A 573,984-nucleotide genomic window follows, 5' to 3' on the forward strand; every position below is an offset into this window, starting at 1 on the left:
TATAGAACTATTTAAAAGTAACTTTAACAACTGTACTTAAAATTTAAGTACAGTTAGTGAAAACAGTCATTAATGTTTTATATTTATATAGAACATTTTTTTTTTTTTTTTTGTGACAATCAGATAAATAGGTTTTATTAAATTTGCGCATTTTATTAAACACTATCAGCGGCGCGGCGGCGTCGTCTTATTAAAACGATTTGTCTACTTTAATGACGACCGTTTTGTTTGACGGAATTAAATTCTAAATTGACTAATTTGACGGGAATATTTCATATACAGTCGACTGTTAAAATAATCGTGAATGTTAATTAAATAAATAAAACATCTATAATTCATTATAATAAAGCGCGTCGGATAATTGATATTAAGAACAAGCTAGAAATACATTATGCGTACCCCCTATTGGTCATTAATAAACGATGTGTTTCAAAAATATTATCAAGTAAAAATATACGTTAAATTTGTAAAAAAATATATTATATTATCATTAGATTTGACAGTCGATTGCACAATGTAAAAACAATTAATCTGATCCGACGGTGTGATGATGAAGTTAAACGACAGAGAAATGGCGTCTCCGTGGGTTGTGTTTTTAAAGACATCATAAAAACCAATAGAATTTTAATAAAGAAAACTGATTAAAATCGACATTATAACTCAAGAAAATAATAATCTTTGTAGAATTTGTATATTTTTTCTTTATAATTTTATTTTTTAATTAAAATGCTCAAAGGCATTTTTAGAAAAACAATTTAATAAACATAATTTTGTCCAAGTAGGTAAAACAGTTATTCTTTATGGTTTAAAATTATTGTTATTTTATTGAAGTTGCTTAATTTTTGTATTGTTTTTATACATTGTTAAGGTTTTTAAAATAGAGTTATCAATTGTGTATTTTTATACTTATCAATAGAATATTTCAATATTTCATTAACCGTTTTAATTGCTATTCTGACATACATTTGGCTGCAAATACAATGCCAAAATTAATAGTGTTTAAATAGTTTTTTTTTCATAATAACTGAAATAAAATTTAAAAAAATTTGTAGATATTTTTTTGAATGAATTAGTAGTTAAAATTGTTTCTTTGATAAATTGATAAAAACACATAGCATATGGCAATATAAACGTAAGACTATTTTCTCTGGAAATAATTTTATAGATTTTCTTTTTAAAATATTTAAGTTAGTGATTAAATAATATTATAACATTTTCAATTATTTACCTTTTTTAGTATTCTTTAGGCCTAATCGATTTTTGAAACTTAAATAGTTAAGATATATATTTTGACATTTTTAACCAGTTTTGAATAAAATAAATTTGTTAAAGTTTAAGCCCCGTCGAAGAGTTGTTAAGATAAATAATATTTTTATCTGTATGCAATACTTCACCACATCCGCCCTCGCGTCAATTTAAAAAATATTCAAAAAAATTAAGTATGAAATTTTAAAACAAAAATAACTAATGACTAATGAGGTATTCTTTTCCAAATTTTACAATAATGAATAAACAAAAATTTAATACTTACTACTGTTTCCGTTATATAATATTATATTGTTGTAATAAGTTGAAGAACACTATGGCCTTAAAATGTTTTAGCAGTACAGAAAATGTATAATGATACCCTGTTTCGGTTCTTATACTTAAAAATAAAATAGGTGTTTATTATATTTACTCAAGACATATGACATCGCTCTTATAAAACAAAAAATAGTGTTTACCTGCGACCTTGAAGAACTAGCACTTATTAAAAGTTTGATAAACTTGATTAAACTTACTTGAAACAAAAAATTGAAAACAATATCTGTTTTTGTTATTTTGTTCAACAGTATAAATATAAATAAACAAGCGATGTACATTTAATAATGTTAAAAAACGAAAACGCGTTGAAACTGAAAGCATAAAATATTGACTCGATATCCAATATACGAGTAAATTCCAATAACATCGGGTACTATTTGTTATTGGTTTAAGTACTTATCAGGTAAAAACATTTATTTTACAATTTTTTTCACTTCGTGCACTTACGCTACATGTCCACATTATAATAAAACAAATATTTTTTCAAACCATTAAGTATACGAAAATAGTCTTACCATTAATCCGAAGACTATAATTTAATGTAAAAATAAATTGATACTCCCCTTTTAGTTAAAAACCTAATTTTCAAATAAAAACTTAAACTTGTTGAAATTCGGGTAATATACTAATATCCAAACCCTAATTATAACTTTAGAGTGAATTGGAGTTCTAATGATTTAAATGTTGTAGGTGTAAGTGTATTAAAATTATAAGTACAATTTCCTAAGCAATATATTATGTTTCTGTTATAATGTATTTTTTATACTCGTTAATAACGTTATTTACGTTTGTAGTTTATTTCGTTTTCAGTGTGAATGATAATTATTTCTTAAACTACGATTATATAAATCGGTTGCAACTATCAAGAAGCATGTGCCGTAGTTTCCATGTTAATGCTTAATTAACAGAAGTAATAAACTTGGAAAATTGTTCAAACTAGGTCAAAATCGCACAATGGTTATAAGCAATATAAATCGAAAGTTTGTGACGTTACATAAATGTTCTATTACTAAGTAACAACAATAAGGGAATCACAAATGTCTTACAATAAAAAATTAATTTTAATTTTAACAAAACTAATTGTATACTAATTTTGTACAAATTCTTAAATGTATGATTAATGTACAATATAATTGGCATAAGTTAGCTGTAGCCCTCCCAGTCAAATACGCCATACGAATATTATTAATGTATGATTAATACATTCTTGTGTATATTTTTATTATAATAAAATCGGCGATTTTTTATTTATTTGATGTTTTCATGAATTTGAAGTTATGAGAAAGATGATTTTATACCAATATTGACTCTCATAATCGAAAAATATAATTTGCTACCTTACTAGTCATTAAAAAATAATTTATTTAATTTATCTTTTTCTTAACACTGTTTACATATTTTATTTACGTTCAGCCTATTTTTCGATTTCAAATACTTTAATGTGTAAGATATAATATAATATATTTAAAGTGTTTATAAACTAAAATTAGTTTAAAAAACGCACAATCAACTTACATATAAATACATATTAATAAAATAGAATTTCCGAAATCATTTTCGATTTTTCAAATCAATTTGTAATATTAACATTTAGGATGAGAAACGGATATTAAAATTTCCACAAAAAAAATTATTCTAAACATTTAAAAATCGTTTTCACAAAAATACTCATTTTAGATACATTTTGTAAATATGTATCTAAATTAAAAATATTTACCGCAGAAATGATTAAAAAGTCAAAATTAAATTAAGAAATATATAAAGTTCAAAGACTTTTTTGAAATTATTATTTTGTTTTGTATTGTTCTTAAAAAAATTATTTTTTAAATATATTCCTACTTTGACATTTGCCCATTAATGATTTATTTGATTTAACACTTAAGAATAGTAGAATCCATAGTTTTTTTTTTTTGTTCATTTTGATTGAGAGTCCTATCCATAATTATCATAATTCTTCACAAAATCGGACGCCAAATTCGGATTCGGCGAGATAAGTCCTGATATATTTAGGTTCTCGTTTCAAAGTTCAAGTTTTACTCTACCTACAGAGCAATAAGAATAAACACAGGAAAAACTATTTGGCCTTACCGTTTTTCACATCTCTTTGGGTGCGGTGTGGCATTTGGGTTTTTTCGGCCAATGTGACGGCCACTGCTCTGGCCACCGTGCCTAACTTCATTGACCTCCCGCCGGACGGTGGACCCTCCATTTGACTTGACTTTTAAGAACTGTGGTGGTTTTCGCTAAACTAGACCCTGTAGTAAGTAAACCGTGTGCATTTCCTTTGGTCTGACTCGAGACAATAGATAAAGCTCACTGCCAAAACTATTTCACGTGTTCGCAAACCATTACACGGTGTGTGTTGGAAAAAGCGGTGTCGTTCACGCCATTTAGTAATCAGAGAGTGTAAACGCGGGTAGGTACCCTATTCGATGCACAAACTGATTTTGTTTTAGTTGTAAATGTTACCGTGTAAAATACACACCGCAGATCCTTGCCTAGAGGTGTGTCTGCATTCACATGTCAAACGCCAAAAGAAGAATAGGTAATTATTAGGAAAAAGTACATTTTTCTTCCCAAAGTTTTCCATATTTCTCGTTTGCATTGCGGCGACGGAGGTATTTATTCCCGGGTTGTAATTAATTCACGTTTACTCCCTAGAATATAGTATTATTATAAATATGTACAATAACTCACCGCGACAGTGATACACCGATTTAGATATAAATGCATACATTTTTATTATTATGGTTGCGAAAATTAATTATAAATAGCACGATTAGTTTTTTATGAAATTTATTCAACACATTTTATTTCATGTAATAATATCATCGTCGGTATTGTAATTATATTATAATAAAATGTACACAATATTTCACTCAAATATGTGTGATTTTTCTCCAAACCAAAAGTGCAGTTTTTCAGACTTTTGCTTTTCTAAATGTTTATAACAAACAACGTTATGATAATGCAACTAACACGTGGATCGTAACAAAAGACTCGGTATAAAAACGGTTTTATTATTCATATAATCCTAGTACGAAGAAGTCGTCTGTTTTATAACGTACTCTGTATAAACCTGTGTAAAAAAAAACCCGGATAAGAAATTTGTATTTATTATATATTATAACACTAAAATGTATGTTAACGTCATTCTATTGAAAACAAAGTATTACATAAAACAATACGTTCCATAAAATCACATCTTAATCTAGAGACTATATTTGCTGAATTCTATTTAAAAAATTATGCATTTTTAGTTGTTTTTTTCTCCTAATATTTACATTTTTAACAAAATTATACACCAATGTCTATGGGTTCTTATTTCATTACTTCAAAGATATAATGTTTTTTATAACTATTTAGATTTATTTATTACTGATGAAAAAATAGAATTTGCCAATTACACACAAACAATATTGTTAAACACCTAAACAGTATGTTATTCATCTTATTATTTTATCTCGTGAGTATTTTGTCCTGTTGTTACCTCGAGTGTTCTATGTATAGTGTATACCCATATCTTAGCTGCCAGTATTTTGGATATTCCACGATGATGACGATATGGAGAAGTTACAAATGTTACAATGGACTCCGATATTGGTTCAATACAAATAGGTGTAGAGTGGGTGTGACGTGAGTGCTCTGTCCTAATCTTATTGCGATATTTGTTTCTTCTTGCAACGTTATTATTTGGACGCCACGCCATTTATTCGGATACGCAGTGAGTTAAGAAGTTTATTTATAGAAAGATAGGCAAAAGTAATTTATAACCCTTGGTCAACATTTTAGATATTATACTTAACAGCTTATAACTTTCAGTACAAAATACCACCCTGAATCCGTCAAACAGCGTCCAACAATTTTCATAATAACTGAAAAATGGGTAAGCTAAGAATGTAGGTAAAAATCATATACAAAAAATGAAGAGTGTAGAATAGTTATAAAAGTGTTCAGAAAACATGTATAGGTTACAATGGTGCAATACTTTAACGGAATGTTATTGCTTAACTAACAAATTAATGCTTAATATTATTAGGGAATGAACATTTATTAATTTCAACTATTATATTTTACTGTTGTACTATTGAAATAATAAAAGCCGATGTTTATAGTGCTTATTAAAAAATCCATTCGATAGTTGCCATAGGGTTTTACTTATTGACAAGAATAATGTTGATACAACGACCGTATTATGCAGGACAACCCGTTACGATGCGCATGATGCGATTCATTTATCACAAGGCGTTTTTGAATAGGCAAAATGGCTACACTAACGCACGCCGGACCCAACGACGCCTCCGCTCTTATTTGTGGTAAGTAGTTTGAAGTAAATCTAAGATCCACCGGCCGCCATGACCTAACGCACATCTGTTACCAGCTGCAGACTGACAGACTGTTACCGTATTAAACAAATACAATACTATCGAACGATTTTTATGAATACATTGAAAACCTTAATAGTTATAATTTGAAATAATACTAAATTTTCCGTGTAGTGGAACATATTTCGCTTAGATTATTTTTAATGTAAATTATTTATTCTGCTTGGTCTGAAGTGACAACCTACAAAATGCATACGACTAAAGACGTTTACGTTAAATTATAACGTTAAAAATGCATTGTTAGCTTGACATATTACGCTCACGAACACTAGTTAAGTGCACTCGGATATGACATTTATCACGTTATAAAGATAAAGATCGCAATAGTAAAACTACTGCGCGCGTGGGCACGAAAATAAATGTAATACTTGAGTAATTCTATCGAAAACCCATACCAATGTTCTATGTTACTTTTAAATTACATTTTTCGGCCACTGCGAAATGGTCGTTAAAATAAATTATTTATTTAAGCATAAAACTCGAAATATAAAAAATGTCAACGGGTTTATGGTTAATAAACGATAGACGTAATAAAATAACATATAAAACAGACTAACTGACATATTAACTAAGTATGAATCGTCTCATAATCGATCAACGAGTGTCTTATTCAGTAATATAATAATAAGTTGTTCAATATTATAATGGACGAATACGTTAATATCTTGAAGTGGTAATCTGTATAAATCTTAAGGCATTAAAGTACCTTCGGTTTAAGATTTCTGATATGTAGATTATATTATGAACGAATCGGCACAGTGATTAACTTGGTTATGGCGGGACACAAAAATAAAAAACCACGTAATTGTAAATCCTATAGTTTCTCAATTCCGCATCGAAGCTAAAATAAATGGTATAGACTATAGCGGATTATTTGAACCGAAAAATTACAAAAAATAATACGATTTCATACTTTATGATGTCATTAAAAAAAAAATTGGCATAAACATTTTTCAAGTTAGGAAAATCGTTCGTCCGTTGTTATTTATATTGTGCGATATCCTTGGTCTTGTATACCGACCGGAAGCGAATTCTAGGAATTTGCAATCAAACAATTTCATGAACATTTTCCCTTCAATAAAACATACGTTGCATAGTACTGGCCATCATTGTTATTGGATCTCGGATATTTTCTTTTGGTAAATGATATATTAAAACACTGACCTCTATAATAATACATCCATACAGAATATGAAAAGATTTATCCTTTAAACCAACATTGTAATATGATATACAATAAGAACCGTGACAACTCGGAACCCCGGTAGCCGTTTGTTGCTATTGAGCTTAGATACAGTTAATAACAAGCAATAAAGCTCAACTTGATTCTCTTTATCGCTCTCTCTCTTTCTATTGGTACTCGAATCGTTCGAGTCCAGTGTACGACAGTACTGTAGTGAAGAAGAAGAAAAGTATCATCTACAACAGCTACTTAATTACAACATTGTCTAATATTTGATGTACTATTTGGTTGTTGTAAGTTAACATGAACTCATTTGTATTATGACGTGTGTAGGATACTAAAAAAATATATCCCACTGTTTACCGCGTACTGTCCTACCTGTGTATCTACCTACCTACCCGTCGAAACTTATCGTGAACGCACACCGTTAACTTCCAAGTTCCACTAACACACGTGTGCTGCCAACAACAAACGCTGAAGCCATTAAAAGGTGTTGCCGTGTTACCGATACCGCACCTGCACACATTGATTGCCTGCTTTCTTGTGCTGCCCCTTTGCCAATTAACTAACGCGTGTTCGGGTGACTTTAAACTTTGGATGTGCCGAGCCGATCGCACAGTGCGATTCGCCCAATCCGATGCTTTTGCCGTGTCTTTTGTCCGGTTTTAGCCAACTGCAATACACCAGGATGGCAGAGAATTTTTTTTTTTAAAAAGTAACCAAAATTGGTGAACGCCAAAAATTGACGACGATCGTATTTTATTATAATATATACAATATTAATAAAACACAACTCACAGAAAGCTATCGATCCGTAATGTTTATATTATATACTCGTACACTAACGGCTGTGTGCAGTGAGAACTTATAAGGAAAATATCATTAACGACATAAAACACGCTTAATATACTTGTTACCGCGTATTGGCCAAGTGCAATTAAAAGTTTTTCAACTTAACCATAGTGTGTTTGCTTTATATTGAAAACACATAATATATATTGTCTGGTCCTGCCTTTGTATACGAGCAGGATATCGTATTTAATTATTACATCAATATCCATCAAATCAGTAATTTCGCAGCAATTCGCCATTTTAAAATAATATTTTTGTAAATCATAAAGGCGTATGTCCTATAACAAAACCTTTCCATACGATTCGGAGTTAATACAATACGAGTATTGGCGATTGGCGATCCTCTGTACACATTAATAGTGTAATAACACGTGTCGCGATATTGAATGAACTGTTTTTTGAAGTATTTTTCGTAGTATCAATCGATATTTTACGTACACTTTATAATATTATATTAGTAGTAAACTTACGTGCAATTAGATACTGGCATGGTACCTTCAATAGGTATAACAAAGGTAGTTTAATCATATTGGACCGTAAACACGGTCCATAGACGATGGAATGTTATACACACTGTAAAGAAATAATTAAATGGAGTTGGCTATTGGTTTTAGTTTTACATTAGCATTATGCGATCAAAATATATTAAAATGCTACATAGTTTACAAAATATATTAAGTAGCGTGGTAGAATAATTGGAACAATCTGTTAAATGTTATTACAGTTTTGATATATTTTATAGATGTTCTAAAATAACGGTTCTTTCCGGCCGCGTCCTTGTAAAGCCCTGAAGATTAAAGACATATCGAATTTTGAATTATTACACTTACGACGGGGATAACGCGGTTTAATAATAAATATATACACAGATAATGATATATTGTTATAATATCGTTATATACGTAGGTACCTGTACTCCCTCTGCGACTCTGGCTTGGCGCTAGTAACCCGTAACGGTCTTGCTAACTTATAAACGACTAGTCATAAATTGTCTTACAAATATTATTGTTCAAAGCTATCCTGAATTATGGAACAAAAATAAAACGGAATTACATTTTTTAAATGAAACTAAGAGGTTTTTTTGTGGAGGGATTAGGGAAGGAGAGTAAAATTATAGGGTATTGTCAAATGTTAGAAAACATATTATATCCATGTTATAAATAATAGCACTATGGACATAAATTTTCAATTAACTAGCAACATTAAATATTAAATATCATATTGCGATATCGATATAATTAAACTTCATATTATGCTATGTTATATTATTGTTTTTAATCTTAGTAATTTTTGTTGGGTTTACTTGTCTACTTTTTTTTTTTCGATAATAACTTTGTTTCAAAAATACAAAAGTTAAGCAATGAGTCAAGTCTCGAGGTCACATTTTATTGTCTCTAGTTAGGTTAGGTTAAGCATAAGATTAAGATAAAGCAGACATTTTAAATTAATTTTATAATGAACAAATTCAAATAAAATTTCTGTTTAATCTTAATATCATGTGTCTCGTTATAAACACCGTAATAACAGACAAATTAATCGATTTAGAATCTGGCCGTGTATGACATCCTAGAATCATTCAGAATTATAAATACCTAAGTTCTAACTCATTATAGTGAAAAATAATTGATAATTTTTTTTCAACTTTTATAACGATATAGATTATAGGATCTATTTTTGTACAATAATATAATTATGTTTCTACTTCAAACGTATTGATCCTAAGAATTCTTCGATTTAAGTTTTGAAAAAACATTTGAATTCTCCATACAATTTCCAAGGCAATAGATGTGGCGTGGTTTTAAAATTATGTTCACTTGATCAATTATTTCAATGTAAAAAACTGCAATTTTTAACTTTTTTAAACTGAAATAATAAATTTGCAAAAAATAATTTAAAAATTGTGCCACAGTCATTGCCTTGAAAATGTTATGAAGAGTTCAAAAGTTTTTTTTCATCATTTAAATCGGAGTATTCTTAGAAACAGTACGTATTTGAAGTAGAATGAGTTGTTTTCGACCAAAAATACCCAGGGACAGAGGCCTCTTAAATGACTTCCAAACTAATCTGCGCCTAAACGCGACAGCTATATTGTCTTGTGTTGTAGTATAATGGTATGCATTTAATAAGCAACTTCTTCGTATTCTTCTATATTAAACAGCGTTGAACTCGTTGGCGGCAATTATGATTTTTGCATTTGTACAGTCCAATAACCATTTTTCCACGTCTCGTCTTGAATATTAATTTATAGCGTTTATCTTGTCTCAGTCCATCCGCTGCAAGTTTGTTTCATTAACGCAAACCCATTCACTTGACCAACATTACATCTCATCTACTTTATACGTTTACAATCCTTTGTCCCGTTATTGCACTTTAATATAGCTTTTTTATCGTTTTCTTCCCACGCCACGCTTCAGACGTTGTTTTTAACAGTTATAAATACATTTGACGACACGAATTTTAATTTATGTTTGAGAGTAAATGATTATAATAAAAATGTAGTTTTATGAGATATCGGCAGGGTCATACCGGGTACAAAATTGTTTATATTTTAAACTTATAAAATATTATCTCATCTTCTGATCGGCCCCAACATTTAGATTTGGGTATTGTGACTTATGTCAGAGAGTCTAAAAAAGAAAAATTTCGGAGAAGTTGACTGGGTCTTAGTGGGGATATATGTATATATATCATCGATTGCAAGAACTTTGTTTTGTTATGTGGTCTTTTCAAAAAATTCCCAATGACCAAAACCAATTTCTATCTGGTAGGTTAGGGTGGTTGACTAGCTACAATGTTGCAACGTTAACCGTAAAACCAATTTGACTGTATTATCCAAATTCTTTTGATAATATACCTACCTATATGTTGTTAGTGCTTAAATGGAATGACGCGTAACGTTTTATACATGCTTGTGCAAGTACCTATACGATTTTACATGCCAATTTCTCCGCCAGAGCTACAGTATACCTATATAAATACATATACCCAACTGAAAAATATCCGTCACTTGCTTTTTTTTGAGAAAAACCTGGCTAAGGGTTATAATACGGTTTTACGGCAATATTCGCCATTGAATACATATATTGCATTTTGTACAGTGTATTGTAATGTACTACATTGTAGGTGCCGTTTTCAATTTCCCGTGTGTTACAACGCTAAGTCTTTATTGAACGGTATAGTTGAATCTTTTATATAATACCAACACGTTACACCATATGACGATACCTAGTTGAAGTTTTGTAGGTACCTACTGTAGATAAAACAAAAAATATAATTTGATGCATGTGAAATAGAATTTGGTTATTCATTCAAGAACAATCGTTATTCATTTTATACAAAATAAGATCAAAACATAGTTTCAATAGCTTATGGTTGCTTTGAAGGCTAGGATATAATTAATACCAATTTTCCTAGATTTTCAATGACCAAAAAAATAAGGGAGATATGTGTTATAATATTGAACACATGGTGGACGGACGTGTATTGAGTAAATAAAGAAGTGAGAATAAAAAAAAAATATTGTGCAAGTCGATACCTTTTGTCTGGGATAAGACATAAGAGATGAATAAGTTCCAATAATTGCTATAAATTGAGTACGTACCATTTTAAATCCGTTCTGCCCCAATTATAAATGTTTAAGTGATAGCGTTCTTGGTGCTTGTCATTTTTTATTCATAATAATTTTCTTAAAAATACAAATTCTTAGGTTTTTTTGAAAAAATAATGGTATTGCCAATTTAATGTGGATCATGTTTTTATGGGAAATATCGAATAACCGAAAGGAATGGTACCTAGTTGCAATCAACCCTGCGGGCATTTATTTATTTAAATACCAAATAATAATTTGAAAATAAGTTTTAATTAAAACACATTTTTATGAACTGTTTCAAATGCTAAATAAGTCATTTTAAGTATGTTTTCATTTATAAATTTAAATTATATTTTAGAAAAAAAAAAATGTATTTAATTAAAAAATTAGAGATAAAACCGTTCATTAAAATATTCGATGAACTACCTGACTTTCAGATTGCCTTAGGATGCAGCATAATGTTTTGTACAAATGATGTATAGATAGCTTAAAAGTAATGACTAATGATAGTGACAATAGTAATAATGATAATAATTCAATACATTGAACTAAATATTGAAAATTGTTTTAGTATTTAAACAATATTTTTTAAGATTTATTATCCCATAAATAGCTATATAACATTTAAATTTTTATTTGGTATATAAATCCATTCATTTTAAAATAACTATTGTATATTACATTTCACACTCTGTGCGTATACATGAATAGTCGCATAAAACATAAAACGAACAATTTATTTAACTTTACAAGTAGGTAATTTATAAATTATAATAAAATAATTTTACAAACAAAAACAGTTATTATATTAAGTATAGGTATAGTAATGAGTAATGACTAATGGAAATTCAATACACACACTACATAAAGTTTAATAATTTAAATGTTTCACTTTGTGTTAGGTAACATTACACATTTTCTAACCTAATTTACAACCACATTTCAAGATTAACTCTAAACATTTTTTACTTAATAAAAGTGTAATAATTATAACATAAAGGGTACTGCGAAAAACCTGATAAATCATTTCTTTTTGGTAAAAATGAATACCACAAAATTAATTTTGACATACTGACGTTTTAAACATGTTTTCCTTAGATTAAAAATACTTTATTGTTTTTTTCCTTGTACCCTACATATGTGTAAATTTTAACACACACATACATTTAAATACATACAATAATTATATTATAAATATACATAACAATAGGTACATCTTAATATACATACAATAGGTTATGTATTATAACAGTAAAGTCAAATCCTTATATATACACTACCTATATTAAAATAAAACACTTAAGTTAAAAATTAAAAACTCCATCTTAGTTTATCGTAATAGATATTATATTATTAATGAGAGGGCATCATTCCATGTTGAGGTCCCATATTAGATATCGGAACACCACCATAGTTTTGTCCCGGACCGGCCATATTGGGATTCTGTGCCATCATATTATTAGGATTTTGTCCCATCATATTAGGATTTTGTCCCATCATATTAGGATTTTGTCCGACCATATTAGGATTTTGCCCTACCATATTAGGATTTTGTCCCATCATATTATTAGGATTTTGTCCCATCATATTAGGATTTTGTCCCATCATATTAGGATTTTGCCCGACTATATTAGGATTTTGTCCCATCATATTAGGGTTTTGACCCATCATATTAGGATTTTGCCCAACCATATTTGGAGCCTGCCCTACCATATTGGGGTTTTGGCCTACCATGTTAGGATTTTGAACAACCATATTGGGATTTTGTCCCATCATATTATTAGGATTTTGTCCAACCATACCGGAATTTTGATTCATCATGTGTTGTCCCATAAGAGGCGATGACACTGGACCACCCATTTGCGGGTGCATGTTCATGTTCATGGATGCAGGCGACATTTGTGGTTGTGGTTCTGAAGGAAGTACAAAATTTGTCATGAGATCTCTAACTGCCGGAAATATAGAGCATTCGTGGTGATTAAGTGAAAATTCGGCAAATCGTTTCATATGTAAGCTTGCCGCTGATATTGCAGATGCTGGTCCTGCGTCTCTTTTCTCAGCCAACTGTGTCAAATTAGTTGCAGTATCATATACAAGAGGTAAAACTAGTGAGGGAACTTCGTTGCCGCTGTATGTTACACCAATTCTAGTGATTTGTAAAAAAAATAATATTTTATTACGACAAATCAGCAAAGCTTCTTTACCGACAGGTACGATTGGTGTGGCCGATGGAGGTATTCGCAAACACCATTGTACAGCCCACTTCATTTGTTGTTGCTGAATGAGATTTGGGATCATTTCCAGTTTAATTATCTGTATAAAATCCTTGAGTACGGTATATGGGCAGTTCAACAAACGTGTAAAACCTAGTAATGTGTTAGGTTTACAAGGCGGTATAGCTACTTTGTTTTCAAAAAAATTCTCTAAAATACTCAGTTCTTCCATGGTCCATGTATCTTTTTGCTCTGGAATACAAGATATTTTTAAATGTAATGACTGGAAATGTTGCATATTAATAAAAATTCGACAATGTAAAGTTTCAACTTTAAAATTGACAACACCCGGCTCGGAACAATTCAAAGAGATGAGATTTTCTTCTGTCTGAACGAAACGCTGCAGATTTTTTCTCATATACACACAACCCAAGAATCTTTCCAGAGGACACTGTTTAGGCGCAGCAAGTCCATGTGGGTGGGCTGTCGGTGTACACAATGCATCTAAGGCTTCATGAGTAATAATTGTAGGAACTGCTCCTGCCCAAGATTTTTGAGGAAGCACCCTAGAAGTATGTGTAAAGCTACTTTTATGATCTGGACTTTGCAGGCAATGACTCGCTGGAGATTGTCCTTGAGCTCGGGCAGGCGATAAACGAGGCAAGCCGGGGGATCCAGGCCAATTTGATGCAGCAGGAGAAGTCATACTCTGAGAAGGAAAAGGACTTACTTCTGGTGGATGAGTATTAGAACTCAAACCAAAACCAGATCCCGGACCCGGCGAAGAATTAGACAGCATCCCTGCTGGGCTAGGTACATGTAAAGGATTTGATGGAGAACTAGCCATCAGACTAGAGCCCGGAGAAGGATGTGGTAGCATCGACGGCGATGGATTGATGGCGGACGGTAATGATGGTGGAGATGCCAAATTGAAAGACGTTGCAGGGCTATTGATGTATTGCTGTTGAGTATTTTGCGACATACCCGCAACTCCAACAGCAGGATGTGGACTAGCCGGAGTATGTGGATTGCTACCTGGTGTAGAATTACCGGCAGAATGAAACCGTAAACCTGGTGCGGGCGATTGAGGACCTCTATGAGACGAGCCACCTAAAAAGTTTCCTTCAACATTGTCCATAGTGATAGGTGATGGTGGGTTATCATCCTCCGATTGTGATCGTCTTCTAAACATATTAGCTTCATCTACATACTTGGATAAAAAAGCTTTTAATCCCGGCGTTGGTATATAATCAGAAATCACAGACGTCCTATCGTATCTACTATAAGCTCCATCTCTTATACTGACCAAGTTTCCCCATCTCAACGTTATTTCTAAACAGTATTGTCCTTCATAAATAACTTTAATTAAATTTGTCGAGTTGGCAACAATTCCAAAAGTAATAACTGGTACTTGTGGTCTGACTTGTAAAACACAAAGTTGAGGTATTGATGGTAATTTACAAATTGCACTCAGAGGATTGAACGTATCCAAAATTTCATGAATGAGCATTGACAACTTTTTATTACTATTGAGGTAACCTTCAAATTGTTCTTTGATTAAATTATGTGGATTAATACTGCTGTTGAGCGAACCAAAAACTATAGTAAATCTATTAGTCGACGAGTTCCACTGGATCGTTGCCGTCGAACGTCTTTGAGTGCCATATCCTATAACAAGTTTCAAATAGTTGTAACTTTTTATACTTATCATAGATGCCAAGTTGTTTTTCTCGAGTTGCAAATAAGGAGACAGGTCCTCCACTAAAAAATACAGATGCACAATTTGAGACCAGTCGTTCAATAATGTTTCGACCGTTTTAGAAGTATTTTCAGCAATGCTAACATCGTAATTCATATAAACTGGACGACGGGCCCCTTGCTCTCTACTATGTGTACTAGGCAACGGGCTTCCAAAAAACACATATTCAGTAGTCCAACATCGTGTAGTACCTTTTCCGAATACTCGAATAGATATTGATAATACACGTTTGCATAGAGATATCCATTTAGGATTGTTCACTTCGATTCCAGCAGGAGGAGGTAATGACAAAATTTTTAAAACAAAGGTAGTAGCGTTTGCTTCTACTTGCACGCCTTGATTGCTAATGCCGCGTTTTGTCAATTCTTGTGCCAGCACTGTAAAGGGTAGTCTTTCGTCGCACAAAGCGACTATGTGGGCAAGCTCAGGTATAAAATAAGCGGGGTGTTTAGACATTTTTCTTGGTTTATCGTTACACATAATAGTCCTTTTACGACTGTTAGGATCATTTTTTTCTTGTTGTTCCTCGATAACAGCCGTAAACGGTCCATGTGTCGCTACAAATTTCTCTATTGTCAGTAAAGTCAAAACCTTCAAATACATTTTAGGCATGTCTGTTTCAACAGAATCGTCATGAGGGTTGTCTTCGATCGAGGACTTCTTGACATTGGCGAGAAAAAATGTGTACTCGATCCTACACGGTGATTTTTCATTTTCTGCAAATTCCACAATCAATATCATATTTGATATCTTATGCAATTTAATAAACATACGATGACGGCTAATTTTCGACATTGGATGATCGGAATGATGCAACACTGGTAATCGTTCATATGCCGTTGCCGGAAGATGTTGTAATGTAGCCTCGCAACGGCGTTGAGTAATCCAAAATCTCAAATCGCTTATGAGAAGAGGTATTTTGGAATTTTCACTGTTCAAGGCCTGTTGTAGTTGAACTATACAAGGTGGGTTGAACTCGGGTACGTGGCATTGAATCATGCCGGTGTGTGTATCTACCGTAATGAGTAGTTGTTCGGCACGCAAGCAAGGACTAAGTATTGCCACTGATAATATTGCCGGAGAGCCTTGCAAATTGCATTCGACGTTTTTTAACATGTTTTCTATTTCTACTTTGAGTTCCGATAAACGAATTTTGGTACGTACAAAAATTGTATGTACTAACAGTCTTTCCATTGATAACTGATCAGTGCCAATTGATTTTTCTGTAATTTCTGCATCTTTAACGCCTAAAGACGGTGAATGTAGTATCGACAGTGGTTTATTTGGTTCTTTGTCGTCCACATAAACTGTCAAAGAATACCCGAATTGTTCAGACACACTGTGTGAAAGCTCCCGCCAATATGTAACAATTAAACACTTCCCCGCCGTGTACTCGGTTATATGTATGTGACCATCCAATCTGTCTTTACACAAAACTCTTGTCTGTGAAAACAACACTTCTAATTGTAATGATTGGCAAAAATAGTGTAAAACCGTATAAACCTGAGTAAGAGGTTCGCCGCCGGTACTGCAACACTCCAACAGTCTAGCTTGCACTACTTGATGAATATACTGTGTCTGAAGAGAATGCACTAACGGTTTACCTTCACCGGTTTCTTTATCTTCGACTAGTATTTCGATATCCAAAAGTCTCCATGGTATATTAGGGTTGTCGCCCATCAATGTCAAAGAAACTTGAAACTCATTTTCAACTCGAAATGTAACTCTGCCATTAGCTACTTTTTTACAACTCATTTCTCCGATTAAATTACTACAAACCAATCGGTGTTGGATAACCCTATTTAATTGTAATAAGGTTTCTCGTTTTTCTGCTGCAGTAATTTTATCAGGCGGTACAATTCGTTCTCGGATGCAAGCGGGTAATCTAGAGAATGTACCTGTTGTCAATACTTCAACGGCAGATGGAATGTGAAAATTAGGCAAACGAGCTGATACGACCGTCTCACGAGCCACTCTGGCAAGCATGTCGGCCGTGTCTACAAATAACATTGATTGTTTATCTAAAAAACCCATTATTTGCGTAGACTTATCAACTTTGGAAGCACTACTTGCCCATTTTACGAGAGCAAGAAGACGAACAAACAACTGTCTAGTACGATTGGCAAACTTGTAGATTTCAATTTTACGTTCCATATCGGGTTTCCGTGGCAACAATTCTGCAAGAACCGTAAGCTCATGGTAAGTACGTTGTACGATAAAATCAATCAATACTGATAAAGAGACAGATCCTTCGGGGGGTAATCCATTGCTCATACTTGGCTGATTGCCTTCTAACGGAATTGGAGGCATTGTAAGTTTTGTGTAGATTAACTTCAAAATCACCTGAAAATATTGAATAAGATAATTATATATTTTTTAATTTATTTATTTATAGGTAATTTAAAAAAAAAAAATCAGTGTACCAACAAAAACTGGCATTATACTGCATATAATATTGTTTTCCCAAAAATTAAGAACTTTATGATTACTATAGAAAAATAAAATAGTTTTAATCCAGTAATAAACTAGTTTTACACCTAAAATTACATCACCACATTGTTAAATTTATTTTGAAAACTATTTATTATAAGTCCTTGAACACAATAAAACTAATACTTGACACTACAGAAAAAAATATTAATTGATATTAATTTTTTATATTTAAATTTTTGAATGAAACTTGTAAAATATGTTTCAAATTATTGTACATTTACTTCCCAACAAACCTATAAAATTCAACATTTTAGAAAAAAATGCACGAATTTTATAAAATACACAATATGATAAAGAAAACAATAAACATTGCTTTAATCGGAAAATTTTTTTTACTTTCCATATTGTATATTTATGTTTAAATAAAAAGCCTATTTTAAAATTAAAACTGGGGAGTATATTTACTTACCTTCTTAATTAGATAAAAATGTTTTACTTGATTAAATGCATTCAAATAAGGTCAATTGCATTCATATTTTGATAAAAGAATGATTTCACCTGAACAAATAAAAAAAAAGTTAAAATAAGTAGGTATATGTACAATTACATAATAAAGTATATATTCAGTTACACAAACCACGTTTAATTACTATGTGTAAACATAAGTGAAGTATGCCTACAGATAGTTTGTACTTATTCCTGTCTCTTGTGTTGATAAATGAAACATTGGTATTTTGTTGCAAATATACTCAGTGCTTCTGTTATGTTATTTATTAATTATAATAAACCAGAAAGTTAAATTTCAAATAAATTATCTTGTTCTATGTAAACAAGCATTTATTGCTACGTGTATGATATAAGAGAACATAAATGAAGTTATGATAAAAAAAAAAACCTACAGGTACTGAGTACCTGTTTAAACCTGTACTTACATTGTTTAAAAAAAAAGATCATTGGAAAGATGTTTGAACTCGTGTAGATTGATGTTTTGGCTAACAAGTTTAAGTGCTTACTATCATTGAGAACACCGCCTACTCTAACAAAGCAAATATTTGATTCCGAACAAATTTCAAGACATTAGCTGTTGTAATATATCAATGAAAACAATGGAATGAATTATAACGAATTAATGTAATTGTATCGATTAGATTTTATATGAGTAGTAAAGTACTTACATTGTTGTGTGTGCTTCATAACTCATTGATATTATTAGACGCGCTCGAGGCAATATTAAAAAAGCTTGTCAATATTTTGATTGCGAATTGAGTTGCGGGCTTTTGCAGTGTTAGAACAATTTGGAGGAAATACACATTTTACAAATTAAAATTTGGATTTTGCACAAGCGGCGAGCACCGACTAAGGAGCCCGAGATATTACCAATATCAGATCAGAATCAGATCATATCACCAACAAGAGTAATGAACCGCGATTATGGTCACTGGTTACTGGTTACCTCCAATATTAGTCTGCCGCCAGTTGTGGAAAACTACTTATGCGCGAACGCCATCTATACAATAAGCCGTCTGAACCGCTTACATTCAGAAATGCGATCGTAGACTCTCGCATGTAGTCGTTTCCGATCAACTGCAAGTATATATACAACTTCGATTCGTTCATAATATCGCCGAGGTCGGTGGGGGTGGTAATGCATCAAACTCACCATAAGGTGAACTTTCCCGTTGCGCTTGCGCAACAACAGCCTGGCTATGGAAATTAACCGGGCATGAGTGAGAGGGGGAAGGGAGGTTGTGAGGGCTATTTCCCACCACGTGTCTTGAGAAACGTCGGAGAGAGAGTGTGCCTAACCCCACCAATTGAGAGAGAAGTCGCTTGCGGAGGAGTCGTCCTGTTGCCCCCCCTATCAGTTGCAATTCGGGTACACATGAAATAGTCCCTTCCCCCTCCACTGCCCTGGACTATACCGCCAGACATGGAACACTTCTTGTACTTGTACATTTAGTAGACCATGTCGAAAAGTGTTGTATACCATGTGCCCAGCTCTTCTCTGGTTATCCAGTGAAAATAGTAGCTAGCCCCGCTATCATCCCCGATAGCGGGGAGCACATGCAACACACGCGCTCCCTGGAGATCCTTCGCGGTGAAATCAAAGCGTATAATCGTGCATTTCACCCCTCATCGTTGCGACCTCCGGAAAAAATTTTTTGTCAAAAAATGTTTAAAAATTTTTTTTTTCTAACATAAGTTCTGTTTCTAATTAATTACAATACAATATTTGCATGATAATTTTACGATTTTATACTTGTGTTAATCAAAAAAATCTATTGATAAACTTTATCACAACGATAATATTGATAACTAATCATATAATTTATTAAAACAATACAAATTACAAACAGACGTGTACGGGGTTATCTGTTATTGTCGGCGAGTATATATCCCATATTATTATAGGTACTAGGTATTCAATTAAAAACGTTGGAGATAAGATAAGCAAGTATGGAACTCGACTTCGTTCTTTACTCACATTACACGTTCGTTTTAGTTTATACCAACAATAATATTAGATAATGAATAGAGTTTGCCCGTTCGATTCAGCAGTCAGCACTCACAGCAGTATGACGTTAAGTCATAATACCGGAAGTACATTGAGGTGTTGTTATTACAAGGTACATTAAACTATTTAATTTGGATAGTAGAGCTTGTTGTAGTTTTCGTAGAATCAACAAAAAAATATACATTATTGTCATTAAAATGCGGTTAAGGTAGGTCACATAATAATGTAAATAATAAAAAAAAAATGTCCTCCGCCACATTGAATTAATGTATGCGAGATTAATCTAGGTTCAATTTTTATTTTCAGTACACAGAGTATTCATGGTGGTACGACCAAACGCATCACAAAACTACTGATAGCAAATCGTGGAGAAATCGCTTGTCGAATCATAAAAACAGCTCGACGTTTACAAATTGAAACTGTTGCTGTATACAGTGATGTCGACAAACATTCCATGCACGTTGCTATGGTAAGTCCTATAGCTGTACCATTAGATCTTAAGTAGTTGCAGATTGCCTTACAGGTGATCATATCATAATGTTTATTATAGGCTGACCATGCAGTATGTGTCGGTCCAGCTCCGAGTGCACACAGTTATTTGCTCAAAGACCGTATTATCAACGCTGCAATTAAAACAAACAGCCAGGCCATTCACCCGGGTTATGGATTCCTATCGGAGAACGCTTCTTTTGCCCAGTATTGTCTCAATAGCAATCTAACATTCATCGGTCCTCCACCAAATGCAATCGAAAGTATGGGTATTAAAAGGTATAAAAGCACTGTAGATGCACAGATTATTTTTGAACAGTGATAATACTCATTTGCTCTCATAATTAATTTACAAATTACATAATAAATCATTTGTGTACACATAAATATGTTTTTAAAAAAAACAACATTTACAACTAATTATGAATTAAAACAATAGAACACAATTTTGGTAATTGTTTTTTTACATTCACTAAATTATAGGAATAATTTATTAAATTTAATTATATTCTACAAGTAAATTCATTATTATATAAATGATTTATAAAACAAAACATTATTCATAGGAAAAATTAAAAATATGATTTTAAAAAATGTTGCCTCTTTAAATGGTGATAACAATTAAAAAGTATATAAAACCAAGTTTTGATTTAGTTTTTATACACTTTTAGTTCATAAATTTGTAAATAAATGGTCTTTTTTGTTAAATGCACTCAAAGATAACATAAATTTTACATCAATTAAAATCAAATTAATTTTTTTAGCAAATCCAAAGATATTATGTCTCAGGCTGGTGTACCCGTCATTGAAGGCTACCATGGTAAAGAACAAGATTCAGATTTTCTTCAGAGTGAAGCAAATAAAATAGGTTACCCAGTTATGATTAAGGCAATCAAAGGCGGAGGGGGTAAAGTAAGAACACTTTTGTAATTGTAATTCTGTGTATACATCTGTTGTTTGTTTATTTTAGGGCATGAAAATAGTATTAAAAGAATCAGAGTTTTTTGAAAGTTTATTGTCAGCTCGGAGAGAGTCTTTGAGTTCGTTTGGTGACGATTCAGTGTTGATCGAAAAATATATACAGCAGCCTAGACACGTAGAAGTACAAGTCTTTGCCGATCAGCACGGCAATTGTGTTTACTTATTTGAACGAGATTGCAGTGTGCAGAGGCGTCATCAAAAAGTGTTGGAAGAAGCGCCTGCTGTAAATATCATTGAAATCCCCATTTGTTTGATTTGATATTATACTAATCGAGGTATTGGGATTTTAGCCTGGTTTGAGTGAGAGTTTAAGAAAACACCTCGGAGAAACTGCGGTTTGTGCAGCAAAAGCAGTCGGTTATGAAGGAGCGGGTACGGTGGAATTTATATTTGACAGTGCAACTAATATGTTTTATTTTATGGAAATGAACACGAGACTTCAAGTAGAACATCCCGTTACGGAAATGATCACTGGAGTAGATTTAGTCGAATGGCAAATTAAAGTAAGTAAATTAAGTAATATTATTGAAAAACTGAATAATAAATTTAAAAAAAATGTATAACATTTTACTCTTATCGTAGGTGGCCGAAGGTAACAAATTACCTTTGAAACAAGAAGAAATACAATTAAACGGGCACTCTCTTCAGGCTCGTATATATGCAGAAGAACCGTTCAACAATTTTTTACCTGCAGCAGGCAACTTGCGATATTTGAATTACCCTTTGACTTCGAATGATGTACGTGTAGAAACCGGTGTAAGGCAAGGAGACGAAGTATCTGTGCATTATGACCCTATGATCGCAAAATTAGTCGTTTGGAGTGAAAATCGTGAAGATGCATTTGCCAAACTTAAGAGCAATTTGTCCGACTTTAATGTAAAAATTATATATGAATGTTAGCCAATGGTGTATTCATATAGGTATACACGGTGTTTACCCTATGACTACACCACTGTTAGTATAATGAATTATTTAACTTAAAAACAACCTATTTGTCTGGTACATAATAGATTGGTGGACTATCGACAAACATTCAATTTTTAATTTCATTATGCAAACATGACGAACTGTTAAAAGGAAATGTCCACACGGGTTTCATTGAAGAACATAAAAGTGTTCTTTTGGCTAAAACTGCTCCAAAATCTGAATTAGTTTCACAAGTATAAATCGATTTGAAAATAATTATTAAATATAAGATAATAGTAGTAGTTTTTTATTTTTTATAATTTAGGCAATTATCGCATTGATACTACACGAAGAAAATGAAATGATTACTAAAAACATAAAATCAAAGGATCCTTGTTCACCGTTTGCGACGCTCACTGGTTTCCGAGTAAATCATAATTTTATTAGAAATATCAAACTTTCACACAATTTAAGTGGAGGTAATATAAAAATATGTTAACAGACAGTTATATTTATTGTATTACATATTTTCTTTATATCATTTTTTTTAGAAACGTATGACTGCACTGTCGAATATGATAGTGTTGGTTCAAATGAACCGACATTCAAAATGAACATCAAAAACAAAAACGCGAAAGAGGTGTCAACAGTTAGTGGTAATTTGGATTTGTCGCAACTCAACAAGACACTTTTGACATGTGTATTAGATAATATTGTTTATAAATGTAATGTTGCATTTGTTGACAGCTCGATACATATGTTTAATAAGGTTAGCAATGAGAAAACGTCAGAAACTTCTTTACCTTTATTTAGTTGTAAATAATATTTCAATATCATATACCATACATGCAATATTGCTTATATAATTTGTAAATTATTTTTAAAATTTAATCGTGCTTTGCATGATTAAAGTAATAAATATTTTTTGTTGGCACACTATTAATCATTTGGCGTCTTTTAAGACTAGTATAATGGTGGGTTATATATATGTAACAGTTTAATAAATATTTCTTTTAAAATTCATAATTTTAAATCGTTTTACTCTAAAAAAACCAATTTTTAAAAGAAATTGTTGCCCAAAATCAGACGACTTAAAGGTTTAAAGATACCCCAAATAATTGGAATAGTGTACCTACATTTTTTAAAATTAAATTGTTATTTAAATGATAGAAACCAATTTAATCCATAAATAAAAATAAACAAGGTGACATTAAACTTTAAAGTATTCAGCTAAACAAACATTTTGACATCCTCGTTTTTTAATTTTTTCAGGGTTATGCGTTATTCAGAATATATTACCTGTATTTTTAAAAATTGATATTCTGTGTTCTGGTTGAAGAAAAATTTTAAACAATTTGGATATTGTGCGGAATATTCTATTTTTAATATTAGAGGAATAGTTTATAGGACATTAAAATAATGTTTATCTAGCCATTTAAAATACCAACATAATAAAATTCCAATTTTGTAAATGTTTATTGAAAACAAATATATTTGTTGAAAATGTTGCCTTAAAAACAAAACATTGGGAAAATCTTTCAAATTCGGATGATTAATTATTATAGTTTTTTTATTAGATTATATCTTTTTAATTTTGTTTTAACATCTATAAAGAATATATATTTAGAGATTTTTTATAATGTACATTTATTATTATACAATTACTAACAGTATATAAATAATAATAGTGTTTTGATGTTCTAGGATGGACTATATGATTTTACTGTAATTTTGCCATTTAACGAAAATTCAATTGAGGCTAATGAACAAGATTTGAGCAATAGTTCACTTATTTTAGCTCCGACTCAAGCAACTGTAGAAAGAATTAACATAGGAATAGGTGATTTAGTACGAGTTGGTGACCCAATAGTTGTGTTAACAGCTATGAAAATGGAAGTAAGTAGAACAAAATATTAATACAAATGTGTGATATCGACCTATGAGCAAGATGCTTAAGGTGTCACAATTATTAGATTTGTTTCAATTTTCACCAATTGTTACTTACGGATTATTTGTCGTACTTACACACAAGAGCTGCTCATCTAAGGGAGCATTAAACATTTATAAAATATCAAATGCAGTACAAAATAAGATTTTATTGTTTACAACCAGAGGTATAACCAATCTAATTCATCTTGACCCCCGTAGTGTAATAGTAAGGATATACCAGTTAATTACTCAGTTCTAACTCTATATATGATTGTGCTCAGAATGAAAAGCATGTACTCATTGGCTCGATATGTACTATACAGGTTATACTAGGACATAGTTTGTTGTGTTACATTTAGAATTTTTGAAAATTTATTTTTATTAAAAAAAAAAGTCCCTACATTTTAAAATCCTATGATTAGCAGCTCAATTAATAAAATGTATGTTAAAATTAATCAGTTTGTTTTATGAATTATAGCATGTTATCAAGGCACAAATCGAAGCGACCGTTGAGGAGATATTACGAAAAAAAGGTGATAGTGTCAGGAAAGGAGAGCTATTGGTGAAACTTGCACCCAGAAATTAAATAGATATATGTTTTTATATTTATTTGTAAAGTAGCAGTCAAATGTATTTTATTATTACTAGTAACTGCTGTTGTTTTTGAAAATAGATTGTCTTACGTTTCACGACTTATAAATGTTTCAAAATACTACCGCCCATTTTAATTCATATTCTTCTTAGGTCATAGGTATAAATTTATAAAAATCTTCATTAAATATAATAAAAGGCTTTATATAAATATATATATACTTCTGGTTAAGTTTATGCTCTTTTTGAAATTTTCTTTAATATATTTAAATGTTGAAAAAAAGAAGAAATGTTACTAAATTTGTATACATACATTTTTTAATTCAAGTACTTAAAAAATAAACTCAAAAAATAGTAGAAATAGTTTAAAATTAATCGAACATTTTAAAAATCATTCTGTATTGTTTAGGCAAAAGAGGTTAGTCAGAATTATTATGACAAATGTTAAGAGTATCTTATTTATTAAAAGTTTGTTTTTGAATAAGCTATCTAGTTCTTAAATATATTTATTTTTAACCCACTATAGTTATTCAAAATTCATTATTGGTGAAAAATGAAGTTTAAAACGAATGAATTTTACTAGTTTAGCCAAAAGAAAATATATGAGTTTTTAATTTTCCCAAACCCTTCAGAATTAAATCATAATTTATATTTTTTTTTTAAGAAAAAAAAAGAGAAATATTAATTCATTAACTTAAAATCAATAAAAAAAAAATGTTGACAAAAAGTATTTTAAATATTTAATCTCGAGCCAAAACATGATTTTAAAAATATTAACAAACTTCAAACTAATATTTTGCTATAAGGTTGAAAACAGTCTTAAGCAATCTAAATCTATTACTCTGAATTGACTAAAACTCCTAGAATTTGGTTATAATATTTTGTTGAAATGAAAATTAGAATAAAATAATGAAAAATAAAAATCGAAACATAATAAATAGGTATGTCAGCAATTTTCGATAACCACAAAATGGCTGACAGTTTTTTCGGTCGACCATTTCTTACGACAGAAAACCGGCTACCATATTGTCAAAAAGTGATAACAAGTTGCTGCCGTACCTGTTAATTTTGTCATATTATAAATTAAACCTCATCATAATACCACATATTAGATAATATTACAATGATTAGAGATAATAAAAACATAGATAATGTTATCAGCTGTTGATATGTGCTTGGATCTACACGTGAGTATTTGTGTCTGTTGTGAGACTATATGATATTTTTTGTTGTCAAATTGGCGTTTATAGTTTCAATAAATTCAAAATAATTGTATGTTTTCTGTCTGTCGGTTATTCTTTTTAGTGAGTTCGCCGAGACTTTATCGAAAGTTTCTATTAATTATTAATTTATACTACGCAAGTGGATTTAAATAATGGGAAAAGTAAGGAGGTATAAAAAAAAGTTGGCCAAAGTGGCGTTAGCCGAAGAAAAACAACACCAGCAACAACAAATACAACAACCGGAAAAAACCGACTATATGCAATTGGCCGAAGAGCTGCTACGATTAAAGAAAGACGACGACAAAATGAGCGTTTGTTCAGTGATGAAGAGTATCAAGTCTAGTGGGGGTGAAGAATCTTTGAAATTAAAAAAAGATGCTAAGCGATACTTAAAACATGCGTTCCTTATGAAAAGTTAGTATTTTAAATGAATATATATATTTTTATGATTTTCAACATTGAACTGTAATGTATACCTTTTGTTTTAAGAACTAGAAAAAACACAAAAAGTAATAAAAAAAAAGAAAAAGAAATGCAATAAAAATGATGAAACGGACGAAGATGATGAAGATGACAATGACGAAATAGGTTTCAGCAATCAAAAAGTTTTAAACTGGCCCGCAGGAACCGGAAAAGAAACGGATTCACATTTTGTTCCAGTAAAAAGACATCGAAAAGGACAGCAGAAAAAAATGAATACTCAATTGTAAGTAAAATTTTTTTTTTTAGCGATGAGTATTGATTAATAATTATTTTCCTATGTATGAATTTTTTAGAGCTAAAGACTTGGTGACGTTTTCCAAAAAAATCAAAAGGACTATAAATGTTTCTAATCAGAGTGTAACTATTGATAAATTATAATATTTTATAAAATATATTTAATTGTCTCAAATGGTTATAAAATACATTATTTATGTTGAAGAAAAAACCTAACCTACCACTTCATACAAACTTTTATGACATGACGTGTTTTAACGTGAACGTTTCAAAACTACTCAACTAAATGCACTTACACTTGTCAGTTAATATTAACAACTTCCTACGATGAACATCATTCGATTTCAACATTAAGGTCTCTCCTGTATTTTTCCCCAATACTCTTTTAATATTCAGTCATTTTTACAGAAAAAATTTGAAGTTGCCTATAATAATGAGTTATAGCTCCGCATCAAAGCTGAAATTTGTTATAATATTTTTATTAACTGATCGGTTTTGGTATGAGCGTTTTGTTATGTATTAAGCCAGTTAACGCTTTTTAGCAAATCATTTGCTGCGTACCAAATACTTTGGTACCCTATGTGTTAAATTTGTTTTGCTCAGTCATTAAACTAGTCGGGTACAAAATAATAAGATGCATTCATGTATTTTGAGGTAGATACTAGGTACACACAATACAATTGAAAATTTAAAATATTTTTTAAATAATTTCAAATGCATAAGAAAAATTATTTTTGTTATTATTTAAATTGAATATTTACTTATTAAAATATTATATTACAATAATAATATTATTATAATTTATTACAAATTTAAATGGAAAATACCTTAACTATGTAGACGTAACTAACATTATAAAAAACTGCAAAATTAATTAAACGGATAATTAATATAACAATATACTTTTCTACTTGCATGTTTTTTGCTTCTTTGTGAAAAACATAAGTACTATGTTACTGCGTGCAGCTTCTAAGTGCGTTGATTTAAACAGACTGTAACGGAATTCGTGTCGAAAAGGCTAAACCACAATAGCATTGTAATTAGTAATCCAACATTAACAATTTATATTTAAATTCTGACATTTTTTTACTTTTTTAAACGCTTATATTTAAGAATTAAGGTAGAGTACGTTTTCTAAAAATACCAACGACACGACCTAGTTAAAGTTCTCCTCTTTTTAACGGTATCAAAATGTTTTTACATGACTCTTTCGCTTAGACCTACATCGTACACGCTTTGCCATAAAGATGTTTTACGATTATTTTAAGAAGGCCTTTTAATTTTTCTCAGGTATTTGAATTTTTTTTTTATAGACTACAAGATTGAGGGTGGTTTCTTCGCCGAGTGCTTCTTGGTTGTAGTTTTGTACCGATATTTAATTCTTGGCGTGCTGTTTCGTATTCTGTACATTCTTGACCTATTATGTGTTTTAGCTTTTATGCCGAGTGGTCCCGTCAAATACTGAAAATAGAAGTGGGGAGGGGAGGTTCTTGGTGATCAGGTATGAATGCGTTGTTAAGTGTAGTCGACCGATTCTGGCCCTGTATCATCATTTATTAACATCAGTTCTATTAGGACTAGGTGGGTTGTGACTTTTTTTTTTGGTTCGGTTACTTTTATTTGGTTATTTCATTCGAAGGAAATGGGTTTTAGAAGGCGCACAGAGAGTCACTTGCAATTAGGATATTGTTTGGGTCGAGAATACTGGCTAGTCTTATTGCATCGTAGTTTTATAGTTTGAGGAAATGTATGTATTGTTGTCTATTGACCTTGGTCCTTGTATAATAACGAGGCTTGATTTGGTCGCATCTGTATGTATTTCGATGTACCTAATTGACGAAATTTCCGTGTGTGTCAGTCTGGAACTCAGATACTATTATTATGTTTTCTTACATTCTGATTTTATTTTATTATACTGTTGTTACATAAGATTATAATACCTATGTACCTATGCTATCTATTAGGCACATAATATTTTGTGTTTTTTTTTCGAGAATTGTACATTAATAGTTAAAAATTAAAATATCACTTCATATGCTATCACTGTAATTAGGGTTCGCCTGTTTAGAATAAGGTTAACTAATGTCTATTATGCATATTAATAATCATTTATATGTGTTTAAGTATTTAAAATGCATAAATACTTATCGGAATTGGCATAAAATTAAAAAAAAAAAACAGCGGTTTTATTTTATTGTAAGGCCAGTCAGTGTTTAGCCAAAACAACTAAACTGGATCCAGCTTTAATTATTTGGTTATTGTCAAATTAGATTGTTGTTTTTGTTTTCAGAGAATACCTTAATTATATCATTTTACTTTGTGTGGTAATTGCTTGTTCCACTATTGATTTTCCGTTTTCAATGTCTGCCATTCCAAACACGGTCGTGGCGAACGATAAGCTCTTGTTAGTGTAATACAAATGCCAGTGATATAACGCATTATTACCTATGTTATTACTTATTAGGTACCATTTATTTGCAGATGTGCTCTGATTCTTTCGAATTTCACTTACATTCAGTCGCTTATGAACATTTTTCGACTATTTGCACTGAAGACACAAAAGGGAACGAGAATTGCGTTACTATTTTAATAATGATAATTTCAAATAAACACATTACCCTCCTTCTACCCAAGTCTGGTGAAAACGCCTGACAACTATTTCCTGTTTTTGAAATTTCGATAGAACTTTGAGCGTGAGAATATCATTATATTGAGTGGTACTGTCCTTCAGCACACATTACAGTGCGAGTTATGACACTCATGGTAAGTATATAGAGAATCGAATTGTATTCAATTGTAATCAAGTATAATACTTAAGTTAATTTTTTAAAACGGCGATTTGGTTAATAAACAAACGTGCGGTTACAAGGTATGAAAAATTATAATGTATTATGTTTGCATAGAATGTACATTTATTTGTTGTTAATAAATAATTATAGTCATAAAAATACCAATAACAATTATTAATATTGTGAAAATATCGTAATCGTTCTGTTTGATTAGTAATAGTACAATACAACTACAGTATATTATAATATATTATGTTATGGCATCATTTTAATTCATTAAAATAAAGTAAAATATTGCTTAAAATACAGGGAAAATAAAAAAAATCAATTAAATAGGTATATTGTTACCTAACTTAATAATATTATAAAAGATACAGATTATTATTGTGTCGCGAAACTTAAAGCACTACAAGGGTGTTGCAAACGGAATGTAATATTATGTTACATAAGTCTCGTACAAATTATAATATAATAATATTAATATAGAAATAATAAAGAAAACTATAATCAATTATTTGTTAAGAGATTATATTTTTATTTTACAAGCGTTATCAAAGTATTTGTGCAGGTTGGTAGCAATGGCTTTTCTGTCGCGAAGACTGCCACCGCGGTAAAGAACCCGGTGGTGATCTTGCTGTTCTCTGCCGCTCTTGCCGCCCGACGAGTACTTGCCCATTCCGCGAAAGTACTCGCGACGCAAGTCTGCGGCTGTTTTCGGCGTCGTCGTAGGTACCGGCGGCGCTGTCGCGACGGTGATCGACGACGAATGGTTGACGGATATCTCGTCGCAGCTGTAACTCGAATCGAAGTTGCTCGTGGCCGTCTGCAACTCGGGCGTGTCCGGCTTGTCCGCGTGCTTGCCGCTCGACGGCGGCTTGTCGTACGACAGTTCGGACGACGGCGAACGTTTGGCACCGCCGCCGGCGCAACTTCCGGCCGCCGACTTGCGGCCGTTCATGCGCGGCAACGAGTTGTAACCGCTCGACCCGCTCGACGGATACTTCTTGGCCGACGCTTTGTCCGCGTTCACAATGCTACTGCTGGCCACGCTGCAACTGGCGGCCGTCTGGTCGCATCGAGCCTTCCTGGGAAGCGTTGCGCTCCGGGTCAGCCTGTCCGGCCACAGCTGTTTCTTCGTTTCGCAACGTTGTTCCTGCACAAAGAGGACAAAAACTAATATATTAACTGTTTGAGGCAATGTTAGAACAGGTTTGCGCTACAAAAGATAATAATATAACATAAGATATAATTCAGTACGGTGAAATGGACAGAAAGGGCGGCTTTTTTGTGTGGTAAAAAGACAGTTATATGGTTCGAAATAATGGACAGTAAAGAAGAAATACAAAGTTGGAGAACAGAAAATACGGTGATGAAACTGTCGAGGTGGATATGTGAAAACACTAAATAGTCAAGATAAAGAGAATGTGAGTTTAGAATGAGAGATGTTTTGGGCTAATTATGATAGGTAGTGGTAGTGATGGAAATGAATGTAGGAAAAAAGTAAAGGATAAAAAGACAGTTGGACGTTTGATTATTGTAAACGAAAGAGCAAATATCACATAAAAAACACAAAGGCATGTTATAAGGGAAAGAAATGAATCCATTATTGTCTTAGGTTATTAATAGTATATTATTCGGTTAGATTTGAATATTTTTAATTAAAGTATAATTGCTTACGAATATTTTTACAAAACTTATTCGCGGTAAAGCGAAAAAAACATCTTGAATAACATAATTTATCTTAAAAAACGCTTAATGACTTGTGCATTATATTATAAAATACCCCAAATGATCTCTCTGGACGTCCAATTTTTGTCGGTTTAAAAAAGTTCAGCCCGACATGAAAGTAAAACGAAAAGATTTAAAAATTAATATACAATATCATTTGCAAATACGCCCATCGCCGTCAAAGATACAGCCGAGTCGTTTTTGGAATTATATGATACAGTTAACATGGTTAATTATAACAATTATAGTAACCATGTCGTGGTTTTTATCATTCGCACGTTATACATGGTAGGAACTTGTTTTGATGAAGCCTGGAGATACATCGGCAGTGTTGGTAAATAATATCATTATTTTCGTCGGTCTCAAAAAAACCTAAGCGTATCATTATTTTTTTTTTTACTACGGCTGACCACAATATTGAGTTGTTTGTAAGATCATAATCGAACGAAAAAAATAAAAATTCACCGTCTTTGAAACCAGCGCAGGGTTATGTATTTTTCCACGTTAAACCCCATAAAATATTAACAACAATCTATCTTGTATTTGTAGCTAATGGCGTGGGGAACTATTTCCCAGTGACAAACAGTCGTATGTGCATTACAATATACAGCCGGTGTCGTCTCTGTGTATATTATATTGTGTGTGCTGGTTTACATCTAAGGTCCCCCGTTCGTTGTTGCTGCTTTTTCAACACGGGAATGACTTGCAAAAACCGTTAACATAATATTTTATTACGTACCCGAGAAAAACTAACGGCCTCCTCTTTCTCACCACCGAGACTCAACGTCTTAACTATGCACATATTATATTTTTGACCGTCTAACAAACACACGTTATAGCGCATGAGTGAGGCGCAGACCGTTGACGGGTTAAAATCCAAAAGAATGCTTCAATCCAGAAAGAAGTAACACCTTTCCAAGTAAGTTCAGCAGCCAACTTACCACCCTAATAGGTTGTTTTCACAATGCTCGTCTTTGAGATCTATCCATAAAAGGCCCGAGCCCAGAAAAGCCATGGTAGAACGAACAAGTAAAATATGTCGACTGGGCTATGTTTGTAATTTTCATTGGAGTATTGCATTGTTTGAGTGAATTGGCAAAAGCAAAAGCTTTGGAACGGCCGATCAGACTCACCAAGTCAACCGGATAAATCTTTCACGCCACGTTTGGAAAGCCAAATTGTACGGTTTGTCGGAATGCAATGGATAACTAACTAGGCGCGGTAGATGATGGCTAAATGCCAAAGTTTTGCTCTAACCCGAGTCCGCCTGTAGACATTTTACAAAGGCCATTCAAAACGAGAGTTGTAAAAACAAATTGGAGCAAGAACAACACTGCGCTGCCCAACGACGCACGTCGGAAGATTGAATCCGATTTTAGTCCCCAGTCGATCTTACCACGAATTAGACCATCAATTGACGCGTTCAAAGTAATTAACCAACGCATGTTTAAGATGTAATTGTTAACATTTGTCATCAATAGTGAATACTCTGTTAGTCGACCCGACACGAGAACAAGTGAAGAATGCATTGCACGCAATTGTGTTATTTCCAATACGATCGATTAAAAGCAACCGCCGAAAAGTGTTTGAAAAGAAAGCACTTGTGCTCAGAAGAGAAATACGTTGGCAGGTGGTGTACTGAAGGTGTCCTGAGAGTAAAATAACGTTTGACGTTGGAGCCGATGTCACTGCTGTTGCCTGTTCCCTTGTAACAAGACTGAACGACACCCGTCGCACTTTCGCGGATGGCAGACGGATCTCTTTGGTTTGAAGAAAGTTTCTTAGACAACCGCGCGGGCTCCGAAGAAATCATAAATGTCAACAAATCGTGACTGGTATTGTACAAAAAAAGATTCGACTGAGCGATGGCCAAAAAAATAATATTGTTCAGGCTGGTTGAACGACAATGGCCGACGAACGGGAAATACATCCTGGAACCGAATTATATATTCAAATATTACACAATTGCGTCTAAAAACTAAATGATAAATGATCAACAGCTCGTCCACTCTCACACGACCGACGCTTTAATCGAAGCCATATTTATTATCATCGCAATCATATTACAGTAAATTGCAATCTTCATCAATGTACACACACTACACAGTTTATCGCACAGCTGTTAGATCTAAGTATAATAACGAGTTCATCGGCAGCAATGATATATAATGGACGCGCAATCATCATAATAATTATAGCACTATAACCGCTATGTATATATTAAACGCTACACAAATTAGTTACGGTATTATTAAGTGAAAACTAAATTACAAGTTTGTAACGTAGAACAAACGGGTTTACGGAAACTAGGTGATTCTCAAATAATCATACCACTTTGTTATATGATTGTTACATCTCAGCAAAGTCACATAGAGATCAATCAATCCTAGGTATCATCCTAGGATAGGTCATCGATGATTTATTATTCGATGTCGTGATTGATAGTTTTCATGAGCAAATAGACAACAATTATTAGATTTTTAACAAACGTCTATCGCATATTAGATTACAAAGATACGAAGCTCAACACGCCCGTAGCCTAATGGAGAACCCGATTTTTTGAAAGGGCTATTCGTGTCGATAATTGTCGATAGCATAATGTTTACCTGTTCGGTCTGCGTGGAAATGGTCTGCTGGGGTTGCACGCTCTTGTTGAACCATTCGTCCGGAGGGAACTGGGTCGCGCAACAGTTTGATTTTCTACTTTTAGAATTGGACCGGCGGCTGCCGAACAGTCTCGAAAACAGACCCGGAGATTTTTCTAAAAAAATAAATCATCCAAAAATAAAATTACAATTCACTGTCGGCCGAGTAGGTTTACCAGCCCGTACTTAGCTCCGAAACGCCGCAAGAGCCGTTTTCTTCGGTCTTGTGTTTGTTTGATATAAGTCTCATGGAACCGCTCCGTTGAAGCGTGCCGCAGGCCAAACGCCGGCTCGAGGAGTTGCCCTTCAGCGAATTGCGACGTTCAAGTTTCCTCGTGTCTCTCGGCGTCAACTTCTTATCGTCCGAGTTACCTGCAAGTACAGGAAGACTCGTTAACACACGAAAAGTGGACAGTTTTTTTTAAGAAGTTGCGTTGATTTTTTTTAAATATACCGAAAAGCGGCGGCCGTCCACCTTCAACAGTGGTACCTATAGGTTAAACTAAGACGAGGATACCTCTGTTGACGGCAGGAATCGGTCACCGTTTTTGTGAATAGCACATTAGCACCAGCTTTATAGTATACTTTTAAAAACAAATGGTTGTTGGCATAGTGTAAAATGTTCAGTTTCCAGTTCACGAAACGTGGATGCGACACACATGCATAGATATAATAACCGGTCGGTCGTTTATTGCACCGGTAAAAAGTAAAGCGAGTGTAAATATTAAATAGTGTTCAAAAAAAGTCACACGCGATAACGAGAGTCCTTTCACTGTTTGGCAATAAAATATTGAAAAACGGGCCACAACCCGAGACGGACGGGCGCAGAAGAAAAACGTAACGGCACGTTTTTTTGTTTTATCGCAGTATCTAAGATAATATACGGCACTACTTGATGAATGTCGTTGACACGTTTTCTATACCGCGCCTTTTGTCTTGACTTAATAATGTTATGTGGTTGTATTTTACTCGGTATCTATTCGCCGTCAACGATCGCCGAAGCCGGGTTAAATCAGCACACTTATGCATGCGACTTTACGGGCGAACCGAAAAAGCCAGCAACCGCGTGCTTATAATATAAGCATAAGTCCTAACCGTATAATATATGATACCCGCCGCGTGGAATTGAATTATAATAATATCGCAATAACCAGACCGACTGCGTGCACTGTTGTTATCTCGTCGGACAGCAACGTGAACGCGTTACACGACATAGATGAGGTAAAGTTTCCAATATTTAAATATTCATACAAAACGTCCAGTTCATATCGGACAACAGCAAACACGAACTCTATGACGATAAACTAATAAACTCGCTCGTTTTCCGTCCAAGATTTCAGTATCATAAGATCAAAAATGATGCAAGAGTTTTAGCGTGTCGGCAGCAACACTGATGTCCAATACTGTGTTTTTTTGTACCCCCCCCCCCCCACTCTTGAATCACGGATAGGAGCGCTAGTAGTTAATCGAAACAAACGTCTTTTGGATCGACTTCGGGGCCGCGAAATGAGACTGTTGTCGTAGGCCACCGGGCAACCATATTGTTATTTCTTAAACCGTGGTTAGCACTTACCCCCAGCTATGATGTCGGCCAAGTTTGTCTGTATGTTCTGATGGGTCTGGTCGCCGTCCCTGACGGTTTCGATGTCGCCGTGCACCTTGACGTACGCTTCTTCGGCCGTCATCAGAAATCCTTTTCTGCTCGGACTGTACCGGCTGCTCCCGCCTAACCGGAGGCTGTGCGCCGGGCTGCCGGTCGCCGAACCCACTAACCTCTGCACCTCGGGCGTCACCACGAAGTAACCCTTGGAAGTCTGGTATACCTGAGGGGCAAAACAAAAAAAAAAAAAGACACAAACGGTCGCATAAAATATAACGTATTATGCCTACGCGCGGTCGCTGCTGCTGTTCAACAACCGGAAACCGGTTTAAGGTAGCAAAATTTCCTTACGGCCGCACGGACTTGTCGTACAACAATATGTTTTATTACTTTACGCGCGCGCCAGCCAAGCCGCAAGCTTAGACTCGCAATAATATTTTAGTAAGTACGCGCCAACACATTCATTTGGTCCGGTCGCTCTAACGTGCAATAAATCCGAGATAATATAATATATAGTACTAAGCGCGTATCACTTGTACATTACACTACACTCAAACAAGTATTTGGGCGATTTTAGCGCTCAAGGATACAAAGAAAGTTTAACCTCTACCCGCTACCTCAATTAGCTTAAAAACAATCTCATCTTATCAGATATAGTTTGTGGAAGGGATGAGTGATAAAAAAAAATTATTACGTTGACCTAAATCACATACTATAGACTTGTCGCTGAATAAAAACAACAAGTTTTCACTCAAAGGACATCTCGTCTGCTCACTGTTTGTAATTCGTCTCGCAGACCACTTTTCTCGGAAACTCGACTCTTATTAAGACACGCTCACTCGCGTTTTATCAGTTTAGACAGCGTTCATTAAGGCTAAGGCGATTTTCTTTCGCACACGAGTTCAATCGATGCATAATGGTCCAAACCGGTATTTCTACTTGATTTAAATAAAGCCATAGCGTGCGTTGTCCCCTTGACCTTTGTAATCGCGTTTGAAGTTCAAACCGACTGGGATATCACACCCTGGGTAACACGTCAATAAACACGATCATCGTCACAATAATATAGTTAAGTAAAAGTAGTCGAAAGTAATCGTTTTCGTGTACGGACAGCGCTGTGTATACCCTGGAGGCGCGACCGGACGACGCCAGGTGGTCTACTGAATATACAAGTTAGGTAAAAGATGTTTGTGTACCTTATTGTCGGTCATCAGGCTGACCATGGCGTCGTAGATGATCTGCTCGGACGGCGGTTGGATGTTCGAGAAGAACATCCTCAGCGCCGACCGAATAGTGTCGATCGTGGCGTTTTGATTGGCGCTGGTCAACTCCAGAATGACTAGACACAGGGCTTCGGACAGTGGTGTAAACTGTCCCTGGTTGAGGTCTTCCACAACGCAGTCTTCGACGTCTCCTGAGGGGTGAAAACGAAAACGAAAATTCAACGGTCTGTCAAGGTTTGTTATCTCAAGATTGTACTCACCGACTTTCGTGACCACATAGCCGTTGGGTGGCCTGAGTACGTTTCTGCACCAAGCTCCCCTGATCACTTCCATGGAACAAGGGTCGCTGGTGAGCAACAGCACTCCGGGCGACACGTACCCCTCGTACTTGGCCACTTGCATCGCTTCCACCAGACTCCTGTTCCAGACGCATTTTAGATTGGACTCCAAAAAGCTCTAAAAACCGTTAAAAAGTTATTGTTTTTCATGTTTAATAGCAGTTTTTCACTATATTGCTAATATAGACTATACATATGGTGTGCAGTCAAACAATGGTTTATGTTACTTTCTACGGCACTATTCAGTACGTTTTATAAGTAAGAGGATTTAAGCCTACTTTAAATGACCTAATTTAAAATCTGTGAAAAAATACGAATTCATAAGACTTTTTATTAGTGGCTTTATAATTTATTTTTAAATTCGTGTTTCTAACAAAACTTAGTAATGCGGCCAATTAACTCTTTTCCTAGGCTATTTTTTCTTTTTCTAAAGTCATCACAAAACAGTTAAGGTTAATAAGTATTCTACCTGCTGATAAAAAATTTACATTTTTGAAATTCATTTTTAAACCAGTTTTTAACAAAATTCCTCCAATATTTTGCTATAGTTTTGCTAATAACTATTTGGCATTACATATTTTATGGCCGTAATAGAATACTGCAATAATTAAACTAGTAATTGGTATTCATACATAAATTATATTTTAACAAAATAAGTTGTTTGATTTTAATTTCCTGGGTATAATAATAATAATGGTTTCCGCAAGCAAATTATAAAATAAACCAACATGAAGGTTATACAATTACATAGCGTGATATTCGTCAAGTGTTTTAAAGAGAATGACGGGTAAAAGGTGAAGTTGGAAGTCAAATACAAAGTACTGTTTACAACTCGAATGTGTATACAATATATAGTGTGACGTTCAGATAATTTATCAATGATTCAATACATGTATTCTTTATCATCGGGTTTGGTCAATATTGTAGAAACCACTATCAATGAACGAGACGTGGAAGTTTTCCTAAGCTTCCAGAAAGAAAGAGAAAGAGGGAGAGGAGAGGAGCAAACTAATCTACTGATCTTCACACGTCGTAGGAATACTGATGGATCATCGCTGTTATTTCTATACAAGACTTGCCTGGAAAATGAGGTACCCGTTGTCGTACATCCAATACGGAGACGCTTCTGTCTGTTGCGGTGCATACCGGACCAGCGATTGTTTTTGCAGATGAATGGCCAAACACCTTTTAAGTATGTAGTGACATCTGCATCCCACCACGGGACTCTTGACAATACTGCCGCGACCGCTCATCGCTAAATCTGTTCACGTGGACAACAAACAACGCCCTAAATAAAACATAAAATAAAAGAATGTCATTTATAATCTACTAAATATTAATTATTTGTTTAAATAAAATAGGTGAACTGTAAAAAACAACGACGGACTATAGCTCTCTTTTTTTTAATGATTTGTATTTAAAAATTTTTATTTAATTGATGAAGGTCGAGTTGATAAAGTGAAAAATTTAACCAGAATCAGGTAATAAATAAATTTCACGTACTGCTATATTTAAAGACATCAACGAAAAAGCCAGTTTCTACATTCGACCAGATAACAACTATTACAGGCTTAATATAGAGATTTGGTAATTATCAATCAATTACGATACGCCCTCAGTCTTAGCGAACTCGCTGTTTTACTATCTCAAATTGGTTTAAATATCACGGTGAAATCTGTGAACGACACATATCAAATATCAAATAACCGGCTATTCAAGGAAGTTTATGTACTTAACCCGATTCGTGTGCTATCCGTTTGATATCGCAAAACGTTAATTATGTATGAATCAATGCCACTTTTTGTCATTTAAGTAGCATTCAACCATCATAATACTACTTATATTATATTAAAAAGTTTTTGAGAAATAAACTGTGAAATAAAGTGCGATAAAAATGAAATAAGCTCATTTTTTAAATGTGTTTTATAATTGATGTATCCATTTACAAGATACCGTATACGATATAATGCAGGAAACAATAAACCCCATTCTTTTCATTTATACTCTTTAATTGTGTTGAAATTTACGTGTCCACGTTGAGAGTCCACATTCACTTTGACCACAAACAGACATTGGAACGACCTCGGTACGAGCATATAATACGTGAATTTGTATATTATTACTTCTAAGTCTCATAAAGCAATTTGGAAATATACATTTAGGAGAATAGTTTTATTGAGGTTTGGTGGTATTGCCTAAATGAGACTCACAATCTGTTATCGATTTATTCGTCAACGTTAATTTTATTATTTTCATAAAAACACTTAACCAGTGAATCACATAATACTTATTTTACAAGTGTAATAAAGTTAACATACAGTGTATTATATAGACACGTTTGCACGACCACCGAGCGCTTTGGAGAACAGTTGTTTTTTTTTTTTACAGCCAAACTGGTTTTAGCCTTGCTCCGGCACACGTCTTATACTATATGTACCCTCGTTTCCTTCACGGTTTCCATTGATGCAAAAAATACACACATGCATATAACTTTCACATTCTATTCGGACACCACTGTGCGTTTAAGCCGAGCACACGTGTATTCAAATACACACATAGTATATATAATAAATATAGATAGATAAACTCCTGATCGTGGGAGATAACAAAAAAGTACATGCAACACTTGTGTCAACCGACGATACTCGATATGCATACACGGTACACACACACATGATATATTATCACGACAAGACGTATTATTGTTTATACATGTATAATAGATCTGTTGGTAGTATCTCCGGATATTGGATTAAGGCGGTTAAGCTACGAAGTGTACACACTGACACTGAACATTTGTTTTGGCGCTCAATATACGTACCTAGTTGTACATTTTTCGTTCAAAGAATACTCTTAGACTTTCACAAATCGGGTAGATCTGAACGATGGGAAACACTCATAGTATAATATAGAAACAACGCAACTGGATACCTGCGAGTTCACACTATGCGGGTTTGCAGTAGCCAGCGATCAAGCGATTGTCGCGATAAAAAAATAAATAAAAAATACTATAAGGTCACACGACCGACCGTCTCAGCCGGTAATGAGTAATCTCAGACCGCCGGACTTGAAAGACGGAAATTTTCTCTCGTTTCGATTTACCGGAATCCGCATTAGTTTTACATTCTGTATTATACCGTTATGTAACAATGACAATATTGTTATAGTATAATATTATGTAGTACACTAGTACAAAAAACATACAAGTAATTACCACTCGTTACAGCACACGCGATTATTTCATTTTCATGTCGTTTCAACACATACCATGATTTTGAAAAAATGTCCAGGAAACGCATTTTAAAGTTTAAAAAAAACGTATTTTGTTCAGTACTATTTTATTTATAAACTAAATAATAATTAGTTAACATACATAGGCGCAACAAGAGAGGGCTGGGGAAATCCAGTCCAGTAGTCTTGAAGCTCCCTCTGAATTTCAGTAATAATTAAAAACGTTACTAAAGGTTTTTTTATGATTGGCTGCTGACTATTTTTGAGGGTCTTAAGGAGTAAGAAAGAAAATTTTTTATTTAATGTTATTTCACAATCAACTTATCGTTAGTTTTAACTATTTTCCGAGAAAATAGTGTCTTGCGTAAAATGCATAACTGTACATCCTATATTATATTAGGTTTCGATATGGCTTTTTATCAGACAGATGATTTTTTTATAAGCAAATACAATGAATTGTAAAACATGTGTTGTAAACATTTAAATGGTCTACTTAGTGGAGTACTATTTCTAATCAAGCTGTAAGTGAATTACCAGATATTAAGAGTGTATACTATATACTCGATATTGAATGTATATGTAAGTAACTATTTTTCTTTATACTACATAGAACATTTTTTTAAGTAACAAGAATTAAGAAAGCTAAAAACGTTATAAGAAACTTAAATTGTAAAAAAAAAAAAATTATTTTTTGAAAATAATCTGAAAGTATAATAAGTAGTAATACGTTTTACAATCTCTTTCAAAGTAATTTCAAACTGCAAAGATAAAATCCATATACCTAATGAACATTTTGTTTATTTAAACCAAGAGTGGTTAACATCGGCGAAAAATAATTATTAAAAAAAGTATTTAATAAATAAAATTATACGCTGAGAAACATTTTGGATTATAGGTCGTCTAAAAGACCACTTTCCAACCAAACGTTATTAGTAAAAAAATGTTGAGTTTTTGTTGTTGTGTAATTACTTGAACAAGTTTTTAAATTAACGTGTGTTTTTTAGCGGATTGATAATTATTTGATTTCATTCGGTAGCCTATATGACATATGTAGTATGTATACACATCGCCATTAGTGCGTTATGTACATTAACTATCAATATTGTACAAATGTGGCACAGATTTCACTGGAAAAGAAAACAACGACCGTCGTCTTTTGCTTAGTAACTTGTGGTAGTATGAGATAGTAAAAAAAAAATCCTATGTGCAATAACTTATATACTTGGGTACATGTGTCCAATGTGTGATACAGTATACAAAGTTAAAGCACAGGAGCGTTGGACTAGACCGGTAAACCCCATCATAGGACAAGTCGAACTTTTTTATTTTGTCAACGAAAAGTGTTTCCGGTGGGTCCAGGATAGTTTCGGGAATCTTGCAAAACAAATAAATTATAAGAGCGCAGGTAAAACGAAAAAGGCCAAGTGATGAGATATGTCTTCTGCCATTGGGATGTATCTGCTGCAGCTGTATCTGTAATAATAACTGTAACAGATAATATAATATCTGTAACAGCCCTGTTTGTTCCGGCACGTAATTTCACATGATATTAATTGCCTCGTGTATTTTTTTTTAAATTAAAAACTTGTGCTTATGCATTTCATGTGTACAAATACAACGGCCGACGCAAGTATTGTAATAATATTACGGCCACAAACATACACAATTGTTTAAAACACGCCGTGGAAAGTCGGATGCGTGTTAGCCGCAAAACAGTATTTGGTTTTTTTTTTTTTTTAATCTCTAATTCTCCGGTCATTTACACAGCACACTACAGTTATATATTGTACCCACACACGTGCATATTATAATCTTATGAGGCGTGTGGCTTAAGTTGAGATAAAAAAAAAACACTATATCCTCGGGCGCGATATGAAATCACTGCCCTCGACCGGTGGATTTTCTGAAATTTTTTTGAAAGTAAAACCGCATTATATGAACGGAACGGAACGCACTAAAAGTCGAAACCCGACCACAGCAGAGCGTTTGACTCGAAAGCAGCGCAAAAGTTTAGACTTTAGGGTATAAGAGGAGAGGTGACAACGCTAGATTTTAATATTGGCCAAGACTGAGAGATAGGTCGGATTTGCCCCTATTGTATCGCACATATTTTACATAACTTATCGTTAGCCATTTGTCGAACCAGTGTTGGCCGCAAACCGAAATCGTGCGGATCCGCACCCACGCGAGCGTTTACCATTCGCACTAATCGCCTCTCACTCGAAATAATATAATTATTATAATCACATTTTGTATTTAATAAACGCGAATCGCGTTATGAAACGAAATGGACAGGGGAAAAAACATATTATATTCGGTCGGTTTTGTTTTCCCGCGTGACCCGAACAGCACGTGTTCGGCTATACACAACTGAGCACATAATAATAATAATAATATAACAACAGTAATAATGTAAAAAAAAAAAAAGTAGTCTGTGAGGTTCGAGTACAAAGTTTTCAGTTGTTTTAATAGGTACCGCGTGTCGGGCGCGTACAGCTGTTTAAATTATTATCGAACACATTTTTTTTTAATCTCTTTCATTATTTATTATATTACATATCATAATAGCAATAGTATATTATCTTCTAGCTCGTGCGCGGTGTATACGCATGTATAATAACACCACGAAATTCAAAACCATCTGTTCAGATGCATTTGGGTCACGTCACCGTTGTGTGTACACACTTACAATGTGTATACTCGATTCATCACGATGACTATGCCTGCTGCCACTGCTGCTTCTACCATTTTTACTTCTCGTCGCTTCGTTCCTCTGACGATCATCCCGATAACGCGTACTTAAGCTCTGTTGTTTCTATGTACAACCGTGTACACATGTACACATAACGTATATCATATCATATTTATTATATTATGTATGATTTTCTGTTCTACTAGACTGCTTGCAAGTCGCGATCGTGGATATTTTTTTTTTTTAACAATCGTGGCAACGCGTAGACTCTGGACACATTTTGGTCGACCACAATGGTCGTTGAGATAATAATATAATATAATATAATAATATAATGACAATAAAGTGCGTATAACGACGGCGTTGTGCGAGGATGGCTGCAAGAAGAAAAATTACTGTCCGAGACGTTGTGATTTTTTTTACATCATAATTATTTATATAGCAGCTACCCGAATACAAAGAGAACACCAATTGAATATATTCTATAGAGTGTAGTCCTTCGGTTATGATCGTCGCTAGTACATATTAATTTATTTTATTGACGTCGATTTTACACGAATCATGTGTGTGTGTGTGTTGCCGTTAAAATCCGCGTAAAAGCCGACTTGACCAAAATCCGGATTTTGGGCAAATCCCTATTTTTCAACCAGAAAGTCCTAATTTAAAGGATATCATTATAGATATCAGCCGTTCGACAAATGATCTCTGGCGGGTCGGGCCCACTCCAGGTGTGTATACACAATACCGTTCCCTTCGTTCTACGGTCGCCGGCACGCGCAGAGGTAAGTCAGGCGTTGGGTTTCTCCCCAAAGAGCAACGGTTTCTTGTGTATGAGATTTCAGGAAACCGGCTGCAATTCGACGGATTAGGGGAAACAAACCGACCCCTCCCCCCCAATTGTGTGCGCCCGCCCTGGCCAAACCGGTGCCGGTAAAACGCCCTACGAGTGCAGTGAATACGCTGCACTTTGTAATACCCTTAAGCAGCTGTACAAGCGAAACGCGATATTTAGTCTCCAACCGAATACACACACACGCACATGATACGATATTATGATATGTTACGGATCGTGCGCGTTTGAGTAAATCAATTTTCATTGACCCGCCGACCTTGATCGATATTTATTATACATAGGTACGGCGCATATATAATAACTATATATTGTTTTCCATTTTGATCGAACGGCCGTGATTTACATGCGACTTACACTGCCGAAGCCGAATTAGCAAGACATCTCAAGAAATCGGTATTTCGAAACACGACGGCCATGGAAGGTGTCGTCGCACAATGAGAGGCGACGTTTTGTTCAGAACGACACACGGCCACATTGACGGCATTATAATATTATTATTGCCTAGGAGGACGACGGTCGTAAAAGAGATGACTTTGAGTAGACACCTAAGCGAACCGGCCCGGCGGATTCCAAAACGCGGTCGACCAACTTATAGATAACACATTACTAAGGTACGGGGCAAGACCGACCGCAGTCTGATCACTATCTCTGTACCTATTCGGTTAAAACTCGGGCGTGAAATTGTTCGCCTGTCATCAAACGAACACTTCAAATAATAATAATCTAACACTCGTTTCGCTCAATTTGCGAAATGGTAAATTTACACATGACACATTTTAACAAGAATTATTTTTACACAATGGAACCAGTTAGGTTGGGCTGGCACACACAAGAGTAATATAGTAAAGTCATACTAGGCAGTATAATAAATATATTAACTAATAATTTAATATAGTAAATATTTTAACGGGTTATAATGTCAATATTAAAAAAAAAAAAAAAACAATTAAATTTTATAAAACTATCATTGATCAAATTTGTAGTTAATGCTGCGGTTAGCTGTTACGTTATAGAAATACGGTGCCAATTATTTTAACGACACGACCGGCACACGGTAAAAACAAATAAGAGTTCCCGACCTGTCCTAACCTCGGAGAGCCTATAATCGTACGGAATCACGGCGTGGCCGAGAGAATATACAGATGGAGTGTGTATACATATAAAATTGAGGGGCGAAAACAATTAGTTACAATCGACCAGAAAGGACTAGATCGTGACGAATCATGCGGGTTTTCACGTCGACCGATTTCGGTTAACGCGTGCTGTGTAGGTTTGCCTCTTACTGTCTCATACTATCTTCTCGTTCTTTCTCACTTATTAGATGGATCTGTTGCGACAATAAACGCCGTGGCTCGTGAACTCTCTTGTGGCCGACTGAGAAACGCTTGCAAGCTGTTAAGAGAACAAATTATAAAAGGCGCTTTCAAGCCGTCGCAGGGACGTATGCCTCACGTTCGAGCCGATCCGGTCGACCGATAAACGCACGAGCCACTATTGTTGTAATTAGCCCGTAGACAAACTTAATATTAAATATAACAACAAATAAAACGTGTAGTCGACTTAAACGCAGCGTCGGTACTTACAGCAACAGGTACCAACTCTACTCGACTTAAACAATTGTAACCCTCACGAAAACAGCACGTGATAGTGAATGAGTGTATTACTTGTTATATTATCTATCATGATTTCTGAGTTTTTCGAAAACAATCATACGCGATTTTATAAAATATATTACGGTTTGGGCAACAAATAACGGTATCGATTGCGATTCGACCTTCGAATTATACGAATCATTGCGGTAAAAAAAAAAACACTAGCCGGTCGACTCAGTTAAAACCGTTAGACATGACCAACACATTAACATAATAATGTGATCTCTATTAAACTTGCTGCATGCACATGCACTCGCCTATAAACGTATTTTTTTTTAATTATTAAAATAAGCTCCAATACCGCAATAATTTCATCAACAATCATTACTTAACTAAACGTAAGCAATTAAATATTTTACAGCACTCATTGCACTTGATAATAAAATGTACGATTTTAGTTTTCTACGTCTTGGTTATATACCTTAATTAGTAATTTCTAAACAAATTTGTAATATTTTCTATACAATGGCATGCCATAAATTGTGTTATTAACAAGCATAGCTTTTTAGAATAATTAAGGTAGAGACGATTTTCAGTCATCATATATTTAAATTACAAGAAAACTGAAACATAACTTTTACCATATATTTTCGCTCCTACGCAAGGCGGTTATTGAGCGATTACCTATGGTGTGAAAATGTCAACAACTTACAAGTGTACCTAGGGAGGATTTCGAGGGCAGATTTAAGCCCCCCAACCTACCATATCAAGATTGAGTTAAGACTTGTATTAATTTTGTAAAATGCCGGGGCTAGGGTTCAATAGACACCTTGGTTACAGTTGTACAAATCAGTGCTTAAAATATAGTTTTTCGGATTTCGACCAAGTCGCTGTGAATACTCTGTGAGAGGATAGAGCAGCTATCATCGAGCCGGTTACACGTATTTTATAGCTGTTATACCGCAGTCCGGGTTAGATACGGTCTCGCCGCGTTTGGAGTCGACCCGTTGGCCGTGCGCTGCCAGAGGACATTTTTATATATTTGTATTCTACTATTACTACTATATTATTACTGTTGTTACTATTAGGTATACTGTTTTTGTTGTTATATACTGAATCGCGTTGCCCCAGACAGGGATACCGGTGGCGGCAGGCGGGCCGGGCTCGTTGCGGCACGGCCGTCGCCGTCTGCAGCAGCAAACAGCGTCGTGTGTTTGTTCTTTTTATGGATGTGGTTTTTTTTAAAAACCGGCGACAGCATTCACGGTCCGCTGACACCAGTGCGCGTTGGCCTTGCCTGGCGTGTAAAAACCGATCTGGTATCAACGTCTGTGACAACACTCGTGCTGTCGTCGTACACATATTATGATGTTATGCATTTCTGACAATAGTAAAAATAATAGAATTATAGTATTATGTTCGCCTAACAACGCGAATCGCCCAAAAAAACCTCCCAGCAATGCCGTATGCTCACTTTCTTACACACCACGGCTTGCAAACGGTCATAAACAAGTTACATATGCTTAGAAGAAGTATGTTCCTTTGGGTAGGAACTCGGTGCTATCGGAATAGTATCGTGTGGTATAAAAATAACGTTATTATAGCTCGGCTACATACCACGCACACAAATATAATAATAATGTATGCGAAAGCTACCTTGATAGTAAAATGAAATAAATTGAAAAATGAGCGCTTATTACTTGCTTGTTGCGAGTGGGCAGTGTATAATATATTATAGATAAGGTATAATATTCAATTTGAAAGTATATTTATATAATTCGTGTATAATACTGGACAACGCGACAGTAACTGTCAGCCAGTAACTTTAACGAACGAGATACTCGAACGGGTTTTTCAATTTCATTTAGGCGCTGGTCGCGGACCGCGATAAAGAGGTACTGATGTGGGAAGGTGGGATATTATTATCCCAATCAATATTGAAGTTACAACCATATTGTTTCCAGAGTTTAAATTGGATATTTAAAATCAGGGAACAGGTCAGAGAAAACCAAAAATCTTTTAGTTATTAAATCCATAACAAAATTCCTATCCCCCGAATAAAATAATTAAGTTCCTCAAGTTATTGTTGAAGCTTTCTTGAAGTTTCTAATATGACTGGCATTTAACATTTTTTCCCTTCAAAAAACCCAAATACTATGTGTGCTTTTACCGCTTAAATCTCTTATGATCTAGTACATACCTACATTATTAATGGTAAAACTATATTGTAGTTAAATAATTGTTTTTTTTTTTTTTTACAGGAAGAAGACGTAACGGGGTGTGAATGAAACAATGAGGCCGGGGATTACCCACGTGCTTACCGGAGCGTTTACGGTTTTTAAATTAGCCACTCTTATGCGGTAGGTTTGTATACATTATTACATGGGAAAAAGCAAAGGGTGAAGGCGAAACGGAAGTGATGTTCGGGACGCGGATAATAGTGATGGGCTTGTCTGTTGATGTACTAAAATTATTATTTAGGGAGGAAATGATTAAGTTTTTTTAAGTGTACACAATAATTTTTATGTAGGCATATATAATTATACTTTACTGCAGATATTGATGTTATTAATCGCCTTCTAAAGAAAACCAAACGCCTTAAAATCGATTTTTTTTAAATCACCATATTATTGGGAGTCAACTCCCATAACGAGATAATGAGAAACAAAAGCTATCGTTCGACGTTTTGTTAACAAATTAATGAACTATTTAACAATGAATGTGTCAAAATTATATCAAACAAAGGCAGAGCACATATTAATTATTATACAGGTTTGGATGTTTCGAGGGGAACAAAAGGAAGTGGTCGTCGACTGAGGCCGGGTGGAAGTCTTAACGTGCGTGACAGCCATGTACAAGAACGGGTATCGCATACATAAAACCGACTCCGTTAAATTATTATTATTAATTATACATACTAGACGTCAACCGACGTGCAAAATAACTAGCAATGCAAGTAATGACGAAACGCCTTTATAAAATTGCGTAGGTTATCTATTAAAAATTGATACTCATATTCGAGACACATAAGCCGACATGTATGCGCTTGTTACTACCAAACTCGTTCATGTGTTTATCGACATGACACGATGACAGGTCGTGTAGGAGTTTGAACAAAACGTGTAAAAGTTGCACAAAAACAAATATAACACATTATGACGATTATTAAAATGTACATATACAGCGTGACGTATACCAAAGTGACTATTTAAACGAATAACTCTCCTGGCTGTCGATATTATTTACTGTGCAAATAAATGATAAAAATTTGGCATTATTTTAAGTACTTAAAGCCTTCTAGCGATATTTTCGTCAAGAATTACTTATCTTTCGCTATTTAATTATAAATAGACGTGATTCTTAAACAATAAAACTAAAACTAATCTGAAAAGAAACGCGTAACGCCTTATTGTAATGATATCATCTTATCGAATTTTAATGCGCTACACATAGTATTGTTATACAATAAAACGCGAATGTTATGTTTATAATTAAATTATACAAGATAATTCGGTCGTACAATAGGTGAGAGTTGTCGGATATTCGACTACATATAGGAACAGATAGGAATATTATATAGAAACTCGTTTTGTGTGTGTGTGATTAAACGTTCGTGAGACGTTCTCATTAAACGTTAAACAAACGCTGTGCAATTATTATTTCCTACTGGTGACTGTTTTGAAGAACAAAAATAAATGCAGGAGGTATACCGGAGAAATCCATGAGATCATCACAAAGACCAATAAATCAAATCGGTGAAAAAAAAATATAGAAAAAGCGCGGGTTGTTATGTGAATTTTCTGCCAAGAAAGTAGACAAGTATATAATAATCATAATAATAATATTGTACTTACAGCGGTGGCGGCGGTTATTTAAAGAAAACGAAATTCTATTGTGGGTTTGAAAATCGTGATCGAGTTGAGCGTAAGATCGTCTCGTGGTACAAGATCAAATTTTTTGGAAACTGCCGAAAAGAATTACATATTGTGCGTTGTCTGCAACCGCCAAAACTCAAAGAGAAACTATATATGCTGCGATTTGCCAAAAACAGCCTCCTGTCCAAAACGAGCCCCCCTCTCCCCTCAGCGAACATCTGTCCGATTTTTGGGGTGCGTGTATGAGAGGAGAGCGGTTTAAATTTTGCCACATTTTACTCGGGTTTCCGTTTGAACTAAGTGCTCCGTTTGTTTACCCCACACGCCCCCACGGCCCAACGATAACATTCCAAAGAGGGCGCTTGGACTCAAGTTTGACGAGCCAATAATAAATAGAGGCTCCGCCGTGGTTCGCGTTTTGTTTTCTTTTAGAGATTACCTAATGTGTCGAGTGTTCGGGGGATGAGGAAATAGTAGTGCACACAAATAGACACCCCTTTTTTTGGAAGTTAAGCTCTACCGACATGTGCACGTTATAATATTCATAAGTCAGAAAATAAGCTTGACAGTTCTCTTGGAGGGTGAAAACGCGACACTTGCTCCGGACAAGCCGATCAAAAGTGACAAAATAATACACATGATAGAAAAAGCCGATCGCTGGGGTCGAGGTTTCCAGGTCACGCGATCGCCTCGGGGAAAAATTTGATTTTCGGTATAGAAAGTACAAGCCATAAAACACTTAACAGCTCAACGATATGTGGTCGATCGTCTTATCAGAGAACTCTCAGTCGACATTATTCGCGAGTTGAAAATAATAATAATAAATCCTTAATATGTGTTTTCTAATCGCCCGCGGATTACAAACCACACTTATACTGATGGACCGTAATTACTACGAAGCGTATAACACTGTATAATGTACTTGATACAAGCTACTTGTTGATGATATGCAACTAGGTTGGTAAATAAAACGCTGCAGAACGCGTCACAACTTATACATTATAATACCAAGCGGTATGGCATCAAAGACAGACAAAGTATAATATATAATAATATAGGCACGTGTCATATTGACACGTTAGCTATTCTTTAGTCAAAATTATAATTTTTTTTTTCAACACAAAATCTGTCATAACACTCATGTTTTGATTCTAAAAAAAAAACGTCTGTTCGTGCGTTAAAAAATATCATAAATCCATTATACACGTTCAAACGCGTTAAGACAGTATAATTACAGTTGAAAATTTGTATCAAGTTTAATCATCAATTGTTAAGTTAATATTGAATTGATTTTCCCGAGGCTTGGGTGACTATAGGCTTAAGTGCTCGCTTGAAATTATATGTTTACAATTATTATTCAATCTGATCACAATATTTGATGCGAGTCTAGTACGTTGACTAACATGAAGGAGAAACGTGTAAAAAAACGCACTGGCATAAGTTTGTGGTTTTTGAGGTGGAAACGCACTCAACAACCAGACTCCAAGATGATGGGTAGACCTGATATTATTACAAGTACATATAAAGTTGCTAATCATCGGCGGTGGGCTGTGTTTTTTTTTAATAAGTCAATAATCATTCAAACGCGAACCGGAAATTAAAAAAGTAATAATAATTATGTTTTGCACTGATAATATGATGAAGTTATTATTTTTCACGACCACTTTTTTTGGTTTTTTCATATCACTAATTACGTTGTCGTTTTCGAGGTTACACAGACGTTTTTTTTGGAATCCGTAGCAAACGTGTCCTCGGGTCACATTTAAAAATGGCTGTTATTATTTTTAGCCCAAGCGCACCTATATGGTATTATTATTTATTAACTACACTATATGTATTACAGAATATTTGTTTCTTTTGGACGCGGTCCGCAGGCTGCCTCTTCTTTATGAGAGGGTATTAATTACATATGTTAAAGCAGCCGTCGAGATTTTTAGCATATTTATCATACAACCATTATATTATGAGCAAACGCCGGTTGTTTTGCCAAACCACGTAGAGGATAATATATTTATTACTCCAAGTATGTATGCATTAAGACGGAGTTTAAGTTTGGCGGTGACGAGACCGGATTTATAACGTAGATATTTGACAATTGGGCATTAGCGATTATACATTGTGATAAATTGGCGAACGGCGGCGTGTTTTGATCTATCTAAGGCCGGATGAAAATCTAACAGCAGCTAAAATATTATCATTATGTTTGACTCCGCAACCTCTCTTATTCTGCTTAATAATAATCAAGCTACCGGCCGGATGATATAGCAACGTTTGGAACGTGATTCGTTTTCTTCTTGGCACTTAATAACAGTACAGACCGGCCGAGGAGCTGATGGATAATCATATATTATATTTTTGTGTGTGTGTGTGCCGAGACGAAGACGCAGCAGCCGAAAGTGAAAACCGTCTATTGATAATGACGTGTGTACTCAACGGTATGTACGCCACCGGAAGATAATGTATATACTTATGTACAGTTGATGCTTATTTATGTATTATTACACGCGTCGAATGACCAATATTTACTTTGAGAAAAACATATAATAACAGTATACGAGGTACGTACCAAAATGGCTTTTTTCCGCTCTTACCGTCGTCCGTGTGTGGGCAACACGCAAGCTCATACTGGTACTATGTATACATATATTATAATAATAGGTGAGCCGGTTCAGAGACCATCGGAGTCGTTACCCTCGTGGAGTACCTTTATATTATACTGATCTGCACGTTCTTTTTGCACAACGAGTTTTGCCGTTTTTTTAACCGACCCCGACATCTTTTCGGTGTCCACACACACGACTAACAGGTTAGGTTCGACGCGAAGGTCGTCGAGGCCAGCCGTCAAAGCGAAACGAGTAGCCAGGTAATAAAAACACTGGTCACATGCATTGTCTAAGGAAATTTTGTTTTTGTCACTATCGACGACTCGCAGAGATGCTTTTTTTGTACTTCAACGTTTATGGATTTTGTTCTATAGAATTAAACAGTATTAGTGATCCTATGACCACCCCGTAGGTTGCCATGATGAACTCGTACGCTTTGTATGCTCATCTGTCGTTTGGCACGGCCTATACTCCCTCTTTGTTTGTCAATATCGACAGTACATACTTGTGTTTACTCACAGAGGCGACCTTTAAGTCGTCAGTCCTTTTCAAAATCAAATCATCTCAAGTAGTGACGGAAATAAGATTAATTTTTTCAGAAGTGATAATACAAGACCGCGTACATTTAATATAGAGGCGTCCCTTTGGTATGTCGTTTTAGTTACTATGTACTTTAATTACTCCATCCGGGATCCTAAGACAAAACTGAAGTTGGTGTCAACTGTTCACTAAAACAGCGGTTGACACACTGAATATACTGACTCACATTGTTAAAAGCGGTCAGATGTAAATGTGTAACCGTCAAAGATGAGAGTGCATGTTGAAACCTAACCCTAACCTAAAATTGTGTATTTTTATACTCGAGTGGCTTTTTGTACCATTTCCACTGGGAACCGAACTTAACGTTAGCTCAATCCGGAGTCCTGTAGGATAAGACAAAGAAGAAACTATTGAATTCTAGTGCCAGATATGAGCTTAGGTAAGGTTGTCGGCAGTTCAGCTTAAGATTAGGCTGGCTGAACTCGAGTATAGTTAAATATTGTCTTAGTAGCGCAATTATGAAGCAGTCACTATAGTAAATTTATATTATATACATGTATATATAATATGAGTAATACGTCGGCAAAAAAACGAGAGTTTTCATATAAAAGTCCCGACAAACACAAGTACAATTTTAATCCGAGCACGTTAATTTCGGATTTCATAACGCACTGCCCAAATTGGATTTTTTTATTAAGTCATCATCGTCATCGCCGTCCCGCTGCGATCACCGCAGAATGTGTATTATTATAATATAATGTATAATATACATTCATTTCCGGACTCCAAATATATATTATAACGGTGGTGCCGTAAAAAATTCTAACGACATCGCAACGCCTAATGTGAGAATTGCTAATTTCAACAGAAATTAGCAATTAATATAACGCTAATATAACAATATTAGCGTTTGTAGTGCGAAAATACGAAAAGGCGCGTGGGACGATTTCGCACGTTAGGTAAACAGCAAATTACTCGTTAAACATGTGCAGTAGGCAAAAGTAATGTTTTAAAAATAATATTTATAGAGCATTGAATTTTTGGCATTCTGAAATTAAATAAGCTTCATTGGAAAGAAAAATGATTAAACACAACTTTTATATTAAAGAACTAACCGAGGTAACCTGTTATTAACATGGTCGAGGATAACAGCTAATAAGTGTAGAACAGCGTTTGGTAGAAAAAATATTATATTAGGGTAAATATTTGTGATACGATGGAAAATAATACGACTAAATTTTAAAATAGTGATTTGTTCAACAAATTCTAGTTTGCAATTAATTACATTTTTTTCTATTTTAATTTCACGTATCTACAAAACCTTTAATGAAATCAAAATAGGTTTTATTATTTTATTAGACCAACGATGTTAAACCGACCGAGATTTCTATTGGAATTTGGATCAAAGAATGCAATCAGAAATTCATGTCTGTTACAATCAAGGAAGTTCGCAGGGGATGTGAAATAACGTCGTAGCGTTAACACCAAGAAACGGTTAAAATCAAACAAAATATTATACTTTCGTGCGGTTTTTTTTTCGACAACGTTCGCTCGTGTATAATTAAGCGATCCATTGTTTCCGCAACCTAAGAAGAGGAGGATCGCATGGATTAGGCAGTTAAGGTGCGCGCATGGTATTATGTGCGTGTGCCCGTTTAAAAAGTGAAAAATTTTCTCTTCTCGGTTCTCTCATCTATCCAAACGTCGCCGCCAACAGCCGAATTTTCACTTTGTCTTGCCATCACATAGTCATGTTTGCACTATGGATCTTATATAGGTACCACCGACCCGGCGATGACTGATGACGTTTTTAATAGGATAAAATAAAAAACAACGTTTAAAACAAAATACACACACTCGCGCACGATGACCTTTAATAATATTGTATTATTAACCCGAACGCGGCGGCGAAAAACTTTGGAAAGTTTCGTCTGGTCCGCCCGGGGGTACGCGTGGGAGAAAATACAATACCTACTACAGGCGCGTTTTTATGTTTTCTAAAATGATCTACCAAGAAAAAAAATTATGGACTACGGATATGTGAGGAAAAGATAACGACACAAGTAAAAAATGAAAGAACATTTAATAATATAATTGTTGTCCTATTATAAAACATCGTCGTTTTTTTTCTTAATCACCGATCTGTAGTTGGGCTATTAAGACACCTCCAGATGTATGGGTTTTTGGTTATTTCGCAACTTCAGTGACCATTGGACACTGTTTATCTACGGTACATGTTAATCGTAATCTTAGGTTTAACTAATGTTTAAATATTTAGCGGTCCTTTAATCATCATAACGTGTATAGCTGTTTGATCCGTGATTAATCGATTTTAATGAGAACCTTCAGACGCGTTCGGTTGTTAATAAAACTATACACATAGTCTCGTGACTTTATACACAGGTAAGCTACGTCATTGGAGTTTTTTGGGACCAAAATAAAAATACTTTCCAAAAGTGCCAATATAAAACAAAAAGGCACTCCCTAGTAATATAAATACATTTTTTGGTCCAGGAAAACTCCTAAATTATAGCTTACTAGTGTATTATAACCCGGCGAAGACGGGAGGTTATTTTTTAATTATTGTTATTATTCTGTTACAGGTTAATCAAACGATTCGAGCCTTATGTAAAAAACATGTTCTGGAGCACATTTCGAAACGACGAGGCCGACGATATCGCGTTGGCGGTCAAAACGGTCGTGTGTTTTCCGAAGTGTAATTCATAGTGTTATGTATTTTAAGCCTAACACAACCTTACACAGAAACGCAGCGTCCCGTGAAGTGTATTTCGAAAAAAAAAGACGACTTGACGGTACACTGATGTCGTCGTCACTTGCATTGACCCGTATTGTACATGCACCGACCATTACTACATCATGTATAAGTACATCATAATATTAAATCTAGTTGTAACACCTAACCGAATTTGGCGGCTACGTCGGAAACACGTTGTAATCGCCCGGACGGCCGTGACGAGGTCGGGCAAACCTTTCGAAACTATCGTGTACCCCCATGAGTGTAAATTATACAACCACTTAGTGTAAACGCACAACCGAAAGCTATAACTTAGACAGTAAAACGTCTCGTTAGGGATCGCACAAACGCGACTGGTCTTAGTTTAGATTCTAGAATAAACGATAAAATGTATTATTAAAACTGAATGAAGAAACACAAATTCTCTACTCGTTAAGCCTAACGGGAGACAGACATCAACGGTAATTTGTACATTTATATATAGCTCTAAAATGTGACTACAACCGAAAAGTCTTTTCTATCGCGTTTTAAGTATAGTATACATAACGGTATAACATTTAAAGAAAAAAGTGGCTCCGTCACAACTAATCCGGATTTTTTTTATTATATTTTGTCTTTATAGTCCGGTATCACGAAGAAAAACGAGGTGCCAAAGATCAAGTCTTTGCGTTAACGGGTTAACGAAGAAATTGACTCGAACACTTACTTGATTAGTCACCTTTTAAACATTATTTTACAAATTATTTTTAAAAAACTAAACATTTTTTACTTTATTTGAAAATAATTGCACTGCAGTTGAAAATAAAAACACATCAGTTTTAGCAGAAAAATGAGTTTTTGTTTTGTTGTCTAGTAATAAAATTGTATAAAAAAAAACTCGTTTCTTTTGATGCTCACCACTTCGGTTGCATTTTTTAATATCTGTATACTAGCTGGGGATGGTATTATCACCATCAGTTTTCACAACACGATTGATCCTACTATTTTTAATCCTTGAAAACGTTCAATGTTATTTTAAGCATCATTTTTATCCTAACCAAATATTTTTTTTTTAAATTTCAAAAAAGTAAAACGTCTAGCGTTGACAGATTATCACTATAGTGATCGTTTTGTATTGTTATCACTTATTAGGTGCTTATTATTGTCGGATTTGCCCAGAACCACCGTACACCATTAAACACAATACAAGACTTAACGACCGCTCGAGTCGTCAACAACCAAATTATTGTCCGGTTACCGCGACCTTGGTCGGCATTCAAATGTAATGTTTTCAAGTTTACAACAACTTGGCCATAATGTTCTTTTATATTGGCACACACCTGTATTTTCATCTACCTATTCTTCAATGACTCGAGTCAACGGTTGTGTTTTGTCGGTTGACGTGACAAACGGCAAACCCATCAATATCAAAGCACTTTAGTGTGTACCTACCATACATGGGCTATTATGGGCCATCTGACGCAATACGACTCCATCATTGTCGGTAATGAATTAACGAGCGAAAAAACCTGCTTGTAATAGTTACACGGCGCATAGAACAAAAACAAAAATCAAATTAATGTGTGCGTTATAGGTAGGTAGTACACTCCTCCATACCTCCTGTAATTTGTATTATGAACTACAAGTCCCGTGGGTACTTAGGTACAAGTGTGTACGGGGCAGGGGTTTAGCGGTAAGAAAAATCAAATTCGTCATTATATTATTATTATTATTATTATTATTATTATGGGCTAGGTAAGATACCGGCATTTCAATTACGAAAGCGCGCCAAGGTCTATATATTTCCAACAACACCGCGAAATTACTATCAAGTTAATTATACATATATAATGGTATATGTATTTTAAATTATTTTTCTTGCTTTCCGTGGCCTCCGCCGTCGTGGAAACGCCGCCATTCCGAATTATACATGTGTCGTTGCAGCCACGCTCGCATATTTTGTATGTTTTGCTGTCGCCAAAATAATATCTTAATGGAAGTCCTTGTCTGTACTGTTGTGCGGTTTTTTCGCATCGAATGATTTTCGCCGACGCTTAACGACACGATAGCGAAAATCCCCCCCCCCCCCATCCCAAAGAATATATATATAGATATATCTCATATTATAATATACACAAAAAAGTTCCCTCGAACGCGTCGTGACCCGCGCGGACGTTTACTCGACCGAAACACATGCAGTTATACGTTTTAGCGGTATTACATCGTTCTGCAGATTGAAATAGCCGATAATAACTCGCATAGATGTAAATAAGTACTTGCAAAAATAATTATTGTGTCGCCGAGTAAATTAAAAAATGATTACACCGCGGTTAGCAGAGGGAACGGCGCCGTTAACGGTGTTAATACAATTTTATTACCTAACAACAATGATGATATTATATATTATTATGCACCTGTATAGTAATAACTAGGTAATAATAAGGTAATAATAACCCCGATTAAATGCGATTTTCATAATACACCTTATGTTTTACTATTACTTTTTTTTTTTTTTTGTTAATGCGGTAGTTTTTACTTATTATTATTTTTTATGTATTGAACCGAAAGCTTCCCGTTAAAAAGAAAGTGATTTACTTAAAATTATATTTAATATACTCTAAACACGATATTGATGAACACACTACAGAATAAACAAAAGCGATCAACTGTTTAAACGCTCGTTTATATACAAAGACAACGTCATTAATAAATTGTTAAATTAAACCCGTTCTAGTTTTCATAAAGAAATGATTGTATTTTCCTGTCGGTTTACTCTGCACAATTGTTTGGATTTATTTTGTATGGTGTTAAAATAAATACTCATAGTTTCTTTCTAAAATTATAAAACGAAATTTTGTGTGTATACAAAAATACTATTAATCGCTACTACATAATAATAATATGTCTTCCTATTTGTAATTAATTTCCCTATTGTTAGCAAACCGTTAACCTACGTGTGTTTGTACTACATTGTGTAAACTCACGACCAGAAGAGTGTTATATTTGCGTACAATACAAACGCGAAAATTTTACTCACATATAAAATAAATTGCGGTGTTTTCCACCAAAAGAGTATAATATATGGTAATTGATTAGAACCGAAAATTACAATCTTGCAATGGAAATTTAGATCTCTTTGTGAAATTTTAAATAGAATTTTTTTTTTCTTTTTTAAAACACACTTCATATATTACCGCACTGGGAAATGGGTGGATCGACGGTTGAAATCGAAACCGATTCCTTTACACGTCATGATATCTTGATTGGATGCTGTAACCAACGGAAATATTGTACATATATATTACACTACTTAGTTTTCTAATAAGATATTATTATTACCCATACACTTTCCGACGGACAAAATATCAATTTAATTTGCTCTTATTAATTACCGGCGGGACGAGCCGTCAGATTGATTTCGAGAGATCATTCCCGATTTAAGAGTTTCACGACAGAGCAACACGACCGGCCTAATAATACAAGCGACGTGACGGGTTAGTTGTATGCACTTTGGATGTGTACTTGGATTTTACTAGTATATTTATACGACCAGTGCACGCCATAATAATATAATACTATGTATTTTCCCATCGTTAAAAAAACGTTTAAGTTATAATTAATATTAATTTTAGCGCGTTTTTATGGCGCATGTGCGATCCTTTCACATTTTCGAAAACGGTTTTGTCATAAACGCGATAATTAAACATATTATTATTATTATTGCTGTTCCAATAGATATTAATAATGCGACAGTATAGCCGACGGAAAGTCAACCACAACGTCTGTGGAGTGTCGACAACGCCGTAAAACTGTATAGGACATTAAAAAATCTAATATCTATCAAAATAGTATTGAAACCACTTGTGTTTATAAGTGGTCGTTTATTATTTGTTTTACATTAAACACTCGAGTGTCTATTTTAATTTAAAAAAAAACACATTTATGCTGATTTGCCTCATTTGTTCGAAATTACACCCCACTTGACCCTTATATTATTGCACATGATAAACATGTGTGCGCGCTTTTGTGCTCAATAAACCGTGCAAAATCATTGGCGAATGATGGAATTTCATGGGCGAACTACCAATACGGTAATAGGTATAGTAAAAGGAGGAAACGCGAAGGTTTTAAATACCTATGTATATGTATAATTATATGTCCATATAGCTTTAAACGGTGCCGGATAAATCATATACGGCACATGTATACATTGTGTATTTGCAATATCCATTCGCAATCATATGTATTAATGCTATACTCTATACTGTAGAACGTAAAATCATAAAGGTAATGATAGCACCTAATGTTGTTTGCATTAATATACCCTCGATTGTAATTATTATACTTTATTTATACGTTTTGTATGATTGCGACCCTATTGCACAATAATATAGTGATCATCGTTGGTATTTATATACACTGAAAACGAATTGGACGGAAGTGGCGGAGACAGACACGGTCATAGGGAAATGAACATTTGACTAACTTTTCGGTCACACTATTGAACACATTAATAATAATAATTTAATTTGACACTAAATCGTGTACACCACATATTAGGCGATCCGCAGCAACAATCGTGTAAATTGAGCAACAACACAGTTCCTTATTTTAATTAATCGTGGCGAAATACGGAAAGGCAAAAACTGACTTTATCCTTAACCGATGTGAACGATTCTTGATTTTCTTTACGTTGATCTGATTGTGATGCAAATTTGTGTTTAAAATAAAAAAGCCTACTTCCCCTCAAAAAAAAAAAAAAGGAAAATTCTATCATAAAACGGACAATTAATGGTATAAACTTTCAACGCTTTTACGTGAACATAAGCCTGCATGAATGAAAATACATACAAGATATTATACAGTCGTTAATAATAGGTCAACCGGTACAAAGAGGATATAATTACCCATTATCCGTTCATATACTATATTATGATAATTATTAAAAACTATTGTTGTTGTTTTTTAACATCCTATAGTTCAATTAATTATCATTGTAATACACTCGAGGTAACGCTAAATTTTTTTTCTTGCAACTATTATTCGCCAATTTTCTTTGTACTCGGACGATAATAATTGTTATTATAACGAGTCACATAGTGAAGCAACGGTTATCGTTTTAATATCAACCGGTATACTTCAAGTAGAACGACGCCGGCAAAGTATATGGATATTTTCTAAATCGCGTGTATCTGGCTGTAACGCGGTTTTTATTTTACAGAGAACGGTGCAATTCCTTTGGAGACAACAATCTGCATTTACTACTTTTATTATTATTATTACTATTGCGCGCATACCAACACATTATATTATTACCTATGGCGGGTACACTAGTAATAACTTGCGCAATCCAAACGCATTACAAAGGTATGCCGGCAAAAATGCATCGCTTCGTGATGCCGATCCTACCGATTGTCGTGGAAAATGATTTTGGGACATAACTCGACGGCATAATATACCTAAAGGTACCGAAAGGAAAAACGCCATACGATTGCACAACCGCCAAGTATACAAGCTAAGTCGTGTCGTGGGTCCGGTCAGGTTGTCGTGTCCATCGTGTGGTACATTACTGGCTCGCGCAACGGTTTGTCTTGTGCAATTTACTTGGTAGTATACATAAAAGCTGCTAGCGAATGTTTAAGACGGCCGAGAGGAACCACTAATAAAGAGAGACAATGGAAATATATTAAAAAGTTGTGAAGACTGACGGGCATTTATGCACCAACGACAAGGTCGGTTCCGAAAAATCCGCAGGAGGTAAAATTGCCCAGCCATTGAGACGGGTTCATCTTGTGCTTGGAAAGCTCCAAAGTCAATTTGTGGCCACGTTGCCGCGCAGATTGGGGACTTATACGGCCAATATCAGGTAGATGGGAAGTAACGTGGAAAATGCCAATATGGAGGCGGCTAATGCTAATGCTGGCCAACTGGGACGTGAGAAACCACAGCTGTGATGGACGTTGCGTATGACATCGTCGTCGGTGGACTCTTCATCCGTCTTTGACGGCAGCACCGGAAACGACCGTAGCCAGAGATTATACGGATGTTGTATTGTTGTGCCTTGAAAGTCGAATGACTTAAAAACGTGCGCCAGGAACCGAGCCTTATTAACGGTAAAAGATATGAACCCAACGAAATGACAGTAATCTCGGGGGAAAAGCGTAATGATTGATATATCTCCCGCTGAAACGGTAAAGCCAGTGTAGGTTAACATCTGCACGCGGTATGCCTCTGCGCATCGATTTTGCCAAAATAACAATATATTTTTTTAATTTTATAGTGTTGACATAATACATACCTATTATTATTATTATCATCATCATTAAACAGGCGAGATGGCGCACGACGACGGTTGACGAGAGTAGACGCACGGGGCGGATCACGAGTTTATTGTATTAAAAGAAAAAAAAAACTCTTAATAGAAAAAGAAGAGAGTGAAATCAAATATACAGAAGAAAATTAAAACAGCACATCATAGAAAATTCTTATAGACCGTATTTCACATATTTGTTTGCATTTTCCTTATTATAATAATTATAAAAAAAGCACGCACCGCTAATGATTCGGTCGAATAATACAAAAATTGGCTAGGGTAATTTTATTTTTAGAGAGCTTCTAAAACGTTATTGTTCCAAGACCGTATTTTTTTAATATAGTCGTCGACCGTTGCCGTATGATTTGTATGATAATGATTAAAATTATTATTGTATATATGGACCGAGTTGTCGAATTCACACACAGCGTTCAAGCGAATTGTGTGTCTGTTTTATAACTGTAAAACTCACTCTCGCCGACTCGACCGAATCGTTTTTGATACAGTTTTTAAAATTTCTTATTAGAGATTGGAGTAGGAAAATGAAGGGAGCCGATGAATTAGGTATATATTATTATAATCATTAATTTGGACAGTCTCGGACGTAACACCCAAAAGGACCACAGACGGGTAATACAATGAACATACAAGAAATTCTATATTTTCACTGTCACGAATTATCGTGTGATTCATAGTGCGTGTGAGCATATAGTTTGCTCAGCAGTCCTGTCAATATATTATTATTATTGTATATTATATACATAATGTCCGTACGATTAATTGGCGATGACCGAAAATGGTCTTGACATTTCCTATGCCGGTCGTTGTTTTTTGCCGTGAAATCTTCTGTACGTTCGGTCGTGACGTACAACGTGTATAGAGTATATTATACATACATATATAATATGTGCTCTTTTATAGTACCATATGGCCAATTACAGGAGAGCTCGTAGTGAAACTTACTACCCCGGAGCGCAAAAACGAAACTTACCGTTCATAAATAATCATAATTCATAAATAATTGGATATTTGTAAGTCTAATTGTACTACTTTAGGATAATCTGCTTTAAAACAGATCAAAGCTATTTTGAATGGATATGGATAAAAATACGCCTTCCCTTGAGGCTTTTCTTAATAGTGTGCTAACTGTCCATTATACCCATATACAGTTTCTAACGCTAGTGGAAGATCTCCGGATCGTTCACAGGATTAACATTATTTACCAGAACCCACAGAAGCGAAACCGGTAAGTTTCTGTAACCGAGTGATGGATCTAAGTCAGTCTTATAAGAAAGTTACAGGGGAAACTGTCAATTGAAAAAATCGCTATTTTGTATTTTTCAAACAATTTTTTAGCATTATTTAAATGTTTTTCTTAGATTGAAAAAATTAACTTTCCCGGTTTTCCCCTGTACCCTTTATATAATTAATTGATACAGTGCCGGATATTTAACAATTTTTTTAGCCGAAGGTAATAAAATATGGATTAACTTATGTGCAGGATGTGTTAAGTAAGAAGTAAAAGAACAAGTGGGTAATGCAATTATAATAAATGGATGTGGTGTCGTGTGTGTGGTGTAATCGATTACACTTTGCGGTCGGGGTCCGATGTGGAAATAAGATGACTTTTTTTCTTACAGCGGTTTCCGGGACAGAATTTGAGTAGTTTATTCACATTTCATAGAGACGCAACAAAATATATCGTTTTGCTGTTTCGACCGTATCAAATCCAAATGACAATCGTTAGCTTAGGTAAGTTAACTGAAAAATTATATGTACTTTTTCAACTTTAGCGAGAAAACGAATTTATTTAGTTTTTCTTATAAATGTATAATAATTCTTATCGTACAATGGAAACATACCGTTGTGTTGGCGAAGTTGATAATGATTTGACCGTTTAAAGCGGTACCATAACTCATAAGTACAAACCCTGTATAATATAATATATAGCAATATGTATTTTTAGAATTTAAGGATTATCGTAACAAGACGTATTTGTAAAACAAAAAAAAAACGAAAATAACAAGTTGTTTACGGATGTTGGACAGTACGATGTTGAGCTTATACTTATTATAAGCCGATCGGATTACAAGATTTCAATAAAAAGACAAAGCAAAATAGGTAGTTGAGCGTGAAATTCTAGAACATTATCATTATCATATTATTATTATCGTGGGTTGTTATTTTTTTTTTATATAACGACAGTTTTCCTTTACATTGAACGACAACATTATTTTTTTGATTTAATTCCAAACTCAGCACATTTTAAATCAGTATTAAATAAAATGTGACTTGAGAGAATCAGACAAATACCGACAACATTATTAGTATTAAGTATAGTGCAAAGTTGTCTGTGATGTACCTGACACGCGTAGGCATCTAATACACCTTTGAAATGGACATGGACATGGTCAAATTTTCTTAAAACTAACCAAAGCAGTATCCCCCAAGTATCTCACTAAACTCTTAAATCATCATTATACAGTATAGGTTGTAGCATATTGATGTTGTTGTAGCTGAATTTCCGTACGATATAGATACCCAAGTACAGTGTTATAATATTATGTTGTGGTAATATTTGATACCGATGAATAAAGTGAAATCGGTTAAATCGAAAAATATATATATTACTTACTCGGATTACCGCTCTTGTTACAATTTATTATTATTATTGTACTGCTTGAACCGCGATCGTTTAACAGTTAACACTACCGAAAACAATAATAAGTAATAACATATCATTATCATCGTCATAAACGACTGCCGACGAAACGTACCGACCGATCACTAACAGGAAAGAGTTAAAAGAGAAGCTATGATTTACACAACACTCATACACAGTCGACTTGCGGTCGCAGTTTACCTTGTACGCTCAGCTGCAACCAATTTGGTATTTTCTTCCTCTTCTATCACACAAACAAATTTCAACTACTTAGATTCTTAAATCTCGACGAGCCAACCTTTGATTCTTTAGCCATGTACTTTCATCCCCCATCTTGGGGACTCGTCGTCCCCTATCAACCTCAAAAACGTATTTTAAGTTTCTGCTGTTCATTTTCTATACAAAAACATTAATTTCCTTTTACATTTTAAGTCAATTTTTTAATAAGAAACATTCGGCATACAAATACTGAACCAATAATACTAATTTGCTCAAAGAAATGTTAATTTGACTACTAGCTAACTCATTTCTACTTACTGAACACCTAACTCGTTGTTCTTAGATTTTAGGCAAAAATATGAGGCAACATAAATAGCTGATGTATTCAATTTATTATTCGTTTATTATTGATTACATGGGTTTTCGTTTCAGCCAAAATGACCCCATGTCCGTTTACCAAGTTATATTACAAATTTGTCCAAAATAAATAAAATTTGTTAGCCGATATTTTTTAAAAATCCCTGAACACTACAAAATTGCACTTTTTAAACGAAACAAATATAGGCGCTATATTCTAACGAGTTCATAATTCTTTTTTTGTAAACATTTTAGCCGTAAGCTTTTTTTGTTCAACCTCTGTCGCGTCTTGTAATTATATTTAAAGATGTATACACATGGTTAAATTATAATGTTTGTAAATTAGTATACAATATGCCTACTCGTAATTCCTTTAACATTTTTATTTGCGATTTTATAAACAAACACACTTAACACAGTTAAATAATTAGTTCAAATATCCAATAAATAATCGCCTATTATTTTGCTGACGTGTTGTTATTATCATCATGGTTATCACTCATCAGTATTAATAAAATGGTATATGGTTGTACGGTATATGCAGCGTACTTAAAATTATATAGGTCATAACAAAATAATAATTATAGGTTCGAGATGTTTTTAAAAAGTACATAAAAAATTAAGGGGTACATAACATTTATTTTGGCAGAAATCGGAGTACGACACGGACAAAGTTAATATTTATAGCAAACCTAATTAAGTAACGATAAATAATTGATTAATATATCAGCAGCTGTCGTGGTGACGTTATCGTTAAATGCCCGGCGGTGATCCGTTCCATTAATAGCCGATAGAATGTATTTCTTATTATATCCGTTTTATAGATATTGTATACATTTTGTAAACGAGTAAAATTTTATTATTTTTTTTAATTTATTCCGCCGTCCACGCGGCGTTGTGAAAGTTCTCGAAGTGATTTTATGCGTATTCGATTTGCGCGAGTAGCACTATATAAACGACAATAGACAATAATTAATATGACAAAACAATACTTAACCGTTTGAGGTGGTTAGAAACACGTCGTCGACGACAGCGATTACTATTAATATTAAAGATATTAAAATCGCGCGCGGTTGACCAACATACGGCACGGCAATGCTATTATTATTAAGGCGACATAGCGTTTTTTGTAATAATATAACAGTAATTGTTGTTCTCGCGCGGATTAATGACGAAATCGGAAAATTCATCAAGATAATTAATGTAATTGGCCTGATCAATCGGTAGAGTTTGTGACGTATAAAAGCTGGGCAAAAGTACAAAAATCGGACACCTTAAAATTGTATCGTTGATTATTTAAACAAATTTTTATTAGTTATTTATTTGTATTGAAATGTCATACAGACGGCACAGAATATCGAGTTGGAGATTTTCATCAATCATTTTTCTAAGATATACACCGTAGTAATGATAATACACCGCACTTTCTCCCCGCCAATATGTACTGCTAACAGCACAATACATAATACATAAATGTATCGAGCCTTGTATCCCGCTAACGGCCGTGAACAAACGGACGCGTTCAATAGCAACGCGATTGCCGATACCCATAAATGAATTGAACCAGCGAACTACGTGTCTAGTGCCATTTGAACATGATAGTTTTTAATGGCGTTTTACGTCTAATTATACCTATATCGGTTAGGTCTAGGCGAACGTGCATTTGGCGAGAAAACTAGTTTTACCGATGCCCAAACGCGGTGTACACGGCCCGGTTAATTTTTTTACGGATAAAAACCAACCGAACACCACAATCCCGGTGTCAATTAATAAAACGCGTTGGCTAATTACAAGATTATACAGCTATCGGTAGATTTATAGTAGGTATACACTATACAGATCCGCCAGAGGCCCTTTCGCAAGACGACGGTTGGTTGTTATATATATATTATTAGCACAAAAAAAAAAATACACACTATAAATAGTATATGATATTATACGCTTTAAACGCATTCAGGTAGTATGGGTCTGAAAATGGGCGGTTTCGACTTAAATTCCTGTCCGGCTAGCCCCCGCAGGTAGACATTTTACATGTGATTTTTCCCCCTTACAGACGTCTGCGTCGGCGGTCCATACGGTTATAGGTTTTTCTCTCGACATCAAACCCATTGTATTTGATACTAATTTATAATCGAACGTTGCGATACACCGAAACCGGTATGCATTGTTTTTACTGGCGCTCAACAAACTATTTGTTTGCCCGAGACGCCGCCGCCATTAGACGGTAGATCAGATGTTATCGTTTATGCCGTCTTTGCTGAAATCTTTTGATCCAAAGCTTAGCTGCACTTCATATACTTCGAATAACATAGAAATTGCCACGCTGTCCTAAGCAATATTTTGCATTAAGCTACATTAAACTAATAAGCAATTGAAGTAAAACAATGGAATTCTCTCAGTTAAAAAGAAATGTTCAAATACCTCTTTACCGATTTTTGCGTTTGTCCCAGAATTGTTAAATTATAATATTATAATGAAACCAGTATGCACTTATTATTCTGTTTAAACTATAATTTACGGTCAAAATGTTTATCAATAATATCATCAAAATATCATTTACAAGATTGCAAGCGAAATCATTAATGGTTTATCAATTAATTGGTTAAGAGAGATTATTTTTTTATGATCCTTTCACTTTTGTAATAAATATCAAAAATATTATTAGTATTGAATTTCTGATTTAGATATTTCTAATTAAATCTGGGCAGTAACTAGTTACAAAGTTTAAGATTACAAAAATCGGCGACTTTGTAGTAACTTTCACGTTCCTGTTTTTTTTACAATGGGTAACTTGTAATTTAACTAGTCGATCTACTTAACGAGTTACTCAAATAAAATAACGCGCTCAGCTCTGTTTCTAATATACTTAGGCTAAAGAAATGCATGGTATATATAGGTAGGTACTGAGATTTTTCGTGCGGCTTGTTTGTAAATGATTGGACGCCACTATCAGACGAACATTGTTATGAAATTAGCGGTTTCAGTGTTGCGAAAATATAATAAAATATGTTTTTACCGGAGGCGAGTATAAAACTCGTGATAACGACCTCAACAAATCTCTTGATCGGCGAAATTTACATCTCGGCTAGGAGGTATCATGCTGTGAGAGTTCATGCGATTAAGTGTGTGTATACGAATGCGTATAATAACGCGAAGGTCGGTAAACCTGGGCCGTTTTGTCTACCGGAGGAACTCATTAATTACTGTACTGGAACGACCGTGCACAATATGCAATAATACAAATATATAATATGTAATGTGTATAATAATAAATTATTCGGTGGCAATCGAGCGCCTCCCGAGGGTCATTACTACATGTATCTAGCTATTCTCTGGAAAATTCTAAAATCCCAGGCCAGTGGCCAGACAACAATCTCGACATCATGCTGCCTATTTGGCAAAGAATAAAAGAAATTTGTTTGAGCAATATAGCTCTGCTGGCAATCCGTCGACTAAACATATCTCGCTACAGTCGAGATATTTTGTCGAGAACGTCCGTCATAAGCAGGATTACGAGCACTCAAACAAGAACTTGCAAAAAATTTAAATAAGCAAAAAACAGAAATCTCAAAAATTGTAGCGCTTCTAACTCCGAAAAATAAAAAATTGGATATCACCTTAGAAACGTCTAAGTTAATACCAGGTATTTGTGCCTATGCTGAATATATTTTTCTTAGCCTAAAAAAACCATCAATATACAGAATGATGTTTAATTAAATGAAAATAATCTGTTATAAATAGCAAACACTTCTGGTTCTCAAAACGTATGATCATACAGCGGCGATCAGATCAAATAATATTGTTTATTGAAACTATTTGATATATACCAGGAATCAATTTTATATAGTTTGTTTTTCCATAACGCAACGTTATAATAGCGGTGAAATATTTTTATTACCACATGGCCACCGACGACCGACGCGACAAAGAGACAACAAAAACAAAACAAATACGAGTTGGGTACCAATACTTGGTAATAGAACACAAAGGTGAAATTATTTTTAGTTTTAGTTCTATCGCTAAATAATAATACACACAATAATAAAAAAACTTGGGTTTCTGTGGCCTGCGTCGTCACAAAGATAAAATATGTCAAAAAAAACCCATAAAAAACTAGTTAACATCAATTTTTAAAGTCCATCCAAATAAGCAAAAAACTCTTTCAAGTTCAATTCCATAACTTTTAATAGCACTCTGCTAGATTTTATGTCATGCCAAAAAAATATAGCAAATACTTTAAGCGCCGAACCCGGGCCATAAGAAAGTCAGAGAATTCAACTATTCAACTGTTCTGTGCATTGCTGGGTTATTGCCACCAACCGCCAAGAACGGCCACCATAAAGACTTCTTCCAGACTTTAAGACACCTCGACAACATTTCTGTTAAACACAATCGCCTGGGTCGTCGCAGAGCCGAGGAACAAGATGTAAGAATGAGATGCATTAGTTCAACGATGGTACGTAATAGAGGTATTCATACATCCGTTGAAACTTGTTTGACTTTGAACATTTTTTTTTTTTTGAACGCATTCCGTAAAGGAATTCGGCGCTTGCGCCGAAGAAACCGGTTTCGAACCCTGTTAAATGTATCTGAGAGTACAATCTGTTGTCAACAAAGCAAGATGCACACATTCGCAAGAACCCGCGCACCTGTACCGGCAATGCGGCAAGATCCTATTGAAACCGACCGGACACTCGCGTTGAAAGGGCCCACAAAGAAATCATTCGACAGAAGAAACGGACCGTTCGCGGACAATCAAAATTTAGAGTCTTACCGCCCCCTCGTTTTTACAACCCTTAGTTTGCCGTTTCTTTTGTACCAGCATGGGGGGTCCGTCATAAGATTGAAAAGGGGGGCCTCCTTTTTTCCTCCATTGGACATGGTTAGATGGGTGGTCACTGGTCAAATGATAAATTTAAATAGGTATATTGTTATTGTTCGATAGGTATTAATATAGTTAATTCGAATCACCACTCCGCAAGTGCAGTTTGCTGAGGGGGGGGGGCATTTCTGACCGGTCGCTAGGGCTTTGGAAGTGTTTTCAGGGAAGAGCTGACCGATACCTTGCCTTCTCGGTCCACACGCGCTCAACTTATGCTATCCTAAAACAATATAACAATCGCCAGCCGCACGACGGTAAATCACACATCACGTTCAGCGATGACTAATGCAATTATTGTTCTCTGCAGTGACGTTTATATTACCCGAGCCGACTTTCAGGCAAAACCACTTCCTCGGTGTATATGTTTGTGTGCGTATAAGGTATACACAAGTGTCGTAATGCGGAGAATCGCGTTCTGTTGACCGTAACACGCACTAAGGCCGTTTCCAAAGAATAATAACCACTCGGTCAGGTTCCCTAAAGTAAAGTGTGCGCGTTTTAAGTAACTAACTAGTCGGACATCCTATCTATGACGGAAAATTCAACGGAGATGGCCCAAACTACAGGTGTGGGTGTGTCTAATATTCCATTTAAATTGTATTTTATTGCTCCGGTAATAAATAATAACAAGCGTTTGCCGCTAGGCGTAATAAAAATTATAACACAGGGGCTCGATGACTGTAATTTTTAGTACCTTACATCCATGGCCAATTTTTCGTCCTTACACGCGTGTAACGGGAAAGCAATCCTGGCAATTTTAACGTACTTAAACCTATCCCCAGTCGCTTAGTCGATTTCAAACTTGCTCGAACAAGTCACCGCCGGACGCGTTATCGGTCATGATAGACCTCATTAGTATAAGTAATTTTGATAAATAATCAACTTGTCCAATATGCAATATGTAGAGATGTATCTATTTTAAACAATAATTAATGACGGAGTGGGTTAATAGAGAGTATTCAAGAAACTAACGAATTTTTTTATGAAAACCTTAAAATATATTTCCCTTGTGTCGGCCAACCCGGGAGACCTAAACGCCCGAACGCTTTTCGAGTCTGTGAACGTTTTTTCTAGTTTGACATCGTCGTTCGATTAAAGCCCTCGTACGAAAATCGAACTTTAAGCCGTTCACCTACACCAAGACCTGTACCGAGGGTGGGGGAAGATAAAAAAAATGATAACTAAAAAAACACCAACTCACCTCTATACGAGCAGTCATCCGAGTCGCACATGTCGGTTTGTATAATTATAACGTGTGTGAAATAAGAACGGAACTCTGATGCGCGGCGCACTAAAACAGGCTGCGACAACGTTGTTACTATAATACTTTAATATAATATAATAGTATATATTATTATGGTATATTAGTACATGCACGGACTACGATCATACCACTAGTGAAAAATAATAAGAGCTGTACATGCAACGACGGCAACGGACGACACGCACGGACCGCGACCGCACGACGGAATGAACAAACCGGCAGCCAACAACAACGGCAGTGTTGGCGTCGCCGGACACACTTTACCTGTCAGACCCGTTCGTGGTTCTTCCCTCCACAGTCTTTTTTATCTCCAAGTCCGACGGTCGACGGATACCCAACAATAATAATATAAATTATTGTTATTATTATTAGTATACCTAAAAATAATATATATTATTATTATTATACCCATTGTCAATTTGTGTATTAATGTAACGGCCAAAAAATTACACCAGCCGATTTTATTTGTTTGTAAACCGCGCTAAAAAAAACAACCACGGTGGGGTTAGCAATGATCGCGGGTCTTCGGGAATAATTATAATAATAATAATAAAGGCTTCGATGCGAAACGATAATAATAATATTATTATAAACATTATTTTTTTAGACAAGAATTAATGTGTTGTAAACGTGGTATAGGTTTGAGTTTATGGATTTTCCACGACATAAAAAAAAAACGGTTTTTTGAATTTAAACAGTTTTAACGTACGAAATTTTATTAACTCAATAAATTTACAATAATGTTTTTGTACTTTTTGACTAGTCGAATTGAAAGTTTATAATATTTTATAATATTGTGGTGTATTTACCTTTATGTTAAGTAAAATTGAGTTAATATTTTTCTCTGTGTATACTCCAGTATTATTTATGTAATTTTAAAATAACAACACAATAAAAACACAGGTGATAACTAAAAATTATTTTCCCCGATTTTTAACCGTAAAACGAAGTTACAATAATTATCACTATAATCGGTTTTAAGTAGTCCGATTGGCACACGCAGTTTACCGCTTACTATAACCAGTTACCTATTTTTTTTTTAAATTTATTAATTGACATCTGACCCTCCGTGACGACTTCAACGCCTGTTAAGTTACGAGTTGCGGGCGTAACGCAATTACATATATTTTTTTCCTCTTGTGTTCATATCATTTGACTATCATTCATACATTATATTCTTCTGATTTCGGAACAACTCGTGACTCTCTGGTCGCCGCCGAGTGTACAATATTTTGTTTGTTTTCGAAATTTATTGTACATTTTTTTTTTTCCCTAACTTATTTCCATACATACACGTTAGGCGTATGATGTATTACAGCGTTTACAGTACACCGTTAACGACGACTTGCCGCTCCGAGGATTCTTTTTCCCTTAAAATGTTTAGGTTGAACGTTCACGATTTCGTCAATTCGTTACCAGACCGAAGACATATTATGGAAACGACGGAGAAAAGCCGAAATCACGCTATTCCACTGATAATAAACATAATTATTGTTGTTTTTTTAACGAAGCCTGCCAAATGATCATAATATAATAAAATAACAAAAAAAAAAAAACCGTTGCACGCGTTTTAAATAAACGTGCACGATCATTAGGTACACTACAATTTCTTAGACACTATATTGCTAAGAATAAACAATTACTTATTTTTTGCATATTTTAAAATGATTTTAGAAACGTGTACGATAGATTATAATTTATATTAAAGTATTTTAACAAAATAACGGTTTACAATTGAGTAACGCGCTAATATTTTCCAACCGTTTTACACAATAATATTACTTATAAAAATAATAACAAACATATTGGATGCATGCGGTTAACAATTTATGTTTGTATTTATACTATAGTGTTCGTTAAAATATAATAACTGCTTATATAATAAACCATACAGGACAAACCCTAAATCCAAAATTATTTTTTTTGTACCAAAAAATTAAAATATTGTTTGTATTATTATTTACCGGACGAGCCAATTAGCAGTAACTAGTTACCTATAACAACTTTTCTATTATTGTTTTAAATAATTATTATTTTTAAAATTCACATATTGCAATTAAGTGCACTGGGCAAGTGCTCCAACGCAGTTTTAAGCTTATCAAAAAACGCAATATCCGCAGTAATACTAAATAAATATAATTGAACTTACTTTATCATATATATATATATATATACTTTATAATTTAAATTTCAAGATTATCTTAAAAACATACTTTTTTAAAGTCCTCTTAAGCCTATCATGCTTCCTGTTTACCGTCTTACTCATTCTATTAACCCATTACTCCTCTCTTTACATAAATCTAATGCTGAAAATAGTAAGCATTTATTATTTCATTAGCTAGTAATGATACATGTTCTGCCAGCTTTAATTCGTGTAACATACACTGTTGAGTATTATGCGACTGATTGATTGATGTTTTGAAGGTGTCGATCAAATATTAATTTGTTTGGCAGACAGGCGGTTCTTCTTAATTATTAAGACACGACGAACAAATATACAGAGTATTGAGACGTGTGAATGAGTAGATTATACTTAATAACTAAGTTGCATGGCTATACATGTATTTAAACATACAGTCTTGATAGATGTTGCAATCTTCCATTTAGGACATAATTAATTTGACTTTTCCCATTACGCTCTCTTCGATTATAGAACGCAGCGAACGAATTTTGAAAGTCATTAACAGATAATATACATATAATATCATAATATACGTTATTCTATATATGTTTAGTCTTTATTAATTTCATCACACGCCAGCTTTATTATGTGCCAATCATACCATAAACGTTATGCATAAATGTGTTAGGAAGTAATATTTTTACACATAAGCACTTTTTCCAGCGGAAATAATATCTCACAAGTGGTTTTAAGCTGCTAAATAATAATAATAACTATAAACCAAAAAATATATATCATGACGAGTTTAGACAAAAAGTAATCACTATATTTGCCATAATTATTGAACGAATTGGTATATAAATTCAAAGTAATTATTATTGGATTGGGCAAAGTCTGTACTTATGATAAAAGAGAAAACTATAAATTTGATAAATTATCGTGTGTTTGAGACGTTACAAATCAGAAATGGACAATAATTTCAAGAGATCGAAACTTGACGGCCAACGAACGCTATTAGTCAAAGCGAAAGTACTACTGTAGCCACATGTGATTCGGCACATATACTACGGTGTTTGTTTCAATTATCATTAAATTCGAATAATTCATCACACTTATGTAAAACTCTGAAGTTGTTGTGTTGAACCTATTCGAGAGGTCTCGTCAACTGGCAAATGGCTACAAATTACATTACTACTACTTACACGTCAATTATTATCTTAGGAGCTGTAACTATCTATCCGAGTAAACCGAGTGAGGTTTGTACTTGTAGACTGTAGTTGGTGAAAATCAGTGTTTTTTTTATTATATACCTGGTCACTAGTCATTAACCGGGAAGCTTGTATTCTGTTTAACATTTTTGTTATGATTTGAATTGTTGACATTGACATTGTGACTTTGGCAAAAAACGACCCAATTGTTTTTGGTGATTTTCACGAACAACCGCAGAATTTTTCAATATAAACAACCTTCTATTGTTCGTTGATATAAACATAATATTTATTTTCCATAATAGTTATCAGGTGTCCCATGCGTACACGCCATTATTGCCGAATTGTAGAATTCTCATGACATTGCCGGAAATAACGGTCAAACGAAAACGCGACGTCCCAAATCGGCGGCCAAATAAACCATGATCAATGTTTAAGTTGGTTTCATACTAATTTTAATAATTAATAATATTTAACGATAAAAAAACTTGACCTAACATATATTTGTAAAAGTACACGCAACAGTTTTCAGATTACTTAGTCCCAGGTATATAATAATAATAGGATTCGTACTAGTATACAATTTGTAATCTCTCAGTTTTTTTAGAACTCAATTAACTTTAAAACATTACTTAGACAAAGGTTTCCATATAATACCAATTAAGCCTATTATATCTCTTTAAGTTTTTCAGGAATTTCATTAAATATATAGTTCACACTTGAATTTTTTTTCAGAACGTTCCAGTTTCTGTTGTTTAATAAATGCTACTCAAGAACATAATATCATATATTTTTTTCTTTTTAGAAATAACAATTATTTTTAACGCCATTTTTTTTAATTTCATGACAAAAATGAATGTTTATGACGTATTTGTTTTATACAATATAAAGGATAATGCAATCAATTTTTATTATTTTATACAACTAATAAAAAATTACTACTGCACTGTACTTACTAATATGGTGGGCTATTTAGCGAAAAGTAATTTGTACCGGTTTACAGTATAAATTTTGCAATAAAATATTACCAACTACAAAAAAAATATGTCAATGATAAGCGTGCATTCATATTTACTATATTAAGCATATAAAATTTAAAAGAACCAGTAAGAATAATTTTATTGGAAAATGGTATAAAGCAAGTACTCATTGGTTATAATTTTCGTATGACATAAAATATTCTCAAAATGGCTGAACATTATATACAATTTAATATGGTATCACATCAATGAACGCCTAATAAACGCGGTATCGCTGAAAATTAATAAAACTTACTAACTGCATTACTGTATATCACCCCCTGGGGTTAAAGTTTACAGTAAACATGATAAGAAATCAAACTCAAGTATACATTCAAAAAAGTCATAATGACTTATTATCAAATAATTTGTTTAAAAAAGTGCTTAGTATTGATGGTTGTAACCGATAATAAAAAACGACCTTCGTGTTTATTTTAAGTCATTGTTGTTATTACCTAGTATTTTTTTTTATTGTTACCTAATACCCGTACTTGCCAAAGCAACAATGATTATTAGATTTTTATCATGTAGGTAACAAATTTAAGATTTTTTTTACTGAATAATTGCACTCGATCACTAAAATGTATTGTATAAAAATTAAATACCATATTATGATTGTAACATTTTAACAAAATTATGTTACTAATTATTATTAATACCAAGTCTAATCAGTTTACTTAAATTTTCAAATCTTCATAGAATAAAATGTATACACTCTTTCGTGTTCAAAGAATTTTTTAGACATTTGTATATAATAAACATTATTAAACAAATATAATTTTTACTAATTCAAAAAATACTAAGATTTCCTAAATGTATAATTACTTAACTTTTTAACGATCCAAACATTACAAATTATATTTTGTTTAGTAAAAAACTAAACACAAGTACACCTAACTGTTAAGGACTTTCAATAGGTAACCTATAATTCATACGTATTATAACTTGTATGTTAAACCTATATAATCAATTTAATTGATCAAACGGGCCAAGGATCCCCAACTGAAGGTACCTTTAGTAGAAATAATTTAAATGAAACCCTATCATATTATTAACATTGTTCTTTTTTTTGCTATCTTGACTATTATAATAATATATGTATAGGAAAACGTACAATTTCGTTTGATGACACATTTCAAACCTTGTATGAATCTAATCGCTCTATTGTTAAAGAAAATAGCCACCTTATAAGCCCGGCAATATATAGTATAGTGTACAAATAATATCACAAAAAATATTCATATACTATTTGACATAATATGAGTATAATACTGCTATATAAGTATATTAATTGTTTAAACCGTAGCTTGTTGATTTTATATCAAAATTATTACTTAATCAACTTTGTCCAATAAAAAACGGAAATACAAAATTATGACATTAGGACTTTGGTCCTTGTTAAGGTGGAAGTTTAGGTTACTAAACTAATAATATTTATTTGAGGGTTTGAACATAGTATTGTATAATAAATCATGTAATAAATACATGGCGTTAGACGTATAAGTATAATATTTGTTAATGAAATATGAGTAAAGTATACTATGGTTGCGCACGATATGGAGAAATCGTTGAGTTGTTTTGACAATTGAAAGTAGCAAGTCCCACGTTACAACCTTTACGACCCTATCTCGTTAATAAATATAAATATGTATGACAACTGTATTTTTCTTAAGTCTTTCGGAATTTATTAATAAAAATGGTATTTGCTTATTTTCGATTACTATACTGAATCGTGCTTAATACTGACAGCATTCTGCATCGTAAACGACATTATGCATATATTTTGTAATCGCGTTATAATATTTTACCCTTGGCAATAAAATAATTGTCTACTTGAGAATTGGGTACTTGCAACCTGACTCTAACTTCATCTCACGGTTAATTTATTTATTAAATATGTTTACATGCATTTAAGCGTATTGCAAATGTTATAAAAAAACAATGATTGACTAATAAAACACTTTTGCTTTTTTTTTCAAAGCTGTTTTAACCTAGTTACATCATTATACATGCATTAGTATTTTAATAATTTAAGCCGCAATTAATAATTATTCAATTATTATTACTGGGACAACGGGTGTCTACTAATACTAGGAGAAACCAGTTTTTTATTACAATTCCTTCGTTTATTATAAAATATTAAATTTCATAAATAGTACAATAAGAACAATTCATTTTCTCTAGACATTTTTTCTGTGTCATTTTTAATAATTTATGATTTTAGAATCAATGTGTAGGTCGCAAATGAAATTTTGTTGTCTGAAGTTTACTTATGATTTTTCAAATGAAAAACTAATACATTATGTTCAACACACTTACACAAACAAAATTGACGTAATTATTCGTTTTTTTTTATAATATTACGTTTTTTTTTTATTTGTCCTATCAAAATTAAGATAAATCAATTGGAATTAAAAAATCATTCAAGTTCTTTTTTTATATACGAAAAACAGGAAATTTATACCATCACAACTTGACATCGCCTTAGATGCTGATTGCAATATATTATTTAGGTATCAGTAACGAGCCTGTTGTGACAATGAACAAAAAACTACTAAAAACCATTTTTTACTATAACAATTGTTTTAGTACAACTCGATTCGTTGACTCAGAGAAGTGTTATCCAGTTTTTCTGAGTATTGAACGGCAAACAACCGTTGTCCAAACAAATCTTTTTAAAATCCCTTTTTAAGTAACCATTTAGTCTACATATTTTTACAATATCACCTAACCAGTAATAATCTTACTAGTTTAATAGGCTTAAACTATACTCAAGACAATAGTTTAATAATTATAAATTATAATCTTCTTCTAGTATTTCTTGTCGCTTGTTTTATACATACAAGTTGGTACTCGAAGAGTTTAGACTATAGTAAAGTATAGGATATGACGCGTTAAAGCTGACCCGCCTATATAGGTGATACAATTTTGCCAAAATTGTAAGTAAAACCGTTGTTTGCAGTTTATATGTTTCATTTAATTTGAATGCTTAAAAATGTGTTTCCATATTAATGGTATACGCACACGCGGTAAATGGTTTTTGTGAAATCTCAAAAAACGCGCTTTTTGAACAGCCAGAAGTCATCGCATTGTGATTTATGAGCCTTCCGTATCATATTGAACCTCGCCCGTGACCTTATACGAGTAAAAACATATCAGATAAGCCATTTGTACTCGATTATATAATGTATATGTGTAGCCGGCGGGGCATTAACGTTTCCTATTGTTAGGCGGATACTTTTTTTCCGGTCGACTCGTCAAAAACCGTACTTTTTCCGTTTGTTATCGTCACCGACTTTATAGCAATTGCACGTTTCTCAGCCTAGTCGATTTTTATCACATATATTATTATGCTAGCTCAAAAGTTCAACTGTACAGACACCACGATAGCATTTTAAAAAAAATATCGTTGTAAAAACAAATTATTATTCATAAACCGAAAAAGTTTTATAGATAGACGTCAAAGTTTAAAATAAATATTTAAAAATGTCGCGTTTCACAAAATCAATTTGAAACAAATAAAATTTCAATTTTCTTTTTTGGAAAAGTCACGTTTTTGTGAAAAGTTTCTAAAAAGGTTCAGCAAATGTATGTAAACATTTTAACTACTTTTCTATTCTCGAGAAGCCAATATTCTTGGACGAGAACGCGCATCAAATATAATTTCTTAATTAGTAGGTAAGCAATTTGAGGCTGTGTTCTATTTAACTTTATTAGTCCAGTTCACACAGTTAGTGCATAACACGTTACCTGACAGTTAGCTACGCGCACTTATAGGTGACTTTTATAGGTCGTCATATATTTATGTTTTTCCTTTAATACCTACTGTGTGAGGGCTCCTGTTTCTCGTAAAAGATAAATGCGGCATACTTGCCTACTTTAAAAAAGAAGGACAATTTAAATTCGATTACAACTTGAATTAAGAGCGTTTTACGGATTCCTAAACTGTTCAAAACGGTTTTATGTATAAATAATAATATTGCAAAAACATGTAAGCCTCCCCCCAACCACAGGTTCCCGGCCACGTACTATAGGATAGTGTCGCGTGCACAATTCGACAACGCATTATTATCCAACGTTTACACTATTATTGTTATTATATATACTCATACACACGAGCAAATAATATTATATTGTTCTTTGGAAATGGACGGTTGGAAGTCGAACGGAGAGGTCAAAAGAGGTGAAGTTCGTACGTGTCCGTAAAAAATCGGTCTCGGCGACAGATCTCGTCTGGCCCCAAGACGACGACAAAGAACGCGACACATCATAATATACATCTTAATATTAAACAAATCGTTTTGGTCACGATCTTCCAGCCCGGAAGAATTTCCACACGGTTGCTGATCTGCAATATTATATTAAGCTAAATCAGTCAAATTACCATATTCTTACCACCCCCCCTCCCCCACCAGTCCAATAAAAAGAGCAGAACGCCAAGTTATTTTATAAACGACAAGCTCTACACACGCTACGACAAAGTAACAAGGAGAGAAGCATTTCAAAATTAAAACCTTCCACTTTGTCTTTTTTTGGAAAAAAATGTGTTTAACTTATACTCGTATTGTATAAATACATTTTATTTTAATTTCACGAATACTTTTAATTAAATTTCAAACTATCTTTTCTGCTAATAATGTTGACGCAGAGTTTGAAAACAAAGTATTTAACATACCAATAACAGCGCACGTTCTTAATGAGGTAATAACAAAATACGTGTGCATATTATATGTTATTTAATGAACCAAAATAGTTAAACTAATAGGATAAGGGGTATTCTCACACACTAATAATCTCTCGTCGGAAAGATAATAATAAAACAAACATTGTCCAATGCACATTAGTTTTTATTCAAAACTATTTATCGACCAGTCTTTATTTGCATCATTCTATACTTTTAAAAAGACACATCAAATACTTAAGTTATTTAAGTTTAACATTATGCTATATTTAAAAACCACTCATCAAAATAATATTTTTATTTTGTACAACGAAATAGAATTTGGATTGTTTAATAATAATATAATAGATATTATTTGAAACTTTTTTTTGCTCAAGTCAGTTATTTTATAGAAAAATCAATTACTGATCCATGAAATTGTGAAAAACAGTTACATCAAAAGACGACTTGATAGTAAAAATATAGTTAAGCGATCACTTACTTGACTCAGACCAGACAGCTGACAGATGTGTGTTGCTACTTGCTCGGAAATACTGGCTACGAGGCGCCGGTGCACAGTCCAAAAGCCAGCACACACGCTGACGGACGAGGGGAATTGGTGTTTACTTTATAACTTATGAGTTGTGACTGAACCGGTGGGCGATAAGTAAGTCAGGGGCGACACGGTTTATAAGAAAGGCCGATCGGTTAAGGGAGTGAACGCGAAGAAAACTCATAAAACAAAGGCATGCTCGAAAAGCCGAAAGACCGACGACAGCCGTACATCACAAAAAATAGCAAACAATAACGTAGGTTATGTCTACCGACTATTGGTTAGGTCAACTAAATGTTTACAACACCAAGGCCATCGATGGTCTAATGATGGAAGCGCGTGTCAGTTGACCTAACAGGTTGTATGCGAGGGCTCGTGTTCTGGAGGGATCGCACATGTCGCGACAAGATCATAGATAATAAATAATAGACTAGCCGTGAGAGCTTATTATAGGAACGTTCCACAATAACAGCTATACAACTTTAATTATAGTGTATTTGTATAAGGTTACATAGCATATATTCGGTGCTTGGGCAAAACGACTAGTACATTTTTTTATTAGTTTTTTTTTGTAAAAACTTAATGATAAGATGACAAAATAAATTACTTTTTAAAGGGAATACTATACCCAAATCCTAAAAAAAATGTCGGTTTTTAAAAAAGTTAAAACTGTTTTTTTTTTCATTATTACAGACTGTCAAAAAAGAAATTTATTGAAAAATAAACAAAACATTTTTATGACTAAAATGTATAAATTGTCAGTTCGATAATTATTTTACTTGTCATCACAAGTAATAACTAGGTCATAAGAAATACATTGTTTTAATTTAAATTATTTTATATTAGGAGGCTGAAATTGTAGATGATAAAATCATTTTATAGAGAACTTTTAATTTTTCTTACATTTTTTATTGTGAAAAAACTTTTTACCAAACACAATATGCTGATAATTTGTCGGTGGTATGAATAATTGGTGTCAACGTTTTGATTTTTTTTTTTGTCGCCGTGGGCCATACTAGTGTGCAACTAGTAAGGCACGACTTCTGTGTACGATTGTATGAAAAATAACATAAAATATATTTTTAACAATAGATAAACCATACAGTCCGTACAGCGCAGGGTCCAACCGTTTGAATGAGTTGACGCGATTTTAAATGAGTGGAAATGTGGCATTTCCCTTTCACCGTTGATTTATCACGACAAAGCAGATATTTTATTTATCATAAATAATATTTTATCCAACCGACAAATTGTTTGCGCAACGTTAAATTTATTATGACCACTCGGAGCGACAATGTTACGCTTATTACTATACACACAGTTATCCTACCTCATACTTGTGTATATACATATAATATAATTCAATTAATATAAATTATATGGTGCATTACAGTCGCTTTCGTCGTTGCCATTTAACAGATTATATTTTATACCTTTGGGCTTTGACACAATCTCAATAAACCTATATAAACGCCCAGTCCAAGAACTACTACGGGTCGTTTAAGAGTATTTTCGTTGAGGTCTGATTATATAGGACATGCAAAATCGTATTAAAATTTTACCCGTACTTATAGCAAACAACAGCTGCCATCTCGGCTACGACAGTGGACGGCAATTGGCTGTATGTATTGTGTATCTATTTACTCAGTGCACGCTGAACAGATAAGTGACTATAGCGTGGGCGGCAAATACTCTTATAAAAAAAAAAAAAAAAAAAACGTTAAAGGTTAAGCCAAACAACAACTTCCCGGACTTTCACCAGTATTGTTAAATCTGTTATTTACTAATTAGGTTCATAAAAAGAGACGCTTACGGCCTCGTAGCAATGTACATAATAATAATAATGATAATAATAATATTTTTACACACAGCCGTGCTCGAGGTATAGACATGTGATAATGACTTTTGCATACGCCACGATATCTACAGCTCAACGTTGGACTACTCAGTTGGATACATCAGTGCAAAACTGAGGTTGGCACTGAAATTACTTTACATTTGATTTACCATACTATTGGTTTTTTTTATTCCGGACTGATAATTGGACTGATGGTCGATCCTATGACCTCCCCAGTCATAGTTTATGCTCCATTACCACACTACCATACGTTTGGTCTTTAGCTTTAGATGTCATATTATCATCACCCGGTAAAATATATGTGTTCAATCGCCGTTTTTAGAAATAATAAAAATGAATTCGCCAAAATAAAAGCGGTAATATAATTTCGGATATCTGGTTTCCGAGTGGACACAATACGTCTTGTTTTATGATGTTTTTCTGCTACATTCTCTGCACGCTCTGGCCCGAGACTAGACCGTTTTGTACAATTATTTTTTTGTCATTCTGATCCGTAGTAGTAGTAGGTAATATAAAATAATAATATTGGGTTCCATTGAAATAATTGTTTGATTGTACGTCTACCTATGTTACGACTATTGTCTGTGTTCGTGGTACAACTAAGGAAATATTATAATTATTTCACAGACAATACACGAGAGCGCATGCAAAACAAGAATATACATAAGTGTAATGTTTAGTAAAATGTGTTTTTAAAAACGGGTTCGTGTAAAACAAAAATGACGCATTTGCTTGTTGTAAACAGTACAACATGTACATGTATTAGTGTTGCATTCGGAGACTGAAAATATTTACAATTAGAGAAGATAAAAATAACATATGACTAACATTTTAACAAAAACCACACGGGTTTTACAATATTTCCGCAATATTTAATATCCATCATAATAAGGTGTCAAAAACGGCCATGAGTAATAAGAGTCGAAAAAAGACTAAAGTATAGGAAAATTTTTTAAAACAAACTTATATGACGATCATAATATTTTATTTGAAAAAGTATAAAACGTTCTTTTAGAAAATGTGATGGTCCCGTGTCACCTTATCGGGCAATCACATAAAGTTAATATATTTCTATACTTAATTAGGTTTTCCACGAAAATTGTTCGTGTTCCTTGCACGGTTAGATCAGGACGGATTTCAATTATAGAAAAGGAGTAAAGCCATAAGGTCGGTAAAAAAACGATTTCGACTAATATGAAAAGTGTGTACAAACTCTTTATTCAAGAGAAATTAATTGGTAGGTACATTTGATTGACTTACAATACTAAATTCCATAAGTTGTCGATGGTGTAATGATATAAATAAGCCTTAAAATAAATTAAACTAAATAGGGATACGGATACAAAAAAAAAAAAAAAAATACAAAATATAATGAAACTAAATAATTTTTTTTATACATAAAAAAACTAGACTTGATTTTGTAGTTTTCAAAACAAACAAAAAAAAAGAAAACACTTTGGAAGACGGGCTTTTTTTAAGTGAAAAAAAATCAGAATGGAAAATTTAAAATAAAACATATTAATTAATACGTTCATAATTCATAATGGCGCATTTTATTATTTATTATTATAAAATAAACATAATTTTGTTTGTACTCCTCGTTTTATAAAAAGCTCAGTGATCAATAATTTCACTTATGGTTACACTAATAATATGTTAAAATAATCGACCGATCAATAATTATTAGCTTTAACATATCATTATTATGGAACACACAATAATCATTAGATAATATTCCATAAAATTGTTTGTTATTTAGAATACAAAAATTGCAACATTTTAAAATAGTTATTTGAAATTTAACATCAATTTAAATTTTCTTATATTTTTTTCCTAAAAAAAAGTCTTCCAAAAATATATATTTGTATATTATAATATATTATTTTATTTATAATTATTATTATGAATAATTTTATATCGAAAAACTGTTTTTACACAAAATATTTTATACACTTAATTCATTCTAAAAAAAAAAAAAATAATAATAGTAATAGTAATAAATTAAATTGTCAAAAAGTTGTATGAGCGTTTTGTTTTTGTTATGTTTACTTATATGTTTAAACGTATATATTTCATAAAAACTAAGTAGGCCACACACTACCCTATGATAGCTACCTATCTAATCAGTCGTATTCGATATACATTTTTTTTATGTATATATAAATATATTTAAATATTATATAATTTTAAAAAATTCTGATTTCATTGCGATTTTTATGAACTCTTGTCGCTAAAAACTAATAAGTGGGGTGGGGCTTCTAGTAGGTATAAAGACCGTAGAGAGATCTATTCAATGAACACAATGTAAATTAGTTTACAATTAGATGGGATTTACACTTTAAGGGAAAGGGGGGGGGGAGATGCTCGAAAAGTCAGCCGCTGATTAAAACTCGTGGGCGATAATAGTAGGTGAGTTCGTCGACCGAAATTTCAAGGGTTTCGACTCTTGTGGAAAAAAAAACCCGGAGAGTCGTTGTAGACTTAACGTTATTCCAATGATTTATATACAATACGCACGTATACGCGATAAATTAATAATTATAATAGAGTACAAAAATAAAACGCTAAGTATTTGGAATCATACACGAACAATGATAGCCTATAAAAAAAATAATACACACGTAGATTTAAATTTTGTTTTGTTTAAAGAAAAAAAGAGGCGTAATAGTATGTCGTAAAGTATTTACAAAAAAAAAAAAAAAAATATTAATAATAAATAATAATAATAAAACAAAAGGAAAACAAATCATAACAAAATTCGTGATTAAAATTGATGCTTAAAATCCTATCGTTTTTTTAACCCTAATGATAAAAAAAAAATGAGTACTTATAAAGTAGTATAACGTTTATAGTCTCGTTTTTAAAATTTAAAAAAATATATTAATATATTTTATAGCGTCTTTGGCATTCAGTGGAACTCGATAAATAGAAAAAAAAATGCAAATAATTATAAACATACATTGTCAACCGTCGAGTCTCAGCATTTTGCCGACGATTGGTTTTCCTGATACGGACCGGTGACCACGCAAGGGTACATGGGGAACAATGTGGTCCACGTGGTCGTGGTGATGGTGGCAGACTTGCGGTCACCCGCCGTTTGCGTGGTCGTGTTGGTGGTGTTGGTGGCGGTGGCGCAGGGAGCGGTGCCCATTTTGCGAACCCTCATCTTCTCCTCCCACTCGACCCAACCGTGTTTGGGCCGGTTCAAGTTCCGGTGCTGGTAGAACACCAAGCTGACCCGGGTCGGGTGCAGCCTGTCCGGTTTCTTCAGGGCCGTGGTGGCGTGCAACTCGTGTTTGGCCACCTCGAACAGCACGGAACCGTGGCCCAGCGCAATGGCCACTCCGCCTATTTGCGAGTCCTGCGTAAAGCGAAACGGGGCGGTTAGGTTAATTAAATGATTGCACTACTACGCGCACCGATGTATTTTTGCACATCTGAGTCTGTCAAATCGCCATACTATCAAAACGCACCTTGAAGCTTTCTTCGTTTTCGACGTAATCGGTCACCTCGCCGATGGCGTGCGGTTTGGGCGGCGCTGCCGCTTCGGCGGGCACAACAACTGAGGGGAAGTACGGCGTTGGTCCGTATAAATCCCACCTAGGAAGCTGGTACTGAGACATCCCCTGGAAATCGGCATTGACGTTAGAATAATATACACCACGAGGCGGACTGCGGCGTGCGTTACCTGATTGTACATAATTGTTGGGTCCTGATGGTAAAACTGCTTGGTCGCCGTTTCGGCGGTAGGCCAATAGTGGTTGCCGGCCGTCGGGATCGATTGATAAGGGTTCGGTCGAAGGTAAGAGTTGTTACCGTGCAAGGCCGCTATTGTCGGGGGAGCGGCCACGTGTGTCTGACTGGGTCGGACTTGACTAGATTTATAATAGTAGTTACTGTTATTGTAATTGACGTTGGCGATCGACGCCGCTTTGTTGGGCGCGTAGCTGGTCGACTGGTAGTAATAGTCGGGCGGCTTCTGAAGCAACGGCGGGTAATCGCCCAACGCCGGTTCGATGGGCTTTCCGCCTGGCAAACCGCCCCCGACGGACGGCCATAAATTGCGAACGTGGTGGTGATCCATCGTCGACGGTTGACGCATAGCTTTCGCCCCAATCGCCATTCCCGGTGACACGGTGTCTGATGAGAGCACAGTGAAATTAGTCAACTCCGCTAAACCGACTTAATATTATAAACCTTACTCAGAGTGCTCCAAGGACTGTAATCCTGGACGTTGTAAAAATTCGAGGACGGACTCTGCCCCAGAAGTCCTTGTTGGTTCCAGCGCTGATACATGCTCATCGTCGGACTGTCCAAGACGGTCGATGAAACCTTAGAAAAGTAAAACCCAAGATTACTTAGCGTCGACGTGGACGTTATTACAACGCGCTCAATATATACCTGTGAGCTCTGCACTTGCGCGTCGTTGGTTTGCGGGTTGTTCTGTTGCCCCGACGGCGTGGGCGGTGCTTTTCTGGGCGACTCCGCTTCGTCGTCTTTGCGTTTTTTTCTTCGACAAGGCGTCAGAGGCACTGATCTCACTCTTACTTCACAAGGGAACCTAAAAAAACGCGCCCAACATTAACAAAAAAAATTCTCTGTGAAACATTGAGGGTTTGAAACCGGTTAATCGCGTACTTTGAAAGCATCTCGACCGATCCGTTTGTGAATTTTTCGCTTTGAGCTTTTTTGTCACCGAACTCGTCTGAATCGTCGATGACGTATAAAGGAAGAACGTGCAGCTGTTCGTCGTCGGGTTTTCCCAAACCCCGGTGTTTAGTCAAAGTGACCACCTTTGCAAAAACGAATAAAAACCAATTAGTCTCTGTGGCGTCGTATTGTCGTTTGTAGAGTGTACAACAATTATTGAACTCACCACCGTGCATCCGTTGTTCATGTTGTGGAAATCACGATGGGCGTGCGCGCAAAAGTCAATACAAGCCGTTACGCTTGCAAAAGGACGACCTGGTTTGAATCCCAGTCGACAGTCGGACCCTTCGCGTTCGCATTGTATTTGATTGGCGAACGACAAAGGGGCCAAGGATTTGTAAAGCGGCGATACCGTTGTGGCCAACGTCTGCAACCGTTCTTCTAATTCTTGTTCCTGTACCGATTTAAAATATCCGTAAAAAATCTTTAAAAATCGTAACAACTCGTTTAAGTTTGTTTCGTTCAATGTAATTACCTCGGTTCGAACGGATAGTCTGAATTTCCGCACATCTTTACTCCTGGCGTACTTGCAACCGTTGTAATACATGGACCAAGAGCACCCGAACGAAAACGACGCACCGCACGTGTCCGGATTCAGACCTTGACAGGCGCAAGTTCGCGGATCGTTGGTACCACACCGTCTGGTCGTCGGCACTCCGTACCTGCGGGGTAATCAAAATACATGTTACACTATTCAGTCATAGAGCCTACGCCACATTGACGTAACACATACTTGTTCAATTTGGTAGAAAGCATCGAATAGAGAAAATCAGCTTCTTCGGACAACACTCCTTCCCACGCCACTATGCATACGACTATCCAAGAATACCGACATTTGTGTCCTTGTCGGTTTTTGACGACCAGCAGGATTTTCTCGTCCATAGACGATCGCCGAATAACCCATTTAGCTAACGGACAACCTTGCGTGGTCTTACCCTCCTTGCCAGTGTACAATATCTAAAAGACGAAAGCAGAAACATTTAGTATTCTACACTTGTATTACTAAAAAACAAAGAGTTGTTAAACCAGGACAATATTTGTCGGGGCCCTCACCTTTTCCATTCGAATTCCTTTGCCCTGTACGCCCGACATGGTTTCCATATTTTTTCTCAGTTCCTTCAAGTCGTAAGCAGAACCTAAGTGCGTGTAGAACGGTCCCGGTTCGGTTGGCGCCTGATCTACGGGGAAGCAGTTGCAATCGGTAACCGGACTTTTGACGTTCGCCTTACATCTGAAATTATTTCATACGTCAACAATTGTGTGCATTATAAAATAGTAAATAAAAATAACACATACTTGTCATCTTGATTTTCTGTAAACGAATTGTTTAGGTTGGATTCTTGTTTGATGTCGGCAGGATCGATGACTTCATCTTGAGTGAGTAACTTTCGACAACATCCGTCTGATAAATGTTTGCTCGTCGGGGTGTCAGTTCCGCCCATGCGGCAACACCACGGACCAACCACAGTTTCGATGGGATTAGGCCCACCGTTGCCACAAAATACGTAACCGTTCTTCTGACTATCTCTTGGATCGAATCCAAACGGCATTCTTTGTAGTCTAGCTTCGTGAGGGATTTCAATAAATTCTTTTTTTACTTGTACGTCGGCCTTATAACCGTTCCGATGGTTGTTATAATATTGGTGTTGTAGTTGTAATTGTTGTTGTTGCTGTTGGTGATGGTAATTCGGATGTCGTTTGACTTCCGAGTAAAAGCCACCACCCTCAGTAGCTAAGCTCCGAGGATGGTGGCCTTGGACTAAAAAATTATTGCTTAATAAATTTTGTTTTGAGTCTGTTATGTATTGCTGATGTTCTTTTTGGTCTAGTGGACTTTTGGCGTCTTGATGATGTTGCAATATTTGGTGTCTGTGCAGGTGCTGTTGCTGTTGCAACTGTTGCTGCATTTGTTGCATATTTTGATGGTGTTGCTGTTGCTGCTGTTGTTGCTGCTGCTGCTGTTGTTGCTGTTGCTGCTGCTGTTGTTGTTGTTGTTGTTGCTGCTGTTGTTGTTGTTGTTGCTGCTGCTGTTGTTGTTGTTGTTGCTGCTGTTGTTGTTGTTGTTGCTGCTGCTGCTGCTGCTGCTGCTGCTGTTGCTGCTGCTGCTGCTGTTGCTGCTGCTGCATTTGTTGTTGGTGCTGTTGTTGAATTTGTTGATGATGCAACTGCGAATGATTATTTTGCTCCTGTGGACTATGTCTCTGTTCATTTTGGTATTGCTCGTTCAGATATTGTCGATGCTGCGCAACGCTCTGTTGAGCTTGCTGTTGCGCCTGTTGTTGAGCTTGCTGTTGGGCTTGTTGGTGTTGCAGTTGAGCTTGTTGTTGTTGAACTTGCTGCTGCTGCTGGTGATGTTGTTGTTGATGTTGCGCTTGTTGTTGTATCTGTTGATGGTTATTCTGATCATTCGGACTGTGTTGATCCGTCAAATATTGTTGATGCTGTGGGCTTTGGGGCACCTGCTGTTGGTGCTGCGTTTGTTGTGTTTGTTGCTGTTGATGATCTTGCGATCTGTCTGGTTGCAAATACTGTTGCTGTTGGTATTGTTGTTTGTTTAGGATCATAGATTTAATTCTGTTGTTCAGATTGTTTTTATCGGATGATGTCGGCGATGGGTCGTATTGGTTGTTGGACTGGCCCCATACGCCAGTTGCTGGAGAATCTGATATACGATTTCTGTCCTCCCCTACGGAATTTCCGTCGTTCTTACCTGGGTACCTATGGTAAAAACAAATACATAATCTATAAGCTAAATATCTATAAATATGTAATAAAAAGTTAAATTAAAAAAAAAATCCTCGTCAAGTCGACTTACCCATTAGAGTTGTGTAAACTCTGTTGTGATTGGGGAGGTTGTTGAGGTGGGTACCCAGGTATCGCGTTTCCCGCACCGGATTGACTAAAGCTATTGTTCGTTACTTTGGCGGACGTATCGTTCGAGTCCATGTTTTGAGACGAAGGCTCTTGCCCCTGTAAATTTTTTAATCGTTAGTTAGCTGTTTTTAATTTTGTTTTTCGTTGATTGCAGTAATAATAGTTAATAACATCTATTATAATAATAACTCACGGTTTGGGATATATGGTTATAATTCGGCGTTCCGTTCACCGCGAATTCGGTTCTGCCCGGCGCTTCCAGATACTCGACGTTACCGTTGATGGTAGGTGCCACGCCGTTCATTAAGGAGCTGGTGGTAACTTGGGTGGGCTGTTGGGCAAACCCGTTGGTGACTTGAATAAAACCTGCCGTGGGAGTCTGCGCCGCACTCACTGTCTGGTATCCCGGCTGATTGTAGACGTTTGGCGGAGCATGAGTGGAATAATGCAATGTATTTGCCGGCGAATGGTATCGGATGTCTTCCAATTGAATTTGTTGGCTCACGTACTGGGGCTGAGGCGATTGAGTGACAGCCGTCCAACCTGTGCACCGAAAACAAACGGTTGGTTATTAAAAATATAATAGAATAACGAAGAAGGTTTTTTTTTTTGTTTTGCTCTTGTACTAACCCAACGCGTTACCGTCGGTCGAGTGCCACACAGTGGCCGGTGTTCCAAATCTGTTGTCTCTAAACGCAATACCGTTGGGATCGGATTCCATAATGCTCACCGGTTGGTTCCCGTAGAAACCGTTTCCAGCCGTAGTCAATACCGTCCCGGATAGCTACAGGAACAACAATAATTATTGGCGAAAACGAGTAATATACTATTTACAAGGGACGTTATGGACTTACCGAATTGTTGTGATGAGAATCGTTCATTACTACCGGCGAATTGGGAGCTCCGTTCAACGGTGTCGTCGGTCCGGGCGAAGGTTGCGGTGTGCTCGGATTTCCCGATATCGATCGATTCCCCTTGTTTCTGTACGCCTGTAACACAAACGAAAATAACATTTTTGTATTGCTACACGTATCCATACTATTTGAAAAAAAAAAAACGTAAACAGATTTGAACGTTGAAATAAAAAACACACCAAACGAAAACGGGAGTAAGGTTTATTTTTAGAGACTCGCAGTGGGCGTTGTGCGTTTGAGGTAGTGCCAAAATAAGTCGCATAACCGCAGCTTTGTACGGGGTATACGCTGTTTTTTTTCATTCTCCTCTCGCCGGACAAATAATATTATAATAGAAGGGATTTTGGGCCCGACCTAAGGCAATAGTGTTTCCGTTCGCACAGCCGAGGTCGTTTCATCCCGCCAAGCCCGGAAGGTCGTGCCGGCGGTATTATAAAAGGGAGGGAAACCGCTTTCCCTCGCCCGACAAGTGCCCGCCGCATCTATGAATGAAAACTCGCTGTCGTCCCATAGTGTCGTTTTTATCGGCGATTATCAATAGTAATAATTCAAGTCTACAGTGAGCCGTGTGTTACATTTTTATTCTGTCTGAAGTACACATAACAATATGCGGTAATCTAATCGCCTTAAACGACCGAAGATAACTACCGACGTTTGGACTCGCGTTTACATTAATAACGCCGAACACCGTTATTTATATCGAGCTAATCGCTTTTTATAATAATAACATATAACATAGTATTATACAGTATGTGTCTGAAAGACTGTCGCAGTAGTAAACATCGTATCGCCGCCAAAAGTGGCAGTTTTTAAAATATTGTCTCGAGAATTTTCAGTAATAATTATCGTTTCGAATGGCTGTGTTTGTTCCGGGTCGTACCGTATACTCTCTATTGAAGTATACATAACATACTTATTACCGAATAATAAAATATTCAGTCGAGTGTAATACTATCACAAATATGGTAGCAAAACACAACGGGACAAACATCAACAAGGCACATAATGTTATTATTATGTATAATCCTCGGGTAAAGGACTTGGGAACGTGACTACGTTTTTGTTAACCTCTCAGTAACTGTCAAAACGGTTTTAGTTTTTGGTTTTTTTTTTATGTAAAAAAAAACGCCCGTTCACACACACGTGCTATCGTGGAGAAACGCCGTCGGTAATGGGACGCGCGCATTAGCATATTTTTACCGATCGAGGTCACACTAAACAATAATTATTATCAAACACTACACTACTGTACTTATATTATATTATATAGTTGCAGGCCGATAACGTTGCACACTGTACTGAAATTAAAAAAAACGTTACCGCCTATGTATGTGTTATAATATTGTACACATATACGCAAGTACACGCGGCATGGTAAGTCGAAAATACCGTACTTAAACGGCAGACGTTTACGAGTGTTTTTTTTTTTTTTTTTAACAACCGTCCTTCATTATTTTATTAACATTATTGTTGTTATCATTAACGGCCGTTTTCTATGTAACAGCCGAGGTCTGCTCGGTTCTCCTACTACAACCGACGGATCGGCCGTCAAATTATTACTCGCCCACCCGCGCATTAATCATATACAAAATAGTATAAAAAAAAAAACATAATATTACACACTACGAGACGAGCACGTACGCCAGACGTGGAATAGCAGAACTCCGTAATAATAATACACTGATTTACACCTATATTTTTTTACCGCCACCGTCCAAAAGTTCAGAAAATACAATAATATAGTAAACGGTTTCAATCGATGAGTAAAAAAAAAAAAAAATAATTAGACGCGAGCCCGACGAAAACGCGCCATCGAGAAAATTGACTTTTCACTTGCAAGTCTTACGCGCACGAATCAAAGTAGAGTACGCTGATTTTTAGTAAAAAATAAATAAATAAAAAAGTAATTTACAACAGTTTACAGTAATTTAAAGTTATGGTTATTTTTCGTGTAGTATACAATTTAAGTCTCACCCGGTACGGTGTAATGTTTTAATTTGTATTATTGTTGTCCCGCTGGCAGTCGACCTGTTCGCCGGTTGTCCGATGTCGTCGGGTCACACGTCATGATGATGTCGTTTGGCGGTTTTTTTTTTGGCGATTTAATTGTAATACAAAAACTATTATACAATAATAACGAAATATATGAAAACGAACGCTGGCGGACGGGCACGGTCGATATCAGCGGAACACCGCGACTGGTATCATGCATCGACGAATGCCGCCCCTCCTCCTCCCCCGTGCCGACCGTGGAGTTGGCCGCCCGCCAGCCCACCGTTCCTCCAGACCTTCCAGCACGTACGCACGTCCAGCGGCGTGTTAAGCGCATGCCCTAGGGGGGATACGGCCCGTACAGTGTGGTCGCGGCCGCGGTAAGTATCGTGCCGCGCACACGGTAATAACCGTACGCGCGGCCGGCGGCCGAAGGAGGTGGTGGTGGTGGTGGTGGCGCGACGGCAGTAGTAGTAATAGTAGTAGTAGTAGCAGCAGCAGCAGTAACTGTTATCGTAGTACTGGAAGTGGGACAAGTAAAGTGGTAGTAATAATAGTAAAACTAATATAGGTATGACAGCTGTGGTAGTAGCAGTAGAAAAACTATTAGAAAAACATTACAGCAGTACGGTAGACCCCGTCCGCCCACGAGACTCTTCGCCACGTTACACTTGTCTAGGTCATGTCTCCCATGTAGCTCCCAAGTTTCCATTACCACCCGCCGTCGTTTTTGTCTCCCAAATCTCGCCCCCCTTTCCCTTTTCCTTCCACGCACAATCCCTCGAAAATGATGTACGTATAGTCGCCACGGCTAGATTATCCACATCTAATAATAACGACTATTAGATACGACTTATTCGAATAGTGCCCAACACCGAATCTAATGGAATTAAATTTAAAATCAACTGGACTGTGTAAATTAAACTAAAATGAAGATATAGTTGTATTAAAGTAAAATATTAGGTGTACAAAGTTGATAAAAAACAAAATATCTATCCCATCCTTTGCGATTAAATTATACTTATTATTTGACCAAGTGTACATCACATTAGCCTATAATTCGAAATGGACACAAATAAATGAACAAAATTAACACGACCAAACTTCAAAGTTTAACTGTTACGACTAATGCAATTTACACGGAAAACGGATTCGTCGATTAACTTTTATTATAAACGGCCGTCAAGCGATTTTTAACAACCTTACAATGGAAAATAAAATATATTTATTTTAAAATTGTTTTTCAGTCCGTTAACGTTAAATTTAAAACCGTATTCGACTGAATTATAATGAGAGCCATTAACGGCTAATGGTTTTCACAATGTAGCGCTAGCCTTCTGTTTTTCATAAACACTCATCATTGAGCATAATATTAATAATAATATATTGACTGTTGTAGTCACAATGTTGTTGACAATGATAAAATACTTAAAACCAATATTTAACAATAACCATTAACGAGATTATTAAATCCATTTGATTGTCTATTTTTTTTTTATTGTTATTATTTTTTTTTTACCGAACAACATTTCAACAATAATAAATAATACGTATCAGTTGGTAAAATAAATAAAAAAAAAAAAAAGTAATCAACCAATTATTACCGCGTTAGCTGAATGCCGACCATTGTGGATCTGTTGAAAAACGATTTTTGTTCTATAATAATTAACGACATTCAGTTCGCAACAATATCACAATGGAAGTCATTAAAAAATTATTATAGCCGAGTTTTAAAACGGCTACTAAAATACAACAATGGTTATAATTAGTTAGGCTTTACTAAAAAAACACCCGTGGTTCTCAAATAATAAAATAAGCTAATTGGCAATTGACCATTTTTTTGTTTACATGTATTTTGTGTTTGTATAACTAATATTTTTTTAACATATTTTATTTATTAGCAACATTTATTTAAACGCGTTATTTACTACATTCTGACCGAATACTCCAGCCGATATTTTTGCTAAAAAAAAAAAAGCGTTGAAGCCACCAAACGAAGTTGAGTACAAAATATTGTAATCTATTCCGAAACGTATAGAATAACCGGAAGTCGAGTTTACCGTTCGGTTTAATTACTTGTAACAATAGAAAACGATGGAATTCGATATTGAATATTTTGTCCTTATCAAGCTGAACCGGTGTCAGTTTTATTATGTCATCTCCGTACAGTGTTCCCTACAAATATGGCCTGTTCAAATTGTACAATAATATATTATAGTAAAAACAAATTTTCTACAAAAATTTAGTTCTGTAACAGTAGTGTCGAGACGTAATATTAATGTGTTTTGCATAAATTCGTACGATAAAGGTCAAATGAAATTTGTATTAAAACAAAAAGAAGTTCTTATTATTTTTTTTCGGATTAACAGCTATGGTAAATAATAATTCCTATGAGAGCGTCATCGTAGCATAGAATAATTGAAAACATTTTCAACCGTCGTTTATCATTTTTATTGTAATAAAAAAAAAAAACGTATATTTTTTTGGCACATCTAAAGATGAAAACCCGAGAGAAAAATGTAATAAAAATAAAAAATATGAAATTCCAAGCGTCTGACACGTTAGCGCGCGATTTTAAATTGTTCGTCGCCGGCGTTTTTTTTTTTATCTAAAGCTGTTTTTTATTCCATTAAATAAAATATTTCCAACGCTGAGAAACCACAGCCCGCCGACGCGTTCGTTTTAAGTCGATTAAAAAAATAAAAAATGATAATAATAATAATATAATAATCACTCCATCTACACTGATTATATTTTTAAGCTAGGTAGAATTTAAAAAAAAATGTAGTTTTAATAAAATTGGTATTTTTGCAATTATTATATAATTTCAAAGGTCTTATAACATTTTTGTAAAAATCATTAACATAAGTACCTGTGACACTGGACTCGTAATATCAGCTCTTAGGGATACATTTATTTTCTAACTCAATTACAACAAGTTTACTACTAATTTTTTAGGTTTCCATAGTTTTTTTACGGTTCAAAACAGAAAATCTAAACATTTCCTGCTCCCATCTAATTGGTACTAAGGTCACGTTAGTCCACAACCTCACTCAAATCCGTTCCTAGCCGTATTTTAGGGGGTTTTATGTCTGTCCTTTCATTTCCCATTGCCATCACTATACACCGCCATAACGAGTCCATAATAATATAACCACTTTCCTAGTGAAAAATCGACAAGAAAAACCATATTCTCACGTACTCGTCGTATGTGCAATGCCTAATTATTGTCCAATGTCTAATCGTCGTTGTGACCAAAAAATGTAGATGGGCTCTTTCGTGTGTTTATTATATTTTGGTGAGTCATCATTCGTCGCGCCGTTCAGACGGAACACTGTGCAAATTACGCGCGGGGGAGTGTGTTGGGTTGCTTACGTGGACCGAAAACGCGGCGTTCGTTATCGCGTTGCATACGTTCTATTATTGCTATTTATTATTTTCTGGTAAAAAAAAAAAAATCAATGGACAGCCCCGGTGGCGGCGGTGTTGCCAGACTCTAATACACAAGTCTTCTCCGGAGAAAAACTCGCACACGACCCGAGCGCGGCAAAGTGTTTGCCTTGTAGGTAATAAAAAACATTAAAAAATAAAGTCAACCCCTTTTTTAACCGGAACACGTTTCACCGACCACCCGCTTTTGCCGTTTGTTATTAGCGCAAGAGCTTATTTAATTATCGCACCGAACAAGCCGCGAGTAAGACCCGCGCCAATAGTATATATTTTTTTACCGGCCCGACGAGATTGCCAGCCCCCCCCCCCCCCGCCGTGCTATCCGGTCCCCTCTCCTTTTTTTTATAATAGAGTTTTACCGTGTAATTACCGTTGCCCCCCGAACACTCGCAGAAGCAATTATTATCGAAGAGGGGTGGAGTTGTGAAAAATTGGGTTTTTTCGGGGGCAGAAGGGGGGGGGGAATTGATCATATAATTGCTTACAAATCGACGCCCGAGGGGTCGTCTACGCAGAGTACACTACACGGAATATTATCATCGACGGTAATCGATTTGACGGAACATTCGACTCCCCGCCCCCCTGTCGCTAAAGCTTGCGGTGGGTGGTGCCATGGTTACGGCGCGGAGGGGAGGGCAATAATAATACGGTCTTGCCGCGGGCGGTACATTTACCACGCGGTCTGCGCGCTGTCCTACCTTACCTCCCCTGGCCCGTCGACAGCCGATTACTCTGTCTGCGGCCGCGTACCCGCCGCAACAGCAACAACAACAAAATGCCTTTATCCGCCGCCGCTCGCCGGGAAATCCCGCGGGCTGTCCGCAAAAGGCCTTAACCCTGAACCCGGTCCCACGCGGCCGCCGTGCCTACCCCAAGGTCGAGGTGTCGCACAGACCTGTCGATACGACCAAAGGCAAACTTAACCCGCCCAAAAGCCGTTTGCCGAGTGCCGTTCCCCTATAGTGTAGTTTTTGGTTTTACTAAAATTGTTGTTCCGTTGAAGGCCGTTGTTGTGTGTATGAAAACCGTCCGACGGTCGTAACTCGCACTTTGCCAACGACCGAGAACCAAAGCCAAGTCTTGTTTTTCGTATAATATGTGCGTTTGTGTCGCTCGTTAACGAGAACGCGAATTAAGAACGTCGAAAAAAAGTCATAATCTATGTAAGCTAAATAAATAATAAAGTAAAACGGCAAAAAAAAAAAAAAGACTTAAAACATACCGCTCGACTTCCTTTTCCGCGCCCTCTTCGGTTTTCCCCTCGAGGATAGGATTCGTTGGCCAGATAGAGGAGGTGCTGAAACAAATAGTTCATAAAATAAATAAATCAAATGAAAACAAATTAAAAAATCGTTTCGCATGAAAATAAAAACAATAATAATAATAATAATAAACAAAAGAAAACAATAAATATTCGGCGATTCCACAAATGTCACGAAATGGATTATACGCCATTTAACAAAAACATTGTTTAATATCGGTGCCGCTGTCGTCCTGATACTCCGCACCGTATATTTGCCCTTTTACACCCTTTATTTATCGCCTAATAACCCTAATAATAATTGTAATACGATTGCACTGGTGGACAATATGAGAAAACTATTACCCTTCGGACCGGACGACCGATATATTGGTAAGCGTTATGATGTTGTTATAACATTGTAATGTACAAAAGCACGTTGAAAAATCTCAACTCCAGCGTTGTTGTCGTACGCCGCCTTCGAACCTCCGTTTTAATATTATCTGCGGCCGACTCGGGTGGGGAGGTGCAAAAGTGATATGTTTCGAAAAAAAAAAATCTAATTTTGGACCGTTTCACGTGAGCCGTCTACAACACACAACACACGGTACATAAGGTCAACGCATATGCCAGTGTCTGGACCCGTGTGTATTATTATTATATAGGTAAATGTACGCGACGAACACACGTTACACTTATATGATATTATTATTATTATATATTATACATTTTATACATATAGCGCACACCGAAACGCGCGGTTAAACGTATATATATATATATATATTGACATCTGGCACCCATCTGCCACGTTATAATATTATTATATATACAGTATACACACGCTGGAGAAGAAAAATAAATAACAACGATAACTGGCTTACGGATCACGGTCGATTTCCGTTTTATTGGCCGAGCGCGACGACGCCCTTTACAGCTTTTTTTTTTTGCAACGGTCTCAAATCAAAATGCCAGCGTGAACTCCTCCTCCTCCTCCTCCTCCGCCTCTGCCCACATTGTTCGCGTTCATTATTACTCTCTTTTAATTCTTTTTTTTTTGTTCTCCCATTCTTTTTTTCATTTCCCAAATATACATACAATATATATATATATATATTTACATATTAATCGTGATTTACAGCCGCGGTCGGAGGGGACGAACGGCCGCGCGATAAGCGCTCGATACCGGAAAAGAGAAACCTCGTATCCGATATTGTAGTTTATGTATAATCTTTTTATTTCCAGTAATCAATGGCCGCCCCTCGCCAAAAGTTTCTTCGGATCTCGCATACAGTGATTTATGTGTTGTCCGCGTGCGGCGGCTGTCGTTCGGTGCGCGTGCGACTTAAGTCCGCCGTGATACTACATTAACGCCAAAAGTAAAAAAAAAAAAAAAAAAAAACATTATTCGCGCCCCTAATGTCTAATATATGTGTATAAAGATAAAACGAGATAATGTATTATTCATAGGTTGCGCTCTCTCGGCAGGAATTCTGTTCGTCTCGGTCTTTAATTCCGAACCAAGCTTCTACATAGTTTTAATTCTACAGCAAGAGTTGAACAAACATGTCCGTGTATATATTGATTTTTCAACATCAAAATGGAAAGGGAGAGTCAACAAATACATAGTATATAATATAAGCAACTGTTTATAAAAAACTGTATACTAATGTTATTACATATTTGCAATATCATTACACCTTTTGTCCCGAAAGAAACATATTTGAAAAACAAGTGACTATAAAATTTTAAAGTATACCTTTGAATCGTTATATTTTATTAAGTTATTATTTTTTAATTTTTTTTTTAGACATTTAAAATACTATTGTGTCTAGATAATGGACAAGTATAAAAATTATTAAAATACTCGTTTTGTTTAAAACAATTACAAATTGTAAACAATCGTCTCGTAATTAGTCATTATTGTAGACAAAATATATAATTGCATTATTATAATAAATAATACAGTTAATTACGAGGTAACAATTATAAGGATATTTTTTAAAAGTCATTTGTGTACTTTTACAAGAGAACAAAATAAAAATCATCAAGAATTTAAAAATTTGAAAACATTTAATGTGTTCTTATCAGAACGCTCATTAGGTATAGTTTTCTACGATATCTCTTTTGAGAATGGATGAAAAATTGTAAAACAAACTCGTTTAGAAAAAGGTTTCGTTGACAAATGTTGTACGTAAATTTCATTTTGAAAAAATATGTCACTCGCACTCTTTTCCATCATTTCTAAAGTAGTTCAATTTATGTTTGGCTCGCAGACATTATTATGTATTTGTGTCATAGATTGAATATTGTTGTCGTTTTTGGGGGATTTTTCATCAATCTGGGGAAAGGATTTATTATAAAATACAATATTCCTATTTATTATTTTTACAATATTTTATTGCATTGTTCTGTCGTGGCCGCAAAAGATTGATCGATCCAATGCACTGCCGCGGAGATGACGCGTTCGTTTGGCGGCTATGGCGCGTTCCGGAAAGGGGTGGCCGGACGGACGTAGAAGAACACGCTGATGAATCACGCGACGCACCGCGGCGGCTGGCGAGGAGGAGAGTCGCGGTCTAAAAATCAATACTTTACACGCACGCGGCCGTCCGTCTGTCCGCCGGGCTGGATGGTTAACCGGCCGGCCGGCCGACGCACCACGTGATGTCCGCCCACAACGACACACGCTGGCGACAAGCGTCGGCACCACGTGCGTGCCGCGCGGGGCTGCGCGTTTGCGCGCTGTCCGAGTGAACTTGAAAACGCGGCGTCAAGCGCGCGCGCGCACAAGCATGGCCGGCGGCCGCGGTGGGCGTTTCGGGCGGAAAACGCAAACAAGCCGCCGTGTCCTATCCAGGGGTTCTTACCCTTTAACCTTCCGCGCGCATTGTTTACACCGAATGTAAACACAGTGTTTATAAGAGCACCTTCTCCTGGCCCTCGCCACCCATTCCGTCACCGGACTCCACCCCTATGCCATGGAAACGTCCCATTAGGTTTCTCGCAAAACCTCTCACGTGCGAACGACGTTTTTTAGGTTAGATATTGGTTTTACAACGATGTGTTTCAATGTTTGTGTCTGGACCCAAGTATCTTATTTTTAGCTACTGGACCGATTTCTTCATGTAACAAGTCTATAGGCCAGAAATCGTATCCGAATGTTATTTTCAAGTTTTAATGTTTAGCATAAAACTACTGCACACTTATGTTTTTTTTTTTAATAGTCTAACTTCTTTTACCAAACATACGATTACAAATACACTCGTGTAAAGTTTTAAGATTTCCACCTGATGGTATTCAACTGTCGTGATTTCTGTTGATATTTGATTTTTTTGTCATGCATAATATGGGTGGCAAAAACGTTGTTATTTGAAATGAAATAAATAAATAAGATTAGTTCTGAGGTGATTGACCAAAAGTGATACTAAAAAGTAAATATTTTCCATATAGACTATACTCGGATGGTTATTGATTCCGTCGACGCGACTGTCTATAAACGTTGAAGTAACTATAATTCAATAACACAAAGCTCTGCAACCGCACAAACTCCCAATCAAGTGCGTTTCTTTTAAAAATTATAGCTTGCTTCACCAGCGGTAATTCGCACCGTGTAACGCACGACGAGCAGACAGAGCGAGCAGTATATTATTATTATTATTATTAACAGTGTTTTCGGACGAGCCTTTGCGCCCGTCACAAGCGTGTAAGTTCTGCGAAGGGGAAAAAAATCCGATTAACCGACCCTAAACCGTCGCTGTATTTTTCTCCTTATTAGATTTTACATTAACTCCCTCGCCGACGCCGGTATGACGTCATTTCGCCGGTCCGCGATGGCGGCGGCAATTTTCGTTATCTTGTACAGCAATACACTTAAACATAATATAACTGTAAAATTCGGATTAGCATCAAACACAAGACACTGACATCAGCTGCGCCGGTATGGATTATGTTTCTTTTAGAAAAATTTCAATTTCGCCCGTTAGAAATGGCGGGAAACACTTTGAATTTCCGTATAAATTGCATTATTAACGCTGGACCGACAAGCTGTGTTATTGTACAACAGACAGAGAGACGAACAGATAGCTAGAGAAGATAATAAGAGTGAGAGAGAGAGAGAGAGAGAGAACACTATGTATAAAATGAATTATTGTCAGACGCATCAGCGGCGACACACACACACACACAGACCAGAGTATGTACTAAAAACGTGTATGCAGCTGTTCATCATCGTTTTTCAGAGTACAGTGAGAGAGCGAGGACCACCTGGCCACCGCCGCCGCCGTTACAAGTACGCAGGCACCTCAAAGGTCTATATGGTTTTTATTATTATTATTTTTTTTTTTTTTATCCGTCGTGTGTAATTTTATACACACACGCGCGTGCGCGCGACAGCTATAATATTATAAGCCCAACGGTTTTTTTTCCGCGTTTGTTCTTGTCCATACATAATAAAGTGCACCTTTTCCCATCGACATCAAATACCGTTACAAAAATAATATATATATATATATAATAAAGATAGTACAAAATATATACATAAGCGTCGTATAGATAAATAAAATGTCGTTCGCGTGTAAATGAATCCGGTGAAGTTTCCAAGTAGGATCCAAATAATCGTGGCCTGTACCAAACGGGTTATTGTTTTTTTTTTTTTTTTTAATTATTGCCCTAAATACCCACCCCTTAACCAATTACAAGTGTCAACGATTTCCGAAGGGCGCTGAGTGCGCGCGCGATATCGACGAGGGGGTTGAACAGCGATTTTAGATTGTTTATCCCTGCACTATACCTTATGGCCCTTGCATATTATATTCGCCATGGATTACACACGTTATGCGGCGGCGGTGCACTGACTTTCGATTTTCTCCAAAGTAAGTAGTCGACCCCTGTACTTTTGGCGTCGGCAGAGGGGACTCTCACCTATTACTATTATATTTGTGTGTGTTTAAATAGGTGTTGCTCGAATGCGGTCAAAGGGGTTTAGATTTGCCCCTATACTATACATAATAATTATAACGCTTAATGTTTTAACCATAGACGTAATAAGATATGATCGAAGTCTGACTGCGGTGTACACCCTACAGAGCGCAAACAAATATTTTTACAAATTTAAAAATTACTTACATGCATTATTTTCAAAACATCAAACAAATACATTCTATACTCACAGGTAGGTTTCTATCTAACTTAATATTTAGAGATTACCCAATAAGACATTTTAGTAGCCTAGTTGGGAATAGGGTAAAAAATGCCGCTGTCGAGAACAACCGCAGTATGAGACTTGGCAATCTAAATGAAACTGGGAAAATCATCATTGACATTTTTGTCTGCGCGTGTTAATAGGCATATAGTTCTAAACTGTTTTCACAATATATTATTATTATCATCACTTAATGGTACAAGCGAACGGGACATCCGGCTTATGAGTCTCGGCGCCGTCGGTATACGCGTCATGTTCATAATATTTTTTGTCAATCTGTGACCATCTCGCTATACACACACACATATATATATTTATAGTAAGTAGTAATATACACAAATAGCCCATTACGCGATGCTAAAGAGGAAATGGTTTTGAAACGCAATTGAAAACAATTTTTTCCCCGACCACCGTACTTGTTTGAAAATACACTCAATATTAATAATTCTAAATAAAATTGACGCACTATATGTCGGCGGGATGAGCGTTTCGTTAAATCCGCTGGCATTCATTAGAGTAATGACAAATAGGGTCAACGATTCGGCGGAGACCGTTAAGAAGCCCTTCGTAGCTTAACCCCTTTCTTTTTTTTTTGGGCGTAAAGTCAAAATTACCGCAGGTAAGTGCCGTCTACTCGGCAAGGTATACATATACTATATGTGGGTAAATGGGTTGCACGAAACGATTGAAAAAAAATAAAAAAGAAGAAACCCGTGTCGGAGGTCATTAGCATATTATATATGGCGAACGGGTGAGAAAACCCGACTACATCTGTCTTTGTCGGCCTTCCCGGTATTCCTCAAACAAGCGAAAGGGGTGAATCTCTTTAAATATATATATATGTTTGTATTTAAAACGGTAAAGACATGAATGAAACTCACCGTAAAAACGTCATTATAATAATATATATATTGTTATATAATTTTTTTTTTTGAAGTCTCCGTTACATATACCTATATTATATATGATATTTATATAGTCACGTGAGAACGGGTTTATCGAAAATACGGTATAGTGTTCTTCTATAATAATTTATATATATCGTTGGATACGCTATACTATAATATTATGCGTGTGCCGAAAAAGTAGTATTACGTGTTTTGGCTGGATGAGTAATCAAAATTTAGGAAATCCTAGCCCGGGCGATTATCTTATTAAGTATACACAAACACTTTATGGGGAAGGTAGGTATTCTGTACCTTCACGTGGTCTTCCCTTCCTGTGAGTAGTGCTTTCAGAGTTTTCAAAGTTATCATACTATGATTTTCCAAAAAAATGCACCTAACGAAACCCGACAGCCAAACGTCCGAGGACCTCCTGGCTATATCGGCAAAAACAGACCTTTTAAGGGCTACTCCCCCCCCCTCACAATGTTGACAAACGCAAACTACACACTTTGTAACTTTATATAAAATATGTATATAACATACATGTTATCATAGAATCGGCTATAAGGACCGTATATTATTGTATAAGTCTTTGGGGATGCGAGCGGACATGCACATGTCCTGTGTACAGGAGATGGAAACCCAATACGGGGCGCCGCCTACGCACACAACGAGGTACATCCTTTTTCCTGTTTGCGTCCGCTTTTTTCTTTATATTCAGTGTCGGTTTTTGTAGTGGTTTTATATATACATATTATATATATATGAACGCGACCAGAAAAATAAGTAAAAAGGTCGACTACATAATATTATCTCGAGAGGATTTTATTATTATTATTCTTAGTAGGTTCCCACACGTAACAGAGTTGGCCTGCGTTATGATGAGAAAGTGAGTAAAAAATCACCAAAAACTTAGTATGTGAACTAATATACCTACTGTAATACCCCCAGTTAGACTTAACCATAGGTTAAGTAGTTAGTTTATGTATAGCAGATAAGCACTAGTATTTTGCGGCGCAAAGATCAAAGATATAAATCCAGATAATCAAAGATATATGTTTCGTAAAACGATATTCTATAAATTTATCCATCCGAGTAAAAAATAATTGAAAATAATTTTTAAATAATATTTTAATATCGTAACGAGTATAAACCCGTTATTATAATATTACACCGTGGACCTTTTGCGAATAATAGGTCTTCCAGAAGAAATCACATAATGATGATGATAAAAAATTGTAATGATATAATATCTTGGTTTCGGTGCGAATAGCCGTTTTCAAAACTAGTTTCTCGCAAACGAGTTTCGACTTGGATGTACGTTCAAAAGTCGGTTATATTGTATCGCGTTCATATTTAGGGTGGATGCGCTCGGCAAGTCATTATAAATGCGCACACGCTGAATAAATAGCGCACACGATAATATAACTGACGGCACACGTTCCCGCAACAAATGACGGTTTTCGGGTGCAGTGCAGATAAGAGAAGACTTCGGTGCCCGTTCTGTTATCATACGGCACTGTCTAAACGGAAGAACGGAGTCGACTATTTAAGTCTCCACGAAGTATAATGCTTATCGCGCGGGGAAGCATTCCTCAATGACGGAAACCAACTCTTATAATATTGTTGTACGGACGCAACACAATATAATTCTGTACTTGGGCCGGTCTCGTGTGGTGTACGATAAACGTTCTAGCGGAATTATTTGGCCTAAACAAATCAGATTGGCCTTAATAGACAACCTAAATACAGATTTTGACGGTGGCCCGGGTATCCCCGGTCGAACTAGCGGTTACACTTTCGGTTTGTTGCTATAATTTATTTTTTTGCGGATGAATCACGTCGTCAACGCTGATATAATATTAAAATGTAATTTAAGCGAGCGGTCGCCGTGTGATTGGAAACGAGGATTAAGAGGGTGTCGTTGTGATACTCGGCCATCGTATTATATATACATATATATATATATATCATAGTACATTTATCGATCCTGTTGCCCCGCTAGTTTCTTTCTGCCCCCCCCCTCTTCCGTTCCACGGCCTACAATACATTATCATTATTATTATTATTATCGTATCCAACGGCTTTACCCCGCTCTCACCCTGAATACCCGTCACAACATACACAGCTTATAATATATATATATACATATATATGATACAGTTTCGCGTGCGTCGTCACCGCTAACGAACTCTAATTGAACCGCCTGCAACGTTCCCAGGTTCCCGCCATCAGATCTTATTTGATGATGATTTTTTTTTTATTGCTTTCATAAATCCGTGCGACAGACAACGCGTTGAAAATAATAATAATTTATTATAATAAAAAAATAAAAATAAATATCTAATCCTCCGAGAGTTTTCGGTCTCGGTTTATTAAAAAAATCCGAGCAGTTATCCGAGTGCGATTAATCATAAGTGCCCAAAAGCCTGTTGTTACTATTCCTACTTGGAACCGCCGCCAAGTGCCAAAAACACAATCGTTAATAAAATCGAGTTAAGTGCACAATGTGCGCTGTATAGGTACTTATATAGTGTGTATGTATGGCAACATATCTGAATACAATATTGGTTATCTTGATCGACAAGCAACAGCGATGCGACCCCTCGGCTTCTCAAGGGTCCTCATATGCAAATTCGGTTTTCGCACAAGTATTGTTCAAGCAGATATCAGAGTCCCCTCCTCCTCTAATATCTACCTTTTAACGAAACATAATATAATCCTCTCAAATATTTAAAAGCCTCTAAAAATGTGTAACAAATTTTGAAAAATAGCTTGAAAGTAAAGTTTTCCAGAGCGTTATCAATTTTTAAAATTTAAATAGAGACATTTAAATTTAATTAACTTTTTAAAATAAGAATAACTTGTTGGACATTTTGACTAGTCGAAAATTAATTTTGAATAATTACTTTTAAAGTTATTAGAGTTCAAAATTAAGAATGGGGAGTAGATAGAGGTTGAGTAATAAGCGTATATAAAAATAATACTACGTTCCACCTTTCCTTCCTTCCTAAAATTAAAATTCTAATGACTTTGAAAGTAATTATTTAAAACTAGTTGTCAACCATGCAAAATTTGCAGAAAATTATTCTTACTTAAGAAAGTTAATTAAATATATACTCTAATAAAGGTAAATCTTTGGAAGATGTATAATATTGTACAATAACATGAATAAAAATTGTTTCAAGAAGTAGAACTACGATCACCTGATATATTAATACAATTTTCGCACAATTTTACATTGTACCCAAAACTCAAAAACGCTTTTCGCTGGATAAAATTAAACTAAAATTATCCTGTAATTTTTTTTTTTAATACTACACACATATTTGTGTTACCATATGCAATAAAATAACGTTTGTATTGAGCTTTGCACTCCCAGAGGCAACTTTGTCGGTTCCTTTAATAGTGTCGATAAAATTTTAAGTACACATATTATACTGTTTACAGCAACCAATTTATTTGGGACTTGGCTACTTAGACGTGGGCAAAACTTGACGAGGATTTCCTTTTTTTGTGTCAACGATATTATTCTGGTATGTAAAACGAGAAACCGCCTAACATTTGATCCGATAGTGTGTGTGTGTTAGGAGAAATCACAAGTGTGGTCCGGGTTTGCATAATGTATCCTTAGGTCTGGCGTTATGGTGTGTGTATGCATATGTACCTTAATGGTTTAATGATCTCCCGGCCGATACGGCGGCGGTAAGGGATACTAAAAAAAAAAAAAAAACCGTACAGTTTGGCGGCATTGACGATGCAATACACAATGTATTATATATATATAAAGATAGTATATGTTGTATTTTGATATTATACATGTCGGAAATCCGACAACGTGGCGGGCGCGCGCGACGGCGGCGGTGTTAAGTTACGGGGCGGCAAATACACACGTTATAGGAAAAGTTGTTGCGAGTGCGTGCGACTGGCTGTTGTTGGTTAAAGAGACATTTCGAAAAAAAGGATCGACAACATGGCCGCCACAGTCGACAGCTGTTCTTACGCACACCGCCCTTTTGTATGTGTGTGTGTGTGTGTGTGTGTTTGTGCATTATATACATACCCTGCTGGCCAGGGCTGCTCAGACGTGTGCAAATTCGTCGGACGACACCACCGAAAAGGCAACAAATATAAGCAACCGAAAAAATTGAAAAAAAAAAACAATAATCGAGCGCTGCTCTTTAAACGCGGGTAATAAATTGATATCTATTTTATGGGATATATACTCGGGCGATCCGCATGGTCTGACTTCGACATACGGAATTGGCGCGGGTTCACCGGTGGTCTGTTCAACCCTTTTCTTGTGCCGCCGTCGAAGAAGACATTGTTGTCATCACCAAAAACGGGGTCGGCGCCTCGGTACCTACCTATATCGCGTAAAGGGTGCAACGGTTAGTCTATAAGGATGTTTTCGAGAAACGAATGACCCATTTTAGACACCCTTGGGCGCGGATCCCTATGGGCGACAGCTGCTGCCGTTTGCGCCCGACCGACCGGCGATATTGCCTAACCCCCCAACACCACCACCGCCACCACCACCTCAATAACCGGCACTGATATTTCACCGTGTGTTACTGCTGCTACTGCTGCTCCGCCGTTGTTGTTGTTACCGTGGTCGGCCGTATGTATTTTTAAAAGCGATGCCAACTCGTATAGAGGTAAAAAAAAAAAAAAATTTGCCGACAAACGTTATAACGTCTTGGGGATTTCTCCCCTCTCCCCCCTCTGCGTCAATCGTTTATATACGCTGTTGGCCGTTTCTTGAGCACGTGGTCACCGCCGGAGGGGAATGTATAACCTTGCGCAAGGCCGCGGGTGTATACCGAAATGAATACGTCAAGACGCACCACGGTCGAAGGGACGAGTCTTCTTTTTATTATTATTATATATATATATATATATATCTTTTTTTTTAATTAGGGTTTGCGGTGGCCGAGCAATCCCTTTTGGGGACTCTGCGAGGGTTAAACGAGGGGCGGAGCGGTCGACCACGCGACCGCGGCTCACGTGTGTTATTACTGTGTATAAACTACTGCGTAGACGTCGCGGGGGTGGTCAGAGACCTTTGAACGGTATACGGATCGTCGCTTCCGCAACAACAAGGCGGTTTATAATACCTATGTATACAATAATAATAATAACGTACACTGTACAGACACGCACCGTCGTCTAGTCACATGTATTTTCCTTGACCCCATACCCACGACCCGGCGTCTGCTACTGTAGATTATATTATATTTTACTTGACCGGGTCGTCGGCCCGCGCTGATCTTCTATTTTGTAAACACACGGTACGGAATCGCCTATACCCTTTTTGTACGCGCTACAATTACTGACAATTTAATTGGCAAATGCCCGCCTTAAACGTCAAAATATTGTATTATCGAGGTTTTTCCATTGCAGGGCGATTCATTAAGGAAAATATAATAATTACATCGCCTCGTCGTCCAAAATTTATTATAATCGATCGATTAGTTTGTATGTTTAAATATATGTGTTTTAATTTGTGTATAATGTTATTTAATGTAGTTTGTATACAGTTCACAACCACAACAACAGAAGCAGCAGCTGTCATATCCGTCATATACGTCTATCCGGTATTGTAATGTACGTATCGACAACGGTCATTCGGCACAACAACAGAAGGATAAATAATTATTATCATTAATTACAGTCACAGGGCGATGATTGGGCGCCATTAAAATTATCGATCGTTCAAACCACCCCCACAGTCTCTCTTCGTCGGTTTTATCCGACCACTATATTATAACGGAAATCCAAAGGTTTTTTCATACTATTTTGTTTTTCAATTCACAAAAAAAAAAAAATTCAGTTGTTCCACCGTTAAGTATCAAACAACAATTTTCTCCTCAGAAATTATAAGCAAAAAAAAAATTATTACTATAAATTGTTTCTATTTATTTGACACGATTCGAACCCCAATTTGAATTCGGCTAGTAAAAAATACATAGAATTTAATTTCTCAGAAACAACGACCAAAGATTTGTTTTTTTTAAATTACGTTATGTGTGTTTTATCCGCATTTTCGTCGATAACGCATCGTCTGTTTAAACACTAATAAGTTACAACAATAATATGCAATGTAAGCCAAACAACTTAAAGCGATAAGCTCTCGCACAAACCACCTGGGTCCTTCTGCAGTAAATCGAGTCTCGTTGCACAATTGTAATGAAATACAATAAAATTTAAAATAAAAAAGAATTAAATTCACACCTGGTTCATTCCAACCAATATTATAATACATACATACTAGTTATAACAGCTAATATTATAGGCGGTTATTACGAAAATGCATCATAACACAACGCGTGCTGTACAATAACAATAGAATTATACATACTAGCACACCTGGATCAGTACACACATGCCCACAGCATAAGCATTGGAGTTTAATACAATTTTTATGCGATGATAAAAACTATAAAAAACCATAACGCCGAATATATTTTATTATTAAGTCCCAGAGTGACAGTTCATTATCAACCTATTTTATATAGATAGATAATAATCTATCTATATTTAAGCTATAATTTTTGTAGATATTTAAAAACTGGATTTATTTTTCTTCTTTTTCCGTCACAACTTTTACTCTTGCATCCAAAAAACTACCCTTACGAGCCTGAATTAGGAAAATGTTCAATTGAATAACTTCATAAAATACAGTAGATAACTTTTTTTATTCGAACAATTTGTTATTAATGTGAAGTGTTATTCGAATTCGATCAACAAATATAATGAGAAAATGTTTTTTTTTTTAACCGTTTGGTCATAAATAGTTCAAAACATTTTTACTGTAATTGAAAAATGTAAATATATATTTTTTTGTGCTGTACTTCAAGTATATATATATATTTTATTTTTAATAACTCTCCGCGAGCAATAATACATACACATAATATATATATATACCGATTAGGTTATATTAAAATTGGAAATAAGGACGCTCGTTAAGTACATAACAATTTAAAACGGCCCGTTTGATTTACGCGCTTACCCATAAAAAAAAACCAAAAACAATATATTACACTTCTGTTGAACGTATTAAAAAAAAAACCTTTAGTATTATTGCAACCACACAAATACCTTTATATACATATTAATAATAAAACACTCATAACTGGCACGGGCGTAGGAGTTTGTTTTGATTGTAAATTTATGAGCTTTACACGATTAGGTATAAATTCGCCGATAGTGTGTTCACTGTTCATATTTATGTAACATGCCGTACAGTGTGCATTTATATACTAATACGTATATTATGCTAATATTCTTTATAGGTCAGAAGAGCGGCGTAAACATAGACACGCAGATATAGTACCCGCGTTGCAATAACATAATTTAATAATTTGTTTGGTGCATGAAAATTAAAAAAATCAATCGATCCGAAAGAGAAAATGAAATCCCTGTACAATACTATTGTTGCCAATGATAATGAAAATAGCTTCCCCGGTGGGAATTCTCGCCGTTTTTATGATATATATATATATATACATATATATGTACTATGTACAGTTGGATACCATTGGCGCAACTAAAGGGGGGGGGGTTAGGGAAGTTCAGACCCTTGAACAACTATTAATGTTTCCTTTGAATTTCGGTAAAAATTAAAAATATTATTTGGGGGGACTATGCCTGATTGATTGATGACAATTTTTGAATGCCTGAAAGAGTTAAGAAAGTTTAAAGCTTGAACTTCCTTACCACCCCCCCCCCCCTTAGTATCACCGATGTAGGATGCCAAATATGATAACACGACGTCCAACCCACAACATTGATTGGTCCCACGGCCAAGACTCGAGAAAAAATAGAATATACCTGTCATAGGTTTTTTATCTTAATACGTATTTTCAATAAAAGACATTTAAAGGCCTTTGTACTCGTGTGATAAATACTACGAAGGCAAGCTAAAAAATAATGACAAATATTGCTCGAATTACAAGCGTTTAAATGGTGAGATCAATCACCAACGTAGTAGTGCGGGTAAGCGCTAAACGCCGGCAGTAGTTGGCGGAGATAAAAGTAATTTTACCTCAACCCTACTTATACGTACAAGTTACATTTTTTTGATTCGAAAATTAGTTATTCGACATTTGAAACTTTTATCGACAACTGACGCGGCTTCAATGCGAAATTCAAAAACCAGATAATGGTGTTTTTTTTTAACACTGTACTTTTCTATGTTCGTGACAATTAAACCAATGTTGTTTGTAAAAAAAAAAAAAACACAACTAAACTATATTTTAAAAAAGCAAAAAAAATTTCTCAGGAGAATTATAATTGCAGTATAAATAAATCCTCGTGAGACATTCCGGACATGCATCATGTGTATATTTATTATATACATTTTGCGGCCGTTTTATTATAACGTGTGTTTATGTAGGTACATAGTATACACAAGTCTATAGCGAGGATTTAACGTTCGTATGACGCGCACGATCGTTGTGCGTTTATGGGATTTATAATCTTTGTCACCCCAAACGAGGGGCGAAGCGGTACGGGGCGCGGGGTTTATTTTTATTTCGTTTTAGGTGCAATGGCGGCTTCGTTTCACCCTATAACATTGACCTTCAACGGCGGCGGTGCGCAACGTTGCCGCCGTGTGCCACCATAGGACCCGATGAATATATATATATATATGCATTTATCTTGCGCTCGTACCGTATACACAGTACTATATTATATTATACATACATCCCTAAAACAACCGGTGCGGTGCGCTAAATCCGATCGGCGTTTTCGTGATAGTAGATATAATATTTATAAACATTGTAAATATTTTTATTGTAGTTATATCGGTAATTTTTTTGGTTTTTGCAAAAGGCTTCCCGGCGCAGACGACCTGACCGGAAGCGATGTCTCGTGTTCTCGCCGGTGCGGAAGTGCGGTCTCCTTGGCGTATTACCGTCGAGAGCTGTTTAAATGGTGTGTGTGTGTGCGTGTGTGACGTCATACGTCGTAAAGGGGTTTCCTCCCCATGCCCCATGCACTCTGTACACCCGACCGAACCCACGTGCACGGCCATATATATGCATTTATGAGTAGGTATTACAACCTGCACTACACTTATATGTTACACAGCGTGTACACACACACACACACACATGATCTCAATCGCTTCCGCGACCGCGAGAATTTTTCGCCAAATCGTCGACACCGGTTTCCTATTCAAAATCATTGCCGAAAGCCCTACGAATCGGCAGGACACTGTCCGGCGACCGCTCGACGTTGAAATAATTTAGCTAGCAATAATTTTGCGGCGTCGGTGCGACTGGATTTTTGAAACTTTGACTATGGCGATCGCCCAGTGTTTAGTAAGCAGACCGCACATGGTATGATATGAACATTTTTAATTATAAATCATACTGTTATGTCGGCTGTCGGGAGAATTTATAAGTTTTCGCTTGCGTTCGTATAATGGCGAACGAACCGCCTACTCGCGTTATTACTAAAGTACGCATACAGACCACGTGCGCTCTATGGTCATGCTAATTTTTGGACGATTAAACGCGCGCGCGGAGAGCACACCAAGCACAACCGACTAATACCATAGTTTGGGGTGTCGCTATATAATATATCCATATCGAATTATCGCAGCGAGACCAAACAAAAAAAAAAAAGAAAAATGGCCGACAACGTCGTTTAGACATTATGTATGGAAGAGCGAAAAAAAATCGATAACGGTAGCGTCCAATGCCCATTACAGATGAATCCCTCCGTCGAACGATTTTAGTTTACATAATGTACACTGCAAAGTCTCTCTTGGCTCGATCGCCACATTGAAAATTGGAACCCGGAATAGTACCTATATACATGCGCTAGTCTATAATATTATAGCTTAGTAACTATGATGTTTAGGTAAGTACGAATCGTACTTGTCAGCTACTGATAATATTACTTTTATAGGTTTTCGTGTAGGGATGCAAATAATTCGACAAACTCATTGTCCCTGCGGTTGATGGTGTTCTGCGAGGCTCTGGCACGCGGTCAGAGGGAGCTAAGATACGAATCTGTTTTACGAGTACAGCCTTTATACGTGTACATATTATATACTCTGGGTATAATAAATGAATCGCATATTATATACTAAACTGCTAAATGACGGAATCGCTGTGATTCTCCTTTTTTTTTTGTGTGCGTCCAGCGAGATACCTATTTTTCGTGCACACCTTCGCCCAGCGTGAGACCAACCACCAGTGGTTTTTCGATGGGAACAAAACACTTAACGCAAGACCATCATATAGTGACCGCCATAACCCCTGCGCCAGTTTCTAGGAAAACAATCGTCGCTTTTTGAGAAAAAGCAAAATATTCGAAAAAAAATAATTGTGAGGTACAGCTGTGTACTAAAAGAACAGCTCGCCATACTATACTATACGAGCGTTTTGTAATAAACCGCAAACAACGGCGATTGGTGTTTAAAACATTTTTTTTTTTTTAGTTTGAATCTCAAAAGCCGCTAGTCACGTGATGAATACCTTCTCAGCTTCGAAGCTAAAACCAATACCGTTTCTTTTCCGGATGGTACATCTCTCTGCACGATTCTAATCTATCATACGCCGCATTTGTATTTTTTCTTTGGTCTGTCTCTACGCATTGGTTGGGATACGTTGTAGGCGTGAGATGTGATAAGTACATTTTTTCCAGTAGAAATTCGAGACTTTGGCTTTCAACGTTTGTACACTATGTGTGGAAGACGATTTATAGGTGTATTTAATTTCTATATATATGTCATCGATATTATTTAGCGGGGGTCGAAAAACTGTACTTAAACGGTGAAAAAAACTCATTTCGGTTGTCAATGAATCGGTATTTTTTACTTAAATACTAAAGCCTCTTTCGGGTGCAGTCTGGATTTCGGTATACGGATACCTATACTGGTGGCAATATAGCTAAGCACGAGGCGTTTGCCGGGGTTAAGCTCCACGGCATACGGACTGCGCGCATTATATATATATTTTAATAGAAATGTACGTCTACAAATATATGCGACGGAGATGGGGGGGTGGTGTGAGGGGAGGGAGTGAAATGCACGAACAAGGGGTCCGCCGCCGCCGACTACCTGAAAGAGGGGAGGCGGCGCGAGTCGGCCCGGCGGTTTTCGTCCCGAACCTTTGACAACCGCACTTGCCGCGGCCGGCCATGAGGTGCGACGGCCGCTCACGCAAACGACCGCGACAAGACGCGGCTCTCGCGCGTTCAAGGGATGCGTCGATGAGTCATCGCGAGTACACGCGCGCGACGCGACGCCATTACGGCCGCTTCTCCGCTATCGATCCGTGCGCACTATACCGCTGCGGCAAGTTCACTTCGCCCCCCGTCCCCCCTACCGCCACTTCCGAAAATTCTTCGCCGTCCCGCCTATATAGCAGTACACGAGGTACCACAGTGTACGGCCACGCTGCCATCGTCCGACACGCGGCATTTTTCTCTCACTCTCGCATCCCTCCTCGGCCTTCATCCCTCACCGCCCCAGACACTTTCACTGCCAACGCACCACGTACAAGCAATATAAACGGATTCGTGATGCGTCGTAGCAGTTTTTCGAATTTTAGCCGTTGCCTGTTTCTCGGTTCTTGAATGTTCTTTATGTATTAGTTTTTACTTTTTTCGTTAAAATAAATTAAGTTGCCAATCATTTTATTCACAAATAAAATATATTTTATTAGTTGCCGATAAACACATTATCTATTACGATTAGAAATTTAATTAACGATTAAAATTTAATTTAATTTCTACCGAACTCTACTTGAAACATGCACTTTTTCTAAAGAACTAACGAAAAAATACTTCTATAAAAAATAAACTATTAAGGTTTATCCAAATAATTGTGAAATGAGCGATTTTCAAAAAAGTTACTAGAAAATTAACGTTTATAACTAAATTTTGTTCATCGAAAATCGACTATGATAAAATATAATTCGATTTTTATATGAATGTATTCTAAATCTAAAACATGCCAGATTACAGCAAAGTGAGTGTCCCCAGACATAAAAAAGAATTTGCAAAACACTAAAGAGATATGCATGAAAAAATGAACACTCTAGCTTGAAAAAACGCTCATCTATTTTTTGTATGTATTCCTCTTTCAAAAGCGATGTTTTCTCAGTAAACCTCTCCTATTCTCTGAGAAATCCAAAATTGTATACTATACAATGACTCATAAGAAAACATGTTGGGCCTCACTAAAAAAAAAATCTGGTTTCATGGTTTTCATGGACTTTTTGGAAAATTAAAACTTCAACCCTCAATTATGTCAAACGCGAATGTGCTCCTGTAAAACCGTGATAAAGTTTGAAATTGTTGAAGTTTGAAATACTTTTAAAAACCTTAATATTATAAAGCCGATTACGTACAGAGGACAGCTGTACATTTTACATTATGATAACTTTGATTTGCACCGTTGAACACGATTGCGACCTAAATCCGTAAGAGATAAATAACTATAAGCGTACCCTAACACGTATTATTCGTTATCATTAAAAAGCGGCAATTTAATTGTATTATATGTATATTATTTTAATTAAGTATTCGTGTAGCGATTGTGGTTTGGCGCAAAAACAATGAAAACAACGCATAATTTTTTTTTTGAAATGTTTAATTTTGGTTGACGTAAAACGCGAACGTCCGGTGAGAACGGAATGAGTTTTTAGTGTGATTTACATAAAAATAATTAAATATTTCAAAAGTGTCCCGGCCCCAATGTCGTCGGATAAATAACACAATAATATTTATACATATTATATTGTATTTGACGGTCCGCATCCCGGTCATAACATAAGTATAGACAATACAACAGGGTTAGTCGACCGAGACCTGTGTCTTACTCGAGGAGACCTTTCCTAGAAAAAGAGGAAGAGCATAATATGTTCGAGATTTCGGGACATCTGTTGTGCATTTACGATATAGTGACCTATAATAATATACACCGTTGCGCCCACGACAAGTGTACTAATCACTGTTCGTTTGTCTTTGGCCGGGGTTAAGACGGTTGTCGTGCCGTGGGACCGGCATGGGGTAACTGTACAACACTCCATAGCAATGTACAATATAATATAATGTAAACGGCATAATATAGCAGGGCCCGCAGGTGCCACCGGCGTAAATGTGTGTCAAGGGGAAGGTCCCGTTGACGAATCATCAACACAACAACATTGTATGCGTGTACCCACACAAATACCGTTCACCCTAAAGAGGGGTTGAAACGTTTTAAACTTTCGCGGTCGCGTTTACACGCTGACAGTCACAATATTATTGTGTTTTTGGGGTGTGTATGTGTGTGTGGGCGACTGTGGCAGGAAGTAAACAAAGCGCGCGTTAACGTGTTGCACTCGGTTGGCGTGACCCGCACAGTGTCTCGACCGAATTATAATGAAACCGCTTTAATGTGAATTTGAATAGCTATCGCCGAAATTCGCGAGTTCCCATTGTGTATGCTATTGAAATTGTTTTATCTAAGTAACTCGCTTATCTTGTACAAACGCGGTCTAATGCGTGTGTGATATTGTCGTTTTATCGTAACGGTTCCCACGCTTACCTTTTTGTCGGTGAGCTTCTCGCATCTCCTCATCTTGCATATCTGATGGCTTTTGTCGTTCCGGCAAGGCGCGCAATCGCCACAGTTGTCCTTCCGCTGACAGCCAATGCACTCGCCGCAGCGTTTCCGCTTTTTCTTGGTCTGCTTGTCCAGTCCGTTGGAGCCGTTCTCGCAATGGTCCGAGTCCATCATGGACCCGTTGCCGCCGGACATTGCCGAAATGTTGTGTTGCACAAGCGGCGACTTGAATCCGGCGGTGCTGCTGATGGCCGCCACTTGGCCCGAGCTCTCCACGCTCGAGCTGCCCACGCCGTCGCTTTCCACCGAGCTGTCCATGCTGGACGCCCGAACTTTTCTCCGTTCTTTTTTCCGCGACTCCTGCAGGCCCCGCGGCGACAGCGTGTCTTCCATCTTTACCGAGTCGATGAACGTGCCACCGGAGTTCTGGTACACGTGACTGGGGATCTGAGCGGACACGATGGCCACGGGTTCGGTCTTGACCACGGTCAGCAGGGTGGCCTGGTTAGACTGGTGGTGCGGGGCTCCCATAAAGTTGCCCTGGATGATCGTACTCTGGTGATGGTTTTGCGGCGAAAACGCAATTGCCGGCGGTGGAGGCGGCGGGTATTGTGGACTCTGGAACAGATGGATGGTGCCGGCTCTCTCGTCGTGAAACTGTTGTTGGATGCCCGGCACCAACGTGGGATACCCTCGGGGCGTAGCCGCGGTCACGTTGACCGTAGACAGCGTGTGGAAGCTGGGCAATCCCGGCGACTGGTTCGGCGACACGGCCGCCGGCGTCAAGGTCGTCAGCGACACGGTTTCCGGGTGCTGCTGTTGCTGTTGTTCGGTCTGAAAGTTGAACTGAGACTGGAAAGACGGCAGTTTGCTGCCGGCCGGCGACGGAGGATAGTCGAACGACCCTTTGGACATGGAGTCTTGCGAATTGCTGCCGTCCAACTTGCTCTCCCACGGTCTGTACGACTGCGGTTGCGGTATGATCATGGTGGTCGGGTACAGGTCGGGACGGTGTAGCGCGTCCGGGTTGTAATCCCAGTGCATGTCCATTATGCGGCCGGTGGTCGGATCGTAGCCGTCGCCGGGACCCAACCGAGCGCCCAGACCCTCTGCCAGTTCCACCGCCGAAAACGAACTGAACGGCGGCAGACCGGGAGCTGGGCCAGGGGTCTTGGATTCCGGCACGGTGGATGACGGGGTGGCAGGTTGTGTTGGCGGGTATCCCGCCTGACCGTATGAGGCCATAGCCTCCCCGCCACCCTCGCTCATACTAGCCGATGTCGCAGCCAGCGTCACGTGCCCATTTCGTCTCTTCTAACTTTCACTGTAAACAAAACAAAGGTTTTAAAATAAAAATAAAAACAGTCATAACCCTTAAAAAATGTACGACATCAAAGTGATGAGAACCAAAATAGGGTATAATAGTAATTTTTACAATATTTTACAGTAGAGCAGAATAAAAATTATATTTTCAGTGTATATTATGTTCATTAGTTTCTTCGATCACTCTCGAAAACGAATGAGAACAATAAAACAAACGCGGATAGAAAAAGTCATTGACAAACAAAATCCGAATCCAAAAAAACGCAGTTATATTTTAATAATTCCAGCACATGTTGAGCAAAATATGGGTTTATTGGGCTTATGTACAACTAATAAACGAGTCAAGCTTTTAAACAAACCGGATAATAATCCTTTACCAACTTTGTTTGATAGTCTATGTTTTATGTTTTATGTTTTTCTCGTTGAATTAATTAATTCCAAAATATTAACACCATTAATTCTAACCATCAATTGAGCAAAATTAAAAACTTTCTACCAAATAGAATTGTCATTCTAATTGGGGAAATTACTATTGAGCTGATATATAAGTGAAAACTACAGTTCGGCCGTATTCGTCGACAAATAATTATTGTAAATGGCAAACCAACCCTACAACACACGGCAAAATAAAGGCAAGTGAATGGTACCCCAACAATTTTTCACTTTCTTCTAACGTTTATGTTAGCGTTTTCCGCTCAACCGAAATTTTCCATGAAAATAACAAGCTCAACGCATGTTCTAGTCGTGGACTTAGGGGGCACTCAAATACACCCTTCATCGAGTCCAGAGAATAGATTTGTGTTTATACCAATTCAGCCAGTCCTGTCTCCTCGATTTCCCTGACCGGCCTGTCTCTGATTTTTTAATATTGTTTTAAACGTCTTACGCCCGTCACACTCTTGTCGGTTACTGTCTATGAAAGATTTCAGTTTCCTGCAAATTCTGCGACGCGTTCAACTAAAAAAAAACCACTACTTCGGTCTATGCTCTCGCCCAAAGCCCAAACACATTATAATAGAAAATAATAATCATACAGTAATCTGCAGCAGGCGCGCATAACGCTACAACGGCGGCGGCGGCGTCGACGGTTAATCAGGAAGGATGTTTTTATTGTTGAATAAAAACACTTTATTTAATAAAACGACACACATACATACATGTATAGCATAATAATAATATAGGACCACAGCTGCCGCTGTTGATCTGAAAGTCTAGTGCACAGTATAGCGTGTGGTTGTTGTTTTTTCAGACTACACGCGCGTTAGATTAATTTATTAAATCACGGTAACGTTACGAACCAGTCCAATACAATATTTTATTATAATAATATATTATAACATATTCTTACGTTCTTATATTACATCATGACAACCGTCGCGGTTTAAATTGTCGCCGCAAACGTCTGTGCTGTATTATATTCGACCGGCAAAGGCCATAAGGCGGCGACTAAAGCACGTTGTTTTCACAGGTCCGAGTATACAAACGAAAAACGGTTAAGGGTTTGTTTGTAAACACACACAAAATGGGTCAGAGTACGAAAGCACTTCCGAGTTCCGGCGTTGCGCTTTCGCTTTCCGGGGGTGTCGTCGGATCAGCCTTTGAGGGGTCGGACCTTCCGCCACCGCCTCCATTGGTAAACTAGAAAGTGAAAATTTTCGCGCGCAAACAAAGGTTAGGCCTAACCTAACCTACCGCCGGTGCGGTTAAATCCAACGGGACAACTTGAAAAAAGAAAAGCCCTAATTGTCTTTTGGTTGACTAAATATGCACCAACTACAGACGTTGTGATAGATAATGGGGAAATTTAGCCACATCGCGCTCGTGGTGTTTTGATTAATATAATAATATATCCACTATAGGTATAATAATTATATAATTTTTTATAAAAGTTGGTCGGTGGTCTAGGGGCAGTTACCGCCCGATCGCTCGTCATCAAGACACATACCGGTAAAATATTTTATCGAAAGATGATTGAAAACATAAAATTAAAATATTTTGTAATAACCGTAAGTACTCACTCAAAATGTTTTTTTCGTCCAAATACTTTGGGAAAATTTAAAATTTATACAAAAAAACTGTTTAAAAAAATAATTCGTTTTCCGTGCACCAACACTGACACTGACACTGACACACACACGCGCGCGCACTAGGCTATCCACGCACCGCGACACGACTGTTGTCTGGGACGTATGCGGTGTACGCGGCACGCACGACGCACATTGCACGCACAGGGTATACGGCGCGCGCACGCACGGCACCCGCCGTTGCCGTTGCCGTTGCCGCTTAGTTACCGGCGGGTCCGCTAGGGGTTGGTTTTTTCGCGATCACCGCCGTAACTAAACCGCGATGGGGGGGAGGCGAAGTGGTAGCCGTGCACCCCGGCATCCCCCTACCAGGTGCCCCCGGGGTGGCAGCTGTACCGTCGCTACCGCGTGCAGCCGTCGACGGCCGCATCGTCGTCGACGTCGACGTCGCCAAGGCGCGCACATACGCGCAAACGCACGCACGCACGCACGCGGTCATTGTTAACCGCGCGCCGCCGTCCCTCCGCCGCCGCCGTGATGCAATACCGCGTGTGTGTAACGCACCAAAACCGTCCCCGCCGCACCACCACCGCCGCCACCGCCGCCGCAGCCACCAACGGCATAGTCATCGCCACCCGGCCCTTTTGTGTCCGCGCGCAGAACTACGGGCTTACTATTTATTTATTTTTTTTTTTTCATATTTTAATTATTATCGTTTTTAATCGGAACACAAAACCAGTTTGCGCTAGTCCTAACAAAAGGCTGGACGGCGACGACGACGACGGGTCACATAAATAACGAGCAAAGTTTTAATAATAATAATATATTATAAATGCGAAAAGCATTTTTTACATATTACATTTGTTGGCTATACATGTATTATAATGTTATACATGTTATTTTGACTATAAACGTTAATATTATCATCAAACGTGTCTCGCGTTAAATAGCTAGCCATAAATAGAACCATTGCTTTCAGTTGACAATTTTCATGGTACATTTTGTTGTCTGTAAAATCCGTTTCTGATTTGCAGTGTCATTCTACTGAAGAATTATTTGTAAAGATGCCTTTTGAACATTACTAAAATAAAAATGATGACTTGATTCAAAAATGTTCCAGGGATTTCGATCGCGTTACTGTTCAATCGTTCAATTTTTAAAAATGTTGCTTGTACATTTTTGGCTAAAATAGGTTTATTTTAAAAAATAGAAAGGTTTTTTTCGTGCATAAATTTAGAAAATAAAATATAGTTTACGTTTTAGTACTGTAGTAAACTGTAAACCTATGTAAAATCATATTTTTTTTAATCTTGCCATGCGCAGTGCTACGGTACTACATAAAGCATTAATTGTAAAAACAACAACAGAATTAAATTGAAAACCTCTATCGTATGTTTGGTTAGTAAAAAAACAAGGAAAAGTGAGCGGTATTTTATTATAGAAAAAAAATAAAAGACTTGGCCCAACAGAGTTAACATCATTTTTCAAAACAAATAATTATTAGACTAGGGTACCGATGTTAGGCACAGACTATGCTATTACAACAAGGTAGATGTCCCGTACCACTGAGTGTTTTGTATGGTAGGTTATAGATTATAATATGGTAATACTATGGATTTCGTTTAATATAAATTTGTGTATTATGGAACGTTCGAAGTTTGTAAAAGTTGCTTATTCATTTTTAACGAACAAAATGACAACCAACTACCGAACATAATAAATTACCGTTCACCGTTGTATAATAAGAATAACGTAGTATTGATTATTTTTCATCGTCTACCACCCAGTTGTACTGATTTTTACCATCTAACTATAATATGTTTTGTAATATTAACTTGAAATAAATATGGTCACGCATACTATTTGTCTCGAGTTATTGAAATACAAATACTATCGCCGTTTAGTTAGTTTGCGTTTATTTATTTATTCAGAATAAAAATGTAATATTACATGGCAAGCCTAGGGTTTCATGTGAGTCAACTGTTATATTGAAAAAATAATTATAAATATTAACAATAAAAATGCCATGTTTACACGAGCTTTGGAGTTTGTATGTACAACTTTTTATGATCAAATTTAAATAATACTATATCAATGTGTAACATTAGATTGAGGTTATAATAATTGTAAATAATATGTAATACGAGGCTATAATAATCTATGATATCGAAGCCTTACCAAATACTAATACTATACACAGCATGTCCGGTCAGAAACACTGTTGGAGTGTTTAAAAAAAAAATAGTTGATGTTTGCCGGAATTGTAAATGTATTAACATAAACATTTTAAAAACGTCTGATTTCTACAAAATAATGGTTGAATCATTCTTATTTCCTTAGTAAATAATAAACTGCTTAGTAGCCTGAGCAATGTGGAAATTATCATTACAACAATTATTTTTTGTACATATAAAATGTATTAACTTATTTTTTGATAAGAGGAAAAGCTTAGATTTTAAGAAATGCAGAAATGTGATTTTTTACGAGACTTAAATGTAAGCAAAAAACGACTAACGTTAAATCGAGGCACTTTTAGTGTTAAGCTTTTGCGACGACCGGAGGTTGGCCATTTTCACTTAATGTTTCATTTTAATACCGTCGACGTGTATACCTTTGTATGAATGGGGTGGCAATTATTTACTGCACGAGTCATTGATTTTCGGTTTTAAGTACGTTTTACAATAAAACACGTCGCAAAATGGTCTACCGAACAATTTCCATTATAGTGTGATGTATATTATGTGTATACACACACATACATTAAAGCGAGGTACGGTTTTCGATTTTCCCATGAAAAATTTGTTGTGTGATTTATTGCCAGAAATTAGCGCTACGTTTGCGTCGCATATATTATTATAATTTATAATACATATGTACCGATTGTGACATAATATATGTATAGTTGTAGAGAAATAGATACAGGTTTATAATAATACATATTGTACAACGGTGGTGGATTGGGCACGATAGCAATGCTGGCATCATTTTCAATAAAACCTATTCAGGATAATGTGCATATTTAAATAGATCATCGAGGGTGGACTGAGCTGGGGAATGAGTAAGAGAATTTTGTACTTAACTGTTGTGTATTCGTTTTAACCGATCTTTTTTTGTTTTTGAATAAAAACATAATATTTTATTTTAATCTCACCATCCGCTAAAATATTGTAATTATTAATATTGTAGTTTATTAACTCAACGCAAGTATTACTCATATTTGCTTTTATGTAGAACCCGGGCCAAATTAAGCCATTTTAAATACTATGGTCAATGACCTCGTTTTTTATAACAATCTTATATGATTAAGATATATTATGTATTATCATATCGAATATGTATAAGCAAAGTAATCAAATTTGGCAGATAAATTTGACTTTTCATACTTTGTCTACGAGCAATAGACCGAGTTACTGGTGTCGGTCGTAGGCACTGTATGTCTTTTTCTTCAAGACCCTAAGCGCTGTGCCTATATAGTGCCTATTGGCTAAAATCCTGATCCGTGGTAAACGCCTAAAATATTTTTCAACTTACATAGCTCAATAGAATTAACCAATAATTGTTTCTAAATTTCAAACAATAAAATATGAAACAACATTTTTATATATTATAATTTACAGTTGAAGTATAAAAATGTATAATAATAAGTACCTAAGAATTTTTATCAAATTAAAATAAAGGAATTATTCTTATAGAGAGGAGCATTACAAGAATAAAGTTTTTATCCGTAAATTCATACTTAATACAATATCATAAAACATTATATTCTAATAAACGTATTAATTTTTACACACAAAAGTAGTATATTAAAAAATAGTTAAATAATCGTATGCAAATGAGTCATATTAAATAAAAATATTTTTTGTCGGTACACAAATTCATTTTTTCAATGCAAATAAACCAGTTGCAAAAATATAAAATTATGTCTTTTTTATTTTTTATTGTTCGACTCTGCCAATGGTACAGGAGCAGCAATGTGGAAACCAGAAAACGTCTACATACAAATTATCTCCGGTCCCTTGCAATGCTACCAACCGTTTTTGGACATACTTCTGTTTGCATGTCGTAGTGAACCCGAACGGTGGGTCGCAAATACCATTGCATGGCTGTTCCGGAGCTCTGAAAAAAATGCATAATTCAATACCTCTTATCACTCACAAAATGTTAACATTTTTAATAAGGACTAGACGTTTTTAAGTAATAATTACAAGTGCTAATTACGGCGAGTAATGCATGATATGTATCTATGTTTTATTAAAAAAGTGGATAATTTTGTATTATACGCTTATAACCTAGAAAACTGTTAACGGAACAGTGTTTTAAGTAGTAAAAAGATTAATTACTGCCGGATCAGTACAATTTTGTCTTTTACAAATCAGAATTCATCTATCAGATGTATTATTTATAAAATACTTGTATTTCGCTAGAATTTATAATTGTTAGATAATTTCCGAATTGGTAAAATATTGATAGTTAAATTGTTCCTTCATCATATAAAATATATATAGTTAATTTAGACCATATCAAGTGTGTGGCTAAAATACTGCATGTAAGCTCATACAAATTGTATTAAAAATACATCATTGTAAACCAATAAGCTCTCAACTCTTCATAAAAGCAAATCGAAACCAAATTTGGTTTGGTTTTAAATCTCCATAATAAAACTATTGCGATAAATAAAAAAAAAATAACAATAAATAAATATGTTGGGGAAACATTATTATTTTAACGCTTTTTTTCTAAAAAAAAAATTAGACGGCTACTGTAATAGGCAAACATAAATACACATGTGCGTAGATAAAGATAATGTTAGTTTATGTTAGTCAAGTGTTACTTTTGTTGTTACTCAAAAAGTCCAAGACTAAATATACGTCATACATGTTTTGTTAATTCTTCCTTGTACATTTTCTATTAAGATTAGAATCTGACTTAATGACCAGTTACTCAAAAATGTAAGCATATGGAACACATAATATTATGGTGACCTAATCTTTGCCACAGCCCCATAAACCTAAATTATTTTATTCCTACGGTATTAATGTATTCCTAGTATATTAAGGTTTACCAAAAAACTTATCCGGCCGAAAACAAAGTGATTATTTTAATTCGGTAGAAACGACTAATTTGTACAAAGTAAACAGCCGTATGGCATTTGTAATACTCTGTTTGCATTTCGAATATCATACTTACGCACAAATTTCCGATCTTATGGACTGTGTATACATATCGGAAGGCGTCCTGACCATGTTGACTACGTATTTCCATTCACCCTGTGTGTTCAAAGCAGCCCTAGGGTAAACATTGTTTATGTTGACCTGGCACAGCTGATCCGAATCTTCTTGTCTTTTCCGCCTTTTGTAACCACCCTGACTTTGACTATTTCAAACAAAAAATAAAACTTAAGTACAACAGTTTTTGATGAGTTATTACGTACAATTAATTTGTATTCTCTAATATATATATATATATATATATATATTTTTTAGCGTTTATATTGATCTATTTTCAAAATAGAATTATTAACTCAATAAACGTTAATTTAAATATAAACGCCTCGACATCATCCCTAACTAACACAAATTATTTTATTTTAATATATAAATAATTCGAAACCTACCTGGATTGCCATTGGAAGTTTTGGTTTGGATTCGAAGGAGTCTCGGTTAAGGAAATATCAGCTGGTAAGTGATACGTTCTATCAGGATAACCGGCAAAATCGATTTGAGTATCGTTGTATTGGTTATGATTTCTAAAAAAAACATTTATACGATATTATATATTTAATAAGATAATATTATGTGTATTTAATAAAATATAAATTACTGTTCACCTATAATACGGGTTATCAACTACTTTTTCTTCGTTAAAAAATGTTTTGAAGTTTTTGTCCGTTTTCATCACCAGATAGCTAATCAGTCGCCTGGAACACGTTTACTTCATATTATTTCCATGTGAATTTAATATTATTATTTATATTTGTTATTTGTGAGTATACTCATATATTTTTACAAAACATTTGCTGAATTTTAAGTAAACAACATTTAAAAAAACCCAGGATTTTTTTTTTGAAAACTGTTTAATTACGTATCAAACAATTTTATTTGCATTTTTTTTCAAACTCGGGTTTTTTGGTCTTCGTCTAAGCAAAATTAACCCATTGAACCCTATTTGTGGGGTTTTCGCTAACTAAATTATACTTACTCTGGGTATCTGTCTATTTTCTCACAAAACGTGACGTCACCATTGTAGTGATGAACACACCTGGGGACCTGACCGACGGGCGCAGGCACGAAAGGCTCGTTGTATGCACACCCACCATACAAGTGTTGACAAGGCGCGTGTCCGTAGGCTACAGACAGTATCAACGTCAGTGCCCACCACTCGCTAACCATCTGCAAACGACACATACAAAATTGTTGTTAAGTACAAGTCAAAAAGGTTTTTTTCATTTTTAATTAATATTAGTATTGTCCGCGTGATAATAATCGACTAAACTCAGAGAAGTAAATATTAAAAAATTAAAACGCGATATATATCTATAGATGTAAATATATAAGTAATGTATAAAATCATGAGGGAAATGAAGACGTATAAACCAATAATCGTTTTTGAATTTAAGTTTCGTTACCTACTTATCGTTTTCCTCACAACCCGTCCGGTTAGAGTCGCACGAGTTTCTTTTATTTTAGTAGGTACACAATATTTATTTAGGTATTTATGAATTGAAATAAAACACTATCAAAGTAACGTTGAACAAACGACGCAAAATCGCTTACTTGACTGAACGTTCACATTCGACAAAAATCTGAACGCATTCTAATAACTTGTTTAAGAACGCGTTTGTTCTAAATATTGAGACGATAGACCGAAGTTAAACCTTATAGTAAATACATTTTTATTGAAGGCTGAAGGTTTTAACAAGAATAAATCATAAACTAAACTCGACGTTAATGGAAATCAGGTTAATTAAGTAAGTAGAAAAAAAACAAGTTGGTTAAACTTTATTGCGTAAGACTCGCTTATAAAAGTGTAATTATGGTTAATGGTAAACATAGATAGAGCTGAGGGAGGTGGCTTGAGTTAAAAAAATCATACTCAGGTCTCAATTAACTATTAAATATTAATTTTATTAGACAAATTATTTTTCTACAAATAATTGGTTTGCATAGAGCTTACACTTTTAGGTACTTAGGTAGCTTACAAACGTTCACTGCACAACAAAAAAAGTCATCGGCCAAATTTGTTGGTAAAAACATCTGTATAACTGTATTAATAATAATAAATCTAACAAAACGCTAATTCACAGCGGTTAAGTTAGCTTCTACAGCAAGAGTGGGTTAAGTCACTTTAAAACGTATTTATAACGTATTATATTACTGTAGTATTATAAAAGTTCAACGTGGTTAAAGAAATATAATTGATTTACTTTACTTGTTCCCTTACTGGTAAGCATAGGTCTTATATTATGTTTTTCAATCGAGACACATTTACTTTCTCCATGTTTCAAAACGATATGATGAGTAAAAATCGCCTATGATTATAACCGGCTATACTTTTAATGAATTTTATTGATGTGTTTTTAAAACTTTCTAATTTATTTGTACAAATTTCCTAACATGAATGATATTTGCAACAAGTATGACACGATTTATCTTACTTGCAATAACATTCAACGTTTATATTTCTACTAAAATATTGTTTCACTATATATATATTACCTAATACGTATCTCAACTTAGGCGTTTAACAGCAATAAATATTTATTTTAAAGTAGCAATACACGTAATACATGTCTATCCAACGAATGAAGTACCTGAAAAATACACTACTAGAGCAAAGGCGGTTTAACGATTGTAGTTGATCGGAGTAAGCCTAAAATATATCTACCACCACACTAATTTGATATCTTACCATATAAAAAATCAGTTTTACTACGTTATTAATAAAATTGGAGGTTATCTACTTATAACTTTATATAAATTTGAAAATGCTGGAGGTCATACAGTATGTTTTTTCTATACGTTAAAAATGATTCCTGGTCTCGAACCACGTAACTGATTTCACGTTTATTTTTAATTTTTGTATAAAAAAAATTTATGTTTTTAATTTATTAAATTCATAAACGCAAGTATTGGTCAGTTTGGGAGAATAAATGGTGAAATAATTAAGTAAACGAAAATCATACTAGTAAACCCGTAATAGATTATCTATCATTACCGTTAACAATAATCATTATATATATATATATTTAAAAAGGTTACATGAAATCAGTAAAGAAAAAACATTTCTGAACATGTCAAAAAATATATAACGACTATTTGTGCTCTTTCTACATTCACAGCGATTCATACAGTTTTATAGTACATGTTTGAATTGATCATTTATTTGCACCTTCAAAAGGATATAAGGTGCACTCATGGACCTCCTCCGGCCATAATAACGCAACATGATTGTGCATTGCCCGTCATTTATCATTGATTTAAAAAAAAAAAACCATTGACCGTAATGGTCGCAATTCTAGTCTGTCTAGATACAGAACGACAATAATAAATTGCAAACTATAGCCACCAACATTTGTACAGTATTTTATACTTTATTCAGAGGAAATCCATTACTATGATAATTACTTTGCTGATAGTTTTATACTTGAACATATTAGTATTAGGAACCCGACTATAATATTGCGTTGTTAAAATTTTATTTCTCGAGGACAATAAATAATTTAAACAAAAAAACATTACTTTTTTTTTTTACATTTTATCGTTTCGCTTCAGTAATTTTCCCGCGTTTATTAAATTGGCATCTCCTATCTGTCCGCTTATAATCGGGTTATGGCGCATTCACATTTACGTTATCTATCTACATTTATTGTACTACAATTGTGCTCGCAATCAAAAACGCATTGAAACGTTAAGTGCTCGGCGTCACGAACACCTGAAATTCCGCTAATGTCATCACGCATTAGCATACTTATTGTAATATTTTATCACATCAATGGACGATACGAGAAATTACACGGACTCGCGAGTAAAACCTATTAGTATAAACGATTTCGTGTATTATTATATGTTAATTTTTAAACACCATAATACTTAATGACAAAAATTATATACCTCAAATACGTTATTTTTTGTATTTTAATATGTAGCCCAAGTCAGTTATAGATTTGCTGTAGTTTTAGTTTAGTACTACAAAGTGCATATTCACAAACACAATATCTCTAAAAAGTAATAGCAAGTATTTTCTATGATATGATTACATTAGCAAAATAAAACTGTTTTATAGTGATATACACTTGCACATAAAATCATTGCTGGCATCCCAACTACGAATTGACCAAGTCTTCTACAGCGAAAATGTTTTGAAGAAAATAAAAATGTTTTGATAATATTGTAATTATATATTTTTAAGTTAGTTTAAATTGTAATCAATATATTTGACATAAAGTAATTAGATACAAGAGGGAGATAAAGGTTTGTCAATTCATCTTTATTTCAGTCAACGCGCTACAACGTCAACAGCAATAGATCAATGTCATGCTCTATATATATATATATATATATATATATATATATATATATATATTCAAATCATGCATCTATATAAATATATTTTGTATTATATTGTATAAGATAGGTCGTGCATTTAATAACTGTCGAGGGTCCTTATGTGTTAGACGGTAGTTGCCGAAATTTGTATTCCCGTTGCACTACATTTCATCACCACCGTCGTTTGCCAAAACCATTCAGTTAGCACAGACTTTCTTTCACTCGATATTATCAAATAACTTAGCTTAGCAAAAATAATAATATCTTTGAACACTATACAGTACAGCAAATTCTTACAGTGGACGATCCTTCCAACTATCTATCAATATTAACAACTACAAACCCGATTTTAAAAACTTACACCTTTTTAAGTTTTGGTATTGATATATTTGTTTACACAAAATTATATCAAAAAACAAATATATTTAATCATTTTCCTATAATGCTTTAATATGTATTTGTAATAGATTAGAAGTATAAATTTTAAATGAAGTTTCTTCTAGTTCCATTATTTACTAAAACTGCTCTACTAAAATTAATAGCAGCTTGAAAATCAGCTTAAATTTATTGTTCCTAAGGTCATGCGTGATGAAAAGATAGGTAAAAAAAATTGAAAAAGATCTTCCAAGAGAGAGAAGAAATAAAATATTATGCCTATCTAAGCGCTACATCTTACATATTGACATATATTTATTAAAAATTGTATAATACTTATTTTCAATTGTTCATTCTTGTATTCATAATAATATTTTTTGATGCTAATTTGTGTCACAATGGACTGATCTCAATTTGTTAGTTAAATGAGTTATAATATACTTAGCAAATAGGAACATTATTTTTAGCTTCTTCTTAACTTAAAATATTAAACCTTCCAGTTTATTCAAGAAAAAGTATAATTAACAAAAGCAAATTTAAAAGTTAGAGTTTCATAGCGAGTCTTTATGGAAAATTAAAACTTCTAATTAATGTTAAATTGCATTTCTAAACATGAGTAGAAGCCCTCGATTCTCGAACAATATATTATACATTTTAGATAGATAACTGTTCGAAAAGCTTAAAATAGATTATCTCGGTTTAATTATAATTTATAATCTAGGACTTATAAGATATTTGTGTATATGAATTATTGGAAAGTTAAGATCGCCTTGTTTCGAAATGCTTAAAAAACCGCAAACTAATTGATGCTTTATTAACATTGGATCGCTCACATAGTTGGTGAATCGCCCTGTACACACAAGAGCCCAAATCTGACACGCCTGTATGTATAAGAGCGAAAGTGAATTGCGCAAGTGGGACTAGTGTCGAGTAATATATACCAATAAAGCGAAATAACGAAAATCCAAAGTATTAAAATTTAAAAAAAACGTTAGGAAACTTAAGTGCGCTAGTACTTTTTTATAGCCAAATCCAAAGGTATGGGTTTTATATTTTATTTACACGATGCCGTTATGTTATTACGACATTATTTAAGGTCGACGTCGAACGCTGGATCATTATAATAATAATATAATGCTGTTGTATCACTGACCGTCGTCGATAAAACACAAGGTATTAAAAAGATAAAAAAAATACTAATTATCAAGTCCAACGTCGACCTAGTAAGAGTTTGCAAGGAAGTAACTATAGCTATTACTATAGAAGGTCACGGTGCTAATATAATTACACTTAATTTGATGTCTTTTTTTTATTAAGAACCACGGACATTATTTTAATTAATTTCTCGGCTAATGATAATAAAAATTAGAATAACATAAAAAAAAACCTACATAAGTACTTAGGCGATATTTTTGACAATAATAATACTAATAAGCGCCTAATGTTTTTTTGTACGGCGATCATTGTCGTCCGTTCAGACTTGAGAGAATCCTTTTATAGCTATCAACTTTTGCGTTTGTACTTGGGCGATAAAAATCTAGCGTTAATGGTTAAATACAGCGGACTGCCTTGGCAACCTTGTGATTATTTGCTCCGATTTTCGAAACGCCCGGCCGAATGTTTTTGATAGCGATCATATACCATCTATACAAAAGAAGGTCATTTACGGTTTCAAAGAAGTAATAATTACTATATATACATCATATGTTATATTTTATACTTTGCGCGACGTTAAGTGCTTTTTATGACGGTATCGCGGAGAATCTAGCGATTTTTGCATATACAAACATTATAACGTGCTAAAGCAAAAAAAAAAAAAATACAATTATCTACTGTAAATACACAATGATTACAGCGTGCAAAACACACTCAGCGCGCAGCCGTCAATTATGATTGTATTATTCCCAACGAGGTCAACAGCCTTAAAAGATCCAAAAAATATACTCCCCCCACCCAATACAACAATAGTAATAATAATAATGCTAACACTGGCGTAACTACTAGTTAACTGCAATTTTTTTATCATTTCGGCTCTAGATAATATTATTGTGTTATTTTTTCCTATTTACACCTGACCAAAATTATAATAACTAAGTAAGTACAGGATTATTAAATTGTAGGTAGAACAAATTGCATAATATAATGTAGCAATTTTTTGTACATGTACTCCCCATATATAACCACTATAACCTAACCTAACCAGAGGGAGACTAAAAAGGGCAGACAAGGCTAAAATGCAGGTGGTCAAATGCCTATTGGACCGGATCTATAATAAATAAAAGAGCGATTTTTTAAACCGCTAATTGGGTCACCTTTATATTTCCCCACTATGGCCTGAGACTTGTCCAATCCGCCTTTACTACCCCTTGTGCTAAGAGTACACTGCTTGATGTATTTATAAATTATAATATCTTCAATGTAGAGTAGATTATAATATTAAGTATAGTATTATATATTGCAAGTGCAGACAAGACAGGCCAACAGTCCCACGTTTGTGAACATTTAAATTGAACGATAGCCTAAAGCATTTAACAAAATTCCTATTTTATTTGTCTAATAACTGGCACACGAAACCCGAATGTAACATAATATAACGGCCCTGTGGTCTAAACGGGAGCGGCTCATTTGCCCACCTGCCCTCCTGAATAGTCCACCGCTTGGATATGCAGTAATAGTACCAAACAGGTTTACATATATTTCAAATGTTAATCTGTTAAATCGTCATCGGAACTATTCTAAATGGTCACCGAGATAGTATTTCAGTTCATTAAAACTTAAAAAATGTATACATATTGTAATAGAGCATTTATTTGTATTGAATGAGCGGGTGTTGTTTACATTTTGTTTGCATCACAAATTGTGATTCACATTTCCCAATATAGTAGTCTATAGGATAATTAAAATATAAAAACCAAAAAAACTTAAGTATACATTTTTCACATCTTTCACTGTAACGCTAATCGTCTTTTGCTTTTTCGCCTTAATCTATTTTTTTGGCATAAAAACAGTAATAAAGTTTTAACCAACATTTTCGTTTTTAATTTAAAGAGTATTTTTCAAATATCTTACACCCAACGCCCATCCACTCCAGACATCCATATTTTCCTTGATCTATCTCGCAGTCTTATTCACCGTGGCTGCCACTTAAATGATGCTATTAGGATTTCCTTCTCTGCTATTCTCATAACACGTTTAACCATTTTATTCTTTAAAATGCTAATATTATGCAGTTTAAAATTTTATATTTTACATAATATATATCGGTTTGTAGAATGTACTGACTGTCTGGAATGACTTCGCAAAATTAAAAAATTAATTATTTGCTAAAAATCATAAAGTTTTCAATTACTACGTTTCCAGTATCCAAAGCTCGTGGACGGGTTCGATTTCCTTGTTAAACATAAAATAAACTGTGACTAAACAAGGTAATTCTAATTGAATTTATGAAAAGATGTTGGATAAACCGTTCTTCTTTATATTTTGTCTCGAGAAGTGTAAATCAACATGAAAACCATGTAAAATAGGTTGAACTGTAATTTTATGTTTGCTAGAAAGAGCAAACACGGTAATAAACTATTTCATTTGGTCAAAGAAGCTATCAACTAAACCACATAGTTATTCGATTCGAAAAGATTAAATAATAATAATTATATCACAGCCAAAATCGAAATGACATGATTTATACTTGTGCCGGAGTAGTATTACAAAGCGATGTACAAACGAATTCGGTATTTTGTGTGAGGAAAACGAGGAAGTTTCTACATTAGATTTGAATTATTATAATGTTTACTTTCGATCTGCCGGTATATAAACGTCTAGTTATATACTGCTACACCGACGGCACACGTTGAGGTGGAAAGTAAGTGAATTCCAACGAGTAGGTACCACGATAGAGCGCATAGAAAAAAAAAACCCGAAGACCTCAATAAGAGCCTGCTACAATGTTCTTTGGTTTGTCCGCCGATCACGAATGTGTATTACTGAGTCAAGGCCTTGCGGTCGACTCACCGTAGCGGAGGCGTGAGAATACATAATCATATTATACAGTATGATAATAATAATTATAATAACGTAGATTATGACGATGATGATTCATTCACACGGACAGTCAAAAACGCGTACGCGCTATTATAATACGCCAGTATTATTATTATTACTATATTCAAAACGTTATTAGGTCACATAATAGTATATAATAATATAATATTATTATTCGATGAAAGTTACTGTGAGATGAGAATCATGATATGGTTTCGCGGCCATTGCAAATCAAATTGAGGATTGCACGAGGGGAAACGGTGTATAGACTATAAAACGAACGTTATATTGTTTTACCGGTTATGCTCCTCTCCGAGGGGAATCCGGTCGACGGCTACATAGTGATAGTATAGTATATAATATTTATTATAATAATTATGTCACAACGAACTCCGCCGTCAGTTAACGGGCCTAATGTCGGTCCATCCAACCTCTTTCTCACTCGCCCTATCGGTCTTAGCCGACTACCGACACGAAAGAGACTCGTCTTGGTTTTTTTTGTTACCTGGACGTTGCGCAATCGGTCACCCGGATGTTTGTTGGCATCCAAAGTCAATCCGAAAATCAGCAAAAAAAAAAAAATCATTGAATTCCCAAAAAAAATATTATAGTATATAGATAAATAGTTGATTCAAAGTATCCATAACGACACTTATAATGTGCCGTCCCGTGAAATCCGGTTTCCGAAGAGGATTCGCTCGAAGTGACGAACGACTCGCTTGAAACATTATAAGCGCATTGTTGTAGTTACATTGCACTTTATGTTAATGTTGTTCCAGTGAAGACAATGAAAAATTCCATTTCAAAAAAAAAATAAAACGCACTACACTTCGTCCTCTGAACGAATTAAGTGCAAAATCAAACTTTGGATTCCCGGTTAAATGTAAATGATTTTCACATTTCACCAGCTAATCGGTCTCTTATTTAGATGTTTTATGTGTATCGTATACACTAGCCTTATACGTTTCTATGAATAATCCAGCAGGAGTAGTAGACTATTCGATACTTTTTGAAACTCTATACGGCCTTTTATTACGGAAATAATCTTTACACGAATTTGTTGTATTAGTGTCAATAAAAAAACTTTACACTGGGTTCTACCTAATATTAGGTTAAATTTAACTAAATAGCTAATTTTTAGTTAACAACCCCGTTTTTCAATAAAATCAACTACAAAATCGTGGTTGTCAATTTATTAACTATACAATTAAATTTGAGTTGTTAGAAAAACAAATCCCTTCAAATACCTGTATTTGGTAAATGCCGAAAATAAAACCCATAATTTTATAAACCGAACACAAGCTCAGTCTATACTCTATATATACTTTATCTGAGCTTTGTAAATTCTGAATAATATAATACCATTTATTACTATTTCTAGTGCCAACACGTGTGACTAAAACGTAAAGGGTGATGCCACGCTGTGTCTTATCTGCAGGTCTCATGTGCTAAGGCCCCCCCCCCCCCAATGGAGGTAAATGGAGGAAATTCATTAAACCAAGACAATCTAGACACACGATATTCACCTATCTTATGCTTATCGTAGAATAATCGCATACATTTTATGGATAGTGTAATAAATAATAATATGAAGAACAAATTATAGACTTTTCTTTTTTATAAAGCCTTGAAAATTTAATCCCGCGGCACCTAAAAGCCTTGAGTTTATGACCCGTCTCTATCTAAAATATACTCATTTCTAATAATATTAATAAAACAGCTAATGTCTGAAATCATTTCGTATGCTTAAAAATTAAACCATGTATTAACCCTGTAGGGGCGGAACAGACTAAGCATAGGCCAACTAGCGCTGCTGAACCGCTATCTATAGGTATTTAGGTAAAGTCATTTTGAGGACAGTATAAATTATATCAGTTCTATCTTAAATAAAAGAGCACCTTTTTTTTTTTACAGATTACATACACTAACGTGAGCACTAGTGTAGAATAGTTTAGTACTACTTTTAATAGTATAGCGGTTCAACGAAAATGAAACTAATCGAATCATAAACTAACCAGCGAGATGCGAATAATGACATTTATGTACGCTGCGTCGTGAGTTAGCTGTATTTTAACGTGGTGAGTAGAACCGAGGTCGATGTAGTTTTGTGTCAGACTACCGTTTTCATGTTTAAATTACAACGTTAATGTTATTATTATTAATATTTTGATACTATCTCTATAATAGATTTACTTGTGGACCGTTTGGCAATGCGACAACCAACTGAACTAGTTGTGCAAGATTCTAAACCTGCGATGTGCCGATCAATTAATATGTCAATAAAATGTCAATTGTTATTATTAAACGTGGGTTACTATAAGCCGATATAACAATTTAAATACATACAACCTCGCAAGATTTTTGTTTAATTCATGGTGAATGTGATGTGATCTACCGGTGAAAATACAAATTGTCGAAAACGGTTCTCACTTTTACCCGTTATAAAATATAAGAAGTAGCCTGCAGCGCCCGTATAGTAACCAATATTGAATGGTTTTACTGGATTAACGATTATATTATAAGCAAAAGCCGCAAGTAACTGACATGACATACATTTACGATTAATCCGTCTGTTAGTGTAAAAGTTAGATAGTTAATATTACATTTTTTTTATCCATTGGAGCTGGCAATTTAACACAGAAATATTTTTTTTTAAAAAACAAGACTCATCGCAGCAATTAAGTAAATATCAAACACCGCGTTAAGCCTGGAGAATCGAATACAACGAAATAATTACAGCCGTACTAATTATAAGGTCATCCATCCGATTATACGAATATATATTTATATAAATCTCGTATGACATATATATGAATAAAATATATATATGCAAGGACATATTTGTTTTTACCCGCAACATTCATTATGTGTACCCTGTATATTAGTGATACATTCCCTCAATGACTTACAGTAATACGTATTTTCGTAAATTATTTAAAAAATTTAATCATCAAGTTTATTTGCCATTTTTTTTTCTTAAGATAATATGGTCGTGGATTTGAGATGTACTCAAAACCCATCAACCAATTAGATAGAAATAGAAAAAAACGAACACTTATCAGCTCACTTGGAGCTGCAAGTGTTTTAAGTTTAATTTTAATTTTATTAAATAAAAAGAAGCAAAAAAGCAAAAAAAAAAAAAATTCACTATGTAAACCCCATTATACTATTAAAAATTGGTGATCATCACATTGCAATAAAAATTATATTTTCATACATAATTTTTAACACATTTTTATAAACTATAAAATTATTACTTTTGTTCTAATAATCTAATTGAACATATTAAATAAGTACAGTTTTTTTTTTTAATGTTAGTAAATTGTTAAATAAAACAAAACTAAAAAATACCTAGATATTTTTTAATGCTACAGCAGGCTACAAACGTATTTTAAATAACTAGTTTACAATGTCATATTTGAAATAATACAAAAATAATAGGTTAATAATTATTAGTTTGCTAATTAATTAAATAATCGATTCACACAAAAACCTGAATGAGACAATTTTTTAAACGGTTAAATATGTAAAATCATCATTTTCTGTTGGTTCATAATATTTTATTTTTATTTTTACATTGCCTAATTATTATGTAGACAAATTTGAGTCATTAAAAAGATGTTTTTTATGATTTCATAATTTAAGAAAGACCTGTAAATTACAATATTTAATTTCTCTACTTCTTATAATATATACCTACACATAAGTATAATGTATAACACAGGATCAATCTTGGTTAGGAAGCTTGTATCGTTGATTAAGAATACTCAAAAATCAATGCTACTATTATAAAAAAATATGTTAATTAATATAATATTTAAAATCAGTAGCATTATGATAATTGTAGATATACGGAATTTAATATAAAAAAAAAGGAATAGCATTATTCACAATTTTGTGATTAAATAAATTAGGTGCTTGTATTATATAATAAAAAAAATATAAAATATTCAATTTCGTAGTATTTAATATCATTTTCTAAGAGTTAGATAATATTAAAACGACAAAGAAAAAGACGGCGAAATTCGTCCGGTTCCGATCAAAACAGGTTTATAACTGCATAATTTTAATTATTATGCACATCATGTAATTCAATGTTATAGTCATCTTTCGGTAGGCAAAGCCCTGACATTAGATACCGAAGCACACGTTTTATAAGTTCAATATTTATCGGCATAAAACATGTAATTTAATAAACTTTATCAAGTTAACTTCTGTTATGTATGCTGTTTGATACTTATCAATTTGACTCGAAGCTTACATCTTCGCTATTTAGTTTAAGAAAATTTGAGACTAATACATTTAGTTGTTATATTTAAAAAATCTTGACTTTTTATGAGAGCTAACTTTAAATAACTAAAATACGAGAGCTGACTGAAATACTCAAATTGTTGCAAAAGAGATGACTAAACATGTTGTATGTGAAAACCGGTTGAACCGTTTAGGAAAACATTTTATTAAGGGATGAATAATAATTTTCGTGGCTTAAGTTTTTTTTAATTTTCTCCGTGTCGCAGTAGAAATCCTCAATTGGACCAATCGAATAGGATTTTTTCCCCCTGTCAATCCGATACTAGGTACCGTCTATATTATTATGTCGTTGTTATTAGATACTATGATACTCACGTCTGTTTGTCATTGTTAATCTAACACATACAATAATAGGAATAACGCGGTAACGCACACGCGTAAAAAGTGTTGTGCTGCGGATGGACGGCCGAACGGACGGAGAGCATTACGCGCGAAAACGCCTCTGAAGACATACTAAATATTATATTGGATGTACACCGGCCATGCACCGAACACACGCAATAATATTGAAACTCGGCGTCGTCGTCGGCGTTATTATATTGTAATACATATATATGTATATATATATATATATATATATATATATATACACATATGATAGGAGTACCTATCCTAAGCGCGCGCGTTTGTGTATGCGTATTAGGTAATAAACGTGGAATCGTTGTCGGCAGTGTACGGTGGCAGTGTCCGCGCACGTATTTGAACTTTCACCTGGTTTCCATACATATCCATTACTATACACAATAACACCGTATGACATGTTGTTATATACGCATCCCGATGCGTCAGACCACCCCCTACCCAAAAATAAAAAACCATAAACAAGTTGGCGAGAAAAAAAAACCGCCGCGACGACCGGCTAGATAATCCTGCGCCGTTAGCAATTGCCGTTACAAGCAAATCATATTATATTATTATATACCATTAATATTTTTGTCTGAGGCCAGCGGCTTGCGGACAAGAACACTTGGTAGAGTTAGAAGCTAGACGGGGAGCTGGGGAAGTTCAGACCCTTGGAGAAATGTCAAAGCCAGCAGAGAGAATATGGAGCTGGGTAGGATCTGAAGCCGTCGGTGCGCCAATAGAGCACAAAATTAATATTATACAAATACAGGGAAAATGTTTTAAACTTTTTACGTCCAAAAAAATATGTTAGATATTATTAAAAAATTATTTTTATGTGGTTCGAATAAATTATTGATGTTGCTGAAAGTGTTATAACGTAATGAAATAACTTTTATGAAATGTATTCGTAGAAAATATATAAAGATAGGAAGATCAAGCTTTTTAAATAAATAAATATCATGTTATCAGTAATCAAGTTATTTTTTAATTAATACAATCGAATTCAGAAATTATTTTATAACCAATATTTCGGTGTAAACCGAGCTAACACTTCAATACTTACTTCTTTTGATAATCTGTCGCCGCCTATCGTGATCATAGTTACAACTATTCTATTATAATATTGTCATTGTAGTTAATTGTCAATGAGCGCGCTTAGGTTGCACAGTGCACACCAAACGAAGAGGCAAATACAACATGAATTTTGAAAAAGAGCACTTAGCAAATGTAAGTAGAGTACTCAGAGATTTGTATTGTCTATGAAATGGTCGTTTTCGATATCTAAATCGCACTAGCAGTTGTGACGAGAAAAGCCCCACAACGATTTTTTTAAAAGCACTTCAGCGCCCACAGCGTAAGTCAAATAAGTAGGTGATGTCGTGTAGAAAAAAATTGTACATTAATTAAAAATGTTGAGTATTGCTGAGCTCATCGGAACTTGTTATCAAACGAAATAGATAATTTGTATAAGTGGCGAGTCAAGTATGGAAAAAAGCAGACCACAGAAGGCATAATAATTCATAATATTGAGTTTACGAGTTGTGCCATTGGGTACATTTGTTAAGCAAATGTTAATAATGTAATTGTCATTGTTGGGATAAATTTTCTCCCTAATACAACACCAGAAGTCTTATAGGAATTAGTAATGAATTATACTTCTTTCCAATATTGCTTGTTCTGGAATTTCCTGTGTTTGTATAATAAATGTTTTAAATAAGACCTTCTGAGTTCCTTGAAACTTGATCTTCAGCGATAGTAGCTACGTTAATATTTACATAAATAAACAAACAACAGTCAATAGTAAATGGACGTCATCATTTAGCATAGATATCAATGTCCATGACTAGGTTTAACTATGCTTAGTACTATACCTACGTAACATAAATTAATAAATATTATATTTTCATATGAAGTATAATATGCATACACTTGATAATAATATAATGGATCGCACATATCGGCAACAGGCAAAAGACAATATATAAGAATGAATAGATTAAAATATATTGCCAACTGTCTGACGACTGTCTCTATTCCACATATATCTTAATAACATAAGGTAGTGAATATACGCGGTCTATTTAATAAAAATGTCTTATGTTAACATGTTATTTTATATTTTCTTCATACAAAGACTAGATACTTTGATTCGTTCTACATAAAAAGTTGAAAAAATCTGAACTCACTAGTCTCTTCTTAAAAAGAAAAACTCCAATATTTAGGGGAATTTTACTAAATATTCATTTTATTGAAAACAATTTCACGAATTCGATTTTAAATATAATTGAGATCTTTTTTTTGTCAAGTAAATTGTATGTGTGCCCGCGCTACGATCTCCAAAAATTACATTTTATTAAATTAAAATTACAAGGCTATACATACAATTGATATTCAAGTTTGTATTTTAGTAGTTCAATAATTTAAAAAAGGAAACATAGTTATTCATATTTTTCATTATTTTTTTTTTATTTGAAAAACAAAAATAAAAATAGTAAACTATTAAAACCATAAGAATTATAATTATTACACGTAAAAGAAAATTATTTATTTACGATACAGATATCTTCATCGTGAAACCGACGTACCTAAATCTGCCATAGAACATATTGTATCAAATATTGCCTATATTTTACCCCTTAAATGTAGTCTTTCTCTTGCTACTAGTCTTGCAGTTGTTCAGGGCTAAAACAAGGATTAGCATCCTATACACCACTTGCTATATTGTATTAATCATAAATATATGATTTAATATAAAAGTAGTGTATAAAATAATCAATTATACGTGTACTACACTAGTATAAAGACTTTAACTATATCCCCGAAGAGTTTTACTATTATTGAACAAATCTGTTCAACAAGACACAACATATCAAATAGCTAAAAAAGTGTTCAACAATGTAAATTTTTGGTTAAACTGAACTTGAAAAACAAAAGACTTATTATAACTAAGTACATCTATTATGAAATATTTCATTAAAAACATATCCTTCTCATATCCGCATAATATAATACGCTTAATATAAATAATGTAATATAAATAAAAATATACTGATGAACTGTCATTATCTACTACACGCAATCAATATTATCTTTAGCAAAATGCTGAAGGCTCAATATACTATTTATTTATCTGTCATCATTATTAAATTTCATACTATTACTCCATCAGCATGCACACTACACGATCAATATTACTGTCAGTACCTAATACAAATAAAGATATAAATAATAATGATCGTGTTTAATAGTACTGATGGTTCATTATTGATAATTTATTTTTTATCAAATTATCACAACATTTATTACTTTTAAAACGAGGTTCCTTTTTACAAATCTATAAAAATAAATTTCCGCGATCTTGTTTTTTCCATAGCATTTTGGTTTAACCCTTCTGAACCGATTTTACAAATTATTGTTACCAGCACAAATCGATCATAAACTGAACAGAAAATTTCAAATCTAATCTATTTTTCAAATAAAGTAACTCACTATGATAGGTTCATTATGAACCTTTTTAATTAAAAAACTGTCACATTTTTTGGGTTATTTATCTTGTAATTTATACACATTTTTGTAGGTTCAATATCGTCAAATCTGAACTATGGCTATATTAAATTACAAATCTGAACAATAATTATTAGTGGCAAGTGGGTTTATAAAAGATATAAAGTTTTCCATTTCTTTGTAAAAGCAATTTTCATTTAGACTTGTATTTTTTTTTCTTTTTTTATAAAACATTTTAGTTTATATAATATTTGTACTGACTATTATACTTTGTAATAACAGAGTATTATTAATATTATTTGTATACATGCTTTGTAATATGTACTTATGTTCGTTTAATTGTATTAACAATAATAAAGGTTGTATTATTTGTACTATTATTATTTGATAAAGTATTAAATCCATAAAAAAATGAAATATCACAATTAACATACTTTTAGTAAAATATGTGCATTCAATTGAAATTATCACTAAAAAGCTAATTTTTCTGTACAATTCCAAAGTATATAAAACGTTTACGTATTTCAATTATCAATTAGGTAATTAAAGTAGAAACTAGTTTGGTCAATTCCAAAGGTTTTCAAATATTATTATTTGTGTACATGTTTATTCGGTAACCAGCTATGATTAAAATTTGAAGTGGTATTTAATTCTTTTAGAATTTTATGCTAAAGTAGTATATAAATTATAACATTTTTGATTTTAATATCAATTATCAAATATATATAAATATAAAATAAATAAATTACTTTAAATTGTAAATTAGTAATTAAATATATACATTTTTTTTTTAAGAATGGTCACACTGATTCATTCTTTCCGTAATATTAAGGCGACCACAGATATATATATATATATATATATATATATAATAAACTAGATTGCTAACTAGCGATAAGAATTGAAGCCGACGGTCCGCCATTCTGGTGGGATTTATGTGTGTTATCAATGCATATAATATATTATATCTGTGTATATTATTATATCGATATTTTATATATAAATGTGATTGTTATAAGCATATATTATTCTCGCGTGATAAAGTTCTAATTCCCACCAAGACGGCGGAAAGTAAATCTTCTCTATTGGTGGCATATACAGTTAGCAATCTATAGTTTATTCTTTATATCTATGATGGCGACTGATTTCGCTGCCGTCCTATGCTGCGCACGAAATTTCTTATCAGTTGCCATTTTGTTTATTATATTCTGTGATAATATATGTGCGTCACCAATTACTATATATGTGAGGCGGAAAAGGGATCTCTTGTAGTAAAAATCCAAATCGCAGTAGAGTTTTTCAAATTATCAGACTTTAGTGCAGAATTTGAAATAACCAAGAATTCAAAACTTAATTTTTGCGACAAAAGGTCCCTTTTTTCTTTCCGTCTCACATATTAATAATATTGTATTGAATGCACCTGGAGTTTAAATCCACGATGAGAGTGATAAGGCTCAGAGCCTGAGATAAAATTGTATTTTCTATATTATCTAAAAAATTTCAAAATACCGGTATGTGAATTATAATTTCTTAATTGTTATAATATTTATGTTATGAAGTAATAGTATTGTAATTGTAAGTAACCAATAGCGTTCGTTGTTAATTTAATGGTCGATCACAACAAAAAAGACAAAAATGATGTTACTGTGCCAAAGAAGTCAAGTGATACCATGGGTAAAAATTAAAACAATTTTAAATATTTTTCATATTAGATATTTTTATTTTGTTTTTAGCATCAGCGGCGTTCTTAACATGCGTGGCAGCTGGTGCAGGGATATTTACTTTTGCATCCACTCTAGCGTCGTCTCGCAAAATGGATCCAAACATGTTTGCCAAAGGTCAAACTCCATCCTCTACAATGGGAGAAACCGGTGTACAATTAGCCATTAGAGCACTTAAATGGGGATCATTCTATGCAGTGGGCGGTTGTGGATTGTTCTTTTTTGGTATTTGGAAAATGAGTGGCGCTAATGATGTGAGAATCCATGTTGACTACCATATTATGCTACGTTTTCTTAATTGATTAAAATCAAATAATTATTTTTAAAAATCTTTGTAAAACTAAAAAATTTGAAGTGTAATTGACCGTTGACTGAAAGTCAAATCGTTAACAGTTCACTTTCGAAGCAATGGATCTCATAATCCATTAAACAATGTTTTTTTTTTTAATTTTTTAAATCAATTGTAAAATCTAGTGAGTGAATTGGCGATCTTGGATCTGGCCTACCAAACAACACTATTTTATAACTCATTTAATCTAATTAAGGAAGTTTTTTAAAATTGTTTTTCTTTTATCGATAAATTAGGTTAGGATAGGCATAAACAAAAACAAATTCAATTCAAACCACATAATAAAATATGCATCTGTGAGTTAATATTTTTTTATTTTAACAAAAATTGATGTTAGCCGATGTTCTTTGAAACAAATATTCAATTACTAAACACTGCTCAATGTAAACTATTTTTGCACTAACAATTTAGATGTATTTTATTATGTATAAAACATTTTCAAAAACAACTAGTAGAATCTTTTTTTTTCTCCATACCTTAATTTGTCTCTCATAATTGTATGTAACTACACTTATTTCTATAATTAAAATTACATTTTTGTAATTCAATTTTTATTTCTATTTTTAGATGCACGAGTTTAGGATGAAAATAGGTTCTTTATTGCCAAGATTAACTCCGACAGTTCATAAATCTCGGACAGAATTTGAGGGCCTTTCAGATTTAATGACATATTTGGCCACAGACTATTCTGGACAAACAATAAAAACTGAAGAAACTTCTAATAAATCAAAGGATTAAAATCATACAATTTATTGATAGAAACAACATAACTTATTTTTAAGAATTAAATAGTAATCTTGAAAATGAAATACCATGATTCTTGAATAATATATTAACAAAATTAGTACTTAATAACAAAAAAAAAGTTACAAAACAAAAATAAACAAATTACTACATTTAATTATAGTCAAGTATATATCCACCATTATATGTATAAAATATATTGTTATCCTTCGATGAGTTATATACATTATTAATGTAACTTAATAAAATATATAATACAATAAAAAAAATTGCTTATCAATTATACTGTAATTATTCTTATATTAAATAAGATAATCATACTTAATTAGACAATATACATTTTTTAAATACAATGACAATAATATTGTGGTTTCTACATTAACATAGATTGTATCGTACCCATGTTTCAGAGATCAAAATTTATTGTAAAATGATCTTATACCTAAAAGGACAATAAAACATCACCCCAAATGATACACTAAATTCAACACAATTGATTTATCTATTATTAGTTAATTACAATATAAAACAATAAAATATTTAACAAAATAATAAAGTAATAAATTTAAAAAAAGTATAATGTTAATATTGTAGCAATTTCAGCTTTTTTAAAAATAATAATAATAATAATAAATTAATGACTAAACTTGTAAATGGAAATACACTTAAAAGTATATTATGTCAATTGCGGGTCGGAAAATACTATAAAATATATGTTTAACATTTGGACTATTGATATCATAAAATATAATAGTAATTTTTTTAATTTTCTTTTTCACTAAAAATTATTTGTTAGCCCCCGACTTTGACAGTTCGCCACCTACCACCACATCGACAATTTCTTGCCCACCTGTTTTCCCAAACTCTTATTGCTGCGGTTCTTGAGCTACCAACTAATTGCATCTTGCCCTCACATCGATTGCATTGTTTAACAGTCAATGGACACTTTCCAATGTAAACGTTTCTGATCACATCGTAATCATTTACATAGTCGGAGTGCTGTTTGCCGTTAGAGATTGTGTCAACGGTGGACGTATTGTACCTCAAACAATCTGGTTCTTGTCCAAAAACGAGTTTGAGAGGCAAATGTTGATAGTATAGGGCAGGCGACGCAACTTCATGAATTCCTGCAGCTACTGACGAAATAGGATTAATGACGACTTGGCTTTGAAGTGTATAACATTCATCAAATAACATATCGTCATGATCTCCGCAAAGTTGAACAAAACGTGACAATAATCGGAATGTAACAGAAAGAACATCTAAATTATCAATGTTTTTTATAAACACCGGAAGACAATTAGGCCTCAGTAATCCCCAAATACGTATCATAACTAGTAGTTCTCGTATTGTGTTAATAGCGTAAAAATCATTTAAAAGATTGTAACCAGTAGTATCACGCGATTCTGGTATTCTAGAAACTACGTTTAGAGCAAGCTGTGCAACCCATTGGATAAGTTGATGAAGTGATTGTAGAGTACTGGGTTCGACAGTAAAATCTTTGCCTCCTAAGCTTGGTAAAATCTTGTCAATGTCGACAATGGGTTCTTTAAGAACTGTGGTAAGGCTCTCAGCTGGATCCCGATCCGCCATGATATCACTTACACGTAATACATTCTTGAATGCATTTGATATGGAATGAAGTGTCATCAAGTGCATGAGGTCTGATCGCTTGAACTGTGCTCCAGGCATCATTTTATACAGAAAAGAACGAATGCTCAAATAGGAAGTATACTCTTTTTGTTGAAGGACTTGCGACTGTTTTTGAAAGTTCTCAGTAAAACGATTGCAAACCGCCTCCAGCATGTTTGGCCTTAACGATATCGCTAAGTCCCACCAATCAAGACCGGTCACCAAACAGTATTCTAGTTGTAATGTGGCATATGCAACTGTTAATGGTCCATTTAGTTCTGCTACAGACAGTAGTTGAAATAAATATAAATTACCCATATTATCACAAACAACAAATACATTTCCTAAATAAGATATATCTAGATCTGAAAACTGTATGTTGGAACTATGATTTAATCCTATTTTTCCAATATTGTCTTCGCAATAACTGCTCAGTTCAAACAAACATTGTTGTGTCAAATCTCTTGACAAACAACAAACCTGATGATTGCTAAATGCGGCCACTACGTATTGACTGCTTGATGATTGATTGTACGATATTGACATTTTAGGTGTTGCTAGTGCTGTTAGTTGAGCACCGACTGTAAATGAATTCTTTTTTATCCAGCCGACAGTTGGATGATCTTCAGTGATCAGTTTTTTAAATACCTTATTGATGGGATTACTTTTTTTCACCAATTCCCATGTTTCTATAATGCATCCGTTACTGCTGTTGCTGCCAATTACAAGAGATTCAGAACCTTCGCGTAATAAAAACTTCACATGTGATATAACTCTGTCAATGGTTTCATTAAACGTCAGGAAAAAGCTAGGCAACCACTGAGATACTATGGTGCAACTTTTTTCATTAAGCAGCTTTACGGATACTTCATAACAATGAATTGGCGACCGTGGTCGTCCATCTGAAGTTACAATAAGAAAATTTCCATTTTGTCTATAGCTAATATCTACAACAGATATACGATATCTCGCTACAGCTAAACTATTTGTCGCTGAAATCATCGGTTCACCACAATCATTTATTAATAGAGCTGCAATCATCCCTGTTGCAGATACAACTAAGCAACCAGGCAGTCCTGTACCACCCCATGCTCGTAAAGAAGGTGTGAATCGCACATAAGTGAATTTCTCAAAATAGTTTATATTGTCAGCTTTATCATTAACTAGCATCAACTTTTTGCCTAGATGAAAAAACGTACCGGCTATAATAGGTTCACCACGGAAGTCTTTGGAACCAACTTGTATCCAGTTTGTAAGATTGTGGTCTGTACTACAAGTCCATACCGATACTATACCATTCTTGTCACCGATCAACAGTGAATACCCATACATATCCCACTCTAAAGTAGTTATGGTACAATTATTGGACATAATCTTGTGATATTTCCATGGAACATTAAGGTCAGCTATGTAGACATGTGAACCCCAATTAATGTTGACGTGATCGTCCAAATCAAAAGTAGTTACCCAAGCGACGACGTTGTTGGCTGATATTTTAGCCAAACATTTGAAGCACATATCCTCTTCCATCTGTTCATTTTGAAATTGTGTTTTCCACGCTTGTTTGCGGAATATCGAGTACACCAAGTCCATTTTGCCGGCCCGATTTTCGCATAAAACTTTAACATAAATTTTACCGTGCTTATATATTGAAGATCTACGAGGCGCTACATTTACAACAATCTGTTTATAATTACTCAGGACACTATCGGAACGGTTTACAATATAAAAATTTGGAAAATATACTCTGGAAATTGTTGAACGTAAACAAAATGTTTTTTTTTTATCATCGCTCAAGCCTCAACAGTGAACGCAGAACGCTATCATTTATCAACACAACAACACAACTTTTGCGACGTTGCCGGGATTCGTTCTCACTATTCAAATGTTGTCTGTTATCAGTATTTCACCGCCGAGGCGCAGTCAACATTGCGCAGAGCGTAGCAGCTACACAATCCATAATCAATAATCCTCAGTCCTTTAGTATACTTGTATATGGTCGTCTACATACTTCTCTGTTCGACTAGTGAGTGTTGGCGGGTAGCTGAAAAAGTAAAATCTTAAAATCTCAAACCTTTTTTGTGTCAAGTTGATATTTAATGCAATTTGTTTTGTAAAACAACAAATGTAAACACTATTACTGGTTGCCTGCACAGTGTACCTTATGTCAAAAATTTAGATGTTTTCGACACAATAAGTATATCTGTACATATTCCTAAAAAGCGTAACAATAAACAAGTGAGATTTGTAGTTTGACTCAAACCGATATAATTTTTATACTTACATTGTCCTAATGTTTTGTTGCTAGTGGAAAACCAATCCAATATGAGTTCACCGCGGCCAATATTGCCTTCTACCTATGTTACTCAGCCAATGTCACATAACAATGCAATAAATTTACAAACGGATTTCACGTCTCCTCCTCCACCACCATCTCTCAACCATCCTAATTATTGGCCTCAACCAAACTACAGCGGAACTTGGCAGCAACCTTATCATATACAAGGGCCAGCTACGCCAACCAGTACAACCATCACTACTTGTACAAGTACTACTATTACGTATAGCCCAACTACTAGCTCCGGCATTAGATCTTCTTCGCCTCGCTGGCGATTTAACAATAACTCGAGACAACAACGTCCTTTCCCATATGGAAGTGTTCCTAGAAACAACTATCCCAGACAATTTCCAGTTAACAGTGTATGTAAAATTATACTAATCAGCATAAAAAATAATAATAGTATTAATAACTCGTGTCTATCTAATAGAGTGGAAATTTCTTTGGCAATGGTGCTCCAAATCAGTCAAATTCTTCATCTCAAAACTGGCAACAGTTTAACCAAAGACCTCGATATTTACAAAGACAAAATGTGCGAATGAATAGGCCACGTACTACTGTTCAAAATCAGACCAACGGAATAAATCAAGTTAGACATTAACAAATATTTTTATCGCTTGTTATACATTATAAATTATTCTTTAGTTAATTTGAAATATGTAATGTTTTTTTTAATAATTTAAATTTAAAAAAAAACTAGGAATCAAATTCTGTCACTGAGTGTAAGACGCGCAAACGTAAGGTTAAGTCTCAGCAACCCGGCGAACCACAACGTGCCCAAAAACCGTGGAATCGTGAAGATGCAGAAAAAGCTATTGCTGCCGAAATGGAACTACGTACTCCAAAAAATAATAAACAAATTATGATAAGATTTCCTGACCACGAAATCACCCGGCAAATAGTACAAAGTTTTCATTCTGACATAAAGTCTGTACATTTCCATACACCTTGTAATCCGAGGTAACTATAATTTGAAAATTTAAAGAGGTGTGCTCTAATTTTAATTTATACAAATTTAGGTATTGCTATGTACAAGTACAACCAAATGCAAATATAGATAATGTAGCTAAGGAGTTGAATGAAACGATTTTTCAACATGAAAAATTGCGCGTTGAAGTTAAAGAGAGTCAGTTTGAAGAAAAAGCTTTTCCAGAATGCATTGACCCCTATACGTTAGTTACTATATATAGTTACCGTTTATATGATTGGTCAATTGCAACTTTTTTTAATTTTCAGTTTATATCTTGGTAATTTACCAACCAACATCACTTCTAATGCAGTTAAAGATGAATTTCCTAAAGCTACTAGAGTTGATATTGGATTTGCTAAAAAAATGAAGTACACAAGGTATTGATATTTATATCATATATATATATATATATGTACAATATGCTAAAATTATAACCAATTTAAAATATCAAATAATAATAATATGTATATTTAATCTATAAAATATGTGTCTGCTAAATTTACTTAAAAAACAAACTTTTTTGCCCTTACATTCAGTGTAAAAATAAACTAACACATTCACGTTTATTTTTTCCAAAATTGAAGTTTTCACGTTCTTACAAAAAAAAAAAATTAACAATTTGTTATTCATTTTTTACATTTTTATTTAGAACAATTATTAATATCATAGATTATAAAAACATCTTTTAATAAATAAATTGTTTTATTTTATTACTTCTATGTTTTTAAAAATATAATGTTAAACCTATACATAGAATGATGTAAACGTCTAAAACATTTTTAAGATTTTATAACAGATTTTTTTGTCTATTGAGTTCATGTTTCAAAAATGTTTCCGTGATATTCCATGTATACTACAAAATTTTAGTACAATTTTTAAAAAGTATTCTTTTAAATGTCAAAACAAAATTTCTTTGTGAGAATGTATGATAAATGAACAAATCAAAAATTGTTTCCGATTGACAAAAATCTGAATACATTAAAAAATGGAAGGGTTCTTTAGAAATACTGTGAAATATAAATTGTTTTTCAATAAATCAATAATAAAGTACCTATGTTTTAACTTTATAGGTATGCATTTATTAAATTTTCAAATGCTGAAGATGCTATTCAAGCATACAAAGAAAAGTATAATCTAGTTATTGATAGCCGATCAGTTGTACTAAGATTTAGGCGAGGCAAAGGCAATGTAAATCCACCTGGACAAGTTGATAAACTGGTAATTTAATATTAAAGTTCAAGTTATATTATAGTTTTAAAAGTTCTTATAATTGTATAATCACTTTTATGTAACACTGTCTTCATGCATTTTTTTTTAGCCAAACGAAATGAATGAATATGATGCTCGAAAAGAAATTAAAAGTGAACCTAAAGATGTAAGGATAATAATAAATTTATATTGGACCCAATAATAATATAATTATCACTTTTTGTTTTTCATCAAGGAAATGTATGATTATTTGCAAACTGAATATGAGAGTACTGAAATTAATATATCTCGTGTCAAATCAGAAGTCATAGATTATGAGGATAATGAAGATGAAGATGCCATTTTTGAATGTGCTAGCGAAACTAGTGGCGATATTATAATTAAATCTGAAACTCGAGTTTCTGATAACGAGTATGAAGATGATTATGATTACAGTGAAGACGAGCGTGGTCCAACCTATAAGTTCTTCCCCAAAAATAACATGGTAGTTGAATCGTACTCTGGAAATGGTCAAACACAAACTGTTACATCAATTGTTGAAAATAATGACGATATACCTCATGTAATCACAAATAATCTGTTTAAATATGTAGTTGAGTAAGTATTCAATTATTAAAATAATTTTTTTTTTCAAAGGTAATTCAAGATGAAGATCCAAGATGGTTGGCGGTAGACGACATCCAAGAAGAAGGAGGAAAAAAAGAAGAGTCGCCTTATACATTTGATCCATCTCTAAAGATTAAGTTAGAAAAAAGTGATAACTCTAATGTAAGTATTATTAAAAACAATTATATTAAAGATTTGGTTGTACATTATATAGACCTAATCTAAAAGTAAAAACCTACTCAGTTATCTGTCACGTAATTATTAAAAAATAAGAAAATACATTGTTATGCAGTTTAATGAGCAATGCTGCCATTATTGTATGGTGTATTAACAAATTCTCTTTTGGGCACGAAATGTCAGTTTGATGCTACAGAGCATGGCGGCTACTTTTCACAAAAAGAACCGCCTGACAGAGTGTCAGAATCATATATAATAGTATTCATTATTTCAAAAACAACTAACTAATTGTACACTTATACTCATGCGAATAAGTCTTATAGATTTACAATCATATAGGTCTTCATATAATCATACAAATTATAATTATATATGTATTTTTGTTATAAGACTACAAGTGAGATAGGAGATGGTCAAATCTTGACTGACGGTACAGGGTACAATTTTGAACTTGTGGGTGTTCCCAGGATGGAGGCAAAAGCTGATGAGCCAAGTGAATTTGTGGGTATGAAAAGATACAACTCACTTGTTGGACTTGAATAAAAACTGAATATTTTTTTACTAATAAAGTTACTTGAAAAATATAAATGATGTTGTTTATGATATTATAGGTGGAAAAAAAAGAAAGAAGAACAACTCCAATCTTGATAATAATACTGGTTAGTCAGTTACAGGAGTTCTAATATGAAAAAGAAAATTAGAGGTATGTGTGAATTACTAGCTTATTTGTGTTTTTATGTTTGCGCTTGTATGTTTTTTTGAAATTTTATAACATATTCTTAAGAATTACTAATATTAGTATTCATATTACGTAAAAGCTACACTTAGTTAAGTAGTAGCCGAATAGAACTCATGAATAAGAAAAGTTTGGCTGATGAGTCATTCGTGTCTAGTATGTACCAATTAGGTTAAGAAAAATGCGAACTACTCATGAATAAAATGAATTCTTGCTATTGAGTGTGTCGCGGTACTTTCTAACGTAAAATGCAAATGCCAAATACAACCAAAATAATATTGTTATTCCTAGGTTTGGGTTATTTGGCATTTATTAAAAATAAATGTAACAATTAAGACTGGCCGAATCATTATTTTATCTTTTTTCTTTATTTTTATTGTTAATTTCTTATTCAATAATATTTTTTAAGTTTATTTGATTTTTCAATTTCTTCTATGAAATCCCCATGGGATTTTTTTTCATTTACAGTCTTGTTCACCCGTGAGGCCAAAGGGGTATTTATTTTTGTATTGGCCCGGTTACCGGGTCACGTCGAGAAGCACAACTGATGCACATGTACTGAAGCGACTGAAGGTGAGATAAAATAAAAAGCAAAGTCAAATCTCAATAGACACACACTAAAGTATATATACATAAAACCCCCAAAACTAACACAGTACAAAATTGGTTTTTACTTTAAATGTTTAAAGTGAATTATAATATTTAAAACATAATTATGAATATAAATACTAATATTAGGCATTAGCATACCATTTTCATTGCTGCATGTAGTATTTTTTGTTGTTGTTTAACAGATTTATTTAAAATATTTTTCAGTTTTTGTTTTAAAATACATCAAGTCAAAAAATCATTATGTATTACGTAAATAAATGTATTACATTTTTTTCCTAGCTATTTTCTTGTTTGTTAATGTGTCAAAATGCTTTTTTAAAGTAATAATCACTGTAAACAATTTTAAGTTAGCACTTGGCATACAAATAAATATTTTAAGTTTGCTTTTTTACTTTTTAAAAGTGATAGGGATTTTTCTATCAGATTTTTGGATTATAGTTTAGGAAAAGTAAATAGGGAGATAGATGACCAAACAAAAACTGCCTGTAGTTCAAAATCCAAACAGTAAACATATAAAATATTGGTAACTATTAAAAACTAGTAAACTAGTAAAAACTAAACAAGTTTTTCCCATCATTTTTTAGTCTTGATATTGTTTAAGTATCTTTAAATGTAATGTTATGGAAGCATCTTTTTTTATCTAATTGTGTACAATTTTTTTAGTAGTTAAGTAAACAAATAAACAGTTGCCAAAAAAAAAAATATTTATCACGCGCGACAAGGACGCCGCTGGATTAGTGTTATATCCAGTTGCTGATAAATGGTAGTTTATAAGTTACCTAACTTTACATACTGTACCTTTAATTTACACATATTAATTTAAACTAAAATTATGATTTATATTATAATTTTACTGACAGATTACAATTTAGAACAAATATAAAGATAAATTTTCTTCAAACATATATGTTTGTAGTTGGGATCATGAAAAATAAGCAGTGCAAAACATACGCCCTTCCGCTTATTTTTGGTTTTATTGAATTATTATGTTTATAGACTCTTGTACTAGTTTAATAAAAAAAATTATTATTATTGTAAAAACATTAAAGTTTTAATGATTTCTGCTATTTTATTGTTTTTAAGATTGTACCTTGACTATGGATTCAATGATATTACAAACAAATATTACTAGTAATAATCCAAGAGATACATTTGGAATAGTTTTAATCAGTAACAGCTAATTCTCCTCGTTTGGTATCGTTTTTAAGAAAAATAATTGGTATCCAAAATTTAAATATAACTGTATATATCTGTAATCAAAAACTTTTATTGAAAGAAAACATAAGCAGATCTCAGTAGTAAATATAAAAATAAAATACAAATTTTATTATTTAAATTTGAGTTATCCCTTGTCATCAAAGTTGCCAAAAAAAACCATCTGGATTTTTTTAAATAAATTGTGGTTTTGCAAATTTTGCTTGTTGTTTGTTTAATATTGTTGTTATAGTATTTGTTTATATTACAATAGCATGCACTTTGTTAAACATACTTTATTTTACTATATAGAAATTACTTTTTTTGGTTTTATTAAGTTTTATTTATTTATAATGGGTTTATTAGTAGTATAGTTTTAACTTAGACTTATGTTGTGTAACAAAAATTAATCTTATTATTAGTTATACTGAGACCAAATATTACATTCAAGTTTACTCACCATCAGAAACATAGTTCTACCTAAAATACTTTTTTTCATTGTGTTGCTTTAATATTAATTTTTTTTAAATTTTAATTATTATATATTTATATAGTTACACACAGTCACAAAACACAATGTTAAATTCAGTTTTGAGAGTATAAACTTTAACTACATGTTAAATTATCGATTTATATTTGTGTAATTATAGTAAACAATTTATGACAAAATATGTATTCCAACATTTTCATGAATTTGCATCGGTGATTTACTTATGTTTCTACTTGTTACTGTATCGACTATATAATTATAGTTATATATTATTGTATTATTATTTATAATTATTCTTAATATACCTTTTAGGTTAAGTTTTGTTGTACTATGTTTTTTTAATTTAAAGTTTTGCATATTCACAAACAGTAGGGAGGTGTTAGTCTTAGAATCGGGATTAAAAAACTCTTTTACCTTAATATGGTATACACCTACAAATATTTATTATTTTAAATTTAAATTAAAATTAAAAAAATACCTTTTTCTTCTGCTGTTTAAGTAGGTAGACATACTCTCATCGTCTCTTGACACTTATCCCCTTTTAAAAAATAATTTACAAAAGTTACTGAAAGTTAGTATTTGAAACTAATATTAAGGAATATAAAAAAGTAGTTATCAGTATAGATAGTTAGCCATTACATTTATAAGAACATTAAATATTATCGAGTTCGCTGCTCCGGTTTGGATAATTTATTATCTTAACGATACTTGGCAACAGCCAATTTCGTTTGACTCTACAATTTAGTTACACAATATTATTTATGTAGATATGTTGCATTTTTAATAAAACAAAATGTTAACTTTATATATTTTTTTCTAGGACTGTTAATTATAGGATCAAAATCAAAGAGGAAATAGAACAAAATGACATGCAGATTGTACTATTAACATTTTCAATTATACTGGAAAAACGGGTTCTTCACACATTCCTTTTAAATAGAGTTTACTCGGTATAGTATTGTCTATTATTTATTTTACATAATATAGTATCATACATTGTATTTACTAGGTTTTATTTGTAGTAAAAAAAAAAATAACAATAATTTCCTACTATAATTATACATGTATTCTATTATTATTATTATTATTATTATTATTATTATTAGAACAATTGATGATAAATAGTTTTAAGTTAAAACTTTATTACTGACACATCACAATTTAACTTTGATTATGTAAAATAAAGTTCTTTAACTGATATTACTCCCACCTTTAGTGCATAGCTATACACTTCAAATAATATCATTAAGTATACATTCATAATCAAGGATAATAATATTATATACAGTGGTGTAATTGTATGGTTCCAACAGTGTGTATTCGCCACCCAAGCATTATGCCTGTATTCTATTACAGGGGTACATGATTTTCGTTATACATTTTGTATACATAAAAAATGGGAGGTGAGTACACAGCATACATCCTTCCACCTATGCCACTGATTGTATGTACCTGTAACTTTTAAATTATTATATAGTAGTAAGTGTGAACATTAATTGTTGTGTGAATAATCTTTTTTTTTTTGTTAATAATTTTTTTAGTAATAAGTTCCATATCGCTATATTATTTGTGTTAAGTTAATATATATTTCTTAAAGTAATGTTTTTCATAATTCTATGTATTCTTACATTCTAACTATTCTTTCCTTTTAGTTTTATACTGTGTTTTTGATACTTCAATTAACATTACGTCGTATTATTATTATTAATTTAACCTCTATTATTTGGTTACAACAAAAGTATCGAATATATTAAATTTTAACAAAATTACAATAAATTTTCCTGATCCATAAAATCATAACTTATTATAATAACATGTATTATTATACTTTTAATTAAATGATACTTTTTGTTCAATTATTTCTAATAAGTATAATATATACAAAACATTTTTTTAAAAAAAAACTAAAATTTGCTTACTAAAAACTTTAAAATTTGCTTTTATGGTTTGGCATAGTTTATGTAACAAGTGTATATCAGTGTATAATATGATCTATTATAGTATAACGTATTCTTACTTTTCAATACTATATTATTAAAAAATCTGTTATTAATGAAAAGAATATTTCATTTTTCCTTGTATTATGTATACAAAATAATGAGTGTTTTTTAATAGTGTTTTATTATTATACTTCAGTGTATTTAATACTTCATTTATATAATGTAAAATATAAACTAAATTAAAAAAAAATGTTGTTTGCTGAACAAATAGATAAATCAGGATGATTTTTTTCTAGTCTTAAACGCTTTTTCAGTTATTTTAAACGTGTGTTTCATATATTTGTCTTACTTTCCTATTTTTCTATAATATGTATCATGTTTGAGTTTTTATTTTGATTTATATATTTTCAAACAATATTGTTTTACTGTCAATTTTTTTTATTTTTGAAATAAATGATTACTTAGCATGCAAACCAATATTTATTTAAATTTAAAACTTTCATTTTCTTCCTTAACTTCAACATGCCTAAACCTCTTAGTCGAATCGGTTTCTTTTTTCCTGCTTTCGACACAACTCCCAAATTACTTCCAATACACTTTTTCCTAATTTCTAAACTGAGATACACTGTGACAGCACAAATATACAGAACTTAACATAATGATTAAAAATTTGTTAAGTTTGACTACAAAAAATGTTTATAAGCAAACACATTTTTTTAGGTCAGGTTGTTCAGGCGTAAGTATAGTGTATTATGTCTAATGACCATTCTCACCAATTTGACTTGAAATATGAGTGTTGCTGATGAGCAATCTAGCGAAAACGACCATAAATACTGTATTTGAATTTACTCATTTTAAAAATATATTAAGTTTTTTTATTTTAGTCTACGACCTGTCAGTTTGAACAACTCTTGCTCTACTAGAGACAAGGGTTGTCATCCTGGGGAAGTGGTTATGGTGCAGCAGCTTCCTGTTGCCTTCCGCACCAGTCGGGTGACCATATCTCTCTCCAGACGGTTGCCCGCCCAGCTAGAGAAACGGCCAGTGACCGAGATTCGAACCACGGCTAGTGCCTAGAAACACTGCCGCGGTAATCTTAGTCACGACGCCACGACAGTATTAAGTTATAATAATGAATTATGGAAAATATTCACAAAACCAAATATATAAATTATAAAAATAAAATATTTATTTCACAAATATATTAACAAAAATTTGGTATTTACAATTTCTTTTTTTTTTTAAATAAATTAAATCAATACAAAATATTAACACTATTTTTTTACTTTCATGATACCCTTAACCCTTAAATAACGTACAATTAACGGAACAGACACAAGTGTAATTGAAATACGCACTGGCGCGAGAGATTTATGAATAGCATAAGCTATGATGAACTCACTAGCGCCAGCTACGATCTTGGAATTTTCATCTGCATTTGACATACCCAAAAGGCCAATCCACTGTTGCATGTCTACGCCATTAGAGATCAAGAAATAAACTGTACCCAACGATACCAATGATATGCCAACATGAAAAGCGATCAAAACAGAACCATATTCTTTGGCGGCTTTTTTCAGTTTTTGAGGTGGTGTTAATTCTGGTGCAGAAGCTGTTGAATAACAAGGTTGGCTTAAAACCAAAGGTATAGAAGTGTTCCTTATATTACAACGTTTGAAAAGACGATGCACTTCATGTTGCACTGGTTTATGAGCAAAACTTGAATACTGAAAAGTTTTCTGTATTTTTTTAGATAAACCAGTTACCTTAAATTTATAAGATGATTTCATTAACGATAACACTGCAGAAGACATCTCGTTTATAACTTTACTACACAATTTGAGATCTCTTCGGCAAATAGTAAATTAAGCTATACTAATATCACAGATTAGATTGTATGAATATAATCTGTGATTGGAGTATAAACTTATCAATAAGACTTGATGTATGATAAGACAACGGTTAGGATTCCAGCTGCTGTCAGGCTCCAAAACTTTAAAGTCAAGTGTGGCAATGTAAAATGTAAATACATTCGTTTTTATTGGAACCACTAAAATGTTTGTGTTTTATTTAATTTTGTACTACATTAAAGTGATTAACATATTACAATTTAAGAAATGTTTGTGTTTAATAAATTACATTTACATCCAAAATTTGCAGTATTATTATTAATAATAATTTGTTTAATAATGTTTGTAGAATATTTTATGGAGCTCAAAATGTATTTCTATAATATTTGTTTGAAACAATTATACTGAACCCTAACATACTCAACCTATTCACATCTATATTTTCCGAAAAGTAGTCGATCTACCTCTACGGCTCTACCAGGAAAAAAATGTGTGATCTACAACTAATTTTGATTAAATATCACCAACTTTTTTGGAGAGGGGGCGAAGGAAGGCCCAGAATTTCATTTAGTTCCTTTTCCCATTTTCATTTTTCAGTCGTTTAATATTTTAGAATGTTTAAAAAATGGAAACAACTAAAATCGACCGTCTATATAATTATGATGACATCTCGTATCAAATATCAATGCAGAAGGGTTTTTACTTATTATGATATTAACTAATTTTACGTAGACTAACGTATAAGTCTATATTTTTTTAAGCAAATATTATTTAAAACGAATTTATTCCATTATCCATAAATAATAATAGACGTAACGAAGTGTTTTTTACAACTTGATCATAGCATAAAACCATAGAGTAATAATAAATAGAGATGACGTTTTTATTATCCATGGTTGTAACTTGTAACTGATTTGAAACTAAACCGTCGGTCATTGATCCAGGTCTAAAGTCACTTTAATACATAGTGTAATAGAGTACATATAGATAAAAAATATATATATATATATATATAATAATAATACACAGAGTCACACTGATCTGTGTCATTTTGCGCCTCAGCGAAATAATCAAACGTAATAGGCGAAAATTCGTAGAAACACATTTAGGAGGGCTATTCATTTTTTTTAAGCTTCCTTAATTTTCGCCTATGGACACTTACACAAGTGTTAAAAAAAAAGTCCAATAGCTAATATTGTCTGTTTATGGATATTATAATATATATTTATACAAAACATTTCGCAGAAACAAAAAACGACGAAGCAATTTGTCAGTATGTACATTTAAGATTGAAAGGTCATATTTTAGATAATATGATGTTACATATATACATACATAAGTACATTGCTATTTAGAAATAGGTAACACGCAATATAAAACAAATGCGCAGTATTTAAATCATAGAAGCCCAATTTGTGAAGTGCTACTTATTAAAATTTAAACATTTGGTCAGCTAGAGTAGTAAAAATATACACAAAAATTGAAACGCAATATTCTCGATTCTCACTGTAGTTCGTATTTTTACTATAGGTCATAGGACATCTTCCGATTTCCGAATAGTGCGGTTGCGCTTATCTTTTATTATTATTTTGAATTTTCTTTATGGATAAAATAAATCATCGCCCAACGCCCGGTAATCATCTGTCTTATCTCTGCTTTAAGTGTATAAATACTGAAGTATCTGAAGATGCTTGCTGTGGGTGCCAAGTTGAACTATATTCTATAACGTTAATATATCATTAAATATTTTACAATATATAAATTGCTTTACCGTCAATTTTTAGAGTACACGTGGTTAGAACATTCACCTTGTCAAACATTATTAGTCAATATACATGGATGATGAAACACTACATAATTATTAAACAACATTAAAACTCCACATCGAAAAGAAAACGGAATTCCATGTTTTTAAATCAGAATTGTGCATGTTTTGAAAACGATATTATTGTATAAAATGGAGAAATGGTTGTTTCAGTCAATATGGATTGCCATGTTTGGATTCTTCAAAGAGTTTCGCCCCGAAGATCCGTATATTACTCAATACCTGACCAATCCTCCTATGAATTTTACAACGGAAGAAGTATGTTTTGCATAATTCATTTTAACCCAACTGTTATTTAGTGAACATTTTTAACTCGAGTCTCGTTTGTCATTTTTTTAGATCGTGCAAGAAATATATCCAGTAGCCACCTACACGTGCGTTATGTTGACAGTCATAGTGTTTTTGATTACCGATTATCTTCGTTATAAACCAATTGTGATACTCAACGCTGTATCTAGCGTAATGGCTCAATTATTATTGATTTTTACCAGAACCATTACGTCGATGAAGGTATTTGAATAATACGTTTGCCAATATTTACAAATTTAAAATTATTTACTCCATATTATATAGGTAATGGAAGTTTTTTATGGAACTATGACCGCTTGCGAAGTTGCCTATTATACTTACATTTATTCTAAAGTAGAAAAAAAACATTACAAAATTGTATCTAGTCACATGAAAATGGCTTGTTTAATAGGCCGACTTGTGTCTGCTCTAATTGCTCAAGTATTAATTGATTATAGTATATTAACAGTGCCACAATTAAACTATATGACACTAGGTGGTAAGTAATTTTATGTTAATAATATTATATGTACATTTTTCAAAAGTGAATATAGGATTTTACTTGTAATTTTTTTTTATTGCCATGACATGCAATTATTGATTTTTTAATATACATTACCAATAGATGTGTGAAATAATTATTCATAATGATGACACAGTAAATACAATTAGTTATCCTTATGTTTTTATTGTAATTAAAAGTTAAGATTATGCTATTTATTTAGACAATATATGTTTTAAAAACACTTCATTATACAATTTAAAATTTAATTGAGTTTTTTCATTTCGATTATCATTTATCATTAATGACAAATTTAAATTGGTTCCTACTTTTTTTTTTTTTAGACGTTTTGTGGCATCAAAAAATTTCTAAAATATTTTAAAGTGAATAATGTATCTTAAAAAATGTACAATTATGATATTCTGCTGAAAAAAATATTTTTTATCAAAATACCTATTCTTAAAAAAAAGTAACTTATAAAATAATGAGTATTTGTCAGTATGTTTAATCTATCTATCTAATTTAAATTTTTGATCATTGTGGCAGTTTCTTAAGGGAAAAACAGCCAAAAATTATAAAATATTATAGTATTATTATTATAATTGATATTAGTTTAAAACATATCTTAATGTGTGTATTTAATAATTTAGGTGGACTTTGTTCTTTACTATGGGCTTTTGGATTGCCATCCGTCAAAAGTAGTTTATATTTCCATCAAAATCCAGAACGTACTTACATAGGTGAAACGTCGAGTAAGATTTTAATATTGTTTTACATTGATGTGTTTTTATTCTTTATGTTTATTTTTTGTCTGGAACTAAGTTTTATTTTTAACTGCCAATCTGGTTTTTTCATGTAGCGAGTCTACAGATCAGAAATTGTATCCAAATGTACTTTATGAAAAGTAAAAAAATGTTGTTGAATTTTAAGTAAACAATTTTTGAAAATGCTTGTGACCTCTCTGTCTCTTTTAATTATAATATGAAATTAATTGATGTACATTTAAATTTGTTTACACAGGAGTCAATGTATTCGACACTCGTACGGTCTGTCAACGGTTGTGGTTTGATTTTTACACCGCTTACTCCAACCCTTATGTTCTTCAATGGTGTATATGGTGGTCGTTGGGCACGTGTTTTTATAGTCAGGTTTGAATGGTTTATAAATTTGTTTTTTTGAAAATAATACAAGACTAACTATTTTAAAGTAGTTTATATATTCGTTTAGAATTATATGAAATTAACTGTTTTTGTTAATGTATAGAATGTTGCCATAGGTGTTTGATCTGCAATCTTATGCAATTGTATAACATTTGACACATAAAAATCGTCATCCGCCCAGAAACTCATGGTAATTATTTGTGTATTTTAAATTGAAAATGAAGGCATTTTATCATAGCATAATATAGTTTCTACATATTATTACTTAAAAATGTATGTATTATATGTATATTTTTATGTAGATTGTATAAATTATCATACAGCATCAATTGATTATAATGACATTGTCTGAGATCTCCATTATTTTTCATACTATTAAAATGAAGTGATAACTTTAAAAAACATGTTTATATTTTTGATTTGTTAAAATATTTTTATTATTGTTTTCAATGTATAATTTTGTGAATTCTTTATAAAATTGCATGAGATTGGCTTGAAACACTATATTAACTAACGAAAATAATTACATAATTATAATATTGTGTTTTTTAATTATATTAATTTATTATGTTTATTAGGGTGGTTAAAATTTTCATTTTTTTATATTTTGAAACTGGCACCCCCTCAATTTTTTTGAATTTATTAATAAATTATTATTTAATGTTTAAACTATGATATGATTGAAATAATTGTTTACTTTTTTTTAATACAGGTTCCATTAAAATGATGTCCAACAAAACTTTAATTTAAATAATTGATTTTAACATTTTTATTACTTAGCCATTAGGGACCTATGATTTGTATTTCGAAGGTTTTGTGTCATGTGTTCTTCTTATCGTTAAATTCCGTTGAAATTTGGCATAATCATGATATTACAGATAAGAAAAAAATGTAGGGGGTGCCAGTTTCTAAATATCAATAAAGTTGAAATTTGATCCACCCTAATGTTTATGTTATTTTAAATGTTGACCTTCTAGTTTATGTGCTACATTCAAACCTTATGGCAACAAATATATGATGATGGTACAGATTTACAAATAACTGATAACGGCTACGTGGAAGCCGTGTACACAATTATAAGTAAGAAATGCATATTTTTCATTCATTAAAAGTAGATCAAAACTTTAAATTTTTATGTTTATTATTTTTTACATCATTACATGAAGCTTTTATTAAATTATAATAAAATTATACTTTTTAATTGTTTTAAGGTACTCTCGGGGTCTATTTAGTCGGTATAATAGCTGTACCAGGCTGGTGGCTTATAGGAGTTCTTACGTTTAGTCAAGCAATTTTACTATTTAAAATGGCTCAAGACCATTTATTGTCACATGCTTATGTTGGCTATATTATTTTTGGAACGTTTTACCACGTAATGTCAACTGTAGCAAAGTGAGTGAAGTGTATAATGCAAACAAGCACAATGCAATAAGCACAACATAATAAAGGATTAAATTGTAAATAAATTGTTCTAGTTGTGAAGTAGCCAAAAACATACCAGAAGATAGTTACGCACTGGTGTTTGGAGTTAATATGTTTGTTTCTCTGATCCTTCAGACTTTCATGACTATAATTATAAACAGTCCTATTGGACTTGAACTAACCATTAGGACACAAGTAAGATACTCGCTACAAATAATAAACATGTTTTTTTGTAAATTTAAAATACTTAAACATCCAATTTGTATCAATTCTAGTTATGCAGTTGACTAGCAAGCTAGATGTACAGTCCTAAGCTTACACCAAAAATGAAAAAAATCTATGTAAAATTATTTTCTAAAATTATATTTTTCAGTTTTATGTGTATTCCGGTTGTTGTCTTATCATTGGAGTATTGTACTTGATAAAAGCTACAGTCACGACTTATAAAAGCCAAATGAAAACGACCATTACAGTTTCTACCAATCATTGAATTATTAATAATAATAGTAATATTGCATACCCAAATGTGTTGACTCTTATGTGACTTGTGTTAAACATAATAAAACATATTTTTATACAAACTTTATTCATCATAATATATAGTCAATTAGAGAGACTTAAATAGCTTTGGTCCTACTCCTCCAAATTCCTTTAACCTCTTATATCCTTCGAAAAAACCGCCAACTAAACCGGCATAGCATCGCATGGCTTTTCTTTTTTTGGTTAACATACCATTGAGGATATGTTACGCGCTTGTGTTTGGAGGGAAATTGGTCAGTTAAAGTTTGCAATGATTCTTTCACAAGACATTAGCATATCAGGCCTATGATTTGTACCAAAATAATAATACATACATAGCTATTACTAATAAGATTTACAATGAGTCGCAAGTTATTTTTTTTTTTTATAAATAAAAATATACTTTTTGTGCGTTGACAATAATTGCAACGAGTACTGTTATACAACGTACGTGGTGTTTTATGCCACTCTGTTAAAGAGATAATCGGCGCGTGAAATCTATAGCGGAAAATTGTCGAGAAAAAAGGAAATTGTATAAACACAATTATGCGACGACTGACGACTTGGATTGTTAATGTGTGCATAACGGCCGGGCAAACGTAGGCTATTGTCTTCGCGCGGTGAAAATGTATTATTATCATAATAATAATTATAACATGAACATCGAACAATGAAACCAAACTGAATTGTATTGTTTGTGTTCTTATAAAAACTCCATGCTTGTACTCGACGAAAGTTATTTCTGTAAACGAATTCGGTAACGAACAAAATGCGGTTCGCGTGTAAATCTTACAAATATTTGTTTTCAATGTTTTCTGTTTAGAATTAATTGTTAATTCGACGCCAGTGTATATTTTATTGTTAACGATTGCCGTTATTATGGTGTCTAAAGTACAAGTTTTCGTGTTACTGTGCTGTGCAGTGACCGCGATCGTATCGTCGTCGATTTCTCCAAAAAATATCCAATATTCAAACGCAGTAAATAAATATTGTAACATTATAATAATTACACGATTTGTTTTTTTTTCCATTGTATTACCTTCCGACTTAACACTATATCTGATACTACTACTGCTCCATAAACATTAAATGTAAAGCACGCGGAAGCAGTATTCCTAGCCTATAATAAAAGTTGTTTTAAAACTCGTAAAACAGTTTTTATTAAAACAACTTTGATAATTGGATATTTCCTATAAATGTTTAAAAATAACTGTCTAAATATAATATTTTGAAATAGTTCATTGATTTCTTCAAGTCCTAGTTAGTTTTAATAATGGTGGTTATAAATAAAAGGATTTAAATAAATACAAGATTGAGGGGGCAATGTCTCTTGGCTCTTTGTCTTCCCTTGATCCTCCCCTGATTAGATCCATATTTTTAATACACATCTTTATATTATATAAAGGCAGGGATTTGGCCACTTTTACCAATTTTAAAATATTTGAAAAACCTTAAAGACTTAATGTTATGTTTAAATTTAGTCTGACAGCGGCAGATCGTCAAATAACTTTAGAAGCAATAGGCTTACAAGAGGAGCAAAACATCAGTCCATGTCAAAAAAACAGAACCGACGTGAGTAAAATTATCTAACGCCCATTGGCGGAAATGTGGGAAGGGTAGAGGTGAGATACCACAAAACATACATTTTATAGATTTTATTTTTTATCGAGAAATTTGTTGAATATGATCAATTTTAAACAATCCTAATTTGAACTTACTGTGTTTTGAGTATGCATAGTATAGTCTTCCAAACATTTCCGCCAATGCTAACGTCCCATTCAACCAAAATGTTATAATTTTCTATAACCGAATTCATCAATTATATTATACTAGTGCTGTCATTGTTTACAATCGTGCAATTTGAAAACCAACCATGTTACTCATCGTCTGGCGACTCTGGCATTTGTATGACCTCCGCAGAATGTCACCAACACCTAGGAGTGCCAATCGGATCGTGCGCCAATTCCTATGGGGTTTGCTGCTTATGTGAGTAATTAAAAGATTTATTACATATGACGGTAGTATTTGAAGACGTATCTTACATTTATATATATATATATTAACAACACATAAAATATGTGTATGCATGATACGAAAAGGGACCTCTTATCTACAAGTCGCAAACTCCAAAGTGCAATAACTCATTTTATATATCTACAAACATGTATCAGGTCTCGAGTTGCTCAAAAATCATTCATGATTCAGAAAATAACACTAATTAAATTTTGGAAAATGCCGACAAGAAGTTCCTATTTGCTTTGCGCGTCACGTATTGTAAATTAAAACAAATATAAATAAAATTGAAATTATTTTGTTTTTTCTAAAAGTGTATAGGTATACCTATGATATTTGAACTTTTTTATTTGAATGAACTATTTGTATTGTTTAAAAATATTTTATATGAATAAAGTATCGAACGAGCTAGGTAATAATCGCTCCGTTTTACTCGAGCAATCCTCCCCATATAAAATTAATATTGTATTATAACTGCCATTATGAATGCTCTCTTTTTGCGAATGTAGCCCTGACGACGTGCGGTCAAACCATTCGGGAAAACGGTACTTACTTCGTAAACGCTGGATATCCAGACGGTTTAAATGACACAGGTACTTGTCAAGTGACTCTGCACAAAGCTTCTCCGTTTATTTGTCAGTTTAGGTAAGAAAATATTTTAACGATATTTAAGAATAATAAATAAGTTTTTTTTAGGACGGTAAATAGTTGTAACAGTAATAGTAATATACATAATAATAAGTGTGTTTTTTCTTTGTGATACGAAATTTAAAAATTATAACCATTAACCCAACGAAATAATTAGTTGACTTATAATAATACAAATATTATCAATAGTTTACACCTAATTGGTAATAATATAATTAAACGGTTATTGTTGGTAAATCAGTATTTAATGAAGAAAATCAAATATTTTAATACATATATTATAATTATCTAAAGAGATTATGATAATAGTAATACAACTTTTATAAAAAAAACAACTGATCGTATGTAATTTCTTCGATTTATTTCGCTCAGAAGTTTTCCTGAGTAAAAATAATTTCCAACGATTTTTCCCTGTGCTTTATAATTCCAGACAATAGTTTTTTACTCACCTCCGATGTTTATTTTTCCTTGTTGCACACGTGCTATCTAATATCTTCTGGAGGGAGAGTATAAACAAAAATTGACAAGTTATATTTAAGAAAACGGTGCTCCATTTTTTCTACTTTCTCCATATTCCTAAAATATTAAGTCACTTCCTCTTTCCGTACGCCGAAATTGTATGTCCGTAATATCCGTAACGCAAAACCATTTACACGTTTGGTAAAACAATAACAAACAAAATTCAGTTTTGTCTATTTATTATTTAGGTTAGACTTTGAACGGTTTGTCATTTCGGGGCCAGAGCCTATTAACCACCAGTGCGATAACGATCAGTTCATTGTGTCTGGATCAAATCCCGTGCCTGTAATTTGCGGCATGAACACAGGAAGTCACAGTACGTACATTTTATACTTTAGAAATATTTAGGTGGCCGTTCCCACATAGACAAGATTAGGCAAACTGCAAGGAGGACTAAAGATTTATTTTATCTGTTCAGTGTACGTTGATGCCGGCACTGGTACGAGCCCTATCATACTGACTATGGTAACAAGTGGTGTTCAGTTAAAAAGAAACTGGAAAATAAAGGTCAGCCAAATCGCATGCGATTCTACGACAAAAGGTTAATATTTAAACATATTTACAATTTTTCAACTCTTTATGTATCTTTTTATTTAATAATCGTAAACGTTGTATCTGACATGTTTAAGCCGATACCGGTTGCCTACAATACTACACCGGGATATCGGGCACGGTCAGATCGTACAACTACGAACCTTATTCGGGCCTTCACTTGTCCAATCAAGACTATACGATATGTTTAAGAACCGAACGGAATTTTTGTTCTGTACAATACACCGCATGCGATGATCAGAGTGAGTGCCAATAGTGTAAAGCTAGATAATAATGATTTATAATCAACTATCAACCGTATTTGACCGCAGTGAATAACAGAAGTCACGCGTTCACGTTGACCGGAAACACTCTTGGCCAAAACGCAGTGCAAGCAAACGTAGGTAGTGTCGGGTCGAGTCCATGCAACTCAGATTATCTCGTTATACCGTGTGTCTCGAACAAACAAGGGCCCGTGGCTTCGGGCATGAACACTTGTGTGGACCGACTTTGCGGTGGAACTTTAAGTACAGACTACACTACAATTCCAACGGCTATCATAAGTAAGCAATCGATTATTGTTGTTCATATACTATATTATGATCTAGTCTCGGTGCATCATGGAATACCTACTAAGCATACGCCTTTTTAAAACTTTTAAAGCTCCCAGAGTGTTTGGGGAAAAAATTATAAACGTTACTAGGGGTGGGTAAAGGTATGTCTAATTAGTTGACGACATTTTTTGTGAGCATTGATCTTCCCTAGCCTCCCTTTCTCATCTAGCTACACCAATGGACTTCACACAATATTAGGCGAATGTAGTTCCCTCGGGGAACACAAAATGATCACTAACCTGACCTGATTTTTAGGTAACCTGTTCTATAATTGGGAGTTAAACTAGACCTATGTCATTTAACATGATTTTTTAGTGCTCGGTGTTCCATCAAAAGGGATATACTGAATATGGCACAGGCTTGTACCGGATTTTTTGTTCTTAATTTATGTTAATTTTTGCAGGCAACGTACGACCTTTTCGATTGTCGTTTCACACGAACGGAGTAGAAATGCCCAACGATATGGGCAATCGTGGATTTTGTTTAAATTACATTCAACAACCGTGTAACGCAAATTACCCGTAAATTATGATTTTTACACACGATGGATTTTTATTTAACAAATTGTATGTATGGAAAAATGTTAAGTTTATTAATTTTAACAAATATATATTATACATATAAATAATTCGTTAATACATAAACTTATAAAATATTAGGCGTTTATAATTTGATTTGCTGCGTAACCGGGAAAGGCATACAAAAACAACCATTACGAATAATAATATTGTTATACACACTAGAATACCGTAGAACTTTGCTTTGCTGTTATTGAACAACACATGTTTTAACTAGAACGTACACGGATGGAAAATCGAATTGAAATAGCTATATGTCGGTTTCCTACAGAGGGAAAAATTCAAAAGGTCTATGATAAATTGCAATAATAAAGATGTACGCTATACTCGGTCAAAGGTCGCGATGCGTCTCTACCGAAACCTGCCGGTGATTTTTCAACCTCTTGTTTGGTCGATATTTTAAGTTCAGCGTCTATCTTTTCCTAAAGTAATGTTCGAATCGTGACAAAGACTTTGCAATGACTCTTGGGAGTGATAATATTATTGTATACATACTACTACTAGTCGCTTCAAATCCGCTGTATTGGGTATGTATTGAGTGATAAAATCATAATATAAAGTCACTTTTTTGTGAATCTGGTTAGCCAATTATTCCTTATTATGCTGGGTTTTTTTAATGCGGATTTCAATATCATCATACAGCCGGCGCATTTGATAGGCAATTTTAGTACATTGATGCGTTTTATTATTTAATTGCCTTTTATTAAACTTTTTAAAATGTAATCTATATAAATTATAATTAATATCCCCTAGGCTTACTATACTAAATTTAAGTACCTTAGAGACAGCCCCCCTCTCCAGAATTTCTCCAAGTAACCTTATGCATTTTGCAAATAATGTACTTTGTTAAGAATATGAAGGATCTTCTCGGTGGTGTTCAAACGTGTTGAAACATTTTCAATTCGGAACGCACTAGTTCACAGCGTCTATCGAAATAAGAACCTATGTATTTATGTAATATGTTTTCCTATGTACTTATTGTTAAATGTAAAAAAAATGTAAAAAAGCCGGACCGAAACAAGTTAAACCGTCTGACGTGTTTCGGCAGCAATTTCTCATTGTAACAATAAGTACAAGGCATAGACACTGGTGTTGGAACGATGGACAATAATTGGGCTGTATTACATACATATTAGGATCGGAGGAATCATCTTCCGCAACGCACCAGCCAGAGTCAATTACTATTACCTTTAAAGCCCTTTCACAAGTATTAGCATTGGAGAGATTATGACCACAGCGTATCTCGAGACAATATCGGGAATTACGCCATCTATTATTAGTCTATCCAATAGTTGTCAATTGATTTAAATTAACAAAGTTAGCACAGAGTATCACAATGCTATGTGAGCAGTTCTCCGCATCTGACGTCCACAGTGCAACACATAGAACGGGACCTCTGATTAGGTTCTCACAAATATCATTCAATTTATGTTAGTCACCATAATATTATTAGTAAATTCCGCATCTCGAAATAAATTGCATGGTATAATAATGATTTCTGTTGTAAGCGGCATAACTCAAGAGAAATTTATTTAAAAAATTAAAAACACTTTTTCTATATAATTTAGTTGAAAAAACCTTGTTTGTACTATAATTTTGTCTCAAAATCACTACTAACAACTGAATAACGTATAAAATGATGGCACGTTATGTATTATCAACACATATACTATAGTAATAATGAATAAAGAATAGAAATAACATACATAATAATAATAATAATAATAATACATGATGTTCACGTACGAGTACTAACAAAAACATTACATTTTTTTTAAGCGCATTACTTACATTACGAGATAATAATAACCAATAATTTCGCGTGTAGTGTAGTGTGTAGGTACGTGAGTGACTATTTTGTTAACAAAATACAATTTGAAAAAACAAATGTTTTATACTTTTGTATATTATTATTATGTATACAATTATGTTTCAACTTGTACGATGATCTCTATAGTTCAACATTAAAAAAATTCTAAAAAAAAAAAGACAATTCATATATTTTATGTGTAATAATATATTATAAATATATTTATACAATACCATACACCAAAGCGCACTATAACGGCCACAGTCAATTCGATGTTAATAATTATTATATCTGACATTTTATTTGATGTCCACATAGTATTCGAGTATATACGTATATATTTATAATAACATTTTTTGTTAAAACTTGATAAGCCAGTTAAAAATAATCAAAGATGAGTAAGTTTATAAAATAATAATAATAATAATAATGAGTATAATATAGTATTTATTGTATAATAATAACAATGTAAACAAACGAATCTAGCTCAAAAATCTACTTAATGATTCAGTCTTAAACATACACTTATAATAATAATAACAATATAACCAATATATTATGTTATAAAAAAATTAAATAAAAGCATTGCAGTAGTTCGATTTTTACCTAAGTGGCGCGCCCAAGAATGTCAAAAATGTATATAAACCCCTTCCCCAAATCCCCAACTCCAAAAACGAATGTTTTTTTTTTAATTTGTACCAATCTATATTAATTATATTTGTAATGTATATTTCTGTCAATAAAACAAGTCCTGTGAGCGCCACAGATAACAGACAAAATAAAACAAACAACAAACTATAACCGTTGAGTTAAATTATTCATTTGTATACTTAAATATTATTATGCATTTAAGTTATTGAAGAAAATAATGCCAAAATGAACAATAATAAAGGATTTGTAAACATTGATTAGTGTATCAACGTCCAGTATTTTTATTCGCAATAATTTTCTAAATAAACGTTTACATTATGTTTATCAGTCAGCTTTCTCTAAAAGAAAGTTCCGCCTTGAAACTGTTATGACATAATATTATACTGAAACGTTGAAAATGTGATTTACCTTTGATCTATAATTTTGTATAATGCTAGTACAATTAGTATATGATTAGAAATTGTTTTGGTTATAATGGTGCAGAATGATTGCGTACTGGTGATCAAGTGTAGTTTAATCTCAACTCAAAGCGTTCATTTTTAAATTAAAATATTGGATTTATAAATGCAATTTACAATTTACAACAACATAACGAAATCTCCGCCATTGCACAAATACCATTGCATTAAATAGATTTCAACATTTTTGCTAATACTTAAGTAAAATTGCTAGTTGACTGATCATGGCCAATGTTTTGAAAAATTAACAAATTATAAACAATGATGTAATTGGATGATAACAAATAAAAGAGTAATCAACGGCTGAACGATTTTTTTTGGAATATGTTTATGTGTGATTATTTTTTATCTATGTTGTATCTTTTTTAAAATTATTTTTACTCAAGACTCCTTCAAATTTGAAATTATATTCAAAGGATTTATGAGGACATCCGCAGGAGTATTCTTAGATAAGTTAGATAACCCAAAAAGTCGCAATGCGAAACATATTTATGTACGCAATAGTATGCAAAAATGACGGATCAAATGTTTTTCACTTCTCAGCCCAAAGTAAACGATTTAATTCATATTTTTTGGGAATTTTCGGGGAAATTCGATACGGCCGTTTCCTTTTATTTATTCCGTCCCGATATTTATGATGGATTTCGATTTAACGGAACAAACAAAATGTAAAAACGATTACCACTCTTACGCGTGTATATAGTGTAGGTAGTATGTGTACAACATAATATAGTTCAAGTGCGATTAATCAGTTTGTACAAGAGGTCATCGTGATTCGTGAAACCGGAAACGGGTCGGTCACGCGATGTGTACAAAGTACATACTATTATAATACATTTAATGCGTTTAACAAACCGATAACTAAGTAGATAACTTTAAAAAAAAGAATATTAGGACGTATTGACCGGATTTTTGTTTTCGACATAGGTAAGCGTTTAGACAACTATAGTTAATATTATGACATTAGAGCGAGTCAACTAAAAAAATACATTTAATAAACATACAATCAACAACATTAAATGTATACAATAACGCTATTATCACAATAACTGCGCGCCTAAAACCTATAGGGGTTTACTGGTAACTTTTGTAATACTAATTTTTTCCACTAAAATTAACTACGATCAAAATTGTATTGAGCCTCGTTGATTATCCAAAGTACATATTATTTTTATTATAATGATGCTTGAATTTTTCCTCTACGTAACAATTTATTACATTATGTATTAAGTACTATCTATTAGAACAGCGGACAATGCGATTACAGTGATCTTGTGATGGACCTAATAGGCCTGTTGATAATATAATGATTTCAAATTAATAATAATATAACCGACAAACTACTTAAGTAGAAGATAAAAGTCTGTTACGCAAAAAGTACAGGAAAAAAGGATGTACTCGTAAGTCAGTTTGTTTTACTTTAAAATTTAAATTTCGTATTATTTGTAAGGGTATAGGTTACGAGTTGAGATTGTTTTAATATTTCAAATAAGTAAATATAAAAAAAAGGAAACAAATCCGGTACTGTATATTTATAGTTTTTAATCTACAAATGTTTTCCAAGAAAATGTTGAGAAAAAAGTGACCTAATACCATTTTTTCCTGTACCTCTTACACAATTTGGAAAAGATGTCGCGTTCTGAATAGCGCAAATTTTGATTTTAGTTGAAAACATTGTACAAGAAACATTCATACTTTGTGTAATCCGGTTCAATTATTTCAATTTTTTTTATTAACAGGGTCAGCCAAGGGAATGAACCGGATCATACTAATATAAATGTAAACAAATACTTATGAATCAATGCACTTTCATTGCGTTCACTCCTCGTTTCAATATAGATTTTTTTCCACAATCGAGAAAAAATATTTTATTTTAGCTATGTCAATCTTTGCCAATTGTATTTTTTTGGTTTAACAAGAATAAATTATGTATTAATATTCATTAGGAACGGTTAAAATTGTCATTTATTATTATTTTTTATTTGACGTAGGCTCAAGTCATTATAGTAAAAATAATAGTTAAAATTTCTTGATAATATTTATAATAATAATAATAATAATTATATAATAATAATACTAATAATATTAATTATAGTAATAATAATAACATAATACTATAGGAACAAACAACTTGTAATAAAATACAATTCCAAAAAATGATTATTTTTATTAATAGTATGCTTCTCGTTTCATAAGTATCATCATAAGTATTTTTTAAACACTACATCTAATTTATACACTTTTTTTTGTTTTTAAAGCTCAACAAAACTAATTCAGTGCAATTTAAAATTGATAGGCAATTTTTTTTAATGACAAAATACTTATTAAAAAATGATCGTAAACAGTCGACTTTATACCTTTGATAATATTATTACTTAAATTAGAGTTGGGCACGGGTTTTCTTTTGAGTAATTTTAATTAAATTCTATCAATTGACCTAAGGATATAATTTCAACAGCGGCAGTCACATAATATATAAGACGGTTGTGCGCTACTGGCACGATCATGTTTTGAGTTTGCACGTCTCGCATTAATACAGTATTATATTATATACACGGTGTTCAACGAGGATTTACTCAATGCAGCTATTTCTTCTAAGAAAATGTTAAAAGATTTTGAAATTGCATTGACATTTTTATAATTATTGCTATGATACAGAAACAAACACTGTAATTGATATTTATTCATATAGTTGCGAACAGCCTAATAACTTTTACGAGATCGATTAATTAAAAACTATACGATTGGACTCAACAAATTTTGAGTGATTATTTAATTAATTACTAATTTTATTGTACGGTTATAATAAAAGGAAAATGATCTATCTTTCCCTTTGTATGCTCAAAGTTTCTGCTTTTATCTGTAAAAAAAACTAACAATTTGTAATTATGTATGCCACATTGTTTTCTCAGATAAAACTTGTGTTAAAAAGTACTAAATTTCGGTTTAATGTTGAGTTGAATTCTCGTGAATCACGCTGTGTATCGACATGGATCTCTGTTTAGGTTTTTTCGGTCTTAATGCGTTCCCATAGGTTTTATGCCCAACCCCTGAATGTCAATACGTTAAATTGATATCGCCGTAAAATATTATTAACTCATCAGTAATTTACAACCGATCTATTGCGATTTAAACTCTTTTTTTTTTTTTTATAAACAACCTATAAAAAATAATTACATTTTTTTCTTACTACGATTTAAACAAGAAAACATAATATATTGAAATTTGATACGACGCGACTGTTTTCATCTAAAGACAAGTCAATCGTTTTTAAATCGAAATATTATTATTTTTCTTTAGCCCGTAACGTTATCGAGTTTAGTATCTTTAAATACGAAAACCGACGGCTTTAAAATACTAAATTATTTTTTATGTATTATAATAGTGCTTTTTTTTTTCGTTCTTTAGCTTTATAAACAAAACGTAATAAATAAATGGACGTATGATTGCTCTCGGGAAGAACATTCAATTGATAACAAAAACAAAGTTCAACAATTTCATAATTATTAATATTACTTATTAACAAAAAAAAAAAAAAAAAACATCAATAATACTTAACTTATAGGAAGTGATCTTCCATGTCGAGTTGCAGCAGCTCGAGTTCCGCGCGATTTTTCCGTTTGCAAAACACAGTCAGACACAACAGTCTGAGCATGACCCGGAACTGCGGGCTAAGAAAGATGAGCACGAACGCCTTCCAAACCGAGTTGGATATGCCCAGCCAAAGGGCGTAGAAACGTACCTGGCCGGGCACAGGCGGCGAGTCTCCCAGCTGCTGATACGCTTTGATTGACATCAGCGGCGTCCAACACACCCAGAACGATACGATCAACACGAACGCAGTCACGTGAGTGGGATTGGACAAGTTCTCCGACAGCGCAGTAACGTATTCCTGTGAGTGGACATTGCGAACCCGATAAAACAATTAAAATATATAATATACATCCATAATAATAATATATAATATACATAATATCAGCACAGTGACTCCGAGGGAGCTTACAGTGAGTAACCACACTATCTGTGCCCTGATAACATGGTCTCATACAAATAATATAAATCCTAAACGAGCTTCAATTAGTAACTTCACTTAAAACTTCAACTAAGAGTACCACAAAAAAACTCTTGAATGTGATAAAAATACGATTTCGTTAAATTAAAATTATTTTTTTTACAAACATTTTAATAGAAGCCATAGATGGATACTTAGTTATTTCTGTTTTCTAATAAGAATTTAAGTTGTGGAGTAGTACTTAGAATATCGGTATTTCAAAAACACGGATTTGACGAACTGTCCAGATTTTTTTTTTTATCAAAGTTAGTAGTAAAATCATTTTTTTTTTTTACATTTCGAGCTAATTTGAACGCTTTTTTTTTAAATTTAGGATGATTTTTTTTAGCGGCGATAGAATTACATAAAAAAATCACCTTGTCGTGTGCTAAGAAACCCCGCCGTAACCTTCGTATAGCACCATAGATGTACACATAAGTGTACAGGATGGTGATCAGACTGGGCCCCAGAATGAGTATGGATAGCGTTACCGAATACGCCGCCATGCCCTGCCAGTCAAGCATGCACACCGCAGTGTCTTTGTCAAAAACAGGTTCGCCAAACTCCAACAGGGGCGGACAGCACAACATAGCAGACGATATCCATGTGAACGCCATCCAGCATTGGCACCTAGTCCGTGTCTGCACGGTAAAGTACCTGACTGGTTTGCGCACTGCTATGTACCTAGAAACAAACACATTTGTTTCATTTTAACAAATATAATACATTATTGTTTTAGATGAAAATATTATGAAATCCTAATTGCCGTTTTGTTAACTAGCATAAGATAAAGTCAGAGTTGGGAATTATTCGAATTTGATTTAAATACAAATATTAGCGTATTATCACGTTATTCAATTTGTTTCAAGTGTTATTTAATTAAATTTAGCCCAACTCTGTATATTGGGTGTATACAGTGACCAATAATTAATTATGTATATACAGTATATCTTCAAAGCGGCGCTCAAGCTTTGTTAAAATATGATTAAATACTGTTTTGACTTTTAAGAGAGAAAAAGCGATTTAAATAGATTTTGACTATGGGAAACTGCGTTAAAGAGGTGAAATGTCCAAATCTAAAACAGCGCTATCTGTATGATTTTTAATTTCACCCACTTCCGGGAGGCGGAGTTTTTCAAAATTTGGGTTCGAGGTATTATGTAAATAGAAGCATGCTTAATCAATGTTCTAAAAAATTTCAACTACATCCTACCTTTTTTCGCGAAGATATGGCTAATTAATGTCGATTGAAAAACCGGTCAAAATTTGTTTTTCGGTTTTTCTCGGGTTCGAGGATGAAGTAGTTGACCCACCAAAGTACAAACCACATACGATTTCAGATTTATAGATGTGCTACTCGAGTAAATCGGTCAATAGGAAAAAAAAGTATCGCATTGAAGCTAAAAATAGTTCACTCTCAATTAATTATGAAAATACTAAAACGGCGTATAGGTTAGGCAATTTAATAACTTCGGTGCATACAAATAAATTTGCTCTGTTCTGGCTGTTCGCAAAATAATGCCAGTGTACATTTTTTGCGATAAAAGTTAAGAACAGAAGTACATTTTTTGAAAAAAATATTTTTCAACAACAAATATATTTAAATACGCATATATTTAGTTCAAGTGTATAATGCAATTATTGGATGGGACTTTATTTGGACTACTATAAATAGATTATTAAAAAAAAAATACAATGCAATGTAATATTATCCCCAATTTATCTGTTATTAATGGACGGTGGGTAAACGTTTGCAAAATAGTATGATAATAATAATTAGTCACCTGTCCACACTAATCCACATGAGAGTATAAGCAGACACGGTCCACAACGACACTTCAATATATCCGATGATTCTACATGCGATGTTACCATAGACCCATTGTTGTACGAGTGCCGGGTACACGGAAAACGGCACTACGAGCACACCGTAGAGCAAGTCGGCCAGAGCTAGTGACACCAAGTATACATTCATCACCTCTCCTCCACCTACGAAAACAATGTTTACACAATGCATCATTTAAGTAAATAATTACTATCATCACACACATAGTTGGGCAAGATATTCAACATTTCGGAAATTCCAACCTAAATATGCTTTAAACATATAATTTTTAGGTTAAGATATCAGCTTAGAATGTAAATGTCCTATATTAAAAGTTTTAGATTATGCAAAACTATGATATTACAGTGTAGCTGTAATACATCTGGTACTACATACTTGAATACTGCAACAGTATTACATTGTTACACTGTAAAACACGAATATCAATAAAATTACCTCGTATGTTGGTGAACGTAGCGATGATGAGGATATTAAGGAGGATGATGGCGACCGCCATGGTGAGCACCAGCGACGCCTGGGTTAGGGGCTCCAGGATGTGGGGAGGTGGGCTTCAGTAGCACGTGCCCACCGCCATTGTTGCTATCTATCATGCATCACGACCTTTAAAAAAAATATTTTGCAATTTTATTATTATTTACACCTAATAGTGTTCACACACTATAACTACGTTTTCCATCATCTCGGACAATACATGGGAAATACATATTGCTTAGTATTCACAAATACTATTGTTAATTACGTTATGGATAAAACATAGTAATATGTAGTATGTGTAGTATGTGTATTACTTATCATAGTAATGTATGAGATGAAAATAATCGTATTAAAGCACAGACAAGTAAATCAGCTGCGGTGTATAAAAAACAAAAACAAAACCTGCTATAAAAGCTTTAAAATAATAAAAATCGATTTTTTAAATACATACTGGCAGGTTTTTTTTATTATAGTATGTCATGCAATATGCAACATTATATAGATATTAGTATAATTTTATTATTATCTATATTTGAGTAAAATCATAATACCTTATAAAACCATAATATTTCAAATAAATGTTTGTATAATATTCAAAAATCTATTTCACGACACAAAAAATGTGTTTATTGATTGTTTGTTTTTTTTGTAATGTTAATGACTTATTTGTATACTACGTTTTTTTTAAGTGGCTATTTTATATCATCGTCATGATATTGTATCTATAACGATATATTTTATATGTTCTTATGAATATTCTTATCCATTTCATTGTAATGACCTTCTATACAGTGGCGTGTTGACCGTGTTTCCATGGGCCATGGCCTCTATTTAGGTACATTGGAAGTTAACAATGGGTGTACATATACATAGTATAGTGGGTATTAAATGATGTAAATAAAATGTTAGGCCGAATTTCTAAAACGAGTTCAACACGCTACTATAAATATTATATTATACATCAACAAAAATTACCTAGTAGGTATGCATTTTGTATGCCTAAATATTATAATCCTAGTTTCATCATAGTGAATATTATTGTCTTGTTTGTTTTTATTATTTAATCAAAACATCATTACAATTTTGTAGTTAAACATATATGTCATTATTATTATTTTAAATATGGTTGTGTGTATGAAAATATATTAAACATGAACTTTATAAATATAAATACAACATAGGCCAGCAACTACTGATTATAAATACTTTGATACACATTGCCTCTTCTGTGTACAAACTATTAAATATACGCGTTTTAACATTTTACGGCTTCTATAATCATATTATGTGTCCCACAACCAAGGTGGTGGCCCTTTTCCCGATCGATGATTTCAATGAACCTAACTAGTCACACAAAACATGTTAAAACGAAAATTCTCCCATCATATACACAACTATACAAGATCTATAATATATTAATTGTTATTTTCGCTTTTATAATCAGTCCTAAGTACGGCTTTGAATAAAAATATAGTTTTTTACTTGTTCGCAACGAATGACCTAATATGTAAATACTAAATTATGAATACATAGTACATACAATAATTATAAAGTTATTATAGTTATTACAATTTATAGAAGCTAAAGATGATTGTGTTTATTCGTATTTCATGAGCAGCCTGACTTGGGGTACACATTTTTCAAGTCATTACTACCCCTTAAACTTTGATCATTCTAAACCTCAAGTGTAGTGTATATGAGGCCTAATAATACATAATCTGTCTAGAAACTATAATTAAAACTACACTGTTGTGAGCAGTGCGGGTTTTTGGAAAATGGTATTTGTCATAAAGGGTCGAAATCGCTTCAGGAGCACTTATCGATCCGAACACAATCAGGGTTGGCATGTTCAAAACAAAACTTATGGACATTTTTTACATCAAAATAACAATATTTACATTTTTTATCAATTGTTTTAAATGCTTAAAAACTAGGTTTTGTTTGTTATAAACAAATTTTTAAAAAAAAAACACTTATTTTACTATTCTTCAATGGCCCTAACACGGTCTGTTATTACGGCACTACAATCAAATTCTAATGCGATTCTTTTACATTGTCGAATACCCTAACTAGGAATCTTTTAAGAATACATGGAAAGACTTAATATATGTTAGGACAGATGGCTGCTGGTGGCATAGGAGAGGGTGGCAGACGATCAGCGTATGTGTCTCATAACGATACGAGTGGAGAGTATATTGGATCTAGTGTCGAAACGGATAAGCTGTACCCCGGACGGAGAAAACATCAGTGGCGATTGCTATCCAGCAGTTTTGTGCGACAACCTTCGAGCGATCGAAAGCCACAGAAATAAAAAATTAAAAAAAAACCCTACATGAAAGCACGCACGCCAAATGCGTGTAAATCGGGTGCTAGCTAATATTGTAATAATATAATATTATGTCACTAGAAAGTCGTTGTGTACTCACTCGATATCGGTGACATGACTGTGCTGGTGCTGGTAGTGGCTGTGATGGTTGCGGTGGTGGTGTGGCGGTGTCCGTGCCGACGGGGTCGAAATGCCGCGGTAGCGGATTAAGGAAATTATCGCGATTAATGTGATACAGCTGCGTGTAGTGATTTCGTGGTTGTTGTACTTGTAATAATTGTTAAAGTTTGGTATATTGCGGGCGACGACAACGACGGCGGCGGCGGCGTAATGATAATGATGATGATTGCGTACGGAGAGACGACTTGTAAAAAAGCGAGCGATTAAAAAAAAAAAAAATTTTTTAGAAAAAAATCGGGGGAAAAGAAAGATACTGTACGCGGAATGTTGCAAGAGCTACACTACTACCACTATCGTACACTGCGGTGGCGGCGGCCGAGTCGCACCTCCCCTTTTGACGGGCGCGCGCCTAGCGGCGGCAAACCATCTCCCCTCTTTGTCCGCGCCTCGCCCGCGCCGTCCGTCCGACTGCCGCCGTCGGGCCTATATACGCCGTCGTCTACCCCTACATTATATGCCCTCGGCCGACCTCCACTCGCCTGCCCCTCACGGCTGCCGCTTCCGCTATCGCATCCCTTTGCACTGGAAGCGGCTACGGCGTGACGTCAACCGAAGGACGCAGCGGTCGGCTCCAGTGTGTCCGCCGTCGTATCTGCGGCACTATCTGACTCCAGAGAGCACAACAGACACGAAGCTGCTTTTGGCGTTTCCTATAGCGCGCGCACAAACACTGACACACGCATGTATAGAAATGTGTTACATGCACAATTGCAAACATTTTATAATATTATTACTATTATTATTATGTAACTTACTGTTATTATACGATAAAAATAATAAAATGGGGATAGAGAATACGAGCCGTGAGCTTTTAAAAACCATTCAAGACAAATCCGGGGTTTGTTTTGTAGAAGAAATTCGAGCCCCGACAACGTTCCACACGCACACACAAGCGCGCGACCTCTTATAAATTATTGTTTTTATGAGTTAACGGGCGGGGTGAGGGGGAGATGGAGTAATATTTATTCGTACGAGTCCTGGCAGACCGAACGTTTCCCAGCGTCAGTTTTGACAAAATATAATTACACACTATTTAGAGTAATGGAAAAATCAACTCGGCTTCGTTTATTTATAAAGATGGATAACTTTAAATGAAAATATGAACCCACTATATCGAAAATAAACAAAAACGTCAAATTGGTATTTGTTTAACGGCCTAGTGTCATCTGACGCCTTTCAACAGGACGTGGCGTATTTAAGCTTGGCTTGGGTATGCGTATGCTTAGCACTATTATTTCAAGACTTATCATACTCCTCCGTTATTTGCGTGTTATACTTTGTCATACGAGATAAGGAATTCTATAATATTGTTGGTGTTAACACCCTCTCATTTTTTTAAGCGAAATTGTCCACCTGAACGAATACCATAGGGCAATACACATTTGGCTTGAACTTCTTGTTACACCATTGAGGTCCCGTAGACACTGATAAAACGGTAGTGAGATTAGTAATGGAAAAATGAAATGTCTTGGACATTGAATAAGAAAAATTAAAGAAATATAGATGTGGCTGAAATGGGCATGTTGAGATGAATGTGTGTAGAGAATAGAGACTAAGTTGGACGGAATGAGTAATGAGTATATAGGTATAGCTTATAAACACTAAGAAGAAGGGAACTAGAGAGTTGCAACCATAGCAGGACAAATTCTCTCAATTTGGAGCGCAGTTCCCCTCTGGTCTGTGATCAATAATTTTACGTTTGGAACGAAGATTTTAATATTGCAGAGAAGGCAGCTAGTTACGGATGCGACCTCTTCTTTCTAGGGCTTTATTCGAACACTTAGAGAGCAAGTAGCAACTTTGTTGATGAGCAAATGATCCAACCGTGCCTAAAGATAGGGGACTGTAAGATGAAGAGTGGTATATGTCCATAATTACTAACTTGAGATGAGCTCATTGCCACAGAGTAGATTGAGGCAGGAAATCTATATGTTACGGCAGATTGCGACCAATCAGTATGGTTCGTCCTTCGCGGTCCTCTATTTAGTATTTTCTCCAAATCGAACAACGTAATAGGAGGTGAACAATGTATAAGACAAGTGATAAACAAACTTTGCAAATTTAGAATGAAAACGAAAATACCATAGATTTGCCGAAAACGATGTGTAAGGCCTGAAAGAAATGCTCAGATAGCTAACGTCCTCTATCGTTCCATGTAATCGTGAACTAAAACAGCATCTTGTTGATCTACAATTTTTCCAAAATTTTTTTGACATGGTGATTGAATGAAAATGTTGATGCTTAAAAATGGTTTTCTATTATGATAATAATAGGTTGGCGTTCATTTTTTATCATTGGTAAATAGAACAGATGTTTATTAATGGAATTACTTCAAATTTTTTAATTAAATATGAGGCGAGGACAGCGTTTTACCCTTCCTAGAATAATATCCAGTCTCTAATTATTGTCATCACACATTATATTCGGCGTTTAGTTTAAAATGAAAGAATATTTTAAGAACATATTTTTAAAAAATGATGACATTCCAAAAAACTCATCTTTTGATTTAATAACTTGTCTAAGTAATGAGCATCAGCAAAACATCTACTAATTAATTGCCAATCAAAATGTTTCTCAATTTGCATTCGTATTAAACATCTTTTTTAATTTATGCATAGCATGATGTTCTGTAACAAATTCTAATTAACTATTAAACTCAAAATATTTTTCCATAACTTCATTCATTAATCATACATTTACCATAACAATTTTTATTTTTCAGTGAAACTCGTACTTCAATTTAAACGTCAAAATCAATTACCAAATTTAAATTTTGCTAATTAAAAAAATTATTTTATGGAATACATTATACATGCAAAAGTAGCACACTTAAAGTGCGTACCATGCACGGGATGACATTAATCCATGTACATTTGCATTGTATAGGTAACCGCCATTATATTTTCTATCTGTTTTTCTGCATTAAATTGAACTGAACATATTCTATACATTTCAATAACATATATTAAGAACAAAATAAAACATTGTAAAGATAAGATTTAAATACTTAAAAACTTCAATATTTTTTCATTTTATTTGTAGATACTGAACACTAAAATGTTTTAATGTATATAAAAGATAGAATCGTTTGACACTTCAAAATCGTTTTGATATACATATGCACTTTTAACCTTTGTTTTTTTTACCCCAGTTAACAAAATAAAAAATTGAATTTATAAACGTCAATTAATTTGATATTTTTCAAATTGAATTGACTGTAGTAACCTGAAAAATAATATATACACAGAGAAAATCATATAATGGTTATCTTAAGCAGAACAAACCAAGTACAGTAAATCATTTATTACTAAACTTATACTCAATACTACCTTACCAAGTACATTTAGTTACAATTATTATTGAAGTGTTTTATACACTTTTCAACTGAATATACTGTTTATATATAAAAATACAATTGAAAAAAAATGTTATACGTAAAATTTGTTTATATTTCATGTTTTACATAAAAATGATCAAATAACAAATTTACAACCAGTTCTTAGTAGACTTATAACACAAAAACTAAGAGTATTGTGGGTGATTGTGTGTTGACATAATAAGCAAACACGAATAATATATATATATATATTTAAATGTATTTTATGATAATGGTAATGTAAAAATGTAATAATAATTAATTACTTTGTCAATTAAAATTTTTTTTAATCATTTTTCAATATAACCACAATCTGAATGTAAGTAAGCATAGTAAGATTACAAAAACAAAAATAAAAACAAAAAAAGTGATGATATAAAAAGATTACTTAGTTTTTACTTATATGAAAATAAAACGCATAAACTACCTTTTTCAAAACTGTAGTGAGGGTATCTCATTTCAATATTATTAACAAATTATTTTTCGTGTATTGATGTTGAATCCGCAACGTCTGAATACAAACAAACATAAATTTATATAATGTTAATTGCGATATTAAAATTTAACATAACTATTATACTAATTAATTATAATCAAACAAGAGAAAAATATCCTAGATTATTTTTTTATAATGCTGTAGTACAAATAACATAATCATCATACACACAGGCAATGTATATTTTATAAATATATATACTTGTTTTTTCTTATTTACAATTATAGGTAAACCATTTTCTACACATAATCAGTTTGAACTTATGGGGCTTAATAAGTTGCATGCATTAATTAATTTTTTAAAAAGATTTCAACCTCAAAAAGGTATATATATATATATATATTTAATATTCAATAAAGGCAACGGAAATATTAATTAAATTAAGTTAAAAATTAATACAACCTAGTTTTTTTCCATTTCACAGATTAAATACACACCTTATACCTACCAATTTATAGTTTTGTCAAATCGGACAGTGTTCGATGAAATTGCCCTGTTTAAAAATCTACCACACCATCATGTTGTACCAACAATGAGGAACACACAGATGTCATGATCACCATCAAAACCAACATCATCAATATCAACAATACTGGCATCATCATCAACATTGGAAAATGACGCCACAATTAAGTTCATATAACCATAACACTCACATTCCTCCTATATGAATATAAAATTCACACTATTTTATAATTATATTAGTTCAACTAAAAAATACAAAAGGGGAAATATGTATGTAATTTAAAATGTTTTTATACTTAAAAAAAGAAGAAACAAATTTTCAATTAGTTTTATAAGTCAACTTAAAATTTTAAAATAAATGTAATTGTATATAAAGGTTATTATATGTGTATTATATCTTAACAAAGCCAAAAGAAAAAAAAATAGAAGAATATCAAATATATAATAAATAGATGTATTATTAGAGCGTAATGAAGAATTGAATTATATCCAAATAAACTTGTACAAACAATATATTTACATTTTATTCGAATTTAGTACTATTTCCTAATAGAAAAGTATACATGGGTGTGTACCACCTTCAACTTTTCTCTGTAGGAATGTAGTTATTACAAAAAATTGTGTACCCTATTTGTGGGTACACAGAAAAGTTGGAGATGGGTACACAGAGTATAATATATCCTACGACTATACACCACTGATAAATAAACAATATATTTTGTATGTTGCAATAAAAATGCTTTGATCAAAACTAAACCTAACAAAATTTTAATTGCTTAAAAATGAAAAACCGAATATCATTGAATTTATTATTTTCTAAAATGTAGTTTATCAAGTTAAAAAATACATTTAGAAACTTATACCATTAACTAAATAATAAATTATTTGATATGTAATTTATTAGTAAATTTACTGTAAACTATAAGGTAAAAATAATTTAAGCCCACTTACATAAACTAAATATATATACATTTTTTTTAACAAATTCGAAAAATATTAGAAGAAAACATGTGGTATAATAGTGCGTGGTAAATAACAGTAGTCGTAGGGATCTACAAAATTTATTTTACCCCTTCCACTGAAAGAGTACATTATTTTTTTATATGATTGTTATTTTAATTTAACTAAAGCAAGGCCGGCACCGATATATGAAAGTGAGTGTTGGATATTGTGTAAGAGATATAAAAGAATAACGGAACTAAATTATATTGATGGATGGATTATGACTAGGTAAGGAGTAGTTGAGAAATTAAGGTAAAAAAAGACTAGGAAGAAAAAATTATTCTATTTATAAATTTACTATAAATGTTATCTAAAATCGTACGCATTATATTTTTTAATTATTTTAGTAAATTTCTATTAAAATAAAAATATTTATAAACAAGAATAGCATTATCAGCAATCCAGTCTACAATAAGCGTTTTTAATGGCAACACTAATATTCAAAAATATTTTTGCTAAATAAAAAACTTCAATAATATAAAACTATAATATTGAAGTACTAAAATCAGTCAGTTTATTTTTATAGATCTTCAAAAATTAGAAAATTCTCTCCTGGTCAAGAAGCCCTTGACAAGAAAATGTACTCTGGGTTCCTTTCACATTTATTGCCACATCTCCAAACCTATATTTTAAGAATTATATTTTAACTTTATACTAACTAATAATTTTTCTTGTACGTCTTAACCTTCTTTTTTAAAAAACTCCATTCGTTTATAACTTATTTTATTCATCGATTGACAATTAGTTATTTTATATTATTTTAATTTGCTTTAACAGCTCCACATTTGCACCTTAAACATATAATTTTTTTATCTCATCCCACCGTACTGTATCCTACTCCATCTTTTATCAATTTCTCTATTCTCGTGTACACTAAATTCAAATGTTAAAATTTCTCGGCTTTATTAAATATTTTCTTCTTGTTCCTTAAAATTTAACAGACTACTATTTCCACTCGTATTGTTCCTTAGCTGCCCAATACATACAAATATTATATTTTCGAATTATTTAATTTCTATACAGAAAACGTTTAAATATTCACAAAATGTTAAACACAATTGAAATTGTTGAAATACTTTCAAAACCTTTATACATATTTAAAAAAATTCAATTTCATGCCAAAACATCATTAAGTCATATTTAAAAAGGATCGAAAACCTGTTTGCCAATAAAATGAAATTATTTAAATTTGTTTACGTTTACTTAATAATTCTTTATAAGTTCTTCATTGAAAAAAGCACTAAAGAAGAATATGCTTATTGTTTCTTGAAAAAAAATCACATTACTTGTATTGCATAACTTCAATAGCACGTTGAATCGATACAAATGTTTACCTATAATAAGTTATAACCAAATAATGCATGCATAACTATTTCTTGAAAATACCAACACCAAATGCTAAAACAAGTATTTTATAAAAGAAATATCATAAGTTAAAATGTTAAATATCTAAAAGTACAAAGTTAATTGAATTTAAATTTAAAGGTATGTCAGTGCTTTTGTGCTTTATTGTGAATGAACAATTAAATTTCACATCACTTTTAAAGCATAATTTTAAAACAGTTAAAGTACAAAAAAATCTTTTTCTTTTCCCACCTAGCTATGTAGGATGTGCATTTAAGCAAGATAATAACAATTGTATCTCTACTGTATACTTATATATTTAACATTTTAGGACCTAATAATATAAAATAACAAATTAAGCTTTATTAAGTCATAGCACAGTATATAAAGATTGTTATGATTTCGCAAGCCGTAAACAATATTTAAATTTATAGTTCGATTTTAGTTCTTATTATAATTTCTCATATTTCACTACTTAAACTAGTATTATTTTTTAAAAGTACAATGACAACTAAAAAAAATAATATTAAAATTACATGTCGAAAAAAAAAATACCAATGTTTTAAATACTTCATTTAAGTTGACATTACCTTAACGCCTGTAACCATAGTTAACTTCTTTACAGGAGCGTGAAAAGTGACCAACTCTGTTACAAGAGTAGCATCTAAGAGAATCGCGGTAACTGTTGTTTCTTGATGATTTCCGACTAAGCCCACGTGTTTTTGCAAAACTTACAGTTAAAAAACTTCCATACAACTCCCTAAATAAGAAGAGAATTATAAAATTTGATTTTATATAATATTTAATTTTATGATAATATATATTATAACAATTATGGCTTACATTCCGTTTGTACGTTTTTGTGCTTCTGTTGCATCTTTATCCCTCTTGTATACGACAAATGCAAAACTTGGTCTGGTTCTGGACATCCATACTTCAAGCAATGTGCCGTACCGCTCAAATTCTTTTTCGATATCACGTCTTGTTATGCTGCTTCCTACATTCAGTGAATCAACACACCATCATTAACAAACTGGAAGATAAATTGAATGGTGTTATGCAGAAAACAACCATTACACATTTGATTTGTTTAGAGCATGATTCACGAAAATCGTTTAGCTAACAAATGTGTAACACATGAAACGTAATGCATATTTTTAGAATACTTATTTTAATTTATAGTAGTGTTAAAATTTACATTTAAAAAATATATACATACAAATTGTTAAAACGTATCATGGTAGCGTTCAACTACCATAACATAGGAAGTATATTTTTAGAACATAAAAGATGGTATCAATGAGTTGTACTTTTGTATACTAAATTCAGACAATAGTTTTTTTTAAAACCTTTGTACTTTGCATAATGCTATTTTATTAATATGATAAATAATTTAATGAATGGAATGAGAGGGATGGAAAATTTTAATATTAGTTATAACTTATAAGATTGAATGTTTTAATAAAATAAGTATACACTTGGATTGTTATTTAAACAAATGGTTCCTATTATAAGTTTTATGAAATTCATTAAAAAGATAATTAATACGACTTAAAAGGCACTTTTTCAGTTTTTAATAATAATTGAAAATAAATGGGCGTATTAATGTTAATAGTATAATATAAATGATAAACAATGTATCAAATGTGGAATTTGTACCATGTGTTGTTTTCTGTATCTAACTTAATAAAAAAAAGCTTAAAACAAATTTGACTATCTCTTACCATTGCAAACTAACAATAGTTAAAATATTGTAGAAAAAACTTTATGAATCTTTTTATGAATTAAAAAGATATTTGTATAGTTTGCAACACTTAATATATGATTATATAATACTCATCATTATGTAGATTTGATAAGTTAGGTTGAGTATTTTCAAGGTCTTATATTATACAATAATTCACACAATTTTATACATACCAAAATTCATAATTTAAGTCCTATGTTAAATATTATATAATTTATAAATTCGTAATGAATATTTATTGTACCTGAATTTGGAAAGGTATGTCTACAATATTATTACCTATGTCTCTGACGTGGAGACGATGTTTATCGACTGGCGTCTTGCTTCTGCTACGACTTCGGCTGCGACTTGATCCCGAACGGCTTCGAGAATAGCTGCGTGATGCCCTACGACTGCGCGAATGGCTGCGACTTCTGCTCTTAGAACGACTACGGCTCTTGCTTCTTGACATTTCTCACTGGATATTTAACAGTGTTATTAGAACAAACCATTGTACAATTACCACACTTTATATTATTATGATTACTTACGATTTATTAAATTCGTTGATTTGTTTACTACCACACATATATGGCACTAATACACTATTGAAACAACAATATATTATTATTGTATTTGTATGAAAAGGTGTTGCCGATAGCAAAGAAAAGAACAATGTCAAACAATCTGAAAAACCTACCGAGATTCAACGGAATATCCAAAGGGCAACAAAACTACTGGGATCGCAAGTCACAACTCGCGATTATAAAATACACTCAAAACCTTTACCAATCTACCTATGTAATGTAATTGCTACTAATAAAAAATAATTACTCACAGTCCACAGACGGCAGCAGGTAGAGTGTAGACACTACTTACTCGACCATATTCGCCGACATATAAATTTTATTTCAATGGAAAAATAAAAAATGTAATCAAAAAGTATAACAAATAATAATATGGCGAATGCTTTTCATGGAAGAATCAAACAAAACGGGTCAGTGTAGCCAAAACCGATTCTAGAAAAAATAGCGCCAAATTCAAATTTTACGTTTTTTTTTTTTATATTAATACATTTTTAAAAAAAGAGCATAATAGTTCTATTAAAATTATTGAGATCGAGTTTTAAGGATATAGTATTGTGACAAAAAAAAAGCCCTAAAATATAACTTGAATAACTATTTAATGCCGTAATCACAGATTTACCCTGTGATTTCACCAAAAAATCACAACTATTTTCTGTGATTACGGCTGTATTTATACTTTTTTCTGTGATTACGAGTGTAATCATAATCAAATCCGGGATTATGAATGTAATTGTTATCATAATCATAAGTGTAATCGTAATCGTAATCATATCTCCGGGCTGTGATTACAATCGTAATCGTAATCATATCTCTGGGGCCTGTGATTATAATCGTAATCGGAATCACACTTTAAAAATTCTATGATTATAATCGTAATTGTAATTATGATTATGATTATAGGTAATCGTAATTATGATTACGATTACGCCCAACACCGAGTCTAGTATGTATATTTTATTACAACATTTTGTGAGGTTATGACTTATTTATTTTTGAATTATAGTATTGTATTGCAGTGGCATATCCACCCATTTACAGAGGGCAAAAAGAGTAATATAGCACTCCTCTCTTCAAGTATTTTTTAATACTTAGTAGGTCACTATTAAAATGTACAACTTTTAAATATGTTGGTATTTAACAATTTTATTTTTATTCTATTATATTTTTGAGTAGCAAGTATTAAAATGTAAATTAAATAATTGTATTAACTTGTTATTTAATTAATAAAATAAAACATAATAACATTAGCATTACACTTGTTAATCATTTTAGTACATATATAATGTATAAAATAAAATTATAAATAAAATCTTAATAATATGTTTTATACTACATTATTACTTATCATTGTGCATAAAGCTGTATAACAAATAGTATAAGGCTAAATAAAAAGTTCTGTTAATTCATTAAGCTAGAAGCCTTATTTTCCATTTACAATACTTGATAATGAAAATTAATATAATATCTAATAAGAAGCACATACTTATTTACTTTTTGCTACCTTTTGGTATCCGAAATACTAATAATTGTTTTAATGTAACACTAAATGGTAATATTTCAAAGTTACATTTTACAAATAAACATGTTAGTAAACATTAATTGTGTAACAAATGGATAACATTCAATTCCAACATTTAAAGAAAAAAAAAAATAAAATTAGCAAATTAGTACTTTAATTTGCTAAGCTGAGAAAAATTAAAATTTCTAATATTTTTACTTAATAGTTTGTGTTGTAGACATTCTTTACTAATAATAAAAATTAGTGAGTGTACATATATATAAATATTTCAAAAGTATTTATTTGTCAAATTATGTACATAAATAAAATATTAGAACTAAATTAAGTTAAATAATAATATAAAACTGGCAATTTTTTTCCTCAGTAGTCATGGTAGTTTATAAAAACAAAAACATCATAATATTTAATAATGAACACACTATTACACAGCATAATTAATATTATGATAATAAAATAATAATTATTATATTATAATGAAAAGGAATATAAATTAAAATTAATAATAGCAATAAACCATTAATGAAATACTTTGGTTAAAAAAAAAATAAAAAAAATAAAACATAAGATAGAAGATGTACAAAAAAAATGTCATAATCTTAATTTAACTATTCATATTATTATTATTATTAATACTATATAATAGTAAAATATTTTATTGACTCTGGTGAGTTTCTGAGAGTTTGTCTTATGTCAAAATAGTATATTATTTATAATCGACTACAAAATACTCTTTGGCCAAATTAAAAGTTAATTTATTTTTAAATAAGTATTTTATTGCAATAACGTTAAAATTAAAAAAAACAAAATGTATAAAAAAAAACAAAAATAAAATAACAAAAATAGTTACTTGTAACAAACATTTTATCATTGAATTAAACAAATATTAACAAAAAGAATGTCATATCAAACTTGTATAGAATTTGATAAAAATCAAACTGTAAAGACAATTGTAAAGAAAATTAAAAGAAAATGTTTGGTTTCACTAAATTTGTCTTTAATTTACAAAATGTAATAAGTAAATATTATTTAAATAGCTTATTAAGTCTGATATACAGACTACTTTAGTTGTATCACAGAATTAGTAAGTTTATAAACAAATTAACATAAAATTAAAATTAAATGTGATATAAAATTTTAATAATATAATGTGTATTTATATATAATACCTTACAATATAACACTTGTTTAAATTATTCTGTTTTGAGATTACACTGCCTTAATGGTTTTTATTTTAATTGTCACGTTTTTAAAAAAAAAATTGTATTCATATATTTTAATAAACTAGACTATAGAGTTAATACTGTTTTTAGTTTAATAAAATTGTATTTAATAATATATATCACATATCATACTGAAACTTATTAATATATTACTATATAAAAATGTAAAAAAAAAAATTAATTAGTAACAAACGCTAATGTTTTTGTTCAAATAACGCAGCCATATCTTTAATACAAAATTGAGTTGATATACCACTAGCACTATGTGCTCTCTGTCGAACTGAGCTGTAAGAAGAAAAAAAAGAGTATTAATTAAAGTCGTATTGAACTTTTAATTTATATGATAGAGTAAATTATAAAGAAACCGGGTCGGGTTGCCGGTGAAACAAATGTTGTTTCTACTTTATGCTTGCCATCCTATAAATGAACTCTGCTTATTTGATGGGGAGTAAAGAATTAGAAATGAAATATTAAAAAGCATATCCATAGGTATTGGGGCACATAAGTGTGCTCATATACATATGCATAAATGAGGCGCTCAGAAACCAAACCGATTAACTACCTTTTTCTTTTTTTTTGCAAATAATAGCATAGTTGGATTTCTCAAAAAAAAAAAAAGGGTAGTTAATCGGTTTGGCTTCTGAGAGCCAAATAATATGTAGATGTAAAAATAAAAAAATCTATATTTGTCTGTTTTTATAGCTAAGGAGTGAATGTTTTTATTACTTTTTTTTTATAGATTATCAAACATTTACACAAACAATTGTTTGTTGGTCACTACAGGGGCCCCTTCAAATAATTCCATTAGATCCTAATCGACCAAATAAGGGTTGAAAACTTATTAATTTTCACCAAAAAATAACACCCATTAAAACCGAAAAAACCCAAAAATTTAAAGTCAAATAAGTCCCGCTTTAAATAGAAAAAATAAATGTTTTACAGGTTGACATGCACTTTTTTTAAACAAACATTTTTGTAACTTAATTTATGGCATAGTACTGACTAATTATTAAGAGATAAAAGATAGTCAAAAATATTTCATTTTAAATATTCTAGTAGGTTCTACTATGCCAATTATAAAAAAAATAATCGTATGGCTTTTTTGACCGGGAGGGCTATAGCTAACTTATGCCAGTTCGGTCGCCTGAGGACGCATGGCATTTCTGCCATGCTTATCGGGGGTTGATGGTGTGGGTCGCCGCTAAAAATCCAGGTGGTCACCTATCCGGGTTCAAGCAGCAATGACCACAGCTTAACCTCAAGTGCCATGCGGCAGCTGAGGTGTCCACTGCGCCACACCGCCCCGATTATGCCAATTAGTTTATTTTTACAGTGAAAGTTTGATTAAAAATCCCTTTGAGGGAATAGCGATCTTGACTATTTGATCCTATTTAGATGATTTTTGTATTATTGTAAAGTAAAGAATATTTTGTAGTACGCTACAACTGCCAATTTTTAATAAAATAATAGCAATTTTCTTTACTGTTAAAATATGGGTAATTTTATTATTAGTTTATATTAAGCTGATTAAGTTTCATAAAATTCAGTGACCCCCCCCCCCTATTGTGACCTGACCTCATAAGTAATATATAATTACTTATAATTTATAATTACCTGAACAATGGTTTCTCCACAACAGTTTTAAGGGAATTTTGGTTATCATTATTGTCAGACGACTTAGTACTTCCAATCAACTGATTTACTCGTGAAGCAACTAAACCTATAGTTTCTTCTCGATAATTTTTCTTACGCTCTAAACTGCGTGTATGCCAGTCTGCTAGTTCAACATTACTTGTCAACTTCTCACGTTCATCATAACAAGAAATAAACCGACCTAGTCTTTTTTGTTGTGTATTGAAAGATTTACTAAATTTATTGTCAGAACTTTCTTCCGGAGATTTCAACGATTTTGCTCTTAATCTTTTAATGTCTTCATCGTCGTAACTAGTGCTTTCAGCCGCTTTAAAACGTTCTCGGAGAGCTAAACGACGTTCTTCTTTATATCGTTCTATACGCTCTCGACGGGTAGCTTCCATGTCACAAGAAGAATCAGATTTTTGACAGCCAGATTCTAGGCTTATGAGATTTGGTGACGTTCGAACTCGTTCTAGGTTCTGAACATCTAAAGGGAAATTAAATGCGTCTAATGAAACTGTAGCATTAATGTTTTGGCAATTATTTCGTAGACGACGGTTTTTCATCCATGTTGGACAACTCTTATTTGATTTATTAGTGTCAAATTTATTTAACAGCTCTTTTACATTTGTCAGATTTTCTTTATTTCCTAAACATACAGTTTATAATAAATTTAAATTAATTACTATATTTGCATTTTAGCATAGAGTTTACTTTTACAATGACCAACTCGCCAAAAAACAATGTGAAAGTCTGTCATAAAATTCATAAGTTAGGTTAGGGTTACATCACGTTTAGGTAAGATTTATCAATCATACACAATGATTTGTCGTGACTTGGCTGGTCTCTTGCCTTTTGGCTCACTGTCCCCAGTACGCACGGACAGTGTGTAAAGCAAGTAGAAAAGAATAATCAATAGCATATTCTAGGTTTTTACAGACTCTGCTAGAAGTGCGAAGATGATAAAGAAGGCAAGTGGTTAAGGAGGGCGGCAGCGTGACCCGAAGACTCGAGTTTTTTCTTCTAAATTTGTATTTTTAATTATAAGTTTAATGTTATTATGTCATTTTTAATTTAATAATAATTAATTTGAAGATTATCTAATAATCATTACAAATATGGGAGTTCTCATTCACCTATCTGATATAAATGTTCAATAATATTGAATGAGTATTCAAAACATACAAATACCAGTAGGTTACTCATAAGTTACAATTCAAAGCAAATATTTTTTTTAGAGTCCTTGTAAAAGACCAACTAATAAGAAAAAATAATAGTAATATAAACTACACTTATTATAACTAGGGTCATAGGGTATTTTATACCAAACCGTACCACATTTGACTTATAAACATATCAATTTACCCACTAATTGCACCAGTGCGGCCACATTAAAGCATAAGCATCAAATAATTGTGTGTTAAGTTAAAAGTATTAATTTATTTTTAACCGTATACTACTTACCAGTAGTACTAGAGTTTTCCATCAATTCTTTTCTCATGCGTCTGTCGTGTACAATATTTCTTCCGATTTCGCACTCAAATTTACGTCGACTAGATTCCAAACACGTAATATCAGTGTTGTTATCCGCAATACCTCCACCTCCACTAAACCCCTCAATAATATACATTTCATTCAATTCTTTATTTACTGCGTCCGATTGTTCAAGGGTTCTGGGTGTGTCCTGAATCAACATTTCTGTATCTTCGTAGGAGGGCGATATGGCATCAAAGTTATTATTTGAAACCATTTGTTCATGCATAACCTTTGAATTGTCGTTATGTTGAGATTTGTCAAATTCCTTAGGTTCCTTGTAGGGGAGAAACAAATAAAAGAAAACAGTTCATAATAGTATAAAAACTTTAGTTATAAAATTATATAATCAGTAGTTCATACTTCTGGTGAAATAGACATCTCGTGATGACTAGAATTACAAGATTCTGGACTAGTAGTAACTAACGTTTCATAGTGTATATTTTCAACTGTTTTTTCTTGTTCGAAATTTAAGTTTTCAATCGAATTGACTGAACTGAATTGTTTGTTCAAAGGAATTTTTTCTTCACTGCTCAAATCGTCTTGGTTAAATATTGAATTATTATCTCCCAAGCGCTCATAGTTATTTCCCATTATTATTTCATATAGTGGTTTGTCTAAGTTTTTAGATGATTCAACAACCATAGAATTGTTAGACTTAAATAAGTCGTCTATATCTTTCTTAATACGAGATTCGTGCTGTCCGTCTTTGCTAGCTTTATAATCTAACGAATTTCCATACTTTATTTCTTGAAAACTACGCCGATCAGTAGATAGTCGTTTGTTGTGCAAGTCACCTTGGTAACTAAGACGATTTCGAGGAGTGTTTAAGAGATTTTTTGTCAGTTGTTCAGAAGATTCGAAATTGCAAAAACTTGGTGTTAAGTTTCGTTCGCTACAACTATCTTCTGATAATGGATGATATGAGATTGTTGGTGTGGTAATAGTAGACACTGACCCATTATCAATTTCATTACTTTCAATATCGGCCATGATTTCGTCACAGCTATTGTGTACATCAACCAAAACAGTCATCTATAGCAAAAAAAAAATGTAATAGTATAACTTCTTTTATAAAATACTTAAAAAATAATTACATGTTCTGGAGATTGGCTATCAATAAATCGAATGTCAGGCGAAGCAAAGCGCTCTTCTAAGTATGATAATCTATTTTTTTTTGAATCGCTCTTATTTGAATCTGTTATCTTTTTTTTCTTCGGTGATGGATCTGCACTAAGTGAATCCTCAGTAGGTGCTAATATTGGAAGACGTTTACTACTATTGTTAAGCTAAAATCACAATATAGGATAGTCATTCAATTGTTTACATAATATTATTTACTAATAACATTACAGTGGTTAAGGCGTAAAGGTATACGCTGTGTGTACACATATTGTATACAATACACCACTGTAATAATCCACTCATTTTTGTTATTAACTTACAGTGTTACTATTAAAAATTTGAATATTGTCCATGCTGGATCGATTACTAAATATATGGGTAGTGTCTTCATCGGAAAAAACTCTCATGTCAGATTCGTCCAAGTCAAAGTTTACTTGCAAGTCACTTAATTCTGCAAAATACAATGCCATTGTAATATCTGACAAAGTCTTAACTAGCATTAATGGTCGTACAAATTGTTAATTTTCTTAATTAGAAAATTGTCTCAGACTTAATATGCATTTGTAGCTTTTTTAAACATAAAACAAAATTACAAATTGTTTTGTTAGTTGTTTACTCAGCAAAAAAAAAAAAATCTCTAAATTATATATATTTTGGTTTTTTCTCAAATCAAAGGTGAAATTTTGTTGTACAGTGTTGAATATATGGAAATTGTTCATTACTCACCTTTGATTATCAACTTTAGCACACTTTTTTATATAAACTTTTTTTTTTGTCATAATACTATTGAAAACTGTTTTACTTGCAAGAATAATTCTACTTTAGTGAACATACTTCCTACCTTTGGAATTACACTAATTATTGTTTCTCTAATAATTATAGAAAGAGGCCCCACAGTTGCTCATAGCCTTGATATTTTATAAGCCGGTTTTGGCAATAAGTAATTTACCTTCTTGGCTTGGACGAGGAACAGGCGAAACATCTAAATCTTCTTGATCGGCAAGTTGGTCAAAGTATGAATCATGTGATACTGAACGATTATGACCTAATGTAACAGGACCACAAAGCCGAGGAGGAGAACACGGCGACATTCCTTTAATTTCTTTCAATGACATTGTTTCACCGGATAACTTGAAAGACTTAGGAGAGTCTTGAACATCCAAATCGCCTACCATTGTCTTGCACATGCGATCTTTTGATTTCTGAATAATTAATAATAAAAATAAAACAATTAATTTTTTTTTTAATTTTTTAATAATTATTTAAGTAAAATTACAAAAATTCTACCATGGTTTTAAATGGTGTCAAGTTCGGTTCAGATTTTTTACGGAATGGTACAGCTCCAAGTGAAACACTACTGCCACCGCGAGTGAAAAATGATTTCCATCTTAATGGCGAACGTCTTTTACTAGTAGTGCATCGTTTTGATGGTAAATCTATGACTGTATGATATTTTTCAGGGAGGCAAGAAGGACCGCCACCTAAAATATATTAATACAGTTAAAAAATTACAAATGCAAAAATAATTTTCACATCAATATTAACAAATAAAAAATACATTTATAGAACCATAATAAACTAACCAACTTCTATGTAATTAGTATCAGATTTTTTAACGCGATTTTGAGCTTCCTCAAGAGTCAAAAGTTTGGTATGTGTAGAAATTGCTAACGATTTTGGTCTAGATCTCTTGGGAGTACCTACAATCACATTACTCTTTTAAATAAATACTGAACTTATGTTCAATCCATTTTGTATACTTAAAACTAAATTTACCTTGTTTGGGAGGTAAACCCGCTCCAACATTACATGTAAGACTAAAAATGTATTCTGTATATCGAATCAAAAACTCTGTAACTACTGCTTGAATACCAACACCGTGTAAGGCAGCAACACCACTGCCAGTTTCCAACTGTTTACTGCGTAATAAATTTGGAGCCCAAACAATAGCAACGTTTCTAGCCGTCATTCCAGTTTGTTCTCCAAGAGCAGCCACTCGAGATAAATGCTTCATTAAGTATTCCAATGTTCTACAGAAAAATTATTTCAAAAAAATTATTTAACTTTGTATGATTCAATTAATTTATACATATTAGTTATAATGATTTTTTTTTAAAAATATATTATAAATGTCAACGTTTATTGTAGTTATTACAAATAGTGTAAATACTGGCTCAAAAAAGTATTCAATCCCTGTTTATATAATATACTATTATTTATTATTATAATACTAATAATATACCAAGTAGTATTGGGAAATTTTTTAATACATATTTTAAATACACAATGGTATTTTTTATTTCGCAGCTTAAATATATAAGTCCAAATTATTTTAAATAGATTTTTAATACAACTATGTATTTTTATAATTTAAATAAAACATTTTTCAATAAATTTAAATTATATTAAAATTTTACCTAAAATGAGGAGGTGGTAATTTTTGTACGGTTTCTCGCATGAGACGTAATTTATCTTCAGTAGTTTTTTCAGGAACTGATTGTACAGCATTTACAAATGAATCATATAATTGGTAAGTGCACAATGGATTTGGCAATTCTCTAAAATATAATTTTAAAAGTGATGCAACACTATGTATATCTTGTCTTATTGACTCATCATCCCATAATTCAGGAACTTTATCTTCATCAAAGGTCGACCTAATTTACAGGGAATGTGAGCACATTTTATATAATTTTATAACAATGTCAATAAAAAAATATTTTAATAAAATTTGAATACTTCAAAACACAGTTTTACTAAACTTAAAATTACCTTAATCTTTGGATATTTGATGTAACACCAGAAAGTCTGTAAATGCCATCAACAATCCCAAACTTCTCAATGAATTCTGCACAACTAGTTAATACATCTGGGACTAAAAAATAACACAAATCGTATTATCAATATATATATACACATATAATTAATACATTATATAGTTTTATAATAAAATGTATCACTAACGGTCTCTTCCAGAGTTTAACAAATGTTCTCCCAAATCACATCCAAAAACTCTTTCTTTTAAAATCCCCGACTGTTTTAATGTTCTCCGAGTAGGCCTTGACAATATGAATGATCGAAAAAAAGATATAAGTTTTCCATGTTTTCTATAAACAAGTTTAAAGTTAGACTTGGAAACAAGTAATAACAATATGTTTAGTTTTAAGTAGCATTATTATCATTAAATATCTGATGTTTAAGCTATAGAAAAATCCTTGAATTAAAATTTAAAAAGTTAATTAAATATGGTAAAAATAATAAAATGTTAATTTTGTTGGCATGTAGTTAAAAATTAAACTTTGATGAAAATTATTTATAATAATTGGTAGTTTTGTAATATAATTATCTATATTTTTGCATAGCTAAGATTTATAAGATACAATGGAACAACACATTTAAAACAAAAAACATCCTAATATAATACTTAGTGTCGGATAACCCTGAGTTATTTATGAAATAATATACACACCGATATACCTATAAATAATAATTTATATACATAGACGTACAGGCGTGTGAGTGTGTGTATATATATATATATATATATATATTAAAATGTATAAATAATAATAATAAAACCCTAATAAAATGTATAAAGGGATGTATGCTTTCATTAATTTATTTCGAAATTACTTTTTACCAGAACAAAATAAAAACGGGATTACTTAAAAACTAGGTTAGAATGTACAACTTTCACTGTTAAGGGCAACACTTATGTAGCTTATCACATGCCATCGATAGAGAAAGCAATACAATTTAAATTCTATCAAAATATTGATATTTTATAAGTGTATTGCTATGAGTAATGTTTTTATTAAACAAATTATCAAAAGTAAAAGCATAATATTTTAAAAATAAATCCTTCAATAACTTGACCAAATAAATAATCAGTGAGAAATTATACCTTAAAACAGGCTTTGTTGGTTCAGAAAGAGCCATTTGCATTTGAGGATTAATATATAGATTTCTGGGGACTTTATCTGTAATTACAACAACATAATTTGAAGGAAAAAATCCTACTAAAAAACCATGTTTTCCTCTCCACCAAATACTTTCTTCCGGTGATGGCATATCAATGACTGAAATAATATCACCAATCTAGAATTAAAAAAGTATACAATAAATCAGCATGACTCATAACCGAAATCATGTTAGATAGTATATAATTTATGATAGTACACATAAAGTTTGAGTGAGGATATGTACAGGTGGCCTACACCCTTATACTTTGTTATTACTATTTCTTATATTTTTCAACCTTAATAATAATAGTTACTTCAAATGATAGTTCGTCAGAAGCATTTGCTGTGTACTTCCTCACAGAATAGGCGGCAGCAACAGCGGGAGTATTTATCGCACAATGATCTCCATCAGCTACCAATAAATGATGTCCACGATTGTCTAATTCTAACCAACTCAGTATAGGTCCACAGTTGATCAAGCTACCCACGGCTATTTGAGATAGTCTTGAACAATATTTACTTATCAAATTTTTTACAAATTCCTAAAATTACATTTTTGTTTTAAAATTTATCACCTTTTATTAAAAATTATATAAATTAAATTTGTTAATTATGTACTACATACGTTTGGGTTTTCACAATCACAAGGTATAGCTAGAAGTTCAGGAAGCAGACTAAATTTTCTATCATAAACACATTTATGCAACTGGTGGTCTAGAGTTTTTGAATTTTCATATGATCGCCTTAAAACCCACACAGTGTTTTGTGATTCAACTTTTATTGTAAACCAGCAATCGTTATCTATATTTGCAAATTTTTGTTCATCTTCTTCAATTAATTCAAGCTGAAAAGACATAAAAAGTTTAATATCTATAAGAAAACATATTTTAAATAACTTGTTGTAAGAATATACAAACTTTGAGAGGCCCAAGCTCAACGTATTCATAATGAAAATGTGCACACTCTTCTAGTTTTGGAAATCTAGATTTTCCATCTTCGATTGATGTGACCGGTATTGTCGACACACGTGTACTTCCACTACTGATGATGCTACTTCCTGATGATCTTGCCTCGGAGTTACGGTTTAATCCAAAATGTTCAGTCATTTTAAGTGATGTCTGAAAATTGACTAATTTATTTATGTTTCTGTAACAATTAAATAATAACATATTATGTATTCTGAATAAATTAAACAGTTTAAACTTTAAAAAATAGATATATAGAAAGAGATTACTAGGAAGAGACATATTTTGCCAATAATTACTTGATAAGTAAACTTAATTCATTTAAACTAGTAATATATACATGAGATTAGGAGAAATGTGTAAAGTTTATATTAAAGCCTTACGTTACAAAGTTTATGGAATAAGTAAAAAATGTGTTGTGTTTGACATTGATGTGTTAATGTTATAACATTTGAAAATTAATTTAAAAAAGATTCTACAATGACATAATATAATTATACTATAATGCAAAAACCTATTGGTCAATGACCTCAGTAACCAAGGACTTTCATTACGATAAAAAAAAAAACTATGTTAATTGTAAAACTTTAAATAAAATAGAAATCTAGAAAGTTTTTAAGACCATTCCTGAGATTTACATTTACAAAAGTATACTTATGTTAATAAGTAACTTACCTTAGAACTGTATTGCAAGGACCCCATAGCTCGTAGAACTGTTGTAATTGTTACTGAAAATTGCTTGAGAAATTATTTTGATCTAATTTTGACATTAAAATGAATGAATCCATACATTTTCTAAAAAACAAAATTAAAAAAATGTATTATGGTTAAACACAAACATATTCATATGTTATAAGTATATTATGTTTGTCTAGATATGTTACCGTTAATGCATAACAATAACTGTATAATATATTTATCTATTTAACATTTAAGTAAATCTACATAACATATTAATTTGCCTTATATGTATGAAGTTCTGCCTGCAAAGCCCAGTTAAATCTAGGAGACACAACAATCTAAACCTTGAATATAAGTGGACAGAAAGTTTATTGAATACTATTCGAAGCCGTTTTAAATGTTTACATTTGTTCGTGAGTAATAATTATTGACAGATTACTACAGTCAGCTGTTCGATGTTTCGTTAATATGCACATAATTATTTAATATTTACCTGATATTCATTTCATTCAAAACACTGCTATAATGATGGGGTTTCTAAATTTAATTTATATTAAAATTCATATTAATTTGAATTAATAAATTATGGATGATACAAAAAATGTTGTAAATTACAAATTACAATGTTGTAATTTATTAATTTTACTGTATATCATTGTAATCATTTATCATTGGGCTAAAGCATATAAACAAACAAATAATAAATAAACAAATATTAATTTTGAAAAATTAAAATGGCGATTAGAAATAAGACTTAATTTCTTGCAATCATTTTTGACAAGTAATAGCTAGTATTTAAATAATGTTGATTAAAAACGTATAAATTAACTAAGAATGACATTATTGAAAAACTAGGGAAAAAATACAATAACTTGCTACTATAAAGACACTATATAAAATTATGAAAATATTATGGATACAATAAGTAATTCATTTTGCTTTAATATCATAACAAATAAATCCAAATTGTAGAGATCCTATATTAAAAATGAAAACTATTAAATATTTAGAAACAAAAAAAATATTTAATATATATTATACAAACATTACTACTTGAAAAAGTTCAATAATTAATAAATCAATTATTAACTTTATATGCGCTATTGCTATGAAAAAAATGCATAGTTATTTATTAGTTTAAAAAAAACTATAGTAATTTGTTGATGTAAAATATTATTAATGTATTATCAATAACGATAAAGAGAAAGCTAATTTTTAACATTATAAGGAATTTTTAATTTTTTCTTATATTATTTTTATATTTATAAACACATAATTTTAAGCAAGCTATTAGTATCAATCGTGTAAATTCTGTAGTATAAATCAGAACAAATTATCTATTATTGAGTGAATACAATTTCATAAATGACTATGTGTAACAATAAACTACATACCTAGATCTAATTACATCTACCCGGACGACAGTTACCGAGTTTGCAAATGTACTGGCTTGAAATTGTAAAAAAAAAAATTAAATTACACATCTACTACAGCAATATAAATTATAGATTATAACTTTACAATAAATTGAAAAATACTACTGAAATAAATAGCTGTAAGGAAAAATTAAAAACAAAAGTTTTCAGTTTTACTCGTAATCAGATTAAGGTGAAATTTGGATTTGGGCTAGAATACGCGTTATCAATTGTATAATCTCCTTGGACAATGGGAGTATAATATACTATATTTTACACTGGTCGCATCTGCCGTCAGCCGTAGTAAATTACGTTTCCTTCGTAGGTAGCAACGGCAACTACATATATAATTAACTCTTTTAGGAAAGTTAATGGTATCTATACTAACTACCATTATTACTATTGTCAGATTGTCTAATGTCTATTACTACAATGTATACATTAGTATGACACTAGAATCGTACAACAATGAATTTACCGGTTTATGGCGTTCATGAAATTGATGGATTAAAACCAAAAGCGAAAAGAAGTCAATTTCCCGGAAGTTATACAATACGAAATTATATACATATAAATTGTTTATTTTGGGCGAGGTAGCAAGAAGGTTAAATATCGTAACGAAAATTCCCTTGTTTTTCATATTTTGTACTATATCGACGAATAAAATATTGTTGTATGCTTTCCAAATTTCAAATTTATACATTTTAAAAAGTTGTACTTAATTTATTGTTATGTACGCATATTAAAATATTCTATAAAGAACATTCGTTGAAAAGTATTTGGTTATAGTATCTAATTACTGAGATAATTACACGTCAAAGTAATTCTATGTCGTTTTAAGATTAATAGAAATAATTGTAATTGTCGACTATTTATCATAATTATTACTCTACGGTATAGTTCACTTGAAATCGTTAAATGTGTTGATTCTCTTTGAAAACGATTTAATTAATAAGAGTATATTAATGCATATGATTTATTAGGTACATATTAATATATAAAACAGTAAAATTTTACATGAACTATTATGCATTATTTATGCAATTATTTTATTAAATCAAAAATGTACTACGCAATAATATCTGAAAATGATGATTGTCCTTGTCCCTCGATAACTATAGTTTCGATAACAGCCGAGACTCGAGAGACGAGAGTAATATAGGTATATTAGCTATTATTATTAAAATGGGTGTATTTCAAAACAGACAGTGCCGTATGGTATGGTAATCCTATATTATATGAATCATGAATAGGTCCTTTTTTCTCGTTTTTTCATACGGATATACAAGATGGTTTGATAATTAATAATTCATTTTAATTTGCGCCTATAATATAGGTTTTGCTTGTCGTCAATTTTATGAAACAAAATCTAGGTATTTTATAAAAGATGGATAAAGTTTAATTTAAAAATCATAACACTGTAAATTAATATATTTGAATTAAATGATTAGCACACAAATTAATGAATAGAATAAATATGTAAAATAATATATAATTGTAAGTCCGTGATATGATAAAAGAATTTGGAGAATAGGAAAATACAGGGTTATGCAAATTCCATGTTACAGTAATAATATGAAATTTAGAATAATCTATAACATATAGGCATTTTAGCCTCGATGCGGAGCAGCGAATAGCGATCATGCTATTAATTTTACAATGATGTGGAATTTTTTTGTGTTTGTGTACGCTGTAACTTTTTTCATACTGTACCAATTCCTTCAAGGAGCAACTCTATAAATCACACATTTTATCTAGTTGGTTCTAGGGGGGGTAAAAGTTGAAAAAGTTCACACCTTCGGCCTTAATTTAGAGAAACAAAATCAAACCATACGAGATTTATTAAAGTTACAAATTTTACTGGCTAACATTTTGAAAAAAAGGTATGTATATTAATAATCATAACTCTACAGTTCAAATAAAAAATAATAGGATTGTTTTGCAGTTTTGTACTAAAAAGTAGAAATAACATAGTAACTATCGAAAACTGGATATCGGCTAGTCAAATTCTCAATAAAATGGTTATCTTGAATTTAAAAAAAAAAAAGTAAAACAGTTAAAAATACTACAAACCGCAATGTTTATAGCGCAAATAAGTATAATTAATTAAAAAAAAAAAATCCTAAAAATATTCATTAGAACAAAAGTTACAGAAGGTCCCTTAAAATTATAACATAATATTTTTTTTAGGCCGTTTATACGTTTGATTTTATTTCGTTAGAATCCGGTGTGCTTTTATAAAATTATGTGTTATTCGCGTGTAGTGTTCGGTCAGTAATTATTACATTTTCGTGTATCCGTGGAAATTTTTTTTTTTTATCACTGTCAAACAAGATATTGGATTTAGCTCGGTTTGATAATATTTGTGTAGGGCCGGAGCACAGGTAAACAGTATAAACCAGCACAATAAGAAAGTGTTAAAGTGAGGTGCGGTATAAAAAATAAGTTACTTACACACGAAGTGTAAGAAAGTGTAAAATTTCCCCGTCTAATTATTTTTTTATCCCAAGGATAAAAAAAATGCCTATAAAAAGTTTTTATATTTTATAATACCGTCTTTTTTGACATAGAAGCAAAGAGCAGTAACAATAGATATCATAAGCAGAAAGTATACCTAATGTATGAATGGACAAAAGAGGGTCGAAATCAAATTAATTAAATAAGCAGAAGGAACTTTGACCACTGATTTGAATTAATTGAGCTTTAATTATAATTTTTCTGTAATATATAATATATATATAAGATGTATGTGTATATTTAAAAAAATAATATATTGTTTTTATGATTTTTAATAACATTTCAATTTATAAACTATTACCAAAAAGAACTCATAACACAAAAATGTGTTTTAATTATTTTTTGTAAAAATTTGTCAAGTTGATTACAAAGGAATCATACCTATGTGTTACTACCTACTAAAGTTATAACAAACATTTTATACAAAACAAATGTACATTTTATACTGCTATAAAACTACTAAGAAATGTAACTACAAAGTGAAAATTGTATACATAATTCAAATTTTAAATATGCGATACAAGAAAAAAATTAATCTTTTTGTTGAGCGAAACTTAAACTATGTTTATTGAATTCTAAAGGCATCACTCCAAGATTTCCGTTGTAGCGATTTTTCACTATCTAAAAAATAAATAAATTGAACTTAGAACCAATTATTTATTAAGAGGACGCTTCACACCTGTATTTGATCCGGGATAAATGGTTTTGTAGGGACAAGTATGTGGACGGTATTTACAGTAACTGTATAAAGTTTTTACAATATATAGAGAAGAGCTTTATTTATGCTAAAGCGTTTTTAGTTTTTTAATAACATAAACACAATTAGAATAAATTATTTGTAAAGAATAAATAATGAAGAATACTTTTCCTTTTTTTAATTTGTTTATAAGTATAAATATCAAAAAAATAAAAACGCTACAGCATAGATAAAGTTCTTCTCTATAAATTGTGAAAATTTGGTTAATCTACTCTTAACACTGACCTCACATACTTGTCCCACGCAATGCAGTTTTTATTGAAACAAACTCTAATTTATCCTATAGAAATGACTGTGATAGTTAGACAAAAAAAATATATACATCAATAAAGAATCTCATTATCGTATTACTAAGTATACACTATAGTTTAAGCTCTAAATTAAGATTTTTAAAAAAATTGCCTATATTTTACACCTCAGAAATTAGCGGTATAGCGTTCTCTTAACATGTATTATTTATTTTAAATATTTCTGACTTAAGAGCCAGAGTTTGTGATAATTTCATTACCTGTAAGTATTTTTTAATTTTTAATGATTCTAGAGTTTTATGTTGTATAATTAATATATTATCAGCTTCTTGTGTGGCTTTTGCTGTGCCGAAAATTGAGTTAACAGATAATTGTTCAGCATCTCTTTCTTTTCTAGGATGTATTACTAATGTAACATGACAGTTTGAATACGTTGCAAATCGCCTGAATTCTGCTATTATAGTGTCTTGTTGCCAAAATCTTTCTGTTCCCATATTATACTTTGAACCGATACCCATCATGAACTGTACGTTATCGATGACTACATGACCAATATCGTAAACATAAGCTGCATTCTCAACTGCCTATTAAACAACTTAAAGTATAAAAATATAGAATTATAAACGTAGTTAACAACTATACTTACATCCATAACCAAGTTTAGAGGTTGAGGACCATGAAAAGTCATAAAATACAATGGTAGTTTTTCAAATTTGTCAGCTAAATTGTCAAATAAATTTAAATTTAAATGTACAGGTTCTTTAGCAAATTGTTGGAGCATGATTTTTGCCAACCTTTGATTACGGATTTCAAAACTTCCCCATAATGTTGGTAGCTGTAAAAATTAAAAAAATATTGACATGTAACATTAAAACATCTTAACCTAAAAATAGTATAAAAAATCTAAAGTAATGACTTTAAATACTGAAAATAACAGGAAAATATTCTTTTTCAAAAATGAACATTGTTTTTAATTGTAATGAGGTAAAAACGATGTAATGTTTAGACTAAAGAAAGTTATTTTTTATGAACAATAATTTTAAAGCACGTACACCTTGTTGAATTAAATCTAGAGAATATTCACTCATAAACGTAGTTTTTCCAGATCCAGTCGGCCCAGTTAATATAGTGAGTTCACCTCGACGGTGCCCTCCTATAATATTATTTAACGTTGGAAAACCAGACCACTTAATCCCTAAAGTCTAAAAAATATAACAATAGTAAATATAAAATATACTTATATAATTATTTGTTTCTAACATGAGCTTTACATAGTTACACTACCTTATCATGATTTTGTAATTCTGAGAACACTTCGTTTCGTATCATTGAAAATTGAATAATGCTAGGATGAACCATTTGATCTGCAGTTTTAATTATTTTCTCAACATTTAAACCTTGTTTGTATGCTAAATAAGGTGACGGTTGATCACTTACAGGCCTGATAAAATGGCATCGGGTTTCTACTAATTTTTTGGCAAATGTTCTAGCTGAATTCCACGCAATTTGATCATTTCCAAACCACAATATCAATTTATCATAATGTTCCAATGATGGTAATAATTCTTGGGGCAATTTTCTAACGCCTTAATACCACACAGAGAAATTAGATTGTTTAAAATTGTAACTTATTCAAGTTATTAGAAATTAATAGGTGTTTATATATAAAATCATACCATGTGGTGTACAAATAATATGGTGAGGTATTCGATGAGCTGCTAAAACTAGTAAGTTTTTTAAATTGTCTACAACAACTGCGCTTTTATCTCGATTAGATATTGAAGGTGGCACTTGAACTATTCCCCAGCAACAGTCATATGGCTCTGTAATGTCTGTTTGATTATTAATTAAATCAAATCTTTTAAAACCGACAACTTTTTTATTATCCAGCATCATAGTCAAGTATAGTACAGTATTTGTTGAATTTACATATAACCCTGGAATACGATCAATTCCTTCTGTTGGTAAGCTCTATAAAACATAATATGTACATTTGTAAGTAAGTAGTAAACTAGTAGCATGTCAGCTTTACTGTATTATGATACCCTTTACATGGATTAATATTTACCTCCAAGTCTAAGGCTTTTAAAACACTTTTTTTACAGCTTTTTGCTAGTGTACTGAAATGCTTTAGGCTACTTGATAATTCAGAAAAATGTGTTTCAGCTTCAAATATTTTTGGAATAGGAATTGAATTACATTTATCTTTTGTAATGTTGGATTGTAGATTATTCTTATATGTAGCCCAATCACCACATCGTATACAGTGTGTACAAATAAACCAACCTACAAGCAAAGTTTAAATTTAAAAAAAGTTAACAATTAAGTAAAGTTCAAATTACAATTTTCTGTATCTTTTTCATATTTAATATTATAAAACATTTTACCAGTGATTTTATTTATGTACAATGTCTTCTTCATACAAAACAAACATTTGGTTAGCAAACAAGCAAATTTATTTTGATGGTCTATTTTAGATATTTCAAACGATTTAATGATGTGGTTTAATGATGATTCACTAGAAATGTTTGATTTCTGGAAACCAAAAAGAATTTTTTTTCTGCATGGTTTCTTTTGTAAAAACCCAGATGAAAAATGTCTACACATGACAAATATCTTCATGACTAAAGTATTCTTAAATACTGAATACTCTATTATGAACACTAAAAAGTTAGTATATTGTACTGCTCAACTAAAACAAAATCATTGATCACTTTATACATTTTAATTTTTAAATTAACGTTTTGTCATTTCATTAAAACTAAGAAATTAGTTTGTATTAAATCCAAGAAAATATAGATTATAATTTGATAAACCATGGTTAAACAACTTAATTTTCGAAATAAAGATTAATTGTTTTTAAAATTACACATAACGTTCTCTAAATTTGAATTTGGAAAACAACTAAAATTGATAATATCCATGATAAGTTGATAAAACGCAATTGCTATTATCATTTTATCACCATACAACAACCATGGTTATGTATACCAATATATCTTTGCGATTCTACATAGTTTGACCAGTGTAGTGACCACGAGGCATAAACTCTATCATATTTTTTCCTAATTTCTATATTGTGATACTATGATATTGGCAATTAGTAATAAAATGTGAAAAAAGCAGTATCCCTATTAAAAATATGAAATAACCTTTTCTTTTAATTGTCTCACTATTTTGTATTTTCGTTCTTCCGGTTAGGTACTTCTTAATTGGGCGTTATACAATTTTCGATTGTTTTTATTTTTTTAGTTATAAATTAATAATTTATTGTAATGGTCATAAGTGAAGATTATTTGAAAAATAAATTAACTGATAAACTCGACGCTTCATATGTGGTAAGTTCTTAAATTCTTTAAAATACATAAACTTTGTACTTAACTAATACTTAAGCAGGCGATGAAGTGTAAACATGAATTGTCTATGCTATCGAATTAAACATTGTTTTAATATACCCACTTATTTTGCTAACATTGAAGCTAATAATTCACAGTAATCATATAATGTAAGTTAATAACACCATATTTTAATTTTTAGCTATTGCATCGTCATAATAAAACTATACTTTTCTATCACTTCCTATTTAATTTCATATAACATGCTTATTTCCATAAAATAACTCGTGTAAAATTTAAAATGTTTAGTATTATTTTTCAGTCAAATGCAACTCTAGTAATAAATAATAATAGGATAAAATTTAATTTAATCAAGCAGTTTAAAAATTAAAAAAAGCTAGTATGATAAGTCAATGAAGGGTCACGGATACGTATAATAACTCATACAATCATTAAACAAAATGCAAATTTTTAGATGTTTATATGAACAATTATTATAAGTATTATATGAACAATAAATACTTTTAAATATTTTTAAACCTATTATTAGGTTGTTTAATTTTCTGTTATATAGTTGTCTGTGTATAAAAATTAAATGATAGATTTCTTTTTTATTTTACAATAAAACAACTCTCTAATAAGCAAATGTACTCTTTTACACTCCTTCTGATAGAAAGTATTAATCGTTTTTTTTTGGTTTTAATTTGCAGGCTAGTAGGGTTGTATCTAACAAATATCATACTAAAATTTAAAACTTGTATAATTACATATCAACTCACAAAAAAAAAAAAAAAATTGGACCTTTCTAGACACAAAAATAAGAATCTTGAGTATTAGTGTAAAACCATATTGGGATTGTGCTTGAATTGGAGAAGGAATTCAGGAGACTAGAACACTTAAATTACTTTGAATAATGATTTTTTCTCCAATTATCAACCACCTAACTTAACTCAAGCTCTAACCCCATGTCATATAAATACTCTTTATTAAATATATTTATATCAGTTCTCAAATTTAACCCCTGTCTTGGGTTCTGTAGAAACACATACTAAAAGTAACTATTTTTTTATTTACTCAAGACAAATGTTTTTTCTGGGAAAAACTGAATTTTTAACAAACTTCATAGATACTGTTCATAATTGTAAATTATGAAAAACAAAATACTAGGACTCATGATGTTTATTGTGTTAAATGACCATAATTTATAACACGCTTATTAGTAATAACAAGAAATTTTCTTGAAGAAAAGTATTAATTTTTGTAAAAAATAAAATTGTATACATTGGGGAGTGAAGACATATTATTTTAAAATTCAGAAACATTTTTTGGATTATATCAAAGACCCATAATAATTGTATATTAGTCAAAGAGATTATAAATAGTTTATCAAAATGGTAGGTAAGGTATAACCTTAAACTATATGTTATCAATCAAAATTAGTTTATGCTTTATTTCGTGAAAAATTAAATTTTGAATCTTGGGTATACTATTAAATTAAAAATTTAGATATTCATATTATATATAATATATTTATTAATTCTACATTTTTAAAATATATTTATATCCTTTATATAACTTCGTATATTTTTTATTTATAGCATTAAATTAAAAATACTATGTATAACCATTGTGCTGTAAACAATAACTAGTTAAATTACCAATGTTTTATATTTGCAAGTAAAATGCAATCAGAAAAACCAAAGAAGTTCGTGTCTAGTCTCTTAGTAATAATCTTGGACGTTAATCCTGCTCAAGATATTTTACTTAATGGCGAAATTAAACTATCATCTATACTTAGCTCTGTAGTTGCCTTTGCTAATTCTCATCTTATGCTTAGAACTCACAATAAAGTTGCTGTTCTCGCTTCTGATCCCAACAGTTGTGATTTTATTTACTCTGACCAAGATGAACTAGATTTTAAAAAGAAAACCATAAGCAGTTGTAAAATGGGCGGAAGTCAGTATGAATTATTCAGTCATATTGATCGTTCCATCAAATTTAACATAATGAAGTTTCTGAGAGATGCAGCTGAAGAGCCTCATATGTCAAGAGATACAGTTTTTGGGGCATCATGTGCAAAATCTCTATGTTATATAAACAGATTACAAAATAATTTACTGCCCGGTGAAATTATGAATTCAAGAATTTTGATAATATCAGGTTGTGATAACGAAGGAGACAAATATATACGCTGTATGAACACTTTCTTCACTGCTCAAAAACAAAATGTTGCTATTGATGCTTGCAGCCTTACTCATGATGTGACTTTATTAAAACAAGCATGTTACATTACAGAAGGTTCATATTTTCGAATGCCAAAACTAGAAGGTCTTCTATTATATTTACAATGGATATTTTTAACAGAACCTTCTTCCAGAAAAAAATTAGTAATACCATTAGCTCCACAGTTGGATTTCAGACCTTTTTGCTTTTGTCATGGCAATTTAACAGCAATTGGATTTGTGTGTTCGTTGTGTTTGACTATTTACTGCAAAATCAGTCCTATTTGTACAACATGTGAAGCTGTTTTTAAAGTACGTTCAACACTAGCAGTGAAACCAAAAAAGAAGAAAACTAAAGTATCAAGTGCAACTACTAATTAATTTTTTATTTAATTTTTATAATTTATCTACAAAACATTTAATACTGAATAAATGTATATATTTTGAATCAAACTATTATGTCTTGTGAAGCATACTCTATTCAAAATCTACTGATAATTAAAATGTTAGCCAATCCATTAAAACAAAATTCCTTTGAATTTGTGATAAAATAATGTCTAGTAGTAAGAGTTAGCAGAAAAGTACTTTGTTAATAGTTAAATTACTTGTAAAAATAAATTCAGCTACAATAATAATTGCCGAATACCTAGCCTATTCTAATATAAAATCTAGGGTGTATCTGTTTAATACAAAATATATGAATTTATGGATACTTAATTATACATTACCTTTATTATAGATTTAATACAATTTAGTATTCAAAATATTGTAAAAATAAGTTTTAGTTTTTTAAAGAATAGGTAAATAAATATCACTTATTTCACAATAAGTGATAACCATAGTGTTAAAAACAACATTTTTGGATTTTACCAAAAAAATCTTTGTTTTAGCTATTTAGTAACCTTATCGATATGTCGATACCATCGTTAAAAAAACTTATGTTTCATTAGTTTTATAAAAAACTATGTTTTGTTTCTTTTTCACAAAGAGCGGTATACTTTTGTGTTATGTCGAAAACTAACGTGTTTTTTACTTTAGGAGGTGTTACTTTTTGCATATGAAAACATATTAAAAAACATCAACTCAAAGACTGAAACATATGACTATTTGCGGCATAACAAAACAGTAGTATAGTACTTTCCGTAACTGGCGTTGGTTTGTGTGTATCCAATGTATCCTTGTATCAAAAATAAAGTACTTCATGCATATGTTATAAAAAATAAATACCAAAATAAAAAGTTATTTTTGGATTTTGAATTTTAGCAATTTATGATTCACTTATGTTTTTAAAAATATTTTTTCATACAAAATTTCTAGTGGAAAATTTGTAAACATAGTTGAAATTAACTTTTAGTGAATATTTATTATTTATTATTAAAATTATGTTTGTATTTCAATCACAGTTATGCAGTCCCTTTGCATGTCTTTCTGTTTTATGCTAATAACAGTTAAAATATTTTGTATAATCATTTAAATTTTAATAAAAGTTTGTATGTAATATTTTAATTTGTCTGTGGTTTTATACGTATTTTTATAGTAATGATTAAACATATTCTTAAAATCTTAGTAATAATGTAATATGGAAATCTAAACGAAAGATAAAATTTGCAATTTCGATTGTCTTTTTCCAGAAAATACAACATTTTTCATGAACACTGGTTTTTCCTATTGTAGTATCATGAGTCACAGTCGCTTATTGTCTGTATACTACGAACAAATATTCAACGACTACTATGTTTTTTTGATCGCTGTACTATTTCGTTGGTTTGTCAGTTTGCATGAATATTCCGGACAATCGAACCCTCCAATGTATGGAGATTATGAAGCCCAACGGCATTGGATGGAAATAACTGCGTCATTGCCGATCAAGCAATGGTACTTCAACTCATCGGATAATGACTTGTTGTATTGGGGTCTTGATTACCCGCCATTGACTGCATATCACAGTTACGTTAATGGATTGGTTTTAAAAAAAACACTTCCAGAATCTGTCGAGTTGAATACATCTAGAGGCTTTGAATCTAAAAACCACAAGCTATTAATGAGATATTCCGTTCTCATTGTCGATATTCTTGTGTATATTCCGGCTGTCTATTGTTTTTTCCATCAAATATTCAAAATCAAGTCAGATAAGCAAATTGATCGGACCATGACAGTTATGCTGACTTTATTATATCCAGGACTCATATTGATAGATTATGGGCATTTTCAGTATAACTGTGTTTCACTTGGATTATTCATAGCAAGTGTTACCAGCTTGTATGCTAACAAAAGTGTTCTTAGTTGTATTTTTTTCAGTTTAGCTTTTAATTATAAACAAATGGAATTGTATCATGCTTTGCCATTCTTTTTTTATTACATCGGAATAGTTTTTGAAACTTATAGAAAACATAAATTCATAGTTGCTTTAAAAAGTTTAATCGTTCTTGTTCTTAGCGTAACATTATCATTTATTGTAATATGGGCTCCTTTTTTAACCGATACCAAACAGTTCTTTCAAGTTGTACATAGAATTTTTCCATTAGAGCGAGGGGTTTTTGAGGATAAAGTATCAAACGTATGGTGCCTCGTAAATGTGATATATAAACTAAAAACTATTAACAACCAACAGATGGCTGCTGTATGTTTGTTGACTACAATAATTTCGGTGTTACCATCTTGTACAGATCTTCTCAGAAACCCTAGTAAAAGTAAATTTTCACTTTCTTTAATTAATTGTTCTTTGTCGTTTTTTTTGTTTTCCTTTCAAGTGCACGAAAAGAGTATCCTTCTTGTTGCTGTACCAGTTTTATTATATGCTGCTCAAAATACCTTTATGTGCACTTGGCTTTTAACTATCACATCATTTAGTATGCTGCCGCTATTTTTAAAAGACAATTTATTAATTCCATTTATTTCTTTATCCGTAATTTATTTTATAATTTACAGAAATATTGAAAAAACTATTCCATCTAAACATAGTGAATTAGAATCTAAGTTTAATTTGTTACGTAATTTGTCTATAATTGGATGTCTTGTGTTGGTTATATGTTGTGTAATTATAGAACCACCTCAGAAATATCCATATTTATGGCCTTTACTTATTTCTGCTTATAGTTGTATACATTTCATTTTTTTCTGGTTGTATTTTAATTATTATCAGTTAATGTTGCATATTTCTAAGAAAAAATTATACTAAAACTACTATAAAAAAAAACTTTTTTAAAACTTTTACTAAGTCAATTTTTTCACTAAGTCAAGTTAATATTCTTATTATACTATTTAAAATAATCTATTATTGATACATTTTATTATTATTTTTATTGACTGTAAGTTTTATAATGTAAAATTTATTTTTTTGTCTTTAAAAAGAAAAATAGTGTTTTATAAGAATACTCAAATACATTGTAATATTACTTCATTATTTCTTTTTAATAAGTAATGAAATAAAAGTAGTATAGTGATAATTATTTTTAAGATTTCAGTGTTTGGCTTTAAAAATAGTGTGTTTATAAATTATATGTTGTAATGGAATTTATCAGAGTATTAAATAATGATTAACTTTATGTCTTATTAACTTTTCCTACATTAGTACTTTAACACTGTCCAATACTATTAGCATTAGGGCTGGACTAAACAGCTAAAAACAGCTTAATGGTTAATTCTCTAAGCGGCTCTTAATTTGTTTTAAATAAATTATATTCTGTTTATTGTAGAACCATCTTACGTCTTGTAAGATGGTTCTACAATGTTTTACAAATGTAGTATAATATACTGGTCTCATACACTGAAACGAGATCTGCCCAATGGCATTTTGTCTTCTTGCCCTCTATGATCCTATCTATTTCAGGTTCATATTCTAAATATGTATAAATCAGTAACTATTATGGATTATATGTTATTGTGTTGAATAGGTAATTTTAGCTTAAAATATTTATATTTTAGTGACATAATACTCATATATTATTCTAAAATCCTATAAAAAATAATGTATAAAGTGTGATGCTATATGAATAAATAATGTTAAAAAAAAACAATAATACTTAAGTTACAAATACTAAAACAATATTTAGATTTAATTTAAAAAAAAAAAATTAATTTTAATTTAAATAAATTATATTTTGGTGAATGGATATTCACCATAAGTTCTGGGGTTAACTTATTTTTGGCCCAATAAAATACCTTTTAGGTACAATTTCTGTCTTTATAGGCTTGTTATATGAAGGAAGGTTCAGAAGCCTAAAAGGTATTGTGGGTCCAGTTACTAAATACAGTAACACAGCTCTGCATCAAAGCTAAAAAATATAAATATGTTCAATAATTGTAAAATAATTAATTGGTAAAACTGATCTTTTTGTTTTTAGTCAGTTCATGATGACTCTGATGGATGTGGTGCCAAGTTTAGTGTAATTGTTGTGTCAGATCGCTTTGTTGGAAAACCTTTGCTACAACGTCATCGGTGAGTCAAGTTTTTTCAAATGCAATTGAGTAGTGAATCCAGAAACTAAGGGGCTTTAATCTAATTGTCTTTGCCTAATTTGTAATTTAAGGGAATTAGAAATAGTAATTGTCTTTTTTAGGAAAATTATAGTCAAAGTAATGTAGAGGGATTTTTTTTTTTGCTTAATCTAGTGATGTGATGAGTAATCTGAAAACTCATTCTCATCTTTTAAAGTTGTTTTGTTATCATAAAGAAAACAAACTATCATTAGTCTTAAACTTTTTAGAAATGGGTAGTTGCGTAAAATGTAATGTGTATGTTTTTAATTTTTTAATATTAAATTAAAGTAAAAATAAGTTGCTTTAACCCTATTATAAAATATTAGTTTTTAATACAATATGAATTTTTGAATTTCTTGTTCATTTGAAAAATTTGTAATGCCACCTTTTTCATCTACTAGAATACATTTTCAGCTATCTTTGTACAGCGCTCTTGTTAATACTTTAATTTGCATTCCAAACGTTTGTTTTTATATTTAAAAAATGATAGCACACTCAAAAATATTCATAGTTTTTAAGCGTTTGTATTTTATTGCTTATTAATAAAAAAAAAATTGTATAATTTACCTATTGTAAACAACATATAGTTATGTTACTTTTTGACTTCAAAATGGTCTTTTTACGTTGTACAAAATATAACCAATTGGTAGATCATGTGGATGATTTTCAGATATTCCGTGTCTATGGTTGTTGACCGACATTTCAGACTCTTTGCAGAGTCCTTCTTCAGGGTTGTCACGACTGTTCCGCTGCTGTGACTGTATGTGCCATTGACACGGATATATCTGAAAATCATCCTTGTTATATTTCAACCCGTGAAAGTTTTAACACATTCATATCAATTAGTAGATCTCATTACTTATTTTGGGCACTGTCTGTCGTTATGTATATTAGTTTCAAAAAAGCCTTCATTCCCTTATTTTTTATCTATTAAAATTACTAAAATGTTGTTATTATTTATTTTTTAGTATGGTAAATGAAATTCTTTCTGATGAACTTAAAGAAATACATGCATTTTCTCAGAAGACATTGACAACTGAACAATGGAATAATATGAATAAAAACTGATTTGTCTTCTACAACTTATTTTACTTATTAGCCATTCAAAATTAAATATATTTTAAGAAATGAATTCCAACATCCAATTTGAAGTTACCGCTCCTGGCAAAATAATTCTTTTTGGTGAACACAGTGTCGTTTATGGGAAACCAGCAATCGCGTGCGCTATTGATCAGAATACTTCACTGGCATTTACTGAAAATTTTTGCAATAATCAAAAACCAAATATAGTCCCGTGTCGCATTATATTACCACTGATAAATTATTCTGGAATGTTGACTATCCACTTGGATAAAAAATCATCATTTTCTCCTTCTTCATATTTTAAAGAAACAATAAATAAACTGAATAAAAATGAACCGTTCTTAAATGAAATTGATTCTTTGTCTGGAAACACCAAAAAAACACTCGTTGTATTGCATTTTATTTTTGGAGGAATACTAACATGTTATATGAAACAATTGAAAAATGTTTCCTTTACCATCGAAGTGAAAACTGCATTGAAGTTAGGAGCTGGAACTGGTAGCTCTGCTTCGTATTGTGTTTCACTGGTCGCAGCATGCTTGTCATATGTCAAATTTAAAATCAATTCAAACGTAGAAATACAGTTTGATCCACAGTTGGATGACTTTCATTCTCAAAGCGGAGACAACTTATTAATAATAGAACCATTTACGGACAATTTTGCTTTTAGTGATGGGGTAAAAATTTATGTTATTAGTTTATATTTTGATATTTTACAGAATAAAACATAGAGTACATTATAAGAAATCATTTTTTAAAAAATTCTAGGAAAAAAGCTTAATCAACAGATGGGCTTTACTGGCTGAAAATTTCATACACTCAAAAGCTTCTGGTTTGGATAATACAATATGCACTTACGGTACAATGGTCGAGTATACAAAGCTCAACAGTTATAAGCTTTTAGAAGCTCCAGAACTAAAAATTCTTTTGATATATTCTGGTAAGCTTAGAATTTTTGGAAATGTATGTGTATTTTTTATACTAATATTGTCTATAAACCTATTTTTTAAACTATAAGGAGTTGAAAGATCAACTGGTCATGTGGTGAAAAGTGTAAGAAATAAGTACAACGATAATACCTATAGACCTATACTTGATTCCATTTTCGATTCAATAGCGAAAATTGTAAATGCAGCTGCAAGCGCAATTGATTTAATGGCTCAAAACCCTAATCTAGAACTTCAACAAATTCAAGTTTTACAAGTAAGCATTTAAAATAATCACTTAAGAGCAAGTTACTTTTAAAATTAAATAAAAATTGCCACTTTACTTGTTACATTATTATTATAGCAACTTTTTTGTTACTTAAATTCTAAGTTGCACAGCAATTATTCAAATTATAAATAAAGAATGAGTGTCATTAAAAACTATTAATTGTTTTATTCATTAATACATTTTTTGTTTTATTCATAAATAAATTTAATGAATTATGAATAACTGAATAATGGATAATAAAAAAATCTAGAATAATGAATAATTTATTTTAATTGAAAAGCTAATATGTAAATTTAGGTACAATTGAAAATGTTGGATTTAATTTAAATAATACACCCTATAAACAATTAAACTATTTCTTACTTATTTAAAAATAAAAATTTGTTTTAAACATTATGAAATGCCACATTTATTCCAAATTACTTATTAAAAGTAGTTAAAAATTAATATTTTACTACTTAGCTCTATTAGTGTGTGAATGTATTAATATTATGTAATGTGCAACTTTTGCTACATCACCCAAGAAAATATTACTTATATTTATAACATGTTAGTTTATCTTTCCATTAAATAATTTTTTGTATGTTTATTTAGAACCTTATGAGCATGAATCAAGGATTGCTGATGGGGTTAGGTGTATCCCACGAGACACTGGATGCTATTGTGGCTATACTAAAGAAGTTTGATTTGCACGCAAAGCTTACAGGAGCTGGAAAAGGAGGCTATGCTATATGTCTTGTTCCTCCAAATGTTCATAAGTCAAAAATACAAACTTGTATACAAGAATTGAAGGTTTATGGATATGAAGCTAATTTATGTACAATCGGATGCCCTGGTGTTAGAGTGCAAACTAAATAAAATAAATTTATACACATTACCTATTATGCTAGCTTTACACTCTCAACTAGACCAAGCAAGGAATTTATAATTATCAGTTTGTATTTGATACTACTATTTATTTTTTCATTTTATATGCTTAATTTATTTGTTTATATTTGGTTTTTAAACATTTAATAATGTCAAAAATTTACTTAGTAATATTTTAAAGTTAATAGAGTTACAAAATAGGTCTCATTATCAGATTGAATTCATAATTCATGTAATCATGAAAAATGTATAAGACATAAGTAATAATTCCAAAAATATAATTATTAAAATTAATAAATTCATATACCATTTATAATTTGTATTATTATTAGTGAGATTTTAATGTGTCAAATATTTGAAAAGGTCATATTTTTTCAATAATTATTATTATGAATCAATGTGTATAGTAATTATTAACAAGCTCTATATTCTTTTTAAACAATGAAAACTAAGACAAATTTTAATAATCAACATAATATGGCTTCATACATAAAAACATAATATTATGTAGTTATTAGTTAGTTTTACTATCTGTATTAAACACATTTTCGAAAAAAAATAATTTCCATTGTCTATGTTGTAACTATGTTTGTTATATAATGATTAATAATTTTATTATATAACATTAGCTTGTACAATAATAATCAGCAATAGCTATTGATTAAAATTGTTTTTTTAACGTATCAATTACAAACCAGTAGTGTTTAATTTGAATATAAATTTAATATAGCATATTTTGGTATTAATGTCAATAGTATCAAGGAGATAATTAAAAATAAAATTATTAAATAAATTCCTGTAGTAAATAAATTTACTGCAATTTCAGAATTATTTAATTAGTATTGATCCTCTATATGCTACCTATGTAATCCAATAGCAGACATCTCAAAAAATAATTAGTAACGTCATTCAAAAAGCAATTTTTGTTCAATAATGTACAGGTTTCTACGCTGTATAGTCAATGATAAGTTCTCATTGGATTTATAAAATATTGACGTAAAAACATATCTTAATTTCATCTTATAAAAAACTCTATAATGAGTTCGTATTAGGAATTTCCATAATGGTAGAACAATATTACGTTTTACTAGAATTAAGAATAGTTCCAAAGGCGAAGATATAATTTACTGTTTAAAAATTATAACAGCTACCTGTTTGCCAGTCGCCAGTATAGACTTAAGCGGCTGTTACGGCGTTACCTTAACCCTTTCAGACCCACTGTTAGTTATTATTTTATACGCATACGCTATTAATATTAGTTAAAATGTTAATCGTGTTCCTAACAAATAACATCTGATAAGTATGAAAAAAATATCAATTCATCACTATCTTTAGTCTTAAATTAATATTTTCAACTTTTTGTGACATAGACCATAGTTACCATAGGCTAACAAGAAAATTGAGTTTGGTTGATATTTATATTTTTCTTTAAAATCACCACTATGTTAGCGCCTCGAGAAAAATATGTAAGTAAAGTCGTCTCACAGGGAAAATAATGACGTCATAACTATTTGTACGAACGTATTAGTCCTCTTCGGCGGGAACTTGAACTATTACAAATATACACACGTTATTACATAATAATACCGACCTAAAAATTACGTTCCACGGAGTCCCAAGGTACACGTGGAGAGCGTATAGCCCCCCAAGTCCTCCGATTTTTTTCACTCATGAGTGGTCATTAATAAATAATTGATAAAAACAAAATGTTTTTTCAGCCAGAAAAAATTCGGGTCTTGAAAGGGTTATAACAGCCTTTTAATTTTGACAGGGTCCACATATTTCATACTAATATTAGATATCAACTATAATACTACTACTGCCCAAATAATACTGGGATAATCTAAAAAAATTTTTTTTATTGTTTTTACAAGTTGCACATACTCATAAGATAAGTTTTTCCTGGATTTATTAAAATTTTATTTTTTTTGCACTTTTAAGTTATTTTTAAGCAGCCTGAAAATTGATCATACTTTTTGGCCCGAAAGACTTAACTATTTCAGTTTAAAATCGGTGTAAACAAATTAGGTGTTCAAAAAAGAAAAGGCAAATTTGAGAAAACGTACCTTTTTAATAGGTTACACTCCATAGTGGGGAAATTCGTTAAATTTTGCCTTTGTCAATTTTTTTTATCAAATTTGATTTTGCACTAATAACCACAGGATATTCAGTCTAATTTAGTATTAAAATATTTGATTTAATATTTATGTTTAATTGAATTACTGGTCTATACTCTAATTTCTGTTTAACACAAACTATATTTTTATTAATTATCATATAATATGTTTTTTTGAAATCATGATAAATTCGTAATTTCTATATTTTCCCGCGTAAGTAAATTCAAAGCCTAGAGAGTCTTTGGTGTCTGGCCAGTTCGACCATATGTTTATGTACGACTTGGAGACACCGATACCAGCTACCGACAAGTTTTGAGGCACCAAATATATTTCCGATAATTCCATACTAATCTAAACTCCACACTGCAAACTCAAAGCTGCGATTTGTGAACTACGACTATTTCAGCGTAATAACTATTAGGTAAATATAGTATTACAATAATAATAATATACTTTTTTTTTTCACGAATTTACGTGTTCATTTACATTACACTAAATTTTAACACATACATTTTTATTGATTGTTGAATTAAATTAACATTTTTGTTCTTTAAAAGTTAATTCAACATGGGTGACTGGAACACAGTGACTATTCTGAGGAAAAGGCCCCCAAAGCCATCCACTATGAAATCTGAGCAGGTACGTTATATAATATTTTCTATTAACATGTTTCACATTTATTATGTTGATTGTTCACAAGTAATACACCTTTTTTTTTTAATATAATTATTTGGTTTTTTATTCTATCGTAGGCCATTAACAAAGCAAGACGTGAAGGAGCTACAATTGACACTCAAGTCAAATGTAAGTATATGCGTTCCAGCAATGACCTCATCGATTCTAAACTTGTTATGTTATTATCCTACATTTTGTAATTAGTGTGAATAGGAACAAGGAGGATATATTATTATAAAACTCAATTTATCTATTCAAAATTTGTATTTTTATTTTATATATGAGCAATTAATAGTTGTTTTGTTTTATGCGATTACATTATCAGAGTTGGTATGTTTCAAATGAATTGTATTAACACAATATTAAGATAGATAGAGTAACAGTTTTTTTTTTGTTCATAAAACTAAAGAAATTATATTTTCTGAAATTTAATAATTCTATTTTGGCTATTAGGGGGTGCTGCTACAAATAAACATCAAGTTACAACAAAAAATACGGCAAAGTTAGATAGAGAAACTGAGGAATTGAAGCATGAAAAAGTCCCGATAGATTTAGGCCGTCTTATACAGCAAGGACGTCTGGCTAAAGGGTTATCTCAAAAGCAACTGGCAACGGTAAGTCACCGCTAGCTTGTCTTCATTTTTTTCATTAATATATTTTTTTAATTTTTAATTTAGAAAATATTTGAAAAACCACAAGTAATTCAAGAATATGAAGCTGGTCGTGGAATACCGAATCAGGTTATTATTTCCAAAATCGAAAGGGCACTTGGTAAGTTTAAAGTTCAAACTTTTGCATACTAATGATGAGAATGAGTGGGTGGGTAAGAACAAATAAAAGTATATCCATTTACCAGAAGTAATCCATATTTGTATATAAGCTAATCAAGATGGCATTTTAAATTTGTATAAAATATTTATTTAATTCTATGATCAGTGGTGTAGTTGTAAGTATATAATATTAGCTGTATGTCCTACTTTTCTATGTATGCGTGTATGTTACAAGTACACGCATACATGTCAATTAATTGAACACAGTATTGTGGGTACGCATTGCATATATAACACCGTCTATGATGTCTTTGTATTGTAGTGATTGTATTTTTTAATTTTATCTCTACTATATTGTTTCAGAGATAAAATTGAGAGGAAAAGATCGTGGCAAACCGATTCTACCCCCTAGTTCCAAGAAGTGACGAACTTGGGGGAGTAGAAAAAAACAAATAGTCACTAATTTCACATTCATAAATATTATTGTTCTTGATTAAAAGAAATTTCTGTGACAGAGCCCAATATCTACCTTTGTGTTTATTTTAATACATTTTATGTTTTTATCTAGCTTAAGGTTTAAATATAAAGATGGTACACAGTTTTAATTTTTCATTAACCAATTTTTTGTAATATTAAATATTGTTTTCTGTACATTCAAAATTGAACATTTGATATATTCATACTTGAAAAATTGTTCTTGGTAATCTTAATATATTTTTAAAATCTTTCTTAACTCTATCTAATACTCGTAAAATCTATGAATAAATCACAATTGTCATACCTACTTGAGTTTTTTTTTTAATTTTCTGCTCTTTTTAATTAATACTATATTAATATAATTGTTATAATTAAAAAAAAAATGAAAAAATTGTCTGCCATCCTGTTGTCATTAAGTACATAAATTGGAGCAAATGACAAAGATTTGTACAGTACGCGTAAAAATCACTACTCTACTTGTTAAAAGATATGTTCACTGATTAAAAACATACAACTTGATTACAGTAAACTGTAAGAGTAATCTTTTTGTCAAAATTTTAAGAAAATATATTTAACATTTAATTATTATGTATTTTACGAGTATGTAATGGTTTTCACACAAAAACAAAACAGTTTATATAAATTTTACATTAAACTTTTACATGCAATTCTAGTAACTACAGAATCAAGTATACTACAATTGTTGCTTTCTTCTTCATTTATGTTGTAGTAAGACTTAATAAATGTTTCATCAATATCTGAAACGTCATTTTCTTTACCATCCAAGCATTTTTCATTGAATATTTTCATTTCTGGTACGTTACATAAATCAGATACAATTGCAACAAAAAATTCTTCATCTTGATCACCTGCACTGCAATCACGCAAAGATTGTGTTATATTTTTCGTGGCTGACAAATTGAATAAAATTTCTGTTGCTAAAGTTTTAGTGACCATTGTTGAACGTTTGCTAGATGAACAAGCATTATTAGCTGCAACTACAATTTGAAATGGATCGACAATTAATGAATGACGAATTAAGACAGGTGATCGGTCCTTAAAGTACTTAGAAATATTGTCTTTGAGCCATTTTACATTTTTGACGTCGGTAAAATGTGAAATTCCCAAATACAAACCATTTTCCAAGGAATAGACTTTCATGATTAAAATTATCCAACAATTTCAATAAAATAGGTAATGTATCATAAAATTATGTAAAAATATAGCTTGTTATATAAATTAATAATTAAATTAACATATTATGAGGCAAAATTGGTAATTATTAAAATTGTACGGGTAAAAAAAATTATCATTATACATAAAACAAATTATCAAGCTAAATAAAATCGTATGAATCCTCGTGTGTTTTACATTAACAATAATAAACGTTAGATGAACCTACAAATAACAATATATTATTTTATAAAATTATATATTTATAAACTATAATACTATTGTTAATATAAATTTTGAATTTAACAGGCGGAATTACTAATAAGTAATTCGTATCGGAATTCGGAACTTTAAATTGTGAATTGTGATATCGTTTTTTGTTTTGAAAATGTTTCGCATAACCAATTATAATTTAGGTACCAAGTATGTAATGTTTTGTCAGCAGCTGATAAGATTAACTGTTATCACACTCATGGATCTGGATAGTTTTCGGGTAGTGTTAGCTGGTATCAGGTATACTGGTGGCTGGTATCATGGAGGTACGCCGGCAGTCGCCGCGGTCGCCAGACGCCAGTTCGCAGTCGCCATCGATAAGGAGACCAGCTAAAGAAGTATGCTTTGGCGTCCTTTTGAGACTAGTTTTCGAACTTGAGTATTGTGTCTTATTTCTCAAGTGATGTGTAGAGTATATTTCATCAGTAATAGTTAATAAAATAAATAATAAATTGATTTCCTCAAAGATGTTTCCAAATTAGTAGGTGTTTTTGTATTTTAATGTAGTTTCTTGATTACATAATATTTGACGTGCACTGACAAGTGTGTAAATAATTATTGAATTCGATCGAGAGGATATTATTTTATAAAATGACGGAAGATATCCGAGATATTTTAGACATAGACCGTGGCACCGGTCCACAGGTTTCCAAAGATGAGATTCTTGGTACGCAAACTAAGAAAAAGATATCATTGCCTTCAGCCACTCGGCAAACTCGACGTCCTGAAGGGATGGCCAGGGAAGTGTTTGCCTTGTTGTACAATGATAAAAAAGATGTACCGCCGGTTATCGAAACTGAAACGGGCAAGTATTCTTAATTGTTTTATCTGTAATTATTTGAGTTATTAGTTATTACTAAACCCACCTATGTCTATTTATTTTTATTTTAGGCCCTACGTATAAACAACAAAAGGCTCGATTAGGTATGCGACGAGTTCGGCCATGGGTATGGGCACCTTTTGTAAATCCTGCACGTGAAGATGGTGTTGCTTTTTATCATTGGCGGAGAGTAGCTGATGAGGGCAAAGAATATCCGTTTGCTAAATTTAATAAGGTATTCATAAAATTAAAAAGTGTATATTATCTTATAAGCAAATTATTTAATATATACTTAATTTGATGTCCTTAATTCTTTTATTGTAATCATTTCCTTTAATAACAAATACAATTTATGTAGATTATGTACGTCATGTTGTATTTGAGAATTTGTAATGTAGTATATTAGTATATTTTTTAAAGTATATAATTTAACGGTAGCCATGATTTTGGTTCAATAGAAAATTGAAATTCTTAAATACACTGACAGTGAATATAAAGATCACTTACAATCAGAGTCATGGAGTCGAGAAGAAACTGATCGTCTCTTCGATATGTGTGAGCGCTTTGATTTGAGATTCATAGTCATTCAAGGAAGGTGGAACTATGGAGAGTATGAAAACGCTGTCAAGCGAACTACAGAAGACTTAAAGGATAGATACTATTCAGTGTGTAATACATTAACTAAAGTAAGTTAAAAAAGTATACACTTATTTTTTGCTCAATTATTGTTATTTTATTAATTAAAAGTTTTTTTTTAAATTTAAATTTTAGATAAGAGGTGGCAGTGTTAATGAGACAAAAATGTATGACGCAGAACATGAAACCCGCAGGAAGCAACAACTCGAAAGACTTTATTGCAGAACTCCTCAACAAGTAAAACTTTTTTTTTAAATCACTTATTGAGAACATACAATCTGTAAAAAAAATGTTTTCAATAAGTATTTTTTAAAATAAACTTGTGAAAATAATATTGTGTTTTAATAACTATATAATTGATAACTAGATCGAAGAGGAACAAATGTTACTACAAGAATTACGAAAAATTGAGACGAGAAAAAAGGAAAGAGATCGTAAAGCTCAAGATCTACAGAAACTAATAAGCGCTGTTGACAAACAAAATGAAAGTCGTAAAAGCTTAAAAAGTGATAAAAAGACTCCACATCATCGCAAACGACTTCCAGTGACTGTTAGGCCAACCAGAGTTGATCCAAATGTAATGTTTGACTATTAAATAAAATAAAACTACGAAGTTGTAATATATGCTCAATTTATCAAACGACAAGTTAAATGAGATTATATTTATAATCCCATATTTATAATTATGTATTTTACTAATGGACGATTATTTGTATCTTATTTAGAATTTTGAAGCTACGACAATAAAATTTCCAGACATTAAAAATAGTGGCGTGTCTACGCGATCCCAACGGATGAAAATACCCGCAAACGTAAGCCAAAAGAAAGTGAAAAATGTAGAACAGGCCCTACAGTCGTTAAAAATAAGTATGTATTACTTAAATGTATACTTAAATCTAGGGAATAGCGTCAATTTATAAAAACTGTTAATTATATATTTGTCTGTATAGAACTAAATCCTATTCCAACCGAAGAAGTTTGTCAGAATTACAACGATTTACGAAATGAAATTGTTTTATTAAACGAACTTAAGGCGGCATGCAGTTCCAGCGTATTCGAGTTACAAACATTGAAACATCAATACGAAACATTAAATCCCGATGGCGTAAGATAAAAACTTTGTTCATTTTCTTTTAAAAAACGAGATTTAAATTTTTCTAAAATTTATTTATTAGGCCTTAAAATTGGACCCCGAGTTAATGCAAGAATTAGCTAGTTTGAGTGTTAACGAAGATGAAGACGAAACTGGAATGGAAAATAAAAAAACACTAAAAGACGATCAACTTTCAAGTGAAAATAGCTCTAATATTTCAGGCACTATACCCAGTAGTGTATTAGACATAATTTAATCTCGCATAATGTATTATGTAAAAATATTACTTAACTTATACTGTACTGTTATGTTAATGGTCAGATTAATGTTATATTTTATATTATTTCTTTTGCATAGAATTGCATTACCTTACCTTATTTGTTAAAATATAATTTGTAAATTATTACAATTAGCTGAGAAAAACAATAACTTAACAATGTTTAAATATTCGTTTAGTTTATTTATTATAGAGTGCAAAAAATATAATTGTTTGTATAAAATAATTTTAATAATAATATATTAAATGAATTATGTCTTAAGTAACACAGTTTTCTTAACGGTTACTTTTTCTAATTTATTTTATAACTGCTTTTTTTGCTTATTTATACTAGTATAAACAATTTTTTTAATATTGGTAGATAGTGGTTTGCTCTTTAATGTGTATATTTTTTTTTCCAACAATTATCCAACATTTGTCTTATTAAAAAAAAACTATACAATAAAACTAAATAGATGATATCTATAATCTACACATTTGTAGTTATTATAAAACTATTGATTGCTAGATTCCTTGTTTAAATAAAAACTCACAAAATTTTCTAATGACGACCGCCAACAAGATTTTTAGGACCACCCATCTGCTTGAAGGTTAAATAACAATAGAAATTATTTAAATAAATGTTCAAGTAATAAAATAAAATACATTTTTATTTAAAAAATGTTTATTATTAAGTTATAAATAATAAATTATTTATAATAGTTTAGGGTTATTTTCGATGGCTAATGCCAATTCTTTCTATATTAGAATATAGAAAAAGGTACATTTGGTTTTATCGCTGGACTGAAAATACCAAATGGAAACGGACATGTGTAAGGTCTGATTTGTTTAAATAATACCTAAATTTCAATTATCATACTCAAATACTTTTAATATACAGGAATATTATTGTACTAATAAAATATATACTCTGCACAATATCAATAGCTGTACTTATACAGCGATAATAACAATTTGTAATAATTAAGATTTTTTCGGATAAAAATAACACCAAACCTAACAAAACGTAACATAAATATTATATATTTTATACATTTTTCTGTTTAAAGTTTAATTATTATGGAAAAGAGCCTCAGTAAATATTATGAATTGTGAAATAAGAAAAGTAAACAAATATTATGAAAAAAAACCTCGATAGATTATATTGTGCAAAATTATGATAATGACTATCACTAATACTTGATAACTGAGTACATTATTTTGATTATCAGTAAGCTCTATAAAGAAAAGAAATAGAAATTTTTAAGTACATAATTAAATCTGTTGACAAAAATTTATAAAGCTTAAGAATAATATACAAGATAATTATAAAACCAAAAGAAGATTCAATATGATCATATTAACAAAGAAATCTCGAATTACAGCATCTATAAATATTATAAGGTAAATAGTTTATTATTTCCAAAGCTAGTAAGTTACTTAAAATAAACATGACAAGTTTAGACACCCAACTTACGTAGATTTTATTACATGATTTTAACACAGTTGTGGTTAGCTCTTTCTTAACACAAAGTATTGTAGCACATTTTGCTTGTTTTTATTTTTAAGAAGCCAAAATTGGGGACTAAAAGTAGTTAATTTATTTGTGTGTAGGTATTATAATGTGTAAGAATGCTTAATAATACAATTTTTTCTATTTTACCTTTGTTTTACACAGTAGTTTTAAGAGTAGTTATTACAAAAAAATATTATGATCTAATTATTTGTCACTAAAAGTCATTTTTTTGTTGTCTAAATTTTTAACAAATATATACTAACAATAAGTTATATGAATTGATTAACCATTATATCAAACTAGTTTACTATGTAAAAAGTTTTTTTTGTTATATTGATAATTTCCACCGAGTATTAATTTACGATTAAAATATGATTTCCAGAAATTTGATCCATAGCAATGCTGAAACGGTGAATGATTATGAAGTGGATCATCATTCTAATATGAAAGAATACTGGTGGGAAAAAACCGGACCTTTAAAAGCGTTACATTCGTTAAATCCACTTAGGTGATTTGTATAATAGTCATGTATATGGAATAAAAAACATATTAATTACATTTTTCTCCATAGGGTGTCATTTTTAATCAATGGCTTGTCAAATACTAAAAGTATTCATTCTTCAAATATAAATACACGTAATAGTTTGAAAAATTTAAAAATACTTGATGTAGGTTGTGGCGGAGGAATTTTGACAGAAGTAAGAAGCCCAGATTACACTATTCATTTGCATGACTATGCTAATAAAAGTGTTTTAGGCTTTAGCTCGTCTTGAGGGCAGTGTTACTGGAATAGATCCCAGTAAAGAATTGATTGAAATTGCCAAAAGTCATTCTGTTTTTCTCAAGAATAAACACCTTACGTAATTTAATACAAATGCTTTTCACGCAACATTAATATTGTATTAGATATTTGATTTTGATTATTTTTAGGTACTTGAACGAACCCATTGAAGATCACGTCAAATCTAACGAAGGGAAGTACGATGCTGTTATAACATCAGAAGTTATAGAACATATATCGAACAAACAAACTTTTTTAACAAATTGTGTTGAATGTTTAAAAGTATTACAACTACTGAAGTTTATGTTTAGTTATATTGTATGCTGTTTTTTTTTATCAGCTACTTTGTTTTTATAGCCAGGAGGGTCAATTTTTTTGACTACACCAAATAAAACCTTTGCATCATGGTTGGGCGTTGTAGTTCTAGCTGAGCATTTAGGTTTTATACCTAAAGGAACTCATCAATGGGAAAAATTCATTCGTCCGCACGAACTGCAATCTATTTTGGAAATTGGCTGTAAGTAATCTTTATCATGATATAAGCCCAATGCTGCCATCATGAGATGGTTTCTAGACGAATTCACTATCCGTGATGGGTCATCAGTTTGTCACCGAAGAAGAGGTTGGTAGCTCCTTTTTACCAGACGAGCCACCATCCTCCGGTTAGCAAATTTGTCCAGAAACCATCTCATGAGGGCAACGTTGGGTCTTCATGGCCCGTTAAAGCTACATGATGATCCGTTAATTATTATTTTAATGTAGTTAATAACAAAAACTGTACTTGTGAATACTTAAACTACATTGTCAAGTATATTTATATATCACAACAGCTTTTTCATTGTCTTGTATAATTTTTCTTTAATTTTAATTTTAGGTTCGAGAAGATATTAGATTTTTAATGATGACTTTTTATTTATTTTTTCTATTTTTGTGTCTGTATATATAATTAACCTTTTTCTTTTTACCTGACTGTACAGGCTTTTTAAAATCAAACCCTGTGTATTTATTTATAAAACATTGATAATCTAATAAAAAACTGTTTTACATTGTTTTTTTTTAGGCAAATGTGATACCATTACAATAAATGGATTGAGCTACAACCCGCTAACAAATAATTGGAGCTGGTCAGATTCGACTGATATTTCATATGCATTACACGCGGTTAAATACGTTTAATATATAATACAAAAATATTTATGTGTTTGATTTATAAACAAAGACATTTAATTTAAACGTTTCTATGGATTATGTTTATAATTTTAATAATGTTGAATAAAAAACAACTATTTAGTTGGAAAATATAAAGTTTAACCATTTTATTTAATACACAATAATTGTTTTGTTTAAAAAAATGGAATTGATAGTAATTATTACATTTTGAAAATATAATTTATTATTACAAAACAGTTTAAATAGAGACAAGCATTTTTATACAATAATAAAAAAAAAAATTGTACCGTTAATCTTTTTATTTTAAGTAATGTCTTTTATCACTGTTGAATTCGGATTCAATCCGAATATTATTATGTAGAAATGGAACATATTAGCGATTTTTGGAAAAGCGTACTAAGTCCACTTTAACATCAACACTGTCTTTCTTGTGAAATTTGTAAGATGCCGGCAAATCAAATCTCAGTTCAGCAATTACTTTAGAGTAAACACGGCAATCAAGCAGTGCTTGGTTCTTGATATAAGCTCTTGTACTCGTTTTATGTAATGAATAAACAGATGTACGAGCCATATGTAAAGCCATTTTTAAAAACATCATATCGGCTCCCTTCACTCTGGTTCCAAAGGGAGGATTCATAATAACCGTGTCAAATGAATTGGCTTGTACAAATTTGTCAATATTTTTTACGTCGCACAATATGAAATCACATTTGTTTGATAAATTATGACAATTGATATTCTCTACACTCTTTTCTAAGGCTGACGGGTCTACGTCGAATCCTATAATAAAAAAAAACGTAAGTAGAACTAATTGTTTTTTTTTCTTAAAATTTAGTCTCTGGTTGATGTAGTAAATAAGGTTATTTTACAGTATTGTAATACCTGTACAGTATTCAGCACCCAAGAGAGCGGCTCCAATACATAACACACCAGTACCGCATCCTAAATCGGCTACAGTTTTACCGGCAATATCGCCATACACATGTTGAGCTGTGTGCAAAATACAGGCTGCAATGTGCGACGAAGTCTTGTACTGTTCCAAATCGATTTTCGGGTTTTCAAATGTTTCAATGTCTTCCAGAGCAGATTGGAGCTTTTTTAATTTCATAGACGCCATAGTGTTGGTAGACTATTTGTCGATACGAGGCAGTACGGGTAGTATGGAATTACCAAAAGCCGAGTCTGTCGTAATGAAAAATCCAGTAGATTGTAAGACCTGAGTACGTTGGAAATGACTGTCTGATGTTCCCTTTAAAACAAAATACACAATTGGTAAAACACCAGGAAAAATAAACTTGTACTTACAAAACTGTATATAATTATTATACAATACTATCAAATAAACTAATATATAAATATATTATTATATTATAATAATATACCGGAGTAGTTGAATGTAGAACTGTTGGTGGTGTTGGAACTGCGCCCGTTTTAAGCAACAACTGTTTTTTTATTTCTAAATCTTCAAGAATTTTACGATTCTGAATGCCTGAAAGGGAAAAAAATACATATAAATATAAAAATACAAAACAACATGTATATATGTACTTTTATTATTATTTTTTTTTAGTACACAATTTTGATTAAAGATAAATTCAAAATGTTTTATAAGCTACAGAAAAAATAGTGGTCCAGTCAACTAAGCGGGTTAGCAATGTTGTGCACTATTTGCATAATTTTTTAAGTAATAAATAAAAAGTTATTTTTATTCAATCATTTTAATTTAAGTATTTATAAAATAATTATCAATCAAACAATTTACTATTTACGAATACATTAGTATTTATTTATTATTTGTTTAAATGTTTAACTATATTTTTTTAAAATTTCTATAACTTGAAATATTATGTAAAGTGTGTGTAAATATAAACCTTAAGACCTTGATTTAATTATTTGAATAATTAATGAAGTGATTTTTAACTTATTTATAAATCAATAGATTATCTTATAATTATTGTTGATTATTATAATGGTTTAAAAAACTATTTAGTTATTATTTATTATTAGATTTAAATTTATCCCAACATATTTAATTTTCATATCAACTTGTACACCCGTCTTATCGGCTGTCTTGTAAAATATCAAGATTTTATAAGCAAAACATCTCAAAGCAATACTTAAGTTAAATAATTATTATAATACACATTAGTGGTTAAAAAAAATTCATTCCTTCTCTGCCTTCAACAAATTTTACATTACGATAGAACTACAAGAAGAAGTAACATTTACTGTTTAAATGTAACCACCTCAGCCTATGTGCATTAATACGATTATTAATAAAGTACTAGGCATAGGTCATAAGTCAGATACCGATTGTTTGTCAAGTAAAAGAAAAGTTACAAACAACAAAAAAATCATAATAAATTCAAGAAGTACTTACGAAAATATTACGCGTTTGTATCATATAAATCAATTACTACAAATGCTAATAATTACCTCTAGCGTTTTGAGTTGGAAAAGACATTACCATGAACTGAATTATTTGTCGATATTTTTCTGTTAAATGCTTCAGTACGAAACATATGAAATAATAACATAGATATTTCTGTTGCTAAAAAAAGTAAATTATAAAATAAATTATAAAAACTAAACAGCCGTCTTATCAGTCATCATATGTATACAACATTTTATATTAGCATCATCGAGATAAAGAATACAGTGTATTCTTTATCTCGATGATTAGCATCCACCGCCTACTTATCAATAGTGTTAACAAAAAGAAAATCCCGCGAATATTTAAAAATTGACCTTTTTAACCATATTACATTAACATTTATCATTCATAAATAGATCAACAGTATACATTTATAGATCTATACATCATACATATTTGTAAGTTTGAACTTTGATCTATGACTATTATAACGGTGAATTTTAATAATCGCCTGAAGACGTGTAACGCGCATTCAGCGCATGGACTCGACTCAGTATATTATTATTGAAAAGGCTACCACATTGTCTACCGTAGTCTTTGTTCTAATATAATACAGTGCCAATATTTATCGGTATCAATGGCAGCCCGCACTAAGGTAAAACTTCATACTATTTTCAACCGAATGCGCGTTTCATACGGAAAATTCAGTCTATTGTAAGTGATTTTTAAAAAAGTATAAGTATAACTATAAGTTAAAACATCGCAAAATAGTAATTGTTGTATTAGCGGTTATTCATTTCTCAAATTGCGGACCAAACGAATCTCACTTATTTAGGTAAGTAGGTACTCTGTAATAAGATAGATGAATTATATATAAATAAATTATTTATATATCACTATGAAATTCAGTATTATGTTTACATATATAATCGTGACATATAAACAAGATATTAGTTTAAACTTTAAGTCAAGTTTAGACTAAAAAAAAATGTGTAAAAGGTATAGAGGCATTTATAATTTACTGCTAAAGGTAGTCTAATTTGCAACTATGTTAGTTTCCACCTCTTCGGGAAAAAAATATAACTTGTTTTTGGTGGGGGCTGGTTTCATATATATATATATATATTGGTGAGGCTGTAACCACTCATCCAAAGAATATCCAGTACACAGTATGACTATGTATACTGTGTTTACAATTATCAATCTTATAGGAGTTTTAAGTAAAAAACCACTAATTATTTCTTAATAAACCACAGAATAAAATCCAGGCTGAATTAAAAAAATATTTTGTCCATTTTGTTTTGGATTATTATAATTTTTTTTAAAAACTGTGCGAGCTGTGTTTTTTACAACCCTTAAATTGACCTCGAAAGTTATACAACACTACATATTTATGTGATAAAACTATATGATTTTATTTTGGCAATTTGGTTGAAATAACATACATGTATATAAGTTTCGTATAAATAAAACCTATTGTGAATTATCATTTACATAATATAACATTCAAAACTAGTAGTCCTCTGCATTTTTCGGTGACGGTATAACTAAAATAAACTTTGACGACTTCGTTACTTATTGTGTTTACTTTCTACGTGCGTGTCAAAGGCAAAGCTATACTTATGTCATTAAAACACGCAACGTGAATAATTCGCCCTACGCTTATAAACTTATTAGTATGAAAGTAACAAAAAAAGGTCGCATGAAAAATAAATAATATGGCCGGGCGAAAAATGTTTTGGATTATTATACAATCTCGTAGCATTTTAATTACATTTGTATAATTAAATTTAAAAAAAGGCTTAACACACTTTTAGAACTTTTTTCGCGAAATAGCGCAGGAATAAAAATATTTTAAAACATTTAATTACTATAAGTTGATTAAAACAATTTTCAAAATGTACTTGTGGATGTGTATTCTTCAAAAGCTATGTAAAATAACTAACCTGCTTTATTAGATGTGTTTCAATGCTAAAATTCTAATCTAGGCAACGCTGGAATAATCGTTCTACTTAAATATAGTGTTTTTAATAAACCTTCTTTACAACTCATATTCGCTTTGATTTTTGTTTTCTGTTTCGTATGCAGACTTAAGGTGAGCTTAAATTTCTAATAAAATACTACGTTTTCCCAGACAGTAAGCTGGTTAAGAGTATTTATGTTTCACGATCTAGGGTCAGAGTCTTAGCCTAAAACCATCTTTTAGGCTTACACCAGACGTTTAAAAAATGAATAAATATAATTCCAAATAGAATTATATAAATATATTTAAAAAACATTTAAGTTTCGTGGAAAAAGTAGGGATTTTCTGAAATTATGTGTAAATAGTATTTTATGTTGAAAATAAAAATGATATATATCAGATCTTAAATCTAAAAAAATAATTACATAAAAAACGACAATTCGAGATTCACAGAACACTCAAAATTCACAGAAAAAATTGAAAAATATTATCTATTATGAAGTTGAGATATTTTAAAGGAACTCGAAACTAATGTTATGTTTTAGAAAAAAAACAAACACAAAAAAGTAGCACAGTGGAAAGGTCACAGTACAGATAATCACTGTGTATACTACACACTGTGTAGTTATTTTTATTTTTTAGAATACAAAAGTGCTTAATAAAATCTTTCAAAATGTTTTTTTTTAGTTAATCGGCCAAACTTCTTATTTTAAAACAACTTGTTTGCTATAATATTGAAAACTACATTATCTAATATTTGTTTTTCTAAGTAATTGCCAACCTGGTAGGGCACATTACTTCCTCCCAGGCATTATCGAAACCTACAATTGGCTGTAAAACACATTTTAGTTTTAGTGTAGGTAACAATTGCACGGCATTAAAATAATTATAGGAAATACAAAACTTTTTTTCATAAGAAAAATGTAAAAATTGATACCAGTAACTCTATTATTCGCTGAACCCACGTTTTGTCAAATTCACGATGTTCAATTTTGGATAATGTGAATATCTTTGAAAAAAGTGCACGTCATAAAGACAGTCCGTGCTTAGAAATAATAATGATTATGATAATATTTACGGATCTATTTCGAAAACTTACGGAAGATTCGTTTCGGTGCCCATGACGATGAATTCCAAAAAAGGCAAAATAAATAATAATAATTACTAACAAGTGGTCACCGGTTTTTTTAAAATATTTTTTAGCAATTGATAATAATCTTGACGCGTATTGTACTCAAAGTGATCAACATTGTGGCGTCCACTTTATCTAGACAGTGGTGGAGTACACGGCTCACGTACAACGGATTCGTGTTCATCTGCAGAGTATTTAATGTTATTATTATACAAGTGTTGCGGTTTAAGGTCTTCTAGAAGGTCGCGTAGACAATATTATTATGGTGCTTATGGCTGTTAAGGCGTCCTTTATGGATGCTAACATTGTGATTACCCGTTTCACCGAATTAGAACCCATGACGCAAAGCCGGTCACTCGGTTACATGCCCATTTCCAATAATCCAGCTGCCTACGAGCTACGAAAAAGCTATTTGTTAAAAGGCAATGTTTAACAATCGGGTGATTTAGTAGGTATTTTAAGTATCACGACTAATTAAAGGGTCAATGTAGCCGTTAAAACAAACCGGGTCATTTTTTTACTTCGATATCCAAATAACTATTTGAAAATAATGTGTTTATTGATACACATTTTTAAGGGGGGGGGGGGGTCGTGTAAACAGCCGTTTTTTCAGATTTTTGATTGAATAAATGGTAAGATCATTTAAAATGAAATAAATTACATTGCTATAAAGTCGATACTTTTACAGCTTCGCATTAAAGCTAAAATTAAATAAAAATAAATTAATATAACAATATATGCAATATAACAACATTATGTGCAACAAGTTAGTAATTTATGATTGCATAAATTTCCTTAAACTAAACACGTTCTCGTTGCCTTACACACATAATTCTCCATAGTCTACGAATAATTGTTAATAGCTTTCGTGATGATATATTATAGGTAATTCATTTCATATTTGTCTTATATTATACAATTATAGGGTATCTATGATATTGTTTTTTATCCTCTATGGAATTTGCATTTGTTTATACTGTAATACAAAATCGATTCCTGAAATTTTAGATTAGATCAAATTAAGTCTATAGAAAAAAACCAATCACTTTGCGTGAACTCATTAAACTTTGTTCTGGGGTGTTGTTTTAGAAAATGACCCAACTTTCGCAATGTATAATTTGTTCTGTATGTATTAAGGGCTGCGGTGCGAAAAAATTTCAAAGTCGCAAACTATGTGCATTTTTTAAATTTTGATTATGTAAACTTATTTTTAGCATTGTTTGTATATTACCTAGGTACAAAGTATAATTTTTAACGAACATTATTTTTTTACTAGAGTTATAAACATTTTGATGGTGAAAATGACTTTAATTACTATACGGGAAATATTATGATGTCTTGTAGAGAACTCGGATTATGGAAATAAGTTTTAAAAAGATAGCCTTCTTACAGTTTGGGCTTCAATTATTTATGACGTACCAAAATAAATAAAAAAATGTTCAAAAAATAGTCATATTCAAACTTTTAAGAGGATGTCATACTTTTTAAAAACAATCGTAAACACGTGTAGGTCATTCGAAATGGTCATAGAAAAAAAAATTGGTAGCGTTATAAATGGAGAAATTCGTCGATTTTTTTAGAAACGTACAAATTACGTATACCCTATAATTGTTTTTCGTTACTACATTTAGAAGATATTTGATTTTGGAACCTTAAAAAAAAAACATTGGATTTCTTTCTTCGAGTCGCGTTTGTCAACCGACGGCGCGTCCAAAAAAACCATTAGACGACTTTCTTGTGCATGTTAAATAATTACAAATCGGATGGAAACGGATTCTTGTATGCGAGTTAATGTAAACGGTCGACCGTGAGCGTGAGGTCGAAGTGTAAAATGATAAACGTTCGTGAGCCGTCGGTGAAGGTATGAAAAGCACAAAAACCAACTACCTCGGCTGGCGGAAGCCACCACTGCATCTAAGTATCTATAGGTGTATCGCGCCCGAGGCTCATACAATATGCATGCACTTGTATGCGGCACCCGCTACATAATATCATACACACGGGGGAGAGAACGGTAACCGTGTAGAAAAATATAAGGGGGCTACGGCTGAAGAGTATGTGGGGGCTCGCGCGCGCCGTCTGGCGGTTGTAACAAATTTTCCTCTCGCGCCCCTTACGATGGCGGCGACGGCGGTGGTAGAATGGCGGTCAAATAAATAGTATAGTGTGGTGGTCGTTTATAGTAAAGTAAAGTAGTAGTCATGGTGCGGTGGTCGTGCGCGTTCGCTTGGCGTTCGTCGACGTGCACGCGACTCGTCGCCGGCAGACGGTCCGTCGTCGTCGTGTCCTCACACTACCACCGCCGCCACCGCCAACACAACAACAACCACCAGCACCGCCACCACCACCGTTCGTCCGCTACTTGTTGATGACCATCTTCTCTGCCGCCGCCGTCGCTGCCGTTGGTTCCGCCGTTGTTCTTCGTTCGTTTGTCGTCCGTCAGTTAACGCCACAACAAGTGTCGCGTTCTTCGAACCCGTCGGATATCTGTCCCGGAACTGCGTGCGCACAAGTGTGCGTCTGAGGTCGCTCCGGACATGCGGTGACCGGTCACCGTTGCTGTTGATTATATTACATCAACAGACATAAAGTACGTTCTCCAACTACACGATTACACGCGGTACCGCCCGCATTTAGAATTTTCCAGGCCGGAATAACCAAATTTTGCCGCCCCTCCCTTATTCCGTCCCTCCGATCCCCTCTCCATTTTAATACATTTTTTTCTTTAATGTTTTATAAGCTCTTTTGTTATTTCTTATACGTTTTAGTGTTAATACCCCCCCCCCCACTATCACCCCTGTAAGAATTTAACGTATTATACTTGACAGTTTTTTTTAAACACTTGTATGCTATGTTTTCTAGAAACGGTATACACATACCAAATTTGGAATATAATTTAAAATTATTTCCATAACATATATATTTAGTTTTAACTTATATTAAACTACGAATGATAAAATAAGAGTTTGAGTATTCAGTAATTTTATAACTTTACTTATGTATAAATGTGTCTTTTAAAATGTACTCAAAGTTTTACATATTTTAAGATATATTATTATAATAAAATATAAATGAGTTTATATTTATACGTTATTAGCGTGGTCAGGTTAAATCTATAATCTAAGGCTGTGCTTCGTCTACTATATAACAAAATTAACTATTTTGTTATGTTCCTTGAATTACAGACCTACGGCCTGCGTATCTACAAACAATTTACCATTACGCACACGGTAGTATTGTATCCGCTGTACCTCCTTAAATTTGGCCCTGGCCGCACGGTGTGCCATCGTAGAGGCGGAAGTGCGGAGGAAACAAAAGGGATTATAGGACTTTTTATTTTTTAAGTCGTCAAATGAACGAGGTCCCTTTTTTGTTTTGTTCGTTAATTTGCCCAAACGTCATCGTACATTAACCGCGCACCACCGTCCTTTTGAGATTTTCTAACCCACAACCTATCCAGTGTGACTAAGTGATTTGTACGAAATCACTCACCTTTTCAAAATGGAAATATTCACTTTAATATGATTACAAATAGTACAGTATCAGCTCCCGATATCGTACTGTGGGTGGTTTAAGCCCCCACACTATATATGTTTAATAGCTTTCAAAATCCAAGAACCCTTGCCCTTCTTTTTGAATCGGAATTTAAGGAGGTTGGATTATCAGAAATTTGAATTACTTATCAACGGATTTTACCGATGACGCAAAATTATATTCTGTCCTTCGACGGAGAGTAAGGCATTTGCTTCTACAGCCACTCAAATCTACCTATGTAATTTAGGTGACACGGTTCAATTTCCAATAAATATCATATGGCGATAGCTTAGTGCACAGGTGTCACAAGTGCATTTTTAAAAGCACTACAGGAACCGCGTTTGAAAATATATAACACCATATCATATTATTATTTGTATTTTATAAACTATGATGTACTCTAAGAATAAATCTCTGCCTTCCAAAATATGTACACAGTATGAAAGTGGGTATGAAGTATGTATTGCTATACACGTCTCAATTTCCTAAAAAATGAACTTAAAACACCTATGCCATCGAATTGTCACCACATTCGTTTGATGTGGTATTAGTGTTTGTCAAAAGTATTCGACAATTAATAATTCAATCGACAGTTCAGTATGTCCAATTGGTTTTACCTCATCTTAGCCAACAACCGGTATTAACCACTTATGGTAAGTTCTGTTGGGTTAGGTATAAATCAAACATTATTTTGGCACTTAAGATACGTTTTATCTACATTAACTGAATTAGTATAGTTCTGAGTAAGTAAAAATAAAAATGTCATTTAACGATATTATACAAACGATTGTACCACGTTGTTTGTACTTTGTTTAAAAGTACTTAACTGCGACATTGGGTTCTAATAAATTAAACGAATTAGGGCTCATGACAAACAAACAAAATTAAAGTTTAATAATATACTATTAAAACTCGAAATAAAAGTTTGTACCTTTAAGTCGAAAAAAATGCATATTATTCAGGACGTCTGTGTCCGCATCAGGACTCTCGTCAAAGCAAAGGTTTTATCGGTACTAACTTTGCATACTTAAACGCCGCAAAGCAAATATTTTTCCCTGTTTTCATATGCGCTGAGCGTAATAAGAAAGTCGGGTTTACTTATTCCTAGCGTGTTCGTTTAATTTCTTCGGTTCACTTAGACATCCGTCCAACAAGTTTTCCCCAATATTTATGGACTTAACAACTTACTATGTCCGTTATAATCAATAAGTACATCCTATGGTTTACATTCAATTGGCCATAGACAGGTGCCGGCAGACCGGATCCTCCAAGATTACGGGTGAACTAAACGTCAGCTGGCAAAATGTGTCTGTTATTACAATTGCGTTGTTTACGTATTACCGTTAAGTCGCAAATTACAAGCACACTTAACCACAGAGGTCTTAACGTTTTAATCCGCCAGACGATGATGCTCCGTATAGATACGTTACACTGTTTATTTGAGCTTAGTGTAAGTAAGTTTACAGGTTAATTTTGTAGGCCTATCATGCAATTCAAACATTCGTGACGAATTTTCCATGACCGTTACCTCGGAATATATAATGTAATACGGGAAATTATTCCTACCCTTTTTTCATCGATCAGGGCTTAGATGGGGGTAATTTTTCTTTAATTACTTCCCCTACCCACATATATATATATAATACACACTTACAATACTATAGCCTTAGTTTTACTTAAAGTGCAGTTGTTTGAATATTAGTTGCCTTTTGTCTGCATTTTCTCTTACCTAATGTGGACAGTCTTTAATTTAAATCCTTGAGATTACAGCCTATAACGCACTGGCCAAACAAATACTGGACCCGTAAGAAGGCAAATAGCTATATTATATTTTAGACAGTTGGCTGTTCAGAAAATGGAAATTAAAAAAAAAATACTATAATACCTAATGGAACTCGGTTATGCCGCCCCTTTGTTATTTGAGTATGAATAACATTTTTAATGGCTTTTATTAAATTAATTTATTTTGTTTTTATATTATGCTTACTGTTATTAGTTTTTTTATCCAATAAAAAACATATTTTTGCCAATTTGGGTACCGTAATTTTAATAGTTATTATTAATTTATGCGGTTTCGTAATGTTTATTGTTCGCGTACAATACAAAATATTTTAAATTTTGAAAAAATTAAATTATGGTTTTCATTGTTTATATGAACCGAACTGTGCAGTCTGCAGATATCATAACGCGAGCATTAATAATTTAATTGATAGTTTTGAATTTCGGATATGTGTAATCTCATTAAAAAAAACATACCTAATAAATTGAATTATTTTTTTCATGTTCACTTTACATTTAGGTAAACTACATTTTACTAAAATCACGTAAAAACATGTATTAATTTTTTTTTAGGTAGGACATATAGAAACATTAAAAAAAATATTTAATATAAACACAAATTATATTGATAAGTAAAAAATCCAAATAAAAAAAGATTAGGTACACAAAACTAAAACCATATACATATACATTAAATCTGTACGGTAACATGTTTTGTATTAATTTGATATATCTTACAGGTTAGTGCAAAAGTAGCCCATCGGTTCGCCATGTTGCCGATCCGTTTGCCCAACACTTTGTTAGCCAGTCGCCGGCAACAGGCTCTTACGCCCAGCCCCACGGAACCCAAAGTACAGGTCCGGCCGTTGACTAAAGATTCGTTGGAGACAAGGCAACACGTGCCTGCCGCTACTGCGGGTTATGGTTACCAAACTAAAAACAAGGCTAGCGTGCTCGACGGATCCGTTTTGCCCAGTAAATTCGAACCTTTTCCCAGCGAGTTATATGGCAAACCGCTCGAAGAAATCGACAACTTCATATTCGATGAGGTAAGTGCACAGTTTATTATTTATGGCGGGAAGAAATATTAGACAGCAAACACTTCTTAGCTGAGTACAATTATACCATCAAAAACACACGAGTAAATTGACAGCCATTGGTGTGTGTGTGTGTGAGCGTGCATGGTTAATATAAACACACAACAAAGCTCGGCAGTGTAATTTATTTGATTGAAAGTTTTTTTTTTAATTAGTTATTCTAGTAAAAATGTATTTACTGAATTTTAACTGTGGATTGTTTTCGCCTAACTCTGGCTGTAGTTTAGTGCAGTTAAACATATGGTATAATATGATGGTTGTCCGCACACCGACTTAGAAATTATTTTGGCCAATTTTCTTTTGAATCTTGCATTTAAGATATGGTTATTTGGAAATTTATAAAATTATGAAGGTTACAGGAAGATAACTATCCCAAAACCAGGTAACAAAAATAAGTGTACAGAGGTTTGTTTTTTAAGAAATCATGTATTACTATTTCAAATGTTTTCTAAATATTACGAAAACCCCCCAAACACAATGTAAAATGATTTATATTTATTAATGTTCGTGTGGGTAGTATGTATACTATCTATCTTACGTTAAATCGACCACCTGTATTAGTATATACTACTATACAAGTCACTTTTACGGTACCACTTTTACGATACAACTTAAGTAAGTATAAACATTAGCAACTCTAGTACACTAAATGTTTGATGGCTATTTACAAAAACATATAGTACTACCTAAAATATTAAAAACAAATTGCTGTCATGCAAACATGCAATCATGACATAAACATTTATCGAGAGTGTTTGTTTTTATACGATTGTTGTGTTATGTTTAACTTGATAGTTATAAGAATCCATATAATATAATATTATATAATATATTCACTAATTTCAGTTTTAAGTTAAACTTGACCTAGGCCTTTTATTAGAAAAATAAAATATCAGATATAGCTAAGCTATACCTGAGGAGTATAGAGACGTAGTTTTTTGTTTCAAAATATTAAATAGGTACCTACACTTATTATATAACAACGAATGATCGGTAAATTATGACCTAATTGGGAATTTATGAGTTTTTAAAACTTTTTTTAGTTGTCATAAATATCAGTTGAGCGTTTTATTTATGGCTTAAAATTTACGCTCCCATAGGTTTTAAACCCTTTTCGATTTCCGATTTTTAAATGAAAAACCCATCTAGTTTTTTAAAACCCGCGTTTAGTTTATAAAAAGTTATTTTAAATCTAAAAATTAGTTAGTATATTTCATGAACATTTAAAAATTATGATAGTCACAAACAAATCTTGTCTGGAATCAGGTGTAGTCAGAAATGTTTAAAAGTGAGTTCTAAAAAAAATTGTTTAATAAAATAAATATTCTTGATAATTAAACTGAAAGTCACATAAAATAAAACATAATTTTTTTAAAATAACAAATTATAGGATATTTTGGTAAAATTAACGTAATGTATTCAACTAAAAGCTGAAAACGACAGTCAAGTTAAATACTGTCATTCAGGAAATTCAACAACATTTGGATTTAAGATGATTTTTGGTTAGGGACACGCTTAATAAATATTCCATTAAGATTTCTACTCCATTCGAACGTTCTTCGTGGAGTTAGTTATGTTATGGAAAGTCGAGTTGAAACTAATAAAACTGGCACATTTGTTTATGGATTTTATCGGTTTGGAGTTAAAAGAGCAATGAATTATACTATTGAATTTATTTGACCTATCATAAATCATAATACCAACTACATACGATTTCTGATTGATAAAGCTACCACTTAAGTAAGTCTGCTGTCTGTTGTATCTTACTTGGTTGTAGTAGATATTAAATAATAATGTTTAACTCATTGGAATGCTATAATGTGTAATCACAAAAGCAATTAATAAAAAAAAAATAATAATAATTGGAATAAGATATTAGATATTAGGTATTGTAATCAGGTAGAAATTGTAGTTAAAATTCAAAATTCGTATTAACAATTATATTTTCGTTTGTGGCTAGGCAAATCTGATAAATAAGATTTAAGCAAGGCTGTAACTATTCTACTGTGGCTTGTATTGTATTATTTTTAATTACTTAGTACCGGTTGTATGGAGCATATTTCTCGTATGGTAAATACTAAATACAATATAAGCTTTATATATTATATTATTGACGTGTATAGTACTGATTGATACGATAGTACGTTATTGATAATACGAACTAGGATTGATATACCAATTCCAGACACGACATGTGGGTCGTAATAAATTAACTGTGTTTTAGTGAACCGTGAGATCCGGCCGTTAATTAAAAACCATTAAACCAAATTAAACTACTTTCCTTTTAAACAGCTTATTTTCAATTATTCAACACAGTCCTACAATAAAATATTTTATGTTTTGCTATCAAAAATAAAATAAATTAGAAGTCAATGAAGATAAGTTTTTTTTTTCAAATGACAAAAAAAAAACTCCAGAAAATATTACATTTTTACCTGTAAATCCAGTTAAGTTTTTACTTCGTCAACTAATGAAAATTTTGATAAATTAACCAATTTAACATGATACATTATCAGCTATAATTTAATTTTAGCAAATCGAAAAAATTATGTTAAAAATATATTATGATCGAATATTATAATATGAAACTTCATTTATGTGTACACAATTTTTCTCACTCGAAAGTAATAAATAATCAAGGATAAAACTACTTTGATCATTTTTTTTGCACGAGGGTGACGATAAAAAAGGGGTTACTTTTTAATCACATCATTGGGAAAAAAAAAACTTTTTTTCAGTATTGTATCGTTTTGGATTTGTTAGCTAGCGTTTATTTTTTATTACTCAACGCGAGCTTATTTAATTAATTTTAAGAGTTAGTATTTTTTTTTTTTTTTAAATAAAGGTTAAAATTGTAGTGCGTAAGATTTATGATAAAACCCATGTTTTGTTCGATTAATGTATAAAATGATTTATGAAATAAATATTTTTTACCGATGGATTTTTTCGCTGAACAAATAATAATAGGTACCAGGAAACTAAGGACAACGGGATAGCACCAAAGTGATGTAGAGCACTGGTTTAATGATAGTAATAAATGAGATGGTACTAAACCCATTTTTAAGAAAAATACTGAAGTGAGAATGTTTTAGTTGTTGTAAAACATTTATTTTGATAGCACACATTAATACATCGTTCATCAACATTTCAGCTGTTTTTTTTTATACTATGTTTTTTACAACTTAACGAAATTTATTTCAAAATTATAACTATTCTTCAGCACATTTTTACAGCCTAGTCTTTTGACTATAATTTATGTATGGTAGGCTTACTTTCTGTAGAATTTTCAATTACTACAGAAATCTAGTTTCGATGGATTTTATTTGATTGCATATCGTAAGAAAAGTTGACTTGATAATTTAATTGTATTATATTATAAGTTTTAATTCACATGGTTAGACCTAAAGTACAAACATAAATATATATGTTTTATCGCATTAGTCGCTTTGATATAATGTTATGTTTCTGGAAAATATGTTCGTGTTCATTCGTTCGCAGATCGATTTTACATTCAGATGTTATCTACTGTAGTTTCCTTTTGAATAAATCTATACGTTTAGTATATTTTACACTTCCGGATGTTTGTCGATAATATTTCCCCGGGGGACGGAATGAAACCAGCCGCCTTGGTGTTTTTCATTAAAAAACAGAGCGGAATAGAAATAATAGAGGTAATAATGTAAAATAATATATACTCTGGTACACCTGATGTCGCCATACTATAACGACACTATCCACGAGTCTCTCCGGTAAAAGAGGCGAGCAGAGACAACAAGAGTACTCGGGTAACGCCATATTTTCATGAATATGTAATAACGCAATGCTGCGCCACGGTTATATACCGCTACCGGAGTTTTGCTCAGTCAACAATGGTACTAGTAAATCGAATAGGCTACCTGTATCCATCTGACTGTATTCCTTTACGTTTAGTCCAAAGCAACACAGCAAACCATTGGGTACAAATGTCTTTTTTTCACGCCTTCTAATGTATAGCTTTTGTTTATCTAGTATATACATTAATACCAAATAACAATGTTATAGTCCACTCATATAAGTACATTTTAAATACTATTTTAATATTGAGATTTGCGATTAGTGTACGTCCGCGTGAGTTTTCTGTTGGTGAATTTATTTGTATACAAATGTATTCGAATAACGTCCGACTTTGACGCCAACCAATATTTAATAATTAGTATTATTAAGCCGCCCGAGTGTAATTTATATTAATTTCGCTAGGTTTGGACGCTAATAAATATCCGTATCGTATAGTGAGTGTAATATTGTTAAAATATTACAAATAAATCGTTTTGTTTATAACTATAATTATTTCATTCCATTGGTATAACGTTGAATAATAGACGATTTACGCAGGGGCGAAAAAGGTCATCGGTATATACCTCGAATACTTTTGTTTAGTCAATACCTACTAATTATAACAGAAAACCAATTTTGTATTCTACACTGCAAACAAAACACCGGCGGGTAAGTTTTATTGATAGTTTGATTAACTAATAGAAAATTGTTGTCGTATCCACTGATTATGTACACTTGTCAGGCAGTACATTCGTGATTTTTGATTACGCTCACATTACCAATACATACTTTTGACCGTTAATTAAATGTTGAAATACTTCATGGAACGATAATCAAAAATAGTTTTACTTCGAAACGATTCGGTGAGAAAAAAACCATGAATAGAGGAGAGAACATAGGATAATCTGGGTCAGTAGAAAAAAGAATACGAGCAAAAAAGTTGATGCCATAAACTTTCCATAGCCTAAGAGTTTTACTGTCTTAAAAGTTTTAGTAGTTTTACGAGGATACCGAGAAAATGAAGGATGGAAAATCGAGATCACACATTGTGTATTCATAGTACCGGTTTTATGTATTTTTCCCCTCTGCGGTAACTGCTTGTATTATAGCAGGCTGCCAAGGCACTTGTAACGTTACCTATCGCTTATACCGTTGACCGTTTGTTATCAGTGGCTAGTGTTTATCCATCCGGGTTTATCTAATAACTCATGCATGGTAGCATATTTGACCAGAAACCCTAAAAATATTATCACAGTGACATTACCAGCTGTCACATTGCGTTTACCATCGGCACAGGCAACTGCACGTGACCAGCTTACAAATATCTTTTTATCGTCGACATGTTCGTCCAAGCGAAACATCAAAAACAAACCTTTTTCGGGATCCGACGTTTCTCATATTATCGCCTTGTACTTTACATTTGCATAGTGAAGTTTGATTTTTAATTTATTTAACAAATTTATTATTATTATTCACTTAAAAGTTTTTCATTATTTCCCAGAACCATCTAAAATGTTACCTATAAAATGTAATTAAAAATGTTAAATCAATATTGTAGTATCTACTTATGAAATCTTATGTGTTCGAATTTGATTTTAACGTTACGTTGAACTATTAATTAAGACAATGGGCTTCATTAAAATTATAATTATTTTTAAATTAATATTATGCCTTTACCGTGAATTAACTACAGTGAAGTTAATTTAAAAGTAAATATATTGCGTAGTATAACTTTTAATTAAAAGAAAACTCATGGCGACGATGTAGGAATACTAGCCAAGAGGGACTAATTAGTTTTTAACTAATTAAATATAACACAGACAACACATACTACCACACAATTGTATTACTTTGGTTAGTATTAAAAATGATAACATTTTTATTTATTTTTTGGTTGACGTTTTTTCCAAATTCTTTGCTCATCCCATTGACTATTCCCGTTGAGAAGAATTTAATTTTATAAAGCTGTAGTTAAAATTATAAATAATTTATTAAATGGCTAGACAAATTGTTCGATTCAGTCTATCTAGGTTTTGTTAATTTATGGCATCTTAAAATTGAAACTTAAAAAATGTGTAAGTTTGTTTGATATCGTTTAGATACTTTTTCAATATTTTTTTGGAGGAATGAGTAGACCTTTTTAATTTTGTTTTTTTTTTAATCAAACTATGAACTAATTACAATAGATTGACTGGGGGTATATATAATTGTTGATTGGGTCTAGTACCTCTATAGATATCATATATCGTGTAAAATAAATAAAAACCCTTACTTGTTTTGTTATTCAAATATTATACTTTGATTGATTTGTACTGCAATGTTATTTTTGGTAATTTTCGCTGTTGTTTCGCCCGGGTTATTTATATAAAATATTTATATGCATTTTTAAATTTTAGTAAAATAATTTTCTGTCAACCGTGTGATAAACGAAGTATGCAATATTTAAAAATTAAAATCCGTACATTTCTACTGTGAAACATATAACACAGACATGTATTAATTCGGAGTCCTTTCACGCCGACATTTGTTTATTTGAAACTGTACAAGCGAACAAACCAGAAAATTGTCTTTGTTGCGCCTAGTCACTGAAATGAACAAAAAAAAAATTCACTCGAGTGCTGTTCTTGAAGTTTTTGAGTACACGTGCATACATATACTTTACAAACATAATACCACAGCAGATACGTTACTAAAAGTGCAGTGAAATACAAAAGGGTCATACGTTGTATTGGCGAAATCAATACCGTACCTCTTTCTGGATTTTACGTGCCTACTTGTTGAAGGATGCACGTGACCACTATACACATATTTTCTCTGGCCCTTTTTTATAATGTCACATTATGTGAACTCCCTACAAGTGACACGAACACGTATCGACGCGGTGGTTGAGTTATTTTATAACTTGCGTGGAATCTACTATTTTTATAGGTCGTTGTAAGTGAACAATCATCGTGTAAAATCAAGTTTTTATTGGAATGCTGTAAATTGTGCTATTTTTACTTTGATGCCAAACTGTGATGGTATCACTACTACAATGATGTGTTATGATTTCTCTGTGTGGACCTACGATGTTGCCTAAACTACTGGAACAATATATTTTTGTAGCAAGTATATAGATCAGTAATTGTACCTGAAAGGTATTTTATCGTGCCAAAAATGTATCCCTACCCCTTCAAAATTGGCGTGGTATAACTTTTCAAAAAAACAAGAAAATGATTGCCAAGTTTGTTCAATATTTTCATTAGATAACCAAAAAATATCTTTAACTTTCTTATTTCGATTTTTGAGAATTTATATGAAAGTGACTTTGAGTTATTATAATTTCTGAAGATCTGAGAACCCACTGATCCCAATATTTTTCTTTTCCACTTTCCCACAAACCCTCTGTGCTGTTTTTTTTATTTGTAATCGTTTATGCGGTTTGTGATGACAACAGAGTACTTGTAAACACGGTCAGCGTATATCCGTGCCAATGATAAAGTTTATGTTAGAACTTTTTTAATTTCAAAAATGTACAACAATTAAAAATAATAATAATAAATCGATTTTTTTCTCGCTCGAGAAGTAAAACATAATAATATATTATATATGCAAAGGTATACTAATAAATAATAATAAAAACGCTGTGAACGGCTACTTCGTAAAAGGTCAGTATTGTAATGGTTAAACTGTCATTTGTGCGGAAGGGGTGAGAATAGGTTTGAAAATTTATGACCGCAAATATTGACCACGTGGAAGGTTATCCTTCGTTAAAAAAAACAATACCTATTTACATAAATGCGTTTCTATTTGTTTAGTTTGGAACACAGAGTAAAAAGGACGATATAGCTGACACATGCCGTGAATATCGCATTACCGTTTACTCTATAGTGAACTTGAAATGCAAACAAATGTATTCTAACAAATGTTTTTTGTAGATTACAGGAATCCAATATTATTTATGAAGTTCTGTATTCGGGATGAATGTTTATATTAAATTCAATTGTTTTTTTCACCAATTTGATGTTAATATCATAACTGACATAATAGTTTTATATTAGTGATCTCAACGAGTGTACATATTATATCGAATTTTATAATTTTATAAATTATAATACACATTTTTATCATATAAATTTGTTTTGCCTAAAATTGTTACTAGGCGTGTATTTTATTCTACATACAAACCCATCATATATTTACACGTTTGAGTTATTATAAGCTACCACCTGATCGGTCGGTATCTTTGAGTTTTATAATTGATAATTTCATCGACATTTATTAAAGTAGTATACAATTGTGTACAGTACTAATATAACAGTTTAAAACCATTTGTAATAATTTGTATTGTTTTGGGGAGGAGGGGATGGGTGTTCGACAAAAAAAAACATACAATAATTTTCAAACTACTAATTACAATCACGGACACCTCGAAATAGCTTTATATCCACGTGCTATGTGTGCGGTCGATATGCGACCAAGTTTATAGGAAGTAATAGCAGTCGACGAACAAGCGGCTAATTGCCAGGGGATTTAAAATATTACCAAACAAATGTATGCACAAGTGGCAACGGTAACGTTGGTCGTAAAGCGAGGGGTGTGCAAGGGCGATTTATCGTGGCGCCCTCCAATCTGCGAATTTAACCACACCGGGTCTCGGCTTGACCAAAACGCGTGCGGTTTTATTTTAATTAGACCTAGCCAGTGTTATGTATTATTAATATCGAGCGGACAATAATTTCCGTCTGCTCTTCGATTTATGTTCAGATGTATAATAATGGAATACGCGCATATAATATTATAGCTATAGGTTTGTTTGCAGGTATAATCTATTGTACCTGTACAACAATGGACGAAAAATAAAAGAAGTTTTATTTTCTTCTTGATGAGCCGGCGTTCCGTATAGGCAATTCTGGTACAGGAATGTCCGACAGCAACGCTCTTATTGTACCGTTTTTTTCCCCATATCGCCGTCGAAAGGCAAACATAATTATTGTATACAATGTATTATTTTCCTTCACTAAATATTAGATATCGTGACCGCACTGAACCTGATATTAAATCAACTGAAACGGTCTGTAAAATATGTAGATTGTTAGATGGGACGTAACCCGTACAAACGCTTTGCGTTGGTATAATAATATGTTAGGAAACGGCGGACATTAACGGGCGCTTTTATCTATACATGACGTCGTTTAGAATATATTATAATTTTTAACATGTTTCCAGCTGGACTGCTTAAATTGGTTTCTGACTGAAAAAAATAATATCAATATTGTTTATACAGTATCCCCGTGATTTTTTATTTTAATTCAATTAAAAATCTAATCTTATCATATGATCAGCGACATAAACAAACCATATTTTGAAGGGTCACGTGAAAATTATTTCAACTTTTAGCACCTCTTCCATCACGAATGGCATAACACGCTGCAAAAATATCAAATCCATATACGCTGATTTGAAACTGAAAGAGGTTGAAATTTGGAATTTGTCGTGATATATCAGACCTATTCGATATCAACAAATTCTGTAGGCAGGGTAGATTTAAAATGCAATACATTACAAAAGTATTATACTACAAGGTTTTAAATGTATTTTATAAGTACTATGAACTACCTGTTACATCCATTGGATATAGAAAAATCTCAGGGGTTTTTTTTTTGGGGGGGGGGGCAGAACCGGACACATAAATCCGTATGCAACGAAAATATTTTTCCTATGGTTTAAATATAATTTTTCGCTTTTCGGTGGAATATGGAACTTATAGTTTTTTAACGAATTTAAATATTGTATTAATGAAAAAACGATTCTAACACAAAAAAATCTGGCTGTATGTATATCATAATTTAGATGACTTTAAATGCTAGGATCTATTTTCAACACCTACTAACGCGGTCCGAATGAAACTGGTCAGTAACAAATATCATAGACCGACAGTTACGATTTCATTTTGTATCCGGCCAGACCATTAGAAAACTGGCCAGCTCTTATATTTTAAAGTACGTTTTTCACCAACACTAGGTTATGTACGTAGACTTTCGGATGGACTAGTCTAAAAAAAAAAACTCCTTAAGAAACATCCCATTTCCGAGTAGGTAGATACACTCTACGCCCCCGTAATAAACTCCGTGTCTGCAATGACAATCCGAGAAACGAATCACACACAAAACATAAAGTTACGCCACATAAAATATTAAAATGGTGGGTTTCAACTGTTTGGTATACTCGTATTAGGTATATAAGAAGCGTGCAGTATAATATATTATACATTTTCCTTTAACTTGGACGGGTTTTCTCTAAACTCGAGTAGGACGTTCGTCTGACCCTTGGTTAGCGGTTTAATTTGTGGCGTTTTTTATTTTTTGCCATTGATAAATAATGGTCACGACGCGACGGCTTAAAAGGCGCCTGTCAAACCGATGGTTAACACAAAACATTTACACCGTCCCGCCCGTTCTCTTTCATCAAATACCTGTCATCGCAAAGTGTTCGGGGATATATTCTGATTTGAGTCTTTCGATATCTCGAAACTCACTTCCGAGAGTGTACGTTTTTAACATTTAACATTTTTTCTTTAAGAGGTTCGAGTGAAAATAATAATTGTTTACTTTTACAGGGGTTAAAACGCGTACAGAGACTATTAACGTACGAAAACCGCTATAACCCTGATGATAGATCATTGCCCGCACCACACCTTGTTGTGTGTGTGTGTTTGAATACAGTGTTTTTGGCAAAGGTTTTTTGGTGATTGATGTCTCTCTGATGACGTTGCTTACAAGTTTTGTTCGAGGCGGCGGCACTGCTTGCCGGCTCTATATGCCCGCCGGGTTTTATGATGAATTATCCCGTGGGTTGTGCCGCCGTGAATTACCGCACAGCTACCCGACTTCCTGCCTTTTGCTTTTTAGTTTAACCCGTTACCGCGGAACACAACCGTTTTGCCCTCATTATTATTATTATTATTTAATATTATTACTACCTACTTTTTTCTCTCTTCCTCTCTCTATCCACCCTCTTTTCCTTATCGCCCGTTCATTGTTGTATTTCTTTATTTTACTTAGCATAGTTTCCATAAACTCCGGCGTTGCGGTTTAAAATAAACAAAACACACTCACACAGGTAGCAGAATGTATTTAAAAACCTATTTGCATTCTCTCGGTAAGCGGCGGTTACTAGTGAGAATATATTTATTATCTCTTTTAAAAGAAAAAATGTATTATTTTAATTTTTTTTAAAAAGCATTCATAACAATATAGGTGATTTAATTCAACAGAAACACTAATTTTTTCCTAAAATAATTATTAAACTTGTTAATTTTTATATAGCTTTTGTAATTTAAATTACTTTCAAATGATATATCAATCCGCGAAAGCTTTAACGCATTCATATTAAATTACTTTCTTAAGATCAACTGAGAGGAAAACAAAAAAATGGGGCAACTTTAAGTGGGACTTAAGAAAAAAATAACAATTTATGCTTTTAAATGGAAGGTTTTAAATTATATTCAATAATGCTAATGTATTAAAAAATTGAATTCATGTTTTGCTTCATTCATTTCATATGACTTCACCTAATTCTAATAAATTTGTATTTGTATTTTTTTCTTATCTTTGAGAGTTTTTCGTGTTTTATTCAACTTTTTAAATTCAAATAACAACTCCTGTATTTAAAATGCCTATAAAATCACGTGTAATCTGCTGAAATTGTCTGCTGATCGAAAACTAGTTTCTAACTACTCTACACCTCTTTCCTCGACTAAAAGTAATTATCAGAATGAATCTTGACCAATTATTTATCAGTAAAAATGTAATGAAATATGTGTGTTACCATTAAATATTTCAAAATTTGATAAAACTCTATAAAATACTATAAAATGCATTACATAGTTATGTAAATTGTAATATTTTATAAAAAAATAACTAAAAGTTTTATTTGAAATTTAAATATTTTCCCGATAAAATGAGTGTTTAACGTTAAATTGATTACTCTGTATAATCTAACCTACTGCGTTTACGAGCAAAGGTAGCACCTGGCAGTGTGCCGAATAATTGTGTTGCACTTACAATTAGTTGATTTACAATAATTTATAGAGAACAGCTTATCGCGTTAACACTGTTGATAAACCAATCCGAACGATACAATACAAGCGATTAAACAATTTAGAAAAAAAACTGGCATTCTCCTTAATAGTTTTCTTTATTGTTTTCCTTAAAATTGTAATTATGTTTTCATAAAGATCCATTATTTTTTTTTATCTTTACTGTTTTTATCATTATAATTTACCAACATCAACCCATCCATTTGATTAATGGTTATTAACGCTAACAACAATGCGTTTTCAAATTGTGAATAAAACTACCTGAAATCTAATTATAACTTTTATAAGTTATGTTCATATTTGAATTAATATTTTACTTAAATATTCTATTATTTTTTGTTATTATATAATTTACTTTAATTGTTTTTTTCTACACGTTTATTGGATAAGTTGTTGTAAATTTGACATTTGGTTCCAATGCTAGGTTTTATTACAGTAGTATACAGTATAAGTATTATTATTACTATTATTATATCTCTATTAAGACGTACTATAAACAATAGAAAACAAATTTAAATGTTTGTATTGATAAAAACTACGCATATCATATTATTATTGTCTATAGAAACTTGAATGTATGTTAGGGAAGAAAATCAACTAATTTATTAGCCGGTGACTGGTGTATTATTATGAATTAATTTGTACTGTTTTCCTTTAGTCAATGGACGCTAAGTCTGTGTGCAAACGATTATTAAACAATTTACCGACGTTTTGCGTGATACCACTTATTATCATAATGTTAGTAATATCTGTTGGCATCTACCCCTCAACCGTCTGTATTGGTTTAGTACATAATCACTTTACAACCACCGACGGGGTAAATAACTTAAACCGTTTTCGCACGACAACAGTTTACGCTAAAGTTTACTAATTACTTTTAATGGTAAAACATTCAAAAACTGCTCAGAGATTATTAGATAATATAATATACGTTTAGTCTAAAGCCACATGGATCATAATAACACACAAAATATAAAATAAACTGGTGAACAATCAAAAGATGTTGAATTGTCTCATGAACACTCAACAAAATTATTTTACCATTGGTGTTCGTCTTCCAATGATTTTGCTATTAAGTTTTCAATATAATTTGTTGTGTAGTTTACGAACATTTTACCTCGTGAAAATAAAATCCAATGTCGCCATAAAAATAGTGTTTTATTTATTAAATATAGTATACCATTTGTAGTAAAATCTTCACAAAGTGGATTACCTAGTTTGTTAAATTTATGGAGCCAGAACCAAGAGTTACAGCCTTTAAGTGTCTTAAAATGATTGTCCCATGTGTTTTTACATTTTATGTGTGACGTTTACTCTTCGAAGAATTGTAAGACAAACTCGAATAGAACCAAGTTTTAAAACTTGTTTTTAAAGAAAATGTTATTTGCACCAAAAGAGATCTCAACACTTTAGTTGGCGTTTCACAATATGCCAGCACGTGCAATTCTCTATTATGATGGCCACCGCGATTTTGAGTCTTGATAACGACTGCGTGTGCCTATCTAACTTTTGCCGTTTGATGGAAAACGATAAACATTCCCAGCGAAAATAATAATAATTGTTGTCGTTTGTGTGTAATAATAAAATAATAATATAGGTTTTTTACAGGCCGACTGCAAGTCCCGTGTCGTGTCGGCTGTTCGGCTGTTTTGCGTTTAATACCGTATAATTCCATGTATGATATGGGGTGGAAAACCTGAGCTCACGTCATTTCAGATATCCTTTAGCGATAGCCACGCACGAAAATGTTTTCGGTGCCCCCGAGGTAAATTCATATTTTGTGCGGGTCAACATAACTCTTTGCACCCCCCCCCCCCCAACGAGCAGCCATACTAGTTTTCGTTTATTAACATAATGTATTGCTGCTGTGCGCATGGTAACGTTTAACGCTGGCGAATTCCATATTATTATAATATACAGTCGCAAGCTGTCAACCGGCCGATTGTCGTTTTATGATTATGACAGATCGTACGAAACGCATAAAACACACGTTTAATCACAAAACGTTCACATGCCATCATGTCTGTTTCTTGTTACATTATGTATATATATATATAAGCCCCCGAACACTATACTATTATGTAATGTGTACCAAAGTACAAGACGACTACCGTAGAGATTTAGCGACGTCCTTTTTTAATAAAAAGTTTCCTGGTAAGTTTCCCGCGACGCGACGGTTTCACATTACCGATTTTCACGACTACATGTGCGCCCTCAGATTTTCCTCGGGATTGTTGTCTGGAAAAGAGAATGACGCGTGAAAACCAGCTTCTTCTCTTTCAAATCCCAAACGGCTAAGAAGCATTTTAACGGTGTACAAAAAGTCTAGTTGTTCAATAGCGACTGCCGCAGTTAAGTTTCCGTTCGGAAATTGGAACCGTGTCAGAATTACGTTTACTAATATACGACCTACAAATAAGTTTATGTTATTAACACAAAAGTAATTAACTTAAAACCCCGTGGATTACTGAAAAAAATGTAATAGCACTAATATTCCATTATTTTTCTAACAGTATAAATCAACTTTTACATGTTATCAAGTACAGTTATTTAAAAGCAGTCATCGACAGTGGAAATCCTCATAAGGTTGTTATTGTTTGCCCAAGTTTAAAGAACATGTAGTTAATTATAAAATCTTAATTAGTCAATTTATATTGTGACTAAATTTGTAATTTTGTAGGATTAATAGGGTTTGCTCCGAATCGGATATCTGTCGTTGATGTACACTTTTTACGATTTAGCCATGCGGAACTTTTATCATAACTTTGCAGGAAACTTTTTTTCCCGACTTTGTTTTATTTAAGAAAATTAAGTTTTGAATTATAGAAAATTATCTTCCGACAAAGATAAAACTTAATATTAAACCATGTGGAAATAACTCGTTAGTTTGTATTTGGAATATGAATGACCAGTAGTGGGTTAATAGATAATTAGAATAGTAATCATAGTTTAAATAATGGGGTTCTATTGTCCACCTTCACTGTTAAAGCCGTAATATAATTTATGGAAATTCACAAGTCGTTAATTCGTAGGTGCACATTCTTATTTGGCCATAACAATCATGTTCGGTACCTTCGTCTGAAGTCCAGTAGCGAATACAACGAAAGGGTGTGTCGGCAAAGTTGTTTGCGTTAATTTATAATTCTGGATAGGTTTGGCCTAAAGTTTTAGCAATTAACACTCAAAACCTTCCTTTGAAACGATTTCACTGAAATGTTAATAACAATATGGACTCTGTTTTTGAGAGCCATCTTTGTCCACAAGTCATTAAGCAATTACTATCTTTGCGGTACTATATTTGTATAAGTCGAGGTTACCCTTGTGGGATTAAGAGTATTTTACATACTAGAATTAAAAATTATTGTACACAATTTTCTTTAGTATTTTTGGAAGTGCAAGTGATTTACAAGAGTATTTAGTCTAAAAACTAATGCCACAACATGTCACATTGTTATATATATTTACATATATTATATATAATAATAAAATTGAAGATTTTGTAGCTTAGGATTTTCATCTGAGGAAATGTGTCGGCAGTAAACTTTCAGTCTCACATACAAAATTAATTTAAAAAAACACTTTTTTCTCTATGAAAGTATAAAAACTTTGAAGTACACATACTTTACGTATAAAACTTTGTCCTCACAATTTATATTCGATGCAAAAGTGTAGGGAGTGACGTTTTATTTATTTAATTTTGTGTACAACATAAGATAAACTAATATTACTTTGAACTTAAGGACGTGATTAGTGTTTGACATCCTGACGACCTGTAAACTAATCAAGATAAAAATGTTGAGTGTAGTGTTATGAAACAAATTACTATAATACTAGACATGATTAATTACGTTGAGGAAGTGTCACGTGATAATCGTAAACTCCAATAGAGACCGTGACGAATTAGGGTAAATTAGGGTTGAAATAGAGATTACAGGAAGTTCATTTGAGACTACAATTTCTTCATGTGTATACAACTTGTAAAACTAACTACAAAGGCAGATATACTCTTATCGCCTTATAGTGTTTGATTAGCTTAACGATAACACAGTGTATTTTAGTTCATCTTAAAACGACTAAATATTATATTTTAATAATAATTAAACAAAATAAATACGTTGATTTAATTTTGTTTTCTACACACGGAATTTGTTGGCTTAACTTAGTTTATAATTGATTGGCTATTTACCTATATTTTTACCTGACTGCGGAAGAAGGAAGGTTTGTTTAGGTGTCATTAAAATTAATTTATTACACAAGTTTGTAAGAACCATTATATCATGTTTTATTTATTACCATTCAAACACATAAATATTGCTTTAAAATATTTTAATTTAATCAATTTTGTTTCAGACGTTTTGTGTGGTATCCAAAAGGTTTCGAAAAAACTATATACACCGTTTTACTGCTACCAAGTCTTTCTTTATGTTTTCCCCGTGGAACTCGTTCCGGCATCTTTGCATCTACATTTCCACCAACCAAATATTTGATTATGTGGTTATGGCCACTATTTTGCTCAATTGTGTCTTCCTAGCCAAAACTGATTCGGTTGAAGAAGCTGAGTGAGTATACCTTTTAGTTTTAATTAAATTATTCTTAATATTTAATTATATTATGGTCATACCAATGTCGATGTCACCAGTATATCTATTGGTGTCTGGCGACAACATAATATGTCGATGCATTTTAAAATGCCTCTCAGTAAAAAAAAAACAAATATCGATAAACTGTTTTTAATAAACTTATTTTACTAATAATATGTTGTACAATGTTTATAGAAATAATCGCTTAGCTAACAAATTTAAAAACGAAGTAAATCTATACGTATCAAAAAGCTTAAATTTAAGCAGTTTCAGACTTCGGACAAAAAAAATTAATTTTAATATTTAGTTTTTATATTTTTTCTATAACATTGTTTAAACACTTTATAGTGAAGAAACAATTTAAATTAAAATAAAACTATTTAGATAATTTAAATTTGTAGTAAATAAATTTTTTATATTTTTCGATCAGGTTACAAAATATAAAAATACTGATTATATTATAGATGTTTGGGGATTCATTTAGTGCATAAACCTCGTATGATATTAATATGCATCGCTCGTGTATTAAATATTTAACCTGGAATACGATTGATGCATAGGATTTTTTTTATGTTATTCAAATGTAATTCCTATTCCTTGAGTTGTTTCACTATTTTAAAGGCGTCAAAAATAATTGTAATGTTAACAGTCAAGAACGTGCTTAATGATTAGTTGAATTAATTTATAAAACATATAATTATTCAATTTTATAGAATCTGTGAAAATAGAAGTTCGATATTATTTTAGTGGATAATTTAGTTTGACTAATATATTTGTCATACAATCCCATCTTGCTTGTTGTAGGCGATTTACATAATAGATTAATATAAAGTAAAATAAAAAAATTACATTGATGCCAAAATATATTTTTTATTTGACTATACCTCCGGACAGACTACTCTGGCGCCCAAAAATTATTCGTTATTATTGTTAGTTATTTTTCTTTGCTATAAAGACATGAAATGGCGCAAAATCTGTTTTCTGTGAGAAGATAGGCTTATTATGCGATTTATATTTATGTATACTTTGTAAGAGAGGTAATTATTTGAAAGAGGTTTTGTAGATTCATTGAGCAATAATAGTGGAACGCCTTCCTTTTTTTTCTTTTACCGGCTGACGCGCTCTATTCGCTTAGGGAGAATTTTGCACCAAAGAACTATGTTCTAACGACACTCACAAAAGAAGCATTTTAAACGCAACAGCTCAAAAGCACATTCGACGCGGCTCGACGATCTCCTTTCAAACTGTCGACGAGAAACTGATTATGCTCCTCGAGTGTATACACACAAATATATTTTGCCTGGGCTTTATTATAAGCTGCTGAAAGGAGTTCTCTAACACTTGCTAGTATTGTTTCCAGTGTATAATATTACATCAATATAGTTCAGTGGGTCATTCTAATCATGTTGATCATCGCGCACATTTGAATACAGAACAATTCTTAGATATTATTAAATCGTTAATCAATAGAACAAACTATGATGGAAGTATTGATTTTGATTCTGTTTGATTTTAGTAGATAGTTAAAATATTCCCTATGTCATCGTTTCTGTCTTACCAATTAAGTAAACAGTTGATTTCCCTTTTAACGCGCAAGTGTGAGTCGGCGGTGTTTGAACCAAATCGACCTATGCATGTCTACTAAACTATTCAAGTCTGTTCAAATAAAAAATCTAAAAATGTTTTAGTAAAATTTTATTTGTACGATCAAAATTGATACAATATGTCAAGGATAAAATAATTTTACTACTTCAAAAATGATGTTAAAAGGTTGTACGCTCTTATAATACATTTACATTTTATATTTCTTATTGTACAACATTTTTTTTTCTGTAAAATTAAGGTCGAGAAAGTTAATGATTTGCCTTGATGATACATCCATTAAGTTATATTAAATCAAATATTATTATTTAAGTTACAAGCTAATGTTTAATTTATCTTTAAATTAATTTAATTAAAATTTAATGATAGCTTAGTGAATCAACTCGAGTTAAACATTTTGCTCCATTTTTTTTATTCCAAATATTATTTGAGAAGAATTATATTATTGTATTTGCATAACTTGCGGTTACTCACACTTGAGTAGTTTGACTGGTCTGCCAACGTTTCGGAATACTTGCCCATTCAATCTTCAGAGCTGTTGCTCGTACTATGATTTCCTGTCGACTGACCGATCCGCTTCTCCAGTCATAAGTTATATACCGTACCCCCCGCCGTGGAGCCGTATTCTTTGCCTTCTTCTGTCGCTGCCAGCTGTTTTCTTTGGCCACGCCTCTTCGTTCTGGTCGCTTATCGTTTGGTTGATTTGCATTTCTGTTATCAATAGTTTCCTGCTGTATCCTCGGTCCTCCCCACTCCAGTCGGTCCTCTTTTTAATTGATGTATCACTGGTTTCCACGTTTTGCTTTATTTTCGTCCATCTTTCCGGTTGAATGTGCATTTTTCTATTTATAAGATTAAGGTTATATACTTAAGTTATAGCTAATTAAGTAGTGAAAAATGACAATACGGGAAAATGGATACCTAATGCCTTTGTAGAATAACCAGTCAAGAAGAAGACTTCTTACAGTCTGTAAAAAATCGTCCACTTTAAAAAAAAAAAAAATATTAAACCTGATTACTCAACGAGGCGTTCTTCATCTTCCCGTAAGGCATGTTTTCGAGTAAAAAATGTCCGCCAGCGTAATTTGTTTAGCTTTATATAATTACATAATAAAACTTACAAAAATAATGTAATTGCAGTTATAAGCAGTTAAATTTAAAAAAAAAAGAACGTTATTAAATTTTAAAAAAATCGAGTGTTTGAATAATTTTCATTTTAAAGTACCTAATCATTTTTAAACAACATTAATGTATTTTCGATATCAGTTTTCTGTTTAATTTTAACTAATACTTTATTGAAACAAAACTCAAACACCTTGATTAAAATCAAAACTTCTAGTGTATTGGATACTTATTAAAAATAATATAGTATATACCATACTATATTAATTTTAATAAGTATCCAATACCGTATCCGGTACACGATAAAATCATAATATTAGCTTTTGTTTCTAGCAACGTATGTTGAGCACTGTTTTCCTACAGAAATTATTTAAATGCATTTAGTAAAATTTCTATTTCTAGTTATAGAAATGACAACTTTATTTAATAATTTTGTTAATCGAATATGTCTTCAACAGCTGGAAACAAATAGAATAACTTAATAAAATTATACCCAATCGTGATTGTAACTTTCAATAGTCTTAGTAATTCTCAAATAAGTTCCGCAATAGTAAGCAGTAATTGCGTCTTGTGTTATTAAGAATATTTATTGTTTATGAAAAACCTGGGAACTATTAAATACAAATAATTATTAAAAAAAATTGTATTTGAATAAAAAAACTTCGTTAGAAATAGACATAGAATATCATAATTATAAAAAAAAGACATATTTTTAAGTTATAAGTAATAAAGGTAGTATAAATTAGACAAATACTTAAAAATTCATGAACATAGAATGACAAATTATAATATCAAAAGTGTCTTCCAATACTGACCAATATATCTTTACTAAATCAACTCAGTGTAAATAATGGTCCACTTGCACCAAAAAGTAATCCATAATAATAGTAATAATAATAAATTTACATATATATGTAAGATGCTGTATAAAGTACTGTTCCATATTGTCACCCAGCTGGATGTTAAAAGTTCAATGCAGCACGTAAAGGGCTTTTTGAAACGTACTTTTTTTTAGCTTGTGGCTCGATTAAAAAGATAGTTCAAATGACGTTAAATCTTATATTCTTTAAACGAAAAAAGCGACGCACTTGTTTTGGGTACTTATACAAAAAAACCGAAATGTAGCAAGTGTGCATTTAAAACCGATACTTATGCAAATGTTCACAGATTTTGATGCTTTTACAAGTTTTTTTTGGGCGGTCGATGTTTGTGTCCATATATTTCTTGGACGTCGGGTCATAAATATGGATGCGGTATATTTTGTAATACGGACGATGGTTATGGTTTTCAGGTACATATTCTTGGCCATCTACACGGCTGAAATGATCATCAAGACAATATCCAAAGGATTCATATTGAACAAGTACACGTACTTGAGGAATCCGTGGAACTGGCTTGATTTCATCGTCATCACTTCGGGTTACGCCACTATCGGCATGGACGTGGGAAATCTAGCCGGACTGCGTACGTTCCGGGTGCTCAGGGCACTCAAAACCGTCTCCATCATGCCAGGTACTACTTACCGCATTTATGAGTACTTCATCAGTCATCATAAATTGAACATTTTTCTTTCTCAAATTGTCTAACATTGTTTTTTTATTGCTTTAAAAAAAAGTAGATAATTGGTTAATGCCAAGCATAAGGGTATTACCAATTTATATTGTAGAATAGTGATAGGTCTTAACTCAAATTAAAACAAAAAAAAGTAATATTATAAATGATTAGCGACTATAGCTGTCTTGTTCGGGTTTGCCAAAATACCATCCCAAGTTTCCTTCTCTATATATTTTTTTCTCACTACGACACCCCAACTTCTACGTTTTTCTACTTTCTACCTTTCTACATTTTTTACCAACCATATTTTTAACCTTTCCATTTTTTACTACTCCACGTTCCCTTCTACACCGCTCCTCTCTCACTGTTTTTTTCTTTCTGCGCTATTCTCAATTTATCTTCTTTCTCTTATTACATTAATAATGGATCGTTCAATCATTCTCAGATCGCGAACACAAAAAAATAACGTTACCTGCCGACTTAATTGTTTTGTTGTTGAAGTCTCAAAAAATAATTCTGCTAAATCAGGTACTTATGTTTTAACGTGATTCATTACCTACTTGCACAAATTTAAAAAGTGTAAATCAACCGTGAGAATATATTGGCTATTTACAAACGAAACATAGGCAATAATCACGGAAGTGTATGTTAAGTTTTGTAAACCTGTTAACAGTAGTTTTATAAAATAAACCATGCATCTATTCATGTACAAAATTAACTCTTTTATAATACATATTTTGTAATTAGTAGGGATATAGATCACTTCGAGAATACAAATTATACTTCGTTCATTATAATGAATAATTGAGTAATTGTTTTGTAATAAATTCTAGCCATTAGTTACTAAGTTTAGGGTTCTTTAAAATTTAGTGTTTCACAGTCATTGCTTTCTTGGTTTAGTTGAAATGCGGCTTGTTTGTCTTAGCGTATATAAATGTATAATAACAAAGTCTAGTCGTGAAAAGTTTTAAGGAAATAATATAACTTTCCACAACTACGTTAATCGATGTACACACATAGCAAACTAAAATGTTCTACGGCTGAAGTGTAATTTACCCCTTTTTTTTGGCTATAGATTTTTAAGAAACCCGTATATGTTAGGCCCCACTCTATATCTACCTATAATCCTATAATCTTCTATTCCTTCTTGGGAAAAGGGCTTATATTTTTTTAGATTGTCAATTTTAGCGATAGTACTATGTCTGAATATTCTATATAAATTTGAAACGTTATACATAATTATTTGTAAATAAAATTTTTTTAAATATTATAAATTGAAATAGAATTTGATGAATATATTTTGTTTATACTACACTACAGTATGTTTGCATTTTATTTAAAATAATTTTTATAAAATCTAATGTGCACCAGAAATACGATTCTTAAAGAAAAGCTTTTATAAATACAACCGATAATGTTCTATAGCAACCCTCGTAGTCTCGTACACGACCTATTTTATCGATGGCTTTTAACATGTCTGTACACGGCCGTTAAACTTTTCTGATGGCTAATATATAGCTATATTTGTATTTCAAGAAAGACTTTTACATCCTGTTTGTACTTTACCGACCAATGATACTTTAGTGTTTTACTTAAAATCAAACAATATCATTTTCCGAGTGTTTATGTGCACAAAGTACTTTAAAAATGAAAAGGATTGTGTATATCAACAATCAGTGATCATATAAAGTATTGCTTGTCGAATCCTCTTACCTATGAAAAGTACAGCTGAATATTTGACTAAAAAAATTAATTAAAACTAATTTTAATTTAGTTTAAAGAAATTAATTAAATATCACATTAGTAAAATCGAGGTTATGACCTTTCTAAATAATATAATAGTTTAACTTTGCAGTTTAATTACAGCTGTTGTGTTAAAATAATATAAAAATTCAAATATAATTTATACAAATTCTGGCGTGGCATAGCGATTAGCGATTCACTGAAATGAGAAATTTTAGTGTTCCCCTTAAAGTGATTTTGTTCGTTTCACAACCCATTAAACCATTAGTTTTGATTTGAAGTAAGTTTGTTTTTTGACCTAGATGGCCGTACATTTATTACACGCTAATTTGTCCATTTTCATAACACTAAAGTCATGCAATATTTAAATTACCATTACTATTATAGTGATCAATTTTCATTTGCAACGTATCAATCATCGGCAATAACTTTTATATTTCCTTTTAGGCGCAATATTAATAATATACAGCTGACAATCTCTCAACTCGCTTAAGTCTGAGCAATAAATATTGCATAAGGCAAGATGCTGTGTTTTAAAAAGTAATAGGTTCAACTTCGCTAATAATGATAAATCACATGACAATTAAAGTTTAAAACGGGTTTTTAGTTCATATTTTTGAGTGAGTAACGGATCGCGGGAAAATACTAAATTGTTTATAAATAAAATAAAATAATGGATACAAAAAACATACACACATTTATTTTTGCACTTTAAAATACATATAATGTTACTTGACGTTATGACGGACTTTGCGCACATTTAAAATATTTTAAGACAGTTTGCAAGTTTTAATAAGATTTATTTTAAAACAATATCGTTTGTATTATAATGGTTTTTAAATGGGAGCATTTAAATATAGTCGATTGTCTTATCCAAAAAGCAATAGTGGTTAAAATAGTCAATTGCATTCAATAATTGTTTCACTATATAATATTTATTTTATAAATTATGCACTTATAATAAACTAAAAACCCGATGGGTAAAATTGTTAAGACTAAAAAAAATCTTGATTTCTACTTTTTGTTTTTCTTAAAGTAAAAATTGCTCAATTTTATACTACAAAACAAATGTATTAAATTATAAAGAAAAACACCTATTTTGTTTACTGAGGCTATGATTTATATACACAGTACTAATGCGATGGGCGCAAAAAAAAAATTATATATTTTTATAAATGTGAACTTTATTTACAACATTTATAAATTAGGTCTTATTTTTTAAAATAATCATTGAAGCTTGAAGCTGAATAGGAAGTCTTTAGTTTTGTACCTTTTACAAACCTTAATTATTTTTATTTGCTGTTAATCTTAATGTGCGAGATAACAGTAAATAATTTTGTGTTTTATTTTTATTTGTATTTCAGTAGCCAAAAAAGTATTTTTATTTGAAAAATAATGGGAATACCAAAATTTGTCCGATTTAAGTAACGCTTGTTTAAAATAAATCTCTAACAATAAGATGATTATTTTATACTTAGACTCGTAAACATGTATTAATGAAACCTTTAAATAAAAAATTAATCTTTTCAACATTCGTGCGCCTGTAAATTATTATCGAAACGGCGCTGCATTTCGGAATTGTCAAAAACGGAATGTGTATTATTATGATCAGACATGACTGGTAACTAATAACATGGCGGTTGACGTGCATCGATTTAACTCGTGAAGTTTTCCAAATAAAAGCAGTTCGGGCACATAAAATATGTATAATATAATAGATTTTAAATAATAATTGGGTTTGTCACGTGTGTAAAATGTTCGCCGTCGGATGTTTACGTTGCAGGCTAATATCAATTTTCAAATCAACTTGACTACCTTAAAACACGATTAATATTATTGTGGCCTACATAAGCTCCGGGGTTGTACGGTCGCACATTCGTCGCCACAGTTACACGTACAACAAGTAACCGTGAGTTATGGACAGACCTCGCCGCCGTATAATGATTAATGGTTCGATATTTTCGCAAAGGCAAGCGACACCGCACGTATTATTGCTATCCGATTTGTATCTCCTGAAAAAATAAGCTGACTGATGTAGTTTCTTCCCCAACGTTCGTCCTCGGCATTACGGTACGAAAATATATAACTAAAAAAAAAATAAAACAAGTATGAGCTGCACAGCATGAACGAATGGCCGCTGGTTTTGAGGTAGTAATAAATTTGAAAATGGTAAAATCACTTTACAGATAAATACCTCAATTCGAATGCGCGGACAGCGTTTGAAAACCTTTTATTTTCATCACACGCGTCGTGGCTCATCGTCGTGTATCAACTGGACTTAAAATATATTTAATTTTCGGATACTTTTGTTTTCTCATATTATTATAACTATATTTTTTAATAATATCGGTTTCTTTCCATTTTTAAATTATTATACTTTCAAATGTATTTCTTAAATTACTTTTTCATTGTATTATACATCCTTGACTTGTATTTTAAAGATTATAATTTTTTTTTGTAACTCTTACCTTGATCTAATGAGGTAGATATTTTATAAAAAAAAAAACAAATCAATCAGTGTGTCGCGACTATTTGTTCCACTGGTACACCATAGGTTGACGAGGATATAATATAAACTCTAATTACAAGTGTAAGCACATGATCGATGCCACTGATGACCACTTGCCCGTATTCCATATTCCTCCCATGAATTACCGCTTTTTCATATGGAAAGAAAATAATTTAGCTTAAAAGATAATGTCGGGATAACTTAGTGAATTGATTAGGTAGATGAATTAGAGATTAAAATTGCACTAATGGAAGGTGAGATTGGAGTAAAAAGATAAGACAAAAGAGGCTAAAAAGAGACAGTAAAACAGTTTTCACCTTTTAAGGTCAATCCTAACAAAAAATTAAATAATATTAATTACTAATAAATAATAATATTTATATTATAAATAATTTACTACAAAACTAAACTAACCATTATTTTGTTTATCATCCTATTTCATGTAAATTATTTGCATTGTACTCTCATTTATCACCAAGACTAGTGCGGGCTGTGTTCGTAATTATATCTGTTATCGGAGTCAATTAGTATCGATTGTTGGTCTAATGCAATTTTAATGACTGTATGAATTGGTGTCGCATATTATATTGGTTGGATTTTAAATTAGGCAGTAAACATTTAGTAATATTATTTAATATTCCAAAGGTTCAAGTCGAATGAACATGATTATATATCATTAATAATATTTACAGTAAAACAATAATTATATATATATTTTTTTCTTTTTTTAAGTTGTGTGGTTAGATAATGGGTTAAGGTAATTTGTAAATAATTATTTTTTTTCGAGTTTATTATTGTTCGGTTTATATGCCAAATAACGCACGTTTGGAATTGTTGTGAAAATTAAATTTATGAAGTATACCGTTCTCGCGTGCCAAAACATATAAAATAAATAATAATTAATGTAAAACGGTATTAAAAGCATAGAAACGACTACATTAAAGTCGGCCTAGAACGATGGTGGTATGTTTTTTTAGTTCTTAAACTTACCGCATAGGCGGCGTGAACTATTTTTTCTCAGTTAATAATTTAATAATGAAAATCGAATAATATCTCAACGAGCATCATTGCAAACGCATTTAGTTCATCTTCATAATATATATTATATACATGTTTAAAAAAAAACTTTCTATCCTCGTGTTACCATTTTTATTTTATTTTTTTATTTGAATTTATACTTATCCTCGATTCACACCCATAAACAATTTAAAAGTAAGCGGTTTGCTGACAACGATGTTCTCAACTATGAGATCGAGTAAAAGCTTTTTGTTAACTTCGTCCTATAATAAATTCTCCAAAAGAAAAAACTATTTAAAAAATATAGACTTAACAGAAATCTGACAAACTGGAAATAATCCGCTTTTATTGAAGCTTATACAGCTATACTTAACTGCAGATCGATCTATGAAGCATATACTTACACACCACATAACGCTATAATCCAAGGACTATTCTATTTAAACGAGGTCAACCGTCGCTTTAGTCGGGATCATATTTGTGCGACACTTATAGAATTAAATGATCTTGCATCTCATTAAGTGCGAATATAAAATTATTAGCAAGTAGCAATTACTAAATCTTACAATTTTTTTTTCTACATAGTACGATACAAAACGAATAACGTTTCAAAAGTAATTGATTTTTATTTTACTGTTGTATTTATAGGCTATAAATAACATGAAACATGGTATGTATAGCAAAAATAAATTTAATAAATGTATTTGGTGTATATATACATTATGAATTTTGTTTTGTTTTAATCGCAAAAACGGTTAAAAAAATTATTATGTATTGTTGATAAACATCAATAGTCTTCAATTATTGTAATCCAAATTAGTTACTTAATAAAAAAAAAATATTTTTAAAATCTGTATTAACAAAATTGGAATTTAAAAATTTCTATTTAAAAACTCACAATTTTTACCAATTCTGAAGGTTTACTTTTCTGTTTTTTTTTTTTGACAAATGTCAACATTAATAAGAAATATTTGCTTATTTTTTTTTTAAATTGGTATTGTTTATAGCGTTTTTTTAAAACCAATATAAGTCATTAACTCACGAGGCCAACAAGGTTTGCAAAATGATTTGTTCCTACTTAGCAAATAACGTCAAGAAGTGAAACATACCTCCCCGGAGCACAATTGTTTTATACAAATGGGCATAGTGAACACTGTCTGGAAATCGCAAACCCCAAAAAGAAAGCGGAACGTAGTTGGACTGAATTATTGTTATTTGAAAACCAGTATAAGTGTAAAGTTTCGATTCTTTTAGAAAGTCGGATACTTTTTTTTTGTTTTTTCTAAAAGGATGTAAATAAATTCTGAAACAAAGAAAAATTTCAGAAACATTGCCTGATGGCGGGTTCAGCGTCCTACAGCAGCCATCGCACACAGTCCGACTCTTTTGTCGCTAAAAACTTAACAATAGACAAGATAATGCGCCGTGCCCCCTCCTCCTATTTAGCTTTTTTTCTAATTTTATTTTCGACGGTTGTGTACAAGAATTGTTGACAAAAACTTGACACTGTAATAATTATTTTTAAAGCAGTTAGCTTAACACTATTTGAACTAATTGACTTTTTTCTGTAATGCATCGATCTGTATTATAATTTTAAGAAAGCATTCTATTTCAATCGTTCAAATGTTTCGTTTTGTTGAAAAAATGAGTTACGCATTCTCAGTCGTTGGCCTTCTTTGCAAGGTCATTGTAATATGAAAAATATTCAATCGCTCCCATTGATTTCGTTTCAGTAAAATGGTTGCATAAACTTTTGAAATATTCGAATAGTATTTAGTAGTCAGTATCAATATTCCATATTGTCATGCTGATAAAAAGATAGGTTGTGATTTGTGATTATGGTTGAATATCTGAACTCAATATTAGTAATATTTAATATTAGTTTAATGTCGTATTGTCTAAGTATAGATTGATAGTTTTTCGTTTTTTATTACTATACGCCAGACAACTTAAAAAACTTTCAACTGCTTTATCATTGCCCGTGTGGACTTTTCAAAGAAGTAAAAAGTTTTGTAAAGGATATAACATCATTTTTCACGTGCCAGTTATCTTTAGTGTCCCGGAGTCGTTTTGCCTGTGCAAACACCGAATAGACTCACTGACAAACGCCGCTATCCTAGCTACACAGAACATTAACCCTTGGTCGTTAAAAAACTGTATATTTTATGAACCAAAACGTCGAGACCGGAAACGAAATAAAAAAAAAATCTTGCTAAACGTAAATGGTTTTTGTTAATTGTAGTTTAAAATGCTAATTTTTCTGTTCAATGAAAGCTCGCTTTAATGTGAAGAATTTGATCTGTGTGCGACAACATAATGCGCGAAATTTTAGTTAAGTACTTTCAAGTGTATTTTTGTTTTGTTCTCCATAATTATAAATTTTCTCTTTTTAGCTTGAATTAAGCAAATGCATTGAAAGTTACATTGTACTTGTGTATTCGAAGAATAACACTAGGTCGCTGGCGTTCATTAGTAGCAGAAATTAACAGCTACAATGATTTGTATGCATCTGTCAGGGTTTAGGTTTTATCGCCAGAGATGACAGGTGAACAATGTAGTTCTTGAGGTTTATCCAAATTTACACTTTTAAAGAGGACCAGAAAATCCCTTAAACGTAATTTTCTCCTGTTTAATTCGATAATTTAGCGATACTTGCTTGATGTATCTGCCAAAGTATATTTTTTTGTTTTTGTTTTTAATACTATTGTAAAAATCATTAAAACTTGCTATTTTTCACACATGTCGTAAACATTAAACGACGGGATCATTGTTTAAACCCATTCGACAACAAAGTTGACAATCAAAATTCCTTTTCCGTCAACTCGGTTTTTCATTTTCTTTTGAATGTGTACCATTAAATCTTAACACAAATATTACTACGATTCATTATGAATCTTATTTAATTAATAATTGATTGAGCATTGTATTGATGTTCAACAAACTTAGAGTCATTCATAATGCTATAGTAGTAAAAAAACTTTTAGTATTGTTTGTTCTAAAATTTGAATATAATCATTACAAAAAGACGTACAAGTAATTAGAAAATTCATTTAAACGTGTTTTTCATAATATTATTTCTTATATACACCTTGATAATTACAAAAAACAGAATCGAATACTTCCTTAATGAACAATTTAAAAGTGTGATTTAAGGCTTTCAAAGGATGAGTGTGTAAAATAATATAATAATTTACTATTTAACAGAACACAACATTCAGCTTTTCTCCTACGCTGCTGATTAATTCACTCGCAGTCAGCATTGTGTTGGCGGCTATATGAAAGGCGATCGACGTTGCACATTTCAGGACATTTTGCATCGCAACGATAAAATATGTGACACTATACAGCTTCTGATTAATCAATAGTTTTGTTTTATTTTTATCAGCATAGTTGTTCACTGGTTGATTTATGCAAAACCTATTAGTATTATTTTCAGTAATTTTATATAAAATAGGTTTATTCAATTTGGAAAAGAAGCAATAATACCATAATACGTGATATTTGGTGTAGGCAATTTTACGTGTAGTCGACTAGACATTATGATATTATCATTGTTTGTCGTACACTCGGTATAAATTCGAAATTAACTTTTCACAGCTGTATCAATTAGATTAAGATTCGAAAAGAACCCGATTGCTTCCAATTTTAATTCGCCATTTAACCGTGGGGTAACCTTGGCCATTACAACGGTTTTTATTTCCCTTCAGTCGATACGCTTAAGACCGTGAACGTTTCTTAAAACGACATATTAAGTATTGCTCACCTTAAATGTTTTTTTTTTTGTCATTTTCAGGTCTCAAGACGATCATTAACGCGCTGTTGCATTCCTTTCGTCAATTAGCCGAAGTCATGACTTTGACCATATTTTGTTTGATGGTATTCGCCCTGTTCGCTCTGCAGGTTTACATGGGCGAGCTTCGAAATAAATGCGTCATGGTCAACGAGCACAATCATGTGTGGCAAACGTAAGTGTCTTTTATTATTATATTTTATCGATTTGGGAGTATTTGGGACAACTGTTGCCATCCTAGTGTAATCTCTTAAAGATCATACAAATGATTTAATACACGTATATAGGTCGACTTATAGGAGGAGCACGACTTAGGTCTGTGCTCTCTAAATTTTCCTAAATTTTTTACAGGAATCTTGTAAAAACGAAATCGATATTTGTCTTAAACTAATAACCGAACTTCAACTGTCGCGTTGACGTTTATTTTTATTATTTTATTTTTTAATAAACGCACACTAGTTTTGATATCTGGTCACTAAATGTCTTTATTTTAAAAACGCCATATGTATTGGACGGACAATATACTTTGTTCTAATACGCCGTCCCAATAGGGTAGAGTTGACATTTTTAAATTACAAATCGTGGTACATAGTGGACTTTGGACGTATAGAACATTTCAACAAACACCGTCGTAACAATAGAATGAAAATGACTAACGTGGTATCCAAACGGCGGAGATAGGCGGGGTAGATCCTAAGAAGAAAACGTACAATGGTGTTTTTTCCCCCTTTTTCTGTGTGTACCATTAATGTATTTTTTTTTGTTCTTTAATTTCGAGTCATCATCGAGGTGTATCGCACCACACGAAACGGACAGACACTGTACATTTCATGTCTGTAATTTAGTACAACAAAAAGTGTTGTAGTATTATATTTTACCGTAGAATGCGAATTCAAAAAATTGTAATCACAATAGTTTTGATTAAATTCAGCACGGTAAACCTACGCAAAAATATACTGTTCAATTGAAATTATGTTCAATCCCAAATAGATAAACCGTGTGTAAAAATATCTCTAATAATCCGTAACTATAATGTTTATCTTAGTATAAATATAACTTGAGCGTTTATTTAATTTAGAGTCGGGTGGTGTAAGTATATGTAGATGTGAGTTCTTTTTAAGAATAAACAGTAACAGCTTGAATGTCTAATATAGTTTTAAATACTTTAATAATTAATATCTTATGATTTCTTATGCGTTTATGACTGTCTAATAGAGTTCTTTTATTCGTTTACCGTGTCAAATAACAATAATATTATTCAAATAATAATCAAGTTAAAACTTAAAAGTATCACAATAAATGGGGTTTTCTTACAACTTCTGGAAACGACCCAAAAGCAGCTAGACGGGCTAGAGAAATTTAAAAAAACAGATCGATTTTAGCGAATAAACAAATAAATAACAAAATAACTCATGCATTTTGGTTCTTGTTCCAAATTTGTGTTGTATTCAATGTTATTAGCTAATGTTAAGCCCTTGCTCACCGTGGCAGTATTTTATTAAATTTCTGTTTACGTTTCGCACTTCCCATTCGTTGTGTTTTTTTCACATTTCGAGTGTGCGACGCGTGTGCATACATTTTGATATAGTACACATTATTAAAATTTTCATTACAACGCGACGCGCTCAGGGAATCCCGCTCTGTCTGAAATATTTAAATTACAAAGGACTATGCGGAAAAATAAATATGTGCGAGTTTGAGATCAATATATGATTTACGACTTGAGTCACTTGAGACACCTGCGAGTTGTTACACTTGACGGACGTATCAAAAAGTCAACACCGTTGGCGCCAATCGACTTGCGGTTTCTTAGGCCTCGAACTCGGTAGGAAAATTTACATTGATCGGATCTCGGCGCATGTCCGACTACCGTGTTCGGGACAAGAAAGCTTGTACTGTTATGGTAGCAGGAAATGAGCGCGAGTAGCTAAGGAGTAACTACTTTAATGGATTTCTTAAGAGGGAAAAATGTAATTGGAAAATGCGTTATGCCGTAGAGCTGCAACAAACGGCGGCAGCGCAAATGTGTAGGTACGCACTCTGATACAGTTAATAGAAACACGTGAACAGCCTTCGTTCTTTATGAAAACGATTTCAAACGAATTCAAGCAATTTCAACTTTTAAAATCATCGTCGATCACTTCACAGTACTGATGTGAAGTGTGCACAAAGAATCCGGTATAAACGCAGTACGCTTTTTTAATTGTATACCAACTGTTTTTTATATTGTTTGTAAGTTTTTTTGATCAATCAAAATGATTTCACCATGTAGATTTATTAAACATTTACACAATATAGGTCTGGGTTTGAAATGTTCTATGTTAAAGTTATTAAAAATAGTTCAAAACCTAACGACAACATTAACAAAAAGGAAATATCCCGATTAATTCGAATTATTTTTAATTTTATCGGTTTTTACTTTTTGGATTCTTTTTAAACCAATGTCGTTATTACAATGTTTCCATTTATATATAAACAAAGAACATTGATCACATTGTATACATGCTTAGTATTGGTGAATAAAAAATTATAAGGGTCCCGGGAACGCGCCCACTTTAGCCCTAAAGTAAAAATATATTAAGTAACGTGCGCATAGCAAAAAAATCTTTGATTGAAGACAAACAATTTTTAGATTTAATTTTTGCTTGTAAATTATACTTTGGATCAGATTAGATAATAGCAATAGTAATGAAAACAACATTTTTATATAATAGTGTGATTTTAAACTATATATCAATGTTGTAATTGTTTTCTAATTGTTATGTAGACTAGAATGTCTAACTCCATATGTAACTGTGCATTTTTTTTACATACAATATGTCATTTTTTTTAACCATTTGTTTATAAACGATTTGACGACAACTTCTAGTTTTATCGAGATAGATAGATGTTCAATTTAAACTAACCTAACCTAGCCTGTAATAAAATGTACACCTGTTGTCTTAATATTATATTGTAAGGTTCTATAAATATTATTTTAACACAAACGTTATCTTAGTTATTTTGATGTCATACTTTTGCTAACTTTTTATCCCAGTCATTTCCTTTTCTTAAACCCATTTTCGCCACTTTTTCTTTTGTCTTAAATATTATTGCATTTTTTCTGGTTATCGAATTATGAGGACTCTTGGATAATGATATTGTAGACCGCCGAGCATGACCGCCAAGCATATAAAAGAATACTTTAAACTTTACTTTGAAAATTACTTTTCTTTCACTTCCTCGCAACTAACAAAACAAAATATAATATTTACAGCAAAGAACGGTTTTCTAAATGATCCTCTCTCCCTACAGACTCAACTCAGTTTAATGTATTAATTACTAAACAAATATTAATAATTAATGAATATGAATGTTATACTTAACAAGTTTGTGCAAAACAGAACTTAACGTAGGAAATTTATAGTTTTTAACCTCTATAGCTGGATTTTTTTTTCTTAGTTCAATTGATGTAAATGTACATGCACTAATATAGTACTTGGATTTTTATTTATTTTTCAGATGGATAAGTACAAAGGAACACTGGCTGTCCGACGTCAAAGGTAAACCGGTATTGTGTGGCAACGTTACAGGGGCGAGGTGAGATATACAAATTTAATATACATTTCAATGTTTTGTTTGCAGAACTTCATTGCGAGAGTTTTTAATGTGCCAATCGTTTAAATGCTGTTGTAAAACACTATAGGAGAATTCTTTATTTTTTTTTAAAGCGAAAGAAAGTACATTGTTTTTCATGTTTTCTTATGAAAACATAAGTTAAAATAATACAAACAAGTCTAATGTTTTTTTTAAAATAGTTTTGTTTTTATCGTTAAGTGTTTATGACTTAATCAAAGCCTAACTTTGAGTTATATAAAATTAAAAACTCTGATTCTATTTATTTCATATAGGTGAGCTTAAGTATAATTGATATCTTAAAGCGTTCAGTTCATGTGTAACGTAAAACATTCATAATTATTTTATTATAATGTTGTGAATGCGTTTCTCTAACGTGACCACAAAACTTTTTTGTCGTTATTCGTGTGCATTTTAAACGTTTAAAAGCATTTTAAATGATTTACATAAAAAATGTTTAAAACAAGTAAAACTTTTTTTTTTGTAACAGTGTTTAAAATAATTATTTACTAATGCAAACCTGTAGAAAACTGTTGCAATTTAATAATCTTTTTCGATTAATCTATCAATATATTTGTTTGACTACACAACTAAAACCTATTGGCTATTGGTTTTATAATATATATTATATACTATACATTTTATAAGTTTTTTTTTTTTCATTATTGATATTATACTCTTATCGAAAATATTGACATTGTCAAAATTTAGTCACACCAATATATTTATTTTGCGTTGGATTGATAACTCTCTATTGTATACGCACCCAATATATCTATCCAACCAAAAAAAACCATTTTTCTGTATAAAACAACTTAATATAATATAACTTGATAAAACAGGTTAATGTATAGTCATAAAACTCACTGTACATTTTTTTTTAATAGCTTTATATATTTCATATATTTTTATACTCATAAATATATTTTTTATGCCACGGAAATGCCTACATATATTATTATGACATTATGATAACGTTTAAAAAAAATTATTTTTTCAGACATTGCCCGGTCGGATATTTTTGCATCAGCGTCGGTCCGAACCCCAATCACGGTTATACGAATTTTGACAATTTCCCGTGGTCCATGTTGACCACATTCCAGTTGATCACGTTAGACTACTGGGAAAATGTCTACAATAATGTAAGTTACAAGACAGTAATCATACTATTATATTTAACCATTACCGAGTAACCTTGCCGTCTCCTGTTATTCATCTTCGACACTTCCCAGTCACAAATGCATTCAGCTAGCTGCAAACCTTCTGGCTACACATCACCATTTCTTATCACTACCTCCAAATCCTTTAACTCTAATCTCGTTTTACTTTTTTCTTTCGACATATTCAAAATAATCCCACATCATTCTCTTTCGTTTTCCTGCCAATTAAGAAACTATATTTATTTTGCAATGTGTTGTTTACCTACATAATGACAAATGCGTTTGTGACTTTTGACACATAACACGGTTACACGTGGGTTCATTAAAAATATAAAAAAAATAAGCGCTGAGCAACTTTTGATTATCGTTACAAAAAAATATTTGTATATTATTATATTTTTATGTATTTTCTTCCGCAATCTTTGTTTGCACTAGGGTATTATTACGCGCGAATTGCCTCTATTATTCATGTCTTGGGGGAAATTGGGAACGAGAAGCTGGAATGATATCAAAAATAGAGGGGAAAATATGTCTTGGCGAACACGTCGGCGAGCCTAACAGACGAATTAAATGTCTTAGCGAGCCATAAAGACTGTCGGGCATGCATTTTACAGCTATTAGCATACCATTATACATCATTATTTTAACAGTTCAGCCATAAAATGTGTGCACAGACACGACCCACCGTTACTCGATATTAAACAGTCGATATGGAAATACAACCGTGTATTAATATTTATGTATATGTATGCGAGCTAAAGGAAGCGTTTTTATGTCAGATGTCTGCATTAAAGGATAAACTATGGCATACATACATATTTTTTTTTTTTATAAAAACACGGATTTTTCTGTGTTATCCTGTCAATTCCTTAGCTTTTTTATTTATTCATAGCTGTAGTTTTTTTTTAAAATGGAGCACAAAAATAATAAAATATTGTTTTGTCGGAAAGTTATTTTTTTGTAATAAACAAAATGTGTTAAAGTTTCATAGATTGAAATATTATGTGGATATATTTTGGGTTTTGTAGATTTAATACCTTCTTAACTCCGCATCGAAGCCAAAATATATTTTTAGTTTTAATTTTAACGAGAGAAAATAAAAAATATATCCAGTAAACGAAATGTGTTTATTAATGTGTGTAAATTAATTTGAGAAAATATTTTTTAAGATTAAAAAAAAAAAAGAACCTTGAAACGTATAATAAATTACAAGGTTAATATATAAAATTGAAATGGATAATATTAATATAAACTTATTTACAACAAAAACATATAATATATAAGCTATCTAGTTGATTAAAATTCGAGGACACAATACACATTTGCACTTGTTTGATTCGTTTATTACAATTCTCAATTTTATTGTTCCCAGCCGAAGCTAAAAAGAAACTAGAGCGGTACATAAATATTAAATAATATGGTATGTCAAAATTATCATAAGATGCTGTGGTTTTAAAGTAATGTTTTGTTAGCCTTTACATGGTGCTGATTGATTTTATACTAGTCCCAGTGTCAACACAAATTTTATATTGACCAGGCTAAAAACATATCCATTTCAAATGCGCACACCTAGTTTTATCAGTTCGACAACAAAATTCGGATATGATTGCACGGACAAAAACTGTGGGAACTTTTTAAGAATAATATCCGGACTGCTGTTTATAATACATGGATGTCTTATTCGTTTCATTACTGTTTATCAAGTATACGCAAGTACTTCCTTTTTTTCAAGCGAAACCCAAGGTAGGTTACTTCCTTACCGGAACAGTGCAGTCGCTAGTTCAATCGTTCGGAGAGACAAATATTTAACGTTTTCCAGTGCGCGTGCCGCGGGTAATTGTTTTCGGATCTCGAAGATGGAGGTGACTTTGTTTACTTCTTTGTGCACTGTTCAAATATTAACTCGCACGCACTTTTCGGGGATTAATCGAATTGGCACGCGGTCGCAATCCATCACACGCGACGACCTGACAAACAAACGTAGGTACTACGAGGCCAAGATAGGAGATAGGAGTGATGGGGGGGGGGGAGAAACGACCACAATAGTCGTTAGTCGATCGCCCAAATAAAATGTGAATCATTGCGTTCGCTTCCGACTGGCGTTAATCGGGTCATGCAAACCCCGTGCAAACAAATGGGGTGGCCGAGGAGAGGTAAAGGGTTGGTCAGCCGGCTTAAGTGTGTTCAAAACAGAGGGATTGTGGTGCGAGCAAACGGCCGTTGTAATATATTTTCATCCTGTCGAATAGATTTGTGACGACATAAGCTCAGTGGTAAATCAGTGCCAGATTAACCGCCATAACAACTGTTTTCAGGTGTTGGCGGCATGCGGACCGATGAGCGTGATATTCTTCACCGTGGTCGTGTTCTTCGGTTCGTTCTACCTGATCAATCTCATGTTGGCCGTGGTTGCCCTGAGCTACGAAGAGGAAGCGGAAATCACACAAGAGGTAAGCCGCCGCGCCGCGCCGGTATAAACGTCGTCGCTCCCCTCGATTTTTTCATTAAGTTGAACAATCTTCGCCGTTAGCCTGAGCTAAATGTGGTAGTTTGTTATCTCCATTGCCAACTAATGTTGGTTTTCCGGTAGTATATGTTTCTCCCGGTTGCAAATAGCATTCGGCTTGTTTATCTGTGCGGATTCTATTATTTAAGCCCGCAGTCTTGTTGTTCGGGTTAAAGTTATCAATTAGTAATATTATGTTTCAAATGTATTACAAGTGCTTTGAGTACCAAATATAGTAGTTCTCTTTGCAGAATTTATTTCAAAGTTTCCATAACCAAAAGTTATAGAACAACAGTTATTTGAAAGCTCTTGAAAATAAATTGACGTGTTAGAGGAAACTAAATTCGGATTTAACAAAACAATTCTTATAAAATATGTATATTTTGAGTATAGTTTCAAAAAAAATATGTCAAATATTATTGAAATTAAAAACGTAAAAAAAATATAGTATTTGTTCAATGGTCACTATTCGTTCGGTAAACTATGAGTTAATAATAATTAAATATTTTAGCTCCACGTTTATGTGGGTCAAAATACACATAAGTAATCTAATATTCTTGTGTTTATTTAATATTGTGTTAATTGCAAATTTCAGGCTATATTTTAAATGAAATTCAACCGCACGATCGCTGCAGACTGTATAACTATCGTTTACACCCTCTAATTTTTATCTGCTATTTGCTCGTGGATTGTGTGCATTGTTATGTGCAAATACACCCACACAAACAGTGGTTTACTCTCGACTGATCGTTTTGCTTGCACGACAAACATCGTATAGTGAATTTTCTCCGAGACCGAGTTTACCTATGACTTTCGGTTTGAACCGTTAAATTTTCCACCAGACATACACCTTTTATATTGTGCTCAGTCGTCTTTTTTTTCGGATGGCATTTTATTTTAACAAATTCGTCACCATTTCCGCCGTCACGTTGTGTAAATAATAATATACGGTTACCAGATAAAGTATAGAAATCTCCGGATTACCGTTAACTGATTGCGCAAGTAAATCAAAGAACACATTTCAGTGAAGTGTACGAAAATGCTTCGTTTTAAACGAGTCGTTTGCGAATATATTTTAGTTTGTCATTGACAATAAGTATTACCGTCGAGTGACATGTCAGTTTATAGGAACATTTTGTAGAATATAGAATAATTAGCTTACATAATTTACTTATAAGAACATTTCCCTTATTTTTACATTTTAGAGAGTCTTAAACATAAAAATGACCTGTATTTATCATATAATATGTATGCAGTACATTTTTTTCTTTAAAAATACATTTATAAACTATTGAGCACTAAGCACTTTAACTTCTAATAGTATGATCCTTAGCTTCTTACCTATATTTGTCTCTGCACAATTATTATTAAACAAATTTTCGCCAGCAGAGCCTGGAAAACCTAATAATATCAAAAGGAAAATTTTAAGCATTACATATTTAACGGTTTTGAGTTAATATTCGTATACATTATGTAGGCTATTTGGAAAATATATCTAACCTGGACATTTTCTGTTGGAATGTCAATATTATATTAAATTATATGTCATGCAGCCAAATACTATAAATGTATTATACATCCGGTTTATTATCTATAATATATATTATGTAGTTATTAGAGTTAAAATTAATTTGAATTCCATACCAAAGAAGTATTACGGTTGTAATGATTTATGAAGATTAAGTTTACTTAAATGAGAACCATTAAACAATTATTGTAATGCTTTCTCGAAGGAATTATTAATAAAGTGATACATTTGCGTTTGCATTACATTTCACCGATTTCATGTTTATTTTAATAACCAACAAAGCTCATGAAATTTTGAACATTTTTTTTTTAAATTGCCTTTGTCTCTGCGATATATTTATATTTAGAGTAGTTACTACTGGTATGATCTTTGAGTATTTTTATCCCTAATAGGCTAATATGAACAACTATAAATGCATATTCTTATAGGAAAATTCTCAAATAAGTTAACTATCCGAAAATGAATAAAAACTTTGAATTTATTTTATAATAATTAATTGTCTTAATAAATAACCTTCCGCGAAGATAATTGGCATAGTACTTTTCGAAAATTCCAACCCTAAGGATGGCCGTGGTTACCATGGTTACAAGCAAAATATTTCGTATTTAAAGTAGAAAAAAAAACGATAATTAATAAATAAATGTGTAGTAGTAATATACAATAATGTGTTTAAATAACATAAAATCAACAAATTTCAAATAACCTTCGGTCATTCGGTCGGACGAGTGAAACCATCAGAGTGCCTACGTTGCGCGGTACAGAACCGAAGGAGAATTTTTTTTTTTGCATTTTTTTACCTTTTTTTTTTGAAATTTCTTAACGGCTACTCGTACTGCAAATATTTCACATATGAAACCAGACTTTTACACTGTTCTGTAGCGGTTTTATACAGTAACCTGAGTGGTAATTTGTATTTTCTTAATTATTTTTGAGACTTCTTAACGGGTACAATAGTTTAACGTCACAAAGCCAATAAATAACTATAACATACAGTTTCGTAAGTTGGGCCGAATTTTGGGGGCTGCAAAAGTATATTTCTTCTTCTTCTTTATCTTCGCCTTACACTCCCAACTACATGGGGTCGGCCACCCTAGTCCTACACCTCCATAGAGCTCAAATGGAGCTCTATATGCTCTCATATGGGCTGCAAAAGTATATTCAAATTATAATATTTAATTAACCTAGGTAGGTACTTAAATACAAATTTATGTGTCAACAGACTTCTTATATTTAATAAAAATAAAAATTTGTTTTGATTGAACCAGAAAAATGCGTAAATAGTACCTGCATGCTTGTCAAGCGCATACACAATCTTTTGCACATGCATACTGGATATGATGATTTTGTGTAAGCATTGCAAGGCTCGAAGCTTGGTTAAATTTTCATCTTCGTGCTTGTAGGTAGTATCAAAGTACCATTGTTCGTGATATTACGCCATCAAAGTCAAGTCTTAATCGGCCCTAAAGAATTTCGCGTAGGGACTAAGCGTTTCTCTTATTTTTATTATAAACATCGATTAAACATGTATACAATATTTATCAAAACGTTTATGTACAGTATAAAAAATTTACTAATCGTTTCATTTTCTCATCGATTGATATGACAAAATAAATTGTTTATGTGCTGAGTGAATCAAAATCAAACTTAAAAAAAATATAATAATAATTTTATAAAGTATTTTTGTTTTACGCCTCACTTGTTGATTCCGAAAGCACATTTTGTATAAATTTATAATACCTATTCCCAAGATTAATAAACAAGACAAATGAACCACCGTCAAATATTAAATATGCATACGTGATGCGGAAAGCGAAAAAAGAACTCCTGTCAGCAAAGTTAATTTCGAAAAAAACGCCATAACGTCGATTAAGGTCGGAAGAATCCATTTCTTACTAAGTATCATTAATTGTACCTTGGAGTCTTTAGGATTAGGATATATGTGTACATAAAAACAACAAACCAAATTGTGAATAATAGCTGAAATTATTAAAAATACATTTTGGGTAAGAGATACAAAGTGCAATAACAGTAACTCGACTTTGGAAAATGCCGAAGGAGGCCCTTTTTTGCTCTCTGCATCACTTACTTATGTTGTCTAGGCATTTTTGTTGTCATTTAAATTGACGAGCTATTCGGGTTTGCATACATTATTTTATATTTGAGCAACATTAGAATCTAAAAAAAAACTATTGAAAACCACTAATCACATAACATTCTACCATTGTATTTTTGATCTAGTTGCTTGTTATGTTTGCAATGAAAATGTGACCTATATAACATACTTGTCAAATAAAGGGTCCGGCTGGTAAGCTTTCACTTTAATCCAAATGGGAAACGACAGTTGCAAATTGCGGAAAAGATATTATTAATATTATTTATTTCATAATCCCCCTTAAACATCATGGCCCCCGTTGAACACTGTGGACTAAAGAGTTGGCAAAATTCAAATTTGAATAATAAAACCCTTGTTAGTAATGTGATTCACTATAATATGAAATTAAGCACGTTATAACTTTTTGTTAGAAACCTCGACGACGAGGTTCTATTATTATAATTTACTTAGTTAAAAATACATACATAAAAAAAAATTAAACACATGCTATTCAGAAGTCTACATTGTAACACAAGATAGACAATATAATACTACAGATTCGAGTGGTCGAGATGAGAAAACGAGTACTTATTTATTATAATTAAATTAGTTGCGACTTGTGAAGTCATTTCGTTATAATTATGTAGTGGTTAGTACCCGTAAAAGCTCTAAAGAATAATTTTTTACCGGTAATTCTAAGGTTTAATTATAAACTTTCTTCTATGTTATGTTTTAGAATTCTTTTAAGAAAATAAATTGTAATTATTATTATTTTTTTTAATGTTTTTGTTATTTCCAGTTTCATAAACTTCTCATTTGACTAATTAATATTTTCTGTAATCTTTCCAGGAAAACACAAACAATTTAATAAAATCATGACGAACACATTAATAATTGTCCATAAAATGATTTATACTTATAATTAATATTTTTTGCATCAACAACTTCATATCAAATCATTTATTTGAAGACTATTTTATCATTTTCAGTTGTATATATGTGTACTCGTTATAAATAATAATTCTTGAAAATATTTTGCGCAGTTTTTACAATCTGCAGTTTCTCATCGAGGCGTTTATTGAAAAATAATTTTATGACCCGGTAATAATTATTTACATAAAAACTCGTGACCTCGCTATTGTTTGTGACAATAGGCTGGATCAATCTAGTTTTCCTACTTGAAGTAGTACTTTAAAATTTAAGATAGTACAAAACGTTGATTACTCCACAATCATACGGTGTTGACACTAAATTCGACTTTTTTTCCTTATTCTACCCTGAGATCGGTTCGATAACTCTTGTTTTGTTTTATATTTTTTTAACAAGCGGTAGATTCCAAGGAAGGGGATGTTGGTTTTGTTGTGTTTTTTAAGCGATTTAACATGGTTTTAACGAACATAGATTATGAATATAAATCAATACTGTTAGATTCCCTCCCCCCCCCCCCCCCCCCGAAGTAGGAAATACTAGAAATAACCCGATGTGCTTTTTCGTGCGCAGGAGAGGCGAAAAGACTTGACGGATTACCGGGACGAGTCCACGTTCAGTTTCGACCCGAGCCGCATACCCGTGAAACAGCTGCAAGAGAAAGAAAACCGACCGCCAAAGAAGTTGGACGGTAGGAAAACGCTATTGTTGTCGTCGGTGACGCGAAAACGGAAGAAGTCGCGTAGGCGGCGACCTACTCAGAACCAGCGGCAAAGAGGGCAACCGGACGCTAATCAGAGCAACAACTCCGCGACGGCTACCGGCGACACGAATTCTGCAGAAGACGACGACGAAGACGGTGACGACTACTTGGGCAGTCGGTCGTCGACTCCGAGTCCAAATCGTCGGGTCCAGCCTTCGGATCGACCGGTGACGCCGTCCCCTAAACCGGTTTCAACTCCTCCGCCCCAGCCGGAGCCGCCACCCACAGTTAATCCGGCTAAATTGGCTGTGGACACACTTAGGCCCTGCGCCCTAGTAGCACCCCAAGGTATACGGTTTTATAAATATATATTTTTTTTTTACATCATTAAAATACTGTAAAAACAGACGAGCCGGATTTACGGGCCGGCGTTAAGCGTGCTAGTGTGTGCGGAAAATTTGAATAAGTGGATTGCGAGGAAAATGGAAACGTCCAAAATGAGAACGTTAAGACGACTGTGAGGAGTGTACGGTTTGGGTGTGGCGTACCTAACGCGGAACTTACAACTTGGTAAAAAAGTCACGTAGAAACGGATAAAGTATTATTCAAAGGGGGAACCTGGTTTACAAAGCTGAAAAGAGGTAAATTTTGAAAATTACATTTTGTACGAAATATTTATGTACTCTGTATTTTTTAAATTTAAAGTATTCATACAGATGTAAGTAAAAAAAGATTTTGAAAAATAACTATTTTCGCTGTGGTTGTAATTATGTTAGCATTATTGCTCCATCGTCTGATTTGCGGGCATTCGATTTGTCATTGATTTTTTTACCTTGTGTAATTTATTCCATAAAACATATTTTATTAGGTAAACTAAAAATGTAGACATAACCTATAAAACGTTAACGATGATGATTTTTGTTAAAAGCGTAACAAACAGTAATAACAGTAATCAATTTTAGTTATTCTAATGCAAATTTGTACGCGTTTTTGTATAAATTATAATAATATGATTAAACCAAGCAAAACCAACAATAAAAAATGTCTGATAAATAATAAATAAATCAATTATACTGATAATTTACCATGTATCGTCATGACACATTAACTGTACACAAATTGACCATGAAAATTGTATTTTACGATTGCACGTTTAAAATCGAAGTCCTAATTACAATTTATTTTTATTTTATTATCTGAGGATTGATTTTTATATGATATCTTCTCGATGTTATGACACACATTTATTTCAATTTTTGGAAAGTCGATTTTAATAGTTTAACAACAATTATTCTGTGTAGCCGACTACACCTTTTTAGTGTTGGTTCTATTCATCTTTTATCGATACCACAGCAACAATGGTGGGTCTGATAAAAGTTTGAATGAATTCACGTCGAACAAGACGTCATGATTCTTCGTCTAGATTAAAATGATTACCTTTTGAAGACAAACTTTTCAAAAGAACTTTACACCGCTCAGACTATATGTTTAACACATACATTGGGAAACGATCAAATATGTTTAAAAGTGTAAAAGTTTACAAAAGTACATATAGGTACTGTTACTGTCCAACAAAAATTACTCTCTATTATATGATATCGATTATTGAATTCTCGAACGATACTAAGCTAATGTAAATGTTAAATTCGTACACATATATTTAGAAATTAACGTGTTTCAAGTTTTTTATTTAATATTGAAACAATTCGTTTTATTCGAATAAATAAATTTATAAAATATAATTTTTAATTTATTATTTGATACTCGCCATTAAAAATTACGCAAGTCAATTAAAAATTACTTTATCAAAAAATTAAAATAGTAACGATAATTGTTTTCACATTTTTCACTGTTCAAGACATTTTAACAGCCTTTTTAGAATAATTGAAAAATATAAATACGGTTTTTACACTCCTATAGGATGTACATATAAGTGTATGACTTAACGGTGACTTATATTTACAAATCACCTGTACATACATTAGGTCTGTTTAAGCTTCTGTGGCGTATGGCTTTTACGTTGACATTCAAACAAGACTTTATACCTGTCTTCTGTATGTCTTCTATATGATCTTATTGGTACTATACATTGTATTGGTTATCGTCTTACCGGGTTTTGTGATTTCAGGCAGGGAAAGATGGCTTTTGGGTAGCAGACAAGGCAGCGCTAATACCAGCGAGGGGTACAACAGGGATTCGTCGCTGGACGACTCCGGCGTGGTGGATGATCACGAAGACGGGGAAGTAACCTCGCTATCGCATTCTCATCACACTTCGCCACAGCCACAGCAATGCGGATACCATCAGTTACCCCAGGTAACCACCCCGATGGAAGTAATTAAAAATGACACGGGAATTAATTAATGTTGTCTTTTGCGTTCGATGTCTCCGGGCAACATGAGGGGTGGGGGGGGGACATCGACATCCAAAGCGGATTTTCTTGTAACTTAACAAAACAATGTGATGCCGTTACTCGATGACACGCGCCCGAAATATCCGTGAAAAGTTTCTTACAAAATATTCGAACGAAATGGCGTTTTGCCGGCGACAGACGTTTTAAGTGTAAACGTTCAATCGATAAACGAAATAATTTCCATCCGATCAAAATATAAGACAATACGAAATATTCTCCCACACAACTAACAGCGGAATGCATTATCTGTAGACAAAAACACTGTAAAATGCTTCCCCGGATAGCGATTTTGATAGCAGTGTTGAGAATTTTTCTCCATATTTGGGCTTAGACGGTTTTATTGGATTGGACACGTTTTTGGTTTACAGCCGACTGCCGACAACCTAACGCTTACCAAACTTGTTTGGCACTCAAAAATGTCAAAAATTGGCTTCATTCCCTACATTTTCATAAAATTGATCGTGATTAAATAATATTATATATTATATAATTTTTATTTGAAGACTGTTGATTAAGTTTATTGTGATTAAAAAGTAATCATTAGTCCTACATAAGTAACTAGGTAGTTTAATCATTTATATAATTGAAGTACCGTTAATTAAATTTACTTTACTCATCATTCATTCATACTTTTTTTAGTTTTAATCAGACTATTTAATTAGTTGATTAAAAATTTGCCCAACGATGAATTTTATAGTAGTACTAATTACATTCATCAGGTGGTAGCCGTCGGTGTGAATGCCCGTGTGGCGACACTTGTATGGGTGTGGGGGAAAGTCCCAGTTGAATTTAACATACTCCACAGAGTCGTGTTATCATTTTTAAGAGGCATCTTTGCCGCTAATTATTGTTTGCCATTATAATTGTATAAAAACCTATGGTTGTGTGTGTGTGTGTATTGCTTGTGCAGACCGGCGGCAGCGACGATGGTGGTAGTTTAGCCGCATCCAAGAACATTAAGGTGATCAAATGCAATGGCCTGAAAACGAAGCCGTTTGGTCGGAAAGGCGAACCCGAGTACGTGTCTCAGGTGGTGGTTATCGGTATGTGTACATTAATAACAGTATTATAAACCCTCTCCTCCTACGCCTTGTCTCCTATGACCGCTTTTGCTAAAACCGCGCAAAATAATAGCCCGTAAGTACCATACATAGTGGTACTTACCTATAGAGTAGCGCAGTTCTCTATGTGTTCTCTCTCTCTCACTCTGCCTTTGGTTATCAGCGACAATATTATAATATATCCTATTGGCTGGCCGCGTAGCACACCTAAACTTGTGTAATTGCTATTGTATATTATGTTAGATACATATAAATATTGTCCTCGGTACAATAAGATTACTTGTACAACAATAACGGCTGACCGAACCACAAACGCACTGTTATTAATAATCGATATTGTGTAATAATTCTTTGGTGGAAAATTATAGTAATATATATGTGTATATTACAATATGTTGCGCGCGACAGCCCATATACAATTCATATTATTCTTAAAATAATCGGTGCACTTATTTTTATTTATCTGTTATTGCGTTAGTTATAATTTATAATGTATATACAACTATTATATATCGATTGGAGCAAACACGCAAACCCTTCGTCCTATCTTTGCGTGTCGACTTCCGCCTGTTATCGGAAAGACCGAACTTTTACTAAACAAATAAATGTTCCAATACATCATCTGTTTACCGTACTATAAATATATATATATATATTTATATACTTCATGATATTGTGTCCTCTACCATCGCGGTAATCGCTTTTTGGCTAAACGCAATCGCTGTTAAAGTAGTTATCGCTATTCAACACTCGTCCATACTTCCGCGTATAATGTCTTGGATCTTCAATGTCTTTTGATCGATTACTGTTTTTGAATAAATTAATTATAGCGGCTATTCACTACTTATAATACGACACGTTCGTTACAAATATCCTCTTTGGACGTTCATGGGAAAACGAATCAAAGTAATAAAAGTATGTTTGACGCGTTTCCAACTATTATGACAAGCAGTTAAATTACTGTTTTTTTTTTTATTGGCTATTATATGAATAAAAATTATCGCTAACGTTTAATAGTTTTATAGGGTAATAATTTATAACATGACACGTTACGTGACATATACATTTTACAGGTCCATAAAACTAGAGATAATAATCCGAACACTGTCATAAAGTACAAAAAAAAATTATACATTTGACAATTTTAAATATATTGAACTGATTTCTTGCCCTTGAAAACTTTAAGACTTTCAAAAAGTAAAATTTGTATGTTGTTTTTATATTTTATCAAAATTGCAGTTGTTGACCAAATATGATGCAATCTTTAGTGCAATAGCCAGAGTTGTATACAATGTAGAGTACGGTTGAGGTTTAGTTAAAAAAAAAATGTAGATAGTAGCCGGCAAGAAAGTCTATTCGTCATATGTTGTATACAATTCTATCGTCGTTATCTACGGTTGTAAAAAGTATGAAGTCGTTATAAGATCACAAGATTTTATCCACTATGTATAGCTAGCAGAATGTAGTTGATACAAATTTTATGGCGTAAACTATGTGCGATTGCAGTTATTCCAAATTTTAACGGTAGAGACTTAAACTGTATAAAAAATAGCAACATAATATTATGTTTTTTTTATTTCGTTAACATTTTGATGATAGGTCATGCATGATTATCACTATTTCATTAATAACTATATGAATAGGCAACACGTGGAAACAGTGTCGCTGGCGTAGCACTATTGCCTATGCAGAATGCCGTTGGGTTTTTGATGATAATTTATTTAATTAAACTATGTTCGATGAGAAGCTAAAAAACTGTTCCAATAATGTGTTTTATTATTTTTTTTACAAGTTTTTAACCAATAGACTGATTTTTTTCATGAAACAAATCTAGTAAATAGATCAGATATCGTATATAAGCTATTTAACGTATATCATGTTATTTTTCAGTATAATTTTCTTTTCTTTCAAAATTTTTGTTTGTTAATTTACAATTTTAAAAACTTACAAATTAACTATGTCCTTATGTCTTTCAAAATCACATTTTAGAGAAGTCGGTATACACTTGCAGTTACTGGCGGTATAGGTGAACCTAAAATCGTATCGATCTGATGTAATCACTCCCAAGCCGGTACTTGTTTTTCTTGTACCTTTGTACGGCAATAACCAGATGTTTGTTTTAAATTTAAATTTCAACTCTGGTTGTACTAAGGATACGACTTCGGAAGACCTTTTGCCTCTGAAATTTTAGATGCCGTTAATAATCTTTGGATTTAACCCGCATTAATCCAATTGGTTCGCTACGAATAGCAATTTGCTCGAATTCTAGTAACAAGGTTACACTGGAAAATATAAACAACCAGGAATTATGATTTGGGTTGAACAATTTAAAGTGGTTCGAAACGCTTTATAGGTAGCTATACAACAGTTGTACTAACAAATATTAATGAACGTAGGTCCGTATAGAATAATTGTGTAATAATTTACTTACGAAGTAGTTACATATTAGCACAATATAAAATAACTACCAACGAACCGATAATATATTGCTGTAAGGAATTTTTATGGTCTTATATTTTCTATACTTAATATACATTTTAGCAGTGTGCAGCGAAATGAAATATAATAATTTATGATATTATATTAGATTGACAAAACAATATTATATTTTCTTATTTAAATCAGTTTTAAATTAAAAAAAAGAAAAGAATAGCACCATTAACCGTCACTGTTCTTAAAAATAATTTACTTTCCACACAAATCAGAAAAGTTTTTGCTGTCTTCAACTCTAATCCGGGGTTTAAATTATAATTATGAAGTAATAAATGTTATGCTTAATAAACACATATAACGTTCAAACTTTAGGAAGGTTTTTGCTTTATCGATGATATGCTTTACTCGAGTATACTTCACATCCGTGAATGCGATTTAACTATAAAGTAAGGTTATATACCATAAGTTTGATTTAATTTTTGTGAAATTTGTGAAATTGTATTAAACGCGCGTAACACTGACTCATATAAATTAATAAGTGTAATATAAGTGTGTATATTTGTTTTATTTATCAATGCAATTCTCCAAAGTATTTTTTAAAATTGTTTTTATTGATATTTACATATTTAAATAGACGATTCGGTCGACCGGTGCTGTCCGAATTTCAACATAAATTATTGTGTCGACTACCAGACTTGGTCGCAAGTTCAAAACTGTCTGTACAAGGTTGTCAGGGATCCGTTATTCGAGTTGTTCATAATGGCTTGTATTATATGCAACACTATAGTTTTGGCCACCGAACATCACGGCATGTCAGAAAACGTTGCCAATATCTTAGATGTCGGAAACAAGGTAATATATTTTCATTGAACATATAATTTTAAAAAAGTTGTTTTATTATAACTCATTTAAAAACGCTATAGAATATGGTCGTATTAAAAAATTGAACTTTTAAATAAAACGATTTATTTATATTATTTATCGGAATTGCTTGGTTAAGAAATCATTAAGCAAAATATTTATAACTTATCTATTTCTGTTAATAAATAATTTTAATAAAAAAATATTCGAATATAGCCGAACTACGAATTTGTATGCCTCTACAACAATAATAATTATTGGTATAATATTAAACAAATATTTAAAAAATAATTTGGTTTTTTTTTTTAGGTTTTTACTGCTATATTTACCGTCGAATGTCTGTTCAAGTTGATTGCTCTGAGCAACGAATTCTTCAATTGTGGTTGGAATATATTCGATATGATCATAGTGACGGCGAGTCTGCTGGATCTATCGTTCGAAATGATCGACGGTCTCTCAGTTCTACGTTGTTTGAGACTGGTAAGTGGCAATTCGTTTTAATTAAAATTAAGTAAAATGCTATACAATAAAATAGAAATACAATTTTATTTAGTTAAAATCCGTTTATTTCGGATAAATCATTTGTGACCGGGAGTTGTACTGAATAATTATTTTCAACTATATTATGTATTTGGATTTTATTTTTTGCAAAAAAACCCTCGTTTATTTTTATTTAAGGGATTATTGTATTATATGTGTGTGTGATTTACCTTTAAAAAAAAATATCTACCCATTTATGCCAGCAAATTCACAGTAACACGACGAGTGTTTGAAAAAAAAATGCGTTTATTATAATACTATCGCGAATGTATTTCAAATGTTTTGTATTATTTAATTTATATTACATTGATGATCTCTTGCTCAAGTTGTGTTTTTTGTAGTTTCAACTTTGGAAATAATTGTTTAGAGAATTTCGGATGTACTTTCAAGTGAACCGCACACATTCCTGCCAAAAAAATTCTCTCGACGACACGTTACTAGTCTTATTTTGCGTTTACATTTATACATTTACATTTATATAATTATTTTTTTGAAAAAATCTCATCGAGGGAACACAGTAATAGAATTGATGATCTCTCTTTTTTGGTGTCAAAATCATCATTTCAATCAAATCAAAGAAGCCGTATACCGTTTGACGATGTCCTTTCGTCCTAAGCTATTATGTTTTTGTCTGACGGTCAGAAGAGGTGGTATGACTGTTTCTCACATTGTTTCCCCTCGAATCCTCCTCTCTCTCTCATTTAAGTGACCGTATGTACATTTATTACACTGCGATTACAATGTCGAAACCAACTGCACTGGTATCGCATGTCTAAGACCCATATGTGTTACACCGTTGTTACGATAGCCGCGTATTGGACGGCCATTGGGCGTTAAGGCGTGTAATAAACTGCATAGCTGTTTTCCGCGTAGCACTAAGGCGTTAGGCCGGTTATATTATGCAAAGTGCTCGGTTAAAATATGCTAGACCTCTAACGGGGTGGCAGGTTAAGAACCATTAAACATCAGCCCTCCGTACCGCGTTATGGATATCGTTCCGTGTTCGCAGGCCGGGTCGGGTTGAGACCTATGCGAATTTTTGGCGCCCCCGTGTACTTTTTGTTTTTTTGACTTTTATTACCTAGTCTAATATGTTTTGTGCGCAATTGCAGTGTTAGTGTTATGTAGGTTTATGTCCGAATCGACGGAGTGCACACTTGAACGGGGTAAAATATATAATATTACATTCAACAGGAATTTTGATATTGTAAACATGACTTGTACCGTGTTATTAAATTAGAACCGACTGAAATGAAGGAAATGTCTGTTATTGTACCAACTCTTCCCCCTTACCCGCCGTTGTTTACTTTCGACTATTCCATAACTTGATTAACAGAGATATATCATACACAACCGTCAACCGCAAGGAAGAGCTCATATTTTGTTTAGTGAGACACGCAGCTAACAGTTTATGTAATATATGCATTTAAAACGTTGGAAAATATTATTCGAGGAATATAGGGCTGAACGACTGCGACGCCTCTCCTTCGCTCTGAAATCCAACATTTTATCCCAACACTTTACACAAAAGGCTTTTACTGTTTACAAACCATTCGAAGTTTTACTATAGAAATTATTATAGGTTAAAAATAAAATGTATAATATTTTAACACGATTTGTGTGTTTTTTAACGTGAAGAGAAATTATTGATGTTGAGTAATTATTATCATAGAGTATGTTTTGCGATTGCACCTTTCAAAAAAATCGTCACGTAAGACAAACCCAGGTAACAAAAAAAATTGAGATCAATGATAAACAAGGCTAATATTTGAAAAAGCTATGCATTCATTTAGATAGTAAGAACTATTAGGGATAGCAAAATATTCGGATCAGGTGTTTAGAATTGACACGATAACCATCAAAATTAACATTTAAACATTACCCTAATAAGAGCCACCCTAATGGAATATATGCAAATTAAGGGGTGTTTTATCCTCTCCCCTCGTCACATTGGCCAGCATAATCTAATTATAATGTGAACTTATAAATCGCCTAGTATTATTATAAATGGACTTTGACTAGTAAAACTATGTATTACATAAGTCGATACCGAAACAGCTCTGGGACATTTCCACTATATTATATCAGTCGGTATGGAACATTAACTCGGTGCTCGTCTGAACTAAATGAGCCGTGACCACCATCTGACCGCGTCTTAGCTGTAGCGGATGTATTATAATGTTTGGGTGATCGACACACGGTTGTTGTTGTTGTTGTTGTAGCTGAGAGTGCTAAAGCTGGCCCAGTCTTGGACCACGATGAAAGTGTTGCTGAGCATCATCATATCGACCATAGGAGCGCTGGGCAACCTCACGTTCGTGCTGATCATTATTATATACATATTCGCCGTCATTGGCATGCAACTGTTCTCAAAGGAATATACGCCCGAAAAGTTCTACCCCGATCCCGTTCCCAGGTAATAATAATAATAATAATAATAACGATATACAAAGTTTTGCGGTAGTAATATTGAGTGTATATATATATATATATTTATTAAGTTTTAAGTTTTACTTTAAAACGCCAAACGGCGATATATCATAACTTTTACTACGTACATAGCGGTTGCCTTATTAAGCGTGAACATCAGCCATTATTACGGCCGATTACATAAACGCGGTAAATCAATTCACGATTAATATATTTTCACAGCCAATTGAACAATTTAATTTCAACTGAGACATAACGTTTATAAGAAAGCTATTAAAAGCATTGCGACCGTTCTGGTTAAAATTATCGAATTTTCTAATGCATTTTTACGCTTTGGTAAATTAATTTTACCACTAACAACCCGCCCTCCGCTCCGGACCTTTCAACTAAAAGGGAAAACCCTGTACATTTTAAATTTATTGCTTGTAACGTGGGTTCACTACGTGACAATATTACTGTTATTACAACATTTTGTAATTACAACCCAGATATAGATAGGTAAAGTTAAAATAAAAAAAAATATATATATATTAAACCCAGAGAGTTTGTTACACATTAAAACGTCAGAATTATGTATAGTAAAGCACTTATAATGGATTGCTGAATTAATCTTATACTAAAATAAATCGACGCAATTAAACGAGATTGCATTATTTTCCAATTTGTCTCAAAATCGTACAATCCTACTAGAAAATACATGCTCACCAAGGTGTGTTCTTAATATAGGTTTTTCAATTGCATTTAAGTTGTCTATAGCCTACTTGACAAATCGAGTGAAATTAAAATATTTCATAAAGTTCTCCAAACATTCAAATTAGCTTGACTGCAATACAGTTTTAAGCAGAGACTCGGAACGCGTTCTGGGTAAAATTCTCTATTTTTTTCTTCAACCAAAAAAATGTATAGTTCAAGCGGTGGTTAAAATATTAAAAATAAATTATATTTTACATAATTAATCTGTTTGGAATTTTTTCTAGAAAAATAATGTTCCTAGTCAAAACGTACCGGATAGGATAATTCGATAAAAAAATAGCTTGTTTTTTTTTTTTAATATGTTTTATTTTATGGTATAAATTATATTACGTACCTGTATATAGCAAAAAAAAACTCATTTTTTGGCAAGAATGTGTTTGAACCTTTGGTTTAGAAAATTCATAATTTTTATAACGTGTACCGTGTACTTATAAGTTTTGGTCGTCTTTTTAACAGATGGAATTTCTCAGACTTCTTCCATTCGTTTATGATGATTTTCCGGATTTTGTGCGGCGAGTGGATCGAGCCGCTTTGGGACTGTATGAAAGCCGAAGAAGAAGAAGTAAGGGTAAAATGCGCTCTGAGCGTGTATTTTTTGTAACAATTTTTGTACTCCTGACGGTTATTATTATTTTTTGACAATAATTATAACAACGGCGAGTCGTTGTGCTGGGCTAGGGTAGATTGTATAAATATATATAATTATAATGTTTATCGTGAAACGTTTTTTTAAGACCTCGCGTGTTTTCCAGGGGTTCGGTATTTGTTTTGCCGTTTTCTTGCCCGCATTAGTCATGGGCAACTTCATGGTGCTCAATTTGTTTTTGGCCTTGTTGCTGAACAGCTTTAATTCGGAGGAACTGAAATCGAAAAAAGAGGTGAGTCACACGCGTTAAACACACTCGTACCAATTATTATATATATCGTGCTATCATGCTCGTGTAAACAAAAAAAAAAAAAAAAGGCCGGGCGAATATACAATACCGTGTGTATACATTTAGCAAGGTCAACAGGAACTTGACGACGAAGCGGCCCATTACAGGGAGCGGTGGGCTCATCACGCTAGAGTTATCGGTAGTGTTTGCCGCAGGTGTAGAGAAAATCAAAATCTTTCCAAGAGGTCCTCGATAAGTCTGACATATATTCCCAAAGACACGACAGTGTCTCTGATAGACTACGAGGTACACGTGACAATATATACGTTAATTTTGTTTTACTTTTACTTTTTATTTTTGGCTTTTTCAACACTTTGCTCTGCGTACACGCCGTGGCGTCGCGTCGCGTCCTCCCCTAGGCCGTGCCACAATAATCCTTATTGTGAGTTGGGACTTACTTATACAATAAGTATTAGCCAAACCGTTAGCTGCGTTTAACAATTATTATTGTTTTTTGTCGCCTTTGTGGACAACAACTTCAAGTATACAATACACGTTTTCTTTTTTGGAAAAATAAACACATACTCGACACACGCTTTGATTCAATAACTATTGTCGGAGTTGGGCAAACGTTAATTAAATAACGAATAACGTATTAACCGGAAATGAAACGATAATATTTTGTTTGGTAATTATTTTCAAATAACATTATGCGAACACCATTTTTTTCTAATTATACATGTTTTTTTTTCCAATCGAGAATAATGCCCAACTCTGGTTACAATGTTATATAGATTTCTCTAACCTATTCTTTAGCACTTTATGTATTTTACACACGGCGGTTTGTGTATGTATAATGTATATCTTTGAAAAATAACGATTTACAATATTAAAAATATTATATTTTGACACCTTTTTTTTAATGCACGCCGTGTATTGAGTGATGACAATATAGTTTATGGACTTGCCTCGCACAGAAAAATAATAACAATGTACATTAAAAAAAAAAAAAAACCAGGTTCACGTATCTCAAGGCTCGCGTTCATTTATTAATAACACAAGAAATTTACGGCTTGCAGTTTTATGTATACTTGTAAAAAAAAATATATTAATCAATATTTCACTAACTACGGCCTCGTGCGTACATAAAAATGGCGTTAATAATAAAAAAAAATAAAAAATGTTACTACTTATTATATTATTAAACAACGACACGGGTGTTTTTTTTAGTCGTTTCCACATTAAGCTATACAACAGAATTCCTAATTTCCATCAAGCACAGGGGAGCTAAGTTTGTACCTAATCGAGTAAGGCGAAAACGCAGCGACATCGATACCGAATAATAATATGGTAACACTTTGGTAGAAATTCTCGACAAATCGTTATGACCAAGTCGTTCGTTTAAATACACAAAAGCTACGTCGGAACTCTCGGAATATGACTTAAAGCATTAACCGTTTAAGTTCACAAAAAAAAAAAAAAGAAGCATACATCCGTTGGACATCCGTCGGATCCTGTCAGCCGTTATTAAAAAAAACTGTCTTATCTCGGTATATTTTTTTTATGTATTTCTTCATTGCGGATATCCCTGTCGTGTCCAGTGAAAAATTAAATATTTTAAAACGTAAAAAATGACTTCTTTTCATCGAACGTGTTTTGATTTCTTTTTTTGCCATTTTTTATTTTATTTTTATTTTTTTTACATATTATATTTTATATTCGATAATATTTCGCCGTGCGCTATTTTCACGACTATCATAAATCAAATTTAAACCGCGTTAAACTACTACACCGTATAATCTGCAATATTATGTACTCAAGGTTTTCCACATGCGCGCCACGATATTTTCATAGTTTAAAAATGATTTTCTACAATAAAAATAATAAGTACAAAATTTCCCTAAAGTCGTTAAGCTCGTGGTTTATAAAAAAAAAAATTGAAATTCATTTATACTCGAGAATATGTCTTTTATTCGACAACCCTATTGTATATAATATTCTTTAGCTTGGTTTACTTAATATTATAATATTATCTTTTTTTGTAAAAATAGGGCGAATCACATTCATTCGCTGACTACACTTACCGCTGACCGTCTTCATACGAAATACACCTCAATGACTTTGTTAATAATAATATACACCATCTCTTCTCTACTTTTACACAAATTCCCAATTCTAACTACACTTCACACCCTTCTTATTTCGGCTACTTTCCATTTTGTTTAATGTCTTATACCCAAAACCAAATGTTTGTTGTCGGTCTCATTACAGATTTTTAAAAAAAATTCGGATAATTTTGAAAACTAATAGGTTTGTTCGAAATGTCAATAGACTATAAATTATATATATTTTTTTAAACTGTTATCTTAAGCATATTTGCTCTACTTAAAATGGTACTATAGATAATTAGCAAAACTTAATACTATTTAAGAATTTTGAGGAACATAATAGTGTATATGTATTGTTCGTCACGCGATCAATGGCACTTAATTGGAAGCTTGCTAATTGTGTGCTAGCAGCTAGATAGTAAATATTGACTTGGTTAATGAGTTGGCTTTTGTTATTGCCATACACATAATATACTCACGTGAATCCCTATCGGCCAACATATAGAATTTGTTTTTCTCTAAGCGCAATTTACATTATTGATTATTTTACCTACTATTGTATAATCGAAACAATGCAGAAACTGATTCCGGAAACTGCTCTACTTTTTCAGAAATAAAATGTAAGATCTATTTATACCATTCCAAGATAATGATTTAATTCATCTATCAGCTAAACAGACATATTATCAGCGGACTGTCATACAACCAGTCCAATAAATTGTAATTTCAGCAAATTTCAATTGTCTTAGATTTAGGAAAAAAATTCTAAACCAAAATCGTCAAAACTCATTTTTGCTGAAATGAGACTTGAATAGTTTGACCACCTCACCGACGGATTTTTTATTGGTATTATTATTTTTTATTTTAAAAAAATATGAAGAATATAATACCTATTATTAAGAATACGATTACAAAAAATAAAACTTTAGTAAATACAGTATACTTTATTTGCATAAAAACGCTTACAACATAATTAATTTTTACTTAATTTATATTGATTGTTATTTCTATTATCAGTTACCTGTTGATCAAAATTTATTAAGTAATTCATTACGAAATTGTATTAAGGCAATATTTTAAGAACTCAGAACAATCAAAAAGAGTATGTTAACAGTTATGTAACAAGTTTTTGAAGAATTACAAAAATTGATCACTTTGATAACCAAATGGTGTATTTTATATGTTTTACATATAACATATACGCTAATTTTAAATTTTTAAAACATTTAACAATTCTACTTTTTGATCGAAGCCTATTTTAGAATAATTTATGAATACATTTTTTAAATTTATTTTGATTTAGTTATTACTGCAGTTCATGTTTATCATCAATTGTTAGTCTGCGCTTATGACTATACTCTTGTTTTTGTACAAGCATCATAGTTACAGTTATTTTTAACAACAACAAAATTATGTAAGGAACCGACTCTTGTTATCACGCTGCTAAATCACACGACCTTTTTCACAATTTTTGAGGGCACATTTTGCTTATTTTACAACTGTTATATTTTATATAAGCGTTGCAACGATCGATTTAAGGTTTTCGACTAGAAACACCCAAAACACGGGGATCACTATGCATTTATTTTACAGGAGGTCGGCGACAGTTCCAAATTGGAGAGAAGCTTTCAGCGCATCAGGTCTATAATCAGGAAACGCAAACGGCGGCAGTCCAGGACCGAAACCGCTACGTGCGATGCTTCGGACAATTTCAAACTGGAAAATACTGTCAGGCAATTGATGCGAATCAAAAGTGAAAAAGACAACACGGTGAAATCCGAACCGTTGGAAATGGTCAACGACAAATGCACTTGCGAACTTCCAGACAACTGCAGGTAAACTTAATTAACTGAATAATATTACATATAATTTAAATTTGGCCTTTAAATCTCGCGAGGACACACAATATAAGACTACAGAAATTTGTTTGTTTTTTTTATGTACCTAAACATATTTATTTGTGCAGCGAGTACAAGACAGACACCAATCATCCACCGGAAGATGGTGGCCATAATGATGGTGTTTCTTCACTAGTGCTGAACGTTAGCTGCTTGGATCAACAGGAGAGGACAGACCACAAGGCAATTCAAAGGGCCGTGACCGAAGACTCGTCGGATACGGGTAACCTTTTTTTCACAATACCACATTGTATGATACTTGTTTGATGTTTTTAATAAGTTTCAACCATAAGTTATTCATTTTTTACCGAAGGGCTAGAATAATGTATATTATGGCTATTCTATGGCATTGCCCAAACTAAAATCAAAGAGTAGGGGACTGCTACCCTTATAAAAAATTTTGCTTTCAAAAATATGCTTCAAGAAAAGAAAAATATGTACATTTCAAACGAAATGCGTTGCGTATCCCAAATAATAATGTATATATGTGCATGAGTATAGAAACTAATAACTATTGAAAGACCAATCATTTTAAGGAAACATATTTTTTGGACTTAGTTTTTTTTTTCTTATTTGGCTATAGCTATAGCTTGGGGTGGGCAAATAACTTAGTCTATAGGCAGCACCGGAGCGAACATCACGTAGCTATCACGTTACACAGCCCTGAAGATGTAAGATGAAATGCTTCCGAAACGTTGACACGGACATTTTGTAAATATAGGTGTAGCTGTCAACCGTGTAAATATTTCAAAATACAATTTTGTTTAATCTTGTATAAACGCAAAATAAAATGTGTAAATTCCATTTTTACAACTGTTGTGACGATTTCAAAAAGCATGCGTGTTGCAAAACGTTTAAAACCAGATTCGAGTTAGCAAAAAAAGTACATTTATTTTAAATGTTTGCTCCAAACACACGCACAAATTTGAACTAGATGAGCCCAACTAGATGACATATATATATATATACAAACTTTAAGTCCCCTTCGTTGGTTGTGAATAAAAAAAAAAGGACACTAATAGTTATGAACGTCCGTGATACTCACGCCATGTGCCTACTGCGGTAGTTGTATTATTGTCGAGGCGAAAAATTTCCATTGCAAACTTTGGTATTTACAGTCGAGTATACAACCCGAGTACTTGACCGACCTGCGGAATACTAAACTTGTCTAGGGGAAAAAAACGAATGAATTCATCTCACGGCGGATAAATCTGACCGAGAGAGATCAATTGCGCTCTTGGGATTGGCCAGGTACAATTTCTCGGTCGCCACAAAAACGTGTGTCCGAGCTGCACTCTAATGGAAAACCGTCTCTGACTTGCCGGTTGTGTCTCAACAACGGCATACCACTTTGTCGTATCATACTTAGTGTATATAAGCGAACCGACCCAACAGTGGTAGTGATAAATATTTAAGAAGGAAACTGCGAGTCGAGCCCTAAAGTCTATTTCTTTGCCTAAATTGAAATTTCCCGAGTACATCCATAACGATCTCAATCGGATTTCCTTGTCGTTTCTTGGTTGTGTTTTTAAATAACAAAAACAGGAATAATATATCAAATTAAACATCTTAACACTTTGTCCGTTTATTTGAGAACACAATTTTTTTTTTACACTCTATACCCAACGCGTTTACATAACGGTATAATTAATGAGTGTACTTAATAGTGGTTTTACAACATTTTTTTAATACCAGCCGGATATACCGTGAAAAATGTATAAACATTTTTAATAAAGACGGCGATATATTTTATTATGGTGTCTTTGCTTTAATGTCTGGTATACTTTTTCTTATGAATTTTCGTCCTTGATTTATTTTTTAATTAGTGAAATAACATTTTAGTTTATAAGATTAGTTCTAAGTTTCATTTTTCTAACCCAAAATCATCTTTTAAAAATAACAATTTTTTTTTTTACATTAAAACGGTACAGCTCGAATTTTAGTTTAACAATTAGTTTTATGGACACCGTATGAATATTCAACGGGTACCCATTGAATATACGCTTTAACTTCATTTATAAATAATAAATGAATCGCCGTGTGTCTTAACATAGTTATTACTTATTACATTTTTAATTTACGATTAACACGTGGAGACCATTTTATCTGACGTGAAACGAAGCAAAAACTGTAATTTTGCTATTCGGTTAATAGACTTTTAACTTTATTTATGTTATCTATACTCGATGGTAAAATGTTTTTTTTTTTGTTCTATTGTGACATGCACCGTCTCAATAGCATTGGATAAATGCGTTTGTCGTTATTTATCACGGTCTGTAATGTATTGTAAGTACAACATAGGCTGGCCGATTTAAAACTAGTTGACGGTCAATAAAAATTAATAAAAACTCTCAAGATTGATATTTTGGTTAAAACGTAGTATTCGGGTTAAGTTCGAAGAACATTTAGGAAACATTAAAAATAAATTTCCTGTTATGAACATTTACTGATAATTAAACATTTGAACATAATATTAGGAAGGCAAAAAAATGGTCAATTTTTAATTAGAGCAACTAGTGAAAGTATATTTAGTACTATTTAAAATAAAAAATAAAAATGTTCTTTAAAAAATTATTTGTTGAAACGTGGCTTAATTTCAATACGAAAAACTGTCTCCTATTGTAAAGTGTGCCATCTTATAGTGAAAGGTATTTTTAATATTTGATTGTTTCTTTAAAAATCAATTCGTAGGAATTTGGATTTTAGTGTAATTTTGTTTAAATATCTCTGCTTTGTTAAATGCCATCAGGGTTTTTTCAAGGACCTATTACGGCTCAACCAACGCCAGTGTACAGTCGTCAGGCGTCCACTTCCGAAGATCTACTTTACCATCAAATAATGCAAGACGCAATGTGCTATGCTCCCACGTTGACCAGAGATTTGGATTTGCCCATATTGGACGAGACATTTGAACTATCCGAACATTACATGAGTCCGCCGCCCGCTGGCTTACACCGAAGGTCTTACATACTGGCCACGAGACAAGAAAGCAGCAAAGGTAACCGTAAATCGTTTCCTCTAGTGCGTTTTGGAATTGTAATTACTTAAATACAAGTTTGTATTTTGTCGTCTCGCAATACAGACACTGTTGACGAATCGAGTTTCTTGAATGAAAACCAGGACGCCAACGTGCAATTAACAGAGGAAAAACCCAAAAAGAAACCCTGGGTAACTCTGGTGTCGTACGTGGACGAGTTGACGTTGGGCGGGAGAAGAGATTCCAAAGGCCATTTTGTAGACACGGCACCGAGTTTTCCGGGTTTTGGCAGAAACAAGCAATCCAAACAACCTCAAGAATGCTTTCCCTACAGTTGCTATCAAAGGTAACGCGATTAAATTATTATAGTGGAGTCGAATTGAACAACTTAGAACAACTAAAAACTTGAAATTATTAGCAGTCCATAATAAAAATAAAATAATTGTAAATGTACTACTAGTCAAACGGAAAGTATTAAAGTTTTTTTGTCTTCAAATTTTTCTTTGGCAATATGAAAATTTTACTTCGCCTATTATTTGGTCTAAAAGACAAATGATCAAAAATTGACTTAAAAAAATAATTAAAAAAAAAAATCAGGTTTACTCTCTAAAAAAAATAAGTTTTAAGAAACATACATTTTCAATGGATAAACAGTTTAGTACATACATTCAAGAAATCTGTAACTGGAAAATCTGGCTCTGTTTTAACGTCGTCCTAGGTGTCCTATTATACGAATCCACTAAAAACGGGTTTATTGATCTGATCGGCCACTCTTATCTTCGGCACTCGAATCGGTCACCGTTTCTTTTTTCGATCCATTCACACGCATCCGTGTACTTCTAAGTTATAACCGTGGTATACATATACACAACATGACATTTGACTTATTTGATAAATCTCACATTTCGATTTCCAGGACGGGATTGAAACAGGAATGGGTGGAGTCGGTGTTCGGCGAGCGATGGATGGCGTTCCGGCAGAAGACGTTAATCATTGTGGACACTCCCGTGTTCGAATGGTTTATATTGGTATTAATATTCGCCTCGAGCGTGACTTTGTGTTTCGAAGACATTTACTTGGACGACAACAAACCGCTGAAGACCGTCTTGTATTGGACAAACTTCACGTTTTGCGTCATATTCACCATCGAACTCGTGCTGAAATGGATCGCTCTGGGCATTTACAAGTACTTCACAAGTTTCTGGACGGCGTTGGACTTCATCATCGCTATGGTAATGCCGGTACAACCGAGAAAACCTGTCAACTCGTATAAGCTGACCGTCTTACCTCTATTCCGCAGATGTCCATATTCAGCTTGTTGATCGACGAGAACGAAAATCTAAAAGTACTCCGGTCGCTAAGAACACTCCGGGCGTTGAGGCCTTTGCGGGCCATTTCCAGATGGCAAGGCATGCGAGTGAGTAATTTTTTAAACGATAATAATCTTTTTTAGCTGTGCTCAAGATAATTTATTTATTATTTGTACATAAAAAAATATCTCGGGTAATTTCAAATGTATTTCATAAATAAACATTTTTCTTTCAGTGAGATGACGGTTATCCCTTTGACTATCGATATAATTTTTTTTAATTTGTTATTAATATTATTAACGACCGCCATGCTTGACTGGTTATTAGATAGTGGTCAACGCTTTGATGTACGCGATCCCGTCCATTTTCAACGTGTTACTGGTGTGTCTGGTCTTCTGGTTGATATTCTCCATCATGGGCGTTCAGTTTTTCGGCGGCAAGTTTTTCAAGTGCGTCGACGATAGCGGCGAACTGCTGTCGGTCAACGTAAGACTTAGGGCAACTGTTTAACCGTTACACCGTTATTTCGCTAATACACATCAACTATTAATTTCCATTCATTGTAGATTGTCAACAACCGGAGTGACTGTATGATGAACAACTACACTTGGCTAAATTCGAAAATAACGTTCGACAACGTGGGCATAGCGTACTTAGCTCTCTTCCAGGTGGTAAGTTTATTGTTTACTTAGCGTGACTTCGGCCCAATCTCATCTCGTGCAACTAAAGTCACTGACTATGTGAAGCCGGATCGTACAAAATAAAACAACAAATTTATTGGTTCATTAAAATTCAACACACCAATCACGGGTCGCTAATCCAAATTTAAGGAACCAATAAATGTCTTTTGGTATACAAAGGAGTGTAGAATGGACGTAGAAATGATATACGGACAAAGCGCATTGCGCCTCGGTCTGCTGCAAGTATAGGAAACGTCAAATGTGTTTTTGCAGGCCACTTTCGAAGGTTGGATGGAAGTGATGGCTGATGCGGTAGACGCTCGCGGAGTCGACCTACAACCCGAGTACGAGGCCAATTTGTACGCTTACATATACTTTGTAATATTCATAGTGTGTGGAGCGTTTTTCACGTTGAACCTGTTTATCGGAGTTATCATCGACAACTTTAACATGCTAAAAAAGAAGGTGAGCCCTGGTCCGCCCACGCGGGGTTTATTTTTAATTTCGTTTTGTTATGTGTTTAGTACGAAGGAGGTGTGCTGGAAATGTTTCTTACCGAAAGCCAAAAACATTACTACACGGCCATGAAGAAACTCGGCCGGAAAAAACCGCAGAAAGTGATCAAACGTCCTGTCAATCAGTTCATGGCGATTTTTTACGACCTGTCTAACTCAAGAAGGTTCGATTAACACCGACAATGTGGTTGACCAGGGCTCACAGTTTGGTCGTTTTACAGGTTTGAGATAGCGATATTCGTACTGATATTCCTGAACATGCTGACCATGGGCATCGAGCACTTTGACCAACCCGTGTCGGTGCTTTTCATTTTGGAAGTCTGCAACGCGTTTTTTACTACGGTCTTTGGATTAGGTAACAAGCTACTAGAGGCCGACCATCCTCCTTGACATTCGCTATCTATCATCATATCAATAGTGTGCTACATTATAATAGTCAACTACCATATTAAGTGTGTTTTTTTGTTTGTTTGTGTGCTACAGAAGCCTTGGTGAAAATTATCGGACTCCGGTTTCATTACTTCACGGTGCCTTGGAACGTTTTCGATTTTCTCTTGGTGTTGGCGTCCGTCCTCGGCATACTCATGGAAGACATCATGATCGACTTCCCCGTCTCACCGACGCTGTTGAGAGTGGTCCGGGTGTTCAGGATAGGCAGGATACTGCGACTGATTAAGGTGAGAACGGCGCGTTTTGAGTTACTGGTTCTACTAGTTCTATGCAATTGATTTTTAGGCTGCCAAAGGCATAAGGAAGCTATTGTTCGCCCTGATTGTTTCTCTGCCGGCGCTGTTCAACATAGGCGCCTTACTCGGCTTGATCACGTTCATATACGCCATCATAGGCATGTCGGTATTTGGCCACGTGAAAAAACAGAAGGCCATCGATGACATGGTGAACTTCGAGACGTTTGGCAGAAGCATGCAGCTATTGTTCAGGTAAATCCAAGTCTTATCGCGCTTCGGTATTTTTCGCGATTTTATCCTGCGATTGAGTTTACAACAAAAACATGCGTTTTTAATTGTAGGCTCATGACTTCGGCCGGATGGAACGACGTTCTAGAATCTCTGATGGTTCAACCGCCGGATTGCGAGCTGGAAGCACCGGGAATGCCCAACGGAAATTGCGGACATCCGATTTTGGCCATCACTTACTTCACCAGTTTCATTATAATCAGCTACATGATTGTCATCAACATGTACATTGCTATAATATTGGAAAACTTCAACCAGGCGCACCAAGAAGAAGAGATCGGCATCGTCGAAGACGACCTCGAGATGTTCTATATCCGATGGTCCAAGTGAGCGCAGGCCACAGCTAACCCACAGGGTTCAGGCTGAACTTTAGCCTTTAGAAAGAAAGATTGTATTTGTTTTATTTTACCCTCTTCGTTTCAGATTCGACCCGCACGCCACCCAGTTCATTGCTTTCAACCAGATATCGGACTTCATAGCCAGCCTGGACCCTCCTTTAGGCATACCCAAGCCCAACATCGTGGCTCTGGTCAGTTTCAACTTGCCCATTGCCCGCGGCAACAAGATACACTGTTTGGACATACTCCACGCTCTGGTCAAACACGTGCTAGGTCACGTCGAGGAAACGGACGAATTCAAAAAGGTAATCCCTCCGCTGCGATTTGTCGAAATAGGTGATATGCATTATCGGTTTTATCAATTGGCGTTTTAATAATAGCTTCAAGATCAAATGGACGTCAAGTTCAAAAAACAATTCCCCACGCGCAAAGAACTGGAAATCGTGTCGTCGACCCGGCTGTGGAAACGCCAAGACAAGGCCGCCAGACTAATACAGAGGACTTACAGAAATTTCAGAAGGTACAAGCTGTTGCCGAATTTACAATTTTTTAACCGTTTATTTTTATTTTTTTGTCAACAGGAGGAAAAAAGATGCAACTGCAGACTTGTACTCGGATACACAGTCTTCGAGCCCCGGGGGCTGGCAGTCGCGTATCTCGTCGTTCTTGCACGTCAAAGGCAGATCGATAAGCGGAATGGGCGGAGCCGGCGATCGCGGGTCCAGAGCCTCTTCCAGAAAATCGTCCAGAGCTTCCGACGCTTCTGACATATCCGAGCTCGGTGCGTCGGTATGGCTCAATTTGCCCATGTTCTTGTTGAACGGCGCTCAGTCCGAAGGCGCTATCAAGCTCGAGGAGCAATCGCCGAAGAAAAAATCACTGTAAGATTTGTTTTATTATTATTTAAAAACATAAAAACTACGAGCAAGCCAAAACAAAGTAGTTAGAAGTTAGAACTTGAGATCCGATTACAAAGGATCACTCTCTGTATTTTCAGTGATATATCACCTCCCAGACCTTATTTTTTTATAAATATATTATATAATATAATATATTTTTTAAATGATGAAAACGCATCTTGTTAACGTAGACGTTTTGGATGAAATGTTTTATAAAAAATAAACGTACATTTTAATATTATGTTTTTAACCTAACGAACACGTTTTTAAAAAAAAAAGACTTTCCAACTGAACCATGAAAACAACAAACGGTGTAGGCAAGGAAAATATTAAAAAATTGTTCACCTTTTTTGTCCCGGTCATAAAGGCAAAATTTACATAAAGGGGAAAATGGTTTTTTGCATATCATCCTCCAAATTGTTAACACACACGGGTTCAAAATAAGAATTTCTTTAAGAAAAATCGATTTGGTTAACATAACTATGTTATCGAATCAAATAGTTCTACGTTAGATCAAAGTTAAGCTGAAATCTTATATGTATGAACTCTCTTTTCGAACAACATGTGACATGTCTACAACAATAGGTATCCACACCTAATATTCCATAATGAACAACGTTGTTTTTTAAGCCGTTTGTATAGATGTTGACCTCTAAAACTAAATCCATCAGACCCCCAAAACTTTAAGCTCATTATGTCTGTGGTGCAAAGTGTAGGGCAAACGTTCTCGACGTACTTAAATCCTCCTCGGAGCAAAGCCAGTATAATAATACCTAAGGTCCTGTGACTAAATTCCCGAGTGTTATTGAGATTTAGATATAGATTTAGAAACAGTAATGGTTAATTTTTTTTTTTTTGGGTGGGATTTTCAGGACCGAACAAGCGCCGGTACACATCACCATCAGCGAACCGTCGCCCGAATCGAAACCGTCCGTGCTTCCGTTGACGTTGAACGGCCAACGGCTGGAAGAGTCGATTGGCCTGAGGCAACCTCAGACGGCCAACGTGAGCATCACCATAACGGACGCCTCGCCGGACAGTAGCGTTGCCGAGTCCAGGGCTTTGGCCGCTCAGACTACCGCGGCGGCGGCGGCGGCAACGCTACAGCTCACTCCAAGCGCTTGGCTTTCCGGAGGGCGACCGAAGCGAAAATCGTACAGCACAAGGCGCTCGTGCACAGAGCCTCTGAAGGATCGCACAGCTGATGGGACGGTGTCGGTCGCCTGACCCACAACTGGGATGGCTAAAAAGGCAAAGAAATGATTTTCGGTTGACCCACAAAGAAAAAAATGTTTTTAAAAACGCATCCCGAGACTTGAAACCGTTTTTTTTTTTTTTTTACCAAAACGGATATTTTATTATCGTGTCGATTTCCGTTTTGATTGCCTCGATAGCGGGACCAGATAATCGTCAAAATGAGTACATTTACATTTACTACAATAATCAGAGTTGGGCGTTATTTTAATTTTTTTTTTTATTGTTACCTAGATAAAGCGATCAATAAAAAAAGTTATCTTTTATTCGGTTATTTGTGTATTATTCGAATTGTTTGTGACAAAATAATAATTTGTATACGTTATCTTTTATTAAAGATTTTGTGTTTTTTTTTTGTTACTTATAAATTAAAAACTATTTAAGATTGTTTTTTTATTTATTATTGCTCACATTTGTTTTAAATGATTTGAAAATGACCGAGATTTTTTTTATTATGTTATTTAAATTTTGCCCAACTTTGAATATAAACTATGTTTATGAAAATGTCAAATTGACATTATGGTTTCCGTGTTCAGTATATTATTTCGTCAAGACTGTACGCTAAACTTAAAATTGTATTATACTTAATTTCTTCTTTTTAAGGCTTTTCAATGAATGCTTGTTTACATTGTTTTTGAGTAATTACCATTTTATTCGTTGGAAACTCAATTGAATACACACCAAAGAAACTTATTCATTTTTTCGACGTTGACAAAATTATAGTATACTTTAAACGCTTAGGCTATTTGATTATCGTTATTTTACCAGACTCTTATTAAACACGTCGTATTTAACACATTTGTATGATTGTTATGGTCCAATTTAAATCGATCTTATTATTCACAACCGAAAGGATTGAACTCAAAGCCAGTGAATAATTTTGCTTGTATTAGTCATTATGAAAAAAAAAACGGTTTCATATAAGTCGGTTGGGTGTTTTTTTTTTAAAGGGGAGGAAATAAGCAACTTCCTAGCCGTCATTTTAGTTAGAACAAGATTTTGCGGAATTAATAAGTATTGAAATCGTATATGCTCGGTTCAAATGTCGTGTACCGCGTTGGACTGACAACATTTTAAATTTATCTATTTCAAATTTAACGAACTACGGTTTACACTAATAGGTAGCATTTGTTTTCTATTAATATAAATTGTATAATATGATAATTATCAATCGCGTGACATATAATTATTTTTTATGCATTTTTTAAAACAGACAATAATAATACTTAGCGTACGCTGTTGATGAACATGTATAATAATTATTATAATATTGTGTATTAATAAGGGATTCCGTTATATTTTCCTCAGTATTTTAACGGTTTTAGAACTAGTATTAATGATTTCATTATACATTCGTCAACGAAGGCGATTAATTATTCGTATAAAACGACTTTTGGATTTTTATAATTTATCTAAGTTTTTTCAAATAGAATATAAATTCGGAAACCGACTGAAATTTACAATAGTAGATAAATAGTGCTTCTACTAAATATAATGTATATTCTAAAACCAGCGATTATAAAAAAAAAATTAATAATAAGTACCAGATAACTATAATAACCGTGTCAGAAGTAGTTTCTTTTTATTCCAACTCTTTCTCTTGGCATACATTCTTTGTAACGAATAAATAATTGTACTATAATATTACTCGGAGTTGGACTAGATTCCAATATTTTTTTTATCTTGGCGAAACGATAAATAAAAAAAAATCATACTAATTTAAATGTTTTTATTCGATTATTTATAACAAAACTGTTGTGCAAAATTATGTTATTGGCGAATAAAAAATTATCTACTATCAATTAAAAATCTCATTTAAATTTTGTCTAACTCTGATGTAACTATTTACAAGAATTACATATCGCAAAAATATGCCTATAACAAAATGATAATATTGTAATTGTTCTTCTTCCTAATTTGTTGACAAGTAGAAAACATTAAGTGTCCGTACTGAATTTTTGTGAGAAACATAATTTAAACATTATAATGACTTTTTAGTTAGAACATTATCAGATCTCAAAAACGAGTATAACAGTAATCTTTGAGGATTATTGTTAATAAACAGTACAATATAATGTTCTTAATATCTAACCATAAAAAGATAAAATAAAATAAATCCATTTTATCCCATTTATTTATTTATTTTTTTTTTTTGAAGCCATAAACAATTTTTATCTTTGATGAATTTGTTAATGTTAAAATATCTGTACGTTATTTATAATCGTCTGTTAATAGTATTAAAACGAAAACAAATATATAAAAAATATTAAATATAATGAATTTTTCAACTTTCATAATATACACTTATAATGAATGTATTAAAGTAATTTTCTTCCTTTTTCCCTGTACTCTTCAATATTATTGTTGTTAGAAAAGAAAATATAATAAAATACATATCCCGCACGATCTTAGGATGTATAATTTATTTCCGTATCGGTTTAGTTCATGGCATATCTTGTAGGCCGTTGTTGAAGTATACTCGCTTGTGTTAGTTAAAAATTTAAGTTAAGTCGTAACTCAATGTTTTGACCAGCGGTGTCTTTGGATACTAAAGGCGGTGGTCAATGCCATAGTCAAAGACAGCCACTGCAAAAATTGCAATGATAATAATAATTACAATAATAATTGTTATTTTGTGTAGAAGTTTGATATTTTTTGTAATTGTTAATTATAATATGTTAATCATTTTTTTTTTTTTTTGTTACGATGTTTGCATTGACTGCAACGCCTTTAACTAGAGCTTCTTAGTATATAATATAAAAATAACACCACAATAATATTGTACTTGTATAGACTTTGACTGCTTAAGGTCTCCTATTTAATTACTACCACTAGTGCCTCGAACTTTTCGATTAGCTGCGACAACGCTCTTTTTTTCACTCACTTTGTGATATATACACTTTTATTATAAATAAAACAACATAATAGTTAGTACTTAATATTCTAACGTTGTTGTACTAATCTGAACGGCAACAATTATATAATATTATTATAATAAATGTAAAAAAGCAACGAGTGCTTACTTAGTTGATTTTACTTAATGATACTTTAATGTTTCATGGCCGTAATAGTAACGGTTTTTTATTGTACCCGTTTACCGTACTTTACCAATTTGTGCACTTTGGGTAAGCTTTAGATGTATTTTTCTTAGTAAACGTATTTTTTACAAAAATATTGTAATTTTCATATTATTATTATTATTATTAATTATTATATAAAATAAGTATTTTGTTGTTAATTATTTTCATTTTTATCAAGATCGTATAAATGTTTATTGAGTATATGTACCTCGATTAAATAAATACAGTAAAAAAACCATAATTGTATGAATCATCATTTGTTTTTTTTTCACGTAGACTTTCATACGATTACAATAGTAAAAATAAATAAAAAAATGTAATAATCATAAATGGAGAAAAATAGTGGTTTTATTTTTTTCAACACATATTCTTAATTTATACACTACTCTTCTATGTAATTTTTTAATAACAATAGGTATGTTAGGGTTTTTTATACCTGATAATTTATTCACTCAATTTCTCTACGTAGGATAGTTTTACAAAAAAATTATTTATATTACTATCGAAAAATTACTTCGTTGATGTTCTCGTACGTTTATTCCAAGAGAAATTAATACCGTAAGACTTGACTTTGGATTTGGTTTTTTGTTCGGCTTCCACATACCATTTCCAACCATTTTTTTCACAGAAGTTTATTGCATCCGCTCTATTGCCAAACTCTAACTTCATGTTGGACAAAGGATCGCCTCTATGTATATAAAAAAAAGATATTTTTTTAATTTTTGATATTGTGCATCAAACGGCAAACTATGATCTACGTACGTGGATGTCCATCCCATCAGGGGATTTTCCCATCGCTCTCTGTTGTCGAATTCCATGACCCAACTGTGGGTGTTGTCCGTTCCTGATTGCATAACATTTTTAGTAGCTTTGCTGATTTTTACTAAACGCGTTTTGACGTGTTCCTCGGGGACACCTGTCACGGCGCTCAAATCTACCTGAAAAAGGTAAATATCGAGATTAATGTGGTATTATTACAAATAAACTACATCAATCAAATGTAATTTCAAACAAAGTTCATGAAATGTCAGGTTCATTACCCGATGTTGGTATGTTGGTGAACCTATAACTAACAGATCAGAATTTTATTTCGTTAGTGTGGTCGAAGCTTTACGATGATCTGCTTTAGCGTGTTATTTTTAGCTTCTATTCTCAACATAAAAAGTTAATGAAATACATATTACACGGTATTTTTACAAGTCAGTTGTCAGGCTTTTGTTAAGTGTTCCTGATAATTTGTATTAAAAACTCGGGTTGCTGTAGCTGAGTAGAACATTATCACAACCAAATTTTATTTAGGGATTTTAGTTTCAAATAAACGTTATTATCAATTAATCCTGTCCAAAACTGTGTATAAAGTATAATTTTAGACTGAAAATATTATTTTTAATTTTTATGTTTTTTGCACAAAAACTGGGACATTGTAATGTTGTGAAGCAATTAAAGTCTAAGTCGTCTAACAATTGTTTTCTTTAACTAGTTGGTTGGTTTTACAAACTTTCTAGGTGGTATATAACAGAGTTGACACATTTTTTTTCCAAAGCAGCTGTGCTTATTTATAATTTCTATTATCTTTTCTCACTACATAAAAATACAATAAATTAAGCAAACGACTTGTGATAACATTCAAAGAGTAATCACTTAAATAATAAGGAATGAAGCGTGTAATCTTAATGTACCATGCTTAGTAAAGCCCTTATAATAACAATGTGAATAAATTATTATACAATACAATACACAGATTGTAAAACCAGTTCTTGGTCTTCCCAAAATCATACACCACGGTCATTATTGACACTTTCTTGAATAGAGTAAATTTATTTGTGCATCACACTAAAAACTAGTGAGTAGGTAAGTAAACATTATCTAAAGTCCACAACAGATTACAAAACCCGTTCTTGGCCTTCCCAAAAGCATACACCACGGTCATTATTGATACTTTCTTGAATAGAGTAAATTTAGTAGTGTATCACACTAAAAACTAGTAAGTAGGTAAGTAGAACAATTTTTTATTTTTATTTTCAAAACTCTAGTAGTTTGAATCAGTAATATTAAAACAATAAATCTCCAACAAAAAAATTTAACCTATATATATAAATTAAATATAGGTTTTTAGGTCTGTTTTAATTTAAGTTTAAGGTGTTTGAATATTTCTAGCCCTCCCTGAAATTATGATAATGGCCAGGTGTCTCACATTACGATTTGTTGAGTTATTCATTTTAAACTACAAATTTATCATTCGAACATTCTTTAAAAATCAAAAGTTTTTTTTTTATTGTTTAATTGAATTTTTTTGTTATTATTCACAATTGCCTGAAGTTTTAAGTGTTATCCTGGCATTGGTATCGATGTTAGCGTTTTGTAAACACTAAACATATATTAGGAACTACTTGTTTGTATAATAGATACTTTTTAAACTCCATCTACCTCTTATCAATATACTATTAAACTAAAATACCCCCCAAAAAAAAAAAAAATTTAAACACCCATTTGTGGGTATAATGACCGCGGCGACCGGTCAGTCTCGTGCGTAGTGTTCATAATTTTTTTCCATTATTTTATAAAATTGACAAAAAAATGTGAACAAGTGTCATTTAAAAAAAAAAACTATTTTAACAGTTATAAAAAGAAACAGTATAATAAGTAGGTACTGGGATTTGTTTAATATTTATAAAATTTTAATAAAATAGACTATTAGTAATCTAAATTTGTAGGATATCACTTATAGATAAAACACTTTTATCTTTGTTACACTACTCTAGTTCATTAAATAATTCACAGAAACAAAAAACAAATATGTAAGCATAACACTAACACGATACCAAACATGTTACAAATCATAACAATACCTTCGACTTGTTAATAATAGCTACATACTTTGCTGTCGACCTCGATATAACCTTGCACGGAGCCTTCGGTGGGCAACTTTCTTATTACGCTATCAGCATTCAACAAAGCTGGTTCTTTTTTGTCATATACAGTTGTTAAACTTTTACCATCACTTTTTGCTAGTCGGACCGCTCCGGTGAACAACCCCCTGCCACTAAATTACATCATAACAAAAAACGTTTATAAAACATCCATACCATAAAGTATAAGCTATGACAATATTATACGTACGACGACGATGAGATGGCATTTTTCGTAACAACGCTGGTAAATTTCCTTATCGAATTAAGAGCCATTTTATTTGCGTCGTCGAACGGACGATAGCTGTTGGCAAATGTGAAATAAATACACTGATTTTACTGAAATCTTTAATGAAAATGAAATTACAAAAACCAATAATTATGAAATCGAACAATTGATAATAGAAAACTGATAACAGATTTGGTTCGCTGATAACCTGATACCACGTTAACTTTAACCTGCTGATGACATTTTGCAGGTTATAATTATCACGCGCGCAGATTTTGAAAGTTTACTGTTTACAATCGCAGTATGGGTGATGCAACGAATGGCACGGACTCGTACTTTTTAAGTTACGAGGACCTGGAGGTAATCTTTCGTTTTTGGGTCAAACTGCAGTAATATGTCTCCGTTTTTCCCCGTTGAAATTTCAGGTGCACAAATTAATGATACAGGACTCGGCCAGAACCGAAGCTTACCGAAAAGCTATACTTTCCAATAGACAGGTGTTTGAAGGTAAAACCGTTTTGGACGTGGGAGCGGGAACCGGCCTATTGTCCATATTCTGCGCCCAGGCCGGCGCCTCTAAAGTCTATGCGGTCGAAGCAAGCAACACCTCTGAATTGGCCAGAAAAGTCATTGAAGAAAATCACTTTTCCGACATCATCGATGTGAGTTGTTGCTACAGTGAAATCCCTATACCACCACGATAACCGATTATTTGTTTACCACAGGTCGTCAACAGCAAAGTGGAAAATCTGACACTACCCTATCAAGTGAACGTTATCGTTTCTGAATGGATGGGTTTCTATTTACTACATGAGAGCATGCTGGACAGTGTTCTGTATGCTCGAGATACTTTCCTCAGACCAGACGGGTGTATGTTTCCTTCACATTGCGCTTTGTATGCATCACCTTGTTCTCTGCCGCAAATGTATTCAGATTTCGACGAAGTCAGTGGAGTAAAGCTGAGAAAGTTTGCCGAAGCTCTGCGCAAGTCGTACCTAAACCGGCCAAAAGTCATGACAATATCGTCTGAAAATATACTCGCTACATCAGCAAAACCAATTTTTATGTTGGATCTTCTTCAGTGCCAAGTGGACACTCTTAATGAAATTGTCGCCGAAAAATGTCTATCGGTAGTAGACAAAACGGGCATTTACCAAGGTGTATGTTTTTGGTTTGACGTTAAGTTCCCGACTGACGATTGCACCTTAAGTACTGCACCAACGTGTCCAGAAACACATTGGAAACAAACAATCATTGTGCTACCTGCACAAATGGACGTAGAAGAAGGAGACGCCGTAATGTTTAACGTAAAGTTGACACGTAATGACTCAAATAAAAGGTACTATAACATCAGTTTAGATATGTTGGACGCAGAACACGAAACACACCCGACTCCATGCAGTTGTAACTATACTAAATGTAAAATAATTAAAACTTTCTTATCTGTTACGGAAAATATATCTGACGATGATGATGAAGAAGATGATGAGGAAGACGAATGCATAATTGTCGAAGAAAAAACTCCAGAAGAAGAAACATAGAAGTTATACTAATATTAAGCAATGAAAGACTATTAATATTTAATATTTCATTATTTATGAACACTGTTTTGTAATTTTTTCATAAATTACCATTTTCTTACATATATATATATTATTAGTACCTAAAAGTAATTAAAAAAAAAAAAAAAAAATTGAAATTACAAAAATTTACATTATTAATTAGATTTAAATTTTATTTTATATATTTATCCATGAATTTTCTATGAAAATCTGAGCGAATGCAATCATTAATAAAAGTAGTACTCTTTTCGGGTTCGGACCGGGCACAATTTTTAAATACCACATCATCGTTCCAACGCCTTTTGACTTTTTGATTTGCCTTAGGAGCAACTGAACCGCCACCACCATAGGTTAATAAAGGGTTGCCTTGGAGGATGTTCTGTATTCGGATTTGCTCTTCGGCTTCACGTTTTTCCGCCTCCTATGAGGAAAAAAACAAGAAATAGTAAGGATTGTAATAAAAATATTAGCAATATACACTAACCATCCTCGAGTCTTCGGCCATTCGTTCTTTTTTTATCTTTTGTAACTCTAACATCAGCTCTTCAGCATCATCTTCACTGTCTTCATCGTCAGATGCATCTAAATCCAAAGGGTCGTCTACATCTAAAGTTGCTATGGGAACATGTTCCGGTCGAATCTTTTTCCTAGTTAAATTAAAAGACAATTTAGTGTGACAAGCTTAACATTTTGTAATATCTATTCAGTTACTTACGTAGGAGGTTCGCTTCCTATCGATTTAGGAGCAACACCTTTTTCTCTTTCATCCAAAAGTTTCGCAAAATCTTGTTTATGAAGTTCATCGGTAGTACCCTGACCAGGTTCTCTATACATCATAAAACATTATTAATATAATATTATTCTTATAAACACTTACTAAAATAGATTTACCTGTATTTAAGTTTAGTGTGCGATGGCAAATCTCTGCTAGAGTATTGTACGGACAAAGCGCTCAAATCATTTTCTCCACGTCCCGTACCTCCTCGCGCAGGTTCAAAAGTTGGTCGAGCGGCTGTTGTCATTTCTTAAACAAAAAAAAATACTTTTAAATTGATATTATCATCTATTATCTACAATAAAAATGTTTCATTTTTTCCCTACAAACATATAACATAAAATAGTATAGACATGTCGATGGAAACAATTATTTGGAAAAAAAATAATAGTTTATACCAGCTTAATTAAATTTATATCTAATCTTCTAGTTTCTAGGCGATTATTTTTTCAAAGTTTGTTTTTTTACAATGTATGTTTTCAGATGTTAGCGTAGGGGACCCTTATACTGAAATAACGCGCACAATCTCTTTATTATTTCGCCGACTGCTGCTGCCACTAAATAGCGAATAAAAGCAGCCGTCTCACACACGAGCTTGTTAACACGTTGACGGACATTCACTGCTATAGCAGTCATAATCTTTTAAGTTGTGATTCGTTGATGACTGCTATAAGTTATATTTTTGGAAGTCGTAAAATGGAATAACTGCTATTGCAGTGACTGTTGTTATGGCTTCACCGTGTCGGGAATTATGCAGTGTCCAATTGTGACTTAACAAAAGGTCGGGCAAATGTTTATCAAATTTTCTAGAAATAGTTTTTATTAATATTATTTTGTATGGCCTTGTGGATTAACAATCTTATTTGTTTAAAATTTTTACTCATTTGTTGTTAATTATAATTTATTTCATTGATTATGTGCCATGAAATAAATGAAAACCCATCATCATAGGTAATTTATTTATGTAACTGCTATAGCAGTCACACGACCATATAAAAAGAAAAAAAGTTTTCGATGGACTCGAACTACTATAGCAGTGATATATTTTCATGTTAACAATGTATTTAGATCACAATTTGTAACAGAAAAGCTCTAACATTTTTTGTCATAACTATAATAGTTATTGTGAGAGAGTGACACTCATATTACGGTCATGCACATAACTGATATAGCAGTCATGTCCGTCAATGTGTAAGTAGTTTTTCAGCTATCTCGGAAACTGTGTGACGAGAGACAAATCTGAAAATACCATCGTCAAAAAACACACCTTTAAAAAAAAATCGATTGGGAGCTAAACTAGATATTTTGTTCCAAATACTGAATAGGTACATATTTTTTTAATAATTATCGAATACTTACTTCAAAGAGTTATGCAAATATTCGGAAATTTTTTTTCCACTGAAACCGAAAGTAACTAACTGTATTCCGTTATGCTAATATTTAATATTTATTGTAGATTTAGTAATCACTTTACTCTTTAGTGACAGTCAAAACAATAAACACTATTCACCATTCACATTTCACGTCAACGACAGCATAGATAAGTATACTGAACGACAGCGGACAGTTCACAGTTGCAGCCAATGGTGAATCTTTTTGCCTAAATTCAATCACCTGCAGCCTGTCCAAAATCATAATCTCAATTGGTATTTAGTAAACAGTATCAATAACAATAGACGTTACAGTGCAGACAAAACAACGGCGAAATAATTCTTTATCAAATTTACTATGTAACCTCGATAATGAGTACCGTACAATAAATACAGTTGGCATTCCTATTTGACTTAATGCTTGGAAAATTGAATACGAAAATTAAAAACATAAGCCTAAAACATGTAATAATAATAATTACTTCATTGGAGTCATTTGGGCGGGAGGGGGCAGGCCGGGGGCACTTGATCCACCCTTGATTTTTATGGGCTGGTCAAATTTTCGGTACTTAAGCCGTTTTTTTTATGCAACTACGTACCTTTACTAATAATGAACCGTCTGAACTGACAATCAAGTATAATAGGTATGAAGGTTTATAAGATTTTTGTTACTACTGTTTTGTATCTAAGCGTTTTGGAAAAAATATTTATATTTGTAAATGAACATTGGGCCGATAAAAATGTTGCCCCACCCTAAGGAAAACTGAAATGTCGCCCCTAAATTACTTAACGGGATTTTAAAAAAAGTGGACTTATGATACGCTTATTCTAAAGCAAAAAATTGTTTAAAAGAAAGTTTACAAAGAAGAAAAGCACATTACTCAGTGTTATGTTTTGGTCGAATGACCCAAATTTTGTCTTAACTGAAACCATGTTTGTAGTCAAATAAGTTAGGTACTATTATTTTGACTTTAATATTAATTTTTAAGAAAAACATATTTTTAAATATAAAAAAATATAACACTTGTTTTTGATATTATAGAATTTAAATTTATTTATTTATTACTTGTGAAAAATATCATATGGTGGTTAAAAGTCTTGTGGCTAAAGAATACAAATGTAAAAATACAATACATATAAAGTTAATAAAGTTCATAAGGTTCGAGTACTTGTAAAATACATGTAACATTATCCATCCATATTCAATGTCATAGGCACAGCATTACAAAAGAAACATTTATATAGGTAGATTATACATATTATCTATGAACCTTGCATATTACCCTCTTTCTTCCGCAGTCAGGTAAAAAAAACCTCAGCTTGCCTTGTTCGTCTATCATGGTTTACCCCAAACTGACCCTATTCTGTGCCCAATTTAAAGTAACAATAAAAATAATCGTATTTTTGAATATCAATGTTGTAAAATATAGTGTAAAAATAATTTTGAATTTTTTGGTATTTGAAGTCTGAACTACTATATACATAACATTTTGATAGCACTCGGAAAAAACCTGTAAGATTTTCCGAACCTGAGCATAATATACTCATTTTCGCAAGTTTTTTACTAAGTTATTCCAATTCGGAGTGTTTTTTTAAAATAAAAATACACCACCACTGAACAGAGGATGTTTTAAATCCTGGATCAGCAGTCCTTGATCACACTAGTACTTAATTTTGAAAACAAAATATGTTTTACAATACAATTTTATACAAAATCAAATAATGCCGTAACTTGGGAAAGCCCAATCAGATTTGATTTAATTCTGTTTTTTAAAATCTCTTTTTCACAATAAGTAAAATTATCGGAATAATGAATATTCTGGTGATATTTGCCACAAAGCTAAAAATAAAACAAAACAACAAATGTTAGGTATGTGCTTTAATTTCAAAATATATAGGATATCATAATACAATAAATATATATATATTTTTTTAATAAATTATGTAATAATAATAAGTGTATTAATGTTATATAAGCCAATTCAGCAAATTATTTGGAAATTTTTTTTGGATTTGAAAAATTCATTCAAGCAATCAATACTTCATATTCAGACAAAGGCACTTCGGCTCCGCCATATGGTATGTAACATACGTTGTGGCTAGGTTGCACCTGTTGAAATACAAAGATATTATGTAAATATTATTTGTTAATAAATACTGTAGTTGTGAATAAGTAATCTTGGTGGCTAATTTGTATTATGCGTCCTTAAGATATATTTAAAAAAAATACACAATAAATTATGATTTTAATATTTATTTTTAATAACCATTTGATTAGGTATATTTTTATTACCTTTTTACAAACTAGAAATAATAAAAATTAAATTATAACAGTTTTTTTTAACATACTGTAATAATATAATGATCAGTGTAGGATTTTTTAAGAAAACAATTCAATGGAAAAAAAAAATACAAGTAATGTAACAAAAGAATAAAATGTTGAAATAACAAATAAATAAGATTAACAAAGTTCGAGTACTTGTGAAATACATGTAACATACAAAATAATAAAATATTGAACTAACAAATAAAATGAGAATAATATTTTTAGATAATGGTAATATATGCTTAAAATTGTTCATTAAGTCCGAGTACTTGTATATCTCCAAAACTTGAACATTTACTAAGCGTACCATTAGAAGAAGCTTGCACTGAATTGATTAAGCAAAAATCATCTGAATCTGTCGTTTGTAAGATATTATGTTGATCTTTGTTATTTACATCATTACTGTTTGAGTTTTTTATTGGTAGTTCACTCTCTTCCTTAACGACACGAGATATGGCGTCTCTCATTTCAGTCCTTAATTTTTTCTGAGCATCTGACGTCTTTAAATTTCTTAATTCCATAGCCACATACGAGCCAAACACATCATGATCGTCTGAAGGTTTTTCTATATATATTTTTAATAAATCCAAAATTAATTCGTTCAGTCCTTTTTCGTTTTGACCTCTTAAGTTTTCCAGTTGTGTCTAAAAACAAAAACCAAATAAATTTATATGACGTTTTTGAAGTCATTATATTAATAAATTATTAATTAGTCAAGTCAGTAATTATAAAGGTATATGCTGTGTAATGTTATTACAATTTTAAAATTAAAGGTTAAATATAATAAGTCAGTAATTACTTTTTTATGAAATACGAATAAATTAAATCGGGAAGTAAATTATTTTAATACCCTTATTAATTGCCAATTGACACACGATAAATTAGTTTTAAATAATAATAGTAAAATTTTAATGTATATTACAATAACAAGTTAATCGTTATTTATCCATACATTGGTGTTTAATAATAACTTATTTGTTGCCTAATTAATTTAAAATATTTTACTTACCTTTTACGCGTAATGTAAAATAATATAACAGTTATTACATTTTAATTTTGCCACAGTATAAATTTAATATAATACAAAATGCTTAACACTAGTCAAAAACCGAAAATGTAGGACCAAGATTATTTATTCCTAGTACCGTTAACGGTAATTACCTTTCCTACAGTCACAGTTCCGTCATGTTCTCCGCGACCAACAAACAATGGTTCACCTTCTTCTGTGTGTCCAGATGATAATGCTCCGACTGGAATTTCACCATTGTTGGCTTTCACCCAGGTACCATTGCAATTGCATAGTACCTAAAAAAGGTAATTAAAAAATAAAAAATAATTTTTTCATATAAATTATAGAATGTATTTTCTTACTTCATAGTTTTCTTTGGGATTTTCAACTCCGCCCCAAGCCACATATGTAACACCATGAGAAGGAACAAGTTTTCCAGGAATCAAGGCACCGTTATGCTCGGCTCTAGCTATGTAAAGTTGTTCCTTGTTCGTATCAAAACCACCAGGTAAAGCGTTCGGAGGTATTTGGCCATTACTAGCTCGTACCCATTGCACGGGTCCAATTGTTGATCCACCGATATTCCAGCCGGGCGTAGCCGCTGGTGGTGCTATAAAACATGATGCAATAGTCAGTTACCAATTGAACGTTTGTTAACAAACACTAAATAGTTTTTTTTTTTCAGAGTTTTTAATATCAACTAAAAAACAACATAACAAAACCTAACCTTGTGGTTTTAAGGGTTTGGATGTAACAGCTTTGCTTCTAAACTGTTCATCCGCTGTGCCATTAACACACCAAGTTCCTACCGCCCCCCAACAAGTGCGCACACCATAGTGAGAAATAATAAACGGCTTTGGATCTATCCATTCAAATAATTTAGTATAGTCCTGAAAAACTTCAATTACTCCGTCTTTCCAGAAGATAACAAATTTGCGTGGAGTGCTTTTAGACAGAAGTTGAGGAGTGTCGACACGTACCTTAAAACACATGATTAAACAAAATAAATATGAACTTTTGTTTTAGTGAGTTCTTTACAAAGCCAGTTAGTCCAAACCAAATTTTTTATTTAACTGTTAATACATTTTTTTAGTTGTGATTCAGGTGCATAATATGCAAAATTATGGTGAAGGTTATTAATGTTATTTTATTTTTGGCATAGTTAAAATATTTGATTTTTTAACATAACATATTACTAATAATTAGTTTTTATAATCACAATATGTAAGCAAAAAAAAAAAAAATAAAATGTCAAGTGTTAAAATATTTATTGTAAATAAAATGTTCATAATTTGTGTGCTTAAATATTGAACAATGTTAAATTTTAAAATAAATGTATCGTTATTCTCAGTTAAAAACCATTAATCAAATTGTCAGAAAATAGTTAAAACCTTATCTGATTTTTCTTTGTTGTAACGAATAGCAGAAGCGGTATTTTTCCATCCGCCTAGAAATACTTCAATAATGGGCTCGGAATCGTTGGATTTGGAAGTCAAAGCGATATGTGCATCACTTTCACACGATACCGAAAAACTTAATGATCCGTGCATAATTACTCTAAATATATAGTCCATACTGTTTTCAGTATTTATGTATATATTATCTGTTTAAATTAAAATGTACATACATTTTAACGTTTAAGTTTAAACAGTATAAATTGAATTATTCAATTGATGATTTTGTAATGAAACAATTATTATTGGTTTCAAAATACACAATAGAGTATGATCCCACTTTTTTTAGTACTAGCATACATAGAAATGAGGGAGGTGGGTACACACCCTATATTATACCTCATGAACAATATTTATTTTTAAATATTTGAATCACGTATAGTACAAATCAAGAACATACCTTCAATTGTCCAAATGCCGGAAGATCCCCATCCAGTACGTACTCCAAAATAAGCTACATTAATGGTTTCGTCATCTTGCCAGGACATGAAAGGCTTGGCTTCGCCTTGTTTCCCGATACCAATAAAGCCGCCTCCCCATTTTATCCAAAATCCTCTAGCTTCATTACCGTTGAGAACTTTTGGTGTATCGACGATGACTTTGTCCGGTTCTTCGTTGTTCTTACGAATTGACGATTTTGAATTACCCCATCCGCCAATGAAAATCTAAAAATATAATATGAAGAATATATCTATGTATAAAAATTACTGATTATAATAAATACCATTGACTATAATTTATAAATAACATAGATATCCCACTGGCATGTATTTTTTGCTGCGCGTAAATTTTTACCGTTGTAGAGCGCTTTATACTGTTTTTAGTTATGGTTGTAGATACCGTGAGCTCTGACCATCGACTTCTAAGCACAATACAGCCAGGAAGGACCGTAGTTTGCTGTGCGTCGATTGTCAGCGCTAATTGTATCTACTGCCATAACTAAAAACAGTATAAAGCATTCAACAACGGCAACAATTTACATGGAATAAAATAAAAATCCCAGTGGGCTGTCAACATTATTTATAATCAATATAAATATTTATAATATTAAGTACAATATGAAAATGCAGAACTGTCTCATACCTCATACTTTGGAGGCTTATTAGCATTAGTAGAAGTCAAAGCCACATGAGCGTCGTTGGAAGCTTGAACGCTAAAGTGTAATGTATTGAAATTGAGAGGGTTGAATTTGTATTCTTGGCTATCGGTTGTTGCAATTTCTGAAAATATAAAGCTTTATTTAATTAAAATAAAAATTAGTTTTAAGTACAACTTTAATTCTACTAAGTCATTTCCCTTTTTGGGTAAAACTAAATAAAATAGATAATTTGTATTTATTATAATACATTTTAAGCATATTATACTTAATATTACGCCCCATTACAATTACCTAAAAATCCTAGATACTTTATGTTTATTCCTAAAATAAATTAATAAAAACAAAAAAAATAGTATTTAAACATTAATACTATTGGAACTGTCAACCCTTCTGTCCCCTTCCTTGTGTAGATTACACTTTAATATACATTAAAAACGACATAGAATAAAATTTGGCAACATTACAAATTTTCCACATATTGTAAACTCAATCCTTAAAATAAATGTATGACATACGAGGAAATATTGTTTGTGCTCATGCAAAGACTTTGACCATAATATTAATAGTATTTTAGAAGTCTTCTATTAAATGATATTTAATCTTTCGACTTGTTATGGACAAAACATTTAAATGCCATCTATAATGCTGTTTAATGTTTGTTTTTCTAATCTAAAATAAATTTCATAAATAAATGAAAAAAGATTAAAATCGTTTATACTTCTTTGATTGTAACATTTCGAAAACATTATTTAATACAAAAGTAACAATGTTTGGGGATCCTAATATTAATAATTTCTAAAACTTGTTAGTTTAGGGAAGAAATATGATTAAAAATTCATATTTTTTTTTTACGTAAAAGCATATAAATATATGTTTAGGAAATCCCAAATTTTCTTTTTTTTCTTTTACAAACGAGTTGTTTTCATAAACTTAAATTAACTATCAGCTATTAGTTTCTAATTGTTACATAAGACCATGTATTATTTATTGAAATAATAATTATGTATAATACATATATATATTTAATGGGTTTTTTATTTTATAAATTATATTCAGCTATATTTAATTGGTGGGTGATTTTTTAATTGTTGAACTTTTCCCGAAAATCATTTTTTACTTAGTCGTAATTATCAAATTGTTACTTTGTTAATGTTCCGTCACGTCATATAATAAAAAATAATACGAACTCGGCAAATAACTACAAAATAATATGAAGCATACAAATGCAAAATATTTATGGAAAAACGTTACGCACTTACCTAAAGCCATATTGTCAATTATTGGGCAGCGGTGTTTAGATTATTTCTTTAGTCTGAGCTAAATGCTTATCACACCTGGGAACAACAATAGTTGATTAAGTATGCGTATAACAACAAAACCGATCAAATTGCAATTTATCGATTATAAGTACCGGCCGAACTCAACTCGAAATAGCAGTCTAATAATTGTTTACACTTTATTGTTTTACTATGGAACGACTAAAGCACAGCCCAAGCTAATGATCGTTCTGCGAAATGAATTGGTGGGAGTCTGATGTACGAGTGACCTTCAATTTATTTATGGTATGTAAGGATGAGTCAGCTGCTGCTGCTGGTAAGAACTATATAGGAATCTTATGAGAGTTTGGGTAATTTGTATTTTGTTGTTGGTATATTATTTCCGTGGTACCATTAAAACGTCGCCGGTCGCGGTTCCGTCAACCCGTGGAAGAAGGAAATAACATTTTATCAATGTCCACAATATGGCCAAAAAGTGCCGGCTAAATTTAAAAAACAATTGGCGTTAGGTTACTTTTATCGGGGGGACGTTATTCACTCACCCTGTGGTGGATTTAATTAAAACAAAAGCAAACAATAACGTGATTAAATCGGAAAATGGATACAATTTCAGAGGGAATGCATAGTCCGTTGAAAATATTTCTAAAAAAACGGTTATGATCATTAAAAAAAGTAAAAAAGCTATTTTTTCAGCAAAACCTACAGTATATTAAGAAATGATTAAAATAATGTCCAGGTTTGATGGTAATGCAGTACAAAAAATTGTCGTTTTATGGATGGTATATAAATAAATTGACAGAAACGATTCTCGTAAACAGGTAATTTTAATCATGATAATATTACGCATTTTCACTACCGTTTTGATTAACCTTATACAAACTATTGTATTTTAGAAATCGTTAATGAAAATATACGATTAACACAATAATTATAAAAAAAAAACAGTATTCTAAAAATCTTGAAATAATACATGTTAACCCAATACCACAGAATCTACAATATGTTAAGTGGAAATTGTGCCGCCACCAATTTTTAAATAAGAATGTAGTAATAAGTAAGCATGAGTAATTGCAATTTGAGATTAATCTCATTTTATCATTGTAATTAAACCATAATTTCAATGATTTAAATGAAAGACAGGTCTTTGCCACAATAATACATGTAAAACAAAAAAATTCCTTTCGACATAAGAAACTTCACACAAAAAATAAAACAATAAATAATATAGCTACCTAAAAGTTTTACAGTGTTTGTTGCTGTGTATTTTTTATGTCGTTTACAAATATTCTATAAATTATCTTTTAGTTTATAAAACAAAAAATGTATATATTTATAATTTTTTCTAAGTTAATAAAATAATAATTGCATTATAAGATTCTAATAGATACATAAAAATATTTGTATTTAGTCTTTGTAAAATTTTATAACATATAAAAATAAAATAACAAATATATTTATATAACATATAAATAACAAATTAAAAAAAAAATGTAAATATATATATTTATACTATACATATGTATATCTGGGTGATTCTTTTAAGGCCTTACACCAGTTTCCTCTTAAAGTAATTACCATTTTTTTTTCGGAAACACTTGTTTATGTTATAAATACAACATTACACAGTATTCAAATTTTTATTTTTTTTAGTATTTTCCAGACGATTATTAACTTTAAAAACTTCAATGGTAATCAACTTCAAAGTAAATTACATATACACGTTACCATTAAAGAAAATCAAATTTGAATACTGTTTAATATTGAAAAATAACATAGCATAAACAAAAATATGTTTAAAAAGTAAAGCTAAAAACATTGAAGTTATTTTAAGAGAAGAGTAGTGCGTTTAAAGAATCAACCAGTGAATGTATTACAATGTACAATTATAAATATCAGGTACAACATTATATAAAAAACTTATTTAAGATTAATTTATTTTTAATTACAGTCTTTTAATATATTTAATATTAGCTTAGAGTATTTTACTATAATCGTCGCTTGGGCAAAAATAATGTTCGTTGCCAAGATAGGATGAACTTTTCTTGGGAGATTTGATTGTAACGCCCTCTTTAGCGGAAAGTTGTAACTTTGATAGTTCATTGAAAAGTTCCATTTCAAATTCTTAAAATAATATAAACATAGAACAATTAAACAAATTATTTCAACTCTTTAAAGAAACTTTAAAAATTTCTATTTCAATTTAATGAATAGTATACCTTTTGGATCAAATAGAGCTGATGTTATTTCATAAGTATTTTCTTCCCAAACATCTTCCTTCAACTGCACGCATAAATGTCTGAAAAAATCAACACAGTTATTATTTAACAACAATTTTTTTTTTAATAATAATTTAGATGTACACCAAACAAGAGTTTAAACATAAAACCAATTAGAACAGCATTTTGTTTTAAATATTGTTCATATATAAATTTCAAAATTACAGTTTATACAGAAACTCGAAGGCTGAAAAATTGTTATCTCTTGCCAAGATCGTGTACATGGGTTTTTTAAAGCTAGTAATTTATCAAGTAAAAATCTGTATGTACTCACTCTGTAGACTGATCGTCATGAGAATCTGGATGGCTGTCGGATGAAAATGTAGACTCTTCATAACCTAAAAAAAATATGAATTAAGGTCTACAAAAAAAAATGTATATTAAAACAAATTTTGATAATGGTTTGATGGGTTTTACGAGTTTATATAGAATATTAGTTTGTATATACAATTACCAATCGACATTTAATATTAGGCAATCATTTTTTACATGCACAAATAAACTTGTTAAACTTCCATTAGCTTATTTTTTATGTATATTTTAACTCTTACGAATTTCCATGATATTATACCGCGAAAATACAATATAGTTTATTTATTAATCACGTTATTAATTGTAAAATCAAGTAACATCAGGGTTATTGTTTGTCAAAACTTACTCGATGATGATGATTCATAAAAATCAATGTCATTTGATCCCGTCAAATTGCTATCTATACAAACAGCACCCATTAAACGTTTTTCTGGATCTGTACTTTTGCGTAGATTTTCTAACAATTTATTATAAATTTCCTAAAACAAATTGTAATTGAATATAAAAATGCTTGTAATCTGAATATACACACATAAAATACAATTGTGTTTGTTAATAGTTGTTCATGATAATATAAATATAAAAAATAAACTTTTGAATTAGATAAATTTTATGAATTGCAAAAATACGGTTAACTCACATTGTTCATTAAAAACAAATTTTGTTCAAAATCCATAAACTTCATGTTTGGGTTTTTATCCCACGTAGGGCAATTTGATAATTTATTAGCATATAAATCAAACCACTCTAAATTAATCATATCCTCAAGAATGTTTGGAAATTCTGAAATCTAATAAATCAATTAACAATCATATAAAAATGTATACAGTTTTCTCCAATTATTTTAAAGTAAACATAATACCGATTTTTCATACTTGATTATTGTTTAGCACCAATTTTTTCAAATTCTTCAAGTTTTTAAAACATTCGGGTATAGTAAATATTTGATTCTTTGAAAAATCACACACCTCCAAATTGGTCATGTCGCCTAATGTAATTGGCAATGAAAGAATTTCATTGTTTGATAAATTTAAATTTGTCAAATTTGGCAAGATGAAGTATATCTCCTTTCTAATACTCGATAAAGTAACGTTACTCATACTTAATGAGGTAATAGACTTAAAACGATAGTTGAATATCGATGGTATATAATTTAAGTAATTATAATTATTCTTATTCAATGTTATGTTATCAAAAACCACATGTTTTAGTGTTTTTAAATGTTTAATAAATTCAAAATCCTGAGCTTGAGAATTTGTATTGGCAACGTTTAAATAACATAAGTGATTACTAATGCCGTACATGTTCATATAAGGATCTGATTCTACGTGTTGCAAACAGTTTGTGAATGATATATCCAACGACTCTAATGCGTTACAATCAATAGACCATAACCATTTTGGAAGACAACATAAACTAGAGTTGTTGTTTAGGTTAAGTGTTTTTAAATTGTGGACGCAAGCCGGTCTAAAACTTATACTTGACAGCATATTATGTGATATGTTAAGTACTTCTATGGTGGACATACCATTGATAATGCACTGAGGTAATTCTTGAAAAACATTGTGCGACAAATTAATTTCAAAAACATGTTGAAGTTTGGTTAATGACAAAGGGAGTGCTATCAAATTGTTGGTCGACAAATTTAGTTTAGAAAGTTTATCGAGATTACTTATAAATTCTGGTACTTCTTTGAGGTCACATGCGCTTAAGTCCAATTCAGTTAAATTACTTACACACGTATAAATTGTGTTCAACTTTGAAATAAATGGATATTTTGCTCTCTCGTTACATTCATTGTTGGCGCAGCAACAAACTGGAAAACATTCCATTTTTAATGTATTTATCTACTAAATAACTTTATATCGATAATTAAAAGTTAGAAGTTGAATAGATTTATAGAAATAACGACATGCTCCACAATTAATTTAATTGTGTTGACTTTACAATAATATTTAATTGTAAAACTGTTATCAGTTAACCGAATATTATTTGAAAAATGGCATGATTTATGATAAGGCCTCTTTGATAAGTATTATCTGTGGACTGTTATCAATTATTAGCACGGTTTAAGATAATATAATCTTAAATCGTGGTTATATTAGCAACAAAATAATATGTCAAATGCCGGTTACCGGTTTGCATAAATGAAATTATGCAAACTTCAATTGACTATGGTCATAAGATAAATGTATTCTTAAGTTTTTCCCTACAATATTCTTAAAAATAAAACCTTTCACGGTTCACCCCTCGTACATTCAATCTGAAATCTTGTTTAACTGTTAGAAATCGAAATTGAATAGTCTATTAAAATATTTGTTAGATGGTCAGTTTTGAATTAATACAATTATTAGCGATACACTGTAATTAATATTAATATATAAATTCTGCCAAAACACTTTGAATTAAATTAATAATTTGTAAAATGTACTCGACCCTAGTAATAATAATAAAAACTATTAAAAAGTATTAATAATACTTGTGAATCATCTTTAAAAAAACACTAGATTAAAATAATTTGCAAAATATAATTTTGCATGCCTGACGACAATAAAACCAGTTGATTACTGTTATTATGGCTGCTTATCGAAGAGTGACATGTCTGAAATAATTATATTATAAGTACTTATTGACAACTTAATACCAATTAAGTTGTCGTATACGTCATAAGGTATTTAATTAATTGAACTATTAAAAAAATGCAATGTGTAAAATCTCGTTAATAACATGCGGTTAATACTATAATAACTAATGCAGTTCATCATTCAATTATTAACACTAACAAGTAACATTTATTAAGCACTGATTATACCGTTATTACTAAATAGATTAAGTATGTAGAAATAGACTTTAAAAGAATATCTCCGTATCGACAATAATAATAATGTCTGCATACGGAGTAGACTACTCTGTCTACTGAGTAGAGAGTAGACACCTATCAAACATTTTAATAACTGCTAGCATGTGACTCAAACTCAATAGTAATTTCTTGATTTCCCTATTGCCAAATCTTAGTTTCAAGATTAAAAAAAAAAAACACTAAAAGTAAGTTTTGATGTTTATGAAATTTTTTTTTTATTTTCATTTTCTCGAAATACATAAGTGCTAAGTCAGAATATGTGTTACCGACTACCGAACAGCAATATAATGTAGGTAAAAAAGTTTTTAAAATTAACAAGGTGCAATATCTTACTTCTACTGTTTTTACAAATATTATAGGGCATTAAATTGTATCCATTGTTTGCAAAAATAACTGCAATTTATTTCGAAGTTTGAATAGGTATATATAAACAGTTTTATACGACGCCATTAACATACCTGCCACAAATTTACATTGAATACGAATGCACACACATATATATACACAAATGTGCAAACTATGTATGCACCATGAATGTATGTAGGTAACTAATTATAATGTAGGTATGAACTTATAGTACAGCTTATTCGGCTGTCCTTGAGACCAGTGTATCGTTTGTTTCGCCTGGGGGAACTCGAATAGGCAACTTAAATGATTATACTTATTGGCTTGTTGATCTTTGCTTAAAACATTTTATCTCAATACAAATTATCAACATAATTAAAACAGCTATATTATATAAATATATCTAGTGTCCATGTACCTGGTACACTTTGTGTTTTCGGGAAAACTCTAATTTTTGTGGTCTTATCCTTAATTTATACAATTTGCTTACAGCTCAATAAACTGTTAGCAAAAATCGTTCAACTTGCGGCAGTGACTATTGTGTATACATGTAAAAACGCCGCCGCTTAAGAAATTTAGCGACACATACACATCAAAATTCCTCCTAATTTCAATACAATAGTTCATTGCCTTTTAATACATAACATCACAGTACTTACGTTTAATCATATAGATTAAATAATTATGTATTGTCTGTTGTTGCTCAGCAGTCTAGACTCAAGTATAAACCCGGACGGGCTCTCCAACAATACAATCCGTTTGTTATCCGTTTCTCACTCCTCAGCACATTACAGTATTCGAGTTAGTGCTATTCAATAACCTCAGTATCGTTGAATACTTTATGACAATTACGAATTACCCTATCATTACCACAGACGATCCCGATAATGTCGAATATTACAAATTTCCGACATAATGTCAGTTGGAGAAAAAATCATCTAATAATTTTGATAATACAATTTTGGGGTTTCCACGACAGTTTTACCGTCGCTCTACGAAAACCCCTTTAATGTATTTTGTCATTCATAAAATAGCATAGGGGAGAATGGGGAGAAAGCAGTCAGTGGATAATACTAATACCGGTCAAAACTGATGGGGTAATAACAGGCTAACATAACTTATGCAATAACCTTGCCTAAGTAATATTTCCGTTAAACATACAATGTCTTGGAACAATATCATTGTACAATAGGTCCGTATTGATAACATGATAATAATTTGATCTTAATTTGTATGTTTTTTTGGGGTCGTTGAAAAATTTTTCCCTATAATTTTACATTTTTACATGTGTCTTTTGGTGATTGGTATTACCTCGCTATATTGGTAATGGCGGTCATTTGTACTTTTATTAAAAAAAAAAAAATATATTTAACTTAATTTTAAAAAAACTGAAACTTTTATACATAATACCTAACAAGTTTATAGCTCGAATTCAATAAAGAACGGAATTTCTGGACTTTTAGTTCCAAAGATATTTCAATTCCCTCTTAAGTGGCCGCAATTCCCCCACCTTCCCCTTTATAGAGAGTAACAATAATACTAAAAATAATGATAATCATACAAGTTGTTTCGAGACCGACAAACCCCCTTTACATTATAATAATGTATTCTATTTCGTATTGACACTTTACAGGGTTGATATTCCTATATATTTTGTAGTATCAGCGCTATGGGGTATATTGCTATTTTATTACCCGACTGCTGAAGGAGGAGGTTAATGCACGTATTTTTTAATGTTCCCACTACTACTTATTTGATATTGTTGAAATACAAACTAAAATAATAAGTGAATTCCCAGTAGTAGTTTTGCGTATGTTTAATTATCACAGAATTAAGTATACTTTAATACTTACATAAATCCAAACTGCCTAAAATTACTGGAATGAACTGGCAACGACGTCAAGCGTCGTAATTGCCAATTCCAGTGTGCTAAGCGTGAATGGTTTAAAGTTTTTCTTTTTGTCTGCTATTACCGAATTTACCCTAGATAAACCGTCAACTAATTTTTTTTTAAATAGAAACTAAAATACCGTATTATTGTACTTATTTTGAAACTTTACAAAAAAGTGTTAAAATTAAAAAAAAAAGCCAACCGTAAAAAAAAAATTTGCTCAAAACATCTTTTTTGCTTTGTAATAAGGTATTGGGGAATTGTAGCAAAATCGAATGTCGCAATAGTCGGGGGCCCTAAAATTGTTCTTATTTTCTGTTAGAAACATATTAAAAAGTAAGGAAGAGATCAATTTTCTTAATTAGAACAAGGAATAAATAACGCAACCGTCTATTGCAACATTGATTTTGACTTACCAAAGAAAATGTTGGAGGCGAAAAAGGTTTTGACAATACTTTTATGTATTTAACAACGGCGGCGGCACTTTACCGCGCATTGCGGCCGTGTCGTAGGGAAGCCACGTGCGTTCACGTCCCCACTACGGCGCGTCGTTTGGCGGTGAAATAATGGCTAGACGTACAACCGGCACGATTACAATAATGATAATAATAATATTATAATGCAAAAAGTACACTTACACACACACACACAGGCACGCTGTATATTGCACGGGTATAGTGTGTATATTTTAATGTGCGTGTGCATATAATACTGGTACGTACACAACATAAACCGAGTTCCCCCACTCGACCGAGCCGTCGAGGAGTAGGTTTGCAGCCTTCCAGTTGTATGCATCGGTGACCGTGTGCCCGCACAGTGAGCATCCAACTAGTTTCTCGCCTATCAGTTCACGACCGGCGTCTATTGAGCGTAGCAACGCGTTTTATTGAACAATTTTTATTGAAAACCGACAATCGGCTAGTAAAATCGTTTTATTTTTCTACTCAAAATTCCAACAACGACAATGACCGTCGACTGGGGATACGAAGAGTCAAACGGTAGGTAGACTTAAAAATATTTACCCGAATACTTAAAAAACGAAAATGTCACCTTTAGGCTATCGCCGCTCTAGTTTTTGGCGCTTTTGTGCCGATCACCGCGAATTCTTGCACTTGTTCAAATATAAAACCAATCTTGCGCAGACCCTAGAGTACAGACAAAAGTATTATTATTATTATTATCACTTACCCGATAACCGGTTGTTGATCATCTGGCAAGGGTTACAAAATACTTTGCGAATGCAAAATACTCTTGAAATACCTATCTGATCATCTGATTCATTCGATCGGATACTTAAGGCGACTCCTTTTCGAGAGAAAGTCTTACATCAACAAAAAAATTGTCCGTAAATCCCAACCGATGGGTTTATAAATACTTTGACTACACTCGATCTCATCGCTTTTCCATAATACGATAATTTTTTCTCTTAAGTTTCGATGACGGGATGGCCGTTAGGATGCACGTGCTTAACTTACCGGAAGCAATTTAATTTCGACACGACCAGTTCAAAGCGCACTACTATGTATAATATTAATATTTTATATAGATCAATGGGTCATAGGTGTGTTAATGATCTCCCAGATTATGTTGTTGCATACATATATATATATAACTTACCGTATGCGTAAAAAATAATAATACTCTTCTATGTTTAATGTGTATATAAAGTCGGCGATTATATGGGACTAACGTGTGTTTACTTTGTGGACTACTGATTAGTATAATAATATATTTTAGTATAGTATAATATTACTGATTAGTATAATAGTACAATAGTAAAGCTATTTTTTAAGCTGAAAGAATAAGGAAATTCTTCTGCTTGCCGATACCAAGGAAATGTCAAGTAGATTTTTGTTTTTGAATTCGTTAAACATGTTTAAATACTTACAATATATTAAATCACACGTGCCACAATACTAAGTTGTAGGTATACCGGTTTTGGTTAAACATAGGTAACTCTGTTTAGTAATTCAAAACTCGTTTAAACGATTCGACCGACTAATTTTCTATACTTAATTTAATTATTGTTTTTTTTCTTTCGGGTTTCTCCACTTTTGAAAACATCACCTACAATGCGATGACAATTTCAGGCGTTCGTTTGAGAGGTCTAAGTTTGGAAAAAAATTGAAATATTATGTTTTACTTAATACCTACTTTACAGGGAAAAATATCCTATGAAAATGTTTTATTTTTTCAAGCGGTGTAACTTGCAAAATTAATGGTTTCCTTGACGGAGAATTAACTTTAATTGTGTTTTCAAATCGCAAAAAGAAATTAATTAATTATCAATAATAACTTTTACGCGAATGTACACAAAAGACGAAAGAGTAAAATATTTTTGGACATTTCATGACAATATTTGACAACCCTATTAAAACGTTATCGATGTCATCGAAAAGTAGGTATGTTTAGTCCTTTAGTACACTTTTGTCGGTGATCATTATATCGTGACTAGTAAAATAGTTATTGACAAAGGTCATTTAAAATTTAAAGGTATGTTAAATAATATAGAGGTAGTATACACGCTAATTCATTAGGTTGATCGCGATAAGGATGAATACGTATTTTTTTTTAAACATTGCGCCACCTTTTTTTCTCTATTTGTTAAAGTAATTACTTTTTTTTTCTATTATGTGTGGTGTCGTTTAAGTAACATTGTGTGTGTGTGTGTGTCATAATAAAATAACTATGCAAAAAAAAAAAAAAAATGAATAACCATTACGACCAGCGGTAAACGCCACCGACATGTGTAGTATAATATTAAAAAAATTCGCAATATTATTCTTATCTTTGTTTGATTAACGACGTTAATTTAACGTTATTCCATATTTGCTTTGTCGTCGTTGTATCAACTCATTACAATTATTAACCGACAAACACGAACGAAATAATATAATTAAAAAAAAAAAAACATGTAAAATGATTAACATCTCCTTCGTCTGGTTGTTGACAGTGTTTCGAAAGGCATCGAAGTCTCGACCTATTTCGTTTTGGTCCCATTGAACATTTGAAACTTCACTAGTCTCACGTAGGTTATTTCAATATTATTAATTTTACCGTTGGATTTTGAAAATTCTTGACACTGTGACGCACTTGGTCAGTTTTTCATTTTCATTTTTATTTTTTTCCACTTGACAACTAAACACTTAACAATGCGTCGTTTCCCAATCATCGACGGTGGTAAACATCACATCAATGTTGTAAACACAAGATCCGTTACTAATGGCTGGCTAAATTGCTGTATATCCGTAATTTGCGTACCCGTGTTCTTACAGCTCAAGATGACGGTTTGAAGAAGAAGGAAAACTTGTATTGCGCAGCAAATAACAACTGAGGTGTGTTCTTACCCAACCCAATATTTCATTTTATCCTCGTTTGCCATCATTTCTTGGCGGATGCTATACATTTTAGACGACGGTTTGTTTTAGATACCGTATCGCATAACGTATCAGGAATCTACAACATTTGCCCAGTCAGTTTATGTAACATTTTCAGTATCGGCTTTAGACCGGTCTACACCCCGGTGGTGAAATGTAAAAGGGGCCTCCAAAAAAATTGTAGGAAAATTAAATCAACTTTCAAAAATATTTGAATATTTTAATATATATTCAGAATATGCTGAGATGCAAACTACGGTTAAACTTAAAGTTAAAAAAAAAATTTAAATACTATTTTTTTTAAGGCATTCTTATACACACGGTTGCCTACTCGAACGAGTTCAATAGGTACCGCTTTAAACGGTGTTCTTTTTTTAGACCTCTGCAATATTATACGCTTTGGTCTGGCTGAACCTACCTACTGTTTCTATTGATGTTGATAAAGTGCGGGTTGTGGTCAAGAAATAAAAAAACATACTACTTATCGATATCGTATACGATGAATATATATATTTTTTTTGCCAATGGTTTACACTGCAGTTGCAGAAAATGAAATATTATCTCTTGAGGTTTTGGGCGTGTGTGTGCGCCGAGTTCACTGTTCTGTTGTAGTTACAATCGTATTGGCAGCTTTGTGATCGAGGGTTTTGTATTCAAACAACGCTACGAAGACTACGACGGCGACTGTTATAATTATTATTTATTACGGTGGCAGTCGCATCAATTATTCTGCGACGAGAAAGCGGTTAATAGGAATCTAATATTGTTGCCGATGCGGCGGACCATTGGGTAATCATCAACCCGTAACGAATATGACCTTGTCGGCATAGTGTAACGTTAGCTGAAGTGCGGAAAAACGTTTTAGTTTTTAATTGTATTTTTATTAAACTAATTGAGTGCATCGCGGATGCATTTTTGCAGCGGCATTTCCGTTTAAACAAAAAAAAAATCGTGTAACATTATGCCGTTGTCAACTCCACGCAGACGACTTAGCATTTTGCACTATATTATATTATATAGAAAACTATTTATAATAGTGTTTTAGACAGAGAATACCCGGTCGAGTGTATTGACAGTTGAGGTCACTTCCTAGTCGTTTCTTTGGGGTAGGTTATAGCCACAGGTTCAACGACCATTATCCGGTCTCGATATCGTTTGGTCCGACGCAATTACAAAACCTCTTAACCCACTGGTACTCAATTAGCTGTGGGTAGAACGAAAATGATTTCTCGAATACCACTCTTTGGGCCATTCCTAATTGTCGTACTCACTTGTTTGACCACAATAATAATAATAATATAGTCATTATACAGCTGTTAAAATCAACTGTCTGTGGCCGGAAGACAGCACCTAATCTAAGACCGACAGTAAGCGCCTATATTTATGTAGAAATACAATATTTTAAAAATAATTACTGTTTGATCAAGGCTATATCATAAACCTATTAACTCATGGACGGCTTGTAAAAAGAGAAGACAATGAGAATAAGCGTCAAATAAGAGGGAGGGATAATGATAGACTCTATTACAGGGTCCGTTGAAACAATATTTTATAGGAATCACTATACAACATTTTCATAACATTCAATTAAAGATTACAAACACCATAATCCAGTAAAAGTACAGATTTTTAATGAGTTAATTGTTACATTTTGATTTTTAAAAATTGCTATCTAATAACATAGGTTTTAAAAAATTAAAAACATATTTCTTTTTTTTTCACGATTCCCCGAATCACCTCCTTTATTCCATCATAGCATAATAACAAGTGATAAAGATATATCTAGATGGAGCGATGTGAAAAGCGCACTACATGAATTATTAGGTCTGTTAGCCTAGCCGCTTTAGGTAGGTTGTGGTTGACTGCTACGTTCTATAGCGGAGTACACATTCGAGCACAGCATTGAACGAGTTTGTAATTGAATCCCCAAGGGGAATGCGTATAGATACATCGATTTACATACCCGAGTATGGTTCGGTAATAATGCCAACACTTAAAAATAAACACTAGAAAATACAAATGAAATTGATTTGGATATAAAAAAAAAAAATACCAAAGAATAACATAAATCTCTGCATAAGTGCTTATGGTTCGTTTTTAAAACCGAATAATAAATCATTTTGGTCTGATACATTTTTGTTTTACCAAACGAAAATAATCATAACCGTACATAGCTAAATTTGTTATCTACTGTAGCAACTCGTAGGTGTTCATAATAGGTGTTCATAATATATTATTGTTATTGTTTTGGTGATTTCAGTCGTACTAAACGTGGTAGACGATACGGGCAAAAAACCTCTAACGAACCATGCCCAACGATAGTTTCGCGTTATCGGTCTATAATGACTACTGTTTGAGCAAAACTTCGAGCTGATAACGTTTGTGTAACACGAGAACGGATATTGTAATCGGCGAAACCGCAGCGTACGCGTTTTCAGGGCGTTCCAGCCTATGAAAGATATAGCTAAATTCAAGTCTAGAGTCACGAATTGCTCAGGAAATTGTGTATTCGTTAAAAACATTAACATAATATGCATCTAGCATACACTTCTTCTTCGACTTTACTATACAAATGGGGTCGGACAGCCAAATCCCCTCTCGCTTGACAAATTTTTCATCATCTTTCTCTCATCGCCATGTTTTATCCACAAACATTCATGGTTTTATACATTGTATCCTTTGAAAAAAAGTTAAGATACTGACAGGTATCCAGTTTATCTTATACCAGTTTTATCAATTTTTTCGAAATCCCTCGAAAAGACATTGGATCATAAATATGATTTATAACATATATTCTTTATATTCTTCGAAATATTTTTAATTATGCGAAATTGCTCAAATATGTCGGTATCCTTAAAATATGCATTCATATGTAAAATACATTTAAATTCTTCGGTAAACAAATTGTGTACACGTTGCTTACTCCTATTGAGCTGCACGCACGCACAATAAAAATATGTAAAAGCTTACAAATCCGGGCTCTAAATTCAAAACATATAATCACAGACTGTTATTTGTGTACAAACACATTTTGCAAAAGAGAAATCATCCGGCTATCGTTTTAAACACGTCTTACATACAGTATCTCGCAGTCGTGAAGGCGCACTACTTAACACTTTGTCAAATTAATTATAAATATTCTACAAGAGTCATTAGAAACTCACCTAGTTTCAAAATCAATATAATTAAAGATTTCGATTTTTAAGGCACCACTTTGCCAGTAGTCTCTTACCTAGAAATTGCGACACAGTGTTGAGTTTATTAGACTAAAAAACGATTTTTCATAAATTATGGCTAGCGCAATCGGGTTCCGTTGACTGTAAATCACGTTGATTTGCAATCAAATACTTGTTTTTTATTTACAAAATACACGAACTAAATAAGTTGTGCAATGATGATAAAATAATAAAATATAAAGATAAGATATAATAGGAATATCCATATAAATGTGCTGTACTAAAATATATAATATTTAATTTATACGAACGAATCGGGAAACTTCAATAGAACGATTTATGTTCTTACTTCATGTGTTGTTTGCAGACCAAAGGGATAGATCGTAGGTTGTTACTTACTATAATCAAATGAATAAACCATCAAGTCAAGGCTTTAAACGACATATCACTATATTATTATATGATATATCACACGATACAGGTATTATATTATTGTTACAACATATACAATAATACCCATCTCTATTGTAGCTATTGTTCTTCATAAACAAATCCAATCGTTGTACAAACACATTTTTTGTAAGCATTATTATATTTGCTGACTTACCGATTTCATGGCCAACTGAAATACACATTACAGCGTGTGCTGATTTTATTTATCACAATGCATATACCTATTGAACACGAATCCAAACATAAAAAAAACGACAAGTAGTTTTTTTTGCGTCGTCAAACAATTTTAAAAAATGTACACTTAATAACTTGTGTATTCGATTTTTTTTATGTACAAACATTTTTTGTGGGTGTATAAATGGTAGGTACAGTTATATGTTATTGAAATTTATCATGGATTGGCGTCGAGTTTACTAAAACCAATTAGTGCCTTTAATGTTTTATAAATAATAAATAATATGCTTTAAAAAAACTTTTATCGGAGTCACTTATTATGGAAATATTAATAAATTAATAATATACCATATTTCTTACTTCAAAATGTTTTGAATTTTTATATCTTATCGATGAAAAAATGTATTTACACATGTCATAAAATTTATAATAGTAATTTGCGTTCATTATTAGAAATTAAAATAACAATAATCCTCTGGCAAATCGTTGTAAACGCTTGAATATATGTAATATTATAATACCACCACATACATTGAGGTAATAATTGACTAATCTATTGCTACTACAGACTACTTATAAATAATATTATTCGTTGACGACAATAATTGCTATCCTAAAATACACTTGTAACGACTATATTCGTCGTGAACAATAAATAGAACCTAAGTATGGTGTGTTATCCAAGGTCTTGAGATCAACCACACAATAAAATAATAACCGTGTATAATTTTTTATTGCTCAAATAAAATCGTCTTTATGGAAAACACAATTGGAGCAAATAAGATAATAACCTTTTAGCGGAACAACACTAGAAAACCGCAACAGAAAACCTCCGTTAGTGTACTATCATATCCCGAAATGCTTCTATACTAAACCTTTTTTTAAATCTTATAATAGACCAACTTTAAAGCACCGTTGGAAAATTAATGACACAACTTATTGCCACATTTTATTCGTCCACGGGCTAAATGTATCTAATGGCTAAACACAGCTAAATAAGTATCTTTCGGCTGATATGTATTTGTAAATTGTTTATTTGTTTTATAGCTAAAAGATCACAGCTATATCTTGAGCTTTTGTTTTTAAAACCGACAGTATATTACACTATTAATCTTCACGTGCTACGAACTTCTAACGAAACGTTTGCGTTGGCGTTAATCCAAAATGAATATTTCCGTTTGGTAAAATAATAAAAATGTATTGATACGCACATAAAGACGACCAATCAATCGTGAATAATATCCCATTAAATATTAACATATTGCGCAACGTTTGTGTCAAAAATAGAATTTTGAAAAATATTTTTAGGAGAGTGGCTTGCAGCGTCGACAATAACTTAAGGTTATTTTAACAATTTGTCTAGGGAGTTATTATAGTATATCTGAAGATGGATAGGCGCTATTTTTTAACAGCCGTTGGCAATCAGAATATGTATTGGGTCATTTGGTCATAGGAGGATTACGACTGATATTAATGGGCATTGTGTTCGGTTAAACGGAGGAAATCCAATAAAGTGACTGACCTACTCTATTGAATGCTGTTTCCGATTATAGTAGTCGCAGGTCAGCCGTCTAGAGAATAGCAATACATAGATATTATTATTATTATGAATGATAATTAAAGTAGATACTATGTTTATTGTTCGGGTATTTATTTTGTTAATTTTTGTTGTTGTCCTGTTTACGTTTTACTGGCATTACACTTCAAAATACAAAACGAAATATGATGATGGCAAATAGATTTTAGTACTTTTTTTTTTGTATAATACTACTACAATTTCGAACAAATATTGAGGTGATTTTTTTGTTGAAAATATTTTGTTTGGTGAAGAGTTTACGTTTGCAGTACATATACATACACACAAGTGTTTTGAATAAACATAGACGGTTTTTTTTTTGTTTGTTTTTTATGTTTGCTCATTTATTTAGTAAACGATTACTCATTTTGTTTTCATAGCGGGTATTCTCACGCAAAAAAAAAAATCAATAATTTGAATAATAAAAAAGCTAAAAGGTATAGTATGTAGTTGAAAGTATTGTATTAACTGCGCAATTGATCTCTCCACGATAAACTACAGGAGATCTGCCGGATCTCGAAAATTAACATAAAATAGAATTAAGTAACGTGGGCAGACCATTGACCGTCCCACTTGTAATCCAAAACAGTAATAATTTTAGCCAGCAAATTAAATTTCTGCTTGCGGCAATAAAAAAATTGACCTATTGGGTTCGGCTTGACGATGGATGCGACCCATCCGTCTACCATTGCTTACAACCACACCATTCTATTTTTTTATTTTTGTAAACTTTAATTGAGAACTTAGCGTACGGCCTTGGAAATGTACTATTTTTAGTCGATATAAAAGTGTATCTAAATTCTGTCCAAACGTTTTATCGCCATTCGCCATTATCCATCTAAACATCTTCGTTAATGGCACTAGCGTTTGATTGTAAATCCGCTAGTTCATTCAATAATATGCTACTTAATACTTCAAAGGGTTTGATACAAGAGCAATGTACTGAAACAACATTACTGTTTTTAGACGGTAGTTCATTTGATAAACCGACAATGATTTTTAGCTTCGATGCATTTTAAAAACGTTATTACTTATTAATAAAAACTGTAATTTTTTTATAGAGTAATTGTTAGTTAAAAACGTTATCAATGAAATGGTGTGCCGTCGACCGCATAAAACATTTCAGGTTATTCCTTTTTTTACACTTCCAAACAAATACTAAACAATTGTTAGTTAAAAAACAACAGTTTTACAGAAGATGACCGTTTTAAGTGTTTAAAGTATCGTACAGTAATTTATCCTCTTGCTTATTGTTTGCTTGTACACTCGCTGTCTTGACTATTTATTATATTAAATCTTATTAGTGCCAAAGTAGCCATTATTATTTTTTACTAAACAACAATACAGACATACTGCATACAATGGTCAATATCTAAACTTATAAATAATTATGGAATATAATAATAAAACGTGAAGAATTACACGAATAAAAAAATTGAATACAACTTGTGCATAATAAACTATTAAATAGTCTAGTTAATTAATTATTAAATTTTATCGCAATTAGCTGTTTTATTATTATTATTATTAATTCAATATTAGTATAGCTTTGACATGAAGGTCATTGGCGTATGATAGAATTTACACTGACAAAAAAAAATTATACTTATAATATATATTGTATGTATTTACACGCGGAATTGTTATAATTAAATGTTTTCTGGACTGAAAACTGAATAACTTTTAAAAGTATCAACAGAATTTGCGGTTATTGGTTAAATAATTACTCTTGACTTGTGGAGGTCTTGAGATATTTTCCATCACACATATCGAATGCTTTCGTATTTTCCGAACATTTTAATTATTTGTTTTGTGTTGGGTACATCACAAGTGGTTTACACTAAATAGTGTTACCTTATTCAAGTTGTTTGTGTTTAGTAATTCTTGATGTATTTATTTTGTGTAAATAAATTATTTAAGACATTTGGTAATTTTTTGTTTTACATTTTGAGAGGTAAGGTATGGTTTTTTCTAATGTTTGACCTTCTTGGGTTCTAGTTAGATATGATATATAGTATGATCGTCGATGTAATGGAGTTTAATCGAAAAAAACGCGCTAGACTTGCAGAACTAATGTCCATGTAAAAGCATACAAAATATGATAATGTACTAGAGATTTTTGTGAGTCTATGCATCTTTAAAAATAGGTGTATAGAATTTGGAAGATGTTTGCGTATGGTTTTAATCAAAACTCTAGCATCTTATGTGTCCTTGGGCTCGACATTAATTACTCTGTCTACAATAACATAAGGTCTATTTAATTATTTTGACTACCTACCTTGATAATAACGCGACAAACTCTTTGAATAGGTACATGGAACGATATAATGCAAAACATAATATCATCACAACAAACAAAACCCATTATAACGGCTGATGCTGTTTCGTACTAGACATTATCTTTTGGTCAATATAATATATAAAAATAATAGGAAAAAAAGCCGCACACACTTAAAATAACTTTGAATTGTCCTTGGGGCTTTGGTAATACAACTCGGGTTATCTGTGTGCATTCTATAACATGAAAAAGTTAAAAAAAATAATTAAACTAATATTTATAAAAAAAGAAATATTTACTAACTGAAATGCAGTTTAGATTTTTTTTATCGAGAACGTATTTTTTGTACTCTTGGATTACAGATTAGTGTATGATTTTATAAAAATAAGAAAGAATTAAAAAAGTAATGGTTCACCGAGCTAATCTTTTGTTCGTAAAAAATACTTCTGTATTAGATTAGTACAATTTGTATTAATCTTAGTCGTTATCTTCAAAAACCTACCAAAAATGTTTGTTTTTTCTGTTGTTATATTGGTATGACGCTGATGAACTTTGTACAACATTGATTTTTTGATACAATCCACTTATCTAGTAACCTTAGCTTTGTATTTTAACGGAGTCGCAAGTTTTGAAAGTTAATTATAATCACGGCACACTATTGTTAGGTCACCTGCAATACGAAGCAACAGCTGTCAAAATAAGATATCCTTGGATTTGCTATTGAATTTTTGTAAAATCAAATACCGCAGAAAAATAATTAAAATTCTAAATATTCTACTTCGGTCGTACAGAGCGGTTGGTGTGTGTAGTTAACGATGATTTAGGCGAACGAGTCCTTAAAAAATTGGAGGCACATTCCCGAGGGCATAGGCGTATTAATCAACTAAAATTCACATTATGTGTTGGCAACTAATAGGAGTGATGAATTAGTCATTTTTAATTCCTTTTTATATTTTATCATACACATAACGACGTATAATGTACATTAATATAATTATCTAATTTATTTTCTGTAGCAAGTTGTGTAATGACCAGTACTTTAGCCGCAGGCGACTCCGTGCTTTTACATAAATATGATTATACGTAGAGATAAAAGTTTTAAAAAACTAAACAAAAAATGTCACAAAATATTCTTTTTTTTTTTTGCGTTTAAGGTTCGAGTTAATTAGTTACAATTAGTAACTATTCGATGCCTACATACTATCGCGCGAACATCACATTTGTAGTTTTGTTCACACCACAACAGTCGTATGAATAATAATTATTGTTCTCAACTTTGCTGGGGTCGTTAATTATTATTATTTTTTCTTTATAAACTTAAAGCCAATTAGCTATTATTCATAGGAGTATGCGTCACACACGCTCTGTAATGCTTAAATTGTGTTGTATAGGCGGTGGACAATACCTTCGAAATTAGCCGTCGCGCCGTGTTGGTTCTAACTAATTCATAGTTGAGGCAAAAATAAAAATACTTCTAGCTTCTAAGTTCTAGACATTCTTTGTGTTCATAATCGATTCCTAATTTTTCGATATTTTCTTGTTTTTACAAAATTACCATCAGTTTGTCTTTACGCCTTTGCAGTTCGGCTGTGTTGTATGAGTTTGCGCAGTGGTGGTCGGTTGAAAATAATAATTATTCTCTAAACTTTTACAATATGAGTTGAACGCCACTGGTTTTAGCGCCCAGTGTTTTCAAATAAACATGTTGGTTGATCGCATTATACATCCTGGGCGTGTGCATTATAACACATATATAGGTACAACAATATGTTAGATATTCACCTTTAAGGTGACTGTGCTCGTGGAATGCATAATATAGAGCTAGTTACCCGTGGCCATTAAACATTAATTAATTTTCATTACATTTGAAATCATTGCGCAGCAAAAATATTCAACCCACATGATTCGTGTGTGATGAGGTACCATTCTCAATATATTTTTTGCTTTATTAATAATTGTAATTGCGATCAACTCATTTGAATTCACTCACGCTAAAACGCAATACAACCATTATGTCTTTTGGGTGGCAAAATTCGATTTTGTTTAATTATTTGGGTTAAAGAACAAACTCGGTTTTAAACTACATATACATTAAATTATTAGATTTTGAAACTTTTCAGTTTTTAGTTTTAAGCTTATAAAAAATTTATTTTCAATACAATTTTTAGACCGATATCTGTATTTAAAAACAAAAACAACACTTAAGAATTTTTTTTCTATGCTTTTTTCGGCGGATGTAAACTTTTATTAAGTACTTTAGGTGTACCAGCGATTTTTGATTTGTACAAAATTAGATAAAACAAATTGAAAAAAACACGTATCCGTAGGTGACTTTTAAATATTATAATTTATAATATATTATTTCTTAGTTTTCTATAAAATTTGGAAAGTTTTTAGAACATTTGTAATACTCGCTTAAATTTTAAGTTAACGTGTATTTCATTTATACCGGTTTAATGTACTTTAACTAAAAAAAAAAAACCAAATACATTCGTTTTCAAATATTTTATTTGGACGCTACTTGCCCATCCCGGTTGTCGGGTGTTTTATTTATTTAAATTACTTGTGTTGAGAACGTGGACTCGAGTGATGTTTTTTTTTTTGAGACTTTTATTTATACTGGGCGCGTTCAGCACGGGACGCTATTAGGATAAGCCACTAGAAGAGAGCGGGGAATGAGGGTCAAGGGGGGAGGGAGAGACCGATAACCGGTTTTTAAGATTTCAAAACGGTAAGGATCGCTCGAACAATAATGTCTTTTGAATAATATTCAATTTATTATTATTTAAAAAAATTGTTTTTGCTGTCTCGCAAGTCGTAACGCTTAAATCATTCCAATCCAATATATTATAATTTATATTTGATCCTAAGAAATGCTCGGGTCTGTTTCTTATTCTTGCGAACCATTGGACGGTCTATCGTTACTGACTCGAACGCTTTAGGAATATTAAATGGCTTAAGGTTTGCGACTAGTAAACGCAGAATGGCGTCCTTTCTACTGTGAATATAATTCCATCAATTTATAAAATAGACAAATAGAATTGAGAATAATATAGTGTTGTTAATTGATCATTTTTTAAAAATTTATTGAATTAATCACCTGATGTTGAAGCATTTTAATGTCAAATAAAAAATAAACAAACAACATAAATTATAAATGCAAACTAGAGTAACTTTGTGGAATTAATATAATTTGTTATTGAAAATGAAAACTAGTTATTTTTATGTAATATTTTGCAGTTGCATTTGCTCCATTCCATTCAATTCACTCTATTACTTTTTGATGGAAAACTAAATTTCATATTTTATGGCCAACAACTAAATAGTGACACTATATAAGACCTGCGGGACAGGAGTCTTAATGGATTCGGAGAAACAGTCTTTCGGACGAATCGCTCGACTTTATATACCTGGACAAAGAAAAATGCATATATATATATATTTTGCACGTCAAAATGTCCAAACGAAAATCTACTTCCAAATGTCTCGTTCCGAGTTTATATTTTTTGAAGAAGCCCCTTCTCAGTGGGGCCCTTTTTGCCTGTCGAAACGTTGTATTAATAGTTATTATGGCTATTGCGTTGTCGAGTCGGTCAACAACATTGACACGTTTGTTTCCTGTCGAATTGGTTTGCCCGAGATCGAGAAGAAAAATTAATTAAAACCGTTTTAGACCCGACAAAGTTAAAATGTCAAGGCTCCTTCCGCTGCCGCTGCCGGCGTCTTCTACTCATTATTAATGACTTACCCGGCGGTTTAAAAATTAATATTAATTGAGAAAGCGGAAAAAGTGTTAGCAAAACGGTTTTTTTAATATCTTTATTTTCCGCCGTAGACACTGACGCGACGTCTTCCTCCCGAATGGTATTGATTGCTATTTTGTTTATTATCTGGACAATTATGTTTTGTAGCCGGCGCGCAATTAGGCACATCCTGGAAACGTGCCTTAGGTCTAGACGTTATGGTTTAATAGTTATCACAGAATTATTATGCTAAAAATGAATAAAAACTTCTGTGCCCGTCAGTATCGAGGCGCGAGTCTTATAATCGGGGAGACGATTAAAAAAATATCGTACTTAAAATTGTTTGGATTTGGAATCGGCTTAAGCAGCTTATCGCTACCCAGTTATGTAGGAGGTTTCTTGTGGAATTCGCTCCACTAGGTACGAAATTAATACTAATACGAATACTTATAATTTTCTTAAGTGGATATACATCGTCTTATTGTTTTGCCTCTGGTAATCGTTATAAGAGGTTTAACTGGCTTACAAAATAATTTTACCAAGATTATGACCGTTACCGTTTCGTGTACTACGCTAGTCCTTATCTGCCCGAGAGTCCTCCAAAAATATCTAAATGACGCGTTCATATTATGATAATATATGTAATTATTACATCTATAAAACGTTCAGGAATAGATTAGATAGATACATGTGTTATGTGTATGTAATTTATGGTTCAGGTAACTCTAATTGGCCCTTAGATAAAATTTAACTTATTGAATTTCAACGCTATTTGTAAACAGGTGTAAGCCTATAGAAGTGTGATATACTATCATTAGTATCATTCTTTGCATGATTAACATTCCCATATTTGGTAGGAAAAAAAATACTAATTGCACGTTTGATGTACCAACAATGGTAATCGCCAGACAAACTATCAACCGGTTATTTTGTTTACAATTTGTACTTCTGTGATTATTTTTTTTTTCACTTTCCCATAAACCATAATTTAAGGAAGCGAATCATATCATAATAATTATTTTACGTTTACCATGTTTATAGATTTTCTAAATTGTTTATTTACAAACATTATTTATTTTAGACATTCAGTTTGTAGGATGATATGCGAGTAAAACAATTTGGATTTCTTAACACAGATTTACTGGTCTTTACTATGGTCTTAGCCGTCGACATAGTAAATTACATGAGTACTTTGTGAAGTAGATACAACATGGCGCACATAACATGACACAAATGTGTAGCATAAAATAGGCAGTGATAGGTTTAACCCTTTCTAATACACAAACGATTCCGAAAAAATATATGAAAAGGTCTAGCTTCCCGAGCTCTCCCTCCCCTTAATCTGCGCTTATGGTCACTATAAGCGTTGTTGTTATTGGGTCTTTTTGTTTTGTTCGTAAACATTTTTTTTTTATGCCTTGCCGCTTCCACCGTTCGTGTTTATAATAATAAATGCATTTATTGTTATTTTTATTTTATTCAATCGTATAGGACCATCGGTCTGGCCACAATTCTTCCCACAAGCCGCTGGTTCCCTCCAATCTCCGGTGAACATCGAAACGACCAAGGCCACTAACGACACGACCCTGAAGAGCAAACCGCTGTACTGGAACTACAGCCCGGATATTTGCAAACAAATCGACAACAACGGTTACGGATGGAAAGTACAAGTGTACGACGATGGAGACGGATCGGGTACGGTCGATACAAATATAATATAATCATTAATCATAATATTTATAATTAAATGTACACAATGGTAGGTAATGAAAAAAAGTCGAAAGGAAAATTCGCATTATTGAAGTAATTCGTTTGGTCAATAATAACAATGATAAAATATAAAAATAGTCGAAATTTATATTTGTGCTAGTTTTTTTAATCCCAACAAAATATGTTATGCATAAAAATGGATTCGATATTATTAATAACAGTTTGTTCGTACATATCATACACTGTACACAAGTCGTTTATTCATGTAAACGAGTTGGTTTCCGTTTTTTTTTTTGTTGTACGATGAAAAAAATAATATGTACCGGCTCTTCTTGTGTTATTTACGCCGAGGATTAAAAGGCTATTATATAAATGAGTTTTTTTTTGCTAACTGATTTGTATATAATTTCAGAACTCTCTGGCGGCCCGCTAGGACATAAATACAAATTGGAACAATTCCACTGCCATTGGGGATGCACCAGCACAAAGGGATCCGAGCACACGGTTGACGGAGTCGCCTATGCTGGCGAAGTGAGTGAATTCTGTGAAAAATGTTATTAAAACCAAACAAACCATTAACTGATTGTTAACATCAACTTGTTATAGACAACAACAATTTTTGCGCAATGGTCAGAGTTCAGAGATTTAGTGTTGGCAATGAGACAGGATATTTTTTGGTAAAAGCCCGACCTAGCTTTTTTTGGGTTTGCATAAACTCAAAAACACCCGTGTATTTTGGTAAATTCCAAACTTTTTTTGTTTTTTTGCCATCTCTGTTGAGATTTCAAATTTGTCTAAATTTCGTTTTTTGAACAGGTTCTTGCCAATAGGCTTAGGTTAGGTTATACCTATTATATTATGTTGTATGCGTCGCGTCGTTCTTCTGTTGTGTGTTATTCCATTATACGCGGTATTGTCTATGCTCTTGTTTACAGCGTTCTTTTTGTTCTCTATATTATTTTCCGCCAGTCATTTCCCCTTTTATGTTAGCTGTAGAGACTACACGTCCTTATAGCCGACGGGGGGCTTCGCGATATTGCCATATTATTATCGCCACAGTGTCGTGTGCCGCACAGACAAAATCCAATATTATATTATTTATTATTAATAGTAATTCATTTATATAATACGTATGCAGGGTCGGGCAAAGTTTAATTAAACAACAGATAACGACTCAAACAAATCGAATAACTTATTAATTAAAGTATAATTTTGTTTGAATAATTATTTTCAAATTACATTTACCAAATAAAATTTGTTGGCAAAAAAAAAACTCAAACCCAAAATGACCATGGTCATTACTAAAAAATATGGGTTTCTTTTAGTTTATGCATACTCAAATACCTTCTCATCCCCCTGATCGAAGCTAAAAAAACTTAACTTAGTCGGACATGGCAACTACCAGGATTATTGCCAACTCTGTGAACTTTGTGAATTGTACTTATTAATGTCAAAAATGCACACTCTATGTGACCGGCCTTTTGATATAATTATTTCGATTGGTTTCAGTTGCACTTGGTCCACTGGAACTGCGACAAGTACAACTCGTTCTACGAAGCTATTGATCATCCCGACGGGTTGGCCGTAGTCGGAGTGTTCTTAAAGGTATGCGCTTTCGATCCCCGATCGGGTCTACTATTAATAAGATAACACACGTTTTAAGTAAAAAAACACGAGTGTAATATTATGTCATATCGATATATTATGTAAAGGTCTAATCCAATCTCGGCGCTGTTAAATACAAATTATAAGTCATTTGTTAAAAAAAAAAAAAAAAAGCAAGCTAAAACGTTTAACGGCTCTCCGCGTCCACTCTTATAGCGCAAAGTTAATTATCGTACTTGCAAAGCGAACGAGTCTGGAACAGACCTAACACATTTATCATAAAATATATTATTATCACGTAGTATACTGTGTATGGTTTATAGATATATTTTGTTATTTTTTTTTTTTTTTGTTATTTTTTTGAATTTTTGTTAGCGTTCATTATAAATCATGATTGAAACGGATCGACAGAGCAACCTATGCAAAACGCGGGATTAATCGGTGCCGATTAATCTCGAAATCGCTTGTACACGTCTAGTTTTAGCCCGGTCCTAACCTGGTCGGGAGATTTAGAATATTTAGTCGGGTCCTATGCGAAAAAAGAAAGAGAGTATCGTGGGCAAAATCCCCTCCGGTGCAGGACGGTCGTTGCAGGTGACCCCGCGTGAGTACCACAGTATATCTTGTCGGCGGTCGTTTATAATATTAGTAATATTATTATCGTCGCATAATAATACGAACCTACCCGTTTCTGGCCGGCAACGAATTTCCATCTATACTTTTTTAGGATACACTATAATCTACATTATCCGTCATACCTATGTATTGTCTTATTTTTCTTCAAAACGCAACCACGTCTATTTTTTTTTTTAATTTTTATATCCGTTGTACTAATACAAATCTTGTGTATGCGTGTGCGTTTGTTTTTTAGGCCGGCGACAAATGCCACCAAGAGCTGGAGAAAATCGTTTCGCATATTTCACAAGTGGCCCTGCGCAACCAATCGGCTCCGATCGCAAACACCATCGACCCGGCTGCTTTATTGCCCGGTAATTACTTTAATTATATAAAATATATATTATTGTACATTGGATCTGCAAGTCTCGGGTCTTTTTTTTTTTTTGAGGGGGGGGGCGAGTTTAAAAGTTTTTATTTCCTATACATCTGTGTGTTAATTTGTTTCCCCAACTTTTCATCAAGTATTCTCTGGGGAAGTGCGTTTTTTTTTAATACCCCATTAAAAAAGGTGTATTAAGGGGATTGAAAGTGGGTAGTTTATAAGTAGTTTTATGTAGGCAATATTTTCAGTGCGTGCGGATGAGCTATGAATGTGTGAGCATAGTAAATGATCATTAGTGTGTGCGCGTGACTTCCAATACACAATTTATTTACATAAAAAAGAAAAAATCCATTTTCGACATAACGTAAGCAGCAAATAATTCATATCTCTACAGAATTGAAATTGGACCATCCTAAGTAGTCGACATTTTATCTGGCTCTTTGGTCTTAAACTTTTAAAAAAAACCAGACCGCTTTGAATCCCCTTAACTTGAATTTTAGCGTTCTAAGTCACTTTTCCATTAGGTAGTTTTTTTTACAATAGAGTTTAGCAGTAATCCGTATTTTTGCCACTAAGTTGGCAAACGTTTAAATGGGTGTGCATTAAAACTATTTTGTTAGGGTAAATACCAAATAATTGTTTGACGAAGAATTTATAGTAATATGATTCAACAAATTATTCTGCATGACATGTATGAATATTTTTCCCAAACGGTTTTTTTAAAATTAATATATTAATATGTGTTCTCCAACACGGTTGCGTTTAGGGGTATTGTAAATTTAACATTGGCAATCAGTATATATTATGAATATACTACATATATATATATATGATTCACTCAGGTGTCCATCACATACACACATGAAAACTTTATACGCCAATATGCTCTTGCGTAATACTGTTTGCATACTTCACTTTCAGAGGACGTGACTTACTGGACTTACCACGGGTCGTTGACGACTCCGCCGTGTTCGGAATGCGTCACATGGATTATGTTCAAGAACCCAATCGAAGTGTCCGAAAGACAGGTAATTCATTTATTATACTGCGTTTACCCGACGGAATTCGTCAAAAAAAAAAAATATATATATGTATATTTTACTTTTTGCCATAATAATATGTATTACGAGACATATTTTTCGAATAAAACCCGGTTGACCTGGCCAAACCCCGTAGGTATAAAACCGACTTAAACCTAAAAAAAAAAATACACTTGTAGTATTGCGGTGAAACCCCTATTATGAAGGTACTCCTTTAGTTACGTGGATATTTTATTAGCCTTTTTTTTTAATATTCTGAAAATAAACTCTACGTTGATATTTTTATTTATCAAACATAGTTTAGAGGTTGTTCGTTAAAATTTGTATCGAAATTTGCAATGAATAATACCTATGATAAAAACCACATGCGCTCAACGCTATTATATAAACAACTTCTAATCATCAATCAAACGACATAATAATATAATATTATTAGTCGTCACCGCTGGCAATGTTAGTTTCCATTTTCTAAGATCAACGGGAATCATTATAAAAACAATATCTGACAATATTTCTCGAATGCTTTCGCCAATTTGACATAATAATTCTAAACAAAATTTCTCTAACATAGTATAAGTGACGATGTAAATGTTTTTATTTAAAGAGATAGTTTTAAAAAACAGATATTGTATTATTAAAGAAATTTGTTTTTAAAAATAGTTGTTCATTAAATTATTTAAAAAGTATATGACAATATTTTGTTAAAACTTTTTTTATAGTTATAAAATTTAATATTAAAAATAAAATTATGTCAATTAATATTAATATGAAATATTGTTTGTCAAAATAATATTAATTGCGTTTATTCGTTGGAGTTGTTATTGAAAATATCTCGTTTAAATTTGCACAAGGATTTTCTAATGATCGACGTGGCTTTGATGAATGTGCGCAGTGCAACTCGATAAAAAAAAAAAGACTTGTTCAATGGCAGTTAAAAAAAATATAAATAAAGCTTAGGTGTTGTTGTCCGTGATTTTCTCGGTCGCACGATTTGATATCGGGTATAACTTATTTGCTTAATTCTTCTTACAAAAATAAAAAAATATAGACTTAACACCTACTAAACAATGGAAATTGTGTTTAAAAAAATAAGCGAGCATTTTAATTTATATATTAGCGTGTCGTAACGCATTAAAGATAATTTACAAATTGAGGCGTAAAAATAATAATCATCATTATTTTTTTTTTAAGCCATCGTTCCCGAAGCATTAATTAAGTGCATAATAGTACAAACTCTAAGGTTATTTCAATGTAATAAAACTGCATCGTATGACGAGCAGAGTATTGTTTTGAATTTTTTTACACATTTGTATTTTACATACTCGAACAATAACCAATTAACACGCTAATTGGCTATTTTTTTAATTTGATAAACATTTTTATGGAAATTGTTTTTTTGTTTCAACAATAAGTTTGCTCATTAAAATATAATACGGTAGAGAACTTCCGTCTTTTGAAGTGCGACAAAACTCTATAAAAATGTAAATAACTTTTTATGGAGCAAACTGCGTATATGCAGTAGCTAATTGTTTGCGGATTAGGCGTCTGCTCCTCGACTTTCAATATGTTTTTCTTAATAAGCTCTTCGGCAAATGCCTATTAATCGACGGCTTAGCTGAGAATACATAATAAAAACGGAAAGGTCTTAAATGTGCACTTGTCTGGCATTATCGGCATAAAGCATTTACGAACTGGTCCATGTTTTTAAAGTCAATTCAATCGCGATTAAATGTAATAATAACACTCGAACTTTTAATACAATTGCATGTTAAAAGAGTTTTATTAATAATAATTAATAATACAACAAATTTAAGCCATATTAAATAGCTTCGTTTAAGCTACTATTGTGTTATTTATATTCTAAAAATAAATTAACTTCGAAATTAAATATTCGCGAAAAGTGGCCATGGCCGACGATTATGCAGAACTTTAAGCCAACTACATATTCGAGTAAAATATGAATTATGTCGAAAAATAATTATATTATATAATATTCTTAACCTTCAAGTGTGTACAATGGTAACAATAATATAATTTTCACATATCATTTTCAATTTCGTTATTTAAAGAATAAAATTATTTTTTTTAAATATATGTTGTGCTCTGACATTGTGCATTTTCATTAGAATTTAAACGCAACCCTAATTTTTGTTTAAAACATGTTGTGTTATAATTCTGATAAAAACAACACTGCTCTGCATTTAGCCGAATGGTTTTTTGATGTATGTATTTACGTTGTTAACATAAACGGATTGTTCACAATATTTGTATTCGTATACAAAGTTCATGTAAATCATTACAAACGGGTTATGAAAACGCTAATTAAAAACAAGTAAACAGGGCTCGTTAGGATTTATGTTTAACAACTGTAAACAATTCGAGCCATAAATAATAATAATATCGGAAGAAAAAAAATGCCCAGTCATGCATATTGCTGTTATACCAATGAAGTATACATATTATCTTAATCAGCAGAGTTTAATGTAGTTTTGATTTAGTTGTTTCGCTGCAATGGTGTACTTAATTAAACGCTGTATAAGAGTCAAGTTGTGAAAGCAACAAATCAATTCGTATGATATTGATAAAAACAATTTTTCCGTGTTTGTTTGGCTAATATCTTTTGGGTTTTCAATTTTTTTTTTTTTTGTGAATAAAACGATACTCTAAAAGATAAATATTTACAATATCATTTCACACGCATTTACGTTATTATAATGATTTATTTAAAAATAACTATCATCACATTTTATCCAGTCGCTTAGCACATTACAATAATATATATATCTTTTTCAAAAAAAATAAGAAAAATGCCTACTGTTGTAGTTCACTTAGCTGATGAAATTCCATTTTCATCACACGTATGCGATATCATTTTTTAAGGCGTCTCTCCGCTTTTATCTTCTAAATCGACAAAAATCTAAAAAAAAAATCAAAAGTAGAGCAGAGCCAGAACTGGGTTCAGTAGCAGCAAAGTCGTTACTCCAATTCAAAATTTCTTTTAAAAGAAGTTTTAATATGCTAATATTGGAATTCAACTGCTGATCAGATCCCGAAATCCCTTTATTACTAACATTTGCTAGCTAATTGGCAAAATTAAACGCTACACTCGTTGATCAGATGGATCTTATCCAATGAACACATTCACACTAAATATACGCTATTTACCTAAGCTGCTGATAGTTTCAAGACAGTTATGGCACCAAATGGCTTATATTTAGGTTTTTAAATCTAATAAAACGTTAACTTAAATTTTTAATGTTACCCATGAAATTTATTATAATTTTCTCGGTCTTAAAAAATGATTTCATTATGCCGTTAATACAATTGTTTTAACATTTTACAAAATATCGTTTAAATATTGTTTAGTTACTGTCATGTGCATAAAATTGTCAACAAAAAATTGTATATAAATATTGCCATCTACACGACAACATTTTTTTTTAACACTAAAGAACCGGACAAAAACCGGTTTGGAAATAATTTTTAAACGTTAAAAAAATGTATTAACAACATTTTAATTGATACAATACTGGACTAGTTTTATTTCGTTAAATTACGACTTAAACTAGCTGCTAAAAAAAAAAAAAAACTAGAAACTTTTACAATATTGTGATATTATTTGAACACAAAGGAATGCCGTTGGCGTTGCCGACCCTCATGTCTATTTGAAATTGGCAAACTTTTTAACATAAAACTACTTTTTAACACTAAGGATTATTAAAACGTAAACCGTCTCATGTCAGTACAGTATTTAGTGTCATTGAACTGCAATAAATTACGGTCGTTCGGTGTGAGGTCCAAATGCGTTTACAAGGAGAGCAACATGCAAATTACGGCTTAGTAAAAGTTAGGTTGTTTTTGTCTCTATTGTGAATTAAATTTAAATACATTTACCCGAGATTTGGACTAGTCCACACAATACGTCGGCATTAGTCTGTTTTTTTTCTTTATAAATGTTCACTATTAAATTGTAATTCAAACAAATGACATTTCTTTTTTTTTTAGGTACCAACAAAAAAAACCATCTTAATCTAGTCTGTTTTAATATTAGCTGTTATAAAGTGCTGCTTATACTTGAGGAGGGAAAGAGTTGTTGTCGGTCGCACTTAATTTTTTTTAAAATTTTTTTTTTTACAACCTATTCCAGTCGTATGACGTCTCAAAGGAATAAAAAAAAATGCGGTTTGAATAGTAACTAGTTTTTACTTCTAGACTGTATAATATTAAATCAAATATCGTTAGAAGTTACATCTCGTTTAGTCCAACACGATTTGATATATCGCTCGACTTGCTCTATAACCGGGTTACAATGTTATCTTAGATTTTGCTATGGTAGGCATTTTAAGAAAACGACTTGGCATAATCAATCGATACACATTATACTAGATCCGATTGTACAATCCGTTGTAGTTGTTTAAAATAATCACCATTGTGTAAATACATTCAATATTTACATTGGCTTCGGTAAAACAATAAATCGTGATCAATAATAGGACGTGTGTCTTTAGAAATTCAAAAGAAAAATTATCTTTTTTCAATATTCGTATTGACTGATGATGTTTTTTTAATTGGGAAACAATCAGCTTTTGTACACAACATGATTTTAACCACTACAGTAGTGAAAAATTGTTCACTATTCAGATTTGGGAGGTTATAATTTTCATAATACCCGCCCAATTGCAAAAAAAAAAAAAATCGTTTTTAATAATCGTTTTACCCGAGTACGTTTGTGTTATTCGACTGGGTTGCCTTATAAAACGTTTATATAGTGCACTCACATTTTAAAACCAGAATGTGTTACCTGTTTCCTTGATCTTTGATTTTAAGATAAAAAATCTGTAGACACACTTGTTGCTATCGAGGAACACCCTACACAAAATAACTAACGCATCGTTATGGCCGTACATTTATTTTATAATGATATCTAATAGTTTTTACCAACTTAAGTTTCGTTTAAGCGCGAGATTTTGTTTGAACAAGTAATTTTAACACGACTTTTTGGTAACCCTGTTGCAGTTGAACGCGTTCCGGAGCATGCGGATGAAAACACCGGAAGAATGCTCTGAGCCTCATGGCGGTCCACAGCTAGTGAACAATTACCGGCCGCCCTTACCTCTGGGCAACAGAGTACTTAGGGAGTGTGGCGCCATGTGAAAGCGGACAACCAAGAAAAGCAAAAATCCCCCACACAAACAACTGCAGCACCCATCACTTGTCTCATACCAGAGCTTTTGTATTTTTGTTTTGTTTTTTTATGATAATATATATTGTATACCCGAGGAACATCAAACGTCGTATTATGTCTAATAATAATATTTATATTTGTATATAATATATTTATATTTTTGTATTATAATATGCGAACGATGCGAATGGCACAAGTGAATACTGTTTATGTAGTAAAACGAGTTGTTTAATAGAGTTACATAGTACACTGTTATCGAAACTAACAATTGGGATAAACTTTCATTTAACCTGTTTTAATATTGTTAGTTTTGTTTTTTAAAAATGTTTTATTAATAATTCGGCCAATTTATAATGCACCGTATTTGTTTTACCAGAATAATTGTTAAGTGTTATAACTCAAGCAATTTTTTTATTAAATTATGTTTAATGTTAACGTTTCTACATATTATATTTTAACCAATAAATGAAAAAAAAATCGTTTTTAACTTTTTTTTCTCTAAGACTCGCATTTTAAAACCAGAATGTGTTACCTGTTTCGCAATATTATACGGGTTTTATGATTTCGGCAATGATTTATACGTTTTTTCAAGTATAATATAATAATATTCTAGAAAAAAACCGTTCAAACGTGATTTCCTAGTCTGCTATGTCTGCTTCTACACCCAAACCCATTGACCGAAGGTTTAATGTTGTATAATTAAAGCTAAGTGGTTTCTTTGTTTTGATATTTTTTGTAGAAAATATGAATTACTAAGAAAATAAAGATAGGTTGTGTCAAGTTCTCAAGTCCCACGCGTAAGTTTTAAGAGAGAAAACTGTGTTAAGTCCAGACTGGAGCAATATTCTTGTTTGAATAACAAATTATAATTTGGTAATGACGAATTAAGTGCGGGGAAAATCTGGTTCACTAAGTCAAAACTTTCTGTTCATTAATGGACTCCAGAACTATTGAAGAATTACTCGCTATGTTTTAAATCAAAACCCGGTGTATACTTATTTTTAACGATTACACAAACAGGGAACGCCCTGCCGTCTGATATAGACTGTCAACTTCAAACTTTATGTCGTTTTAAAAGTTTCTCTCAGAATCATATTTGTCAAAACTGCGGCAAAAATGTGTAAAAAAGTTATTCGATCAATTGATTTGCTTTCTGAAAAAACGTAAAAATCTGTAATTGGTATTTTCTTTGTCAAAATCTCACATATGTCTAATTCTTTACATTTTAAATATTTATTTGATTGTAGTTTACCTAATAAAATATGTCATAAAGAATAAAAACTATTTTTCTTTCATTCTGGAATACTTTTTTCGACATGATTTTTGATAACAAGAGAGCGAAAAAAGCTAAAAAACGAGGTAATCATTTTTTCCAAGTAGGTAAACAAAATTTATTTGACTTTATTAGGTATAGTGGTTTATTTAGAAAAACGCTTTTTTTATTGTAGTTAAACCGAATGTAAGTTCAAAGGGTAACCTTTAGTAAAGGCAATGCAATCGTTTCTATCAGCTCTAACGGTTCGGCAACGAAAACGGATCGCTGCGCGGTTCAGTAAATGATTTCTTACTTGCTACACTTGTATGCGATTGAAGTTTTCAATTTTCATTTTACTCGCCATTAACTTTCTAAATCTAAAACAAGTTAATAATGCCACTATATTATATGGCACGTGCACTCGCTGTGTCTTAGTGCGGTGACCGCGTGGGTAGTCATTTGAGGACGCTGTATTTTGCCTTTGATATAAGGACCGCGGCTATCAGCCTTAACGATCATGCGAAACCGTTGGGCCGTGTGCTAATACGAAACGACCTTCGGGTCTAACAATACTATCTAAGTACAAGATCTTCATCTTGAGCCGTAACTTGACAAGTTCAAATAAGCCTTGTTCGGAAGTATAATAATGTACTGTGTGGAGCACAGTGTATAATATAAATATCTATACTATCTAGTAATTAAAAAAAAAAAAAAAAATTGTAGTCAAGTTTGAATCTCCAACAATTAGTGACTAGGTGTATAAATCTCATCTGTATAAATTAGGAGAAAAAAAATCAAAGATCAACGCGAGTTTTAAAAATAGAGTTAGATCACAGCGTTATTTTGCCTGTTGTTTTTTTCGAGCAAAAAAACCAAATTTTTCTAGGTATGTTAGACTTTGAATGAACATTTCTTGTTCCATCCGACCTTATAACAATTCATTTCACACAGCTACAGGCAAGGAATTTTGTTCCTATTTTTAAATGGCGGGGCTACATTTAAAATGTACACATAATAAATTCTATTAGGGAAGTTATATAGGAAAGTTATACTGTCTGTGATAAGTACCAAAAAAACTGTGAAATCTTTAATAACTGAGTAAACTGTATGACATTATTACATTATATTTAGTGGAGTGATTTCACAACTATTAGAGCTACACAATTGGGCTTGGCACGTTAAACGTATGTTTAATCCATGCCCATCACAGGATGTCGGGCAACACAAATTATAGTTATGTATAAGAATTGCATACCTATAATGCCGTCATAAGTAACTGGCGACCTGATTGGGTTAACGGGATAATTGGGCAATGGAGTGTTTGATGTAAATTATGAACGACATAATTCGATTCAAAAGTTTTTTTTTTTTAAAGACTAATTTAATGTTAATTAATTTTAATTTTTTCGAATAATTTTAAACTCACTTCTAACCGAGTTATAACGAAAATTCGATAAAAAAATTATTATTGTAAAGGCACTTGGTGTTAGAAATTTTCAACACATTCAAAACTATAAATCTAAATTTTTATGTGTGTAATTTCAAAGTTTCAACTTTTACTCACAATAATTTAGCCGGTGCTATGTATACTTCACAATTTGTAAATACATTTTTACTGTGCCAAGAAAATAGAAATAAAAATATTCAGTTCCATTGAAAACGGCAAAATCCCTTCGAAAACAGTAAAAATATGTTTTTACTGATTTTAGGTAAAAAATAAAAAAGACACAAACAGGTATATATAAAATAATAGATACGTCTATAATAGAATTATTTACGGGCAATAATCATTTTAAAATTAATAGCCCCCGAGATAGCCAATAACTCAAAACAATATTATATTATTAAACATTCATACAAATGATTATTGTTGTCGGTCTCGTGAATAATTTAAGTAAAATAGCTGTTATTTTAGTGAGATTTGTAAAAACCAGTTTTGCTAATATAATTAAACTGTAACAACGATAATTAAGCATGAGGTTTATCACATAACGTGCACGTGACGCAAGTGTGTGTCAATTCGGTGTAACCTTCCACTATAGAAACTATTATAAATAATTAGTTTTATAATTTCGTGCTATGCATGGCTAAAACCAACAAATTGTTGGGAGTTTTTTATTATGATTAACTCAAAAGAAACTCAAAAACCGTTTTGTCCGATTTTCTGTGGCTTAAAAATAAATTTCAATCTATTCAAATGAATTTGTTAAACGTACTAGTAATTATTGGAATAAATTAAACATAAATTGATCAATGAAAAACGGTTAACAAAGTATTGTGGTCTGCCAACAGCAGCTTTTACAGACCGAGGCTGTTTGTACAAAAGCTGTACAAAACACAATTTATTTTATGATGAGCGTCGCCGTATAAATAGGTATGTGGGAAAGTTTAAAAACAAAATTGTATCTTATATTTACTTATTTTAGTAAGATATAAAACATTGATTTTAGAAAATAATTAATAGTCGAATAATTCAATGACGTAGAAAACGCGTTCCTTGTATTTGATATTTCGCATAACTTTTAAAATAATTGCTTACAATTAGGGAAGTCGGTTTTTTTTTTAAATTCGCAACATATAGATAAAAAATAGTTTTAGTTATTTAATGGATTTCAATTAAATTGTGTAATATTTTTTTTAGCTCTTTTTAAAAATACTATTAAATTTTTATTAACATCTAATAAGCGTTGAACAGTTACTATTCAATATGAATAATACGTAATATTTTTAATATTAAAACAAGTACCATTGTTTCGGCGTTAGAAGTAGAATTATTTCTCAAAGCAAATGCCCAAAAATGTCACTTTATTCGTCTGACGGATGCCGTTATACTAAGAAACGTCTAAACAAGCTATTTTCAAAAATACAACGTTGTAAAATCAGTAATAGCTTTTCAGATTTACACAGAAGTTAAGAAAACAAATTATCTTATCACTGTAATCCACAAACGGCGACGGACGACAATCGATTTTGTTTATTAATCATCAAATTCAAAGGCGTAACTTCTGCTAATGTTTTGTATTGAGACTAAAATTGTATGCAACATGACTCGTATGTGCTTTGTTCTTAGAACTGTTCATCATACATCGATCAAACGTTGTATTTATTTGACATTTTAAAGTTTTCAGATCCAAAGTTCTGCGTATCATAATAGTTGGACAAGTTTATAAGGTTCGAGTTATAACTTTGGAACGTCGCGCCTTGACAACCATATAATATGAAACTCGTTGTCATTTTTTTTTTTTAGATTTATGTTTTGCCGTGTGTTTGCAAATTGATTTTTAAACATGTATTTATTTCAAACGGGTAAACCGCCGTAAATTCAAGACCTTAATCTTGATCGATCTTTGACCGATCTAGTGTGCAATAGGTCGTTTAATTGCGAATCAAAAGAATTGTACAATTATTGTTGAAATCACAATTCGACTGACTTATTTTGTAAAAAGATTAGAGATTGGCAATATCGATTTTTGTATAACCTCCCACGCGGACGATGGGTGTAGAATAACATTATCAATACTGTTACTTCGATAATAAATCAACAAAATAGTGACTGTACGATATCAGATATTTGAATTTTAAATTATTGGCTATACGATAATATTTATGAGTTAAATTTATTGTATTGACTTTTTTTTTTTTTTGGAAATATTATATATCTAACATTTATTCTAATATTTTTACCACTTATCATTTTTATTATGTATGAAACACAATTTATTCTATGCAGCAATTCAGCAATCTGCTGTAATATGTATAATATCGCAAAAGGGTTTTGTTTTGTATTTAAAAAAAAAAAAAATCAGTGTATCCGTTATAAATTGATATTAGTATAAAACAGTAGTGATGTCGATCGTTGGATACTAAAAAAGTTGGCACGTTGGCGATTTTCCAATGATAGTATCCTTGATAAATTATATATTATGGAGTAGGGTTACCTACAGGCTTTATGATCTTAATTAAAAATAATTGCAATTCTTTTACTAATTAAAACGTTATTTTTGCCTTTGCCGGATTTATTAATACATCACGAGGTACTACAAATTAGTGTATTCGCCGGAAATATGATCGACGCCAGATTATTGTTCCTCTTTAATTATTTGGTTCTTGGAAAATGCTGATTGCTTGGGGGTTTACTAAGAGGATTTTCTTAGAAAAATGTCCAGTATACATGTCAGTCTATAAGTCATAAGCTGTCTTGGGCTTTACTTCAGTTATCAACTCGCCAGCTTGCGGGTCATCTTTATAACGGTCATAAAGTAACACCGACGTTTTAAAAAGTCCATGATAATATTATTCAGTATATTTTATAGTTTTTACTTTGTGTTGATTTTTATAATTATTATGAGAGCTTTGCAAACATGCAAACTTGCTTTCAAACTGTTAAGTACCTTAGAATAACAGTTAACTGTTATTCGCAGTATCGCGGTGGTAATTTAATACTTTATTAAGACCTAAGCCCCAGAGGAAGTATTACAAACAAAGTCTATAATACCGTAAAGGCAATAAGTATAAACTTTCTAAAAATAATATTCCCAATAAGAACTGTGCAGTGCAGAGAAGGAGAATCGCAATAATATGTAACAGAACTTGATTTAATATATATATATATATATATATAAAGGTGCACGTTTGTCGGGTTTGACAAATGAACGCGATATTAGTTTTGACACGTGACATTACTTATACTTTATATGCATACACATATATATATATAAATAAATTGTATGTAACACGGGCAATGTTGTCGTAATAGTTCATACACTGGCATAGTGACTCGAGTAGGTCGTCTACCCTTAAAGAAAAAAGTATAATATAAAAATGTAATTTAAAATATTTACCCTATACACAAACTATACACACTTGTATAACATAACAATAATTAACATGAAAATAGTATAGAAATAGTTAACAGTTTAGTAATAGTTAAATAATTGTATATGTGGCTAATAACGTTGTTGTTAAAGCAAAGTTAAAAAAGAATCAATCACAGTACAAATCGTTTTGGATATGGCTAAAATGATGGGAAAAATCAGAATTTTCAGTTGAATAATTTTGACTATAAGTCAAAAAACAAAGGACGGGAATGTAAGTGGTATTCCTTATCGGTGACATAATTAAATGTTCTTCATTTTTGTTTATACTTAATAGAACTAAATTCTAAATTCTATACAACATGACTGCAAATTCTCCCATAACCCAGAGCGCATTTCAAAATCAATAGATACTGCCAGAATATTCAATAAAAATGTATTTCTTAAAATTAAAAAAAAACACTATGAACACTACACGCTGTTTGTAAAATCACCAGAATTGTACAGTACTTATTATTTAATATAATTAGCTATTTTATTTTTATTTTTCACCTTAGAATAACAGATTTAATTTTTTAATTTCAGTTTAGCATTGTAGTCAAAGTTATAGAATTTAGTTCTAATAAGTATAAACAAAAACGAAGAATATTTAATTGTGTCCCCGATAATGATTGACAAGCTTGCAATACTAAGCCTTACCAGTTGGCAGTTGCAATGGTAATAAAAAATAACTTGGACCTATTTCTCAAATCAGAAAACGAAAGCAGGTTAAATTAAAATTACGGTATATAATTTTAACCGAAGTTAGTACCTTGAAAAAGTAAATGACTATTTTAATAATGAAGTGGTTAATTACTATGATTATAAATTACAATGATGTTATGCCGTAAATTGTTCGATTTCGACTTACAATTATGAGTATAAGCTCACATGCAATTTACAATAAAATAAAAAAGTAAATTACTTGATATTAAAAATAATAAGGGTTAATTATTAAGGTTTTTTTTAATTCGTGCACGGCTGTGTTCAATAATTGAATTATTTAGTTAATAGAATTAACTCGCGGGGGGGGGGGTAATCACATGTTCTGATTTCAGACCAATGATTGTTTAAGTATTACACTAATTAATAGTAGGTATGCAACTGGCACTGAGACGTCTGGGCTTGAGTTGAGTTGTATATGCTGTTAATGTATCTTGAATAACGAAGAACTTCTGCAGAGCAGAACGATTATTAACGTCAGATAAGAAAAATCAATCAACCCATATAGGAATTGTTTCAGTCATTACAACCGACTGGAGAAGAGGGACAACAAGGCATTATATCATATTATTATTTTGTACTCGAGCCATTTTAATTACAGATACGTTTCGTTTAATTGAACCCGGTCAATGCCGTCGCGTGGAAACCGATGGAACAACACAATGTACGTATTGTCGGGTGGTAATTGGAAATTAATAATAAAAATAATTATTGTTTTCGAAACGGATGTTATCAAGAATCCAGGTATCCGCTTACCCTCTGAATCAGACATGAAAACGTTATGGCACTAAGTACCTCAATCCTCATTTATGCTCGATCAGACAAATAATTATCATTTAAACCGCCCACAGCAAATAAATGACGCTTGATCGACGAAGACGAGGTTTTGGAAAAAAATAAACCGTTTGTATCGTTTTGATCATTTCGTACAATATACAGAGCTTTATTATTAAATATCGGTATGAAACGATGCATAAGACAGTAAAGGTATAGGTACAGTTTTTTTAAAGCCGTCCTTGATGACGTTTCCGTTCAATTAACGGGCAATTTCAAACACGGCCGTATGACGTAGTTCTAGGTAAAACGAACCGCGTGCAAACACGATGGTCGATGAAAATAACTAGAATAATTTTAACTGACAAATCATAGAACTTCTGTGTTGTGAACAGTTGTGTTGCAATTATGTTTTTCCCAGAGTTACCTATATAAAGTTTCGCAGCTTATTGTGACATCATGAAAACATTAATTACTTTTGTTCAAACAGTGCTGTGGTAAAAACAACTTGGTCGCGGAACCACAAGTCGACAGGTTTACCGTTTAATTGTAATTATTTTTTTTTTCAAAGTCGAACAAATTGAAAAACACCTCGTTATTGATTTTTCGATAACATGGTGTCATTAGTAATAATTAAACTTAGCGAAAGTAGTCGGAAAATATCGGAAAAACGGCCAAATTTCTATTTGATAGATATTCTCTTTATTACCCGTTAAAATATGTGATGGCTATCGCGATAAACTTATCCGGAGAGGAAAATTGGACAAGGTTTGAAAATGAAATTGAACCGAGTAAAACGGCTGCAATGAAATCGTTTTCAGAATTATAAGCGACGCATTATTTGATTTTAATAGAAACATTGTAGAATTTGGAAATGTTTTTTTTTTTTGAAATTTCTTTTCATACAACTATCGTTGTCCGATGTTTACCTCGTGGAGCTTTCTTTTTGTTTGTGCTTCATAATGATAATAAATCATAAGATCAATCAACCGAACTTACACAAACAAAATAGCCTACGCAGAGTCTTTATCAATTTCCCATAATATATGTGTGTAACAATGTAACATATATATATGTATATATACACGCGCCGTAGTACCTAATACATAATTCAGTGAATTATTAATCAAAATCACCGAGGGTCGACATATTCGATACTGATTGTCGCAGCGCGGGTCTGTGTACTATACACAAAGTATTATTTACATTGGATACCGTATACAAACCGAGCTAAGGGAATTTATCAACAAGTCAAAAGACATTAATCATTGCAAATCACAGGTTCACTTGTAAATTATTTACATAGCAAACACGAAATTATGATTAGATATGCATATATTTTAATATTGGTATAAGAAAACACACCAATGCGCGCAACTTCAAAGGTGTCCCGCGGGATACAGTTACATTTCCTTTTATTTTTTTTTTATAAATGGATTCTTCTATAAAAAAAAAAAAAAGGGCTGCAATCAAAACCTTGTCGACTTCTTAGTGGACGCCGTTTCTGTGTGCAAAATCAAGGGTTAGCATTTTGTACACACTTCTGAACATATGTATCATGTCTGTTGACGGATTAAAAAGATCAATGCTTATAATATGTCTTATCGAAGAGTTTATTTTACAATTTCGTGTCAAAATTTGAAGCAATTGGAGGGTTAAACGTTTGTGTTTATATTTATATGTTTAAATTATACCATTAAGAAAATATTGAAAAAAAAGTTGTTTTAAATAACACATTTTTTAAAGTTATACACAGAAATGAATTTCAAACAATTCATTATTACCAAATATTATTATTATTATTTAAATGCAAGTTTTCTGGGTGTACAGTCAAAACCCAAGAAAATTCGTTTGACCCACCCACACCGAACGGATGGTAACTCATCTCTATTTCGCTCTTTTGGACGTTTGTTTTTAATTGTATTTAACGACTATTCCACATTAGACGGTTGCTAAGACGTTCAGCGGGTATAATTGAGGATATATTTTCCGTGCAAGTGCGGTAGGTTAGGTTAATTACGGGAAACGGAACGCCCACCTTCGTGTTTAGCTCGTCCGACGATCACACGCGTTTGAGGAAATCGACAATAATCATCGTTGGGTCGAACCGGTATAAAAATATCTGAAACTGGCCGGCGCTGAACAGTGTATTGGTTTTTGCCGGGGTTTTCGGTTTTGCTGCTGTTAAGCCACACGCAGAATGTTATCCACCGGCAATTGGTGGTTGGAATTTGTGGCCGTTTGCGGGGTCGCATTGGCGACGGTCTACTACTTTAGCACGTCCACGTTTGGCAAATGGCAAAAAGCTAGTGTACCCTTCGTGAGACCAGTGCCGCTGTTCGGCAACATCCTGCCGATGGCGCTGGGCTCTGAGCATCCGGTGCAGACCTTCCGCAGGATCTACAACCAGCTGGCCGGCCACAAGTACGGTGGCTTTTGGCAGATGCGCACGCCGTACCTGATGATCCGGGATCCCGAACTGATCAACAGGATCCTGATCAAAGACTTTGCGCACTTCAGCGACCGCGGCATTTACACGGACGTCAAAGCCAACCCGCTGTCTAACAACCTGTTCTTCATGGGTGGCCCCAAGTGGAAGGTGATCCGGAACAAGCTCTCGCCGGCGTTCACCTCGGGCAAGCTGAAGCTGATGCAGAGCCAGATCAAAGAGTGCGGCGACGAGCTGATGAGCAAACTGCACGCCGAACTTAAGCGGTCGGACCAGCTGGAAGTCCGGCACTTGATGGGAAACTACTCGACCGACGTTATAGGCTCGTGTGCTTTCGGGCTCAAGGTAAACGCGGTCAGCGACAAGAACTCGACGTTTCGGCACTACGGCAAGTCGTTATTCGTCCCGACCGCCCGGGTATTGCTGAGGGAACTGAGTCTGATGATAGCTCCTTCGCTGCTCAGAATAGTCAGGATCAAGGACTTCCCGACGGAAGCCACGGATTTCTTCAAGTCCGCGTTCCAGGAGACCATAGCCTACAGGGAAGCCAACAAAGTGATCAGACACGATTTCGTGCAGAATCTGATGCAAGCGAGAAAAGATTTGGTGCTCAACGACGACCTGCCGGCCGAAGGTGCGGGGTAACGGACGAACTTCGTACGTTGTTATTTGATATTAATCTATGCCGCTCTCGTTTGTCCCTTTAGAGAGATTCACCGACATGGAAATTATCGCCAACGCGTTTGTAATGTTCGCCGCCGGTTTTGAAACGGTCTCCACCGGCATGAGCTTTTGCCTATACGAGTTGGCGTTGAAAAAGCACATCCAAGACAAAGTGCGCAAAGAAATCGAGACGAAAAAAGAATTGCATGGCGGTGACATGAACAACGATTTCCTTATGGATCTGAGTTACATGGATATGGTGTTAGCAGGTTAGAGTTTCATAATCAGCCACTAGTTAATATATTGTTTTAATATTTCAACGGTATCAACTCTTTTTGCTACAATGTAACAATATAAAAAATCATTCAATACTGATTATAATATCAATAAGATTAAGCTTTTAAATTGTTAGTCCCTTGTTGTTATCTGTATGGTCACAGGTAGTGTAGTAATAATGAAAAATCCAAAATGAGGTATTTTTTTGTCATTAAACGTGTCATTGTAATTGTGGAGTTATCTTGTGGGCTTATGACTACTTATAGTTTTCTCCAGGCAAATCTGATCCGTCAAAATAGTTCAAATTTAAACCGTCATCGCTATGTACCACAAATATTCATTATATGAATTTACATGTTTTGATATATTCGTTTGAGTGGACTACGGAAAAGTAGACAACATTAGTTTTTAATGAAGGTATGATAAACATATAAAAAAATAAATATTATCATGTATATTACAGAATCTCTACGCAAGTATCCACCGACCTTCGCCTTGTTCAGAGAGGCCACACAAACGTATCACGTGCCCGACGACCAGTTAACAATAGAAAAAGGACAAAAACTCTTGATTCCCATACACTCTTTGCATTACGATCCGCAATACTTTAAAGACCCGGAGACTTTTGATCCAGAACGGTTCACACCAGAAGAAAAAGCCAAAAGACCCAGCGGGACCTATTTGCCGTTTGGCGACGGGCCTCGAATTTGCATAGGTATAATATTACACTACAAATACACGTCATAATTGCATATAGCGACCTAAATAAGGTTCTAGATGTTAAAAAAAATAAAAATCTTTTTATGATTTCACAGGAAAACGTTTTGCCGAAATAGAAATGAAACTGGCCATGTCAGAGTTATTATCTAAATTCGAAGTAGAACCTTGCGAGAAAACGGAGATACCACTTACGTTCAGTAAACAAGCGTTCATAGTGGTGCCAAGGAACGGTATTTGGTTAAAATTTAAACCGTTAACGAAGTGAAAATCTCAATACAAGAGCAGATTATATTGTTTTATTCAAAGTTTAGCGAATATTGTTCCAATAATAAATAATGAAAGGCTTTAATACTGTTTACCAGTTTGTTTTCGACTGTTCCAGCGCCAACAATAGTATTATGATTTGATGTACATAAATTCATATTAAAATGTCTGTGTAGGTATTGAAAGTTGCCGTTCGTTAATGAAAATACATAACAAATTTTGTTACTTAATATTATGTTGTAATCTTAAGAATAATTATTGATAGATTGTATCATTCCTTGTCACAGTAGCTGTTTTTGCGGAAGAACGATTTTAATGATCGTGCAATTTACAATTAAAATTAATTACGGTTTGGCGTTTGCCCTTGGTAATTAATTGACATCCTATTGTATATCCACCTGAAAAATATTCAATCACTATTTACATTTTAGTAATTTATACAATTTTTTTTTGCGTGTGTGTGTGTCATCCGAACCTATGTCGAACAAATAACATGTTATAGCTTACGGACTTACAATTATAGAAAATTATATGGTACAACAACATTACGGGATTTTGTTTTAATTGCCGTTTCAAATCCGTTTAGTAACCTTGTACTGTAATAGTCACAGGTATAGTCAACAGACTAATTACAATATATTGTGACATTGTGTACATATTTAAATATAGAATTTTCATCGAATGCGTTATAATAAATGGCTAATAATACTTTGGCTTAACTAATCTGAGCCACGAAAACCGGCATTTATCAATGCGTGAAAATGTATAAGAATAGGAAATATATGTTGACAATTTATTTTGTAGGTTCTAATTCTTAGGGATTTTGATCGTGTACCCCGTTGCCTAGAGTTAGGCTAAAAAACAGTCCATACGAATTTCCGACCATTATAAGTGATAAATATATATCTTAAAATGTATCAAATTGAAAGCGCGAGAGTGCTTTTGGCTTACCAGATTTTAGTAGGTAGGTACCTAGTTCTACTTGACACATATTATTACGGACCTTAGAAAACTATAAGCGTAGTCTGACTTTGTTTCGTTGAAATAATTGTAAACCAGTAATTTTTAGATAAACAATATTTAGCATTTTTTTTCCACCCGCTCTTGGGCATCTTTACTTTAACGATAACAGTTATCTTGTTATACTCAAATACAGTGTATTCAAATCGTGTGGAGTTTCGCCTCCTACGGTGATCTAACGGTTAAGTCATGAGGTTTATGGCGTATAAATCATAGGTACTAACTTGTAACTTGTCTTGCGGACGATATCATCGTTAAACCGTTGCGGTAGATTAGATAATAACGTTAACTGGGATAAATCAACAAGGCACGAGCTTACATAGAACACTAGGCTAGACTGTGCGCGGCATGGTTTTGGCGTACTTAAACACAGTTTTTTTTGCAACCGACGGAATAGCTAGAATATTTCCATAGTGTAGTTATTTATTAAGCAGCCGACATGCATCAACATCTGTTGCTGATACATTTCCGCGTGCGGCGCTCGCCTCAAAATTATCGCGCTTTCGGCGTTGTTCCTTCGGGACAAAGTCGGTCCAGAACCAAATGTCTTAGATTGTCGACTTACAAGTCCGACAGGGACGTATGGGACTCCAAAACGGACTGGAACAGTCAACGGTACCGCACACATTAAGACACAATGGACCGTCAATCATAATATATCAAAACGATAGCTGTTCAACGTTAGTACAGTTATCTACAATAATAATATATATTGTCTTGAGTACAAATATAAATAAATATATGTATCATATTCTTGTGTCTTGGGTTAAGAATGGCCAATCTCACTTTGTGTCTAATATATTTCGAGTTAGAATGAGTTTAAACATTGTTATTTTTCACATGATATTTAAAGTAAATTTTTTTTACGACATTTTTTATTGTTCCATGTTTTTTTTATTTACTTAATAAAACATTTTTATTTTACGGGTTGGATTGTCCAATATTGTTCTTTCGCATCAATTACACTTAAATATTTCACATTGACCATTTTTTGGTCATATATTCCGGTAAAAATGGTCATAATGAAAAATCGTTTTCAAAATTCAGGGAAGTTCTCTATTCTGACCGTCTACAAATTGTCGTTGTTTTTTTATCGAGTACTCCAAGGATTTCGTCTTCTATTTAATTTATTATTTATATTATTTATTTATTTTCCTTATATTATTGTTATTAATGCAAGTAAAATAATAATGTAAATGTTTGTTTGTTTTAAGTAAAAATAATTAAAATTTCGAATATTTTCACAATATTGGCCTAATTTTTTTGTTGTTTCAACAAAACTGCAAACATTGGAAAAGATTTTTATGAAAAACAGGTTTATTTTAATATGGTGATTATTATCTGTTAAAAGTACAATTACAATAACAGAAATAGATATTTTATGACGTTGGAAGGAGCTGATGTGGACAGTTAAATTTAACATCTAACAAACGATGAACTTCATAACTAATACAAATTCATGTTTCGGTAACAATAATGAGTTAATAATAATTTTTGAAACTTTCGCTAAAGCTATTTTTAATCGATTACACTCCCACTTTTACTCGATTGTTGCAACAACAATGAGTAAATCGTGTTTTTTCCCAGACAGTGTTTTGAAAACTTTACTGTCAGTACACTGATTAATGTTTCCCGGCGAGATCAGTTAATTTTTTTTAAATACAAGTATTTGGAAGAACATTCCAATATTTCATACTACGTAGTTAAGCATATTTTGGTAGAAGATATCAGGTTACATACTATAAATATCATATGAAGGGCACAGGGGAAAAACGGTAGTTGTCACATTATGAACATTTTAGAGTATAGCAAAAACAAAGTTCGTGAATTCCATACATTCTCTTACATAAGAACAAAAAAATCACATTAAATTCTACTCTAATAGTAAATGTATTTATTTAAACAATCTATTGACATAAATAAAAAAAATTATTGGTATAAATTGAAAAAAACTATTTGAAAAAAAAAATGTTCATAATGTGACTACTACCGTTTTTCCCCTGTGCCCTTCGTATGATTTCAGAAGCTGTACATTATTATAAATTTAATATGTGTTTTATTGGTTCCAAATGATTAACGTTTGCATGCATGTTATTTTACATTACGAATAAGCCTGCATGTACATAGCGTCAGAAACAATAAAAACATAGTCATATTATATTTACTTATTATGTAACAATTAAACGGTTCGTAAAAACTTAATCGGTTAAAACTCTATTAGGCGAAAATTGTCTTCAGTCATACCGCGGTAGTCGTTACCGTGCGCGTTTTCTAAAACACACTTAAAAAAAAAATATGTTAAGACCCGTTTTTGAGTATTTTGACGTGAAATGGACGATCTCAGCCGTTGTAGTGGTCGCCATATACGTTTACTGTACTTGGCATTATAGTCACTGGTCCAAGTTGGGCGTGAAATGCCCGTGGACACCTCTACCGTTGTTTGGTCATTTTTTCCAGTCAATCGTAGGCCTCAAGCATACCATGGAAGTGTTCCAGACTATTTACCAAGAGATGGGCGACAAACCGTATGCCGGGGTTTACACAATGCGCATGCCACAGCTGTTCATCAAGGACCCTGAACTTATCGGTAATGCTTGTCACTTGACAACAATTTATTTCCATTAAACCTAATTTTCTCATTAGATACATTAATTGTTGTGATGACAATACTGAGTTTGATAAAAACGTAGTATTTTTCAAGTTAAGGTAGGTTAAAATTTAATTATAATACACAATTTCTATGAAATTTTCTCATAATGGAACGCACTTGTTACTTGTAAACAATAACGCCCATAATATAGTAAGTTTTGCTAAACAGCTCAAAAAGTTATATTTTTTTTTTTTACAATTATTTCCACTTAAGAATTGTGATTTCTTGAGCTAGAGCATATATATTTTGGCGTTAAAAAAAAAATTCAACTAACCTGTAAAAACAACGACTTGATACTTATACATTTCATACTTAAACATTTTAAAATATCTGGTAAGGTAAATATGATCGGTTGGGTTTGGCGGGTAGTTTGGTTAGGTTTTGTGAGTGTTGGTATGATAAGTTAGGTTTAGGTCTAATATATTGTGTTATGTAGGCAGAGTTGGGCATTATTTATATAATTTTTCATCTAAATAATTACTATTTCAATATGACCGTGGGATATTTTTTGTTTATTCGAACAAATCACCTTAGATTATGTCGTGTAAAAAAAAATATTCGAATAGACCATGTTAAATAGAATAAATACCGAATAAAGAGCTCATTCGAATAAAAAATGCCCAACTCAGCCGACGTTGATTAAGATGTATGTTACTAACGCGAATATAATTGTTCCGTTTCCGACCAGGCCGTATATTGATCAGGGACTTCAGTCATTTCACCGATCGCGGCATTTACTCGGGCACGCATACGAACCCACTGAACAATAACATATTTTTCACTGGCGGCGAACGATGGAGGATAATGCGAAAAAAGCTCAGTCCCACGTTCACGGCCAACAGGCTCAAGTACATGATCGAACAGATCAAAGAGTGTAGCGATAGCATGCTGAACACCATAGGCCAGACGATGGGCGTCGAATCCGGCAAAATGGAAATCCGCGAAATGATGGCCAAGTACTCGACGGACGTGATCGGCAGTTGCGCTTTTGGGCTGAAGTTAGACGCCATCAACGACCCGGATTCGGAATTCCGCAAGTACGGCAAGGCAGTTTGCACACCGTCGTTGAAGTCTCAGCTCTGGGTGGCAATCATATTCATCCAGCCGGCGTTGCTGCGGTTGTTCCGGATGAACAATTACTCGCAAAAAACCATCGACTTCTTCCGGAACGCCTTCCAAGAGACCATCCGGCACAGGGAACAGAACAACTACCAGCGCAACGACTTTGTACAGCATCTGATGAAGGCCAGAAAGGATTTGGTGCTGAATCCCGACTTGAAAGACGAAGGTATACCCATAATATTATGTAGTCCGTCTTGAAAAAGCTGATAAAATGAGCGACGAGACACACACACACACAAGTGCGCTTTTTATAAATCGTTTTTTTTTTTGGACATTTCATTTAAAACGTAATTTTATCAATCGTTTAAGGTTGAATCAAATCGTCGACGTTAAAAATATAATAAAATATTTTGTTTGTTAGCTCGTAAATTAAAAATAATAAAACGCATAAATTCTACATCACAACAGCACAACCAAATACGTCGAAAATTAATTTATAAATTATTCGGTCTAATATGTTGTGCATTGTTTTTTTTTTCTTTTTTTTTTAAACGTTAGCGGCTGCTCATGATTTATGTCATAATAACGCCACGCCATAATTTTAGATAGGGTGTGCCTTTGAGCTGGTGAACCCCGAATGGATCATATTATTGAATCCATTATTGAAAACAATATGCTCTGTTCAATTATAGCGTTAACCACAAATTTCAAATAAATTACATTCGAAAACCTAAATAAATTACTAAAAACTAATTATATCTCAATTTAAGCGGTATATTGTACGCGTTCATCTGTGTTTGGTGTGATACACTTGATAGCCAACGATATTTAACTTAACTGCTAAAAATGTATAGTATGATGGATCATTTTTTTTTTTTTAGACAAATTTTCAGAATTGGATATTGTGGCCAACGCGTACATTTTATTTGTTGCTGGGTTCGAAACCGTGTCAACGTCTATAAGCTCTTGCTTATACGAGCTGGCCTTGAGAAAAGATATTCAAGATAGGGTTCGAAAAGAAATCGTTCACGTTAAATCTCAACACGGTGACAAAATGGATATTGAATCTTTAAACAAACTACACTATATGAGCATGGTTATCAAAGGTAACAACGCATGTAACAATGCATCATAACCGCAGTGTTTGGACGGAAGGGGTTAAATCCACTTAACATCTTTCTACTTTTGTCTTTTTTTTTTTTTTTTAGCTAAGCGAGATAAGTTCAACGTTCGTCAATGTTATCGATTTGTTTCGTTTGCTTTACAGAGACGCTGAGAAAATATCCCCCGCTCATAGCGTTAAACAGAGAAGTTACTAAACCGTACACTTTACCGGGCACTGACATAACGTTGAAGACCGGCACGAAAGTCATCATACCCGTCAACTGCATACACTACGATGCCAAATATTACAGAAATCCGAAGGAGTTCGACCCCGAGCGGTATTCCGCCGACAACATCAGGAGCTTGCACCCCAACACTTATATACCCTTCGGAGACGGCCCTCGCACGTGCATAGGTGCGGACGATAATTACAATGATAACTGACCGAAACCCGAATTCCAAAAAAAAAACCTTTCCACTGTGTAGTATACTTATACATAAATACCGTATTTAATTGATTATTAGTTTCCATATCAAAAAACCCACCGTGCGAATTATTACAAGTCGTACAACTACTGTTGGAACGTTTTAATTATCTCATTACTGTACTCGAGCCAATATGGCGCGTTTACAATAATAATAGTAATAATAAATAAATAAATCAGTCTGCTTTTGTTTACGCAGGTAAACGGTTTGCCGAGTTCGAAATCAAATTGGCTTTGTCGGAAGTGCTGACCAACTACGAAGTGTTGCCATGCGAAAAGACACAAGTGCCCATCCAGTACGTTATTGGCACCTTTGTAAACATACCCAACAGCGTTTGGCTTAAATTTAAACCGTTAAACGTCTAAAGTCACGTTACTGTGTACACAAAATCATTATTATTGCCACTGTGATTGCTTGTCCGCAAGGTTTGTTAGCAAACCTCTAACAGCGATATTTTATGGCAGTTTTTTACGAGCATGATTTAACATTTTTTTTGTAATAACAATTAAGTCTTAATACGCTTGTAATAAAGTAATAATACAAACTTATGAAATAATTATAAAATATATTATATACATTTTTGTTTGATTTGTATTATTTGTCTTGTACAAACCAATTTATGGTCAAACACCAGTGCAATAGAATCAAGATTGAAAGGTTACTCAGGCACGTTACTGGTTTGAAGATAGGAATTATTTTAAAACTGATAATACGTACCTCTCAAACCCTTCAATGCGATTATGTAAGTTTAATGAATACACTTAACTGTACATAAATTATATACAGATGAGTTATATGGAAATTGCCAAGTCCAGATTATCAATTATTCGGTTAAGACGTTAAGTCTTAGCTAATAGCACAACTTAACAAGCTAAACTATTTAACGTTATTTTTAAGTAGTCCATTTAGTCGAGTAATCAGCAAGAAGTACCTACACACTGAGCCTGTAATTCGGTTATTGAATCATAGAGCGCTCCACATAATATTAGCAACTGTAAAATATACACTAGACGAGATCGGATTTAAATTGTTTAAATCTAGTATTACTCGGAAGTTTCAATAAAACCAGATTAACAACAAAATTAATTAAGTCAATTAGTAATAGAACATTTCAGTGAAATAGCTCAGGATAGAGAGAAGTAGATTAATGTTTGTTTTGTAGCAATAAGCCTCAATGGCCTCTGAAAAGCTGGAAGAAGAAAAAGAAGAGTCAACTATGAAGTGTTTGGATTTACTTTTACAAACAATGTTTTGTTCACGCGAGTTTTTTTTTTTTTTTTTGGTACGGTTATGAGGTCAACACACTCTAAAAGCATGTTTTATCATTAATATTTTAAGTAAAAACTTTAGAATAAAATAACAAATCATTATCGAGTGTATAGTTTTTCAATATATTATACTTTGGTCGCTTGTAAAATTAAGATTTAGTAGTATCGCCAAACTTCTTTGCATAGACTACAGCAAATAATAGGGTTTTGGCGTAGTAAGATCTGCCATCATATTTTATCTTTAATACTTCGTTGAAATGAAAATATATGTAGTCTTAATTATGATTTGTTTTTTTTTTTGCACTTTTCTCGGTACGTTATAAATATAAAATAATATACATTAAATTCAAAGTTTAAAAAACTGAAACTAACCAACTTGGTCAATTACTCTAATGGAGAGCTGTATAAAGATGTAGAAAGTGAATCAATGTTTCTGTAAATATATAATTTGATATGTGTAACTGTAGTTGACAATATTTGGAAGTAAACTAAAGGGTTTTGCGTTGCGTTAGTTTTTTCTCTATTGAGAGAAAATAGCGAAATTCATGTTTGTTTACTTTTAAACTACATTAAGTCAAATATCATAAAGGAAATAAGTAGTTAGTATAGCTTTCTGAGAATAATATTCTCAGTAAGTCGAGCTGTGCTAAGCATAGTACATTATATTATAAAGAGAATCGCAATAATACATAGCAGAACGCATACCTATACATGTGTAAAAATATATATACATAGCTGCAGCACCGTGCACGTTTGTTGCATATGACAAATGAACACACTATTAGTTTTGACATTACTTATTATATTGTATATCACAATGTTATGTGTATTACTGTCTATGTAGATACACGGTATTACGGTCTGTCAGAATAGTCTACCCCTAGTGGTTAGTATAATAAAAAATATTTCATAATTTTAAATTTGAAAAAGAATTTTTCAAAGCTTAAATAACAGTTCCAACTATACACACAACAACAACAGAAAAAAGTACTTGTACTTAAAACGATTTAAACAAGTAAAATGAAAAAAGTGACTAATGAGGAATTTTCATGAGAATTTTTGATTGATGATAAAAGTCAAGCATTTGGAAAGATATTTTAATTCGAGAGGTCGTCGCGTTCAACGTTATATATCTTTCAAGCGAACTTAAGTGTTTGCAATAAGTAAAAAACAAGTAAATACCTTAATTTTTCATCGAAACAACTTTGGCCGGTTGTACTGGAAATTCAGCTTTGTTTGAAAGTATTGGAAGATACCGGTAGAGAGTTATTATCTGTACTCAAAATTTGGCGGTTTAGAAGACACGCGACAAATGATTGTAATAACATTTAAATATTAATGTCCACCGAATACCCGTTGCCATTATTCACCAAGTCGTCTCGCTACGAGTGAATGCAATCAGCTAATTGATTATACCTAAAGCTATCGATTATAGTTTATGTAGTATTTTATAATAACTAAAAATTAAAATGTACTCTGATGATAATTGTGCGATTAAAATATAACCGAATAATAAACAAATGAATTAATTAATGTTAAAAACGTTTTCAATTATGGAAAGGTTTAATTCGTTGGCTTCAAAAAAATGTGTAGTTTAATGACAATGTACAATAAACATTGATAATACATGATTTAATATTAGAGGTGGCATTTTTTATCCAGTGTCCCAGTAATTGTTATGTTGTTAGGAATTTCTCTTGTTCGAAAGTAGTTAGATCAATGTTGCCAGAGTCGACAATTAAGGGAAAGGAATCGCAGGTAAACACTATTCATTGGAAATTAGTAGAATGAGTTCATGTACATTGTACAGTGATGGAGCGTTTGGAAACAAAAGAAGTTATAGATATTTAATGAGAAATTCAGATTATATTAATATTATGTTCTGAAGAGTATTTTAAGGAGGTATTATTGTTAAATGAATACATAATAATAGAATAATAGTTTTTCGATTATAAATTATCATCTGGACACGGTTAAGTTCTAGTAGTGTTTAGGAGAAGAAGTAAAACTTTACATTATTTAAATTTTAATAATGTATACGTACATTATAATGTTATCTTTTAAAATGGAAGATATCCCTAATGTTTGTTTAACAAATATTTAGTTTTTTTTGTTGACCCTTTAAAACAGTAATTAAGAAACCCATAAAAATCTTACTTAATATACAAGGGACGGCTTTTTCTTAAGAAGATATTTTGCATATTTTTTTAACGAAAGATTTAAACCTTTTTTAATTATTATTCTTTTGCATAAAAATTAACTAAAACTAATCAGTATTTTTCCTGTTTATCGTTTGGTGTACTTTATACTATGTGATGTTTGCATAGTATAGTCACGCGCGTCATGCTCGGTGAATCATGTATTAAAAAAATAATTTAAGTGTTATTTCGCATCTTAATGCTCACAATTATTAATCCTTCATAGATATTATTCAGGCAACTCTTTTTCCATTGCAAACGTTTTATCTTCTTAAAACTTATGAATATTAACGCAAAGTACTAGGATACCCAGAATGTCCATGATATTTAAACATATCGGCTACCCCATAAGTATGCTGATTAATATTTTAATCGTATAATGCAGGTTGGATAAAATATACAAATGTACAAGTCGTCAATTTGAGCGTATCGGTTACTGCGAAAAGGTTAACCTAAAAGTTTACCTAAACATACTCAATTCTTGGGCGAAGTCATGAAAAATAACGGACATTAAAATATATGACGTTAGTTTATCATAAACGAATAGCATTTTGTACCTAGTTTGGTTTATCTGGGCTTGCACTATAGGTGACAGTGTGTCGACTCCCAAGTACTATAACTATAGAAATTGTTCTTTTTTAGTAAGTTCAGCCTGAACTGTTCAGGCGGTCGCGCGTTGAACGTGTTTTATACAATTTTTAATTGGCTTTCGGCTGGAAGGTCTACCTAAATGTTAAACATACAAGACGAAAATATAACGCCGATAACTCAAGAGTGTAAAATGTAGTCGCTGAAAGGGTAAATAGATTTATGTCTTCAGCCCCTGGGAGGAGAACACTCCGAGGTATTCGCTCTAAAAAGGGAAAATTACTTAGGGAAATTTCATTACACGGTCGTAAGCATTAATTGCGAAAACGAAGGCTTTTACGATAATTCGCACTTAAAAGTATTTTAGTCGGCGTGTCATAATTTTGATAATAACGAAATTACCCTAGATAGGGTTTCCGACTCGAGTGGAACGCCTTTGTCAGTTCCTAAGCCCGGCCGCGCTTTATCCGATACAATAAGTAGGCACTGTACGCGTTCGGTTTAAGTATAGAAGGTGCTTCTCGATCGGTTGATTTTTCTTTTGATTTTATTCACACTCGCGTTCAGCCGTTTCCGTCCGTTTGGGGGTTAAATACTTTTAATTAAAAAAAATCCAATTTCGGGAGTATAATAAACAAAGTTTTACGCCGCAGAATGATGCCTCACTATAAAAATATTACACAGTACACTGCCAATGTAATTTTGCTAGAACCAGCAGAACGGCTGGGACCGATAGTTATAATACTGTAAATATCCTCTTTCTTCTCTATGGGCCAATTAAAAAAAAAAAAAAAAACAGACATTTTTTATGTTTAGACTAATTAGTAGAATAAGCTAATATTTGGTATGTATTTTTTAGTAAATTAAGAATTCGAAACACGTCTCAACGCGCGATATCACTATTCCCATTAAGTTAAAAAAAAAAAAAACCAACCTTTTAAATATTAAACGTAGTTTTTGAGGTGCAATGCGAAATTGTATCCTCCGTTTTTGTTATCATTGTTTGTATGCAACATATAGCAATTTTTTAGACGTATTCACATAACCACCAATATAGAATGAGAATCTTTATAATACACTACACTAACAATTGGCTAACAAATGTTTGAATAAAGGAACGAATGAAATGCAAGCTGGAGTTATTTGACTAGTCTTCGTGTAAAAGCGGTTTAAAATTAGTGATGATTTTGCATAACCGCGATAGGTGTTTTATAATTTTGTTTGAATTTTTAAAACTATTTACAAATTGTTAGTTAGCTCCATAGGCACTGCTAGCGTTGTGTTGTTGTGCGAAACAAGTTCGAAACCGACACTATTCTTTTTTGAATCTCAGTGCGGCCCGCGGCGGTCGGTTTAATATCGAAATACAATATATATTGTTATGATAAAAACTGCCCGTCGAAAAGTGGATAAAAATATGAACTTTTCAATCAGTTTTTTTTCTTTCTCGCTCGACAATGTATTCTATTCTATTCTATTCTATTCTACTCTACTACTACTACTACTACTACTACTACTACTACTATTGCTACAACTATATAGATAATACGTCGACGGTGTTAATAATCGAACTTTACTCACGTATTCGATTTTGTCTTGTCACGTTTATTATTGAATCAACGCGAGCTACCAGACAAAAGTGTTTGGGTATTTTGCAGCCGCCGGCGGCGGGGGCTGCGGAAGAGGGTAGGATGGTCAGGGGTTGGAAATCGAAGAAGAATAAGAAGAAATGGCGAAGGGACAGAGAGAAAATCCGTTATTCGGTTCGTTGTTTTCATTTCCTCTTTATTGGGTCGTAACACCATGGCGAGCAAAACTACCAAATTATTGCCATTCCCGGCCGGTGTTATTTGGGCGACGGGACTTTCAATCACAAAAACAACACCGCCGTCCCCTTGTCGGACGATGGCGATTGGAATCACCCTGCGCAACCCCCATAACCCATAGGTATGTATTTATATTGACAATAAAACCCCGGGAATTACATAACATTAACACTGTGTTTTCATTACGACGGTTAGTTGTGTGCGAAAGGTCTTGAGAAAAAACGGCTACAATTTCTTTTATGCTTACCCCGTTCGAAAAAGGCGAGTGACCGACAACGTTATTTAGTCGGTTTAAACGCACGGCAAATGAAATATTCTAAAACGACGAGAAATAAAATTGCAACAGTTTCTGTACTTTATAACTACAGTCATTCAGACGGTAAAAAAAAGATAATCCTTTAAATATATTTTAAAAAACTTCTATGTTATAATTTATTTTGTTTATTTACTAATTGTCTGGTCTTTGCTCAGGTCAGTTCGCATGTTTCTTACTCTTCGCTTCTTTACCCACTCTTCCTCTGGTCAAAGAAATATAAAACGATACCACATACTATAAAATAACACAAGTTTACAGTCATTAGTCGAATAATTCCTGTGGATACAATATAAGTTATTTTTATAACGTTTTTATGAACTCACAATCTTGTTTTTTTGCTGTAGGTACCTTATAATATTATTGCTATTATGAGTTTGTTCCAATTCGCTATGAATATCATACATTTTATGTTACATGTGTAATTGTTAATAAATAATAATATCGTATTGTTATGCTCGAGTTGCGCGAAACAATACTCGTAGTGATAATGATGTTTGTTCATCTACACATATCGTTAATACAAAAGCTCCTTCTACACATAATTACACACAGCGGCTACTAACGAAGTTGAATCAAGGGCCGCAGCACTGTATACTATATACTATATAAAATCATTGAAAAGTTTGTTTGAAACTATTTTACATTCCGCGTGCGTTTATTCAGTGCAAACAAAAGATTTTACAAAAACTCAACTAAACTTATAGTCGGCCCGGTTGTGTATTAATTTAGGCGACGTCTGTGCGATAGGAAAGTGTATAATATTGTTGTTTAGCACGTTGAGCTTTAAATCCGACGGCACACGAGCAAGGACGGTGGGTAATTTATAATATATTAATTGCTTTGTTACATTATCCCAAGCGGTCTTTGTCGACGCAAAACCGATCAGTGGGTAATAATTTATCAAAAAAAAAAAAACAACAATAGGTACTCGTCGACGACCAACACAAAGAAACAAAACAGAGTCAATAAAAATATAACGTTATTTGAGTACAAAAATAAAATAAAAGAAAGAGGGAATAAAATCGCTCAGTATCAGTGCAAATATTATATTGACCCTAAGGAATTTAAAGAGCGCCGTTGGAAAAGTTGTACCGAAGTCGTGTTGTCTATAACCATTTGTGATTGTCTATCCGATTCGGTCATAAGTGTCTGATTGCCGACGCCATTTTTAATAGCGATTTAAACCTCTCCGGTTGTGCTGGGAGTTTGGAGTCGATGAAAAGTTTTTCAATAAGACAAGACCTGCTGTGTACTGTTGTTCCCTATCTATAAGGCAGACACCAAGAGTACCCCGCGTCCACACCGCGTTTTTCAGTTTCTACATAAAAGTTACACATCATAAGCCGCCGCCGCTCGCCGATTGATTTTCGTTGCAAATTCAATTTTACTTTTCCCTGAACACTATTGTGCTGTTGTAATGTTATGTATGGACTATGAGAGAACTCGCAAGTGCTTATCACAATCGGCCATTCTTCGTTAAACGCGACCAAAACATAATATAATACGCACAATATTATACATACCTTCATATTAGGTATATAATAGCACAATTCCATTTAGAAACCAATTATAAAAAAAAACATCAACTATTTTTAAAGTTATGTGTTTAAAAATTGACATAGTATTTAAGTACTTTATTGCTGTGTGGGTATCATGATGCGCTTCTATAACTAATAGTTGGAAAGTAATGATCCGACGGCGATATGTATATGCAATTTGTAAGCATGTACGCTATGGGTTGATATTATGCTGTAAATGCGTCACAACAATATTATTATTAATACCATATACAGGGCGATCCCCTTATCGTGAACCACTCAATACCTCATAGGGTTTAATAGGAAATTACATTTTTTTTTCATATTGTTTTTATACAATGTGATTTCAATTTTTCATACTTTTTTTTGGCTTTTCCCCCTTCTAACTTAGTGTTTTTGATAGCAACTTTTAAAACTTAAATGGTAACGTATATATGTTATTCAATAGTTTTAAAGTTAGGATGGGAGGGGAAATGCGTTTGAGAAGCGCTCAAATAAAAATAATACTACACTCCACCTTTCCCCTGCCCTAAACTTTAAACACACAAATTGTGAACAATTAAAAACACATTGTATAAAAACATTATGAAAAATAAAATTGTATTTCTTATTGAACTCTATGAGATATTGAGTGGTTCACGATAAAACTATCACTCGTATATGGTTGTAGTTATTTTGTGTAAATATTTATCTATAAAACGTTTGTGTTTTGCAGACTACAGTCAGTTATACGAATATAATTAAAAAAGGGTATTGTTTATAATATAACTTTCAAAGGATGTCGTACGTCACGTCGGAGCTGTCCTAAAATCCTATTTTGAAACTAGTTAAAAGGCTAGCAAACTTCTGAGACCCATAAACTTTCTATGTGACTTCAAATTTTGTCAAGTAAATTGGGTACCTTTTTGGTGGTTTCAATTTGCCTGTAATGTAAATATTGGTTTTCTAACTCTCTCAATATCGCTTTACGCGGTTTAAAGAGAACAATGAACTTTACTCTTCGCAATCGTGTAATCATGGGAACACTTACAGAGGAAATATACGTTTAAACAGTATTATAATCAAAAAGATAAAAACAAAAATCAAAAGCGTGTAAATTCCGTTAAACAATAAGTTACAGGTTTGGAGTCCGCACAGAATGATAACAAAGAAAGACACGATGATTAATCACATCTCACTTTTTCAGTCATTCTTTTTAATGGACTTTTGTTCGCTTACAGCTACGGATTAGGGTTTTTTTTTAGCAACTATTCAATAAAAAAAGTTAACAATTAGTGCAGAAATCACAACGGCTGACACTGTAAATTAATGTAATTATGATTTTTACCGGGCGGAATCGTTTAAAAAACACTTTTTTATTATAATGTAGTATAAGATTTAAAATTTTTTTCACCGCGAGGACATAAAGTGTTTTTGCACGATTACGGGCGGCGACAGTATAATGTACTGATGAAGGGCTTGTCCTCGAAGGCACATCCTTATGTCAATGATGGTGAGGGGGGCCGACATCGATCGTTATAGAAAACTAATGGGGAGAAAAAATGCATGTACTCGTGTTACGTTTGCCTATATTACAACTATAGCGCATGTGCCATAACTTTTAACGGTTCCGATACGCTCTGTAGCCGCCTAATAATAATATCATATCGCACGCTCTGGACTTTTAACCGAAAATAATTTCAACCCAGTCAGGTACTAAATGTTTTACCCGTATAATCAAATTACACCGGAAAACCACGCGAAACCGTGTTACCGCGGGAGGCGCAGTCTACAATGTATTATAAATTTATTTCTGCCGACTGGACAATTGCGTAGCGAGTGTAGGAAAACAACATCATATGTGGTTCGCACCATGATTGAACTAATTTGCCGAACATGTTCTCATAATCGTATCTCTGCGGCCCGTTCGATATTCGCGTAATAATTCAAACGTTTAAGTTGATCAGACCACGAAAACCACGGGCGAAAATCAATCGGAATGGGGGGGGGGGTGGGATTGAGTATTATTTTTGCCGAACAGAGCAAAAATAGGGAGGCTTCACATATTATACCCCGGCCACGCGGCGGCGTCATGTCTAATAAATAATTGTATTTTAAACTCGGTGAGCTGTAAACAAATGTTTCGAACTGGAATTCAACAATATGTAACGCGTATAATGAAGAGTGAGTACGAGGGAGTGTTCGATTGAAACACCTGTATGAATAATTTAAAATATATTCTGGCAAACATCATAATATCGGTTCACTGTAAATACAGTGTTGCTGTCAGTGTCGTACATTTGTATGTGGAAAAAAACTGTATTCCGAGTATTGCTCGTGATTAGCTAGGAGTTGGAAAAAAAACATAAAAAGCTCATATAGTTCAATTATAGTCTATTGTTATACTTTGCCGCGTGCATATTATATAACCGTTGCCGAATCGGACTGTGGTCTCCACGCTGTGATGCGGCGTTCTAAGTTTGTTTTTCTTAACAGCCATATCTCGTTGTTATAATAATATGTAAAAGTCTCTCGAACTCTTTCCAAGCCTTTTTCCACTGGTATTATGTTCATTCGTTCGTTGGGATTTTATTAGCGCGACTAATTTGTTTTTATTACGCCTGCGACCCGCCCAGCCAGTGTCTGTTGTGTTGTAAATTAATATTGTCCGAAGGCTCAAGGCCTAACGCCACCTGGTTAATTGGATTAGCAAATTAGTTGTCGGTAACTGACAAGAACGATCCTCCCCGGGTGGTCGCAGCAGACGGCGACTGCTCTTGTATAATATTGACACAACAACGCGGTTTGCTATAATAGGCTGTCCGGCTAAACTGTACTCCAGTCGCGAGTTAAGCAACTCGTGGGTTTTCTCCCGAGGCCGAGAAACGTATGCAGAAAAAATTATGAACATTACGGCGAAAAATTAACGGCGGCTTACGCGTGTCTAACGGAAAAAAAACCCTCCCCTCAAATACAAAAAAAAACCAAATCTTTAGACAAACCTGGCGGCATAGTCGTCGCCGTCGTCTTGATTTACACTGTTTGCATTCCATTAACATAAACACGGCGTTTTGTTCGAATACACACAACAATACGACGGCTAGAACAGTGGCCGTCGACCATGCAACAAAACAGGCTCTTCAACGCTTCGCCTAAGTAATCCAAGCGAAAACTTGTGTAGCGGTTTTGGAACGTGATGAAATTTACAAACGCGTCTCTGACGGCTGTGTATGCACTGCACTCGCACACACACACATATACTGCACATAGATAGTGTTCGTCTCACCGCAAGGTTCACACAAGAAGTAATAATTTATGTTTATAACGAGTACAAAGGCAAATAATAGACAGAAGTCTATTCGTTCAAAACGGCACGCATAATTATTTGCTTTATTTTCGTTCAAAACAAATGCTGTCAGTGTTTAATTATTACAATAACATATATTGGCGTACAGAGTATACATGTATATATTGGTTATATCATGAAAAATACTTCTAAATTTTGTAATTTTCACTTAGCAAATGGTAGCATTAAGACCATATTAATATATTATTATAAGTTACTAATTAAAATTCTGAAAAACAACAATTTAATTTTTGTCGTCACTCCAATAAAAAATATAAAACCATTCGTCACATTCACTATCAACTTATGCGATGTTATTAACTGAAAAATTGTTTTTAATTTAGAAATACCTTGGCCGTTTTGGTACTTGAACATTTTTTTACCTAGACTCTACCATAAAACCTGTTCATTGATGTTCATAGCTCCGTATTGACGACTCGAGGTTTGCTTGATGGACACTTTTATTCGATAAACTGTATTAATGTGTAAAATATTAATTGGCTTGGTATAAAACGGTTTTCGGTCGATTAAAAAAAAATATGTACTATCGGAAAACTCTAGAGGGTATCCTTGTATGTGTTTGAAATATAGTTTGTAGTTTGTAGTAATTTGTAGTTTGAACGGCCTGTTGACGGTTTTCTATTGAACGTACACGACAGTGACTGCCAAAAATAGGTGACCGGCCAATAAAAGTTCTAGGAAAATGTTTCTTTGGAAGTCGGTAATTTTTTGCCGTCTCGCTGATTCCATCATATGCGGGAGTGCTGCTGTTTTTGCTGTTCAACTGGTAATCATCTGAAACGATTGTCTGTGACAATATACTATATGACAGCAAGGCGCAAACATGATTAACAATATCAATGCGTTTGACATGTTTTGTTTGACTGTACTGCACTATGTTACCCGAACGAATGTTAAATATTAACACTTGATTGTCCGTCGCAACTGTCTCTTATCAGCTATAGTGTGTCGATTCTGAGTAACGTTTTGACACAATAAATTGCCACAACAATTGGATGTCATATTACTGACCGGCCCGGGTTTTGTTCGAATTTTGAGTCAATGCTCTAAAAGTTTGTTGCGATAATAGAGGTAAAACGAAAGTAAATATTAAATATTGATACTTTTTCAGTTCATTTTTTTTTTTTTAAGATTTTAATTAAGTATTGAAACGGTTATCTCAAGTGGGATAGACGCATGTACGTTTAAAATACAATCTTAAATTTGCTATGGAAATTTATGGCGGTTAAAAGTGGTGCGATCAAATTAAAAATTACTGCATTATCAAACTTAACAATGATTATTACACACTTGGGTACGTATAATTATTTTTCAAATTAAAAATATACACATTTTCCAGGTTAATATTTTAGGTGGTTAATGCGGGAACGGTCAGGAGAGTACGCGTAGGGGATATACATATATTACTGTTATTAACACCACCAGACCGTGTATTTTCTATTCGGGCCAAACTGCTTCGTTTTCAGTCAATTATTGCATTTGATCATCGCTCAATGCACTCCAATGCCGCTCATACAAGCAACACACGTTATTATATATGTAGGGACAATTTATACCTGTTTAGTATTCAACCAAAATATCCCAGGAAAATTATCCAATTGTAAATAATTTATTTTTAAATATCCGGAGAAATTTTGACATAGTTGTATGTGTGTACATTGGTATTTTTTATAATCGAATTACTATTATTTAAGAAGGTCGGTGTAATTAAAATTTAAGCTGTTGTCTGAAAATTACAAAAGATCTATTCTTTCGACGCCGAAAATATTGTAATTATATATTTTTAAACAAGATTTTTCTCAATTACTTTTCTCGAATACCTAGACATTTTCTTGTGGAATTCACGCCATATACTACGGTGACAAGACGTCTCGTGGGTTCTCCAAACTACAACTGCAAGCGACAGCCATAGCATAGCAGCTGCTGATATGCCATTTAAATAAGTATTTGTATAAAAGTCTCGGCAAATGACTACGAAGGGGCGTCCGTGCAATATTTCTAGACAGACAAACTTGATAAAACGTTATGGAAATCATGTAATATGTATGTTTGATGACACTCACAAATATAAATATATATTTTATATTCTTAGTAGGTCGCTTATAATTGTGGTACTTGATGCGATCATCGCATTTAAACCAAATTTACCATGATACTTTCAAACATATTTTGTCTTAAAAATTCACTCTAATTAGTGTAAATTGGCGTAATTATTGTAAATGCATGTTTTTTTGTTTAAAAGAAAAAAACATAAAATGTTTGATATTGTGTTATTTTGTAATACATAAACATCATATAATGAAAAACATTAAATACAATTTAAAAAAATATATATATTTAGATTTGTCTCGATATTAATTTCGATAACCTTCCATAAACCGTTTTATTTATTTTAACTTGTGTGCAAACAATAAAGAGTACAATAATCGAATCAGTCATTGTAATGGGAGATTTGTGTGTTTTTCACATAAAATATTTACACATGACTATTGGAGCAAAGGAAAATCATTTTTTTTTTACTTGCACTATAATTAACAATATTGCATTATGAATCCCACTATGGCGGCGACTATATATAGGTTTGGTTGACTGACATATTTTGTCGGTTAGCAAACATGTTTTATTATCGATATAATACTCTTACAGCAATAACTATAAAGCACTTTTATGTGAAAGTATTAGCATTTATTCAATGTCGGCGCAATATATAATTGACGAATAAGGTTCGAGCATTATAGTCTATATATATATTTATACATAGGATTAACTTAAAAGCTGATCGTTGGCTATATTATTTACAGCATGTCGATAAAATGTATAGAAATTGATCGCATAATCCCGTTTCCAACGGCCTTTGACTTGTATTGGTAAGGTTCCGAACGGCTCTTGACAAAATACAAAAATAATAATGATAATAACCGACGGTGCCCTTAAGCCTAAGCTGAAGCGATGGCGATTATGTAATTTTTCGGTTTGTGTCAACACACGGTTGGCGTGTGTTTGTAATTTAAGGAGAGCAAAACAAAAGAGTAAAACGATTTTCGCCAAAGATAGATCTAGGTTGGAAATATTTAGTATGCTCAAATGTTTACACTTACACATTGTTCTCTAGTCTTATATGTATTTTATAGGAAAACGTTATTATTATATAAAGTGCTTTCAGTCCATAATAGAATTGCGATGACTGATAAACGAAAAGGTTGGCAAGAGTTGGGTTGTAATATTCATAGTCTATGATGGAAAAATCAGTCATCTAGAAACGATAGAAAATTAAGAAGAATGTGTTTACTTACTCTGTTCTATTTGTATGATATGCACACAAATTATTATTATATTACAAAACGGGTCGTAGCCCAAAGTACAGATACATTATATAGGATATTGGATAATATAATATGGAATTGTCCGATATTAAATGGTAATATCGGAAAGGCTCAGAATATATATTTTACAGAGAGAAATAGAATGACAGAATGGGTGAGATTGAATGGGAAATAGACGCGACTGGCAATCTTAAACGAACAGAAAGTCTCTAGACTCGAAATCTTGAACAAATTCAATTGTAGAAAGTTTTGCATAGCTTTCGGCGGTTAACAAGCAAACAAAGAAGTAATAGTAGAGAGTTGCAAATTTAACATTCAATCGTGGAATGTAGGATAACATCCAAAGAATTTTGTGGACACCGAAGAGTTCATGATCTGGTAGACAGCTGATACAGTTGGAATAGTATATTTGTAATTTTATCGTTCAAAATACTTGTATTTATTATTTTACAGTATTTAAATTAGCTACACACCAACACAGTCAGTATACAGGAAGCAGTACTATGAGTTTCGTACATGTTTTGTGTACCGGGTGATTCTTTTAATGCCCTGCAATAATTTATTTTTAAAATATTTGCAATTTTATAGTTTTCTTTTTGAAAATATTTTTGTTTATGGTATGTTACTGTATGAGACAATATTTAAATTTGAACCTTTTTTATTAATTTTTTTAGATTTATCAGTTTTTGAAACTTAATTATAACGTATACATATTTTTTACTTTTTAAATTAACAATAATTTGCTGAAAATTTTGACTGGTCAATAGCCAGTTTTGAATAAATAGTTTTAAAGTTATTTAAGTTTAAAATTTAAGACAAGTGGAAGGGCGGAGAGTAGCGTTATTTTTATCTGCGCGCATTTCTCACTCCACCTACCGTCCTAAATTTTAAACTTATTTAATAGATTTGAAAATAGTTATTGTAAGCTGGTTATCGACCAGTCAATGTTTTTAGTGAATTTTCTTAACTTTTAAAGCTTATTAAATTTATACGTTGCCATTTAAGTTTTTTTAGTTGATAGAGCTTTAGCAAATACTAAAAAAGATAAAAATTTAAATATTGTCCCATATAGTAATATAGTATTTTCAAAAATAAACACTATAAATTTGCAATTATTTTAAGAGTAAACTAGTGTAGGGCGTTAAATGAATCACCCGGTATATATATTTATTCCTTTACAATACAAACTATATAATATGTATTTATGAAGATCATTGATCGTCTAAATAAAATGTTTTCGGGTGATTTAAGAAGGCGAAAAATATTAGTGTGTTGCGTTAAACTGATTTTTCTGTAGATTTGTACACGGCACATGAAGTTTGGTTGAATCTGGAAAAAAAAATAGTTGTATCAGTGACAACAAAACTCTTTAAAGTGGGTATATAAACAGCTAATAAGTTTAAATTGGCTAAAGTTTGTATAGTTTTTTTTTTAAATATTTACATAGTTTACGCGGTTATACCTATATTTACCAACTGACTTTGCCAACGTTTCGGAAGCATTTCGTCTTTCATCTTCAGGGCTGTGTTGCACGCTGGTTAGGTTTGTTGGCTGTTGCCTGTAGACTGAAGCGATCGTCTCCGCGGTCGCTGTTCAAATATGCCTATGCGCGTTCTCTCTCTCTCGCTGCCACGGGCTTCTCTTGTCCCGCCGCGTCGTTCTGCCCCCCCCCCCCACTTCTCGGACTCTCTCCGCCCTGTCCGTTGTGACTAAATGGAAAAATCGACTTGTTGAGCTTGACGAATAAAACCAAAATACAAACTCGGGGAGAGATTATTGTTATTTTTGTTTTTTTTTATACATACACATTTTTCCTACCGCTCGTGTACCCACATATCTATATGTATAACACACACACACACACACGTTAGTCCGGTCTTGCCGTATTGCGTTTGGGTGACCAGAAAGCGTAAATTCATATACAATAAATAAATAACAGAAGAGAAAAAAAAAAATGCTTGTGTAGCCGCCGCTCGCTCCCGGTGATGTCGGATGATTTATACCGAATGCGGACACCCATCCACCCTTTTTTTTTTTTTCACTCACCTAACCCGGTGACGGCGGCACGGCACTCTCGCACACAGACACACACCGCACAGCATCCGCCACCGATAGTTAGCCGACGACGGGTGGCCGCCCTGCGCCGTAAAGCCCACATTATGTCCTCGGCGGCGGCGGCGGCACACACACAGTCCGCCGGCGTTCCCAGTTGGTGCGTGTCATCCGAACCGGCAAAATGGTCGGACCCCGAGTTACGCGTCGTTGTCTCTTGTACTATATCGTGTTCGCCGCGGCCGCCACGGCCACCGGTGGTGCCGACGGATCTGTGTACGAAAAGATACCCTTGGGTGAGTAAAACTCAAATACGACTTTTGCACTTACGGCCACTCACCCATTAACCCCCCCCCCCCACCACTGAAAAAAAAATCTCGAACACGCAATCCCATTTTTTGTAAACACAACTCTTAGCCAGAAATAATTGCGATAACGCTGCCTCGTTGAAATTTATATCGCTTTTTGTCATGACTACAACGAATGCCGCTTAAAACGATCAACGATATAAGGATAATATTCTGATAGATGTGCGCTGATTTTGAACTAGTAACCAAAAAAAAAAAAAAAAAACCGTTTTAAAATTGAGTAATGCCTTTTCGGAACGGTACAAACGTTTTGACGATTTTATTTGACGACATAGTTTACTGAAGTTACAATAAATTATATAAATTTTCGGTGAAAACGAGAAACTTTATCAGTTACTACAAAAGTTATTATTAAAATATATTCTATATTAAATGAGAATATTTATGCATATTATTTTGGAAAACGTTTTTAAATACATTTTTGTATTTAATACTAAAATACTATTTCAATACATTACACCATTGAAATGTATCAAAATATACATAAATTTATAAATGCATTATAGATTGACAAATGTATAAAGATTTTCAATTTTTTATCAATTCTCAACTCTGCCTGTAGTCGACTTGGTGACATTAAATCACATTACGTAGGCAATAATAATATTGACACGATGACGAGTGACGTACGTGACATGTTTTCCACCGAATTTAAAACGGAAAAGTTGCGTCAATTTTCATAGGTTACGAGATTTGTAAAAAAAGTGCTTTCGTTGAAAATGATTTCTCATCTATTGGCCATAAATATTCTAAGAAATCGGTCAAAATATTAAAAAGTAATGGTTGGTCTAGAGTCTAGACACAAAAAAAAACGCACATCTTTGGAAAAATGTATCAATGGGTGTTCATTTGTAGATAACAAACCGGCTACAAACACAAAACAGTTCTATAACAACTCTATTTACCACGCTAATAGTATCAAACAATTTTTTATCAGGGCAATGCTTCCGCTTTATGATGTTTTAAGTTACTTTTCATCAATGAATGCAAAAAAAATGAATAAATCGTAGTTTTTTTTTTTTTTGATGTGCGAGCAATCTTTTTGGCGAGCAAAAAGTTTCAAAGCTATTTTTAAATGAGCAGTCGTAAAAATATATTAAAAAAATTCCTGTGAAATTAAGTTTTTAACTTTTAAATGAACTTTTAGAAATTCCAGAGAAAGGAATTTGTTCACATTTTTTTAGTACTTTAATTAGCGCTGTAGATTAAACAGAAATTCAACAAATCAGTTTCGAAAAAAACACGGAAGCTGATGAAAATAAACATTTATGAAAATATAAATTTAATATATGTATATACATTTAAATACTTAAAAATGTGCAAAGGAATCGGTATAATATTCTCTTTTTCTTAGACATTTGACGCCCCGAGACAGTTGAAACGACACGGCTTATACCACTTAACCGGAAACCGAACCTACCGTAAAAGATTTTGTTTTGTTCATAAACACAGTGTATATATATATATATGTACACTCTACGTAACGATAAAACATATTGTACAGCTTCTTCGAGTGGATCAAATTCACTTTTTTCTTTTCTTTTTTAAATGTATAAAAAAACCGTGACAGCCGACAAGCCTTTCGTTTATCCGACCGCAACATTAACAACAAATATATTATTACAACTATTGTTTATCCCGTCAATCGGCGACGGCCCTTAACGCTGTTGTTAAGAAATGTTCGGCGAACAAGTACACAATACTTGCGTCGGCTTGGCTTTTATTCGTTGAATTAATTTAATATTTCTTCGGGTACAATGCGGAGTAGTAAACAATGTACGTGTTAATCGGTTTGACAAGATGGGGGTTTCGGTGGATTCCCTTATTGTTCTTAATTTACGAGCGCGCCAGCAGTGAGGGCGCACACACAATACGCACATAACATTCGATTAATTTACATAAAATAATAATTATCAAGTACTTACCTCGATTCTGTTTCATTAACTTTCTCACACACCACACACGCATATACTTATCGCTGTTCATTGTACAGACAGATTCTACAACGGTAACGACAAACGCATCAATTTATCGCCGTGATAATTATTTATCACTTCGTCCGTAAACTTATTGAAATCTCGCGCTAATAGACGGATAGGACGATCAATTTGTTATCTATATACGCACACCGTAGGTACATAGTGCCACCACTTGTAGAGGTAATTTATCGACGTTTTCATTTTTGCCACGCTATGAACAGTTTTCCAAAATCACTTCGACAAACATCGAAAACGTTAAATCTAAGACAAAAAATTGTTTCTATCGATTATGGAAATAATGTCACAAAGAGCGTCCGCGTACTGCGAGTAGGTGTTAGTGTACCTATCGTTTTAAATGTAATTAAAGCAATTAAATCTACCACACAATTGTGTGGTAGATTTAAAAAGTTCAAGTTCATAAAGTTTTAACACATAAGGAATGGGGTTATATTTGACAAAGATATATCAAAATTCCGCGAACTCTTAGCTAACTATAGCGAAGTATAGAAAAGGAAAATGTTCAAAGGTCTTCTGAGATATTGACTACGGCCCGTAGTTAACAAATCACCCTAAATATTGACAAGTCATTCCGGCGACTAAAGGAAACAAATACCTACGCCAACGCACTTGTCTAATTTATTTTTATTTTACTCGCGTCGATATAGCATCTATAGAGATGTATATAATATAATATAAGGTACATATTTTGTTGGATGTATTCCAAAAACAACAATATAATAATATCGGCAATATATAAAGCTCTATTATAGTCTTGTAAACTTGTATTGTGGCGCGTATACACACTGTGAACCTATATATAATATATAATATTATAATAGCTTATATTACAATAAAACGTTTTATTTTTTTTTTTATAAAAAATATTTTTTTAGTAATAAAACAAAATCGATATATTTTATAATATTAGAGCTATATTTCCCCCCCCCTCTTTTTTTTTTTTGTAACCGAGTCGTTTATCTATCGAATATCATTTTTTTTTTATTTTGTAATAAACAGCGCAATAACGCAGTTCGGGGAGAAGAAAAGTTGGACGAGCGCTTCTTCCGAAAAAGAGCTGTTCCCGTTACGAACAAAATTATTACATTTGGAAATGATTTATTATCCTGGCGAAACCAGAATAAAATATAATATTTACAATTATTTTCGTACAATAAAGTCGTCTCGGATTTTGAACTGGCATTTTTTTTTTGTTCGGTGACAAAAAAAAAAGAAAAAGAAGCGGATCACGATAATCGCGTTGACATGACATTTTTGTCTACACGGAGCAAGCAGACTTTGAATGATAACTTTTTAATTTTTTTACTAATTTATTCGCGAATCCAACACTACTGAAATGCGCAATCAAAACGCGATTTTAACGCATTTTGTATACAAACACCGTAGACGGGTAGCAGCAAAGACATCGTAGTGCACAGCTGATGTATGTGTCTAACGACATTTGTCAATTTTAGAGATGCCCGTGTCAACAATACAAGACAAATAAGAACAATCGCGTAGGGTGCACGGCGTGCCAGAGCGGGGGGGGAGGGGCAAGGGTGGACGGGTCATGTGTCTGAGGTCGACTTCCGCGCAACGGGCAAAGACCTTTCCACTTCCGACTTTGGACAAAAGATATTAGACGGTTTATTTGTTCAAATTTCTTGCACCGTTCGATCGCGTGAAATACCGATCCGACGTCGGCGAAAACCGGTGACGTTCCATTGCACTTTGTTTGAGCACACTTTAGGCTTTACTACACGGTGATTTGCATACAAAGAGTCCGGGATACTGTCGTTTGGTAAAAAGGTCATGTAGTCGAGATAAAATTCAAATTTGAATCACTCGGCGGCCGGAATTAAAAATCCAGTTGTGCATGTAGTATGCCCCTAAAAAACCGTCTATAAGCAGCGCGTTATCCGAATATAGTATCACACAACTAGCAGGTACTATATAATGCATGAAAAATGTTCAATGTTCACATGTGTATATGTGTACACAGTTATCACGGGGTTGACAAGATTACAGGTTACATTGACCGCGCTTATATCCGGTATAGCTGACATAGAAATTGTAATCACACAACACGTATACAAAAAAATAATGTATCTTAATAAAAAGTGCACTGATCAAGACAATTCGTGCTGTCCTAGATGTTTACAACGAGCCTATGATCCAAATAGGAGTAATGGGAAACAATTCGTTTAGGTATGGGGGTGCTCAGTTTTAAGTTGTAAAATCAAAACTAAAAAAAATGTTTTCATAAACGTATTTGGACCAACTAAAAAGCTATTAAGTCAACTTCAGATATGTAGTTTTTCATGAAGATATCAATTAAGAACGAATAACATGTTTAGATATTTTTAAGGGAATTCGATAATGATCGTTCTCGAGTCGGGATTTTCATATTATGAATTTCAACTTTTTAAAATTATTTTAAAACTTGAAAATATCTCTAAATAAATCCAACTTTGATTTAAAATTAAATTGGTTTTTAAAAACCGCTTTTTTCGATAATTTCCCGCCTTTCTTACAGACGTCCATTTGAAATTATGGTTTTTTTGCTTTCTAACAAGTTTTGCTTGTAACTTGTAAGCCTAAGATAAAGGATTTAAAAAATTCTCCAAAACGTAATATATATATATATAGTATTAACTTGATAAAACTTTAGTTAAGAAAGTATAAACACTCTTCACTCAACTTACTGCCGCGTCTCGCCGCTGTGATTTATTATTAATCTTTTGGTACGCGCAAGATATGTTTTATTTTTTACAAATTGGTATTTTTTTTTGTAAAATATAATTAATTTGAAGATTGCTATTTTTGTCTGATTTATTTCTTCCTCGGTTCGTTCGAGTAACTACTTTGAGTGCAATTTTGGTTTTTTATTGATCTATCATCGACTTTTAGTGTTTATTTTATTTTAACAGTTTGATAAACCGCCAACCTCGTTCGAAGTTTGTCCATCAGTAAGCCATCGGTTCTTGGAAATCTCACACTTCGTCTGAAGTCCTGAAGTTCTTAACGACCGACTGGTGCGATTTTAATTTGTGAAACTTAAACGATCCTCGTAAAACCCAAAACGGATTGACGGCTGTTCGAAGTGTGCGGGAACAAAATATGTTTATGTCTTTTTCGAAAAGTTCCACGCATTGACTCACATCAAAGTAACATAATATTGTGTAGAAAACAAACGCTTTACCTAATAAAACGAAGAGAGTTTATTTTCAAACGATTAACCCGATTCGACACGGCCGGTGTAATATTTACGTTTGGACGCGTTTTTCACCCTTAAGTTTTATCTCTATTATTATTATTATTTTATATTTTTTTAATGCTCGGGGTCCGGCGAAGAGGGGAAAATAAATATGTCCACGGCCGCAATTCCATTTTGGGTCAACGGTTATATAAAACCCGGCTGCACCCTTTCACAATTGCAGGCAATAATGACCGAAGTCTGGAGTGTTTTACTCCCATTAAACTTGTAAATATTTCGGACTCCCCATACAAAAACGGCAGTGTTAAAAAAAAAAACCAAAAATATAAAATATTTACAGACAAGGGTCTGGAATTATTATTATATATTTTTCAAATTAATATACGGCGTTATTATAGTGCTGGGTGTAATGCGCGCGGAGTCAAATCAAGTACGGTAAACCGTATATCTCTCGTCACACATACATTGTACACATAATATTGATATAATACATTAAAAAAAAAAATCACATAAATTATTTAGTTTTTTTTACAAAAAAAAAACAATTTACATAATGTATTATAACGCATTGTATATTTTTTTCGGACCAAAAATCATTAAAATTGTTATTCATTTCGCAATGGCCATTTTTGAAATAAAATCTACTGTGCTAATTATAACTCCATAAAATGCTATTAACGTTGCCAATACAAGCAACAATTAGTACAGTTGGGTTTTTTTTAATATTCTTTACGTCTGTATCGCACATTGTTTTACGGATAATGCAATAAAGGAACGCCAAAATTAGACTGCGTATACCTACTCTAATTTTGGCGTTTCTCATTAATGTTTGTCCGACTTGAATGTAAAGTAGACCTTGGTATTATGTTTATTGGCTTTATTCAAACACTCGCCCACGTGGTCATGACAATTCTGTTTTGGATTAAAACCTAACATTTTCGGTATGCGCACAATAATATGTCCGCCGAGTTTTGAATACACACTAATCAGTTCGAATCCCTTTGAACATGTTATTATAACGATGGCGCATATGGAATGACAGTCATAAATAAAATATATTAAATTCATTACACGAATCTCGATTGTCGAGAATTATATTGTGTAAAATGACCATAATATGCACAGTTGTTTAAAATATTTATTTCTTAAATGTATGGATCAATATTAATATCCCAAGACAGATTATTCTAAGATAAATGTCCGTACGATAAAACTGAAAACATTCGTTCTCTTATACTTTTAATAGTTAAGTTAAGTTTTTCTGACAAATTAGTCATATCAACCAGTAGATACAATACAATTTAAGTGTTTCAAATTTTTACATTTATACATACCTACATAATTATTTTAAGTTAAATTAAAATTAAGTCTCACACCGTGAAAGTTAACGCTGTAGCGTTGAGGTATAAAAATACATGGATATCTAGTTAGATACTTTTATGTAGATTTTGTAGAAAGATACATAAATACTATATTATTCATTGCATCTGCGTTAATATTTTTGACCCTACGAAATTTTGTGGTTCGCCGTATTATGCTCTATTTACTAAGTTTCTTTTAGGTCTCACTTTACTAGCATCCAGTCACATCGGTCGTCCTCGTCTTTTATTCCCATCATTACTGTATTTTTACGTTGTATAGGACAAAAGTTAATAATATTGATGGGTAAAAAAATAAAAAAGTCTAAGTTTGAGCCATTTTTTTACAGTTAAGCAAGTTATTTAAGCAATTTTTTTACTGTGCAGCATCTGCCACGGAATGCTATTGTCCTGATAAGCCGAGAGCATATTTTTGTAAATCAGAGTTCAAAACAGTTAGTTTCCCCAATGGATGTACGCAGTCGTGACGGGGGAGGGGCGGCAAATATGAAACTTATCAAATAACTCCCATACGAAAGTTGGTTGTTCCATTTATAAAATTGCAAACGATATCAAACAGTAATCTGATGTTGTTCGGTAAAAAGAAATGTAATGAAAAAAGTCAGCGCCGTATGCGGAAACGGAGGGTGGCATTCTGTTTCAATATTATATAGGTATAAAATCATACGAGCAATTGCCTGAAAACCGTTTCGATACGATTCCGGAGTCGGCGTTAGAAAGAAATTTGCATTTATTACGTTGATGCCAATTTTTGCATTTTCGTTCATTTGGTGAATATGATGTAATACAATCGTTTACATAACCGTATGTTCGAATAACATTTTCTTTCCTGATATTAATTACTTTATACATAAAAATAAATTGGATCAATGCGCTCAATAATGGGTCACTAATTAAGTTAATTATTTTGTTGTACATAATATATCTGTAAAATGTATAAAATATTTTCGTTTTTCAAAAAAAAGTTCAGTGATAAATTGTAAGGTTAGAACACGCTCTCGTATACTTTAGGGAAAACATGTAATATGTAAAAAGACATTGAAATATATTAACGAAATGAGATACAAGTTTATTTCAAATTGAACATGTATTTTAATTTTTTGTTTTAATTAAAGTATTTAACTAGCGTCGTTAGATTTACTTTGTATGTTTGTAATAAACTTTATAAAGTAATTAGAGCGCAAGAGAGAAAAAAAATTGAGAGAGATAGAGGTGATATAAGCATTAACAAGTAATAATTTCTTAATTACATTTTTAATCATTAATAATTATTTAACTTCTACAAATGCCATGTTTTATATAAGACACAAAACGTTTTTAATAGTAACAAAGTAATTAACTATTAATTAATAATAACGTTACACACTGTAAAATGTTTAAAATTTAATCTAAAACGGTTAAAAGTTTTAGTTAGTTCAAACTTTTTAACTTTATTTTTAAAAACAAATTTTTTAGGGAGGGGAGGTTATAGTTAATTAAATTGTTGAATAGAAATTACCTCAATATTTTTTTTTAAAACAAAACATACATATATTTTCTCAAGATCAATAACAAGTTTGAGGTAAATATATGGCGTAAAACTATTATACCTCTTAACTAATTACTTGAGCTAATTCATTAGGGTAGCTTTTAACTAGTCAACGACAATTAATTCGAGAATTTAACTTAACTTTAGGTGAGAACTTACTTAAGCTGTAATTAAATTAACAGTGACATTTTATTAGAATTACCCAAGATAATATAAAGCATTGGCTACATTCTACTTATATTTTTTGTTTTTATTAAAAAAAGAATTACTTACTTATACCTAGAATTTCTTGTACTAAATTATTGGGTATTGACTATAACCTATATTTTGGGTTGCAATCAAATCAAATCAAACCTATCTTCATCGTTATGTTTTTATAGTCAGTGGCAGTCCGTGATGACCTGTGCCAAAGACTAGACGTGGGAGTTAATTTTTTTGTTTTGCCTTTGTTAAAAATCAGCGCAGTCGATAAGGCGTTCCGGACACGAAGGCGTAATAGAGTGATGAAAAATGGAAAACAAGGAAAAGGTGTACAGTTCAGTCCTATGCTCGGCAGTTGTTCGAGTTCACACTTTTTTATGATATTAACCGTACATACCGTAGATACGGGCTTATGTAATTCCGGCCTGTGTTCGTTTTCGGATATTAACCGGCAGTAGGTCATGTAAAACATACAGCCATGATAATATAGGTTGGCCCGCCGGGCTATGTACATTTGCCGTTTTGGCTCGAATTCAAATAAGTCTGCTGCTATAGTGTTTACGGGAAACCGTAATTTGCTGTTTACAACCGGCTATTGCCGTATTCCATTAATATTCCATTTGTTCAGGCCGGGCTCGAATCTGTATAGTCGGACAACTGCGCTTTATATTATAATATATACATTATACAAATTCAATTTTAAATTTGTATCGTTAACTTTGACCGCCGTCATAATATCTGTTTGTAACTGTTTGGACAATACCGATTCCGTTAATTCATGTAATAGGAATATAGGATTTTTTTTGTTTAGTTTTACATCATATACTTTCAGTTGATAGTCAGGTCGTGCTAACTGTGTACACTAAATGGTATTAAGTATAATGTGTCGTTTTCACTGTACATTTACAAATTTATTTACCGACGGCTGCTAATCGTATACAATAAACGATCATATTTTGAGTATATATCAAAAGTCTGAAAATGTCTACACTAGTTGATTATAGATATGCACAATTTTTTCAACGATACAAGTATACAACCAGTTAAATAACTTGTTTATTTATATGCAAATAGCTCGTTGGCGGTGTGACCGTTTCCGGGCGAAACGATAAACTGAAAACTGATTTCGTAAGCCTATAAGCTAATATCGAGCTAATCTTATATTGTCGATCTTGGTGTTGTATTCCGATCTCGGTCGACAAACAAACTGTATTGGTTAATTATTAATCTAAACATTGCCCTTATCCCACGCGAGAGCAGTCGATGACTACCCTAATCCCCTCCCCGGCTTAACGTGCCCAGACGCTAAGACCATACACTGACGTGGGATACACCAATTAAGTAATTTGTTGATCAGTTAAAATTTACATTTTTTTATATTCACACAGAACACGCCAATGTTATAATTCCAACATTTTTGCCTCATCAGATACCAAATATTATTTTCTAATTCTAATCTGTGTACTTAGTTTCGCTCCGAAAAATATACACAGAGTTATCCACGCAAGTTTCATTTACGATCAATGCATAAATTACATAAACGTGTGCTATAATTGTGTGTAGTTATATTGTACTTTGTACACAAACTAGTACAAATGATAATTCGACGATTCCAGTTCATTAACCGTCCCGGCGAGCCGGTTTCCTTTCAATTTCCTGGAAACCGATTAGGGCCCGACGTTTTCTTATCCGTTTACCGCTGGTACATACTTAGCTCAATAGGTATGAGATACGGTGATATGTATTAGCTGTATTGCTTCATAATATCGCCACCGGCAATTGATGACCCGATGTCGCCGGCTACCTCGGCTAATAATCGGCGGCGTGCAGGTAATAATTGAAATGTCTCGCCGGGGTTTGTGTGTTATTGTCGTGTGTGCGTGGGACTGCGAATCGGACGTCCCAGAGTGTGTATAACGCGGAAAATAAGAAGCAGGACCGGCAAAAAAAAAAAAACCCACCAATAATATTATATATAAACCGGGCGAACGTGTGCGTGGGAAAAAAATAAAGAAAGAAACAGTATCCACCCTAATCCTATTTATCACATTGCGGTGGCAATCGCGGGGATGAGGGTTGAAAAAGCCGAAAGCGCACAAAAGCGCAGTAGGGGTTGACACAGGCCGGGCCCGGGCGCGAAGAATAGTGTTATTTTCTCGTTATTTATCGCGTCAAACTCGACTTTTCCCAGCCGTTCCCGCTCCGGCCTCTAACAGTCATCATCGCGTCCTTTTCGTCCCCAAAACTTCTATATCCACACAACACACACACACACACACACGAGACACACTGGCAACACGCACAAAGGTCTTGTGGACTTCAAAAAAAAAAAAAAAAAAAAACCCCGGAATACCCTACCACATTGATTATACCGTCGCCGGGCATTACACGCGAGATACAAACGCACACACGTTGTATACATATTTCACGGTCCCTTTTTCTCCGTCCCGACGATGTCGCCACACAGTGTATAGAACCGAATAAAACCTACTTACAATTTTCTATTGGCGTCCGAACAAAAAAAATAAAAACCACCCACATAAACATCTCCGGCGAAGCACCATAATGGTTTTTAACTATATTCCACATTCTACACTACTGTATAATATTTATGTATTCTATACTGTCCGAGCTATTGTGAACGCGAGCCCGACACATCTCTGAATGCACGACACATTACAAAGTCGAACGGGCTAAATCAATAAACCAATATAGCCGTTTTGGATTGATTCGTACGAAAATAATAATTAAGAAAAATATCACAACTGTTAAAAGCCTGTCAAACCGCATGTGTGGCATACATACCGTGTAAGAAACAAAACGAGCAAACGTTTGCCTATAAATTTCCGTTACTTTTTTTGGAAGCACATTATAATGCTAACGTATGAGTTATGAGCACGGGAGATAAAATAAAGCCAAAACCCGTTGTTTTGTCGCATCGCTTTTGCATAATTTTAAGAGCTCTTTGAAACTGCGGCATCGGGAAAACATCACAAAAAAAAAAAAAATATATAAGTTGCGAACAAAGAAGTTGGGCAATGCTTATTTCGTGCAGTAGTAGTATAAGAAAAACTATCGTACCGTTTATGCGCGAATAACGTTCAACAACAGCTGAGAAAGTATTATTTTTTTATCAAAAAAACTATATTATAATATGGGGGTTATAAAAAGTTTTTCGACCTCGAAACTCTAGGCTTGGCTATTAGAAAATTCAAACTCCAAAACGGATCTTTTTAATGTGTCTCTATATTATATTAAAATATAAAAAAAATCGTGACTAAAAAAACGCTGTCGAAATATGTTTTTATTTTATTTTATATTATCTATTTGATGTCGTTTCTTCTAACGTCGATGAGTGCAACATTTTTGTCAACTTGGTCGAATAAATATTTTCGTTTGCCAATTACAACTAATGAAGACGGTAAATGTTAAACTAGGTAGTTTGTGACAAAATTAGGGGAGCTCACCTATACACAAACTGTAAAACTTTGGAAATTATTTTGGGCTGCGACGAAAGTATATACAAAAACTTAACAAATCGTTCGAGTTCAAACGGCGAGCGTGACTGCGAAGAAAAACAAACGATAGTTTTTGTTGGCACAAGAAAAAAAAAATAACCAAAGTAATTTAATTTATGCTAATTGAAGAGTTTTGGCCGGAGATTATCCAACGTCTGAAACTTAATCAACTTGCCGGCTGGCCGGATTTGTTTTGTTATTTTCATAATTTAATTTCAATACGTCTTGACGCTCGGCCAAACAACACAATTTGAATATCAAGTGTATACATAATACATTATATCATAGGATAAAAAACCATCTTAGTTTGCATTTCTACTAGTGTTTTTTTTTTCAAGGGCCCGGATAATATTCCGTTCACATTTTTTTCACTCTAAAAATGTAATGTCTAATGCAATGCTTTAACTTGTTTAAAACGATATCGAAAAGCATAACTAATTTATAACTAAATATACAATTATTTTTTTGCCAACTTTAACCTGTTTATCATTAACACAATATAAAACCAATGCCCGTCATACCCGAGTACTTATAATATGTCTAATAAAGTATACTAAACCGTAATAGTATCCCTAAATTCTAGTTCGGGAATTCTTAACCGAGACTTCGAAATCAAACTCCAATATTACAGTTATAACATTATTTTCAGACGGTAATAGTTGTTTGTCAGTGTTGAGATGTGAAAATTTTTTTAAAAAAAGAATCTGATTGTTTGCGTTAGACTATAATATAACGGCGCGTCGACCGAGGAGACTATTAAGATAAAATCATTTGGCGAGGGAAAAAATACACAAAGCCCGCGTAACGCTATAGTTTATGTCAGAAAATATCACGTTTATTATTTATATACCTATATTTTATGTATATAAATGTATACAGACATTGTAGAAAGAGTTCGTAAATCATCGTTACGCGTGCAATTTTTTCCACGAGTTTCCAAAAGACTTAAAAAAAACAGCGACATGATAAACATTTCAGTCATAAAAATCGTTTAAACATTATTTTTATTCGGAGTCGCTCGTAAAATCTGTGTTCCGGCCAAAGCGACAGTGACGGACACTATAACTATTTTAACCCTGTAGCCGTTGCAACTCATCACTGGTCTAGTTTGATATTATAACAGCGAGGCCTTTTCGAAAATCTACAAAGACCTTACGTTTGTTGTAAACAAATTAAAATGTTGCTAAAATATAAAAAAGATTTATCTGTAATGATTTTTTGCTGAAATCATCGAAGCTACAAATTCGATACACCACGGACAAATATAGCACAACACATTTCTAGAGTCCCTTATCTAAAAAAAATATTAAGACCCGTAGCCTATAACTAACCTAACGTTACCTTACAAACATAGTGTTCTGCTACACTTAATTCTAAAACTATTTTCAAAAGATGAAAATAAAATTAACAGTATTTTTTTAAAAAATATTTATCATGTCAGTTGAGTATAACCTTATCGAAAAATTTAAAGCGACTGCTGTTATTTGAAAGTTGAAACTACTCAGAAATTATAATAAAAACTGTTTCGTTTTACCTATTTTAACAGTTTGTGAGATTCCAACAAAAGCTTGGACGTTCTGACTTTTTTTTTATTTGAATTCGTATGTTTATGAAAAAACGTAAATCAACACATAATCCTCGCTAGGCATTTAATCTGATATATCCGATTGGAATTTGTTTTTAATATTTTCCAACAACGAAATCGGAGTAAGGGGAGGTATTTTACCTTTTTTCAATAAAAAAAAAACGAATGGGGTTTACACAAAACGAGTTATAAATATAGAATTAGTCAAACATTTAGTAACAGCCGTATTTTTTATTGAACATTTTTACAAATGTAAGTACCCAATGACCTTTGCTGCCGAGGGTTTTTATTCAATAAAAAAAATATATATAAGCCCAAAAAAGTCAATTTTATTACATTTCATTTCACATCAATTGCTCGAATATTTTATAAGATGATATTACACATTTTAAGCTGAATTAGCGGTGTTATTCCTCACTCATTTGCTAGTATCATTATTTTCACTTGCACAAAGAGATATGGGCTTTTTATGATTTTTTGACATTTACAACTGGTATTCGTGGTAAGATAACAAACTTAAACAAATAAATAACTAAGATTAATGTTAAGATGTTAATAAAAAAAAAAAACAATTATCCAAGCACAACATTATCCGCGGTCGTCGGGCTATTGAACTCAATGCGACAGGCTGGCCGGTTGTTGTCAACGTTAACGGGATGACGCGTTAAAAAACCGTCCGTGTCCTTTGGCGAACGACCACCCTACTGTGGCGCTTGTGCGTTGTGTATGATACCTTTATCAATAGTTGGACACGGTAGGTATGTACACTGTTTTCTCGTCCAAAAGAACCCAACCCCCGGACTACTTGCCTACTACTGTGTACTTGGTGTCGGGAGAGAGATACGTACGAGTCGGCCTAAAATAAGATAATCAACGGGTACACGCATGGCGAATTACAGGGGCACGGCGGTGTGGAATTTATGCCGGGCCTGGTGTTAGGATTTGGCACTGGCAATGTAATTACAAGGTTCGCGTCCATGCATTGTGTCTAATTTGCAACATTGCCTTGCTGTGGGATAGGGACACACAACACACACACACATGCACACACACACACACACACGTGTAACGATGCACACGAAGCGCTCGCCCGTCCGATTATTCTGCCCCGACCCTCGAAAACAACATTTGCACATTAAGCCTCAGACGGTATATGTGATATATTTTATATACACCACGCACATTCACGTTCCAGTATAAATACTCATCTTTGTACATAAACTGGCAAGAGTTTTATCAAAAAAACCGCGTACTACTATCGTGTGCAAATACCGACCGAGTGCTGTTGTTTTATTAATAAAAACAAACATGTCCAGTGTACACGGAAAACCGTTCGAAAGTTGCGTATCGCTCAAACAGCACATTATTTACAAACCGTGACGGATTCGATTATTATTACAATAATAATAATAATAATAATCCGTTTGATTTATGAACAGCTGGTTGTCTATGTTGTGCATGTTGTAAATAAGTGATTTACTTTGTCGAGCGCGAACCGCATTGTCGTTTGTCGGCGAGCCGTTAAACGCCTTAGAAAAGTTCCCAACAAGTTCGGCTACACTCACTTAGTCGACTACAGTGGAAAACAATGCGTTTTTCTTTAGCCACCACCGTATCTATATAATACATGGTATAGGTCGGCTACTGTATTAACATAGTGATCAGAGTTCAACGTAAGACACTCGATAATTGCAATTTTGTAAAAATAATTATTCAAAATTAGTCAACGTTATTAGTAAATAAAAATCATAATTTATACCAAAGTCAATAAATATTTGCGTTGCCATTTAAGTGTTTAAAGTTGACAGACTTCTAGAATTTACCAAAAAAATATATGTTTAATACTGTAAAGTATCATTTACTAAGTTTTTACCAAAAAGAAAAAAACTATAAAATCGCAATTGCTGTTAGAGAAACTCATTGTCCTAAGTTGATTGCCCTGTAAAATATGTACCTATCAGGATTCGTAAATTTCAATATAAACCTGTGTAACAGTTACACGGTTCGATAATGTCATTTGTCGCTGTATGGCTGAGCCGGCAAAGGACAGTATTCGCTTTTGTATAACATTATTATGTCAACGGAGGCGGGCTATTATATTAAAGTTTTGTTTACACGGTTCTCCGTTGCAATCTACCATAGCACTTCTAGAACTCGCCGCCGGGCTTTTTATATAATAATAGAGCTGAGGGAAAATACAATTTTAAGCACTTTCCACTTTAACGTCTCTAAGTGACTTTTAATTTATTTATACAGCTCCGAGTTATTAATGCATAAACACTCGGCATCGGCCAACTGCGAAAAAGACAATAAGACGATAAGAAAACGGAATTTAGCACCTATGGAAGATAACTCCGGGCGGGTTTAATTTACAATAATTATCCGTTGGCCGATTACACGGATGAAGAAAGTTTGAACCTTTTGGCGGTAAACAAGAAAATTTATGAAAAAGTGATCAGCTCAATAATAATGATAATAATTTAAGAGCGGTAATCGTCTTTGTAGTAGGTTTTCCAAATAAAAAGTCTGGTTTGAGCTATTATTGTTTGACGAATGTGTAATTATTCTGTGGTTATGAAATCAGTGTGAATAGGTACTGAATAGTTTTGGAAAAAGGACAACAGTGACCTAAATGATAAAACAGCTGTTTTTAATACAATTCGACTCAAGTAATATGAATATAATATGATGATTTTGTACTTCGTTACAGCTGTGATAATGTTACAAACACAATGACTAGATTTTGAACAGGTTAAGTTAAGTAAAGTTAATGTATAATAATTAGCAAGTCTACTGGCTACTGTTCTTTCAGAGCTTGACCCTCGTTTTGTACGTCCACGTCCCGCAAATAGCTATCTACTACGACTTGGGATACCAACTGCGTGAGAATGTAAATCGCCATTTTATACAAACCAAATTCCTGCAGACCGGTGGTTAAATGAACCGAGTGCCCTTCAACCCTTCTACAGCATACTGTGTGCAAACCATTGCTAAAACCCGGAAGAGTACTTTTATCTGTCGCGGAACATGAGAATATCAGTGGCCGGACATCTCTAAACGTTTAGTATGCGCATATATTTCCCAACGTAATTAACAAAAGGGGCCGTAGCCAAATAATCACAAGGTGTGCCGTGTTATCTAACCCCGAAATGCGATGACCGAGCCCATTAACATTCGGCACAAAGATATTGTTATAATGTTTTTAATTGCTAATGAATTTAATTCGAACAGACACCGGGTTCATAAATAATCAACTAACCGTTTGACCGTCGTCCGGCGAAAACGTTATTTTTTAACGATTTCCAGAACAAATAAGCTGTCATACCATCAGACTATTGAAGCACCTCCTTTCTTTGTCGGGCCTCTACATTGCCGGCTTATAAACCGTCACGGAAAATGGAACTGTGGATTTAATGGTAAATTATTAATAAAAAATATGGATTCTACTAGGGGATATGTGTGCCAATAGATTGGCGAGCAAAGAGCATTCAGACCGACAATCGACAGCTATAGTTTACAACGATAGTACAAATGGTAATCAAATTAATTAATTGATTTAGCTATGGGAAAAGTTCACAGAATTAAAATCGATAAACGTAAAAAAAAGCGCAATTCCAGATATCTCTGCACACGGCCTGTTTTTATGTGTAAATACACGCCTCAAGGGAAATATGCATGCCTTGTAGAGTACCTAGTCCAATTACAAACAATTTTTTTTTTTTGAAAAAGGATGAGCAATCAGCATTGGATTTTTATTTTCAAAATTCTGATTATAATTTATATAATAAATTATAATTTAAATAGAAGAGAGTTTATATAATGAAAATACGGCCACGAGCCAGTACCATTTTTATTTATTATATAAAAATGATATTTAACCCTGGAGGATAAAAAAACTGGTACAATTGTATGTTACTAGCTGTTTGAAAAAAGAATATAATTATTTAAATTTAAATAAAAGGTTGGAATATTGCGACCTTATAAAAAGTATAAGGTTATTTAATCAGCATGCGACCTGCGCTTAAAAATGTACATAAGACAATATTTTCATATAATCGAATACTGGAAAAGACTGAAAACAAACTATACAAGAGGTAATTTTCTAAAAAAACAAAAGAGTTCTACCAAAAAAACATTACAAAGGACGTAGGACACGATCAAAATCTTATAAAAATAATTTGTTGAGCTTGTCCAAAGAATTTTGTTTTCACTTAATAAAAACGGTGAAAAAGTTTATGTATTATCATTGTATACTAAAGGGTAAAATATATATTTTTTTAAATATGTATAACATAATGTTTTATTGACTGTTAAGTTTTTATTATTATACAGTTATTGAATTAATAATTTTCTAATATGTTTTGTGTAAAAACAATTAAGAAAATAAACAAACTTAAAAGGTGGGCTGTGACTGTTTTTCAAAACTTATATAAGTATGCAATTTACTATCTTTCTAAAAAAACGGGTTTTATATTTTTTATTAATTCCTTAATGGTTTTATTTTGGTTAATTCAATATTAATTGGTTTAACCAAATGTCAGTTTGCCCATGTTAATACAAGACAGACTTCTAAAGTGGCTAAAAGCTATCAGGATTATATTATTAATTTTTGTCTGGGTTCTGACATTGACGTGATAATTGACTTTTCATATTCGCTATTCAGCATTTTCCTCGACCCTATTGATAATATTATTCTATGGGTGAGAGTGCGTAGGTGGGCGCAAAGGATTATTTTATTGCTTTATTGCAATGCATACCGTTTTTCCATTGCCCCACCGAGCACTATAAATACATTTCTTTAGTTTTTTTTTACATTTTTTATTCAACAAAAAGAAAAACAATCATTATAAGTTTTCGCAAACAGCACAACGTCACAAGTCGGTTTGTCGATAGGTGCGACGCCAACGACAAATTATACTTTTACAACGTTTAAGAACAATAATAAATTATTACCTTTATTAACATAATTGGTTATATTTAGAATATATAATGCAGTATTAAATAAAAAAAGAGCACGGGGGCGACACGCGTTACAAGAGGTCGTTTATTAAAAAGCTTTTTAGAAAATTACCAATACTCGATAAAGTTTTTTTTTAAATGTACACTAATTTTTATCTGTGCATCGGATTTATATTTAAATGCAGTCGTTAAAAAAAGCAATACCCGTACTTGTTTAGCACACCGTTTAGGTAACGGTTTGTGATTTTTTTAAAATTTCATTCGAATCAAGTCGGGCATAAACTCGTGGAAAAAAAATTCCTCTAAAAGCGCAGCGCGAGGGGACACATTAATTGTACTTCGATGTTATCTCCAAACTAAACCATTTGAGTAAAAAAGAAATATCCGTTTTTAACGAGTCGTTATTTTTATCGCTCTGGTTTAATACGTAAATTGTATTGTTTGTGTATTTAATCAGGATGACAAATCAATTTGTACTTAACCGTTATAATGCTTTATCGATAAATACTGAACAAAAACAAAAACCCCCCGCTCGCCAACAAATACCTCTATTATAAACACTATTTATTTAGTACAATTTAAAATGTATTATAGCAGTAATTTTCAATCCAGAGTTTATAAATACCTAAATAGAAGTACCCTAAATAAATAAGGATGAACTTCAATGTGTACACAATATCAGTGCTCATATTATGTATGCACTATATATATATATATATATATGTGTTAAAACTGTTTTCTCCTTTGCCCGAGCGGGGTCGACCAAACAAATCATTCCCTTCCAAATTTCTCTGTCCGATCGACACCACCTCAGCATACATTCACCTACTTCTTTTTCGGTCTACCTCTACTTTTGCTTTCCTCTAATCTGATGTTTAATATTGCTTCAGCTTTCAACATACGTCCATCCTATCTCGTCTTATTCCATCTTACTTTTTCTGCTATCGTCCGGACTATCGAAACTCTATATCTTATGTAGACTCAATACGTATCATATCAAACCTATATTTTCTGACACTAACGCCAAACACTCGGAGGTATACCTCTTCGCTGGTCTGATTACAGTTTTTATTATGATTTATGTATTTGCTCTAAAAAGTACCTTCATCTCATACAACACAACCGCTGTCGCCTGTACAACGTACCAGAAATAATTTATTTTCTATTCTATATCAAGTTCCTATACTAATCGCTCTTTAAGCACATTCAATATTAGATCAACTGCCACAAAATAAAAACCGTTTAAGTGTAATTTATGTTGTAACAAACCATAAAAAAACGTATAATATATACGTACATAAAAGTTTACGAATTGTGCCAAACGTGGACGATTTATATTGTGCACTAGAAACTTTCACTTTTTGGCAAAACTCCTGATATATAAATTACTAGAATAATTTTATAATTTAGCGAACGAAAATGTTTGTTTTGTGTTGTTTCTATTGTAGTGGCGGTAAACAAAGTACGTTTGATCTTGATTATGAAATTTAATGTTTTTTTTTTTTATTTACACAAAAAGGCCACTTTATAATTTACAAACACCGTACAACCCACTATACACAATACTAAACATGGTGTATAATGTATGTGTATTGACCGAGAACGGGTGTAATAATTAAACGAATTAAACCAAATTTAAAAAGTCTAAGTAAATGTAAACCATTTGCTGTTATAAGCACATACCGGCAACCGCTATCGAGTTTTATAGGTTTTGTTTATGATTATACATAATATTACGCTCTTTTTACCGATTCTACTGTCGGTATGAGCTCTTTGGCTGTCGACGATTTCCGGTTCGCAATGCCAATGTTATCGTCTTTAATTGCGGCAGTGCTTTTACATGCGTTGCGCGCTTAAGGTACGGTTATATACAATAGGGGTATAGGTACCTCTATTGTTGTTCTACGGGCGGTTCAACCAGCTCAGGACTGTTTATATATGTGAGACAGCTGCCGGCGTAAATTTATGTGTTTTATGCGCGTTTTTAGTAGCTCGTGTAGGATGTGCTTCTGGCCGGATAAACGGACCGTCGCCTCGGGGGGGTGTGTTTTCTTTTTTATTTCTTACTGGCCGCAATACAAACGATTAACATGTCTATAGGGTCCCGGTGTACGAAATCAATTTGGCCCGGGTAATCCCGTCAGTAAGATGATAGCATCCACGACCATAGTAATAATAATAATATTATTATTATTATCATGAACGAGAATCATTGATCGAGGTCGACGGCGGCGGCGGCGGCGGTCATTTTGCCCGATGGCGAGGAGTACGGGGCGAAGGGGTTCTCTCACATACACGGCGTAAGCACGACGGGAGGGGTGGAGGCGGGAGGGAGGGGTCAAAGGCGAGATATCGTAGGAATGTTTATGGTCAGAGCATGCGACTTTTATTGAACTTTGGGCGTATCCGCCGCCTATCTCGTGTGTGTGTGTGTGTGTGTGTTTTGTTTCATCTGCTCCGCGTCGTATTTTTCACGCTCACTGACTGGAAAAACTATCCTGTCCGTTACATTACACCGACTTTGGGCGATCACGAGTAGTCCCGGGCACTGCAGCGAGGAGGATAGGAGAACGGGGGAAGGGGCGGCGGCTCTATGAAAATTACAAAACAAACGGCACCGAACGCGCGCGGTGGTGTTCGGACTCTGGCAAACGAGTAAGGAAGTCTTGCAAGTGTAAACGCACACGGAATATAAGTTGTGCGCGTGTGTAGGTCCCCGAAAATAATTTGCTCGGCTATATTGCAGTGCTTTGCCCTTAACCGACCGAGATGAGATTAGCCGGGCGGCGGAGAGCAACGGAGTAATAAATTGGTCGCGCGACAATATTTCATGCCGAAATCTCTGGACTTGAACGACGGCCGTTTTGATATATATAAAAAAAAAAACAATATTATATACATATATATATATTTATATGGGAAAAAAAAGGAAACAGAGAAATTACACTGGCCCGGATGGAGGTAAAGAGTAAAAACAAGGGTAACCCATAAAGAAAGTATAAATACAAAAAAAAACAAAACAAAAAGAGAAGAATCGTATTACCCGGCACATCCTTTAGATTCGTTCAACCGTGCGTCGGATAGGGCAAATCTGTAGATATATACATTTTTTTTTTATTCTTTTCAACTATATAAATAATATATATATATATATATATATATATATATATATATATACGGCTGTGTTCGCCGATGGTTTTGTACTCTTTTCCGACGTTACCGGCAGACTTCAATTTTCTTGAGTATTGTAATGCGGAAAACAAATAAACCAGACGGATGCATAACAGTTTTTAGTCTTGACGACTCGTTACACTAGTGCAGGGGTGACAAACTGAAAACAAACCAAAAAGGAATCGTATAGTTTGCGAGGAAAAGAAGTAACGACGACGCCGCCGAATAAATTGAAATCGGAACGAATAATAAAATCTAAAAGTTTAGCCTTTTTAATGATTGTAAATAAATCTCTGTAATAAATTTATATCTGTTATTTTACCGTTTCCCGTTACGATCGCAGACCGGAACGGCAACGAGTCACCTTTTTTTTTTTTTTTTGGTTTTATTAAAATTAAAATGGACCTACTGTACATTTACAGATAGGCAACACTAGTACTTGTTTCAGCTGGCAACACGAATGTTCATAAATATAAGTTTTTAGTTATTAAATTTTTTCAAATTAAAAATAGGTTTAAGTCGGTAAACTTAATTGGAATAGACTATAGAATTTTTATAGTCTATTGAAATTTAAACAAGTCGGACGAAATGCCAGCTGTTAATATTTCAATATACATATCTGATGTTTTAGTTAGTTTGCCAAAAGTTTCTTACAGTACATCTGATAACGATAACTATAGTGTATATTATATAATATTTGCGTTTATTATTATTAACACACTATATGGGCAATTATAAAAAATTAAGACTCGACACGTTTTGTGTATAATATACAGAGAAAAAAAAAGGATAAATTAATAATACGAAAAACAAGAAATCATTTAAAAGTCCCTTTTAATAACGGTCGAGTTGATGAGTTATTATAAAAAGTTTTCATGCGCGGCTGACGGCTTTTTATTATTATTATTTTATTTTTTTAATGGTGCCACTAACGATGGATGATATTTGATAGGGGAAAAAATTGATTAACACAGTGAAAACAAAACAAAAAATGAAAATACAGAATACATCGTAATGAGCCTTCGAGTGTACCCTATTGAAGGAGAAAAAAAAAGAACCGATTTTGGCCAGTGGCAAGATAAATAATGAGGGCGACCACGCGTTGGCCACGGTTTTACCCGGAACGCTGGCAAAAAATAAAAATAGTTATAATAATAATAGTATTTCTGGGAAAAATAAAAATTACCGAAAAACGCGCACGCTGCGAATATTCCTCGGGCACAGCGTGTGGTTTTTTCGCTCAAACGCATACACACAGCGGGCTTAAAACGAAGCTGGCCCACCAAATTGGTACCTATCATATAATAGTATCAAATTTTAGGTACATTAAAAAACGTGCAGAATTGCTCTTAAACCGAATCCCGGCCCGGCCTGGTCTCGCCGCGTAGCCTTATCGGGTGCGTGTGAAATAAAAACAACTTTTACACAACTATAATACGTACATACAAGGGGGGATTTTTTTTTTATCCCGCCCGATATATGTACACTTATAGTGTCACGCGGGTAATCCTGTCGCCCGGTAGATTGCCACGCGATAAAGTAGAATCCCATATTATACACTTGCACGGATGTCAAGTGAGTGCGCGTTTTTGGAGGATGTAAATATCATTCCGGTAAGAGATTACACGCGCAGTTGTGGTTTTTGCCGTTATTGTTATATATGTGAAGGAATTTTGTTTACCTAGCTTATCCGTTTCGAGTCGGCACACGGTCGTTGGCACCGGTCGAGTGTGGGTTGCATTGGGTTGTTATGTTATAGCCGTCCGAGATAAGAGGAGGAAACGCTTCCGTTTGCCGGGACCGGTTCAAAGGTCGTGTGCCGGACTCGTTGGATCTGGTCCAAACGGCTCTCGTGTGTCGTTTCCCGGTCATTTAGTTCGAAATAAAAATCACCGGGTGCGGGGGAAACCCCATCATGAAGTAGCCGGTAGAACGCCGTGGCAAGGGCGAGGGGAACACACTCTACTACCCCGGACGAGTAGACCGGAAATACTTTTAAAAACGCCTATGGTACAAAATCGTTTTCGGTTTCCGACCGAGAGTTGTTTCAACTGCTTCAGGTTTACGCACAAGGGCAACGTTTTGTACGAACAAAAAAATAATGGTAGGATTTTATTTTTTTACAATCCGTCGTAAACAGATGAAAGACGTGGGGCAAGGCGTGTAATGCGCGAATACATATATAATAATATTGTTGCCAGAGAAGATCGAATGAAAAGACCCTTTCCGTGTACACGAGGTACTACGTCATTTGGACAACTTAGATTCCCGTCCGCCTTTATAGAACGTGATCGAACGAGATCGGTTGGTCGATCTTGTAGCCTAAACGGATCTTAAAACAAAAACTATTAACCGCCCAGAAGCTTTACAGACCACTTCCGGAATCGATCTAATTTTTAAATTAATGCTCCAATTGTATCATTGTTGACAATCTAAGCGGCTTGTCGACCAAAATAAATAGTCAACTGTTTCGGGAGTTTGTTAGAAGATATTTATATTGTGTTATAAAACTGTTTACAAGAATCGTATAGTGTCTTTAGAGTTAAATTTTGGAATAGAAACCTGATGACACTATACAAAAGAGAGGGCTCTTTTTCCTAGAAACATTTTTTTAATAAAAAAAAAATCGGTTGCTGCAGTGATATATTATGTTGTTAGCACTCCAACGGGAAAGCGCCGTCCGCTGAAATGTGTGAACTTCGTGATTCTAGAGCCAATAAGACAATAAGACGTGGGTACGACGGTTATTCGTCGTGTCGGCAAACAAGAGTGTTGTTACAAGATTGAAGCGATAACCAGCCAAATAATAGTTTTTGTGTCTACATCATAATGTAATCGGGGCCATGAGCTTGTTGCACAGTTAACGGTAAATGTAAACAAACAGTCTAAGCGCGGTTGTATACATCGGTACCAAACTAGAAGGAGTCGATACCCTCGCCCTCGCCCGCGTGCCATGCCTATATTATACTATTATACAAACACTCGACTGCGGCTGACGTGGAAAACCTTCATTGTTCCGTTTTCATTCAAAAAATTAACTTTGAAACTTTCTACATGCTGGCAATATCTCGTCGGCATCGAAACGAGAAACGTTTCAATTATTCTTTCAGACAATACAACTTCAACGCTATTGTATAATATATTGTCTTCGAGCCGGAGATTAAGTTCCACCGTAGTGTTCGGTAGAGATAACCATATACATATATAGTCACGGTAATTATTATGCAGATTAATCATTTATCAGCCGTTGTATTAGTATATTCTCGAACTTGTGCAACTTAGACATAAAACATACTCAGCGCGTATAGTAGCTCATGTATGACCTGAATGAATTTTGAGACTGTTAATCGCTGACTGTTAAAACGAATCTATATAAGAAAAAAATATTTTTAAATATTTCTTTATAAATATTTTAATAAAAAAAAATATATATATATATATTTCTTACTGTTCGAGTCGGACGACAATATATTTAAATAAGATTTAACGCCAGTTAATGAGTGACGGCTGGTAAAATTGTATTTTATTTGGAGTAGAAGTAACACTACAACACAAATAATAATACGATTAAATACAACATTATAGGTATAAACAATATAAAATCGGTTGAGGTATTCCGAAAATTTGTCTTCACCCGGGGATCAAGCATATCTCGGGTAGCACCGTTTAATTATTTCGTACAAAAAGACAACGTCTTTGTCTTTCCAATTGGATACACGCTATTAAATGTAGTAAAATCTATTCAGGCTAACGTTAATATTGAGAAAAGTAGAAGTAATAGACATCACCTTTGTGGGACACTCGAAGAGAACGTTTTGAAGAGGAATTTTCTAGTTTAGCGATTTGTATCCATATCACAGATATTGATAAACATCATATTAGTAAAGGTTACATTCGCCACGTTACAGTGCAAAGTTCAACACGCTTAGAGATTCAGAGTCTACGCTTCGTTATTATTTAACTTTAATCACATGTTGGACTCGGCGGTTACACCGGCACGGACGTTTAATAATTGACAACTTAATGCGACCCGGGCAAATAACGCAATACTTCATTTGTTATATAAATTATGTAATTAGTAGGGACAAAGCGATTTCGTATTATTACCGCACCGAATTTATCACGTTATTCTTACCGCGCCGAGTACCACGACCAACAACGTCATTAAATAACTTAAAAATTGTATCATAATAATAACTGTTATTAACCGTATTCCATGTAAATCGAAGCACTCGATTATAAGCGCGACGGTTCGACATTTAGTATTTAGATAACAAACAAAAGCCGGATTTGATGCGTGGTAATAATTTCAATGTGATTATTATCATTATGGATTAGCGTATAATATTATTATTGTAACCCCTATGTGTTAGTCGGCGTTTCAAACGCGGCGCTTCGCTTATGCAAAATCGGTACACCGCTGTGCTGTGTCAAAACGTTTCCAAATGATTAGCGATTGAATTATTGTAATAAGAATTATTGCATAATATAACGAGGATTAACTTTTACTCGACGTTAGCGTTCACTGCGCTGTATGAAGTGTCTCTTTGCAACGAAAGCTGTCATTTACCGGCCCCGCTTGTGTCCTAAGAACAATACAATGTATAAACGAATTGGACGTTGAAAAGCCGGTAAAAGCAGCAGGGGGCCCGCGTTTTAATTGGAGTACTCGGGCAAAAAAGGTATTTTATATTCGTTCGCAGGGGAAAATAATATTTGTTCAACTCCCGAGGGACAGTAAAATTGGGCCGTTGTCGTTTCAAATACGTTACATATACCCAAATGTTGTTGGCGTCCAATTCGACCGGTAAAAAAAAATACTATATTTTTTATAAATAAAAACCGCGCTAAATACAAACGTAACGATTATTGACTGTAATGCGCCCCGCGAGAGTTAAACTGATTAGTTTTCCCAAACAAACAACCACCGGCAGTCGGTTTACGTGGAAATTGGGTACAGGTTTCTGATAATACATACAAGTCATTTTTTATGTATACATGATATAGCATAATAATATAGTCGTTTGACTTGTTATCCTGTCTTCAATCATAGTTGAATTGTTTGTTTATAAAACATGTATAGTACGAAAAGTAAACTAACTAAATATAATATTTCTCATTTATATATTACCTACATGTTTAATTAACATAGAAATAATAATTCCGCCATTTTTAATAAACGACAAAAGCGCGATTCTCTCCTGACTAACGTTGTGTTGTTTACTAAAAACGGCAAATACCAACAAAACCGAAGCCGTGGTCCCCACTACTGTACCCCTTCAAACCTAAAGCTACACGTCACCAAAATCAAGCAGCTCTTTCAGCCGGACCCTGTATAGTTTGTGTAGTATTTAAAGAAAATATTACAAAAAATGTAATTGTTTTGTTTTATCTTTACAAAAATAAATTTACCAACTTCAGACTATACCAGTGTATTATCATCAAACAAATTCGGCCAAAAATGTTACTCAGCGCAAATAAACAGTTTAACTATTTTCTTGTTGATAAATGTGTACAATATTTACATGTACACTTAGCGGACTGGAGGGCTAAGTTCCAGTTGGTAGAACCGCGTCTAACTCTTAAGATGAATTACACTTTAAGATGGTATTTTTGGTTATATGGGTTGGTGGTGTGGCATCGGCAAATACCCCCGTGGCACGGCTGCTACTACTATTGGATATACAAGACTTACCCCGGTCCCCATATTATATGACGGTTAATAATCACTATTCGAATCACATGGGCAGTTGACTAGCGATGAGTGATAAATGTGGTTTAGAAGTGTTTGTAATAGCCACGAGAGGTATACAATATACTTAATACATAAACATACAGATACAATGAGATCGTGCGCACGGTCCATCGACTGGAACCGCTGATAACGCGACCACGGGCACGGGGATTTGACCGGATTCTGTTGAAATCCATTATCCTACGCCGGTAGGTACACAAACCGCAACGCCAATGTCAATATGAGCGTGTGACAAAAAAAATATACATTTTCATCGGCTATTTAAGTATGTATAAACTGTAATTAGAGACGTGGTACAATGCAGCTAACAAATACACCGCCACTGCGCATGTATATATTTTTTTTGTTGTTGCATACACACACACACACACACCAATGAGCTTAGCCGTGTCGATGGGCAACCCAGCTGATTACATAGTAATATGCAAACACAACAATTAATACCATGATACCTGATAAAACAAACGGGGTGTTGGCGCAGCACACGAATCTTATCTAGCAGAGACAGTAAATCCAGCCCTGCGGCGTTGTCTTGCTTACAATAATTGTAGTATAATTAAACGTCGGCCGTAGGAGTGATTTAATTAACGACACGGTTAGCTCTTGAATTTCTTTAATCTCGTCCGCCCTCCGTCTTCGGTAATACATTTTATTATAATAGAAACGGGCCTGGGCTCGACATTCTTGACGCCTGCCGGCATTCGCATAATATTGCTCTATGCGTTTTATATATTTTCGCTGGCATCTATTTTCCAGTGCTTTAATAATCGCGAACGCGACATCGCCAACAACAACGCATTGTTGTCAAGACCAATAACAGCGGCTGAGTATTTATATATATATATAAATATAATATACATAGTGATACGTCCCGTTGTGCACAACGCTCGAGGGAAAATGACTAAATTGGCAATTTGAAAGAAGAAAAAAAATAACATACAACTTGATGGCGTATCGACGCAGTAGATGTAGATGTATGAAAATTGTATTGTGCGACGACAAAGGTCGATTGGAATAAAATTTATTTTGTAACCGAGGCGGACCGTTTATAATTATTTTACCCTAATCAAAAAAACTGAATTGCAAATAAGAAAACGGCCCAAAGGAAAATAACGTCCACGTTATAGTCATGCGAGGACAAGTTATAAAAAAAATGTGCTGTGCTAACGATGGACCTAACCTTACCGGTTTCTCTGCGAATGAACAAACAAATTTTATAAAAAAAAAACCAACCTTTATGCAATGGGTTCTAAATCTATTTCGTATAAGCTTACAACGTGGGTAATATCAATGTGTTATGACGTGGCTTGGTAAAACGTTTGTATTAAAAAAAAAAAAAAACGTTTCTTCGTTCTCTCTCCAAATTCGATCTCGATGACTAAATATATATATATATATATTTTACACTCAAACAAATCCTGTTATATTATAATAATTTAAAAGCACGATCGCGCTCACCAGGGCCCGGCTTACCATAATCTGTATAAACGCTATAGTACCGTAGTGAAATGTCGTTAAACGAAAATATCGGATAAAACATCATCGAATACTATTAAAAAAAATTGGCGGTGCCCAAATATATATATATATATATATATATCATATTTATCTTTTTTTTTCTCCCCATAACAGACGACCTAGTCGAGTCGATGACGAAGAATAAATTAATCGAGTTTTAACGACGGGACGCGATGGATTTGAATAATCGTTTAGGATGGGTTTTCGGTCATAATGTGTTTGGCGCCCGCACGATGCACTCGAATTTCAGATCTAACGGTTGTTGTATCGGTTATACGTCGGTGGTAACTTGATCCGTGCAAGGTCATTCCGTTTAACGGCGAAGCCGCGAGACGAGACAGCTTAGATAGCAGAGCTTTTTTTTTTTCTGCGATAAGAACAAGCCATCAAGTTGATTGGGACACGGGCAAAAGGGTACCGACGCGAACCGGGCCAAAACCCGGGGCAATCAATTTGTTTTTACACCGGGAAAACCTGGCCGATCGGAAAACACAAAAACCCGGGACAGGATAAACACCGTAGGGGAGTGGGGAAAAAAATAGGGAAAGAAACGGGAGAGATGACTGGACTCGGGCAAAGCAACACAGACACAGCACTCTGGTGGGCGTGGCTTGGACGCACACCAAACACGATGTAGATGGATGATGGGGGCTTCAGTGCGTTTGTGCTCGGCCACTATATATATTTATACATGACTTATCAACTAAACTATATATACCTATATATAAACACACACACACACACACACCCCTACCGGTTTATCCTGCGACGGCCTTTGGACAGTCTTTGGCAACAAATTTACCGTCCGTCGTTGCCCTTATACACAGCGCGCACACACAGCTGCCCCCATGATAATAATATACCCTCCGCCCCTCGGATTGCGCCTCGTCTGTATCGATAAAAAGCCAATCCCTTTTGGCCGACAACAATTTATCAGAACTGCCTTTTCTATATATAATATTATTCTATACACTACACCGACAAATGCCGTTTTGTTTATCGCCGGTAACCCGTAATAGTTATTTATGTGTACACATATAATTATATACATACATACAACGTGTACGTAGCTGTAGAATGATGTGTTTTTTTTTCCACTAAAAATACATACACATACATGTATTATATATCTACTATGCATTATGATCTCAGTATAAGCTGTACACAATGGACGCTACTAGACGGTATTATCCGACGTCGGTAGACGCTTTATTTGCATAACAACGATATGATAAATGGTCCATCGCAATGGCGCGAATGGTAAATCAATTTTCTTATATTTGTATTGTTATTATGGTATCAATTGTATATAAGTAGCGAGCAATCAGAGCTTCAGGCTGGAAAAATTAAGGATTATGGACGACACGGGGAGTGGATGGAGTAATGATGATTGACTTCATTTTTTATACGGGATAAAACGAAAAAGAACTTACTTATATTAGACAAATCTATTAAATTCCCTTTAAAAGTTTAAATTTATTAAAATTGGTTGTACTAAGAAGAAAAAAACTAACGCATACGGTTTTTCTTATTTGTGAAATTTTAAATTTCAATTCACACGACTTGAATTTACTGGTAAAGGGAACCTCTATAAACGAATATTTTATTTTATTATAAGTCCTATATTATAATTCTATAGATTTCAATAGTCTTCCTTGGTGTTTTATATGATGATTGATATCGGGCCACACGATACAAAAAAAAAAAAATTATAATTATAGTAATTTTGTATTCATAATCTCATTTGAGAGTATAAGTTCAAGTTTTAAATTCATGATTGTTGTTAAAAGTATTAAAAATACCACTGACGTTCATAAATAAATATCACAACCTTCAAGTAAACTCATAATTAATTTAAAAAAATAAAAGCGAGGAAGAAAAAGCTATAAATATCGAAATAACTTTATAAAAACAAAAATTATAAATATTCTAATGATATCAAAGAAACGCGAACGAATCCAGACTTTTTTTGTCCTCCTGATTTTTCAATTGTATTTTTTTTTTTTATTAACAAGAATTACAAAACAAAGAATATTTTATAGTTAGCATGTTTTATTTTCAAACTTAAAGAGGACAAATAATTCTAAAGAATAACACTTTACGGGGACCAACTATTCTCTTCAAGCTTTCTATATATGAGTTGCTGCTTAAGTATCTATAAAACGTTTCCCTTTTGCCTTAATTTATGTTTTTTAATTGAAAAAAAAATCTATTACAACAAGTCATTTTGAATTATAAAAAAGATTATTGTCTAAGATGTTTTAGATTGATTTTATAGCATGGCTAAGATACCAAATTATTTATGTGCAGATTTCAGAACAATATTCATTTTAATCGTTCATTTGTATAACAAAATTAAGTATAATGTGATGCAATATCATAATTATTATTATGGTCATGTTGTACGAATAAACATATTCTATTGTTTGATCAAAACCTCAGACGGCATTTCATTTTTTAATATGTTTAATTTCAGTAAAATATTACTTAATGAAACGGCCGACTTAAAGGAAATATTTCCCAGTATTCTCATTTATTATGAACTAATATATTACTGTTATTACAGTAACAAAAAAAAATCAGAGGCGTTAAATTTGAACAATAAGAAGTTTCTTTGGGAAATTAATTTAATGAATCAGTAGAATAGAACGTTTTGTTTCAGTTGGCAATCAAATCGCCAAAGACGTTTAGCTTCCGGTAATGTATAAAATGTATTTTTGTTTCTTTAGAAAAGCACAATAGTATATATGGAAAAACTGTATAAATTGTGGGAAAAAAATACAATTTTACGACCAAGGTATGCGCAAAAAAACACTGTTGACACAAGAAATTGCAAAACTGTAAACCATAAATTGTTTTTAAATTTGCAATATTATTAGTAGGTGTGTTTAGCGGTATAGAAATAATATACCGGGTGATTATTTTAATACACTATTTTACTTTTAAAATAATTTAATTTTTTTTTTATTTGAAAACATCTTGATTTATGTTTCAATACAATATTGGACAATATTAAATTTCAAAAGTTGATAAAGTTCTAGCAAATAAATCAAATGTTTAAACTTGTCTAATATTAAAGCGTAAACAAAAATGTTTTAAAACAAAAAAAACTACAAAATTTCAATTATTTTAAGAGAAATCTTGTGTTTAATGTCCATTTGAAACGCTTTAGTTATATTAAATAATGTAATATTATGATGATTGGTGACGAAATTCAACTTCCAATGTGGATTTCACAAAGTAATCCTATAAGTTTTTACCGAATGCCGGTTTTCGCGAGATAAAAATATTAAAGAATGTGTACCTAACGTAAAGCCATACAAAACAAACAAGAGTGCATTTTCTTTCCGAGGTAGACAATTCGGTCCGATTGTTTTAGAACAAAAACTGTCGCAAGTTCTCTGGCAGAGTCAATTGGATTACCTATCAGGACAGGGACGACATAGAAAAGGTATTTTTTTTTTTTACAGTGGGTCGAAGGCAGTCTGTACAACAAAGTCATCCACAGTAATGTGTACAACGGATAAAATGTTCGGCCGTACAGAAAAGTCTTTTAATTAGCCGAAATGGTCTTTAGCCATGTCAGTTTTCGTTTAATTAGTCGCTAAAAGGGACGCCCGGGAAAACGTCAGCGGCCAGAGTTAATCCGTTTAACGTCAACCGCGGTATTGGGGACATTTATATACCATTAATGGTCTAATCGAATTACCTACTGCTACTGCTGCTGCTGTTACTACTACTATACGCGGGTCACACTTTGTTTGCAATGCACCGCAGGACGTTAACACCGAGGGACAAAATGTTTTCCAAAAGGCAACAAACACCACCGGACCGGGTATTGTATTAAAACAAAAATAGAGCGGTCGCAAAAAGCCCAGACCTATGTGTATACAATATTGCTTATTGTTTTTATTTCTTTTCACTCGGTCAAAAATAGGATTACTATTTTTTTGCCCGGGGACAACGACAGAATCCCATTGGGTGCGGCCTCTAATAAAAGAAGTGCTGTGCGGTGACCAAGTACGAAGTGACCGAAATCGAACGGTTGCCGGCTATAATACAGAATAGATATTATGTTTGTCCAGTGTAGGAGGGCAGAGGGGAGCGAAATAAAAACCCACGACCGTGTTCTAATAACGCTTTTCTAGACGATTTAATGCGAGTCTGGCCCACGCACGAATTTCGCCGTATGATGTGACCGTTGGAGACCTTAACCGGCGGGATCAGTTCGGTAAATGTTCACCGGACCGAAATGAGTGTTTTCATATACACAAGCAGCGGACATAAATGGTAGGTGGAGGGGCCGGGCGGCGTGAGAGACAGAAAGTTAGATGGAAATAGAGTTGTTTGGAATGGATCGTGTGCGTTCGGCGGTGTCGGGTCGATTGATAAAAGACAAACTTTTGGATTTTCTTGCTTTTTATTTTCTCGCTCGGCGCTTCCCCCCTTTGTCTTCTTCAGCGCGCGTGCACGACCGTAAATCCTACGCGAGCCCGGCACACGTGTGTCCGGTCAGGTGTGCGAAAGTTTGGAGGGATTCATTACAATCGTTTTGTTTTCATTTGCAGGGGCGATCTTCGAACAGGGCTCCGACGAGGTGCAGACCGCCTTCAAGTTCGCCGTGCTCAAACACAATCAGAACAACACGGCCAGGCGATTCGAACTGCAGGCTTACGTGGACGTCATTAATACGGCAGATGCTTTCAAACTATCCCGGCTAAGTGAGTATAGTGAACTAAGCGAATTAAAAAAACTTACTACCAGAAACAACCAAGTCGGGAAACGTGTCCGAGATAAGAACTCCGCACTGTCCGTTGCTAGAAATATATTAAATCGAAAGTCGTTGAACGAATCGTTCCGAAAAAGAATTCAATTCGGCCGGTTAGAGAGGTTTTAAGTGTTTGTTGGAAGTCAATTGATTGTCAATCACTTTACAAATACTAAGGGATGGACATGTTTTCAAACAGTTTGCAATTTGTATCATGATAATGTTTTTTTTAAATATTTGTCAGAAAGTAAATCAATCCAGATAAGGTCTAGGCGTCAATTATAATTTTTAATTTTCATTTAATTTTTATACAAATAGTGGTAAATTTTCCAGTAAATTTCGTTAATATTGTTAGCTATTTTTTTTTTTTTTTTTTGGCGTTTTATTCGTATATTATATTAGTATGTTGGATGTGTAAATCAAATAACACTAGTATTTACCAAATTTGTATTACATATTAAATACAATATAATATCTATCAAAAACCACGATAATTCTTTGTTATGACCGCTAATAATTAGTATGTTGTCCATCATTCGACAAGACCACTATACTCATGGCTTATTTCAAAATACAGACATTACTCTTTTTCTAAACGCCTGGTTCAATATTGACGAGTTATGTAAAACAACAAAATGCCGTTTAATCGCGTGAACCGCGTTAACAGACAATACCAGCTAATATTACCATAGAATTAGTAATACAGTTATTTGTAACGCACAACAACAAAAGGAATTTGAGCTGTTACGACGAATAAAGTGCATGATCACGAAATCACTTATTGACAATTTAGTAAGCCGGCCTATACTTTATGATCGGAACACGATTTGCCGGCACGTTGAATAATTATTGCTGTATTAAACGTTTATCCGAGCCGGGCAAATTGAAATTAATCGTCGCGCAAATTGAAACGTTTCGCGCCGTTCCATTTAAAAACATTATTTGCCAGGTCGCGCGTAAAACACTATCTGATTCGTTTTTGATTTTCTTAATAATAATAAATTATCGTTGCGGCGAATTTGCTCGGTGATTCATGAGTTGGTACCGAGTTGCATTATATGATGTTCCGTTTCCCGAATCCGTCGCCGCCCCCGCACAGCAACGTCTCTCTGACAAAAACAACAGAAATTCGAATCGCCCGTTATTATTATTATTTTTTTTTTTTTCCAAAACCCATACATAATACACCTATAAATTAAATCCTAATAGAAACGTTTTCCTAGGAAATATCATAACCATTTTTTGTAACTTGTAACCGTTTCTGCCGCAAACGTTCCGTCGGAGAATTTCAAAACAGAATTTGGTTGTCTAAAAAAGTCATTATCCGCGCACGCAAATGTTTTGCCTACGGTTACCGAACATTGTTTTTTAGTTACCGGTTCATAAAACTTTCCGGCATCCCGCCCCGTTCCTTCCCCCCCCCCCAGTGCTCCCTTCCTCCTTTGGCAACCAATATATTTTTAAAGCGCGTATTTACCATAATATTTCTCTGTTTAGCATGAACACCGTAACCTCTGGCCCCTTCGACTCCCGAAAACACCACCGTGTTACGTTAACTGCCGAGATGAAAAATATAGTTTCAAAACAGTTACCTGTGTCTATTCAAACGTTTAGGAACCGAGAAAATTGTATTCCACGCCCGGTATATATATATACGCCCTTTGGAATAATAATAATATGTAAAATAAACGTTCTTTGAAACTTATATTACTCTACCAGTATACAGTCACACACACACACACAGTGGCAAACATACTCGAAAATGTAATATCACCGTATCTGTACGCTAATGTAAAGAAATTATAAAAAAAATGTAATAACGCAGTAATAACAAGCGAATGTTAAAAAATACATGTTTTCATCACATCACATAATATATTGTGTTATTTTCCATTTTTAACGAAAGCCGTGCATGGAATGAAGATAGGTAAAATATGGAGTTCAACTTTTTCAATTGCCTATACAATTTTCATTTGAACATTTATTTCTATATACATGACTAGACAGTATTGCAATTAGTGAATTCTCGTGGGACTATGTGTTTTACTATAACATAATTTAAAAATTACAATAATATTGTTGTGTATTTAATCGATCGATTACGGTTGTTGTTATTTTTGAAGCTTTTCAATGATTGAATATTTTTTTTCTTGTAAGGAGAAACGTTTGCGGAAGTCCATTTACATACTGGAGCATGTAAGGCTACGTGATATTTGAATAAACATACGACGTATTATTTGCTGTGGGTAATGTGTTTATGGCGTGGAAGGTAACATTGTTTTTATATATTCCTCTGCGATTCAAAGCAATAGCTTTTATAATAATATACACATTGCATCCACGCGTGAGTACTAAAATGCAGCGAAAAGAACAACGACGTTTTTAGAGTAACATGATATTATTATTGTCGCATCTGCACAATAATATGTGCGTATGCCGTGCAATTTCGTTTGGTCGCGTTCTAATAGTTCTCTGTTTTACATTGTCAGGACTATAATAATTATTGCGTTAACCGTAAGTTATAGTCGAGCTTGTGACTCGGTTAATAGTTGTTTATAGACTTCTTATACACCGTTCATACCGTTTACAGAATTCTATCCGGATTTCCAATTACCATTGTACGAGCATTGTGCGCGGTGATGAATATACGGCTTTTTTTTTTTTTTTGTAATTTGTGTAGATTGTGATCTATTCGAAGGATTCTGCTGCGGTTTAACTCGGGCAAATGTTGAGCCGATGCGAAAAAAAAAAAGGAATACTTTGATATTTTTGTCGAAAACGATCACGTTGAAATTTAATACTCATCCGTTTGACAGACGTTTTTCGTCGTTTGTTATGCGTCACTCTGTAAACGAATGAGTATTTCTCCGCAGTATCATGTTTTCAAAAGCTGAGCTGATGGAAAATCGTTTTCGAATGACATATTACACTTTTAATTCCCGAAAGTTTCCGCCTAGTCCGGAGCGGTTATAAAAATAAAAAAATACAGACATTACAGAGCGGTGTTATTAGACGGCGCCGCGGTCGGTTTTAAAAAGTTACGAATTAAATTTTGGTATTTTTTTTCCCCGACTGCCGCCTCTAGTGAACAAATTAATTAGCCGGCTTAATTTCCCATAGCACGCGGTCACCCTAAACGACCTTCCGCCGTCGTCGACCACGGTGCTGTTAATATTGTTACCCGTTGATGGATTGATCGCCGCTAAATTCGGTTAGGTGGTAAAACCACGGAAATCATCATCGGCAGATATCTATGATGATGATGATGATGTCACCAAATAAATCACGCATCCTCGCCCCTATCCGTTACCACTATCGCTATCGACAAAGGTCGACGTATCGTATTTCACCCTACCGTTTGCGGGTCTGCAGTGTCGACGACAACGACAAATTGCCCGTTTAATATTATTACTTCATTGACACCGCCGCCGGTGTCATTATGGTACACACGAGCACAAAACAATATATTATTATATTATTATAATATTATGCATCGGTGACGGACCGGACGGTGTGTGTGTAATTGTTATCTGAATTACAAACATAAAACGTGATTTGAATTATTGCACTAATATGGCCGTGACCGCGGGATTACAACACATAGTAAATCACACCGTTATTATAGTCGAATAATAACGTTGAGTAAGATAAACAAAAGAATTTGCATTTGTTGCATTCGGATTTGACAGTTGCTGTTTTAGATGGCACCTATGTCAGTCGCCATGGAGACCACCGCGAATATTATTTCAACACAACTAGCGAGTGCAATTCGAATTATTTTAATTAGTCTAAAGTAAAATTATGTATCGTTGTTGGACGGACTCTTTCTACGGTGTATGGTATTATATTATCTGCAGCGGTCCTACAGTTTGTACAACGTCAACATGAAAGGGTTTTGCCTGAAAAACAATCGGTTTCGGTTACCAACAACGGGATACGGCGAGGGATCACTGCACGAGCTTCTACCGACAAGTCTACTGCTCTTTGTCTGTTTCTTCAACCATCTCATTGTCAAAAAATTTTTTTGCTTGTTCTTCAGTCCTGGATTGTTGAAACTGGCTTTCTGTTGCTCTGCCTCACGAGCTTTCACCGAATAGTCCTGTAGGACTACGGTCTCGGATTTCGGTTCGCTAACCGTCGTTGGCTTCTTAAACTACCCCGTAATCCAAAAATTTGGTATTGTAATTACTTGTTCCGTACCAACTGTTTTGTCTTTTTTCGCGGTCGACTTGGTTTTATTGGTGGTTATTCTCATCTTATCGGACTTGTCAGATTTACTGTAGTCTAATAACGACACAAGAACAATGGATTATGTTACAACGGTACACAAGGTTAAACGGTACACCATCGCCCAGCAAAGAGTGTCTTGAGAATAAAATTGACCGGCCCAAACGATTTGATAGCCAAGAAAACAGCTGCACCTGATTCCAAAGAAAAAGATCTTCGGTTAAAGCGTCAACTACCAAAACGTAAGTGTTAGATGCTTCACAAATGTTTTCTTTGTTTAAACAATATCAATTTATTTGATTACTAAATCTGGCATTGTCTCTTTTTTGCAGCCCATTAGATCGGCCCTGCCTCGGTTCTGTCACACGACCTTCCACCGTCCGCAAAGGAACGCAGGTCGTCCATCAGGACCGTCGAAAAACCTGTTGGACTAAGTTATCGGATTTTTGCTAGCCAATAAAAACTAACGGTTTCGTTATTAGGTTGCAGTAAACCAGACAAGTCTGATAAGATAAACCCATTAATAAAATAAAGCCGACCACAAGAAAGGGTACAACAGTTAACACGGAACAAGTGGTGACAATACCAAATGTTTGGAAAGCGAGGTGGTTCAAGAAACCATCAATGGCTAGCGCACAGAAATCGTAAGTGTCCGTAATCCTACAGGACTTTTCGATGAAAGCTCGTACGTTAGAACAGCAGCAAGCCAGTTTCGACAATCCAGAGCTGAATGACAATCAACAACTTTTTTGGACAGCGAGACGGTTCAAGAAACAGACAACGAGCGGTGCACTAAACTCCGAGACCGTAGTCCAACAGGACTTAACTATGTGGAAGCTCGTGCGGCAGAACGGGAGGAAACTAATTTCAAAGGTCTAGATGACTAAAATATTCGTAATCTGACTAATATAATGAAATAAATAATAATTGACCGACGAGAAAATAACGTGTTCCAGTTTCAGTCACACTATTTATCCCATTTGCGTTGTATTTATCATAATATATTATGTCGTTGTCATACGTGACTCTGTAAAGTAGCATCTTGATTGCAGTATTTTGCTCTGAAAATAATTCAATTTCTCGATAAGTATCACAACAATCAATGGCGTTACACAATGCTTGATTCCGTGCGGTTATTTACATAAATGTGTTGCGATGACGGCAAGTTTGTTTCTGAAATTCGTATTTGTCCCGTACAGCCTACTCAGTTATACCTTACAATGAACATTCACGCGACACGGCTGTTGACAAACACTGTAGGTGGTGGTGATTACTTAGATTACTGTTTGCAAGTTAAAACCAATTAAGTTGAGCGTGATTTAAAACCGCCATCCGAAAGTTCCACGCACAAACAAAATTACGGTTTCCATAAGACGGCTCGCTGTTCTGTTTTATTCGTGTTAAGTTTTGTGATTACCTAACTTGCAGGGCCACTTGTGCAAAGTTTAACAACAATAACAACAGTACAAAAAAATACGGTCGAATAACAAACGACGAAAAACACATTAATTTGATTGAAACCCAAAAATAAAATACACCAAAAAAAACCGCGTCCGTGAGTTTTTATGTCTTGAATTATTATTTTTTGAAAAACTTCTCATAACACAATATAAGACGAGTATTAGTCTTCAAAGCGCTCAGTATGACAACGCCGTTCCATTTTTTCATTACGCGTATGGATAACAATTTTTTTTTAAATTAAAAATGAAATAGGAGAGAAGATAGAAGCAAATTACGATGGTTCCATCCAGGCGTTAATGAACGACTGGCTGAAGCGTCGCTTTCTCGGAGCACGTCTCGCGTTCAGGCTTAGATCAGACCTCGTTAATCGAGCAGCCGGTCCAATTAATAATAACGTCTTTGGCTTTGGCAGCAGCGTGGAAAATATCGCACGCAACGATAGGGAACACGAGAACTATGATATTTTACACGGTGTCGACTACTAGCCGGCGACGGTGATCCGTTTTGTAACTGGAAACGACCGTTGTTTGCATGAGGAGAAATAACACTAATGCGGTTTAGTTGGTTACGAAATTAGACACTGCTGCGTTGCGCCCGAACCCTTAAAGCTACAGAGCGATAGGTTTACACAATGTGTACCGGTGAGCGACTTCGTTTGAAACGATCCGGTGACTCTGAATCGAAAATACAATATAATATGACCAAAGCTATTTTTACATAACACACAACAACAATTTTATCATTATCAAACGAGCAAATATATAATATAAGATAACAATGTCGTTGCTTCGTATTATAATACATTTATTGTAATCGCCATTTGTCTACAGCGTTTCAAATTCAACTTAAAGCATTATTACTTGGTTACATCGTGTGCTATCTGTGTATAAAACAAATAATCCGAGATGTTTTTCAACATTGACATTTCGAAATAATCATCGAATATCCGTTATGTTAATGTCTCGACTGAAATTATTCAGAATATTTTCTCACTGTAGAAGCAATCTATCTCTGCGGTTGATACTTTAGTAGATTGGTCGCCGTTTTCGTATATATATATATATATACGTATTGGTGTCACGCTTTTTCTTAACGCTTCTGCTGTTTGGATTGTTTGAATGTCTCCGCCTGTTATCGGGTCTAAAAAAAAACCCTCCGAATGATTTACTGTAAAGTATTACACGCCCTTCATTCACCTCCTACAACTTCATTTAGAATAAATTCGATAATAATGTTTTTCTACTTTATAAAACCGTCTCACTAAAAATATTTTCAGCTGCTCCGTTAACCGAATTTCCACAAACTTAACGCTCTGCGTTTATAACATTATGAGTTTTTGTAAGTCCATTGAGCTGACGTTGCCATTTTACGGTTTCTTAACACCTTGTAGACCCAATAAAATATCCAAGTCATACTTAGAACTAGTCTGAACAAGCGTTAAAATGTTTTCCGAGTTTTCTGTTATTGACATAGTTATGAACGGTCAGTAGTACGCCAGTGCTTAAGTGCAGACGAAGAGGTTTAGTACGGATTGTATTTTCACTTTTTTTGGTTCTTTTATCTATATCGACCATTAAATTCTATCGCTTTTATTACCAGACTCATATTATTTACTATTCAACCGCAATTTGATTTGAGCGACTAGTACCAAAGTAAATTATTTGGCAAACTAAAGCTTGCAACTTTAAAGTCGGCTTAATATAGAACGACGAGAGTGAAGTCCAAGTGACCATATAGGCTATTAAATGCAACCAGCCGTAAAAATATATATATTATTACTTCATAATTAATCTATAGTGTTCTGGCAGTAAAGAAAGATGTTATCGGAGTCGTTTTGTAAACTTACCGTCGTAGAAAAAATGATTTAGAGTAGACTTTTACACGTTCGAGATTGACAATATTGTTTTTTTTTTGCGTTTTAGATAATGCTGTGAAATAGTGTAAAAGTTAAGTATGGCTCCATTAAGTATTATGTAACACGAAGTAAAATTAAGATAAAACGAAGAAATCAAAAAGATAATAATGTGTTATATGTTTGTGATATTTTAAGTTGTTTCAACTGTAATAGGTTGGTCAGCGACAAATATTGGGGACCAAACACAAGTGTCGGTTAAGTTTTTTTCTATGTGCGAAAATAGTTAAATAACAATAATAATTTATTGTGTACACATATCTATAGAGTGTACTGCGGGTTGTGCGGTGAGATGTTGTGCAATGTAATCTCGCTGTTCGCGTTTGTGATGGTTATTAACGCCGGCGGTGATGATAGTGTTTAACACAGTTGCACGAGCAACGAATAATTTAAAAGGCACTCGGGCACATAATGTAACCTGCGAGACCGACGATAATTCGTTAAGGGCTCTTCCTGTTCGCGCGAACCATCGTCGAGTGTTATAGTAGCTCTCCCGCATTCGGATACACGTGAACAGTTACCCGTATTGTCCCACAGGACGTTTTACTCGTTTTGGTTTTAAGTATAAAACGGCTTATCGAAAACAATAACCGACACTTTCGCTGGATGTTGCATCCAATCGGTATCTTTTGCCATTATGTGGGTACAACGCGATACCTATTTGCCGTTTGTTTCGGTAACAAAAAAAAAAAAATCAAGTAAGATTTACTGGGAAAAAAAAAACTCCAATACCTTTTTGGGTTCATACCAAAACGAGTACGAACAATCTGTAATTCTATTATAGAACATGGCGGTCAAACGCTTATGTTCCTCAAAACAATCATATTGTACTTGTTTATCACCATGTATAAAATAAACTATAAACTAGAATAGTCAGTATATTGTAACTGTATTAATCAATATATGTTCAAAACCGTTGTTCGATTTTTAAATGTCCGTTTCTCTATTAATGAACTTGGGATTATTCATGAAATAATTTGTATTTATGAATATTTTATGCCATAACTTTCAGTGTGTTTTACCCGTTTGTTTTGTCTTACAAATTACATAATATACAAATTTGCCTTTTTAAATATTTATATAAAAAAGACCGTTCAATTTCCCGCTTATAACAATTAGTCTATGGTTCATAAGAGTTTATACTGCAAATTTAGAGGTAGCGCGTTAATATTTTTAAGTTCACTTTCCCGTTGAAACTTAATACTTTTGTAGTTTTAACCCTGATTTCAACTAACCACCGTTTGAAATGAGATATCTACCACTATTTGTATTTATACGTGCCGTAAATTTTTCAAGATCATTATTTTTCAGAAAAAAAGGATTTTTTTACATTATTCTGAACAAAAACTGTTGTACACCAAAAACTCTATCTCTTACTCATCTATAGTGAAGTGTATTTTTCAAAATAATCTAGTTAAAGCTACCACGATAATATTACCAAGTCGAAAAGAATAAATGGTTCAAATTTCAGCCTTCTAGGATAACTCTTTTCAGTTCTTTTCTTTAATGTGGTTCCTATAGAGCCATATTTCCCCTATTTTATTAACACATAAAAAATATATTTTTCATTAAAATTGTCGAAAAACTTCAAAACTTCAATGTATTTTTTAAATTAAAAAAAATATTCTGAAAGCTGAGACTTTTACTTTCAAAATGATTTACTAGACATTTATTCTGGTTAATTTATTTTGATAGAAACAATAGTATAAATACATATTTTGCTGACATCGATTACTCTTAAGCGAGGCAAAGCTAGGTGCAAAATAATATGTCTTTTAGAGAATTTTGTTTTTTAATTTAAAAAATATTTATACATTTTTAAGTTAAATGAAAAATATATTTTTTATGTGTTAATAAAAAATGGTGAAAATATAGGAACCACGTAGAGTCGTTTTAGGATGCTGAAATTTTTAACATTTCTTCTTTTCGACAAACGAAGACACGATTCAGGGTTAGGCAAAACAATTTCCTTTAGGTCAGTCTTATACATATATACCCCAGTGCCGGATGAAAGGGTTCGTTCCGTGTATATAAGACAATGAGCTTTTCGGCGGGACGACAGCAGATAGGCGTGAAAATAGACGGTGTTTCCTGTTTTGTGTGTCGTCGTATTTTACATTTAGACGGATGGCGAGAGGAAGAGGATCGACCTCAGATACGGCACGGTGGGCTATCACGTTTCCTTTGTCCCCGTAGGCCAATGTAAATAAATAAAATGAACCGGAGAAAAGTTTGGATGTATGTGGATTTGTCATAGTGCCGTGTATACTTTCATAGCAATTGCAGCGCCGAGAAATACGTGGCAATTTTTTACAGCCGTTTATTCTTCCTCTGCGGGCTCATTTGAATTGTAATTTTATAGCTACGATAAGAATAGGTGGCGGCACAAAGTCACCGAACGTTATTTTTCATCGACTCGTAAACTTTTGTTTTATAAAGTGGAAATTCGACTTCATAAGTCACACCGCGGCTATGCGCTGTTCCCTGCACGGGTACAATTTACTTAACGTATTCACGACCAAAGTTTTCATCGGAGTTTGCGAATTTTAATACATCCGGCCTTCGAATAATACAATTTCGCCCGAGAGGTTATTACTGTTAGTATAGAACGTTATATTTTGTACAAGCACAACGTCCAAAGTGTACCGGCCGTCCACTATAACGCTGACTTAAATCGTTATAATATAACGGTGAATGTATTATATGAAAACAATTTTAATTTATAAAACATAATGGGAAATTTAATTCATGTACCAATTCAATGAAGTTGGACGTACATAGGTTAAAATTGTAGTTACAAGTAATAAAATATACGCCACACCACCGGAAAATTGTAAATGTTATAAACATTGATGACGATGATGTGATCCGAGGCCGGATCATGTCATATCACTACATAACAGGAACTTTAAACGACCTGAAAAACTTATCAACTAATATAATAAAAAACAAACTGTGCACATCACGCACTACCGTGATTAACTGAAATGAACATTGTGTGTGAGGGAGCGATTGCAGTGATATTAAGCAGTGAATCTGACAAAAAAAAAGTCAAGTAAAGTCGACAAAATCACTCATTTGTCAACTTCGGTTGTCTTGTCTCGGCAGTTACCGCACGGTTTTCCATCGACAAGTCCCGTGGGACTACGGCCTCGGGTTTTTGAGCACTGCCCGTTGTCGGTTTCTTAAACCATCCCATTGTCCAAAAATTTTTTTGCTTGTTCTTCAGCCCTGGGTTGTTGAAGCTGGCTTTCTGTTGCTCTGCCTCACGAGCTTTCACCGGAAAGTCCTGTAGGATTACGGTCTTGGATTTCTGTGCGCTAGCCGTCGTAGGTTTCTTGAACCACCCTGTACTCCAAAAATTCGGTTTCGCCTCCACTTGTTTCGGACCAACTGTTCTACGCTTTTTGGTGGTCGACTTGGCCTTATTGATGGTCGGCGACTTGGCTTTATTGGTGGTCGGCTTGGCTTTATTGGTGGTCGGCGTGGCTTTATTGATGGTATTTATCATCTTATCGGATTTACTGCAATCTAAAACGACACCATTAGTGTTTATTACCTAGAAGCGTTGTTCGAAGTATACAACTCGCTTAGTTAAAATATTCATACGATCCCTTAATGAAGTTAAACTTGTCTGACATTTGTCTTTAATAGTGAACAACTTCTCTTTTATATTCACATAATAAACAACTATTTCACTGAATCCATTTAATATTAAAAATTTAATTTAAATATATTTTTACATCTACTCTTTAGTTACTTACATTACAGTCTACGCGTCATAATAAATTCTATGTAACGTTATCCGTTTTCTTTGTGATGCGTTCATGGTATTTGTTCTCATCTAAACTCTTTTTTTCTCCATTTTTTTTTTATACTTTTTATTTCTATAGCTAAAAGTCTAACTATATTTTTTTGAACTTTATATTTTCTACTTAGTTTCATATCGCTTCGACTTTTTTTTTATATATAATATATACTATTTTATTATACAACAAGTTTTTTTTAGAATATTCTGTTTTTTATTAATTTTTTTTTACTCTAACTTATTTAAAATTTTACTTATTAATCAAGTTTATTGTTTAAACAAAGAAAGTACTCGTGTGCTAACAACATGGTTGTATACATACATTTTGACTGTTGGCGTTTCAGCCAATGATCCTTTTCTGTGGTAGAAATTGCAGGTGTGTTCCTGATATGGTAATCAGGAAGTTCGTTCGTGCAGGTCAATTCTTTCTTATATACCACTTTTGGGTATAACTTGCTTAGTCCTACGAAGGTGAGGTGTTCATGTATCGGACCATTGTTGATCACCGAAGCAAATTGCTTTTCCGGCAAAATACTTTTGGTTTGGCATTTTACAGCCGGCAGCATAACAGTAAGGCTAATGAATCCTATTAAAGTCCTAGACAAAATCATTGTAGAATGAAAACTTCTAACAATTAATCGCAAATATACTTTAGACATAAAATATCTATCTATCTATCCGTATAAAATGTGTTATTCTAATACTCGCATTTTGGATCCATGACGATTGATATAAGCCAGCGATGTTTACATTTTAGCGGCATTTTCAAAAATGTTGCGTTAAAAAAAATATTCAAGGGAAAAAAATGGTGATAAGTGGGTGGTTAGGCAGTTAAGACTACTTACCAGCTGGCAACTATCTATATTAGCAGAAAGTTCATCGATTTTAAATTAAATTGCTACTATCTAATATTTCTCGTCTCCCATGTCCGAACAAAACATGTCAAATATCCACAGAGTATCATGCCCCAGAGTCAAAAAGTATAAGCGATAAATATTGAGATCAAACGAATTCCAAATGTAAATAATCCTATTATAACATATTAATAGTCTACTCAAATTAAATTTGTTAGAAAATGATAAGCCCCCTTCCCTCGTTATACCAATGCAATGGCAATAACTCCACAATATGTACTACTAAGTCGAGTTTTTATATGTATTTCTGACTTAGTAAATACTAAAACATTTTTGACTTAATAAAATTATTTTGGTAAATTTTTTCGAAACTGTTTTGGCAAAACTGTAGCATTGGCCTTTTTGCACCAAGTAACAAACCAAGGAATTACTGAACGGCTAATTTAGTTTTCAGAAAAATATAATATAAAGAACCTACTTTATTTGTTAGAAATTATTTCATTTCGTGTATTATATAGTTAGAAGAGAACAGTTTTGTTTGTGATTGTTTTTTATTGGATATTCAGAAGTTAAAATAAATGTGATTCACTTCTAAAAAATAATTATTTGGACCTGAACTTGAGACAAAGATATTAAAAACGAGAACAATACGGGATTTATGTACGCCCTTCGGACTTCTCTCCTAACAATTATTTCTGTTTTAAAACGAAAAGACCACTGGTGGGTCGCAATAATAATTAACTTACTTCCACTCGGGTTTTCGTCCAAATTGCATTGTCATTTGAATAAGAACATTAAAAACACGTAGAAAGATATTTTATCAATGTTGGTCGCACAACCGAGTAAAATAATAACTTGGAAAGCAAACAAAAGCGCACAACACAAAACTTCACATTTTACATAAGCGGCTAATTAACGTTTACACAAACACACATATTATTATCAGATGTTCGGTCTTAATTAAAAATCAAATTAAACTGGCTAAACATAATAAATAATACTCGTGTAACACTGTCTCATTGGTCGTGTGCGTGTGTGTGTGTGTGTGTGTGCTAAAGTTTGTGTGAAATTAGGTTAACATAATAATATTTCTGATGTGAAATTTATAATTTTTTAAAGGTGTAAAAAACAAAAATACCGTTCGAGTTTCACGGTGAGAAGTTCTAGGACAAAAATATTGACAAGCGTACAGGTAATTTTCGCCCGGTACGCCAGGGTATGGAATATTAAATGTCTACTTTTCTATATGTATACTAATTCATCGCTCTCCGTGTTCAAGTATAGCGAGATCCTTACGTCCGGATCACTGGGCCCTAATGAAATCATATAGTGATTAACTAAACCGGGTAATTACCGTATGCAGGTATATATGATTAATTACGGGGATGGAACGCAATGGCTGCATGCACTGGGAAATTGTGGTTAGGTCTTAATCAAATTTCAGTAATTTACCGGGTACGCCGTGTTCGGAAAGCTGTGCCGGGGAACTTTGATGATTCACACACGGTAGAAGAAGCTTTCTGCGGTGCTCTCCAAGTCAGACGGCGGCCCATCACTGGCAAACGAGTCAGCCATAGTATTATCTGCGTGGGAATTCGCCTCCGCTACAATTTCACTGTAATAAACACACATATATATATATATATATATATTGCTTACATGGATGCGAGAAACCAAAGTTTCGGAATTTCTAACTTCATTTGAATAGAACGTTTTGTCTCGACTGTGCAAAACGATTACACGCTAAACTATAATAATACACTATCCCTCTCTCTCTGTCTATCTCTTTGTGTCTCGTTTTTTCGTTCTAATTGTTGTGCACAGGACGCTTATTGTAAAGACGTGTCGTGGACAAATATTAGACAATGTCGAAAACAATTTTTTTCTTCTATAAATTCTAGTAGGTACCTGCCGGTTTTGAGATTATCCAAATTTCGGCGTTAAAATGGTGAAAATATGTTGTACGATTGTGTTGCCCGCATTTCATTTAAACGTGGCGGCGTTCGTCTAAATGCAAATAACGGAATGCTGATTTTCCGCCAACGTTGTTTTGGCCGCGAATTTTTCCAATTAAAAATATTGTCTTGTTTAATTATGTTTGGCAAACAAAAAGCCATTGAGTAGAAAAATTCTTATTAAACTCGTTTATAAATACCGCTGACAAAGGATTTAATTATCTCGTGGCTTTTGTGCCGAAAATTGTTATTCATAAAAATATTATGAAATCGTTTTCGCTAAATGATTATTCAAGACCCCAAAAACCATTTTGTTTTATTTCGTTTGGCTCTAATACCGGATTGGTGTTTGCTCTTTCCCTTTAAACTATTACCAAAAAAAAAATCTATTACCGAGTATATAAATACCGAGCAGTTGATTATTTCTCAAGTATTACAAATTAATTTTTAACCCATTAAGATATACACTTTAGGTTCTTACTTTCGCTCATTCCTCTAAATATTGTCACTTATATTCTATACTAATCAATTTAGCAAAACAAGTACTACAACAAGAACTTGAACTTGCTTACATTTGATACAAAGTCAATATTTATTTAAAGCGGTTCTATAATTTTAAAAACCAATTATCATTTTCACGCATTATCCTTTAAAGTAATCAACCGAACAAATTTTTTCCATCTAAATTCTAATGTTGTCTATTGACTGGTATTATTATCTCTATTTCATTATTATTATTTATAGTATAACATTATCGTGTGTAACTAAATATGTCTGGAAGGTATACTGCGTCATCAGACAATCCTAAAGACGAGTAATCCGCTTTTGGTTTTTAATATAAAGTTATTTTTCTCTCTTAGATGGTTGTTACTAAAATATATATAAAAACGAAGACGTACCGGCGATTGTTCTGTAGTTATATCGGGATCAACCTATGTACAAAAAAAAACAATTATTTGTATAAGCGGACACAGCTTATGTTATGGAAAGAGGAAGCATAATAAATATAAATTAACTTAATGCTCAAATTTCCATTATTTGTAAATACGGATATATTGACTTAAAAATTAACGGTGAAGCTGATAATATGTAATACGCTTGTAATAATAATATTAAAATTTGCATAGTACTGATGTAGTAGAGTGTAGACAATATCTAATATAAATTAAAAGTTGTTTACTTTTTTTTCAACGCTTTTCTTTCAGATTTGTAAAATGTTTCATATCTCGAGTTGACAAACAATTAATAACAAGACGCTTATAGATTCCTAAAGATTTTTAAACACTTTGGAACTAGGTAGATTGTTTGTGTGAAAAAAAAAATTGTACAAACATGTTTATTGAAACTAGGCAAGAGTATAAAATATGTGAAAACGCAAAAAGGATTTTAATATTTTGCTCCGAGGGGGCTTAAGGATTACATCAGCCAACAGTTTAGTATTATTGTTTTAATCGTATCCTACATAGGCCTACGCAGTGGGATCGTTATCTAAATGCTTGTTGCTATTAGAGTTCATCCCGATTATCGCATTGAATGGGGTTGTCGACATGCCAGTTTTGGCAAGAAGTAAAACGTTTGCCAACGTAATCACTGTTGTTGAATAATATTAAAGACATTTAAGCTGTAATTGGAAATTCAAAAACGATTTTTCATTTTATATTAACGCTGGCGATTATGAAACGTACTCGAATGTGTACATCATGTAATGTTTAACATGAAAAATTATATTATCCGTTTCAAATGTAACTGTTATCATACGAATAATATCCACATAAAATGTAATCACCCTTAAAATCGCTTACGGTCAAATATCGACCTTCGACGGGTTTCCTGACTTGTACAATTTTCAACAAATGGCATCGCACATGACATTATAAGAACATTGATTTTTTTTTTTTGTCGATTTTTTACAAATAACAAAATGTTTTTCCATCAATTCGCCAAACAATCGACCGGGTTTCAATTGTTATTTTAATATTATTACCGAGTCCCCCCTCCCCAGAGTTTCTATTGCTCCATTCGAAGAAAACATATTATTACGAATAGTACAAACGATTTTTCATGATGAATGACAACATAATATTATCAAGACCTTCAAGTGCTTTTACGACAGGGAACGGGAGAAGTAGCAAGAGAGTAAGATGGCGGAGAGAGAGAGAGAGAGAGGGGATTACGGATTTCGCATAAAATCTGGTAAATATTGTTTATCGGCGGCAACGCGCATATTATTTATATGTAAATTATGAGTGTACGCAAACATATATCGGGGTGAAGGGGAGGTGCTGCAGAACTAGGGTCAACGTTATAAATATTGTGTCGGCCAGCAACAAGTACAAGGGTGTGTGCACGGGGCCAATAGCGGTATTGCCATAGACAAATGGTCGGCATATTATGTATCGTGGTCCGTTGGAATCGACGGTTTTTTTATTTTTTTTTTTTTTGCCCGGTATAGAAACGACTTCGAAAAACCGACTTAACCGTCGTGCATCTGTCTTTTCGAGGAAATAATACAAAGCAAACACGGGTTAACCTCTACCCTACAGCAGCTTGGCCCGGTAACGTTATTGTTTCGGGCGTTGAACGAAATAATAATATGTAAATACCAATAAAAACAAACGGAGTTTGTACCATTTTTTTTTATTTATTTTTTTTGCACAATCATCAGCAACGCCAACGCCTTTTCCGTTAACGGTCTGGCAATAAACACGGTGATCTGTGATCTGTGCATACCGACCGACGCGACGATACGACAATAATAATAATACTTATATAAAACGCATTGTATTTTCCGAGCATAAAAAACCGCGGCACGAAAACAAAATTTACATTCTAAGTAAATAAAAAAACCAGACACGCGACCGTATTAAATACAAGTGGTTTATTTTAAACGGTTAAAAGGCAAAAGTCAACGTTTAAATACACAGAATAATGCATTACTCTTGTTGTAATTGTTGAGCTGTAATAGTTTCCAATAAAGGCTAAGGAAAAAATATTTTTATAACCTTTTTTTTGGTACCCTACCTCATAATTAGCGCAATAGCTGTGCGAAGAGACTGAGATTTTCAAAATTCGAATTTACAAAAAAAAAAAACAATACTTAATTGCTAATATGCTTAATGCTAATATTTTTAAACCTTTAAGCGAAACATAATAAACAATATAATAAAACACCAATTAATAATACCAAATAACTTAAAATTAACCAACGCTTAAAGAGATAACAGATTAAACTAAAAAAAAATTAGCGTAAATTGTTTGTATAAGTTTTCAAATTTTATGGATTTTTATTTTATCCCGTTTTGACTTTTAATAACTTCACATGTCTACACATTGTATCTAAAATAATTGCCTATTAATACGTTTTATATAAGGCAAGTTTTTGTGAAATTTTCAATTTTTGTAGTCCCATCTTTAGTGGAGATTATTAAAAACTAGTTTCATCTTTAGCGAAGGTTATAGTCTTGTTTTGGACTCATTCCAATGACGGCAAAATAAATAGTTTTTAAATAAATATTTTGATTTTTTTTAAACTCTTTTGTGTCTAAATATTTTTTATCATTAAAAGGAAAACCAACAAATATTATCATTCTGGTAACTTGTATGATTTGTACCTGTAGATTGTGTTGGACGCACAGTACGTTTTTAAAAATTCTCTGGACAATACTCGAGAGTAAATTAATTACCAACTATAATTATAGTCTGTTAATAACACTTCTTAGGGTATAATATGAAAACCATTGTACGAGGGTATTGTTTCGTCAATAGCATAGATTAAGGTTGGATTACGTTTCACAGACCCTGCATTTTCTGCGCTACCTCTCATGGACTGACTATTCCATGTTATCACGTTAGTTTTATCCAAAAATATTATAACCCAAAACACTATTAGAAATGTGAGTAGTTTATTGACTTAAAAACAAGATCAATTTTTAGTTCCCAACTTTTTTTTTTAAATACGCATAAAACATATCTCCAGCTTCATAAATTCTATTACATAGACAGTTACAGAGTACCATTTTCGTACCACATACTGTTACTTTCTTTAGCCACCAAGAATGTTCAAGATTTATATTTATATATAAACTATAACGATTATTGTACGTTCGACACAGTTAAATTAACAATTTAACCGCATTGCTTCTGCAAAATAAAAAAATTATGGCAATTTTATCTATTTGCAAACAAATTGCAATAGTATGCAAACTACTCGGTTACTGCGATGAACATACACAATTTAACAAACTTCATAGCCACGGCAATTACTACATAGGTGCGAAAATTGTATTTTACATTAAAATAACGATATATACCTACGCCGCATGGTATTACATAATATTATTGGTTCGTATAACGGCGCGCTACCTAATTGGCTTTGATCATATTTTGGGCCGCAAAGGAAATTGGCAACCGCGGTAATGCACGTTTGGTGTATAACTGGCAGTGGTAAAATTTGGCAAGTCAAAATAAACGAGCCCGGGGCCATCGATTCGCGGGTAAATGGAATTTGCTCTTGGGCACATTTTCCGGCCGTGTATGTATGTATGTACATACATCCTTTTCGCCGACGCGAAAAAACGATATCGCTGTTTTTCTGGCTATCAATTTCACCGTCGTAAGTTGTTATGTGTGTTTGCATTCTTAAAAGCCCTTCGGCGGCAAGTCTTGTGTGCTTTTTTTTTTTAAGCTACATACACACACACACACGCGCGTGATCGATACCTTTTAAAGTTTTCGTGTCCCGCAATAAGTATAGGAAAAGTAAAAGCGCGCGGAGGAGTCTTATTTTTTTTTTTTTTTTTTTGGGGGGGGGGAAGGAGGGACCCGGCCAGTGTTTTTTTTTTCGGCTTCTGCTGTACCGCGAGGCGCTAACAACCGTGTTAAAAAGTTTGCATATAACCTCAAACACCGGTCGCCATAGTGACGACAGAGTAAAGTACTGTCGGGTGGGTATATGTACATAAGTTTTTGGAAACAATAAAAGGGTCGTCGCGGAACACACTATGCTCGTGTACCTATATATATACATATAATATATACAGACCGGAGTACTTACGGCCTTATCCCGGCGGGAGCGCGGATTAGAGTGGCGGGAATGCGGACTTGCCGAATCGTTACCTAATTACAAATTTGTCTGGAGCCCGTAAATTGTGCGAACGGCTATATGGAGAAAGGGAGCCGCGCAATAAAAGGTGGCAATTATCCGCGGCAAAACAGCAACAACGCACCTGGCAAACGAACGGTGTTGTTTTTACAACTTTAAACTTGCAACTTTGCGACGCCACAATTATTATTGTACCATATACGGTTAGGGTTGTATATTTATTAAAAAAAAATACCATCCAAGCCAAACATCGTTTTGGACGCTTGCCCGGGCAATAGCGCGCTGACGAATCGACAAGTTTGTGTTTTCCCCAACTTAACAGCACCGCATTAAGCTCTAAATCAGGCGCTACACGTGTACACTGTATAATATACATAGTGTATGTAGCTCATAGCGGAGCTAAAAGGTCGATTTCCATTGAGTTATTATTAGTTAGATTTATTAGAAAAATTATAAACAAGTAAAAATAGCTCTTTAGCTCTTTACAATCCCCTTAACTTGAAATATTTACCCTTTAGTTTATATTATTCAGTATCTACAATACAATAAAAAAGAAGAACGCTTTAATATAAACATTCTTATTTAAGAATATTAACAAATTAACAATACTGCAATTGGCTATTCATTTTAAGAAATTTAGTTTTTTTTACGAGATAAAATAAAATTGAATAAAATAAAACATTGTTAAATGTATTTAACTATACTATACATTTATAACTATACATTTGCGTCTGAAACTTCCAAACACTTGAACAAATATCGATTCTACTTTCTGCGCCAACTTTTTTAATAAAAAAATATAAATCATGATTCTAAAAAAAAACAATATGGTAGAAGTCGATTTGTAAACTATGTATTGAAAATCGAATATTAAGATCCTCAACACATTTTTTGTGTTTAAATATTGTGATATTATTAAAGAGTACGGCAATGGAAAGAGCGTTTTTCCTATACAAACACATTAGAAAATCACTTTCCAATCAACACAGGCCACGGTTAACGGGGGCAAGAGTAGGGGACAACATTTTGCCCAGAGACAGCAATACATAGTTTAGTGCGACACTACGACACTACAGCGGGATAGCTGAGAGTTTTTAGTTTGAAATAATTCTATATATTAGCAGTACCGTTAAAAAAATGACACGCGGCCGTTTTTTGTGTTTGTTGACTTTTTGGACGTCGTGTAGCCTGTGTTTGGCGGTAACCCCAAACGAGCAGACGGTCCAATTAAAGGCCCTGCTGGCAAATAAAGGTTGGTCGATGCAGGACATTTTAGCCATTCGAGAGGACGGACAAATTCAAGACGTGCACGGTTTGTTCAGGCAACCTAACCGGATCACATCCGGAAATGTCCAGGAGAAAATCCGTCATGTCCATCTGTTTTTGAGCTGTGACTACTGTTTTTTGTTGAATCAGTATTGCGATTACGTCACGATACTAGGGAAGAAATGCAAAACATTAAAAGGCGATTTGGAATCGTTCAACTGTCTGAAACACTATCTACAGCGACTCAAGAAAAGCGATCCGTGGATAGTGCGCATGATTGGAGCGCTCTCGTATTTGATCAAGTTTTCAGCGAACACCGCACTCAACAGGCAGGTAACGGACATCTTGTCGTTCTTGAAAAATTATTATGATACTAGAGTAATTGATCAACGCGAATTCGTCACCGACCAAACGATAAAATCGTTTAAAGTTCTTGTGCGTATTCAAGACATCGAAGATGTTTTGACTGGCGTCGTGAGATTTTCGCAAATGTTCCTTAAGAGTAATTGTTCATTGAAGACTGGCTGGGACAAGGTAACCGATTTGTTCTATTCCGCGGAAACATCCGACAATTTCTCCAAAATATCGATCGGAGAAATAGACAAAAAAATTGATGAATTTTTAAGTACGAGTGTGAAATCTAATTACGGGGACCTTGGGTTTGTATTCGATTCGGCGACTAACACTACAAATGTTCAATTACATTCGTGCGTCATCGAGATAGTGGACGAAGAATTACAAGAAGCGCGCGCCCGGCAGTTAAATGAGCTAATAGCGAATCCGGGATGGCACAACGACGATAATTTGGGTATCGTCGATGGCCGCGATCAGTACTCTTTGACCGAATTATTTGAATCCTATGCTAATCACCAACTGGTAAAATCTAGAAACTTTGGCAAAAAATGTCTACAAGCGCATCAGGCTGTGAGCTGTGAGTTTTCTCGGACTTTGAAAGATTACGTTGAACTTGCAAGAGGTCTCGCACTTCAGTGCACTGGTAAGAAAGACCTGTATGATTGGCAGCAAAGGTTTACGGAGGCGATCGACTACGGTAGAAAATTATTAGCACCCATGAAAGTTGCATTTTTGCATTTTCACCAGATTTCGCCAGACGCCGATTTCAAAAGACATATTGCTGTTATCCTGGATTACATTTCATGTTACTTTGGTCAAGTAAATAGTCATAATCCGTCGTTTTCCGACTATGACTCCACTACTCAAATGTTCAGCGACGAATTACAGTACAGCAAGACTGTTATGTCTTTTGCCGAGAGATACTTACGCTTATTCTTAAGGGAATTTTGCTGGCCGGTTCCGCACGTAGAAGAAAGTAAAGGCGTTTCTTCGGTTGCCGGCATCGTTCAAATGTGTTCTGATAACTTGAGTAATGGTCGGTCAACTTCTATGGATGCAATGGTTGATATACTACGTACTATACCAAGAATTACTAGTGATTTTATGAAACGTTACAAGAAATTTGGGTTTGAATATGATCCAGAGGAAAATAAAAATAAAAATATTTAAATATCTAAGCCGATACATAAATGTATTTATTTTAGTACTAACAATATAGTTAGATATTTTGTAGGTACATTATATTTATAAATAATGCGTTAAAGCTGTTCTAAGTAAACACTATATTGTTCTTTTCTTTCTTTTTTTTTTTTTAATAACAGTAGGCATCACGTCATATGATTGTAATATTATTCACTGTTGGATTTCTATTGTGTCGGTTATTATTTACAATATTAATATACTGTAAAAAAAAAAAATGCTTTTTTGTACTTATATATTTCAAACGTTATAAACCTTTTGTAAACCTATAGTTTAACACTTAATACCATTTTAATGTTTTCAAGATCTCTTTGGCGTTGAGTAGATTTTATCATGGTAAATGCCGGGCTTTACACAAGTGAATGCAGACTCGCGACTTCAGTATTTTTATTTTGTTTAATGCCTACCTAACTTGTATAATCTCCAAGATCAACTTGTTGTCTTAAAATTTGTACAGATACTGTAAAAGTTGTTTTCTTGCACAAAGAGGAAATGTTATAAAACATAACTAAGTGACTTAATACCACACTACTCAAAAGATTTAGCTATTAATTGATTTTACAGAATAAAGTAAAAACCTTGAAGTGTCGCAAACGCATTGCGATAATGAACCAAACAAACGATTTTGTACTCTTACTTGAGTGTAAGAGTACACGTGTATAATGTATATCTTTAGTGATGTCACATATGTATGTGTAGTATTAATATACTATGTTTATACTTGCAAATGATTGCTATAAATTATATGCAAAGAAAATTAAACAGCTCCGCAGAGGTTGGTTAATACCAGCGGTTATTAAGCGTGTGGAATACCTAATACAACACATATGATAAGTAATATTGTTTGTTACACGTGGGTGTAATTATCTAGTGCGTCCAAATACTAAACGTCTAATGGATGTCATTGTCGTGTAACTTCTCTGACGGTAATTAAACATGGCTTTTAATCCAATTCCAGAAAACTATATTAAAATGTGTGTAAATAAAATAAATATTTTTCCTTTCTAACTCTAGTATGTTAACTATAGCTGGTAAGGCTTAAAAGATTAGATTGTTATAAAAAAAAAGTTGATAATTATAGTAGTAGGTGATATTAATAAACAGTAAAGATATTTATAAAAAAATAAAGAAAATATATGAATAAAAAGATACTAAATTTCGACGTGTTATTAATTGTTGAAAATGTTACATATTTTTAATCTAGTTCAGCATGTCCTTACAGTAAACATGTAGTGAAATTAAATAATTTTGATTATAGTCAAAAGCGGTTTTTGTGGTCTAGTAATTAATACAAATTATACGAAGACACGGATAAACCGAATAAGTAATCATCTAGTCAAAACGCAAAGGCTTTTTGATAAGGGTTCCAGGAACATTTGTTGGCTACGCTAACGATTTTTTAATCGAATTTAATCTCGGAGAATAATTAACAAAAGCCATCCTCGGAAAAAAAAACCTTGAATAAATTAAGTGTGTTACTGTCAAAGGAATTCTGACAGAACGATTTTATAACGCGTTAGTTTGTCCGGCCATTTTTTTTTCTTTTTTTTTTTTTTGTCATGCTTTTGCCGAACAAAATTACTTGTAGTTTAATTTAATAAAACGCTTTTAGGAATTCGCTTACAAGCTGAGCAATTATTTTATTGTTTTTAAATGCAAAGCTCACAATAGGCCGGTAATGTACATATTCGCGGAACCGTCTACTGGCAAACGATTAAAAAACCGATAAGTTCCAAACAAAGGGCATCGCGGATTTTTGTTTTATTTTTTTTTGTTTCCACGTATAGTAATTATTATTTCAAGACGTTAAAAGCGTATAACTTACAATTAACGCAACGGAGACGTCAAGCCGGTTGCGTTTTCCGGATGTGAAAACAACCAACCGATGCGCGATGGTGATTTTCCAGTCGCTAATTAAAATGTACCGGCATTAAGGGGTCGTTTCGCCTGTCGTCTGCTCGCTGATTTACACGGGTTTGCCCAAGGAAACAGACAACGAACCGGCGGGTGGTTATAGCGTACAACGTTGTTAAAGCCGGCGACGGCACCACATTACGAAACATACAGCTGATATTTACATATTATTCATATTTATACACACGGACATAGTATTGTGCGCGTTTATCGCACGCTAAATTACTCTTTTCTGGATGTCTTTAACCGAAGAAACGCACGCAAGCATAATCCATTAGGTGCTCGTCGCAGTATATACGGCATACTACACAAGTATCATAATGTTATTACAGTACTTACCGCAAGGTTTGAAAATATCAAGTATATCGCGGGGATAAAGTTTGCGGATGACGTATAGTGTTGACAGGAGAAGTCGAGAAAACTTGTTAGATTGTACGCGGCTTAAGTCAATATTGTTTGAATTGAGGGGAGGGGGGCACATAGGCACTAAGCACGTTACAGTTCACAACAAATACATAAGTTGTAGTTCCCCGTGAAACGCGAGGAGACACGCAAGAGCTAATCTGTCACGGTAAAATATGATATTATTATGTTTTTTGGACAATTTATAAATTTCCACGTGAGTTTCACACATACATCTGTATACATAAAGCGTTGATTTTACTTATAATCAATTTTAAATGGGAACGGGTGATATGTGCCTAGTTGATACCATTTTTGGATTACGGTTATGAAAGTAGAATTAAGATGTATTAATAACTAGTATAGTGAATATTTTATTAAAACCCTGGAGCAAGCCACCAAAATAAAATTGTTAAGATATTTGAAAATTTGTTTTACAATTTTTGGTTGCAAATTACTTTTGGAATCATCCGAGCAGCAAGTTTTTGACGTTTTCATTGTTGTGTTTTTTGAGTTAATTTAAATTTATATAAGCTATGTTTAGAGAGCTATTTCCTTTTTTGAAGAGACCGTTAATGCAGACGATAACTCTTTCAATTCAACCTCGAAATACGTATACGTTTTTTTTATATATATAAAAAGAAAATTAAATGAAAATTAAGAGAAGACGCGATGGTGGCGATAGATGTGGAAGAAAAATGTGATAGAAGAAAACCCAAAAGAGACGTTAAAAATAATTGAGAATTATATAAGGACCGTTAGCGTGGATCCGGATGTTCCGGGAAACTGTTATGAAAGGAGACAGAAGACTTAGATGGTCGATCCCAAGAAAAAGGAAGACGCGTATTACTTACAATACCGTGTAGAGAAAAGGTTTCGTCGTGACACGTCACACCGACATCGACTGGGATTTAAAAAAAAAGGATCTAGCATATTCTTCAGAGAATATACTGCTACACTATAGCCGTACGACCGTGTAACGAAACCACACGTGTACAATAATATAAGCAATAACATGCAACAAGCACTGGAATGTAAACTTCCTATATTAGGTGTAATATATAAACAAATATATATTTAAATAAAAAAATGTAGAATTTATGTAAAATCTAATACAAAAACAATACATTTATGCACCTCTTTTACGATACCTTTTTAACATAGCAATGTTTTTGGACTGGGGTCGACCAGAGCTAAATTTCAAAAAATCATCGAAGGCATTTTCTAAGTTAAAAACAGCTTGTTTCTACTTGATGCATCCGCTGGCTCTAAACATTTTTACATTCTTCATAAAGTATATAATTTTGTTGCCATTTTTTATCTCTTAATTTCGGGTTCCATCATAAATTTAATATAAAAATCTTACTACCCAAACAGCTATTCCAGCTTTTCCACGAATTCTTGTTAATAGTAAACGTATATAGAAATATTTAAGGTATTTTATACTTTACGGTCAAAACTCCGTACTATCATGTTATTTTTAGTGGTCCAAATAAGAACTGCCCGGTTTCGCCATCATCCGACATAATATATTGTAAGGTAAATAAAAAAAAAAGAAACGAAATTTTGTATATTAAAATATTTTTGGCGTTGCTTGCAACATAAGGTATGCATTTTCGCAGTGAACTCTATAATCCAATTAAATATTCATAAAATAACGTCCATTCAGAGTGAGATTTCACTTTCGGTCATTTAAAAAATTACATTAAACAAACTTAAAGGCGTTGCTCACGTTTTATATTTTATTTATCTACGGGACACGATTGTAAAACGATTGGGACAATGTAAAAACCGATTTCATTTGATTTATTTTTGTGTCGAAGCAATAATATTATTTCGTAGTAAAGGAATTACATAAAACTTGTATACAGATAACCCTGTATACAAAATTTTAGTTTACGCGTCTCGTTATCATTGTACGCGGGACAGACGCTAATGGCTATAGTAACGCGAACACACGAGCAAGGGGGAATCTCGAGAAAGGGGTGAAAACTATTGGGTTCGAATTTTGATGTCCAAAGTTGGGCGACATATACAATGGTATCCGGCCGGGAGACGTCCGAAAGTTCTATCGGAAACGCGGGGACCATTTATAAAGCAAAGCAACGTGTTTAGGCTTATATTTTATGTATATAAATACGGAATGTATAATATGCGGTTGATATCCGTTGTTCTCGACGGGCCGTCGACGAGCAGGAACAGAAACAGGAAAGGAGGAAGAGCGACAACGACGGCGACGTTTTGCTTTGGAGTCGCGTTGTTTCCATTATATATGTATTAGATTATTGCCATAATGTATACACCGCCGGCAGGACTTGGCCGACAATACCCTTCTGTGCGCGCCGGTTAGGTGTACAGCTACCCCTGTATAGTTTATATACAGGTGGCAGTACTGTATACAATTTCCGAGGCGAGAATATATATAGTAATTGGTATCGAATGTCAAACGTTGGCTTTGATTTATGGTTTTCTCGGGTTTACACCGTGATTAATTAATCGATTCGAGGAGAGAGGGGTCTTTTCGCCCTCTCTCCAAGCCCAATCTCGTCCGAAAGATCCTATTGCCACGTTAACTTCCGCTACCTTTTCAGCCCCGTCACCTATCCTATATGGCGGTAGCCGAATAAACAGAATTTCACTTCGGACAAACCGGGCATCGCGCGTAGGTGTTGGTGGTTATAGTCAATTAAGCCTATCCTTTCCTTCGTTCACTCCCTATCCTGAACGAGACTTGTTTGAGTTAAACACAGTTATTGTAAATCCGTTATTGTCTCGTGTGGCTATTGTGTTGCTGCCACGACCACGGATTATTTTTGACCGTCACTGACAAAATAATTTACTCTCGATGAATTATTAAAAAAAAAAAAAAAAAATCCATTACAGTGGGGTCGAGGCATAGTGGGCGCTCGCTGGACTGTTGAATCGTTAAAATTTAATGATTGAATCGCTCTCATAAAAACACTGAAAAGAGTGAACTAAAGAAAAAGTTTCTCATCCTTCTAGGAGAAAGGGTTTATGATGTTTCTTATAAACTTTTTAAACTGTTCACCCAATAAAGTATCTTTATGTAGACTGGCTACGTACAACGGCTTAGGAAAAAATATTGGTCCAGACAATAATAAAAACACATTATCGTAAAAATAATACCTTCTCAACTCCGCACCGAAACCGAAAACTATGTACCCAGCAGCTGTTTTCCTTGGCTTGTTTGTGAAACGATAAAATAACAATATTTACCAGCAAACCCTGCTCATACATACGACTAATTATATAAACACAAAAATAATAAACATAAGTGTTGTAACTTCCATGGTTAAAAATTACTATTTTGCAAACATTTTTAGCACCTAAACGTCGTTATTTCCATTAAAAAGTCATTATTTCAAATGTATACTCATTGACTAATACTGGCAATCGGTGGTAACATTTTATAGAAACTATCGAGTTTTACCATGCACTACAAATACACTATATCCTAGTACTAAAGTATAGTTGGAAACATTTGAAACAACGTTCATCTTCTCTGTATCGTTTGTTTGGTCCAAGTATGGACGAGTTACATTTGAAGTCATTCAAATGCGAGTGGTTCATCTGTAGAATAATAATTATTGGCCACGTGCAAAGACAGCTTTTGCAATAATGTCCCAAAACTATTGTTAGTCTGACCCCGACTCGACTTGTTAATGGCCATGACAAAAGCAACACTCTACGAAAATTGCGTGCGCTGAGTTTGAATGGCAAAGTGTTTTCCAAAGATACCTCCTTAAGGTAATTTTACTCTAGAAATTAGTTTTTCCCGTCATGTCAAAGCCATTATTATAATAGCTAATGTAGTGCCTACCTTTCAATCGATAATTGTGGCACGTGTCTCGAATGTGTGTTTTTACCACTCTATTGATCAAAATAATATGCGCGTTCGTTTTAATGACTTGTTTAACGATGTCTCCTCATCTTCTTCTTCTCCATAAAATATTTTTGTAATTGGCTTTTCTGATCTTTCCCAAACTATCCAACTTAGCTTTGGTTCGAAATGATAGTTCCAATATATTTTAAACTGTTGAATACTTTTTTTTTAATTGACCACTGATAGCGGCGTCGTAAGTCATAACAACTTGAAATATTGTTAGATCATATTACCATAGGTAAAAATTGACTGTATTTACAATAATTTGCGCAGACTTAGATGCCAAATACAGTTAAGGACTACACAAGAACCACCAGTATTGATTTGTTCGTTAGTTTGTAAGCTGACGTCATTGAATTACCAACATGGAAAATGTTGATTATAACTTATAGGCTAGTGTTCGCTTTAAGAAACTTGGATGTGAACTTCTGTGATTGTAAGCGTCAATAAGTAAGATAAGATAATATACATAGTTACTCTAGAATTGTTCGCTACAGCGCTCGTACAAACATAAAAAAATAAATATAATGCCTAATTGATGCACACAACTATTTGTCAACATTATAATGTTACAGGTCTGACGACCTTTGTATCTGGTTTAATCGAGATGCTGCTTTTCGGATCCCTTCAATAGGTATAGTTTTTTTCTCTCTGCTATATAGCTCTCATTATTTTGTTTGTCTGTATTGCCGGCGACTGTTAAGTCCGCGATGCCGGGAATTGATGAAAATTAATCGGGTAAACGTAACAGGCCCTGAGAGTATACCTAATAGTAATATTTTTTTATACTCGCAATTTGTTCGAGGTATCGGTCTCGAAACGACTTCTTTTGCATCTTGAAAAAATGCCATTGTGTAAAGAACATTTCTTCTTTTCTTTTCTGCTCTAACATAATTTCCTCGCGTAAAATGCATTTTTATATTAGTACATAAACCTTGTGTATTATTATTATTATTATTATTATTACAGCCTTGGTCTACTCGACTCGTTTCCGTCCCGGTACGACCTGGTAAGAAAGGTACGACCTACGAGAGGTTGTTAATAAAATTCCTTGTTGCCTCGACGGCATATTATATAAAAATAGTATTACTCGGTGGATAAAAAAGCGCTACTCCGAGACGGTTTTAACGGTGACGGTACAACGGCGGAATAAGAAAGAACATAAATACGCACAACGGCACGCGCATTGTCTTATACAAGTCTTATGTGTTACACACACACACACACACTGTCGGCGGCCATCGTGATCGCCTCCGTTCGTATATAACAATAATAATATACCCACTTGGCGGTGAATTATATCAATTTACTTCTCGAGGATGGGCCCCGAGAGTTAAGCAAGGCTTTGGCGCAATGAGGTGTTATAATAATACAGTGTATGTAGTGATATGATACGAGACGCGGGGGGCCGGGGGAATAGAGAGCATTAAGGGTCACGATAAAACAAAAATAATTTACTCGGCAACACGGCAGTAACACAAGCCCCGGGGCTGCTGAGGGGGGGGGGCGGCCGGGAGCGGGGACAAGTCCATAGCTACCCCTCGAGCAGTTGATTTATAGTGTACTTACGCAGTTTGCCGCCGGACGAAGAAAAGCAGCCGAACCCGATGGTTAAAACGACGTTGATCATTTTCCTGCGGAAGCCCGCCAAGAGAAAACGGCGTAATTAAATGGCCCAAAAGACTAACGCTTAAGCCCCACGCGTACGGATGCCGACGTCGAGCGAATCACCCTGTACACGATAAATAATATATTATTGTGTATATTTATTATTAAAACTAGAATAGGATTTCGTAAATTAAACGCACGGCCCGTAAAATTGAACAATAATAAAAGAATACTGCGCCGCTTTACTGAGGTTTAACCGCGAATCGCATATACTTAAACACTTCATATGTTATTGTTGTCTTACAACCGGAAACGCCGAAGACGTGCCACGTGCAAGTATAGGTTAACAGTTTAATTGTTCCGTTTAAAACACCACCGTGGCCACTGTTTGTGCCCTTAGTTAACCATTATATAGAGTGCGGCTACTCAATCAAAATGGCAAATTTTTACAGCGCACTCAATATCGAGTACCCTTTAGAGCTAGGCGAGATTTATCTAACAGAGAATCTTTTATCATAAATATTATAATAATAATTGAATAATAATTACAATAGCGGTTTAAAAATTAATAATTAATATTATAAACATATTTATTAAGGGTTATTTGTTTAAACATATTTTGTAGTCTGTGAAGTTTCACATTGTGTTATAATGAAGTGATTATTAATATTAAAAACGAAGTACGTAGAATACATACCTACAAACTACCAATAAAAAAACACAATGTTTAATATTAAAAATCACCCGGTAAAATATAGAAGGGAAAATATGTTAAATTCCAGTAAATACTATAAATAAAAGTTGCTTTAGGAAGATTAACTGCTCGTTTTGAACAATAATTTTTGCGAGGATTATATTATAACTTTTAAAATCATATTCACTGCCATTACCGAACAAGTTTTTCACGCAGTTACAATTAATTATTGCTAATACCTAAGTCTTAATCCAATTTTTTTTATGTCTCGCGTTCGTCCCTTATTAAGTTTAAACACTGTTTTACTAGTCTTTAAAAGCATTTGTAGAAAAAATCTGTTTAGTTGTGTCCTTTATAAAAAAAAAATACTATTTAAATAATTAAATATACAGAATATGTTATAAAACCCCAATATTGTACACAAAAAAAACAATAAAATGTACATATTTATTGGATTCTTTATAATAACAAATTTTCGAGACACGCGAAACAGCTATCACGGTTGTACTATTTATTACAATATTATATGTTTAATGATCACTAACTTGCATATTATAATAAAGGAACACTTCAAAATTAAATCTTGTTCAAATGTAGAATTACGTCTCCTGAGGGACCGGCACACAATAGTCCAACCGGAAAATATTGTATAAAAGGTGTATCCAGGAATTTGTTAGGGAGAGAAGTTCAAATTACATTGGTAGTTTAACTTTACACAAATATAGTAAACAAAATGATAATCCATCCGAAAGGCCCATACCTTAGCTAATCTCTACGTATTCTTCTGAGTATAGTTAATGAAACAAATACAATCCATTTTTACAATGATTCAATCTGAATAATCAAATATCTAACAAAACATCTATATAAATAAATAAATATTTCATTTTTTAAGCATAATGAGGTAATACCCGACATTGTTGATCGACGCTTAGTCCGTTTATTTTCAGTTAATTTAAGTATCTGGTTAAAGTCTTAATAAATTATTGTAGTTTTTGTGTAGGTATGTAACTAAATATTTTTACCTATATGATAATTTAATTTGTATTTTAAATACATTTTTTGGGGTCTTTTTTTTTTATTCTCTCAGACGTATTCAAAAACAATTTTTTAACAACAAAATATTAGATTTCTAGAAAATGTCTGTTGTTCACAAATATATTGCTAGAATTGGTTGGTTTACAATAGGTAAATGTTGAAAATAAAATATGATTTATTCATTTTATTAAGTACCTACCACACATAAAAAAGAAAACCATATAGATTGAAGGGACAAAAATTACTGAATGACTGAATAACAATTTCGAAACTTTAAGGTGTACGCGACGAAGTTCAATTTAAATACATAATATAATCGTGACAATGCAATTGGCTGACGCAACGCCATTTTTTATCGTGTTAAAGTTGGTGGTTATTAGGAATTCTATTTCATTCGAGATCATCGTTGGACGACAAAATAAGTAGAATGGACGGACGTGTTTGGCGAAGCACACAGATGATATTATTAACCACGTTAGGAACACGTGAAAACGTAACAAAACTTTTTCAATTCTCGTTTGATTTGCTGTAATTGCAAAACTATTCCCAAGCATAGGTACAATATTATGTTATTAGTATACACTTAAAGTTGGTCGAGACCAATTCTTGAAAAGATTAAACATCCGTGTATCGGTCCGACGCGTTCGACCGTTCTGTAAAATCAAACCCAATAACTTCATAAAATGTCTGTAGGTACGCCATAAGCTTTGTTTAGTTTCCAAACGGTGGCGAGATATCATAATATTGTCTTGGATAATTAATTCGTCGTCATGGCGGTCGCCCCGATTTCCTGCGGCAACAATAGCCGCCAAGGTGTATAATATAATGCCAAACATAATTTGCAAAACCCTCTTTCTATACGCACACAAAATACTTGTGTACTTTGCAAGTTAAACCGTACGTAGGTAGGCCGCAAACCCAACCGTTAAATTATACAAGTAGATTACTATTAGTTTCCGCTCGAAGCCGAGAAGGTATTGGTTTTACAATGGTGACTTCAAATAACTTTTAAACCGCTTCAAACCGATTTATTCACGTGCAGTCAATTCGTTGAGTTAAGACTTCAGAGGGATTAAGTTCACCTCATCCCCAAGGAAAAAACGACCCCCAAAAACGATACCCAACGAAAACATAAAAACCCCATCAACCCTTTTGGACTCTTGAGGGTGAACCCTTTTGGTCGTACCCTTTGTCGTACGATATCACATCTTTAAACTGTACAGGGTGCTTGGCTAACTCATGGAAAATAAGAGGCTTACCTATAACAATGAATAAAACATAAAGAATGTTATGTGCGCGAAGGTAAATTAAATTATTAAAATTAAAAATGTTTTTACATACATTAATATTTATTAGTATTGTGTAATGTATCCTGGAGTATACGGTTATCAATTATTTTATTAAAAAAGAAATAAAGTACATTTTCATTGAGCTTTTCTTACGAGATTGTGCGTTTTCTTTCGTTATAAAAATGGACCGTAAGCACAGATTATTTCCGGAAACGTTTTAAACGTTACGATAAGAGTGTCGTATGATGGCCCGGCCGTAATTGCCATTGCCTTTGGGGTTTGTGCAGTAATTCTGTTTCTGTAATCGACTCGATTGACCAACCAGTTCAAGTGGCACAAACAAATATTATCTATTATTCTTATCTCTTTTTTTTCTTTTTTTTAACGGCGTCCCGGCACAGATAGATAAGAACCGGGTTGTCTTTCCCGGAAATGGTTTTAAAACCCAAGGCCATTGTTGGATTAAAATAAGATTAATTAAAGTACAATACGGCCACGCGTTGAGATAATATTATTATGTTATTGTGAATACCAGTTTGTGCAAGAACTACACTGTACTGATGTGAAGTCCACATTGGGCGAGTAATTGTCCGGATACAACTAAAAGTTTCCAACCGTCGCCATACAAGTAGCTATATATATATATATATACTTAGGTACCTACAGTTTGAGACCAAAAACTTTACTAAGAGTTTTTACAAACTTCTCAGAGTGCCATGACCGATGCTAAACACACCACTCGACGATGCCCCGTCGTCTGTTAGCTCTTATATAAAATTGTTTTCCGAAAAAATAATTTAAGATCGTTATTGTTACAATACATACACATGAGAATTTATACATGCCGACTGATGAAAATAAAACGTAAACGTAGAAATATAAGATTTATGATTCGCGACCGCAGAAATATTATTTTATATACAGTAATAATAATAATAAATAAAATAATGACAAATCATAGTTCATAAAATTTGATTAAGGCGATAGTGCTCGCGACCGTGCTGATATAAAAGAATACCGAACACACCGTATAAATAATTTATGTACAAACGGTAAGTACATAGTGGCCGAAACCTTTAAATTTTCTTCGATCCCCCAACAACAAATAAATAGTACTACAAAAAAAAAAGTACCATTCTACAGAGAAATGTGTTTTAAATAATAACAACAAATTGAAAATCAAATAATTCATCAAATTTTGAACATCCGTCAACGCGTATACGTCCCTCGTAAAAATATCATATTCTTCAAGTGTTTTTTACTCTAAAACTACTCATAAGTCTACAAAAAAAAAATCCCCACATCCGTGACCATGTTTTGCGTTATTTATTTGTTCGTGCGGTTATGGAACCCTCCCTCCCTTGATTTTTTGTTGGGCATATTTAGATAATTTTTTTATTCGAACGACTGTCGAATACTTTTTTCTTTTACTCGAATAAATCATCTTGGATTTGATCGAGTGAAGAGATTATTCGAATGATCTCTAGTTCGAATAAATTAGTTATTATTCTTTATTCGAATAAAAAAATGCACCTATACATAATAGTATTGTTCGCGATGACTGACAAGAATATATACCCACTAAATTCGTTATTGTTACACTGAAACCAAAGTTTTGTTTGTTTTCCGGTGTACAAACCCGCGGCGGGAGGAGGGGCGAAGGTAAGGCACATCACTTAACGAACGAAAAAACACCACCGAGGGCAATCAAAAGAGCCTTTTGCCCGCGTCAAACGTCGGTTGGAGCCGTCAAAGAATTCGGCTTTCGGGCGGGTTTAAATATTTAAATGAAAATTCGCCAAAACGCAAATTCCGTCTTCAAACAATGTACCTAACCGAAATTCGTTCGCGCCACTCGTCTGCAAAATATACAATTGCCGCCGCCCTGTGTTAAATCAACCGAGTCGGTAAATCCAATATTATACAATCGATCCCGATCCCGTTCCCGTTCATTCCCGTCTGGAAAAAAAATATATATAAATAACACCGATACCTGTTTAAACCAACCAATAATAATAATCCAAATCTATTATATATATGTTGTTTAAAATCTTTCGCACGAGTGCACGTGGCGGAAGAAACATGCTCACCGTTGGAAAATTCAAATATGCAAAATAATTTAATTGCATCGAAATACGAATTATCCGCTTTGTTTTTTTCTTGCCGCAGTGTTCGGAAAAAACCAAAAAAAAAAAAAAACTGATTGATATCCTTTGGAAATAATATTCTGTTGTTTTATGCGGCTAAAAGTAAATCGAACGGTGAAATATTTTTTTAGACCAGCGTTGCTGCCAAGTGGAAAATGTTGGATATTTTTATCGCACATAGAAATTCACAAATATAATACAAAACAAATATTGGAAATTTATTTTGAAAGATAAAATAAATGCCATAATATTATAATGTATCATCCGTTCTGCTGCACACAGGCCAATGCGGAATTCCATTGACTAATTTTATCGGTTCATATTTGTTTTAAAATGTTTGCTTTTATCTAACGAGAGAGAATCGTTGTCAATGTTTTTCTATTTCTTCAGTGGCTCAAAGTATATAATTTTTAATTCTACATTTCATTTTCTATACTAAAACAGCGTGTTTTCATCAAGTCTAGATTCACAAACATATTTTGCACAATTCATATAGATTGTAATTTGCATAAATAATATAGACAATCTCTTTATTATGTGTATTCAATTTTAAACAACAGTTTTTGTAAAATGTGTATGATAATACTGTCGAATTGACAGTGTCCACTAATTACACTGTAAGACAAGATCATAATTATTTTATTATTTTATACTGTTATCAAAACATATTTTCATACAATTAAAAATTTCTTAACCAACAGTTCATTACATAGAGATTTAGTGTGTTAGTCAGAGTTCCAGTTCATAAACAGAATAATATTCTAATTGAATAATAATATTCAATGTTATACGCTATGAGTGTTAAGTTTTGAAATTTAATGGAATTCTTCAAATCATACCTACCCGAGCAGGTAGACGTCTGCAGACGGTAAAAAAAAGTGATAATATTGTGTACTTCTCTTTCCTTTCTGGTCCTCGATTTTCCGCCAGTTAAAACTTGGAAAATAATTGTTATTATTAACTTTTGCCGGCGAATCGTCTCACTGCAGAGGCGCGGGGGTGTATCCGACCAAAAAAAAAAAATTTCACACGCCTCCGGCAACTGTTTCGTGCGATCCGAAAAGTGGCAAAGATATTATTGTGTGCGAAGGGCCGACTCCGGGACACTTTGCATTTAGACACGACAGAGAGAGAGACTTGGCCCGCGGAAATGAATATTTAAAAAAAAATATATATATTTCGAAATGAAGATTTTTAATTACCGTTTGAAACACAGAGGGGCCATTATCATCATTACGGCGGCGGCGGCGGCACCGATATTATTAACCGTTAAGAACAACAATGATAAATGATAAACAGATAAGATACAGAGCCGTTGGGGCGGTGGTTTTTTTTTTTTTTTTAAATTTAAATGGAAAACTCCGCGGCTTATATTACAATATATTATAGTGACCGCGTTTTTAACGCCTCGGCAAAGCGCGGAAGGGCAGCAAGCGGCAGAAGTGGTGCTTCTTGCTGTACTCTTCCTCCGAAAAGCCGCATAAACGAGCTCGATGAATTAACACAGAAATTAATATTCATCGAGCGAATATCACAGACCCTATAAGCCCCGGATACAATCTACCGCCGCGGCCGCGCAGAGTAGGTAGGTATACGCGCCAATTTTAAATAGTCCGCCCCCCCCCCCCCGCGGGTCTTTGCCGATCCATTTAATACCGAATCCCGCGCTTCCTAACATAATGACTTTGTGCGGCAAATCTTTTGTTTCCGTGTCGATTGCAAAAAGCGCCGTCGCCGGGGGACGCGAAACTTAAATGGTTCCGAAACTAAGGTTTGAATTTTAATCCGGATAATTTGCATAATATACGGCCGCGGTGGCGTCGGTGCCGGAATCGACTTAAGCCGGGCTAAAAATATTATCTACTGTGTACGGTGGGTATGCGGTTAAACGCGACATCACACACACACACACTGGCTCAAATATCATTGTTATTGTCTTGCCTGTATTATTATTATGATAATAAATTGCACGCCGCTCCGGTCCCGCACACACGAAGACGTTGACGTGCCAAAGCTTCGACCCCATACACCTTTACATATTGCCGCTATACTACACCTACCTAGAAATACCGGCGGTGTTCACGTTCACCTGTTGACTTGGGTAGAATTTCAAATAAGACCAACGAATAATAGATAATTTGACGAACGATGATAGATCTGATTTTTCGATAATCGCCCAATGACATTGTTTTTGTAACTCGAAAAATAAAAAATACCTAATTATTTTTTGTTATTATTTATGATAAACATTCGTCTCGGACGATTTCAAAAAATTTGTTCAACATAAAAAATCATAAATAAACAGTATACATTATGGTTTTATTTGAAAATAAAATTATTATTACCAATAGCATTTTTATTTATAATTTTTTATTAGTACGGTGTATAACGAATAAAAAATTCTTGTCATAAATAATTAATTAAAAGCTAAAAATATTTTTTTTCTATCGCTTTATCTGCTTAGACGGTAATAAAAAAAAATTGAAATTGCATACAACTCTAATCTCGTGTTTTTTTAATAATATTATTGATTGAAAGGTTGTGACGAGATAGATGCAAGCCGGCTCGTGAAAACCCCGAATCAGAACTACTACAAGGTTTAATTCATACATTTAATTACTTTTTCCAAAAATTTGAATTCAAATTATATTAACTAGATATTATTTGTATATGTACATTTTTTCTTGTTTCGGTTTTACAAATCGATCAAGTAATTTGTTCAAAAATTGCGTTTAAAAAAAATATATTTCTGTATTAAAATATATATACCTACAAAATATTATAAAATTTCAAATTAATCCAAAAACTTTCTCGTTTTCCATTACCTATAGGCACCTACATATGTAAAAAAAACATTGCATTCTATACATACATATTATGTATGTATATATTTATTGGAAATTGAAATTCTACGAGTGGACGATAAATTTATAGGGCCGAACTCACGTTTTAGAATTTATTATAAGGCTATATTAATACCTACGTGGGCGGCCAAGCGGACGTGCTACGTTATTTTAAACGACGTTCAAATAGTACTAAAATCGATGAGTTAAGGGTTGGTAGGAAAGGTTAGGTAGTTCAAATATTTATAATATATTATTATTATAATATACCTTTATGCTTTCGAAATAATGATTTTCCGAAACACTTAACGACTTCACAGCTAACTCCTTGAGTTCGGAATAACAAGATGATGCTCGGCGAATTTCACAAATATTTATTACTTTGGCCAAGTGAATAATGTACGCCAAATCGCTATACATTATATATTCTACTAGTCCCTCTAGTACTACTATTAGATATAATTTTGTTCTTGCACTGAATGTACATTTTAGAAGAAATCAAGACTGAACATTTTTGGGTTGATTTTACGTGGAACGATTCACATTGCATTATATTTGTGGTACAGTTTGCCAGCGCCTTTTAAAATTAATGGGAGAGGGTTTGTCCTCGGAGAATACATATATTCCTCCTATCGGTGTGATAGTATAGATAATAAGAGACATAATTGCAGGATTACTTTCTAGTCGTACAAGCTATTACAGAGGATCGGCAATGAAATGTGCGGAGGGAACCTTATTATAGATTAGTGTGATAACACCCTGTTCGTTTGAGAGTACTAATCTACACGTTTGGTTTTATTTGTATTTTGCCAGACCGCACTTTGGCAATAAAGATACAAATGGCTGTCTCGAAACATAACATATAAATCTAATTAGACCGATAGCGGAAACTACTAGTTACGGCCGACTAATTCAATTAACAAAAGGATATTGGCCTTTGAAAGAGTCCGAATAAACCCTACTCGGAACTAGGGCGAACAAAATAAGTAGATTTTTCACAAAGAACTAGCTTAGTTTTGGTCACACACAAAATCATCATTGAAAATTATGAGTCATCTTTTATTTTTGTTTTAAACATTTCTGTGTGCAAACGTGTATAAAATAAAAATAGCGATTAACGTTTGATTTATAAAAGTTATTCAGGTGAATAAGGATTTATTTTAAATGCATAGCCTATTTTTGTATGCATGAAATGCATTTTAATATATTTGAAGTTGTTTAAAATTTGTTGAATCCTTACTTGTTGTATTCATTATATATAACTTACCCAAAATTTCAGGTCTCTGATCTCGGCAAGATTTATATTTTATTATATAATTTTATCATGTGATGAGGAAAGTGAAAAGGACATCTTGTCGGCAAAGGTGATTTTGAGAAAAACGCCAAAAAAAATGTGCAAATTATGTCTTTTTTTTCGCTATAAAGATGTACTAAGTCTCAAATTTTTTAAAAACCTATGAAGATTTAGACAATAGCACTTACTCAATTTTGGAAAATTCCGACAAGGGGCCCCTATCGCTACACATATTTTATAACGCAATCAAAACAATACAACATAAAAAATAGATAAACATGGAACACGTTTTATGTTACTATTTGTTTTTCACAATGTCATAACGTCTTTTGCACTTAACTGTAAATAAACAATCGTAAATATTAAAAAAAAAAAAAAAATTACAATAAAAAAAAAACTTTTTATATAAGCAACAAATATAAAATTAATCAATATCAATTTTTTTTTAAATAACAATGTATTTAACAGAAAAATAATTTCAATAAGTCATATACTTTTTTTAGTAACTAAAAACTTTTGTTTCAATAAATTTGGATTTTTAGGCGTAGAATATTTCAGTCCTTGTTGTTATATTAACATTGTATTCATACACTAAAAATAAAAATATACATATATTATATATATATAATCTATATAAAATTACCTGGAACAATTCGTAAAATAATATAATTTAACTGAAAGGACAATACATTACACAGTTTTATATATATAAAAAAATTCATTGAGACTATTAGCACAAATCTGTTATTGAAATTCCAGAAAAACCGTTTTAGTTTTGACTGACGTTTAGCATAAAATTAAAAGTCAAACATTTTCCCTGATTTTATAATTCACTACAAGTGTTAATAAAACTCGAAGGCGATGTAAAATTAAAATGATGGTATGTCCAAAGTCTAACTACTTTTAATAATCAAACAAATATTTATTGTATAAAATTTATTATATCAATGTAGCAACCTCGATAAAAAAAAATATCTATTTATTAACTCAATCTGAAATTTAAAAGTAGTTTTTACGAAGTATTATATGATATCCTTTATATCATTCTGATTGGAAAAAAACCAAGAACATTCACAATAGAATTCTACAAGAGAGGAATTCTAACGTATTTTACAGAGGGCAAGACAAAGGGATATAATTTATCATCTCACCTTTGATATAATTGAGTATTATAAGAAATACGGGTTGTGTGATCTTCTTCGGCATCAAATATTTCCACTATAGGAACTCCATCTTTGTTTGTCGATATCAATACCACGTCCAATAATTTTTCAACAGCCATCTCGTACAATGCTCTAGATTTGCTTTCAGTGAATTGTTCGGGAGGAAATAAATGAAAACTTACTTTTAACGCCTATGAAAAATACACAATGAAATATTAGTTCATCATGCAACAAATACATTTATTTCTAGCACGTCGTAGCCGTAAGTTGTGTGCATCCACACTCGCACTTTTCTGAGTACGCATGTACTGCAACCGTACATGAACATCATTTTAAGTACACCACCGGACCAAAGTATAATGACAATACGGATTAACCAACCTGAGGAGGAATGGCGGCCAACATTGGGTCGAGCGTATCGAGAGGAATAAACTTGTCTTGGTCGATCAAGGAACAGTTACCGTAGTCAATGAAGTACACTTTAAACTAAACACAACAACATGATGAATAGAACTAAACAATAACAATAATACATTGTAAAACTATATTAACCTGCTGATCGATGAATATGAAATCTGATATAATTGCTCTACTCCAAGTGTCCAGTTCGAGACACTTAACCAGATACACCTTGTTGGGAGAAATGCTTTTTTTCGAATAGAACTTTTCTAGAGGCCGTGACTCAGATATCGAATCCAACACGGATTCGAGCACCAACAGCGTTTCGTTCACAGGATGCAAATACATGTAGCCGTCAGCAACAAACGATAAGTGGGCTTGACATTTTGACTCATCAATCTATAGAACAAAATTGAAATTAGACAATTTTTTTATTTGCGCCTCAGTATAATTATTGGATCACCTTGTTAAATATGCATTTGTTAACAAACACTTCCATTATATTGTTGTTAATGTTGGTTTTTCCGTTATATAATGTAATCATTTGTATATCACTCTCGATGTTATCGGGCTTAGCTATAAATTCTCTGCCCAACAACATTGACTGAAGGATTCTCATGCCGGTTGGAAAGTAAGGCGCAAAGAACATATTGGTAAGGGCACAACCGACAGCCTTAAAAAAACATATAATTATTAAAATACAATAGATGTAATCAGAATTCAACTATTTACCTGAGAGGGCACACTTAAGAACTTTTGAGGCAAGAACATAATATTTTCATTTGAACAATTATACTCAATTCCCAAATCAATAAAAATTCCAGTGATATTGTCTTCGATCTTATTCACTTGATACCTTTGCCATTTACCTTCAAATTGAACGGCGTACACTTCATTAAGGTCGACTTTGGATATTTTAATAAAACTTCTAGACTCCCCCGGCATATTCATCGTACTGGACAAAGCGTTTACTTGATTCTGAAAAGAAATATTACGAGTAAACACCTGTTGAATCAAAACCGAATATGAAAATAATTGTATTACATTAATCGTGTCATGATTAAAACGTATCCAAACTCTTTGATTACTATCGATACACGTTACAACAACGTGTTTTTCTGCTTTGTTGACAAATTTAATAATGGGAGCATTGCGTTCACTGGCTGTAGGACCAACCTCAGATGGAACATTATTATTCTAAAAAATTGTACATTAAAAATTAGAAACTTTGAGTAAAGTACATTTTTTTAAACTAAACTTACATGCGGTGAATAATACAAAATGGCTTTTTCTTGTTTGGGCAATTCCTCGACTAAAATATCTTTTTTCAAATTACGGAGCCGATTTAACCAATTATCTGGCAGGCACTCGTGGTAGACCTCTTTGTAAATGTCTTCTACTTTGTCACAAAATAAACCGGCATAGTTTTTCTTTAATTCCTAAAAAAAGAATCATCATTGTTAGTAAAAAAATATGAAAACTGTTCCCACATAACTAGTGTAGGTAGGTTAGGTACAATTTCCAATCTTTCAATAACTATGGACATTTCTTTTGTTACGGGTATGTCGGTATTATCATATCTTTGTTTTAAGATCCCCAGTGCATTGCGTGCTGCTACTTGTTTAGCAATTTCAGGCAGCGAATACTTTTCCGGAAATGAACTCGCAAGGGATGACATACCAAGCTGAAATGATTTAAAAATTAAATAAATTATAAGATAAATAACATTTTTTTTAAGTTTCAATGCTGTATCATAAGTTATGATACATAACATATCAATATTTACAACGATACAACTTAAAGAATAAAAAAACCATAATAACAACAATAAGTAAATAAAAAGTGATAACACTTTCTTAATTATTTTTTTTAATTTTTAAATAGTTATTAACTAAATGTATATAGTAGAAAAATAACTTAAATTTATTTGTTGTTATTCAATTAAAGAATTAATATTACATACAGTTTTGTTTACGAACTCGCTCCCCGTAAATTACTTAATTAATTATTTAATAATTGGCCAGCTTTCAAGATTTGAAAACTTTTTCAAACTATTATTTTCATGTACTACAAAGTACATTTTTAAACTACCAACAACACACAAATCAAACCCATTAATGAATAATATATCTTAAGCATTAAAATAAATTAAAATTTATTATAACATCTTCTTTTTTTGTACACCGGTATGAAAGTAATCCGTTTGTGTAGAGAGAAAAAACCAAATTTTAATTGTTGAATCTCTTTAAAATTTTACCTTTATATTGGCATAATATGCAGGCATGTTCGCTTGTGATTTACATTGAAAAACAGTAAATTCTACTTTGCCGAGATTCCTTTCATCCACATATGCTAGTAAAATTTTTATATTATCTATGCCGCTATACTCCTGTACGTTTTGGTCAATGACATCGGTCTATAAAAAAATAACTATAAGTAATTAAAGAAATTAAAAGTATAGCTATAAAAGTGTGTGTGTGTGTGTGTGTATATATATATATATATATATATATATATATATACCACTACGTTAGTTAGGGTGTTTTTTTTTAAATATATAATTCTTAGGTAACTCTTACAGGATCATAATGAAAGTTATATTTTTTATTTGAACGACCGTGTTTCAGGTTTTTTTTTATGTTATCGCTAATAATACTACTGTCTTTATTTTGCAACCAACTTTCATTTAGGTTTTGTGTACTTGCCATCTAGAACAAAAAAAAAATTCTATAATTAATTATGGAAAGCTAATATTTAGAAGCATTCATTAGCATATTTAGAAGTAGTCTTTTTATTATGTCATCATAAAAAATATAACCATCAATTGTTGGTTATAGTTACTTTCTAGGCAATTTATATTTTAAACGATACCTAATCATAATTCCTATCGATACCTCTTAATACTTATCGGAGTACTAGTTACAAGAATCAAGATAAAGGTAAATTATTTTTTTAATCGATGACGCTATAGTAATTTGCCATCACAGGTATTTGATATTTCATAACAGCGTGGAAAAATAATACTGGTGTGAATTTAAGAAATTAATTTAGGTAAAATTTGGTAGTACCAGTTCCATTTTTCCTTACCGTTTTGCCGATAGAGTTAGCTATACTAATACTGACGCTATCATTAACGTAATTGATGTCATGGCTTTAAATGATTTGGGCCATTTGAGTTTAATACATTCATTATTTCAAATAAATTAACCAAGGTGTGTTGTTTTTATTTAGTAATAATTATAGCTGGACTGAATTGTCTAATGACCCGATCTGATAGTTTACACCAGTCCGCCGTCCTTGGAAATACTACGTCTTAGATCTTCTTCTGTCATAAGACTGTTAGTAGAAGAAAAAAAATTATTTTGAATGGGTAAAATTATTTTCTACACAACATAATGAAATGCCTATACAATTTTATGAATGACAATTGACGTGTGACACGTTTGTATTTGTCCAGTAGAAAACGGTTTAAGTGTGTGAATTTTACTAGTTTACAAAAACACATTTATAACCGATTAGATAATAGATGAGCACATCAAAACAGAAGACAAACATCATGTAACAAATTGACGATTAGCCGTGTGTACAGCACAGGTGAAACAAAAGAAAAAAAACGCTAACTTTCATGCACCCTAGACCTATCATGTATGGAGTGTCCACTTATGGATAGTAGACGTGATGTATCAAAGCATTTGGCAGTCGAAAATAGGTAGCATTCCAAACAAACCGTCGTTTTCTAATTAGACAAAACGGTTGTCTATTGACGATAGGCCAGACAAAAACATAGCACACTACACACGTTATGGCGGCATTTAAAACTTACCTCGATTAAAGTCGCGTACTTGCAAAACCGACCGGTGAAAATTAAATACAAGTTACCGTTGTGAAACAATAATATACACTTAGAAATAACAGTTAGAGAATTTGAAAAAAATCAAAATAAACTCTCGTGTCAACTAAGGCATTGTTCGTTGGAAATTGTCTAATAAAGTTCACACTTCGCTGTTAGGCAAACCGGCGTAAAACAAAAATAAAAACATCAGCTACAAAGCAGCTCTTGGCGTTTACAGTGTGGCCAACCTATCGTGTACCTCATGGCTCTCGACTTTGATTTCTCGGTTAACCTAGGTATCACTTTACGCGGTAAACCGCCAACACTTAAAAATATTGCCAAAGTTGTGTGGTTTTTTTTCAAGTTAATGAGATTAAATATTTTTGCTATTCACGATACTGTTGTAAATACATACTATTATATTGTTATTGAATACTATTTTTGTTCGATAATTTTTCTATATATATTCTTGAACATTTTATTTTTTATTTATATTTTTATTAGCTAAGTAACTTAACATACCCATACACATTTACGCCAGACACGTACATTATTTTGTAAAGTATTTGACTTGGTAGAGTACCACAGCGGGTTTTTTTAGATGCGTTTAAGCTTCTAATACATTTTATTCGAAATTAAGGGCATAAAACGGGACGTTTGAATAATTAAAATGAACAATTAACAACCATTCATATTTTTTTGAAAAATAAACTATTAAAGTAAGAATTGTTTTTACTTTAAATTTTTTAGTGAACAGAATATTTTGATAAAAAAATTGTATGTAAATTTTAAAAACAGTTTTTTTTCTTTTGAAAGTCGGACAATTTACTGTATGACGTAAATAATGTTTTTTTGAATAAAGTTATAGATAATTTTCAATTTTAACTCAGTACTTTTTAATTATAAGATGTTAAAATATACTACATAGTTAAATAAAATACAAACATTTTTGGCTATTTCAAAAATTGCATTTACTTTTTCCCTACTCCCTTAAAGCTACCTTACTTAATTCTAAACGATGTAATGAGAAACAAATGCGTATATTATGAGGTTTTATACAACTTTACAGGAAAGCAAATTATAAAATTATAATTTCAATGTATGCTTATGTACAATGCTCATAATTATTATTTTTTTATATCAAATTTTAATAAATTGTAATACAGACAAGTAGAAAATGGCAAATGTTTTTATCAAAACATATTTTATGATCGAAAACTTGAATAAAAAAAAAAATGTCACTTGTACCTTTTTGGGAGGTACTCACCACTTCAAACATATTATTAACTACAAAAACATATATTATTTACAACTTTATATATTACATGACTTGGACTAAAAATAATAATAACATCTATACCTAACGAGTATTTATAAACTTAATTATTATTGATTACATTTACGTTTCTACCGCGAACTCGGTACCCATACATAGATATATTATAAAACCGCCCAAAGTTTCACTAGAACTTGGGTGTACAAAGTTTTAACTTCAGTACAAAAAGTGTTTGATGGTATAATATACACGGTCTAAAGAATACATCAAGGACCTACTTATATTCATAAACACGAAACGTAAAAAAAAAAATGTAAATAACAGGTATATAATATTCTTCTGCGAATTTCTAAAAAGTTATACTCAAAACTTGTTTCTGTAAAGTTTTTGCCGTGATAGACGCAGAAAAAAAATGTCCAAGCATTTCTTTTAGTAGTAACTTAAAGAATTTATAGCAATATTAATAATGATAATAATATCTAGGTAGTAACAAATAACAATGCGGTAATGTCTTCCTGGATGTATAACTATATACCGTATCGTTATCCCTCTAATGCGAATAATGCGACTATGCGAAAATTTGTACACGGTATTATAATATAATATTATACTATACATGTGATTATAACAAGATGTCATTTTGGGAACTTCGTCCCAAAAGCAACGCAGTTAAACGAAACCCGACTAAATCTGCTTTTAAGCAGGAAATAGGGTTGCGGTTTTTGTATACATGATGTGAATGAAAGCTATACATATATTATTAGACACGGTCAGAGGCCGCAGTTATATTTTAGGTTGTATATTCTGTATACACCCTGTAAAGGATCCTCTACAAATGTGTATTTGTGGTATATAATATATGCGACACTAATGGCTTCAGTCATACATAAACTGAACTATACCATATTATGGACAATGATTTAAACTGTATTTCTTCTCGTTAATAACTAATACACTATATAATTAATATCTATTATTTTTTCTAATAATTTTTTTTAACTTTCAAAAAGTCGGGTTTTTAAAAAATATATTTCTTATAAATGATCTACTATTATCCTGATATTCTTAAGAAACATTCGTTTTTTTTTCCCGTATAGCTTAGCATTTTTCTGGCATTTTGATCCATAAAGAACAATGGACAGGTAATACAAAACTTGAACTTCTTTTTTGAAACAAAACCTATATATCTTAAAGAATTTTTTTTGAATCCAAATCTGTTTCAATTTTTAACACAGTTTTCTTTATATAAATAACTATTTGAAATAATCAAGAAAATTTATTTAAAATAAACAATTATTTGATGCGTTATAAATACAAATTGATTTCAAATATCTAATTATTTTCAATAATATATTGTTGATGTTTACGCGCGTTTGGTCAATGAAAATTATTTTCCGCATTACATCAGTACCAAACACTTGAAGAAAAAACAAATTTTTTTATGATTTTTATACGCAAGTACACGCCACGTTATACTTGAACTTGTTCGCACGTGGTTTTGTTTCTTGTAGGTCGGACGACAGCGAAATAAATTGGAAGTGCTACTTATTTGCGTATAAACATGTTACGCCGAATACCTATATGAATATATTAGATTCTATACAATATGTGTGTGGTAATTGGTATAAAAGAATCGCGCCAAGCTTTAGCCTGACGAACAGCAATTTTTTGGGGTTTTTTTTTTGTTCAAATTAACGACCATTTCAAATGCATTACGATTCGTTAAAGTTGGCCTAAGGGGATTTATCTCGCGTGTCGTCGCGTTATAAGGGCTTATAGGTTACGATACGACACATGACACATTTGTTTTTCCGGTTTTTGTTTAGCAGCTCTTAACCGCAGTTGTTTTATTTATTTATTCTTTTTGTTTTTACAGTTTGTAACCAATTTTCTCGAGGCGTGTACTCCATGTTGGGAAGCGTGAGCCCCGACTCGTTCGATACGTTACATTCCTACAGCAATACATTTCAAATGCCATTCGTGACGCCATGGTTTCCCGAACAGGTAAGCAATAGTTACTTACAGAAAACTTACATTGCAATTAACGCAGATTTTCGTACGGCGTTTGTCTGATTTAGACACGCCAATATTGTATCGTCTTTTCGCTTAGATAAGACAATAATATAGGTTGTCTCAAAGGAGAACGTTGGATAGCCAGGAACAAAAATTGTCATAACTTTTAGAATTTTTGTGCTAGAGAGCCCAACTTTTTGTCAGATGATTCTAGTCATTCTAGTATCATCTGACAAAGAGTAAGGCTATCTAACATAACAATTCTAGAACTTATGACGATTTTTGTTCTTAGCTATCCGGCGTTTGAGACACCCTATGATAATAATAATATGAGCTAATAACCTTGAATAATACGTGCGACTGATAATATCAATACTCCGCTTAATATTATCCGATAATACAATACTGCCCTATGAAAAATTATAAATGATTATCAGAAAGAAATATACGAATATCAAACTACTTACGGCAATGATAATAATGTAAAAGTTTCATTTAAAACCTATAAAAATTCTATTCTAAAACTATAAATAATAAAACTATGATAAACTGTAAGAATAATTGTGGTGTTTAGTTGTAGTTGTTATAAGTAAATAAACGCTGAACCAATAGAAGTTTTAAAATTGGATACAAAGAATATATTTTGGAAATTAAATTTAAAAAACCATCTCAAAAATCAAATTTTACTAAATGCACTTGCTAAGAATATAATCACGATATACCTAAATTTCGAAATAAACATTATTTAAAATTCAAAGGATTATTTTTAAGTTTAGTAATAGAATAATTAATATTATTTATAATGAATTAAAAAAAAACAAATACAGTAATATTTAAAATATCCAAACTGACTTTAAAAATAATAAATTATGGAAGACAATGTTTTTACCAATACATTTTAGACGATGAAAAATAGTACATATTAATTACCTACTATCTACATTTCTGGGTTTCGACGAGCATGTTTCTAGTGGCACCATCATGGTATATTTGGTTTTTGTGTAAATTCTTAACACTATAAATAGTTTTTTTTTCAAAAATCTAAAGTAAAACTGGAAATAAACTAAAATTTTTATTAGAAATGCAATGATAATTCTTATGAAATTGGAAATTGTTACCTGTGGATATTTACTTATGTACTGTTATTTTTATTAGTTTTAATATTTTAATATATTATATTAAACAAATTATTTTTCAAAAGTAATACCAAGTTGGCAGATTTTTTAAAAAATATTTTGTGTTTCGTTTACACTATCATACATGTTTCAAAAGAATTGTCAAAATATTCAGTTAATTGTTCTCAACTTACAAAATCAGGAGACACCTAATTTTCAAGCGTTAAACCATACTTATATGCAGAATGTGTTTTAGTCGCCCGTGATGATTTTGGAGCAAAAATATTCATAAAAAAAACGAAAGATAACAATATTTTGGAGACAATGTCATATCCTCTTTTTTTGATAAACCTAATATTAAACATTAAAAATAAAATTTTAAAATATTACGCTACGATATTCCGAGAAATAAATTTACCACCAAAAGAGTACTAATTGCTCTGAACTAATAATTTATACACATTTAAGATTTTGGAAAAAATTGCCTAAACCTAACTCCTTAATAAATAGGGGGGATAACTATAGACCTATAAACTAGTTTATATGTCTATGGGTCTATAACGTCCTCTTAACAACACAAATAGGTTACCAATTTTTTTATTTTCAATTTTTAATCATCCGGTAATACAGTTTATTTGAAAGGTTATATTTCAGTTATTTTACACTGATTGTTTTATCGACCAATAATAATAACAATTAACTCGATTGCGTGACACGAATAATGAAATTGGTGTGTGTGTGTGTGTGTTTGTATTGCACACAGGTATTGTCCCCGTCGTCGGGAATGTTGGATTATGCGGTCAGTTTGAGACCAGACTACCACCAAGCCATTCTGGACACGGTTCGATATTACGGTTGGACAAGCATCATATACATGTACGACTCGCACGACGGTAAGTGGAAATTTACATTTTGTGTATTAATTACTCGATCCTATAGGTACCTATATAGGTTAAACTACAGCTGTATCATAAATAATAATAATAATAATACGGAATGCAGGCACATATATAATAATATTATGTATATATAGATGCATACACTGCGCCTCCGTACCGAGGTAACTCCTTGGTCTTACCCTGTATAGGCACGTGACTGAAATTAATTGATGTACAAACAATTAATAGCGTTACACAAATTAGCTTTTGTGTATTATGCGCGCACGCTAGTAAAAACACCCAAGTATACAAAAACGGCGCGTTAAAGGATCTTGTATTTTTATTTAATTTTTATGTTCAACAAAATGTGATTAGCCCGAGGGATGAAACCTTTTTTCTGTTAAGTCTGAGGGGTGGAGGGGTTGCGAAGTGAGATTAAAACATAATGTAGAATACTCGTACAAAGGGGGAAACAAGCATCTAGTTCGTCAGTACCTTTGACTCATAAAGTTGAACAATGTAATTTTGTAGTGTGTAGCACAATATTAGTCTAATTTGTGGAGTTTTTTTAAAATTAATTTCTACGTTGGTAACTACGATTATTTTTTAAAAATTATGCCTACAAGTATTATGTCTACTGCAGTAGGATATGTTTGACGGCTGAACAAAATTGAATGTAAAACTATTCATACAACTATTGTTCGTCACCCATGTTAAATACAGCTAATTTAAGTTGTTGAAAATTCGGTCTCATCTCGGATGACCCTCTGATACGCTACTGTTTTGTTGTTGTACACTAAACTTTCTTAGGGGTCATATGGGACGCGAGAGCTTAGTCTAACTCATATTAACTTTACTAAAGGCCCACGCTTTGTTTTACTTAGTTAGTATACCGACTACCGTTTAGTTACAAGTCTATAGTCAAAGTTATTCTATAAACCGTATCCATCAATGTTGGTTAAAAAAATAAATCCATGGTTGATCGATGAGCAAAGTTTATACAAATAATATCAATGACATGAAGTGTGTTCGTTGAATTCGCCATTGTCAAACGTTAGGCATTTGTATTATGATTTGCAAAAATTACTAATAAATTATAAAAAAAAAAACAGATCTGGTTCTAGTAAGAGAAGGAATAACTATTCATCCTGCCCTGCTCAAATGACGCATCTTCAGGTAGACTTCATTTTAGTATTGTTTTATAATTAGTTTTCATATTGTGTCCTAACAGTAGGTTGCACAATATATTGATCAATTCAACGTCCCGGAAACTATATTAAATTTAAAAACATGGAAACAAAACCAATATTAATTATTCCTTGTAAATTTACATCATTCTTATACGCACAACCATTCTCATAAGTTAGAAGAAAATCGGCAAATCTTTCGCATTAATTGTCGCAGCTGTTATTTTGCACCTAAGGGTAGAGCAGAACTTTCTACCGTGTATTGTAAATTATAAAATACTCAAAACTCCAATAAAGCCGTGTAACGACGTGTCGCTGTGTAGCTCGAGGGAAGCGCTGCTATTTTTGTATTAAAATAATAGCAGAATTAATTAAATTACAGTTGATCGACAATAAATGCACATTTTAGTTCATAATGATTAAACTTTATATTTCGGCAACTATTCACCGCTCGAGGAATTATTTTTGTTAAGAACGTTAAAACGATTTTTCGGGATAAACGTGTATTGGCAACGTTAAAACTAATGTGGTGACTGGAGGGGAAGGGCTGGCGCAACGAGGAGGTTGATAATGTTGAAAAAGAGAGGTTATAGGTTTGATGGCAATTACTCTAATAATATTATGAAGGAAAGTAGAACGTCGTACTGACTTTGAACTTTTACACGGAAACGTTAAATGTATTAAATGTACACGAATGTGTTTATTATACAAAGTTTAACGGACGCGATAATGGTTTTATGTTGAAACTTTTTCAGTGAGAAAACCCGTGTAGATTTTTATGAGTCGTACAGCATTCATAAAACAAATCGTCGAGCACAATGTCTACGATAAAAATAATTTAACGTTATGCACTTGTATTGAAACTTATAGAGTATTATAACTTATTATATATTGCCATAATGGAGTAACGTCCACCCAACATAATTGGGTTTAATTAAAACAGGGAAAAAAACCTGCAATAAGTAATGCAGTGCTGCTTTTGACCACATTTACACTGCAGCTTGTCCCGCAGCATAGCACACGAATCACGCGTTTAATTTTCGAGTACTTACGCATGGTGTCTGTAACACACTTCTTCTCTACACTGGCTGAGATAATAAATCAAACGGATGGCGCCACGTGTTATATTATTACCATTATTAAACGTCGTTTCGGTGATAAATGCACGAACTTGCTTTATAATGCGAATATTGTACTTACGTCTGACGAAGACCTGACGCCGAGAAAGAGACCAAGCGTTATGAGAGCCTAGCTGGGTCGATCTTATATGCATAAAGTGGGAAGTCAGATTGAATTCCTATAAAGAAATTATCTGTAGAATTATTTTAAATTTGCTCGAGTCGGACACAAGAAAGTTTTGTTCGGATTATAAATAAAAAATAATACCGCCAAATAAGAAAACAAAATATGTAATATTAATTAAAAATGATTTTAGCTTTAAATTAATCTTAAAAAGTGTATTATTTCAAGTAATTCAAAATCATAATAATAATAACTAATAGAAACGGTTTTTTGTACACCGTCTAAATTAATAAAAAAATAACTCGCGATTATTATAATGGGTACCACACAATACTGGTGTATACTGTACATAGAAATACTACAACAGTAATACAAGTACCCTCATCAATTTGTACAACTTTTAATTTTGTTTTATGTAATACGCCTATTATTTAAAGTAAGAAAATCTCATACCACTACAATGTTGAAGAAATTTAAGCTTATTTGAAAAAGTTCCAACATTTATATTTTATAATTTTTATTTAAAAAAAAAAAAATGTCAAATGACATTACTTAAATGAAATAAAAAAATGATTGTATGAAAATAATAATTTCTTTAACAATGCCTATTGCTCATGACTGATTTCAGCAGAGTATTATTGCTATTCATTTTTTTTTTAATTTAGCTCAAACCCGAATATATTTTCAAAGAGGGCTTGTGTTTTTTAGAACGGAAAAATATGTTAAACGATATTTTTGAATTCTACAGGCGTTGGTTTTACTTACATCGAATATTCTTTGTGGGAGATTACATTTAAATACCCGTGGGAATGTATTTAAATTGGAATTTTAAGTTTTTACTCTTTGAATTTGCACGTTTTTGATTTTGCGGTTTTAAAACTTTTCTTTGGGACATGCAAGTATAAGTTATTATTATTCTAGTCGTTTTCGCCAAGACTTTGTGAAAATAACTAAACAATTGGCTTGTAAGTTATATTCCATTTACATGCTTTAAAAGCTTTCTCCGAGTTCAGTATGTTTTACAAATTTGAAATACATCGACGATAATTCTATATTAATGTTAGGTTGAGTGAAACTTTTCAAGTGATCTCTAGGACAAAACTGTCAATCTTTTAAACTGCACAATGTATTATAGATGTAAGTGTATATTATAATATAAACAAATATTCTGATAAAATGGTGTGGAAGACTCAATGTTAAAGGTACACATTGGAAGAAAGTTTTAAAGTTTGTTTTTAAACAATGATTAAACGATAAAAATATATGGTTGTTTTCGATATGCTGTTATCGAGGAAAAATTATTTTTTATTATGGATTTAACTTTTATTTTTATCCTTATTATTAGATTTAAAAATGCTATTTGGCGAGTGAATACCTTTTTTTTTGGTCCATTTAATAACGGGATAATAGAAATAAATGGAAATAAACGAATTATTGATACTATTAGGTATTTTTATTTAGAATCCGTTTTAGGTTTAAAACCCTTACGTTTTCTTCAATTGTAAAAAGAAATCGGTTTTACCGTTAAGTGCACTTCAATAATACTTCTTTTTTTTTTTACTTGCTTTAGTACACGTATTAACTTTAGTTTGAAGAAATAACAATACACATTTAAACTGTTTTTTGGAATAAAATCGCTGAATCTTTTTAATCTAACGTTACAGCGTGTAACGGTTACCCCAAAGAAATATTAAATACATCATTTTGCTGTGCACATATTCTATTGTACTGCCACAGAACATATTATAATATGTTGTAAAAGGTATCCGAGACATTAAATCAAGTACAAAGTGGGTAAATTCACCGACATTTGGTATATTTACATTTTACACTCGAAACTGAATTGTTCCGAGAAATCCATTGTGTATGTGCGGCTGCTGAATATAATTGCTATTGCTTTTTTTATATTCTTTATCAGTGTGTAACAATTTAAGTTTCTGTGTGTTGATAATTGTTGTATATGGGCGTGAACTAACATAATTTAAGGGGGTTAGAGAGGGGGGAGGGCATTATATTTTTTCTATATTTGATAAATTTGTTAATAAGTACTACATATTGATGTTTTTAAATTCACTGATTTCGAACTTGTTATCAATTTTAAAAAGGTTAGAAGAGATTAGTGGGATATTTTTTTTAGTTTTTAGAATTTCATACGTTAGAGTATTGATTAAAAAAAATTTGGGGTCGGTGAAATCATAACTGTTAAACTTTTTTAAATCAACACCTTTTTTTAGGGAGCCGGGGGCAGTTTAAATGAGTTTTATCAAATTGCTGCTAACAAGCATTGCTGTGCCTTTATTTGGAAGCAATAACAATTTTAAAGTTTATAATTTTGTATAAAAATAATTTTTAGAGGTCCTTAAAAAATAATCAACTTCTAAGAATAATCGCTCTTTGGCTGAACGCGAACAACGGTGGGGAAATTATAGACCTTTAAGGTTTCTCAAACGAATTCCTTGAAAATCGAAGTCGGAGGATTTCTCTTGAAGATGTTGGATTTATGTATAATAATAACGAATAAATGAAAATATATTTTTTAAGTACATAAAATCCGTACCGATGCAATAAATGACACTGGAAACTTTTGGCGAACACCTGTCAGAGAGCACCTGTCAACGTTTTTCAGCGAAACGCTATAAGTTGTCATTTTAGAATTTCGAAGATTCGTGGAAGGAAAGAGAGAGAGAGAGAGTGAGGGAGAAGGATCGGCTAAAGACAAATTGACGTGTGAAAGAGACGCTGCCGGTTTTGGACTTAGCGTCGCAGTAAAACAATTTAATACCGCACACGGTACCAACGAATTTCAATTATTCGAGAATTCGACCAACCCAACCCTTTCGGATGCTAAAACCCGGGCTGGACATAGGGATTTCTGGCCAAACGACGGACTACTTGAATTTAATTACAACTTAACGAACACCCCTGCCGTCTCTCCGTCCATGTCAGCCGCCGCTTTTCACACGCAACACTTATGATTCGGCCACTTTGAAACCATTTGAAAATTATACATTCTTTCCGTCTTAAACGACCCCCAACAGGTGGATATTACTGGGTTACTGCCGAGTTAATTTTTCCCTGGGCGCTCGTCTCGACCTTTGCATTTTTTTACACTCAATGATGATCTATTCGCTTCATAACAACGACTATTGTAAGCGCCATAATCCATCAACGCATCTGTACACGGCGGATTCGTTTGCATTGAAATAAGGAAAAGGAAACAGTCGATAGAGTCTACGGCGAAAAATAGTCCAATGTAAATATCTCAATAAAAACGCACGACGATTCGGATATAGCACACCATAACATTGAGTACTGCAGTCTTGTTGTAAGAAATAAATTTAACAATACCAATCATAACCGTTGTATTAAAGATGGACTTTGAAAATATCAATTTACAAAATCACGATTAATGCTACGGTTTAAAGGCTAGAAAAAAATGTATTATTATCAACAAATTTCGTAATAGTAATAAAGTGCAAACAAAGTTTGCTTAAACAAATTAATAAAAAAAAAAAATCGCAGTTTTCGACTTTCTGTACAGTTTTTTATTCAGTTTTGATTTTTTAATCACCTTCTAGCAAATATTTTTATTTAGATACATTTCTACAAATTGTATACACATTTTATTTCAAAATGTATTTTGCTTTGCATTTTTTCAAAATGTTATTTTAAACAAGTTCTGTATTTTGTTTAAAACTGTAAGTTCCCAGTATTAAAGACGACTTAAATATACAATTTTAAAATAAATAGGAAAATATAAAAAATGACAATGAATAACTAATATATTTTTTCAGAACCTTCAATAGGTGTTTTTAGAAGAATTAAGTTGTCTATTTCTAATAATAACTAATTTTAACAAATACTGTAGTTTTTTCTATCGGCTTATAATTAGTATAATTCTATAAACTATTTATTGTAATTTGTATCTATGGATTTATGCAATAGTAAAAAAAAATTCATTTTAAAGTTTATGTTTTATGCAATAACGTAATAACTGTAAGGTGGGACTAGAAAATTAAAGACATTTTATATTGCATAACATTTTTTTTTGTGTATACTAATTTAAATAAAAAAGTGAAAAAAGGTTTTTTTGATTAGTGCATTTATATTTTATACCAGACATTAAAACTGTTATTTAAAACAACGAAATTTTTGGACGTCATATCTTAAGTACATTCTTAAACTGTTCGAATTAAAAATCGATTAAAAGGGCAACATCAAAAAAGAGTTTTACCAAAAAAAAAAAAAAAATAATAATAATAATAATACAAAAAAATATGCAAAGACAAAAGAGAATTTACACAAAAAAGTATTTATAGGGACAAAAGAGATCTTTTTGTGTAGTGGGAAAAAAAGTATTCACTAATGGAGAAGGTTCTTTCATTTTAATAATCATTTGCTGTCGAACACGCTTGTGGGATCTTTAGTAAAGAAACATTAAAGATGCAGTATTGTTGCTATTGTCTTTTTTAGTAAACATTTTTTCGTTAAAAAAATGCGCGACGAGGTATAATTTATATTTTCTTGCATCCATAATATTTGGAAGTAAAGGAAAGAGGGTAGTTACCGTTGACACGCCTGTCATTCAAGAGTTCAACGAACTTTATTCAAATCGCCAAAAGTGGAAAATCACAAAAAAAAAGGATAATATAATTAAAAATATGTATATTCTCTAATCTCTAAGTACAAAATATGAATACATTACTCTTTAGGCATGCATGTTCTGATTGATTTTTTGTCAACCAACCATATTAGGAATATTTTATCAAATAGGATGAAAACGAATTATAGAAATTGAAAAATAAGAAACATGAATATTCAATAAAAATTCAGTGTGTATCTACTGGAGCGTAAAAACGTATATATTATAGGAAAAAGCATTAACATGGGATTTACTATAATTACATTATACCCGCTTGGGTTATACTTTTGAGTTCTTTGGATATTTTTTTTAAATCTATTATTTATAGTATATAAATTGTATCCGGTTATGTACCTCTAAGTGACTGTACATTTAGTACAATATAGTATTAGATAATTATTTTCCATAAATCACATTGTCTATGGTTACCCGTCTATGGTTACTATATGGTAACTTTGAATTGTTAGTGTTTTTTTTATCTGAAAATCAATTTTATTATTATACAGCTAATTAGCCAACAATTAATATGAGCACACAACGCTTATACTACTGTGGTAGTACACTTAATGTTACAGTTTTTTATTGCTTATAACATAAGGAATAGGGATCATAGTTATTAAATTGCTAAACTTTTTAAAATATTATTACAATAAAACTCTAAAAGTCAATTTGATTATGGATATAGGGTATCGTTGAAACAGAAATGTATAATGCATTTGGTTTGTGAAATAGAAACATCTTACTGTTTATAGACCTTATACGGACTTTAATAAAATCTAGATGACACAAAGTACTGACCAAGAAAATAAAAGTCAAACGCAAGAGCAGTTGTGTTTAGTTTTTATTTTAGAAACGTCGATGATTATTTTTGTTCCATTTTTTCCTACTCGTATAAAATCTATAGATTTTAGACAGAAGTTTTAGGAGCTTAGTGACCTTTTATTTTCCGTTGTAAACGGGATTATTTCATAATAGCAAATAAAAACAAAAAAGTAATTATTAAAAACAATTTATAATTTAGAAGTTATTGCAATAGAAGACGTTCGAATCAGACTTAAAGACAGATAATTGATCATTGCAATAATAAAATTATTGAGATTACTGATTAGGGAATAAAAATATTACTAAGTTTGTTATACAATCAGATATTGCCTACTTAGATGGTATTAAGTAGGTTATTAGTACCTAGTTATTGCTTGTTATTTGTATTGGTTGATCAATATTCGAATAAAGACATAAGATTTCAAAAAGAATACCAATTTTAAGTATATCTATTTTGGTTTGAAAATATTAAAAAGGCAACTCATCAATGTTCAGTAGATTATTTTCAAATAAAAAGTCATAGTTTCGCATCGAAGCGTTTACTTAAAAGTTATTTCATCACTTTTAGATATCATAATTATTCCTAAAGTCATCCCCGTCTCTACTATGACCAGACTCAACTGTCCTGGTTTTTTTTTACAATAATTAAAAATACAGCAGAAGAAATATTTACGATTTTTTATCGTATACAAATGTTTTAATTTTAAAAAATAAATATGTAAATATATTTTTTTTAATTACAGAATTTGTACGCATTTATTCCTATAATTGTTTGACGTAGTACAGGCTGTACCATATATACCTATATATTTTTTTATGTACAGTACACACTTACACGACGGTATATATTTATTTTAGTGAATATAGAATTGAATTTATTTCCCGACAAATAATAAATATTGAAAGAAGGAAAATACTGTTGGATTCTGTGATGATGACAACCGTTTGAAATGCAAATTTTGCGCAAATACGATCAGGGCCTCGTCTGTGTGCACGTTAAAAACCATACCCGCTCCTCCGCCGTGGATTTGATTGTCACGAAAATTCTACTTTTGCTGTCAGGCAACAGCGTGGTATTCTTTTGTACTCCCCGACAACTACCGGGGTCCAAAAAATATATTTTAAAAATAGAATATCAGAAGGAAATTGATTTTGTTCGAATGTTTCGCTCGCAATATGCCCACAACCGGAACGCCTTATTACTTATATTTAAAAACAATAAAATAGTAGTAATAATAATAATGTCCTCCGATCGTTTGCCTAATAGAAGACAACGTTGGCGTGTTATTATTTGTTTACAACAATATTTTATTTTATTGTTTCAGGGCTTCTACGACTGCAACAACTTTACGAGGCTCTGGACTTAAGACCGGACAGCCTAAAAGTGGAAATGGTAAAACGCGTTCAAAACGTTTCTGACGCAATGAACTTTGTGCATCAAATCGAACGAGCCGACAGGTAATATCATTTATTTTGTCTTACCATAATTTAGATATTAACAAAATATCATAATCGTTATATAGTGTAAATCATAACCTGAATAATAATCCTAAAGATATTTTAGTTACAGATAGTACAAATTGTGTATTAGTATTATATATGTAGTATAAAACTAATTAGATAAATTATTAAATAATTAACGAGATATCAACTTAACGATTTGGATTTAATTTTAACAATGGTCTTGTGATATATATCATGTGCATGGGTCTTTGCGATAACAATTATTAATAATAAGAAATTGTTTAGAAAGACACATATAAAATATAATAAACAGAGATTTAAGTAATAACACTAAATAATTTCTTATTAGCTTTTTGTATACTGTACAAGTATTATATAACTGTTGTAGGAATTTAAGTACAAATAATACACTGAAATCTCAATATGAGAAATGTTATAACATTTGCAATAAACACGTTTTCCTCATTAAATTGTTTATATACTTATATGAGTAATGGTCAATGATACGTTTGGATGAAATTATAAATACAATTTCCATTTAAAATTACTTATTTTGTTCATATTTTGTAATTTTCATTAAAAAAAAAAACACTTTTAATTTTAAGAAACGTTTATTATTATTATAATGCGTTTAAAACATTCTATAAGCGAGTAGGAAAACTAATAACTATGTTGTTTTAAAGTGTTTGTTAGAATTTGAATTTAAGAAACTTCAAAAATTTAAATATCAATTTGAAATTTCCATTCGAACAAAATAATAAAACATAATTACTAGTACCGAGAATAAATGTCTTAATAGTTAGAAACAAATTGTATTCGTATTAAATCAAAGCGTTTCCGTTGCATTAGAAAAACATATAAAATACAATTAAAAACAACGAGATCTGAGAATTTTTAAATGTTTTACATTTTCACTTCCTGTAGTTTTCTAAGTTGTTGAAAATCAACACTAAAACGCTAATCAAGATAAGACGTTCTTTTATATATTATTATTAAAGTTATTCTGGAGGTGGACTGTAATTGATATATCTGCATATAAATAACTATATATATATATATTAAAAATATTTATATATATAAATATATGTAGGTAAAACATTTATGCATTACTATCTGGAACATGGCAACTATCCGATCTAGATCGCTTTCCGGTGTATTTGTTTTCCAATGAACGACTTCAAAGCGTTCACTCCAATACTCGTCCAAATGAAACAGAAAAGTGTGCAAAAAAATTACTTTTTTTTATTATTTTAAATACAAAAGCAAACCTTATATGCGTGTATCTGGTCGATTTAACACGCTGCCTACCGGTGTATTGGTTTCTCAGCAATTTTTTCTCTTTTATCCTCCAGTTCCACCCTCTGACCCATTTCATCGTTCAAGTGTGTAACGTGCTTTGCATGTAATCTATATGTACACTTGAATATAGGTATAATATGGGTTTACGTATATGTATTACGTTTTAATAGATTTTGTTCTTCCAAAACCACTTAGACAACTTTCGGTGTGAGTTTTTGTTCCATAAAACACCCAAGTAGTAACACATAGTTCATATACTGAACGGTGGATGTATTATTTTTGTCTAAGTAGCAAGAAATCGGCCATTAGTCAAGGGTTTGACTTTAAAACGAGTATTTCTAATTTAACAAATCTCGCTTTTTCCTTAAACTATGGTTTTTAATTTATTTTACAATGTTTATTTCAGATGGGGCAAAAAAAGAATTATACTCGATTGCCCAACGCAACTTGCAAAACAAATAGTCGTATCACACGTGAAGGATATTCAGCTGGGAAAAAGAACTTATCATTATTTGCTAAGCGGATTGGTAAGTTTAAGCAGAATTCAATAGCTATGTTTACTCAGAAATATTTATACTAAAAAGTAATATCATATTAAGCGTAGGATGATACTGCATAATATATTAGAAGAGCTTTTCGATGATGTACACTAAAATATATAAAATATAACTAATTAAATCTGCACGTTAGATGATTCAGAATCAACCGACTTTCTATAGAAAAGAAATGTATTAAAAACAATATAAGTATTTATTTAGTTCAAACAAAATTCCATGAATGGAACATTTTTGGAATAACTCATTAAATATCCAATAAAAATAACGTGGAACTCATTTTGTTGTTTTTATAATAATAATTAGTGTTTAATATATTTATTAAACTGTTATTAGGAAATACAAAATGACATCATACATAATTTGTAGCATATTAGTTGATAGTAATTATAGGTTGTATCATTTGTAAATGGGTTTAACTATTTCAGTCGCTCTGTAATAATAGTTAAAATAACACAGATTTGAACTAGGAAAATAATAATTAATCAACCGTAAAGTTATAATATATAACTATCTGCAAAACGAGCATAGAGCTACGAAATTCCATAAACTATCAGCTGTAGGATGTTTATTAAAATATATTAATGGTTATTATAATGTGGTGAACTTGGCAAACAATATAACATTGTTGAAAACTAACGGACACGAATTCATTGCTTTCGGCTAAAAATTAATTTCATCATTGTTGCCGAAACGGTATCATGCTCTATCTCTCAAGCTCATCTTTTGATACATAAAATTGCATCTGATTAATTACTAGGTATTCTTGGAGTTGGTGGTATCATACAAGAAAGGGCGAGGGTTAGATTAATTGGCCTCACCATATTCGAACGTGTTTACATAAGTTTGTGTCTGACGCAGTGAACAGCTCTTAGATCAAAGTTGCTAAATGAAAAAAAATATTACAGACTACCGAGAGGAAAATAAAAAAAAATGTTTAATGTATATTTTTAATAAAAAGTTATGAGTACTAGAAGGTAAATATTGTAAAATATATGTTTTTAATTTTAAATATGATATTAAAAAGCTCGAACTCGTAACAATTACTTTAGAGAATACTTCGCCAAGTTATTCTTTTTTTAGCGTTTTTGTTTAACAATTTTTGAACTTACAAACAGGCAATGCTTATATTTATTTTCGATAAATTGGTTGTATATATATATTTTTTTCTTTGCTCGCTCTATTGTCGTTAAATAGAGAATGTTTGTTTTTAAAGCCCATTAAATATAATAAAGTTTATGAAAGCCTAATTGTACAGCGAAAATACACAGAAAACATTGTTGACAATGTATATAATATTTTGACCAAAATTAAAATTGTACGTCACGCGATTATAATTCATTTGATATTAAGCAGGCAAAGCCATAGTCTACTATACTTATTCTTAATAGTATATAAACCTACTATATTTTATATTTTTCCCCACTATTAGTATGTATATACAATTCGACAGTATAGCTTTAACACAGCTCTGATTCAATCACGTAGAAAGAATGTCTGTATTAACGAAAATCGTCAATGATCATTTTCAGATTATGGACGACCATTGGGAAACCGAAGTAGTCGAGTACGGGGCTATCAACATAACTGGATTTAGAGTGTTGGACGTTAACCAGCGAGCAGTTAAACACTTTCTGTCGGAATGGAAAAAACTCGATCCCAGCGCTTCACTGGGAGCAGGAAAAGATACGATTTCTGTAAGTATAAATATTTGTAAATACTCACCGCTTTGTTTACCCTATTCATTTATTTACACACCGGTGTAAAATATTAGCTGAGATCAAAAACGAATAGAAATCAGTGTTTATATTGTGTGGATCAGTTGTATTGTATTTTTTGGTATTTTTAATGAAGAAGTAGGTAGGCATGACATATTTTTAAAGGAGACAACAGGGCAGCTCTCCGAGAGCTTAGCAACACCTGTTGGTTTCATAATGTACCGAAAGGCGAAGTTGGCGGATGATATAAATAGAGAATTGAACGGCGTTAACGTCGAAGAAAGTACAGAAGAGTCGTTGGCCCGACTCTCGTGGGAAAAGTCTAAAAGTATGGAAAAAAGCGCGAATCGCAAAATTTGATTAAAGCGTGCGACGTTGATAGCCGTCCTAAACACAATATATTATATTTTTGTTAGGGGTGGCAACCCTCGCCGAGTGCGTTTTTTTTACTACATTCATTGGAATCAAACAGAGCGTGCAACGGCGATGACTTGTTTTGACGATGTAATATGACAGTCAGTCACCACAAGCAGGTTAATTTACAGTAACATAAACATCTATTTATATTTATATATTTTATACCTATGTATATGATTAGAAAAACTTTTCCAAATCCATCACGCCGCGTTCGTGAATCGTGGAAACGGTGACAGCTTTATTAAAAAGTTTTCGCCCGATAATCACAGCTATGGGTCCAGTGTAGAATATCGGTGAAAATATTGCATTCGTCATCGTCATAAACCGTCCGTCATTATTTGAAAACCGTACAAAAGAAACGAACGTTGGAAATTTCGAAGCTTCCGTTGAAATGCAATTTGATGCAAATTAAAGCCACGTCGCAGAATGGTTTCACTCGAATAAAAGATGTTCATTGCGCGATATTATATTTTATCTACCATGAAGAAGACAACTTACAAGAATAATGTTATTACTATCACAACCCTGTTAAAATCGTGCTTGCGGCAAAAGAGGAGGGATTAAGGGGAAATCAGCTGATAAGAAATAAGGTGGCCATGCAAATTTCAGAAGCATTTTGGAAGTATTATTTCTCCTATAATTTTGACTTTTAGCGTTACATATATTTTTTCGTTGTCGCAGAGATAATTTAAATATTATCGTCGGCTCATCCGTTTATACTTTATACGGATGAAATTTCATTTAAATCCGACATTAATATTTTGGTTTTTTTTTGTATTTTTATTTGAACGCGAATCATTACAAAAATGTAATGTCGGTTAAAAGTCATAGGATCTAAATATTAATATCTTCAAGACTGTCATATTGTATTGTGGCATGTTATTATTTTTTCTGGAACCGTATTACGTTTCATATATTATAATAATATTATGTACATATATGATATAAATATATATATATTTATGTATGAGAAAACATCAGAGCGTTTTTGATCTCAATACCGTATCTATGTGCGCAAAATAAACATAAAGTAAATGAGAAATGGTCTTTTCGAGTATTTGTGAATAGAAATGTATACGGACACGTTTAATCATTAGGAAAGACATTTTTAATAAAAAAAAAAAATCCCTCATTACATTACCGCATCACATTAAATCCATTTTATATTTTCCACACGTCGATATATTATAATGGTGATTTTCATTTATCACTGTCTAAAAAAGCCTATTATATTTAAGCACATTAAGATATTGCTGCAGTAAATTTTGAAGTAGATTTCGAGTGCATGGGTCGTAAACATTAACGTTTTCGTTGAAAAAAAAAAATAATAATAACTTATCGGGCATTTGATATTTTTTATTGCGTACTTAAAAAAAAAATCGTTAACCAATAGCTATGGGCTCTGCTTCGACCGTTTAGGAATTTGCTCACTTGCGCTAGAAATGCACTTCTCGTCGGTTCATTATAAAATGTCAATTAAATTATTAAAACAAAAAAAAAACTGCACAACCTTTACGTATAAATATAAACTAACCGTGTAAAAATGTTGGTTATAAAATAATATTGAAAGATAGAAAATAAAAAATAAATAATTCGCAAAAATAGTACTCGCATCGAAGAAGTGTACTTGAGAGAATAAATATTTGAAATATGATGATATGATATGTTTTTAGTTCATTCAAAAAAGCTTACTACGGCATTACGCACAATAAGTGTTTTAATAAAAACCCATGTACTTACCTACATTTCTCTTTGTCGCATTCAACGTACACTTTTGTTTGTTTAAGGGATACTTTTCAGATTTTTTCATAATTTATTATAATATTAACCCTTCAGTGTAGCAGAAATGCAGACATGTTTATTAAATACATTTTTTTTTGTTTGTTAAAGAATATGGATTTAATTTCGGTGGCGACCCGTAGGCTGGTGGAAATTACTATCTACCAGTTAAATGTAGTTTTCTTGTAGATATACCCTGTTGTTACCAAATTCCTGATAATATTTTAACCTATATGAAAAAAAATTGTACACTATACAATTTTAAAAATTCGCCGTTGAAGGGTTCTATCGGAAATAATTTATTATAATTATAATAATTTTTTAAGTGACTCCTGTTGGAATACCCTTCTCTACCCCACCCCCCCCCCCCAATTTTTTTGTTGTGCCCGCCGCGCCGTTGTCCATTGACAGTGCGGTAGACGGACGGCTTTTCTTATTCTTCTCCTCGCGCTCGTCCGAGCCGCGACCTTGGTTGATGAATTAGTGCAGGGCGCGGGTGTGGTTGTGTTTCAATGTGCCGCGGCTTCTGCATTATTGAACGTAGCTTTCCCCCAATCCCCCCCCCCCCCCCCCGCCGCCGTACTCTCAGTCCACCAGGCTCACCCCGTCCGGCCCACCACGACCAATGCACACAGTACACACGCCGCCGCCGCCTACTCGCGATTCATCTCTCCTCAATCGAGCGTCGCACGAAAATGTTCCGCTATCAATCATGAGCCAAAGCCCCACTGACAAACATGGCCGCTCAACCGTTTCATCCTCGAACAACAACAAATCAATCACACTCAAAAATACTCTCCATGCTCTCCGCTCACCTTTGCCCCTACACTCCCGGTCGTGCCAACCCCGTTGCACATATGTACATATGTACGTGTATAATAAAGATATTATATACATACACATATATATATATATATATTCTTTTTTTTTTTTTTTGTTTTGTTCGCGACGACCTATACGGACGGGTAAAGGTCTCGGGTTAATTTTTTGCCCATTTGTCATGATCCGCGCGTCGGAGTGTCGTCGGCTGACGTATTGCCCGCGCTTACCACGCACGTATATATATATATACATATGTATACGACCAAACACAGTGCGTCTTTGACGTGACGAATTATTTTTCCCCCCTTAGCGATACAATATAATAATTAATCTCGAATCGACGACTCGAGATTGGGTTTTTTTCACCGGGAATTATTGTTTGTTTGTGTGTTCGTAACAGGCGCACGCCGCTCTGATGCACGACGCCGTCCTGGTGCTGGTGGAGACGTTCAACAAGCTGCTGTGGAAGAAACCGGACACGTTCAAGTCGACCACCAAGCGGACTCTGGTCAACGGCAACTCGTCCAGCATTTCGTCGTCTCAGATTTCTGGGCCGGACTGCAATGCTGGCCACGGTTGGGTCAACGGTTGGGAGCACGGAGACAAGATATCCCGGTACTTGAGAAAGGTAAAGAATACAATGACAACTAACTACTATAGTGGCAACAACAAAAGCTGTCCTTTTTTTTACAAACATTTTTTGCTGGATTCGAATTTGATGATTCTTAGACCAGATTGAGATTCGGTGAAATTATTCTATAAAATGTATATAATATTATGGACATAGTTTCAAATAAAAAAAAATCAAATATTTCCGAATCAGTGTTATTCAGTTATTGGTGGCATGCAAGGCATTTGAATATAACAAGGCCGAATGCGACGTATGGAATAGACATTTAATTGAAAATGATAAACCTGGAATCGACATTATTTGGAAACGTATGTATTGTTTTCAACTGTAAATACCGGAATTGACTTTACATATTATTGATAATATGACAGTGGGATATAAATGCAGGTCAGCGAGTTTTAAGCATACGCTACGGTCAAAGTTGTCCATTATTTGAATTATAACATAATCGTAGGTGTTTTAGCTATGCTTATAGGAAGAAAACCTTATTTTGGAGTTGTGAGTTTCGAGGAATTTTAAATGTAATATAGTATCAACAACACTCGCTATGAAAACTCCAGATTAACCAGAAACACAGTTTTTTACTTATAATATGCTCCTATTTGTGATTTTAAAATCTGTTTCTGAGTCGTTGAGTATAAGAGATTCGTTTAGGATCCAAAGGCTTGGAAAATATCGAAGGCGGGGGGGGGGATTAATATTTGTCTTAAAACGTTCCATTTCTATATCTACCCAACTGAAAAGTGTTTAGTTGTTCATAGAACAGCTGTTCAAATATTTAGTCATCTCAAAGAATCCGGATAGAGTTCCGGGCAAAATATTACTAGCTAAAGAAAAATGTACAAAATGAATTATATTTTCCAAAATATGGTTAGGTTTCAATTTAAAAAACATATTTAGTATTGAAAAACAATTTTTATTTAGACTTTATTCTTATTATTTCTTTGATATACCTAGTTAATTTTAATTCGTAAACTAAAGTTTATACAATAGATGAAAATAAGCTTTAAAAATAAATTAAATATTTAATTATATAAATAAAAAGTCGCTGGAGATGAAAACTCTTTACTGCGTTCGTCCCATAATACTAATATGATACTATGATCTTGGGTATTACAAAATAATGATCCCTTTTAAGCTTTGGCATTATCTAAAGTACTGTTATTCAATCTATTGCAACATGAATAAATATAACCTTAATCGTTGGTATACTAGTCGGGTCATAGGTGGCGTTTTACATAAAAGATAGTGAAAAATTAATTTTAAAAAAATAGTTATTATTTTAATATTATTCAAACTCGTTTTCCCCGTGTCTATATAAAACAGTTTAAAAAGTAATATACTTACCCGGAGTAAAGAAAAACGTGTGCTACTCAAATAGTAATTTACCGGTTTGGTAATTTTGAACTGTACACACATTATAATATAAATACATATTATGTTAAATAACGCTTCTTGGCTCTGCAAACACACCTGTAAAGTTTTATAATATATACCGCGGTTGTATTAAGAGACAAAATACAGGCAATGTTTAACATAAAAATTGTCATGATAAATTTCGACCACGTCAACTAACTACAGGTCAGTCTTTGTTAGCTCTAAGTGACGGATTTTGATAATATTATAGATACGGTTATTTTTTAATTATTCTCTATTTTGATTTTTGTACCGCAGTTTTTGCCACTCGTTTAAATCTGTTTTTAATGTAATTTATTTCCAATACTTTGTCATAAGTATTTTATAGAAAAAATAATACTGTGATTTTTATGTCATATCTTACTTTATGAAATTAGGGATAAGGATACAAATATATACGAAATGCATTTTATTTTTAGACTTTTTTTTTGTTTTCTGTTCAAGAGAAAGTCTTGTTTGCCAAATATAATGATTTTCGGATGTTCAGGTTTTCCCTTAGGAGGATGCCGAACCGGACGCTTCGTGGACAAATCCCTACACAAAATGTCCTCCGTCTTATATTTAAAATAATGAACCTGTAGATTGAATCGAATAAGAAAATATTAAGGTCAGCGTGAAAAACGAAAAACAAAACACAATTGTAACATGCTTGGTGACCTTATCAAATTATAACACACAGAAAAACTATCAAATATGTAGGTCTTTGGAAGTAGTAAAGCCATAGAGTTTTACTGATTACTTGATCTAATGCATAGTTTTGTTATACTATTGTAAACCTATTCAAGCTAAAAAAAAAACCACCTACGATTAACTATTATTTGTGTTGGAAATAACACTGTGTGTAGGAATGACAATATCGGTTAAAATAACAATGCATAGACTTTTCGATGTATCAAACTCAGATTTTGTATTATCAGACAATATATTTTAGTATCTATAAATTCCCATAACATATTGATAGAGCGCAAAAAATATCATTTTTTTACATTTCCCTATTATTTTCTACTTAATCGTTCATTAATGTAACGATAATATACTATATAAAGTTTTAATAAAGGTAAGTTTTATAAAGTCTTAATAAGGGTTAAAGTAACTTTGTTAAGGCTGGTATTTATTCAGATGAAATCATATTTGAATTTGTTTCATCGATATAGTATGTAATGTACATAGTGTAATTATTGTGTGTATAATATTAATCACTCACAAGTCATATATTATTAGACGAGCACAAGATGGATTGCATACTATTATCTTAAGTGGTTATTTATAAAATAGCGACGGTATATTGGAAATTTAAGTAATGACTTTGGAAAGTGAAGACGATGTTAAAATATTTTAGTGGCAATATAGTCAATAGTCTTATTAAAATAAAGCTCGAATTTTTGCTAGGTAACGCATAGGGTTTTTCGGTTCAAGGCTTAAAATATGTACTTGACTTTTTAACCATTAATCATTTTCCAAAGTATATTATTATTCCAATAAACGTCAAACAACAGTTAACAAACAAAAACTCATTTTACTTAAAACAGAATATTTTCACGAAGCGGTACGCTTTTACATTTTGCTCGAGAAATAAAAAATGTTTATCGAGTGTGTAAGCTAAGGTTAAGGATGTAGAAAAAAAAACATCCAACCAATCCGGCCATCGGTATACCATCAATAAGTTCTAAAGTACAAATTCCAATTGCAATTTTCTCAACAGAATTGTTTTTCTGAATTGTATACACATATGTTGGCAGAGAATAATATTGACAGACGTTATTTATGCGGTAACTAATTTAATTATTTTTTTTTTTATAATCAACGTATCTACTTGTTTAGTTGTTACATGGTACACGTATCAAATATCAATATTGACATTTAATACTTTCAAATGTGTCAATGAATTATTGTCGATACTCGATACATATTTTGATCAAAGTATACCCCGTTGATACATTTCCCCCAACTCTGGTAGACGGTGTAAAATAACAGACAGGTATTCGCAGACTACAGACACGGCCAAAGTTAATTATCGATAACGCTGCTAAAATATAATACAATAAAGAATATTATAGTAGACACAAAGAGTACTCGGCCATCCCTATTGGGCAGAGCACTCTGCGAGTGCAGCGTTAAAACTTAATTACGACATTTTTCTCTCGTTCATTTTTTCCTCCCCCTGGTTTCGGCGTCTTGTCCCTTGTATATTTCTTTGTCCGTTTTTCTTTGGCAGACACAGACATAATACAATATATATATATATATATGAGTTGGTTTTACCCAAAGTGGTATAAATGGGCTCGGACGTCCCGTCGCGTTAATAACGGGCCGCGACATAATCCCGCCTTTTTTCACTTCTCGCTTCCTGTTGCCATCAATCCTCGCTTGCTGCCGCACCTAGCCGCGTTTTGACTATATTTTTCGGCCGGCGTTTTTAATTTCATTCTCTAAGTGAAATTAGTGAGCTCCGCGGAGGTCGAGATTCTTACCTATTGCGCGGCCTAAGCCCGGGGCCGGCCGCACACGTTCAATCTTCATTTCCACGGCGAAGACGCCGCACCACTTACCGCGGCCAGGGCGGGGCCGAAGGATTTCGCGGCGGGTTGTTGTCGTCTCGACGCTCAGTGCATCTGTCTTTGTCACCTTTTATTATCTTCCACGTGCCACAGCCAGCGCCCGGCCTTTCGGGTAAACAAAAAAAAAACACCACGCTCACCCTCTCTAATAAGACTTAACGCGCAGTGTATCATAGCAATATGTAGCCCGGGCTTACGACACGGGTAATAAACGACGTCACATTATCCCGGCCATACGGTCCTAGACGTTTTGACGACGGACTTGCGAATAAATCTGTCGCGGCAACCGAGTTCTTACATTCCAAAAAGGTTACCAAAGTTATATTACTAACTACCTACGACAATATTACGTCCTTAGCGGCGCGTCCAGTTAGTGCGACGTTTACAATTTGTTTTTTTGTCTGGCCCTGGGTCCGAATTAATGTAGCCGGCCATCTCTTCCCTCTCCTCGCCGTGGTGTTGTTTCTAATTATATTTCAACGGCTTTCGTTTTGTAAAGGAGAACATTTTTATAAGAAAACGTGTTTACGTCGAGATTGTTGAGTGGAGAATTCGTTCGCTGTGCTTAATTTCACATCGTCATTTCTGCTTACATGCTAATAATAATGGCTAATGAATTTTCAATCTATTTCTTTCTTGATACTAGATCTTAAGTACGATTTTTAAGGCGAAGAAGAAAAGTACAGTAGACCAATAATTGGTAACATGTGTACAGAGAAGGATACTTGGAACCACGACAGTATAAGAATAAATTTCGAAAAAAGAATTTTCTTTTTGAAAACAGACATTTCTTGAATAGTTCCCTTTTTTATGTTCACATACAAGTCCATCTGGAATTATAAAAAAAGTATTCCACTTAAAATTTTTATTTTGAATAGTATCTTTTGACGGATCTTTATCATAAAATTGATTTTTGGGACGGCTTTTTGTTTCGAAATGTTAAATTACACATTTTTTAATAGCTTGAAGTTTATACATTATTTATACATTAATATTTGTTGATATTATCAACGAATAATGTTTATGGCTATAATGTATTTTAATCAAATTTACAAGTGAAAAAAATCATGAAAATTATTCAATTATTGAATATTTAAGTTTAAAAGCTCATTTCTATGCAGGTAGTTGTATAATTCTTAGAAAAATATCGCTACCCGGGGCAATAAGTTTGTCCCTTTCGGACTCCCATAAATGTGGCCCCGAATGTCTTACACATAAACTAGACGGAATATTATTGATTTCGCTAAAAGCCGAAGAAATACGAGTACACTGTCAAAAGAGGCTCGTGGGAGGGGGTGGGGTTTGTAAGTATGAAAACATTGTCGAAGGGTAGCGGGTTTGTGAAAAATATGCATACGCGGTATTAGGTCAGTATACAACTCTAAAAAAAACCTGCACATTAGGAGGGTCGGTGAGTAGTGGGCATGAAACATATTGGGGTCGGAGAGATCACAAGACCATAGAAGTTATCATAACTCAAAGTGATACAATCACTTTCATAGAAACTGTAGATGGTAAAATCTGTTAATTATAAAATATAAATCCTATTTAAGAACATAAATGTGTCAATAATTTTTTTATTTGACTTTTCGGGTCCCTCGATAAAAAGAGTGAAAATAATTTACTTACAAAAATGTATAACATTTGATAAAGTCCACATTATTATCGTTTTCACGAGTACCTTTAAAGCTAACAATGAAAAAGTTAAGCAAAACGGTCCGAGTACTTGAAATTGATTTGTCAACATTAATGTCTCCAACATAAAATCACATGAATGGATGATGTAATACAAAAAATAAGTTCTATCCAATAATGTATAGCGCATAAAAAGTGAAAAATTGTATAACGTTATTGACGTGCTACTGAATAGTAGGTAGTATAAAACGGATGTGACGTTATCATAATAAAGTAAATTTAATTTATTTTTCGGAATAACCTCATTTTTACATTGGGGATTTAGTTTTCATATATTATCAAAAGGTTTTTTTTCCACCCAACCCGCTTTTGTACTAGACCCGCATAAATATCAAATTGAAATACTTTAGGATTTGCAGTTTCCGGTAAACCGTTTGTGAAGTTTGGAGAGAATGTTTCGAGTTTTAACTTTCACACAATGTCGACGTAGGGCGTTACTAACAGTGAAATCTGATAGGTGTCCGTCCCAATTGGAATTGTTTCCAAAAGGATAATCACATATATAGGTCACGTGTGGGTGGGTGGGCGGGGGGAAGGGTGTATAATTTCAAAAATTAGGACCTAGACCGACTTACATCCGTGTTGGTCTGCCACGTATTGTACGGGTAGAATTACTCACAAATAAACTTAAAAGACGGTACTGGCCGAAAGTCATTGTTAGAAAAAAAGCTGCGTGTAATTAAGACGATGCTGAGGAATATTCTATTAATTACGGCAATGGCGACGGCCGACGGAAATAAATAGATAATCGCGTACGTGCCCGGAAAATAATACACATACAGAAAGTACAGGCGGGGGTTAGAAAAAGTGGCCGTAATCCGGAAGTATGAACATGTCTATGGCCCTTAACTATTAGCAGGATTAGTCACGTCCGTTGGCGATCCCGAAGGCAGCGGCCGGGCAAGGTAGACAGGGTTTTTTCCCCCGTATTATCCGAAAGAAAATCGGTTTTTCAAAACAGGGTCTAAAAGCTAAATTAAATATTTATATCGGAAATTATTTTTACCAAGACACTCGTAGAGAGAGAGAGAGTATAGTTATAGTCTATATAGATATCGCGTTCATCGCGTTGTGAATAAACGTTAAAGACAACTTTGTAATATTTTGTTAATGAAATATTTCATCGAAAATGTTTCAAACGCTATCGCCATTGTTATTGCTACAAACGTTGTTTTTGAAAGTATGCACCTTCATCACGTCAACGGCAAGTTTTGTTGGGTTTATATATTATCTTGCTCTTTAGATCTGTACAAATTCCTACTGAATTTCTTCCTTGTCCGGTAAATGCATTTCTCATTAATGCGAACACTTCAATCCATTCAAAATAGCGCTGTCGTTATATTGTTTATACTTGAGTTACAAAAATACAGTTGTATTTTCGGAATAATATATTTTAGTTAATATTTTACAAAATTAACTTTCAGTTTAAATCAAAATTATTCGTTTATGCACCATTAAGAAATTAACTATTATTTATAAAAACAATTAATTAACATAATAAAAGTGAACGAGTAAAATTATTTTTAATTTCAGAATGTAGACAAGGGAAAAACACAATAGAGTTTAAAAATAATTAAGGTATAAAGCTTTCAGTAGATTATTAGAAATATATATACTGAATATGTTTTGCATTGAGTGAGAATAATTATTGTATTGCTATATAAAATAAAAATAAAACATTACAGTTATCATTTGTTTAATAGAAAACTAATTTAAAACGTCAGAGCAATCATTATAATATTTAATAAATTGTAATTTTATTTTTAAATGATTTACATTTATAAAAAAAAACCTTATTTGTATTTGAAACATTCTCTATTGCATAAATGGTGGTTTTTGTATTCGGTTAAGACACAATAACTAATGACAAATTTAAAAATAATAATACATTTTCTCTTGAACAATTAATTTCCTCAACCATCTGGACTGGAACTGTCGTTTCACTGCGTTGGTTTTTTTCCCGTCTGTATAGGCTGAGGATCCGTGTTATTTTTCGCTGTGATTTTTCTTACTTATGTGAGCTTTTCATCCCAAGTCGAGTAAGCCAGTGTTAATCTCCTTAAACTTTTAATAATTATTTTAGTCATTAAGGAAGAAACACTATCAACCCGACCGTATAGCTTGTAAACAAACTTTGAGACGAGACCTAAAATAATATCAAACAGTAAGGAAAATAAAAATATTATAACGGCTGATGAGGTATTTATTACAGCTAACATCGGATTTAAATGTATGTAGAAAAATGTAATTAAATGTATAGAGAAAAGAGGAGAGATCAGAATAGGAGATGAACAGAATGCGCAGAGTGTGGGGCAGATAGAAGAAAGATATATTGATGGACAAGAAAGTATAGACGGGGATGATTAGGTTGGCCAATTCCACTCGCGTTGTTACGAAGACATAATATTTCTAATTGTCATACTCGTCAGTGTGACTGTAAAAAAATAAAATAAAAATATTAAGATAACTCATGCGGGTATTGCGCGCTTGAGGGACACATACTTGGTTTTTTTGGTGAAGTCCGTGCGTTCTACAGAATAGGCCCTAAAAAAACGAGTCGAGGGTAATTGTGAGCAGAGAACAATGCGGAAATACATAGTAGTGTATAAGCCCGGAATGTACCTGAGTCGTGTTAATTTTCTCGACAAATTACCGCTGTACACCCCCGTTGCACCCTGTAATAATAATAAAAAGTTTACCCTTGTATATTTTTTAACGTTTTACCGGTATTTACGCAGTGCCTTGAAAAGTCGTTTATTTGCATTACTCGAATAAACGTCCGATTAAACGAGATACTGTTAATTTCCCAAGATTCCGGTGAGTGAAAAATCGTTAAATAAATCAATCCTGCGGCGTCATAGTCGTTGGCAGTCGAGGCCGGTCACGTACATGGGATTGTTGTATCAACACTGTTTTATAGGTATACGCCAGCGATTTTGTTAAATGAATCGGAACACCGCCGTGCAGATTTGTTTTTCTGTTCGCTGGCTTATTAATTGGATTTAAAAAACAATAATAACGCAGTTCCTGTGTACCCTCGCCGGCCGTTGCCGGCGTCGTCGATTAAATGGCAATCGACGTTTTTCATTGGAAAGGGGTTTTATTTTTTTTTTACTACACCCCTATTAATTATTTTGCACATACGCACACATGTATGAAAACGTATTTGATTTCTATCGAACGATCAGACAAAAAAAAACACGTGGTCATTAATAACGAATTTGTTTTTCACAGGTGGCGATAGAAGGACTGACCGGGCCAATAATGTTCAACGACGACGGGAAACGTTACAATTACACTCTACACGTGGTACAAATGACAATAGACAGTACCATAACCAAAGTAAGTATTGTATAAACATGTTTCTTGTTGAAATTATGCGTTTAGCCGAGCAAAATATCGAGAACTGATTGGTATAAGCAATGCCTTGTTGTTTTCCGTTTTTTTTATTAACACACATTCATTTCAAAACCTTGTTACAATATTAATTAAACGCAAGACGTAAGTGTCCCTTATTTTATTATTACTTTCCAGCTGCTCCTAACTAGCGACATGTGGCTTTTTATTTGACACCTTTGCTGCTCGGATATCATAGCTCATCGTTCCCTCCTCACCATTTCTATCCATAAGTCGAGCATCCAATTTTTCTGCATTTATTTATATATTAAAAACTCTAGCACAACATCGAGGCGTGCATTTTAATTTTCTAAACCTGTACCTCGTAGAGTGATGTCCAAACTGTTCAACGTTTCAACGTCCAATCGAATGCACGCGATTAATATAATATTAGATTTTGATATGTATTTATTTAAAAAAAAAAAAAAAAACCTAAAAATACTTTGCATTTATATGTGTGATTAATTGCAACCGTGTCCGATGTTCCAGATTGCCGAATGGTCGGATACAGATGGCTTTAAAACTGTCATTAGCAAACCGGAAAGGGTTCAGTCGTTGGGTCATCCGCATAAAGGCAACGGCACATTGATCGTGGTCACGGCAGCGGTGAGTGAATTTACGCACAGACCACCGGCGACAACCGATCGTTTTGAGCTAATTAAATGTTAAGCAGGCAAACACTGAAGTTCCCGTGGGAGTTGGCGCGATACGGCTGCAAGTTTTTGTGATACGGCCGGGCTAAAAGCGCAAGGGGGTCCCAGAAATTAGAGTAATTGTTGTAGTTGTTGACAAAGATGGTCCACGGTGGTGGGTTTTTTTTTTGGGAAAACTACAGAATATAATATCGTACGTCAGAGGAGCGAAACTGGTTTAAACCGACATTGAGAAAGAAACGTCGAATAATACGATTTCACAAGATAAAATGCCGGATATGGCATAGCTCGGATGAAATACTGGTTAAAACTTTAAACATTATCGGTTCGCCAACACATAGGTTGCTGATAACAGCCGAGATGGAGATATGGAATGAGCATGTGATAAAAGGAGCTGTAGTTTTTTTTTTGTTTTTTGGTTACAGGCGAGTGGCAAGGAGAATTGAATTCGAAACAAAACAATAGCGTGAAATGTCGGTATCACTGAATAAACGGTATTCATTGTAGTTACTGCGGTAATGCGTCAGGTTTAATTTGTACGGCATAATACAAAGGAACGATTTATGGCTAACATTACAATACGGTTAGGTTGGCCGATACAATTGTAGTATAATATTAACGATTAAAAAAGCATACTGCAAAAGCCGTGTACGAGCTTAGGATATTATAATAAATCAAAGAAAATATTATATGAAAAAATGTACTAAAATTTTTTAAATTAAAATCCATTTGGAAAAAAAATTAAGCAACACTTGTGGTTATGTAAAAAAATAACAAAATATTTAAATGCATATTTGTTTGCAAATAAAAAATAACTTTTTGATGTGAAACATCTAATGGCGCAGTACGGAAGTGAGGCCGACTCTTGGCGTGGCGACGCATAATACTCATACATCGAGTTATCTATCAAAAAACTATATATAGCTATATATTTTAGTGTAACATTTTATTCTATTCAAACAATAATGATAAAATAATATTGGGTCGATGAACAATGTGTAAGTACATTAAGTAAAATTATTATACCTAATCTGGAAGCTAACCTAATCATCACCTCCCCTTTCCCCCCTCGGAACATTGATATTTTCAAAATGTTTTACTCAAGAATAATATTTAATTTTACTATTACATTTTAAAAATAGTTATATTTTAAATTGTTATATTTTTTGTACAACGATAAGAAACTGAAAGCAGTGTCGGGTAAAATGTAATTAAGATAAAAAATAAAAGATAATTAAGGTATGGTTAAAAAAATAAAAGATAAGTTGTAGGTAATTTTTAATATATTTCAAATAAATAATAAAATATAAAATTAACCTTAAACAACTTTTTATTTAAAAAGTAAAAAACTTTTTATTATTAATCTAATTTTATGTGTCTTGGATAATTTAAAAATGATAAATATTATAGACATTGGACATTAAAGCAAATAATAAAGATTAAATAATTTCATCATAATAAATTATTTAATAACAAATATATTTTTAAATATCTAGATAAAAAATTATTTCAGTAGTGTCTAAATCTGGTTGAAAGTAGTGGTTGGTTTTTAAGAAGTTGTCGGCATTCAAAACAAGGAAAGAGCTTTAGCGTAATGTGTAATACATTGAGGGAGCTATTTACTGTTTACCTTTGCCGTACACAATACTGCCCTTTGCCGAAGCAGTGTTATTTTCAAAAAGATCTCTCTAATAGAAATCAATATTTTACAATACCAGTTATGACTTTTGCTTACAGTATTGTAAATAAAAACAAAACGAAAATGTTTACAAAGGACTAAGGAGAAATTGCAATGAGTAGAATATCTTTGTAAGACTTTATTGTGTAGAATGAAATGAGTCTTGCTTGTTTAGGAATGTTTGCACAGTGCAACCGACTATTATAAACGTAATGAGTAATTAATTTCTTGGCATACAAGTCATGCGGTTGTACGCTAGTAATTTTAATTTAAAATTGTGGTATTTCAACTGTACAATGTTTAACCACAAATGGACTGTAAAATTCACCATAAACTTTAATAATATATGTCGTGTCCCGTAACCGTTTAACTGGTTTAGGTACACAGTAATGTTAACATCAAATTTGCCGCTTAAGTAATAATAGTAAAGCGGTCTTTTTTATGAGTTTGTTGCAAATGCGATTTTCTAATTAAATGTCGTTTGTTTTCAATGCAGGAAGAGCCTTTTATGATGTTGAAAAAATCTGGAGAACCTTTAACGGGAAACGATCAGTTCGAAGGATACTGCAGAGATCTGACTACGTTGCTGGCAGAAAAAATTGGAATAAAATGTAAGTATGATTTTATACTGTCCGTTAACTATAATGGCAAATGAGACAATATATTTATTTTCATCATGCAAAAATCGTCAATGACTAATACAATGAATATTACAATAATAGAATTCTTGATTCATTAATACATATTCACCTAAATAATCGTGTAAATATATTTTTTTGAAATTGTAAAATTTTTAGTTTTTCCGATACTCCAGAAAACTCTTATTATTTTTTTTTTTTTAATACTACCGAATTTTCTAAAAAATGAAATAATATATATCATCCATAAAATGTAATCGCGGATTTATTTCCATCCTACACTGATAGGTACTCTGTATTATAGGTGGGCGCTTTCTGGAGAAAGTAAACTCGAGTTAAGGGTGTTATTAAACGTAAAATATATTATGTTTGCAGTATAATATGCATGGACCTACCATGTTAATAAATCATCAGCGCGCAGGCAATATCAACATCAATGGCTTGTTAAGAGTTAAATTCGTTTTGGTTTTCGACACTGGCAGCGTGGATAGAGTCTCTCGCTCCTTTGGGAATGTCAGACGCGCGACGTAGATAATATTATCTGGTGCCGTATCAAAGTCAATTACACACATGCTTTAAACATTTTAACCTAATTTGAGACGTGGAAATCTTACGGCCCCCGCGAGGCGTCTAATTCGGCTTTATTCACATTCTTGTGCGATGGATTTTTTTTCCATTGAGATTCTCCGTGTCTATCCCGTTTGGCGGTAGCGCGGTTTTGCACGTATCATCATCGAGACGGCATTATTTTTTCGTGACGATGCTGCTAATGATATTGTCAGTACCGAACATTCAATTAACTAGATTGTATTTCGAGAACAATATAATATTATATGCAGCGTATTACGCTCGGCGTCGAGTGAATTAGAGTGATTAAAGTTTACATTGTCTTGTTGGGCTGCAGCTTTTTGTCGGCATCGACAGCACGACGCAGTACACTAATAGCGGTTTTCTTTGTCCATAGCGCACCGTAAATTTGAATCGTATGACCGCAAACGCTAACGTATGCTACACTATGTATATATATATATATATATGAAACGGCAAAGGGGTTAAGTAATTGTTCAACTTGTTTCCGTGATAAAGTCATAATTTGGGCATGGAAGTTCGCGCGCAGTCCGGGTTTTGGGGGCGAATGAGTTTTTCATCCTCCGCCGTACCAACCAATCGCATACGATTTTGAATAGATAAGCACGCTACTCAAGTAAATCAGTCCGCCGTAAAAACAAGTTATTGCTTATATTTTATGTGTTTGTATTGAAAAAAAAAACACCATTGTATGATCAATACCTTCCCAGGCACGCTTACAGCTATCGATTTGCGTTGTTTTCAGAGTATGCATGTCTAAAATATATTTAAAAAAAAAAAATTGATTTGAAAATATAACGTGAAGTAGAATTAAGACATAATATCTACTTCCTTTCAAAAAAAATAATAGGCCTGAATCCATGAACTTGGATTTCTTAGAGTGGAATTCAAATTTCCTAGCTACTTTTCAAACAATTCAGTATAAACATGCAAATGCATAAACTTCCGGGCCCTATTCATAATAAAACATGTTCCGGGTCGTCCTAAACCAACACACACTAAACATTTTGACGACAAATAAAGTAAATTACTGAAACTACTCTGAAAAAGGTCAAGCATCTCTTCAATTGATTCGACTCAAGTGAGCTGTCCCTAACCGATACTTATTCTAATCACATCCATTCACGGTTTGACATTTACCGTTCCGAATGCTTCTACTAACTTCATACAAAACGATAGACAATATTGGCATCAAATCGTTAACAAAAAAGAAAACAACAGAAAATTAAATAACACATAAACGAAAATACAAGAAAATGGTACATTAAAAATGTACTTCGACTGTGCTTTAATTGTTTGTTATTAATTAAATAATTAATTGTCATAACCTCACTATTATTCACGTTCAATTAGCGAAATTTTACTCTATTATGTTTACTCTATAATTCGGTTTATTCATATTTTTTTTCTCCATAAATGATGACAAAAATGTAAACCCAATAAAGGTTACTAGTTTTAGTGCACTCGTTTTTTTATAACCAAGTATTTGTTTTAATTATAAAAAACTGAATGCCAGTTTTTTTTTTATGAATTTAGCAGTATAAATAATAATTTCTCGGAAATTAAAGTGTATTTATATAGCTCCGGTTTAATGAAATATAATAAAACTGTTCAAAATTAAATTACAAATTATTACTTACTTATATATTAATTCATCTGTCATGCTGTTAATCTCTTGTCTTTATTTATTTCAATGATAAAAACTAATATAAAATTCTATTAAATTGTTTTTGGAAGAATGCTAAAAGACTTTTACATAGCATTATTAAAACAATTACTTATGCTATCTACACATTACTTGACTTTGAAGTCGTACAATAATTTATTTAAATTCAGTACTCAATTTAAACAGCGTAGGTATACGCTTCAAAAATATAAAATTTATTATTTTGTACCTTAAAGCAATTACACTTTCAAACAAACGTGTAAGTAAACATTTACCACACCGCTTGAAATAAACTTTTTCTTGTGATTAAATGGATAATGACTTAAGTTTTGATGGTCTAAAATTGTCCTGTGGGACGTCGCAACGCATAGTAAAAGTTATATTCAACTTAAATGATATTAGTATTCGTTGCAAAATTAAAAGCAATCGCTGCGCTAGTTTAACAAGAAGTAGAAGGTACAAGTAATTTAGGATTAATACACATTTAATGTCTCGTTAAAATATATTATAACCTTTTAATATAACCTTGTTTCTTTAATACTGCAGTGGCTAAGCGTTTATATACGACTTAACGATTTTTGAAAACGAATTAATAACAAAAAACTGCGACGTCGCTCATCCTTAGCTCATCCCTGTCAATGTCAACCTACATAATATGGTGGGAACTAAACGTAATAAAGTGTACACCGTATACGAAAATTGCATGACTGATTATATCTGATGATACCGTCTAGGCCCTAGGGAGGGTCTAGGTATACAGCGTTCGAAACAACGGGTAAATGCAAAAACAATAAGAAAAAACTTTAACGTTTATAAAGTGATCAGTTATCTCATCTAATGATCAGAACACATAATAAATGTACAAATGGTCGTGTAAACAAATCGATGTATCAATAACCCCCTCCCCCCCCCTCCCAACTACAAATTCTATACACCCTGCAAAGCCAAATGCATGTTGGCTGTTAGTTAAATTAAAAACGGCATTTCCGATTGGCGTTGGATGGTGCACGTCCGCATGTATGTATTATTTTCGTATGTGTAACTACGTTTCCGGAAAACACTCACCGAAATTGTCGTTGTACGTTTGGAAGAGGGTCATTGGCATTTGGAACACTATGTAACATGGATCTATGTTGCTATCATTAATCTTTTAAAAATAAAGAAAGGGAACGCCGCGAATTCCGGGAGACGAACAACGCAGGCGACACAAAATTCACGAAAACTAGCTGAGCTTTCCGTCCACGCAGAATGGTAGTGATTCTTGTTTTGGAAATTCCAATTGTTGTTAAAAAAAAAAATGCATTTTTTCATATTATCCCCAGCAGCCGGCTGTGGTTGTTATAAAGAACCCCGAATGGTCTGAACGGCGGTCTGACGGAGAAACGGCACGGTCCTTTATTGTAAAAGAGAACTTGAAAAGAATGCCGTTATGCATTGTATGTAATGAAAACAACTTCAACGTAAAGGCCGGAAGATTAGCTTTTGCATTTTTACAAAATGGATTATGCTCGGTAAAATCAATAAGGCGTATAGCTGCTCCTATATTGTGTTCGCGAAGGCGATATTTATTCAAAGAGAAAAAAAACCGAAGCGACAATGAATGAAATATGGCAAACGATGAGTAGAAGACGGGACAGGGTTTGCTAGTTAATATTTAACAAAAATATTTCATTATAATATATGCATGTAAAGGCGGCATGAGATTCAGTTATCGGAGGGGGTGAGGGCGTTGTTTCATGACTTATGATACCCTACACAGTGTTATTGACGTTAGTCTTCTGCAATACAAGCAAAGTACTCGTGAAAAATTGTTTTTTACCCAGCGACCGTTTGGTCCGCAGTGAAATATATTTTATTTGCCTTGGTATTAATCAAGAAACAAAGAAGCAATATATACAAATATAGCGTATGGCACACGGTCGACTAGGTGGGATAAAACGGCTATTAAATAAGATATACATTATAATGTTTAGAATAAAAGCCAGAGCAGAGGGGTCAAAGAGGTCACAGGTCTTCGGGGATTCTTATAAACGGAGGTGATAAGATCACTTGGGTGCGAGACTGTAGATGGTAAAATATAAATGTATATAATCGTGTTGTTTTATTTTTCACATTAAAATAATTGACTTTGGATTTTTTAAATAAAATACAAACATTGTCGTACATAATCCAAAAACTACGCTTAAAAAGGCGAAATAAAAAAAAACTTTCTACCTCTTTTATGGAAAATGATTTGGATTTTTACTGCAGTTCAAAGTACTATATCCCAATAAGAACATTCCACACGAGTTGAGAACTAATTAGACTAATTAGTTGAAAATTGTAGTGTGTCCTTATTTTAAGATGAAGATGTGAAGTTTTTACGGGTTATTCTCAATTTTTAAGGGAGAGAACAGAACTTTTTCATATTGGAATAATGCTAATTAAATTTAGTTAATAAAAAAAAAAATCCCATTAGCTACATTGATCAGTCTTTTTTAACTAATACATTTTATGTATTGGTTTGATGACGTACACACAAATCATTCCTTGTAGAGAGAGCTCTATTTTTTTCTTTGTTTATTTTCTGATTTCATATATTTTTTTATCTATTGATAAATTATATATGATTTTGCAATATAAAAATATCCAATAGATTTTGACTTCCACATCAAAGACAAAAAGTATAGAAGTACAGAAGTTACGAGGTTTCTATTTACTTGCCGTAAATAAAAAAACAATAGCTTATAAATCGAATTGCGTTTCTCTTATACTTATACGGAATAATATAGTATTTCTCTATTCAATAAGCCTATCTCAATGGAACTTGTTTTATTTTATCGAATTTCCACACAAGTAAAACGAACCTCGATAGCTTGTTGGCGTTAGTAAAAAAAAATAATATTTATTATGCTTTGAACTAAAATTTAATACTTCGGTAAAAAAAGTTTTTGTCAAGGGTTTATACTATATTTTTATATTAAAAAAAAGTAAATAATATACATTTCTACAATTTCATAATTTTAGTGACTAAGTCACAAAAAAAATGTTTATATTAATATTTCTTTGAGTATTCAAGTGACCAGTGTAAATTTAAAATGCATAAAATCTAAAATTAATATTGTACAAAGGCCTACGCTTATTTTGCTTACAACTAGAAGGGCGAATACAAATAAGTAAAATAAAGTTTTATTAAATTATAAATATCTTCCAATATTTTTTAATGTTAAAAAAATTATTAACTGTTCATCAAATCGGCCGAAAAAATTATAAAAGAAATAAACCGACCGACATATCAATCGCCTTTTATTTGTTTGTCAATATAATTTAACATCATCTCTTATAATATATTGCTTTTTTACTACGAAAAGAGTCAATATTTTAATTTTGTGCTTATTTGTTTAATAGATGACACTCGATATTTTAATTTTGTTTAATTTGATGAATATTTCGAGCACAAAAAATGTATAATGAAATTCTGAAAAACACAATAAATCGACTATTGTACTGTTGTACGCGTTTATTAATGTTTCTGAGTATAATAAATGTGTCGGCTAGCAAGTCGGGTTGTTTTCATGTTTGAAGTTATTTATTAGTTTTTCTGTATAAAACACCACCGAGTGTCTACTACTTAAATTGTATTACAAGAATTACACAGCTAGATAATTTTCATTTATATTGTGTCTGTAGAGTTTCAAATTAAAATAAAACAATTTTCATAAACACGCTCGGCACGGCGCTTAGAATCTTACACGCTAAATAGCACAACTGCGTCTAATAATTTTGAATATTTAAACAATATCTTGGTTGTAACAATTTGATTACTCGAGATATTATAATACTATGGTTTCTCTGTGCATAGTTCACGGTTTTTGTTAATTCCAATCAAGATATTGTGTAATAGGACGCGTGCATTTAGTATCTAACTAACTGTTTCATTAGCTGCTATAAGTTTAACAGCGTCTTGTTAATATTATTGTTTAGCCTTTTGTAAATAATGTCAACAAAAAAAAATACGTGCCTTCTCAAAGTATAAGACTAATGAATAACAGTCGTAATCCACATCACCCCATATTGTCTTAACTATTGTTTTATCATTCCATTTCGGTAAACTGAGCGTAATCAAAGTGTCATAGTAATTGAAACAAGATTGCGTTTTAATTATCAAACAACTAATAGTTATGGTTTTTTGTTTTCAGATGAGTTTCGAATAGTCAAAGATAACAAATACGGTGTAGAAAACCACGACATGAAAGGCGGATGGGACGGCATGATCGGAGAAATAATTAGAAAGGTAAGTCTTGAGAGCAAGGACATTTTTTTAACTATCAAGATTTTAATTTTGAAATCACCCACCACGTTTGTGAAATATATAGAAGCATTGTTCGATGTGCTTTCATTATTCCATCAAGAAATAAACCATATTGGAAATGACAGGCTTATGCTGCATATAATGTGCATAATATTTAGACTATTGTTTCGACAATACATGCATTTTTTTATAACGTCTTAATAAATTCAAAGAGTTTTTTTAAAATCATTTTTCAACGCCTCTTTGTCTCGTAGTCGTTTTAATTAAACGCATATTTATTGTTTTTTTAAACACTTTTAACTATTTTTTTTACTGCGAACCATCAAAATGGTAAATTAAAAAATACAGTGTTCTAGGTATGGTTGACAAAATATAATATAAAGCGTTTAACGTTTAATATTACAGAAGACGGAAATTCATGAATAAAATGGTTTAACTTTATCGAGCACAAACTACGGAATATTATATGTGTTTATTGCGGTTTGTTTGGTATAAATTATAATAATTTATAACGTATATTATAATACTTTGTTGGTTTTCACATTTAATGTGCTTTATTTTTTATCGAATAGTTTTAAACTCTCTGTAAATCGTTTTGTTTTATAACTTTGCTCCAATAATTATACTAGTTCCAATATCCCATCTACAAGCCATCGCGAACTTGTGTGTTAATGTGATTCCGCACATCAATATGTTGCATTTTAATAATGTGCTACTAATTGTTAAAACTAAATCGTTATACCTACACAAAAATAAACGAGAAGGATTTATTTTTTATTATCAGACTGTCGCAGCAATAATTTTATCTAGAAAAATTTCTGCGACAAAACTTAGGTATTGTTATTTTTTTTAATGTTTTGTTTTTTTATAGAATATGCTTATACTATAAATACTGAGTAGGATAGCTGTTCGAGCTAAGGACAGTTTCTAATGCTTTCTAAACTAGAAATGTATGGTGTCTTCTTAAAAATGGTTTTATGTAAAGAATGCGAGTCAATTTTATTTGGAAATAGTTGCGTTCGAATACAATCATATTTGTTACTTAACAAGTATCTCCCTAGTTGAAATGTAGGCAACCATTAATATTTATCTTGACACCAGATGCTACTTTTATTATCAAATCCTGTTGTAATCCCCTGCAGTTGCTTTTTTAACGACTAGATTTAACAGATGGTGATGTTGTTGAAGGAACCTTATGTAAATCCGCTTAGCCGGGAATTTGTGTCGTTTTAATTTAAACGCGCAATTCCAGAGTTCCATTTATTAACCAAAATGTTTTTAAAGTTCGTTGTTAATTCGGTTTAGTTTCTTAGCGAACTCTCAATCACTGTACGTTTGGTATTATGGTATTTCCTTATTTAAACAAAACGCTTTTTTAGCTCACATCGTTTTTTTTTTTACATTTTTTGATTCCCTCCAAACCCATTTCAAGAAAATATATATTTTTATAGTAATACTCAATCGAGGACTTAAAAATATTATTCATTGTCGTATTGATATACTAAATTATTTAAATTCAATTTAGTTGTTTGAACTTACCGATTAAATATGTTTTCTGTTTCCATTTGATACTGCAGCGAGCAGCCATTCAACAAGTCAACGGCCTTTGCAACCGCATCAGCCGTTTGGATATTATTTGCACCTGTACCTCTTTTTTTCTAATTCATCGTGTCATTACCGAACTTGCCGCTCTTATTTTTCTCTCCTCATAACTTAGTTTCCAACCCGTCTTTATTTATTTTCCTCTGTTCTATTATTTGACCACTTCTAGATTACTACTTTAAAGTCATTATTTATTTATCATAACCTAATCACTCAACTCGTCTACTCGATGAACGTTATCACTTCGTCTACATCCAATCTCTATTTATGTGTCGTGTCTAATGTTTAATTTGCCAGTTTACCGTTTAGACTGATTTGTCTACCTTCATCCTTCATGTTATCATATTATTCATACCCTACCTTTGTAACGCATGTTTTTATTTTTTACAAATTAAAATTCTCTGCACTTTTATTTACTTCTTCAAAACTGAAGAGTGTTGGTCGCTACCCATCTTTTACCTTTCTGTCCAATCTTCTATACCCAGCGCTATCAGATTTTCTCCCCTCCATATTATATCCATCTCTTTCCGGGTCCGTCCCTTGCGGTTTCCATTCGAATGACGCGCTTAGTAATTCATTTTCTACCCTTCACATAATTGCGTGACCAACCATCGAATCCTATGAAAATTGAACATTCTTTGCCAACTTTTTTTTTTTTTTGCGTTAAATACTGAACCGGCTTTCTTCTCGGTATTCTTGGTGCCGTTGATAATTATTTACTTTACTCGTACAAAGTTTTGTTTTGAAGCCTTTCCTTCGGGAAATAAGCGTGTCATAACTATTCTAAGCGTAATGTCGACACATAGATAGTAAGAATACCTCGAATGATTGATGTTGCAGGAAGCCGACTTGGCGATAGCGCCTCTGACTATCACGGCGGAACGGGAGAAGGTGGTGGAGTTCAGCAAGCCATTCATGTGGACGGCTTTGAACATTATGGTGAAAAAGCCGACCAAACACAAACCTGGAGCGTTTAGCTTCCTGACACCCATGTCCCGTGAAGTGTGGATCAGCGTGGGATTTGCCTATATTGCCGTCGTGATCGTCATGTATGTGGTATCAAGATTCTCGGCCCATGCCGCGGCCGCTGCCCATGTCAGACCCGTTACCTACGGCCTCAGCGGAAGCGGTAGCGGCGGAGCCCACGAACTTCAACAGACCATCCCCCCGCCGCCGCGGTTCGTCCACAATCCTTTCACGCTGGCCAACAGCATGTGGTTTGCCGTGGCTGCCATCACACAGCAAGCATGTGACATCGCACCCAGGTAAATATTACCCTCAGCTTCGACTTTACCCCATTAAGAGTGATCATCAGCTTTTCTACAACGGTTAGGCGTTCGCATCGAACAGGTCATTCGCCTACCGACATCATTGACGGTTAAATGAAGACCGCCTATACAATTCACAACATTTATTTTTGATTATGAATAGTTATCGTTTTTTGAAATATAAAAATATTGAATTTTAAAAATAAGAAAGTACTTACAACAACTGAGATTGTAAAAAATAGATTATTCTTTCTGTAAAAACAAAGAAATGTCCATGTTATTTGAATAATTTCAGTAATGATAAAACAAATAAAAAATAAATCGTTTTATTTAAAAAAAAAAACAAGAAAAAATTGATTAAGGAATAAGTTTATCCGTTAACTTATATAAATTCAATTCAAATGATGACTGACTTTGCAACGGTGTATAAACAGTCTTTTAAAGAATTTGAGGTTATTATTGAACTAAGGAAAATTTACAAACAGTCACAGCCATCGTTGTCATGCAAAAAGTATTTTCCTATTAGCACTAGGAAGTTTCGAAGGTTTAGCAAAGCTAAATTCCTAATGGAAAACTACCGTTGCCTTCACAACTTACCAGTGCTATTAGATCAGTCAAAAATCTATTAATATTTGGTTTTATAGATCACATAGAAAGTTGATATTATAGTTTAAAAGTTTATTAAACTCTTAATAATAATAAAGTCTATGTAAAAAATATTGTACAAAGTTTATTTTTCGCTGTAATTTTAAAAATATAAATTTTCAAATTAACAATTCTTTTTATCTATTCAGAACAGCGTTTACCAAACGACAGTATTCAAGGATGCTTTTAGATAATTACACTGATAAAAAATAACTGGTATGCAATATCTGTTAAAAATTCTTTAGTATCTAAGCTTTGCCATTATTTAAAACCCAGCAGTTTTTTTTATTTTGTTACTATTCATCAATTTATTTATTTTATTACTTTATTTTGTCACATTTTCATTGTATAACTGAAAAACTTTTAAGGTAAGTATCTGATCCAGTTCAAAAAGTTTTCTATTCAAATTCCAAAAATAAATCAATTCTAGTTCTCAAAAAACACACTGCATTTATGTAATATTACGTTTTTACATTCAGACAAAATAAGTCATAAAGACAACGATTTTAGAGGGTTCACTTTAATATATCAACAGGGGTCTTGAAGTCATGACATTTACTGACGTTTGATATTTTTCTTTTGGTTTCGTTTGTTTTGTCTTTTATCTAAAGTTTGAAAATAAACGGCATTTTAAAGCTTTAGTCATGCCAAAGCAATGTACATTAAAAGATTCCATTAAATTACTTCTTTTACCTCTCATCAAAATTCCCGGAGTACACATGTATGAGTAACTTTGGTTTACTCAAAGAGTCTACACTTTGTAAATATTGTTTTTACACCGTTCTGATAACATTATACATAGTGGGTACTATATATAACATTACACGTAGTACCCAGTATTTGATAAGTAAAATGTATTTGATATTATGTTGAGTGTCGTTTAGGTATACTTTTTGCAATTTCTGTTTGAAACTGTTATTTTCTTAGTTTTAATGCCGTAACGCTCAAAACGTAGTAGTGTCTGAATTTTTTTTCATTTCTCATTAGTATGCATATTTTTCATTTATTTCTGTGTTCTATTCTTTTTAAATTTGAACACATATTATCGTATATAGTAAGTAAATAATGTTGTTGTTTCTTGAATATAAGTACCTCGTTAATACAAATCCGTCATCTCCCAATAGCTCGCAGTTGTTAGCGGAAACTCCACTGCGATGATCTCATTTAATTCATATATTTTCAACTAAAGAAAATATTGATAAATTCTGGTAAAAATGATTTTTATTTTTTAAACGCTATTTTCATTGAAAAACTACAAAATGTGGATTGTTGGAGAGTTTTTCGAGTCAATATTTATTTATTTATTTAAAAACGTACCTACAATATAATATTGTAAAATTCGTGTGCTCGATACTGTTATTATTGTTTGGTGATCAATAACATTCATTCACTGCTTGTAATTTCTACAGATTGTATTAATTGATCTAATGAAAAAAAGGTTAAAAAAAATGTATATATGTGCGTGGTACAAAAAATACAAACTACAGACCTGGGACTATTGTGTAAATTATTTGTTCGCCGTACCTGCGCATATATAGTGAAAGTTATAAATGCATTATTGTGATTTGTCACGAAAGCCTCGGGTTTAAACGTATAGACATTTATTTGTTAGTTTTTTTTTTGTGGGCTTTTCCCGTGAGTATAGACTATATATTTTGAAACACATAAAGTCCACAGGCCTATTGTGAGCATCAAGTTCAAATTCAAACAGCCGATAACACTGTACAAACCGTTTACAACACTACATGTTTAGTATTTTCCAACCCTACGTTTTATTAGCAATACAAATTTCAATGCTTATTTGATAAAATATAAATAAATAACCAAAGACGGTCTTTGAGGTGGTTAAAAATTGAAAGCATTATAAAATAGTTTAAAACAGTGACAAAATTAATTTTAAGAAGAGTTACGAACAAATCAGGTTTTGTAGAGAAATGTGTTGATAATTGTATTATATGATTTTATGAGATTCTTCCCTTTAATGAAAATGTGATCAAAGATTTAAAAAGATATAGTAACGTTCTATGTCAACTTTTATATTAATTAAATGATATACAGACAATTATGATCGGTAAATTTATAATATTAAGTGTCAATGGAGTTTTCCATGAATAAATAAGCAAATATTGTAAAAAAAAAAGCAAAAACATTTAAAAATTACTATTATATCGGAAAAATAAATTGTAATACGTTAAATTGAAAAAATTGCAACAAGTAAATATTTACAGTTGACAAAGTTGTCAGTTTTAGAAGAATCATTGTATTTGTAATCGCGTTTTTATTTTTTTGGGGGGTTTCTTAATAAAATAAAAAATTCTTCGTGTTATGGTCCACGCTGGACCCTGCCACAGGCTCTTGTACCTTAATGACATGTTCGTAATCCAGATTCAGAAATATAAACACATTATTGTAAAAACAATACTTTATCAGCTCCGCATCGAAGCTAAAGTAAAAGATACTTTTGTGAGTTAAACTTTTTTATGTTGTTAAATTTGCAGCACATACTGTTTATGACCTCCCACCGAAGAATTTTTTACTATTATAATTACCGACCGTTTACTTTGTAAAAAAAACAGTGCACGGGTGGTATTTCCGTAATACTATCAATCGATATAATATATATATATATATATATAATGACTACGTTTTCGTCTCATGAGAAATAACAAGGAATTTGTGCTCTATAATTTGGCAATTACCATAAATATTAAGTGTACAACCTAAGCCCGGCGGCGGTGATATAATTTTGCCATAGCCAGGAACTTAACCTGCTATAGCCAATGGACGGGGTTCATTATACCTTGTATAATAATATATCGTGCAATTATAACGGCATAAATAGCTCGAGGTTGAGTTGATATATTGTTATTGGCTTGGTAAGAATGAATAGTCGATGATCATAAAAACACATTTTTGGTACAATACAACAATATTACCAAAAAATTAAGTTTTTTTTTATAATATTGTCTTTCGTTATTCCAAAACTACATAATTATCTATGTATAATCCAGTTTTCCACATACGTGGAGGTTAGAAACATGTGATATATTTTGTATTTTTATTAACAACAACAACTGAAACGCTCATTGTTTACTGTAAATTATAAAAGGTGTTGTGGAGCGTAAGTTTAGAAAGACAATAGTGAACCATAACGGAAAGTAATTAAATTCACTTAGTCGATAAAAAAATGTATATACACATATATGTATTAATAAATTTACGACTAGTGTTTTTACGATGTAGATGTTAAGACTAAGCTTTTGATTAAAATCGCCAAATAACATTCCTCAGCTTAGAGCCAAAACTCAATTAAAGTAAACCACGTATAGAGCTACACACACACACACACACACACATATATATATATATACTGTATATAGTATATAGGTAATCATTGCCTTTGTAGGTTTCGTGCCTTTAATGTTTTTTACCATCAGTGAACAGACGAGGAAGAGAGAGATTTCCCGGACCGCTGCGCTGGATCGATTTCTTCATATGACATGTTTATAGATCAGAAACCGTACTCGAAAATAATTATGGCGTGCTATAACTTTGTCGAAACATTCGAATTAGTCTGAGCTTGTGTGGATATTCTTTAGACATAGTATTACCGATTAAAAGCGAAAAACCAAGAAAAGATTATAACATAACCTAATCCTAGAAGTGGTGAAATCTTTTTTTTTTTAGCAGTTGTTTGTTTTCAGCTGATCACTTTCATTGCTTACAAATTATTATTGCCGAAAACTCGTGACCTCTCGCCGACTGCAATTTTTATAAAAGTTATCTAGTTTGGTTTCTTATGCGACAAATTATGCCCGAAAGGTGGAGTCCCGAATCATAAAAAATGCAAAAATCACATTGTCTCCTGGACCATATTAAAATGTATACGTTTATCTCTTATCCGTCGTGGGTCTCTCCTAGTCTGCGGCGGCTGCGCATAAATGCAATTTTGCCTCTTTTCTCTGTCTCTCCTGAGCGCGGGCCCGAGTACGTAGGTACCGGTCCGGCTCTCCGGGCATTGTTTACGGCCATCCCATGTGTAAAATGTATACGTATAGCTGTTGTGTATAATAAATTACCTGATCTCCCCGTAGCGTGTAGATTTTCATTAAAACCGCAACGGGGCCGCCAAAGATATACTAAACCTCTCGGACGGCCCAACGTACACGAGGGCGAGTGCTAACATAGTTTACATGTTTATTTATTATGCGATTGCAGCGAGCGAGAACCACCCGGACCGGAAAAGCCGGGTGAAATGCACATTGAAATCCTTGTCCGGTCCGGTGGATATTTCCAAAACTCAACACAATAGTAAATCGCAATATATGGTCCTCTTGCGCCGCCAAAAAAAAAAAAAGAAAACATACGGACCTTGCAACGAGAGTTGCGAAACCCTCAACCGCAAACGCTGTGCCGTGTGTTGGAAAGAGCGCGATAAAACATGTCGCCCAAAACACTTTTCCAAAAGTCGCCAGTTTCTAGGGATTTAAATAACTGTACTTATACTGCTATACAACAAATTGTAATTTATTTCTTCGTTTTCGGGCCCATCGTCATTCCAGCCGCATGTGCACTCGGACGAGGTGTTTTTGCTTTGTCTGGTCGGTACTTGTACTGGCTTATCCAGTGTAGAACTCCGGCAACTGGTTGACTATAGGTTGTAGACTATGTTGATTGCCGCCAAATTGTTTTTTCCAATCTATGATTTCATTGTGAAAAAGACAAAATCTAGCTACTTAAAATTGAAATAATCATTTTAACATTCGATCAAACATACACGCAGTATGTTCATTTGCACTCGTACAAATATATATTACTTTATAGGCATTAATGTGTTTCTCGTCGTGTTAGGTATTTAGTTTGTTGATATTTCCTCATTTAAAAAAAACATGGCATTTTGTAATTTAAAAAAAAGAAAATCGTTTCGTGGGAATTTTATCAACATTTTACGTTGAATATAATCGACTGAAAACGTCGATTGTTTGGAAAATGTATGATGTAATAAAATAACCGAACAAATATTTTCTACAAAAAAAAAACCATATAAAATTACATCTAGTTATTATTAAATTTTAATAAATTCCAAAAGTGACCATTGAGTTTAATTTTATCATAAAATTACCACGATTTCCGAGAAAAAATAAATGTGAGCTTCTGTTACATTGTTTACATGATAAAAATATCGGATTAAATAAATATTAACAGCAATATTATATTTTAAAAAATCTATTATGTTTGTAATTCCCTTTTTTGTTTTTGGCATTTCCTTTACCAAAAAAAAAAAAGTACTACACATTTTTTACAAGGTAGTTTTTTGTATGTTTATTCTACATCTATTTTAATTTCGAAAACTGCACTTAAAAAAGAGAAATTAAGAAAAAATGTTTTTTCTTTTTTGGCGAAAGAGCTAATGATATCAAATGGCATATCGATAATTCCATTCCTAGAAAACAGTACAGTGGGGTCGGGGGCATAGTGGGACGGAGAGGTCACAGGTTTACAGTTATGTTTAAATCTAAAAGTGATAAAATCACCTTCGAATAAACGCTTCGATGCAAATCAGTATTTAGTATTTTTAAGCCAGTACAGTCCAAACCAAGCACAGTATAAACCAGCAAAGTTAGAAAGTATTAAATTGCAATGCTGTATTTACAAACAAGCATCAAAGCGTTAATTTGAAAGTGATTTTATCCGAGAGGTCTAGTACAGTAGAGTGTAGGCATAATGGAATCAAATCATAGAGGCGACGAAGAGGTCACAGGTCTACAAGAATTGTTATAAATAAAAGTGATAAATGTGAATTAAATCACTACCTAACCTAACCAAACCGAAGTTATCTTGCGCCCAAACAGAAGAAAAACCCATACCTAATTAAATTCTTCAAATCTTCAATATCAATAGCTTCTCAGCTCTGCGTCGTAGCTAATAGATTTCCACATACATCACCGTCGACTAAGTTTTACTTCATAGATCCGTTTTTGTATTCGGATGATGTCACGATGCGAAACTTTGTTTAACCGACGGGAACGTTAATAGACTGTTGTGTGACAGAATCATGTGCATTGAATGTGTGTGTCTGTGTGTATGTATTTTGTGTATTGTTATTGCCGTGCTCTATATGTACCATACGTGCCGCATAACGACAACTCGGTGAAACTATGATTTACGTGCGTAGATATGTCGTGGATGTGTTCGAGAGGTCTCTAGTTAAGCACTTTCCAAAAGTTTTATAGCTCAAGTTTTTTACAAGTCGTAAAGCCAGAAACTGTCCGTGATGTATCATCGGGCGAGCGGTGTAAACGCTTGTTCGTTCTGCAACGTTTCGCCGATGATGTACAAACATTTTCTTTAACGTTGGGAAATCACAATATAGAGAGCATTAAATTTGTCCAAGTCTACTCTAAAAGACAATGTCGGCCGTAGTGAATACAATAGAGTAATCGACAAAATAATATTAAAAATTTCTTAAATTTTTTTTTTTTTTTAAAAACGTCAGTTAAGTAATAAAAAAAAAAGGAATTTGATTAAAATTGTAATTATGGAGATAATTTAATTATTGGGGTTTGCAAGAGAAAGCTATTATAATCTATGTTTTTCAAATGGGCGCTATTGACTAATGACTAGAAAAATTCAGATTTACACAAAAAAATAGACGATCATTTTTTTAAATCTTAAAAAAATGTTGTACTAAAAAAAAAATCGAATAATTGAAATATTCAATATGTCCTAATTGGCTAGATTGTTTCATTAAGTGCTGATTTAAAATAGTTTAGTTGAAGTTTTCATATTTACAGACTAACATTTACTGTGTTTATTATTTCATATTAATGGCTAATGATATTGTTTTTTCCCCCGTATTTTCCAGGACTATGCCGGGTCGTATCGTCGGAGCGTTTTGGTGGTTTTTCACCGTCATACTGATATCGTCTTACGTGTCCAACTTCACCGCCTATTTGACCCTGCAGAAGTTAAACTTGCCCAACGAAGACTCAGCCGCACAGACCGAAGTCGAATACGGCGTTCTTTCCCACGGATCTACGCGGGATTTTTTCAAAGTTAGTATGATAATATTATGTAAATTTACTTTTCGGTTTTCGCATAACACAACTTTCCCTTCGTTTTGTTATGTTATTACAATACTTACTTACACTTTGTCTGCCGGGGTCGGTTTACTGCAATTTGACACGGTTGAATCGACGCCACGCCTTGCCGCCACCATTCCGTTGCGTTTTAGTTAATCTATTTGTTTACGCATCACATGAGTTGAAAAAGGAAAAAATAACATTAAACGCTCCTTATCTGTTCCTCGAAATTATAAAGCTGCAACACGCTCGTTAAGCCTGCCGATAAACATTATTTATTTTTGCGGCCATTCGACGTTCGCCAAAAGCTTGTTGAAGGCATTTCCAACCCAATGGCAAAGTCCTAAACGTCCACCTCCACGGTACAGGCATCGATTCGCATATAGTTAGAACGGTTATAGTACAAATGGCTTTACAGCAGCGGTTGAATTGACGAAAGCGACTCGAGTTAGTCTGTTAAGAAAACCACATGTTTTTTTTAAAATTTTTGTCATATTTACAGAATAATCAATTACAACGTAAGAAACGTTATTATTTTTTTCGAAACAATAGACATTTTTGGAAATTGTCTATAAGATTAATCGTATTTTTACAATCTACATTTTCACATTAGCTGGTCTTTCGCTTGCCTTTATAATTTTTGAAAACCAGTGACCTCCCCTTCCCTCAATCAAGTAACAGTCGGCCTAACGACAAGGCACGATAATGACGTACATGCGTTTTAATATATGTATTTTTTTTTTTTTTTTTATTCTCAAAAGTTCACCGGTGTAGGCTGGTGCCGACGTTTGAAATTACTTGAGATACTTGATTGGGTCCCTTAATAAGTTGTTTATGCAGCAACGACGTCTGCTGCGAACATCTACAGCATTAAGTCGGCGAACCGACGACGATGGAAAAAATAATAATTTATTTTGGCGAATTCTTTTTTTTTCCTCGGTGCCAATTTAATACATTCGCCGTCGTAATGGCCGATAGGTGGCCCGCTGCGTAGAGTTCATAAAATAAAAAAATATATATCTTATACACCTGTACACCGCCGACATACTATATGTGACAGAGTAGTAAGTAATATAGACTTTTCCCATAACGAGTATGACTTTCGAGTTCTATCGACTGTAAACCTCTCGAGCGGCTATGTAGTGTTTTTTTTTTTTTTTTGGTGGGCATAAGAAAACTTTTCGTTTCGGCCCATTCACCACGGCGCGGTCGTTTCTTAAGCACTTTTTACTCGACATAAAAATATAAGAATAAAAAATAAAAAACCCTAAAATTTCTCGGGATAAGAGTAAAAAGAAAAACAAAATGCCGCCTAGTAGAATAATCGATTTGCTTCCCCTCAACTGATGATTCGAACTAATTTTTCAAATGGTCCTTTAAAACATTAGTCCAAAAGGAAAAAATCTCGGCTTCTTTATTTTTTTTTTATTGGCCCGAATAACACAGTTTCCGTTCTCTTCCTAACCACCGTTTATGCCACACATAAACAACTCATTTCGGCGGTCGTTTGACGTTGACAAAATCAATCGAATACAACTATTTTCGAGTTCGGCGTGTAAAAAAAAAACTCGATGAGATAATCACCACAAGTTTTAATTATTGATACACAACTATAAAAAATATAACTAGGTCTTTTCTTTTTATTAAAATAGTTCCTTATCCTCGAAATCGAGGCAAAGTCACTCGAGAAGCGACAATTGGAATGTTGATACTATCAGTACTCTGTTATTGACTTGGCATAATCTAACGTTATAAATATTTGGCCAGTTATTATTCGGCGGCTGGATAACAAGCGGTAAACCTATTTTTTTGTTTTTATATGTTCTATCTAGACGGTTCCTATAAAACTATATTGGGGTTAGGTTTACACGAAAACTTTTTTCATCCCGGGACAGGGTTTACTAAGATAAAAATATATTTGGGACTTAGTTTACTACTTCTGTCTCTGCTCTATTTGTTGTTTATAAGTTTTAATGTATTCTATTGTTGTCGTCGGCCGGGCACTGCGCGTATCTATACTATAAGGGACTCGCTTCGAAACTGTACTTTGTATATCGTCACATCTGAATGTAGGTATCAAAACAAACACTACAGTAGTGAAATTCATCACGCTGACCTAACCTCATCAGCACATATCCACCCATCAACCCTATTAATGGTTTAATTTATAAACTATGTGGGCTCAACACTATAAATGTATGCTTAACTGAACGTTAATCATACAACATTTAAAAGTAACAAAATCGCCTATTAGGACGGTGCCGTTAGGGTATTTTCAAAATCTTATTTAGCGACGACATTTTGGCTAATTGAAATGTACAAGTTCTGTATTATATACAATTATGGTTTTTGTGCAGAGGTCGCAGAGCTCGCTGTACGGCAAAACTTGGCAGTACATGAACGCCAGGAAGCCCGTGTTCGTGGACACATACGACCAAGGCATCCGGCGGGTGCGGAACTCCAACGGCAAGTTCGGTATGCTCATCGAGTCGCCAAAAGGGGACTACACCAACCAGAGGAAACCCTGCGACACCATGTACACCAGTCGTCACCGGGACGTCAAGGGATACGGCGTGGCCATGCCCCTGGGATCGCCTCTCAGGTAACGACCGTCCAAAATGCCCCATATACACAAAACGCATATTATTATATTACATTATTTAAATTTTTCACACGGTGTATGTGTTTTCGGTAACGCGCGTTCGCCTACCCAAAATTCCTTTAGGACGACGCGCACACACATACACAAAATATATATTGGAAAATCTCGTTTGGGCCTTTTGGGAAATGAGATCACCGCCGTCGGACGCGTGTCGAGGTGGTCGGATTCGCGGTAACGGGGAAATTGGGAATAGGGTAGGATAGGGTAGGCGGACCGACGACGAAGAATATTACTCGCGTCTTTTGGTTCAATGACTCTCTCAGATTACATTCGGCGAAATCACATTTTCACAGAGCGGCGGCACTGATATGAGGGGGGAAAAAAGAAAAACTCAATTTTCTGCGATTCGTTTTTTTGATCATAAAAAAACTATATCTATACACACGCGTGTCTTGGCAATAAGATTTATAAAAAAAAAACTACCGGTTAACTGACGACAACTCCGAAATGTTGTGTTTCTTATTGGCGTTATTTTTCCGAAGGCTTTGTGTCGAGCAAATGGGATTCAGAACTTCGCCGAACCTCGATGCTTCGAAATACATATTGTACTATGACGCGAATATAATACATCAAAATAATTATTCGAGTCGCGAAAATTGTATTCCGGTTACTAGACTAGAATTTTAAACTAAATTGGCAAATAACACTCACCTTTTTTGGGGCCAGAGTTCGGTACTAAAAAAAAGTAGTTATTTTATAGCTTACTAAGTAAGAAAAAAAAAAGGATTTGTTTAAATGGGTTTCAAAATAAATAGTATTTAATATGACTCCACGCTTTACGTATTAATGAACACCTATTGTGCAAATTCCAGTCACAAGTAAACCCAAAACGCAGGTGGAAATCCCTGAATTGTTACTTAAGTCGTATAGCTCAATCGGTAGAAGAATTTCCCCTTCATTTGTTTGTTACATAGCTCATTTCTTACTAAATATAGTAATTCATCTGTTTTTTTACTAACATCCTCTAATAATAATAAAGCGTTGAGTGTTACATTTGTCACGCTGTCTAGTATACTATACAAACTGTATTACATAAAATATTATTAAATGTCTTTCGTTAATCATCTGCTATTACAACGCCCACCCTTTTGAGGGGAAATATTTCATTTTATTGATATTTATTTGACATATGTACCGAAATACCAACTTATTTACTTAAGATACCCGAGACAAAAACAAATATAATGTTATATAACAATTACTAATAGATTGTACTTGTGTTTGATATCCCCCGAGGAAGGTAAATTGGTAATCGCATTTATCGGAATTGACAAGTCTTTGTTAAGTGTATAAACACTAGTTGGTAAAGTTTACTTAACGCAAGACTACAAATACTAATCGTCTAATGTATCTAAATCATTTTTTATCGATAATACGAATAGCCATAATACGATTAAAATTGGTTTTGTTTTTATCTCTAATTTTATACTAAAAAATAAAATAATGTTTGATAATTGTTTGTTTTCTATAAACTTGTTGGCCATTATTCGTTAGTAAACCATACAAATGTACTTGAATAATTTGATTTGCAAATTCTTCGAATTATATTTTTTTATAACTTAAAAAAAACACCATTTAAAATTTGGTAATTATTTTATCATTATAAAAATACTTAAAAAGAGGTAATTTTTTTTTATTTTTGTTTATTATATAATTCATTTTTTTCTAGTTCTGACTAGGAGGTTTTCATGGTTATTAACAAAAATGTTTCATACTTTTACTTTAGTCAATTTGTTACTATACCTTGCATGAGTTGCACATAAGAACCGACGACTTTATCTTCTTCATTTTTGTGTTCCTATAAAACTGTTGGTATGTCATACAACCTCGCTGCTACCCATTTACTCTGACCTTTTAATTTGAAAGTCAACACTAGTTTTAATTATCTATTTCGCTCTGAAGTTAAAGATTTATCATTTTGAAAATATCGCAATTTTGAACGTCAGTAGCATTTACAAAGTTCAAACTCATTAAAACTCTGATGAGGGACCGTGGTTAAAAAGTTTCAGCTTCCCTAAGTCACAGACCTTTCAAGAACATCTCGGTAATGGGTTGAATTTATTCGCCATAAGATGGACATCAATCTTGTGCAGACAAATTGGACATTTTCTTCTTTGGTCATTGTGAAAACAAAAGTAACTAACATTACACAAATCGGCACATCCCAACCAAAATGCCAACACTTTTCCATTAAATAAATGTCAGGTCTGCGTCCCTAAGTACTGCAAACTTCTAGCGATACCATGTTCTAGTTTCTCATCCTACATGTCATTATTTTGTACATTTCTTGTAATCAGTTTTCTGCTTTTCTAATATCTAAAGTGCTGCGAGTCCAGAAGCTTGTCTCAGAACTTTCAAAACGTTTGAAAAAAAAGATGAAAGTTCTTTTTAATGTTGAAATTGCTACCTTTATAAAAAAAACCCTTAAGAAGACTACAAAGGTTATCATTAAAAATATTTTAATAGCGACTTCATTAAATTGCTTATGATATTTTTTTGGTACTACGTTAAAACTGTCAACTGGTGTTCATCACTTGTCTATCTATATACTAGTTACTAGTATAAGTATAATCATACTATGTAGTATCCGTGCCTGTATGTAACGAACCGATGGTTGTTCAGTTTGTTTTCAGAATTACATACAACAATAAGTATTGCCGGCTATTGTTGTTTTTTCTCCGGAAAATAGTAATTGTTTTGTGTATACATTTGGAATCCGCAAACTCGCGTCTTTCGGTCTGTTCGGATTTTGGAAAATAAATTGAAGCTCATCTCCCAATCTGGTCGACCGATATAGCGTCGGGTATGATGAATGGAAATAATACATCAAACGGACCATTGGTTTGTGTAAGTGTGCTTTCAAGTGAAACGCAGGTCTTTAAACTATACAACCTTGGTCCGTTCGTTTCCTCGAAAACTCATTTGGCCCTTTGCCAACCAACCGATGCGCTTTCGGAAGTCCAGTGGTTATTTCAATGTAAACTGACTGCGCTAAATAGCGTTTAGACCTATTCAGCATGTTAATCGCCGACTCCACAAACAATCATTATCATCGCACTCGACGTTACACTCGAATATTTACTCTGTTTGTGCTCGTACTTGGATGATTCAGACATTGGCTTAAGCATTTCCAATTAAACCGATCACAAATTAATTGCAAACTTACACACGAGAAAAACAAAATATGGTCGAAGATAATTTTTTTTAAATTTTAGATAAAAAAAATAGTATACGCATACATTAACAATAATATGTTTGACGAATAAATTTGTGATACACAATCGAATGGTTAAATAAAATATACATTTTTATCTGCTCATTTAGAAAAAATAGTAATGTCTAATTAATGTGTTAGTACAATTTGTAACGGTGGCAAAGTGAATTTTAAAACTAACTAGTTTCTAAAAAAAAATCTTTCGTCTTTTCGTTCCTTTAATTTCGAAAAAAAGTTGGTTTTAAAATAAACTACTACAATTTTAATCCCTATCGTTTAAGTAGAAATTTTGAATGTCTAGAACGAATAATGTAAATTTTTATTAAAGCCGTTTGATTTTTTTTTTTTGGTGTATTTATGTCGCAATAAAACGCCATAACTTTACTGCTATTTGAGTTATTTTAATGTCAAAACTTTTACAAACGTCGGGAACATAAAAAGAAATGTATTGAAGTTATTATTATTATTTTTTTTTTTTTTAAATCGTGTTCGAGAGTAAATGTAATTTATTATTTTCGATAGTATGCTCGTCCCCACCCCGTCCTTCTTTCTTTGTTGGCCGATTTAATGGTTTTATATTTTATACCTAAACAATATTCCGCGTTGTACAGTACCGCCCTTTCAGAGTTTCGCATCCTGTATAGTCGATTTATATAGGGTAACGAGGGGCCATCGAAAATCGTTCTAGTGCCAAAATTGGGAAACCAATAAACGAGGAGGGGCGCACTTTTGATCTATAAGGTTGTTTTCCCGTTAATTTTATACCCGCCCAAACGGGTGTTCACCGAATTCACACCTATACCCAAATGTGTGTAGGTATAGAATGTGTGGTGAACACCGGCTAAAGTATATTGACGCATAGCACCTGTATGTATAAATTATTATTTTTAAAAAAATACTAGTCGATTGTACATACTTGTCAATTTCATCGAATGGTCACCCGAAAAATTTTATGAAATGTTTCCACAATACTATGTATTGTCCATATTATTGAAATTTTGTTAACAGAAAACACAAATTTGCTTTCAGAAATCGAATAAACGCCGCCATTGCGCAATTGTCAGAGAGCGGTGAACTGTCGAAGCTCGAAAGCAAATGGTGGGAAGACAGAGACGAGTGCGGCTATGAAGCGAAGGTAAGACAATAAATCAACTTGTGGATAAAAAATAATTATTATTGTCTATCGCAGTCCATTTTGTTGTGTTCATACGAATAGCTGTATGAAAAAGTAATAGAGAGATTTGTATACTATTGCCAACCGGATTATGACTTTCATGTTGTTGTCCGAGATGAGCGTTGATACTCGTTTGTTTTTTTTTTCCATTTCGTTTTTTGTACATTTCAAGTCCGTCTTGATGTAAAGATAAATTTAGGTTTTAATTGTATTGTTTTTATCCTAGCTCATAGCTATTGACATTGTATCCTTTTAATACATACATTCATTTTATACATTATACCTACTTTCCATGACCGACCTAAAAAGTACTATTATTAGTATTTAAATTATTTTTTTATATTTGAAAAGTAGCCTTTGCCAGGTGAAGGGTTTCTTTAACTAATCCAGCGGCAAAATATATTTTTTTTTATTGAAATTTTTTTAAAAAAACTCAACTATTCGGATTCAGTTTTACTGAAACTATATTTTATTAGCTGGATGTGTTAATAAAATATTTCGCCGAAAAAAAATGTTTTTTTCTTATCATTTCATTAGGATTCTAAATTCTAGAAAATTCTTGGAAATTATTTATTTAATTTGAACTTTTATTTCAATAACTAAAACAGTTATCGTTTGTTAGCATACCTATACAAGTATGTACCCGTACAATATCAGATATATTGTTTTCGTGTGAAAATTAATAAAAACAAATTAATGGTTTTTTTTTTTTTTAATTGAGTAATATTGTTTTGAAAATATGTCTACATAAAACTCCGTAAACAAATAGTTGTTTGTTTTATTTTTTTTTTTTTACGAAACAATTATTAACATTTTGCAGCGTTTCCGAGAAATTCGAGTTGATAATTTGGTGTGTATAAAATAATAATAAAAAGTTACACGCTCCTAAACACTACGGCCAAATTAAACACTTTTTTTTTGGCGAAACGCCTGCCGGGTGTTTGTCCACATTAGCATTATCAAGCGTGTATACTGAGCGTGTACTCGTCATTTTTTAACTTAAAATAATACCAGTAATACACATGTAACATACACTGTATATGTATTACACAGTGACGACAGAAATGGTAATGGTGTATAGTATATATAATTTATGTTAAGTAGAAAAATGGCAGCATATGCTCGACAGTAAAGTTTTTCTGCGGCTGGCCAGCCCATCTCCAGGTGGACGTTAAAACGCGAGAACACATCAGCGATTTTTTTTTTATTTAGTTATATATATATATATTTTTGTTAAGTTGAAATTGCCATAGTTTTGCATGACAACGATATCATATGCACGTTTTAATTCCCACAGGAGTCCTTCCGGTACGCCGAGTTGACGTTAAACAACATCGCCGGTATATTCTACATACTGGTGGTGGGTCTGATCGTCGGCATCGCCGTGGCGCTTTTCCAGTTCTGCTACCGGATGCATTCGGATCAAGCCAACTCCAAGGTATGTTATTAATATATTATTACAATAGCTGTAATTACGACCAGTTCAATTGTGTACTTAGCCGATTCACCGGTGCTGAAATGGGTGCTGTTAAAATGTACGCAACAATACCCGTATGCAGTTTTTGGTTTTTGTTCTGTTTATGTGATTGGCCATAATGTTGTTGGTATCTTTATCTATTTCTCGAACTTCCTTATCGTTTTACCGCCGCTATAATTATATAGTAAGCGCCTGTACGTCATATGGTATAATATAAGATACCTGCCTGTCTCGAAGCATAAAAGTTTGTACAAGTCGACCGGAGTGCGTTGGCGGACGTTCAAATTAACGCTATAAATTGCTTTTATATTATAGTAATAGAAACGACGTTTTCCGATTTCGTATAAAAATGTTATTAGGATAAGCGCTCCGGTAAAGTTTTGCCAAAACAATTTAATTTTCAGATCAAAAAGTTATTCAAACATTAACTAACAGTGTTAAAATCCCGTTTGTAGCAATTGGCAAATTGTAAACCATTCACACGAGGCGTCCGTGTAATCCACTTTGTTCATTATAATGGCGTTTTCGGACGTCCAGAATTCTATGATTTATACCAATACACTCTTGTGATACAATAGAATCCCGAAAACAAATAAACCCAACTTCTCGCCGATTACATTTACAAGAGTGTGGCGTTTATAATAATTTAACCAACTCAAACAAGCGGCGGCACATATTATGTTTTATGGTCAGAAACCCCTTTTTGTGGTCAGACGAAGCGCTTTCACGATTTCTTGTAGACTATAATATTCAAATGGAACATTAAAAGTGTACCGTCGATGGTATTCAAAATAACCAAAAAAGTTTAGAGGGGGACGAAGTTTTTAGCCCCCTTTATGATATTCATAAAGTGTCATTATTACCATGGATATACATTTTTTTTTTGTGACAGGGTCCCACCACCCTTATGTGGGCCACTTTTATAAACGTAGCCTAAATACGGTATTCCCTAGGCACAATATTCATCCCCTCGCTTTAAAATTGATCTAGGGACTACCCTGAAACATATTATAAATACATTATGTCTTTTGCTAATTTATTCAAATGTATACAAAAAGGTTAGCGGTTTTTCAACGAAAAAGCCTAAAACTTCATTGTATTTAAAAATTAAACTCTTATTTAATTATGTATGATAGTACTTTCCTTTTGTACTTTATGTTGAACACAATGTAAGCGCATCCACATAACATGTTTTATCACTATGAATGCTTATGGCCAAGACAACCGGAACAGCCCAAAGCTGTTGAAAAGTTGTCAGTATTAAAACCGAGGTAGGAATTTTTCACGAGTTTCAAAAGTTTAAGCGCTGAAAACAAGGCAAATTGAAAATCATGTTTGAAATTAATTCAAATTGACAAAGATGCCCCAGATCACTTAGCGACGAAAACTTTATTTTTTTTTTTTAAATTTGGTCCGCTTCAGTCGTGTCGAAAACAATTTCCAAAGCACGTTAGTGTTTTTGAAAAAAAAATAGTACTTAGGTAACATTATTTCCTATGCAAGTCTATAAAGTTCTAATTTACGCGCACTTCCAAAACTGCGATGTTCCGTTATGTATTTTTTGTGGGGTTTTTTTTTCTTCTGAATATTTTGTTTGTCGTGGCAAAATGTAATTTCAAATTTATATAAAAGAAGAAACTGCGGTGTACCGCCGCCACTGCCGTCAGTCATCTAACAACCATAATCAACAAAGTGTTACGAACTGACAGCAACTAATTTATTTTATGTTATAGAATGATACAATATATTAACGTCACCTGCAAGTTATTGCACTTACTCTAATAGGAAAAAGTTAAAGGATGGAAAGGTCCGCCGTTATGTGTTTTTAGCGGTGTTTTTTTTATAATGAAAAAATAATAAGTTAACGTTTTTTGGTGTCCTTACAAGAATATCTTTTTTTTTATTCTCATTTCTCAATTTTTCTAGGCGCATGTCGGTACTTTTATGCAATACAATATTCTGTATAATATTTTAATTGCCTTGCTATATGTCATTGAAACCAATGAAACGAAACAAGCAAACAGCATTCATCGTGAGCGAAGTGGAGTGAAAACACTTTAATAATATTACCGCTGTTAATGCTATTAATTAAGCGGAATAGTATTTAATACTCACTGCTGGTAAAAAAATTGTTCATTGGTCTTTCGAGTACAGTCTTTTTGTGCCACTGTAAAAAAAGTCTTAGGGGGAAAAATATAAAGACTGAATAAATCCCAAAGGGCTTACTGGGAGAAGTACAAAAAAATCTCTCTCGCTCCACAGGGACTTTGGCTTATCGGCCATCAATACAATACCAAAATCCAATTTCGTTGACAAATTTTTTCCCGTCCATGTACAAGCGTACATCCCGTTGGGACTAACAAAATGTATATATGTACTTATTTTCCAATACTTTAATAAACTAAATATTATGTCCGTTGCTTTGCCAAAACCGAAAAAAACCTGTCAATGTCATTATTTGGTTCTTACAATAATAGCTATTATTATTGACTTTATTTGGACGTTGGTCGGTTTTTCAATATCCGCGAACAAGTGTAAAAAAAAAAAGAAAAGAAAAGGACCTCGTGGATTTTTAAAAAGAAAACTTGTAACATAAAAATTATTTTTTGTAAACATAACTTGAACCATTATTTTCCGTTAGACCGTTATTGGCAAGAAATAACATTATCGCGTGACATATCGGTTTGTAAGATAATTTTGCAGGAAATAGCGTGGAGTAAATTATTTTATATTTACTTGGTTATTTTATGAGAAACCCGGAAGATGGAAAATTTCAAATACTTTATTTTTAACGCCTCTCAATGCATTTCCAAACACGCAGTATATTATATTATAATAAAGGGTTCCCCTGGGACATTTGACGTTTGGAATGAACGCAATTATTATTATTTAAATTTCAAGTGTACCCAATATTAAATAGTGACCTTAAACTTGTCAAAAACCTCTAGATAATAAAAACAATTGTTCATAGAAGTGAAATATTTTCATTGGAATCTAATTGGTGTGGAATGTTTTCCAATTGGAAAATAAGAATTTCTGACGTTTAGAGAGGGCAAACAAATGGCGCCGGGATAGATTCACTCAAGTGTGAGTTGTGTACAAAGAAAGAAAAAAAGGTACATACCGCACATACATTTGTGTTGGCGCTTTACGCGGTTTGCAACTACAAATATCAAATATATGACACACACACACACATAGGTATATATTTGCGTTTATATTATAATATACGACCTTAGGTGTGCTCGGGCCTTCGCACGTGTTTTGTTAAGAATTCATTTCATTTCCAACGGGAACGGAAGAAATTAGAGAAATTAGCATTACCCCAGCCGAGCGTTTTTGCAGTGTCTGAAAAATAGCTTTTTGCACTAGTGAGATTATACATATTTATAATGTGTACAAAGGATGAAATACGAGGGTGCGCTCGACGTCGGTGGACCTTCACGTCCTTCCCTCGTTTTTCACTGACCACTTTGCTCGACTTATCCCGCACATTTTCCACACGAGCCACACGCAAGAGTTGCGGCGGTCACCTATACACAAGTTATTGTTAGAATAATATTATTGTTGTACTATAATTTATGCGCATTATCGGTATTGCTTTATCTTATCTTGAAGCGATTGTCTAGTCGCCCGAACAAACGACGCTCTTAGCGAAACGATTATTCGAGGCTGTATTAGACTTGCCAAGTTTTCCAATTAGTCGCGGGTCGAATTCAGTAAGTAGTGGCCGCGGCGATTAGGACAACCGTCGGTCTACCATATCTTAAACGTTTCCCTCTGTCCCGAGGACGCGTTTTCATTTATCTACTTTCATGTATACACGCCGTTGATATCAATTGGGTATAATATCTATCGGCTTGAGTCGAAAAGGGCCAGTGTCGCCTCTAACTCTGAATGCAAGCTAATCATAGCGGGGGCCGACTATTTCCAATAGGTATAGGTTTATTTGTCATATTTTCTCCTATGATTTAATGATGTGTGAAATACAGTAAACGGTTATTCTTACTAAACCCTATCGTTCTATAGTTTCAGCTTCCCGATGCCGTGAAAACCGTCAACAAATACAAGAACAGGCACGACCCCGAGAACGGAATCAGGGTGAGTGCTTCGTCGGTCTAACATCAGTGGACGGCAATTATTATTATTCTAATGGTATTTGTATTGTTATCGTTGCAATGCGTTTTGTTGCAGGAGACTCCGGTCGACATGTGCCGAGTCATCGGTACGTAGAACCAGACAAACACATGTCCTCGCTGTCTACTAAAATGTCCCGGCACTGATTTTTGGTAAGTAGATGGTTTTTGATTTCCAACGTATATATAGGTGCAACTTGTTATGGTATATTTTTATAAAATACATTTAAAACGGCAATACTTTTCAATAATTCGGATAATAGTAATCAGTCAACTGTAATTTAGACTTACTGATATGGGATAGGGAAGGTGGGTTGGGTCAGGGGCTACTGAACTATTGCGATGCGAGTGGGAAGTCGTATAAGCATTATGCAAATTATTCAATGTCCATAAAGCAAATGTACCCGGTTTTCGTATTCGGGACATCAGCGTTTAAATGTTGACGTTAAACGGCTGACGATGATGTTTTTATTCTTTTTTTTTTCCTCTAGATGATAAACAGTACACTCCTAAACGGGACACGATGTACATAATATTATGGAAAACCCTACAAGCTTAGTATATAGGGATTCGGTTTTCGGATTTGGACGAGGAAAAACGTGTAAGCCACTGGCCGTATAGTTGTAATTATTGTTGTTTATAATCTGTTTGTAAATTGATATCTTTTTCTATCTTGTGTTATGTATCATTATTATTATTAAGTGTTTAACAGAGGTTCTCTCTTTCTCTATCTCGCAATGTACAGTAACATTATATAAAAAAAAAAAAAGTATATTTGTTTTTTTTTTAATTTCACGTCAGTAAAAAAATAAAAAATTGAAAAAAGAGAATATTTTTTTTTTATAGCCACATACCCTCCGTGTTAAATATGTCTAAAACAATATCATCAGTCAAACCCCTGTCTATATAAACGTCTAATCGTTTTATTGATGTTTCCTTTTCTTCTGAAAGTTTATATAGATGAAATATTACGTTATTATTTTTTCAACGAACATGCATGTATATTAATATTATATAATACATATTTTATAGTTACTTAATATTATGAATAACGTGTTACTTATATTATTAAATTATAATATATTAAAATGTATAAAAAAAGATTTTTTTTTTAAACAAAGAGCACATATTATTATTATTATTATATCGTATTGTTTTTGTATAATGAATTTTTCGTTGAACGTTTAATTTCTAAGTGGATATTTATACAATTAATATTTAAACAATTTTGATGTTGAAGTTATTTGTTTGTCTTACGCGTTTATTTTGTATTGTGCGCGTGTATTTTATTGTTTATAAAAAAAATAAGTATAAAATTAAGAAAAAAAACCTGTTTTGTTTTAGTACGGATGATGATACGCAGTTTACTTTAATGAAAAAAATTATTATACTACCATTAATAATGTAAGTGTATAAAATAATATAATTATCTATGAGTTATAAAGTTTTTTATGCAAACGAAAATTATTTTGATGTTGATTGTAATCCTGTGAAACTTCCCTCTCCATATCCCGAGTTGACTTGAATGTCATAAAGTGTTTGCTGTTCAATTACATTAGTTATTTTTTTCCCCTCCCATTTAGACAACTTAAGTCAACAATCATTTTCAAAATGGAAAAGAAAAGTTTGTGCGAACGCCGACCGTTTGACAATAATTTAATTAAACACCCGTTCGTAACTGGAGTTCTCGTTAAAGTAGAATAATTTATTATTTTTAATTGTTATTAAAATGTCCCTTTGACTTATGAAACGAATGACATTACACAAATATCAATTATTCGGTGGTGTGGTAGATACATAATAAATTTAATTGATTTTCGAAACATGTAGTTACTTAACGTTGCCGCGAATTCCAAATTATCAATCGAGTTAAAAATAATAATTTAGAAAAAAAAACTAAAAAGGACGTTGATATTTTAAAGCCGTCGGAAATTTGTTATAAAAAAAAACTGTACTCTGCGCCGACTTTGAAACTGCATCCGCTTTGGAATTAAAAAATATAATAACCTCTTGAAACCGGAAATTCTTTTTCGAAATGACATACTTTTCACCCGTGAGGCATATTTTTAATAATAATTTCCGTACGCGTATGTTTAGCTATGGACGATGAACGCTTCAACAAACTAATGTTTCACACCGTTCTACTAACGTAGTTGTTTCATAAGGTAAGTACTAAAATGAATACTTATATTAGTTCGTCATAATATATTGACTGCCAATTGTGGTATCGTTATTGACAAGTGACATCACATACACAATATATGTTAATGGTTTCTAAGGTTAAAAGTTTTTTTAAAACTAAAATCTACGTTTGAAAGGAGATTAAATTATTCAAAAATATTTTTAACAAAAGGTTTTACAAATATTATTAAAATATAGAAAATGTTATCATAATAGCTAAAACATAAGTAAACTAATATTGGAATATATTTTTATAACACTTAAACAACACTTTGTAAATAATACTTATGAAAACATTTAATCTGCTTAAAAGATTTCGTTTTACAACTATTAAGTAACAAACATTTTACATGCAGTATTAACCACGCATTGTTACACGCCGTTGAATGTGTTTTTTTTTTCTATAACATTGACCCAAACCGCAGTCAATTTTAAATATTTTCAAAATATTATTAAAAAATGTTTTCATACTTTCTTGTACGACCATTGTAAAACTGATCCACATTGACAACCCTTACCTCGTCCTCATGCACGTTAAAGTTTCAAACTTCTCCAATTTTCTATAAATAAACTAAGAGAAATTACTTCTTGATTTTGTTTGCATAGTTTTGAACTTTACGCTACACTTGAGTGTTCAATCGTGAATCAATTTCAAACATCCTAACTGTCTGATGTCAATATTGATTAGCTTTATGTGTTTTCACTTTCCACAGATTCCATTTTATTTTGTTGTATTATTTTTTTGTTTCATTAAAAATATAAAAAAAACATATTGCCAAGCCTTTGAAATAATTTTTTAATTAAAAAAAAAAAATGGTTTTATTAGATTCGATTCAGAGCCGAGAAGGTATTGGTTTACAATGATATGTTAATTTTTTCAGTGCTTCGAACCCTTTTTATTCATTGGCATATAATACTGTTTATCATCTATAGTTTGGTATTGTAGCATTTTTATTTATTTTTTACGATTGATTTTATCACTTTCAGCTATAATAATAAATTCCGAATGACCTGTGACTGCCCCCCGCCCCGCTATGCTCGTCTCTTTACATTAAAAATGATAAAGATGGTATCTTTTCATATTGTCCATTACCTATCTGTGATTGTATAAAATACAAGAAATACATAATTAAATATGGACATTTTTATATATACAAAATATATTATTGTTTTCAATCGACAATGAAAAGGTTGTATTTTTTTACGGGAAAAAAACGTCCCATTGTTTCCCTTCATTTTAGCGCTGTTATACAAAACATATTATTAAACTATTGATTTAATCAATTCTCATTCGGCGTCAAGTCTGTCCATTATAATAGATATTTATAATGCATGTTCGGTTTTTATATGGTGTGCTCTAACGTGCTAGCGAACTGACTTAAATATACTGCAGTCCGCGAGAGAACGCACGTGCGCAGAAACCAAAACGCGGTATTTCTGTCTGCGCAGGCGCATACCATAGTTACGTCTTTTGGGTTTCTGCGCAATATCGCGTTCTCTCGTGGCGCGGAGTATGTACCAGCCAGCTGCATAATATATTCATCTATTAATCACCACCCTATAGTAAGATCGAGTATTACCCGCTGTAGTCGTTTATAGGTGGCTTTGTTGGTGGCTTTGCCTTCAAAGTAAGGGCTGCGGGTTCCTAAGCTGATTGACGACACGTACACGGCCAAGACGATGGCGCGCTTTGACGAGGACACAGTACGCTCAACCAGAACGTATACCGGCGTGTTCATTAGACGTAGGTACCTCAGAAGTGGATTTTGATTAATTTCATCGGCGGCGGCCAACGCGGTACCACCGGCTCTTTCGCATTTGTCTCCCCGGACGTGTGCAATTAGTCGCATATTTCGGTTTTGAGCATTTATGCGCGTACCTGAATAGACACGGGACGAGGGGCGAAAAAAAGAGCGAGTGCTCCGCCGGTTTCCTCCACCGCTGTCGCTAAGCCCTCGGCGAGACTTCAAAGTCGTGTTGTCAAAAACATTAAGCACCGAACACCCCTTCAACCCACCAATTGTGTTGTATGTGCTGCAGTAACTAGGCGGTTCCGCGTTTACGCCCTCGGATATTTTTACGTTGCAACGGAAAAGGATTATTGTATTATTATTTATGACGGATAGGCGCGACAGCCACGTCGGAATGATTTCATAAAACCGCGTCGACTGTGATATAATAATAATAATAATAATAGGGTCACGAACAAAAGCGTCCGGCAATGCGGCTGCAGGTCCGCCGTGGTAGTTTAATTCCAGCGGAGCAAAAATAAATAAAAATAAAAATTCAACGCTATCTCATAAATTTACAAACGCGCCGTACCGCTTGTACCTATGTTCAAAAGCCACGGTTCGACAAAATAAAATTACACATTCCTAATTCAATTGCCCTTTGTCAAGCGATTGTTGTAGAATAATGTCGTTACGCATTCGAGTGATGATAGTATTTCGGTTCCTAGGATTCCGCATTTTTCATAAAGTCAACTTTATACCGTAACGCGATTCTGAACTAACCCTATTATAGGAAAGGAACTACGTGGAATTATCCCTTCTTTACAACCGAGATGGTATGTTAAACACTAACGCGATTTTCTGTGTATAAACGACTATATTTTGACTAGGTACTTAGAATCTATTAAACGCGGTGCATTCTTAAATTTTTCATTTTTCATTGTCAACTCTTTTTGTATGATATTGTTAGCTATGAAAACAAATGAATAAACAGCGCGACTATTTCGATTTATGTCGGTAAACTTTTGGTTTTGATCCGTATAACTTATGATGTAAACATTTCACATTAGATGGCATCAGCTATTCGTTATAACCAAGAGACATTACTATACACTATAATAATTTAAGTGTTTGAAAATGTACAATAAGCGCAAAGAACTACCTTCATATGTATATATATATATATATTTTTTTTTTACGGTAATTGAAGTTTATCCTCGGCACGGGTTTGGACTTTTCCTTTGAAAACGTCTAAACATTTTACCCCCCAGGAATGTTTTTAACAATGATGATAATAACATAGATATATTATGATAATATTCTGAGCTGAACAACAATAATAACTCCGGGAAATTCTTCAGGTACCGAAAATAGTAGAATAAATATCTCGACTCCATATTTTTCTTAGTTCTTGCCATGTAATATGCGAACAAACGGCCGTACATCAGTCGACCTCTGAGCGCACGCCGGTCGATAATACACTCGTTGCCGAGAGCAAATCATTTTGTGTGTATTAATAAATTAACTGTTCGGCCACAGTGTCCGAAACCGGGTTCGATTAGAATATAATCAATAGAACGCATTGGGTACGATCAAACAACGGATCTCTATAAACTACTGCTAATTTGTTACGCCGCACTTAGGCCGGGATTAACAGCCTCACATAAATAACCATTTCTGTGCGTTCAATTAGTGAGGCCTGTCTTGCACAGGGATCGACAAATCTTATCGATTCCTACAATGGTTTCCATCCCGTTCCGGCCGAAAATGTTATCATCGTTGTTAGTATTTTTTTTTTTGGGGGGGGGGGTTCATTCAAACGATTACATTTGTTCCACTAGGACAACTCACGTGTGCCCAAGTGTGTCTCATGTACATATCTTATAAGACGGCGTTCCGTATAGGCAATTTAGGTGTGTTTGTGTTTAGAAGGAAGAAATAATAAACAAGAATATCGCTTAACAGTTTTTTTATTAAAGTGTCACCACATGACTCGCTTGGTTTGACTCTTCTGCGGGAAGATTAAAAAACTATGAAGAAATTTTGGTATCAAAATCAAATTTTTAACGAACAATTATAATTCAATTAGTTTTATTTGATATTGAAAAGTAAATTCAATAGTTTCCAAAATCACATCATAACTAAAAATCTAGATTTCAAAAATCCCATATCTAGTAGTAGCCTTGGGTTTTATAAAATCTTCACGTAATACAAAAAGTTTGTAAAGCAATTTATGAATAGTATATCTAGAAAATTTGCCCAAATTTTACTTCATTAGAATTTAGGACCGTAAACAAAGATTTTTTTAACCGCGTTATTTTTAAAAAATATGTTTAGTGGGTTGTAAATAAATCTACCATGCAAGCAATATAAGTTTATTAAAAGTAAATTATGAGTGTTTCTTTAAATTTAATCAACAAGGAAAAAATGTATTATGAAAAGCGGCACCCGTTTTAACGCTCCTACTAAAGTCTAAATGCTCAGTATTATTTCTGTTTATAATTGTTATTATAGTTATTATTTAATAATAAGGTTTTATCATTTAAACGTTGTATGAAAAAATAAATATAATAAAATAGCTTAAAGGTTTTCAAAACACAGTTTACAAACTATAAAAACAGACTGTTTTATTATGTGCATAATGTTTTGTTATTATTACAAACACACGCTTGCATTAATTACATTTTTTTTTATTATTACTTTATTTAATTTTTTGCAAAGAATACTGTGACTCACTGAGGAACATCATATAGAGATCCAAAATTATTAGATTATATGAAAAATATATATAACTATAAATTATTAACATTCAATATATAATAAATAGTAAAAATAAATTTATATTATATGTATAATATTATACATATAAAAATAACCAGAATAAAAATTCATGAGGTTTTGAGCTGAACCAAACCTAAACCGAGTCTTAACCAAACCTAAAAACAATAACTATGTTTTTTAATTTATGGATTTTTGTTTTTTCCTTAAATGAAAAAAACTTTTATTACAGATCTTCGAAAAATTTAAACAAGTTCGAAATAAAAAAACGATTCATCGGTTTAAAAGATATCGCGAGCCAAGTAATAGTAATAAGGGCATTGTCAGCAATCATTTAACCAATGGGCATTCACAGCCCACTTATTACTATAGAGACATTTACCATTAAACTCTATGAAACTTAGAAAGACTGATTTTCAATAATAACAAAAACAAATTTATAAGATCAAATTGTAATAAATTAAAAAAAAAAAAAATTATTACAAAAACAATACCTATATTATTGATTATAGAGGAGGAGTATGGAGAGATTATGGAGGATTATGGAGGAGTATGAAGGAGGATTACGGAGGGACTATGGAGATTGGAGGTGTATTAATAGAGATATTGGATTAGAGATACTAGATTGCAGGACATATCCATGTTTTGTTGTATCTGCATGAAGTGTGGATACTCTTAACTTTTTTATTTATTGTAACATTTTATTTGAGACATCAAACTCTTTGCAGAGGGCTTTCGTTGTATATCTTAGTTCATAATCATTATTATATATTTTGACTTCTTTGAAATCGTAAAAGGACATTGCCATAATAATAAGATTGAGTTAATTACATTTTGGTTGTTGTTTTAAAATTAAATGTTACATATTTTCAGCTATTCAGTTGTGAATTGTGACGTAATTAAATTTTACCGAGACTTTAAGTCGAATAAATTAAGAGCAAAAATAATAATAATAATAATATTAAAAGCAAAGAAACTAACACTTATCAACAAGCATTTAAACTTCTCATCGTATATCATTCACCTGAAATCTGATTAAAACTTTGCGAAGAACAACTCACGCAACTTTCGTTATCTTATTTCTATATTTATTTTTAAAAATGTTTTTTAATTACAATATATATATATATATCATAGCAATTATCGCAACTGTATTAATTTAATTTGTGCAGAAACCCTTAATCTTGCTTTTGTAACATTTAATTTTGTCTTAATTCTACCTTAAGTTACTCCTAGATATCGTACTAAATAATTGTAACGAGAACCTACAAGAACTATTACGATTAGATATTACCATAAACACGAAAAATGTTTACAAAACATTATTTTAACTTTTTATATTTTTTGTTTTTACCAATTCATTGGTTTTATTTAATCATGTTGTATGATTTATTTAAATTTAATTAAGTATCCTGAGCACACAAAATAATAAGTTAAACAGTTTTCTAAGTAAATTTTGTTCAAATTAAAAATTGTACTTCAAGTAATATATATATATATATATATGTGTGTGTGTGTGTAGCTTCAACAATGAAGTGTACGTAATCTACAATTCATTTTTAGTTTTAATAAATACAACTAAATTTGAATGAAAATTGATGGAGAAAATATTAAGATAAAAAAAATTGTATATAAAAACGTACGTGTCCAAAAAACGAATAAAAAATTCAATTTTAACAAGCCAAATCAAAGAGTTATTAGCAAAAGAAAATACTTTAGAGCATAACTTAATTATGTCTATATTTTTGATTTGTTTAACCCATTTCCGGTCAAGGATGTAATTATTTTTATGGTGAGCGTACCATTGGCCAGAAATGGGTTAATATTATTTTTTGAGATATTTTTATCGTTTCCAAGAAATTCAAATCTTATTATGCCAGAACATAAAAAAATTAAATCACGTTTCATTGTAATAATTTAAAAAGTATAAAATGGTCGTGAAATAGCTTTATAAGACGTATAAAGGCAAAAATCGTATTATCCTGTGTTATACTTCGGTTGGAAAAATAAAATGAGATCACGTTTGAATAAGTATATTTGGTAAATGGTTGACGGTTGGCAAGGCCCCACAAAGTCTAATTGTATAATCTTTATTCCCCCGAAATAACTTGGAGCTTACGAAATAGAAAGAGCAATCATATTGTATCTTGGTAAACACCTTAACCTCTTACCACGTTATATATTAGCGATGGATTTATTTTTAGAAGTAGTTTTCTCCATTCAACGCAGCTGCCTTTGAACCCGGTAAAATTAATTGATTCTGTCGGTTCACTTATATTTTCGTGCATTTGACAATTTCCTATTTCGGTTCAAATGTAAAACCTCCTTTTGCGTCTGTGGGATCTATTTGGTAATCCTACCAGATTTTTGTGTCCCTTCCCTTATCACACATTCTCTCTATAACGTTGGATTTGATACTCTTACGGAGGATTTATTCGTCATTGGTACGACAATTTTAATGAACTCTGCATTAGTCAAGACATATTATGCATTGAATAAGTCTCTAATACGCTTTTGAGCTTTGTAACACAATCGGACAAAGTCAAATTGGATATTGGTGTTCATTCCACAAAAAAAAAACCTAAAAAATAATGATATTATTTATATATATATATAAAAGTAGTTTTAATCAAATTTGTGTCTACATACTGAACAAAAAAAGGGTTTAAAGTTGTATTTATGAAATTAAGTCAATAATAGGAAAATATATAGGTCATACTATAAAACTTAACAAACAAATTTGTATTTGATCTCAAATTTAATCTATTGCTTTTTTAATTAACATGCTATATGACAATTGTTTGAATTTAGTTTGTTTACCTTTCAACACTGTGGCATGATTTTAAATTGTTGTGCAAACATATTATTAACACGGTTTTATTACCTCGAGCGTTGGGTTCACCTAAGCTTGTACTATATTATATATACAGTGTGGTTGTACCTTTAAAAAAAAACCGTAATATAATGAAATAATTCTCCGTTCATTTTTCAGATTTTTATATGATAAAACTGTTGAGTAATTTTTTTTTTTTTACAAATAAAGTTTTAGTTTTCTACTGACCAGTTTTTCGCATGATATGATTTTTCATGAGGTATAATTTTTATGTTGGGAGAGAATTTTTTTTCTCTATAGTTCGTTTTCTTGTACTTTGTTTTTTTCACATTAATTAATTTATTGAAAATAATTGATTTCGTTTTTATTTTAATACTGCTCCGTTATGATTCGGCGAAATTTATAAAATAAAGTCGCTGTACAACATATTCCACATTTCTAAACTACACGGAATTTATCGAAAAAAGTTTTAGTTGAGTACTCATTAAAAAAACGCACTTTCATTATGTTGATGTCATTTGTATTATGTCATTTCTGTCCAACAGTACTGTGCCGTGACTTTTCAAAGTTAAATTTTTCATTCCTACGTCGAGTGTGCACCGGCGAACTTAAATAAATAAACGGTTTTAATAATTTATGTTTATGAATAATATTTAGCCGTCACCAATTTTTACTGCGTTTTAGGGTTCACGAGAATAACTTTTTCTTATTTCATAAATGAATTAACGTAACGATACCATATACTATAATAATACACTACATAGAACACTGTACTCAAAGAGTCACGCGAGGAGCTTCTTTTGGTTTTCAACCTTATCAAAGACAAATAAATTAATTTAACAACTAAAATATAGCAATATATATGATGCGCCTTTCCGGATGAGAAAACTGAATAGCACCTCTAGTCTCTTGATGTTACTTAGGGTGAAAACGATCCTTTATAATACACACATATATATATATATATATATTATATATATATATAACGACATTGAAAGTACATACACAACGTGCATACTTGGTCGGTTCCCTTAATACCTTTGTACATATGCAGTGTGCACGGTACATCTCACCGGCTTTCCAAATGATACACCACGCTCAAAAGCGTAATTCTACCTTTAATCTGCTTGTATATACAGTAAAGGCAATAATATATAAGCAACCCACAAAATACCGTAGGTATTGCGTAAATAATAGTAGTGTAGCATAGTTAGAATGAATACATCATCTAGATATACAATTAAAACTGGATAGGTTAGGTGTCCAAGTGGCACCAAGTGCGATCCCTAACTATCCTTCAGAATAAATAAAAAATAACCAAAATTACATTTAATTAAGTTTAGTTAAATTTACAAGAAACCGAAATTACAAATATTAAAGATATAGTATTAAAATACATTTTATGTCATTTTAAAAATATTATATTTTTTCAATGAAAAATTATCATAATATTTTAAAAACATATTGCCTCTGTTGCATATATTATAATTATATTAAACATAATAAAATAATAACTGAACAAATAGTAAACGTAAGTTGTACATTTGATTTTAATTCTGTAAAAAAATAACGTGTAACTATCATATTGTATTTAACTGACCTGTTGCGCAATGTAAACAATCAAGAAGACTTAAAATATTTAAGTGCATAATATTTATATTTACTAATTTTAGGTGGAAATAAAAACAAAACATTGATAGCGAGAGGAATTCACAAGAACTGTGAGGAGTTTCGCTACTGTATACAATCGAACCTAATAATCTTAAATAAATACAGGTTTAACACTTTCGTCATATTACATATGATATCAAATTTTTACTATGGAAAAGAATATACTTTATATGAAAAAAATTTACCAATTGCCAAGCATAATATTTTTATCGACGCAGACGGATTTCCTGTAACACAAGTTATACGCCATTGTCATACAATCGTTGGAATATATTTACTATAATATATAATACATCAAAGGGTTGATGAAGTACTGTCTAGATACGGTGGCAGACCGGTAGTAATATTCACGTGATTGATGAAAGGGTCTCGAAGGGGAAATTTGAGAAACGAGTTAAATTTGTAACGGGGAAATGGTGTATAATATAATATATTATAATGTTAAGGAGGTGCTCGTGGTCACGGTTTAATCGAAATCGCAAAATGTTGGTTTCCACAAACGAACAGAGTTCCTAAGCACTGCAAACGTTGTAAGTCACAGTTGAGTCGCTTTACTCCGAAACTCGAACAAAGACGGTGTCTTTGAGTACGACACTTCTGCCGGTTCAAAGCGATAATAATAATGTGCAGTAGCCAATGATAATATCGTTTAAGTAACCGAGTGCCGCAAGGTGATTAATGTATTGTGTAATCTTGTCCGGCACACTCTAAATACGGAGTATGTATTAAGAGAAAATTGGTATTTCCTGTATCTGTCCATCTCGCACTCAACATAGGAACGTATTTTTGTTTCATCGTACTGATGCGATAACAAAGCTGAAATCATAATTGAATTTCCCAGAATTTATTCCATGCTAAGACTTTTCTACTTTTTTCATTTTTTGTTTAAGTAAAATTCTCTGTCAAAGCGTATACATGCTTTTTTAATATTTTTAATGAGTGCCGAACAATTATTACACGGCGCTACAGTAATTCTGAACTTCTCAAGTGACCTAGCGCAGGTTGCAGGAAATAAGGTGTAAACATATTTTCAAACGCGGTTTTATTTATGTTGGACTCGACCAGACCTACAGCCTGCACTGAGTCACTTAAAAAGTTCATTCAATTTGTTATATAGCACTATTTTGTACATGTATATGATAAATGATAATATATAACCGACATTGCCTGTAGTTGCGATTTCTTATCAATCGTCATTTATATTTTTCTACGTTAAGTGTTGCATATTTTCAGATTAGTAAATCAACTGGTAAAAATATTGAACCTACCACACATTGTAATATCATTATTTTGCTTTTAATTCCAAACAATTTTCGGTCTAGCACGACTCAAGGCGGTCTATAGGTTTACTATTGTCCGAGTTCATACCAGGGCGGGTTCAAACGCACAATGTGAAATTTCAAACGTGGCCAAACTGCGCCATCGATATTAGAACTACTTAAATACCGTGTGATTTAAAAAAAAATGTTCTTCGCCATAGCAAACGTATATAGTAATAACTTTATTGCCCGACAATAGGCAGACGGCAGTTTTGAAATGGCGGCAAGTCGATAAATAATATTCGGTCAATGGTCACCTCGGTCCGGCCGCCATATAATAGCAACGCAGCAGCAGCAGCAGTAACAGACGTGAATTATGGACGCCCGCAGAGAGGTGCCACCGGACCCGTGTAAAACAAACACCACACCCTGTAATAGAAGTCCGGTACACGCTGTTGACTGCACTTTAGCTTGTGACCGGCGTGCGTGGTGGGGGAGGTGGGGGGGCAAAAGGCGGCTGCGGAGAAACACGATAATTTACCGAAAACCTATAACAATACAATAATATCAAGCGGATCGATCGCGAACGGTATCATAGAAATTTATTAATTTTGTTTCCTAACGTTATTGCTGCACCGGAAAGAAATACAACAAGTCGACGGTCTATTACACACACCCGGTCACTTTGTTACGGCAACGAGTTTGGCCAATTTACGATATCGTACAGCGCAGCACAACAACCCTCCGCCATCTCTCTACCAGCTCCGCCGGTGGAATTCCAAAGTATCGGACGCGTCGGTCAAAACGATTTATACTTCTCACCGGAGTCGTTTCCGTTTGCAGCCTTCCTAATATCCGCCGCAACGTATAATGTGCCGGCGTAATGGCCGTTGTTGACATGACCCACGTACGCGCCGCCGTACTGTTGCACCACCTTGGCTGCAATACAGACAACCTTTTACTATGGCACTGACAGGCGACGTTTTAATCACTGTTACCTTAACGCCCCTCGCCCCAATTTTCGAAACTCTGACGACTATCGTTAGTCGATGGCTTAGCTACCCCGCACCCCTACCCCTTCAATTTCGCCCCTAGAAAATGTCTATATAAGAGCACTCGACCCCTGCTAATAATTGTCAAGTTAGGTTGTGACCTGAATTAGCAATTTTTCTCCCTTTTGATACAATTTCATTTGCATAAATTCTATGTGGGAAAAAAACACACACACAAACGTTAACATTATTTGTGTGTGTAATCATAATAATAATAACAATAATATTGTCATAAAGCGTTTAAGCTCGCAGACCGCCGAGAGTAAAATAAATAATAAAACGTAAACAACAAACTCCATATTATACAATAATTATACGTTTTGTTATTGAATTTTACTTACTTTGTATACATTAAATTAATATAGTTATATGTTTTGTGTGACACTCGACATGTACAAAACCCATTGTTTATGCATTACCCTAACTAAATACAGTGTTAATCCGTACAATGGCGAGGCTAAATAAACTAACTCAATTTGAAGTGGCCATAACGATTAAATTTTTTTTTTTTTTTGCAAAGCGACAAACCATGTAAGTGCCAATTCATTAAAAAAATCGTTAAGGGACACCGTTTCACGGTTTGCACTATTCATAGTACCTTTTTTAACATTTGTGAATAAAAAACGCACATCATTCAAACTCCCCGTGAGCCTTTGTGGATCTAAGGGGGGGGGGGCTAAAAGGGTTTAGCTGCCTTTTCCCATGACCTTTCTACATAAAGACTAACAACCATTTTCCAAATTGACAGCCGTTATGAGTTCAAATGATGTAAAAGTTCTTACGATAAAAAAAATTAAAATTACACTATTTTCATCGTTGTTAAATTAATTTCAACAACATAGTATGAAAACACACATTAAACTGGCTTAACAGCACTTTTTATTCGACATTTCTAAGCTTATTACCTTTCTTGCTTACTTCTATTTTTATTAGCCTTGCTCAAATTTCCCTCTTCCATATTATCTAATGTAAGATATCTGCGCCTGCTCACAAGTAGTTAAATGCCGTATGGTGTCTCTTATATCATAAATGTACGTTGTATGGTAGATACAATTTGATGTCTATAGTTTTATGTATGTGAGATATTTTAAGTGCACCATTTCAGCTACGGTATCTTTGCTTACACACTATACGAGCGATCCCGTAATGGCATTTGCAGTCTGCACGTGACATGATTTTTCACTTCCATACCTAAGTTTTCGTTTGATATATATATATTTTAAATATATTATTATACCGTCTATTGGCAAATCGATTACACGCTCGTTTCAAATCTCTCCTCGTGTCTGTAATATAATAGTACTATGTACAGGGTGTATTATATACATTGGTAAACACCAATTCTTATTGTCAGTCGTCTCATAGAGATGTTTTACTTTTTTTTATGGACAAACGCATAAATACAGCACAAAGCGCGGTTGACCTGTCAATTGAACAACATCATATTTTACAACGCTTCTATTGCGAGTGAGAGTACAACTTTCTGGAAAACGTCAAGAACTTGTAAGTCCTAGTTACCTAAGATCTATCCAATTACCTAGTTACATTAGTTGGCCAGTAACTAAGGTTACCAGCTATAGATTAGCATCAAAGCGTTTTTGTTCTTGTCATATTACCACTCTCGGTCAAAATAATTTCTAATGATCTCCACGGCTTCACTACCAGCCGACCATATCGTGGTAGCTTTTATTTTTGATTGAAACTTTGTAATTATGTAAATTTCGTTGACGTTGCAATTTTTCTACGAATAAAAGATAACGAATTGAATATTTAAAGAAGAAAACGAAATTATATAATACTATTCTCCTGTACAGTATTTACAATAACGACGATTTTATCATCTTCGATTGCCGACTGAGATCCGCAATTGTATCACGAACGAGGGGGTACACACATTGGTTTTCATACTTTGTAACGGGTGTATTATTTCGAAAACTTATCAGGTGCGCGTGTGTGTATGAACGTGCGGCGTTTGTATTGGAAAATACAACCCTCATATGTAAATAAGTGCACGCTCCCCGAGAGTTGTCCTCGCACGCATAGTAACCGAGTAAAGGATCTCGTGGGAAATCATCGTGACGTTTTACGCCGGTTAAATTTTCTGAGAAATCGCGGTAACATTGTATAGGTGCGCTCATTTTTTTCCCACCTTCTTTTAGTGTATCCCATAACATAACCCGGGAGCGGCGCACACTTTTTACAACAACAGCCAGCCAGCTGTATATATATATATATGTACACTTATAATAATACACCTTTTATAATATTTAGGCGACGCCACGCGCACCACCCCCGCTTTTGGTAAAATAAAATTTCGGATTTTCCTTTTTTCCTCTCCCCGGCCTCATCTTCCTCCTCCTCCTTCGGGGTTGTGCGCGAAATCCCGCGTGTCACTAGACACCCCCTACCCCTACACTATCTGTTCCTCCCCTCTCGCCGGGTTTGACGAATATCCGTGTACAGAGGTTATCCCGGGGGGGCTCGAGGGGTAAATATAACGCCCCGGCGCGGTGGACGCGCGTACCTTTTGCACGCGGCGGCCCAGACCCTTATCAGTATTCATGTTTTATTTTACGACGACGTTAAATCTGATGAACGTTTCGTTTTCCCGTGTAATGTCTGTTGTAGTTTTGGCATCGTACCCGAAAACTAATTCCCCAAACTCGACGAGTGTGTGTGTATGTATGTATAATATAAATGTATATACAGTAGGTACAGTAAGTATAGTAGTTTCGGTCTCGGCGTTAACCGCTAATGCTCATAGCATACACGACCATCATCTAGTTTCGCCAAGTGTTATTATAATAGTTGGTTTATGCACATTCAACGACTACCACTCAATACTATATTATAATATATATATTTAAACGTACGAGTTAAGTTCGGGACTAGGTTTACGGTTTATTTTATTGTTGTAAGTATCGAGTACTGTAATAATAATATAATCGCGCGATTGTCGCTTAACCGACTAATGAACAAATGCATTTATACGTGTACCTTTTATTGTTGTCAATAAAAATACACATAACTAATATTGTGTTTGTGTAATATAATAATACGTTCGCTAAAAGTTGTCTTAATTAGTTTCTATTAGAATCGTTAGCAGCTTACAAGGGATAAACGTTCAAACGGCGACGAAAATATGAACATTTTATTTTTAACTTAAGACAGGTCAGATACCCTCCTTGAGGTACGTTTATGAATCATCATGTTAGTGAATCATAGTAATCTATGTATCTTATGAGGAATAAAGAAGATTTGGGTTTCATCTGATAAAACGTTGATGTGACTGGTGCATTATCTTTAACAATCAATTAATAGTGAGGACAAAAATTGTATACACTGAACCAATTTTTTTTGTTCACATATTCTATAGGACTATGAAACCCTTTTACTTAGAAGTTAGCTCAAAGATAGGTTATGGACTGAAAATTTGGGAATTCGAGTAAGTTATAGATTTGAAAGATAAGATTGGTTTTATCAAGACAACCGTTTAGAGAGGTTGTTTGAGTTCGCTTTTTATGTGCTAAAAACTAACAGTACAATTATTTTTTTTAATAATTAGTATTGAGGATCGCGAGATGGTTTAATTTATTATTATGACTAAATGTGATGCAAATCCATAAATTGTGAATTTTATTATAACATATCACTTATGAGGACTACTCAAAAGGCAAAATGGTATTCGCCTATGCTTGGATACTAATTGTTCTGACTTTTTTTGATTTAGACAAATTCTATTTTTTTAAAGTAGAAAAATAACACGGTTTCCGTTAAGAAATTCGACAATTTAAAACTGTGAGTACCTACATAAATTAAGTTTTAAATTATTTATGATTTTTTCCAAAAGGTAAGCCATTTCCCATTAAAAATAATATGCCAACTTGCGGGCACGTTTTCCGCAAACGAGTGCGTGCAATGTATCTGTATGTGAATACTACCATTGTAAAATTACTATATTATTATAACGATGAGTGTTTTATTTATTTTTCTCGCCGGTGATATATATATACGTGTTGTACTTGGGCATCAAGACGACGAATATATGTATATACATAATAATATAAATGGCAGGACTTTGGGGACCAATAACTCGGAGGGAGGCTAAAAAAATTGTTCACAGCACCGCCGCGGTCGACCGTCTAGGAAATGAAAATAACATTTGCGCCTTTGGCTTTATTTCACGTATGATAAAAATATGATACGCGCCTTTCCACTCTTCCCCAGGGCACATAAGGACTAATAGTTGTGCCACTATACCATTTCCATATACGTAAAACTCTAAAACGTTTTCCTAGTCCCACAGCGGATGACGCGAAAAAGGTTTTTAAAGGGCCACTCCGGGTCGTAATCATTCTCTACATCCCCAGCACTCACTCTCCCCTTTTCTGCACACATTTCACACTAACACAGACTACTGTACAGCTTATATAGGCGTATTAAAAACCCGCAGCACTTGTATAACGCGCAAATATGGTAAAAGTCACAGTGGTTTTTCTTTATTTTTTTGGCTTTGTGTGTTTGTTTATTTTCCACGTTATTTCGTTTCTACGCGAAAAGAAGCCGTCGCGGTGTATACTTTTATCTTTTCGTCCAATTCAAGTTGACTTCCTTATTTGTTTTTGATTTCGGATCGATTTACCGAGAATATAACATTTGTATCCGGAATACACTGAACACCGATGCACCAAAACGCGCTCTACAATTAAAAAAAAAATGTCGTTACAAAAATACAAAAAAACCTAAATTTATTATTCTCGAGCGTTAACAAGATGTCCACGTACTAACTTCCCGACTTAAGTGACGTCTGTTTTGTTAACAAGTAATGTTCTATTGCAAGTTTTCGTAAAACATTACAGTCGTTTCTGAGTGTAACTGTATCTTATATACACTATCGGGCACCATCAGACCCTACTACTTCCCTACTACTTACCCTTGTACTTGATGATTATTTTGGCTTAGCAAATAAATAAAAAACACTCAAATTCAAACGTTTTGTTATCTATTTTAAGTATTTTCGCTTTTTAATGCACGGTTAGTTATGCGGTAATAACCAAAAGGGTAAAGTACAATTTTAAAGGAGAGCAAAATGAAAATAAATATACTTTCAATGTATTCTTGTGAGTGATGTTCATCGATTTTCTTAATCTCTTATAAAAATTACTATGAAAAAAAACCCCAAATAGTAAAAGGTCTTGCTGACATTATTGTATGAACAAAAACTTGTTTTGAAAAAAAATATGTCACTTTGAATTTTTTGGTTCTGATCACAATACATTTGAATTCGCTTTCAAGTATGACGTTTGGGTTGGAAAAATAATTTTAGATTTTTTTTCAGTTTTCTATCTCGAGAAAGTATATCGCGTAGTAAGTAAATCTCAAAATCTGGATTCCATTCAGTAAACTCGACGCGGTTTACGGTGGGTAGGTTTTTTTCTCTCTTTTGGAGATTTTCATTGTGGCGTCGCTCGCAGACACGATTGCCGTGTGATCGTTGTTAATTGTACGTTTGCTTGAACGAATGTAGAACGGCCGTGAATACAAATGCCGGTCGTTTGGTGTACGATAAGCGTGAATTTTCTTAATGCAACGGTGTAAGACGGTGATGTAGGCAGCGCGGGCAACAGTTACACATAATATATGATCGTATTTCGCCGGAAATACACGGATTTCGTACTATAATGTAAAGTTTATTTTGTGAAACTCGCACGGGCTGAGATGCTCCACGTCGTATAGGCTTCTTGGTCTTAATGAGCCGCGCACGTACTGCCGCCTCGTCCCGCCCCTGCTCGTAAGGGCAAGTAGGGGTACGCTGTATCATAATAACAATAATGCCTACTATATACAATAAGCGTTATGGGCGGCGGCGGCGGCGGTCGGAGCACAATAATTATCGTCATTAAATACGGACCATTATTATTAAATAAGTTGAGTGAAATAATAGTCAAGCCAAACTTTGCGCAAGTCGAAACGCTCGCGTGTACTTGTGCACACTATATTGTTATATGCTACTTGCCACCACCCCTTATATTTGCACCACGCGCTTTCGACGTCGCCGACGACCTTCCATCTTTTCGAGCCGGCGCTTAAGTCCGGGCGACGTTTTTGGAAACGCACCTGTTACACGGCCCAAGAACCTGTATAATGTACGCGCATATAATATACACTATATATATATAACAATAGTTCTCTGTACAAGACAGCGTTGATAATCCAACGCCTTCGATTTGGGAGCGCACTGCAAAGTTAGTTTTGCCCTTCTCACGTTTTCCGAATAACGTTTACCACCGTTATTCAGTTATTCATCGTTATCGTCCTATACGTGAGCTTTTACAAAACGTTTGCTTTGAGTTTCATTTATTCCGCCCGTCCCATCCCAATCCACTATTGCCAGCGAAGCGCTTTCAAAAAAAAAAAAAAAAATACTTACAAAGTCTGTTTTTTCTTAGGAAATAATTGTAGAAGATATGATCGCAATTCCGTCTACTCTTTAATGTTATATTAAATAATTGAATTTCTCTAACATTGAATTCCAAATACGCCGGTAGTATTATAATATATATATATATATATGCTATAAAAAATATTCAATACAGCGACCGTGTACATACTTTATAGTATCAGTATATACACAAAAAAAAAGAGCAGTCAAACGTGATTACAAAAGTTTTACTAACTATGATGATAATAATATTAATAAATTACTCTCTCCGAAGTATTTGAAATAATTGCTTTTGTTTTCGGAAGTCGGAACGCTTATATTAGAATATATCTATAAATATTCCGTTGTTAGGTATGAAAGTGTATGAATAAAAAAAATCCATTTGGCAAGAGAGGTAAACGTTTGCCTCGATTAAAAACAGTTAATTAATAATTTAATACAGTAGACGGCGCGCGTTTTTAATTTATTTAGGCTGTTCGGGTACAGTTGATTCAATGAACTGATTTTTGAAGTAAAGTTTTTTGCTTTTTAGGTTTTTAAATATTATAGTATTCTAAGTAAGACGTTCCGCGAGGATCGCTGGTTATTTGCAATATGTTTGCCTTTTGGTAAACAATAATTGTTTTTTAACATACACAATGCTCGCTAATTTTTCACATTTACTATTTATAATATTATATTATACACCTACAATAAAAACTGATATTATAACAAAAAACGATTTTTCTAATATAAATGTTATACATACACTTTAAACATTTGTTAATAGTTAACAAATTAATAATAACCGTAATAGTTTAATATAATACACTAGTCGAATAACAAACGGTGTGTATATTTTCTTGTGCACGTGTAAATGTAAAAAAAATTGTAAATTATCATACACATAATAGTAATAATAATAATAATAATAAATAATATTCTATAGTATATAAGTGCGAAATAATAAAAATACAACGACCGAACAAAAGTTTTATGAATAACAATAATAATAATATATTTGCACGGTAAAAACGTGTGTAAAGATATTTGCCTGTTAATATAAAGTTACCAATCCCGAGAGAAATAAAATATAAGAAAAAGAACAAATGTCATTTCAGCCGAAAGTACGTAACGCGCGCGGTTTAGCCATTCAAACCGTTTGCGTTGTCAGATTTTCATTGTAAGGTATTGCTTGCGGATAGAAATAGATAAGAATCACTATAACTCATATTATTGTGTGCACACGCATAATAACCGTATCTCGAACACGTTCGGGGATACCGTTACCCGAGTGGCTGTACATTTTAAAAATCTAAAATTATAAGCAACAACCCCTCGTCGAGTGTTTTTTTAGGTTAGTAGTTTTGCTCCACCGACCACAGTATATAATATAAATATTAATATAAAATATCGAGATATAACGGCTATATAGTAGTAATATTATTATATATACGATGCACTGAAGCGATGGCCGTTATGACGTGCGTTGATGCGAATGGCTCGCTGCGAGTGTATCCAAATCAGAAGCATAATGTTTTACCCGTGGCAAACAGGATACTTTATGTTGTTGTATACAACACATACACACAATAACCTACATAATACAGTGTAAGTGCGCGGCCGTTATAAACTAAATAAACACAATTGTAGAAAAGCGCGCACATGGGGAAGAATGGCATCCATTGGGCTTACACATAAAGAAGCATTAGACGGCCCTTAAACGGAATTTTTATGGGGTTTAAACATTCTTTGACTGCCGTCTCTCTGTCTATCTCGCACACTCCCAATCTCCTCTATCTTTCCTACTCGGTTCTTTTCGATTTATGGTAATGTGGATATGATTTACTGCAAATACCCGTCATCATCACTAACAATCTAAAATCACTTTTATCGAACGCCGAACGGTTTCATTAAATTTCCATCATGTATACACGTCATGTGTGGAGACGTTGCGGTTTAACTTGCGAGCGAGGGGAATTAATGCAACGGCGCATTTTCGTTATTAAAATAATAATGCAACCGGTGAACAAGTAGACAAATAACAATATTAATTATACTATTTCACATCACTATCAAATTCCACTGCCATTAGAAATGTTGACGTTGATGACTTTTCAAAATTAGTCTTGAACGACTATGTACATTCGATATTATACAATTATTTTGGTTTTCACCATAATAACAAATTCAATTGAGAAAACTACTATCGCCGTGCGATTTTCGCCTACGTTTTCTGACCAAATGCTTATTTTTAGACACGGCTCGAAAATAGTTTTTTGTCTATTGACCCTACGAAAGTGTCCATCTCAGTTTCCAGATAATACAGTATTCTATCTATATAACAGTGGATATTTGATATACATGAAGATATTGTCTAGTTATTTCTATATACAAATAAAATACGTTTGAATAAGAATTATTGTAAAACCAATATAATAATAAAAAAAACAACTCTATTGAGTTAACTGTAGTTGTATGCGTTGGTGTTGCGTCACTTCCAATTTGTTTTTCATAGAAGTGTCCATTATAAATTTAGTAAGTTTATACTTAACAAAACTATTTTTTTCAGAAAAGAAAGTTTTGCCTTGGCAGACTTAGTAATAAAATATAGTAATGTACAAAAATAAATTTAACTAACATAAAGTGTTTTAAGTCAAAATTAAATTGCTTCTTTCATAAATTATTTAAGAATTGTTCTATTTAAAATTATTTTTCATCAATTCAACAGATTGAAAACAACAGCTAAACATGAGTATAATTATCGAAAGACTGATATACTATGTTAGGAGATTAACCAAACCATACAAAGTTTTTAAACAATAAGGATTTATAAAACCGTATGTATTTCTACGTCTATTTCTGTTAAACAAACTTATCTAATTATATTTCAAAATAAATTACCAAATATTTAACTGAATTAATATTTGTGTACAACACGTTACTGGACATTTCTGAATGTATGATAATATGTCATTCTGTCATCAACTTTTTTCTTACCGCATTCTTATTTTTTTTATAAACTCATGCTTAATATACCAAAGTAATTGTTTTTACGTTAGATGATATAATACAATGCCGTTTGGTTGGAAGTTAAATTACATTTTTCTTTATTACACAACAATGATAATAATTAAACGTCAACTTGAAATCGGTGTATTGTTTTCGTTAAAAATCGATACCTTTCTAAACAAATTGACGGGCAACCGAGTGTAACATGATTAATTTAACTTTATTTATCACAAATATCTTACAAAACGTATACACACAAAATAATACATTTTCACACTTAAACAAATTGTAATGCCACAATTATTGTATCTAATAAATATACCTCATACTCACTGAGGGGTTAAGCCATACACATATTTCATTACAAATTAGGCCACACGTGCGGCTCTTCTTTAAACATCTGATTGATTCCTCTCTTAAAATAACTCTTTGGAAAAATAGATGGAGAGATCTGATGCAAGTATATGGTCTGTTGGACATCAGTCGGTCCATCAGTTTTCCGTTGTATAATTCTTTTACTCTTATTCAATTTATCTTTTACTTTTAGATATCATTTATCATATTTCATTGTGACCTTTTCTTCTATGAACGATTTGAAAGTTTTTAGCAGTCTAATATTGTTCCAGGCAAACGCATTCTGTATTAGATTGCCGGAAAGTGTAATTCGAATTTATATATATTTTTTAATAATTTGAAGTATTAAGTTTAATTTATCACCGAGAAGTGGAACATCAAGAATATCGCTAGACCACATAAAGATATGAGAAAACAATACTGTCCATGTATAAAGGTAGTAGACAAGTCTAAATGAAAGGCACAACATCTCATTGCAGGGAGAAAGTTATATACAAATTACAATCTCGTTTTAAAACCTATAAATACATATAATTTCACTAAGTCCACCTTTTCTCCCTTTATCATCTTAATCTTCTGTTACAGAATTTTTCTCTTTTCCTTTTCGAACACAAGGGATTGCATTAGAAGTTATAAACAACTCGTGGTTTGGGTCTCCACTCACTACTGCCACCGACAGCAATATTCCGGTTAATCCGTACTAACAGTTTTTGACAATGAAAATACCACCGAGTATTTTCGCAGTGTAATTAACATGCCAAGAAGTGTTCCAGACCGTTCACCAAAGTAAGTCGTTATAATGGACGCGGCACTAAAATTAAACAAACAATAACGTCAACCGACATTAAAGAAACTTAACCAGAATTACCTCTTCAACCGACTTCATTGTAATAATATTATTTTTTTCTAAAAAGTGCAAGCAGTAAGGCATTGTGTCCCCGAATAATATGCTAATATTAGTATTTTTATTTTGTCAATATATAAGAGGTGTTCTGTATATTTTGATAATGTACCGGCATGCCTAAGGGTTATCTGCAGTTTTGATTGGCCGGTCCAGTGTTAACCTGTCATCGTATTATCAGATATTTTTTTGAAATATTATTATAGTATATGATATAGCTACCTCAAGCGGTGTACGACGAGGGTACGTACGGTCAAATCAACAAAACACAATCTGCATAATCCCAAACACAAAACAATATCATGTGTTTTTTTTTTTTTATTATTGTCTGAATGTCCAGCGTGTGTATTTTTTTTTTTTTTTACCCATCCAATTCCTTGTTGACACGGGACGAATAATAATAATAACAATAATAATACACACGCGCGACTCTGTCAAACAAAAGAAATTTAAATTTTTGTATACACACACACGCACATTTTTTACAACCATTCGCGCACGAACAAATACAAAATACAAAATAAAAAAAAAACCTTAAAAAAAAGGCAATATACCGATATTGACACAAGACTTTGTGTTATTTTCCTCTCGGAATACCTTTCGCACCGCCAAGCTTTTCACACTTATCCAATGTATTCCAGTCACGTTTCTCGAGGGGCGTCACTTTAGCTTCCGCTGCGCATAGAATCTTTTTTTCATTTTATTTTAGAATATTGTTTTAAGTACCGCATTCGAAGGGAAAAGCGATAACTATAAAAAGTGAAAATTGTAAAATGCCATCCGATTCAACAGTGTTGTCGCTCTGTTTGCATTCGCATTCAACAAACAAAAATAATCATCGGTTGGCAATAACAATGAGTGATATTTACATTCTATAAAACACTCACGACTCACAAACAAAATGTTTACAACAACACTACTCAATAACAAAGGTGTGTTCCGAACGACTGTAGTGTATTGTCTTAACATATCTGCATAATATATTATGTCATAATTTAGGTCTCACTCCGTAACTGTTCGGAATTTAACACATTTTCATATCCTATTAAGCAGTGGTTGAAATCAGGACCTTGAAAATACAATTTGTACTTGTATTTACACAACTTCAGTTAAAATCATTAATGAATAATAAAAGGTCATCTAGTTGAATATGATTAATCGTTAACAATTTAAATTGTTAATTTTATGATAAAAATCATAGATAAAGAGTCTACGAATAATATACTTTGATAGTTTTCCTCTCAAAGACATTATTTACAAATAGAATAGTATCCAAATAAGGAACAAACATTTTGCTTCAATATTATACAAACACTGTTTTAAAATATTTTTACGTTTAACTATAAACACCATTACTGAAATAGTTTTTTCAGTGTTATTTTTAATGTATTTTCAAGCAGTTTTTATTCGAAGCAGAAAATTTAAAAATTTGTTTAGTATACACTTTTCAAAAATATCAAGTTGATATACATAACACATAAACTTAAAACTTTTATTAATTTTATCAATGATTTTCATGTTGTTGTTTTTTTATATAACTAACCAGTTAACTCAATAAACTCCCATACGGTTGATGATAAATTATAATATAACTATATAACATATAACAGGCGTCTAATATACAGTTTAAGTATTAGAAAAGCAAAATCAATTCTATTGTTTTTGTAGCACCAGTGTAGGTAGAACTTTTCGGCCAATTCTCGTATACTCTAAATCACAACAAGTTTTAACGAGTGCGCCATTTACAAATAATCGTCTTGAATCAAAAAGACTACACATTCTATAAGAAACTTCGAAATTGGCACTAGAACACTACTAAATAATGTGGTTTATTTGCAATCGTCTCACGTTCAACCCACTTCGGCCAAAATTACCTCCATCAATCAAAAGTCGACTACTCGCGCTTTATTACTTAAAAATAAAAATAACTCTACAGCATCGCATCAAAACTGTATAGGAAATTTAAATTAATAAAAAGTGTAATTCATAAAACGTTTTGTTGTTTTGAACATGTATTTTATGTTAATTTAATAACGTTTTTATTTTATACTAACAATATGCGAAGCTGGCTACTTTCTTTAAAAAAAAGACATAATTTGTCATGTTCCCAAGAGTAATATCGAAACTAAGTGTCCAACATGCCATTGTTTTTTTATTTAATTTGTTTTAATATTAAATAAGTATTTTTCTTCTTAAAACATTAGTATTTTGAAATACTTTTATTGTCTTATAAAATATGTTTTAAATATTAAAGTAATACTCGTAAACTTTTCAACCTTCACCTCAGAAATATTTTTCTCATTTTAATTTTGTATAAAATTACTTTTCAGACCATACTGAATTATGGAATACAAGCGATTTTGATTTTGACAATCAGAAAGCAAAAACTATTTATGAACGAACCTATTGTATTATTTATAATCAAGTAAAAGTATTTTAGCATTATACAGTTTCATAGTTTATTATTTAGTCGAACGTGAAAGTTTAAATTTTATTAATGTCTTTGGTTGTGATGTTAATTCCCTTGGTCATAATGGTTAAAAAAAACACCGTTTTAATATTTGAACCGTCCTAGTGATGTAAAACTGAAAGCTCCATATCAAGTAAAAAAAAAAAAATATATCAAATTAGTGTATGACAGAAAAGGTTGAAGGCGCTCGCGTTAATACCGCCTGTTAGGCGTTTTAATAAGAATACATTTTGAATAAAATTACATGTAAATTGCTTACAATTAAAATACAAGTACAAAAAAATGAGATTTTTTTTATAGACCACATTTCTAAGAAAATATACCTTTTTATAACGCCAATAATTCTTTATAAATAGTTGTTGGCCACATATTTTTTAGGCAGTATTATATTATAACACTTAGTACTGCTGACTACATGTATTCAGAGGGTTCTCCTAATGGTCGCCACGGAGCACAATGATTTGTGGAAATTGAAAACTTTGAGTACGACTATGAAATAGCACAAAGTAAAACAATACATTTCCGTAAACAACTCCAAATAATGGTATTTTAAACGAAATTTAAAAAAAGTTTTAATGGGAATATCTAAAACTCGATTTGATTTAGAATGATCAATTGACATACACAAACAATAGTCGTGGGCATTGCCTTATGAATTAGGTCTAAAACATGTAAGCTTAATTAATATTTTTACGTTCAAACACAGTTCATTTAGCAATTGTTTATTTACACATATATTATTTATAATAATATACATAAAAAATTAACGAGCTACTAAAACATAATGTAGTTTAATGTCGATTTATAGTTAATTTACAAATGAAAATATTATAAAAAATGAACGATTTTACTTTACTAAATTGAAAATTGACAGATTGCGTCATTAGACTTTATTCAAATATTCAAATCTTACGTTTAAACATTAACAAAGGTCTCTGCTATTTATGTTTCGGTTAGTCACTCGCATATTGGTTAATTCCCTTGAGTTTAAATAATTCTGTTTTTTACGAATCCGATTGTGGGAGAATTCATGCATCAAAATCTGTAAATTTATATTCCAAATATATAGTTAACACACCAATAATATAATAACTAATAAGATAAAATATATTATCTAAATGTTTTGTTAAAAATTGTATGATTATAAACTGAAATATTTATTTGAAAATAATTCGTCTACATTGTGAATTATAGTTTTTACTTCAAGCTTAAAAAATAGACAGAGTTTTCTTGAAACTTTTAATTATCAAAAAGCAATCAATGACTTTAATTATTTATATTTTCTTCAAATTGCAGGATTAATATTCAATATTCATGGATATTTAAATTTTTTTGTGAAAATATACAACGATAAAGTGACTATGATGAGATACATTTATGTTATTGCCATCACACGCTTACAAAACATTTCCATATTCTAATATAAATATCTTCAATAGTCCTGGCGTGTTTTTCTATTAACTCAACGTCGGCATTCAATTATTATTAAATTAAAAATAATAATACGGTTTCCTATTTACCGGTAGTTTATTTGTATTCGATAGGAACTTATCACGGGGATAGAAAGCTCTGTTTCGACACATTAACATACTTGTATACCTATCGCAGACATACGTATGCCGTGGCAATCTTATTACGAACGGAATTAGGATTATCGCAAAATAACATGGGTGCGGATGGCCCTTTGCAAACCGAAGGAACCGTAATCCACGTTGACAGCGTGTGTTGCTCTGTGGCATCGCAGCTCGTTTGGCTTTCCGGACCGCGGCGGTTCACTGTTACCCAGGGTCGAGTGTTCAAATAATTTATTCTGACGGCCGTGTGTGCAGGGTGTACGTCGTATAGTGTAGATGTATTTGCCGAATTTAAATGGTGACAATTTGAGAAGTGTCAATGTTAATGAAGCTTATCGTAATTTGGGTAATGGATTCCGGTGGAATTGATACCGCACGAGGCGAAACCGATGGGAGAAAAAAACAACCGACCCGATTAGCATCGCTACATGTCGATGGTATGGCATTAGTCACCGGTGCGTAGCTGTTTTGCACGTCTAAAGTGAAAATTAAATTCACCGGAATGGAGGATACTTATAACAAAGATAGTGCCAAACACTCGTTTTCTTCTTTCTTCTCGCAATTTCGCATTTGTCACGTAATATTATACCTGAGCGTTGTTTCCGAGACATTTGCGATTTGGGCCGTCCAACCTTTCCAGAGAATACACGGCGAAAACGATGCAACATTGATGTATACGCTTTGTTCTTGTCATTTTCGACGACCGTATTCATTGTTAATATGGGTTGTGCTTTAACAATGTAAAAACACGTTCCGACATAGTAAATGATTGGCACTTTAAAAAGTTTTGACTTCATAAAAAGGCAATATTCTCTGTCGAGAAGGAAAAGCATACATAACGCTTTTATTCGGATAGAAATGACGAAACTTGTAGCAGTTACTTAATTATGATCACTTTATCAACAGAAAACCCATTTTTTGTAAGACAGTAGGCCACGGTGATGCAGTCAGCATTTGTTGGGTACAACACGTGTTGTTCTTGTGACCAACACTATTGCAGCGTTGACCATTTTCGAATTTTGTGTACTGCGAAAGTGGTACTGTGGTATTGTTATTCGTTTATGTCGGGCACGTCGTAAGCCATTCAGGGAAAAAATCGGTCAAGGGTGAGTAGGTAAGAGAGGTTTTCCAATTATCTCCCCAGTCATATACTTTATACTATACCTATATTTTGGTTTAATTTTTATAAATTATAATAACACTATTTATATTTTGTTTGTAAATTGTAAAGATAATAATACAAATAATTGATATACATTGTTCTAATTTCGGTTATAAATATGACAAATTTTATAAACTCTTGATTAATTAAAAAAAAATATGCTTATAACAAAAAAAACATTCGTTCCCGAATTCCTAGATAAACCAGAAAAACGTCAAACTAGTTAAAGTTTTATCAAATTAATAATTGTGGTTTCAATTTTTTTTTTAATTTACTGAAAAAATTGAATGTGTTCAGAAATGTCTTTTTTTTTAATTCTCTGATTTATTATGCATTAGGAACTTAAAAAAAATCTATATTTCCCGGTAAATGTGCCTTGTTTTTTTGGGAAAATTTTTTCAAAAATTAAATAAGTACTACGCACGCTGCACCAAGCATATTTATCGACCGTTGCAAAATGTTGTTTTAGAACTATTTTTCGCGATAAAAGGGGTGGGTCAGTGTAGGTAATTTTCTCAAACACATTTTAAATATGTCGGCGTGTTATTACACTGCGTTATCAACGTTTAGATACCGGTTAAGATTTGAGAAGCTGTTTCCGGCGACGGCTGTACACAATCGGATGGGTGGATTTAAATAATAATATCTTTAAAGTAGACACACCACACTGCGAGTTCGTCGGGAGCGCCGTGTGTAAAGAAGAATGGGAATGAACGGTTTAAGAAAGCTATAACAGGGATGTGTGTATGTACTCTCAAACAATAACATCAACCACCGCCGACTGGGGCGGTTTCGTCATTATCGCGGCGGCAACAGAGCTTAACGCGTGTAAGCGCCTCGTGTTCGGCCAAAAACGAGATATAAATGAACTATATATCCCTCTCTCTCTCTCTCTCTCTCTCTTTCTATTTTCACCGTCCACTTCAGCCCGTTTAGCTCTCCAACCCTACACCGGGGCACCACTTACCCTTGCCTTACCCGGTACGATTTACTATAAACGTCATGCGAACCAAAAGTTATTGCTCAGGGTTCGTTAAAGGTTTCTCCGCCGCCGCTTTTGCACCATTGCACGGGTACTGTAATAATAATAATAATAATAATATATTAAGTATAGTAATACGAACGCCACGGGGTTCGTTAGCCCGGAGCCGCCCAACTAACGAATATTATTATTATCATTATCATTATATTAATATAAACGTTTGGCCACCGTCGGTTTTAATGAGTATTCACTAGGGGAGGCGACGGCTCCAACACGGTGCTGGTTTTATACATATATATATATATATACATTTTAATTTTTTTTTACAGAAGATGTACACCTTCTATCCGATGAAACGTTAACTGCCAGGACGTCTTCATATTATATTTTGTCACCTTATTACAACGATTTCAACCGAAACGGAACGTAATCGCCCGGAGCCCCCGAACGATTACCAATGTATTGTAGCTCTTTTTTGTTTGAATATTTCATGATCGGTTTTGTTTATCATCAGTAGGTCGTATCGAAACACCGCAGAAACTATACTTATTCTTTTTTATAGGTTTATTTACCCGACGAGAGGTATTTTCAGTTTTTATTTCCGACATTCCTCCGTCCTTTTATGTATGCCGACGTACAGCTGTGGAATACTTATATAAGTAAATATCACTTTGCTCTGTAAAAAAAAAAAAATAGCACTTTGCTCAATTAGGCGTATCGAGTATAAATCATGCTAGTTGTGTGTGTCGGCATCATACGTGACGATTTGTTTACTCCGAACTAATGTATGCAATAACCGTTTTAATATAATCGTACATCAATTTATGTGTAATGTGTATACAACACTATAATATATAAAGCCCATCGAGCCGAGACGCAAACGTAATTGACATGAATATTAAGCGGCTTAATTATTAATCGCTTACCAGAGTGTATTTTATTGATCCTACCGAATATCTTTTTAGTAAATAAAAGATAAATGCAAGCAACATATTTTTTTTTTTTTTTTTATTTTAGTTGTTTACACAACATACAATATGTCTGTTGTCAAGAGGGATAATACTATGTATTGAAATGTTTGTAAGCCCTCTGTAAACCTGTACTTAGAATGAAGATCAAAAAGAAAAACAAATACTTATTTCAGCCAATCAACTGATTACTTTATTTCAAAAGAACAATGACTGCGAGTTGCGGCCCTATCATATAACGTTTAACCATAAGAAACGTATCTTCGCTGCAAAGTTTGTAACCTAACGACATAGCCGCAAAATAACAAATGTGGGCGGATAAAGGTAGCGTTGAACAATCCAAAAGAGAAAAACGTTAATTATAACAAAGGTAACAAAAGTACAGAACTATAATTGATAAAAAGCGCACTCAGGCATGTAAAATGAATGAAGGAACAACACATTCAAACATTTTCATCAACATACACTCTACACATCATACACATTCGGATGTGTAATATATCATTTATTAATAGAGTTTTGAAACGGTATAAAACTATATGATACAATATGTTTGTAACATTTAATATAGTATACTATTATACACCATGTGTGTGTATTATTAAAATGTTTATTTATAGTGTAAAATGTGCAGTTCCTACGAAGGACATGAGGAAATTAAAGTATTTCCCTTTTTTGACTATTTCTCTTCTGTCGTTTTTTTTCCTGGAACGGACATAACCTACAATATAGAACACAACATTATTTCCTCTATCAAAAATGCGTAAATTGAATTTAATATGATTCAGAATAGACTTTGTAAAATCTCATATTATTAATGTACCGAACTATCAGTATAATATATTAATTTCGGTCTAGCACACAAACCATTTCTTTGTGCAAAATTAATATTAATGTAGTAATCTAATTTTTTTTATTATTATACCTTGTCACAAAGAGGGTACAAGACCTCGACGGTGTCGTGGACCTTTTGTCAACTTCTAAACGTATAATGAGTCATTATTAACGACTGGATCGTGCACAGAATCATCCGCGCGACGTAACACAATTATAATATTTATAAATCAGGTTTGAGAGGTTAATTAAAAACGGTTCTATTCATTTTACTTTATCGTGTCGTCAGCTTGGTAACAAGTCGCTATAGCGGACTTCTAGAAATATCAATTATATCATAATATTATTATTATTATCATTTCATTGATTGGGGTCGTCCGGCAAAAAAAAAAATAAAATTCCAGTAGGTCCAAGGCTACCGTGCACACGCATTGTGCGTACAGACAATGAATGGAAAAGTTTTTTTTATTTTCATATGATGATGGATATAACTCCCTGGTCCGGTTTGACGTATGAGAGGTCCCGTTTCCCGCCACGCCTATAGGATACTATTCAGCAACAATAATATAATATCGAACATAAAAGTCCGTTAGGTTTGCTTTCATACATTTATGACGTACAATTTATGGAGACTGCATTTTTTTGGGGTTTTTCATGAGCTGCTATAGAATTCCATCCAACAGACAAACGTACGTCCAACATCATTTGGACAACGCTTAGAATGACCGTTTTGTCGCAAATTTGCCAATTAATCGCGCATCAAGACCCAGATAACGGCACTGACGTTAATATACGAAATTATTTATTCATTCGACCTTTCCGGGTGAATGTAACCGGTACAATAATGAAAACATCCCAATAATGTTCAGTATTCCTTTGAACCCTTGGACCATTCAAAATACCTTTTGCAAGAATTCCAGGTAACTATATCCTAACATTCTTGGTATGATGGAAAAATTATATTATTTTTTTATTTCAAATGAAACATTCCTAAAGATTAACTCTAGCCAAATATATTGAATTTGTTATCAAATTGACAGTAATACATTTCACTTCGTTTGCGCAAATATAATATTTTATCTTCCAAATTATGTTATTCCATCGTAAAGGAGAAAAATATTTTGTTTTTATATAATTTTACCTCAATTTAAGCTAAAAAGTTTTTTTTAACGGTCGACCTAATATCATTGAATCTTGCGAATTCCCTTAAAAATTCACTGTAGTAAGATTCCTTTCTCGATTATGGCAATTAACTTTTAAACCATAAAAAAGTATACTGAAATCAATTATTTCAAATTCAGGGAAAACCAACATCCGAAAATACAAAACATACAACACTAATGATTTTTATTAAATTATTATAAAACCTATAAATATAGGTTATAGTTTATACAATCGAAGTATTCAGGAGAACTAAAAATATAAATATGATTTGTAATTGCCTTGTCTGTCTATAAATTCTAAATGGACGTCTCAATGAATAGCATTCCATAGAATTCAAAAGCTGGAAACCGAGAACCGAGTAAAAGGTCCGAGTCTGGGAACCGAGTATATCACTCAATTTAAGTACATCTTACTTTTGACTGTCTTATTATACATATATGTATATAATATTCTAAGTTGACTGAAACTTTGTCAGAGATTATAATAATATAATAAAACCGTTTCAATCACTTCTGTGAAACTTAGGGAATATGACGCTCTATGTTTCTAATTTTGAGTTAACAAGTAGCGTCTGTTTTAATTGATTCCCCGTGTGATAAATTAAGAGTCACTTAAGCTATACGCTACTATAGACAGACCGTAAAATTATCATCATTATATTGCGTACCATTTAGCATACATGAATATAATTTTGATCGTTATTTTCTGCATAATACGGATTTCAAAGTATTCGTTTGCATTTTCTGACAAAATATTTTGACTTATACCATGATATAGATTGCTTAATAAGCTTTAGAAACCACCAAATGTCACATGTATCATACGTTAATGGCGAATAAACGTTTGAAACGAGTCCAATCAAAACATTTTAATGAGGTTTTCAATTTTTTATTTTTCGCATGGCTTTTATGACCGGAAGTAGACCCCGTATGAGCCTAGTTCGGTCACCAGGTGGCAGAAATTCTAGGTTTCTGCCATGCTAAGAGAAGGGACGACAGTCTCTCCACCTAGACAAGTTGCACTGTCACCTTAATCTACTCGGCCCATCCGCCCCCCCGGAAATTTTGAATATAATGTAACCACAACTAGCCAATCGGGCAACGCTTGTTGGTATGTATGTGAGAAAACTAACTTGAAGAAAAAAAATCAAAAGACCTAACTTGGTCGAAAAAACGAGATCTTGTCATATTATCACCATCGTGCACTAAAACTTGTTT

At 32.7% G+C, this 573,984-nt stretch overlaps 35 protein-coding genes across 52 annotated transcripts; 18 read left to right on the forward strand and 17 right to left on the reverse strand.

The window, feature by feature from the left end:
- Positions 1 to 12,335: 12,335 nt before the first annotated feature.
- Positions 12,336 to 19,589, reverse strand: LOC126834144 (mediator of RNA polymerase II transcription subunit 14-like). Of its 3 annotated transcripts, none has more exons than XM_050565864.1 (4): positions 19,174 to 19,589; positions 19,012 to 19,079; positions 18,468 to 18,556; positions 12,336 to 17,908 (listed from the first exon to the last, which is right to left on the reverse strand). In XM_050565864.1, exon 4 carries the CDS (start codon positions 17,873 to 17,875, stop codon positions 12,947 to 12,949), a length of 4,929 nt encoding a protein of 1,642 aa, XP_050421821.1. In that variant the 5' UTR covers positions 17,876 to 17,908; positions 18,468 to 18,556; positions 19,012 to 19,079; positions 19,174 to 19,589; the 3' UTR covers positions 12,336 to 12,946. The 3 variants fall into 3 exon arrangements, with proteins under 3 accessions (XP_050421821.1, XP_050421820.1, XP_050421819.1); XM_050565863.1 differs by having other exon boundaries at positions 18,931 to 19,079; XM_050565862.1 differs by lacking the exon at positions 19,012 to 19,079.
- Positions 19,590 to 19,635: 46 nt separating this feature from the next.
- LOC126834145 (methylcrotonoyl-CoA carboxylase subunit alpha, mitochondrial) lies at positions 19,636 to 25,614 on the forward strand. 2 transcript variants are annotated; one of them, XM_050565865.1, is made up of 12 exons: positions 19,636 to 20,721; positions 20,820 to 20,982; positions 21,064 to 21,281; positions 21,767 to 21,914; positions 21,973 to 22,206; positions 22,274 to 22,486; positions 22,566 to 22,859; positions 22,994 to 23,143; positions 23,215 to 23,368; positions 23,441 to 23,658; positions 24,594 to 24,785; positions 25,297 to 25,614. In XM_050565865.1, the coding sequence occupies exons 1-12, from the start codon at positions 20,711 to 20,713 to the stop codon at positions 25,402 to 25,404; spliced, it is 2,103 nt and encodes a 700-aa protein (XP_050421822.1). In that variant the 5' UTR covers positions 19,636 to 20,710; the 3' UTR covers positions 25,405 to 25,614. The 2 variants fall into 2 exon arrangements, with proteins under 2 accessions (XP_050421822.1, XP_050421823.1); XM_050565866.1 differs by having other exon boundaries at positions 19,636 to 20,625; positions 25,297 to 25,613.
- Positions 25,615 to 26,317: 703 nt separating this feature from the next.
- Positions 26,318 to 27,525, forward strand: LOC126834565 (uncharacterized). Its single transcript, XM_050566590.1, has 3 exons — positions 26,318 to 27,046; positions 27,122 to 27,338; positions 27,409 to 27,525. The coding sequence occupies exons 1-3, from the start codon at positions 26,785 to 26,787 to the stop codon at positions 27,491 to 27,493; spliced, it is 564 nt and encodes a 187-aa protein (XP_050422547.1). The 5' UTR covers positions 26,318 to 26,784; the 3' UTR covers positions 27,494 to 27,525.
- Positions 27,526 to 30,298: 2,773 nt separating this feature from the next.
- Positions 30,299 to 71,715, reverse strand: LOC126834332 (storkhead-box protein 1). 2 transcript variants are annotated; one of them, XM_050566173.1, is made up of 8 exons: positions 64,741 to 64,885; positions 38,752 to 38,960; positions 37,595 to 37,790; positions 37,308 to 37,525; positions 36,085 to 36,334; positions 34,698 to 34,883; positions 34,473 to 34,627; positions 30,299 to 31,291 (listed from the first exon to the last, which is right to left on the reverse strand). In XM_050566173.1, the coding sequence occupies exons 2-8, from the start codon at positions 38,923 to 38,925 to the stop codon at positions 30,665 to 30,667; spliced, it is 1,806 nt and encodes a 601-aa protein (XP_050422130.1). In that variant the 5' UTR covers positions 38,926 to 38,960; positions 64,741 to 64,885; the 3' UTR covers positions 30,299 to 30,664. The 2 variants fall into 2 exon arrangements, with proteins under 2 accessions (XP_050422130.1, XP_050422129.1); XM_050566172.1 differs by lacking the exon at positions 64,741 to 64,885 and adding an exon at positions 71,427 to 71,715 and having other exon boundaries at positions 30,300 to 31,291.
- Positions 71,716 to 84,896: 13,181 nt separating this feature from the next.
- LOC126834505 (DNA N6-methyl adenine demethylase-like) lies at positions 84,897 to 121,236 on the reverse strand. Its single transcript, XM_050566468.1, has 18 exons — positions 121,094 to 121,236; positions 117,735 to 119,076; positions 98,072 to 98,146; positions 91,348 to 91,482; positions 91,124 to 91,277; positions 90,687 to 91,036; positions 90,435 to 90,589; positions 88,916 to 90,337; positions 88,673 to 88,850; positions 88,353 to 88,576; positions 88,095 to 88,281; positions 87,786 to 88,013; positions 87,548 to 87,702; positions 87,311 to 87,470; positions 87,112 to 87,241; positions 86,598 to 87,049; positions 86,383 to 86,535; positions 84,897 to 86,270 (listed from the first exon to the last, which is right to left on the reverse strand). The coding sequence occupies exons 2-18, from the start codon at positions 119,019 to 119,021 to the stop codon at positions 85,887 to 85,889; spliced, it is 5,829 nt and encodes a 1,942-aa protein (XP_050422425.1). The 5' UTR covers positions 119,022 to 119,076; positions 121,094 to 121,236; the 3' UTR covers positions 84,897 to 85,886.
- Positions 121,237 to 124,785: 3,549 nt separating this feature from the next.
- LOC126834783 (uncharacterized) lies at positions 124,786 to 139,850 on the reverse strand. Of its 3 annotated transcripts, none has more exons than XM_050566953.1 (6): positions 127,729 to 127,864; positions 127,298 to 127,488; positions 126,927 to 127,016; positions 126,714 to 126,845; positions 126,287 to 126,472; positions 124,786 to 125,215 (listed from the first exon to the last, which is right to left on the reverse strand). In XM_050566953.1, exons 2-6 carry the CDS (start codon positions 127,486 to 127,488, stop codon positions 125,035 to 125,037), a joined length of 780 nt encoding a protein of 259 aa, XP_050422910.1. In that variant the 5' UTR covers positions 127,729 to 127,864; the 3' UTR covers positions 124,786 to 125,034. The 3 variants fall into 3 exon arrangements, with proteins under 3 accessions (XP_050422910.1, XP_050422909.1, XP_050422908.1); XM_050566952.1 differs by having other exon boundaries at positions 127,725 to 127,863; XM_050566951.1 differs by lacking the exon at positions 127,729 to 127,864 and adding an exon at positions 139,684 to 139,850 and having other exon boundaries at positions 124,787 to 125,215.
- A 4,568-nt stretch (positions 139,851 to 144,418) lies between these two features.
- LOC126834154 (transmembrane protein 242) lies at positions 144,419 to 146,231 on the forward strand. 2 transcript variants are annotated; one of them, XM_050565886.1, is made up of 4 exons: positions 144,419 to 144,728; positions 144,808 to 144,891; positions 144,951 to 145,192; positions 145,855 to 146,231. In XM_050565886.1, the coding sequence occupies exons 2-4, from the start codon at positions 144,825 to 144,827 to the stop codon at positions 146,023 to 146,025; spliced, it is 480 nt and encodes a 159-aa protein (XP_050421843.1). In that variant the 5' UTR covers positions 144,419 to 144,728; positions 144,808 to 144,824; the 3' UTR covers positions 146,026 to 146,231. The 2 variants fall into 2 exon arrangements, with proteins under 2 accessions (XP_050421843.1, XP_050421842.1); XM_050565885.1 differs by having other exon boundaries at positions 144,421 to 144,728; positions 144,798 to 144,891.
- On the reverse strand, positions 146,145 to 149,479 carry LOC126834151 (mediator of RNA polymerase II transcription subunit 16). Its single transcript, XM_050565883.1, has one exon. The coding sequence runs from the start codon at positions 149,254 to 149,256 to the stop codon at positions 146,824 to 146,826; it is 2,433 nt and encodes an 810-aa protein (XP_050421840.1). The 5' UTR covers positions 149,257 to 149,479; the 3' UTR covers positions 146,145 to 146,823.
- Positions 149,480 to 149,644: 165 nt separating this feature from the next.
- LOC126834152 (uncharacterized) lies at positions 149,645 to 157,235 on the forward strand. 2 transcript variants are annotated; one of them, XR_007685046.1, is made up of 14 exons: positions 149,645 to 149,901; positions 149,972 to 150,363; positions 150,432 to 150,590; positions 150,702 to 150,961; positions 151,021 to 151,173; positions 151,238 to 151,348; positions 152,042 to 152,189; positions 152,290 to 152,346; positions 152,416 to 152,742; positions 152,817 to 152,948; positions 153,354 to 153,468; positions 153,575 to 153,666; positions 154,168 to 154,272; positions 156,816 to 157,235. XR_007685046.1 is itself a non-coding variant. In XM_050565884.1 (13 exons), coding segments are annotated over exons 1-12 (1,908 nt in total). In that variant the 5' UTR covers positions 149,645 to 149,900; the 3' UTR covers positions 153,628 to 153,666; positions 156,816 to 157,235. The 2 variants fall into 2 exon arrangements, 1 of the variants encoding a protein (XP_050421841.1); XM_050565884.1 differs by lacking the exon at positions 154,168 to 154,272.
- A 1,867-nt stretch (positions 157,236 to 159,102) lies between these two features.
- On the reverse strand, positions 159,103 to 159,854 carry LOC126834600 (protein FAM210B, mitochondrial-like). The gene has a single exon (XM_050566646.1). It carries the CDS (start codon positions 159,747 to 159,749, stop codon positions 159,210 to 159,212), a length of 540 nt encoding a protein of 179 aa, XP_050422603.1. The 5' UTR covers positions 159,750 to 159,854; the 3' UTR covers positions 159,103 to 159,209.
- Positions 159,855 to 161,234: 1,380 nt separating this feature from the next.
- Positions 161,235 to 165,564, forward strand: LOC126834696 (thiamine transporter 2-like). Of its 2 annotated transcripts, XM_050566803.1 has the most exons (10): positions 161,235 to 161,481; positions 161,570 to 161,868; positions 161,950 to 162,120; positions 162,184 to 162,397; positions 163,051 to 163,152; positions 163,421 to 163,548; positions 164,538 to 164,640; positions 164,772 to 164,952; positions 165,036 to 165,177; positions 165,356 to 165,564. In XM_050566803.1, exons 2-10 carry the CDS (start codon positions 161,743 to 161,745, stop codon positions 165,470 to 165,472), a joined length of 1,284 nt encoding a protein of 427 aa, XP_050422760.1. In that variant the 5' UTR covers positions 161,235 to 161,481; positions 161,570 to 161,742; the 3' UTR covers positions 165,473 to 165,564. The 2 variants fall into 2 exon arrangements, with proteins under 2 accessions (XP_050422760.1, XP_050422759.1); XM_050566802.1 differs by having other exon boundaries at positions 161,446 to 161,868.
- Positions 165,565 to 165,675: 111 nt separating this feature from the next.
- On the forward strand, positions 165,676 to 170,396 carry LOC126834697 (uncharacterized). Its single transcript, XM_050566804.1, has 9 exons — positions 165,676 to 166,479; positions 166,983 to 167,073; positions 167,335 to 167,487; positions 168,024 to 168,159; positions 168,870 to 168,997; positions 169,100 to 169,222; positions 169,311 to 169,475; positions 169,545 to 169,775; positions 170,230 to 170,396. The coding sequence occupies exons 1-9, from the start codon at positions 166,381 to 166,383 to the stop codon at positions 170,349 to 170,351; spliced, it is 1,248 nt and encodes a 415-aa protein (XP_050422761.1). The 5' UTR covers positions 165,676 to 166,380; the 3' UTR covers positions 170,352 to 170,396.
- Positions 170,397 to 175,504: 5,108 nt separating this feature from the next.
- LOC126834323 (beta-1 adrenergic receptor) lies at positions 175,505 to 182,474 on the reverse strand. Its single transcript, XM_050566154.1, has 5 exons — positions 182,121 to 182,474; positions 179,656 to 179,820; positions 179,159 to 179,363; positions 177,752 to 178,058; positions 175,505 to 177,215 (listed from the first exon to the last, which is right to left on the reverse strand). Exons 2-5 carry the CDS (start codon positions 179,714 to 179,716, stop codon positions 176,883 to 176,885), a joined length of 906 nt encoding a protein of 301 aa, XP_050422111.1. The 5' UTR covers positions 179,717 to 179,820; positions 182,121 to 182,474; the 3' UTR covers positions 175,505 to 176,882.
- Positions 182,475 to 193,875: 11,401 nt separating this feature from the next.
- Positions 193,876 to 205,429, reverse strand: LOC126834716 (GTPase-activating protein CdGAPr). 3 transcript variants are annotated; one of them, XM_050566843.1, is made up of 19 exons: positions 205,231 to 205,429; positions 203,831 to 203,950; positions 203,108 to 203,308; positions 202,816 to 203,034; positions 202,505 to 202,732; positions 202,133 to 202,326; positions 201,193 to 201,335; positions 201,001 to 201,103; positions 200,646 to 200,885; positions 200,005 to 200,258; positions 199,812 to 199,928; positions 199,516 to 199,709; positions 199,178 to 199,430; positions 198,549 to 198,679; positions 198,201 to 198,392; positions 197,467 to 198,138; positions 197,035 to 197,380; positions 195,550 to 196,057; positions 193,876 to 194,220 (listed from the first exon to the last, which is right to left on the reverse strand). In XM_050566843.1, exons 2-19 carry the CDS (start codon positions 203,855 to 203,857, stop codon positions 194,130 to 194,132), a joined length of 4,113 nt encoding a protein of 1,370 aa, XP_050422800.1. In that variant the 5' UTR covers positions 203,858 to 203,950; positions 205,231 to 205,429; the 3' UTR covers positions 193,876 to 194,129. The 3 variants fall into 3 exon arrangements, with proteins under 3 accessions (XP_050422800.1, XP_050422798.1, XP_050422799.1); XM_050566841.1 differs by having other exon boundaries at positions 195,550 to 196,219; XM_050566842.1 differs by lacking the exon at positions 205,231 to 205,429 and having other exon boundaries at positions 193,877 to 194,220; positions 195,550 to 196,219; positions 203,108 to 203,336; positions 203,831 to 203,945.
- Positions 205,430 to 208,128: 2,699 nt separating this feature from the next.
- On the reverse strand, positions 208,129 to 211,542 carry LOC126834409 (mitochondrial DNA helicase). Its single transcript, XM_050566301.1, has 8 exons — positions 211,161 to 211,542; positions 210,842 to 211,059; positions 210,450 to 210,744; positions 210,058 to 210,359; positions 209,826 to 209,975; positions 209,420 to 209,608; positions 209,034 to 209,357; positions 208,129 to 208,389 (listed from the first exon to the last, which is right to left on the reverse strand). The coding sequence occupies exons 1-8, from the start codon at positions 211,393 to 211,395 to the stop codon at positions 208,300 to 208,302; spliced, it is 1,803 nt and encodes a 600-aa protein (XP_050422258.1). The 5' UTR covers positions 211,396 to 211,542; the 3' UTR covers positions 208,129 to 208,299.
- A 446-nt stretch (positions 211,543 to 211,988) lies between these two features.
- On the forward strand, positions 211,989 to 219,901 carry LOC126834377 (bolA-like protein 2). The gene is made up of 3 exons (XM_050566246.1): positions 211,989 to 212,111; positions 218,674 to 218,768; positions 219,778 to 219,901. Exons 1-3 carry the CDS (start codon positions 212,049 to 212,051, stop codon positions 219,875 to 219,877), a joined length of 258 nt encoding a protein of 85 aa, XP_050422203.1. The 5' UTR covers positions 211,989 to 212,048; the 3' UTR covers positions 219,878 to 219,901.
- LOC126834374 (dolichyl pyrophosphate Man9GlcNAc2 alpha-1,3-glucosyltransferase) lies at positions 211,991 to 217,638 on the forward strand. The gene is made up of 2 exons (XM_050566242.1): positions 211,991 to 212,111; positions 215,962 to 217,638. The coding sequence occupies exon 2, from the start codon at positions 215,979 to 215,981 to the stop codon at positions 217,506 to 217,508; it is 1,530 nt and encodes a 509-aa protein (XP_050422199.1). The 5' UTR covers positions 211,991 to 212,111; positions 215,962 to 215,978; the 3' UTR covers positions 217,509 to 217,638.
- Positions 213,592 to 214,784, forward strand: LOC126834376 (general transcription factor IIH subunit 3). Its single transcript, XM_050566245.1, has one exon. It carries the CDS (start codon positions 213,791 to 213,793, stop codon positions 214,709 to 214,711), a length of 921 nt encoding a protein of 306 aa, XP_050422202.1. The 5' UTR covers positions 213,592 to 213,790; the 3' UTR covers positions 214,712 to 214,784.
- A 35-nt stretch (positions 219,902 to 219,936) lies between the features above and the next one.
- On the forward strand, positions 219,937 to 222,279 carry LOC126834375 (mevalonate kinase). The gene is made up of 4 exons (XM_050566244.1): positions 219,937 to 220,569; positions 220,661 to 220,832; positions 220,911 to 221,095; positions 221,702 to 222,279. The coding sequence occupies exons 1-4, from the start codon at positions 219,937 to 219,939 to the stop codon at positions 221,963 to 221,965; spliced, it is 1,254 nt and encodes a 417-aa protein (XP_050422201.1). The 3' UTR covers positions 221,966 to 222,279.
- Positions 222,280 to 224,370: 2,091 nt separating this feature from the next.
- On the forward strand, positions 224,371 to 226,605 carry LOC126834590 (endothelial differentiation-related factor 1 homolog). Its single transcript, XM_050566618.1, has 6 exons — positions 224,371 to 224,512; positions 224,649 to 224,730; positions 224,844 to 224,895; positions 225,220 to 225,380; positions 225,444 to 225,537; positions 225,900 to 226,605. Exons 2-6 carry the CDS (start codon positions 224,659 to 224,661, stop codon positions 225,959 to 225,961), a joined length of 441 nt encoding a protein of 146 aa, XP_050422575.1. The 5' UTR covers positions 224,371 to 224,512; positions 224,649 to 224,658; the 3' UTR covers positions 225,962 to 226,605.
- LOC126834589 (EKC/KEOPS complex subunit Tprkb-like) lies at positions 226,221 to 227,461 on the reverse strand. Its single transcript, XM_050566617.1, has one exon. It carries the CDS (start codon positions 227,172 to 227,174, stop codon positions 226,659 to 226,661), a length of 516 nt encoding a protein of 171 aa, XP_050422574.1. The 5' UTR covers positions 227,175 to 227,461; the 3' UTR covers positions 226,221 to 226,658.
- Positions 227,462 to 227,729: 268 nt separating this feature from the next.
- Positions 227,730 to 230,485, forward strand: LOC126834588 (DNA methyltransferase 1-associated protein 1). Its single transcript, XM_050566615.1, has 8 exons — positions 227,730 to 228,264; positions 228,351 to 228,514; positions 228,738 to 228,965; positions 229,051 to 229,152; positions 229,283 to 229,492; positions 229,641 to 229,782; positions 229,866 to 230,020; positions 230,091 to 230,485. Exons 1-8 carry the CDS (start codon positions 228,051 to 228,053, stop codon positions 230,262 to 230,264), a joined length of 1,389 nt encoding a protein of 462 aa, XP_050422572.1. The 5' UTR covers positions 227,730 to 228,050; the 3' UTR covers positions 230,265 to 230,485.
- Positions 230,486 to 231,502: 1,017 nt separating this feature from the next.
- LOC126834190 (ubiquinone biosynthesis O-methyltransferase, mitochondrial) lies at positions 231,503 to 233,872 on the forward strand. The gene is made up of 7 exons (XM_050565941.1): positions 231,503 to 231,668; positions 232,163 to 232,288; positions 232,352 to 232,478; positions 232,537 to 232,640; positions 232,711 to 232,843; positions 232,919 to 233,078; positions 233,622 to 233,872. Exons 1-7 carry the CDS (start codon positions 231,616 to 231,618, stop codon positions 233,735 to 233,737), a joined length of 819 nt encoding a protein of 272 aa, XP_050421898.1. The 5' UTR covers positions 231,503 to 231,615; the 3' UTR covers positions 233,738 to 233,872.
- LOC126834191 (rRNA N6-adenosine-methyltransferase METTL5) lies at positions 233,863 to 234,848 on the reverse strand. The gene is made up of 2 exons (XM_050565943.1): positions 234,614 to 234,848; positions 233,863 to 234,511 (listed from the first exon to the last, which is right to left on the reverse strand). The coding sequence occupies exons 1-2, from the start codon at positions 234,846 to 234,848 to the stop codon at positions 234,105 to 234,107; spliced, it is 642 nt and encodes a 213-aa protein (XP_050421900.1). The 3' UTR covers positions 233,863 to 234,104.
- Positions 234,849 to 234,860: 12 nt separating this feature from the next.
- On the reverse strand, positions 234,861 to 236,327 carry LOC126834192 (SOSS complex subunit C homolog). The gene is made up of 3 exons (XM_050565944.1): positions 236,168 to 236,327; positions 235,114 to 235,220; positions 234,861 to 234,980 (listed from the first exon to the last, which is right to left on the reverse strand). Exons 1-3 carry the CDS (start codon positions 236,199 to 236,201, stop codon positions 234,861 to 234,863), a joined length of 261 nt encoding a protein of 86 aa, XP_050421901.1. The 5' UTR covers positions 236,202 to 236,327.
- A 374-nt stretch (positions 236,328 to 236,701) lies between these two features.
- LOC126834752 (sodium channel protein 60E-like) lies at positions 236,702 to 315,421 on the forward strand. Its single transcript, XM_050566908.1, is given in 36 exon segments — positions 236,702 to 236,940; positions 245,254 to 245,562; positions 261,854 to 262,062; positions 266,099 to 266,319; positions 275,424 to 275,595; positions 278,922 to 278,999; positions 280,036 to 280,177; positions 282,511 to 282,645; positions 287,822 to 288,299; positions 290,080 to 290,267; positions 291,275 to 291,407; positions 294,493 to 294,710; positions 295,029 to 295,199; positions 297,482 to 297,675; positions 298,899 to 299,004; positions 299,195 to 299,320; positions 299,444 to 299,623; positions 303,019 to 303,260; positions 303,392 to 303,546; positions 306,073 to 306,321; positions 306,406 to 306,646; positions 307,217 to 307,532; positions 307,601 to 307,717; positions 307,938 to 308,096; positions 308,177 to 308,281; positions 308,564 to 308,755; positions 308,815 to 308,969; positions 309,027 to 309,160; positions 309,289 to 309,482; positions 309,541 to 309,743; positions 309,833 to 310,105; positions 310,203 to 310,422; positions 310,498 to 310,637; positions 310,699 to 310,998; positions 311,889 to 312,108; positions 312,111 to 315,421. Coding segments are annotated over 35 exon segments (6,756 nt in total). The 5' UTR covers positions 236,702 to 236,940; positions 245,254 to 245,283; the 3' UTR covers positions 312,222 to 315,421.
- Positions 315,422 to 315,680: 259 nt separating this feature from the next.
- Positions 315,681 to 318,658, reverse strand: LOC126834755 (NADH dehydrogenase [ubiquinone] iron-sulfur protein 4, mitochondrial). The gene is made up of 4 exons (XM_050566911.1): positions 318,471 to 318,658; positions 318,228 to 318,393; positions 316,113 to 316,288; positions 315,681 to 316,038 (listed from the first exon to the last, which is right to left on the reverse strand). The coding sequence occupies exons 1-4, from the start codon at positions 318,533 to 318,535 to the stop codon at positions 315,861 to 315,863; spliced, it is 585 nt and encodes a 194-aa protein (XP_050422868.1). The 5' UTR covers positions 318,536 to 318,658; the 3' UTR covers positions 315,681 to 315,860.
- Positions 317,209 to 320,270, forward strand: LOC126834753 (protein arginine N-methyltransferase 6). The gene is made up of 4 exons (XM_050566909.1): positions 317,209 to 317,342; positions 318,739 to 318,848; positions 318,914 to 319,150; positions 319,214 to 320,270. Exons 2-4 carry the CDS (start codon positions 318,792 to 318,794, stop codon positions 320,027 to 320,029), a joined length of 1,110 nt encoding a protein of 369 aa, XP_050422866.1. The 5' UTR covers positions 317,209 to 317,342; positions 318,739 to 318,791; the 3' UTR covers positions 320,030 to 320,270.
- On the reverse strand, positions 320,149 to 322,448 carry LOC126834754 (protein CWC15 homolog). The gene is made up of 5 exons (XM_050566910.1): positions 322,185 to 322,448; positions 320,942 to 321,074; positions 320,766 to 320,876; positions 320,535 to 320,697; positions 320,149 to 320,471 (listed from the first exon to the last, which is right to left on the reverse strand). Exons 2-5 carry the CDS (start codon positions 321,070 to 321,072, stop codon positions 320,223 to 320,225), a joined length of 654 nt encoding a protein of 217 aa, XP_050422867.1. The 5' UTR covers positions 321,073 to 321,074; positions 322,185 to 322,448; the 3' UTR covers positions 320,149 to 320,222.
- A 1,611-nt stretch (positions 322,449 to 324,059) lies between these two features.
- LOC126834557 (C3 and PZP-like alpha-2-macroglobulin domain-containing protein 8) lies at positions 324,060 to 329,674 on the reverse strand. 5 transcript variants are annotated; one of them, XM_050566571.1, is made up of 9 exons: positions 329,509 to 329,674; positions 329,343 to 329,417; positions 328,068 to 328,204; positions 327,385 to 327,649; positions 326,922 to 327,133; positions 326,258 to 326,510; positions 325,893 to 326,140; positions 325,683 to 325,826; positions 324,675 to 325,165 (listed from the first exon to the last, which is right to left on the reverse strand). In XM_050566571.1, the coding sequence occupies exons 2-9, from the start codon at positions 329,350 to 329,352 to the stop codon at positions 324,764 to 324,766; spliced, it is 1,671 nt and encodes a 556-aa protein (XP_050422528.1). In that variant the 5' UTR covers positions 329,353 to 329,417; positions 329,509 to 329,674; the 3' UTR covers positions 324,675 to 324,763. The 5 variants fall into 5 exon arrangements, with proteins under 5 accessions (XP_050422529.1, XP_050422531.1, XP_050422528.1 ...); XM_050566570.1 differs by having other exon boundaries at positions 329,495 to 329,673; XM_050566572.1 differs by lacking the exon at positions 324,675 to 325,165 and adding an exon at positions 324,060 to 324,305 and having other exon boundaries at positions 329,343 to 329,655.
- Positions 329,675 to 330,737: 1,063 nt separating this feature from the next.
- Positions 330,738 to 334,273, reverse strand: LOC126834456 (leucine-rich repeat protein soc-2-like). 3 transcript variants are annotated; one of them, XM_050566382.1, is made up of 7 exons: positions 333,685 to 334,267; positions 332,824 to 332,936; positions 332,589 to 332,738; positions 332,295 to 332,427; positions 331,911 to 331,974; positions 331,577 to 331,656; positions 330,740 to 331,481 (listed from the first exon to the last, which is right to left on the reverse strand). In XM_050566382.1, the coding sequence occupies exons 2-7, from the start codon at positions 332,929 to 332,931 to the stop codon at positions 331,333 to 331,335; spliced, it is 684 nt and encodes a 227-aa protein (XP_050422339.1). In that variant the 5' UTR covers positions 332,932 to 332,936; positions 333,685 to 334,267; the 3' UTR covers positions 330,740 to 331,332. The 3 variants fall into 3 exon arrangements, with proteins under 3 accessions (XP_050422338.1, XP_050422339.1, XP_050422340.1); XM_050566381.1 differs by having other exon boundaries at positions 330,738 to 331,481; positions 332,824 to 334,273; XM_050566383.1 differs by lacking the exon at positions 332,824 to 332,936 and having other exon boundaries at positions 330,741 to 331,481; positions 333,685 to 334,266.
- A 3,557-nt stretch (positions 334,274 to 337,830) lies between these two features.
- On the forward strand, positions 337,831 to 362,791 carry LOC126834342 (carbonic anhydrase 2). Its single transcript, XM_050566195.1, has 7 exons — positions 337,831 to 338,042; positions 353,313 to 353,516; positions 353,944 to 354,062; positions 355,041 to 355,136; positions 356,008 to 356,125; positions 357,058 to 357,164; positions 362,193 to 362,791. The coding sequence occupies exons 1-7, from the start codon at positions 338,009 to 338,011 to the stop codon at positions 362,328 to 362,330; spliced, it is 816 nt and encodes a 271-aa protein (XP_050422152.1). The 5' UTR covers positions 337,831 to 338,008; the 3' UTR covers positions 362,331 to 362,791.
- A 9,010-nt stretch (positions 362,792 to 371,801) lies between these two features.
- LOC126834976 (uncharacterized) lies at positions 371,802 to 381,243 on the forward strand. The gene is made up of 9 exons (XM_050567238.1): positions 371,802 to 373,049; positions 373,123 to 373,347; positions 373,818 to 374,069; positions 374,170 to 374,335; positions 377,650 to 377,945; positions 378,697 to 379,296; positions 379,952 to 380,176; positions 380,338 to 380,589; positions 380,859 to 381,243. Exons 1-9 carry the CDS (start codon positions 372,167 to 372,169, stop codon positions 381,023 to 381,025), a joined length of 3,066 nt encoding a protein of 1,021 aa, XP_050423195.1. The 5' UTR covers positions 371,802 to 372,166; the 3' UTR covers positions 381,026 to 381,243.
- Positions 381,244 to 397,270: 16,027 nt separating this feature from the next.
- On the forward strand, positions 397,271 to 540,443 carry LOC126834454 (glutamate receptor 1-like). The gene is made up of 20 exons (XM_050566378.1): positions 397,271 to 397,411; positions 430,859 to 431,011; positions 478,876 to 479,003; positions 480,891 to 481,020; positions 490,224 to 490,356; positions 492,068 to 492,188; positions 493,748 to 493,912; positions 497,352 to 497,579; positions 506,486 to 506,593; positions 507,137 to 507,253; positions 509,475 to 509,589; positions 516,049 to 516,143; positions 518,604 to 519,028; positions 526,542 to 526,731; positions 529,116 to 529,360; positions 533,664 to 533,769; positions 535,106 to 535,246; positions 539,315 to 539,386; positions 539,480 to 539,574; positions 539,913 to 540,443. Exons 1-19 carry the CDS (start codon positions 397,300 to 397,302, stop codon positions 539,516 to 539,518), a joined length of 2,823 nt encoding a protein of 940 aa, XP_050422335.1. The 5' UTR covers positions 397,271 to 397,299; the 3' UTR covers positions 539,519 to 539,574; positions 539,913 to 540,443.
- Positions 470,790 to 475,911, reverse strand: LOC126834455 (uncharacterized). The gene is made up of 12 exons (XM_050566380.1): positions 475,715 to 475,911; positions 474,471 to 474,599; positions 474,149 to 474,307; positions 473,408 to 473,575; positions 473,154 to 473,330; positions 472,936 to 473,088; positions 472,624 to 472,869; positions 472,355 to 472,564; positions 472,045 to 472,290; positions 471,874 to 471,978; positions 471,481 to 471,683; positions 470,790 to 470,920 (listed from the first exon to the last, which is right to left on the reverse strand). Exons 2-12 carry the CDS (start codon positions 474,597 to 474,599, stop codon positions 470,914 to 470,916), a joined length of 1,803 nt encoding a protein of 600 aa, XP_050422337.1. The 5' UTR covers positions 475,715 to 475,911; the 3' UTR covers positions 470,790 to 470,913.
- Positions 540,444 to 573,984: the final 33,541 nt, after the last annotated feature.

This window comes from Adelges cooleyi, unplaced genomic scaffold (assembly GCF_023614345.1).
Source record: "Adelges cooleyi isolate 19-005CV unplaced genomic scaffold, UGA_ACOO_1.1 ACOO_flye_CR_arks_rails_tigmint_CR_PRNA_21, whole genome shotgun sequence".
Taxonomy (NCBI): Eukaryota; Metazoa; Arthropoda; class Insecta; order Hemiptera; family Adelgidae; genus Adelges; species Adelges cooleyi.

What these genes read in the sequence shown, in the direction of transcription:
- LOC126834190 (XM_050565941.1), top strand. Translation starts at nt 231,616, where the DNA reads ATGATCATATTAACAAAGAAATCTCGAATTACAGCATCTATAAATATT. An exon ending in GCGGAGGAATTTTGACAGAA is followed by an intron (nt 232,479 to 232,536) that starts GTAAGAAGCCCA and finishes AAAGTGTTTTAG; the next exon opens with GCTTTAGCTCGTCTTGAGGG. An exon ending in ATCTATTTTGGAAATTGGCT is followed by an intron (nt 233,079 to 233,621) that starts GTAAGTAATCTT and finishes GTTTTTTTTTAG; the next exon opens with GCAAATGTGATACCATTACA.
- LOC126834755 (XM_050566911.1), bottom strand. Translation starts at nt 318,535, where the DNA reads ATGGCTCTTAATTCGATAAGGAAATTTACCAGCGTTGTTACGAAAAAT. An exon ending in AATGCCATCTCATCGTCGTC is followed by an intron (nt 318,394 to 318,470) that starts GTACGTATAATA and finishes GATGTAATTTAG; the next exon opens with TGGCAGGGGGTTGTTCACCG. An exon ending in ATATCGAGGTCGACAGCAAA is followed by an intron (nt 316,289 to 318,227) that starts GTATGTAGCTAT and finishes TACCTTTTTCAG; the next exon opens with GTAGATTTGAGCGCCGTGAC.
- LOC126834375 (XM_050566244.1), top strand. Translation starts at nt 219,937, where the DNA reads ATGAATTCCAACATCCAATTTGAAGTTACCGCTCCTGGCAAAATAATT. An exon ending in ATTTTGCTTTTAGTGATGGG is followed by an intron (nt 220,570 to 220,660) that starts GTAAAAATTTAT and finishes AAAAAATTCTAG; the next exon opens with GAAAAAAGCTTAATCAACAG. An exon ending in AACAAATTCAAGTTTTACAA is followed by an intron (nt 221,096 to 221,701) that starts GTAAGCATTTAA and finishes ATGTTTATTTAG; the next exon opens with AACCTTATGAGCATGAATCA.
- LOC126834696 (XM_050566803.1), top strand. Translation starts at nt 161,743, where the DNA reads ATGGAGAAATGGTTGTTTCAGTCAATATGGATTGCCATGTTTGGATTC. An exon ending in GAACCATTACGTCGATGAAG is followed by an intron (nt 162,121 to 162,183) that starts GTATTTGAATAA and finishes CATATTATATAG; the next exon opens with GTAATGGAAGTTTTTTATGG. An exon ending in GCACGTGTTTTTATAGTCAG is followed by an intron (nt 163,549 to 164,537) that starts GTTTGAATGGTT and finishes TTGACCTTCTAG; the next exon opens with TTTATGTGCTACATTCAAAC.
- LOC126834342 (XM_050566195.1), top strand. Translation starts at nt 338,009, where the DNA reads ATGACCGTCGACTGGGGATACGAAGAGTCAAACG. An exon ending in TAGTCGGAGTGTTCTTAAAG is followed by an intron (nt 355,137 to 356,007) that starts GTATGCGCTTTC and finishes TTTGTTTTTTAG; the next exon opens with GCCGGCGACAAATGCCACCA. An exon ending in TCGAAGTGTCCGAAAGACAG is followed by an intron (nt 357,165 to 362,192) that starts GTAATTCATTTA and finishes ACCCTGTTGCAG; the next exon opens with TTGAACGCGTTCCGGAGCAT.
- LOC126834154 (XM_050565886.1), top strand. Translation starts at nt 144,825, where the DNA reads ATGGTCGATCACAACAAAAAAGACAAAAATGATGTTACTGTGCCAAAG. An exon ending in GAAGTCAAGTGATACCATGG is followed by an intron (nt 144,892 to 144,950) that starts GTAAAAATTAAA and finishes TTTTGTTTTTAG; the next exon opens with CATCAGCGGCGTTCTTAACA. An exon ending in AAATGAGTGGCGCTAATGAT is followed by an intron (nt 145,193 to 145,854) that starts GTGAGAATCCAT and finishes TTCTATTTTTAG; the next exon opens with ATGCACGAGTTTAGGATGAA.
- LOC126834505 (XM_050566468.1), bottom strand. Translation starts at nt 119,021, where the DNA reads ATGAGCGAGGGTGGCGGGGAGGCTATGGCCTCATACGGTCAGGCGGGA. An exon ending in CAACAATTATGTACAATCAG is followed by an intron (nt 86,536 to 86,597) that starts GTAACGCACGCC and finishes GCCGATTTCCAG; the next exon opens with GGGATGTCTCAGTACCAGCT. An exon ending in AAAACGAAGAAAGCTTCAAG is followed by an intron (nt 86,271 to 86,382) that starts GTGCGTTTTGAT and finishes CGCTTTACGCAG; the next exon opens with GACTCGCAAATAGGCGGAGT.
- LOC126834588 (XM_050566615.1), top strand. Translation starts at nt 228,051, where the DNA reads ATGACGGAAGATATCCGAGATATTTTAGACATAGACCGTGGCACCGGT. An exon ending in ATTGCAGAACTCCTCAACAA is followed by an intron (nt 229,153 to 229,282) that starts GTAAAACTTTTT and finishes ATTGATAACTAG; the next exon opens with ATCGAAGAGGAACAAATGTT. An exon ending in AAACATTAAATCCCGATGGC is followed by an intron (nt 230,021 to 230,090) that starts GTAAGATAAAAA and finishes TTTATTTATTAG; the next exon opens with GCCTTAAAATTGGACCCCGA.
- LOC126834152 (XM_050565884.1), top strand. An exon ending in TTAAAAGTGAACCTAAAGAT is followed by an intron (nt 152,347 to 152,415) that starts GTAAGGATAATA and finishes TTTTTCATCAAG; the next exon opens with GAAATGTATGATTATTTGCA. An exon ending in AAAAAAGTGATAACTCTAAT is followed by an intron (nt 152,949 to 153,353) that starts GTAAGTATTATT and finishes TTTTGTTATAAG; the next exon opens with ACTACAAGTGAGATAGGAGA.
- LOC126834455 (XM_050566380.1), bottom strand. Translation starts at nt 474,599, where the DNA reads ATGGCAAGTACACAAAACCTAAATGAAAGTTGGTTGCAAAATAAAGAC. An exon ending in TTATTGAAAGATTGGAAATT is followed by an intron (nt 473,331 to 473,407) that starts GTACCTAACCTA and finishes TTCTTTTTTTAG; the next exon opens with GAATTAAAGAAAAACTATGC. An exon ending in TCTTAAGTGTGCCCTCTCAG is followed by an intron (nt 472,565 to 472,623) that starts GTAAATAGTTGA and finishes TGTTTTTTTAAG; the next exon opens with GCTGTCGGTTGTGCCCTTAC.
- LOC126834374 (XM_050566242.1), top strand. Translation starts at nt 215,979, where the DNA reads ATGAACACTGGTTTTTCCTATTGTAGTATCATGAGTCACAGTCGCTTA.
- LOC126834600 (XM_050566646.1), bottom strand. Translation starts at nt 159,749, where the DNA reads ATGTCTTCTGCAGTGTTATCGTTAATGAAATCATCTTATAAATTTAAG.
- LOC126834565 (XM_050566590.1), top strand. Translation starts at nt 26,785, where the DNA reads ATGGGAAAAGTAAGGAGGTATAAAAAAAAGTTGGCCAAAGTGGCGTTA. An exon ending in ACATGCGTTCCTTATGAAAA is followed by an intron (nt 27,047 to 27,121) that starts GTTAGTATTTTA and finishes TTTTGTTTTAAG; the next exon opens with AACTAGAAAAAACACAAAAA. An exon ending in AAAAAAATGAATACTCAATT is followed by an intron (nt 27,339 to 27,408) that starts GTAAGTAAAATT and finishes TGAATTTTTTAG; the next exon opens with AGCTAAAGACTTGGTGACGT.
- LOC126834144 (XM_050565862.1), bottom strand. Translation starts at nt 17,875, where the DNA reads ATGCCTCCAATTCCGTTAGAAGGCAATCAGCCAAGTATGAGCAATGGA.
- LOC126834409 (XM_050566301.1), bottom strand. Translation starts at nt 211,395, where the DNA reads ATGAAGATATTTGTCATGTGTAGACATTTTTCATCTGGGTTTTTACAA. An exon ending in TATTATTTGTACACCACATG is followed by an intron (nt 210,360 to 210,449) that starts GTATGATTTTAT and finishes TGTGGTATTAAG; the next exon opens with GCGTTAGAAAATTGCCCCAA. An exon ending in TAGATTTAATTCAACAAGGT is followed by an intron (nt 209,609 to 209,825) that starts GTACGTGCTTTA and finishes TAATTTTTACAG; the next exon opens with CTACCAACATTATGGGGAAG.
- LOC126834754 (XM_050566910.1), bottom strand. Translation starts at nt 321,072, where the DNA reads ATGACAACAGCCGCTCGACCAACTTTTGAACCTGCGCGAGGAGGTACG. An exon ending in ATAGGAAGCGAACCTCCTAC is followed by an intron (nt 320,698 to 320,765) that starts GTAAGTAACTGA and finishes TAATTTAACTAG; the next exon opens with GAAAAAGATTCGACCGGAAC. An exon ending in TGGCCGAAGACTCGAGGATG is followed by an intron (nt 320,472 to 320,534) that starts GTTAGTGTATAT and finishes TTTTCCTCATAG; the next exon opens with GAGGCGGAAAAACGTGAAGC.
- LOC126834697 (XM_050566804.1), top strand. Translation starts at nt 166,381, where the DNA reads ATGGTGTCTAAAGTACAAGTTTTCGTGTTACTGTGCTGTGCAGTGACC. An exon ending in ATATCCAATATTCAAACGCA is followed by an intron (nt 166,480 to 166,982) that starts GTAAATAAATAT and finishes GTTTAAATTTAG; the next exon opens with TCTGACAGCGGCAGATCGTC. An exon ending in ATGCGATTCTACGACAAAAG is followed by an intron (nt 169,223 to 169,310) that starts GTTAATATTTAA and finishes GACATGTTTAAG; the next exon opens with CCGATACCGGTTGCCTACAA.
- LOC126834716 (XM_050566841.1), bottom strand. Translation starts at nt 203,857, where the DNA reads ATGGGGTCCTTGCAATACAGTTCTAAG. An exon ending in GGGTTTACCTCCCAAACAAG is followed by an intron (nt 199,929 to 200,004) that starts GTAAATTTAGTT and finishes ATGTGATTGTAG; the next exon opens with GTACTCCCAAGAGATCTAGA. An exon ending in AGATGTCTATTTCACCAGAA is followed by an intron (nt 197,381 to 197,466) that starts GTATGAACTACT and finishes CTCCCCTACAAG; the next exon opens with GAACCTAAGGAATTTGACAA.
- LOC126834145 (XM_050565865.1), top strand. An exon ending in TTCACACAATTTAAGTGGAG is followed by an intron (nt 23,369 to 23,440) that starts GTAATATAAAAA and finishes CATTTTTTTTAG; the next exon opens with AAACGTATGACTGCACTGTC. An exon ending in CGATACATATGTTTAATAAG is followed by an intron (nt 23,659 to 24,593) that starts GTTAGCAATGAG and finishes TTGATGTTCTAG; the next exon opens with GATGGACTATATGATTTTAC.
- LOC126834589 (XM_050566617.1), bottom strand. Translation starts at nt 227,174, where the DNA reads ATGAAAGTCTATTCCTTGGAAAATGGTTTGTATTTGGGAATTTCACAT.
- LOC126834323 (XM_050566154.1), bottom strand. Translation starts at nt 179,716, where the DNA reads ATGGCGGTCGCCATCATCCTCCTTAATATCCTCATCATCGCTACGTTC. An exon ending in ATGTGGATTAGTGTGGACAG is followed by an intron (nt 178,059 to 179,158) that starts GTGACTAATTAT and finishes GTTTGTTTCTAG; the next exon opens with GTACATAGCAGTGCGCAAAC. An exon ending in GTTTCTTAGCACACGACAAG is followed by an intron (nt 177,216 to 177,751) that starts GTGATTTTTTTA and finishes GTCCACTCACAG; the next exon opens with GAATACGTTACTGCGCTGTC.
- LOC126834557 (XM_050566571.1), bottom strand. An exon ending in ATAAGCCTCCAAAGTATGAG is followed by an intron (nt 327,650 to 328,067) that starts GTATGAGACAGT and finishes TTATATTTTTAG; the next exon opens with ATTTTCATTGGCGGATGGGG. An exon ending in ATCCCAAAGAAAACTATGAA is followed by an intron (nt 325,827 to 325,892) that starts GTAAGAAAATAC and finishes TACCTTTTTTAG; the next exon opens with GTACTATGCAATTGCAATGG.
- LOC126834976 (XM_050567238.1), top strand. Translation starts at nt 372,167, where the DNA reads ATGTTATCCACCGGCAATTGGTGGTTGGAATTTGTGGCCGTTTGCGGG. An exon ending in CGGGCCTCGAATTTGCATAG is followed by an intron (nt 374,070 to 374,169) that starts GTATAATATTAC and finishes ATGATTTCACAG; the next exon opens with GAAAACGTTTTGCCGAAATA. An exon ending in CAAGGACCCTGAACTTATCG is followed by an intron (nt 377,946 to 378,696) that starts GTAATGCTTGTC and finishes GTTTCCGACCAG; the next exon opens with GCCGTATATTGATCAGGGAC.
- LOC126834376 (XM_050566245.1), top strand. Translation starts at nt 213,791, where the DNA reads ATGCAATCAGAAAAACCAAAGAAGTTCGTGTCTAGTCTCTTAGTAATA.
- LOC126834454 (XM_050566378.1), top strand. Translation starts at nt 397,300, where the DNA reads ATGGTCGGACCCCGAGTTACGCGTCGTTGTCTCTTGTACTATATCGTG. An exon ending in CAAATCGAACGAGCCGACAG is followed by an intron (nt 490,357 to 492,067) that starts GTAATATCATTT and finishes TGTTTATTTCAG; the next exon opens with ATGGGGCAAAAAAAGAATTA. An exon ending in TCGGAGAAATAATTAGAAAG is followed by an intron (nt 516,144 to 518,603) that starts GTAAGTCTTGAG and finishes TTGATGTTGCAG; the next exon opens with GAAGCCGACTTGGCGATAGC.
- LOC126834753 (XM_050566909.1), top strand. Translation starts at nt 318,792, where the DNA reads ATGGGTGATGCAACGAATGGCACGGACTCGTACTTTTTAAGTTACGAG. An exon ending in TAAGTTACGAGGACCTGGAG is followed by an intron (nt 318,849 to 318,913) that starts GTAATCTTTCGT and finishes TTGAAATTTCAG; the next exon opens with GTGCACAAATTAATGATACA. An exon ending in ACTTTTCCGACATCATCGAT is followed by an intron (nt 319,151 to 319,213) that starts GTGAGTTGTTGC and finishes TGTTTACCACAG; the next exon opens with GTCGTCAACAGCAAAGTGGA.
- LOC126834151 (XM_050565883.1), bottom strand. Translation starts at nt 149,256, where the DNA reads ATGGACTTGGTGTACTCGATATTCCGCAAACAAGCGTGGAAAACACAA.
- LOC126834590 (XM_050566618.1), top strand. Translation starts at nt 224,659, where the DNA reads ATGGGTGACTGGAACACAGTGACTATTCTGAGGAAAAGGCCCCCAAAG. An exon ending in CTCAAAAGCAACTGGCAACG is followed by an intron (nt 225,381 to 225,443) that starts GTAAGTCACCGC and finishes TTTTTAATTTAG; the next exon opens with AAAATATTTGAAAAACCACA. An exon ending in CAAAATCGAAAGGGCACTTG is followed by an intron (nt 225,538 to 225,899) that starts GTAAGTTTAAAG and finishes ATATTGTTTCAG; the next exon opens with AGATAAAATTGAGAGGAAAA.
- LOC126834456 (XM_050566381.1), bottom strand. Translation starts at nt 333,780, where the DNA reads ATGGAATGTTTTCCAGTTTGTTGCTGCGCCAACAATGAATGTAACGAG. An exon ending in ATTTGTTTTTAATGAACAAT is followed by an intron (nt 332,428 to 332,588) that starts GTGAGTTAACCG and finishes AATTTGTTTTAG; the next exon opens with GAAATTTATAATAAATTGTT. An exon ending in AGCTCTATTTGATCCAAAAG is followed by an intron (nt 331,482 to 331,576) that starts GTATACTATTCA and finishes TATTATTTTAAG; the next exon opens with AATTTGAAATGGAACTTTTC.
- LOC126834192 (XM_050565944.1), bottom strand. Translation starts at nt 236,201, where the DNA reads ATGGTAATGTCTTTTCCAACTCAAAACGCTAGAG. An exon ending in TCCAACTCAAAACGCTAGAG is followed by an intron (nt 235,221 to 236,167) that starts GTAATTATTAGC and finishes TTTCCCTTTCAG; the next exon opens with GCATTCAGAATCGTAAAATT. An exon ending in TTCTACATTCAACTACTCCG is followed by an intron (nt 234,981 to 235,113) that starts GTATATTATTAT and finishes TTTGTTTTAAAG; the next exon opens with GGAACATCAGACAGTCATTT.
- LOC126834191 (XM_050565943.1), bottom strand. Translation starts at nt 234,848, where the DNA reads ATGGCGTCTATGAAATTAAAAAAGCTCCAATCTGCTCTGGAAGACATT. An exon ending in GGGTGCTGAATACTGTACAG is followed by an intron (nt 234,512 to 234,613) that starts GTATTACAATAC and finishes TTTTTATTATAG; the next exon opens with GATTCGACGTAGACCCGTCA.
- LOC126834377 (XM_050566246.1), top strand. Translation starts at nt 212,049, where the DNA reads ATGGTCATAAGTGAAGATTATTTGAAAAATAAATTAACTGATAAACTC. An exon ending in AACTCGACGCTTCATATGTG is followed by an intron (nt 212,112 to 218,673) that starts GTAAGTTCTTAA and finishes TTTTGTTTTTAG; the next exon opens with TCAGTTCATGATGACTCTGA. An exon ending in CCTTTGCTACAACGTCATCG is followed by an intron (nt 218,769 to 219,777) that starts GTGAGTCAAGTT and finishes TTTATTTTTTAG; the next exon opens with TATGGTAAATGAAATTCTTT.
- LOC126834332 (XM_050566173.1), bottom strand. Translation starts at nt 38,925, where the DNA reads ATGAGCGGTCGCGGCAGTATTGTCAAGAGTCCCGTGGTGGGATGCAGA. An exon ending in GGCCGACATCATAGCTGGGG is followed by an intron (nt 34,884 to 36,084) that starts GTAAGTGCTAAC and finishes CTGTACTTGCAG; the next exon opens with GTAACTCGGACGATAAGAAG. An exon ending in TTGCGGCGTTTCGGAGCTAA is followed by an intron (nt 34,628 to 34,697) that starts GTACGGGCTGGT and finishes TTATTTTTTTAG; the next exon opens with AAAAATCTCCGGGTCTGTTT.
- LOC126834783 (XM_050566953.1), bottom strand. Translation starts at nt 127,488, where the DNA reads ATGGTTAGCGAGTGGTGGGCACTGACGTTGATACTGTCTGTAGCCTAC. An exon ending in AAAATAGACAGATACCCAGA is followed by an intron (nt 127,017 to 127,297) that starts GTAAGTATAATT and finishes AACGTGTTCCAG; the next exon opens with GCGACTGATTAGCTATCTGG. An exon ending in GTTGATAACCCGTATTATAG is followed by an intron (nt 126,846 to 126,926) that starts GTGAACAGTAAT and finishes TGTTTTTTTTAG; the next exon opens with AAATCATAACCAATACAACG.